Genomic DNA, 576,716 nt, shown 5'->3' with positions numbered 1-576,716 from the left:
GATATTTATGACAAAGATGGATTTACTGTGAATCCAACTTCTATCACTCAGATCTTCTGAAGAACAGATTTTCCCAGGTATTTGATTGGATTTTGCTCTATCCATCCCCTGTGGGCAATGAAACATAGACTTTAAGCTGTCTTCAAATAATAGTTTAGAATACATTTACACTAAGCAATTCCATTGTGCACTTAAAATTCCATCACATCGTCGGTACTACTTTTGTTGGTTGTATCCCAAAGGGAGTTTTAAGAACAAAATCAAAGTTTTGAGTTAAGTGAGGATAAGACCAGTCGTTTTTAAAGTGCAAAGACATTTGTCTGCACCAGTCTATATTTTCAAAATAAAATTTGCAGCAAAGTCCTAAACTTTAGTATGTCTAAAGAATAAACTTCTTATTCTGTAATGAGTATGAAAAAAATACTGATAGTAATACATGCGAAAGAAACTCTGCAAGTATATTAGGGTGTTTTGTATGTTTTTTTAAAATAGTAGTTCTATATGAAATTATACTTTATGTTTCTAAGCCTGAAAACTAAATGGTATAAGGGAAGCTGTATGCTAATGTACTTAATCTTTTTCCTTTTTGTAAGTCTTTGTGGGATTGGTATCCAAATTCAAAGAAAATAAAACACACAGTTATAATTTACAAGGAATTTCAGCTCTAACTAGTATTCCATATAACGAAAAAACCCATACGGCTAAATGAAGAAATTTATTACAGCTTCAGTTTTAGGTATTCTGGGAATAAATTAATTAGTACTAATATTACAGTTCAAGGTGATCGCTGTTCTCTCCCACTTGCTCAGCAAGTTAGATTTGTACAACAAGGACATGCAGACAAATAATGGTATCACAGTAATAGTGAGGAAATTTGTCTTTTTGCTTCAGAGTACCTCTTGTTACAGGTCTGCTATACTTTCACCCCCGATTAATTTAGAAATAAAATTAATAAATACATCTAAAACAGCCACCACAACAAAAATATTCCGTAAAAATGAGAGAAAATCCAAGAAAATATGCAGAACAGTCCCAGGTCAGAATAGTTGAGAATTTAGGTCACAAAAGATAATTCAGCCATGTGATTGCTTCAGAGACTGTAGCTGTAGTTAAAGTGTCATTAAAAATAAGGTCTTGATAGTGTGTTAACCTTCTCCATGAGGTCTAAAGAACATGGCTTAGAGGGAAGCAACAATTCTGCTTGGCTATATATAGCTTTATAATTCATTTATATTTAATTTAAAACTATCCATAGCTCCACAATAGCAATGATCAGAACCCAGCAACTTCTGCAAGTCAGACCCTGTCTCGCAAACAGCTGGATAGCAACAACTGCTCTCTGCACACGTTTCATTATGCATAAATATGCAGCAACAACCCTGTTCAGAAAAAGCCCATATAACTGAGAGGCAAACCCAAGAGCAGTGGTGATGGACAAGATCAGACCTTGGAGAAATGTTTTTTGCTGAACTTGTATAAATTGGAAAAAAATGGGTCTTTACCATATGATCTGTATGGACTGTCATTTATATCCCTTTACTTAGTGTCATTGATTGAATGCATGAATCCATGATGTTGATACTAAATATTACTTTAAAAGTGTTAACCTGGGGAGCTTAACCCAATTCATTCAAAATTTAGAAGCCTACATTTAACTGCTACTTTTGCAATATTTTAAAGCCTGGATAAGCAAGATGTGTCCTTTATTAAAACAACAACAAAACTCTTAGAATTCTGGCCTTAGGATGTGAAAGGAACCATCACAGAAAAGTTATCTTTATTTTTATGTTTTAATTTACAAATGCTAAACGAACAACATGTTTTGGTAACATGATCTGAAATGAATCAAGGAAGAAAAAACTCACAAAAATAACTGACGGAGAAGTTAACTATTACTCCACATTCCTTCCTCCAAAGAAAGTCATATCATGTTATCCACATATTCTCTTAGTCCTCGAGTTAAGGAAAATGTCAGGAGTTTAAATTCTGTAATGTATTTTCACTATCTTTATGACCTTCCCTGTTTAAGGAATTGGAGAAGAAATACAAGATAACAACTGGGTTACAGTTATATTTAAATTGTCAGGAGAATAGATTAGGCTCATAGTATTTTCTGTTCTCATTCCAAGCATTGTCATAAGAATGCAGAATCTGAATTTTAATGCCTCATATATTTTAGCAAACACAATTGTAAAATGTACTTTTGTGACCTTCCTGATGTTTATTTTCTGATTTATTAGCACCTTTCATAGTTCTCTGCCCAAAGCTCTCATAATGTGTAAGGGGAACATCAGAATGCTCTAGCCTATGTATCTATAGCACTATTTAAAGGTTTATATATTATAAACAGTTTACAGCAGAGGGCATCTTCTAAGTAGGCTACCACATCACTTACTATAAGGATGACTGTCATTTAAAGTTTTATCTCAATAGAGTTGATAAATAAGTATCCCTAATCTAAAATGTGTCACATAGTACAGTAATGGTACAGATTCTCAAAATAAAAGAAAGTTAACTTCGAAATATAGTTAGTGATTTTAGTACATTTATTTATTGAAGCAAAAGAAAAAAAATTCTGAAATATAAAATAATGTTTAATCAATAAATTTATGTGTAATTAATTGTGAGATATGTTTAATTCCAGATGGAAAAATCAATGTTAAAAAGTTTAAATAAAAATGTTGTGCAAAACATTACTTTTTATTCTGCAGTGTTAGCATATTTAACGGCAAAGAAATAAGTGACAAAATAAGAAATATCACATCTAAAATGGCCACTTCTATGCACTTTTGTTTACAAAGCCTTGCAATTAGAAATTAATACCAAGATGTAAAACAGCCTGATGAAACCATTTGACTGTTTTTTTCTTTTGTAACCATTTGTCTAAAGCTAATTTTAAGATAATGAGAATATGTTGATGGATCTTCATTTTACTCACTAGTGCATATAATTTCCTAACTATTGAAAACTACAGATGATTTTAAGAAACAGAAAACACAGTGGAGAGATATGTCTAAATCTGTGTCAGACTAAGAAGTTGCAAGTGAAATTAAACAAGAACTCTTTAAATGGTTAATTTTTAGAGCTAGTGCCTTAGCAATTGCTGCCTCACCATAATGTCTTGGAAGTGACAAATGGATACTAGCAGCATCAACAGTAATTTAGGTGGGAACCAAATGCTGCATTTGATTCTTGAACTTTAATATTTCTAGATGAAATTAATTTTCACAACACAAATTCATTCAAATAATATGGAAATAAAATGTTTCAGTACAAATTTTTAATTTTTAATAGAATACTGAAGAAAAATTAATGCAAATTAGTCGTTATTGATGAATCTGTCTATGTTGGAGGGGAGATGCGTAAGCTTAAAATTATCATAGCAGTCACTATATTTAAAATCTCAAAAGCTGGATAGTGAAACTGTTTATGCTATCTTTCCTATGTGAGGATGACATCATCATAACTGCTCCTTTGATGGATAATTTTTTTCTGTCTTTTCAGTAAAGAATGTTCTTTTTTTGTGACAGAGCTAATATTATAGAAAGTGAAATATTTGTAATACAGATCACTCAGGGTCTGACAGCTGAGTGATTGACCCCAGATTTCAGGGTGACAGAGGAATTCTCAAATCTATTTTAGGAATTTCTGAACAGATGACAACTCTGAGCTTGGAAATTCTGACAAAAAGAAAAGATTGTGTCGTAGGCACCAGTGCAGCAAAGAGGATTACATCTTTGTTTAAGAAATACTTCTTCATTAGTACATATTGCATAATGGACTGTGTTCAGATACACACAACAATCAGGAGGGAGGCTCCAAATTTTCTGAAGCTAGATAAAAAATAAAAACAATAAGCATACAGTATAAAACTTTTTTTTTCAATTTTAATTAAGATAGTCTCAATCATACTCATATTTCATAGACAAGTTTTCTACAAGTTTTAAACATTAGTACAGAATGTAAGATTTTAGTAGAATGCATTGATTTCAGTTGCTAAAGCCATACAAGAAGAAAAAGGAGAAAAAAAACCAGCCTTACAATTAATAGTGAAATTTATCTTGAGTTCACTATATTTGTCACATATATATGTTTGTTTGATTTCTACTTTTTGTCTTGTTTCTATAGCCCTAGTTATGATTTTCTATAAGGATTTTTAAACATTACATATCATAATGACATAGCTAAAAACATGATTCAGTGAAAAAGGCTTTGAGAATATATACAAATGTCTTTGAAAAACTGCATTCCACTTCCACTACCTGTATTATCTCCTTCCTGAAGCTTGTAGAGATATGAATGTGTCAACCATAACATAGCCCAGTTTTTGCAATTGAAATAAAAATAAACATGGAGAGCCAGTGTTTGCTTCTGCTAAATCCACAGCAGTTTGTCTGCAAAAGGCTAGACATGTGAGAATACTTAGAGGAGTATGTTTGTCTTGGTCGTGTAGTTTCCTCCAGGCATCAGCTTTTGTTGGAAGGAAGTTTGATCAGTGAAGTAAGAGGCATTTGAAATCCTGGTGTTAAAAATAACTTTTAATTATTTCTGTAACATAGCATAAACTAAATATAAGCATAAACTAAATATAAGCATAAATTAAACACCAGTTATGTCCATGTTAGAATTAATTGTCAAAATGGTTAGCATTTTATTGAGTTTCTTACCATAGATATCATCCAGCCAATTTGCTAGTACTGTTTTCCTGCTTTTCTGATGCCACTAAGAGCACTGGAAAATATTGCCAGACAAATGTGAGTATATATACTGTACCCATCGTATGTTTTTACATGTAAACCTGGTATACTGTCTTTGATAAGAAAATATTTAAGTATTGTGGTAGGGTTAGTGGTAGCTACATGTGAAAACTACGGGAATGTTAAACTAATCCCCAAAGCAAGCATTAGAAAGTCAGGAAATTAAGAGAAAATAGAAGTTAAAAGAAATCTAAATGGATTTGCCTAAATCATGTGAATCCCAGCTATATAAACTGGCCTGTGGACCTCAGATGAGTTTTGTTACACAGGACACATGGAACAGAAGATCTTGATCAGAGTCACAAATAATTTTATCCTTCATATTCTTTTCTTCCCTGCTTCTGATACTAACGTTAGAATAACACCCAAAACAAACATACTTTTCTTCCTCGCACTCCTGCTCTCATGTTAGCCATTATGTTTTCTTTGTTTTGGAATTATTTCTTCCTTTTTTTTCTTTTTTTTTCTTTTTTTTTTTTTTTTTTTTTTATAAGTACCATTTCAAGTGAAAGATAGCACTGGAAGTAACTGTTCTAGTCTAAACACTAAGAGGGCTTAAGTGTGCTTGTCTTTCTAGTTCAACGTGAGCTGTAGAGGTGTGTTTACTGGTGCCTAAACACAAAAGGTGTTTTAGAAGAGGACCAAGGGACAGGGTATTTTCCATCAGTAAAGAATTGTGTCAAATTAACGCTAGTTGGACAGAAGCTGGAAGAATAAGCAGGTCTTAATCATAGTATCTTGAAAGAATTCATCCAGAAAATAGCTTAGTGACAGAAATCTTGGCACCTCGGAAGTGACAGACTAAACAATTTTAGCTTTCTTCTTGTGTTCAGAATGCCAACAGATGAGTTTGGTTAAAATATACAAGGCAAATTTACTTACAAACGTATTTGGAAGTTGTGTTAGTCAAAACCAAATGATACTAAGGCCTAGGGCATTAAAACAGAAAAAATTTTTAAGCATGGATCTTCTTGGTAAAAATAAAACTTTGGCTAAAGGAAAATTATTTAAATAAATAAACAAGAAATCTCTTTATAACTGAAAATAATAAAAAAGAAAGATTTTGTAATATTAAAATAAAAATAAAATTAAGTTACGTAAAATAATAATCTCTTGTGGGAGGTTTGGAACTGAAACAATGAAACCTCACAAATATTCTGTTTTTCTGGAATGATCTAATAACTTTTTTTGATGTAAACTTTCCATGCAATTGAGACATATAAGATATAAAGCTCAAAAATACAGGCCAAGATGGTAAGAGTTAGAAAGGGGCAAGACAATCTTCTGAAAAATAATTTTATTCATATTTAATCAAGAACCGATAATTGAACGTGTGGGTGTAGATACCATATCTAACACCTCCATAAAGATGAAACTGAGGAGTTTCTACTTCTGCAGAAGCTCGCCAAAATCTCTTTAGAACATGGTCCACCTTTTCAGTATAAAATGTGTAAGATTTACTACAAAACTGTGATTCAGTCCTGATGAACACAACTGAACAATGTTTTGGACATGTTTAAAAGAAGGGGCCATCATCATTGCATTGCATAATAATGGTCAGTAGTAATTTCTCCCCCTTTTTCTGTCATACAAGCAATTAAAAACTAATACTTAAAATGTTAATAACAGGGGCAAAGGTTTTAAATACATCAATAACATAATATCTGAAAGCAGATATTTTGTATATGGAAATTTCAACAGTGGCTCGGTTTTCATTCCATACTTAGGTGTGCTGTACTTAGGCACATTTCCTAACCCTTAGGACAACAGTAATATTAAGGATTTTGATAGTCAAACTTAAAATTTGAATAATATTTTGCTGTAATTTCCTACTAGAATATACTATATACCAGCCACTAAAACAATATAAAAGGAAATAAATGGCCCAGGATTTTTAGTAACCCTCTGAACCATTTTAATTTTTAAACTATGGTATCTAACATAATTTTTAGGAGTATAAAAGAAGCTAGTTTTGAAATTCTATCATTTTCTTCCACTTAGATGATCTGTGTAGATTACAATTTACAAATCAATGCAGTCTCCAAATTTTAGAGACACCCCATTTCTTTTGCCAGATTTTTAACTGAAGTGTGCTGTACTACAGGAACCTCCTGGAGCCTGAATTTCACTGTTTTGTAAGTATTAGGTTTCCCAGGATGAAAAATACTGCTTTTTCAGCCAACTTCATTAAGTGCAATGGCACAGTAAGGCTACATTGCAAGCTAGGTTAATCAGCTATATCTATTCTCAGGGACTACCAGTAGGCAGACAGACTCAATTCCTTATTTAAGAATGGCAGTTTGGATTCAGATCACATATTAATGAGCTTCCAGCTTCAGCATCTTTCCAGTTGTAGTAGAGTGTCTATCTGGAATAATAAATACAGACCTGAAAAAAAGAACTTTGTATATGAAGTTTTAGTACATGGGAATTTCCCCATGTGTTATATTTTCCTTTTCAGAAAACTTTACACACTTAATTAAATACTTTAACATCTACTTTATGTACAGTTGTCTGGACAAGTATCTTGACATCACATTTTGATCATTGCACCATTTATCTTTGGTGCAATGAATCATATACACCTTTAAAAAAAATTAGGTTTTGCCATTTTTTTGGTTGCTTAAGCCTTGATAGTGATAATTTTTATTCATTATGACACTAACCTAAGTGAAACTTCTACAAAGTAGAAATATGTTATATTAATCTTATCATGAGGTTTGTATCCCTTCCTCCCGTTCGATGCTTAGCCCTTGAATAGACAGGAGTGCCAGATCATAGAATCATTTAGGATGGAAAAGACCTTTAAGATCATTGAGTCTAACCATAAACGTAACACTGACAACTCCACCACTAAACTATGTCCCTAAGTGCCATATCTACACGTCTTTTAAATACCTCCAGAGATGGCGACTCAACTACTTCCCTGAGCAGCCTGTTCCAATGCTTGACAATGTTTTCAATTAAAAAATTTTTCAGAATATCCAATCTAAACCTCCTCTGGTGCAACTTGAGACTGTTTCCTCTTTTTCTATCAGTTGTTACTTGGGAGAAGTCATCGACCCCTACCTCCCTGCAATCTCCTTTCAGGTAGTTGAAGAGAGCAGTAAGGTCTCCCCCGAGCTTCCTTTCCTACAGGCTAAACAACCCCAGTTCCATCAGATGCTCCTCATAAGACTTATGCTCTAGACCCTTCACCAGCTTTGCGACCCTTATTTGGACCTGCTCCAGCACCTCAATGTCTTTCTTGTAGTGAGGGGCCCAAACTGGACACAGATTCGATGTGGGGCCTCACCAGTGCTGAGTACAGGGGGATGATCCTAGTCCTACTCACCACACTGTTCCTGATACAGGCCAGAATGCTGTTGGCCTTCTTGGCCACCTGGGCACACTGCTGGCTCATATGCATCTGGCAGTCTACCAACACTCCCAAGTCCTTTTCTGACAGGCGGCCTTCCAGCCACTCTTCCCCAAGACTATAGCACTGCATGGTGTTGTTGTGACCCAAGTGCAGGACCCAACACTTTGCCTTGTTGAACCTCATACCATTGGCCTCAGCCCATTGATCCGGCCTGTCCAGATCCTTCTGCAACACCTTCCTACCCTCAAATGGGTTGACACTCATGCCCAGCTTGGTGTCATCTGCAAACTTACTGAGAGTATACTCCAGATCATTGATAAAGATATTCAACAGAACTGGCCTCAATACTGAGCCCTGAGGAACACCAGTTTAAAGCTAGACTTAACCCCATTCACCACCAGTCTTTGGGCCCGGCCCTCCAGCCAGTTTTTTACCCAGCAAAGAGTACACCTGTCCAAGCCATGAGCAGCCAGGTTCTCCTGGCTGTGGGAAACAGTGTCAAAGGCTTTACTGAAGTCTAGGTAGACAGCATCCAAGCCTTTCCCTCATCCATGAATTGAGTCACCTTGTCATAGAAGGATCTATGTTGTCAAAGGGAAATGGGCACGAGCATCACTCCGTAGTGAGGCACTCATTAGTGATACAGCCATAAAACCACATCAACACAGAACACACTGCCCAGTATTAGCTTTTCTTTAAGGGCATGAGATAGCTTGTAAAAAGTTGTCTAAGCTCCCATGTAGATCTCAAACAACAACATAGTCAATACAGTCTATGGAATCCAGAGCCCTATTCAACTCATATTCTCACTGACACCTGCATTTGGGTGTCTTGCAAGACCCTTAAGCTCTAATCAGAGTGTGATGCTGCTGCATAAGTACAGGGGATGTGCCAGAAAAATGGTAAATGAAGTGAACATTGGCAGATGTAATACACAACCCACAGTGATACCCATACTGTTTTGTAGAAGGAGAAGGAGGCCAGGCATATGATTACATTAAGGAAAGGGGATTCCACCTTACTGACAGCAGTGAGACCTCCTCTGCTCACTGTAACAGGGTCATTCACCTCTCCTAGATCCAAGTTCACATTTACATGTCTGAATGCAGAACTGCAATTTCCAACAGTTATCTTGTAGATACTTAAGTCTCTTTCTTAGCTCTAGCAATTACTTCTTTGATTTGGACACTTTGCAATGCCTTTGAATTCAGTCCCAAATTAACTTTTCATAGAAAAAGGCTCTATTTAAAATATTGTAAGTTTTTCAAGTCCTATTCAGACTCTATAATAAATCTTTCAGGGATGCCTGACTAATATTTCAGTCAGACACTTCTAATCATTTCTTGTTCTTGGAGGCCTGATTGAAAACCTCCTGAAATCAACTGATACAGTCATTTGCCTTCATCAGCTTTTGGACAAAGCTCTGACTGCCTTTGAATAAAAACTATAAATCATCTCATTTTGTATTAAAAAATAAGAAATTATCTGTTGCTTTCAAAATGGACTCGGTAGCCTTAATTTGATTAATTAGCAAGCACTTCATGCTGGTTGGAAAATACAAGATAATGGATCCAATTATTTAATAATTAACATGGAACTGGGCAAGTAAATATTATTTTAAGTACTTGAATGGTTTAGAATTAACTTTCATATAAAACATTAGCATTATTTAAAGAGATTCTTATGGTGTTGTTTATTTGTAATTATTTAATAGTGAATTTTATTTCATAATGACATTAAAAATCCATTTTTATTGTATCTCTAAGCTGTTAGAACATGAATAAAGCAGGTAGCATGTAAGATAGTACTATGTTTATTACGATGCAAGAGCAATATTCTATCTGTGATTTTTGTATAAAGCAAATGCTTTTTCAGTTAAAAATATCCTTAAATCCTTAGAAGGAAAGTAAGTCCATTATTTTGGAAGATCTGAACAGACTGGTTGTTTCCAACTGGAATGAAGAATAGTTCCCCTCTCTGTGTGCATATTTGCTTCCCTGTCCCTCACCCGGGAAAACCACCTGAAAAGAAGCTTAATTAGAGCAGACAGGAGCATCTGCACTGGCTGGCGCAGGCGCAGCTGTGCAAAGGGACTGGCCAGCCCTTGCTCACACCCCACTGGCCCCTTCTGTCCCTCATTCCCTTGGGGTGGCCCAACCCGTGGAGCCTCTCACGGGAAGGTTCCCACGGCTTCTTCTGTGGCACTGAGGAGGGGGAGGCTCCACTGCCCTGGGGGGTGCTGCTGGAGCTCCCCCTACCATCGTCAGGGTGCATGGGGATCAGCTTTTGTCACCATAGCGTAACAGCCACCTTTTTTTTTTTTTTTTTATTTCCCCCGTTGTTAACAAATTAGCAGAGGATAATTTAGTCAGGTCACGACTTACTGGAACAGTTTCTATACTTCACTACAAGAAAAGCTTTGTTAAATAAGGGACCTGAGTTATTTAGCAAGAAAAGAGAGCCATGGAAGAAATGTAGTTATAAGAGCCTTGATTTGTTACTTGCAGGCAGAGCAAATAGGCAGAAAAGTGGACTAAGATGATTTATTATAGAACTAGAGACAAACTAGGATGTGTCTTTCCTAACTCCTCAGCAGAAACATTCTCATTCCTGTCTTTTCTAAGTCTTCTTAGCTTTCTTCTGTCTTCTATTTGCCTTTCTGCTTTCTTCTACTTCTTCCTCTTCTGCTTCTATTTCTCTGCTATTTTGAAAGGAAATGATGAATTTGATTCTAATTGTGTGTAGAAATTTTTTTCAATGTCTCCTCACATCTAAACCAACAGGTAAAAGATATTTATTAATTTTACATTGCTTTCTAAAGATTAAAGTGACTTTTGGTCACAAAAGCTGCTCTGTATGCTTCTCCTACTCAATGAAATTTTAATTTAGAGTTTACTAGTACTGCAGGCAAAAGGCTAATCAATCAGCTAGGCCCTAACTTGGGGTTGAAGTTAACTAAATAAGTCATGGAAAACTACTGGAAGAGAAAAACACAGTGTGAGAAGCTGCCAAAAATTACAGAGAGCACCGTTAGGAATGGACTGCAGAGGCAGGCAGAGGGGAGGATTTAAGTGAGAAATGGTCAAAAATCACAGATAGCTGGGAAGGAGACTCGGGGAGCAGAGCCTTGCAAGGCCAACATGCCCTGGTCACCTTGTCAGTAATAAAATAAAAGGCAGAAATTCCCCAGGTAACAATATCAACACCCTTTGCACCCAATATAATGAATTTGTGTGCAAACGTAGCAAATGTGCACCCAGTGAGGAAAAAGTCATTGGGGTGGGATGTTTATCTGGGTGGAGACAAGTGCAAGGAAAGGAAGGTAGTAGGAGGGTGAGTGTAGGGTTGAGAAATGGAAAAAGTGCGTAATGGGGTATGTGAATCATGTGCTTGGTGTTATCAGGGGGTACCTGTTGAGCTACCCTGCACGTACTTGGTCAGTGCACCCTAAAGTAGGACAGCAAAACTTGTTCTAACTATAACGCGTTTGTGGTCTGGAGGGTGGTGCAGGGGAGAAATAAGGTTGCTTTCCTCAGACTCAATGGGCTAACAGACAGACAGATTGAGCATCGTATTATCACTGTTTAGGAGCCGACTCCTGACCAGATGGCAGTCGGCAAATACCCACCACTTCTAACATAGCTGCCATTTCTTAAATGTATAGATTCTGGAGTACAGAACAACTTTCTTTTTTTTCTAGGTGAGGTCCTCCAGCTTTTTTCCGGTGTTAGGGTCGGCTGCTGCATTAGCACTTCAAGTTGCATGCATCAAATAGTAACCAGTATTTCTTTTAGTAACAATCTATAATTTATGAAAGATAAGTTATGTTAGCCAATACTGGGAATTCTTGGACAAGAAAATATTGGCATTTTGATGAGCCGAAGTTCTCTTGTGAGCAGCCAAACAAAATTTTGACAAAATGGCAACAGGGTAACATCAGCGCATCACAACAAACCCTCAGTATGTTCTCACTGGTTTTCCAGCTTCACTGATTAAATTTTCCTCTGTGGTTACTTCATACTATCAAACAGTTAAAAATACTTAAAATTATAACAGAACACATTATGGAGACATTTATTTTTAATAGTATATTCTGAAGCTTAAATTGCACTAAAAAAAAAAAAGAAAAAAAATGTGACAGGCTGTTACTAAAAGTGGCTTTTCTGCGGTCTATCCTGTAACAAACCTTTAACCTTGACAAAGATCCATTGAGATTAACCTCTAGAGAAACTGGTATCATATGCAGCATCTTTTGCCTCAGGTTAATGGGATAAATAATTGAGGCAAATGCATTGGTTAATGAGGTGAATTTTAACACTTTAATATAATAATCAGATCTAACCAATTGTCAAGTCTCTCTACAGGCTTTGTCTGTCCTGGGACTTGTTATTTTTAGCACAAAATGTAGTCAGGAATGCAAATTACTGGAGTAAGATGACAGGATAGGGCAGAAATAGAACACAGCATGTATCTCACGTAGTTACAGAAAATGAATACCTGAAATCTGCAACTACTCTTTTCACACCTGTACCTATCAGAGTGAATTGCACAAATAGCAGCTGTTCCAGACTACTAGCTAACAAATCCTAATTAACTCACCTGTAGAATTCAGATTCTTTACTCTGTTTGCTGTCTACTAACATGAACTTTAAGATAATGCTGAAAGAAAAAGAAAAAAAAAACAAAACCCAAACATATTGTAGCTATTTTCCTGATCACTGGTAAAAGAGGAGTTTTATCCCTTTTTTTTTTTGTTCATGATGGCATGGCACATGCCCATAATTTGCAATCTGTAAAAACAAGGAATTTCATTCTGTGAGGACGTTCTGAAAAAATTACAAAATCTAAAAACCTAAAGTTTCAATCTGCATGTTATTACTCATTTTGTTTGCTACATCAATATTTCAGAACAAGCTCCTATAAATAAACTACATTGCTCCAACTCCTCTTAGCTACTGATCCCCCAGAGTGGTCTCAGGCAAACAAGTTGCTGAAGCTTTGACAGCACGTAACAATGAACCATAATTTACGCATGCTGAGCATAAGAGATCCATAGCATAGAGTTACCAACAAAGAACAATAAAAATACAGGTACTTCTAAAGGTCTGAGAAGCAGAAGGACTTTACTGAGAATTATGAATAGACTCAAAGCCTTGAAAGGATAGTGTTTTAACTCAGCTTTTACTTTTCATAGGATGTTACAATAATTGTATAACTAGAAAAAAGTAAAAGGCTGTTTTGTGGTCCCTGTATCATTAGGAAATCAGAATAGGTCATAATCTAATTTTTATAGATAGAAATTAAGGCATTTTATGGATTGCTCTACTGAAGCTGTACGAGCATCATGGATCCAGAAAGAGAATGGATACAACTAATTATGCTTTCATTTTTTTGGCAATGTATTCATCTACAAACAAGGCCTTCTGAATTGCAATGCCTACCTTCTAAGTTGCTTTTTGTTTGGTTTTAGGTTTGTTGTTCTTTTGGATTTTTTTTTTTTCGCTGGTCTTGTTTTGTTTTTCATTTATTTCTTTTACGTGCTTAAGACTGTGTAGGATGGTATGTATCAGTCCTAGGAAAAAAGACTAGGTTATAGTGCACATTATGGCTAGCTCAGAACATGAACTAGCAGATTGTTTTCTCAACATTCCTTCTTCATTGTTTTATTCTGGCTCTTTCAGTCTTGAAATTCTTTCTCACCGAAATTACTCATAGCCACCTATATCCTCATACTCCACTGAGGCACAGTAGACTCTGAATGTGGGTAGTAATTTCTACCCTTGGTTAACAGATTCAGTCCTCCTGAAAGAGACCAGAAGTACAACTTGTGAGAGGAAGAGTATATCACAGTTGATGAAAGTCCCCAAAGCTGCATTAACTGCATAGTTTCTCAGGGGAAAAAACAGAAGTTTTCTCACAGGACAATTGATTAACTGGGAATGTAAAAGATCATTCTATCAAATATGGTAAGTGTGCCTCCAAGGTACAAGAGATATTACAGAAATATCTTTTATTTTCTCCATTGAACTGTATACTGTATTTAATGACAAGTAAAATAGAATCATTTCCCCTGGAATTTTTATATAATTCATCTAGTTTTTATTTTCTAAGCACATGCTGCTTTTTGTAGGAATATCCTATTAACTTCTAACAATGTGTGATTCTAGATTTTATTTTTCTGTAGTTCTGCTCCTTGTAGTTTTTCTGCAGCTGTTCTCCACTTAGCATTGCACTGTAATTCATTTGCATTGTAAAATTAACTCCTTTTCCACTATAATAACTTTTACATTTTATACAAAATATCATCATAGGGATTTTGAGATTAGTATTTGATTTACAAAAAATAGTGATTTCCTGTAAATTCATTTTTTGGGTTTTTAAAGTTGAATATTTTCAGTTATATAGAAGTTTTAATTTTCCTGAATTTTATCTTTTTGTTGTAAGCTATAACAAAATGTATTTTTACTTCAGTTTTTACGTATGGAGAACATTTAAGGAAAGTTCCTGTTTGAAATGAAATTTATGTATGTGTGATTATATTTCTTTTTGATAATTTTGCCCTTTAAAATGTATTCTGAACCTCGCTGTTGGAAAGTACCATATTTTATGACTCTGAGGAAAAAACTGATGTTATCAAGAAACCCCATCAAACATTATGATGAAATAAAGGTTTGTGAGAGTTTCTGTTTGCCTAAAGCTTTAAAATTTAGAACGATGTAATTATTTTCCTTTATTTTGGAAAGAAATAACAGATATAGCATATCACACAGTAGAAGTCAATTTATGTTAGGAATGCACTGAAGTGCATTGTTTGCTACACAGTGAGGAAGTAAAAAGTAGTTCATATGTGCACTTAGTTGGATTTGGAAACTAGCCAGAACAACTCTTTTGGTATTTGTGCTTGTTTAAAGTAATATTCTTAGAACGTGTTGAAACTATGCATTGAAAGACTATGTATAAGGTTAAAATCTCTGATTTAAGGTATTATTCTGTTTAGTCTCTAATTCAGAACCTGGATAGAAAGAGAATCAAGACTCATTCTGCCTTGTTGACTGCTACTAGCTTATTCACATTAGACATAAACTGTACTTAAAAATACAATTCAATAATTAGATTTAGAATTCACAAGGATTTATTTCACCTAACTTTAGTATTATCGTACAATATTCAAGGTAAGCGAATTATCTATCATTTTGCTATAGACAATGCAAAACATAGACAGACTCCCTGAAGGCAGTTAATACAAACTTTTTGAGGTAGGTAGGCTTTAGTTCAGCTGCCTACAAATAGGCATCTAGTTCACTGAGATACCTTCAAGTATCTGGCCTGACCTCCAGATACTATTCGAGAAGGTGCCCAGAGTTCTATACCACAGCCAGCCACTCTCTGACATCACACTCAGCAGGATCTTAGGTGGCTCTAGGTGTCTGCATATGAGTCAAACTCATATTTTAGGATGGGATGATCACCTCTGCAATGACTAGAGGTGAATAACTTAAAGTTGACTTTGAAGTGGCTAAATTTTGGGGCAATTAACTTTATCATTATAAACTCTCAACATGCTAAATAATCATTCAGTAGCAGTGTGATGGAATCATCTGTAGTATAAACCTTTTATTACCTCCAGGAATAATATCTGTGTGTATTTTCATCAGAATTTGACTTTACCTTTGTGTCCCTGATTGAAGGGAGGTCAAATTTAAGCCTTTGTCTTGTCCTTAAGAAGGTAAATTTTAATGCACACAAATGATTTGCTGAATGGATATCTATATGAAGAACAGAACTAGTAATTTTGCTATCAAATACCTCGCAAAGAGAAACTGAAATCACATTTCTAACATTCTTTCATGTTATAATCCAAATGACATTTAAATATACATATATATACATATACAGTGAACATTTCTGGTTTCTATTTGTAATCCGTATTTAGATTACTGTGGCTTTGTTAGGGTCAGGTGAATTGTCATTTCCAATTTTATCTTGTGCTTTAGTTCACACCTGAAAACTCTGAGTGAAAAATCACCAGTTTTACTTAATTTCCTGCTGAGTTCTTCCGGTATACTTCCGATATACAAACAGAAAAAAATTAATCAACCCAGATATACTCTTAAAGACACCTTCATGCATTGAATTCAAGACTCACAATACTCAGGAGACTTGCAGCCAAACCTCTTATCTCTTCTTTTTCCCTCTCCCTTGTCACAAGCTGAAACAAAAGCCATAATACAAAAGGTTAAAAAAGAAATCAAATAACAAGTAAAGTCATAAATGTGACAGAATCAGCCAAGACTACCTTTTGCTACTTTTCTAAATAGCCTTTGGGGAAAATTGCTGAAGGCCTTCAGGAGATGACAGTGAAAATAAGGCTGGGGTACCCCCTAAAGGAAGCTAACAGGAGCTTTTTTTTCTTTGTTTAGTTTTTTTTTTTTTTTAATTACTTTTTCTTTTCCTTCACAGGGAAAGTCAGCTCACTCTTCCCCTCATGACAAATAAAAGGAAAAAACTGTAACATTTTTACATCAATACTTAAACAGAAAAATTCTTTAACCAGGAGTTTAGGACTTCCTGCTGATTGTTTTAATGGGAAGACAATGCAGCTGGACATCTGGACCCCTCTGAATTTGAAGAGCATGGGGTAAAATTCAGCCAGTGGTGAACTGAATATTAATATTAAACAACATTTGGTATTTCTTCAATAACACGACGCTTATGGAATTTTCATTTGCAAAACTGAAGAATGAAATGACTGAAATAATTTTGAGAGAGATACAGCTTGGATGGCAGGCTACTGAACTGTTCTTATCTCGCAGTTTCACCTCCTGAGACAAGAAATTTAGTTCTATTTCGCTCTTGGCTTTCATAGGTACTCAAGTACTATAAAAGAGCTGTTCATAGGTGGAGAGGGATGGAACTACGAAAAGCTGGGTATGCTGTAGTACATACAGTCACATTGCATGCCTACTCATTCCCATGTGTTCATGTCTGCTTTATCCAGTTCTTGTTGTTTCCAAATTACTCTCCATTTATAACTCAAAGCCTGAACTAGAAGTACATGAGGTGAACAGAGGCAGGCCATGAAGAACAGAAATTTGTGAGTGAGGAAGAGTTTTAATAACTACCTGTGTGTTGCGCCAGAGCCAGACTGTGACAGGTGCTGAAAAACACAAGCGGATTTCACAAATGGATTAATAACATTGTGTTTTTCAGAAAAAAAATTATTCAACTTCCTAAAAACTTAGTGCAAACATGACGTTAAAGTGCCTGTTCTGATTCATTAGGTATGCTATAACTATAAAGAGCTGGTAATGTGCAGCCCAGAAAACCAACCACATGCTGGGTTGCATCAAAAGAAGCATGGCCAGCAGGTTGAGGGAGGTGATTCTGCCCCTCCACTCCAGTCTGGTGAGACCCCAGCCCAAGAAGGACGTGGACCCGTTGGAATGGGTCCTGCAGAGGGCGGATGGTGAGGCACTGGAACAGGTTGCCCAGGGAAGTTGTGGAAGCCCCATCACCGGAAGTGTTCAAGGCCAGGCTGGTCTACTGGGAGATGTCCCTGACCATGGCAGGGGGGTTGGAACTACATGACCTTTAAGGTCCCTTCCAACCCAAACCATTCTGAGATTTATAAATCCAGTCCTTTATAGAAAGGACAAAGTTTGTTTTCTTTAGAAACAGCTTAGATTTGAAGCAAAAAAAAATGAAGTAAATTAAATTGATGTTTACATATATTTACATAATACGATGGAAAAAAAAAGTCAGTGCTGTATGTAGATATCAGTAACTTGAACCACTGAGTATATCAAATAAAGTTAACTATAAATCAAACCATTAGACCAGTCATAGCAAGTTGTTGACATGTGCATGTTGTTAGGAATACTTCATTATCTGGGAAAAGTGATTTTTAAAGACCAAAAGCAAAATAAGAAACTGATTTACCTATGAACACACACCCACAGACACTGAATTAATGCATTGACACCCAGAAACAGATATATTCCCTACACAGCAGCAAACTATGTCACTGGATGAACCTATATATTATTACTTTGTGCATTGATTTCTTAAGACTCTCTCTTGTTTTCTCTCTTGTTATTTTTAACATTAAGGAAACATTTTGGGATGTGTTCAGTCCAAAGATTAGTATACAAAAAAAATTGATAGTGTGAGTAAGTGTTTCAGTTTGCTGTTTTTTGAGACTTGTACTGCTACCTAAAGAAACTACACATATTAGTAACTTAGAGACTGGATCACGGCATTTCAACATGGCACTTCCCTATCTTTATTTTCTGTCTTGTGTGAGTACTGAGCTAAAGAGGGAGAAAAAAATCTGCTACTGAATCTAAGAAAGTATTGCATAAAAGAGCAAACTCTTACCATGCTTGTTGGAAGCTTTTATTTTTACCTGCACTTTCAGAAAACAAGCAAAGGATAATATCTAAAATCACTCTCTGAAATGAGAAAAAGAAACACTGGGCTCACCACATGTTTATGAAAATTGAGCACTTTCACACCAGGCTACATTTAACTGAACTTGTGTACAGATCTTTTACAGCTTTCTAAATTCCTGGGGTAATAAAAAAGAGGATGTTGGGTGGGGCGTAAAACTTGGCCTCTTCACTAATAGATACAGAAGGTCAACAGAATTACTGCATAGTAGGCAAATTAGTAAAACCAGGGGAATTAAAAAACAAAACAAAACAAAACAAAACTTTAATGAAATTCAGGCATGGTTAAACAATAAACATGATTTCCACTCCTCTGCCTCCCTAAAACCACACGCAAACAAAAAAGAAACAACCCAACACTGCGGTTCAAGTGTTGGGGGATCTCATGGGGATCTCCCACTTGGTTATTCATCCTATAAAGTACAATTAATATCCAGCTCTTTTGACAAGGCTGTGTAACATATTACAATTCAGAGTATTTCAGAAGGGTTTCGCAGGGTGCATTGAAGGTCAAGAAGACTTTTTAGCTGTTGCCATTTTTCACCAAAAGTATAAATTCACTGTTAGAACACAAGAGGTGAATTCAGAATCCTGCTGCTGACCCAGAAATACCAAGCAGTATGGTGGTTCTACCATTCAAAGGCATTTAGAAAAATACTTTGTACTACCAAATTGCAAGATGGATATTCTCTTCACTGTCACTACAACCTGAGACCATATAATTGGGTATTAAATTAACCTGAATTCCATACTGTGTTTTTCTGTCAGATTTCACAGATATTGATCCGATGCCTATATCAGCACTGGATTTTCCTTCTTGTTTATCTGGTGATATGCTCCAGTTTAATGACAGCTGGTCACAGTCTTGGTCCTAGCATGTTCTCAGCAAGTTATGGCAACAGGTATCACAATACGATCTCTGCACTGCATGGAAGCTGTTATATTGATGTTTCTTTCATCTTCTCACCTTCTTTGCTCTTTTGCCACTTCATTTTTTTTGGGTTTGTTTCTGATAGTTGTGACTAGTTTGCTATGAACAGTTAGCAGCATGAACAGCTGTATGAACAGCATTTATTTTTTTTTGCTTCTCTTGGGAAACTAGGGGAAAAAGGGAAGGCTGAAAATCAGCAAGTTGTTCTTTATGTTGGTTTTTTTTCACCTTGAGATGCAAGATCTCCCATCATTTTGAATATTGGATCCATCAATACTTTGATTTGAGGAATTTGCGTTCCTCAAATTGCACCTATTTGAGTAAGATAGGTGTCTTTATTGACATCCTCCTATACATTAGTTTCATTTCCTATAAAAAAAAATAATTTAACTAATATACTGTATACCTGCAATCATCAGTGTTATCTGAAATGATTAAGACTTTCAGATCTTTCTTTAGCAGCCATTCCTTCCTTGTCAGGCACAGTGATCTTAACTGAGGGGTGAGCAAAAGACTACAAGATTTCTACAAGTTACTTGTTCTATTTAATGGAAAAAATTATATTTCTCAATTATTGTTATTAATTAATGCTTCACACTACTCTTTGGATGTTACTATTAAATACATGGTGCTGATCTGGGCTTTCACTGATGTGTAATAATTATTGCATAGCTTTCCATGGCTATTGTCACATTTACTCAAAAAACAAGACGTGAGATAGAAACAATGCTTATGACACAAGCAGACTGGACTAGGAGTACACAAATGTAAGAATAATTTCATTTAAAGTATACTGCCTTTATTTTCTACTGCTTCCTCCTCACCTTCTGTCCTACAAGTATTGAAGAGTTTCTTGGGAATATCCTCATTTATATCAAAATCATGTTTCTCTCAGTAAAGACAGTGGTTTTTTTAGCCCTACCCTTGAACTGTTGATCAATTTGACTATGTTAGGCAAGCATGCAGTTGGGATCTCCCTTATAAATTTATCAAATGGGGCCTAGGTAATCAAAAGCAAATCCCTGTTTTCTTTTCCTGGGCAAACTGGGTAAACCAGACATGTGATCTCCGAAGCTCCCTTCCAACCCCTACAATTCTGTGATTCTGTGGCAGTGGAAGCATAAAATCATAGAATTACAGAATACCAGGTTGGAAGGGACCTCAAGGATCATCTGGTTCAACCTTTCTTGGCAAAAGCAGGATCTAGACACGATGCACCAGTACCCTGTCCAGCTGAGTCTTAAAAGTGTTCAATGATGGGGAATCCACCACTTCCATGGGAAGATAATTCCAATAGCTGATTGTTCTCATTGTGAAAAATAACATAAAACAGATATGTGCAGCAGCTTACCATTACCTGTACATAGCAGGAGTGACAGTTTATGATGATAGAGTCATCCTGGTGTTAATGTTAAAAGAGGTCCTTTGCCTTTGTTTGGAGTTTAGTCATGTGTTTTTTGGAGAAAATGTTTTTCAGAACTCTGTTATTATCGCCATAATTTTTCATTATTTAGTGAATTTGCTGTCACAGCAGCGAGCACTGCCCACCATTCTCCTCAGATAGCTGGCACCAAGCATCAGGCTGTAAAGGTCTAGAGCAGTAGGAGGAAAAATATAACAACTGCCTCTTCTAAATCTGCTCACGGGAACAATTCACAGAAGTTGCAAAAAAGAGATCAAGTTCACGGGAAGTGTTCAATGCAGGAACATTCATGGTGCTTAGTTATGTCTTTGCCAAATTTGAATGCATCTGTTTTTTCTGCCATGATTTATAAACATATTTTTTTCCTCCCCTCCTCTTTCTTCTCCTCTTTCCCTCTCCCATCTCCTCTCATCTCCTCCCTCTCCCTTATTTTTTATATTTTTCTTTTCCCCCACTCACTTTTTTTTCCTTTACCTTTTTCCCTTTTTTCCCCTTTTTATAGAAAAAAAAAAAAAAGTCTTGGTAGCAAAATGATATACAATCTATTTTAATTGTATGTATTCCTTCTTTAACACTGAAATTATCCTTTTAACAGTACTGATAACTAAAATATCTTCAGTAAGTATCTATCCTACTCAGTGCTTATTCTCACTCTACTCAGTGCTTGTCAGGCCACACCTGGAATACTGTGCTCAGTTTTGGTCCCAGTTATACAAAAAAGATGTCGACAGGCTGGAGAGGGCCCAGAGAGGGGCCACCAAGATGATCACTTCTTGGTGATGAGAACCCTGCCACATGAGGAAAGGCTGAGAGAATTAGGTTTCTTCAGTCTTGAGAAAAGAAGGCTTAGGGGAGACCTTATCACCACGTTCCAGTATTTAAAGGGTGGCTACAAAGAAGACGGAGACTCCCTTTTTTAAAGGAGTCACATGGGAAAGGTGAGGGGTAATGGGTACAAGTTACTACTGGGGAGATTCTGATTGGATGCAAGAGGAAAATTTTTCACAATGAGAACAATCAGCTATTGGAATTATCTTCCCATGGAAGTGGTGGATTCCCCATCATTGAACACTTTTAAGACTCAGCTGGACAGGGTACTGGTGCATCGTGTCTAGATCCTGCTTTTGCCAAGAAAGGTTGAACCAGATGATCCTTGAGGTCCCTTCCAACCTGGTATTCTGTAATTCTATGATTTTATGCTTCCACTGTCACAGAATCACAGAATTGTAGGGGTTGGAAGGGAGCTTTGGAAATCATCTAGTCCAACCCCCCTGCCAAAGTAAGTTCACCTAGAGCAGGCTGGACAGAAATGCATCCAGGCGGGTTTTGAATATCTCCAGGGACAGAGACTCCACAACCTCTCTGGGCAGCCTGTTCCAGTGCTCTGTCACTTTCAAAGTAAAGAAGTGTTGAACTTCTTCATGTTGAAATGCATGCATACAATTCTGAGGGATACTGAATAACATCTTTCTCTCTCCAAAATTGTTATGTATTATCCAAAATCACCATTCTGAATTGTACCCTTCTATTCTAGTTTTTGTTTCTTTTTTTTCCCTTTCTGTTTTGAGATACCAGCAAAGAGAATATCAGTATCGCAGTTTCTAAATCATTGAGTATCCTCCAGGTTCTTCGAAGTCCTGTTTCACATAGACATAAATAGGTCAAGTAAGTATAAATGTTACTCATAGGTTCAAACCACACCTCTTTCTACACCCACCCCTCAAGTTCTTAATGGAGTACTTCAAACAAGTAGCTGTAATTATGAACTTGGATATTATATATAAAATGGAGCAGTGGCATGATTAACAAAGAAAGAAATTAGCATTGTCAGAACCCGTTGGCTAGAGCTCCAACTCAGAAAAAGGTAACTTAGATAAAAATCAGATCAAACTTTTTATGAATAAACTGAGTATTCATTCTCTCTTATAGATGAAGAAAATATTAATAAAAATTGCAGTGTTTCATTCATTCAAACAAACAAAACAAACAAACAATCAAAATCCATTGAAATAATATGATACAAAATGAGGTCTTTGAACTACAATGTTTAGCATTATTTAGGGGGGCTATTTTGGATTAACCAGAAGATATTTGACCAAATGCATTAGGACACATAAAACTTTATATTTTATAAAATTACTTTATCACCTTTTTTCCTGAGTCATTCACATTTAGAGGAAATGAAGGGAGGGGAAAAAAAAAAACCAAAAACAAACAAACCAAAAACCTGAGAGTATTATTTACATCATCAATAGTGAAAAGAAAACTGTAGTTTATGTGTTGAGTATATCTTACCAGAAAATTCTCAGAAGCTTGATCATTCTTTTTTCCTAGTAAAAGTGTTTTTCTAGTTTTCAAGAAAACTTTTTTTTTTTATCCATTCATTCTTTAAACAGGGAATTTCCATAAATTGGAAAATACTGCACATTTTCTGAGATGATAAACAAAAATCACAAAAAACGTTAATGAAGAGAAAAATGGCATGTATTTGGTAACATTTTGTAACGTTACACCTTAAAATATTCACTAGCCAAAGGTAATGTTTTGGTCAGGATGCAAAGACTTCCATCTGTAAGTTTAGCCAAAATATTTGCAAGACATTAGACAGAATTTTAATTAATGATGGAAATTATCTACTCTATCCTAACTGAAAGTCTAAATGCATTGGGTGCAACTTCCATACCATTTCTTCTGGTTCTTCTGGAGTTCCACATCAGTTCTTGCTCTGCTTGAAGAATCAGGCAGCAAAAGCATCTCAGAAACTGTTCATGTCTGCAAGGTAAAAAACTAATACAGGTAAAGCTGTCTATCGTTACCAGCATGCTTTAGAAATAAGGTAGGCTTGGTGCTGAAGAACAGTTTAATAGACTGAAACCAATACTGAGCTAAAGCAAATTGATGCCATACTGGAAATACATTTATTTTTCACTTTTTTTTTTCTCTGCAGAATTCGATCTTAAGCCTACTTATGATGCAAAAGATCTTCTGCATATGGATTGTTTTAAATGGAAGCTTAGTGCCCTGGAAGTTAATGATTTTAAATTTACCTGGTGTCTTGTATAAAAGGCTTCTAAAAAGCAAATTACATTTGAGTTAAAAAAATAAAAAAATGAAACAGTCTAGTAAGTGATAACAAAATCAGGAATGTCTGGAACAACTTCTGATATTTTCCTTCTTTTTCCTTTCATCAAGATTGCAGATAAAGACATAAATACAGTAGTCTGAAGCAGATCAGAGTTAGTAGTTCATAGCTGATTTGTCGAATACTCTCTCCGTTGAGATGAGTCTTACATGTGGGCAGCTAGATATCATGACTATGAAAATGTAAGTCTGCATATGGAAATTAACAAGCCTTAACCTTTAGTTTTTCTTTTTCTTTTTGCTTTTTTTAGAGGGGGTATTATTATTCGATAATGTAGCAGTTATAGAAAAAGAAGCAACTGTGCAATTCTCACTTCTAACCTCCTAAAAGTACAGTCCAATCATCAGAACAGAACAAGGGGTTTTTTTGTTCTTCCCCTTCCCCTCAAGTAGCAGACCCAGTAAGGCTATACCAAAAAAAAAAATCATGGCTACAAACTCAATAAAAGTTAAGAGTGATTCCTTGATGATACGTTATCACTATGAGACAAGAATGAAACTACCAAAAGGTATTACTTCCCAGAGACTGAAGGTAAGAGATTAACCTAAATAAGCTTCTTAAACGGAAAAAAACTCCATAATGCTTATTTGTACTTTTTAAAATGAATAAAACTATTTATCTTTTTCTATTTTGTATCATCCGCTTCTTCTTCTTCCTCTTATATTCAACATTATCCTTTGAAAAAGAGGGGGAAAAAAGCAGAAGAATCTTTGTTGGTTTAGAACTCTTCTGAACTTTCCAATTCTGTAATCTTCAATGAAGTATAGGGCTGTTGGCACCTTGCAAAACATCTTTTGGTGTCAGCTATTAGGTAGAATTCCTCCTATATTATTGAGTCCAGACAATAATGGGTTGAACAAAAGGCAACTCCAATATACTTTTTATTTTCTGAAAAAAATATACTTAAATTTCTACGTTCTTCCAGAGATCAATTACATTATCTTCCAAATAAGGTACTTGATTTATAATTTGATTGCACAAACTTGTTACCATATGGCCATCTCCAGAGTTTGCTATAGCAATTAAAAACAGTTTTTTTTTCAGCCAGTAGTGTTCTCAGAGAGCAAAAACCACAAAATCTTCAACAGTCGTGGTTGGTTTTGTTACCAAAGCAATATGTACAGTAAATTAATTTGGTGGGGTTTTTTTGTGTGCTAGTATGCATGGTTATAAAATGATGTCTAACTTACCTAGTGGTGCCAGCTACAGTCTAAGTCTTTATTTTAGGCTTATGAAAATAGTGAAAATAACTACACAAAAAAACCCAAAACAACACAACAATTTAATTTTTAAAGGCTCATAGGAAAGACAGAAGGAACAGTCTTGTAGCAAATAAAATAGATGTCTTGGGATGCACACTCACACTATGTAGTTAAGGAACCTTTACATCCTTCATGTCATACCGGGAATTTCCTTCCATGTTAATGCTCTTAAACAATGATCCTCTCTAAAAATAGACTCAGTAAAAGCTGCATTTCAAGGCTCCTATTTTAAAGGAAAAAACATACATTCTGCTGAAGAAAGTCAGGAATGTTTTATGGAGTGGAAGTACTCTGGCATTTTAAGAGAGGGGAGCTCCCATCCAATGAGATCAAAATTATGTCCCCAGTGCTCCTGCTACTTGATGAGTGAGTGGATGTGCTGTCAGCCAGTTCTAATGCTTCTTACCTTGTCTTTAATCCTCTGTCATTGGTTGTCCACCTCTTCTGTCAGAAAAAAATTGCAATAATACTATTATTACATGTGATTTCTCAGGGAAAATGAAGATTACAACTATCATAGAATGGTAACTCATTAGGATATCTATTTTAATCCATCCACAGTGGAAGTGCAAGTAGTGTTACTGATGTAGCTTTAAGTTTTTTGTACTTAATTGTCTCTAAAACAGCATGGAACAATGGAACACTGATTAATGGTGGGAAGAAAATAAAGTTTCTGAATTGCTAATAGAAACTATGTTAAAAGAATGCGAATCTCATAAATGTGAACTATGAAATTTTAATTTGGTTTTCCACTTGACTAGGGAGGAAGCTGCTTTGGTAACCACAGCTCTAGACCATGAAAAATAACCCATTAGAAGAATGTATGACTCAAGTAAGAAATACAGTAGTTATAGATTAAATATAGTGTTGTCGTGGTTTAGCCTCAAACGGCAACGAATAACCACGTGCCGCTCGCTCGGGCCTTCCCGATACAGGAAGAATCAGAAGAAAAGGCAAGACTCTTGGGTTGAGACAAAGGCAGTTTAACAGGACAGCAAAGGGAACAGGCAAACAACAACAATAACACGGACAGGGGAATATACGAACACGATTACGGAACCGCCGCTTCCCGCCGCTCACCAACTGGACCCGGGACGCCCCAGCCCGCTCCAAGCGGCGGCGACTTCCTCCCCCTCCCCCGGCAGCTCAGGGTGGGCATGGCTCACATGGCATGGAATACCAGGAAAAATTAACCCTATCCCCGCCGGAACCAGGACAAGTGTAATGAACTACTTTTAAGAAGAGGCAAATTCACTTTGAAATTACAATCAGAGTTTCTTCTACAGAATTCAAAACTGAATCCAAAAATAAATAAAAGATCAACCTCAATGAATAAGATCAGCTAATTAATTTAATAACACAGTAAAAAACACATAGGATAATAAAATGCTAGCCTAAAATGGAACACTCCTCAGAGGACAGGAAAAAGAATGAAAACCGTGTTAAAATTGACTTCTAAGGCTTGAATATGTGAACTTCATTGTCCTTTTTTTTTTGAGCATTCATGCTCAGGAACAGTGCCATTAGGTACTGTAAATGTCCCTGTATTACATGAAGTTACAACCATTCAACATGCTTGAATTATGCCCGGTCTGCCTTCAGTTATAGCTGTCTATGATAACAATCACATGCCACTACTTCAGTAATATCTTTGCCTCATTCCATTGCAGTTCAAAATATTCCACCGATTCCCTGATTTCATGTCTTTCTCATGTTTACCAAGGAGTTATGAAAATAGATTTACTCCATTTGTCACCATTCTAGTACCCAGAAGTTTTACACATTCATTAATATTGTAATTAATCAATTATTAAGCGTAGTTTTTGAAATTAGAAAATCCAAAAAAGTAAAGTGAAGGAGCCAAATTTCAGAGCTTTTTCTTTCAAAAGTTGACTAATTTTGCTGGTTTATTTTTGTATTTCATTTTCTATCTTTTTTTTTTATTTCTTTATCTTTCAGTTCCCATTTTTACTTGCCCTGACTATAATTCAATACCATTTGTGCCAGGAGTATAGGTTTGAAGACCACCATATGTTCTTTCCATCCTTATTTTCAATTATTTAAATAATTGCTTTGGCATTTATTTTGCAATCAGGCATTATGTAAGTATCTCCCAGTCGTATTCTCTGCTACCTTACTTTTAAAATGTTCTTATCACTGCGCTAGTTGACACAAGAAGAATAAATCAATGCCAGTGAGACTTATCTTTTTCTAAAAAAACCCAAAACTTAAATTCTACACATACACACACATAAGCATTTTTGGAATGCCTTCATATTGGAAACAGAAATTTCCAATAAGATATTCAATTTTGACCTATTGAAACATAAAACTTCCTGAAAATACCCTGCATATTCTATTTGTAATGGCAAGATTTGATGCAGTAGCAATAATATTTAAATGTAGTTGTTTTATGTAGCCAAAACCAGACCTTGGCTTTGAGGTCCTTCCTATGATCAGTTTTTCTTTATCTGAGACATTGGCACTCTAATAAGGTAGAGTCATAGATAGTTAACTCTGCAATGAATAGCTGTGTCATTTTTGTGATCTATTACTTACAACAGGTACGTACAACCATGAAGTAGCACAAAGCTAAACTAAAGCTAAAACAAATTTAGACTGTTATCACCCAACTAAATTAGCATCAGAGCTAAAACAACCTAAAATCAGCTCAGGCTAAGACCTGTACAGGCAAGTCCTGAGCCAAATCCTGCATTATTACATTGATACAAAGTCTGTGGCCTTTCATTGGTAATGGTAAAATCATATTCACTGTGCTACAAGAAGAGCAGAGAACCAACTCCAAGTCACCATGAAACATCTGTTCTCTTGCTCATGTTCTCATGAAAGCGAACCCTCATTTATTTAATGCTGCCCAAAATAATCTTGAAAGGGAGCCGGTTTAGAACAACTTTTTCTTGGATATGTGTGTAATCCGAGGCGGGTGCCCTCCCTGTTCCTTGTCTCCCATTCATCTAGAACAAGAGAGAGGAGGCACCATTTCCTATCCTCGACTCTGCACCTGTGGTTTCAATAAAAAACAACCCATGAGATTATATGGTGGGAAGTCTAACCTGGACAGGTTTCCAGGAGGCAGAGCAGGACGGTGAGGTTTTTTCACCCCACAGGTGTGGTTTAAGGATATCTCAGCCATGGTTTGTCTACTACCTAGACAAACTGCTTACGGAAAACTATCATCTGACTGTTGCAGAACAGTAATACACTAATTTTATGTTATTTATATTGACAATCAAATGAATCTTTCAAACTTATTTATATAAAATATTCTTACCCACAGAAATAATAAGTAGCAGTGAATGAGTAATGACTTTAGCTAATAAAAAAATTTTCATCGTATTTTTAAACAAGTTATGCAATAACAGCACTGTTTTTCTCAAAATTATTTATTTTCTTTAACACCAGGAACAAAAACAAAAACAGAACCTAAAACACTCAGCACACCAATTTCCTTTTTAGTTCATTTTCATAATCACCTATATAAGAAATTTGGGGTTAAATATTAAAAAATTCCTGAGGTTTTTTTTGTTCATTGAAGATACTTCAGATTTTTCCCTTTTGTGAGTGTATGATATTATGATTTCAGCCCAATAGAACTTCACATTTAATAGCATCAGGCCATTTTACTTATTTTACTGTCCAACATACCAGATTGCTAAAGTAAAGATCTAATTCCTTATGACCTTCTATTCTCTGGTATATTCCCTTCCTCAACTGCACTTAAAGAAATTACACCAAGGAGACCAGCTCCAGTGCTGGTAACTCCACACTGGGGAAGAGAATCACAACAAAAAAGGGTAAGCTAGAGACTTGTTTTCGAGGCTTTTTAAAGCCAGGAAAAGTCTCCAGCAGGAGCCCGGTATCCAGCACTTCCAGGGGGCGGAGGCAGCTGAGGAGCTGAGGGCGGAGCCACCACCCCCCTGGTGACAGGTGTGAATGAGCAGGGGGTGGGACCACTCCCCCCTCATAAAAGAAGCCCTTCGGGAGTGCTGGGTACTGAGCAAACAAGCAGTGAGTGGGTGTTGCCTGGGTGTCACCTGTGGGACCACTGGGACCACTGGGGAGTGCCACAAGGGTGTACTTCCTGGGCTGGCAAAGAGGGTGGCCAAACAGGGCGCAACACAATAGTCTAGTCATGGCAGTTCGCACAGGATAGCGCTGAAAGAGTGCCAATCCAGACAGGTCGTGATGGTAACTACTAGCAAGAAGACCGTGGCATCCACGAGCTCCACAACCACCAGAAGTTAATAGAAGAAGATCGAGGAAGGTCATCCTCCCCCTCTACCCTGCCCTGGTATGGCCGCATCTGGAGTACTGTGTCCAGTTCTGGGCTCCCTGGTTCAAGAAGGACAGGGAACTGCTGGAGAGGGTGCAGCAAAGGGCTACCAAGATGATGAGGGGACTGGAACACCTCTCCTATGAAGAAAGGCTGAGGGATTTGGGTCTCTTCAGTCTGGGAAAAGAAGAGTGAGGAGGGATCTTATCAATGCTCATAAATACTTAAAGGATGTCAGGGTGGGTGTCAGGCGGATAGGGCCGGTCTTTTTTCAGTGGTGCCCAGTGACAGGACAAGAGGTAATGGGCACAAACTTGAGCATAGGAACTTCCACCTAAACATGAGGAGGAACTTCTTTACTGTGAGGGTGGCAGAGCACTGGCACAGGCTGCCTAGAGAGGTGGTGGAGTCTCCAAATCTGGAGACATTCAAAACGCACCTGGACGCGTTCCTGTGCAACCTGCTGTAGGTGACCCTGCTGTGGCAGGGGGGTTGGACTAGATGATCTCCAGAGGTCCCTTCCAACCCTATGGTTCTATGATGATTCTATCATTCTAACACCATGTTCTGTGCAATAGAAAATATCCATACTGCCTACACTGAAATAGCAAAATACCTACAAAAATAGAAGAGTAGTAATGATAGTTCGTTTAAAAAGTAAACGCAAAATGCATCTTTTCTTGCTTTTCTTATTACTGCAACTGAAGGTTGATAGTATTACCGCATAACTGTAACACAAAGGACGTATGTTCCGAAGTACTAGAACAACTAACATTAAAGTATTTGTGGGAGAGGTTAAAAAGAATAGGTGACAGAAGAGTTAAGCTAAAGATTTCTGAAATAACCCCTCTCAATTAAGAATGAAGTCTTTTGACTATATAATTCAGACTGCTTATGGTTTGTTAAACTGCCAGCAGATTTTTTTCTCGTAGGTATACAGGTGACTAGACTCAAAAAACTAATTTAAACTCAATAATAAAATGTGATGGACACAGCATCTTTTTTTTTGTTTGTTTGTTTTATTTTTTTTCCTATTGACCAAATAAGAAACATTAGCTTCTAATTTTAGGAGCTCAGAATTGCTTTTAAGTTAGATGCAAAAAGGAACTGGTACATGAACAGCTCATGCACTGAATATTGCGTCAAGATGTGCTTGACATTTGCCTTTATAGTCAGGCATCAAATTTGAATCATTTGCCCATTGTCACTATGGTATTGCCATATTGCCACAATTGTGACTTTTCTTAAAGCACAGAAAAACTATTCAGTGACGCTTTCTGAAAAATACTGCACTTAAGGTGCAATTTTCTCTTATCCTATCTTTTGCACAATATATTTTTTTTTAAACAAAAAAAATACACACAATGCTGTATTACTCAATTGGTAATTTTATTAGTCTTGGAAACTATTATGTAAATGTTAAAAAAATTGGGCTGCAAGACTCTGGGATTATGGACAGGATGGGCATGTATGCATCTGCCTTTGTCTCCAAATACATATGTCACTAATTGACCAGTGATTGTGGTGGTTGACTGGAAAATGTAGAAAAGGGATACAAATTTGCATTTTTCCAGCAAGTTTTTGATTCATCTTTCCAGAATTCATCAGTAAATGGTGCTTCAGTGCTAACCATTTTTTTGTTCAGTTAAGAGGACTTCTGTCATGTTAGGAAAAAGAAAGTAAGTTGATGGTATGAAGGCCATGCTTATGCATTACCAGTTTTCATGTATTACATTATATTTTTACTTCAATATTTTAGCAGTTTAAGAACAGCAGTAATGGACAGATGCATTTTCAAATGAAATTAATGTTTTAAACAGATATCACAATTCAGTCTTAATAAATGCAGTAGAAAATGGTGATTGAAGGGTCCTAAACCTGAAATTGGAGGAATACAAGCAGTTCTATTATCAGCTTTAGCAGTGAAGAGCTCTTTCATTTGCCAATAAGAACAGACATCTTAGTCAATATTAGATCTTGTGAATTGACCTGACTTGTTAAATGAGAAAGTACCTTAAAAGTGAGAAGCGACTTGAATAAGGTCAATGACAGTTCTCATTATCTACTAGAAGAAAGGTATTTAACAATCTGTACTGGAGAGTTTGATTTCTTTTTTTTTTCTTTTTTTTTTCTTTTTTTTTTTTTTTCCTGGTCATTATTTTGTACCTTGACTTAGTTTCATCATTATGTCATTCATGTTTAGTTGATGAAAATAATGATACCTAAATGCATTGTTTATAGTCAATGTAACATCAGGAAATTATCCTTCTGTGTTATGTAAATTGATGAGGAGAAGCAAGAATACATTAGAAATTAAAGGTTTACTTGAAATAGAAAACCAGGACTAAAATTCTTATTTCATAATCAAAGCACTTAATCTTTATATCTCAAAGCAAACTAAGAATTGCTGAAACTCAGGAGGCCTTGAATAAATGAATATAGAGTATTATTATTATTGTTATTATTATTATTATATTACAAACAAAACAAACCAAAAGGCCTTCTGACTTCAAAAAGCTTTTTTTCTATGTTTGGGGATCCTTGGACTTCTATTGTTTCTTTGCTAGCTGCTGTCAATATAATCCTTAGAATTAGTATTTACATATTGTCTCTTAATTATTAATTGGAAATAAGTTTCTAAAATCATGATCACAATGTTCTATGGTTCTATAAGGTTAAATTTTGTAACAGAGATTTCAGATTGGAAATAAAAGAGTGCTATTACATGAAACCAAATCTTTTTGAGGACACTGTTTTGTATGCATAGGCCAAGTATATTTGGAATATACATAGTCTTTACAGTTTAATATCTTGTCTCCGCTATCTGCCAAAGACAGAAGAATATTAAGTTCTCTACAAAACTGAAATGTAAAGAACAGTTCACATATAGACTTTTATTGAATGTTTCTATAGTTTGACTCATGGGAGAGAGCAGAAAATAAAAGCAAAAAGAAAAAACATGGCAAAAAGCAAATAAACAATTTACCACTAGGTAAATCCCTTCATCCTTTTAATAGGTGAACCATAAGTGATTTGGATGTTAAAATCTCGGGATGCAAGAGGATTATTTTAATTAAATAAGTTTCAAGTGGACATGGCTTTACTTTAATATATCATTATGGTATTGGTTTTGTGGTGTGGGACTGGTTAACTGTGTCAGAAATCGACATGCCATTGTGTTTCTTTTTAGGAGCTTATGTTAAATTTATCGTCAGAGTCAGGTTTCCCAAAATAATTTTATGGACTATATTTTTAGTAGAGTATCCAACAAAAAAACATTTAAATGTTTTTCACAATGAAGAACTTCAGTTTAAACTTGTAAATGCACTTCATCATTTAACTGTACAAAGTTAGTCCCTCTAAAATGTGAGGAAAAAAAATGTTACTTTTCCTAGAATTTGGTCTTTATATAACCTTTGGCCAGAGAGGGTTTGGTGGCATTTTTTTTTTTTTTTTTAAATGTAAATGTGTAGTATTTTTTGCAAATGGTGCTGGATAACTTGTGTCTCCTTAATCATGCCAGTGTCACAACTCTGGTCAAGGGGCTTGAGGAAATGGTTTGCACTTAAAAGCTTTATTTCTGTCAAATCCACATGAAGGACTGCATGCACATGTGAAACAGGATGGTTGAATTCAGAGAAGGAATGGGAAGACATTTTTGGACATTGTGTCTATTCATTGATCTCTTTATTTTTTCATTTTTTCTTTTTTTTTTTTTTTTAAATTGGATTGTAAGAAAAACACTGTAGCATCTACCAGCAAATTGTCTCCAGAAATATAATAAAAACTTTGGCAATCATAGAATGATTTGCTTTGGAAGGGACCCTAAAGATCATCTAGTTCCAAACCCCCTGCCCTGGGTAGGGACACTTCCCACTAGACCAGGCTGCTCAAAGCCCCATCCAGCCTGGCCTTGAACACTTCCAGGGATGGGGCATCCACAGCTTCTCTGGGCAACCTGTTCCAGTGCCTCACCACCCTCACAGTAAAGAATTTCTTCCTAATATCTAATCTAAATCTACCCTCCTTCAGTTTGAAACCGTTACCCCTCGTCCTATCATTACTATCCCTGCTAAAGAGTCTCTCCCCATCCTTCCTGTAGGCCCCCTTTAGGTACTGGAAGGCTTCTATAAGGTCACGCCAGAGCCTTCTCTTCTCCAGGCTGAATAACCTGAACTCTCTCAGTCTGTCCTCATAACATAGGTGCTCCAGGCTTCTGATCATCTTCATGGCCCTCTGCTGGAGCTATTCCGACAGGTCCATGTCCATGTGCTGACAACTCCAGAGCCGGACGCAGTACTCCAGGTGGGTTCTCACAATCACATCATCCATACTTAAAAAATAGCTTTTTCCTGTGAAGTTGTCAGAAATTCTAAAGGAGGAAAGATGTATGAACATGAAAATTGAGGAGAAACTACAACGATTTATTTGTACGTTGTATATCTGGAATAAATATGTCTTTAGTAAAATTTTCATGTCAAGTGCTATGACAGGCCCTCTGGTTGTGAGGGCCTTAACTAGGAAAAAAATTCTGCCTGTAGCTGGCACTGAGGTCACTTGGAAGGGGACTGTCTATATTCATGCTTATGAATGTTCTTGTCTCTTTGTCTTTGTCCTCTTAACCAGCATGCCCACCTCCAAACCATGTATCAGTAATTTATGAGCTAAATCCTGAAACATGCTCACAAAGCCTTGGAAAGTGCTCTTTGATCTGCAAGAAAACTATACTGGTGATTCTTCTTACAATTTAATAATACAGAAAATGGCATTCTGTTTTACCAATACAGACCTAGCCATTAGATGTTCTCTCTGTGCACTGCAAAACGGGGCTGCTGACACAAAGAGAAGTCTCACATTCATGTGTGTCTGTGAAGTCTGTTGACTGACTTCAGAACAAGAGTGGTTTTGTCTATATTGGCAATCACTGTCCATCTGTAGAGCAAAACAGTTAATGGCTGGTGCTGAGGGCTAGATATCCAAGTGTTTCATGAAGGGCTTTGTGTTGAATTCGCTCCATGGAATGTTCTTGTAGCATGGACTGAGTGTCCGTTTGCAGCTATGTGTACTACTGGGATACATCTTCCAATTTAGATTCATCTGAAACTATTTTTAGCTCAGTATTCTGGCACATTCTCCATGCACATCACAGCTTAAATACCTACAATTACTAAACTGGATTTGATTAGACCCATTTCTTCTCTTAACACAAGGTGGAATTTCCATCTCTCACGAACTTTCTGCATCTCTGTGTGTGTGTGTTGGGGGTGTGTGTGTGTGTAAGTAGTTAAAAACATGGTCATATAATTCTGAGGACCCTTATCATGCATATGTATGTGGAATTATTTTTTCCAAACGCATTAGCAACAAAAGTAGGCCTTAGCATAATGGTTTGAATTCCTTTGCTGTTTGTACTTTTTCCATTTCTTTTCTATTTTGCCAATTGTTTTTTCAAAGCTCAATGTGTTGTATATTCAAGAATAAAGAGATGTTGTAAATGTGATACCAAGATTCTGATTTTTCTTCCTTTATTAGTGGAAAATTATAATTATTTTAACTATATCAGTGAGGCTACTCAAGGAGTAATAAATAATTCTCAGAGCACATAGTGTTTTAATACTTTGCATTATTTATTTTCTTTAATTGTACATTAGCAATTCAAACATAGACATAAACATTCTGGAAAGATTGACCCAGGTAATGAGATTCTATTTTAAAATTTATAATCAGTTTAAATCCCATTTATGCAGTTCACTCCAACAACTTAAGCTGAGTTTGATTAATTAATTGTCCCAAACACAAAGCAATGAAGGCATCATGAATTAGCGTTGAGTTCTGAATTAAACTAGGTGATTTGCTGCACTGTGCCAGTTAAATCTTGTACAAGTGCTCATGGGCTTGCCTAGCCTTGTTAGTTGAAATACTTTCTAGTAAGCTCATAAGGAAATAAGAAAATCCAAGGCTTTTCTCCCTTTGATGACAGGCAAATACTGAAGATAATACGCATCTTCAGACATACCAGAGAAGACATTTTTTAATTTCTTAAACAGTTTGAAAAATCCTAGAGCACAAAATAAAAATTTGAATGGATTCTACTGTTCATGAAAACTGCTTAAAAGCACATCAATTTTACAGACTTCAAACAGATAATTTAAGTAAGATCTAACTTTTTTTGATTTAAACATCTTTGCAATGGAAGCACTCAGAGAAAAAGAGTATTTAAAACCCTATGGAGGTGCACGTATATCTGTTCAGTTAATTACAGAGCAAGAAGTCAGGCATCAGATATCACATTGAAGATCAAATGAACACAAGTTACTGAATAGATTATTTTTGTACTTATGGCTTCCAGTCTTTTTCTATGGGTTTATGTCATTGTTTATGTCATTGTTTATGTCACAGATCTGTTAAGAACTTAAGATAAAAGAACTGTACCTAGGCTTAAGTCAGTCAGTGAACTTATGAACATACATTTCAAGAACACTACATTTCATGATATATTTATAATGTTATCAAGACTGTTACATAATACTTGTGAATATTCCCACTAAATTATAATGCAAATCTTTCTCAGTGGGGAGCAAAGGTGAGAACAGAAAGGGCTTTTAGTCCAGGAGGAAAAATCTAAATAAAATGTAGTGTTTTGACAGAAAACAGAGAAATCCACATGAGAAATTAGGCTTCATTGTTAGGGATAAGGACTGGGAAAAAAGTTACTGAAAAAAATGGAAGACTTTCCTGATGTTGTTGCAGTTAAGAAGGTTGTCTTTTAGGAAGACACAAGCTATTGCTCTCTCCTGAATCTAAACTGTACAGTTGATGAATACAGAAGCAAGCTATTATACGTAAAAATAAGAAACCAAACATCAAGGTGTTGCTATTGCGACCTCCTGTGTCTGGTTAAAGATAAGTAGGATCAGCAGGGCACGTAATCCTGGAGTCTTGGTTCATCTGTGAGGAGCTCTTGGACTTGAGGAAACTACAAAGGAGCTGCAAAGTACTCATATTAAGGACTGTCTTTTGCCAATATGTGCATTAGGAGAACCTCTTATCATGTTCCCAGATGATTATTAACCTCATACAAATGCCTGATTATAGAAGCTGTGATAGTCAAGACAAGGCAGCAGGTGAAACATATTATCAAATAATAGCCTCAACATATAAAGAAACAGCAAAATGTAGTGATTTTATTTAGTTCAATCTGAAGCTCAGATACTAATTTTTTTAGCCAAAAGCAAAACAAGGATTTTTATTCAGTGATAGAGTCGCTAGGCTGTTAAATTCCTCACCTAAAACCCACTTCCTCAAGTAATCTTGTGGAAGGCACCAACTGAAATAATAGGGATTGTCTGATTTAATTCAAAGTGTGCACTGTGCTGAGCTTCCTGCTAACAGCTAGAAAACAAATATTTGCAAAGGCAATTGAATTAATGTTTAAATGCCAAACATTCAATAGAAAGTGCTAGAACCATTAGTGGTGCTACAAGATACACTGCTGAAGCAATTACATTGTCAGACAGTGCATTTATATTGTAAACATAAAGAAAACAATTTTTACTATATTCCTGTTACTTCCTCTGTCTGGGAGGATTTCCCACAAATATCTGCAAAGCCATACCACTGATCTGCTTGAAATCCCTCTTGAAAGTCATTCTTTGACTAGAAAACAGGTTCTTCAGAATAGCTACTGTCCTGATGCTGAATGCACTGACCCACAGGCAGACCTCTGTTATTGCCTCGTGGCTTTCTGATTCTCTGCTCTCCACATGTCTTTATCACCTTGCTCAACTTAACACAGAGTGTACAGTGTCTTTGTTAGGGGTAGATTTTTCTTCAGCTTCTGTACAACATCAGCCACAGTGGTTTTAAGTGTTTACTTTCTGGATTACAGGGTTAATCAGCTAATGCCAAGAGAAATGGGAAAGGTGACTGAGAAAAATTAGCCTATTGTTGGCTGAGAAAATTTGCTATTCAGAGGTCTGCTTCTCCAGTGGAAATATTTTAGAAGTCTGCAAATAGAAAAAGGTTGAAAACCACTGATCTAGCAAAATGGTATTGTATTCAATGACTTTGATTCATAGTCTGCAGGACTGGGACGCAGCGTGTGAACAGACTGTGCTCAGGACAACTTGATACTGTATGCATCAGGTTTCTTGTACATGGGATCCTCAACTACAGTAAGTCATAGCTGAGGTATGTTATGACCTTTTCAAACTGGAAGCCCACTTCCTAGGCATCCTAACTCTGACCCTTGATATTGTGCTGACAGGCCCTAAATTAATAGCAGGAACTGTCTTCACCAACCGCATCATTATATAATGAGGTATCAATACTTACTGGAAACAAAGTTTTTATTCACATGAAGATTGTGAGGATAAACAAAACATAAAAATTATCTAAAATGAAAACTTGAATATGGGAAAACACAAATATCAAGAAAAAAATACCTTTTTTTTTTTTTATCTGATCCCTACTACCAGTTAAATCTGGAACCTCGGCTGGATTATGCCATTTTAAGAAGGCTGACACAGAAATGTACAGGAAGAATTTTGTTATTTTATAATCCCCAGAAAATAGGTAACTCTGAATTATGGATTCATGTCGTGATTTTGCTTGCCTTCTTTGTGCTAATACTACCACCATTTGAGAGAGCGTTTTTTTTGCCCTGGTTCAGTTTTATGAGCAGTTTGCTTCCACAAATTATCTCATTTGCTGGGTCAGATGAGTGTTAGTTCTAGCACCAGAAAGAACACAAGACCAGGACAGTATAGATTTAGGCTTGAACTATAACAGAACTAGAGTCTGATAAAGCAATTAGTTAGCATGTGTCAGGATAAATCTTTTTTATATAAGAAGTTGTAAGTACTTCAGAGCTGTTTTGTTATGCAGAACTACTGATGAGTTATAGCTGTTTGTTTATTTATTCTTATATTAACATTTCTTAAAGTACAGTGCACACTTACAGGCCTAGGAGCCATTTTGGTGATTTCATTGCATTTGACATCTTAGAGACCTCTTCTTTCCTCTGTTTTGTATGCGGAGTTACTCTCATACAGCCTTTATCTCCCTTTCTTCATATCAAACAAATTAGAAAGGAACCTCCAGTCATTCTTTGACCGTGGCCATTTGGAAAAAAATAGCTATGATCATTGTAGCCCACTTGATCTACTCTCCACCCTTGTGACACTCGGGACCATTTGAAGATGGTACATGCTGAGAGTATAGAACTGGGTTCACTGAAGGGTTAGTTGCTGTTATCTTTAGTAAACAGTTGCCAGATCTGCCTAAAACAATCACAAATTATTGCAGCTCTGCTGCACACTATCTGATTCTACCATATGGCATTACTGCGGAAATGATCCAGACGTACTAAGGAGTTATTTCTTTTTTTAGCTTCCTCCTTACCCTAATAAACCGTGTTTATTTGTTATTTTCACTGGTTTTGTTGTTATATAAACATAGAAGAAAAACCTAATGTGTTTTATAAATTATGTCTGCCATAAAGCAAAGGTTCTGTTAGTAACTGAAGCAGCATGAAAATTTAGCTTAACTTTCCATTGTGATTTCTGATTCTAATCTCTTTTGGGTCTGTGATATCTCCAGCAGTAGGCCATAGAATAACTCTTACTCCACTTATCCCAGAACATTTTTTTTTTCATTTTATTTTTGTCTTAAAATCACTGGCGTACCTCTGCCTCTGTAGCTCAGAATCGTGTGCTCTTAATGTGAAGACACTCCAGGAGGTGCAAATTTTCCTTCCTTTACCACTTAGTTCTATTGAGCGTGATATTATGCCCCATGGGTTCTTCTGCATTTATTCTGTTCAGTAAGATAGTCAGATAATCTTTTTAAACGTGCCAGTGATGCCTCTAGCTGTTTGGCCCCACACAGGAACACTTCTGGAAGTTGTCTGGAAACTGCGATTTGGAGTCAATGCAGAGCCCAACCACAGACAACGCAAATATTTGCTTAGGTTCTCTCTGCTGCTTTTATTCAAAGTGATTGCTATCAAACATTAATTTCCATTTTCAGTGACCTATTTCATTTTATTAAAATGTGTTTGAAATAGGTAAGGATTTTAAATAATAATTTTCCCTTATAGAACAGAATGCTTCGTTCATACAGTTCAGATATTTTATAGTGTCACACAGTTCTTTTACAGATGCTAAAACTGATTGCTTATGTCAGTTGCTGATATCAGCTGGAAATTCACATAGATAATAAAATATAACTGGATATTTAACTAAAATAAAAGCAGATTAGAACTGCATAACCATTTTGAAGATGGAAAGGGTGAATTCATGCCACCTTAATTTGATCTCCTGTGCTAAAAGTCTAGTTACCCCTGTTAAAGCTAACGGAGAGAAACAGAGGCAAATTCTGGTAATCTCCTTCAGGAAGTAAATCTCTTTCCAATAATTTTATACCATGTTTATTCACTAATTACCTTTCAAAAAGTATAAAAATTGTTGGTTTAAAACATTTATAAAAATCGTGAATTAAAATACATCGCTTGGATTACCCATTGAAAGACATTACTCCCAAGGCAAAGACAAAAAATTAAGAGGCTTTTTTAGACATGCTAGATCTTTCTGGGTTTTTTTAGGTTTTGGGTTTTTTCTGGTTGTTGACGAAACTGAACTTCCGCACAACTTAGACCATTTTAATACAATCCATTTCATATCCTTTTCCTTGTTCCTTTTATAACCAGCTTGGTCACTTTTTAAAATTTTACTTATATACACTATCTGTTTGAAACTTTCAGCCACAGAAAATGCTCAATTAAAGAAGAAAATAGCAAAATCGGTTTTGACATCTTTTTAGTAAAATGGATAGTGAAACAGCTCTCTTTCTGTGTTTCATCATGTCAAGCTTTTAGCTGGAGTATAATCCAGAGAAGGTTATTTGGAAAATAACACAATTTTGACACTTTCAGATCTAGTACAGAATTCTTCAATTGAGACCAATATGTCCTAGACTTTAGAAAAGTTAATGTGTCAGTGTGTGCTAAAACACAACACTGCAAAATGTTCCATTCTTTTGCCTTTTTAAATTTAATTTGCTCCAGAAAAAAAAAAAAAAAAAAGATTTTTTCAGATGATGTTTTTAGTAAGAGAACCAGCTTGGTACAGCCAAATTCAACTGATATTTCAAATGTCCGTGCAGAGTAGACATATATCAATTTTCCTTTTGCCCCCACTGTGGCCAGTTATATCTAAAGCCTGAAATGTTATAATTTGAAGGGATTCAGGGTAAAACAATGTTATGAATTACATTTTGAGGATAAATTTGGTAACATATTCCAGTAAAATGCATTCACATAAAAATGTTGGTTGCTCAGTACTATTTATTTTTACATAGTTGGTCTGACCCAAAATGCACTGAAGTCAGTAAAAAGCTTCTTACGGAACTTGCTGGGCTTTAGATCAAGCCATGAAGCTCTTTCACCTGCAGAGTTTAAAGTACATTCCAAAGAAAGGCATTACTCATCAACGTTTCTTCCCTTAAAAAAAAAAAGAGAAATAGATAAAGACAGGCACCTCATCCAGACTCACAAAGCATAAATGATGAGAACTAAGAATAGAATGCAATCTTTACTTGTATAGTCATAATAGCGATAATAGCGATAGCAGAAGTAGTAAAGACAATATTGAATAACAGTTGAACACTATATATTACAGAAGTCCTGGATAATTGTGCTGTATTGTCCTTGAAGATGCATTCAGATGAATGTATTCTTATATGTGAGTCTCTTGGATTTTGCCATGTTTTTTACTGGAATTCTGTTTCATGTTTGTAAAATAAATGGATGAAGTCTAATCTGTCTTTACAACAACACTTTTATTTTCTACATTTTAATCAAAGAAAGGCAATGGAAAATAAGCTTTGTGTGCAGTGTTGTCCTGAGTTCATTAACACAGTGCAAATAAAATTGGTCCTTATCATATCAGTTCTTTAAAATAACTTACAGAAATCCATACTGCAAATTTATTTATTTCTTCTTTTCCAACAAAAAATCGTCATGTGTGTGCATGACCGTGCATCACCTATACTGATTCTCTACAGCTGTAATTCTCAGATCTTATACTTCCATTCAGCTGGATTATTCTTGCTCTGGATATTATAGAACTTTGAAGTCTTATAAGCCCAAGATTTAGAGAAGATAAAAATTTGGAATTTCAGTGCTTCAGAAATGACTCTGGCCAGATTTTTCGTAAACTTTGACATATTTTCATGTATAGATTTGCTTTGTGCTAAAACTGCCTTTCTGTCTAGTGGGAGTTTTAATGGATGTGTAAGAATTCTGTGTATTGTCCCACAGCTTTAAGTGGATAACTAATGAGTGCAGCTTAACCCAGTATATTATGGAAGATAATTGTATAAAGAGGTGCAGATGGTTTCCCAGGGTTCATTTTTCTGCAGCACATGGTCCTCAGGACAGTGGATGAGGACTGCTGTTAACTCAGATGGGCCAGCAAACTGAAAACGTATTTTTTATCTGTTTACCCATTGATTTATAAAGGAAGTAGGTAAGAATCCTTGCACTGAATATAGCTAGGTATTAGGGCCTATGTCACACCTTCAAAGCCCAAATAATTTGATAATACTATGTCATTGAAGGTCTGACTTTATTACCAGTACCTGCAGGACACATGAAGTTGGTTCTGTTCTACATTAGATAAGCAGAGCTATGAATAGCTGAGATTTTATCAAATCTTACATATATCTGTAGGGGATTCTGAGATTCTGGTAGTGTTCCTTGGGTTCTGTTGCTATGTCTTGATGAAATTAGATCAAGTCTTTGTTTTCCTAAGTGATATACAAAACTAATTTTTCTATTAACTCAAGGATTCGTTACTTCCATTTTGGATTGTCAGCCCTCATTTCACATCTTTTTCTACCCATGGGGAATTTTCCAAAATTTCCTAATTGAGTTTATATGCTCTTTCATTTATGATCCAGGTAAGTAACACATTCTTTATTACAAGATCAGTTATTCATCAGTTCAATCTTATTAAGGACATACATTTTTTTGGGCCATCTAATACTATCTGAATAACAATGCTTCCAAATTATTGTATGAGAACATTTAGGAAGTTACGTGATAAATACACATATGCGTGTTCATATATATGTTTTTGTAAGTATGTGTGCATGGAAGACTTGGATTTAAAATAATTCAGAGACAAGTATGTATAACAAGCAAATGTTTTTTGTATTTTGCACAAAGTTTATGTAGTTTTTTTCATATTCTTGTAAATTTCAGGACAGATCAGTACACTGTACTGTACTGAAAATGCTTTTTAATATGACCGTCTATGCTATCAGAAGACACAGACATTTCATTCTGAGTTTTCACTTTTACCTTCCACTGTAACAAAGCAGAAGAAATTGTAGACCTTTGTTGCAAAGTAGAGAACCTTGCATTGTGCAGCACACTAAAGGCTGCCCCACCTTTACTTCCAGTAAACCTTTACCTGTCTCTGTATTAAACTGAACCACAGCATTTCCCCAACACAATGGATTCAAGCACTGGTTTAGAGAACAGTTGAGTGAGGGACTCCAAAAGGAAAGAAAAATGCAATTTATTATGAACACTACCTTTATTGAGTGGATGTATTTAACAAGCTTCCTTTTCTAATTATGGAGTATGGTTATAAAATCAGTAATTACTACATACTATGACGTGTGAAAATAATTGATAATCACTATATTCATCTTGTACTCAAAACATCTTGATAGCTGGTAGTGTGGATTTGGAATACAATTGTCCATTGTGGAAGATACGGTACTCAAGCAGTACATGGTCTTGGACAGGCCACGTCTACTCTACTGAGGCTCACATTTAGGGCTGGAGAAGCCTGTACGTTATTAAAGTAGTCTGTAACTTATAATATACCTTTGGGAAAGGTAAATTGTGTGTGGATCAAGGGCTAGAATATAGTGATCCTGACCTAGAGACGATTACACATTTACGAGTCAGTGATCCACATAGCAATTAACCCGAGTAGGCACATGCCTATGCTGTGCTGCACATACATACTCCTTGGCTGCAGAATAAGTGCAGCCAGCTCACTGTAACAGAGGAGCCTGAAAGCAGCTCCCACTCGTTACTGGCAATTATGTCATCTGCATGGCCTTGCCTTTGTCTAACAGTTCAGAGGCAAATTCTCATGAGAACATCCTTTAGGAACAGACTTCTTTTCTTGTGAGGGAATTAGAGAGTAGCTTGAAGGACCAAAAGGGAGAGCTTCTTTCCATGGTCAGATTCTGTTTTGCTCTGCACAGAAAGGCATGTCTTTGAAAATCAAGGGAAGAAAACAGAAGACATAGCTATGCACTTTATGCTTTTGAATACTGGGAACATAGAAAAAATACCTGTAATTTTATGAACAAAGAAATGTGACTACACAAAATACCAGTTGACCATAAATTTCTTTGTCTCAGAGCATAGCTCTCTGCAATGTCCACTAAACTTATCCATTCTCCAGATGTAGCTCTGTAACAGGTCTGCAGAAAAAGTTCTTCCTGCTTTTCCAGTTCAGATGACAATGGCCACATGTGCAGTTTACAATTAAAGAAAACCAATCTTAATGGTTTACTATTTCAGAAAATTAAATTGAAATACATCACTAGAAAAAAAATAAACTGCCGAACATGCTTGGCCATTTCTGGCCAAGAAATTTCTGCAGTTAGAAGAAATGAGTTCCATAGTCTTTAAAACTGAATTATGTTCTGCAGGTAAGTATGGTCCTAGCTAGCACTAGAGAAATAAAAAAATAAATAAACCGTAATAAGTAAAGATGCAATTATTGTTTTGCTTCTGTTCATAAGTTAAAAGATAAGTCAAGTAAATTTTAAAAAACAGTTAATGCTGGAGACAGAAGCAGGATTCAAAGAAGCACTGACAAGGCTCTGTGTACAAATACTAGTAACATCTGGAAAGTCACAGAATCTCTTTTAACACTATGTGGTGTTATATCTCCAATAAATCTCAGTACATTAACCAGCTTCTCAAGGAGTTATTTCAATGAAACAAGTATTACTGATCATCATTATGTTCTACTGATGTACAATGCAATACGTGTTATTTGGTTTGTACTTGTATAGGTGCTGAGATTACTAGTTTATGGAATAACACTAAACAAAAAGGTTATAAAATTAGTCAACATAGAGGCAATGCAACTGTAAAAAAAATATTTGAGAGGAATATTGTATATATGTTTTACAGACTTTCTTTAAATCTAAATGTTGAGCGCGTCCTGGTGTTATGAGTTTTGGTTTGCTATGTGGATTTTTTGTTGTTATTAGTATTTTCATTTGCTCTTTGTTTGCTGTCTGGCATTTGAGCAGAAAAGTGTCACTGGGTTCTCTAAATATAAACATTGCTGTCTGTACTGTTTTCAAATGGATTCTAGTCCTCTGTGATCAGTCATGAAAGGACAAGCATATTTGTTCTTCAGAAACCCTGGATCTGCAAAGTTAGATTTTTTCTTCTGTATTTCCAGGAACACTCCTCAGGCTGCTGACCTCTTCCTAGAACAGATGTATTCAATGTTTTTTGATCTCCACACACATCGAGAGTTTTATGTTCATACAGAGGAAGGAAGTGGGAGAGAGTCAAAAGTAAATTCAAAACTAGCTCTGCTCTGATATGAGAGGAGAGCCTTGTCTACATCTAACGGGAAAATCTCAGATTTTCAATTCTGGAAAACATTTTTAGATTTATTCTGAATGTATATGCATTTGAACATGTATTACAAAAGCAACTGGTGTAGTAAGCAATAAAACAAATAATGAAAATTCTTTAACACAATTTGCTTAGAAAAGAGAAAAGGAGTGTGGATATGTATTCTTATGACTGCAGACATTGGACTGTCCTGTAGCAGTCAGGTTGGGAGGTTTTTATGGTACTTTAAACCTCTCTAGTGATCACCAGTAAATCGACTCTGCTTCTAAATACATAGTTAAGTTTATTAACACACCATGTACAAAAGAAAAAAAAAAAAGAAACCAATATTTTAATTTATCTTCATCAATGACTTGTTGGTGTACTTATTAATAGGCCTGTTCTATCAACCTCTGTGACTGGGCTGATATAAAAACTTCAGCCCTCCAGTGCAGGTTTGAACTCTGATATTAGATTTTGGTATTGCATAACCAATGTCCATGGTGAGGGATTTTTTTTTTCCCAAAAGAGTATTAAAAAAAAAAAAAGGGGGAAAACTGGTGTATACAATAATTACACACCAGTTATACAGCTGTCTGTTATACACCTGTCAAAACTGATGTATAAACATGAGGTATGCCCAACCGGCATAGGAGACTTTAATTAATGTCAATAGAGAAATAGTGACTCCACTACTATGTGTTTTCTGTGTGGATATTTTGAATTCTTCACAGTGGTGTCAATCTACAATAATAAGAAACATTTCTTTTTAATTTTTTGCCTCAAAATCTGATGGAAAGCAGGCAAAACAATAGGACATATACTTAAATTTTTCTTTTATTTTGGGGTGAAAACCGTGGAATGAGTTTGTTAGAGGTGGGAGCATCATATATAAACATGCAATTCCTTGTAAACAGGATCACTCATTTGATCTAAACAGTGGGTATCTTTAAAATCAGTGGGTACAGGTAAGGTTTGGCAGTTGTTTTTGAGCATGCAGCTGCGGGATATATGACTGCGTTTGCCCAATGTCAGATAAGGTATATTCAGATTCAGATATTATTTCATGTTCTCTAGTTTCTTTCTTATTCTACATCAAAAAGAATTTTATGATTGGAGGAAAAAAACACAGCAGCCTACATATTAATTTTGAATTAAGATTGCTCCTTAATGTCAGTATCATGAATCTGCATTTCCTTGGATATGCTAATGTTACTATTCAATTCAGCTTTTTTTTTAAACTAGGATTTAATTTGTTTTGGTTCCCGCTGCAAAGTGTCTGATAACATGTTATGACCTTTTCATTATGAAATTTCAAACAATGTTTTCACAAGACTGCAAGTGATATTTCTGCCAACTACTTCAGATAAAGTGAAAGTTGCCCTTCTGTTCAATATCTGGAATATGTTTAGAAGTAACAATAGAGCCATTTTTGAACACATTGATAACAAGTGGAGTCCACAATTAGGCCAAACTTATTTTTTCAACATAATTCATGGAGATCAAGTTCAATACAAGCCATCCAGAAATGTAATGGTACATGACAGCCATGTGGTATATACCATAAACATACTTTTAATCTAATTAGTGGAAAATGCCAGCTACAATTTTAACTTTTTGGGGAAAAAAAAAAAAAAAAGAAGAGAAAGAAAAAGCCCTAAAAGTTAAGTAAGCACTTAAGATGGCAGATGAATTCCTAGTCCTGTTGATGTATATATTCATTTAATTTTAATGACAAGTCTTAGAGTTTTTCCTTCTACTTTCAGACATGGTGACCTACTAGTATTTTGCTTGATTCAGTGGTTCCAGACAAATTGCCCGGTTGCTAACCCTAAAGGGTTCTTGTCACATGGTCCTGCGTTACTGGACAATCACTCTAATAGATACCATGAAACCTAGAATTTATATATTTCAGAGGCTAATCCTTTCCACTGGCAATGGATTTTATGGAGATTTCTTGGTTTCAAGAGTTCCTGAGGGTTCTATGATGACAATTCATACTCTTTTCTGGTGATGTGGTGTCCTTGTATGTAGAAGCCTTCCATTAGATGATATAATTTATCTGAAGGGAAGATTATTCAGGACTTTTATATAATAGGTTCTACAAAAGCTACAATGGATCCTGTAGAACTCTAGAGCTATCAGGCAGTAGGAAGGGTTTTGTTCTTTTTCAAATAAAAAAGGGGAATAACACTTACATAAAAACAGTACCCCATAAGTACCAGAATCTACTGCCAGTTGCTAGGTTTAAAAAGGGACAGTCTCAGATAAAAGTGAACTAAGATGCAAACTTCATCTAAAACCTGAACTTCATACAATAAGGAATTCATAGGATAGTTACATTGATTAAACTTACAGAAATAAAAGAAAAAATGTTTTTATCAGGACTAGTCTGGATAAGTGGAACTATAACTCAAAATAAAGATCACATGTACTTTTCCACTAAAGAAAATGACTTATAATAATGTTTTTAACACATTGATTGCCTTTAGGATCTGATACCTAATTTAAATCCATGTGAAAATACTAGAGAAGATCTCATATAAAATAAGGATATACTTTTATAAAATATGTAAGAAAAGATGTAAAAAATTTTGAAGCTTTAAGACTGTAATAGCTATTTTGGATAATCATTAAATAGCAGTCTTTATGATGCAACATACTATAACATAGTCTGAAGAAATTATTTCAGACTAGAACTTTCCACATAATGCGTAAATACCTTTAACTGAAATAAAAAATTACTTGCATCAACAGATGTCAACAGATGATAGAAAAATAAATAAATAATATTAATGACTTAATCTAAGGAAAAGGGTATGATTGTCAAATTCATGGTTAGTTTAATAAATAGCAAAGAAAACACAAGGCTTGTGTTTTAGTGGAAAGGGAACCTCTTTTCAGCACTTTCGTATGCCAAAGGAGAGTTAATTAACTCAGAAGGGTTAGACTTACTCCAAGGGTGCAAACCAGGTCTACATTACATAACTGTGCAGCATACTCTTCCTGCAGTCATGAGGCTGATTGTCTATTCATTCAGATAGCTTGTGCCATAAACTACAGTTTCTCAGCAGAATTCCTCTCTCCCATTTCAAAATGACATTTTAACTTTTGCATTTTTTAAGACTCTTTTTACTACTTTATTTTCTGCTCTGCCTATTGATTTTTCTAGCCTTTTGACAGAAGCCTTACTTACCTTTTCTTCTTGCATAATTCCTTTAAAATTACATTCAGACCACAAGACAAATTCTGATCTCCATTATACAAAAATACAGTAAATCCACAGAAGTTAAAAGATATGGATTAGATTCATACTGTCTGATTCTGAATAAAAAATAAATCTATTGGCTTTTAGTATTCCAGCTTTTAAGGCAGGAAAAAGGATAACAGGCCAAGTTAATTCCCAGTGGAACTACACTAATGTCTGCTGAGTTCTAGTACAAGGAATCAGACATTTTCTTTAAAGTCTTTAATTAAAAATATTTTTTTATTCTCTGAAATATAAATCTTAAAGCCTAAGTATTTTGATGGTATGATGGTAATTACTGTTACGAGTCTGCCAGCAACACGTACGGCACTTTCTTAACTGTGAGGCATGTGCACATAATTTTGTATCCCTTTGGTTCCTTATAGATCTAGTTCAAGTGTCCTACTGAATATACCATTTTGCCCTCTTCCACACCAGGTTTTTTCCTATTGGTAAAAAAGACATACAGGTCAACAGTGTGAAAGTCCATCCTGAAATAAAGGTAGGAGTCACTTAGGATAACCATTTGCATCCTAACCCTGGAAAATACTCCAAATATTAAAGTTTAGCCATGCCTGTAGACATTTTTGGACGCAATCTTCCTTCTACTTATGGCTCAAAATGTTTGGATATTATATTTAAAAAGATAACTGGATAGATAACTAAAAAGCCATGGCTTGAAAAAGAAATACAATTACTTAGATCTTACAAAATTAAATCTGTGTATTCCACAGTTAAAATTGGAAATGTTGGGGGAGAGGAGAGGAGGGGGACTCTGACTAGAAATTTGCTTGAGATATTTCATAGAATCATAGAACTGTTTGGATTGGAAGGGACCTTGAAAGATCATCTGGTCCAACTCCCACCTTGGACAGGGGCATCTTTCACTAGATCAGTTTGCTCAGAGCCCTGTCCAACCTGACCTTGAACATTTCCCGGGTTGGGATATCCACAGCTTCTCTGGGCAACCTTTTCTGGTGTCGCACGACACTTATTGTAAAAATGTCTTCCTTATATCTAAGTTAAATTTACCCTCTTTCATTTGCCCCTTATACTGTCACCAGAGGCTTTGATAAAAAGTCACTCTTTGTCTTTCGTATAAGTCCCCTTTAAGTATTGAAAGGCCTCTTCTCCAAACTGAACAATCCCAACTTTCTCAACCTTTCTTCATAGGTGAGGTAGCAGGTATGTAAATGGAGCGCCTCTCCTATGAGGACAGGCTGAGAGAGTGGGGGTTGTTCAACCTGGAGAAGAGAAGGCACCATGGAGACTTTTTTGCAGTCTTTCAATACTTAAAGGAGGCTTATAAGAAAGATGGGGAAAAGCTTTTTAGCAGGGCTTGTTGCAATAGGACAAGGTGTAATGGTTTTAAACTAAAAGGGTAGGTTTAGACTGGATATAAGGCAAAAAAAATTGCAATGAGGGTGGTGAAACATTAGAACATATTGCCCAGAGAGGTGGCATCTGCTCCATTCCTGGAACCATCCAAGGCCAGGCTGGACAGGGATCCAAGCAACTTGATCTAGATGAAGACACTCATTGCAGGGGTGTTGAACTATATGGCCTTTAAAGTTTTCTTACAACCCAAACAATTTGACCATTCTGTGATTCTATGATTTTATGATTCCATGATTCTACGATACTATGATTCTAGACGTTCCATCGCTCTGATCATTTCTGTGGCCCTCCTCTGGACTGACTCCAACAGGTCCATGTCTTTCTTGTACTGAGAGACCCAGAGCTGGATGCAGTACTCCAGGTGGGGCCTCACAAGAGCAGAGTAGAGGGGCAAAATCACCTCCATCAACCTGCTGGCCATGCTTCTTTTGATGCAGCCCAGGGTACGGTTGACTTTCTGGGCTGCAAACATGCATTGTCAACTCATGTGCAGCTTTTCATCCACTAGTATCCCCAGGTCCTTCTCTTCAGGGCTTCTCTAAATCCATCCATCCATCCCCCAGCTGGTATTGATACCGAGGACTGCCCCGACCCAGGTACAGGACCTTGAACTTTGCCTTTTTGAACTGAACAGCGTTCACACAAGCCCACTCCTCAAGCTTGTCTAGGCCCCTCTGGATGGCATACCCTCCTTCTGGAAAACTAACCACAGCACGAAGCTTGGTGCCATCTGCAAACTTGCTGAGGGTGTACTCAATACCACTATCTATGTATTTGTCCCAGTATGGACCTTTGAGGGACACCACTTGTTATTAGTATCCACTTCATCATTGAGCTGTTGACTGCAACTCTGTGGATGTTGCCATCAAGCCATTTCCTTATCCATCTAACAGTCCATCCATTAAACTCATATCTCCAATTTAGCAGCACACTGTGGAGGACCATGTAAAATGCCTTACAGGAATCCAGGTAGGTGACATCAGTAGTTCTTCCATTGTCTGCTGATGCAGTCATCCCACCATAGAAAGTCACAGTACTAGTCAGGCAAGATTTGCTCTTGACGAAGCCATGTTCGTTGCATCTAATCGCCTCCTTGTCTCCTGTATGTTTCAACATATCTTCCAGCAGGATCTGTTCCATGGTCTCAGAGGACATAAAGGTGAGGCTGACTGGTCAGTAGTTCCCAGGGTCCTACTTATTACTCTTTTTAAAAAAGGGTGTGATATTCCCTTTTCTTCAGTCACTGGCAGTCACTGCCTGCTGCCATGACTGTTCAAATATGATGGAGTAATGAAATCCCTTGTTGTGGCTTAACCCCAGCTGGCAGCTAGGACCACACAGCAGCTTGCTCACTCCCCCTGGTTGGGATAGGGGAGAGAATTGGAAGGGTAAAAGTGAGAAAACTCGTGGATTGAGATAAAGACAGTTTCATAAGTAAAGCAAAAGCTGTGCATACAAGCAAAGTAAAACCAGGAATTCATTCACTACTTCCCATCAGCAGGTAGGTGTTCGTCCATCCCCAGGAAAGTCAGGCTCCATTATGAGTAATGGTTACTTGGGAAGATAAACCACCATAACTCCGAACATCCACCCCTTTCTTGTTCTTCTCCCAGCTTTATATACTGAGCATGATGTCATATGGCAAGGAATATTCCTTTGGTCAGTTGGGGTCAGCTGTCCTGGCTGTGTCCTCTCCCAGCTTCTTGTGCACTTCTAGCCTACTTGCTGGCAGGGTGGTATGAGGAGCAGAAAAAGCCTTGACTGCTCAGAAGCAACTAAAAACACCAGTGTGTTAACAACACTATCTGTCATCCCAGATTCAAAATAGAGCACTAGGCCAGCCGATAGCAAGAAAGTTAACTCCATCCCAGCTGAAGCCGTAACATCACTGTATGCAATACTTCCACTATCCTGCTCCTTTCTAGCAATAATAAAGATGTTGAAGCTTTTCGATGAAAAAATCAGTAGTTGTAGTGAGATTGCCAATGCTCAGGCTATATTTCAAACCTATCATGCACACTTGACAATTCCACAGCAAAAAAAGAGCGTCCTTAAAAATTTTGTATAACATTTTCCTATCTCATGTAATTACTGATTTGTACAAATATAATTTTCATCTTAAAACTACTTATAAGTTATTACCTTCTAAAATTCCACTTTCAGCATGAAGGCACTTGTCTGGTTTTAATAACTCTGAAATAGCTGTAAATGTAGGATTACATTTTAGGGGACTTCAGTATAAAAAATTAATGAAAAAATTGTTTCATATATCATCAGTGGAACACCTGAATCAACATTAAAAAAACCCTGTTTCAAGTCAAGACTTATTTGTAACTGTGGTCTTTATTATATATTCTTTTATTATACTTTAGTCTGGAGGTACTCATGACAAGGCTTTTTTGGCCTCCTGTGAAAAAAGATTTCTTCCTCATCCTGTAAGTGTTATTCAACATAAGTTTTTATACCAGATATATTCTTCTGCACATTAATATAAATGGCTTTTTCTTAAGGTCTTGCAAGAACCCTGTATTTGATTTAGGAGATTAACCTCTTTGGTGCGGATGAAGGGGAGAAAGGAAAAAAATGATCAGTGAATCTTCAAATTATTTTCGAATTATACTCTTGGAGACGGTCTGAGCCTCTCTGTTGGGACAGCTGCATTGTAATATTTAACAATATTTGACTAATATCAAACACAGTATAACCAGCTGGTCAAAAGAGGTGATTGATTATTCCACTGTATTCAGTGTTGGTGCAGCCTCACCTTGAGTGCTATGTGCAGTTCTGGGCCCCACAATTTAAGAAGCACATGAAGGTCATTGAATACGTCTAGAGGAGGTCAATAAAGCTGGTGAAAGGGCTGGAAGGAATGTCCTTCGAGGAATGGGTAAGGACTTTGGGCTTGTCTCATTTGGAGAAAAGGAGGTTGAGTGGCACCTTTATTGCCCTTTTCTGAGGAGGGGAACTGGAGAGGGAGGTGTTGATCTCTTCTCCCTGGGATCCAGTGACAGGATGCAGGGGACTAATTCAAAGCTGTGCCAGCGGAGCTTCAGACTGGACATCAGGAAGCATTTCTTTACCGAGAGGGTGGTCAAACACTGGAACACGCTTCCTAGAGAGGTGATCAATGCCCCAAGCCTGTCAGTGTTTAAGAGGCATTTGGAAAATGCCCTTAACAGCATGCTTTAACTTTTTGTTCAGCCCTGAATTGGTCAGGCGGTTGGACTAGATCATCATTGTAGGTCCCTTCCAACTGAAATATTCTATTCTATTCTATTCTATTCTATTCTATTCTATTCTATTCTATTCTATTCTATTCTATTCTATTCTATTCCATTCTTAACACTTTTAATATTGTATAAAGGAGACTCTTCCCTTCCAGATAAACAGTTACACAGGATGTTTTTGCTCAGGCCTGTAGTGCTTGGGTGATGAACCCAAAGAAGACATATTGAGGGAACTGACTAAATGCTTGACTGATATTTGAATTAGAGATTTAGGGCTCGTGAGACACAGCGTTTCATCATATCCCCAGACTGAATATAAAATTGAAAGTCTCCACAATATCAAGACTTTAATGCTTCTTCAGTTCTGCAGTTAAACATTTTTATTTAAATTGTAGAATACGCATTTCACCACAATTCCCAGTAAGTTATTAGTAATGTTAAATTAGTAATGTTAAACTTTGGGTACCAAACTATTTGATGACTTTTCATGTAGGTCTCACATCCACAGCCACACAACACCCTCTGGGAAGTGTAGTAAGAAGCACATAATTTTCATTCTTCAATTGTTGCTTTTATTATCAAAGTTCAAAGTGTTTTGGAAAGTATCTGAAAGTTTCTGGTCCAATTGCCTTAGAGAACTGCAGTATGAGCCGGTGATTAAAACAACTATCTGCAGCATTTAACCAGTATGTTTCATACATTAACGGACAGGTGAAAGGAGTTGGTTTGCATTCTGATGAAGAGAGTCTGATACTTAGTAAAGCACTTTTGATTGACAATGCAATTTCATAGAGATGTTTCCTAGTAAACCTTTATAGAAAGTACTATTCTACTAAAGTATTTTGAGATCCCTGACAACATTGGACCTATAAAAAGAAACAACCAACCTATGCAAACAGAATACATACAGTGGTAATCCAATACTTACCAATGATTACCAAAGCTCCAGTAAATTATCCAAAAGTTATATTGCTGATGGTTTTGATATAGACAAAGTCAGTGATAGTGATCAGACCTGGACATTTATTTTTTTTTTTTTAAATATGGGGAAACTTTTAAGATCTTTTTTTCAGGGCTCTTCTTTTTTCCAGATAGCAGTGTATCACAGAAAGCTGATCATCTGTTACGTTCAGTATTGGGACTTTATATTTCCCACAATCTAATTTAGTTTCCAAACCTAAAACTTCTCACTGAACTGGAAAAGTGAAACAATTGCTTCAGGCTAAATTAGATTTGTTAACTCTTCTCAACAGAACAAGAATACAAATGATGTCTCAGAAATGGGTACAGAGTCCAGCAGATGCTGTAACATCATTTAAAAATAAAACATTGCCAAATTCATTAACATTTGTTTACACATAAAATGTTAAAGTAAATGTAAATTTGAATACTTAAATTACCACTTTTTTTTTTTTTGTAAATATATGGTGACATTCTTATATGAAAAAAAATGTTTAATTTTGTAACATTTCTATCGATTTTTCCAGCTTCTACCAGCACTGTTTCTTTTAAAATGTTCATCCTGTCATTTCAACATCTATATGATAACTGGTTTTACAGCCATACGGCCAGCTTCCAAAGTGCCCTGAATTCATGGATTATACAATTTAAAAGTGTACTTTTGGAGGAAAACTCACTTAAAGAGTCAACAGGGGATTGAATTAGCTACCAGAGTATAAGCAGCCAACAGGGCTAATATGAGCTGTTGCTGGTTGACTTGGATTATTGTATGCTAAATTGCCTTGTGAATACACATTTTTTTGTTTCATACTGTCTGACATTTTGACCTCTGTTAATAAACCCAATTTGTGAGCAGGTTTGCTGGAATGTAGGAATAAGATTCTTTAAAGCAATATGATGTGGGTTGAATTGCCACACTGCAATAATAGTTCTGCGTCTAGCACTCTTTTCTCTGCTGTCCTATCGACTGTCTACACTAATAAATCTATGAGTGTACTTGTGTACCTCAACTGCAGTGGTACCATCTTGACAACTTGTTCTATTCCCATTTATCATAATCAAGTGTCATGCTTTGCTATTACCCAAGTCAAGTTCACATAGTTGAGCTCAAAATGTGATTATTCAGCAGACGTGCCTCATGTTCTGTGTGGCTTATGCTGAGATCTTAGATTTTAAGGAATTACAGAGCTTAAAGAGAGTCCAGGCTCATCGGGAGAGCACTCTAATGCACAAGCATCTGTGAGGACAAATGAAGGGAAAGGGGATGCTTAGCACTGATCCAGCACCACAGCACAGAGGTTGAGCTGAGTTATGCCAATGATAGGAAAGGTAGAATTAAGAACAGATATAACCCTCCTTAGCCTGAGGGTATGAATAGCATTTTTGGCAGAGGTATGATCAGTGAACCATATCCTGTAAAAATCATGTAACTGTTCTTTCAGATCATTTCATACAGGTGTGGAAAACCCACAGTACCTTTCAAGAATAGACATGTTTTAAACGTTAATCTAAGTTCTTCTTATTGATTGGTATAACTCAAAGTTGAGCAAATGGGTATATTTAAAAAGTTTGTTCTCTATTGTGTTTGTTTTTTCTATATGTAAGAGATACCATTTGATAGGAAACAAACTGTCATAGATGGACGCTAAATAATTTTCCTCATTAAATATAAGTGAATATACTGTACAAACATAGAGATATAGTGGATGAACAACATATGTATGCGTTTTTGAAAAGAGATCATAGTAAAGACAAGTTATCAGACCTTTAAGAAGGGCATTTTATTTTTCTTGCAGTTTTATTGTACTCAAAATGCCTCTTTCTCAGATGAATTCTCAGTTGCTTCTGCTCAACATATTTCAGATTTCCAGCTGAGACATTGCAATCTGTTTTGAAAGTCAGGTGCAGAAATGAGGGAATACTTTTCCTGAAAAGGAATATGAAATTGAGTATTTGAAGTTGCAACTGTTGAGAGACAAACTGATTGATATTTTCTAATTTATGATCATTAAAAAAAAAAGTATTTGTCAAAAGTTTATCAGCTATGTCTTGGTGCAAAAACTTCTTTAGTCAAATGAAAGCATTCAGGGAGCACATATTTATTTTGGAAAAAATATTCTGTGGAAATCACACAGTTTTTTCAAGATTTTTCTCACTTATCAGTTCAGCTCCTGGGAGCTGTGCTGCTTTCAGATGGCTGCAGGATTCCTGAGTTTTCTTGAAGTTCTTGCAGCTAAGAACAGTGCCTGAAAGTCTTGGGCACCAGGATTTCCCTAAGCTACCAAGTTATATAATAAGCTGTTTAATAGGAAGTAGAGGTCACTTATCACAGCTGCTAGGTCCTCATCAATTCCGTTTTAAAAAGTCCACAGGATTTTTTTCTTTTGTTTTTCTGTATGATACCTTGGGAACCTCTTTCCAAAGGAAATATATTTTCTTTCTTTTTTTTTTGTCTTAGCTATTGGAATGTTGCCATTTTCAAAAGTTCAGGAGTCTGGAAACAGTCCATGACTAACCAGTCCATCTTGGTTAATGGGTTTTCTAGTTATCCTTCATTTCTTCTGAACAAAGAGAATTAGAAATTTTTCAGTTATGAGTATGAGGTATTCCTAATATACCTTACAGTCTTTAAAAAACAAAAAAAAAAGAAACAAAACCCTTCAAGTTTATTAACTTAAGGATTCATTAGCAATAACTTTTGTCGCTTTCAAAAGAAACAGTTCAGCTTACTGAAGGGAAAATGGAAAGCAATACCTCTTATAAAAAGGGGGCAAATGTTCCATCTATAAAACATTACACAAGATAAAACATAAATGGATGGCTGGTGAAATCTCTACTACAACATTTCCTGAACTTGTGGAGTTTGTTTCCCTTGCAGATTTATAGGCCATCTATAACAAAATTTCCCTTCATCACTTAAAAAAAAAAAAAAAAAAAAAAGTAATCCTTTTTGGAGCTCTTGGTTTTTGGTTTCCATTCAAGAATAAAATCACATTTTCTCACATTTCTTTCATCTGCAATTCATTTGGGGTGTCTGATGCTCACAATAGTTAATCTGGTATTTAGGTATGCTCATATAACCTTTATTATACCCAAGCTGACTAGGTGAATCTCTTTTTTAACTGTAAAGGTGATAATGGAGCTTTTCACTCTCTTAAACTCTGAAGTACTCTTTAAAGGCATAAGCTGTTTGAAGTAAAAATTCTGCTCTTTATTACTGAAATTTATCTCAGAAAGTGGTCAGCCTAAAGACTAAAAAAAAAAAGAAGCAGGAAAATTTTAGAGAAGAATTTTGTAGAGTGTAGCTGATGGTTGGACTCGATGATCCCAAGGGTCTTTTCCAACCTAAATGATTCTGTGATTCTATACATGCACATCTCTAAGAAAAATCAAGCTATGGAATAAACTTCTAGGAAGTTTATAGTTACTCAAGCTAGAATAACAGTCTGTGGAAATAACATTAAACTCATCTGTTTGTTCTGATCTTATCTAGTCTTTTTTCTTTAGTCTCAATTATAAAACCTGGAAGACAGCTAACTAGTTCATCCAGCAGTTACTGATACAACACGTATTTATTTCTTACTGTTACAGAAAGGATGGAGACATGTTTTGGTGCTGTGCTCACCCCACCACAGCCCTCACCTGACCCTTTCCCATAACCCTGCTCAAGCGATAACCACCAGTGGTGGTCATGATGGATGCATCTGGTCAAAGTGGATTTGGGGGAGACAGATAATGACAAAATAGTCAAAGGCTAATTTATGGCAATGCGCTCACCTAAACACAGTGCTGGTCAATGTCTGACTCGAGTCAAATTTGGAAGAAACTAACATCTACAGTGAATATGCAAATATGACTATGAGTCAATCACCTTACTCCATAAATAATGAGTAGTCCAAGCTCTCCTGCATGGCAGCGGGCTTCATACCAGGAACTCCCCTTGAGTAGGGTTGCCTCTCAAGGCTACTTCTCGAGATTGAGAGATTCCTTGCTGCAACAGATTCTTGCTCAGACTAATCAGCATGCTAAATCAGACTAATACCATGCTAAAATTTGAAATTTTACTTAAGTGATATAACTGATTAATTGCGTATATATAATCCTTTAGACATAAACCATTGACAAAGTCTGGGATTAGGATTGGATCCAGCCATACCTAGAGCCCTCCCTGAGAAGGAGTTTAGAAAGCAAGGGGGTTCTTTCTGAACCTCACAACTTAAAGAGATAGTCTCCCTGACAGTTTTTTCTAACCCTGTCCTCTATGCAATAAAAAAACAAGTGTGTCTTGCCATTGAATCTTGTTAAACCACTGTCACATTTACTATCAAACTGTTAAATGGCTGCTTTACATAAATAAATATATTGCTGCTTCTCTCTTGTGAGTAAAGTATATCGCTCCACCTGTGACATATGTAGAGGACCAAGAATATCTATAGCTGATGACAAATATTGAACCTAACAGCCTCGGTTATTTCTGGGGACTGCCTCCCTGCCCCTCCCCCCACCAAAGCAAGGAAAGAAGGAAAAAAAAAAGCAAAGGTTAACATAACTTTTTTTTTGCAGAGATGTCTTACAGATGTAGTTATTAATATTTCCAAAGTACTTCTCACACATCAACAATCTTGCCTTAAATATTTGGAGCTGTAGATAGAGAATAGAGGCAAATTGTGTCTAAAAAATTCAGTGGCATCCTAAGAGAGTGTTACAGCATTGGTAGATAAGGGAAGAGCAACTCACGTCATCTACTTGGACTTGTGCAAAGCATTTGACACTGTCCCACGTGACATCCTTGTCTCTAAATTGGAGAGGCATGGATTTGACAGATGGAGCACTTGGTGGATGAGGAATTGGCTGGATTGTCACACTCAAAAAGTTGCCGTCAACAGTTTGATGTCCAAGTTGTGACCAGTGATGAGTGGTGCTCCTCAGGGGTCAGTGTGCAAGTACTTCTGCACATTTTACTGAATTCTGCTGCAGGAGCTGTCTGGAGCAGTTGCTGAGACTGTATTAATCAACTCTTTTAAGCATACAAATACACACACAGGCACAGCCCTTACCCCCACCCCTACAATTGTAACCATACAAAAAACTTGAATTTCATCCTGATCACATCGAATTTAAATTTCACAGATATTTTTTCACACTTTTTTTTGTGGAAGCATTCTCAATAGACCTCAACTATGGTGAAGCAATATTTTTTCCCTGTCTAGTTATTGGTAATGGAACGATGAAATCTTTTTTAATTCTTGCCCAAGGACCAATTATTTTCTTGATATCAAAGATACTTGTTTTTAACACAGGCATCTGTATTAACCTATGCAAAGAGTTGCTTAACCACCATGAGTCATATTTTCTGATGCTTCAGCACTGTTCTGTAAGTAGAATCCTTTTTAAAGTTCTTCTGTGCTCTTGAAATCCTTGTTTGTGCACATATGGGATTAAATAATGCCTGGTTTCCCTTCCATTACAGCCAATTTTTATTGCCTTTATAATTTCTGTATGATCTTTTATGATCTTATATTTTCTCTGAGATACTTTTTTTTCGTAGTATCTGCTTTATTTCTAAGTCCCCAACTGGAAAAGTGATTGGTCTCCTAATATTTTGGGTACTTACTGTAGCAAGCGGTTCATCTCCTGGCAGGGAGTTGATATCCTTCCTTGATTTTTTGTCCATCCTGTCTTTCTTTGATTTTTGATGGGCTTTCATATCCACTCCTCATGCAGTACCACCACTTCTTCTCTTTAGGGACTGGACTGCTTGCTTCCGAAGATGGCAAATGTTTTTTTTGTTTACCATCCTGAACTCACACTTTTCTTTCCTGTGTTAGTAGTCAGTGATACCTTAAAAAGCCCATCCTGAACTGAGAAAATATCTAGCAGTATCTCTAAGTTATCTGTTTCTAATACTTTGCTAATGATCCAACTGTCAACTTTTTTTAGCAAAACAGGGTACTACTACTGGTTTTACTTCTGTTTCTATGTTTATCTTAATTGATTCAAGTTACTATTTAGTTTCCCCTTATAGTGACCATACCAATCAGTAAAATGCATTTGTCAATTTCTTTCCTTTTTTATTCAAAAACAAGTCCAGATACTACATTGTTTTCTTACATGTTGGTAGTAGAGAATCGTAGGCAGTGGGCAGTGAATGATGTTCAACTCCTTATGTCTACTATCCATACAGTTTGTGTATTAAAGCCTTTACTTTTTCTACTGTAATTCCCAGATTTAAGCCCAGGGTCCATTGACCTTGCAAGTTTGGTACGTTTCTGTTCCGAGTTTTTCCATTCACCGTTTACATTGCTGAGGAATATGTGGTTGCACTGCAATTCAGCTCTTTCCAGTCACACGCTCCCAATGTCCCATGGCCAATGCCAGGGCTGAACATCTCTTTCACATTGTGTGAAAGTTTGCTGCAGGCAAGTAAGTTTTTGATTCACAGGTTATAGCCTATAATGTTTCCCTTTCCATTTGCAGCAGTTATACAAATAATTCCAACCAGCCACAGAGCGTTCAGTGAACTCACTATAAGAGTGTAATTTAGTTACTTGGTTTTTACTGTTCCTAACACTATGAGCTATAGAACACCCTCATCTCATGGGGCTGAAATTCTACAGGGTCCTTCCTCTCACTCTTTTTTTCTCAGTATAATGCAGTAATTTCACGTGCTTGTCAAATTTTTGTGAAAATCAAATTCAGGAGCAGAGGGATTTGGGGTCAAAGTGCCTACAGGAACCATAGTAAGGCCATCTTGTACCTCTAAAAAATGTCCTTTTAAGGCAGATGGAAAGCCTTGGGAAAGCACGTTGTCATACAGATTTCTCTATTGAATTTTTTTTTTTTCACCTAGCTACAAAAATATCACAGCTAATACTGTTTTAAATCCTATATCTACACCCTGGATTATTTTTTTTTTAATTTGTAAAATCCATTGTAAAACTCATTATTCTAACTGTTAAAAGATTGCTTTTAAAATTTTTGTACAAGTCTGTCTACCAGTATGCTGATTTAAATGTTAACACTACATTCTTCAAGTGACTGTTCTCCTTTGCTTTAAAATGCAGCAGATCTCTGACAGAGAAAAAAATAGAATGCTATAAGAAACTGTGCCATTTAATCAGCAATGATAAAGCCTGCATAATGTAGTGACATTAAATCTAAGACACTTGCTTTTGTTGAAGCTTAGATATATATCTCCCCAAAGTTGTGTCTTTTCCAGACCGGGGAATTGTGCTACTAAGAAAAACATGCTTTCCTTCAGTAGAGTTTCATACTGTGGGGGATTAGCTTTGGCTCCTAGCCAAACTACCACCCAGAAGCTCATTCACTTTGCCTCCTTGGTAGGTCAGAAAGATAAAATAGGAAAAACAGGAATGAGTTATCAAGGTCAAGATAAATACAGGGAAAATGCTTACCGATTATTGTTGTGGTCCAAACAGACATGACTTTTAGAAAATTCACTTTTTTTTTACATTTAGTAACCTCAGTGAATACGAAGTTGGTAGAAAAAAAGCTGGCTACATCCAGAGAGCCAATGAGGTTTAAAGTAGGAGCCCTCATCCATCTTTTCACTGTAAGAAGGAACTTAAGCACCTCAAGAAGGTAACACAGACTAGATATAGTCTGCCTATTCCCTGAAAGCACGAAGAACATACAGGAAATTTAAATGTTCTTCATTTACTTCAGATAGGTGTTTATTGAAGTATCTGGGGGCTAAATTTTTCTTAATAGCACAGTGGCCAGAACACACAGAAAGAAACTGAGACACATCATGGATTTTTCTAGAACTCCCTGCCTTGAACCCTTGTTTTTCGTAATCCTCTTGCACATACTAGCCATCAATCCTGTCCTCAGGAAGATGAACCTCTAGTTAAGCAGGAATGTGAAACAGCAGAGGAAATGATATGAGTTTTGCAATTTGGATGTTTCCTCAGGAGGAAAATGTACATTATAAATACATTTCCATTACTGGATTAAATATTTCTACAAGGATAAAGGTTGGGCTCCATGAGGAAGAGCATCTTTCATACAATGAGGCTGAGCAAACTTTCACTATCTGTGTGTATAAATACCTGATGGAATGTAGAAAAGAAACGGTAGACAGATTTTTTCAATGGTGCCCAGCGACAAACCAAGAGGCAGTGGGCACAAATTCAAACATAGGAGGTTCCTCTTAAACACAAGAAAGCACTTTTTACTTTAAGAGTGATCAGACACTGAACCCCGTTACCCAGAGTGGTTGTCCTGGTTCTGGCAGGGATAGGGTTAATTCTCCCCAGGACACAGGTATTCCATGCCATATGAGCCATGCCCATCCTGAACTGCCGGGGGAGGGGCTTGGATCAGGCTGGGGTGTCCCAGGTCCAGTCGGTGAGCAGAGGCAAGCGGCAGTTCTGTAATCACGTTTGTATATTCCTCTATCCGTGTTATTGCTGTTGTTCTCTTGTTCCCTTTGCTGTTCTGTTAAACTGCCTTTGTCTTAACCCAAGGGTTTTGCCTTTTTCTTCTGATTCTTCCCATATTGGGACAGCCCGAGCGAGCAGCGCGTGGTTCTTTGTTGCTGTCTAAGGCCAAACCACGACAGTGGTTTAGCAATGTCCATCTGCAGAAGTGTTCAAAACCTAACTGGACATGCTCCTGCTTGAGTAGTGAAGTTGATGATCTCAAGGTGTTCTTTTTTCACCTAAATGATTCTGTGAAAGATATCCTCAGTTTTGTCCTTTGCCAGAGGAACCCTAAACATTAAGTCTACTTGTTTTACATTTTCTTTGCCTAGTCCATGAATATTTCTTACCTGAATTCAGAAAGGTGGACCTCACTGTGTGTATTCAGTTCTTAGCAGGTTTTAGGACTCAGATTACATTTTCTGAGTGAGTACCCTCACTAATCTTTTAGGTACACTAAGCTTTTAGAAAAAAGTTAGAATTACCAACTGCTACAGAAAACTTGGCAACATATATGTTCCCCAGGTTTACAATAGAAATCAGGATGAGTTCAGGTTACCTGACTATATAAAACCAGATCATGATAGCTTGGAGGTTATCTCCTGTCCAGAAACCAGAAATTCCAGGTTAAAAGAGATGTATATGATGAATTTAGGTAACTAACATGGTTAGGCAATTCTGGCAAGTAGAACATCTGGTTTATGTGACTCTTTGACATTTGACTTCAAAAGTAAATAGACTTCAGCTACAGTGAGAAACAGCTTCTAAAGTATTGCGATGTTTTATCTGTATCTTTGTATTGAGTTCCAATATATATTTTTTCCCCAAGAGAAATAATGAAAATACAAACACTTTTGACAAATCACAATGTTGACTGCCTTTCCAGCATTGCAACTTGTCAGTATCTCAAAAGAAAAGTTCTCACTTCTGCAGTTCTGTTTTATAGATAAGGAACATCAGCAATAGAGTTTGGTTTTTGTGTATTGTCCATGTTATATTGCTTTCCTTCAGAACCAACAGCTTTTTTCATTTTTTTATTTTATTTTATTTTTTTTTTTAGTAATAAGCAACAATGCCTTTTCTTAAATCTTCAGTGAAGGAAGAGAAGGCAGGCCAGGAAGAGGCTGTCAGAGCTAGCTGAAGAAGGGTGAAATTTGAAATTTATTTTGATGATGATATCTAAGAGAAATATTCAGATAACATTATTTTGTCAATATTTTTTCCTAGTACAAACAGAAGAATACCAGTTTTCCTAAACCCTTTTCTACCTAATTTACATTACTAGTTAATTTGCCTGAAATGTATGTGCTCTTTTCTGATGGTAGGGAGGCAAACACAAGGTCTGGAATAAGACATTGAGGAAATAAATATTTATTATATTTTTTCCCCTAAATTACAAAGATAACGAATCAACAAGATACTGCAGCTCTAATTAAAAATTTTCAATCCAAACGTGAATATATACAAATATTTGATATCTGGAAGGCAGGACTGCTATTCAGAGGGAACAGGACAGGCTACAGAAATGAGCTCGCAGGAACCTCATGAAGCTGAACAAAAGTAAAGTCTTGAACCTGGGTTGGAATGAACATATCCAATGGTGTAAACTGGGGGCCAACTGACTAGGAAGCAGCTCTGCAGAAAAGAGGCCAGGGGTCCTAGGGGACAGCAAGAAAGATGGCCTATCAGCAAAGTTAGCTAGTAGCATCCCAGGCTGCTTTAGCAAGAATTTAGCCAACAGTACGGGGCAGTGATCCTTCCACACAATTTTGAGACTGCATCTGGAGTCTTGTGTCTCTGAGTACAAAAAGCTACTACGATTCTGTTGTCTTTTATGACACCTACTGGATCACATCCAAAAGAAGATAAAGATGCAAACCTACTTAAGATTCAGTCAAATTCAGGTTAAACGAGTCTAAGTCCATTTTCTTTCTGTCCCCATACTTCCCTGAGTCATCTGTCCTTCCAACTCCACAGACACATGGTTCTGTTGCTCATGAAGGATCAGTGGCTCAGTACACCGTCTGACTGAAAGCTATACAATTTTCCTGTAGATTTGCTCTTTATCTCGATCAAGCCTCTTGACTGGCCTGTTACCAGAAAAACATAGCTATGCTGCTTGCAGACCTTGACCAAAGTAAAGCAAAGAAAAGACTGTCTTTGTTAGCACTGCTTTTACTAAGTTTAATCAGTAAAAAAAAAAATAAAAAATGATGATTTCTAGCACCTGAAACACATGTATGCACTTCAAAATATTCCTACATGAAATTGCAGGAAATACCCAGTGAGAGGGTGACCAGTCATCATTCAGATGCTCATATGATAGGTGCAGTCTTCTCTCTGGTGGTGAAAGTGGTGCTTATACAAACTTTTCAGTACAGTTGTGTTCTGAGTGAAAATGCTCCTTAACTTCTGGTCTAAATCAGTTGCACACAGGTTTAGGTTCGAAGAAACAGCAGTGTGCATACTACAATATCATTTATCAGCAAAACTTAGTTGCTTTGGGAGATAGCCTCAAATTTGCAAGATTTGTAATCAGCTCACACAGCATACATGTTTTTTCCCAGTAATTTACAAAGTTATCATAACAAAACAAGAGATAAATTCTGTGAGTAAGGTGTTTGTGATCAAAAATTTTGGGACACTGGGTCATTATTTCTGTAGCAGAGTGAATATACAGATCAATATGTAGTACGAGGACCTAACATAGCTGGCAAAAGGTCAAGGTACAGGAAGAATAAAGACGAGTTTGTGAAAGCCTGGGCTTGAACTCATTTAAACATCACTGAGTTTTGCTTTAAATCCGTGGAAGGCCTTACTGAAATCTCCTCATGATCATAAATCTAATGCAGAAATAAAAATGTTTGAACGCTTTAAATCTTGGCAAATACCAGGGTTTTGTGAGAAGATATGCAGTGTTTTAAGTTTCATCAAAAAGAAACCCAGCCCCAAAACCAAACTTTGTTTTTTTTTTTAATGAAACTTATAAAACTTGTAGTCCATACATTCCTTTTCGATACAGAAGTTCTGTCTCTCTAACACCTGTCTGTATGATGTCTTACCCTTTTGGATAAGTTTTTATTTTAAATGTCTATTGAAATGATAAGAAAGTAAAACAAGTGATACAAAATTTAATACATATTTACATTTATTATTTGTTCTCATCTTAGCCAGGGGGCAGATTCAACATAAACAGACAATGCAAACAGAGATACTGAAATGAGTCTGTATCATGAAGATGTATCAGATTTCTCAGCTATCTCCCCTAGTAAATTCTCTTTCTTGGATCTAATTGGAATTCAACAAACATTAGATCTATTTTTATTTTGAAGAAACAAAACTGCTGAAGGAAAAAAAAAATCAATAGAAACTCCTGGGCAACAAGAAAATGGGCAGTTGTCATACTGACTATTTGATTTTGAATGAACGCATTCATCTTTAGAGGGTTTGTTGAACTATACAAAACACGTATGTATTGCAGGGAATTAATTTGTAGAAAATGAAATGTCTGAAGCTCCTTTATTTTTATACACTTGCCAACAGTTTCTATCAGCTGTACTTCTTCTATGTTAGGGTAGGCAACAATGGCCAGAAGGCCCTGGAATAGTCTATCATAAATGAAAGTGTTATCTCTCAGAACCATTAGAAAATACATTGAACCAAACATATTTGGTTTGGGAAATCTGTATTTGTCAGCTACAATTGGCTTTATGTCACTACTGCACCTTTTGTACTGACATCCTTCAATTTTATGCCTTTAAAACTTTGCTTTCATGATCAATATATTCCTCGTACAACATATCAGATTATAAAGTGTGGCTATGGACTGAACTGTTGCATCCTCCATAAGCTAAGAACTCTGTGAAAGTCTCTAAGGATTTTTAAGAACTGAAGTTAGTACTTGGTTGCTTCTGGGAAATGCAATGGGAAAATCACCTCTGGTCAGCAAAGTAAGAAAATTAGGTAAGTGGTAGAATACCCACTCAGAGAAACAGTGATTCTTAATGCAGAACCGTGAATATTTTCTCAAGAGAAAAGTGTAGAAGAAACAGACTTTAGGCAATATCTGAGAATTCACTGTAGGTGTGGATTAAGTTAAAGTTACATGCAAATTACAGTATTACTAAAGGGTCAGTAAGTTTATATTTTCCTTGTCAAATTAATTATTGTTTTAAAAATAGTAATGGAAAAGGAAATATATTCTTTGTTGGAGATTATATTTTAACCTCAAGTATTGTTTGCAAATATGAAAAGCTTTCTGCCACATAAAGACTCGTTTAATGAAATAGGGAATTCCACACCAACATTCCTTTAATACCGCAAAAGGAAAGTTTCTTTTGTGTAAGTGTCTTCAGAAGGTGAAACTCAGGCCCACAAGTGTGATTGATTTAATGAGAATATAACATTTTTTAGATGATTAAGTGAAATACCCTAACAGAAGTTGAGGTCATCCAAACAACAATTACACAGCATGTGATCCAGGTGGCCAGTTACAGGCTCAAGTGTCAAAACATGAATATCATGGCAAAAGTACAATTGCAACGATCACTTTGTGATGAAGCCATGTGCTGGTATAAATCTAAACCTCAATAACTCTGCACTGCAAATAAATCTGCAAATAATCAGTTCTCTTTTTCTAGGAAAATATATAAGCAGATGAAGAACTGGAATGTTTGGGTAATAATTGGTATTATGGACTTGAAAATAAGGATTAAAATGAAAATGTAGTATAACCTTGATTATAAATGCTAAACAGAATCTCTTTAATGCAATAGATATTGATAAGATAAAATACAGTTTTATGGAACAGTTGATTTTGCATTTCACAAAAAAGGACTCTTAAACACAATATTGTGAGCAAAAGTAAAACTTTTTTCTTTTTTTTTCTAATTTCTTTTCAATTTTTATATATAGACTCTGTTTTAAAGTGACTGAAGAACTGTTGCAAGAGTTTACATTGGCAATGAGGCCATATTTTGCACAAAAGAAAATCAGAAGTAGTTTCTACTGTGAGAGATTTGGATGAAGCAATATCTTCGTCTTTGTGAAAACTATAATGCTTTTCTTAAGCCTGAAGCCTTCTCTCTTCCACAGTTCTGACATGAAAATTCAACATGCAGACTTTAAATCATGAGAATAAAAAAAAAATAAAAGAAAAAACAAAACACCACAAAACAACAGTGATACCTTTCTTACTAGCAAAAGCAATGCCAACAGCTGATTGGGAACAGTGTCTTATTTGAGCACTCTATGTATTTCTGCCTCCTGAATAACAAAATGTAACATGGTCTTATTTTTTAGGAGAATCTCTTTGAGAACATATCCACATATTGTTAAAAAGATAGAAAATTATGGAGACTTATTGAATATTCCACACAATTATGCAAAACCAGCCCACGAGGCTAACCACTGTGTGTCTTTTCATGGCAGAGTTTACAACTCGCTCAGACATATTCTCATAAAATAAATCAGGAAAAGAAATAGCTGTGCTTTTAGCCACTTCTTCACACTATAGGCACAATTTGCAGTTTGCTTTACACTAGGACAATTCCCATAAGAAAGCTGAGGATATTTTGGTTTTCTCCAGCTATTTTTAACTGGAGACTGACACCAGTTGCCTCTGAGGGCAGAATCTCGTCCTGCTGCTGTCATGAAACATTCTGTACACGTCGAGTTCTGTACACGCAACAGGATTGGAAATTACTTTTGAATGGGTTTGTTCCATATTGGTTGAAGCTGCAGGGAACCATTGCAGTGACATAATGTTCTTCATACTAAATACTGCTGTTCTTTGATAGAATCCCACACCAGTGGTTTATTCATCCCTAGAAACTTCAGTTCTGTCATGAGTAAATGAGTTGCTGTCTGCACGTCTAGAAATACATTATGGTACTTCTTGTTGAAGATGTATAGAATAATAAAAAATAAGAGACAGTAAAGCATATACCCCATCAAACCACAAAACCAGATAAATGAAAATGCAAGTATAAACTATAGCCATAGTTGGTTCTGATAAATTAGTTGCATAATCTTTTCACATTTGGGAAAATGCCATGTTATCTGAAACATCTCTTGAAGAGTAGTCTCACCACTTGAAGGTTAGTCAAATTTGCTCTAATTCAACTGGTGACATCATCTTAATTTAGCACTTCTTTAATGGATTACCAAATTCAAGCAAATCTAGTATGATTTTTCTGCTAAACACTTCTTTTGTCCATCAAAAAGTTTTCTGCTTCTATCAGATAAATTCAATGCTAGTATGCTTTTTCTTACATTGATTAAGCCCATACCCATGCTTCAGTTTACATACATTAAGTTCACGTCAGTTCAGAGAAAGGATGCATTTTATTCGTTATTTATTATTTGTATCATTTTTTTACAATACTTCTGTATTTCCAGGACCTGTTGTTCCATCCACAAGATAAATATGAAATTGAAGATTGTCTCTGTTGCCAAAAACTCATAGTTTAAGCACATGATAAGTAACAACAGATAAATAAATACAAAAAAGATAACAATGAAATTACCATATACATGTGATAAATTCATGAAGACATAAAATGGTTTGTTTCAGAAATCCTGTAAGAGCTAAATTGAATAGAAGAATTAGAAAAAATAGAAAGTTTCTTTGAAGATTTTTAAACAGGCATTGCATACTCACTGATAAACATGCTATTTCTTAAATTATCACTGAAGCCTTTCTGCAAAGTATGAGGAGAGAGACTCACCACTGCAAAAGACTGTCAACCTGTTTCAATCCTTTGCATTTGTATACAGGTACGGTGGATGCTTTGCATACTGTGCCTAATCCTAGAAATCAAATGTTTTGCTGAAGTAAAGGGCAATGACAGACAAGTTGCTGTGGAATTTAAGTATACCATTTCTTTCTAAAGGATAATTATAGCATCTAACAAAGTACAAATCCAAACCACTGAATACTGGGGTTATAAAAATACTAAAGGAACAAACAACAATAGCACACCACCCAGGGCAAATTGTGCTATTTTTTTGAAAAGTAGCATAGCACATACATTTCTTCTTTGGCACTGATACTCAGGAATGGTCCCCTCCAGTCTGAGAGGAGAAAAGATGAATGGTAGAGGGTCTAAAGATTGAAGGATATGCATGGAAAGTATTTTGGGGCCACCTACTCTAATTCGGAGTATTATGGAGTTGTAGTTCATGTTTTTTGTCCTGTTTCTAATACTTGCTTAAGGTCTTGGTCCCAAGTTTTAAAGGTAGTGATGGATACGACTCCAGCTGTATGAAATGCCAAACTTTAGAATAAGAAATGAAGCGTGACAGTAGCATTCCTTCAACAGATTGCAGTATCTTAAGTTAGGCACTCAGTGCAGGCATCTGAAAAAATGGTGACAACAGCAGCCATACACCTTGTTTCCTCCTTTCCAAAAACCTCAAGCATTCACATTCTAAAAGGAGATGCAGTTCTAGAAACCTGGACCAACCAGAAAGTTATGGACTTTCTTACCAAATGGTCAACTTTAAGACTGAATTAAAATTATAACATTCGTTCATCATCTAACTCAAGTATCCTCATATTTCTGGCTAGAGAATACCTTCAGCAGGAAGCTGGACAATGTGCTTCTCTAAAATACTCCAGCATAGAATCTAGGGAAGCACTGGAAATAGGGCTTCAAATATCTTTACTAGGGATTTAGAGCTGCTGCCTATTTCCAAGACAAATCGTATTGTTAAAAGTCTACGATTGTTGCTCAGACTACCTAACTTTCTTGTAATACCGATTACAAGTGAGTAGTGGGGTTTGCTGGGAAGAGGCGTACCAGACGCTGAATTTTTCCACAGGGGAATTCAGATGTCTATCCACCCAAAGCTACCTTCCAATGAAGTTTGAGGCAGCAAACAGACATTTATCTTCCCAAAAGAGTTATTTCTAAGCAGGGAAGGTTATCTAATATGAAAACATTAGGCAAAACTGAGAGCTCTTTATGAAATTTGTTACTTACAGAGTAAGGCTTTTCTGGAAAGTAGTCAACATAGATTGCTGTCTTGAACTTTAAATGCTTTGCCTGTACCCTCCTTGCCTCTTCTAGAAGCTACAAAGACAAACTGAATTTATGACACTAAATCAACAAAGGTTTAGGCAAATCTAGAATCTAGCAGTGCTTAGAAAGCCACTCAGAATCTTTACTTTCAAACAGACCTAATTGGTCACTAGTACCACCAGAAAAAAAAACAGAAAAGCACTACCATGAAAATGACAGCTTCCAGGCTTACCACAAAATTTGTTAAGGGACGTTATTTTTAATATTTTTTTTTATGTATTGGGAACTCAGGCACATATAAATGTTTTTGGAAAGGTGATTTTTGCTTAATAGGCACATATGTTCCTTATGTAAAATTATTGCACTTAATATCCTTAAGGCAATTAATCATCTGGTAACAGGAATAAATATCCACACGGATTTTGTAAACAAAAGAAAAATTGTCTTGTTTTGTCTTTAATGGGCATGACACATGAAGCATAACTTAGTCATCCTCACATAAACTAAAAAATTGCAGTGGGCCAATGTGCAATGACAGAATAAAAAGTTACGGATTTAGAAACTGAACATGAGAATTCATTTTTATTCGCAACAGTATGTCAAAACATTCTCTGGTTTGACTGTATGCAAATTTAAGAGGGATGCTGTGGAGTATAAATACATCTTTGCTTACTCACTAGTTGATAACACTTCCAAATTATTCTAACCCTAACAACCTCCACAGTATTTTCCTTTTTCATCTGTTTTTAAAAGAAATAGATAAACTATTTAAAGTTACATTAGATTCCTGTTTATTTTAAAATTAAAATCTGTTCTTCACAAGCACAACATGCTATTTCATCTTGATTTAAGATTTTAATTTTTAAACAAAGATTACATCATAAATCCAAGAATATTTTCACAAGTTTCCTTTAAGGGTTTTGTTCCAGTTTGGTCTTAAGAGCCACATAACTTCATTAAATTATTTAGAAAGTAGCTATAAATAATACAGTTATTTAGAATCTGAAAAGATAAATTGCTCCTAAATTTACATTTGCAATTATTTTCAGCTACACATTAAGCATACATTGTAGATTAAAAAAGTAATATTGATTTCACAACATTGTATACTACCATCTTTTTTTGTTTTCTCCTTGCTTTGATTTTACTGGGGCAGTTTCTGCAGTATATTACTATTTTACACAAATAAGACCAGTAATATCTGGTTTATAAAGATTAAATTATGCCCTTCCTCGTTGACTATGTGCATTGGCAAGCTGAAGAATACCTAGCTACTTATAAATAGCAACATTTTCTTGCAAAAGTTATCCTAGTAAGTATGCTACAATATTTAAGCTAGATAATTTGTCACTCTCATAGGTACAAGTCAGGTGGTAAAGTAAGAAAGTTGCACGCAACTTCGGGACCTTCGGATGGTATCTAGTTCAGCTCTCTATCCCAAGGAAACACCATGTAATTCTTGACAGAAGTTTACCTGATATATCTGAAATACCTTCAGTGATGGAGCTTGCACAATGCCCCCAAAAGATTTTTCAGTCTTTTCACATTGTCAGAAGCAAGGTATTGTGAATAAGCAACATGAGAATGATTTTTCCGAATCCATGTATATTCATTTTCACTGATATTAATGGCAAGTGTACATGCGTTTTCAGTAGAAGAAGTAAGCACGAAGAGTGACTTTGCCTTCTCTGGAGCTGGACTTGCTCACCATAAACAGCAATTTACCCTATTGTCTTCTAAAGAAGAAAATGTGTCCTCTCCACCATTCTTAATAATTTTTAAATATACCTTGTTATTCAAAATAGGAAGACTTATTATTTATCAATCAAATATGTTGACAAAGATAGCATTTTGTTCAGCCTTTGTTAACAAAAATATTTTTAGTGATTTGTAGAAAATAAATAAATAAATAATCTTCAAGCCCTGGGACATTTTGCATGCCAACAGAGTATCCAGGTCTCAGTGAGTAAATACATTCTTTGCATGTGAATAGCAGAGTCTGGGCATTTGATCTAGTAAGATATCTACTTTATGAATGCTGATTTATACCCCTAGGTGTCCGTATGTCTCTCCATTATTTGCTAAGGTTTGTAAGTGGCAATGTCAGATGTAAACATCTACACTTACAAAATGTAGATACACAAGAGTATTTTAGCATCTAGAAAACTATGCTAACCAAAGATGCATAAAATATTGATGCGCCTACTTTGTGGCAAGACATTCACTCAGAAAAGAAATCTCCACTAGCACATGAGCGTGAATGCAGGCATCAAACCTTTCCAGTATAAGAACTGTGGAAAAAAGTTCACTCGGAAATGTTCCTTACAGGGACATCTCAACCTCTTCAGTTGAGATGAAACTCAATAGATGAAACTCCTGTGACATGGAGTTTTGTGCATAAGTTCGTTTCTGAGGAAACGTCTCAAACAGCTATATGGTAAAAACAGCTTTGACAATGCTAATTCTATGATTTATTTATATGAATGCTCCTCTTATACCCCCAAGACAATGAGGAATAACAGGAGAAGAGAAGTAGGAATGGAAGTAATTGGAGATATAAAATATGTGAGGGATCTTGCATTAGCCTTTATTGAAAACAAAAATAATGATGATAACTGATTTGGTAACTTTGGATCAAAGTGAAGATTCTTTACACTACGTTTTGTCTTAAAACTGTGAGTGTTTGTGTACCATAGAATGAGTCAGAAGTAAGGAGTGATAGGAATTTCTCCTTGTATATTAGCCCTGCACCCTTGAACTTTAAAGTAGGCTGAACAAAAAATTTGGAACACTGTATAAACTACACTTTTTTACTGGAAACTACATACTGTGCAACAGAGGCTTATTCAAATGTTACCTGATTGTTCTCTTCAGAGCATAAATTCAAAATTAATTCTATTCATTTGCTTCATCAATTCAGCAATGAGTCATCTTCCTGTTGTCTGATCTATATTACTTATGATTCCTCTCTACAGTAAAAAGGAACAATTTGGTTGCTTGAATCTTTGTTAGAGAAGAATATCTGCATCTTTTATTCAGCAAATAAAAAATATTGGGAAAAGTAATTGCTGCATCCTGGGAAGTAGTAGTTCTTTAATAGCACTATTCTAACTTCACTAGAGACCAAGTGAATGTCAAAACCTTCACTTTATTGTCAAATTCAGTTTCCTCATCACTTCCTAAGATCCTAGGAAAATGTCAAGTAAATCCAACACAATTAGAGGTATCCTTGACTGAAAGGCCACACTATTCTCCCTGAAGAAGTTATTAAAAGAACATTTTAGAGGCAGTTTGCTCAGTACCTGTGGAGAATTGATAGCTTGTACTTCACATGTTCTTAACTTGAAGAAAAAAAAAAAAAAGAAGAAAGAAAAAGACAGAATTACTCTTGGCAATGAGAACCTGGAGGCTGATGCCAGCAGCATACAACATGGTGTGGATTCAGTAGCACAAGCATGTTGCTTTCATCTCTAACCCATATTTAGGAAAATTATTTGTGCCTAGCACAGTAAAACATCAATGATGTAGATATCCCCAATGCAACTGCTTAAATATGTTTTTAAAATAGGAAAAAAAGAGGAAAAGCATTTTTCAACTCAATCTCCTTTTTAAAAAGATACTAATACAAATTCTATCTTTATCCGTTTTAATTATTGTAATGCCATAATACATAATAGATATGTTTCTACATGGTTTTCCTGAATAATTGTTTGTTTTAGGCTGAGATGTAGGCTGTGATATGCTTCGACATTGCAGCAAGAAATTCTTTTAACCTGAGGTTTAGTTGTCCTAATCTTTCCAATTAATGGAATTCCTCTAAGTGGATTTGGGCATGTTATTTGATATTCAAACTAATACCATATTATGAGTCGCAATATTATTGTCCAGAAAAAAAATTTAATTTAAAATCTGATATTTCCAGGGAAAATGGAGAAAAACCAAACCAAATCAAACCAAACCAACACAAAACAATATGTAAAACCACAACAAAACCAATAGCATCCCAGCCCCTGTTTAAAGCATTATGAGGGTATTTTATAGGCCAAAAGTAACTTGATAACACATGGGCTGCTTTTACTTCTTGGGCACAGAACTTCTAAATAAGATATTTTAACTGGTAACAGGGTTAAAAAAAAAGTCTATATTTCAATGCTGCTTCAATTCTATGTAAACATACATATATACTTTTTTATTCTTGTGAATCGGCCTGTTTAACTCATATGTAATATACACATATGTTAACTAAAAGAAGTAAGAGCTTCCTTGATCTATATTTGAGTAATAAGAAGGGGTGAATTCCCAAAATCTTATATTAATAATGGAATCCACATTATATTAATATATGAGAATTCTGTTATGAATATCCCTACATAAAAATACACTGCCCACAGGTAATAAATAATACCTTATTAGCTTGCATAAAAAACATAGGTTGAATTATTAATTTATAATTTAAAACTACATTGTGTAGAATTTTAAGTATATTGTAAACTACCTTATACCTTTTGTACGCTTTCTAGATCTTCCCTGTTTTCATTTAATAACTAAATTTATTTGATTAAAAAGAAAACACAAACAACAAAATTAGGTAGATTTTATTCAGAATAACTAAAATATCTCAATGTACACCAGCACCGAATAAGTTGAAACTGTTAACACTGTGCATTTCTATAATATATGCCACATAAAAAGATGCCTAACCTTTCAATTTCTCTAAACCTGTGTCTCCATTTTTTTTTACACAAAAAAAACTCCCTAAACTGTGTCTTAGAGGAAGAAAAAGATCAGCTTTATCAGAGCTCACAGACCTTGTCTTCCCCAAAACATTTAATCATTTTTGAGCAGGATTCTGTGACCAAGATATTTGACAGAAGGCTGATCACTGTCAGTTCTTCAATACAGAAAAGTTATGATTTTATTTTAATGAATTACTGACATTCAAAATTTGGACACTGTTAAAACTGTGAGCTGGGAAATGCTAATTGATTTTAAATGAAGATGAACAAGTGCATAGTTAAATTAAGTTCAAGCCTTACTTTTTCTCCTTTCCTTTCCTTTCCTTTCCTTTCCTTTCCTTTCCTTTCCTTTCCTTTCCTTTCCTTTCCTTTCCTTTCCTTTCCTTTCCTTTCCTTTCCTTTCCTTTCCTTTCCTTTCCTTTCCTTTCCTTTCCTTTCCTTTCCTTTCCTTTTCCTTCCCTTCCCTTCCCTTCCCTTCCCTTCCCTTCCCTTCCCTTCCCTTCCCTTCCCTTCCCTTCCCTTCCCTTCCCTTCCCTTCCCTTCCCTTCCCTTCCCTTCCCTTCCCTTTCCTTTCCTTTCCTTTTCCTTTCCTTTCCTTTTCCTTTTCCTTTTCGTCTCTTGGCATGGTGTAGCATTTTAACCCCAGCTGCCAAGTAAGCATGTCACAGCTGCTCCCTTACTCCCCTTGGTTGGGATGGGGGAGAGAACTGGAAGAGTAAAAATGAGAAAACTTGTGGATTGAGATAAAGACAGTTTCATAAGTAAAGCAAAAGTCACGGATGCAAGTAAAGTAAACCAAGGAATTCATTCACAGCTTCCCATCAGCAGGCAGGTGCTCAGCCACCTCCAGGAAAGCAGGGCTCCATCACGCATAATGGTTACTTGGGAAGACAAACACCACCTCTCCATACGTTCCCCCTTTGCTGCTTTTTCACACAGCTTTATATACTGAGCATGATGTCATGTGGTATGCAATATCCCTTTGGTTGGTTGGACATCAGCTGTCCCAGCTGTGTCTCCTCCCAACTTCTTGTGCACCCCTAGCCTGCTCGCTGGTAGGGTGGTGTGAGAAGCAGGAAAGGTCTTGACTTTGTGTAAGCGCTGCTCAGCAGTAATGAAAATATCCCTCTATTATCAACACTGTTTCCAGTAGAAATCCAAAGCACAGCCCCATATTAGCTACTATGACAAAAATTAACTCTACTCCAGACAAAACCAGCACACATACACTTAGACTCAATGGAAGTAAAACAGTCTGTTAAGTTCCACTGTTTAGCTGGAACTCGTATTTCTGTTTAACTTAACTCTGTTACAAATTCTTGAAAGCTTTTTGTTTTCTATATTTAATCTTATAAATAAAGAACCATTTCTTTCTGTGTTTCCCCTCTGATACTGAAGAAGTCTAATCCTGAAACTAATCATACATATCAGATCCCAATCAACGTAAGAAATTAAAGATGAAGATTTCAGAAAAGATGTTATCGTGGAGGCCAAATTCACATTTGGGATCAACACTATGATCCAGAGCCCTTTAAGGCACTGGTGATGAACAGTCTGTTGGAAAAGAAAGTAATTCATTTCAAGCAAAGGCAACAAATTCAAGGAAATAAAAAAGAAGGATAAAAACAAATCCCAAAGTTAGGAAAAAAATTTCCTGAATATCCATGAAAAATAAAGATGGAAGACTTTGTCACTCCTGTTGGTTTTAGCTGATTTTGAGTACAGATAGCTCTGCAGCAGCAATGATTTGCCTTCCTGCTGCGTGCAACAGAATATGTCACAGAATCACAGAATGATAGGGGTTGGAAGGGACCTCTGGAGATCATCTAGTACGACCCCCCTGCCAGAGCAGGTTCGCCTAGAGCAGGTTGCACAGGAACACATCCAGTCAGGTTTTGAATGTCTCCAGAGAAGGAGACTCCACCATCTCTCTGGGCAGCCTGTTCCAGTGCTCTGCCACCCTCACAGTAAAGAAGTTCCTCCTCATGTTTAGGTGGAAGTTCCTATGCTCAAGTTTGTGCCCATTACCTCTTGTCCTGTCACTGGGCACCACTGAAAAAAGACCGGCCCTATCCTCCTGACACCCACCCTGACATCCTTTAAGTATTTATGAGCATTGATAAGATCCCTCCTCACTCTTCTTTTCCCAGACTGAAGAGACCCAAATCCCTCAGCCTTTCTTCATAGGAGAGGTGTTCCAGTCCCCTCATCATCTTGGTAGCCCTTTGCTGCACCCTCTCCAGCAGTTCCCTGTCCTTCTTGAACCAGGGAGCCCAGAACTGGACACAGTACTCCAGATGCGGCCATACCAGGGCAGAGTAGAGGGGGAGGATGACCTCCCTCGATCTTCTTGCCACACTCTTCTTGATGCACCCCAAGATGCCATTGGCGTTTCGTGCCATCAAAAGGCCATCCACAGTTTTATCTAAAATTTTAGACTATTTTCGGATGATGCGCTAGAAGATAGCAAGCTAGCTAGTTTGTCTGACTGCAAATGAATTGTATCAGTCCTGTGGGAATATGTATGCCAAAGTCAGTCATACCAAAATGAAAGTTACTGAGCTATCCTTTAGCTAGTAGCTACATTAGGGCAGCACTGTCCAGCACCATGTACAGATATTAATATAGGTCCCCAGGAACTAGTTGAGGAAGGCACAATTTCCCCCCAGATGCCTTCAAAGCCATCTGTCTCTTTTAATTGGTTGAATTTTCTATTTTACATGTTTATTTTGGCTCTTAATGGCATTTTATGCAGCACCTCATATTTAGGCTCAAGCCTAGTAGTAGATAGTCTACATCCATTAGTGGTAATAGTGATCTGATAATAATTTAAAAGTTATAATGGAATTGGTATCACATAATTACTGTAATAGTTCTGTTACCTTTTATATTGAAGGTTCACAACTAAAACTGTATGCGTATTCCTTTAATGATCACAGACTAGGAAAAGTAATCCTTCATTCATAAAATATGCAGCAGACTTCACCATTTCTCTAATGGTAACTCATTATCTATTTGAGGATATCTTGAGTTTAAAATTCAAATTATAAGAAATTAAAATAAAAGACAATGCTATTAGAGAAACTGTGACCTAATTTATGTGAAATTGAACCCAAGATTATTTGTGGAATGGACTCAAAGTAATGTAATATGCAGCAGAAACCTCGCTGTCTCTTTGTGTCAGTTTTAAAAGAAACCTCTGACATTCAATGCTCTGGAGAGGATAACTCCAATTTGAAAAAAAAGCCATGCCACTGGGGGGCTTGAGAGGGAAGTAGCTGGTGTGGACTGATTGTTTTAAAATACAGCCATTTCATTAAATAACCATAAAATATTTAGGTCTCGGTCTACAACCTGTTCATTGACTCCCAGTCAGATAACAAACTGCTGACAAAATGAACCTGATGTGCTTAAAGGACCTGTGTTGACCTTACTCCATCCAGTGTCACTTTTCTGCATCCCTAGCTGTAATACTCTTACAGCTATTCCATCTACTGTTTAAATACAAAAAAAATTAAAAAATTAAAAAATCCATTTTGGGGACTGGAACATCCCTACTTATCCGGTTATTAAGGAGCTGGACTTTGGGTTTTAGTTTAAAATATAAAACTGGAAACTTGTTTGACCTTTCATCCATATTCTGCCCAATGCATGTGAAAGGTCTTTTGTCTACATAAAACATAGCCAAATAACAAATCTTCCAAAAATATCCAATGTAATAAAAAAACCTCATGACTAAGTACAGTCTAACCTGTGTTTAAGTTTAACAGGATACATATTTCTGATTATCCTGAACTACACAAAACAAACTAAAAATCTACTGTGGGTGTAATTAGGAGACCCCAAGTTGTGATAACAAACATAGTTTCCATCTCATTTGATAGCCATGAAAATTGTATATATATTTGGTAGATTGATCACGCTATATTCTGATGCTGTGTCCTCTTTTTGGAGGGTGACGTTTGTTTGGGTTTCAGTGTTTTGAGGCTTTTTTGTATGTTAAGCCTGTGAAAGACTGGAACTTTAAAATAATTGTCTCAAAGCTTGCTTAAGCTTCTGCAAATCGACAGCAGGCTTGCAGGCCAATAAGAAGCTTGCTTGTATCTGTTTAGCACCTTCTGCAGACCATCCTCCTGCTTGCCAGTCACCACCCAAGACTGCCATCAGCTGAGGAGGGTGTGCTGCTCCCCCAGCTGGAGCGGGTGTAGGCCCCTGGCTATCAGACTGGCCAGACCCTGCCTATCCTGGGGCCCACCTGAGCCTGTGTTGTTAACTCCAAAATTGCTGAAGCACAAAGACCGTGCCAAGCGCTGCCCAAACGGCAAGGGGGCAGGAAAAGCTTATACAGCAACCATGTAAAATGACAATTAGCTTGGCAAAGGCCACTGTCACGCTGATTGGTCAAGCTACGGACCAACCTGGGCTGCCTGGACTGTAGCTGGCGGGGCGACTCATCACAATTTGGGAATCGGGACTGAGACCCCCCACCACCATCAACCGCGGATCAGTGGGATGCCGCTGAACTTGCGGAGGACCCCCGAGATGTCGTTGGGCCTGTGGTGGTGACTATACTCTTCCTACGCTCCGTAATACTGCTTCTCTTTTCTGCCTTTCCTCTACTTCTGCCTTCACTCTATTGCTTGTCTTAGTAACTTTTGCTGGGGAATAACAATAAACCTGCAAGCCTGCAGTGAGCGGCATCTGACCTCGTTTGCGTCTTAATTTCACACTTGGAATCATTGCTAACCTCTCCCAGGCCCAATGTAGTTGGACCGGGACGTAACAAAGTCTAATAAAGACAACTAGGATATGTCATAAAAGCACTTCTGGTTTACTATGAAGAGGAGTGTTAATAAGGTCATAATTAGCAATCTAAGAGAGAGTTTAGATATTTCATAGGTATTTCAAAAGAAATGCTAAAAGGCAATTTTTTTATGATGGCAATGAAATGGATCCCCAAGGAATATTTCACAGTCTGACTGCCACCTCGAGCTTTTCATTAAAAGAATAACAAAATATTTAGACAAAATGAAGCAGCTTCATCAGACAAGACTCAAAGACATTTGCAATGCTTATTTGCCAGTTCTTTGCCTTCTGATGTGGTTAACCTCCACTCAAATCCAAATGCAGTGGAGTAAGAGCCAAACCAATACATATGAGTGCTGTAACAGGTGGGTTACCAAGAAAAAGGGTAAAAGAAGGATCATCACCTCAAATTTCTGTGAAGGACAGAACTGAATTAGACACCTATGTCTTGGACAGTACATACCAACGCTAACACAACAACAACACAACATAACATTTGAATGCTTCTCCTAGGTCATCTAAAAGTTACACATTGCAAAGCTGACTTTGTTTCCTTTTGTGACTACATTAGTCTTTGTAGATGTTAGCTGTCTTACACTGCTCCTAAATTTGTCGAACCTGTTTGCTGTTTCAAAACCTATGTTATAGACTTCTAGAAGTCCTCATCACCTGGTAGAACTAACAAAATCTACAAACAGTAAATCATTGACTATATTGTACACAGCAAACTTATCACTCGCGTGCCATGATTTGAAGTACTCTTCATTTCAATTGTCTTTAGCTCTCAACACGAAAAGCTTCAGTGATGATGTGAAGGGTGAAAGGTGCAATGCGTAATGCTGCACAGTGTATCTGATGTGATTGTTGGCTTGTTGTTTGGGGTGGGTTTTTTGTAGTTTAGGGGATGGCACCTGCTTGCTGAAGAGGTTATGTGTTTATCAGATCATTGAAGTATACACTTAACTTCAGAGAAAGGACCTCATTTCCTATTGACTGTAGTCAGTGAGGCTATTTTCTTTTGACAGAATGAAAATCAATGGGCTCATGCAGGCATACAAATCAATTTCTTCCATTTAGATTACAGTGCTTTTACGTGCTTGTTTGTGTGTAAACATACTTCTCACTTCACAGAATATCTTGCAGTTTAACTAGAAATAGGAAGACAAAGCTTTTTCAGGAAATTTTTTAATCTTCTGTGCATTTTTAAAAAGATAAAACTGCTGGCAACATATGTTTCCTTCTGAGGTTTCAGAATTTTAAAATGCTACTTAGGCACAACTCAGAATTAAAGATTTGAGAACTTAAGGAGGAGAAGAGGGTTATTGCCAAACAAAACCCTTCAAAGTTGCCTACTTTACCCTTACACAATATTTGCTTAAGCTGCATTGGAACAAACTATTTTGACAGGTTGTCTTAGAAAATGTTGATATAATGACTACATTCACATGAAATATTTTTAAAATATGGAATTAGTATATTGCTATAGAAGATATGAAAACGTTTCAATCGGGTTAACTTAACAGTTTAAGAGAAATTACTAAATATGGGTGTAATGGTATCACTAAGTATATTTAATAGAGAGAAAATACGTGAGATTGTCAGGCAGAGCTGAGTGACATGATTATGAATTCTATATGAGAATCAACGATTATGCCACAAAGTTATATTACAAGCCATTCTACTTCACTTTCCCCTCGTTCACTATATAATCAAAAGGAGTAATAATAGAAATAATGATAAAGGAATGCAAACAACAATGTGTGTAATGATTGTGCAGGTCAGCAGCTGTTTGCAAAGCAAGTGTCATTAACAGGGATTTGGCCTTTTTGACAACAGGAACCTCTTTGAGGATCTCCTAGGGAGAGACGGGGTTCACCAAAATGGGGAAGAGCTAGCCAATCTGGTGGAGGAGAGTGTTACCCAAGAATAAGATGGGAGTGTGAGAGGAAAAACCAGAGTCAGTGAAAACCACAGTCGGTTTCCACAGGAGTGGACAGCAAAGTGTGCAGGGTGACTGTAAAAAGAGACACCTGAGGGAAGACAAAACAAGATGAAAGGAGGACCTCCTCAAGTGCATGCTTACAAATGTGCACAGCACAGATTGGAGACAATTAAGAGGAACTAGAGCTCCCATGTGGTCACAAATCTACAACATTGTTGGAATAACTAAGACATGGTGGACTTTAGGAGAACAGATTTCAGCTTATTCAGGACCTGAATCTGTCAATATTTGTGATTTTAAATTTAAATCAATTTAGTACAGTGTGAAAGAATAGTTCATTAATTGGATATCTCACAAGACATGAGTAGTTCCGGAGAGGAGCTGAAATGCAGTCTGAAGGACTTCTTGGTAAATTTTTTTCTCCTTAATTCCAGTTACGCTAAGGAGATTCATGGCTGAAATAAAAAATATGTACCTGACACACCAGATAGGAGTCAGTGTACCATTCTCCCAGAACATCTCTGAAACCTGAGCAAATTCAGCTTTTTCTCAGAAGAGGAAACCAGGACAATTCTCACTTTTGTGATGGGAAGTTCATCGAGGCCAGTTCTTTATAAAATGGTGGCAACATGTAACAACTTACTGCATATAACAACTTGTTACAATATATAATACCTTCTCAAAACTTTTTGTTCTACTGATGCTGAAATGCATTACAGAGGTTTTGTGCACTTGCATGTCTGTGTAATAGTACTTAACTGGGGATTTCGTTGGCTAAAAAAGGGCACGTGGCAACTTAGGCTTAAGGTGAAAATAAATATGAAGGCACAAGCACACAGGGACTCTTATGAAAAGATTCCAGTCATCGTCCTAAGGAAAGTTATGAGACTATTGCTTCTCAGTTTCTCTTTCTGAAGGTAATTTGCTCTGTGACAAAAGTAGTTAAATTTTCTTTAGACTAAAGCTAGACTCTAAATCTTCCTTGGAATGAGCTACTCACCTATGTTATATAGCAAGTCCGATTAAGAGCAGAACCAAATGCCAAAATGATAATATTTCCAGAAGGGGGAAGGAAAAAACCTCTTCTCATTTTTTTTTTTTATTTTTTTTTTTCTGTTGATAGATGGAAGGTCACAATTCAAAAATAGTGAAGCTTTTGTTTTGTTGTCCACTTTCTGATCTGGGTGAGTAAAACAGTGGATAGAGATCATGCATTTTTTAATGGGCCAATAGGAAATTGCCTTTTTACAGAATAAAGTACAGAAAACAGAATGGCTATGTTGTGCATAAAGGTAAATCCAGGTTTTATTGACTATATTTGAAAATTTTGAAGTACAGTTGTAAACCCTCCATTTTCCATGGAAACGAAACCATAGTAAAAATCAATACAAAATGCAGTTTCATGACTACTGTTGTTTTCACATTATGACTCATTCCATTACAAAATTGCAAAAACCCTAGCACAATCTCTTAAGTTTTGAAAGAGCAGCCAAATGTGTGAGGTTTGTTTTTGGTTTTGTTTTTTTTTTCCCATTGTACTGCCTTAATTTAAAAAGACAGTGATGTAAAAGGGGGAGGAGACAAACCAGCAAAATACTAATCTTTTTTGCTTTGTTCTACCTGTCAAGTCTTCTTAGATTTTGCATGAGCAATCCATTTTAAAGTCTCATTGTTCTCTCCCTTGCAAGTGATTAGAAGTTTCAGTCATTCTCAGAAATACATTAATAACTTACATATAACATATATATTTGAAATGAATATTTTCCTGTCAAATATCTAGTAACATAGATTAAAAACTGAGGACAGGGATATTAAGCTCCTAGGAAAATGTGATTGGTAGGGACATATGAAGCCCAGCTCCCTGTAATCGTAGACACTACTAAATAAAAGATGTTTAGTCCAGAGAGCCTCATACCATGATCCACAAAACATTTTCCACTTGCTAGCACAAACTGAAGTTTTACATGCTACTCCAGAAACTTGTGCAACATCAAACACTGTTAATGTTCTAGTTTGCTGATATAGCAAGTTAAAATCGTTCATATATCATATGAAATATACCCTTCATAAATAGTGAAGAAGCACACTACACTATCTGAATTATTTTATTTCTGTGCCTCCTGAAATTGTTCCTCTCTGTTACAGAGAAGTAAGAAATAGTCGTTATACGTTTTTACAAGAATAAAACTTGTGTTGCATATTAGTCTCATGTTTCTGCTTACAAAATTCTCCTCTGATACTTGCAGCTTGTGGGGTAGAAGGCCCTCAAAAGCATACAAAAATAAAATTTCCTAGTCTTGTGAAAACTGTTTTTCTCTTTTTCCCCCCCAAAAAATACATAGACCATGCCACAATAGTAGCTAATGTTAAGTATATTCCACTGACTATCATAGGAGCCTAAGCATATGCCTCACATGGAGAAACATTTAAGGTATCTAAATTAGGTGTTAAAACCCAAATCTTATCCCAGTGCCTGAGAGGTGCTGCGGAATGTATGATAACTTTACTCCAAAAAAAATCCTTCTGAGGAAACATTTAGTTAATATAGCTACCTGATGAAATCAGCTGCTAGATATTTGTCTCCTGTTACTGAATTTCCAGAGTTCAGAACCTGCTAATGAGTTTTACTATGAGTGATGTGATGTTTTGCATGAATTTTTAAAGCCTTTACATAAAAAAGTAGCCAAAACCTCAAAAGTACCATATTAAAACATACCTTGAAAGTATGCTCTTTGAATGGCAAACTCAGTCAGAAGTTAAGAAATGCAAGGTTTTAAAGGGCACCTGTGCCAGGGAAAGATACACACTGAAACATTTAACATGTACTGTCACATGGGTAAAAGCATTTTTCCTCTCTGACTATACTGTATGTTAGACACCAAAGAGAGCTCTGAGGGGGGACAAAAAAAAAATAAAAGAATAATTTAAATAGTAACCAGAGAAACCATTCAATAAGTTGTGACAAACAGATGAACACATACTACAACACAGAAATGCTTCAGAGCCCAGGACCATGAAAGGCTAAGAACATGAATTTTTCATCAAATTTATGTAGCAAGTAAAAATACTCGAGTTGAAAATGAATGGGAATTCTGATTGGTTAAAGTTACCTTAGCATTTTGAGCTGTCTGCAGAGGGTTTATGTGATTTTGTGATGCTTATGGATTGGCCTACAATGCATATTTAACTACTCAATTGCCATATTGGAACTCAATGGAACTATTTAACTCAGACAAAACTCGAACTGTGGCAATACTATTTGCATCAAGATATACATCATAATGTTAATTAGACCTATATTGAATACAGCCATCAACCCAATGTAGAGAAGAATTTTGCTGTGGACAGTAAAGCTGCCTTCTTCAGAAAGAATCAGACATTAAAGAATCTCCCAATTCACAAAGCAATCTTACAGGGACATCAGGTTTAGGCACCATTCTCAAGTCCACTGTGCAAGCATAGTTTTCATGGAAAATATTTTGAGAGTATAATGAGAGCACAAAAAACATGTGAAATAGATTCTACCTTTTTAGTGTTATAGAGCTTCGACTGTACACACACTGTACATCTAGAAGATTGCTTCATAAATTCTACTGTGAAATACTTGCAGGTAAAAAAAAGCTGTCAGATGCATAGCAAACAGAAACCTCTGTCTACTTTGCTGATGGCTGATAACACCCTATGGAGTATTTTGTTACCTGAAAAAAGAAATTTTCAAAGTGGCTTTATCTTCTTGGGTACTATATGACAGAGCAGTTTCTGTTAGGTGCGGAATCACCTTCGCGCGTGTAAAGCAATCAAGAGAGAAATTTATCCAGTGGGACCCTGTCTCTGAAAAGGGTCAGACAGATCAGTTCCTGCGCCAATCTCAATTTCAATGCACTGGTCGAACTAGGCTTATGTAATTCACAAGATTTTTACCCTCTTTTGAATTAAAAAGTAACCTTTGCCCAGTCTTATTCATTTACAAGGATATCTCTTATTTTTTGTAAGGGTATTTCATGTATGTTAGTCCTTAGTAGCAAAAGTCAGGCCATTCAGATCCAACTGTAGTAATAATCTCATTTTGATCAAACCTGTGGTTTGATTCTGTCGATGCTAACCAGAAATTTTGGCAAATTCATTCACCTGTGATGAAACAGAGGCTCAAGGATTATCCCAAAAACAGAATGAGAATTTTTAAGCAGTAGATTAAAGAAAATGAATCTGATAAATATGGAATGCAAATACTTATTAAATATATAAAATCTAAGGTGTGGGAAGAAAGAAAACTGAAGCAAAATTAGCGATACCTGGATATGGCACTTCTACTGGAGCAATTTCTTGATTTTATGTAAGTAATAACAAGTTCAGAAATTGCTTTGAAGCTGATTTTTTAAATTTGTCTGGAAGATAAATGGTTTGCCTCACTATTGTCCCTCCCTAATTGTTCATAATAAATTTTATTTAATTATAATTAATACTATTCCTTTGACTGTGGAATTCAACTACCAAAATCTGTTCAGAAGTCTCAGTTATCATATGCCTATTCATATGCAAAAACTATGCTGGATTTGATGTTTCTTGATTGCTGTTATCAACCTCCTCAATAAGAACATATAATTGCTTAGGTTAGCATCTTACGCAGAAAGTAGAAAAATCACTGGCAAGTTTCAAACTAAAAAAAAAAAATAATTGTGATTCAGTGACTTGTGAAAGAATGGCATTTATTTAGCCTAAATACAAGTAGTTGAATGGGTTGAAGGACTGAGAGGAGAGGAAGGAAAGAAGACATGGTAACGGACTTCATGTAGATGAGGATTTCTAAGGATTTCTAAAGTCACAATCTGTGACTTTCTGCAGGTCTGTAGTGAATTGTCTAGAAATAATGGACTAAAGCCAAAGCAAGGAAGATTCAGGTCATGTGTTAGGAAACACTTTCTAACAGCAACAATAATATACATTGTAATAAATTGCCTTGGATGACTGTGCAATCCCCATTACCAGCCTTCCTTACGACCAAATTTAAAGTATCTGTCAAGGATGGTGTAAGCGTTGATGATTCTGCCATGGGCCAGAAGAATGGACTAGATGGCCACTTGAGACCTCTTTCAGACTTACAATTTCATGACTTAAAGAGATAAGGTATGGATATAATCAGGATGTTAGAATTTATTATTGCATGTCATCATAAAAAATATTAGAGTTGGAAAAATATTTTATGATACTATATTACAACATTTAATAAAATTTACTATGGTAGTCTGATAGTCCCTTAACCTTGTTATGTGGCAATTTTTACAACGTAATTTTTAAATGGTAAAATATCAGTCTGGATGATGAAGAAAATACTGTGTCGCTTTATTGTATTCAGTTTGCATTAAAAATATTAGTATATTTTAGGTCTTCTTTCCACCTTCCTCACCCCTTCCCACACCACTTTTTTATCTGCAAGCTTTGTAAGTTATTCTCATTTAGGAATGCTCTGTATAGGAAAAAAAATGCTGTCACATTCTTCCATTGTTTTATTTCTACTTTAAAGGAACTTGAATATAGCACCTATTTCTCTGATATTTGGACAATATTTTATTCTACTGAAATAAGCCAAGGCACATACCTCTCTAGAGTTTCTCTTATTGCAGCCAATAAATATTCTATTGCTAAAATTTTCAAAGTGCTCCAGCGTAAGTTGTATAAAAATTTTATTGACTAGAACAATGCTGTTGCAAGGAACAAATGTTTATTTCTTATTTTGAGGCAAACATCTAATCTATTTACAGAAAATATCGCAAGTGAATGTGCAAAAAAGAAAGTGAGAACTTCTCACAGCAGTGAATAGCATATGCTGCCTGTACTTTACTGTATCCTCATGTTGTATCTACAGTCTTTTTCAGTATATCAGTAATAAATAAATAAATAAATAAACATTTTTATATATATATGTATGTATATATATGCAGCATCTTGGGGTATAATGGCACAGGACTTGAATAAAATTTCCCCAGTCAGTGCAACGAGGTCCCTAATATCTTTTTCAAGAATTGATGGTGGTGACTTAAAAAATATATTTTTTTTTTCTCCCCATGTCTTTAGGAACAATCTGTTCCACAACTGTATCATTTTAAAGATAGGAAAACATCCTCTAAGCTGGCACCCATTTTTCTTGCATTTAGGTTATACTCCTATGTACTTCTGCCAATATCATCATATCTAATCTAATACCTTTCTATTACTTTATCTTACCTTAAATAGCTCTTTTCTCTCCCTCATAAATACTACTCTCTCTCTGTCTCCTCCTTTAGTGAATTTAAACAGCAATTACATTCAATGCCAGTTTTCTTTGTTAAGCTATACATGATGTACTCCTTTTCTTTCCAGTTGCCTGTTCATTATAGTAGCATTCTCTCTAACTGCTTTAGTCTGAATTCATGTTTCTCATTATTAAACAGAATTACAAATCTTACTTCAGGTAAGATCTCACCAGTGCCTGCTATTTCTCATGTAATTACCTTTCTTGATACATTCTACAACAGTCCTTGCCTTTTTACATATTCACCATACATTAATAATCCAATTCCTCCTCCTCCTGAAGAATTCTTAAGTTATGAGCCCTGAACTTTTAGCAGAAATTCATGTTTGTTCCAACGTATACGATTCTCGGTCATAAATATAAAAAGTTGAAGGAGTAATGTTAAGTATTTTTCACCACATGTTCTGTATATCCTGAAGAATTTGGCATAAGAAAAAGGTACTTCCCAGTGCTATGTTTGCTGGGAAAATAGTAGAGAGATGTTTAGGGAAAAGGCAGACACACTGGGTCCAGTCTCACCCGTAGTTCCTTCGGCTGGTAGTGTTGCTGGCTGTCTCAGAGCCACAAATGGACTTTTTTTCACAGGGAACTAGCTGGTTTACTCCAAAAGGCAGGGAGGACTATCATGGACCAGGACCTAGGAATGGAAGGTAAGTTACAAAGCAGTGCAGGCCTACTCTAAAGAAACTCTGGAGTTTGTTCTATGTGCTTTAATTTTGCTGAGCCATAAGCAATATATTTAATTCACAATGAATGAAACATATTTCTTTCTTTACATTTAAATGCAAATTAATTTACGTTTCTTTCTTCCTATCTTTCCAACTTTACCACTTATCTTTCTTTCTCTACTTTTTTTTTCATATTTGTCATTTGAGGTTCATTACCTTCCTTGTAAAAGCTGAACTCTCTTCTCTTCCCTCCCTCCACTTCTATACCTTCTTTATTCAGTTTATTCACAATGATATCTCAAAGCTCCTAAGTATCCATCACAGCGGATTATTTTGTTTCTTTCATTACATATGAAGGTAGAGTTTGAATTATATAACTACAACAAAACAAATACTTTTTATTTATTTGGTCATGTATTTTATTAATCTAATTACAACATGCATTTTTTGAGGATGTCTGAGATTCATTTTTCTACCAACATAAGGGCTAGTAGGCTATTTTTAGAAATGCTTGGAGTTTACAGTCAATTCTAATTTGGCTTACAATAACCTGTAGGTGGTTGCATTTCTTGAAAGCTTGCACTGCTTTCAGAGAGGAATATTTGCAGATTGCCTACATATTTATACAATTCCATGAAGCATATAGATTTAATATTTTAGAACTGCATTGCAAGTTAACCCTTCAAAGCATTATGCAAAACTACTATCCACATTTGAGTATTCTACAGTCAGTTTCTCACATCATGTGTGTATTTAAATAAGAAACCTTTTTTCCTAAACTTTTATTAAATATTGTCTGTAAGAAGTTCCAGTAATTTCTTGTAAAAGTATAGTCACAGATTTACACAGCGTTCAGAAACACATGGCTTTTCATTTTACAATTGTACTATAAAACATTGTTTTGAATGGATTTGCAACAATAAGTGTTGTTCCAATATTACTGTAATTGCTTCTTTCCCCATAATTTGAGGTCTACATGAATCTGGAAGATGTTGGGAACAAATGTCTTGTAGATTTACTCCAAGTTAATTAACACATAATTAAATCTGAAAATGTCAAAAGACAAAGATGTCAAGTCATTTTCAACTATCTTATCCTAATGTAATTAGAAAACTAATAATGACAGCATAAGGCTTTTCAACTGGAGATTAAGGACCCAACAAATAAAATTATCCATCATCCAACACCTTTGCTCATTTTGATTGGCACATTGCTCCATTTTCCTTTCCCCTACTCTTCCTTCTGCCCTGATCTTCTTGCAGATCATTTGAGTTATTCCAAAGTAATTACAAAAGATTTACATCTGATAGAACTGATTATTTTATTCTTTATTTTAGTTTTGAATAAACATAGCTTCCATTAAAATCAATAAGGATAAATGAAACTTGGAATTGAAACACAGGGAGAACACATGCCAATTTTAAAATATCCTGTTATCAAGGCTATTTCTTACCATGCACAAATCAATTTGATTTCATCTTGAATTTTCCTTTGCTCAGCCTGGAGCCAGAGATCAGCAAAATTAGCTGAATAGCTGAATTTCTCACTAGAGCAATGTGAAAAACCAAAAGACCCAATACTGCCATGAAAAGCAATGTGTTTGGCAGCTGTTTGTGCATCATTACTTGCTTGCTGTGCGCTTTCCATAAAATAATGGTATGGTTTATGGCTGGTAGTTATTGTTGGAGATACATTACAACTAAGAGCTGTTTTTCTACCATCAATTCTTAAATAAACTTATCACTTAAATCAGTGGGAAGATCTGATTAAAAACTGCTTGCATAACAAGGGAATCTAGGGACATTTGATAGTGAACTAGTCACCACTCATGGATACATTTTTAGCAAGAACAAATGATCACTTTTTGAATACAAGGTTCTGGGGGAAACAAAACTTTATTCCTTTTAATTCACAAGGTAAAGCATTATCTGTATGGAGCCACAGTAACCTGTATCAAGTACACGAGATAAAATATCATCTGTTACCTGTAAACTCACTGAAGAGCTAATTCAGTCTTAGCAGTGAACTACTATATTGTAATAAATTCTTTTTTTCATAAAAAAAAAGTTTATTATTTAAAAAAACTCTGGTTTTATACAGCAAATACCCAAAAAACATACCAGATATTATTACTGATCAAAATTATTTGTTCCCCGAAAGATTCAATTTAAAGCTATCACTTAATACACAATGTAATAGCCTTACTAGTCCCACAATTCCTCTAGCTCTGTCTATATCCTGCATTTAAATCTCACATTTAACTTGATCAACAGTGTTACGTGAATAATTTTAAAACTTTTTTTTCAATTTTTTTGTGGAATTCTTTTAAAACCATTGCATCAAACTTTAATGATTGTACCATCTCCAAAAGCACAGAGATTGTTTTCTTGTTTTGAGAAGCCTTGAGTCTCATTGTTTGTCACTTTTGAAAAGCAAAAGCCTTGAAACAAGTCAGAAACATGTTTTGTCCATATTTGTGTTGTGCAAGTACTGTTGAACTGTTACATACACTTGGCAATCAATAAGAAAGGAAGATTTCTATCTCTCTGTCATCAACCCGCTCAAGGTATGACAATGTATGGAAGCAAATGGTGGCAAACTTTTCCAAGCTTCTTTTAAAATTTCAGTCCTTTTTTCTATTGCAAAGAAACGGTCTTCTATGTACTTCTAGTTATAGTTTTTCAACTGCTGTCATTCAGTGATATGTCATTCAGTGATATCCAAGACTACAACAGTTTCTTCATTTAAGTAGAAAAGGAGTTAGTTATAGTTTTCAAAAAAACTTAGGCCCAAAATATCTATTTGTCTGTGTCAGGTCTGGCAACATAACAGCTTCTTTTATATAAAATTTCTTTCAGTGAAGTCCCTGGTACAATACGTAATCAACTTTTTTTCCTTTGTTTTCCTCTAATTTCCATTGTGGTTTCAAAATAGAAGCAGAAGTTATTAGAACAATGGAACAAGAAAATTATTTTAATTTGGTAATGTCAAAGATACGGAGAATAACACAACAAAGCATTATTACAGAATGTAGCATGTGTTTCTTTTACTTATAGGAGACAAAACAAAAAAAATGTGCTGTCGTTGCAATTCAAATGTTGCTGATACATGATAATTTAGATAAGACAGCTGAAAAAAGTGGAATTTCTGTATCTTGAGTGTTTGTATTGCTATTTGGAACAAATTTCAACACCTGCCCTACATCAGCCAAATTTGCTTTAGAGTAAGAAGATTCCTGCAGCAATTAAGTTTCTGGGGACCCATTTTTAGTGTAATAGAGCTTGGATAAAAAGAGGCAGACAAAATAACTGGTACACAATGTCTTATACAATTTCCACCATCCAGCTGGCATTTCACTTTTGACCTAGAGTGATATGCCTTCTCTCCCTACAGAGATGTTCAACCAGAATCTACAGGTTCCCTGGTGATGAAAAAGTGGTTAAAAATACACTTCACATACTCTGTCCAACAGTGACTTAGCATTGCTTGCTTTCATCTTGCAGGTTTTCTACAGGGATGACAAGTGCTCTTGTAGGTCATTGTAGGTCCAACACATTGCAGATGTGTACAGCCTAGAATCTGAGCCCCTACAGCTGCAAGGGTCAGGGCTAGACTTGTCAGGGCAAAAGTCTCCCAGACCAAGAGGTCAGTCGAATATCCTGCTGCTGCTGAGTTTTTGGTCTTTTGATGCAGTGGCAATAGCGCTATTCTATGGGAGAGATTCCTATATAATCCCTTGCACTAACTCTGGCATGCAGCTGACCCCTTGTAAGCCTTGAGCAAAATAACTAGAAAGATAGAAAAAGTGAGGAAAAAAGGAAGGGAGAAAGGGAAGGAGGAAGAGGCAAAGAGAGGGAAAAGGAAAAGAAGGTAGGAAAACAGTCCCACGAGGGGGGAAAAAAATGTTTACTTATCTAGCAGTACAGTTGGCTGGATTAATTCACTGAGGATTAGAACATGATAGACAACACGCAGACAAAATGAGATAGGAAGAGTGAGAGTGGAGTTGGGGAGGGCAGTAGCATAGGACTACCTCCTCCAGGGGCCAGGAAGCATTTGAACTGCTTGCTTTATGAGGCTTCAACAGATGAAGATGCAGACTGCTGAGGATATGGTCTTCCAGAGTTTCTCACAAGTGCACAGAGAAACAGGAATCTCCAATATTTTTTTTTCTTTTTTTTTATTTATTTTCATTTTGTGACTTTGCAAAAGTAGATTTTAAATACACATGTTTGTGTGTTATTTGAAAAGTGAAATACTACAATCATTTCCCTTAGCAATATGTTGTGTTAAAACCAACAACTGACCTACACCAGTTTCTGTTATTCTTTGAAGGTGGAAAGATTTGTGCCTTGGAAAAGAAAAGCGCTGTAGGACTGAAAATCATTGATTAATTATAGGTTTAGATTTCATTGTGGATTTGTCCTTCAGGGAGTTATGAGTTCTAAATGAGCTGTTAACTTTTATTTAATCTATAACATTATGTACCTGGCAAATTTCTGGTACTAGTCCTGTTGCTTATGAAGAGGTGTCTGTCTTTCTGGTTCGTGAGGTAAAATGTCACTGTTACAGTATAATCTCTTTTGATGAACACTCATTTAGTAACTGTGTTTTCCTTTTATTACAGATAATCTGAATTTTAGGTTTTCTTCCAAGTCTAACAAGGCTGCCACAACAGCACTTTCCAGAAAACAGTCTATGCCTATTAAACCTTCCTGGAAAGAGAAGTAAAAGTGCCCTAAACATAAATGCTTTTCTCACCATGCTTATACATTGTAAAAACTGGGATTTGCACTTTAGATACATGAAGTGGTATAAATCTCACAAAAGGACACCTACAAAGACACCTAAAGATAAAAAGTGTATCTATCTTTGTTTTGTTCCTTAAGTTTCTTCACCATTTGAGAATACTTTGTGAACATAGGTCAAAATATTTTCAAAAGAAGTAGGCATTTCTGGACAGTCATTCATCTTAACCTTACAGGAAGTAAAAAACAACATTAGACAAATTGTGTCTTTTAGGTCTGTTTTTCTCTCTGCTGGTTGTAAAGAATGTGTTGGGAACCATTCACTTTAACCTCAGTAATTTCTAAAGGCTGTCCCATCCTGTCTCAGCCTGGGTGGTTTGTGGGTTTTTTGTTAGTTTTTTGGGTTTTTTTGGTTCTGTCTCTGAAAAAATAACTCCACATTCTGGTCCCCACAATGCCATTTACTTGCAAACTGATGATTTTCAACCCAAACAAATCTATGGTTTTCCAGTACTGTCTTCAGTGCTGGGCAAACACATTAGTTTATCTATACAGAATGGAAGTGGAATGAGCCCTACATTCACAGCATTTTGCTGCCCAATGTAGATAAACTTCTTAAACTGAATTAATGGGATTGCACAAATCATGATCATTGGGAGAAAAAATCATCATGTCTATTTAGCTGATCTCTGGTGGTTTGTCAGATACAAAATGAAGGGGGCTTCTCTTTATGTCCTATGTTCAACAGCTGAAGAAAGTACTTGCATTTCTAATTTCATTTTGATGACTTATGATTTTATTTTAATTTTTTTCCATATAGAAACTTACATAAGCTTGCTGGGAAGTACTTAGTAATTGTTTGGTTTCTTTCCAGGCATGCTGCTCTGCTGGCATGCTACTTTATAAATCAATTTGAAACTAAAAAGGAATAATTTAAATTAAGTGATATCTATTCAAATATCATAACTACTCAAATAAAACAATTGAAAAAGTAAATTTTCAGGTGCCTATTTATGCCTGTTTATAATTTTCATTATTTACAATCAGCTCTCATAATCCTGAAAATAAAATATTTTCCTTATCAACTAGTTTTTCCATTTAATCATGAACGTATTTTCATTGGGAAAATATATAAAATATTTAAATCCCATTAGCTTTCATTCTACTTGGGTAATATAGTTGTTTTAAAGAAGCAGAAGGAATTTAAGCAGTAAATGTTTGCTTTCAAAAGATGACCCCTTCTATCTCCCTCCCATGACCACAGAATGGATAACACTTGTTGCCAATACAAGCAGTAATTTTCACATAAAAGATAGATACAAAGCATCAGACCCACACTGTTTCAGGAAACAGGATAACTAGTTAAAATTACTATCTATGGACGTGTTTATAGTGTCCTAGATGGGTAGGATGTTAAAGTAACTGTCCATTATACTCTTAACAGCTATAATCTCAGAGAGTGCTATTCAACAAATGGTTCTGTGCTTCTGTAATAGCACTGGGCAGGGTCCTATGGCTCAGCTCAATTAAAACTATTCTGACAGGGCAAGACCGTTTTGGCAGACAGTCCTATTGCTCTTTCATATAAAAGAGCCCTGGGAACACAATAAGCAATCTGCACCGTAATGGATGAAATAGAGCTAATGTTCAGTGATGCAGTACAGATTTAGTCAGCTAATGCAAGTTGACTGTGCTTTGACACACCATACACAGCTTTCTAGAAATGGTTTCAGATTTTAATACTATGCTGTCTAGGTGTCAGTTTTGCTGCTTCAGTCCTGTAGTGTATGTGAAATAATAGATGCTGAGACAAAATGCTAGCTACAGATTTACATGTAAAATTGGCTGTGAAATACTAAAAAATTCAACAAGGGAAGGCACCATTACTTCTCGTGTTTTCTGGTTAGCCTATGAACTCTTTTTTTTTTTTTCCCCTTTGTTTCCTTTCAGTTCCTTTTTTTTTTTTTTTAACTTTTAATATAGATTTGTTTACTTATATGCATTTTTCATATCAAAGTCATTGTAACTCTCTATATGGGGTATATTGCCTTTCACAAAATACATCTGCACAAAAAATGGTGCCCATATCTGTATCTGTAACCATAGCTGTATGTATATAATCTGCCTGTCTCTTATATCTTTACCCATTTTACATAAATATATTATATATAACATATATATGTGTGTGTACATACACAGATTGTTTGCTTGTTTGTTTGTTTGTTTGATTGATTGTTTGTGATTTATGTGTGTCTTCCTTATAAACTGAACTGGACTTTGCTAACATTCATTTTGTCACTCCAAGGCCAAAGTAGTCAACCCACAAACACTGTCAGTGATCTTCTTACATAGGAATGGATTAAGGTAAGAACACTTATTCCGCAAAGCTAGCTATAATGTACATAATCCTGCCTCTTTATATTTTTACCATGTAAAAATATAGTTCTGATTCAAAACTGTTGTATTCAAAATTCAGAGGTTTCAGCTGTAACCCTGTAGGAACAGTTTGCAAACACAACCCTGAAACAGTAAAAAAAAATCTTGTGGCAGAAATTTGTTGTCTTTCTTGCAAAATTCTTTTTTTTAGTATCTAGTCACAGTTTTGTACAGGTTTAACTATCAGATCTTCTCATCAGCATGCACAGTTTGTTATTGCTGTTTACTGAAAGTGAAATTCCAAAATTATCTGAGAAATTACATAGTCACACACATGAAAAGTTGGTTTCTATTTGCCATTTCCAATTCATTAGTGAATATTTCTATAATTTAACTCTGTAAATTTGATTAAGGTGGCCATACACTTTACACGATCAGATGGAGGAACTGGTGGATGACTAAGCAATTCTATAAACACATCAGAATCGGCAGCAGTCAGCATCCCTTACACTTCAGATAAATTATTTGCAACATATGAATTAGTCGTCTACTAATTCTGACAACTAAATACGTCACACAATGTTTCTTAATAAGATTTAAGTAATAACCTAAGTGACTTCCCCAGCTCCCATTAGAGTTTGTGACTGAAAAAAGTTATAAAGAGACTTAGTCCTAAGTATAAAACAATACCTCTAATTATCTATTCACTGCACATCAGAAAGGTGATGCTGTGATCCAAAGTTCAACAAAATCAATACAAACACATCCATGAGACTGAGCAAGCTTTAGATCATGTTATGAATAAAGAATATCTTGTATGGACACAGGTATCGTTAGTATGATAGAAGAGAAGAGCTGGGATGGTCAGGAAGGAGATACCGTCTGCTCACAGCATTGCCCTGCTTCATCGTCCATTCAGTAGAAATATTGAGCAAGGTGCTGAATGGGCATGAAGCTTCATTTTTACTAACATCTCTTATAATTTGCACTATAGTTTATTTGGAGCGAGGTGTGTGGTTTGTTTGGAGCAGGGTGACAGAGACAGGACTGTTGACAACACCAGAGGAATAGCCTGTGCCATGAAGTGGCCTTTTTTGCAGGCAATGGAGCAGGCATTAGATTTTCTGTCTGATTTTTTGGCTGAAAATCTGCCAGCTGCATCATGGTGATTTTACATGTAGTTCCATGAAGAAGGCCTCAAAATCAACTTAACATTCGTTCCCAAGTTGAATCCAAGAAACATTTTCCTCTTTTGAAAACACCGAGGCCCAAACTGTCATTTGGTGTGACAGTTATTAATGTCCAAAGTGACACTCATAAGCAGTGTTGCTAAGTATACATACATACCTGCCAATATATAATGGCAATTTGGAATGCAATTTATTCTGTGTGAAGTAGGTTTGTATGTAGATTTTAGATGCCTACTGTGCACTATTTTAAAATATCCTGAAACATTCTGGACCAAAAATGCTTGTATTTTCTTATGCAATCACAAATTTACACCTGTTCTCCACATACCAGTAAGAGATCTGTGGACTAGTTTTAAGAGGTGCAAAACGCAAGTAAGGAAAGAGAGGTAGCTTTTGGCAGGCATATATAGTCTCCATGAAATGCCATTGAAAGACATTCTAAGTTTCACTCACTGAAAATGGATTAACTATGTGTCTAAGAGAAAGAAATTATGTTTCACAGCCTAAATTGATTTCCACATTAGTATGATAAATTGTTGTAACATCTTACATGCAAGTCAGAAATGAATGATGTACAGTTTTCCTACTTCAGTGTTTTTAACTTGTTTTTAATAACCATGCAGATATAGGATATAAGAAAAAGCAAAAAAAAAAAAAAAAAGGAACAAATCCCAAGCTGTCCTAAACTAGAATATATAAAGAAACAGCAAGAGAGGGGAGGGGGAGTTTTTATCTCTCTTTGGGGAAATGGTAGTAAAGTTTAGTGCAGCAGATGACTTTAGTGCTTAAACTTTGCTTTTAGAGCAACTGCAAAAATCCCTGAGTATCCACCTACCTAGCATCCAGCTTCTGCTTCATCCGAACTGCCTCCTAGAGATCCTTCTTCATAACTGTTAACTATTTGTGAACATCATGGATACATTTAAAATGCCATTGAATACTTAGGCAATGTTTCAATTGTTTCCTAAATTTTCATATCTAAGAAAGAGGAAAATCCTTTAATTTCAGTCAATTTACAAGATTGTCATGGAATTATGGAATGATTTGTGTTGGAAAGAACCTTCGAAGATCATCTAGTCCAACCACCCACCATGGACAGGGACACCTTTCTCTAGATCAGATTGCTCAAAGACCTCTCCTGCCTGACCTTGAACACCTCCAGTGGTGGGACATCCACAACCTCTCTGGGAAACCTGTTCCACTGTCTTGTCACCCTCATCGTAGAAAATCTCCTCCTTACGTCCAATATAAACCTACCTTCTTTCAGTTTAAAACCGTTGCCCCTTGCCCTGTCACTGCAGGCTCTGGCAAAAGGTTTCTCTCTGTCTTTCTTATAAGCACCCTTTATATATTGAAAGGCCACAGTAACATCTTCCCTGGAGCCTCCTCAATATGAGAGAGATATTGAGGTGCTGGAGCGAGTGCAGAGGAGGGCAACGAAGCTGGTGAAGAGCCTGCAGAATAAATCTTATGAGGAGCGATTGAAGGATCTGTGACTGTTTAGTTTGAGGAAGAGGAGGCTGAGGGGAGACCTCATCACTCTCTACAGCTACTTGAAAGGACATTGTAGAGAGGTTGGTGCTGGTCTCTTCTCACAGGTAATTAGCGATAGAACAAGAGGGAATAGGTTCAAGCTGCAGCAGGGTAGGTTTAGGCTGGACTTTAGGAAAAAATTCTTCACAGAAAGAGTGGTCAGCCACTGGAATAGGCTGCCCAGGGAGGTGGTGGAGTCACCATCCCTGAATGTGTTTAAGACTCCTTTAGATGTGGTGTTAAGGGATATGGTGTAAGGGAGAACTTTGTGGAGTGGAGTTGGTGGTTGGACTCGGTGATCCCAAGGGTCTTTTCCAACCTAAATGATTCTATGATTCTCTTCTCTAGGTTGATCAGCCCTAAGTCTCTCAAACTTTCTTCAGACAAGAGGTGTTCCAGCCCTCTGATCATTTTTGTGCCTCTCCTCTGGACCCACCCTGACAGGGCTATGTGTTTCTTGTACTTTGAATGCCAGAGCTGGATGCAATTAATCTAGGTTAGGTCTCACCAGAGCAGAGTAGAGGGGGACAATCACTTGCCTCAACCTACTGGCCACACTTTTTTTTATGAAGCCCAGGATATGATTGGCTTTCTGGGTTACAAACTCACATTGCTGACTCGTGTCCAGTTTTTCATCCACCAGTATCCCCAAGTCCTTCTCCATAGGGCTGCTCTCAATCAGTTTATACCCCAGTCTGTATCAATAATGGGGATTGCCCTGAACCAGGCAGAGGACCATGCGCTTGACCTTGTTGAATTTCATGATGTTCACACTGGCCCCCATGTCAAGCCTGTCAAGATAACTTATCTCATGGATAAGGAAGAAATAGGATGAGTTTTGATGAGTCATTAAAGATTTCTGGACACTTGAAACATTTGATATCTAGCAAATTGATAAAATGATCTATTTTGATGTATATCTCATACGTATCTTCATGCAGAAAGTGTTCCATAAAGTGTTTCCTGTTGCAATTCTGTTGCTCTTACAGGCAAGGTCAAGGGTGCAATCTGCTGATCAAGTCCAGCCTGTTCATAAAATATACAGAAAATTCTGATACCTTTAGTATTACCTTAACAGAAGAACAATGGCAAATCAGGGAGGTAAGACAAATTAAATCTTCCTGAAATAAACTTAATTTAAGCCATCTGTGCATCTTTATTTTTTACATGTGTCACTTTTTTTGGTTGGTTGGTTTTTCGGGTTGGGTTTTTTTTGGTATTTTTTGTTTAAATTTCTGTTGTTGATTTTTCCTGTTATGAATACATGTTTTTGTATGCATCTTATTCTAGCATCAGCCAAGTGGGATTTAATAGACAAAACCAGAACATTGCTTATCTTGCTGACATATCTGTAAATCCTGAGAAACCTTAACAAATGTTTCATTTCCCAGCATGTCTTCCACTGTATCAAGAGAGTCTTGGAAGGATTCACTATTTCATGAACAGATCACAGGAAAAGAGCTCGTATCATTAAGTCAAGAGAAGTAGCTGTTTCTTCCAATGGTCATTGTAATGTATGTGACTTTATGACAAGTAGCATGATATTTTTTGGACTTTAGGTGTGAGCCTCTACTCTCAATATGTTAGATTGACTTGAATTTGTCATGGCAAATAGCAGGAAAAGCCACTAGCATATCAGTACTTCTGCAGCAGCTGGTGGTTCAATTTACTGTAAATGCATTGGCAAGTCCTCGGTTTTATAACCTGCAAATGAATTTTAGAATCTGTTGAATGGAAAACTGTTTCATTCAGCATCTAGAAATAGTGTAATAGTGTTGCTATTACAAAAAATTATGCTTTCTTTTCCTTGCAGTTATCCGAATCAAAAGTTGGAGTTCCATATATTTTGCAGCATCTGTCAAAAAGACAAAGCTCACGTGGAGCTCCTGTAACACCTGAGTTATGAGAACCAGAATGTAGGTGTAGTTCCTAATCCACTTCAAAGGGAATAACCTTTGTTTTTTTTGGTGGGATAAGCAAGCATATAATCTACTCAACATTTACTGTGAGGTTCAGATCTATTTTTAGATATCTCTATTTAAGTATCTACAGTAGACATATCTACATATGAAGGACATATCTAAACACCCATTATAATAGAAATCAATCAGTATAGTTAGCAAAGTTTGAGGTACTATTCCTAAATAGACTCCTATGCTCATTCATCTAAATTATCCTCTATATTACATTTCAATCAGCAGGACTAGAAAATTCCTTATTCTTGGAACCTATAAACAACTCAGAAAAGATCCTGTTTTTCATCAAGTGTCAGAGCATTGAGTGCAGTAATAACTTTTAATGGTCTTGAACTCAAGGTGAGGTACTGTCTTATTTAGATTGGGTAGAATAAGATCTTATGCTTCAGCAAGTAGGTAGAAAACTATGCTAAGTTGTCCAGTACTGTGTTGAATCACATCCTTAGTCTAAATTTGTCAACCAGTTTCATTTAACAAAGAAATAAACATCTCCAGAAAAGCATGCCATCCTAAAATAAGTCACCAAATTATATGCTATAAATCACTTTCTAGAAGTGATGAGTTCTCCCTATCTGCCAGTTGTGAAATCTGGGTCTAGATTTAGTTGCCTAAACACAGGCTTGCAATGCCATTTCGGGCACTGTGGGGTACCAGACCTGTAGCTGATGACCTGGGAAGGCTTTGGCTACCTTAGTTTGTCTTGTGTCTTGGATCTTCCAGAATTGTGGAGATGACTAGGATACCTAAGATTTTTCAAATGGCACAAGGTGGTGATTATTATTTTGTATTTTTTTTCACAGGTGAATCCTGACATCATTGTCTATCTTAATGTACAGATTTCTTAAAAACCAAAGTCAGATGAATCCTCTTTTATATACACAGAGCATAAATAGCCCTTGGAATAGATCAGAAAAATACTTAAAGGTCTTAGAAAAAAAGTTCAATACTGCATATTGATGTTATTCAAAAAGATTTCATCATTCTACCTCTGTCACTTGTGTTTCAATAGGATTTCTTTTTTACCTTTATGTTCTTCTGTAAACCCTCTGTACTGTGGGTTTGCAGTCATAGATGCTCAATAGAGATTTTCCTCAACTTCTGTCTATTTTGTGATCTGAAAATCCATGTATTTGCCATCTGAATATTTCAGAGCTGTAGAGGAACAATGGCCTTTCTTGCATCCCCAAACAGCTCCATTAAAACTCATCAAACCAACCTAGGATTCAGCAAGGGTTGCCGTCAATCACCAAAGCCAGCTGTTTAGTCTGACTCTGTGGGGTTAAGAAACTGCTTTAGATTATTACTATCTTGGCCTGAAAAATACCACAGTCAAGAACAAAATTATATTATTAATTAAAATAAATGTTCCTAATTAACAGCCATTCTTCTATCTACATCTACAATTTACTTGACTTCCCTCATATACTTCCTGGAGTATAAATTGAGTTTGTTGGATTATAATCCATCATTTCAATGATTCAAAATGCTAACTTTGCAAAATTACACATGTAATTTTCATTTCAGTTCTATTGTGGATATAATTTTCAATAGAGTTCTACTGCATACTCCATTCACTAATACCTGCTATATTCACCCTTGGGTGACTATAAAATGTAAAATAAAATTATCATTGCATTCTAATACATCTTCAAATTTTATGAAAGGAAGCTCTTAATTATAAATAAAGTCTGGGGAAAAAAAAATCAAATAGCAAGTGAAATATCTTCCAAATATCAGTTAATTAGAATTTCGTTATAATTTCATTTCAAGTCTGTTTATGACTTGTCTAAAGAAACAATTACACATTGTATTAGAAATTAGCTTCATAATGTCTTTCAAACAAAACTACTCTGAAGTAGTACTCTGACATTTTAAGCATTTTTTTTTCTAATTTTGCACATTTTTTCTTTGGTGAAGGGTTAGATACTGTGTTTTCTGCTCCAATTTTCTCTTTATCCATACAAATCCAAAAAGACTAAGTTGTTTCCTTTTCTAATACTCTTTAAAGGAAGAACAGGGACTAGCCTTCACCACACATTGTAAGTAGTAGAACTTTTAGCCCAGTGCTGCTCTAGTAGTTCAGCATGCTTCTGGCTGTGTCCCCCAGGATAGTAGAACTGTGGATGAACCAGAAAACCTTCACCATGCATTAGGAAAATAAAAGCACTTGTATGTCTTTATCAACATCAAATAAGGGTGCGTTTGCCTTCACAGCCAAGATTTTAATGCCCCAAAGACAGTGCTGTTCCTAAAAATAAATGAATCTTTATATCAACACAATTCAAGTTACTCAACTTGAATGTTTAGCTGAGGGCTTCTAGAAAATAAGAGTCTCATGCGAGCACATAGCTCTGTGCTTGAAAATAAAATTCAGTCATTGTTTCAGCTGTATGCATTGTTGACCTTTCTCAAAATTCGGACTGCTAATTTCCCATTTCCAAAATATAAAGTAGAAAATACTTCAACTTGCAGAATTTTTAAATCTCTCTACTGGTCTTTAAAAGGCAAATAAATTTCATGCCAGCTATATAAAATAATACATGATTCTTTAAATTTTTCATGAACAGAAAAACAATAAACACAACTGTTCTCAAGTACAGTGAGCAAGAGGGGGAAAAGAGGAAAAAGGAGTGTGTGCAATGATGACATAAATGGGGGATGTCATGGTATTTCCAGGGAGCTACAGCCCTCTAGCCCTCTTTTTTTGACCTTCCACAGGAGACTTTTTTCTAGGTCAAAAGCTTCCTAATCTTACAGTTCGCTATTTGGATCAGCCATACTTGTCGTGCATCATCTCTGAATGATTCCCTAGCAGCTTTAATAGAGGCAGCAGTTGCCAGAATATGCCATAGGATGATACCTGCAGCCTCCAGGGAGTTTTATGAAGTAACATATTTAGCTCTGCTTATTTTCTTCACCATTATGACATGGCCTTTCAGCTGTGGACTAAACATTGTCTCAAAATTTGGATGATGTGTCTGTATTTGTCCATCACATTGATTATACTGAAAGCCTAAATAATGAGCTTTGAAATGATGTCAAAAGTTAGGCAACATGAATCCTACCCAAAGTGATTAACTGCTATACTCCAAGCTAAGTGTTCGCAAAATATGAATTGTGTCTCATTCATCATATATATAGGTAAAGTTATGTGTACAAGGTCTAGGTGTATCTTTATTCTCCCCTTGCTCTGAGCCAACCTAAAACTTTATGGTACCAATGTATCTTATTTTAGGACAGACTTCGTAATAATTTGGCGGTATAATTTATAGATGTCTCAGAAAACTGGCTAAGTGAGTGATCTTCCAAATGTATATAATTAGACACTTATATTTACTGCACAATCTCCTTAAAATTAGTATTTTTGTGTTTTGCAATTTAAACCAAAGTGGTACAACAGATTGTGAATGTAACAAGCAAAATTTTGGGGAAAGAAGCATAAATTCATTGAAAAACTAATCCAATTACAGAAGAATCTTAACATCCTTCTCCCTCTGCCAAAACAAACAAACAAACAAACAAACCCTCAACAGGAAAACAACCCCAAACCTCCCACCAACCAAAAAATCACCAATACTTCTTATTAGGGTTTTTTTCTTGCAAAGTTTCATATCCATATTTCTTAATATTTTGTCGTTAAACTTGAAAACCATAGAGATGCCTATTAAAACTTGTAGCTAAATAATTTTGTTAACATTTTAAAAACACAGCTACATTAATATAGTGGCACTGGGTTTACTGGGTTAAGGACCTGTTCTAAATCCTAGAAAATTCTACATAGTGTAGAAAGTTGTACAAAGCCAAATTGAACATAACACGGAGCTGATAAGCAAATGCTATAAATATGACATTTGTCTTCTCTTATTGTAATTAACAAAGCTACATGAATAGTCATGTATTAAACACACTTTTTTTCCCCATATGTGACATATTATATCTATGCAATATCTATTCCCTGTGTTCTTTCTGATACAACCTGAAGCCAGAACAGCTAAAACTGTGATTTCATCAAATCTCAAATTATGCATCATTAAGCTTGCTCAGCACTTTGATGCAAGATCTCTAGGGAAAACTCATGAAATACAGAGGATGCTATTAATGGGTCTGTGAGCTGTGATCTTCCCACACAGAAAAGTGCTGGACTGAAGAGTAATTATTCTGTGGAGATACTGAAAGTGTTCTCTTTCAAAGAGTATGGATGAATTTGGACCTGGGTTTGGATGGATTATTAACCTTTGTGTCATTATCAAATTCTGGGTAGTTATATGTGCTGTTTATTCTTGCTTAATTTTTAAGGATTTCAATGTATATAAACTTTCTCCTAAATCACTAGACTACACAGGTGCTACGTAATTACATCTCAGAGGGTTTATATGTATGGAAGTAGATCTGCTCCTGTTATTCCTACTTAAAGATACCAGGCTGTTTCAAAACATGTATGAAGATGGGGTTGCCCCATTGCATTTTAAACATAAAAATAAGATAAAAACAGACGAACAGGCAAGAATGCAAAAATCAGAAAAACTTTCACCATTAATAATTCTTCTCACCTTTTATTTATTAGAATCTAATGTGTTTATTATTTTGCATTGGTTTATACTTTAAACTTCCTCCATAATCTTAAACATTTGCTTTTGTTTCTATTTTCAGAATATTTTTCTCTTTCAGTTACTTCCCTGTTTTTATTTTTATATTTTATGCTGTATACTTACTGCTGTCTGCTTTATTCTTATGTCCAGTTTGACTTTCTACCTTTTATCCATACATTCCATTATTTTGTTTTCTATGATAATGATAAGTGATAAGATATTATGGAAACTATTTTCTTGTAAGTGTAGAGAAAGCACCTTTTCACTCATAGTAATTTTGAGTATCAAGGTACCTTTATCTTTGTTGTATTGTTCAAGTGCGTAACAGTGTATGCATATTTGTCTTTGAAGTCCTTTCTATAACTCCAGGAAGATGCTTACATACTAATTCCCTTGGGAGGAATCACAGAATATTCAATTCTGTGTTACTGGTGAAAAAACCTGGGTAGGACTTAATGCCTATAGATAAAGGTTATAAGGCTATTGCCGCCTTTATACTTACTGATAATACTATCTCCTTTAAGCTGATTTGTGTGTTTCAGCATAACAGTTTAAGATACTCATAAGCTCTGATGTGGACAGCAGAACCTACAGCATGATGTTCTGAAATCGGTTTGAATGAAATAAATAAAATTGTTCACACGATTTCTAAAATTTCTAAAGTCAAGTAAAATAAGCAATACTTTTTTCTAAGTAATTTATGTTAAATTCTTGAAATCATAAAATGAGCAGCAAATAAAAGCAATATGTGCCTTCGTATCCTGAATTTCCTTTTTTTTATCTAATACTGATTGAAGTTAGTGGGAATAATCCCATGCAGATGAAGGTGAACCATTCCTCAATTTATGTCGCACGGTATAGATTGCTTAGATGTCTTTAACGCATATTTCAGACAGAGATTTTTTATTTTTTTTTCTTTGCCCATAGAAAACACAGCTGGTTTTGCATGGACTACCACTAGCCCAATAGCCTGAGGGCTTTTGGGATACAGGGTTTATATATGTGTGTGTATACAGAAATGAACATGAGAAATACTTGTCTCAGAGTCAGTTATTCCGCAGTCTTGCTACTGCAGTACAGTGAAAAAAATTGTTGATTAAGGGCTGTGGATCACAGCCATATGGCCACTCTGCAGAGAGAATAAAAAATTATTAGTTTCTTAACTGCTGCATAACCCCACCTATTCCTAGGTTTAGAAAATCTTTGTGCTACTACTTAAAGAGAAACAGCTATTTTGTACAAGGGTCTAAAGAGATCTATTGTTTCAATACAAGAAGAAAAACAAGTAACAACAGAAAACATAAGCCTTTTGAGAGTTTGGAACTTACTTCATGATGTGTGGAAGCAAAGCTTGCATTAGCAAGTAAATAACCTAAGAAATAAAAGCACCTGAAACACCACTTGTAAATCTGATGTCATTTATTTCAGATAGACTGCCAAAGCATCAGCAAAATAAATTCTTTTGGGACATGCCAAAGGTACATATGCCACAGGTATAGGAAAGAAAATCATAAATAAAAATAAAATTATTGTAAGCATATATAAATTAAGAAATGTGTTTATGTTTCTGAGGATATAATGCTCTGTCAGTGACACACCATGTCAACTTATTGCTGTTTGTCATCCAAGGTAAGATAAATCTGCTTCTTTTTCCTTCTATCTTTTTTTTTTTTTTTTTGACAGGTAACATTGCAAACAAGTGTGTCAGTCAAAGAGGGTGGTATGTATGTCTTGTCACTTCACCGTCACTCTAAATAATACAATGTCTGCAAGAAAGAAATAATTGCCAATATCAGTAATTGGATATGCATAACATAAACTGAACCTAGGTGAGGGATGCAGAGAGCTAGGAACAGCATGGAAAAGAATCAATTGTGTTGCCCACATTCATAAGCAAGTTTTATAAGTACTGTAGTTAGGGTAAATTAAAAACTGATTGATTAATTGAAGTAATAAACCACTGGAGTTTGTTTTTTTTTTTTGTTTGCTTTCACAAGATGTCAAGAAAAAAAACTGTGAAGTTTCTGAAGTCTCCTGGTACAAAGGGTATCTTAAGCATAGGAAACAGAAGCTGGGCACTGCTACACACTGGACAAGTATGCTGAGACATTGTCACTATATATCAGGTCTTTACTAGGTATACCTACTGAGAAATAACAAAAAAAGAAGAAGGTTAGATGGACTTCGACCTGATTTGATATGGTTGTTAATATATACTTATAGACACATATAATGACTAGAACAAATACTTCAGTGATATGTTCTTACATTATTCTTAGAAACAGATTCAAGAATCTGCACCAAGAAATAATTTGTAACAAAATACCAAGAAATAGCTAGTACAAATAATAATTTTCATAGCGTGTTGTTATGAAATTATGACTATCTGTACTCTTACTTACATATGATGATGACTACTATGTTAGGGTTTTTTGCTGATGCAATCCATGTAATTTGTAACTGTCTATCTCAAATTGACAAGACAGAAATACAATAAAATGGCAAAAGACTCACCAAAGACAGTGGGAGAAATTTGTCATACCAGTTGCAGATTTCCACTATTAGAGTCAGTAGAAAGATGTAAGCTCTTTTAGAAGCACAGTTCATCCAAATGCCTTAGGTGGCATTATTATGAGAGGAGTCACAGTCTAAAAGTACTTATTTCTTTCCAACAAAAGCATGGGATACTAGGTCAAATTGCAGCAAAGCCTCAAGAACAGGTTATCAGATAAAACACAAGCAATAGAGATAAATTTCCTTTTAATAAAAATGCAGTAATATATATCAGTGCAATAATGACGTCTGAGTTACCAGTTCTGCATACCTGATTCTGAAGTATGGCACAAGCACAGCTTTGATACTTTTACACATGTTTAAATTTTAGGAAGCCTATATTGGGTAAACTGTTTTTACCCCTAGAAGGTTCCTGTTTAATTTGGTAACTCAACCATCCTGGGCCTGACAATGTACGTTTTCTCATCAATGTCACTCTGTTCAGCTGTTAACTGCATATTTTCTAGGATGACATATATATCCATTGATCTTTCAACAAAGCATGCTTTTATTCAGATCCATATTAGCATCCTTTTAAAACGTTGTCTAAAGTTCTAAGTGTCTGATGTTTTGAAAGTGTATTTTAAGATAGCCTTAAAACATTCTTGATCATGTATGCATTCTTGAGGTCTTCGAAATTCAAGCTACAAATAATACCTAAGTACTTGTTATTAGTATTTATACAATAATGGCAGAATTGTTGATGTTTTGGGGTTTGGTGGTTTTTTTCATTTTATTTTCCATTTAATAATGATTTTTAGTTTATAGCAAACTGTCAGCATCTGCAATAAAGTGAGATGAATGCCATCTGCAGAAACTGAAAAATTGTAGGAATACAAATACACCCGTATAAGGAACATACACTGTGAAAAAAATACTAATGTAAGAGACTCTAACTAACTAAATTAATGTAGGGAAATAAATGCTACCTACAAAAATTGGTACCACTCTAGTATAATTATTTAGGAAGTTGTTTCTGTAGCATGTTGGCTGTATTTTTTTTATTCAGCTGTCCAACTTCAAACTAAGAAATACAAAACTTTATGAAAAATCCTTTTGAAATCCCTTTTTGTCTGTTCTCCTCTTCCTCAGGCAATACCCAGACTGATTACATTTATTGTATTCATATGGTAATGCAAACCTTTTTAAATCTAGTATCTATACAAATCAATTTTCAGATGTTTTTGCATTATTTGAATGAAATCTGAACTTACCAGCACTTTTGTAAAGTTCATTATTTTGTTGCTATTTGTCATGTATGTAGCATCTTGTTTTTCAAATATCTATAGCAGTTGCTGCCTTATTTGTATTTTTTCCTCAAAGCCCTTTTCATTGCTATTGTTTCTTGACAATGTTTTCATGTTTTCTGAAAAAGCCTGAACACCAAAGTAAATAGCAAACAATTTTTCTAAGTCAAAGAGAAAGAATGTGGCTACCAATGAGCTCCCAAATATGTTATTCATATGTAGGATTTAAATTTGCAGAAATCAAATGGTTTTATCATTCAAAACCACTTGCAGTTTCAATTACACCTTTAAAGATTATTTACTTCAGAAATGGCGTGGAAAGTATCTGAGGGTCTTCAGCAGATCAAGAAATTATTCTTTCTCGGGTTTATTAAAAAAAATAGTCTAAGTAGCTGATCTTGTTGAAAAGAATAATTACAATGGCAACTGCATTAACAATCTGAAGTTTTCATTCTGTTCCTGCAGATTTTATTATATCTCTGTCATTAAGCCATTTTGAATCAATAGTTAGAAGCAGAAAAATTCTCTGATCTCAGATTCTATCTCATCATGATGTAAATTGCTAGTGATTCATAATTCAAATGGAGTACTCCTTCAAGGAGAAACTATACACATCCAGAACCCCAAGTACTAAGAAAGTATTTCAGAAGTATAAAATGCAAATTATAGTTATTTGTTGCAAAAAAAAATAATAGTTAATTACAAAAAAAACCAACCTCCAAACAATAAGCACCAAAACAGAGCTGCAATCAAAGATTGGAAATTAACGTTTTAGCTCAAGTCTGTTTGAAAAGCGCTGAAATGCCACAATTCAGTGCTTGTTGATTGCATTCATGTGGCAAAGTGTGATAAAACAGGTAATCTTGGATTTTCTAGATTCAGTGCATGCCTTCCACTCTGATTGCCACCTAGAAACAAATGCAGACTCCCTGTAACTAGACGACTGACTCTCAGGATCTAGAGTCAGAATATCCAAAAATTCATGGATAGTGGACATTTCTAGAAGGTTCAAACATTTTCTGCATCTGAAAAATGTACATTATTTGCAACATTTTATTAGTAAGTAAGATGTACAAAATATGTAGCTATATGAACCTTTCAAGTGTACTTATAAATTTCAGGTTTGTTCACAGGTCTCTCCATTAAAATGTCACTTTACAATCACTCAGATAGGGCCCAATAGTGAAAATCTAACCACCTTGTTGTGACATATGGTCTAAATTTACCAGTGTTCACTCCCTGCTTCAAAAAATCATGTATGGATTCAACCAGAATGCAAAAAAATCTGTCCTGGGAACTGCAGTCCATTTCAGTATTGTTCTAATTAGCTATACACTGTCCTGTATAACTTTCACAGGATCACAGAATCACACAGAATCACAGAATGGTTCGGGTTGGAAGAGACCTTAAAGATCATCTTGTTCCAGCCCCCCTCTCATGGGCAGGGACACCTCCCACTAGACCAGGCTGCTCAAAGCCTCATCTGGCTTGGCCTTAGACACTTGCCGGGATGGGACATCAACAACTTCCCCGGGCAACCTGTTCCAGTGCCTCATCACCCTTACCGTAAAGAATTTCTTCCTGTTATCCAATCTAAATCTACCCTCTTTCAGTTTGAGTCCGTTACTCCATGTCCTATTATTACACTCCCTGATAAAGAGTCCCTCCCCATCTTTCCTGTAGATCCCCTTTAGGTACTGGAAGGCTGCCAGAAGGTCTCCCTGGAACCTTCTCTTCTCCAGGCTGAATAACCTGAACTCTCTCAGCCTGTCCTCACAGCATAGGTGCTCCAGCCCTCTGATCATCAAGTATCATTCTCATTTATATCAGATGGAATGTAATCTTGCTGGAGAGCTTGTTCCTTATTAAGATTAAAATTGAAATTCTTTGTATTTTCACATCTACGTTTCCAGTATTGCAATTATCTGCTTAAGGCCAACATTAAATATTAATTTCAAATTACTGTTGAAAAGAAATTCTATAAAAATTCAATGATGAAATGAAAGTTTGAACACAAAGGTAAGGATAATTATGTTCTTCAAAAGCAGTATTTAGTGAGAAGTGCCTTTATTTGAGCAAATAGTATTCCAAATTATTATTGGGGTTGCAGTCAGTTAATAACACTTCACTTCTGCTGCTCCTTCCTCCTCACACTCTTCCACTGCTCTAGCATGTGGTGCCTCCCAAAGCATGCAGTCCTTCAGGAACAGAATGCTCTAATGTAGGTCCCCGACGGGCCATATTTCCTGTCAGAAAACCTACTCCTGCATGTGCTCCTCTCTACAGGTTGCAGCTTCTGCCAGGAGGCTACTCCAGCATGGGGTCTCTATGGGCTGCAGCTTTCTTCAGGGCACACCCACCTGCTCTGTTGTAGTGTCCTGCATGGACTGCAGGGTGGAAATCTACTCTGACGTGGTCCACCATGGTCTCCCAAGCAGGGACACTGCTTCACTGTGGTCTTATCCATGCACTGTAGGGGAATCTCTACAGGGGGGACCATCTCCTCCTCCTTCTTCTCTGACCTTGATGTCTGCCCGGATGTTTCTCTCACATTTTCTCACAGGTGCTGCACAGGTTTTTTTACACATTCATAAATATGTTACCCAGGGGTGTCACCAGCATTAATGATGGTCTCAGCTTTGTCAAACAGTGGATCTGTTTTGGAAACAGTTGGGACTGCCTTTGTCCAACACGGAGGCAACCCCAGATCACTTCTTACGGAAGCCACCCTTGCAGCATCACCTTGCTGCACAAACCAAATACATTATTTTTAAGGGTTATAATCAGTATTATTAAAGATTATAACCAATATCAACAGGATTTTCACTATTTGCTCTCTTTCCATGTCTTTCCCTTAATGAATGTCTAGCAAATAACCTGTTTTATGACACTTCCTAGCAGTCACTTAAAATGTGGTTGCTATTATCATAATTTCATGCTAATTAGCATATAACAGGAACACAGTATATCCTAACTCCATTGTAGTCTCTTATAAATAGTGATCTTTGCACTAACCAGGTATTTTCTCATACCCTATGACTAATTAAGTCCCCAAAGTCTTGAACAGAATGAATATTTTTTGGTAGGAAAAAATTGAAAGTTCATATACAGCAGCAGTTTAACTTGTTATTACTAGAATGATAATCTTTTACCATCTGAAAGGAAAACTCTAGTCATGAGTGCAAAACAACTACAAATATGTCCAGATCCACAACATCTTTAAAGAAAACACAGACATTCCTGCAATTTAACTTAGAAAAGTGGTCTGTGATTCACAATAGATTTTATTGTATTAAATTTTATTCCAGTCACGTACCATTTAGCCTCTAAATCAAGACTGAAAATAAATGAATCTGGCAGTTTAATACAGACTATATTCAAGAAACAGAAAATAGTTGTATCTATGTGTATAAAAATCTGTGTTTGAACAAATACACAGACAGAGAGGAATGCAGTACTGACAGTTAAGGCATACACAAACAGAAGTTAGTCATCAAAAATAATGACATTAAGTAGAAAATCATGAGTTAACCAAAAGAATGCATATCAAGAATGAAAATTATTTTGAGGGAGTTATCTTCTGAATGTTTAGAGTTTCATTTGATGCTTCAAAGCTTTCTCTAAAATTAGGATTTTTGAAACAATATTTTTAAATAAAGCTTGGAACTAAAGGCATCAGTATTTGTAAATAAAAAGTATCTAGAAAAGCATAAAACTGCATAATTTTGAAAATATAATAGAATAGATGAAAGAGTCTGTTCATTTTGCCACTCAGTCTTTTATTTATTTCATCATCTTTTAGTCTTTAAATTAGCTTCTGCATACATGACATATGGTCTTAACTTGAGAAAGCCCATTCACAGACTTAGCAGCCAAGTATTTTTGCATTCAGAGTGTCCTGGGGTTAAACAGACAGTTCTCACTTAAGTGTTTTCCCAGAAGACACTGAGGTTGTGATTACTCTGACATCGACAAGTAGGGACCCTCTAGAAAGAAGTAGACAGGAGCAAGGGAAATATAATTGTGGAGGAGGTAAAAACCTGGAACCCATCACCTTGTTTTCAAGGGCATGTAGGTGCTTTATTAGAACACATTTCTTCTGACAAAACGAGAAATGTGTGAGATTTCATGAATTTTCACTGACATTTTTGTCAGTTCCTGTAACGATCTAACTAGGAATTGTCCCTTTCCTAGGTGAATTTTAAAACAGAATCTAGCTTTCTCTGAGGTCAAGCCTTTAACATACATTCAAATCACATAGAACAATTGAGCAGTGGTAGTGAAAAAAGGAAAAAAAAACCCAAAAGGCGTACAGCCTCCTCATATGCGTTCATTTGAACTCCTGAGGTAATTTCTTAGCCAGAATAAAGGGTCGGGGCCCTGAACAGATTTTTTTTTTTTCTTTTTTTCTTTTTCTTCTTTTTTCCCCTTTTGGTTCAATATGCCTTAATAATGCTGGAGAAGAACAGATGTTGCAATAAAGACTGTGCATAAAGAAATTGATCTATCTGTGAGTGAATACTATAGCTACAACTGATCTTATAATCTTTATTCTTCAAAAACATAGACTGGTTCAATGCTTAATGACTACTACTGAAAAGTTAGCAAGCATATTTGATTTCCTTCTGGAAATCTAGGGAAACTTAATAGAAAGTACTATGATTTCTTGTAATCACTTTTTTTCAGCCAGTCAACATCACAAGGTGTCTTGGCAATTCTGTTCTCTTCGGTTCCATCACAACTCTAAATAGCAAATGAAACAATGACTTTCTGTATTGTCCCTTCCATTCTGTCCCTTTTCCTTCCTTGTAGTGGCTCTTCTTTCATATGCTGATCCTTGGAACTGGAAGAGTACATGCCTAGTCTCTAAAGTGATTGTTTACCATCTAATCTCTCAAGGTTAAACTCCATTGCCTAGCTCAGTTGAAGAGCATTTCATTTAGATACAGACTACCCTACTGGTAGTCATTTAAAGCCAGCACCACCAGGACTGCAGGTCTTCCCACACAACCTCAGAATATTCTGGTGGGAGTCACTTCTGAAGTCCTGGAAGAAGGAAGTGATAACTCTTAGCCTGTGTGCATTGATATATGGTTATGCACCTGGCACGTGACACAGACACCTGATTCTCCATTTTACATTCTACAGATCAAAAAACCCCCAAACATTACATGGAAACTCTTGAAGGAATAGCAATATAACCTTAGAATAGATGAATGATTAATAGATGGAAAAATGATTATACAACTTATTGATCCTCATATCAATAGTCTTATATTAAATGATCCATTAAATAACCTGTACTCAGGTAATAAAATATCTTTGCTTTTTATACCATAGATACCTATTATATGGAAAATATCTATGTTTAAAAAAATACTGCCATGAATGTAAAGACAAGTCATGAGATATTAGGATGTGTGAATAACAGAGGTTGTCTATGAACATTTAATTTACCATCCTAGAGCAAAGTGTTTCAGTGAGGCTTCCAAGTACATAATCACAAAACCATGGTTTTTTTTTAATTAAAAGTCCCTTACCATCCTCCTCACAGTATGAATAATATTCACTGTGTGAGCACTTTACTTAGATTCCATTCAAAATCATGCTTTTCTTTTCATTCTTCAGGCTGCCTTATCCACAGCTGACCATTTAATTCCAGGTTTGAAGAATTATTCATTTCCTCCACAGAAATTTTTGATTCATAAGCAATTAGCAGAGAATAAATAGTTTTATGCTCAAAGCTTTGTTTATGAGAAAAAATAAAACATACCTTATCTATAAAGTCAATAATTTATTGTCAGTATTGGCATCTTAACAGTCTAATCCAAGAATCACTATTAAAGTTTTAATTATTGAAGACAGTGAAAGAATTTATTATGAAGTTCTAGTAATAATAACAACACAATTAAAGTTGTTGAACATGCACTTTTAACTTCTACCTCTTTTCCCGATGATATGCCCTCTTTTCCTGTTTCCCTGAGCCCTAAGGTCAGTGGTTTCACCTAGGTAGCAGGAGTGGGGGAGTGTTACAGCAAATTGTTATTTCTCAAGCCCTCTGTTATTGTATCAGTCCTGTATTTGTCTGTACTACATTGTTATGTTAGAATTTTAAAATCAAGGTGGTATCATACAAAGTTAAACAAAAGTAAATCAAGTTAGACATTAGAAAGATTTCTATTACAGTCAACCCTCACTCCTGATACCTTGCAAATTCATTAAAAAGTTTATAGTCTGTTACTAGCAAAACCAATACCATATTACAGGCTTATGTGAATTCAGTGAGTCCAACAAAACAGATGACTAATTGTTGATAACTTGTACCCTGGGCTTTAAGTGTCAAGAATTGTAGCCTTCTAATGTACTTCCACACCCTCCCATCCTCTATAATCAAAGTTTAACAGACTTTTCAAAACTTCCTCTTGCCGTGTCCTTAAACCCATGTTTCCATTTTTGCATCTGGAGACCTGCGCTTGGCACTTAGTCTGAGCTGCTGTAAGGCACCGGCTAGGTTTACTAGAAAGCCAGCACACTGCTAGTACCTCAGATGGCGAGAAGCTAGAATGGTTCTCACTTGGTAACACTTGATGCAAAAGTGAGTCTTCAACATAGCAACATTGCTACTTTACTGCAGCAAATTACACATGCTTCAAAATTTACTTCTCCATGTTTATAGAGTACCTGGAAAAACAGCAGAATAGATGTCTGGCTCAGGTCACAGCTTTATGAGGAACACATAACTCTATGTTGCTGCTAACCTGTGCATCTTCCTGCCTCTAGCTTTATGTCACAATCTTTTCCTTCTGCTCACACAGGTACTGTGCTCACAGTGATAGTCACCAGGCTGAACAACAGTTAGGGAAATGAAGATCACTGGGCTGAAAATTAATAATGTTTATTTTTTATTTCTTTTTCGTGTGTTAGTTTTCAGCTTTCTATATTCCATGCCCAAAGGGAACATGTTGCATGAGTGTTAGTACCACTGCAGGATCAGTAGGTGAAATATTCTTTGACTAGACAGATGATTTACATTAAATTTGGAACCTTATAGTTTGTTCCCAAGAGCAGTGGGATACTTCTCAACAACAATAATAAGTTAATTACAGTCAAATAAAAAGGATAGATTTCCTTGTACCTGTGTACGTTGCATTTAGTAAAATGCAATGTACCTGTCTATATTGCCTTTAGTAAAATGTGTGGCTTCTGGAAAACAAGAGTTGAAAGACTTTTACTGGGTAATGTACTTAATTGGTACTGCTGACTTGACAGTGAGCTGTTAATTTTGTCAACCAAGCAGATCATTCAGTGTTAAATGTTGTCTTATTCCCAACCCTCCCTGTGTCTGCACCTCTGTAATGAAATTACTTAGGACAATTGCTGCTTGCAAAGAGATCAATATTGATAACAGAAATCTGGTGAAAGAGCAGAAGGAAGACATCATGAAATTTGGGGAATTTTTCCCCTCAACTTCAATCATATCATCCTATAAACAAACATTACTTGCTCAAAGTGTGAAAACATAATACCTAATTTGTATTCCATTTATATTTTCAGATGCAACCAGCCTTGTTCTTTTATGTTATAAGGACAGAAATTTTAGACAAATCTTTTGAAGACATTTTGCTATCGCTACCTGTCTTTTAGCATAAAGACTTAAGTGAGATATTAAAAAAAAAAGTGCTAAAGTCAATATAGCTACTTGCTTCCATTCACAGCAAAAATGAATTAAGGACTTCCCACTCATCCCAAACTGATATTTTCTTTTCCTGTCTCCTTCAGTTCTTGCTTTAATAAGAGATATGAAAGTGATTAAAATGGTTAGGGCAGTTCCCCACAAAATAAAGCACCTGCTCTGTCACTTTTCATACTGAACTGAACTCAGTCCAGAAGAATTTGATTAGTATGCCTACAAGATCAAACCCTCTGGATAATAAAGTACAATACAGGTATCGCTGCAGTCATGTCAGTATTGCAACAAAGCACCAGGGAGCATCATGTAGCTCAAGTTTAGTTATCTGAATGCAGATTTATTAGCAAATCTAGTCGCCCTTTATTCTCTGTGGAGAGCCATAGACACTTCAAGGATTAGCTTCATTTAACCTATTTTAAGCATTCATTTTAAGATCAGATGAATCACATTTGAAGAATGCTTGCTTCTTTTCACTGATTGTGAAGAGTATCAAGAGTGATGGGATCAGAAGTAGGTGTCAACATGGAGTTGGTTTAATTCCACCAAGAGATGTCCAAATCAGCCCACCTGTGAGCTCCTGTAGGAACCTCTTGACTCCAGGGACCCTGGTGGCACAATATTTAGATACTGGTGGTGGTCAGGTCCTTCCTGACACTGGGTTGTATATGGGAGAAAGTAGACTGTATTGCTTTCTGAGACATAAAAAAACAACAGACTGCTAAACTGAGCTTGAGATAGTAGGATTTAAGTAGGAACTAACTCCGTAAGTTACAATGAACAAAAAAAAAAAAAATTGATCTTATAAACCCAAAATTTTTCATTTCTTTCTCTCTAATAATGTTTATGTAAAGGTAGATATGCATTCTCACCAAAACTTTTGAAGTTTTGGGGGTTTTAGATGAACTTTTTCAATCAACTCTAAAACGATAGTTATAATTCTAAAGCTAATTATTACTTCTAGTAAGCCTAACAGGTGTCAGATAAGCTCAGATATCTGCCTTTCAACACCATCATGTAATCACAAAATTATGTTTTATCTTCAGTTCTCTCCATACTGTCTCTAGTTTATGAGCTACTTCTTGATACATAAATACATATATATAAATCCTATAACTACTTATATATAACTAATACAAACTGTTGATTGAAAATTTTCTATTCAGCATCTATGAAGAACTGATTATACAGTACATACAAACAATCATGCTGCCTGCTTTGTTTTAACATATGTTAAATCATTTACATATATACATTTCAAAAAGAATGAAACTAGAACAGTAAATTAGACTACTGTCTTAGAATATGATAGTTCATATCAAAGATAGGTATACCTACTGGAAGAGTGCCAAACTATTCCACAGATGAAATGTTCTGAGATATAGGCATGAAGAATACACATTTTTCACTATTTCAGCAGAAATAAATGTCTGTTATCCAGAAAAAAATCATCTACGTGTTTCACCTTGCTGTGTTGTATACCAAGATACCAGAACAACCAAACTGCTAATTAATTTTAGAAAATTATTAAAGATCTCAGGAAAGTGGGTCACTTATTAAGAGGAATGTTTGTCCTCCTAGTGATAATTTATTAGGACAGCTTTAGCTACCTATTTTAAGAGAGGGAAAAATCAATTTTCCACATTTTCCCATGGGTTCAACTACAGGAAGATATTGGTTTTTACTTACCTCATTTCCAGAGACACAAAAAGTCTTTGTTATATCTTCTCTGTCATAAATTGTCAAGTTCAAATACACACTGACATAAACTATACCACTGCCATGGTGTCAGCTGGAATGGAGTTAACTTTTTTGCTAGCAGCTGGTGCAGTGCTATGTTTTGAATTTGGGATGAGAAACAGTGATGACAGCGCACTAATGTTTTTGATTGTTGCTAGGCGGTCAAGGCCTTTTCTGGTCCTCATCCCATCCTGCCAACGAGCAGGCCGAGAGGACACAAGAATTTTTGAGGGGATACAGCCAGGACAGTTGACTCCAACTGACCGAAGGGCTATTCCATACCATGTGATGTCATGCTCAGTACATAAAGCTGGGTGAATAAGAAGGAGGCGGGGTACATTCAGAGTGATGGTATTTGTCTTTCCAAGTAACCTTTACATGTGATGGAGCCCGGCTTTCCTGGAGGTGGTTGAGCACCTGCCTGACGATGGGAAGCAGTGAATGAATTTCTTGTTTTACTTTGCTTGCATGCACAGCTTTTATTTACCTATTAAACTGTCTTTATCTCAACTCATGAGTTTTTTCTCACTTTTACTCTCCTGATTCTCTCCCCCATTGCAACTTGGGGGAATGAGCGAGCGGCTGCATTGTTCTAGTTGCTGGCTGAGGTTAAACCATGACAACCACTCAGTAAATGTAAGATCCTTCTAGAGTTCGAGCTCTCCAGAAACAGATTTCTACTGTGATAAATACAATGAGAGTTATTATCAATGCCTATGATATATTCAGTTCCAGGAAAACTAGGCACTAAGTTTTATTCAAATATCAGATATCTTTACTGTTACGCACAAAACTGATGTTCTAGATACACATCCTAAGGAAAAATATACATATATGGTAGAAAAGTGGCAGTCTAATTACAATCACTAGTGCTATAAATATGCTAGAATTAGAATATTTCAGTGTTATGAAGAGGTATTCAAAATTTATATTAGAAAATTGCAGATTTGTTCGCTGAAACCGTCTCGTAAAATAGCAGAGCAGTGTAAAGAAATAATCAGTGAAAGATCATATGCCATAGAGTACAAAGTAATAATGACATGGCTATTTTCACATCAGTACCATGGGGGAAATGCAAATTTCTATCTGATTTAGATGGAAAGAAATCTTTCCTCAAAATGGACCTAGTAGTGCTTGAACCACCTTTCCCTCCAAGGTGCAGCTCAGCAATATTTCCCAAAAAGACTTCCATTTATAATCCTTAAAGAAAGCAAAAGCAATGCTAGCCAACATACTGACTTTTCATACGCTTCAGCTAAAATGCATTTTTAATGTCAATTGACTTGTGTTTTGTTTTTCTGTAGTCATGATGCTGCATGATTTTAGTGATTTCTCAGTAAAACTGTTGTATTTGCAGATACTGAATCTTTGTCCTAAAGATTTTTAGTTTTCCTAAACAATAAAACCTACTCCTTTAGGATGGATAAATGCCTTGTATTTATTTCATTACAACATACATACAGTATCAGCAGTGCAGCCATAATTTATATAGAAATGAATATTCCTCTCGCTCTAAAGAAAGTTTTTTTTTATATGGTTCACATAGATCTACTTTGTCCCTGCTTTTAATGAGGGAGATGAAGCACTTACTCTCCAGAGATCCTTTCCAATTGAAATTATTTTATGTTTCTACTAATTTATGATATATATATATAGAAAGACAAATCATACCTAACACAAGCTTCACTGGAAGTCGGCGGGGGAAGGGAAGGGGGAAGAACTAGACACAGTAGTCTAATTGTAGTTAAGGGGAATAACTGCTTCCCTTGATCTATTGCGTTTGCTCTTGTTCATGCAGATGCAATCCACCTTCTTCTCCACAAGGGCACACCACTGACTGGCATTAAACTTGTTCACCAGGACTACAGGTATATATATCTAGCGTGATAAAGTTGACAGCTATGAGTTCTTCTACTTCCACAGAAGCAAAAGAAGACCTAAATGTTTGGTTGCATTCAAGAAAAAAAAAAAACATTTTCTTAAAGAATTTGCCAAGGTACAATTTACACAAAATGCAACAATCCAAACCCAGATATTTATTGAAATTTACTTGATCCTAAGAATTTTTCCTTCAATGGAAAAGTATGATGAAGATATGCAAAAGTAGTGGGTTAACCTTGACCAGCAGCCACATGCCCACACAGCCCACCTCAACAGGGCAGGTAGATAAATAAGATGAGAAACCTCATGGGTTGAGATAAAGACAGGGAAACTCCATACCAGTTACTGTCACAGGTAAAACAGATTTAACTTGGGGAAGATTAGTCTAATTTATCGTCAATTAAAAGAGAGTTGGGTACCACAAAATAAAGACAAAAATATATAAAAAAAAAATTTTTCCCCCACTCTTCCCCAGGTTTAACCTCATTCCTTTATTCCCAAATTCTCTGCCTCCTCATTCTACCAGCAGAGCAAGGGGATGGGGAATGGAGACTGAGGTCACTCCATTACAGCTGCTCCTTTCACCTCACACTTTTCCTCTGCTCCATCATCATTCCTCTCTACAGGATGCAGTTCCTTCAGGAAATATCCAACTGCTCTGGAGTGCAGACCCCCACAGGCTGCAGTGTGGACATCTCCTCCACTGTGGTCCCTTCCACAGGCTGCAGGGGAATCTCTGCTCCAGTGGCTGGAGCACCTCCTTTCCTCCTTCTTTGACCTTGGTGTTTGCAGGGTTTTCTCCCACAGTTTTTCTTCTCACTGTTCTTTCTGGCATGCAGTGTTTTCTCCTTTTCTGTAATACATTTTGAATGCTGTGTCCTGTGGTGAGTCTATTGCAGAGCCAGCTGGAACTGGTTGTGTCCAACATGGGGCAATCGCTGGCCTCTTCTCGCAGAGGCCACCATACAGCCTCCTGACAAAAAACTGGCCTCACAAACCCAATACAGGAAGTTATATCAATCTTACAAAACTTGTAAAGAAACTAGCAGGATAATATGCTTTCTGTAAAACCACAAAATAATACTGTCATTTTTAAGTGCCACTTCCCTCTAGCCTTGATCTCAGCCTTCTCTCAGTCTCCACCTGGACTGCAAGGGAAATTGCAGGAAAATCTAGTATAGCTTTTTTATATCTTCTCCTTCTATTTAATACAACTGTTTTATCCAGCTCCTGCTCTTCTGGGAAACTGACTCACAGTGGGTGATTCAAGGACAAACTAAATCTATGCAACAGTGGGCACACACAAAAGATCTGCTGCTTGATAGAAAAACATAACTGTGTTGGTGTAATGTTAGATGTCAGATTTATCACTTTACAGATGACAACATGAAAGCTACCAAAAATAACATGACATTCCCACTGCTTCATTGCTTAGAAGTCAATAAATAAAGTATTATTTGTATTCACATACAATTGGAAAGATGACTTCAAAGTAGATCTCGCTACAAAGCCTGACATTTCTGTAATTTCACTGGAGGAATAACTGAAGTTGTTTAAAAATTGTAGGTAAAATTGTGTACAATCCAGATGTTTCTCAAAATAGACTCACAGAAATTTCATATTGTCCAGACAGAAATTATAGATAAAAAAATTTATGAATTTAAGAAGGCACTCATATTAGGTTTTTATTAATACATTGACAAGATGCATGCACTGTGCTCTGGTCAAAACTTAGTTTAATTTTTACTTCTTTTGTTTTTTAAATTTCTGAAGCCTGATATCTCAATCCTCCCTTTCCTGCCTTGATGTTTCAAAACACAGAGGCTTGCAAATAAGCATGAAAGATCCAACTTGTATTCAGCTCTTTACGCAATTTATGTAGACTTGCATAATACCACTCTATTTCACAGTCCCTTGTTGTTAGGTTACTTCTTTCACTAATTCTGCTGTAGATGATCTGAGACAACACAGTTCCCAGCTCCTATAGTACTGGTTGACCAGTTCATAAACTCTGAATTCACTATTCAAGTACTAAAAGTAATCCCCTGAAGAGTTTTAAATGATGTGTTATTAGAACGCTGAAAGTTAGTGAAAATTTGCTTATCTATGGCTATGCAAAGCACCAGTAATTACTGATTTCTCAGAAAAACTATCCAAAAGTTTTTTTAGCTGCCCATTCTGTCCTGCTGCTCCTCAGTCCCTTCATCATGTCTTGATAATCACTGACTCTTTGAAGCCAGCAGTTCACTGGCACAGCAGCAGATGAAAGACTGGAAATGTAGTCTATGCAAATACTGTTTCCTTTGTAACATACACTAAGAGTATTTGTTTCCAGCATATGGAATGGCTTTACCAAGTCTTTACTTTCCTTGTTTGCAAACAGAAATCTGAGCTACAAATGTACATAGAGAGTATGTTTCAGCTTAGCTAGCCATCTAAAAGTTAAATGGCTGCTCAGAGCTAGAAAAGTAACCTCCATATATAGTTTCTTAAGAGAAAGAGGCAACTCCGAGAAGGTAATTGATCCTATCTTGGTTGCATGTCTGAGATAGGAGAGATGAATTGCCTTTGGCAGTATCTATTTCTCTCTGTTGACTAAAAGAGGAGGGAGAAGAGGCCCAGACAAGTAGCTTTGACTAGATGCCCATTTTTCAGGCAGCTAGAGTTAGGTGAGATGAATTTCACCCAGAGTGAAATTCATCTCCTATGATGATCTCCTCCATCTCTCCTGTGTCAACAGGCCACTGTTCCTCTCTCAATTGCATATGCAGAAATAAAAATAGCCCTTTAATCATGCAGAAATGCAAAAAACCCAGCTTCACACCACACTAATACCCACACAAGATTTTAGCTGCTTGTCAGAAAGTAATTCTCAGCCTCCAAGACCCTTAAACATCTCTCTGGTGCAAATCCATTGCCCAGACCTCTGCTTGGCTCTCTCACCTCCTCAAAAAAAAAGTAACACAGAAGGAGAGTTTCATATCCTCTCCTTCTGTCTCTTCAGATCATGACTGACAAGAAAAAAATAATTATCTGCCAGATAGAAGAGTTATTAAGCAGGCTAAGTACAGATTTTTAATTACAAGACGGAAACAGGGGACAAGAAAAAGAACAGAAAATAAGAACAGGTTGGGAAACCGAGAATACATGCTTATCAGTGAGGAGCGAATAACTTTTAGATATTATGCAAGTTTTCTCTCACCTTTAAAGTGAAAGCAAATATAACTTGGCTTTTGTGCAATGTGCTGTCAAACTATATCCATAGGTAAAAAGAGTGTGAGTACTGTCAAAAAAAATTATCTAGGACTGCTTGTATCAAGGTTTATATCAGGCTTCCCACTAATCTATCAGAGCCCACAGTTTAGTATATTTTGCCTAAAATAAAAGACATTTCTTTGTTTCAATTTATCTGCCTGTTGGAGTTCAAGGAGTGTCTGGACAATGGTGTTTGCCATATGGTTTAATTTTAGGTAAATTAAAACTCCCTGTGAAGAGAAGGGAGTTGGATTTGCTGACCCTTATGGGTCCCTTCCAACTTGAGATACCCTATGACTCTATGATCTCAGACATTAAATGAGATCCTTCCACTTCCCAGTGGAATAACAAGAATGACTTCACAGTTAGTTTGTACAAGGACTTTTTTCAATAAAGCATGCTAGAAATTAGAAAGAGTTTCTGCACATATGTGAAAGAAAGACAAGAACTAGGAGCCTTCCTGGTGTTACATGTTTCTTAGACATTAAATTACTTGTGTGGTGTAATAATAAAAGACTCCTTGTAAAGATTTTAAAGATCCTGTCTGAGGCTGCCTTAGAGACAAATTATGAACTTTACATATTACGAAAACAACTGGTGAGTATACTTTGTAAGAAATACTTGTAGCCTTAAGGTAGCTGCGAAATATTTCACAATGCAGAGGTGCTTATGGAGGTGGTCAATATTCTCATAGTGGAGAAAGAAACAATATTATTATGTCCTTTTAACAAAATGGTATAGAAAGAAGAGAAATAGTGTTTGTCCCAACTGTGTGTTAAGGTTTTAATGAAACACAGAAGCCTACAATGTCTGCAAATGTATTTTTCTGACTTCAACTAGTATATAATCTCTCATAGGTTATGAGTGGATGATAATTTTTAAAGCCCTATGTCTTAGCTTATGTGGTATGAGCTTATCTTAGCATATGAGGTACACTTTACCTCAGCAGAAACAAATTGTGCCTAAACTGATGGCCATTGAAAACACCAAACCACAGAAAGCAGCTGCAACAGGTCAAATGGTCCCATTTTTACATCTAATGCATGTGACACAAACACTGCAAATTAAGTCAGCTACAATCACATTTCCTGATGTTGTTTTGATGATTACAGGATGCTGCTTAGAAAACAGCCATAGACTATTTCTCAAGTTCCACTTAAAACATGTGGTATATACTGACAGCAATTTTGAGGGTAAAAAATACATTACATCTGTATACTCTGCTACAGGCTGAAGAATACGTAGTATTTATGAAAAGGCAGTAACCATTTCTATGGCTTGGGAGACCTCTGTTGGACACCTCCATCTTCTACAGCAAAAGGTAGCTGAGTCCTCACTGCCATAGGGGACCCAAGCTTCTCTCAGATAGCTGAGCAACTCCGCTTGAGGAAATCCAGCTATGCAGTGTGTAGTGCAGGAACATTATGACATACATGTGCTGAGGCACGGGGCAGTAAAGGGAGCAGAGGCAGGACACCAAGGACTGTATGTACAGAGTGAATTCCTGACTTTTTTTTTTTCTTGGATGTTATGGATATAATGAAATAATCCCAAATGCCTCTTCTTCAGCTATCATGATCTAACAAAATTCACTACCGAGAGTGTTTGTGGGCACAGAAAAAATAAGAGACCACACCAGCCTCAAGCATCTAAGGTTTTTTGCCCAGCTTTCTAACCCCAAATATTCTTTACCTTGTTCCTTATGCACCAGGTTCAAGGTCCTAGTTGCTCCTTTCCTTGACTAGCTCAGTCCTAGAGTTACAGCCTCAATGAACCAATACATTAAATCCTAATGCATTGTAGTTCATTAGTTGAAAACCTGAAAGTAATGAAATGAGAGATGCCCTAAGATCATCCCCTGATTCTAGGAAGACTTTCTTTCTGGGTATATTTTTACAACAGATATTTACAGAGTAAGGAAACTCTAATCTTAGTTTCCTGTGGAATTCTTTCCCGTGTTAATCTTTCTGTAGCATCTTGTAGGAGTACATTCAGGTGCACTAATACTCTCATCAGAAAACACAAACAGAACTACAAGTTTAATAGTACTTTTAAGTTTGTTATTTTATTCCATTAAAAGCTTGAGCCATCAATTCCAGATACCACAGCAGGTGACAACAGACCAACTCTCCAGAACATCCCCATTCTTACTTATTTATTCACCTAGTATGACCTGAAGGGACACATCACTAAATCCAACAGATATTTGTTACTGAGGATAAATGAATCAAATTTGGTACAAGTTTCTCTTTATTCTCTTTGCTGATATGACATGGAGAAGTTGTGTACTGCAAGTATTTTGCAGATCATGGAAGGGACCCTGGGAGGTCTCTAGGCCACGCCACCTGCCAGAATTAGGGCCACCTCTGTGGTCAGACTAGGTTGCCCAGGTCTTGGTCCAGTTGACTGAAACCCTCCAAAGCATGAAGACGGCATAACCTCTCAGGGCAACATGCTCCACTGCTGATTGTCCTCAACAAAACAGCAAATAAAGAGGTTTTCTTTTTTCCCTTAATATCCTATAAAATAAGGGTAATAATTTGAGAAAACTTTAAAACTGTTATTATATGGTCATTGACTGCTTCAGGTAAACTTACTGGAGATAAACCTGGGACAAGAACAGAACTGATATTACAGTCTAAGGTGTCTGAGTTCCACTTACAAAAGAGAAAAATAAAAATCTGAAATGAAGGAAACAAAAAGGAATGTGCCTTCTACAGATAACATCTGTTGCTATGACAGCTGACTATAATTTTGCCCTTCTAGTTTGAAACAAAGGCAAAAAGGACATTTTAATATTCCCAACTTCTGATAGAAGTTGATATTTGGTAGACTCCCCAGTCCTGTCTGGTGCCTTAAAGCCTTTCCAGGAAGATTACTAGCGTGAAATAAATAAGAAAATGCTGCTACCATGAGATTGAAATTAGACGTTGACTTTAATTTTGAAAACCAATGGAGTGTTCACACTTTTCAGAATATTATTCGGAGATGATTAGCTAACAAACATTAGCTCCCATCTTTAAAATGTCTTTATTTACAAATATGTATATGTTAATAATGAATCTAAGCATCTATTTAACTTATGCAAATATGGATTAATTTCTCAACAATCTAATACTTATTCATATGCAGATTTGATACCAACTTTTGTGTTTATATATAAACACTGAGTTAAGAGATATTAATTTATCTTGATTAATATAATTCCCCTTACATTATCAGTTAGAAACAAATATATTATGAGTCAATTTTTCATTGTCATGCTATGTTTGTGCTATTGTAGTTATAGTAAAAATATACTTTAATTATCAGGCTCTGTCTTCAGACTATTAAATTTCGTTATATGTGTATTATTTAACTGATCTAAATAATTATGCTTAAATTCAGAATTTTGTTTCATTTTGGTTTTAATTTTGATGAAGTCTTGTTTAACTGACACTGAAGCACAATTACAGAAAAGGAAAATGTGAATATAGATTTTTCTTTTCCAGACTGGTTTTACCTAATGCTTTAATGTAGTTAAAAGTTACTCTAAAACAAATATTACTTATGGTTTTCTTTACAAAAGACACAAAGATACGCTTACAAAACCCATTTTCTTAAAAAACAGCAGAAGTGTAATATCAAAATGAAATAGGAAATGCCATTATAAAGATTTCTTATAAATGTTTCTTCTTATAAGGTTTGTTCTTTCATAATAAAGTATAATCCAACTCTCAAATGTATATAAATTATGCTTTATATTTATACATGTACACCGTGATATACATTAACATGTCTGTTACTAAGTCTGACAAAATATCTATTTATTCCAGTGCTTCTCTGACAGTGGCCTCCGACGAGTATTTAAAAGAATACTAGACTGAAGAAATGTACAGTGAAACATCCCCCATTAAACCCTTCTAGCTTCCACAAGCGATGTAGTTTAGGGACATCCCCAGAGCTGTTTTTTATTAGTCCTTGGAGGTTTTCACCAGTGACTTTTCTAATTGTCTCCTGCAGTTCTCCACAAAGATAGGATTTTTTTGTATTATACCAATTTTGAAGCATAATACAGAAAACTGTATTATACCAGTTTTGAGATGAAGTGAAGCAAGAATTTTTTTTAGGGCAGCTTTTCCTGTAAATGTGACTAGATTATCTTCATTATTACAGAGTGCAACAGTCCCCTTTAAACCATGTCCCGTGCATTCCTCGCAAATAAATATTTTGTTTTCCTTTTGTTTGCGTGTTTTTTCTTGTTTTGTGTGCTAATTGCTCCAGAAGGCACTGTGACTAAATAACCTGCTTTTTCATTATGATGTTGTTCTAGCAACCAATAGGTTTCTGAAAGGCAGTGATTTCTGCCGTCATTACGCTGAATCTACCATAGCTCCTAGTTGATCACAGTGCCTCTTGTACCTTGAATGGACAACAACATAATGTTCATACCATACATTTTCTAAGTTTTTATTTTTAATGTTTGAGACAATCTATATTGCAGCTTCAGTATACAGATAGTCTATCATCTCTTGATATTTTATTGAGCTCAGCATTTCATTTATCATACAATTCCACTTCTTCACTAGATTATCTGCTTTGTCTTTCCTGTAAAACATAGACCATGTCATACGTGTATTTATGGAATATAGTACAAATTGCCTTCCTACACACTGCCTTCCTTCCACTAGACTTCTGAAATCTCCATTGTGTCTACATCTCTGTTAGAAATAAGTTATTCACTCCCCTGGTATCTCAGATGGTTATCGTTAGCATAAAGCATATAGGGTTTTTTTGTTCATGTAGTTTTAATATGCTTAAAGCAGGATGTGAGCCACTGAATGTGCACTCATCTGTTTCTGACTAGAATTTTACCTTTTCAGAAGCCTTTTCTTGTGTCTTGAGAACTTGCAATGTCTATGTCTTTGTTTTCACTAAATGATTCCTTCGAATTTGGTTGCCCATCTGCATTTGTTTGCTTCTCCTCTAGTTTTCTTTCAAAACACTTAGCCATAAACTCCCAGAGCACCACAGGACTCAAAGGGGCTTCCATCTACCTTACACAAGACAGATCTTTTTTCAGGTTTCTATTTGCCTTCAGAAGACATTGTAAATGTGAATCATCTGTCATTCATTGGCATATCACACTGTAGTATAATCATATAAATTATGAGGTGCATAAGTATTTTTTCCCATCCTAATGACCAAAAGCTCAGTCTTAGAAAATGTACTATTTTGTCTACTGTTCATAAAATAAGACCAGGATGACCATTTCAGAGGCATATGTTTGCTCTGTATATTTGTACATAATTAGTTGAGACACTCTCCCTCATATCTGAAACACAGTTTTTGCAGAGAAAAACACGTCTTTTGATCATGTTGTAAACCTTATGTTGAGTTGATTCAACAGCTGACCTAGGGTCCACCCCACTTTATATTTCTTAATTTCTGAATTTAAGTCAGAAACTCCATCTATCAATGAAAGATGAAGGGGATTGTTTTTGTTTGATTTTGTTTTGTTTTCTAATGTGGCAGGGAAAGTGCAAAAAATAAAACCTTGCCTCTTCCTGTGCAAGCCATTGTGCATTTCCCTGTTGGGCCTGCCCTTGTATGACGGTATTGATAGCACGAGTCAACCGGAGTAGACTGCTCTTCTGCAGCATTTAATTTAGAAATTGTCTTGAGACTCCAGACATTATGAAAACATTTTTTTGTGGTTAATTTCTTGAATACTACATGAAAAAAATGAATTACCATTTCTTTCCTCAAGAAATACTGCACGCAATATACTTTAATTAACACATTTCTGACTTCAGGTTGCTTCTCTCCGATATACACTTCTGAAGGCAGCCTATTAAAGCCTAGTAATTTCTATTTTGAGAAATTTTATATTCTCAGTCTTCTTACTGATTAATTCATTCTTACCCTCCACATTTTTCTTTATATTTCTGTCAATATTGTATAAATGCCCAATATGATTCCACAGCAAGAAAAAATGTAAAGAGAGACATTAATCTGAATAATGTGTTCCACCCTTGTATATAATTTTGGGTTTACTGAGTTGCTCCAAGACCAGTCTTTCCAATTAGAACCAGATAGATATTATATTAGATAAGTTATTTCTCTGGGAAAAAAAAAATCCTTTTAATGAGCCTGCCTGTAACCTATTAACTTAGTTTTGATTTGTAAGAATCCTGTCATCATCAAGGGCTGAATAATAGCATTCACCAATATTATGCCATTTTAGAAGTTAAATTTGATAAGAAACTAATCTACTAACAAGTATAAAAGGCATTAATATTTTTAAACTATTGTAAAGGTAACTAATGAGAGTTTGCACTCACACAATAATGACGAGTGTTAAATTCTAGGAATGGGAGCCCTGTTTGTTTCATTTTCAAAAGTGAATAAGATAAGATAAGATAAGATGCTTTCTCCTTTACAACGTTCCAAGAGCTATTACTCCTCTGACTTATTTTTCCTTTTCCATAATGTCTATCCTATGAGATCTAATCACTTTTACTATGGGGAAAAGCTGAACATAAATAACCTCAGGAAAGCCCTCACACAGAATTTCCCTTAAGTTAAAGATAAATCATTCTGTAGCCTATAAATTAACTTTCACATGAGAGATGTTATTGAAAAAAAGGGACCACTCTTACCTCAATTAGTTACTAGTAACTTACTTTGTATTACATCCCACCATTTCTAGGGAAATATCTCTGGAAAAAGTATTATTGTCCTAGCAACACGGCTCACCCATTGAAATCTTGAGCATTCCCTGAAGATTTTCTATCATTTCTTTTAAAAATGGAAAGAGTGAAATAATCATGTATTTTACTACTTTTATGGCAACAATCTTTGCATATTTCTGTACTTGTAATATTTAAATGTTATTTACTTCTATTTTATTAGTTGAGATGCTTAAAATCATATTTTATCATACTTATGCAATAAGAGAATCCTAAAAACTACATTATTGTAAGATACAGCAATATAATAAAATGCTACATTTACATTATTAATATACTTCACTAAGCTGATTAAAATTGCACCATGATAGTAAGAATGCAATAAGACAAGCCATGTATAATGATGTTTAAAAGTTATCCAACTTTCTTTACTGAGACTAAATGAAAATAGAGAAAATATACATATTTAATTAGTCTGCTAAGACTTATGTATGTTTCTAACTTTGTAGCAGTAGTTCTATTCTCTTAAATACGTCTGTTGTGAACAAAACATTAAACACATGCATAAGCTTTGGCAGGATGAAAGATTAGAAACTGGCTTCCTTGAGATAGTAAGTCTCAGTTTTTCCCTCTGAAATCATGCAAAAAATGGCTGGCAAATATTAGGAGTACACAATTAATCTTCCCCCCTGACCCTATAAAGTGTCACTGAAGTGTCACTGAAGGAGTAATCTAACTTAAAAGAAGTCTTGGGTTCCCTTTACAAGGAGGCTGTACTTATTTTTCATGATTTACATTCAAGAGTCCAGGCTAATTTCTCTCCTGATATAGGTGTTGGGTGGGATAAAGCTGCAACAGGAAAAGAGGGGAAAAAGAGACCAACATGGTATTGCTGGAGGTAAAAAAGGTGTGATGACCATTGAATGAATACAGCCATTTCCTAATCTGCAGGAGCTTCTGATTTCAAATCTTTTTTTCTCTGTTCAAAGTAATAACTTGGTCTAGCGGAAGTGTTTAGCTGGATTGGGGTCAATGTGCCTCTTATAAAGTGGTAATATTGTAAGAAAATTACCTTTAAGTCGAAGTGGTATTAATCGATGCACAGGAGCATGACTTTTTCTTTACTCTCTGATCAGCCTTGAGTGCACATGACCACTGCTCACCTTTGTGTGTGGGCACTTATTCTGAGAGATTTTTAGTGCCTTTAGAAGGTGTTGAAAGTGTAAGCAGAAGTAGGAATTTGCTCAATGATCTGTTTTAGAGAGAGGATTTACAGAGTATGATATAATTTTGGCAGAAAGGCGGCCAGTGGCTATCAAAAGCTTTTCTCCTTTGCCCCAGCTATTTTCTATTCAATGTGAGGATAGAAAATACTTTCATTATAAATTAATAGGTACAGACTACCTATAAAGAATCTGTTAACTCTCAAGGTATCTCTATTAAATCAAAGTTACATCTCGTATTAGGATGAATCTTAAAAGACTTCTGGGAAATATCTGGTGAAAATCACTGTAATCCAAAGTCTACAGTATGTGGCATATTTGTGGAATATTTCCCTACAAAGCTTGAAAATGTTAAAGCATTGCCAATGCTTCTAATTTCCTTGGGAATTTTGTAGCGCTACATATTTATTTAAAATAATAGTTCCTGGTGACCAGTAATTAATTGAGAAAGTCAAGCAGAGGCATGATATATAAAAACATGTAAGTACATACATAGTCACAGAAATTAATCTTTAGCTTTCATAACTGCAAGGAAGAGCCTGAAAATGAAACCTAGTTTCGACCTGTAGTCTCAAAATCCAAGTGAGTACTAAAACTGTTTCCATTTTGTACACCACAGAAGTAAGGAGCTACACTCTAGCAGGTGCTACCATACAGCTTGGAGAAATGTAGAGAGCAGTTCTACTACCCCACTTTGGAAAACAGGGACCAGGAGAGTAGTGGCAGTGATGTCACCTGGACTGCCCTGGGCACCTGGTTTTGCTCAGGTCTGTGTCAGTCCCCGCCACACTTCTCCTGATGTTGCTCTCAGCAGCCCAATTCTTCAAGTCTTTGGCACAGGAAGAAGTAGGAAAGTCACGGCTTTAACTTATCTGCTCCCAACACAAACAACAGCTACTTGCTTAGCTGTGTCTAAAGGTGGCCCTAGAGAGATGGACAACTCTATGTACAATAAATACTGTGTGCTTATATGAAAATAAGAAGTGTGGGTAACTGAAGACGATTTAATTCTGCACTGATAATAAAGCCCAAACCAGACAGCATCAGAACCTGAAATCCTTTATGTGCTTGTACATGACAATGATCTGTCCTGCCTGCAGAATAGTTGCACAGCTACGGCTCTGGCTGACACCTTGGCAGATGTATCAAAGAGAAAAATGCATAATTTATACAATTTCTATTGGCCAAATGAAGAAGTGAAACGTATAATATGATCAGTTTCATCTTGATAAGCTCTATCTACGCCTTCCACATTTTCAAGGCTTTCTTTTTTACAGGCTGCCTTTACTGTCACTTCTTACATTATTTTGAAAATATTACGGATACACGGTAATTTGTTTGTATTTCAGTAGCGAAGCTGCTTTTGTGCACCCCAAAGACTTAAACATTGACTTATTGTTAGTAAGGCCAAATCTAACAATTACTTTTTATAATTTGACAGTAGCAATCACAGTTTCTTCTGTTATAGCTGTAATTAAGGAGGCATCTGTCAGTTCTTTCACAAATATACATCTAGCCCAGGCTTAAAGGTGGGAACTCCATTCTGTGCAACACTAAATGGCTTGTCGAATTTGAAACAAGTATTTCCATCTCCACCATTTTCCGTGGAGTTTCTGGTTTTCTGTTTTTCAAAAAGTTTTTATTTAGTGCTTTTTTTTTTTTTTAATTAAGATTTCTTTCCTAGAAAGTCTTTTCTTTTATCATTAGGATAAAAATTGTGCTGGACAAATTATATTTCCTTTTATGGATGTTACCTTTTGAAAATGCTTTCCTTTACCTACAGAAAATGTAAACAAAAATATATCTTAATTGTCATACAGAATGTGTGTTTTTTGATATTAAGATCTCTGTATTTATTTTTTTTTTCCAAATAATTTTAAGATATTAGTCTAACAAGATGTCCCTGAAATTGAAGTTTACGGGTAGCTTGGGGAATAAAGCCTCCATATGATAAAATCAAATGGCTGAAAAACTCAAATTTTGTGTCTTCATTTGGCCTCATATTGACACTTATGTTCTATTTATTTATTTAAAAGATAACATGTTAACGGGAAGTGTTGGCGGCATCGGCAAGCAAAACATATAATTATTAAGAAAACATGCTGATCCCATACTAACAATTACTGTCTTCAAAATATTACAGTTTTGACCAAGAGGAAAGGGATTCATCTTATTCAAAAGGAAAATTGAGTTCAGCACAGGAAAAGTCCTCAAGGTACTGTTGATAAGTCAAACATTGTGCAAAAATTAAAACTGTATGTTACTTGCTACTTTGTGCCTTGAATCATCTGTTTTTCAGCCATCAGCATTAATTTTAATAGGTTTAATATTTTCACAGTTGTTGTAGAAGTAATTACACTAAGAGGGGAATAGAAATTTATTTTAATTTTTATATTTTGTGTTTTGTTTGGTTTTGGTTTTGTTGTCCATGCTTAATTTTTAGGAAGGAAAAGTATGCTAACGTCACAGAAATTTTTCTCCCCAGACATCCATTTAGCAATATTTTTTTATTATTTTTTTTTTTACCCTCTGAAATGTGGTGGATTTCAACAAATTGAAAGTCAAATAGCTCTCAAAGCGTCACATAATAATGTTGAGAAGATGATTTTTATATGGAATAAATGAAGTATACAAATCAGAAACAGCAGCAGAACCTTAGGAATAAATTTTTATCGTAAGTCATTTCTGTGACTATAGTCACAATAGCAAAGTAATTCTTGAATTCCACACAAATATAAAGACACTATTCAAAGGTAAAACACTTTCATTTGCAGAATAACTCAGTTGTTATGATTTTGCACAGGATTTAAGCAAATCATATTTTCCAAACTTCAGCTAAAACAGTGGCCCCTTGTGGGGCAGGAACATATCCCTGAATGTCAGCCATGGTGCAGCAGGCTGAGGCTGCAGTGGAGTTGTTACACATGTAAGGGCCAGGCCCCCAGCTGGACCCCACAAAGGTGAGTTGTCAGAGCAAAAGCCCAGTTCCCGGGGGTCCTGGAGGGGCAGGAGTCATCACTAGTGTGTGCGTGCATGTCCACATGCATGCAAGTGTGTGGAATTAAAATAGAAACCTTTGGACAGAAATCACAATGTAGCTGAAAAACCCATCCTGCTGACCGATTTGAGGTTATGTATTGCTGAACGGTGTGCGGCTAGTCTTGTTGCTGCCCCACTTAAACCCACCTTGGCAAATAATGCTGCATTACAGAGTCAGGATTTTGCTTATAAGATAAAATTTAGGTGCTTAAAAGAAGTAAGACTGCTACAGTATTAGACAGAAGGCTATAAAATCTGAACCTGATTGAAATAGTAATTGTACCGTACTGATTTAATTATTGGTCCTCTGGTTGAAGTTATAGACAAGCTAATGAAAACTGTATTTTCCTGCTTACGACACACCATTCCTCCTTGAACCAGAGACTACTCTTCATGTCTCAAAAAGCAGACAGCTCAGCACACTTATGCAATTACACTTCTAAAAAGGAGGCAAACTTTTTATAGCCTACATCAATAAACCTTTCCAAAAAACAACTAGAACAGAATGACAAGCTTTGAGTTAAAAGCTGAACAGAATGGATATTATTCACGGAACTGGAAATAAATGGGAAATGCGTTTGTTCAAGTGCAACTGCTAGTATCTGATCTAAGGATTTCACAAGCTCCACACTCAAAGCAGAGCTAGAGCACACCCCATAAGATCATCTGCAAATATTTTGTTATAGATATTTCAGGAGATTTGAAAAGCATAAAAGCGAGAGCATGGATATGCTGCGTACAAAGTAGAGTTGAATCAGTTAGACATGGGGGGTAGCCTACATCATAACATGTTCTAGGAAAACTTGTATTCCCAAACATGATTTCAAAGCACTTTACATTGTGGTTTTCACTCATCTTCTTCATTCCATTAAGAATAGATGAAAAACAGAGTGGATGACTTGGATTCCTTTTGAGAGATTACTATTCTAACAGCTATGAAGAATGAAGGAACTGAATGCAGTTAGATAAAAAGAGAGATGAAAGAAGGACAGAGCATCTTCTCAAACCTGAATACCTTTTAAAGGCTCCTTTTCACATCCTTCTGAAGTATCTCCAGACAAACTTTTACTATCCATGCCTGCTTTTCAAGAAGCAAACTTTGTATTTAAAAAAAAAAAAAAAAAAAAAGTAAACCAGAAATATTCTTTAGGGACATATAATTATTTTCTGTTTTTCTGTCTGACCATCAAGTTCTGATTTATATGTTTGTTTAGAAAAGGGAGGAAAGGCAAAATAAATCACTGTCCAGTTAAAATGAGCTACTTCCATACAAACTTTCCATTTTTTTGAGACTCATCAGCCAATGCAAACATGGTGTACCAAAATACACCAAATATTTTTAGTTATCTCCTGAGTCTTGAGTAGTTTGGTCCTTTATAGTAAAGAAGACATTTAAATATAAGGAGAATAAAGAGTTCAAACTAAAAATGCCTCTGGCGATCAGTAATACAAAGAACCTTAGACACTGAATTATTAAAATGAAGGATCCATTCTCAACACTACACAATAGTAAATAGATCATCATACAAAAAACAAATGCTTCCAAATTATGTCCTAGTCAGGTAAATCCTGAGAATCATTGCCTGCATTATTGTATTTTAAATAGCTCTACTAACAAAGTATGGTGCTTTATTTATTTACTTACTGTAGCAAAGACTTATTGAAATCAGCATAATTTGCTAACTAGGATGAAATAAATCAGATGAATAAACCAACTCTTAGGGAAAAGGTATGAAAAGCCTGTTCTGAAGGCTTAAAGGACAGATTTTAATATTTTTTTTTCCCTAAATATAACATCAAAAGTGTCTAATTGCATATCGGTTCAGGTGCAATTTAATGAGAAGTTTTCACAAAAGTGTATTTATATGAAAAGTTTTTCAGCTCTTTCTTCTGAATAGTTCCAAAATTAATGCAGAACGCAAAAATTGGTTAATATTCATGGAAAGCATTCATATATGTATACATTAATTCTAAAAATATTCTACTCATTTTTACTTATACACATATGTATACACTGGTTTTGTACAGGAGACAACCTGTTTTGCAAGTTCACATACAGCACTACCTTACAAATACTGACTAGCGTTGGAAAAATCCCAGATAGGTATTTGTAAGCAATCAGCACTGGAAAAGATAAAATAAATCATCACTGTGGCTTCTAGAATTCATTTATTCACATATAATTCTGACTTGTAATCCAGTTTACGGTATTTTTTTTACACCATTCTACATGAAGAGTTTTTTCCGTTTTTTGTGGAATAGTAATTTGGTGATCACTTTAACACAGTAGAGCTCATACATAAATAATTATTGTGGAAGAGTTAATACAGTCTTCAATGATACACAAATAGGTTTGCATAATGATGCAAACTATCATGGCTATCGAACTATCAAAATATCAACTGTCTTTCTACATGTTCTAACCTACAATAAATATATGATAGGTCACCCTTCTTCCACCACTAACGTATTTTAAATCACACTATATTTACCAACTGTCTGCACATAGGCTGCTATTATGAAGTAGCTGACTTGTCTGTATGTATGCAGATTTTTACTGTACCTTGAGCACAAGGGACAGATGATATGTTGTACATTGTCATATTTTGACAGAAGTTACCACATCTGTCTTGTCCTATTGAGGAAAGTAGTTCACAAATTTTTATCCATTATTAAAAGACACCTGACATGCGCAGAGCTGTCTGAAAGGACAATCAACCTTACTGAAAGGACATAGAGGCCTGAAGTGGTAGAACACACAAACATTTAACTTAAGTGAGAGAAGAGATCAAGCTGGAATAATCTAACCAATATCCTTTCGGCTTTTCTTAGGAAAGAGAAGCTATTGAAAAACAAATCCCAGCACATAGCATTCACTCTGCTGAACCAGCCAATTAGAAGTCTTCATAGGACAGAGAGGCAAAATCAAGTGTGAGCCAGCTGTATAGGTAAGCATGCTGTGTTCAATGCTCAAAGAGACAAACAACCTCTCAGAGGGATGTTATACCTGAGGCACAGTTAGCAACAACTGTGATGATGATATGCACCTGAACCACGGTGATGGAAGCAGACCCTGTTCAGCTCTGCAGTTCCTGATGTGCACGTTCTCGTCATTGTTAAATGTATGAAAGCATCACCTGCAATGCACTCAGTGGTCTCTGAAAGTGACACTGAGCATAAGCACATCTATTGGTAAAACTCAGCACAACATCGCACATCTACAATTTCAGAACTATGCCAAGTTAAAAACCAAACCATATAGTAACATCTATTCTTCAGCCAAAAAAGCTGAGCAAAAGTAGAAATATTTTCATCTATATTAAATATATTCTTATAAATCTGCACCAGATTATGACATTTGAAAACCTTAATTTGAAAGCCCTCCAGTATTGCACCATGAAATTCTTTGTGTAACCGTGTTTCTGATTTGCTTTGTACAGTTCTCACCCTAAAACACAAAGCTGAAATTATGCTGCCACTTACCAGTTCTACACAGGAGGAGTCAGTTTTTCATTTGGTAATTTAATCTGACAGTCTGACAAAAATGTTGAAAAACGAATGATGTGTATTCAGCTCTTGAGACAGTCAGAACTGCTAGAAAAGCAGATAGTTTGCAAACTTTTCTAAATGGCAAACCCATTCCCAAGAAACGTACTGCAGGCTTGTGTCTTTCACAGTCACTGGAATCTCTTCTACTCACTTCCCATGGCACCACATCAGGTCCAGAGAGGTTAACTATAGATAGCCTTATGCTATACACGTAGCTGCACCAAGAATAAGGGTGACGACATCAGACATATTTTCAGCTGTGGCCAAAAAGACTCCCCTCCTGTTTCTGAAAGGAAAACTAACCCATTAACCCACCCCTACAACCGTCTTTCACGCATCACCAGGGCTTCTTTTCAGGTTTCTTTTCTATAAGGACCCACTTTCCGTATCACCCACTACATAAGTTTTTATTTAGGCAGAGTGCAGTTCCAATCTCTTTGGAAAAGTGACTATGAAGAGTTCAGAACAACTAGGTCACTTTACGTTTGCTGTCAGTGCTGTATTATTAAAAAAAATGAATAAATTAAGACCTTTATGGCAAATTTCCATTGTTCTAATGGAGATTTAATCAAGCTCCCTACTCTATAAAACAGAAAGAAATGAGGAAACATGGGCTTTTAAGAGTATAGCTACCATCTTTGACTTTCCCTGTATCTTTGGAAAGTTTTCCTTCAAAGTAATGTTTTACAGTACTATCTTATTATTTTCCATTGGGTTAGATCAGACAATATAAAGATGTAAACTTTGTATGTATTAGATCTAAGGGCAAACATTGCAAAGTCAGTTTCACTGCCTTAAAACTAGTCACGTAATATACCTTTGTAATTTTTATATCATTTTGCTCCATAAGAATGAATAACTCTTCCATAAAAATAACAGTCCATACATGTGAATAACAACTCTTTGATTTGCTGTGGCATTCCCTGAACATGCAGTCCCTAAGCTTATTTGTGGTTTGTTTTTTTTTCTTTTAAAATAGCTGTATTCCAAAGGTGGAAAGTCTCTTCATTCTATCATACTGTAGTGGGTTGACTCTAAGTGGCAACTAAACCCAGCCACTCAGTCACTCACCCCCTGTAGGATAACAGAGAGAATCAGAAAGGCAATGTGAGGGGGAAAAAAAACAGTCAAACAAATAAACAAACAAAAAAGACCCTCAAAGGGATTCATGAGTTGAGACAATGGCAGATTAATAAACGAAAGGAGGGAAAGGAAAAGAAAAAGGAAAACAAAAAAAGTGAATCCAAAAGCAATCACTCGCTACCCGCAGACAGATGCCCAGTCATTCCCCAAGCAATGGCTACTTTGGAAGAACTTCTTCCTCTCTCCTCTGCCAAGTTTTATGGCTTAGCATGACTTTTCAGGAATATCTGTTTGGTCAGTTTCAGTCAACTGTCAACAGTCCCTCCCAACCTTTTTCTCACCATCAGCCTACTTGCTGTGGGAGCAGCATGAGAATCAGAGAAAGCCCTGATGCTGTGCAAGCACTGCTCAGCAACAGCTAAAACAGCTCTGTGTTATCAACACTGTTTTGGTAAGCAATTTAAAACACAGCACCATACAGGCTGCTGTGAAGAAATTTAACTTCATCCCAGCCAAACCCAGTACACAGACACACCAAAAGAAAAGAAACAAAACAAAACTCACCCTCTCATCCCCACACCAAAAAAACCCAGAAGTCTTGCTCATAAATGGAATCACAACTTAAAGTCATCATTAATTTCATATTTCCACACCTTTTCCTGAAGAGACAGAACAGCAGCTAACAGAAAAGGGAATTATGAAGTTCTACTGAAAGTGTATCTATTCTGAAGAATATCAACGCACTAAAACATACATATATGTGTATATATACACATTTGTGCACATGCCATATGCCTTATTTGGAGTTCAAATGGACATATCCTTATCTGAATGTGGATATAAATAGAAAATGCAAAGAAACCATATTACTTCTTTACATTTATTACTGATTATTTCTGTAAGACACCTTGAACCCTAAATTGTAAGTATATATCTATGTCTAGATTTAGAAGATACAGAAAAACTTCAGAAACTTCATTCTAGTTCTCCAGCTGGACCCACTTTGATTATTTTCTAAGGGTCTTGTCGAAATTGTAATGAACAAGCACATAAAAAACAGTTATCTGTTTCTCTCTTCTCTTAATAAGATGATAATTCTAATTTTCTACAGATTTCAACCAGAATATTTTAATTTTTATTTATTTTTTTTTAATATGAAGAGGTGGGAGTGGGAGTGAAGACTTGTCCCTTTCTGTTTTATTCTGCATAATTTTAGAAGTATTTTGACGTTTAATTGTAAAACATCTATAAACCAGAAACTTTGTGAAAGTAATAAAAATAATTGTTTCTGAAAGTAGGAGGCTTGCTTTCACCTCATATATGCAGTGTCTCATTATAATGTGCAAGAGCAGTAGAAATCCAGACAGACAACATAAAAAATCAACCATCTGCCACTATGTGGCTTTTTGTGCATTGTACTTTCTTACTGCTACCTGTTCTATCTGAACATATGAACCAAATATTAAAAAGAAAGATTCCAATGTCTTATAAGCCCAACTCAAGTGGTACTTGACAACATATAGTTCTTAGGGAAGAAATTAGAGAAATTAGTGTTGATATTGGTTTGGAGACCTAATGTCATAACATCTTTCCTAATTTTGATCATGTAGGCAGAGAGTTTGTTAATCTTTTGAGAGCTTTCTGACAAGTAACTGAACTTAACATGCAAAACTTTGGTACCTTCAAGAATCCTTATTATATTTTTTTTCTCCACTTGCACTTTAAAATTTGTTGTCTGCTGATTAACTGCTCATCTTTAATTCTCTTTTTAACTTTCTTGCTGCAAAAGATCACTTAATGCAGATACATTTCAAAGTTGCAAACTCCTCCTTGATGCTTTGCATCTGGCCTTTTTCCCAGCCTTGACATCTTCTGTATCTCTGTTTCTACACATTTAAAACAGGAGCAATGATACTTCTCCACCTTGAGAATTACTGATGTGCATAATACATATATGTATACCTTTTTCCTTGCGTTTCCTAAAAATATGTCTAATACATCTTATCTTCAACCTTTTATTTAGTCGTTTCTCCTGTTTAGGGCCTTAGAAGCACTTCTTTTTCCCACCGTTTTATTTTTCTTACATTTTATGTCTGAGTTCTCAAACATCAACTGAGAAACCAAGATATTTCTCTTTGTTTTTTGTATAAAATGTGTGAGTCTGTACTTGATAATATTTGCACAGTCACAAGTGTAGATTTTGTTGCTGTAACACTATTTTGCCTATGTCAAAAAAACGAATTTATATGGACATTTTAAGGTGTCACTTTATACATTTTCCAGCTTGGTCTTTCACTAAAATTTGCTTAACATGCATTTTGATCTGGAAATACAATTAGAGAAGATATTGTGAGTTAGACAACAGTATTTTTAAAAAGAAGTAATCAACGCAGTAAATTATAAACAAGAAAAGTTCATATTAATATAACATTTGTATTTTACCTTTGAGAAAATTCAAGAATTGGAGCTTCCAGAGAAAAATAATTAAAACATTTGAATTGACCTGATCTTCTTACATAAAAGGAATACATCAAGAGAAGAAAATATCAAAAATCAGAGTAGACAATATAGAGTGCAAGCCTAAGACAACAATCTCAATGAAAATAAAGCTGAAAATATAATAGAACTGAAAAACAGTTAGGGGAGCTTGCACATAAAGTTCAGAGGTTAACAGAGAGTATTTACTCAAACACAGGATTACTCCAAGACCTAATACTTTTAAAAGTGCTATGTACAAGTAAAAAAAAAATAAATCCTTAATTCTTTTCCTTTTTTTTTGGAATATTTATGTGTATTTTTATTCCAGATGATCTTTTTATCTCACATTTTGGAAAAAAAAATTCTTCTTGCTAAATGATTTTCATGGGTATTTTTGTCCAAAAATATAGTATGAAGGAGAAAGAATTTTTTTCTTTTTTCTTTTTTTTTTTTTTTTTTGAAGGTAAAACAATGGATTTTTCTGAAGTTAATCTAATGTCATTTATTAGGAGAAATATTTTTTTTTAAAAAAGAAATTAATGGAGTGAGAAAAACCAAGATCTTTCTTGGAAGAGGAGAGAATAATGACTAAAAATATTGGCTTAATCATGCACACATAAATTTCTGGTTATAATTTGTGCTACTCAGAGTATCTCAGGAGCATTAAATAGGTTCCCATCACTCTTTTAGGAAGGAAGAACATGTGAAATGGGTAACCTATTGCATTCTTTTTTCAAGTGTCATGGGGAAGAAGTCTACAAAAAATCAATCATCATGGAGCAGCAATCTGGGATGTCCTATGTGAGCCTGCATGTCTTCGCTGTCTCAAGCAATAGCTTCCTTCTAAACAGTCTATGACTTTTGCTGGATTTTAAACCCCTAAAGAGATCATTTTGTACTTAGGAAAGGGCAGTGTTACAAAAATCTTTTATTTGAGGAGGATTTATATATAAAAGGTTCTTTTATTGAATATAGTTAGATTTCGTGTATATAAAAAAAAGGTTTTCTGGCAGGTGGGTAAAAGCAAGTAGATTTATAAATCAAATTTAATACGAAGCCCTCTAAGTTCTCAATTGCAGAGTATACTAGCAGCATATAAACAGTGCAAGCAGCATGTGAAGTTTAGGTATTATTTAAGACAGGGTTTTTCAGCTATAGAACATTTCATGGCTTTTCTGAAACACTGTTGATACCCTTTGCTATATTGCCAGCTCTTAAACAGTAAAAAATATTTGAGTCATCTCATTCGTGATACACTGGGAGAGATACATTTTATGGCATTTGCTGGAAAGTTTTTAAACTCATCCTGTCTTCTTGTGTCACATAATTCCAGATGGACTAGCCTGTTTAGTGTTGTTCAATATGCTGTGAAGCTCACCTGTTAAAATAATAAAATCCCAAATATCCCAAGAAGGAATCAGAATAAAGCATTTGAAAACAAGAAGATGAAAACAGGTAACTATTTGAGCCATGAGTAAAAGTTAATATTCATAATATAAAGCTGCTTGATGCTCACAGCACTTTAGAAAATCAGAATAATTATCTAATATAAAGGCACATTTTAATTTTTTCTTTTTTTTTTCTTTTTTTTTTTTTTGGTGAGAGGAATAATCTTGATCTCCTCATATCACAGCTACACCAAAATAAGTGTTGGGTCACAGACAGCTGAACCTGGACTATGACAGTGTTGGAGGAAGACAGTAGTGTCAGTCTTTTATGTAGAATAACTGAGGGCTGCTAGTGACTGCACCCTTCAAATACTCATCAGAAACATTTTTTAATGAGTGGATCCTGGCTGCTAGTGATGATATATCTATATAGTTACATGTGGGTGTATGAGTCTAAAAATGTTCCTGTATGTTACTGAAATCATTTAAAGTTCACACTTTCAGTATAACACCTGGTGATGCTCACCTTTCTCCTCTGTAAAATAGAATACAATCATAGCACAGTATCATCTTTTGTGTGGGTACCTTCATAAGTGAACCTGGAATATTTAGTTTCTTCATTGAATCACAGAATCACAGAATTGTAGGGGTTGGAAGGGACCTTCTGAGATCATCTAGTCCAACCCCCCTGACAAAGCAGGTTCACATAGAGCAGGTTGCACAGGAACGCATCCAGGCAGGTTTTGAAGATCTCCAGAGATGAGACTCTACAACCTCTCTGGGCAGCCACCCAGTGCTCTGCCACCCTCAAAGTAAAAAAGTTTTTCCTTATGTGGAGGTGGAACTTGTCCTGTCACCAGGCACCACTGAAAAGAGCCTGGACCCATCCTCTTGCCATTCGCTCTTTAGATATTTATAAGCATTGATGAGATCCCCTCTGAGTCTTCCCTTCTCCAGACTAAACAGACCCAGCTGTCTCAGCCTTTCCTCATAAAAGACATGTTCCAGTCACCTAATCATCTTTGTAGCCCTTTGCTGTACCCTTTCTAGCAATTCCCTGTCCTTCTTGAACCAGGGAGCCCAGAATATTGTACATATTCATACGAAATGGCATTTTCAGAAGTTTTATAATTTTTATTATTATTATTTTTATCCTATATTGCCTGGAGAGGATTTACTGAAAAGCACTGGAAAATAATTCCTCAGTGTTTGTTCCCTCTTTGAAAAGCCAGTGAAAGAAAAAAGTCTGATTTACTTCAAGCTGATATGTCTTTTTCAGGAACATATTAACTGTCTTTAACATTTACAGGATGCTGAGGCACTGTTGAGTCATATCTATTAATTCATAAATCTATTATTATAAAGTTAAAACTGTCAGAATAAAAAAGAATCATTTAATGGGTGATCAAAATTGCATCTATTTTGTCTTAGGAAAACTCTTTTAGCAACAACAACAAAAAGTAAAAAAAAAAGCATCCCACAAGTAAATAGGGAATACTTTTAAAAACACAAGCCCTTTACAATATGCTAAAGAAGATTTTTACCTCAGGTGAAAAAATGATGTGAAAACAACAAATACAACAAAAGTATATGGATTAGTTATTGTATCATCAAGCAAAAGCTATGTCCTTTTCCAGAGTCTGTAGAACTGATTTTAATTTTGATAAAAGGCCAACGAATAGAAAACAGAAAATAATTTACATTAGATGGTGTTTATATGAAATAATCCTCTCTCTGGGCATACACAAAAGTGAGAAAAGAAAATTGAGAAAAATATGTTCATTTAACAAGATACTGATTCTTTTATATAAGATATTTCAAGGACAGAACTGTTCGCCCCTCATGATATTATGTTTGTTATCTCTTTGCATCCTTCCAGGTCTACGTGCACTCATCACTGCCATTTCCAGGATTAGCAGCAAACGTTTTTCATAGTAAAATGGCATTTCATGTTTCACACTATAATTCTTGTAGGCTCAGGGAATGACATAAAAATATTTCCAATAGTAAATCTGAAAAATCAGGAACAACAAGACTGTGTAACATCATCTTTTTCTATCAAGATGCAGAAGATATTCATGCTGGATCTGGGCATAAGTGTCAAGGGAAAACAAAGGTGATGAAATAATAAAGTTGTTGTGATATCTACAATAAAACTGTGGCTGAGATTTTATTATTTTTTCACAATTTGTCATGATGTTTTGTTTAATCTCCCAGGAATCATATTAAATCCTGATCTTTTTGCCTTTTCCCTGAACAAGTACATAATTATTAATATTGTGTCAGTACATGTGATTCTAATGTTCTGTTTCAAACATCATAAAATAAAAATGTTAACAGGAATAGTAAATAAAGATAAGGAAATAAATCTGATTACCAGCTATGAGGAAATACCTGTTATCAGGGACAGGAAAAAAAGGTAAGTGGAGATTGTTAATATTAAAGAAATGTACTAAAACTACAACAGCTTCTTGTAAAATATAATGTTTAATCCTGCACTCAGTTCTTCTTGGATTGAATAACAACCTCATAACTGAATGAAAACATTATTAGCTTTAAGTAGTCTCTTTTTTTATTTTTATTTTTCTAAATGAGAGTAAGTAAAATTCAAACCATTCAAAAGAGTGACATAGTTATACAAAAAGGAAATTAATCAAACAGTGAACTAGATGTAATGGTTTATTATTAAAGTAATGGAAAATCAGGTGATAGTGACAAGATTTGAGTTCTGTCTAAGGATGATTAGTAATTTATGGCAAATATAGTAGCAGGGAAACCGGTTAATTTTTTTTCTTTTTCAGTTTTTCAGTATTTTTATCTGATTCCGCTAATGTGTTCCTAACAGAGTAATCAATCACTAACTCCCAGCACAACATGTGAATGCAAATTAAAGGGGTCAGTAGGGCAGTTTCCAATTCACTTTTAAAGACCACACTATTAACTCTATTCCTTAGAGCAGAGATTTGCTTTGATAAGAAATTGTCCATCCGTGCCTTGAGAAAAAAAAACAACAACCGAACCTCACAAAACTAGATGTTCCCTTTGAAAACTATACCATTGGTTACAATCTTTAGTTGATGTTTTCTTATTTTTTTTTCCTTTGGTTTATTTCAGAGTGGTTTACAGAATTATTTCTATTATTTTCTGTTCTGCATATCCTTGCACTTAATATATGCTCTTTGTCTCTGATGTGATAACTGCATATAGTTTTCATGGTTCAAAAGATCATTTATGATGTCACTAATAGCATAACTAGGAGAAAACAGTGGTGCAAAAAACCATAACAGTGTTGTACCCCTGGTTAAGACATAAAAATGTGATCTGTTATGCTATGGTAAATCTGAGGTAAATCTCCTCTGTCATGTAGTGGTTATCAGCATCCATTGATTTAACCTTTTGAGTCTTTGTATCTGGACTTGACTTCTACCATTTTATTCAACCCTGATAAAAGAAAAACAGTAATTGTACTCATTATCTGCTTAAGAAAACAGAGACGGACAGGTATCCAAGAAAGAGCTGTAGGCATTGTGATATTCAGTTCTGCAATTCCTAGCATTAATATTCTAGTTTAGGCATAGAATATTTCTATCATTTACCAACTGATTATACTGAAGAAAATAAGGCTTCACAGCAGTCTGCATAATGAAGCTTGTTAAAATGAAAGAGAAAAGCCTGTTTCTGAAATTCTGCGTTCACCATGAACTTAGGTATTCTAGATTTTCCTGGTTGATGCTAGGCCTCACCAAAGACTAGGGCTTCATTATAGTGTAATAGAGCAGGTGTGCACATATAATCCATTAAAGGTGAAAGATAGTTTGAGATCCTTTTCCTTGTTACTTGTCTTCTGAATTGTCATAAATGAAGGTGTGAATATCAGTTTCAATTTGTTGCAGTATACAGTTGAACTGTGATGGTTAAGCCCTCATAAGTAGGACTCAACAGAAATTATTTTCTGATGCTCCAGTACCCTATGTGACTTTTCAACTACTGCTGAAGTAAAATTTCTTTAAGGATGCACTAAAATAGAGTAGGATCTTTCACACTGTCACAAAATCTGAGATGGCAGGCTGTAATTAATAGATGAAGGCAAGTACGAAATGACTTCTTAACATCTCCCTGCTGAACTGATTCACCTCTACTAAATGATAATGCATCAAGGATGAAAAGTTCTGGTACAAGACATAACTCAGATAAATGTTTCCCAGGCCAACAGAAACACAAGATTAACATAGATGAGTCACAGGCATGGCTGCAAGAATGGCAGGACAGCTGGTGCCAGGCCTGAAACTGGGGTCAGGGTAAAAGGGGAAAACCCCAGTGATGCAAACAAGGTACTGCTGCAGCCTGATTCACAGCAAAGAGCTTGTCTTCAGTGGAACCTTAATGCAGTCAGATTTGGATTTTAATAATCATAAAACCATGCTATGGTTTTATAAACCATAGTAACCGTATCCAAAGGCAGATAAAGACTCTAAAAAATTTGATTCTAACATTTGTTTGCAAGTTGACCGAACTCATCTGAACCTGCTTGCAGGCTGACTGAACATAATAGTATTCTGGTTGAGATGCAAGTTTCATGATAGCTGAACTTTGAATGGCAAACTTCCTACTGGGAGTCATTGAAAAAAAGATAAAAAGAGTTATTTTTATGTGCAGATAGACTTTGGGCTACAAAACAGACAAGACACAACAGGCAAATAAATCCAGCTGATTTATTCAATGCCCTCGCTGGCCACTGGACTATATGGTTTTCAGCTTTGTTTGAAAATATCTGCTAGAAGCATTAAAGTCCTCTAATATCTAGGGATTTCTGAACACAGGTGGCTTTCTTGAGATATGAGCCCCAAATCTTCATTTTACATTTACAGTGAGTCACATTCATCAGACTGACAGCCTCACAGAGATTCTGTACTTGTCTTTGGTTTGGGGTTTTTTTGCTGCTGTTTTGTTTTGGGGTTGGTTTTTTGGTTTGTGGTTTTTTGGTGTTTTGTTTTTTTATTATTTTATTTTCTTAGTACAATAATGAAACAAACATCAGTGTATAAAAAATACAGTTGAAATTTCTAACTGAATTTGTTCCATTTTCCATAAATTACTTGAGACACACAAAAAGGTAACCTGGTCTTGCAGTTTAATGCATGAGAAAGGGGAGACAAATCTAAGTAAGACATAAGTCTCAAAGGAAGCAATTAGATAAGGCAGACATAGTGTTCTTCTAATCCTATAAGGGACAATATATGTCCTTATCTGAGTCCATGCCGACTGCCAATGAGTTTAACACACAGCTCCCTGAGGCAGGAAAACAAGTTTGCCATTTCTTGGTATCTGCCTCCAAGAATACATTTTACTGAGTTGTTGTTACTTTCTTTCTTTCTTGAATGGTATATAAACTTTTAGTTTGTTCTGTATTAATTTTTCAAAAATCAATACTGTAACTGAAATTGAAAAAAGCAAAACTCAATACAAAAAAGTATTGAACAGACATTTCAGTGATATAGCACACAAACATATTGAAAAATATTTACAAAAGAAATTAAGAAAAGACATTTTTCTAGCATTTTTAATTTTTGAATTAACCCCAAATATACTCTTAACACAATGAGATCTTTTTAGATCCTCCTAAAAAGGAGATCTCCTGTATCATGGAAAAAGGCTGCTTAATCAAAGGTTATAGATTCATAGAATGGTTTGGGTTGGAAGGGACCTTAAAGATCATCTAGTTCCAACCCCCCTGCCATGGGCAGGGACACCTTCCACTAGACCAGGTTACTCAAAGGCCCATCCAACCTGGCCTTGAACACATACACGGATGGGGTATCTACAGCTTCTCTGGGCAACCTGTTTCGCTACCTCACCACCCTCAGAGTAAAGAATTTCTTCCTAATATCCAATCTAAATCTACCCTCTTCCAGTTTGAAACTGTTACTCCTCATCCTATCGTTACACTTCCTCATAAAGAGTCCCTCCCCATCTCTCCTGTAGGCCCCCTTTAGGTACAGGAAGGCTGCTATAAGGTCTTCCTGGAGCCTTCTCTTCTCAAGGCTGAATAACCCCAGCTCTCTCAGGCTGTCTTCACAGGAGACGTGTTACAGCCCTCTGATCATTTTCATGGCCCCCTTCTGGACCCATTCCAACAGGTCCACATCCTTCTTGTGCTGAGGATTCCGAAGCTGGACACAGTACTCCACGTGGGGTCTCACCAAAGCAGAGTAGAGGAGCAGAATCACCTTCCTCAACCTGCTGGCCACACTTCTTTTGATGCAGCCCAGGATGTGGTTGGCTATCTGGGCTGCAAGCACACATTGTCGGGTTATGTTGAGCTTCTCATTGACCAACATCCCTAAGTCCTTGTCCTCAAGGCTGTTCTCAACCCATTCTCCGCCCAGCCTGCATTTCTGCTTGGGATTGCCCCATCCCATGTGCAGGACCTTGCACTTGGACTGGTTGAACTTCATGAGGTTCCCACGTGCCCACCTCTCAAGCCTGTCCAGGTCCATCTGTATGGCATCCCTTCCCTCTAGTGTGTCAGCGGCACCACACAGCTTAATGTCACTGGCAAACTTGCTGAAGGCTTAATGTCACTGGCAAACTTGCTTACACTCAACTCCACTGTTCATATCGCTGACAAAGATGTTAAACAGTGCTGGTCACAGTACTGACCCCTGAGGAATGCCACTCATCACTGGTCTCCACTTGGACATTGAGCCGTTGACCACAACTCTTTGAGTGCCACCATCCAGCCAATTCCTTATCCACCAAGTGGTCCATCCATCAAATCCATGTCTCTCCAATTTAGAGACAAGGATGTTGTGTGGGACAGTGTCGAACAAGTCCAGGTAGATGGTGTTTGTTGCTCTTCCCTTATCCACCAATGCTGTAACCTGATTGTTACACCAACAAAACAAACAATAGTTTAGCCAACAAATTTGCCAGACATGGTAATTGTCCTTAATGAATCCATGTGGGCTGTCACCAATCACTTTATTTTCCATGTGCCTTAACAGAGTTTCCGGGTGGATCTGCTCCATGATCTTGGTGGGCACATAGGTGAGACTTACAGGCATGTAGTTTCCTGGGTCTTCCTTTTTTCCTTTTTTCAAAATGGGGGTTACATTTACCCTTTTCCAGTCAGTGTGAACTTCACCAGACTGCTGTGACTTCTCAAATATGATGGATAGTTCTTAGGAGTTTCATCTGCCAGTTCCCTCAGGACCCATGGATACAACCCACCAGGTCCCATGGACTCGTGCACCTTCAGGTTCCTTAGATAGTCATTCCTTAATTCCTATTACAAAAAAATCACTAAATCTTGCTCCTTGATAATTTACCCAAGGAAGGAAGTATAAACAACAAGAAAAGTAAAGCACAACAATCCTCATTTTATGCTCCTATCTTTATTCATACTCAGAAAGTTCAAAAAGAGAGGAGAAAAAAAAAAAAAGCAGTAATAAGCATATATCTTGTCAACTTCTTGTCTTCCATAACATTAGATTTATGTAAACCATAAACAACAATAGGTTGTAAACCATATGGCAAATGCAGGAATACTTACATGACAGTTTTGAATTGTGGGTTTACAGAAGCTGATGGGTGAGTTTCCACTGATTTCCACAAAGCCAGCATTCATAGGGCCACAGAAGCATTGGTAGAAAGAGGCTTCTGGAAGTCACTGAGTCCAGACTTTTGTCTGAAGTGGGACCATTAGACCAGTTTTCTTACAGTGTGCTAGAGGGACAAAGTGTAGTCAGAAAAAGGTATGAGTGATTTTATTAGTGTGTATGGACATATAGATCATAAACACACATACTATATAAAAATTATACAGATTTTCTCTGTTTGTTCCATTCAAGATTTCATGCAAGGATTCCTAAGACTTTTAAAAAATATCATTTGGATATCAGCATACTATTGGTAGTAATTATGGGATTATCATCCAAAACCTCCTGATCCATTTTACAACCTTGTTTCAGATTTTTAAAAATTTCTTATTTTACTATCTTTTGGAATAGTAAAGCAAAACTAAACCCTTTATGATGGTCATTTGTTGTAACTGAAACGTAAGTGAATGATTTCCACTGATGATTGCTGCTGACAAACATTTGGAGGTAGTTTTTCAAAACAACTTAAACATCTACCAACACTGAAAGTCTGTTAGAGTTCCAAAGTTTCTAAATTAAGAGAATGAAATAAAAAAAAAATTGAACAGAAAACTATTACATAAAAAGTCATTGAAACAAACATGAAAAAATAACTAATGAGATGCATAATTATCTTTGTGAACTACACTCAAGTTTGGTTCAGAGTGTTAGCTTTTCTTCATGGCCTGATATTTTAAGTTGGAAATTAGGGGAGCCTAAGAATCTCTATTCTTGTCCATTTTCTCTCTTTCATCATGTGCATTTGTTTGCATAATATAGAAGAGCAGCAGGGCAGAGTAATTACGGCAATCAGTCTCTGAACACATTAATCTGCTCTAAACTGCAGGGAGTAAATGATGCAGAAAGAAATCCAGCAGCGAAATATTTCTTTTGTTTGTGGCAAATCTCATACCAAGTTTAAATCATGCAAGGGCAACTTGTAATTTATTTCATGGTTGCCTAGATATCAGCAATTAAAATACCTGGTAAAAATGTTTGATTTGAAGAGGCATATAAAGCATTTAGCTTATGTTAGCTAATGAACATGCTATTGTAAACAATAGCAAAGACTCTTCTTTGTTTACTTGTATAGAGAATAATTCTTGTTAATCATGATAGTCTTGCAGTAGACTGCAACTAAAGGTTTCCAACAGAAAATAAGATTTTTACTTCTTCATTTCCTTTCATTCTTTTCATTCTTGTTCTTATTTTGATTCTTACTCTAATTTCTTCTGTGAACTTTCCATAAAAATTTCAAATCACCAAGAGCAAAACTAAATTAATTTTGGAAAAAACTAATCAAAATCCACCTACATAGAGATGAAACCATGTACCACTTTCAGATCCAGTTGATGGAATTTCACTGAATTTTCATGAAAATGAGAAAGTGTGGTTTGGTTTTTTTTTTAAAAAATTGCTTTAATTATTTTTATTGATTCATTTGTTTTAATTTATTTTTATTAAGCCTGTAAAAAAGAGATTACAGAAGGAGGAAAAAATGTATTATATCAGAGTTAAACATAAAAAAATTGTAATGAAATTTTTCATTTCATGTCAAAACCACATGACTTTTCAATCTCCCTAGTCCTCTCATTTGATAACGAAGGAACAGTAAAATTTTAGATTTGCAGTAAAAATATTGTACCATTACTGTGAGGGGTTTTGTTTTGTTCGTCTTTCTAGAAAAAGGAGGGCATGTTGTCTTTAGCCATTCCAATCACAAGCTAACAGGGCATTGGGTACAGAATTTTGGTGAGTCAGTGCTGATATTCTGAGCATGGATGAAAAAAGGACATACTGTGTGCCTAACTTGGGAGAGAACAACCCCCCCCCTACCGCATCATTAAAGCCAATCAATCATGTTTCTAGCAAAGGAGTAAAGCACTGAAGAAAACAATAAAATATAGTAAAGGAATATTTATGTTAATATTGTTTTATCAGCCTTTGAATGTTCCCTGTGTTTTCTAGCCATTTCAGAAATATGAAAATACTCACACTGAGCTAGTTATGCATACATCTCATGTAGTTATGTAGCTTCTAATAAATGGTTTATAATAAGTAGCTTAAAGGAGGTTGAATGCCGTGTTTTCTCTCCTAACAAATATGAATTTTCATGCTTACTTTACTTTAATTCATGTTTTATTAGGGTTTTGTTCTGACCGTTAAGGACTTATGTAAAGTATTGTGATGTTTATCATTGTTTTGGAACAATCACTTGATTTCACTCTCACTTACAAAGTAATATGAAACAAACAGAATAGGCAACATGCTAACAAAGGACGACTGTGTCACATTATATTACTGCATTTGTGGTTGTAACATAGTTGAAGGAAGCATTGTCACTGCAGAATGATACCAAAATATAAAAAAGGGAAAATAGTATGATTGTACTGTGGGTTGATCATATAAATAAAAATACTTTTAACAGTAGAAAAAGCAAACTACAGAAGAAAATGGTGTTAAACCCAGGAATTCTTAATTTAGAAACAACAGAAGATAAATTTGTAAGTATATTAGTTAATATTATATATATATAATTTATAACTAATGTGATTCATCTGCAGCCAAGAAAATAATGAATAGAGGACATATTGGGCATGGTACTTTCAATAGTGAGTGCAAGGCATTGGTAATACAACATCAGTAATAACACTCATATTTACTAAAAATCAAGAAATTGAATGCAGACGACAAAACTAAAAGACCTGCTTTCTCAGACAGCAAAAAAGGAATATGATTGCTATATATACATCTATATAACCAGTGGGGTAAATGTGGGAGGAAAAGACTCAAACACACAAAATATATTTGTGTTAGAGAATAAAACCTTTCTATCTAGAAGGACAGTTGGGCACTAGTATAGACTTCCTAGGAAAATTCTATCTCCAGCACTAGAGGGTTTTAAGAAGAGACTGGCAAAAATCAAGAATGATTTGGAACATCTGATCTTGTCTTGGGGCAGGGAAGTGGTGGAGAAGATGATATGTCCAGGTCCCTCTTTTATTTCTCTGAAAAACTTACTTTCAACAGGGTATCTTTTTTTCTAACTAACTGAGACAAAAAAAATAAAATGTTCCAGCTTCATATAACTTGTGTTTATTCACTGTTTATTGCAGTGCTCCTCTAAAACCAAGTTTTACGTCATCAAAACCCCCAACTGTGAAGCAGGCAAAACACATGCCTCCGTAACAGCTTGGTTCATGATCTGTATCCTTCACTATCATTCCCTTACTATGCTGCTACTACACTATCATCACTATGCTATGACACAAGATGGTGGGTCTAATGCACCTCAAACCTTTCACATCTTAATGTACAAACTGTGTCATTTCTTTATCAGGACCATTCTTGATCTATCCTCTTTGGCTAATCTAAATTCTGCTGAAATGTGAGCGTAGTGACAAGAACAGTTGGAGTAACTGCCTGGAGTCACTTGAGTCCCAAAAGTACACAACCCTTAATAAAAACCTTGTTGCCACAGGTCATATTAAATGTGACCTTACAGAAGAGTCATGACTGAAAGAAGGTGGTATTTGTTCCATTGACAACTGTGTGCAGAAGTCTTAAAACTAGTCAATTATAGCCTATGAGCTTTTTTATTTGTGTAGACTTCTCATATAAATAACTTAGTAATAAAGTTAGGAATAAAATTATGAATTTTAAATTCTATGCACCTATGCATATACTGTTGTATTACATGAAAAGAAACAAAAAAATTGTCATCTAAATGAAACTTCATAGAATCAGTAAGGTGGCTTTTCAAAGGACAAAATGATGGAATGAGGAAATTTCCTTATGTTTTTGGCAAAGAAAACTCAAACATACTCAGAAATATGTTGTTATTGATTTATAAGCCTATTTATTATTAAATGCTATTAAAACCATTTTTCAAAGAAGCTGTCGGACTCAAAACCCTGGATGCTTTCCTGATACAAACTCTTACATACCATTGTCTATCTCAGGAACACTTCCTATACCAGCATGTGTCACACAAGCTGCTAGTTCACTCAGCTGCCTGGATCAGCTGGGATCATTCACCAGCTCAGCCCTGTGATCACTCACCGGCTCAGCCCTGTGATCACTCACCGGCTCAGCCCTGTGAACATCACAGGCGATGGACCACTCACCAGAACTTACTTGTTAGTACTCTTGGTAAAAAGTGGTGAATGGATCACAAGCGTCTGACCCATGCTTCAAGTGTAAGACCAAACTCACACTGAAAGGGAAATACCATAGAAGATGCCACACAAAATGCTCAAGGGAAGTCTTCAGCTCTGTCAAGAAAGAGGCACTGGGTAGTAAAAGTGGAAATCTTAAACGGAAGTGGAATCTTAAACAAGCTGTATAACAATGTTTACATGTTAGCCTGAAATGGCGTACAGCCTCAAGATCAGGAATGCTACATCATTTTATACTGAAGGTAGTAATAGGCTGCTAACTGAACAAAAATAATTGAATCTCAAGCACAAACATTTCAAGAGTGCATGAAACCATCTGTTTGCCACCTCTGAGGAAGTATTAAATAAAATTCTACTTTTCCCACACAGAGCAGCTGGTAGCAACAACCAAATATACTAGAGTGTTTCGCATCTCCTCTGCGGATGTTTTGGAAAATGGCATCACAAACTTAAAACATACTTGCTAAAATATCGAGAGCTGAACTTGCTGTGAAAACTGACCTTTTACAGTTTACCAAAGAGGGATCTTAATATTCTCAGTAATGATATCATGGCATAGAATGTCTATAGATATCTATAGATATTTTACTCATAAAATTAAAATAGTAATAATAAAAATGAAAAACATTGACTCATATTTTATTTGTATAATACATAATTATACTCCTGCACTTTTTGCAGTTCAGTACTAAGTGCTGAAAATTAGTCTTCAGCTTTTTGAGTGTGCAGAAATGTATGAAGTTTAAAATTAGGATACATGGTAGTAGAAGTAAAACACTGAAGTCTATGTCTCTTTCTGGGAAGTATTTTCACTACAAACTGAACACATCTTGCAGCAAAGGCTTGCTATCCTCATCCTTTTTGGATTCTTAATTTCAAGTGGGAGAACAGGTTGGATGGATTTACCCTCCTCTCCCCCCAGAAAAAAAAGAGTAAGATGGACCTGTGTAAATCTGTAAAAATCAATTGCAGCTGGAAAATTGCAGCTTCAATTAGCAATTGAAGAAAGTGAACAAAGCTCTGACTTAGAAGGTGAATAAAAACGAATCTAATGTTAAAGTGGCCTTTGCAATCTTTGAGAAAACCAAGGAAATGGAAGTTGCGTTCTGAAGTTTTTAAACGTGTGTGTTCTGGCTACGCAGTGACTTTTAAAATGGACTTTACAGGTATAAGTTCCAAGGTACTGCACTTTCAGCTGTCCTTTGTGTACAAGATTCCTATTTCCATTTTGAAGAATGGGGATGTAGTCTCTCACAGGCAAACGAAATTTAGCTTGCAATTTGAATGTCCACTGGAAAGCTAATGGAATTTGCAGTTTCCATCCTATTTCCCAAAAGAACAGACAGGAGAAGGTATTTCAACTTCAAACCAAAGAATAAAGGTTTCTAATGCTTGTTGCTTTCAGCCATAAGAAACCAGTATATGCTTCAAGCTGATATATGCTGGAGGTTTTTTTTCTGTGGTTCATTGTTGGCTTTTTCCCGTAAGTAAAAAAAAAAACCTGAGGTACATAATGCCTTCTGATTTCCAAATACCATTTGGAAAAAAATTTTTAATACTTACAGTAACCATTTGTGGTGGTTTAGGCCAAATTTGCCAATGACGGACGACAGACGCTCTCCCCCAACTCTCACTCCAAGGTGAGGAGGAGGAGAGAGAAAGGGATCTACGAGTTTAGAAGGAACTAAATTACTTTAATGAAACATTAATAATAAAATAAAAAGGAAATAATGAAATAGATATAATATATACAAAACTGTATCTAGCTCCCAGGATGATGTCACCAGCAGGCACTGGAGAAGTCCCAGACTGGACTCAGCAATGGATGGGAATTGGATTCGAAGTCCAGAATCAGGAAGGCATGGTTTAGAGGAAAATTGCCTAACAAAATGTTTCACAGAGATGAGAAACAATGAGAAGCTCAGCTTTATTCTAGGTTTCTGCTGTGTATTTTATTTTCCCACTGTTCGAATGTTTGGGAGTTTGGGGATGAAATGTAAGAAATTCTTTTAGGCATATTTATGCTTCATCTCTGCCACATGTGGTTAATTTCTTATTTAGAGAACTACCACAATAATATACAGTTATAAAACTGTTTTAGATATTAGCCAATGGACATGTGGGCAATTTCTATTTTCATTTAGTCTGGATTCGCAGTATTTCCAAGAGGCAACCTGTCAAACCAGCTGTGGATAGGAAAGATGAGAAAGAAGCCAGTTTGCCTTCACGTAAAGGAAATTTCCCCTTTACACTGATTATAAAGCATATGTCACACTTGGCCCAGTTGCACATACTTCTTATAAACAATATCACTTATCATCGGAACCACATAACACCTCTAAAGACATTATCTATTACTGTTTGTTCCTTTTCAGGGAACTATGGCAAACCGCAGCAATGCTGAGCATTTCACTTCATGCGTTTCAGTAAACTAAATTCAGAGCACAGAATTGCTTCCTGGGAGCATACTGTCTGGGAATGAGATCAATGAGAGACCTGAGAGGTGTAAGATATGGCTCATATTTAAGGACTGGAGTAAATGAATTAGCTACACTACTGAATGCCTCAGATCTACCTCATGAATTACTGCTTTAATGGGAAATAGTCACGCACATCCCCTAAGTTATACTAGGCTTGATGGAGGAGTAGAGTAGCATAACAAGTAATAAATAATTTATAGATTTGACACGACACGTGGTGGAGACTCATCATCTTCACACGGTTAACTGTTAACCACTGTGTCCCTATAAAAATTATAATATTAAATAATTACTTCCTGTTAACTTATTGTTTCTTTCTTGAAGGCACTCTGTGCACATTTAAGTTTAGTCTTAGCGTTGATATTCAATCATATTATTTCTAATGTTAATTACAGTAATGGTGAGGATAACTAATTGAACTGACTTCTGTCCTACCTAAACAGACTGCACTTGATGGACAGATGAGCATAGAAATGGCCTTCTATTAGTTACAGGAGGTAAAAAATAACCTGTATACATAGTTTGAACATTTTAAAATTTTCTTTCTGGCTTTGTTAATTCTTCAAAGGCAGGTCTGCTTGACAGTGCTGCAGTCTTTGTTTAACAGGCAAAAATGACTACAGACAGAAATTCACCCTAATATGGATACAGATATAATCTCTGACATTAAAAAATGCTAAAAATAATCAAGGTCCTAAATACCAGAATTTCTTGTGAGTTGGTTGCTGCTTACTTGGGTACAAAATTAAATGCAAGAACAGCTTACTAATTAGCAGGAGCTATTTGCATCTACTGATCTGCACTGTTGTGTGCATGTTTATATTTGCTGTAGAGTTTAGTAGGAACCTTTACAACATTTTAAATTGATCTAGCTCTTCATTTGTGACCCTATTTCAGGACTGAAGTGTGCTTGTAAAAGAGTAATCAAAGCAGAGGTGGTCTCAGGCGAAGTGACATCTGTGGTCATTTGGAAATCCAAGCCATTAGGTAACTACATATGCTACATTTTTCAATTTCATTTCCAAAAATTCACTGGTAATTCATCTGTTCTCTATAAGAAAATACTGCAGTGTCATGAAACACCTCAATATAACAAACTCTTCATTTCCATATACATCTGTCTTTACCAATCAGACTCACATTTAAGCTTTGTTGAGTACACACGGCTAAGAGAGGACTTTAAAAAGAAATGCACATGGTACAGTTAATGGATTTAAGGAATGCTGGCCTTCTCAAACTACCTTCAGATCTGGACAAATGAAAGAGTTACTCTGGGCACCAGGCTGCACTGACCAGCAGAAAAGAGACTGTTTCTCCTCCTGCTGCACAGGAGTAAAAGCCAGGCAGACTGCTGCCAAGGAAAGGTGTTATGTGTACGGAGTGATGGAAAAATAGCAACAGCAAATCTTGTTTTTCACGGCTCCTCTCCTGGTAATCTCTTTTGTTACTTACACTGCTGAGAAACTTGAAACAGTTCTGAAGGTCTGGAGAACTATCTGCCAAACCAGAGCCTAAAAATGGTGTTCTGGGGAAGGCAATGGCAAGAACAATTCTTTATTTCTGCTACAGGATTCATCACATGTTTCTGAATGTCACATGTAATTTTTATGAAATACATTTATTTTACATTTACATGGTGCATAGTTGTTAAATTAAGAATGTTTTACTTCCTTATGGCTATCACGATAACTAGTCATGACTCTCATATAAATTCACATAGCAACTGAAAATAAAGCAAAAGCCGGTGTTCTAACCTGCAATCCAACTCACTGAATTGCTTAATCTTAGACATAAAATTTATTAGATTTAGTAAACAGATACCATTTTTGGCCAGGAATCACAAAGGCTCAATGCCAGTTCATTATACCTATCATTCAATCATAAAAACTGGTATATGCGATTAATATGCTATTCACAGATACTGAATGCCAGAAATAATCCTAGTGTTAAATCAGACTTCTTGCATTATTCATGATGTCCTCTGTAATATTATTTTTGCATCTCAGAGAGAAATAAGCAGTATTCCTACTTTGGGAAATAAGTCATATGCAACAGTATTTGTCTTTTAGGGCCATCTGTTAAAATTTCTAAGCTTTGACATAATTAAAGGCAAAGATCTACGTTATTACAGTGTTGAGGCTAAATTTCATGTTGAAAAACTAATTAAAATGACCAAAAAAGTACAACAAAATATCTTCTTTAAGATCTCCCCTCTAAGGCCCCTGATCCTCAAAGCAAGGTTAACAAACTTATGCCATGAAGTAAATGTATTTTGCAGAATATATTTTCAAAAACACAGATTGTAAACAATATAAATGTCATCTGACTTAGAGCTACTCTCTTGGCTAGTGTGGTTAAAAGTCTGCAGTCAACAACACAGATGGGAGCAACACGGCTAGCATGAAACTTAATTTTTGAGTCTTCAGTCCAAATGATCTTGTATTACTCAGCTGACCACCAGTAATTTTTACCTAAATCTACAATGTCATTCTTAAATTCCCCTAGCCAGCAGAACCACATTGTGTCTGTCGCTATGTCCCATAACTTGAGTTTTGTTTTACACAAGTCTATATTTCTAATACATAAGTGTGAAAACTCATTAACTTTCTCACTGGGACTGCAAATGAAGCATTTAAGACTTGTATTATTAGTAATAGTATTTTTAACCAAGGAAATTATTTTTTATCATTATGATTATTTGGTTTACCTCACTGTTAGTGCAATCAAAATCAATTCATATATGTCACTATCTGTATATGCGTAGGAAGGCTGTGGTTTAGAGTCTAGTTATTTTTAACTCAAAGTATCAAGGAAATTTCATCTTGGAAAGTCTTTTTATTTGTTTCTTTTTTCCTCCAGAATGTCAGTATTCATTAAGCAGAAAAAATTAATAACTGAAAGGCATTGGTGCAGAAAAGTGAAAAAAAAAAAAAAGCTTCTTGAAAGTAGCTTTCATGCTCTGAACAAGCTCTCTGTTTCAATTTCTTTTCCTTCCCTCCCTCCCATTTTCAAGTCATTGGAAGTATAAGGTTATTTGTGGTGTTATCAAATGCCTCCTGCCATATTGACTTTGATGTATTTCCTAACCTTTCCTCTGGCTTTGACTGGATGATCCCAGACACTGAATCAAGGGAATGGTTCTTCTGCAGCAAAATTAAACTCTGTCATACCCAGTTGTTTGGTTCCACATTGTGATAAACTAATCAAAAACTTTATGCATTTTTATTAGAAATCAGGAAACAGTGAAATTCATGGAATCAAAGGAAATTTAAAATATAAAAAGAACACTGATTATTTGCCAATATGTTGTTTTTCCTATCATAGCTGTTGACTCGTTCCAACGCATTCCTAACATAACCTTTGCAGGCATCAATTCTAATGTATTTCTGTATTTTCTTTTGTGACACTAATGTGCAATGTCATCAGATAAATGTTTTTCTGGGTATTTAAAAAGCTGAGCAATAAGCCAATGTGAAAAAAAAAAAAAGGATAAACATGGTCAAAATTGTATAAGTTTTATGTAACTGTAGCAGGTTGATTTGGCAGTGCCTCATCTAGTTGCAAATGAACCACACTGCACATGCAAAGCTATCATCAGCACTGATATAAAGAAAAAGGAAAGGGAAAAGGAAAAAGAATATAATATCATAACTATATTGCATAAATAATCCTGCTCAACATTTTTTTTACTGTAATTCCAGTTTTTATTATTTAGAACATCTTCCAAATCAGAAAAAGACTGAACCAGAACATCGTAAAATTTAAGCTGGAATGAAAAAAACATTTTAGAAAAAAAAAAAAAAAGAGGACCTCATAAAGTAGAATATTCCCTACCTGTCTTTTGAAGGAAAGGCATCTCAGAAAAGTTCTTTTTGTACCAGTACAATTAGTAACTAAGTATTCCTGAAAACTGTATTTAAATTTCCTTTCAGACAGAATGAAGTCAAGAGTCATCTGGAAACCAGTGAAAAGTCTTTTATTTCTTTGTCATTTGTGTTTTGTAGGATTTGTAACAGGCAAATGTATTTCTGTTTAAACATAAGCTTTGCAAAATTTAATTTCAACAAAGCACTTGTAAGTTACAGTTACTGCCAGTTGCTGTCTGCGTTCATGCTGAAAATCATTTTATTCAATGCCTTATATAAGTGAGCGTGACCATGCTTGTTAGTGCCTATGCTGTTAACCATAGCAGGGCACAAAAGCCTGATGAAGTTGAGCCCACCACATTTTCATCCTGTGAAGGCTTGGAAGTCTGTTTGGAGTCAGACAACTGTGTCGACACTATGCTCCAGCTATCCCATGCCTGTTAGCGTTTTCCAGTAGAATACCCCCACTTGCTTTCTGCACACCCAGCAATTGGTAGTGGCCGTGGAACCCTTACACTGACTGCTGTTTGGTCTGAATTTATCCAGAGATACATTTGAGAAAGCTCGTGATCAGAAAGATGTATATCTTAGAACCATACACATTTCTCCAAGGAAAGTAAGCCCTTGGCATTGATGCAAACAACCTCATATCTCACTCACTCTCAGATAAGTTGGAGGAAAAAGTAAAGCAATTGGAAGGCTATCAAGAAGTGATACTGTGCGTGGGGAGTATAGGGAAGTTAGCTGGATGCTACTGAGATAACTGGCAAGTAAGGTCAAAATTTACAAGTATGTATTTGGATATCTAAGTGAAACTTTTTCACTCCATAATGTTGAGAAACTTGTTCACCATTCTTCTCTGTGCTGGCCTGTGTCTGGGACACATTGCATAAAGAAACTTAAATAAAAGTCTACCAAAGCCATTTATATGAGGAGTTGGAATGCCTTTCCTGCCACAGTCAGGCCCCATTTACTCCCGTGAGTTTGAGGATGACAGAGGGCTAGACCTGGACATCTTGGTGAGGGTCTCAGCCTTAGGGCTCTGGCAGGTGATATTTCAAGGCTGCTACCAGCCAGAGGCAGTGGTGGTTTCCTGCAAAGATCCCATGTAGCCTTTTGTAGTGGGGAAAGATTTTAAAATCTGCCTTTTGCGCTTGATGCAGTAAGAAAAAAACCCACCACATTCAGATTGTTAAAATTCAACAGTATTGGCCCCAGGGAAGCTAAAGACAGCCTGGAATATCTCCTGCCTGATGGCAGCACACTGCTAAAGAATAAAAATAATTTCATCAACAGAAATGTGAAGCCAGGTCTAAGATATACAAATACTCACAAGATATCAAATAAATCTGCATTTTGAAAGGCTGGAAGATGAGTTCTCTGAAATGAAGATATTTTTCTTGGTTTCCCAAATATTACCTTTTACATTAAGATGCTACAGAAGGTAAATTTCAATATTAAAACATGTCATGATGTCTTGGAACAGTGTGTAAAGTCTCAGGGCTGCAGGGAATCCTGTAAATGGCTACAAGCGAGCCAACAGGAAGCACAGGTGGAACATGCACCTTCATCAGGTCATGGTAAAAGATCAGGACATGCAGCCCACCCACTTCCACCACAGGGCACTTTTGTCAATGAAACATTGAATTTCTAGCCTGATGCACCAACATGCAACAAAACAGGAATTAAAACACATAAGTAAAGTCAGAAGAACAACAATGTGATATGGATCAAGCTACAATGTCATCTCCATCAAGGAAAGCTGAATACAGTGGTCTGTGAGGACAAGGGATTGTTCCTTCCAGGCCCACTGAAGCCAGAGCTGCTCGTCACTCAAGCCAGGGGGGTTTCTCCCGCTCCAGCCCCATTCAGCCAGACTGCTGCAATTCCATCTCCTTAGATCCTACCAGCAGCGAGACTGAATGTCTATTACCAGTAGACACATACATGCACAATATATAGACAAGGCTGGATTACACATTAGACAGGGCTGGAGACCAACGTCCCTACAAAATAGCTGGGGCAGGGACTGACAGCTCCTGGCTGGTCTCAAGCAGGTTCCTTGGCCCTGGGCAGGGTCGGGGTAGCCCCACTCTGGGGCTGAGCAGGGACAGTGAAGGCTGGTGGTGCCCTCAGGGCCCTGACAAGTATAAAATGGAAGTAATTATTACCCTTAATTCTGACATGCAAGCTTAAATGTTATTTATCCTTATCCTTTATAATATCATGAATAATTAATTCTCTCAACTAAACTGGGTAACAATATATTCTCACAATAAGACATACACTACAGTAAGCCACCTCTTAAAATGTACATACATTACCAAGTTTTGTGCTCAACAGATATAGTTTAAGTAACACCCATATAAAGAGAAAATTTATATTATAGCACCAACCGTCAGAAAATAAGATTACTATTCTTGAGTCTGCTACAAAAGTGATACTCTAATGGCACTCATTTGACATTAAATGCGATCCACTCCTGGGCTAATAAAGACATTTTCAGTATTAATGAAACTAATACAACACTACAGATTTCTGCCTGCTCATTACAATAATTTATTCATGAAGTGTTCAGTTGCTCCTGTGAGACCATGGTGGAGAGTTGTACTCAGTAGAGACATTTCTTGGAGCACTTCTAAACTGGTCTCCAGGTTCTGTCTGGCTCTTTCCCTTGCAGTCCCTGTTAAGCTTCTTCAAGCAGCCAAAATCTGCAAACATGAGCCTACCCTAACATTTTTTAAAATGAGTGGATCATCTGTGGGGACACAGGCATTTAATTCTTCACATTTCTGTTATGGTTTTAGTTCAGAATTTCTCTGGCTGTCACAGTTTTTAAGACAGGCTGAGGGATTACTGACATAAAATAAACAACAGAAATTAAAATAAGAAATAAAGCCAGGTTTTATTATTAATTTGAAAAGATTTGTTAGAACTGATCATACCCTCTGGCTGGAAATAATAGCCAGAAGAGCATTTGAGCAACTATCTTCAAATAATCACTTACAAGAAAAAAATACTGAGAATCTGGTGCAAAGTTTATGTAAGATGACCAGCAAGACAATAGTTTTGATTACTAAATCAAAACCAAAAAATGTTGCAATAACTTAGATCACCTAAAATGAATATTATTAGGTCAGCTACCTCTGTGGCTTCCATTTCCACACCTAACTGGTCATGGGGCAACAACTCCATCTCCCAATGCTTCACCAGAAAAGCTACTTGTTGCCTTCACTGCTCCGTGGCAAACATATCACAGGGATGACAGTGGATCTCCTTACTCCGTTTTTTCCATCAGACTGGTTTTGGCACCTGGCTGATCAGGAATCATGATGCTGTAAGTCTTTTTCCTTGCATCTAATACTGTTCCTTGGGAACACATTGAGAACCCAACTACATACATATGTGTCCATTAGCTGCACTCTCAGATCCAGGTGCTTAAACATTTATAATGACAATGCTAAGTGTCACTATGTCTTAAAATAATTTTTGGTTCCTTACTGAATTGTGAATCATGTTCTAGTACAAGTGTCGTAATTGTTTGCAACCGTGTTAGACTGTCTCTTGCTCTTTTTCTCAGTCTCTCATGCTATCTCTTTTACCTTTTTTTTAATCTTGATACAACATCTTTCATAGTTTCTTGTTATTTTTCTTAACATTACATTGGAATTATCATTGTGGAATGCAGTTTAAACAATTTTTCCAGTACTCTGCTTTATTCTAGAGCTCTGGACATCAAACAACAATTTGATTGATTTAGTTCTTTTTTTACACTGAAAGAACTCAAAGAAAAAATGAAATGTGTCAAATCTGGATTCTTCATGAACTCTAATTCTCATGAGATATTTTAAATTTACACCTAAACCCCAAGAATAAAATGCTGTCCATTCTGAAATGAATAGTAAATCTCTCTTGGGTCTGTCAATATTAATCTTGAATTATAAGAATTCAAATAAGAATTATATTACTGAAATTAATGTTAATTTGTAATGGGGTGTAGTATCCTTAAAAGATCGCACAATGGAAACCTTAGGAGAAAAAAAAGTATTTATCTTCCTAAACAAATATTCAGAAAACTCACTTGGCATTCCTCGCTGCAGAACTAATAGCTGTACTCTTACAAAAACTTCCACAATTAAGGAATTCATCGATGATATATTAGTCTTCATTAACATAAATCAATTCTTTACTCAGTGAAGCCCTTTAAACTATTCTAATTGAATTCAGCTTGACACTATGTTACTTTTTTTTTTCTTCTAGGAGTATATCCAGTTTTAGACTACTCAACTTTAAATCACTATTCACTACTACAGAATCACAGAAACACAGAATTGTAGGGGTTGGAAGGGACCTTCAGAGGTCATCTAGTCCAATCCCCCTGCCAGAGCAGGGTCACCTAGAGCAGGCTGGACAGGAACGCATCCAGGCGGGTTTTGAAGATCTCCAGACAAGGAGACTCCACAGCTTCTCTGGGCAGCCTGTTCCAGTGCTCTGTCAGCTCAAAGTAAAGAAGTTTTTCCTTATGTTGAGGTGAAACTTCCTGTGTTCCAGCTCATGACCATTGCCTCTTGTCCTGTCACCAGGCACCATTGAGAAGAGCCTGACCCCATCCTCTTGACACCCACCCTTTAGATATTTATAAGCATTGATGAGATTCCCCCTGAGACTTCTCTTCTCCAGGCTAAACAGACCCAGGCCTCAGCCTTTCCTCATAACAGAGGTGCTCCAGTTCCTTCATCATCTTTGTAGCCTTCCACTGGACTCTCTCCAGTAGTTCCTTGTCCTTCTTGAAATGCGGGGCCCAGAATTTGCCACAGTACTCCAGATGCGGCCTCATCAGGACAGAGTAGAGGGGGAGGTTAACATGTCTTGACCTGCTGGCCACGCTATTTTTAATGCACCCCAAGTGACCATTAGCCTTCTTGGTCAACTTGTTGTCCACCAGGACTCTCAGGTCTCTCTCTACAGAGCTGCTTTCCAGCAGATCGGCCACTAACCTGTATTGGTGTATGGGGTTATTGCTCCCTAGGTGCAGGACCCTACACTTGCCCTTGTTGAATTTCATCAGGTTCTTCACCGCCCAACTCTTTAGCCTGTCAGGTCTTGCTGAATGGCAGCACAGCCTTCTGGTGTGTCAGCCTCTCCTCCTAGTTTTGTATCATCAGGAAACTTGCTGAGGGCACGCTTTGTCCCCTCATCCAGATTGTTAATGAATATGCTGAACAAGACTGGATGCAAGTACTGACCCTTGGAGAACACCTCTAGTTACAGGCCTCCAACAGGACACTGCACTGCTGATCACAACCCCTGTCATTTCCTACCTGCATCTAGGCACCCTCACCTGACCTTGAGAAATTCCAGTGTCCCAGGTAATCCCTTTACTCCCATGAATTTAAAAGGGGTTACTGCTGTACAGATAAAGCTTAGAAATAACCAATTAATCTGCTCAATATTTTGGCATTTTAATATAAATGTAAATTTATCTTACTTCACCTTCAGTTGATATTTGTTTATTTGCTAAAAAATTAAGTGTCTGAGGGTCTTATCTGAAGAAGTCTACTTTCAGTGTTTCAGTTAAGTGTCTAAATTAAGTGTAATGGAGTAGGGCCTAAAAGCTGGCTTTATCTGGTGTTGTTCACCCTTCTGACACAATAAACAGCTAAATTTGGAAAAACATCTTTCCATTCTGAGCTTCTGCAGAACAGGGTGAGTACGTGGCAAATTTTATTATTATTAGTAGTAGTAGTAGTAGTAGTAGTAATAGTAGTAGTATTTTAGCTGTAAAAGCTTTTTTAAGTGTAGGAATCCAGCCTTGTCATTGTTTAACAGCCTGCTGAAAGGCACCTTGAGAGTATGCAGATGAAGGTAGGGTAAGAACTTGATGGATTAGAATACTATGTCAGTAATTAAGATAGATTATTTGCTTCTCAGAAACTGCTAAGGACAGATCTTTTATAAACAGACAGACAAAATAATGGGACAAAATGCTGAGTGTCATATCCACAAAAATGGGATTTAGCAGGAAATGGGTGCTTAAATTCCATAACACAATTTAAAGATCCTAGTAGTGTTGCTACAATAAAAAAGCGTTAAATGAAATGAAGGAATTTTTTGGCTTGTTTATCCCAACTTTTCAACATCATGGAATATCACAACTTCAGGTTTTCATCCATACAATAAGGAGTAGCATGCATCAGCGAAAGAGAGCTGCAAAGTAAACTCCAGGGAGTACACCTTATGAGTGGGCCCTCTGAGTTTCTTTTAACTAGGACATAAATTCTAGAATGTCTTCAGGGGCTTCGTCTTTTGGTTTTGTTTGATTTTTGTTTCCGTGAATACTACTGCTGTTAAGAGTTTGTGAGTTAATAACTCTATCCAGCATTGTGAGTCTGCAATGTCATCATTCATTATGAATTGTAGGTACCTGTTTTATTTATGGAGTTTTGCAGAGGATCCTTGGCATTCTAAAAAGAGTTCATTGTTAAACAGTGCACGACACATTGAAGATTTGCAGTCAATATTTCCCAAAATAGACAGCTATAAAACACGTGCATCATTTGCAGTCTCTTTTGGATGTAAAACATTTTACTGTATTTGCATATAAAATGTTCAAAATAGCAAAAGTAATATTTTAAATACATTCTTGGTTTCCTGTCACTGATGCCAATTTTAAGAAAATGCAGGCATTGATTAGTTCCCATGATAACAGGGTTTGTAATTGATTTAAACAGTGATGAGTGACAGACTGGCTTTTTCTTAAATTGTCTCCAATGGTTATTTGATCCTGTTGCTAGAAAGCCAAACGACAAATGTTATTTTTTAACTACCGTAAGCAAAACCTCACTTCTCTGTGCAGCACTTGTTAAATCCCCTTTAAGCTTCCAACAGAGCTCTAATAAGGTTTATCAAATCTGTATCTTTTAAAAAATTGACTAATCTATATGGTTGAAAAATTACTGCCTCAACCTCTAAGTCCGTACAGAAGGATAACTAAATGTTTCCTTTGGTGCTTTTTAATACCCAGTATCATATAGGCTTTTTATAAAAAATAGAGAGCAACTCGTATGGTTTATAACAATAATGTAAGAACTTACATAATTTTAGAATAATAAATTTACTATTTAAGTATTTATTTATGGTAAATAATTATTTTTTCACAAAACCAGCTGTAGTTCCAGCAATATTTGAGCAGTTCTAAAAGACAAGGAATGTGTTTCCATCTATACATATATATTCTATTTCTGGTATTGTATTGAATTGCTATACAAACTATGGCTATATATACCTAATTTTTTAATCATATAACATAAAGCACTCTCTCTTTTTTTGTGATCCAACTTTAACATTATGCTTCCTCACCAAAAGCTTGCTTAGAAAATTTACTTTACTGCCTTTTAATCTGGATTCTTTGCAGTGGAGGGTATACAATACAGAAACATTAGAGATACTGAAGCTAAGTAATTTGTAATGTTCTCGGACATTAGAGCCAGTATATCCTTATCAATTGTTGTTCCATCTGGGCTAACATAGTCTTTTTTCCCTTATAGCAAATTAGCATGAGAACAGGAGTCATAACATGCTTGACCTGCTCTGATATATGAGGTAGCTCAGTTACTTCTTCATGAGGTGTAAAATATCACTGTTGTTCTACCACACATATTAAACAATATCACACTTACATGTCTTGAAGTATGGAGATGAATATAGTCTTTTGTGGCTTTCACCAAAATCAAATATTCAGAAACTACTTAAAGCCAAGGACTTGGACACAAAATAAAGCAGATATTTGTCAAATTTCTAATGGTTCTATTGCATAAATAACTGTTCAGCACAGTATGGGTCTTTCAGAAACCTCTTAAAATACACTGGTAGAAGTATGTCAACCCAAACTAATGAAAAAAAAGTAACACAAAAGCTACAATTACTGTTTAAAAATTCAAAGCTTAAGTAATATAAATTAAAGCCTGGCAGAAAATAATTATAAAGAATGTGGGGGGGAAAAACGGGATCATTTTCTGCTAGAAAATTCTATTGCACCTGATTTCTGGGCAATACAGTGAGGAGGACGATGTGATATAGGAGAAAAGGAGTCTTCTAAAAGTTGGGGATGGATGAAAGGTTATGGATCAAGGAGAGGGCCATTAGGTAGATTTTCACAAGGACCATGCTGAGCCATTCCCTCTTATTTCTGTGGCACTGTATCTTCTCAAATCTTGCCTTTGTGTTACACAAAAGATTTGTTTCCTCAAGGAGATAGTCCACACAGACATTTTTGTGGTATAGTTAAAAGTCTGATGCTTGAAATGCAGGACCGCATCGGAGCACTTTCTTTGAGCAGGAGGTTGGGCTGGAGACCCCCTGAAGTCCCTGCAACCTGGACTGGTCTCTGATGCGGTTATATGAAAAAACTGAGGTCCCCTTAGGTCTTGAGAAGAACATTTGATGACTAGGTGCATTCACACTGGAGAATTTTCACTTACATCAATAAACCTAAACCATTGCTTTTTCTATCCAAATATTTATCCATATTAAAACTATAAATGTGTCATTTTTTTCCCCATAGATACTTTTAAGGTGGACTTTGAGAGGCCAGAAGATGCTACAAAGGAAAAGTAGCTGATAATAAAGAAGTAAAGTCTCTTGCAGACATACACAGTCTAACAGATTTAACTACACAGAAGACAGTATGTTTTTCAAACCAGAATTTAGTAATTGTGTGCCACATAGACACATAGGATCACACAATTGTATGCCACACAGTCACATAGGGTCACAATACTTAGAGATACAAAATATCCCTATTTAGTGAGGAGGGGCAACATTTCATCTACCAATCCCAATAACAGTGATACCATTCCAGCAGACTTACCAGCATGTGCTGGCTGTTCTTTTCCCCTACCATCTGCAGCATATGCAAACACATTGCAAGAAAAACACAAATCACCCACTGAGCTCATTTTTCTTTGTGCCTCCTGCTTGCTTAGGGGTACATAACCTATCACCAGGTAGCATAATAAAGATTCTTTACTTCCATTGTAGGTTGTCTTTTATTTTGGGCAACGGGCACAAAATCAAAGAGCTGGTTTAAGTACTAATTATTAAACAGATCAATGAAGACTGTAAATACACTCCAAGACTGTAAATACGTTAATTGCCCAACAGTCACAGATGTATGCAGTACAACCGACAAAAATCAGTGACACTTTCTTCCTGGAGAGAAATGACATATCATTTGATTTTATTCTTTCTTTTACTTTGCTGTTTGCCTGATTAATATTGGTGCATTTTCACAGAAAGTGATACGTTTCAGCAGAAGTGGCAAGTTCTACATGCATAACAAATTCACCAAATGAGTAAAACACATCCCTTGAGCATAAAGGTTAGCCTGACTCTATATTGTGGTGCTTATCACTTTATGAGGCATCATTATGCTCTTCTTGGGTGTAGAAATCTGCAAGAGTAGTCTATGGATTTTTTCTTGCTGGCTACAGGAGTATCAGAATGAACACAAAAGGTACTGTGAAGCCTCTTAACTGGCAATTATTACTGCAAAGTCAAATCTTCCAAGTAGGTGCTGAATGTGCTTAGCATGTGTATATTTCACACGTATACATTTAGACTGTAGTGCTGAACTCATGTAGGTGCTGGAAGTCAGCTGTAATGCTTACTTTTGTTGACAGAAGAACTGTCAGCGAATGCAGAAGGGATCTTGGCAGCTAACACCCTTTCAATCTGTCTTCTCAGTATCACTTAGACCTTCCCAGTGTGTGGAGGACGCTATTCTACGCTTACACTGACCAGACATTTTTACCTCCTAGTTAGATTTTTTCATTCTTTAAATATGTTGTTCTCTGAGAGACAGACGTTACTCCCTTCTCATTTTCTAGTACATCCTCTAAAGCGGTAGCACTGGCAGTTGCCTAAGGTGGAAGAGTTCCTGAAACAGGCCAAATAAGTCTGTTATTGTGCAAGCTCCTCATAGGACTAACCAAAATAAAGAGGCCACTTATGCATTCCTGAAAACGCAGTCTTGGTATTTCTTTTTCTATATCACTCACCATTTCTACTTGCACTTCAAAACAAGGAAGGACGTAAATATAAAATGGCTCCAATAGTAATAGCTTCCCCTGCAGTTGCCAGGAAAAGTTTGTACCAAGGAAACACTGGGCATATATTGACTTGACAGACACTGGCAGGGCTTGGTTGCACATGCTGCACTGTCAAAACACCTTTTTAACTACCTCAGAGGGATTTTGTTATTTTCTTTCTCGTTTTGAGATAAATTTTGCAAAACAAATCGGTTTCTGCAAAGTTTCAAATAGATGTTCTTATCCAGGAACCACAGTGAATTATGGTTTTTTTTTTCTTTCTAATTTTTAGTTTCCTATTCCTCTGTGCATGAGATTTACTTAATTTCTTTCATGATAATATATATAATATCATAATTATATAATAATTTTATCATAACTATAGAGGGATTGCCTGGATACCTAAAGAGATTATGATTGGGCATTCCATAAATTTAAATACTTTTCATTCATTAAATGTGAACAGAAGAACACAGAATGCTTTTGTTTATATAATAAATATAATAATAATAATAATAAACATACATGTGTGTGCACTTGAGTTTTTATATGTACTACTCTGTGTACGTGTGTATAAAAATGTACATGCATCAACTCATTGAATTTCTTTAACTATTGCCTTTACAAATACTAATGAAACTGAAAATAAACCCACTAGACTTCCCCAGTACGATTATTTTCTCATTCACCCTTGAAGAAGAACAAAACAAAACAAAACATGAAATGCAGACCCAGTCTTGAAAACACTTTCCTTTTCTGAAACTCTTGGAAAAGGGATGAGTTTAGCAACTTACCCAAATGACAAAAAGATGGATCCAAATCCCATTAGACTTAAAGAGATTCTTTCTATTAACTAAAATAGGTTTTGGATGAGGCCCATGGCACACATGTTTTTAGTGATTTGTACTAAAAATTTGAAAGAAATGACAGCAACACATTAAAATGACATACTGAAAATGTGCTTTGTGCTATACTAAAAATAGCTGCTAGATCATCTTTAAAGAGAGAGCTCATCAAGGCTGTTGAATAACCGGAGTAATAGCTGTCCAGATGCCATAATGAGATTTATGTAAAATATTGCGTGGGTAGAAATTATAATTGCTTTTTTTGCTGTTGTCCCAGAAGAGGAGTTTTCATTTTTCAATTTCCAGCCTTGTGAAGTTCAGTTAACAGGCACAGATTAGAGTTTAACTCCAGGTTATCACTACCTATATGGCAAATGCATATACAAAAAATGTATGCACATCTGGTGGCAAAATTTCCAAGCCTTAGCCTATTATCAGATGGTACAAATATTTCTCTGATATACATTGTGAAACTCAGGGTTTCTGAGCACTAAATGCTTTTCTATTTTAAACTTTATATTTAAGACAAATGATACTGTCTCTCAACATTAATTTAAAAAAAAAAAAATACCTGAAAGATAATACTTTAATTAAAATGGAAGTTCTTGACATCTGTTTGAAGACAATTACCTAACTGCGCTGACTTGATAGTGAGATAATTCTCAGTATATAAAAAAAAAAAAAAAAAATTAGCACAGGCACAGAGTTTTATACCAGCTGTGTACCTCTATAGAGAAACTGAAGATTTCTTGTGGAGAAGAGATGCATACAAAATATGTGTAAGCAGCTCTCAGATTGGTTTCTGTAGTATCTTCTCAAACACCTCCTGATTATTATGGAGATGCTTCAGCTTCACTTCAGCCTTACTAGAATTTATGATGAGGATGTTGAGACACTGGAACATTTTCCCAGGTAAATTGTTGATGCCTCATCATTGGAAGTGTTCAAGGTCAGGTTGGATGGGGCTTTGAGCAACCTGGTGTAGTGAAAGGTGTCCCTGCCCATGACTAGATGACCTTTGAAGATCCCTTCCAATGCAAACTATTCTATGATTCTATGATGCTATGGTAGTTGAAACTGACATGTAAGCCTTATCTGTCTGACCTATAGAACCTTTTATGGGCATCCTTCCTCTGCTATTTTGTGCATTTACTTAGTCACCATGGTTGCAAGGCTGAAGAAACAAACCAGTTCTTGTAAAAAGCTTAGATAGATAGTAGAGGAATGTGCATACAACGCAATATATCTTATGAAGAGAGAGTAAAAGGGCTAAATCACTGCTGACTTAGAAGTTGATGTTCCACCCGGAAAGTTTTAAAACTGTTTATTTTTTTAAATTGCACATTTTTTTTCTTCACTTTATATACAACAGTTAATCTTGGGAAACTTGTTAAAAAGTTCTTAAAATGTCACCTAGTGTGATAGAATCCTTATAGCATAGGCCCAGCAGAAACAAGAATTTCTGGTAGGAATTCACAGATGAATCAGAAAACAAGTAGAAGGTTAGGATTTCTCAAGGCACAGAATACTGTGGTAGGGCTGGTGTATACTCTTACAACGGCTCATTTCCAAAAATTCTCTTTTTAGCACTGTAGTAAGTATGTGTCACTGCTATGTACATGAGTAATTTTATATTTAGCACTGAAGAGCAAATGATGTGTTGGAATAAGTAATTGGATTTCAGTTGTTTTATTACGCATTACCAACAGAATTAGCAACAGTTTTCCATGCATGCTAACAAACTCTGCACTGATTTTCATTGATATAAATACAATGTGGACATATATGTATGTATGTGTGAGTGTGTGTGTATATATATAAAATATTAATTTGTATCAAAGATTTTGCATATAGAAGAGGTAAGTTACTATCTCATCCACATAATCCTTCTGATTATACAACATGAGAAAGAGAATGAAACAGGGAAAAAGGAGAGGGAGAGAAGAAGAAAGAGAGAAAGGAAGGATGGGAGGACAGGAGGGCAGCAGGAAGGGAGGGAGGGAGGGAGGGAGGAAGGAAAAGGAAAGTCTTTTTGAAGTTCTTCTCTGAATGAGATTGTACGGAGGACAGTTTAGAAAAAAAAATATTTATCAGAGTCTTTTACTTAGTGGTGGCCAGTTTTCTGACTCAATTGAAATATTTGCCATGGATGGAGCATTGGGTCACAGGGATGGGGGAAAAGGTAGATACAAATGGATAGAAATTACAGACCATTGAAAGTCTTTGTAATGCTTGGATTTCTGAGTTCAGATAAATTGTACTATTCAGAAGTGGTGAAGCCACAAGGCCATTGTAATCATCATCAAAAAAATCTGTTCCTGAAACCTTCATATATCAGCATAAATATATATGGCTATAATATTATATATATTGCAAAGAGCAGTGAAGTTTAATGTCAACATTGCTATTAGTATTTTGGTGTCTGTATCATAGCAGTCTTCCACAGTCTAAATTATGTTGCAGTCCATTCAGGGAAGCTGAATATTAAATGTCAGCCCTTGCTTCAGTTTCTTCACCGTGTGTTTTACTCTATTCATAGCGTTACTATATCTGGGTACAGACAAACTTTTTCTTAAGTCCAAACAATATATATAGGATACAGAGAAAATAAATAGTATTCTAAAAAAATAATAAAATCATTAACAAAATGTGATGTCTGAAAAATATTTTCAAATACAGTTGAAGTTCTTCAGAAAATCTGTCCAAAATCAAAGTGATAAATCTCTCTTTTCTATGGGAAGTACCTTAAGCTTCCTTCTTGCCAAACTTGACCATGCAGTACACATTTGTTAGGAAGAAATATCTACGTTTGGGGCAAATGTAGAAAAGATTGCTCTAGAAAAAACTTTCAACTTATGCGATGAGAGTCTACATGAAATAGTTTATTAAGGTATGTCTACTTCTTTTTTTTCTTAACTTAATGAAGAAATAGATTCCAGGAGACTCGGAAGCTTGCAGTTCTCATAAATGTGTTTCAAAAATTAACCAGTGGGGAACCCCCAAATTGAATTTGATAAACAGCATTTGAAATTTCATTTTCAGACTGCTAAGCAACAAATTCTTTTTAATTGTTTATATTGACCTTGCTTTTCCAATAAAAAATCCTCTTACAATGTGTAATGTTTCCCTGAATAGAAAAGACTTAATTAGGCTTAATTTGCACAATCAGGGATCATAAACAGATTATAATTTGCATTGCAAAACTGTGGAGCATCATTAAGGTTACATTTGGTATGGTAGTTATAAGAAATTTTATTGAATAAATATCTGTAGCTTAAGGTCAAACAGTATAACGAAAATATAAATCCTTATCTGAAAATATAATTGTTTTTTTTTTTCTGGATATTACTGTCCAATGTAGAAAAGCTGCAGAGATGGAGCTAGTTTCACGTATATATGATTGATATTTTAAACAGTTATTACATAATCATTTTGAAGAACCATATGACTGAAATTTTTTTTGTGGCTTATTATATAGAATTATTAAAAGTCCCCTCAATCAGACACTTTTGGTAGAAGCAAGGCTTAATGAAGAAAAAAAAAAAATTATTTATCGTGAATCAAAGCTAACATGAAATCCATTTCTCCTTTGGTAGCTGTCCCTGTTCTTGTTTTACTTTGTTTACTACTGTAAGATAAAACTCTAAAGCAGCATCATAACATATACTTAGAAAACGTCCTCTTTCTAATTATATTGCATATGCTTAAAATAGCCCTCCTAATTATTTGTTAATTGGAAACAAACTTCACAGACAAGGAATTTTGTTATTATACTACTTTGCTTATCAACTTTTTTAAATTCTACAAGGGAGAGGGAAGGGGAAAATATGTAGCATTGTCAAATACTTCTTCAAACAGGGGTGTTATGCCTATAAAAATGACTGATAAGTGACACAGCACCTTGGCCTGACAAAGTATTGGTATTTCTCTCATCTTCAAATCTGAATAGTAGAAAATGCTGGTACACAGAATGGTGATCATCAGTGAAAGAATCAAGAGAGAGTATAAACAGAAGTGCTGATGCATGAAGGCACATACAGCAACATACCTTAATTCCTCAGATTCTCATGTTTACTTTGAAGGAAACCTTTTTAAAACTAGAAGTAAAAACATAAAAAAAATCTGAGTTTCCACTGGTTAAAGATTCCCTCTGGTGATCCATAGTGTAAATGGAAATAATTGGGATCTCTATTCATACTTTCTGGATCTGTACCCAAAACAACCACCTTTTCCATTACTAACATACTTAGAGAGTAAGAAAGAGAAAGAGATCGTAATGAGATTTTGAGTTGTTGTTCACTAAAATCTTTTGCCCTTCACCTGTCAGTCCTAAGAATTGGAGATCACAGGAAAGCAAGATTGCTTTCATTATGGGAATCCGTTTTGCCAACACTATTGAAAGAGTTTTAGTTTCAATTTGAAAATACCTGACTATATATTCAACTAGATCTAAGTTTTCTCCATCAAAATGCTGTCTACTCAGTCTCTCAAGGAGTATGCATTCATCAGAAGCTGGAAAATAAATGACAAAATCTTGGTTGCAGTTCCACATGCTGATTTAATGCAAAGTGTGATGGCTTCAGATATGTTGTTTTCAATAATACGCATTCAATTCCACAGAAGTACATTATATTTATTCATAGAAAAATAGCAGATGCTGCTGTATTGTGTTAGCTTGGACGAATATATGTTGTGTGGAAATATGCATTAGATGGGCAAGTACTTCTCACTGGAAAAAGCTGGAACTGAGAAATAAATTTATTGATGTAAATGAAAACATATTGACTTTGTCAAAAAGTTATTGACTTCTGTAAATATATATTCTGAAAGAAAACCTATTTATATATAAAAATAAAATTCTATCAGTTGGAAGGTACTGTTATTGATTTCAGAAGCAATTGACAATGTATTAGATTCAGCAAAATTACATTGATTTCAGTGTCTATTGTACATATTTCCCTGGAATTGTACTGTATCGAAAAACAAATCAAACACAAATCCAACTCGAACGTTTCCAGTCTCAAAAACTTTGTGATAACCCCATGCAGATGAACCCTGTCAGTCTTTATTAAATTGTGAGGATTTGTTTTGGATTCTTTAAGTTTTAGTTGTCTTTATTTACATTATTGAGACTTGCATTTCAGTATTTGTTGAGCTTCCTCTTATTCACAGTTCTTTGATTTCTGATTGATGCACATTATTCACAGCTATGCCTTTGCTCAAATTTACTCCATAAGCCAAGTTTTAAAGACTTATTCTTTCAAAATTTGGTTCAGGGAAGACTTGAAGACAGTACCTTTTTTCCCCCCAGTTATGTTCTTTATTGTTATTTGAGCATGGGAGGTGTAGTTTCATTCCTTTTTTTGTTCTGAGAAGTAAAAAGTAGCTTTCAGGTGGATTGTCCTTTTTCATGCTTCACTAGAACCTGAATAAATATCCTCCTCCTTGGAAGTTAGCAGAATTCATACAGAAGTATTCCGGCCTTCTATTTCAAATCCAGTTTCTAAGATTTTTTTTATTAGGTACAGATTTTTGTTTGCCTTTTTCCTAGTGAGAGCTTCATCTCTTACTATGGAATTAGCCATAAGAAAATATGATAATAATAACAAATAATATCTTACTTCTTCCTAAACCAGTGTTATCTGTGATTCCATGGGGTTCCTATGACTATTCTATGAGTTCTAAATGCAAAAAAAAATCATATTGTAAGGGATTTTATCTTAAATAACAATTTTCATTGTAATGTTTACATTTGTCACAATTTAAAATATTTTGATAAAATATTTCTAATTTATAAATGAAATCACATTTTTTCTCCACCACATGTCCCATTGCAAAACCAGTTTTCATGATCTTCCATTTCCAAGGTTGCTGGCTTTCAGGTCCCAAAATATACTGCTTGATAACTTGCCTCCCAATTCCTGTATGTACTCTGTCATTGAAAGCTTATTTTGTCCTCATGTCTTCTTTACTTTCTACTGTTTCTTCTCCCTTCTTCAAGCTTCCTGTTTAGCTACTTTGAGAACACTGTTAAAGGCAGAGAGGCAGCATTCTCCCATCCATTGCAGTGAACTGACAGAGTTCTTTGACAAAAGTCCTGACAAAAATAAATAGGAGCACTCAGTTACACTGTATTTCAATCCCCTATGGTTAGAAATTCCTACCAGTAAGTAAAACTCTCAAATATCATCGAGCAGATTATCAGTATTTTGAACTTTGGTGGTGGATTTTATTCACTTACCCTAAGGAGCAGCTGAAATGGTTTATGAACATCCGAGGCACTGCACAATAAGCAGAAAAACTGAACAGCAGACATATAAAGTAACATTAGTAGCATTTACTTAGATGAATCATCTCAGCTTACTCCTTTTTCTGGCAGATGGATATCCTTGTCTCACTGAGGATTGGTATCAAGAGGTAAAGAATGAAAATTGAGCTTGTGCAATGAAACAAAAAAGCATTGATATGAAAATATGAATATTTTAGATCGTATTTTTATAATTAAAAGGTGCTGTGTTAGGGAGGTTTGAAGAAAGTTAAGGTAGAAGTTGCAGTGTGTTCCTGTTGCTGACTTGCTTAGACCTCTCAAGCACAAATCTCAAGAATGGGCTGCAGTGGTAGTGAGAGTTGAAAACTGGAAGTAGAGTAGTTAAAATCAATCATTCTCTATACTAGTTTATGAATTATAGAATACTTTAAAAAAAAATGCCGTATTCTTTGGTCAAGAATTTTTTTGGCATATTTCCATGAAAATAAAGTTAAAGGAAATATAAAGAAAAGCAAAAGCATAAAAAAAGAGTACAAAAGAGTAACACTTAAATTTGCAGTAAAATTCACTTGAGAAATTCCTTCTGCACATTCTAGCTGTTCAAAGTAGAAATGGCATGCTGAGCTGGTTTTGATAGCTCAATGGAAAAGCTAGTATTGATAAGGAGATAGAGGAAAACAAATTATTAAAGACAAGGGACTACTTTCATGTATGTGTGTAGCTAAATATAATTGAAATAGAAGTGAAAGTTACACTGAAATAGTTATAGTAATGATGAAAATTTATTATGAAATATATCATTATATGCACAGAGGTACCCATATCAAAGAGCTGGTCAAAGCATCAGTTAGTTGTAGATTTGTTTGTTCAGTTAACTGTAGATATTTAAACAAGAAAAAGAAGTTGATACAGGCAAGAGGGCAAGACATGAGAAATTATTTTTCCTTACCATCAAATAGGGTTATAGTATAAATAATTTCAAGCTCTTCTGGAACCTTTGAAATAACTGTGCTATTCTGTTTTAAAAAAGAACAAGAAAATACCTTGCTAGCCATAACTAGTAGCACAATGGTGATGTTACTCAGATAGGATGACAGAGTCAAGTTCTTCTGATTGCAATGAGGTACTTCAAAGTGAGACTATTTCTGTCAGATTTGTGTCAGAAGCTTTGACCTGTAGACACCTTTTGTTCCCCTTCTCCCAAAGACTATTTATATGAAGTAGAGCAGTTCCGTTGGGAAGGACTGAAAGTTCATCACTTCCTCCTCAAAAAAGAAAGAGGTCTTACTACAAGCAGGAAGACTAAGTTCAGGTATCACTTCTGACTGAGGTAGATATCTGATTCTGGATTTGACCTGAATTTGTAAGGCACTGGGCTACTGCTTTTGCTGAAAGATTGATGGATCTGAGATCCTTTCTCCAATTACAATTATGCTCAAACTAATATGTTCCCACAAAAAGAGTATTCTAGGGAAGCTACCATTTCCTTCATTGAGTAAGTAACAGAGTAATTTCCAATAAAATCTGATGAAGATAGTAAGAATTCTGTAATTATAACCTCTGTTTAAATCATACAGAATCAATTTTATAAGTGTACCTTGCCTTTATTAGGGTTGTCTTTCTGTGGGTTCTTGAAAATGCAATAACTGGGAATTCATATTTTTTGGTGTTTTTAGGAGGGCTTATGAAATATAGGATAAAGCATTTGGAAATCTGAACAGACTTTACTTAAACAAAATGAGAGAAGTTTTGAAGAAAGAAAACTCAGCTCAAAACCTAATCTTCAAATTACAGTGCGCTGCATATATGGATTTAAAACCTTGGTTTTAGGTTTTCCATCTAGAAAATTTTTGTCTTGGTTCAGAAAGAAATCTAAAAAAAAAAAAAGCTTAACATGGCAAATGTCATAGTTTAACCTCAGGCAGCAACAAAGAAACACACAGTGCACAGTGGCTCACTCACTTCCCCTCTGCCACTGGATAGGGGTACAATTGGAAGAAAAAGGCAAAACTCATGGGTTGGGATAAATGCATTTTAAGAGAACAGCGAAGGAAAGATGAAAACAACAACAATCATACTGATAGAGGAACATACAAAATGTACCACCGCTCACTCCCAGCTGGGAGACTTCCTGCCCCCTCCCCTGACCAGCTCCCCCACTATAGACTGGGCATGGTCACATGTATGGAATACCTCTGTCCCACCCCATCTCCTTGTGAAAATTAACCCAAGTCCCATCGGAACCAGGACAGCAAAATAAGAAAAACTGCTTGTAACGGCCTATTGGCCCCTTAGCTCATTGTAAGGGCCTAAGATTGTATTTGGTTTCAAAAGGGAGATACGAAGTCCACGTGGGGAAAACACATGTACCATATACATAGATAGCACATGATTTATAATACAGTTTCTATTCCTGTTCTAAAAGTATACTCTTTGATAGGTCCATTCTGCATTACTTAAGACACATAACAGGATAATGTCTATCACTGGCTCTTCATAAGTTTCTAAGAGCATTTTTATTATTTTTTTTTGTGTTGGGTAGCATGAAATACCAATGAGGATAATAACTTTGCTAAAATAACTTTGTTAGGTTCACAAAGAGAATCCCCTGTTAGATTTTTAGAGAACATTCAATACATTTTCTTTTTTTTTTTAAGCGCCAAATGAAGGTCTATATAGGTACATAAGAGCAATAATAGTAATAATTAATGAATTAAAATAATAGCAACAAAGGGAACAGCAATACAATGGAAGAAGAGTATCAAAAATTTAACTAACAGCACTCCAGTTCCCTGAACTCTGCACAGAAATGTGAAGATTTGCTACAATCTCATAATGAACCCTGGAGTTTTACTGGAAGAAGATTCAGCATTGCTCTCCTGGGAGAAAAAAACCAATGGTAGTAGGTATGAGTTCAATGTACACACCCACACCCACACATACCCCCTGCCCTAAAAGATACGGAAAAGACCAGGTGACTGAGCATGCTCTGAGGGTCTGCTAGCATGGAAATGTTTGTCATTGCATAGCAGTTCTGTGTGTTTATTAGTTTTGAGATTGTGTATTGGTAACAAGCCTTCATTCTGAGTCACAGATGATGTGTGGCATATTTTCCTCACTGTAAGAAAATATGCGGTCCAGGAACTTCTGCACAATCTGTGGAATTGCATAAGAAAAGCATATCACTTTTAGGGAAGTTTCCATTGGTTACATTGGAGTTTCACAACCATAAAGGGTAACTTTCAAGGAGTCAGCAAATCTAAAGAGATTGAAATTCACTGTCCTAAATCTGTGTTTCAAGAGACAAGTGACTTGTGGTAAAAGGAATGTAACAAAATATAGAAATGTTTTTTGATGAAAAGACCAGGAAGTCCCCCACTATTTGTATGTATTCCTAAGTGGTACTACTATTATTTTCATCGGTTCTTACTCTTTTCACAGTAAAGCACTTTCCTACATACAAGGAGGTTATACTATGCAGAACTAAAATATCTTCATACTGTTAAAACAAAATCCTCATAGGTATGCAGTACTGTAAGAAACTTGTCTTAAAAGTAATATCATTTCAGGTTTCCAAAGTGGTTTCTACATAAAACCTGATGACAATCACAACAAAAACAACAAAAAATCAGATTGAAATGTCTATAGAAAATAACACAGGGGAAGAAAATTAGGCAGGCAGTGAAGTTTTCAGAAAAAAAGCAGAACAACAAAGGACCACATTCAAAATAAGCATAATCCCTAGTTTTGTTAAAAGCAGAGTGGGAGCTCACCATCTGCTTTATACTATTTTAATAGCCAGGCTTTATTCCATTGTATTTTGGATTGAGTAGATAATGACTTGTCTTTTGAATTCTTCCTTCTTCCCTCTCTGCAGCACTTCACCTTACAAAACTGAAAACTAAAAGAATCATATATATTTATTTAAGAAAAAAAAAAAAGACAATTTTCTGTTACCTAATAGTGCGCAGACTGAAATGTTCATAATGCAGCTGCCCTGGAAGCTAGTTCCTGCTGCATTCTTTGCCTGGAAGACACCTGTTCAGTAATTATATGGCCAGCAGTACATTAGCCACATTGCCTGCTGGATTGCAGGTGTTTGAATCTGTAGGGAGAAGGTCATTACATTACCATTTTGCTCCATCTGGCCCTAAGAAAGCAAAGTGTATATGGGCCACTGAGACTGCTCACTTCAGAGGATGTCTTTCTGTTCATTTATCATTGAACAGCATATGCCACACTTCCTGAATTTCTAAGATGCCAGCCATTATGAATTTCTATTTGAGAGGCTTAAAAATTGTACTGCCCCAAGTAAACTGATTTACTCCTGAGTGTGCATACACACTAAAACAAGTACCTCCAAATTTCTCTGTGTGCATTCCACTTGTTTGCCTGTTTTTACTGTAACTTAAAGAAAAATGTTTCCTGGAGAAATGGGGTTTGGACATGGAGTTTTACATCATCTGCTGATGTCAGTCCAACAGTAAAAGGTTGGTAGCAAAAATTTCAGTGTAGACAGTCATGAGGCATGTGAGGCAGATATTCCTAGACACTGAATATCTTTGTTGAACTCACTAGTTTGTGATACATATTGATTAGAAGGGTAAAAACCGAGGAGATGTGTTCTAAGTTTGACAAACCATGTCAGTATAGCCCTGTTTTTGTAAATTCATTGAGAGGTAACCATTAAGGAGGAAGGAAAACTACTGAAGCCACAATTTTTCTACTGGAAATCTCATGACAGCTTGCCACCGGACAATCCAGCAGTGAGCCTGAAAGCTTTTTATTATGCTTACTACTGCCCAAGTTTCTATTGCCCACTGTTTCTATGCAAATCCAGATATGCAGCTAAGCAGACTGCTATAGCTATGCCTTGTGTGTGCAGAATGGAGAAAATTTCCTATGGGAAGAGGTTGAACAGGCCCAATTTACAAATAAGTAATGGGTTTTAATGAATTACCTTGGCTGAAAAGCAGATTAATACTTTTGACCTTTTAGATAAAAAGATATTGGAGCAAGTTTTAAAGTTGTAGGAGGGTTTATATTGAAAATCAATGTATTCATGGACATTGCTGTATGGCGTATCTGGCTATAGCAGACAGAGACTCAAAACCAATGATCCAAAACATCCTTTGCAGTCTTTTCTTTTTACAGCATCAATGAAACAAAAGAGAGTCATTTCGCTGTGCTGCTGCTCTCAAAGAGAGCAGTTTGGTCCACAGATCCTAGTTTTCTCATTTCACTGATTTCACAGAACCACAGTTGAAGTTGGAAGGGACCTCTGGAGGTCATTGTGTCAAACCCTACTGGTCAAGCAGGGCCACCTACAACAGACTGCCTGGATTCGTTTCCAGCCTGCTTTTGAATACTTCAAAGGATGGAGACTTCACAGCCTCTCTGGGAAATCTGTCAGCGTCACAGTAAAAAAGTATTTCCTTATGTTCAAACAGCACCTCCCATGTTTCCTTTTGTGCTCATTGGCTCTTGTACTGCCAAAGATGCTAGTGACTGTTGGAACACAAAAAATTAGTAACAGAAATGAATCAGGGGAGACTTTATGCAGAATATTTTTCCTGTGTAAGGCTACTTGTAAAACGTTTCTCCTTCTTCCTTTCTGTATCTCTATGGAAATGTTTTTACAAGAATAAGCATAAAATTAGAAGTTCTTTTCTTGGATATAAATATTGAAATACAAATTTAGCTATGGAAAAAAAAATAATTGCTGTCATGGTATAACCCCAGTAGGCAACAAATCATGACACAGCTGCTCACTCACTTTCCCCCAATGGGATGGGGGAGAGAATCGGAAGGAGAAAAGTGAGAAAACTCATGAGTTGAGATAAAGACAGTTTAATAGGTAAAGCAAAAGCTGCAAATGAAAGCAAAGCAAAACAAGGAATTCATTCACTACTTCCCATTCTCAGGAAGGTGTTCAGCCATCCCCAGGAAAGCAGGGCTCCATCGCACACAACGGTTACTTGGGAAGACAAACATTGTAACTCTAAATATTCCTCCTTCCTCTCTCTTTCCCCCAGATTCATTGCTGAGCGTGACATCATATGGTAGAGAATATTCCTTTGGTCAGTTGGAGTCAGCTGTGTCATCTCCCAGCTTTTGTGCACACCCATCCTACTTGCTGGCAGAGCAGCATGAGAAGCAGAAAAAGTCCTAACAGTGTGCAAGCCCTGGTCAGCTATAACTAAATCATCCTTGTGTTACCAACACTGTTTGTGTCACAAATCCAAAACATGTCACCATACAACCTACTATGAAGAAAATCATCTGAGCCAGAACCAGAAATCGGTATAATATGTTTCAATAAAACAAAACTTTCAACTCTGCAATGAAACCCAGAAATTTCATATAAAAATAATTGTCTATGACCTTTTTCCAGCTGCAACAGACAAGATCGAATCTGGCGAGTTATGGCCGTTGGCAATTCCCTCCTGTGTGGAATGGAAGCACTCATTTGCAGGTGGACTTTATTTTCAGGGAAGTTTGCCACCTCCCCGGTGTCCAAATTAGGGACATCACCACATGACTGAAGATCTTAGTACAACCTTCAGACTACTGTCCATTCCTCCTCTTTCACATGGGTACTAATGATGTCGCAACAAAAAGTCTGAGGTCAATCAAAAGAGATTTCAGAACCCTAGGAAGAATACTAAAATATTTGGGAGCACAGGTAGTGATTTTCTCAGTCCTCCCAGGAACAGGGGGACACTTTGGAAGAAAAGGTAGTGCCCAGGATATCAATATTTGGCTCCAGGATTGGTGCCTCTGCCAAAACTTTGGGTTTTTAAACAATGGAAGAGCCTTTGAGACACAATGTCTCGATGAGGAAAACGTGTCTTTGAGTGTAAACTGGCAGGACTGATCGAGAGAACTTTAAACCAGAATTGATGAGGGAAGGGGATAGCAACAGGATTGCAGAAGGTAAGCCAAGGGTTGGCAAGGCAGCACCTGGGTGTGGCAATGGTGCTGGAAACAGTTACACTGCTCCTGGGAGCATGGAGCATATCTGAAATGCCTGTACCAATGCACGCAGTAAGACGATTACTTGGAGGGGCTGCTCAGCTCCCAGAGCTACAATATCTTTGGTATTAGTGAGACTTGGTGCAATGAGTCCCATGATTGGAGCAGTAGGATGGAGGGCTATAGGCTGTTCATAAGCGATAGGCAGTGCAGGCAAGGTGGAAGTGTTGCACTAAGGGAGAAGTTAGATTGTACAGCCCTTACGGTTAGTGATGATGTGGTCGAGAGCCTCTGGGTGAGGATTTGGGGGATGATAGACAAAGGAGACGTTGTACTGGGTATCTATTACCAATAGTCCAGTCAGGATGTAAGTACTGATGAGTTATTCTATAGGCAATAAGGAGAAATCTCTGGCTCAGTAGCCCTTGTCCTTATGGGAGATTTCAACTTCCAAAACATCATTTGGGTCGAACATATTGCTGTGATCAGCTGGTCTTGGTAATTCTTGACATTTGTAGGAGATAACTTTTTGTCACAGGTACTCAGTGAGCCAACTAGGAAAGATACCATCCTGGACTTGTTATTTGCAAATAGAGAAGGACTTGTGCAAGATGTGAGAGTAGGTGTCTGTCTTGGCCACAGTGGTCATGAAATGGTTGAGTTTAAAATTTTCAGTTTAATGGAAAAAAGGTCAACAGAGATGCTACCCCGAACTTAGGTTTAGACTGGACATTAGGAAGCATTTTTTTTACCAACAAAATGGTACAGTGGTCAAACACTGGAACAGGCTTCTTAGAGAGGTGGATGATGCCCCAAGAGTGTCTGTTTAAGAGGCGTTTGGACAATGGCCATAATAACCTCCTTCAAATTTTGGTCAGCCCTGAATTGGCCATTCAGTTGAACAGATGATCGTTGTAGGTCCCTTCCAACTGAAATAGTCTATTCTATTCTATTTAATAGAAAAGCCTTAGCTTTTTTGTCTTTTTCTTTTTTTTTCCTTTTTCTTTTTCTTTTTCTTCCTTTTTCTTTTTCTTTTTCTGTTTTTTTTTTGCTTTTGCTTTTTGCTTTTCTGTTTTTTGCTTTTTTCCCCCTATTTCTCTTTTTTTTATGTTTTCTTTTTTTTCTTTTCCTTTTTTACCTTTTAGCATTTTAACCCTGATAGAGTAGTATTAATGTGCTATATAGACCAATTGAGGTTTTTCAAAATCAGTTGTGCTGAATAAAATGTAAGATCATCATCACAAGACATGCAACAATGGAATATTGCTTCTTTTGAAGTCTGGGGAGGTAAAAGTCTCATTTATCTCTTAAAGTAAGGCAGAACGAATCCAGATATTTTGCAGTCCTGACACCAATCTGTTAGGTTTTTGGGACATACTTAAGATCATATGATCTTCTAATCATGTATGGTTTATGTTAAGGAAGTCACTTGTAGCATTTGTTTTGATTTTGTATTTTTAAACTAAACATTTTTTTCCTTTAAGAAATTCAGGATAATAATATATATTAACAGGGTTGCAAAAATTTGTAGAAGATAAATATTTAATTCCAGGAGGAACCACTTTACAACAAACTAATAGTTTTGAAAAATGGATGGGGAACACAAAGCATAAGTTCAGCTCTTTATCTGCTGAAGTGTTTATCTTCTGTCAACAAAATAAGATCAATGGCTTCAGAAAAAATCCTAAAAATGTAATGGAACTGAAGAATAATAGAAGTGCTGTATTTTCATTATGTTGTGTCCAAGTCTTTTCTTGATGTACTTTTTTTCCTATTTATGTGTATCAGGGTCACATTGATCTGTCTGTACTACTAACCACTCTGGCTATATCTTGGCAAGATACAAGTAAGCATGAAAAAGGATGTAACTCATTTGAATTAAAAAGAAATACAAGGAAGAAGCATGAGAACAGTAAATAAAAATAGAAGTGATTGGATGTGATGGAATTAATGTAAGATCAGTTTGGCATTCGGGTAGCAAGATTTAGCGCAGTCAATACAAAAACCACTTTGGGAAGGAGTAGAATGGTAACAAACAAAATAGAAACAAAATTTGCTTTACACAGCAAAGCAAGCACACACCAAAAGACAGTGGTTTAGAGTTTATAGGGTTTTAGCTCTATAAAAGATACGTTAGTGAAGGTGATCAAAAATGGTACCTATTTTAATGTGTGTTCATCTCTCTTTTCCTATTTTGTCATTGAATTTAAAAGACATAAATAGAAGAAACTTTAGCTGAATCATTTGCCTGACATTACCTGACACTGATGAGGTTCAATTACTGAAAGCTTGAATTATGTTATTGAATTAGGTTAATTTTACACTATTTTAATTTGATAGAAAATGAAGATAAAGGCTTTGGCACTGCTTAGCTGTCAGTATTTTGACAGATGAACTGTTTATAGTGACTAGTTCTTGTGATTTTTTTTATTTTATAATATGCAATGGAATAAAACCTGAATATGACATAATAGGAAAAAATCATAATATTTTTAATTATTTAAAATCATTAGCTAAACATTTTTTTATTTCAGTGTCTTTGGTTGTGTTGCCATTTATAACATAATCCAAATACTAAAGTCTCAAAATAATTTGAAAATTAAAGTTTCCTTTAGCTAAAGAAAAAATCAGATATATAAAATAAAGTTTCTCTTAAACTCTAGAAGCTGCATTTAAGACTGATAACTTTAAAGGTGGTTAGGTCTTATTTTATAGAGATGTGCATGAGATTACGATTTAATATGGCAGTGACTTCTGATTTTTATTTTAATTACAAATGTAAATCAACCATAGCTTTCCTATTTGTAAGTGCAGTGATTGCAGCAAATTTCAGTAAATATAAAATATATGGGAATATTGAAGTGTCTGGAATAAGGTAAAAAGAAACCTATTGAATAGGAAGAAGACCAGAGGAATATAGTTTTCTCAAAAAAATACTTATTTTAAAGGAATTTTTAAATATATCAATGAAGAGTAACAAAAGCAGACTCACTTGACATATTTTACTTAGATTTTGAATGCATTTCATGCAGGATGTAGCTAACATAGACAAAGGGGTGAGAAGTAAAGTATTTTCATAGAGTAAAAATGGTCAGGAAAACAGAAAGGAATAAAGGATCAGTTTGCATAATGTAAAAACAGAAAATCATTTTTTTTTTCTTTCAAGAAAGCCCCTGCTTTAGAATTATTTATTTATTTAACTCTTTGCCAGAGATAGGTTGTGAATCAATTTCATCCAATAAATGCAACATATAGAACCTTGAGGTCTAGACAATGGATAAAAAGTGGACATATCATATTCAGTTGCAAAATTTGATAAACCAGTTATTTTGTTACTATATTACATATTATATGAGTGCCTGGCAAAATTCTGATGTTCATAACATACCCAAAGTGCTACAGGAATGAAAAAATGACATCTGAGCATTGAGTTGCACCTTCCTCTTATAACTTGTATGCTGGATTGCCAGGAATGAAATCTGTGTACATGGGGCTTCCATTTGAAGAGACACTTCCAATTTTAGCACATTTTTATCAACTTGGAGGTTCAGATGGAAGGAGTAATTCAGCCATGAGAAAGCTCAGAGCTGAGTTTACACTTCAGTTCATACTCCAGCCTTATTTGCTTGCCTGAACAACCAGGGCAGGCGCGAGGCAGAGCTGGAGAGTGGTGGAGTCAGAGTGGGGAGAAATGGTGAGACTAGGGGGATCGGATTTTGTCTCTTGGAGGCTGCCTGGACAGACAGGTCTTCAGAGGGCTTAAAACACAGAGAAAAGAATATATTTCACTCATCTCAAACAAAATTAGAGTCTCTATGCTTATTTTAACAAATAATGTGAAGACATGATTGTGCTTAGTGCAGTAAAATATGAGCTGTGATACATCAATATTTGTAATGCCTAAAAGTATGAAAACCCACCAACTCTTTAGCCTGTATATGTAATCACAATTACCTCCTCCTTTTAATACCCTTCAGTTCTGTGTAATGCAGAGAGTCATCAATACGGTAAGTATTTTGATGCAATTTATGGCATTTATAATCTTGTTCACCTGCCTGCCTGTGCATTAGGTTCCATATATGCTACCTCAAATCCAAAACATCCTCGTGATCGATTACTTTAATCTTGTATTCTTGACTGCTCTATTTGTTGAAACTATTTCTAATTCTCCAAACCTGTATCTAATTTTCAAAGTTTTCTTTTTTTCCAGAAAGCAATCTCATACAAAAACACACTCTAGCAATTTTGTAAAAAAACATACTCTGGCATTAGCAGCTTCTTAAATTGAATATGGAGTTTTCCCCAAAATTACAGTTTTATACCAAAAGCGTGACAGTAGTGCTTTAGTAATGAGGTCCATTTTCTCAGGAAGAGAAAATCCAACAACATACATGCGCAAATATATCTATGCACACTATTTCCACACATTGTGTGTTTATTTTAACATAAAACAAAGAGACACTAATAATTTTTTAATTGCTTGTCATTTATCTCTAGGCTCTGTGCTGGTAGTGATATTCTTTGCTGCTCTTCAAACGTCCTGCTTAACTTTTCATTGATGAAATCTCCAGTCTAATCCTCCATATTCTTTTCATACTTGATCCAAATAAAGATCATCAAAAATATCCCCATTTTCTTACCAAGCATTTTGGCCCTCCAGTGCTCTCTGTGCCCACGATAGTGCAATCTAAATGTCTCAATGGTAACATGTATTAAACTCCTATTCTTACGTGCATCCAGGTACTAACGAGACACTTACCAAAGACTTACCAAACAATATTTTTTAAAACTGCTGTTTTGACTTGAGAGCAATTGTCTCTTACAAGATCTTCAGTCCAAATTTTCTGTATAAAGCTCTTTTGAAAATGTCAGAGAGAGCAAAACGAAGCATCAGTTCTCCTGTAGGCACAACAGCAACATGAATTAGTGTTGCCAGTAGGTTTTAATGGCTGCGTTAAGAAGTAACCATTTTAGCCTTTTGCTTAATGGTTAGGTATTCATTTGGGAGGCAGAAGCCAGGAGTCTGAACCTTGTCAGACTGAAAAGAAATCTGAAGCCTCCATATCTTGAGTACTAAAAACATGGGCTATTAAAGAAAATGAGAACAACAATACCTTTTCCTTGCCTTTAATAGAAAGGCTACAATTATATTTTGTAATAACATGTTGCCCATCACATTACACGGTCAGATCCTACAACCAGGTAACTTAAATCATGCCATCCACTGAGGTAAATCTCTGGTGACTTTGCTGAGATCCCAGGGTAATGAAAGGTCAGTTCTTAGTTGATAATTATGGAACAAGATCTTAGGTGTGCAAGCATTTTGGTTAGGGAAATATATTTTATTTGGTGCTCAGTATGGCAAGACTGAGCAGATAAGATAAAATTAAATATATTTTCAAACTTTCAGAAATTGTTTTTTATTGTGTCCCTTACATAAATAGAATGCCAGCTAGTCTGTCATGAATTGCATAGAAAGTATATTCAGAACATTTTGTATTTTACACAAGCTGTTTAACAATTATTCCTTCATTTCAGGAAAATAATTAGTATTTTAGCTTCTGTATTTAATGACTTTCCTAACACAAATATGACTGCAACTTTCGGTAGGTGTTGCATCTGAAGCAAATGCAAAATATTATGCTATTTATTTCTATTTTGGCACAGACTAATAAATGATATTTTCCTAATAAATAAAATAATAAAAAAGTTAACTGAAAGAAAACAGGTGAGAAAAGCATAGTAAAACTTTGAATAGTAATGTCTGAACTTAATATTATGTCATTGTCTTTTATGGTCTGTCCAGGACTATGCAAAAAAAAATTAATTTTTTCGTTCACTGTTCAATTCAGAAAAAAAGCTAAGGTCAAATCTAAAGAAGATTTTAATTAAACCATACATTTCATTTGACACCTTCTCTCTGCAATGCCCATCATTTCTGTTTCTTCTGCTCTTCTACCAGATTAAAGAAAGAAATCATGGTATTTTAAATAAAATGTATCATCAGACTTGTGTTTTACTCCATCCAAATGGATTTCAGAATATGATTCCCTTCAATATATTAAGTTTCCTACTTGTCCTGTGATTTACATGTGGCTGGAACAATTCAACGCTCACCTATGAATGATTCAGGTGACTAAATATAGATTTTCTGAGTAAAATAATCAGCATTACAGGTCTTAGACTTGAACTGATACAGTCAGAATTAACTCTGATCCTCCTGACACATTTTAATTTTAGTGAAAGGGGTTGTATTACTAGTATTATGAGTAGTATTAGTATTACTATTCCAATATTGTGTTTTATTTAATAGCTTGCTTTTAATAGCTTGCTTTCATTGCCATTATCTTGCTTGTCACCTTTCTGTTTCCTGGCAAAGGTAGAAGTTAGGCATTCCAGAGACAGACATACTGCCTAAGAAGTAGCAACCCTGACCTGGGTTGTCTAAAGATTCCTTTTGTCCATCAGTTCGTATGCCAAAGCAGGAACACAAAACAGGTATTGAGGTGGAAGAAAACAGATTTTGCACCATTAAGCAGCTGCAGGGATGTGGTGCTCATCACGTCTCAAGAAAAGGTGTATCACTGTACTTGGAAGAATTGAGATGTCCATATTGTAAGACCAAAGCAGGAGAGGAGACTAGAAGGAGGAATAGAGCTTCTTAAAACTACCCAGTGCATCTGATGCTTGAATATGTTTTGATTTGTGACATGAGAGGTGTGTGTACCTCATGTAAGACTGGCTGTGGAGCCTTTGTATCATTTACTTTGCAATGTGAAGGTCCCACCTGGTTTCAGTCAGTTTTCTCCCTCTGAAGAATCTTTCTTTCATTAGATTAGAGCGGCTCCTTAAGTAGTTGTTGTTTGTAAAACTAGGGAAAAAGTCTTTAAATAACAAGTCATCTACCTGCAGTTTACCTAGGAGTACTATGCCTTTCTCCCTTCCCAAACTGTATAAACAGAACTGTGGTCTTATATGCATCTATGTGCCTAAATCAATCAGTTCCTCAGAGCCTCAAAAATCTTGAGGTAGTCATTAAACAGCTGAGTAAACCAGATTGCGAGGCATATAAGGTCACATCCACTGGTTCGCTCACTTCTTAACCAGTGAACTGAGGCAGTGAACGTATCCTGAGCATATGATGAGGTCTGTGGGGAGGTACTGGGAGAACTATCAGCACTGATCAGTTGAGCCTTCGTTCTAGCAGAAAAGAAGTCCATTTACCAGTACCTCTGAAAATAGCAGACAGCCTGAATGTAAAGCAACAGAAATGTACTACAGAACATTTCACATATTTATTGGCAAGTTGGTGAGAGTATAAAAACATAAGTTAAATAAAACCCTATCTACTTGATCCTGGTCAGAGTAATTTTGGGTATAGGACAAAAAAGATGGAATGGTAGTTACTAAAGCTCTGATATTTTCTTCTAAGGATCTTAAAATAAAAACCATTACATTTTGATATGATAGGATATCTTGTCCTCAGCTCTGTTCATCAGATAGTTACTTAGGATCTCAGTTTCCAAAGAGGTCATTAAAGTTTTCAATTAATTCCCATTTATTTGCTAAAGTAACAGGAGCTAGTTTTTTACTTTCTATGCAGTTAGACAAGTGATTTCAGTATATGTTACAGGAAAGTGTTTATATAGAGTATTTCATACCTGGCAGTTTCTTCGGGTAGAAACTGAAAAGAATAGCACTGCAATTTGGGTCATTGTAATGAGAAGTTAGTTAGAGAGGCTGGGATAATGTTATCTCATATTATCAGTACAGATTTAGTATACATTTCTTCAAATTAAATATAAGATTGGAAAAGTGATCAATTTAAAACTGATGAAGGAATTAAGAGAATCAATCTCATATTAAAGATTTTCATATTTACAGTCTATCTCTTTGCAGATGATTATAGGAGCTCATAAATGCAACTTATGAACGCAAGGGGTAGGTACAGTGCACCTGCATTTCCCAGCTGGAGTATGCTGTCAAGTTTGCATTATCTCCTGTCCTGAAGGGAGTCACAAGTATCTGGGAAAAAAAGACCAGTCTCCTTTCCCAATAAACCCTCCAACTTTGCTCTGGTTAAAATGAACTTGTGCCTTCAATCAGATAGTAATGCCACTATACAGGTAAGCAATCACAGATTAATTACACTTGCAAATTGTGTTGCAGAAAGGATGGGCACACATCTGAAAATTTACTGGGATAGTTTTATCTACCTATTATAACTTCCTCAGTTCTTCATGGCAGTTTATTACATAAAATGTCATAATTTTCTAAGTATGACAGCCTCTATATTAAAGTTCCCTAACACTTGCCAATATAGAGTAATATGAAGCATCTTTATTGTTCTTTATCCTCTCAATGAGTATTGACACCAAATATGACACCACGACTTCCAACTGGAAATTTTTAAGAGAAAAGTAACTTCTTCTATTTCATGAAAATTCATTTAAGTTTTGTGCAGTTACAAACTGCCGGAAACTGTCATTTTGTGCTTGTGGTTTGGTAATAGAAGTTGTTGGGTTTTAGTTTTGTCAGTAAGCCAGAACCCCTACAGCTACTCCCAGACTCCCATAGAACCTCACACCAGCATTTTAGGCAGGTCAAACTCTGGACAAAACCAGGTCTTCTCATCAAAGAGCAGGAGAAGAGATGTGATCTATGGGTAGAGCTCTGGCCCAAGGTCGTTGAACATTTCCAGGCAACCATGGCTTTCTCACTGCATACACATTAAACTAATAATTTCTAGTCTCAGAACATATGGTCTTCAGCTTTAATGGAAAGTCACTGATATCATTGTCCTATTCTGCATTTTATGGTCATCTTTCCATCAGTTAATGTCAAATGTTATTATTAAAAGACCTGCTGGATAGACAGAAAGTGTCCCACATGAGGAATCAAGCAACACTGACTTTTTCTACAGACAGGCATTTCAAAGACTCAAATTCCAGCTGAAAAATTCTTGTAACACAGGGATCCAAAAAATGAAAAGGGTTTGGTGTCAGGGTGGGTGTCAGGAGGATGGGGCCAGGGTCTTTTCAGTGGTGCCCGGCAACAGGCCAAGAGGTAATGGGCACAAACTTGAGCATAGGAAGTTCCACCTAAACATGAGGAGGAACTTCTTTACTATGAGGTTGGCAGAGCACTGGAACAGGCTGCCCAGAGGGGTGGCAGAGTCTCCGTCTCTGGAGACATTCAAAACCCGCCTGGATGCATTCCTGTGCAACCTGCTGTAGGTGACCCTGCTCTGACAGGGGGGTTGGACTAGATGATCTCCAGAGGTCTCTTCCAACCCTACCATTCTGTGTGATTCTGTGAATCTGAGTGAGGAAAACCATCAGCTCCACCAGAGATTTCTCAGAAAGGTCTACTGTACCTTTGTCTTTCCCAGTTTTGGTTCCACAGAGATCCTCCTCAGTTTTAATATAAGCACTGTTTTAGTGTGCAGTGCAGACTTTTCTAAGGACAGATTCACACAGGACAAATAATAAAAGACTGCTTTATAAGTTCAGGAGTACAGCTGGTGAAGTAAAGTTTTTAGCATAAACATATAATCTATTTACTGTTAATGTATTGTATTGAAGTAAATAAGTATATAAGGCTAACGTTACCCCATTTTTTATCAAGCCATAGTAGAAAGAATATTGCTAGTGCTTTGATCATGTGTGCTACTGGGCAGGTAAAATGGCATGGTTATTTGCTTTATTCAAATGCTCCCTGCCTTGTCTATTGCATAGGATGAACTGTATTAAAGGAGTAAATCGATATTTTTTTAATAAATGAAACTTCCAGTTACTGAAGGTGTGCACGATAGCACTGGAAGCCGTGAAGTGTGAAGCCAAAATAGAGAAATGGACAGAAGAAAAAAAATGCATAGCCTAATCAAGTAAATATTCCTATTTTACCCCATATTTGTTCTGAGCTTTGCTAAAAAGTTCCTTTTTAATATAAGGCATTTAAATCCAGACATTTGCAGATGACAATTAACTAGTTTTTGGTTTCCAAAAACACTAATTAGAACTAAGTAAAAAATGGAATATTTTTCACAAGAGATTTGAAATTTTTTTTTTGTTTGGATTAGGGGAGAAACTTAAGTATATCAAATTGCCCAAAGAAATTTTGAAAAGAGGATTGAAGCTGAAGCAAAATGTGTCATTTTCGCAACTTTTTTTTTTTTTTTTCTTAATGTGTTGTATCTGAAAAGAATTATACAGAGGTTTCTATGACGGAAAAATAGCTTTCAGGAACTTTCACTGTTTGCTCCAAAATAATAGCTGAAGCCCAGGACAGTGGTCTTATTCAACTGCTTAGTAAAAGAAGCAATGCAGTCTAGAAAATGAAGATATTCTTAGGAAAGAAAGAGTAAAGCTGTGTGAATAATATCTTGCTTTTAACCACTAAATTAAATGATTAAAAATAAAGAAAGAAAAATGAGGGAGAAATGGGAAGTGGTGGTTTGAAAATAAGTTTAACTGCTCACTTGGGGGCAGGGGAGAGACTGGAAATCAAATTACGTTGTTTTCTTTTCCAGTTGTCTGATCTGAAAAATAAATGAATAATCTTTTATCACGTATTTGTGTTGCAAAGTTAAAAAACTGTTATCCATTTTGAAAAAATAAGGGGGTTTTAATGGCTATCTTATTTTTTCTTACGTAGCATGATGACTGGATGGCATCTTTGATTCGTGAAGCATGGTTTGAAAAACCCAGGAGTATATTGTATCATGAGGATATGTATTTTTAAATATCATTGTTTTCAAATCTTTCCAAATATTGTTTATTTTCCTAATTTCTGTTCATCCTACAGTTTCCACTGAGTTATCCTCGTTCATGTGGAAACTTATGTATGCACAGGTTTTATGTGGAGTTATATTTACCAGCTAATATTGAGAATTAAAGCTATTGAGTACTATGTATATTTTCAACTCCAAAACTTTGCAAGCATGCATGTCTTTTAAGAAAGTAATATAATATGTGAGTGTACTATTCTGTTACACCATAACAGACACTTTATTAATATGTTTCATTTATTAAATATAAGTACAAATCATTACCGTTAATGTTTAATAATATATAATGTAATAATGAAATTGGAAACATGATTAAGCAAAAGACCTAAACTTTCAGACTTTTTTACATGAAAAATTCACTGAGTTCAATTGGACTTTATTTCTGAAGAACATTCTGTAGAATGACCTAGTGAAAGATGTCTCTGTCCATGGTGGGGGCTTGGGTTAGCTGGTCTTTGAAGGTCCCTTCCAACTCAAAACATTCTATGATCTCTATATCCTACAGACATTCCACAAATAACAGACACTGAAAGACCGAAGTTAAATTGATCATCTGTCTCTTTCTCCTCAGTTGTTATTCCTGCTTTTATGAAACTCCACCCTGCGTCTTTCAGGTCACTTCAGTTCACTTGTTCTTTCCTCTTTTTTGAAGTAAAAAAAATACATCTTTGATTCATCAGTGTTTGGCTAGGTCAGGTGCTGAAACTCCAAACCATCCCTTACCTCTTTAGGAAAAGATTATATTTTGTTTTCACTCTTTGGTGCCACCCCTGATAGAATTATGAAGTAATATTTGGAAGGAGTCTGTAGCTTACCCAATTAGATATGTTTACATTTTCATCTGTTCTGGAGATTCAATTTTACTTCATAGTTTCTATTATAATTACTCAAAAAGTTTCCCTGTTTAATTTTAAATTACTATTGAATGCACTGAATACATGGAATTGTTTGTCTCATAATCCTTAGTGAATTAGGATGTTTAACCAACTATGATAAATAAAGCTTGAAGGCACTGAGTACTTCAACTTCTTCCATTTAAGTTTTCAATCAGTATATTAACACATTAAAATGGTGAATATTTCAAGCAGAGAAATATGTGAGAGGAATGTCTATGATTCCTCAAAACACCATTTGTGGCCTGTAGTGTTGTGTCTTTTCACAAACACTGAACTTCACTAATATGAATGGTCATGCAGGAGAAGGAGATGCATTAGCCTATCAGTTTCTGGGAATATACCTTAAATATGAACTGTAGTAATGAAAAACTACATTTATTTGAAGTCAGACCTAGGGAAATTTAAACAAAATTTTCAAGATAATATTCAGTTCAGATCTAATTTGTAGCTATTTGGGGGTTGGACTAGATGACCTTTGGAGGTCCCTTCCATCCAAAATCATTCTGTGATTCTATGGTTCTATTCAGAAATAAACCCATGACAGTATGTTTAATGATTACTTAGCTTTTTAAATTTGTACGTGCGAGAAGCCAGCCTTACCTGTGTGTTGTAATCTTTCAAGGTACTCAGTAAAAATGAAATTCCATCAAAACCATGTGTGCTTCAGAGCTACTCATGCACTGGAGCATGTAGAATTTTCCGCCTCAGTCATCTGTAAAAATTTCTCAGAGCAAGGCTGCTAAAGTGAAACAGTTGAATCTTTCACCTGTGTGAATGAATGAGTCCATTTCAGACTCTATGAGATTTCAAAAAAATTAAAATTACCAAGGACATCTGTTATAGGTATGAAGCCAGTCTTTCACAGATATGTTACACACATATTCGGAGCCTGAGTGTTTCTATTCAGAAAAGTAAGATAAAATCTCTGCTAGGAATTCGTTATTGAGGGACAAAAGAAGGAGGGAAAGATAAACCTGTACAAAAGCAATCTGAAAAATATATGGTGCACAAGTCCTCAAAAGTTTATTTTTAGCCTCATTCAGGATCTAATTATTCCTAGTCGAGTTACCATTTTAGCACAGGAAACAGATCTCATAGCCCAGAACTGAACATCTTCAGAACAAATTAAAATACGGATTTTCTTTTTTCTCTATGTTTTTTAAAATGGTAATCCTGAAGAGATTATCTTGAAAAATAAGTATATGAATACCTATATACATGTCTGAAAAAAATCTGAATTTAAATCATATTTTTAACAAACTATGCCTAAAGTGTGAGTATACTTAGTGTATATCTAAAAGACGGCCAGGATGTCTGTTCCACTCTATCTGGATGTGTAATTGATGGATTTCTATTAACATATTTTTATACTTCCCTTCCATGACTCTGGGGTCCTCTTTTCTCCTACATAGTGCAAAAGTAATCAGGGAAATGCTGTACAGAGAATTTTCCTTCTTTATTTTTTTTTTAAGACCAACTTTGATCAACTTTTATGGTAAGAAAAACATAGAAATGAGTCTGATATTTAACTGCTGGCTTTCTTTTTATACTTGGCCTCAAAACCAAAGTGAGGCTTAAGAATGTTTTCCTAATTATACGTTTCTAGTTATGCTCCCAGATAATGAATATGGATTTAATATCATAAAAATGTAGTATTGTCCTTTAGCAAAGAAAGGAAAGATAACCATACACAGTTGAGCAGAATGCTCAACTATACAAGTAGTGCATATTCATTAAAATCTTCCAAAAAATAAAAAATAAAAAATGATAAGCATCCTATCATTAGGCTTCGTAACTGGCGTGTCCAGGCTGGTCTGCAATGACACATGAATGGAGCAGAAACAGAAACCATAACTTTGCTGAAGATAACTAGAGATATTGCTAGTGTAAAGTGAAGAACTTTCTAAGAACATAAAAACCAAGGAAACACTAATCCACCCTTCTGTCTTGTCTTGTATATCCTAGTCATTCTTAGGATACAGTTACTGTAGTAAACTTTTAATTCCACATGAGGACTCGCATACTGAATCAGAGGATATAGTTTGTATATACGTGGTATATAATGGAGAATACTAGATCTGATGCCAAACATCCCTGGTAAGACTAGCACTGATCAGATCTCGGAGCAAGTCATGCTACCAAGACTTTAGGGAAAATATAAGAAACCAGACCATGGACTATTAAAGGGCACGTGTTCTATGTGAGAAATCTGAACCCCACAGAATATGAATGAATGAGTACAGTTGCAAAAGTTTCTTTTTAAACATAAAACATTTAAAAAAATAATTAAAAAATAATAAGTTAATTTCTCTACCATGTTAAAAACCTGAGAGTTTATCTTTATTTGTGAAAATTGTCTTCAGGTGTGATCTTGAACTACTCAGAACTTAATGCAAAACCCTACACATGGATAGGATTACTTGACATAGTGAAAGTTCATATTCTAGTCTTCTTCAAGTGCCCCTATTTTTAATCTGGACTTCTTTCCAATACTGATGTAGCTGAATACACAGAAATATGCAGAAATCCTTAATTGTGTAATGTCATTACTGCCATGCACTGAGTAGTTTATTATATTACAATCCAACCTTTTTAATTATATCATGAAATAAACATTGTTCTACTGTGTTATTAAACAAATTACATAAAATCTGCCCACTCACTAAATAAATCAGGCAGTATAATTGAACATAAATAGCTTCTGGTACCCACCTAATCTATTTAGATAGCAAAAATATTCTTTTCATTTCTCTTGCTAAGTAGAGAGCTCTGGCAAATCAAGAAAGGGTTCAGCATTTTCTTCCTTTTCTTTGGAAACCAATATCGTATCCCTCGCTTATTTGAATAGGGAAAAAGATCATAGGTGTTTGGTTTAATAAATTAATCTGTGTCATCATACAGTTATGGTGATATATGACTATTAAACATGCTGTCATAATGCAATGAACTGAGAAACAGTCTTAGATGCATGATATTTAACTTTCCATTTTCTTCCATTTATCTGATTTTAAAATAGTGCTTAAAATACTGATGTAATTTGAAACAGTGAACTTTTACATAACTACATAAGTCTAAGACTACTCCAAATATTCTAATAACATTTCTGTGTTTTTTCATGTATGCCATGCTAATCTGACATGTTTATGTCACTAAGAATTTTATTTTGCATGTTTCTACACACATAGAGGGGTTACAGACAGGGTCTCAGAAAACCTGATGAAACCTTTTATCATAAAAAAAATAGGTAATCTAAACCAGGAGGGATTTGATATCTTTGTGTAGCATAGTGCAAAGAGTTTCTCCTGCTTTCCTAGCAAATTCGTACCAGTACGCCTAAAGGAATCCTATTGACTTGTATCTGTTCCCCTATAGAATAAGTGTTAAGATCATAGTCTTGTTGTGTGTTTTCTGGATGTCCTTAACAAAGAATGATTCATGGCTTGAACATAATCTATGTTTAAAAATGCCTCAAAACCATCATGTCCCTCTTTGGTGTCTGTTTTAAAGATATTTTGAACATGGAATGATACCAAGACTTTGAATGACAGCATTATGTTTTCTGAAGAGTACCAACAATTCTCAGTAAGAAACAAGAATGAAAAGGGTGAAAGAAAATAGAACAAAAAAAAAAGTCTCTTTCAAATATGTGGCATTCCTCATGTAATTGCACATATAGATATATCTTTTTGTGGAAGGATGAAGTAGATTGTGTCTAAAGTTCCTGTTGCCTTGATTATTTGGTCTGGGTTTTATTATTATTAATCTCTACAAGATACCGGAATGCAGACGCCAGAAGTTGTTGGTCCAGCCATTATTTTTGTTTCACCTTGGAGTCCATAGAGCTGCAAAAGAGAATATTAAGAACAGAGATTCATGTAGATCAGCTCCATTTAAAGTTGTGTGCCACTGTTATGGTTCTCTCATCAGCAGATACGGCACTAAGAGATAAAAGGGGGTGCAAGTTGAAACATTTTGACAGCTCTGTGTACAGGTTAAAGAATTTCATTACAGACAAAATGCTTTTGAGGTGCGTACAGTTTTTGAGCAAAGGAGATAAGTTTCAGTTAAGAAATACATAAAGAGGAAACCAGTGACAAGAGCTGGTTTTCACATTATGAATCAAATGTCATTTTCTCACCAAGAACAACTATTTTATCTTTCTGCTTGTCTTCATATTTACTTAGTAATAGGTGGATTTGTTTATAATAATAAATTCATACAGAAACGCACAGGCATTTTAAATATACAAGAAACATTTCTCACCTTTTTACCGTAGATCACCAGTTTTCCCTAGATACTGTCCCCTACTACCAATACATTAGTATAACTGCAGTCCTGCCATAATACTGCAACAAGCCACTAACAGTCTTTACTTTGTTGAACCTGTCACTTTTGTCAGCTGTATTCTTTCTTCTGTCTTATTTCTTTTCCTCAACTATCTGCTCGATGCAAATGGAAAAAATGCCCCATCATTCAGTACAAGAAAGACATGGGCATATTGAAGTGAATCCAACGAAGAGCCACTAAGATGAATAAAGTACTGGAGTATCTGGTATATGAGAGAGGCTGAGAGAGCTGGGATATTTCAGCCTCGAGAAGTGAAGGCTCATGAGATCTTATCCATGTGCATAAACACCTGATGGGGGAAGTAAAGAAGACGACACAGTCCTAAGAAACCTGCCTTAGCTGCCCCTGCTCTGAGGAGAAGGTTGGACCAGATGTTCTTCAGAGGTATCTTTCAGCTTCAACTGTTCTGTGATCCTATGATTTTCCTTGATTGTCTAATTAAACTAATAACAGAAAGGTATTGACATTACATATGATCCCAATATAAGACCTAGCAATTTTAAAAATATTACAGAGGAAAATTTATTATAATATTTGTAATAAAGACAAATTTTCATTTATCAAAGTGCTGACTTACTCATGTTAAAATTATGCTATGGCAAATTGTAGGAAATGTAAGTATTTATATTAGGAATATGCAGGTTGAATATTACTCTCTCTTTGGAAAAATACTAATAAGGATTCTCAGAAAGAGAAAACACAAAGTCCTTTCATACCATTACAGAATATAAAATCATCAAGTTTCTTTCAAATATGTACCATGGAGAATTTCCTCCTCCCAAACAAAGAGTATGCCTTCCCTTGTCTGTGCCTAGGACACTTCCTTATACATGATGTTGCATCTGCTCTTACTAAAGTCAGAATTATTTTTCTGTATGAAATTGTTATCCTGTGGTTTTCAAACAAACAAACAAACACACACAGACACGCAATCCTTCTTTATATTAAACCCTTCTATTCTACCCCTTCAAGTAACTTCCTTCTAGGGTTATTGCTGTCTTAATTCAGTGAAAATACTTCTCCTCCATGAACAATGATTCCTGTTGTCACTACTTCCATTTATCTGCATGCAATACCTATTCCTTAAACTTTTAAACTTGTCAAATGAATATGCAAGCCCACCACCCCTTCCAAGGTCTCTAGAGAGTTTGAAATTACATGACACAAAGTAGCAAAGAAATAGAGATAATGTGCTTTTCAGATCTGTGTATAAATTAGTAAGGCTAAATAGATGTTAGTTGCCACCAAGAACAGTAGGTACTAAGGTAACTGCTAGTCTTAGTAATGACTTAATCCTTGACTTTGGGTAGAAATCTGTTAATACAGTAAAGGTTTGCATAACACAGATGGCAAAAGCACTATCTTTCTGACCACACAATTTATTAGCCATTTGTAACTGATTAGTGATATCTAAAGTGTTGGCGTTTCAAACAACAAATTAAACTTCTGACACAGAATGTCCATGGCCCCTAATTTGATGAGTAGTATTAGTGTAGTATTTCTGTTTTTCTCCCACAGTGGTTTTCTGTTTGCCTTCCAGTCTGAAACCACATTATGAAAAAAGGCCTTGTACTATTAGGAAATTAGAATAATTTCAGTGTAAAATCACCTTGATGAGACTTCTATGTTGTCATCAATTTTGATTTAATCTTTAAAATAAATGTCTTCACAAAATTCTCTTATAAAGAAGAGAAGACGACTATTTAAAATCTATCTCATCAGGACTAATGTCATGGTGAGTAATTACATTTCTGTGTACCTATATCAATTTTCCCTTTTACAAACTTTTTCCCAGATTCACACAAATATTCACATCTCATTGACTACTCTGACTTTCTAAAGTTCTCCAAGAAATTTACTATGTTACTGTCTTTGCTTTAAAATTACTTAGGTACATCTTTGTCCACATTTATAATTCAGCATTTAAGGAGAAGAAAAGCACCTTTTAACATTCCCAATGATTGATGATGTTAATATATAAGAAGACCCAAGCACAGTAAAAGCTGAGATAGTTGCTCAAAAAAAGTTCAAATGATGGAATGAAGAGCAAAAGTTAGCTTTAATATTAAGTGGTTCACATACAACAAAACAACAAATTAACAGTCATAAAAGTCAGAGACACAGCCAATGAGTACCACAGTGTGTTACAGAGAAAGCTTAACATTGCAATCCCATACTGTGACACACAAAATCTGCAAATTTACTAACACCCACAGAAACAAGGGTAACAAAAATCCCATTTCAGTAAGGATGGAAAACCATGATCTTGCTCACAATGCATTAGCAATTGCTATTTGCTGTATTTGAGTTGTGAAAAAATGGGTATCATCGACTTATCATATTGTTTACATTTGCTCACATGCAGTGAAATTGTTTAAGACTATTTGAGTTTTCGTTTAGATTTTTTGATAGGTCTTCTCTCACTGTGTAGGAGATGAAAAGCATAAGTTCCAAGGTGACCAAAGTAACTCAGCAGTGTAGGCATTAACCCTTCCTTTCATAGGAAATTTGCTGTACACTCTAAAATCCCACAAAAATGAATGCACCAAGCACAGATAAGCAGAAGTGTGAAGCAGAAGAGAGTGAAGGGCAGTGCTGCTCTCGCTGTTGCTGCACAGCTGGACCATGTTCTAGTTTGTGACAGTGTGCTCCCCCCCAGATGCCAACCTGATCTTTACCTCCTGTAACCCTGCCCAAGCGATACCCACCCATGGTGGTCATAATGGGTGCATGCACTTGTGATGTCTTGCGCCCAGCTCAGCGTGGGTTCAGGGAGACAGATAACACCACAGTAGCCGGGGGCTCACTTAGGCAATATTGGTACTGTGGTCAAAATGTAAATATGACTATAGGTCAATCATTTTATCCCCATAAACAGCAAACAGCCCAAGAGTCCTCTGAGCTCTCCTGCACAGCAGCAGGCTGCACGCCATAATCTCCCCTTGCGTAGGAATGCCTCTCAAGTCTACTTCTCAAGATTCAGACATTCCTTGCCACAACAGATCCTCAGTAAGTGACTAATAGCATGTCAAACTTTGAAATCTTAGCTAAAAGTGATATTAAGGATTGATTGTGTATATATAATCCTTTAGACATAAACCATTGACCACGTCTGGGACTAGGATTGGATCCAGCCACACTGAGACTCCTCTCTGACAAGGAAAGCAAGGGGGTCCTTTCTGAACCTCAAGACTAAATGAGAGAGTCTCCCTGACAGTTCTGTCTGATCTTGCCCTCTGTGCTGTAAATAACCAAGTGTGTCTTACCATCTCAAATCTTGTTAAAACACTGCCACATTTACCATCAAACTTGTCTGAGAAAAAACAAAACAATAGCCTAAGTATCCAGGTGATAGGGTTTACAGAGAAAGGACACTGACATAATTCAGGTAATACTGCAAGCCAAGCAGTTTTCAGAGAAGAAACATTTCTTACCCTTGGTCCTAATACCTCCTCTGCATAAAAAGCAGTTTAATTTATCTTCTGCACTGTAGTTTCCCACAATTTTTTTTTAAAGGTCATAAAATGATAGCTTTAATCTAGATTGTATGTGATAAATGTAGTGTTACTGCCCCAGGAGTAGCGTGATCTCAAAAACTTGAAAGTATACTCTACTGTTTTTCTTTCACATACCAATCAGTTGTGGTTCCCCAAATTTCAACACCATATAACAATCACATCATTCCTATAGAATAGAAGTCCTTATGAGATAGATCTTTTATTTGAAGGTTTTATAGTGTGCATGTTCTTTATTAGTAATTTCATACTCTACTAAAATACTTTACAATACATATAGTTTATCTTCATTAAATATTCTTATATTCATGTATGTATATATTCTTTGTATTCTTCATGTATTATTTCCATATTTATTTATATCCTTATAATACAGACTTATACAGTTTGAAGCATTTTAAATATGTCCAAGATTAGCTTCCCCTTCCCTGTTTCTTTACACTCTTTGTTTGCATTATATATCATGCTCATGAAAAGGGTTTGCGCCATGTAAAGGGAAAGCGTAAGAGCTGAAGAAGCTCTATATCAGCTTCAATGTGACTTGTCTGTTGGAAATATCTGCGATATATTCATGGATAGCCAAGTTTTCCAGATAAAAATGTAAATAATGACTTGAATTACATCTCTGCACAGCAATTTGCACACCATGCAGCAAAACCACCAAAATCTTAAATTTCATTTTCCATGGAGTGAAATCTACTCCCTATGGTGCCAATTTTTCAGTTGTTTAAGCACTGGTTTCCCTGTGAAATTAATGCTTGCAAATTATCCCTGTAGCATCAGATGCAACTGGCCAATAAGAAATAGTGGGTGTTCATTTTAAAGGTCATATATTTGGACTGAACCTGAAATCAAGAAGCTATTCCCAGTAGCTGTTTTGAAACTGATAATATGAATGCCAAATAGACAAAGAAAATCACAGGGTTCAGAGAGACTAAAAAAGACTGAAAATCCATGTCCTTCCTAAGCTTGGAAGAAGAAAACCCCCCAAAACGTACATACCCAGGTAGCTCTTTCTCCCTCTCTACTTACCATTTCTTATTATTTTATGGTAATGTCCTATACAAGGGTATATAACACCTACAGCCATCACGAATTTTTCAACAACAAACTGTGTCAAACCAATCTAATTTCGTCCCATGACACAGGAACAGGCCTTCTGGCAAGAGACAAAAAAGATGTCACGTCTTGACTCCGGTGGGGTTTTTGATGCTGTCTCATATGACAGTCTCATAATCAAGTTCGGAAAACATGGTCTGGAGGAAGTTGTTGAAACAGATGTAAAAATGGTTCCAAAAAATTAATAATACCATTGTTTTGCTAGCACAAAGAAAGGATGACTAAACCAAGAAACTGTATTTGCAGCCATAAAATATTGTCAAGGTTGACTTGATAATGCAGGAAACAGTGTATTTATTAAATTTACTAAATTGGAAGAGATTGCCGGGGTGTTGGAAGGATAAGAATTCAGATGAGTCTTAATGAACTGGGAAAAAGTTTGTTGGAAAATAGGAAACAATTCTGTAGAAAAGAATTGCATATCAATTGAAACAATTAAAAAGAAAAAAAGAAAAATATAAACTGTATGTGTTCGTTGTACTTCTTTCAATAGGCTTCAAGGTAAATCTGTACATTGGGGCAAACCCAGTTCCAATCAGGAAGCTGAGTCATCACTAGACCAGTCACCATTACTGTTTATTATTTTTCTGTTCAGGCCATCATAAGTCATCATGGACAAACCTGCAAAGTGCAAGACACCCTCTGCTCTATGTGCTTCTTCAGTACCATATTCTGGACAGTGTTATGTTCTCAAACTCCTCCAGGCCTTTCATGGTCTGCCTCTGCACATACAATACCTGCAACCATTCTAATGGGCTACAATACAGTCCTAACATTATTTCAGACACTTTTAACTGAAAGAAACACATTCAGAAAAGTAAAAGTTAGCAAAAATAATAAAAATATTTAGTACCACAGGGTATCACAAGGAGCATAGGTATGATCTAGTATCAATTATTATATACAATGGATACAGACAGTCTCTGACACCAGGCTTTGGGAAACTGACATGGTCCTAACCCCTGATCATAAAAATGGCTTCAAAGTGTGTACAAAGATATTTAAAGAAGAGTTTTTGGAAGAATACATATGAACACAGAGTACAGTGCCACCAAACAATGATAAAAAAGTTTGATTACAGACAAATATTAATTAAATTATATGCAGCATCAGTTTCCCAGGCTGTAGATTTTCTATGTACAGGTTAAGAGGAAAGCAATCTCAATAAAAAGACTAGGAGAAAGAAAACCCCCCACAGGCAAAAGGAATTGTCCTCTTTTTATTCTGCCTATGAGAATAGATTATGGGATATTGTTATATTATTACCTGTTTAGGCACCACTGTCGAAAGTTAGTCAAATTAGCAAAACAAAAGAAAAAAAAGAAAAAAAGTCTCAACAAGAACAGATACAGAATTAACTTAAGATCTTGATTGATATATATATATACAAGAATGACTATTTCATCTATGAAAAAATCAAAGCAAAAATAGATTATTTGTCTAGGAGCTAATATGCTTTAAGTAATCAACTCCCTCTGCAAGCATAATAGCAGACAGTTCCAGAGCACCAATTAAACTGATGCATGAATGAAAAGAGGGGTGCTGGTATGTTTTCCTCATACTAAATAATTCTCAGAAGAAGAAGGAAAGCAAAAATAAAACAGGAGAAAATTAAAATATTAAAGTGCTTGTCATTGATCTAGTGTGAGCCATGCTAAATCAGCAAACAGTAGATCTTAGGCATAAATATTCTAGTTCATGGTAAAGTAAAAATAAAAATACAGTTATCAATAATGCACTTATACAATCATGGAATGATATAAACGTCTAGGCTGGAAGGGGCGTTTAAGATCAACGAGTCCAACCATAAACGTAACACTGCCAAAACCATCACTAAACCATGTCCATAAGCCCCATGTCTACCTGTCTTTTAAATACTTGCACATTTTTCTAACATGGTGTCATTTATCAGACAGAATCAGAGAATGTTAGGGGTTGGAAGGGACCTTTGGAGATCATCTAGTTCAATCCCCCTGCCAAAGTAGGTTCACCTAGAGCAGGTTGGACAGGAACCCATCCAGGTGGGTTTTGCAGATGTCCAGAGAAGGAGACTCCACAACCTCTCTGGGCAGCCTGTTCCAGTGCTCTGTTACCTTCAAAGTAAAGAAATTTTTCCTTCTGTTCAGATGGAATTGCCTGTGTTCCATCTGGTGTCCATTGCCCCTTGTCCTGTCACCAGGCACCACTGAGAAGAGCCTGACCCCATCCTCTTGACACCCACCCTTTAGATATTTATAAGCACTGATGAGATCCCCCCTGAGACTTCTCTTCTCCAAGCTAAACAGACCCAGGTCTCTCAGCCTTTCCTCATAAGAAAGAAAATGCTTTCCACAGTGTTCTCACTGAATCCAGTGTTTATTCAATGGGGTGCAAACTTAAAGACACATAAACTCAAATGAAATCCTTGATGTTACTCAAACAGGTGCAGAAATGAGATAAACTTAGCAAAACACTTCAAGATCACTGTGCCAAAATGAATAAAGTCTTTTAAATTCTTTGTTAATGCACTAATGGACATGTCCACCAAATATTAATCCTCTGGCTAAAAATCCACACCTTACATATTGGACCTTAGTTGATTTAGCACAGGCAACTTGCTACAGAATAGTGCTTTTTCATGAAAAAGCTTTATTCAAGGAAGACAAAACAACCAGAGAAAATAGCTTTAGTCAAATAAAGTAAAATTGGTTATTAACTATTTCCTGACTTGTTTATAGTTTGCTAAAGAAACGTGTTCTACTCTTTAGTCACTGAGTTGTCTACCAAAGCTTTAAGTGAGATGTAATTTGAAGGTATAGGCTTATAACTGTCAATATTGAAAATTCAGTATTTATGTATGTATATATGTATGTATGTATGTATGTATTTGGCTTTCTAAAGGAGAAAGATCATGTTGTGTCCTTAATGGTAATATGGGCTTCCAGCCCAGAAAGCCAAGCAAATTCTGGGCTGCACCAAAAGAATTGTGGCCAGCGGGTCAAAGGAAGTGCTTCTCCCCCTCTACTCCACTCTCATGAGACTCTACCTGGAGTCCTGCATCCAGCTCTGGAGTCCCCAGCACAAGAATGACATGGACCTATTGCAGCAAGTCCAAAGGATTGGCACAAGAATGGTCAGAAGGCTGCAACACCTCTCCTATGAAGACAGGCTCTTTTTCTGGTATATATATATATATATATATATATATGTTCTTATATATATATAAGAACAAGTTCTTTTTCTGGTAAAGAAACAACTCTAACCTTCCCATTAGGAATTTTGGAAACAACGAACAAGGCAGTTTGAAAACTGAATTTCAGGAAAACAACTTGATCTTAGTCTTCTCTACCATTTGGTCTATACAGGAATTGAAAGATTAACTGACTTGTTTTGTATTCTCCAAAATGACTACACTGCTGCAAGGCTTAGCATTGCATATCAGCTTCATGATTAGAGTTCACGAGGATCACTTAATCCTTGAGATTAAAAAGCAAGAAAGGATTGTTCTTTTGCTGTTGCTTTCAGAACCTCAAGCCCATCATTTCCTTTGTGTTTCATTGCCATCACTGTAGTGGCTAGATCTAGAAAACACTGTAGCACTAAAATAGGTATGTTGCAAAGCTAGTGACCAAACATAACTTGTTGCCTAGTTAGACTAACTATGTAAAGGATGTCACTCGCTGTTTCCACCATGGCTATAACTAGCCTAAGTTAAAATTGCCTAGTTTAATAATTTCTCACAAAGTGTTAGCTCGTCTCATAAAACTAAAGTTAGGAGAAATTCAACAGAAAAAGAAGAAAAGGGAAAATAACAATAAACACAGAAGGTTTGCACCTCTTTTGAATTAGTTCTATGTCATTGGGTTGAAGTATTTTGTAAGTTAATTTTTTTAACACAGGATCTTCACATGTATCAGGGTAGGGAGGGGAGGAAGCACCAGCTTTTCTAATTTATATTTGATTCACCTCAGAGACCAGCTGCTATTGAAAATCTGATTATGTGGAACAGTTATTTGCCTCTGTGGGTTCAGAAGTCCTTTCCTGTAATGAGACACATGCCATAGATTGCCTAAATTTAAATAAAACAGTAGAAGAATGGGTCAATATAGCAGGCACTTCCAAACATTAAGTGTTCTTGATCTGAATTATTCTTTCATGAAAGCTTATTTCCCCTTTCTGTTTCTTGGGGTATCATATCACTAATTTACATACCTTTGCTTGTCCTGACATTCACTGTTCTCATATCTCCATTTAGCTGATCAGTTCTTGGCAGCTATCTTATGATGTTCATGATCCCAGGGATATCGTCAACACTAAACACAGAATTCAATCAAGCAGCAAATTTACAGTCTGGATCAGGCTAAGCAGATTAGGTGCCTGCTCCATAATAAGGATGTGAAGGGTTGCCATAGGCAAACAACACCAAATGCAGTTCTTGACAATGAATTTTCATTCAGATTCAGTGGTTCTCAAAGTAAAAGCTGACTAAACAGCATGTCTCTATTTATATTCTGTAATCGGAATTTTAGGAAAACGTCCAATGTGTATTATATGAGCTAAAATACATTTTGCCTTTGTCTTCATAATCTAGGGCCAAACTGCGCAATGTAATCAGAGTGCAGTATAAGTTTAAAGGTAAATTCAGGAAAGGTGATTGAAGGAAGCAAAATCTTTTCTGAAAAGCTTTGAAGCGCTCTAATCTGGCATCATTACAATCAGAGCATTCAGTACGTGCTGTGTTTGTTGTAAAGGCATGATAGTATGATGAGGACAAGGGTTGGAAGGAAGTTGTTGACATTAGTAAAGGATGCAATGCTGTAAGCAAAGATATGGGAGGAGGTTGAATGGCAGAAAAAGAACGGTTTTGTGAAAGAGATACTGCCATGGCCATCATAAAATCATTTGCTGTCTGTGAAGATATGCCTGTTGCTCACTCACTGTCCCTGGGACAGACAGATTATTCTCCCAGGACATTTAAGCATAAAAAGAATGCCTATCAATAAGTCTATCCAGAGCAGTGACTGCAGATAGTTTGGGCAATCTCCAACTCTTGGTCCTGTTTCACATGTGTCTAGTTTACCCTAGCATATCTCTGTCCTTGTTGCAGTGGGGATAGTGTTAATATTCCCCAGGATCTGGCAGGGGACACAAGTATTCCATACCATGTGACAGCCATGCCCAGTCTATAGCTGGGGGAGATGGCCAGGGAGGGGACAGGAAGTTGCTGCTTGGAAGTGAGCTGGGGGTTTCCTGGGTTGTCAGCAACTGAGTGGTGGTACATTGCTGTGCTTTGGCTGTGCTTTGTATATTCCTCTATCAGTACCCTTGTTGTTGTTTTCCTCTTTCCTTCACTGTTCTGTTAAACTGCATTTATCTCAACCCATGAGTTTTGCCTTTTTTGTCCCGATTCTCCCCCCAGTCCCACAACTGTGTGGGGGTGAGTGAGTGGCTACATAATTTTCTGTTGCTGGCTGGAGTTGAACCATGGCAATTTCTAACAGTATAGCTCAAACCTTTGCAAGCCTCCAAAGCTGTCTTTTAAACTGTTTCAAGGGATCTCATAGCCTTCTATGATGGCATGACTGTCTGGGTAGATGACAGGAGAGCAGTGGATGTTTTCTACCTTGACTTCAGCAAGGGTTTTGACACTATCTCCCATAACATCCTCATAGGTAAGCTTAGGAAGTGTGGGTTAGATGGCTGAACAGTGAAGTGGATTGAGAACTGGCTGAATGGCAGAGCTTAGAAGGCACAGAGTCTATTTGGAGGCCTGTAACTAGAGGTGTTCCTCAGGGATCAGTACTGGATCCAGTGTTATTCAGAATATTCATCGATGACCTGGATGTGTGTACTCTCAGCAACTTTGCTGATGACACAAAACTATGAGGGGTGGCTGACACACCAGAAGGCTGTGCTGCCATTCAGCAAGACCTGGACAGGCTGGAGAGTTGGGCAGTGAGGAATCTAATGAAATTCATCAAGGTCAAGTGTAGGGTCCTGCACCTAGAACCCCATTCACCAGTACAGTTTAGTGGCTGACCTGCTGGAAAGCAGCTCTGCAGAGAGAGACCTGAGAGCCCTGGTGGACAACAAGTTGACCATGAGCAAGCAATGTGGCCAAAAAGGCCAATGGACACCTGGGGTGCATTAAAAAGAGTGTGGCCAGCAGGTTGAGAGATGTCATCCTCCTCCTCTACTCTGTCCTGATGAGGCCGCATCTGGAGTACTGTGTCCAGTTCTGGGCTCGCCAGGTCAAGAAAGACAAGGCACTACTGGAGAGAGTGCAGCAGAGAGCTACAAAGATGATGAAGGGACTGGAGCACCTCTCTTATGAGGAAAGGCTGAGAGACCTGGGTCTGTTTAGCTTGGAGAAGAGAAGTCTCAGGGGGGATCTCATCAACGCTTATAAATATCTAAAGGGTGGGTGTCAAGAGGATGGGGTCAGGCTCTTCTCAGTGGTGCCTGGTGACAGGACAAGAGGCAATGGACACCAGATGGAACACAGGCAATTCCATCTGAACAGAAGGAAATTTTTTTTTACTTTGAGCTGACAGAGCACTGGAACAGGCTGCCCAGAGAGGTTGTGGAGTCTCCTTCTCTGGACATCTGCAAAACCCACCTGGATGGGTTCCTGTCCAACCTGCTCTAGGTGAACTTACTTTTTGAGATGGGGTGAACTACGTGATCTGGAAAGTGATTTGAGTAAAAATGCATATAAGTTGATGCAGTATTTTTTTAGTCCTAAGAATTTCGTAATCTTTTGCTCTGACTCTTTTCTCTAAGCCAGGTTAGGGCTGCATAAACACTTTTGCAGGAATAGCCTGGGCAAGAAGAGAAGAGCTGAGAATGAGAAGCCAGAACGCTGGGGAGTGATGTGATGAAAAGGGTCTAGTTGTGTAGGTGACTCTGCTGCTGTTCAGTGTACATGGGGGGCCTTGGATGCTCCAGTCTTATACTTGGAAGTATTTACTGGCCAACACAGAGACTGACAACAATCACAGTGTTGAACACTAGATCAGAAAATCAGCCAAGAGAAAATTCCAAAGAGGATTGTGCCTGAGAATCTTTCTATATTCACTTATCTCTCTAGAGTTACCTCTTCAGAGCTATCACAAGGTACTAAAAGTGGGCTAAAGTAGGACAGGACGTTGTCACGTCCCATTCTCAGTAAAGAGGGGAGGTAAGTGACTTCAGATTCGTAAATTCTCAACGGTGCGGACTATGGTGAGATAAATCTCAAGGTCCATATCGAAACATTTATTAGCTTACCAAAATGGTTAGTATAGGTCTTAACAAGTCCACAATAATTGGTTAGCTATATAACAAATTATGGCAAGTGGTGAGGTATGCATTGTCTTACTTAACAGCAGGTATAGGACAACTTATGGCAAGCGATACTTAAGGTTGTACTTAAGGTCGTTACTTAGCAACTCTAACCGTTACTTAACAATTCTAAGAGAAAAGAGAAACTGAGGGATAGAGAAAGGAAAAGACGGAGAAAAAGACAGAGATACAGAGATCACCGTCCTGGTTCCAGTGTCTTTTTCTGGGAATCTTCCCAAGCATAATCTTCTTCTTTCTTGGAAAAACCTTCCCAGGCACGGTCTTCTTTCTTGGGAAGAATCTTCCCAGGCACATTCTTCTTTCTTGGGAAGAATCTTCCAGGCACTATCTTCTTCTATTGTTTCTTCTTTGTTCCCCCTAGGGGCGCTTATTTTCCCCTTTTATGTTTGCTGAATTAGCATGGTCCACCTCCCTTTGCTGAGGACAGCCTCGTCTCAGGTTTCTCCCTTCTCCCAGGTGACATGTAGCATGATTTGGGTGGAGAGACGAGTGCCATAGTCATACATGTTTAGCATGATCTCTATAATCTTCATTAGCATATGCAGGGTGTGCGCTTTCATATGCATTTCGCAGATAACGAAGCAAAGGTCACTCACCGGACACAATGGCCTTGAGAACTGAGAACTAGCAAGCTCACCACACGAGTGGCAGAACTAACCTGTCTTCACAAGACAGTTCTCCCACACTTTCAGGTGCCAGAAGTGTTAGCCTTATCAGTTCTTTAAAGGCCAGGCCTGCATTATTTATTTCCTTGTGAGTGTTTGAGGCATTCCATTGAAGGCTTGGAGGGCCTTCTGCCCCTCGTCAGGGAATTTACAGTCCATCCCTTACAGACCTGGAAGGAGTTTATCCAGATCTCTTGGATTTTTATGTTTTTTTGTTCCTTCTTTGAAATTGAGGTCAATTGAGGATGGAGGTGCTGGTACCTCCTCCTGAATGGCAGTCTACTAGCAGAAAACTTTTGGAGAAAGAGGAAAGAAAAGCTCTTTCTTCTCCTTATGTTGGTGAATAGTAACACATTTCTACCATCTTCTGGAGGAGTCCCCTAGTGACAAGATTTCAAACTATGAAACAGAGATTCAGGCCTGAAACATTTAGAAAAAAAAAAAAAAAAGAAGAAATGGGGGGCGGTGAGGGGGGAAGAAAACAACAAAAACAACCAAACAAATAACTACTACCACCCAAGTAAAAATCAACAACAAGAACAAAAACCCAACAAATCTTTGACATAGCTACTCCAGAAGAGATTTCAGTCTCTAGCTTCCAGCTAAAATGAACAGAACAGCCTGCCTTGGTAAGTGCAGCTATGCCATGAAAAGAAGTAGAGTTTGAGAATCTGTGGTTAAATAACTGTAAGTGCTGCCATTGCACCATTTCAGTTATTTTGATTTATTACTCCCCAGGTGCTAACTCGCCCTTTAGCTTACAACTCCAAGTCATGATGCTTGGTTCCATTTCAGAAAACATTTAGGCACCAGCATTCTCTACTGGACCCAGCTCAAAGGCCATCAAACTTTGCTGTAGTGGTTTCTTTTGCCCTGTCTTTTCAATTTCTTTATGAGAACGTTTGATAAAAAGAATAGAAGGATATATAAGAATTAGAAAGAAAAAGAAAGAATGACAATGGTTTAAAAAGAAATGGGGACCAACTCTCTTTTACTTATGTTTTTATTAGGGATATTTACGTTATGGTATACTGCATGAAAATAATTCTCTAATGCATTGAAATCTTTAATTATGATCTGAAGTGTTACGCATCATTCACTGACTGTGCTAACTGTTGAAAATAAACTGTCTTCATTCGTACTCAAAGGACAAGTGTTCAACAGTTATTTATGCCCACTACATAATCTACACATTAATACTACTACTACTACCACCACTACTACTACTATTACTACTACTACTAATAATAATAATAATAATAATAAAAAAAGCCTCATAACATTTTTCTCTGCTTGTCACAATTTCAATAAAATCATGTAAAGACGAAAGTCCCTAGATGAAGTTATTGCACGTCTTATTGGCCTCTCTGTCATGTGGAGGAATAGAATCCAGCTATAGGTTATGGCCATTAGAAAAACTGTCTTCTCAACACTTCTGAAAGTATTAACGTTTGGAAAGGCCATATGTGAAGTACCTGGACAGAATCTTGTAATCCCATGTGTTACTTTAAATTATGCTAACGGGTATTTTAAAATGGTAGGAAAGAAGATAAAGGAAGACTCTTTTAGTTTAAAATCATTACCCCTTGTCCTACTGCAAGACCCTGCTAAAAAGTTTTTCCCCATCTTTCTTATAAGCCGCCTTGAAGTACTGAAAGGCCACAATAAGGTCTCCCTGGAGTCTCTCCAGGCTGAACAACCACAACTCTCTCAGCCTTTCCTCACAGGAGAGGTGTTCCGTCCATCTGATCATTTGTGTGACCCTCCTCTGGACCTGCTCCAACAGGTCATAGAATCAGAGAATCACAGAATCATTTAGGTTGGAAAAGACCCTTGGGATCTTTGAGTCCAACCTTCTTTGAGTCCAACCATCAACCCCACTCTACAAAGTTCTCCCTTACACCATATCCCTTAACACCACATCTAAAGGAGTCTTAAACACATTCAGGGATGGTGACTCCACCACCTCCCTGGGAAGCCTATTCCAGTGTCTGACCACTCTTTCTGTGAAGAATTTTTTCCTAATGTCCAGCCTAAACCTACCCTGCTGCAGCTTGAATCCATTCCCTCTTGTTCTATCGCTAATTACCTGTGAGAAGAGACCAGCACCAACCTCTCTACAATGTCCTTTCAAGTAGTTGTAGAGAGTGATGAGGTCTCCCCTCAGCCTCCTCTTCCTCAAACTAAACAGTCCCAGCTCCTTCAATCACTCCTCATAAGATTTATTCTCCAGGCCCTCCACCAGCTTCGTTGCCCTCCTCTGCACTCGCTCCAGCACCTCCATATCTCTCTCATATTGAGGTGCCCAGAACTGGACACAATACTCAAGGTGTGGCCTCACCAGTGCTGAGTACAGGGGGACAATCACCTCCCTACTTCTGCTGGTCACACTATTTCTAATACAAGCCAGGATGGCATTGGCCCTCTTGGCCACCTGGGCACAATGCTGGCTCATGTTCAGCCGCTTGTCAATTAGAACCCCCAGGTCCTTTTCTGCCAGGCAGCTCTCCAGCCACACTTCCCCAAGCCTGTAGCGATGCATGGGGTTGTTGTGGCCCAAGTGCAGGACCTGGCATTTGCCCTTGTTGAAGCACATTCCATTAGCGTTGGCCCATCAGTCCAATCTATCCAAGTCTCTCTGCAGAGCTTCCCTATCCTCATGTAGATCAACACTCCCACTTAGCTTCGTGTCATCTGCAAACTTGCTGTTGATACACTCTATGTCCTTATCAAGGTCATAATAAAGATGTTAAACAGAAATGGTCCCAACACTGAGCCCTGAGGGACACCACTTGTGACCGGCCGCCAGCTGGATTTAACTCTATTGACCACCACTCTTTGGGACTGCCCATCCACCCAGTGCTTGATCCAGCAGATCGTATGCTCATCCAGGCCATGAGCCGCCATTTTTTCCATGAGAATTCTATGGGGGACAGTGTCAAATGCTTTTCAAAAGTCTGGGTAGACAATGTACACAGCCTTTCCCTCATCCAATAATCGGGTCATCTTGTCATAGAAAGAGATCAGGTTCGTCAGGCAGGACCTGCCTTTCATAAACCCATGCTGACTAGGCCTGATCCCCTGCTTGTCCGTTATATGACTTGTAACGGCACTCAAGATGATCTGCTCCATGACCTTCCCTGCTACTGAGGTCAGACTGACAGGCCTATAGTTTCCCAGATCCTCATTTCTGCCTTTCTTGTAGATGGGCGCTAACTTTGCTACCCTCCAGTCCATTGGGACCTCCCCAGGTAGCCATGACTTCAGGTAAAAAATGGAAAGTGGCTTGGCGAGCATGTCTGCCAACTCTTTCAGCACTCTTCGATGTAACCCATCCGGTCCCATAGAGTTGTGCGCATCCAAGCGGCGTAGCAGGTCACTGATCACTTCCTCTTTAATTGTGATGACCTCATTCAGCTTCCCCTCCCTGTCTCCTAGCTTACGAGGCTGGGTGCCCAGGGAACAGCTAGTGCCACTGCTAAAGACTGAGGCAAAGTAGGCATTGAGCACCTCAGCCTCTTCCTTATCCTTTGTGACTATGTTTCCCTCTGCATCCAATAAGGGAGGGAGATTTTCCCTAATCCTCCTTTTGTTGTTAATGAATTTATAGAAACATTTAGGTCCATGTCATTCTTTTGCTGGGGACTCCAGAGCTGGATGCAGTACTCCAGGTGGGGTCTCATGAGAGCAAAGTAGAGGGGCAGAATCACCTCCCGCAACCTGCTGGCCACGCTTCTTTTGATGCAGGATATGGTTGGCCTTCTGGGCTGCAAGCACATATTGCCTGCTCATATCCAATTTTTTATCCACCAGGACGCCCAAGTCCTTCTCGTCAGGGCTACTCTCAATCTGTCCATCCCCAAGCCTGTATTGATATTGGGGATTGCCCGGTTCATTCTGAGAGCAGACAAATTTTACCCTTTTGAGGAGTAGATAGAGATTCACAACAGGGGATTTTAGGTCTTGTTTAGCTTGGATAGGAAATAAATCAATGGAAAGCTCTTGAGAGAACCTTAAAGCAGGTAGCCTTAACTTTCCCATGTGTTGTTAATACAGCCTTGATTAACTCAACATATCTTAACATTGTTGAGCTAAAATAAGAGTGGACTCTAGCACCTGGGAAACTTTTACAATCAACAATAGAGCAAGCGCTTACCCCTTCCTTCCTTCCTTCCTTCCTTCCTTCCTTCCTTCCTTCCTTCCTTCCTTCCTTCCTTCCTTCCTTCCACATATCTGAGGAATACATACTTGAAGAAAAATGGGAAAACTGTTATGTATCAGCTATCCCAAAAGCCTTGAGAAGCAGATGAGTTTCATGTGGTCAGTCAGAGGATCACTGTTGATCTACTTCTTATGTTTAAGAGAAATAATTGATAAATAGAGAATCAAACTAGAATGTAAGATGAGAAGATGTTGAAGGAATGTAAAACTGTGGCATAACCCTAGCAGACCTCCAGATAAGTCTTGCGCTCTTATAATGACAGAAAAATGTATTGCTTGCTTGTTACTTACAGCCAGAGGGGCAGGATAGAGTTTATTTAATGTGGGCATATAACATGCATGTAGAATAAAGTACTTAAAAAAGCTGTCCGCCTAAAGTAAATGCCTAAATCATTGACTGAGGTGGGAGGGGGGCTTGAGGGCCTCCATAAGAATATTTGGCCCTCTTAGCCTGGGTTCATCTCAATGCAGATGAAAATAAAAGTCCAATTTAGTACCTGGAGTTGAGCAATCCAGTTCATGTCCTGAGTCTGTTACTTTTAGTAAATAAGGATTTTTAATAATAAAGCTCTTACTGAAAACCGTAAGTCTTTTACTTCTCTATTTGTAACAGTAAAGAAAGTTCCTCTGTATCAAAAGACAGATCTGCATTGTATTGAGAAGGACAGATATTCTTAGAGTTGTAAAGCATGGTGGGATGTAAGGATTTATACATTAAAAAAGATAAGAATAATGTAAGGCAGCCTACCATTAAGATGACTATAAGAGCAGCTAGGCAAAATAGGAAGACTTAAAAATCAACATTCGACTCAACTGCTGCAAAGCAGCGTGTTGTAGGTTTTTTTTAACAAAACTGAAATATTAGGTAGCATTATTCACCTTTAAATTCTCTTCTGTGGAAAATAAAATAGACTGTCACCAAGGCATATGCTTCCGGCATAGGGAGTGGTAAATTGTACGCTGCTCTAGTCTTCAGCCTTTCTTAGTTTTACGCAAAAAATATCAAATCTAAACCAGGCTGTTATTTTTGTTTTCACTTTATTTTTTTTTTGTATGCCCATTGTTAAATGTTGCTTATGGTGGGTTTTTTTGCAAATGTAGCATAGATGAGGAATTTTATTGAAAGAAAAAAGCACATTATACTTAAATTTCTTCCTCTAAAATTTAGCATAAATTTAAATGGAAACATTTACTGACTAAAAAGTGAAACACAATGTGTTTTTTTCTTTAAATATAAGCACTAACTGCTTTCTTTAAAGTACTGAATTGCTATGTAAAATTAAAAAAAAAATATAATCCCAGATAACAGTGTTAATTAAAATTTTAATTGTATCTATATGAATTACCAAAGGCAGAAGAAACGTCATATACAGAACACTGCTTGATGTTTTGGGTTTCTTTTTTTGTTTCTTTTTTTTTTTCTTTTCTTCCCCCCCCCCCCCCCCCCCCCGTTCTTTTTTTAACATTTTCTGGAAGCTCATTCAGCTAAACTCGAGAGTGCAAGAGCATCCCCTGCAGGAACATTTTAAGCCACACTGATTTTTCTCTTTTTTACAGTGTTTTTTCTTCTTTCAATTTGTATTCATCTTGCATGGTGCACAGTAATTGTGTCTAGAGAATTAGAGAGGGATGGCTATTGCAGCGGTAATAGAATTACTATCAGTGTTCTAAGCTGGTAAAAGGATTGTGAGTTTCAGTCAGAGGATTTAAAAACACATGCTGAAATGTATATCGGGATCTTTTTTTCTGCAGCACTACTTACAGATGCATTTTTCTTTGGGTTTATAAATTGGATTGGTTAAAGCCAGCAAATATTGCTAAGAAGGCTAACAGTAGAACTCTCTGAAAAAACACCTTTAGGTTTGTACATGACAACAACATAGAAATGTACACCCATGCATATGTACATTCTGAAGTGATCTGGTAGTCTCATGTGTCCTTGAATTCAATGGGAACTGCAATTCACTGCATACAACAGTAGTTAATACTTGCTATTTTATACCAATCTTTTTTTTTTTTCTTCCCCCAGTATGTGCTTTCTGACAATCTCCCCGGCTTTATTTAAATAAAAGGGAAAAGAGGAAAGGTATCATCATGAAATGTCAATGTATTACAGATATGTCCAAAAAGTCTGACCTGTGTGTTGCTTCAGTGAGTGATTCCATGAAAATGCAGTAAATGCGGAGAGCAATTTTCAGGTCCTGATACAAGTGCTGTCTTTTTTATTATATTCTGAAGGCAAAATTTTAATGAGCACAGATATAGAATTTTTTAGTAATCCATTTATATCATAAAAATATTATAAAATTCAAGAATAAAAATCAGATAAATTATATCTTTTTGTTCTCTGGAGGTGTTTGTATCAGCTGTACGTATTGTACCTATAAGAACTAAAATGTAAATCTGTAAATCCAGCTTTAGCATAAGGTGCAAGAAAGAAATTTGTACTATTTCACCTTATTTCTGCAGAAAGATCCATCCTCCCAATTTAACTGAAAGGGCAGTTCCTTTGGAATATGTGCTCATGCAAACAACATGAATCAAATTACTTTGTTGAAAATTACTTCATGTTGGTTTAATAAGGAGGAATTGATTACGGAATTGGGTATTTTTTGTCTCCTTTCCCTGAACACACTAGAAATCTAAGGCCCTATATACAGAAGAAGAATTTTTGTATTTAATATTCCTCGATATAGCAATGCCTCACAATGATCAGGGACTTGAAATGAAATCCAATGAAATCTACATTTCTTTTTGTAAAATAGGAAGTAGATAAAGGACCTCAGTATGTCCTGCAGCTCTTGTTCTTTATTCTGTTAATCTGGCCTTTTATCAGTCCTCATTTGAAAATCTAGAAGACACCCATTTGTATAATTTACTAAAGAAGCAAAGCAGTGTTTGCTCCCTCAGACAGCTGGTAGTAGTCAGGGGCAAGTCTGTCCCTTGTCCCTTTTTGGCTCATTAGCATTCCCCGCACAGAGATCTGAAACCATAGTAGAAGAGCTGTTTGAACCCCCAGCTTCCCGTAATACACAGTGTACTACTCTACTGAAGAAGAGAGTTTCTGTTATTTGTGTTTAAAAGAAAGTATTAGTTTTCACACTCTTTTGAACCAGTCCATAATACATTTGTTCTGCCCGTGAGATATAGCAAATGATGAGTAGGTCTTTAGGAAACGGAAAAGTTGGGAACAGTTCCTAATTCCCACATTAGTTCTGCCTTAGATGTCATATCTTTTTGTAGATATAGGCCAATAATTTACAGATAAAATTTTATTCAAAATTTGTCTTTGAGTTTTCTCACTAATCTGATGAGATTTTACACAGAATCAGGCCATAAGCAGTAGTTTGAGGTTAACATGAACTTCTTAGTTCATCACTTGTCACCTCCAGGCAGTAGTCTATCTCATTATTGGACCAAAGAATATTGTCCTTTTGCATTCAGAATTTTGTGGTATTGTCACACTGGGGCCTATTTCCACCATTCATCCTATTACAGATTATTTTGGAACTTCAGGATCATGGGCAAAATGCATTAATTTCCAGATGAAGTTTCTTCTCTGACAATCTGCAGCCATTTCCTGATGTGTTTATGCTGTTCTTTGGAGTATGGTGTTCATTTTTATCTCTTGTGTTTATTTCCCTGCTATATCAAAGAGAGAACAAACCAAAGCTATTTACAGGCTTTTTTTTTAAGACTTATCTTGATCTTTGATCATTATAGCATCTCTTCATTATATCTTTCCCAGGTATATTTAATTTTTTTTTGGACATGGATAGTCAGAACTGCTCTCAAAAGTACACTTGAACTATCTCCTTCAGATTTTTCATTCCTCCCTTACTATATATGTTTTCTTCATTATGTCCCAATATTGTCAGGCATTTTTCATGGTCACATATAATTTGTTTCCATTTACTAGCCTCTTCCATTGACAAAACTGCCAAGTAACATTATTTGATCTATGTGCTATAAAGATTTTAAATAATTTAGCAGTAGTACACTTACCTGCTGAATCTATTTAAATATTAATCTACTTAACTGTCTCAGATGTTTTTTCCCCTCAAAAGTTAAAATGGAATGTGCTAGCTTGCAATGTATTTTTTAGACTGTTATATTCTATTCAATATTTACATCTTCTCCTTTTACTCTTTTTCAGTTTTATATTGACATGAATTGTGGAATATGATTGTGCATTGTGCTGCATTAGTAGCAGAGGACTTCAGATGCCTAAAAGTAGGTGACTAGTGCCATTTGAATGCCCTAGGGTATCTGAAAGACACGGTCTATTGAAGAATCTTTCTGGCCTGGCAGCTGGAGGTCAGTTGGCTTACTTTAGAATGTCCATAGCAGAAACAATGTTGATATTTACGTAACTGCATCTCACTTCAAATTTGCTTTGTCAATGATTAGATTTCTTGATGATCTAGTGTTGGTTTAGGCTCTGTAGGGTATCCCATTCAGGATCCAGCTGCTGTTGCAGAAAGAAGCAGGTTTCCAATAAGTTCCTTGTCCTATACACCTGTCCGGTTTGCATGTCTCAAATAACTTATTAAGCTGCAAGTGCCACTAGTTTTCCATGTTTAGGTAACCAATACTGCCCTAACCACTACAGGTTGTCAGCTTTACATTGTAGATTCAGGAGTGTTCACTTAAACCAGGTGTTTCAAATTCCCAATATATACAGTAGAGAGTCAGTAGATGAACAAAGAGCTATATGAAGCCAATAGACTCTGGAGATCTATTCAGGTCAACAAAAAGTAGTCATCTATATATAGCTACCTGCATAGTTCTCCAGACTCTATTGATTTTTTGACTGAGATATTAAAGCATTTACCTAGAATCGGGTGTGCAGTGTCACTTCAAATGTTTCTTGGCTGATATATCCACATACATCTAGCATATATGACACAAAGTAGATAGGAGCTCCATGCTTCGGTGGCAGCATCTGAAAGCCATGTGGGATGACCTAGTACACCTCATATGTAGGTGAATGAAACACACGCACACGCCCTAATGGAAGCTTAGACACCTAGCTCACTTGTTTATTTTGACTCTTTAATGTAGCTTTCTATAGTCCATGGATAAATTCCATTAAAAGTTACTTATTTAAATTACTTATTTAAATTACGTATTAAATATTGCTTATTTACAGAAGTAATTATTGCTTATTTTATTTAAACTCTCTCTTTAGTTTTTAGAAGGGTCTTAGGGAAAGGGTTTGAATCTTAAAGGTGTCACCCTAATCTTAACGTGTCAGGTTGGATTTGGATCCCCAAAAGCAATATGTTTTCTGCAAGAGACTTTAGTAGCTCTGCCTCTTCCTCCTTGAGCCTATAAACTGGAAAGAATAATAATTTCCCTAGAAAATTGGACAAAAAGACCAGGCTATGCATTATCTTGGCTCTGGCAGTGACTGACAGTGGATGACTGGTAAAGAGAAGAAAGGAAAGGTAATAGTTTCTTCCACAGTTTACCCTCAGTGCACTTCAGTGATTTGCAAACCAAGGACATTTTGAGCAAAAAGTGAGATCTTTTTATTCTGTAGGCATTGATACATTTTTTCTTCCATGGATGTGATTGTTTACCTGGAAACAACTAACATCCTCAAAAAGATCTCTTTACAAATCTTATTAGCGACCGCTGCAATGGTCTTCTGTGGCAGACAAGTTCAACAGGGAAACGACATCTATATATGTCTGAAATTGGACAAGTCACCGTGGAAATATCACAGTTTATAGTATTTTTCTAAGCAATGTTTAGCAAGAAGGCCAGGTGGTGGTACCATTGTGGACGGCCCCAGAGAAAAAGCTGTACTACTGTCGTTTAGAAAGGTAGATTCCGGTTTGAGAGACAGGTAGTCCCAGCCATATGACAGATACAAGTTGCTATTTCTGAAGCTCTTAGGGATTATAGAGCCCTGTAGCACATTAGAAATCCAGAGGTGTAATGCACCTGTTTCTAGTAGTGATTTGACAAGATCAGATACCTGTCACTGACCCAGACAATATTGTCACTTCCAGGCCTCAAACAAGAATCTTTGTTCTGCTGAAGAAGAGAAGAAGCTGTTCCATGCTGGAAAAACATCAAACCTCTTTTTTTCTGGCAGAGTTTTTTTTGTTTTGTTTTCTCTTGCTTAAAAATATTCAGAAGCTTAGAATCTTCACAGTGGTTTCAGGGAGAAAGGATTAGTGCAGGCTGGAGGACTGGTGATGAAATGCGTTGTCAATTTCCTATTGTTTTTTTCCTTTTTTTCCATAGATAGCACCACCACACAGACGTAAGCATCACTAGTAAAGAACATAATATTTTCTTGTTAGCTCCCTCCTTAACTTTGCACTGTGGATAAAAACAAACAAAAAACACGCACGACACAAAAATTAAACCAAAACCAAAACAAAACCAAAAAACCCACAAAACAACAACAAAAAAAAAAACAACCAAAAAGTGAAACAACCAACCAACCAAAGAAACAAAAAAACCTGCCCCCCTCGCTGTCTCAAAAGTATTATGTCATATTTCACTGTTTTTAAGTGAAGAAGGTATATTTTTGTCTTGAGCCTTCAGAAATAATGACATGACTTTTAGAAGTCTTTGTGTCGGTATTATTCAGGTTAGCACACTCTTAAATTCTGGGTTTAGATGATTAGCCCAGCGCAGTAACAACTGTTTCCTCAACATCTATCAGCTGTTAAAGTTATTGGTTGAATGTAATGAGTAAGTGGTTCACAGGCTAAAATGCTGATGCCTCTAAAATTCATGATGGCAGCCACATAAACTAGAAAGTCACTTGGCTTCAGTGGCTTTCTCTTAAATATTGAGCTACTGGGGAGGTCATTATCTCCTGTGATAAGAATATACAGTATCAGACTGAACTAGCTTTGCATTTAATTGCAAGGCAGTATAAATGATTTATTTCTGTCATTTTAGAAATAGAAAAGCTAGCATATTTTAATATAAATGATCAATTCCCTCTTTTTTTTCTCTCTCATTAAACTCATACTAGTTACTGACTAGGCTTCTGAGTGCATTAAAAAAATACTAATTTTTAATGTTGCCCATTAGAAGTCACCTTCCAAATCCTACGACCATAATACCTTGGGAAACGCAGAAAATTCAGATAGGATCTCTGGTCCAAATAATGCTTCCGTGCTTATATATATATAATCCATAAACTTATACCCCCCCAAAAAACAGAAATAAATAAATATACGTATTTATGTGAAATACATATATTTCGCATATGTATGTGAAATAAGACTCTGCAGTATATGTCTTCCAGTTCCTCAACATCCTATAATCAGTTCTCACTGTGTGTTCTATGCACATGACCTATCAAGTCTCGTGCATAGAGACCTACCTTACTGGACTATGTCAGAGGTTTGATATCTTTTGAACTGTCGGTGCTCTATTGCAGCTTCATTCCTACCCTTGCACTCCTTTTGTTGATACCACAAATGCTTCAGGTTTAAGCAAAGAGGCAAATCATGTGTTTAAACTTCCTTTTGCTCCGGTCAGATATGCCTTAATGCTGCTGCTGTGCTACAGAGACCGAGGCTAGCTCCAAGCAAGCTGGCACATTTATACAGCACACTGAAACGCAGAAATTAAATACTCACTGAAATCCTTAGGAAAAAAAAGACTTTAGTGTTAACACACAAGTGTACCACAGGTGATCAGCCTTATATGTTATCTTCTCCAGTTTGTACACAAGTAATACAGATGGTAGAGTTACTTTGCATCTGCTTCCTGGTCTGGTTTATTCATATTTCCTAACCACTCTGTATGGTAGACCAGCATTAACATCATGCCTATCTTTCACAGGGATCAATAAACAAGATCTTAATACATCTCACCTAGACATTATAGTTTATAGCCACAAAGCAGTCTGTGAACACACTGAAGTGAAAGCTACCATTCTTATTAAAAGACTGGTGATACAATATGCCTCCTGGTATAGAAAGGCACTAAAATTAAAGAATCAGTAGTGCACTTTTTTTGTAATCTTAACTTCCTTAGTAAGTTTAAAAATTAGTTTTACGAAGAGTCACATTTAAAATATGATGTTAAAATGTGATCACAGAATAACCTGAAATATATCAGTATTAAATAAAATTTACGCCTGTATTGGTTTTAATTTTTAAGTTCTTTAATTTTTTAAGTTCTTGCCAGTATTGGAACAGAGAGTTAGCTTTTTTACATCATATATTGGTAATAAAGCCTAGTACAGGCACTAAAGGCAATTGCAGAAATAAATTAACTGGAGGCAATACTGGTATTGTAAAGTAAACGACTGTAAAGTAGTTTAAAATGGTAAAGTATTTAAAAATAAAATAGATTTTATTAACCTACATTAGAAACACAAGGACAGAATCATCTAGTGTATATGAAGAGATGGTCAATGAATTATAACATTATTTTCTTATGTCTAGTTCTTGATGTTTCCAGAGTAATGTCTGTATTATTATTGTCATTGATTTGTACGTTGTTTAATTAAGTAGCCAGTTTTAAGTCACTAGGACTATTTCATGTGAGCTTGAGTACTGTAAATTAGCTACAGTTAATCATACCTTATGCACCTCTAATGTATATATGTGTCATAACAAGTGGCAGAGTAACAAGTATTTTACACAAGGAAGAATAATTTCTACCCCTTCATGAACCACTGGGTAAATTGATGATTTTTGTTCATTGAAATATTTCTGTTCCACAATTATCATATCATAAGAGTATTACGAGCTAAACTGTCTTTGTTTGATTAATCTGTTATAAACACCTTAAATCATTTGGGAAAGTATGAGAAGATTGTCTAGAAAACTTTGCCTTTATAGGGATACTCTTAGCAACCTCCTGTGTCTGCTTTAACTGTTTCTTTTTAAAAATTTAATTTTCTTTTGACATGTTGGAACACAATGTTGACAACTGTGATTGTGCTATCTAATGAGAATCTTCAAGGACTGAAAACTGTCCCACTTACTTTCAAGTGTGTGTCAGGATGGTTTTATTTGGGGGCCTGCTATGTGGTTTTCCTGTTTGCTTTTCAAACAGTGCCCACTGAATTGAAATCAAAGAGGCGTATAAAAACATTTTGCTTTCAAAAAACCCCATATTATTTTATATCTCATTAACTACAATAAAATTCAGAATCTGTAGATTATTAAGTAGCTGTTCAAGTCAGACACAGTAATCATGCAAGCCACATGTTGCCTTGAGAAACTGATTTTCTAAAGTAGGAGAATGGCAGGCTGAAGACTTTCATTTCTAAGGGTCAAAAAAAATACAATAGGAGTCTGCAAATAAGCTGTCTGCCTCTGAATCCAACAGATTTCTCTGCATGCAAACATGTTTCTGTGCACTGGCTCAAGTCTTCAGTTTAAATATTAATTATCAATGCTCCTGATAGAATTTGAAATATCAGCCTTAAGATAAGATAACAGAAATCTTTAAAGATTTCAGTAAATCAGTTTTTGAAAATAAAATATAAAGTCATGTTGATAGAGAGAACCATATCTGGAAAGTACATAAGCTTTGAGATGTTAACTCTCTCTTAATAACTCCTGCCAACTAACTATAACAGTAGACTACATTATCATGGATCTTACTTTCCAAAATAGGGGAGGTATCTGCAATTAAATAGCAATAACTGCGATATAGTTTAGTGCGTTGTATATAAAACTTTGCATACCTAGTAAGCAGGTGGAATCACTTAGACATGTTAAACCACCCGTATGAAACTATGAAAACAAAATGGGAGTAATGAAAAACTAACTTTTGTGTAGTTATTTTTGACAGGGGAAGAGGGAGTTTGGTTCATCTTAACTGCAGTTTATAGCACAGGCATGCCCTTAACTAGCCGTCTAGAGATGGTTTATAACAAAAGAAAAGAAATAGCTACTTTCAGGCTGTGATTTATCTTACCCTAATATTCAGGCCTGAAATGGGTTCTATAAATTGAACACTAGATACTCTTATTTCCTTCTATTGACCACTCTCTGAGCTAGATAATGTGCTTAGGTTTATGTTTATTTTATAGATGTCTTAAGTCATCTTTAAGGCAGACTATTTCCATCACAGGTTTCCCTGTTAATTCTTCCCCCACCAAAAAAGGAACTGGTGAAAAAAAGCACCTTTCAAAGACTTCAGAATAGAACTATATACACAAAAATGTTTGTAATTTTCTGTAAATACATATATCATTATGTATTTTATATTATATTACCAATGAAATTGCAGTATCATTTAAAAAGTCAAATGTCTGTTTGCTCATCCACATGAGCCATCATACGCATCTGCACAACATCGTACAAGAGATAACTGCACGCAATCTGAAGAAGGCTGTACCTGCAATAGCTGTCCAGTAAAGCTCCACTTTTCTGAGTGTTTTTGTAGTGATGTTAAACCATTTTTCTTGACTGGTTATGGGTAGAGAATTTTTAGTAATTAGCATATATCCACTTTTTTATATATATCTTTTAATTAAATATTTGCATAATAATGAATGAGGAACTCGAACATTCTTGTAATGAAAAAAATATTTCTCCAAGCTAGTATTAACTACAACTTTTTTAAGCAATGTATAGTTCTTGTGGAGAGAGTTCAAATGCAGTTTAACGAAAGATCTAATTTCATTTTATTTCTTTATATTTTGGAAATCGCTGGAACAGATATTGCTTTCGTTAATGTAGTTGAAAAGTACTGACACCTCCTTCTCTCCCAATATGTCCAATTTTCCCTGGGTTACGAGACACATAGTGTCAAAATATTCGTTATTAACATGATTTAGAATTGGGATTCAAGTACATCTAAGCCACATGTAACCTACCTAAACTGCTGAAAGTTAAAGGACAGGCTGGAGCTGTTCCACTTTGTATAAATGACAATGGGAGTCACAGCTTCAATCTGACTCATATTTCCCAAGCAAGTGTCTTAATCACTGGTGTATACAGGCAATCACTCATTTGTTCTGGCCCAGTGAATATTTATTTATTTAAAATGGAACAGCTCCAACAAGAGAGACAAAGACTGATGTAGTGTGTTTTAGTAGCAGGGTAATTACATAACAGAATTTATGTTAGTCAATAAATCCCTGCAACAGGGAATCACAAGATAAAACTATTACAAAAAGTCTCAGTCATACATTTAGGCAGTTGGCAGTTATGAGAAATGGCACTCTAGCTGGAACGTATTTCTCTTTAAAAACACACTCCACCAGAAATAAAGAACAGCTTTGTTCATACTGGTATTTTAGACACAGAAGTACTCTACTGCCTCTTTCCATGATCCTTAATCCACCAAGGGAAGGCATAGGATGGGACTCCAAACACTTGGACAGTAGTCTTGGTTCTAGCAGCAATGTGGTGCTTAATCCTGTGGAAAAAAAAAAAATAAAAAAAAAATAAAAAAAAAATAAAGGATTCACTCCTCTCTTATTTGAAATGTGTCCTCTATATTAGATCATTAGCTCTTAAGGAGATGTCTGTCTTTTTCTCTATTTTAGTAAACACGCACCAGATGGAAGCTGGTTGAGGTTTTATATACTACGGTATCATAAATAATGTATTATGCCAATCCACATTAATAAAAATAAGGTACTGTCATGAAGCATTATAGTATTTGTAAGAATCCTAGCCCTGTCCACTTAAATTGCTGACATTCTTTTTAATGTAAGAATTAATTTTTTTTTTATTAAGAAAAATGTAGAGCAAAACTAAATTTTGACTTATAAGCGTTAACATCTTATTGGTTTTTATTATTGCTTACTCAAGTTGACTTTTCTGCAAGCAAAAGATGTTTTGTACAAGAGAAGGGAAATAAAGTCATCCACTGTATATCATTTGCTTAACATGCAAGTTCACCATTTTTGCAAAATAGTGTATCATTTTACAGCAAAAGCACAGTTTTCTGCAAAAAACATAGTAGATTTTCCCACAGTTTATTGTTTTATAGTTATATGAAATATAAAGTGAAAATTGAAAAAAGCACATAATTGCAGATAATTCCATGCAAACATAAGTTGTCATTAATTTTGTGAACAACAAATGCTTTTATTCCCTATGCCTATTCTTATTGCCTATTTCACATGAGTGTGCTTTCAAAACCTTCCACTTCCTTCTTTCTTTGGGGCACAAATTTGATAACAGAAATGACTACCAGATATGAAAAAAGTATGGCTTTTTATTCCTCCTCCCAAATACCTTTACATTTTATCAAAAAAAAAGCCCCAAACAATATTTTACCTTAAAATTACTTTTTTCAGATTTTACTTCAAATTAGTATTTAAGGAAGAATCGAGACAGACACTCAAGTTTAATGTTGCTGTGGTAGCATATATTTCTCTATTTCTCTACGTAGGACTGCTGTAGACACATGTACTACAAACTAAATCCATGAACTACATATTTGTATAACTGAGAAAGGACTAAAGGATCAGTTGATCACAATGACGAATTTCACCCAGGTCAAGACTGATAAATAGTCATATACATTTTACAAAGGAGGGGACCCCACAAACCAAAATTTGCTATCATATTTAGGGATTTTGGCTGACATTGATAAACAAATCGACTTTACCATATTAAGCATGTCCTAATGTGCGATTAGACCTTTCATCTGAGCATTTCGACACATTTCATTTGTATTAAAAAATCAGTTTGGAGGATGATGAAATCTTTCCCATTTTAAGATCTCCTAATCAGACCAGTAAACTCACACGAAATTTAAAGTATTTGATATGTTGGTGAGAGCATAAAGAGGCCAAAGGAAAGATTGAATGCATCGATTTATGATAGAGATGTGCTCCACTATGTGGAAGGCCTGATATATGTACAGAGAGAGGTGTCAGAAATAGAAAGTACTAAGGCTCTGAAAATCGATGCACATTGTATGATTTTCATAAATGTGTCTGTTAAGTTGATAGTACTGAGATACTTTCAGGAAACTAATCAAAATAGATTTAACTTATGTTTTTATCATGTAATTTGCATATCTAGGTAGGTTAAACAGAAACAAATGTTATGCAAAGAAAGTTAAGCTACATGCAAAGAACTGTGCAAAAATGAGAGAAAAATGCAGTAGTTTCAGTGTAGGCATGTTGGTTCTTGTAAACTACTGCAGTGTCTGGTGTTGTCAGAATGTGAGAATGACTTAAGATGAATGATAAAGACAAGACAGAATAACGTTTTGGAGAGTAAAGGAAATTAAATTCATTAACTCTTGCATCACTGTGTTCTACTGAAGTTTATGTGTAGTATTGATATCTTACAGAAAAAGTACTTAATACACACAGGTAAATTTCCTGTTTCTACTTACCAGAAAGATTTTCAGGTGATGTAGAAGCACATGGTTTATGCAGAGGCTTCAAGACCACAAGATGATGCAGCAATTTATTCCATAAGAGTTTAAACTGATGGTTGTGAGGGAAGCATTTAGAGATACCTCAGGTAGTGATTGCATCTGTGAGCTGGAGTTTAGTTAAGTGAACAATAATATAAAATTCAAGCAACAATATCGTGGGCAGTACAAGATAATATTAACACTAGAATTGATCTACAATTTTGTCTTCCAATTTCTCTCTTATAGTTAAGTAGAATATATATTTATGGCTATATTGGTAGGTTAAATGACACCACCAATGGTTTGTTTCTCCTTCTCAGTGCCAAAGATCCAATTTTCTTGCTACTTATGCTGACAATGACCCAACATCTGCTCTTAACTTTCCATTGAACTTTGGCAATTGAGGGTAATGGCCTAGTCTGAGAGCTCAGATTCACTTTACATTCCTATAAAGCAGTTTTAAAGGAGCTTGATCATTTTAGACTACAAATCAATCTGAAAGGAGGATGGAAGCTGTTGCAGACTGGAATGCTGCAGATATGAGTCACTTAACTGAGGTGATTTTTACAAAAGTTGCTGTCATTCAGGCACAGCATTTGAGGAGCTACTAACACTCACAGGTCATTAATCCAATGCACAGGTTCATCTACTAGAGCCTCTCTGCACTGCTCCAGGAAACTTTCTGACAGCCAGCTGGATGCCAGCATTGGTCTGAAAGATTTTTTCACTTTCTTAACATGTTAATTTCTCAGACACTGAGGTTTTCTTCCAGTCAGGTCTCTAAAGGGAACCTTGATAGTTGGGGGCAGGTGCAGCATTAATGTGCTTATGATAAGGGTAAGAATATCACTAAAATAAAAACACATGAAAAGCATTAAACTGTCAAGCTTTAGGACTGCTCTTAATCGAGTTATAGGCAGCTAAGCCTGGTTGCACACTTTCTAACTTCAGGCAACTTTATGAGAGTTATAATTTTAAAACCAGCTTGTAGAGACAAAGGAGATAAACAATCAGTGTCAGCGGGTGAATCAGATCTGTAGAGTTCACTATACTCTGCTGAATGTTGAAGGAAGATGGGCAATGACAGTCCTAACTTAAGCACTGCAGTTATGCCTAAACATGTGATGAATCTATGCCACGTTGTATGTGTGTGGAAGTCTCCCTTTCTTTCTGTATCTTTCTCTGCTTCTGTGAAAATTTGAAAGGCAGAAGGTAAAGGGAAGACGTATTTGTAACATACATCTTTTCCTCTCTGTGTTTGGATAGCCAGAACATTTACCTCTGAAAAATATTCTACTATTCCTCCAGTTTGCTTCACGTCATCTGACTTTTCATGATTTTCCTCTGCCTGTCTCTGGAGCATTTATGTGTGAATTAAAGAGTGACTTTGTCAGGGTCCTGGGGGAAGTGCTCAGAGACAGGCAGACACAGAAGATGACATAAGCATGTATTAAATATCCCATATTAATATGGCATTTGACAAACACATGTACTACCTTTACACAGAACTTCCTGTTCCTGTCAACACAGCTTGTGACTGTGTATGGCAAACATCACATCTTAAATCTACTTGATTTCTGAAGGTCAGTCTTACCATGGAAAGACTGAGGTAAAGAAGGCAATGAGTACTTCAACTTTCTCCATGTCATGTGCCACCAGGTCCCAGGTCCCCTTCCCCCTTCAGCAGATGACCCTTATTTTCCTTAGTTTTCCTTTTTGCTGCTGCTGTACCTGTAGAAGACCTTGTTGACCTTCACATTCCTCAGCAGATTCAAGTCCAGATGGGCTTTGGCTTTCCTAACCCCATCCCTGCATGCTTAGACTGTGACCCTATATTCATCTTGGGTCATCTGTCCCTGCTTGCATCTCTTCTATGTTTCCTTTTTATGCTTCAGTTTAATCAGGAGCTCCTTTCTCACCCATTCAGGCCTCCTGCCACCTTTATTTGACTTCCTGCACCTGGGCATGGACCATTCTTGAGCTTGGAAGAAGTGATCCTTGAAAATCAATGAGCTCTCCTGGACCTCTCTTCACTGTCAGCTGATTGATTAATCTAACTAACAGCTGTCATTGCCTCAGGTACACTAGCTGAGCATAAGTGTTTTTTAAAACCGTCACCTCTATTAGACATTTTGAGTTACACGTCTTAAAAAAGAGAAGAAAAAAGCAATCATCAAGGCTTACTCTGATAAGTCTGTCATCAATCAGCCTCCACCATTATAAATTACACATCTCTTTTCCTTGGAGAAAGGGTTATGAATTTGTATTTTTTTCTTCGGGTTCTTCGATTCCTATCATTAGCTACATTGCTTTTTTCAGTGTCCTCAGTCTTCCAATTTCCAGAATTACCAAAATGAAAATATACTTCCTTTTTGGACTTAGGTGTCCCAAAGTGAGAAGATACAGTATCCCTCACTCAGAAAAAAACACGAGGAAGCTTTTAAAATATAGTTTGTGTTCCTCAATGCGAATTTGAGATCGTGATATTTGTGAGTAGCTACCACTATGTTAATACTGTGGAATAAATATTTTTGACAAAATGACTTGAAAAAATGTACTATATGTTAAATCTATCATTGCACTGTATAAGGTTAAAGATTTAACCCATTTCTTCAGTACTACACATAGTATTATCTTAATTTAAAGTGTTCATACTTTAGCCTCAAAACAGCACATTTTAAATTCACTTGTCCTTGTTTTTTCCCTTTTAAATTTTTCTTTCCCCTGTTATCAAGGCAAAGCAGAAGCTGGAAAATGGATGTGAATGACATCTCATCTCAATTTACTTTCATTTACATTACTACATGTACCAGTTTGGACAGCATTTAAAATCAAGAAATTATTGACTCACTGACAAGTCAAGGGAAGGACATTAGCTCAGAACATGTTGACTACTCATTGCTAAAAATCAGAACAAGATTTATAGGGAGTCAGTGAATAGTTAAAACTGTCTGAGGAAAGTCTCTGGCTGTATATTATGTCTCATTTTAGCTCTTGCTTTCTTTCCCCTCAAACGAACAATACATTTCCAGTACGTTTTTAATTTTCTTCCCCAGTTTCAACTATTTTTTTCTTTTTTAAAAGAATCTATTCCTTTGCTATTTCGTTTCTTCCCCTTCTTTTTATTAATGTGCTGCCATATATAAGATAGGCAAAAGAAATATTTTCCCCAGCATTACAAATGTACTTTCCAATCAGTTTGCATACTATTGGTTGTCTCAAATTAACATTAGATAAATTAGTTAAGCATTTTGAAATACAGGAGTAAAATAGTAGCAAAATGTATTTATATGAATGTTCAAGAAAACCCTGAAGAAACATTTTAATCAGCTAGATCTGGCCAATTAAAATACCGCGAATTAAGCATCTTCACTCTTTCAAAGTGAGATGAAAACTCAGTCTTCTGAATTTTCACACATGGAGTAATAAGCTCAAGATCTGTAGAAAGAGACAGAAACCTGAGGACATCTACCACTGATTTTGAATAATGAATATACTGTCACCAGAAGTGAGATCCTGATGATTTGATGCCAGAAACTTGATCCAGTAAGAACAAAAGAAACCTTTAATTCTTCTGTCTTGAGAAAGAACCAGCAGTTCAAACCATCTTTTGTGGCTATGTTTAAGCTGGTTTTTCTCATTAGAAAAAAAAAAAAAAGAAAGAAATAAAAAAGAAAAAAGGGAAAGGTTATTCGTTTGCAGAAAGGACAAGAGAGGAAAGAGATACCTATTGCAGATTTAGATTTATCCTCAGCTGTCTCTAGCTGGTTGAATTTAGCCTTTACAGTTCACAGTGTTTAATATCAAAGTTCAGACTTTTTTTTTTCCTTTTCTTTTCCATGCAATGTAGGGAAAAATGAACAAAATGAAGAGCATTTTAACATTTTGTAGTGACTCTAGGCAAACAGTCATTGATGAGAGACAGGCATTTCTAAAGAGTTATTCAGCCCACCAAGATCAGAGTTTTACCTTAAAGCCATTTATCTCTTCACACTGCTACAGACTGAGCTTTGGCAAGCAGACTTCTAACTTAGTCTTGTGCCTAATTCAGGTGGGATGAATCAAGACCATTATGTTTCTTTTCAGGTTCTTTCCTTCAAAATTCTTGTAAGTTCTTTCCTCCTACACAGATAGAAGCAGTGAACTATAACACTAGTAATGTATATGAGGAGGGAAAGGAAGGTGGCCACTCCTGAGCACCTGCCTGCAGATGCATCAACAAAAAGGCAAAAAGAGGGAAGAAAGGAGGACCTTCATTTAACCCAGATCATGTCACTAATCTGGCTAAGAGCATGACTGCTAAATCAACAGACTTGAGTGACTGCTCAGGGACATCTGGGTGGATGGGGCCATCTTAATCCCACTTGCTGTTGATGTTGCGCTGAACATTGAGTCTGATATTTGAATTAATTGGTATTTCATCTTCAGTCTTGCTAACATTCATGAATATTCACAGAATTTTAAGTTTGAAGGTGTATCCAGTATTCATGGCATTTCTTTGTAATGGACTACTTCATTAAGATTGTCTTCTGCATTTATTATCTCTTTTTTATCCCCTTATTATTTTTAATAGAGAAATTGTTCAGCAACAGGCTGAAAGAGTTAAATGACTAAATATGCACCCTAAATAAGTAAATTTGGAAAGAAACTGCACCAGCTGCATACAGGGATAGATTAAATGATATATAAAATTGTTCTCATGCAAATTACATTATAGTTTAAATAAAGTTTTCTGGTTGAAAGCCTCCTGATTGATTTACACTGCATGTTTAGGACAAGGTTGAGCAGGGCTATAATGAAGACTATTTAATCTAATCTCCTTTGCAGATAGAATAAGAGCTATTTTTGCTTGGATAAAATGTTAAGTATAAAAACCTGGAAATTTTTAATTATACCCTCACATTCAAAAAGATTTTTCACTTTCATATTAAACTTACCTATCTACAGTTATCTTCTGCAACCTTCTGAATATTTTCGCACATGAATGTCAGTGATTAATTGCCTGAGCATCTGACAAATCATTAAAAGTAGAGCTTGAAGCAAAAGCTGATTGAAGGTTTATGCCCAGTACAATTACCATATTGTTCATCAGGTCTTTGAAACTATAGAAACTCCATTATTTGTCAGAAAACTTTCTCTCTGTAGCTACTATATTTTGGTATACTCATATATGTACAGTGAATAAGTCATATACCAGAAAATGTTTAGTGATTTTAAGCAATATTATTGCTGTTTAGAAAACAACACAAGGGAAGTGTGAAACCATTTTGATAACTCTGCAAAATTATAAAAATGTCAACTTTTTATTTAAAATTAATAGATCTTCAACATAGTAAGTAAGAGTTTTACATTTATGACAAGAACACAAAATTTTTTTCTCTAGGCTTACTCAAATTATTCAGGATTACATTTGTAAAAATAAAGACAAATGTTTAAAGGCAGAGGGCTAATTCTGGAATGGTACTAGTGTCAAAGTTATCTCTGAAATAAACTGAAAGATAAAATAAAGGATTTTCTTTTACTTTTTTTTTCTAATTAACTAGCTCTTGACATGGAAAAGGTAGAGAGAACAGAAATATGTATTGCTGAGACTGAGCAGTTGAAATGTGTCAAATTATCATCAAAGTCAATAGGAGTTAACACAGATCCCTTGGTGGCAGAAGTGAGATTTTTTACAAAAATTAAATGTGTACAAGATTGAAACACTAGGAATGGAAAACGGCTGTTAAAAGGCTGCATAGGAAAGGCCAGGAGAGGGAACTACACTTGATGAATCAGATCATTTACACTATACCTCAGTGGAAAGGTTCAGTCAGATGAAACAGAGGGTGAACTTTCAGAGTTCTGTCTGAGTTAAAAGTCCTATTCAAAAACTGAAAGAAGATAATTATTTCTTTTCTTTAAGTTTTCAAAGCATTATATGTTATTAAGTTAAAAGAATGATATTCACTACTTATTCTACTGCAGCCAAAAATTCATGCAGGAAAAAATTATTGCTTTCTATTCCATATTACAGTGTTTCGCGATAAAAGACATCGAGTGAATAAAAATCTAATCCTGTTTTTCCTCATATGTTACTCTCACTCAGAATCACAGACTGACAGGGTGGCTGAGGCTAAAAGATATCCAGTCCAACCAGCCTGCTAAGAGCAGCATGAGCTACAGTAGGTTGCTCAGGGACATGCCCATTTGGGGTTTGATTATCTCCAAGGATGTAGGCTCCAGAGAAAATTTGTCCCAATTTGACCACTCTTATAATGATAGTTTTCTTCTTATATTTAAATAGAATTTCCTGTAATTTTGTGCCTATTGCGTCTTGTTCTGTCACTGGGCATTGCTGAGAGGAGTCTCAGTGTTCTTTACTCCCTCCCATTAAGTATGTATACACATTGATAAGATACCCCCTGAGCTTTCTCTTCTTGAAGCTGAACTACCTGGTTTTCTCAGTCTCTTCTCATAGGACAGATGTACCTTCAGTCACCTTTGTGGCCCTTGGCAGGACTCTTTCCAGTATGTACATGTCTCTGATACTGGGAAGCCCAAATCTGGACCAGCTGTCCAGAGGTGTACCAGGTGTCATGATTTAACATCAGCCAGCAGCTAGAACCATGTAGTCACTCACTCACTCACTCACTCACTCACTCACTCACTCACTCCCTCACTCACTCCCTCACTCACTCCCTCACTCACTCACCCCATTTGGGATTGGAGCGAGAATAAGAAAAGTAAAAGTGAGAAAACTCATGGTTTGAGATAATGATAAAGCAAAAGCCACACTCAAAACCAAAGCAAAACAAGGAATTAATTGGCAGGCAGGCATCCAGCCGTCTCCAGGAAAGCAGGGTTCCATCACGCGTAACAGTTACTTGGGAAGACAAACACCATTATCCTGAATATCTTCCCTTTCCTCCTTCTTCCCCCAGCTTTATATACTGAACATGAAGTCATATGGTAAGGAATAGGCCTTTGGTCTGTTGGGGTCAGCTGTCCCAGCTGTATCCCCTCCCAGCTTCTCGTGTCCTCCCAGTCTGCACACTGTCAGGGCAACATGAGGAGCAGAAAAGGCTTTGACTGCCTAGCCACAACTAAAACCACCAGTGCACTATTAAAAGTATTTCTCATCCCAAATCCAAAACATCGCATTACACCAGCTGCTAGCAAAAAAAAATAAAAATTAACTCCATCCAAACTGAAACCATGACACCAGGGCTGAGTAGTGAGGAAGTATTAGCTCCATCAACCTTCTGGCAATGCTCTGCATAATGCAGCCCATGATAGCGTTGGTTGCCTTTACCTCAAGGACATGTTCACCTTGGCATCCACCAGGACCCTAGGAACTTCTCTGCCGTGCTCTTTCCTGCCAGTCAGCCCACGGAATTTATGGGTTCATCAGGTTGTTCCTCTCCAGAGGCAGGACTTGTCACTTCTCATTGTTGAACTTCATAAGATTCCTGTTTGCCCATTTCTCCAAACTTTTGAGGTCCCTCTGAATGGCAGTACAACTCCCTGGTGTAGCAGCTATTACTTCTCCCAGTTTTGTATGATCAGCAAATTTGCGATGGGTGTGTTTGGGTCCATCGTCGAGGTGACTAATGAAGATGTTAAACAGTATTGGTCCCAGTACCAACCTCTACTGGCCTCCAGCTAGACTTTGTTCTGCTAAAATCCTGTATGCTCAGCAGTTCACACAGTTTCCAGTCCACCTCACTGTCCAGTTTACCTACCCTGCTACCTTTGAGCATGTTATGTCAGAAAGCAAAAAAAGCCTCGCTAAAGTCAAATAAACAGCATCCACTGCTCTCCCCTCATGCTTTGAGTTATGTATCTCCTTGTTGAAGCCTGTCAGGTTGGTAGGGCGTGTTTTCCCCTTTAAAAATCACTCTAATCTTATTGTGCTTAATGTGTTTGTAAAGAAACAAGATGATTTGCTTGATCACCTTCCCAGGTAAAGTGACGCTAACATGCCTGTAGTTTCCCACATCCTCCCTCTTTCATTTATGGAAGTTAGGAGTGAAATTTGCTTTCTTCCAGTTATCAGGAACCTCCTTTGTCCCATGACCTTTCCAAGATAATCAAGAGTAGCCCCACAATGACATAGGTCAACTTCCTCAGTGCCCTTTGGTGCATATCATCAGATGTCAAGGAGTTGTTTGGTCTGTTTATGTGTTCCCCAGCATAATCCTTCTCTGCTTAAGGTAAGCTTTTCTTTCTTCAGACTTTATGATAGTGTGAAGGGCCTGTGACTCTTGAAGGCCATTCTTACCATGAAAGTCTGAAGCAAACAAGCTATTGAGTACCTTGGTATTTTCTATTTATTTTTAAATCTTGAATGTTATGTTTTTCTCTCATTTAAAAAAAATCACGCGTTGAGGCTATAATACCTTCTGCAAACTACCACCCAGGGAACATTTGTTTAAAAGTGTCTTCTGTGCACGACGTGGATGGTACAACAGACCAAAGCAGGGAAGCTGGTGTTCCTCACAGGTTTTGTGTGAATGATTTCTAATTATTGCTTTTCACACTGAACGTTTTTTCATAAATCGCACTTTGGACATTTGACAGTAATTATGTTTTATATGTGCTAAAGTATTAAATATCCATAAACCTTCTTCAATTAATAAGTTAATTGATATTCTGTGGGGAAACTACATATTTGCCTCTTGATTTATACAAATCTCTTACCATGGACAGAATTAATGGGGCCAGTTGTAAGGAGGGTGTCTCTTGCCTACTGTCATGGGTGAGGCAGAATAAAAGGCAATGGTATCAGATCTGGATATTGTTACTTATTTAAGAATCCAAGTTTGAGTTTTTAACATACTTAGTTCTTACACACTCACTTGTTCTCCTCCCACCTGCCCACCCACCCACAGCATTGTGTTCTCTAGGTCTTGAATTCCCCTTTCAGCAGGGAGATTGCTGCCAATTGAGGGATCGTGGGGAGAAAGTTATTAATGGTGTGCAGCTGCTCATAGCTACCAGTCTTGGGCTTTACTGACCAAGGTCTCTGGGCACCTTCTGGGTTTTTTTTCCATGCTCCTCCCCGATCTCCAAGATCTTTCTCCACTTCTACGATCTTTCATCCAGCCATATTCGTTACCTTCTTCTTTCTGGGTCCCCATTTTACTGACATTGCTTTTTTTCAGGAACCCTTTTTCTCAGCATCAGCTCTTCTTTCCAGATCCCCAAGTCCCTGATTTTCCTATAATCCATGTACAGAAGGAAAATATGTCATGTATAATGTTCTACATCATATATCTATACATATACAGGTATATACATTATATAACTATATATAATAGTCCTACAAGATGACTTAAACACTCTCACAACTTAGCTCAGATGCAGTTTGTTAAGAGATTGATCTGGTTCCTAATGCTTATACTTCTCAGATATCTTGGAAAAGATACAGAGCTATAGATGTTAGCTCCACAAGTCAGCTGTTCAGAGAAGAGGTCTGTCTGTAGTAAAAGGCAAATCAGCTCAGTGAAATGAGTCTGTCATTAAAAAAAAGATTGATAGCCCTGTGTGGAAGCAACCTATGGAGAAGAGGGTCTGTGCAGTTAGATCTGCTGCTCCTTCTTTAAATCACCTTTCTCCATGAATAGGTAGCCAGGATGAAATAAAAGTAGGGGCAAATATATCCAGAAGTCACCCAAACTTCTACATGGCACAAAACTGTATTTGAGCTCAGATTAATTATTTCGACAGTCAGGGGTTTATATCACATACATCAAGAGATATCCAGTATAAATTCATGAAAGCAATTCTGAAAAATACTTGTAGTAACTTTCCCTTTGATTTTAAGGTTAATGCAAAGGTAACAAAGAAGAATTTTATGCAACATTTACATATTTTAAAATTGTATTTTTAGGAAGACTCATAAGAAGCTATATTATTGGTACCTGTGAATTAGTGTATGAGTCATTGCTTACATGTATGAGCAGTTGCTTGAGTTTTCCTACTGCCTTTCTAGCTTATCTATTTCTGATACAATATTTTTTTGATGAGTGTAGTATTGGATCTTCTTTTAATACTTAATTATTTTCATGAAGCATCAAGAAAAGTAATACTTTCATACTGCCTTTTTAGAATTGGAAACAGATTAAGAGAAGCCAAAAACTAGCTCCAGAGATATTTCAGTCCTGTAATGCCAAGCACCTTGGCATTCTATAAAAAGGCCTAAAATACTTGGGAAGAGTTAAGTATTCAGAAAAAAGAGCAGAGTCCATAACTAACTAAATTAAAAGCTATAAGGACAGAAGTATGGAAGAAAGAAAGAAGGTCTGGTATCAAAACAGACAGTCTGGTTAGTGCCATCATCCACAAAACTTCAGTCATGAACTGTCCGTGTGAGTCAGGTGTTTAACCCCTGACATAGGAGAAAAAAAGCTCAGCTGATAGGAAATTAACTGTTGCATATCATTAATCAATGCATTAGCATGGCTACTCCCATGTTCGTCTTGCCAAGGAAGTAAGGAAGTATTTTGAACAGATAAAATTTAGGCTCACGGGAGGAAGCACAGCCAAGGCATGGGACAGAGACATCTCTAACTCAGTCATTTCCTGCATGATCTTGAAGAAGTTATTAAATAGCTTTTCATCACCTCCTCTTTCTTTGAAAAATAACCTTGTCTTGTGTTGACACTCAAGAGTCTGTCAAAGCCTTTAAATTGCAAGTTTCTTAAAAAAATGGGTATCGCAGTTGAAATAAAGGTTTCAGAATTTGACCACTTCATGGTAAATTCTTCAGAGAAGATTTTATTCTGTGCCTATGGGTCTATGCATGTGTAAGTACTAATACAATAGGTTAATGATATCAGAAAGGTATTAATAGGTCTATTTTACAAAGAACAATTGCAATTGTTTACAAGAAGTGCTTTCTGAAGTGCCAGACTACATGCAAGGAAAAGTATCTGCCTATGCCTTTTGTTTTTCTTGTTCAGAGATATATAGATACAGCCCCTTTTACTATGTTTATTATGGATATAAGAATTAAAGATTTAAGATTAAGCCCTTCAGTGTTACTCAGACAAAACCTCCTTTAGGTCAACATCTGTTTTCAGCTAACACACACTTGTGGAAATTGACCTGAAATTTTTGTGTTATGATGAACTGATGGCAGTAAAACAGGCAAATATGGGGTTTTTTCCCCTTAAAAGAACTTCAAGTTTTATTCCATAATCACTTAATGTAAAATAGTATGAAATATTCCTAGAATTGCTATTTAGTATTATCTTAAAATCTATGAAAACATTCAATCAAAATACACACTTTCCTTGATTTAAAGTATTGCATAGTAAACTGCTGAATTATACAGAACTTGTTAATTTGTAAAACTTATAAACAGACACAGAGGTTACCTCCACTGACAGTAAAATTACAGTTCATTACTGCATTATATCAGCATATGAAATTAAATTCCTTTTTAATACATAAGTAAAATAGAGAAAATAATGAATAATAGTGAATAAAATATTATTCCCTCTCTGCCATTTTTCATTACATGTGGGATCTATTTTACCTAACTTTAGCTATCTTAATATGATCTTAAATGTTTAGTCTAGGCTTAGACTCCTCTGTAGCTAAAGAAAATATACCCCTGGAACCTGACTTACTGTAGGTGTCTTGGCATGGAATAAAGTTTCTTCTGGAGATGCCTTTGTCTTTCCATTGTCATCAGTTGGAAACTATGGGTCTGAGACCACTGTGGAAACGATCTTTGATTAAATATGTGACCTTTTGATTGCTAAAGTTAGAGTAGATCAATTCTAGCTTTACTGCCTGAGTTAATACAACAGAAATAACTATTCAAGTTGGTACAAAATTTTCATTAGTGGCCATTACTGAGAAATATTGAAGGTGGACTATAATCAGGACTGTGCTATTTCTGTGTAATATGTATGGCAAGGATGGCAAAGGTTTTCTAGGGTTTTGTCACTGTCAGGAGAAATTTTGTCTGTCATCTCACAACCTGAGCAAAAGTAAAAACTTAAAAAAAACAGTCCCTCAGCACACAGAAACTGCTATTGAATAGGTGAGCTTGGTCTTCTCTGCTTTTTTCAATGATTGTCTTTTTTGATTGAAGCACAATAACTTTTGAATGAAGTATCTGAGAGGTTTTCCCTTCAGATATCCATGTGCATGTTCCTCTCCCACACGGCAGGTGCTTAGGTAGTACCTGTAGACTCCCCTAATATGAGAGAGGTGGCCACTGAATGGTTTCGTTCTTGCCTGGTTGCCAGAGTGGCACAGTGACTACATTGAGCAGGGCAGTCTAAACAGTAAATTGGTATTAGGCTTTTTGCATGGCAGAAGTCAGGAAGAAGCTGAGGAAAAAACATGAGTGCCATCTCCTTTGTGATACCAGCTAGAAATTACATCAATCAAGCATTTGTGATGGTATATGATAGGTAGGAAGTATCCCTTTCTGCTGCTGAAACAACTTTGAGGAGGAAGTAGAGTAATTGAAAGAGCGATGTATCCATGGAAGCCTGATCTGGCCTGACAGCAGCACAGCATGACGGGTTTTTGGAGACAGACCCGGTGGTCAGAGCCTGACCACAGTAAGAGAATACTTCTTTCTCTCTCCCTTTCTCTTCTCATTCACAGCCACCACCACCCACACAACCATCTCCCTGAAAACAAATACGTGTATCATCTCCAGAGTATATCAAGGTTACTCATTACTCCAGAAGTCACATGGTAAATAAGAGGAAGCTCTATATGGTGCATTATGATATACGACACTTGAAAACCTTATGTTGTCAGAAAAGTCATTTATTCTGAGCTTTACTAATTCAGTAGTAAGCTGTGTTCCTTAAAATATGCTCATGCATCCGCATATGCGCTGTCTTGAATCTTGACTATTAAATATTGCTATAATGCATAGATCAAATATTACTCATTATGTACCAATGTCTCAAATCATGTAATTCCCAGAAGGCAAATAAACATTGAAAAATTATTAGATTGGGAAGGAGACTGGAAAAACCTCTGCAGAGCTAAAGGGGTAAAGCCATTGTGCAGCAGGACAGCTATGATGTAGTCGCCATCATGGAAACGTGGTGGGATGACTGTCATGACTGGAATGCTGCGATGAATGGCTATAAACCCTTCAGAAGGGATAGGCAAGGAAGGAGAGGTGGGGGTGTGGCTCTGTACATTAGGGAATGTTTTGATTGTATAGAGCTAGATCCCAGTGATGATGATAAAGTCGAGTGTTTATGGGTAAGGTTGAAGGGGAAGGCAAATAAGGGAGATGTTGTGCTGGGAGTATGCTATAGACCACCCAACCACGATGAGGAGACAGATGAAGTATTCTATAAGCGGCTGGCTGAAGTCTCGCAATCGCCAGCCCTTGTTCTGGTTGGGGACTTCAACCTGCCGGGTATCTGCTGGAAATATAACACAGCAGAGAGCAGGCAGGCTAGGAGGTTCCTCGAGTGCATGGAAGATAACTTCCTGGCACAACTGGTAACTGGTAGGTGAGCCTACCAGGGGAAGTGCTTTGCTAGATGTACTCTTGACAAACAGAGAAGGACTAGTGGGAAATGTGGTGATCAGAGGCCGTCTTGGGTTTAGTGACCATGAAACGGTCAAGTTTTCGATTTGTAGTGATGTAAGGAGTGGGATTAACAAAACCTCCACCTTGGACTTCCAGAGGGCGGACTTTGGCTTGTTCAGAACACTGGTTGAGAGAGTCCCTTGGGAGATAGTCCTGAAGGGCAAAGGGGTCCAGGAAGGCTGGACGCTCTTCAAGAAGGAAATCTTAAAGGCCCAGGAGCAGGCTGTCCCCAAGTGTCGCAAGTCTAAAGGGCGGGGCAAATGGCCAGCCTGGATGAATAAGGAACTTCTGATGGGATTTAGGAATAAAAGGAGGGTTTACCACCTTTGGAAGAAGGGTCAGGCAACTCAGGAGGAGTACAGAGATCTCGTTAGGTTATATAGAGAGAAAATTAGGAAGGCAAAAGCCCAGCTGGAGCTCAACTTGGCCACTAACATTAAGGACAACAAAAAAAGCTTTTATAAATACATCAACAAAAAGAGAACCAGGGAGAATCTCCATCCCTTACTTGATGCAGGGGGGAAAGTTGCAACCAAGGACGAGGAGAAGGTTGAGATACTTAACACCTGCTTTGCCTCCATCTTCAGTAGGAAGACCAGCTATCCCCAGGGTGTTGAGCCTCCTCAGCTGGAAGATAAGGATGGAGAGAAGAACAACCCACCCATAATCCAGGAGGAAGTAGTCAATGATCTGCTTCTGCACCTAGACACACACAAGTCTATGGGACCGGATGGGATTCACCCAAGAGTGCTCAGGGATGTGGCGGGAGAGCTCACCAAGCCTCTCTCCATCATTTATCAGCAAACCTGGTCAACAGGGGAGGTACCAGATGACTGGAGGGTGGCTAATGTGATGCCCATCTACAAGAAGGGTCGGAAGGAGGATCCGGGGAGCTACAGGCCTGTCAGCCTGACCTCGGTACCAGAAAAGATCATGGAGAGGATCATCTTGAGTGAGCTCTCACGGCAAGTGCAGGGCAGCCAAGGGATCAGGGCCAGCCAGCATGGGTTTAGGAAAGGGAGGTCCTGCTTAACCAACCTGATCTCTTTCTATGACCATGTGACCCGCCTTCTGGATGCGGGGAAGGCTGTGGACGCTATCTATCTGGATTTTGGTAAGGCCTTTGACACCATTCCCGCACAGCATTCTCCTGCACAAGCTGGCAAATCATGGCATAGACAAGTGTACTCTTCGCTGGGTTAAAAACTGGTTGGATGGCCGTGCCCAGAGAGTTGTGATTAATGGGGTGAAATCCTCTTGGCGGCCGGTCACCAGTGGTGTCCCTCAGGGCTCAGTTTTGGGGCCAGTTTTGTTTAATATCTTGATCAATGATCTGGATGAGGGGATTGAGTGCACCCTCAGTAAGTTTGCAGGTGACACCAAACTAGGTGGGAGCGTTGATCCGCTTGAGGGTAGGAAGGCTCTACAGAGGGACCTGGACAGGCTGGATGGATGGGCCAAGGCCAATTGTATGAGGTTCAACAAGGCCAAGTGCCGGGTCCTGCATTTTGGTCACAACAACCCCAAGCAACGCTACAGGCTTGGGGAAGAGTGTCTGGAAAGCTGCCCAGCAGAAAAGGACCTGGGGGTGCTGCTGGATGGCCAGCTTAACATGAGCCAGCAGTGTGCCCAGGTGGCCAAGAAGGCCAACAGCATTCTGGCCTCTATCAGGAATAGCGTGGCCAGCAGGAGTAGGGAAGTGATCGTGCCTCTGTACTCGGCACTGGTGAGGCTCCACCTCGAGTACTGTGTTCAGTTCTGGGCCCCTCTGTACAAGAGGGACATTGAAGTGCTGGAGCGTGTCCAGAGGAGAGCTACCAGGCTGGTGAGGGGTCTGGAGACCAGGTCATATGAGGAGAGGCTAAAGGAGCTGGGCATGTTTAGCTTGGAGAAGAGGAGGCTGAGGGGAAACCTCATTGCCCTCTACAACTACCTGAAAGGAGGTTGTAGAGAGGTGGGTGTTGGCCTCTTCTCCCAGGTGAATAATGACAGGACCAGAGGAAATGGTCTGAAGTTGCGGCAGGGGAGGTTTAGATTAGATATTAGGAAGAATTACTTTCCTGAAAGAGTGGTGAGGCACTGGAACAGCCTGCCCAGGGAGGTGGTTGAGTCACCATCCCTAGAGGTATTTCAGAAACGCCTAGATGTGGCACTTCAGGGCATGCTCTAGTGACAGAGATTGTTGGTTGTTGGTGGTGGGTTTTCGGTTTGGTCTTTTTTTTGGTGTGTGTCTGGTTGGACTCGATGATCTCAAAGGTCCTTTCCAACCATGAAGATTCTATGATTCTATGATTCTAAATGGAGCCAAATAAAAGTCCTTTCCATGTGTATGGAGAGGATGGAGGGGTAGGAGCTAAGGGGAAAATCACACAACAACTACAGGAAGAAGTATTCAAACTTATATATGACAACAAAAATGATGAACCGTGGTTATGGTGGATGGATAGAAACTGGAAATACATACAAATTCCTCTATAGCGAATCTGAATAGGTTCAGGGCAAACTAAATACTCAAAATGCCTGATGAAAGAGATACACAAGAATTGTGTTGGGCCAAGCAAAGATAAATACGAAATGTTCCTAACAAGACCTCTTGACATGGAGAACAAAATGAAATTGAGAAAGGAAATAACTATCCAGATCTCTTTCTTTGTGGAAATGGGCTGGAGTTTTCAGGGATTCTTTAAAACAGAAAGGGATGGGGGCACTTGTGAAAAGGACTGGGTTAAAGTGTAAAGTGTATAAATGCAAGATCCATGGTTGCATGAAATGGCTCAGCCTTTTAAATAATAATGTACCATAGTATACATTAATCTTAGGGTATTCTGCTTTCTCTTTTCATTACATAAAGTCATACTGATGTTCAGCCTGCTAGAAATGTCAGAGTCCTAAAAAAAACCCAAACCCCACCACACCAAAAACCCAACCAACCAAAGACTAAACAAAAACAAAGAAAAAAAAGAACATCAAACAAAAAAAGAAAATGAACTTACTTAGAAATATATAAGATACATAAACGTAAACTGAGGTAAGATTAAAAAGCAACCCAATGCCAAATTAGTCATGCATTTGGAAGGAAAATAAAAGGGAGCAAATGAAATAACTAAATACAACAATAATAATAATTTAATAAGTAAATATAGTAAAGGCTAAGAAAGCTAAGGGTACCAAAGAAACGAGCTAACAAAATTATATTCTGTTCTGTGGAAGTTTTTTATTTACTTATCAAGAAATGGAAATCCAAAAGGTCGTTGTGAGCAAATGTTTTAATAGCAGATAAGTAGTAAATCTCCGCTACTACTGTTTTACTATTTTTAAAATCTGAAAAGTATTGCCAGCAAAAGTATTAAACTGTCAAGTGGTTTTATTTACAACTGCTCCCTAGTTATACAAGGATTAGGACAAATCTTCTTAAAGGACACGCTTTTTGCTGTTTTCCTGTTCCTTCTGATGATTTGATGGAGGAAGATGAACACAACCATATCATGCTCAGCTGCAGGAGGCAATTATAACTCAGATTCAAGGCCCTGTTACTTTGCTGTCTTCTTGCTCTATCAGCAGTGAATTAACCCCAGCCTACAGTAGAAGTCAATGTCATTGCTGCTCATGACCAGCTCTGTAATGGTCTGACTCTCTGCCTCCATTAGTTTACTAAGATAATGAGATCAAAAGTGGATGCAACACTGGCAGCTATGAAAAAAACAGCTGGGCAGCTGTGTTTTTTGTGTAAATAGACTAAGCTATTTACAGGTGGTCATGCCTGGAACCCTACACTATATAATTGAAACTGGGAAGGGTGTTCTTTAGAGTTTTTTCAAAATGCTAAGTAAAATGTGAGAATCGTGCATGTTCCTCTAGTTATTCAAATTCATGAAAACACATAAAATTAATTTTTAATAAATATCGTCTTCCCTGAATATTATTTTAAACACCTATACTATTTATTTAATCATACTACACTCCTCTGTTAAGTCTCTTTATTTATTTTCCCCACATAGGCATGGCAGAACAATATGTTTTTCTCTCTCCATTTCTTCGCAGCTTTGTTAATTTAAGGCTTTCAGTGGTTAATGCCTAAATAATGAATTTCTGGAGATTTCTACCCTTCTGTAACTGACATCAGAAGACTTTTTATTGTCTTCTCAGAAAACAAATCAAACATTCAGCTGCTGAGCATCAGTTCTGAAACAGGATGCACTCTCTGTGTCTGGAGGTTGGAGCTGTAACTCAGATTCAATTTGACAAATGTGTCAGAAAACATATTTTATTATCACATAGAGCATACTGTTAAGAATTAATGCAAACTGTTATTCAGCAAGTCAGGACTATCCTTGATCACAGGCTTTTGGCTTGAGAGGGGAGTAAATATTTAACATTTAATCTCAGACAATGGCACACTTTTTTCCAGAAAAAAAAAACAACAAACCAAACATAACTACAAAACATTAAAGTAGATATGACTTTATTGTTGAAAAAAAAGCATTAAAAAAACATGTCTATCTATCTTATTTATTTATAATAGGGATAATATCACAAATTAACGAAGGACCAGTCCTTCAAAGAGATACATAAGGGAAAAAAGCGTAAAGATGGCAAGAATATGAAATCTGAAAGAGGATGAAGATCTTCTTTAAAGATTTCCTCCATTTTCTGTTTGCCTGATGTAACTCCATTTCTGGATTCAACACAATGGGACCTGACACCAGACAATCAGTCCCAAAGCAAGACAGCATAGCAGAGCATGACACTTAAAGATAGATCATATAACAAGAAAAACAGCATGCAAGCACAAATATCAGTCCTTCCAGAGTGCTGTTATGTATGGTATTTTTGTGATTTTTTCCCCACTGGCTCAGACACGTGAATGCAACAAAACATTATTATTGCTTAAAAGGAAACATTTCTTTTTGTATTTTTTTCTAAGCAAAGAAGATATTACATGTTCCTGTCAGTCCAGTACCTGTAATGTGGAGGTCCTGAAAAACATTGTAGGCCATACTGGAGTTTACCCTCTCATAACGGTGTACGTAAAGCCAGAAGCTTGAGTGGCTTCATGTCAGTGCAGACCTTGGCACACTGATTTAACTGGCCGAGAAGGCACACAAATTCTTGGAAATTTTTGTAACCCACTCTATGGACTCTGCAGCTGCAGTTACACAGCAAGCGTTAATTGTGTTAATGTCTGCTGCTACAGTGATGGCAGAGCAAATGTAACCTATTGGTCTTCTCATAGTTAAAGAGAATTTAGGTCTAAAAACATAATAGTTTTTCCTGGGTCAGTTATGCAGTCTGTGTTTTAAAATGTTAGCCTACCTCTCCACGTTTTTCGTAAAGTATGTGAGAAATTACTCTCTACATTTTTCAAATTATGAAACTCAGATAAAAAATTATCATGATTTAACAGTAAATTTAAGCAATCTGTTTTTCTTTTTGATTGCATTTTAGAGTGGAAGTGAAGGCTTGTTTACAAGTATTATACACTAAATAGCCAATCAGTCTATATATAACCTTCATGATTAAAGGTCATAAAAGCATTTAAATAGACAGATGATAAATATGCTAACATAGAAAAATAACTACAAGTGCAGTAAAATTTGGTTTCGTCATGCTGTTTGTCACATTTAAAACTGCCTGTCTGACACAATTTATTTTTTATTTTACTTGGAATGCAGGTTTATCCAGGGACACCTGTTCTGGTACTCCATGGTTTGCTTGACACTTGGCAGTTCAGAACTGCAAAACAGCAGCCACAGGACTGCAGAGAGGATGCCCACAGCCCTGAGGAGGACCTCTCTGCAGACACAGATTGCATCCTTCCCCCAAGCAGCCAGTACAAGCTCACCTGGACAGACAATGAAATGATAAACACATAAATACATGATGTCTGACCTATAAATTAAACCATGACCCCTAACTGGAAGACCATTTACCATAAAATCAGAATTTTGTGATGATTACGTGTTTTTTTTTCCAAGTCAAAGTGGGGAAAAAAGTGGCACAAAGCCAAAGGCTTGAAAGAGGGAGGACTGGAGGAGTGGAGACAGTCAGCATCAACTAGCATTCAGTATCTCAACAGCTCTTCCTCTTGGGAATTTTTCTTTTTGTTTAATGACCATCAAAATGAAGCAATGTCTTTATACAAAAAGCACTGACATGGAACTCAGGACTTCAGATCCAAGTTGTGTCTCTGACACAGGCTGTTCGGATGCAGCTGACTAGGATGTTTGCCACAGGTTTTCTATTTGGTTTTTTTTGGTGTGGTTTCATTTGTTAGTTTGCTTGCTTGTCCTGGGGGGGTTGGTTTTTTACTAAAAATAAAAATGCAATTTTCATGGAAACATACTTCTTTGAACAAACTTACAAAGACTAAATTTCAGGATTCTGGAAATGATTGGTGTGATTTCTCCTCAAGGTTACTTGGAGAACCTCTTATTTTCAAAATAAGCGGTCACAGGACAGTGTTAGGGGTACACCAACGTTTGAAAGTCCACAGCTATAGGGAGCTCCCATGGATAGCATATGGAGGAGGCAAGGTGAGGTGATAGCAGTCTTCCAGAGCAGGGTGAAAGAAGCCCCAGGCACACGGCTGGGGTTGAGATGACACAGGCACACAAAGCCCTCCACAGGCTCACTAGGAGACATGGACAGGAGGTGTCATTTTGCAGCAGAAATCTACAGAACCCCACAGTGGTCAATTCTGAAAGTCTGAAGCTGCCTGGTTGCTTTCCTGGGGCGTTACCTGCCTAGACCCAAGGGTCCCAGCCCATCACTGACTCTCAGAGGTGCTTGGTCCTGTCTTCCTGCTGCCAATCCACTCTTATTTCAGAGTGAAAATTTGTGTATGAAAACAAAGGAAGGGAGGGAGGGAGGGAGGGAGGGAGGGAGGAAGGAAGGAAGGAAGGAAGGAAGGAAGGAAGGAAGGAAGGAAGGAAGGAAGGAAGGAAGGAAGGAAGGAAGGAAGGAAGGAAGGAAGGAAGGAAGGAAGGAAGGAAGGAAGGAAGGAAGGAAGGAAGGAAGGAAGGAAAACATATTTCCAGTAAAAAATGAAAAGCAGTTTCACAATTTTAGAATTTCCTGAAAGATCTGAAACAACATTTTCCCTGGGACTTCACCAAGTGACTGAGTATTTCATTTATGAAAAATGTTTTCTTATGATAATGATTTCATTCTCTCCTTCTTAGCCTGTCTACCTATTCTGATTATAAATGGCTTGATACAAGTATGAATACGTCCTGCAAGTACAGTTCCTACCTCCTAGAGAGCTATTTCCTCCGGGGAACTTTAAAATTATATCCTTTTATGTAAGCAGAGTTGGTGTATCTAATAAGAAACTTTGGTAAATTTAAGATTATGGTTTTTTTCTTAAAATGAAGGGGTTTAAGTCTTTGTAAGTATATATTCCTTGCTATGAAAATTTTCTTTTCACAGTTCACTGAGGTACTAAACAACCATAGCAGATTTAAATATAGTCCTCTTCTAAAAGGTAATATTCAGGCAAAAAAAAAAAAGTTAATCTTTTGATTAATGAAAGGAATAAAGTAGTTTTTTTCAGGTCATGTAATCTCTGCTGAGAATTTAATACGCACACACAAATTCTCCCATTCAGAAAAACATAAAAATGCAACAAATAATGAATCTACTGCTATGTTCAAATAAATTTTCATTAGGAAAGATGAGGGTAACCAGCAGCTGAGTTCCAAAATGAAATGATTTACCTTGAATAGCCTTCAGAAGCACTCCTACAGGAACTAAGAATTTAATAAGAAGTTATTAGATTAAGCTTTCTTTGAAAACAGCTACTGAATTATACGGGACTCTGATTGTAATCATCTGTTAAAAAGACATGTCAAGGGAATCAGCTGTCGTCAGGAAATGTAGGACCAGGGGCAGAGCTGTTTTGTATGAAAGAGGCAGATTATATGCAGAGGCGAAATATTTTTTTGTGAAGAAAGAAATAAGATGTCATTTTCAACTTTTGTAAAACTGGTTACAGTATCTTCAGTATATATACAGCTGTGGTTTTTCTTGGCTTGGACCTACATTTTTCAGAGGAATTTTCTACTGTAAATGTGTGTCTATTTTCAATGAGGTTTATTATGATGGTATTGAAAATAAGGGAAACATACACGACCAATACAATGTACCTGGTCTTCTCCTGGAGGTGACTTTTTTAAAAAGAGAAGCAAAAGAAAAGGAGGAGGAATCAAAAACTTTCTAATCTCAGAGTTATTTAGGTACTGAAATTGACTTACTGGGGAATTTATGGACTTTCCATTAATAAAAAACACTTGTTTCAAATCTTTAAGTGCAATTCACCACTCCTAAGGGTAGCCTATCAGCGCTGTTTCCTATGATTATAGGACAATTGCCTTGAGAATATGGATTTTGTCAATAAGATATGCTTAAATGCATTTGAGAAAGAGATATACCTAAAATTATCCTTAACCAGTGATGAATACAGTCTGTTTTCTATCAGAAATATTACCTTGTCTGGCTACACTTCACAGCTAATTGCCCAACTTCCCTTATTAAGATAAAGTCTTCATAAAGAGTTGATTTAAGGCTGTGAACTAGCTGAACAGTGTTGGTATCTTGAGAATTCATTCAGGAAAACTTCTGGAATCAGTCTCCCTCCTAGAGCTATTTCTAATTTTCCTCATTATTGAGTTTTTCAACAACCTGTTTAATTTATTTCATCTCGTGATCTTCTGTCTTAGATTGTAAAACAGTACCATGAGTCATAGCCACTGGCAGAATAATGTCCATCATCAAGTTCACTATCCACTCAATATGTTCTCTAGAATACAACAAAGCTCTTGAATTTAAATAGTGCTAAATTATGGTTTATTTTGATACTGTCCTGCAGACACAAACTTATTTGTTTACTAGTAAGATGATATTTACTCACTGGGTGATCTAAGAAACTGAAAAAATAGCCTAAGTATACATTGCCTTTGAGCACAATTAATTTTAGCACTTGTATTGCCCGAGGCTCTACTTGTGAAGTGACAATGCAGGCCAGTGTGGACAATAGAGAGAATCCATTGGTTTAAGGTCTATTTTGCAATATTAGCAAGCAAAGCTATTATCATTTCATGAATACAAACCAGTTTAGGAATACATTGAATATTGAGTCAATGCAAAATATGTATCCTTTAAAGCAAGGACAGGTTTTTATTAATGTTTTTATTTCTTCAAATAAAAAGTTATACTTTCTACAATTTTTAAGTGATAATAAACCAAGAAATTTGGAGGGGATATGGATAATTTTAATACATATACCCTTTAATTTTTTTAAAAAAATACCTTAGACATTGTGAGAGAGTTATGTTCTGTGAATGAGTTTAAAATAATTCTGAGTACAGCAAATAAACTAGCCATTGATCATAACCTGTGAAAAGAAGGTTTAACTGTGCATTTGTATTGCTCAAGTTCACTGATACCTATGCAGATATGCAACACAATCTTTTTTAAACACATTAGCTGCATATTTAGAATATTTGTACATGATTAATAGTTATCAGCAGCTTAATAATGATCTTTTCCTTGGACGGTTAACCAATAGGTTTTACTTCACAAATGCCAGGTCTATTAGTGGAATACCAACAAGGTGTAGAGTTATTTATCATTTTAACCTGGGCTCTTTTGTCTCATTGTGCCCGATTCTGGGCTGATGTGATGTAGGTGCTTCCCCAAGTTAGAAATCCAGAGAGCTACAGACCCTTATAAATCCATAGTATGAGAAAGCTCTGACAAGGTGACAGACTGGCAGACAAAAATAATATTTTACAGAAGTATCCCAAAAACTGTTAGTGAAGAATTGTACCTATTTTCAGATACGTTTTCTTAGACATACTTGTGTTTCAAATACTACTTTCCATCAAATGTGTGATTTGATCATTGTTCTACACTTTCCTTGTCTCCACAAGGACAGAATTTCAAAGAGGCTAAATTGAACTTGACATAAGTCATGGTTAGTGTAAGAGGAGGTAGAACCGAGTTCTTAATCTATAATTGCTCACAGACTCAGACATGGAGTGAGAAAGGGGGGGAGGAAGAGAGTGTTTAACAGGAGACATGGAAGCTTTTGGGGAAGATAATGTAATATGGGGAGAACCCAAAGACTTTAATTGGCTCCTTTACCAACTGAGCATTGAAACTAGGTGGTAAAGAACAAATCACCAAAAGCCTGCTGCAGGGTGATCTTAAAAACCAACTGCTTAGTGAAATTTTATACATTTATTTATACATTTACATATTAATTTGCACATATTTATTTTTTTATTTAGACATATATATTCACCACACATTTATTTATACCTTACATTTTATAAAAAGCTATAAATAAGTGTCTTTATGCTTACACTATAATTTATATATATTTTATGTTTCATTAGGTATCATAGTCATGGGATTTGTATTAGAAGTTTTCCACAGAAGCCACAGTTAAAAAAAAATATAGGGACTTAAGAGAAATTAATTCTGCTAAGGAAGCATCTACCAACACAAAATGAGTTAACAGTGAAAGAGGAGAATAGGGCTTGAATTTGTGAGTAAATAGGCTTTATATTACAGAAAGTATTCCCAGTCACTAACACAAAAAGGAAAACAGTTTTAAGATTCCACTGATTTATGGACCAGGAAAAGTAGTTTCTGGTGGCTCCTAGTTTCAGTTTCAGGCAGCAGTGGATATTGTCTACCTGGACTTCAGTAAGTCCTTTGACATCATCTCCTATAAGATACTCTTAAACAAGCCGTTGATGTGCAGCCTGGATGAGCAGACGGTGAGGTGATTTGAAAAATAACTGGATGGACAAGCTTAGAGGGTGGTGATCAATGTAATGAAGTTTAGTTGGAGGCCAGTAACCAGTGGTGAGCCCCAGGGTTCAATACTGGGTCGAATACTATTGAACGTATTCATTAATGATCTCGATGGTGGGGCAGAGTGTATCCTCAGCAAGATTGCTGATGACACAAAACTGAGAGGAGTAGCTGATATGTCACAGAGTACCTTCCAACCTCAGCTATTCTGTCATTCTGCAAGTCATCTGAAAAAGTCTAAAATATAATTTATTTAAATATAGACAGTGGTTCCATAAAGATACTGGGGTGTTGTTAAGGTTACATAAATGAATAAAAGTGGTTTGCTTGCTTGCTTCTTTGTACATCAAGAAAATCGTTTTATAATTATTAATGTTTCAACAGTGAACCTTCCCTGTACACTACCACTGTAAAAGAAAAATTATAGCACTGTCCGATGTTGCCTTCATCCTCAGACTTCAAGTAAAGAAAACGGAAAGTAGGAATTGCGCTTATCCCTCTGTGATCACCACCAGCTAAATTATACTGCCTCAAGGAAGTATATATTAGGCTAAATTATACTGCCTCAATACTGCCAACTACGAGATGGGTTCTGACAGTTTCTTCAGTCTTGGAACTGAAAGGATTTCAGTGAAAAAGAAAACTTGGCTCCTGGATTATTTTTTTGTATACTGGTATTTTAATGAAAGCACTTGTAGTTTTGTTTTGTTCTGTTAAACATTATACTGGTGTCATTTTTCTTAAATATTATTTCATTAATATTCAAATATTTTATTGTATACTTTGACCTCAGTAATGGTGTTTTACAAAGATAGGACAGAAAATTGTATTGTACTTCAGAAATCTTGTGGCCATTTAACAATATTCAGCATGATTTACAGAAAACTGTCTTTTTTATTATTTTCTCTAGCTTCTCTTTTCTCAGACTCCATGTTTTCTAATCACAACATTTTTCTTTTTATTCTGGACCATTTCTTGGATGTATCTTTGACTTAGGTCAAAGCTCTTTATGTCCTCACTTCTGTGTTTGCTGATTCTTCAAGGACCAGTCTTTTCTGTCCAGCTGCAACCTAAAACTCTTATCCTGGCTCTTGTCAACATGTCAATCACTGAACCATCCTTTTCTTTCTGGTTGTGACAACTGCAGTTTCACACAGCTTTTGTCCATTTCAAATGAAGGTGCAGAGATTTTCTCTACCTTGTCACTTTGACAGTGTCACCCTTCTTGACAGTCTGCTGGCTTCCACTTCTCCATTGAATCAAGCAAAACACTTCTCTTCAAATTCAAGAACATCATGGATTATCCCCAACCTACTCTACATCTTCTTCATCTTCAACATTTGGATTTATCCTTCATTACGATTCTTTCTATCTTCTTGTTTTACTCACCATTGGCATCTCATGCTGCCCTTCTCGCTGGGAATGCCAGAATACCATCCCATAGATTTTTTTCCAGGCTAGTTATTTTTCCTCTGTATAAATTCTTTTTTTCTTCTTCTTCCCTTTTCCATAAAACTCACATAAATCCTAACACAGTTTCAGAGCTGTTATGCTCAAGCAATTGCCTGTTATACTCATCTGTTTTTCTGTTTATATTGCAAATCACTTAGAACAGGGACCTTTTTTCCTTAGTTTTGTTTTTGTACAATGACTGAGATCTTGACCCCAAGGTGCTATGGTGATACAAAAGTTAACATTATAATACAAAAAGCTGGCGAAAAACTTTATTTTACTGATCCACTTCTCGTAGCAATATGGTGCTCAAAAGCTTCATGTTAAAACTGTGAGTGTAGGTGGAAACAAAATGTTCTCTACATTTTTAACAAAGACAATTTTTCAAAGGATTTTTACTAAGAGATAAGATACTTGGGAACTTGAAATTTCTCCTTGGGTTTCTTGACAAAAATCTTATATGTGGAGATCTAAGATCAAGGTCTTAATTCATTCAGGTAGTGCATAAACCAGCTGCTGGCAATAAATATTACAGCATGCTGTTAGTCACATATAGTTTCTTTCACTGTTGTCTTACTATGCAGTTCCCATTGAGCTCTCACTCTTGCCCACAGGATATTAGGGTCTTTGAATGGCACAAGTACTGTACATGAAGCTTCCAAATGCCTTGCAACTTAGAACTATTGGCAGCTGAATAGTCAATTCAGAGTGCAGTTTTTCATTTTACTCTGTGATGAAAAGACAGAAATGAGCATCCATGTGGGCCTTGGAGGTTGACAAGATGACTAAGTAGGTCAGTACTATCACTGACTCTATGACACAGTGAATAGAGATGTAGATATTGTTATGTTCTCATTCATAGCCACACATACAGCAGCAACAAGAATTTATTTCTGCTGCATTTCGTATATTGTATTCAATAAACTCCAACATTTCTTTTCCAAGAAAACTAAAAAAAAACCAATATTCACCAGAGCCTCAGATCTTAGTATTTATTAAACACCAGTATTAAGGCCTATGCTACAGGGGACAGCACAGATATGAGTTGCTATCCCTCACTGCAAATAGTCTACTATCAAGCATACAAGACATCATTGGACTGAGAGAAGAAACGGGAAAATGGTGATTTTTAAAATTATTTTTACATCTAAAACAAACAGTAAATGAATGGACAATATAAGTTACCTACCTAAGGTACACAGGTAAAAGCACATACACTTTCTCTATAAGACATATCCATAAGTCACAAATACTAAGATTAATGAGAAGTTAAAAAGAGAATTGTTTAAGGTACTAGACCTCTTGAATGGTGAAGAGAAGAGACTTTTCATTTGACAGTAACATCACACTCTAAGTCATGAAAATGCAACAGGGAAGAAAAAAGGGTTTGTACTTTGGAGTTTACTGAAGACCCCTATGAGTCCAGGAACAGCCTGGAGACATCCTAGAAACTTCTACATAAAAAATTGACAGACTACTAATGAGCATATACATTAAGAAAGACAAACTTAGATTACTTCTAATGATTTTCTGCCAATATTTATACTATTCCATCATCTGTTCTGTAATTACCCATACAGCCCAAAGAAATAATCAGGAGAGTTTTTACACATTAGTGCCTTTGCTCTGCAAGATATACAACTTTTCTACAAATGCCCCAAATTTCAAATTTAATAACTTTTAGTGATGAAAATGAAAGCAGAGTACACCAGCAGACAGGTAAGAATCCTCCTGGCACATGGTATAAACTTGTAGTTTTCAGCCCAGAAGATTGGAAATAAAGTCATTGCTAAGAAATCTGTATAAAATATACATTATTGTGGGGGAAAAATTATGAGATCTGAGAGTCATATTTAAGAGAGTTACTATAGCATTTGCTCTCTGAATCCAGCAGGAACATTTGCAATCTACTGAGCTTTCATTGAATTAGTTCTGCGTAAGTTGTGGGTTTAGCTTATCCAGAATACATTGAGTGTTCCTCTGCGGGTTTTCTATGCAATGGACTAGTAGCTGCACTTCAATACTGCATGCTTTTTACAGCATATATGCACCTATCCACAAGATTTCCCAGAGAGAGATATGGAAGCTCTAAAACAGTACTATGTTTGTCCTGCATCACACATTGTGTTGGAGATTCATAAGCGCAATTTTTATCACGTGCTAATGCTACTATGAATAGAACTATGTGACTTTCAGATTTTTTAATATTTTATATATATTTTTTTCTTCTTCCATTAATTTTATCTCATAAGTAAATACAGATTTATTTAGAAAATGTTTAAAGTATGTAAATTGGTGTCTTATGAATTGAGGGTGAGAAAATAGGTAATTTTTTCCAAAATCCCACATTTCTTTTGTACAAAATCATGACAAATTCCATCAGTTACCTTTGTACACCAGTAACAGCATCCTACATACAATATAGAATGTCCTACAGTGTTATAAGACTGCACAAAAGAAAGCTGAAATAAGAAAAGGTTCAAAAAAGTAGAGAACATTTCTTTTGTCTTCTGTGTATTAATGGCTATTCCTTTGTACAAAAAAACAAACCAAACCAAACCCACAAAAAAACCCCAAACAAACAAAGAACTATTATGCTGCCTTGCTATAATGAAGCCCACAATGGGGTTATAATGGATGTAAAGAACAAAATGGTATATTTTGTAACAGAATTTAATTTCAGCTTCCAAGGTGAAAGCTTAATAGAATCTTAAAATGTGTATGTTTCTGTTTTATTGAAAACTTGTATTTCAAACAGTCATGAGGAGCCCTAATGGTCACTCTTATCACTTAAAACTCTATTCGATATGTTCGTTTCAAGATTCAGTCTAGTTTTGGCAGATATCTAGGGTGAATATTTAGCACTGGAAATTAGATTTCCAGGTTTTGCGATTGTAATTGAGCTTTTCTCATGTTAGACTTGTATTATATGAAGTTAGTAAAAATGTCAAGGGAGGGGAAGAAATTTGTATGAGTTCATGAATAAAACAGTTTGTTTCTCTATGCTTCACTTGTTATGAACATTGATGTGACATTAAGATATTCCAGAAATATGTAATCATGAATGGATTATCAGGTACTTGAAATGCATTATATGGTAGTAGACCTTGTTCTGTGTTTATTTTATGAAATTAAGAGATTTTTCAGATAAAGAATTATATAAGTAATGGTGAAATTTAGAGAAATCCTTCTCCATGTTCCCAGATCAGAGTTCTGTTATCTATAAATGAATTAGAAGAGCTTCCTTTATAAGCAGATGTAACTTACTATTTTTCTCTCTCACTGTGTAAGAAATTGGCTTCCATTCAATGGAAACTTTTCAGCACAAGGTAATTTATTGTGTAAATATTGGTTTGCAAGATTTTCATTTACCCTAAATCATTATAAAAAGAAATATTAATACATTAAACATTTCATAAAGTGGAAGTAATTTTGCAAGTCAAGCTTCTGTTAAGGGAAAACAGGGGTCAGAAAAATAAATCTGGTGTATTAGTTTTTGCTAGCTCTTCTATTTAAGTTGGTGTCTCAAGCTAAAATATATAATTCACACAGGTCACCAAGGGGATAATTCAGATTCTTATTTTTCTTTCTGCTGCTCAGGGTTTTTCTTCACATGCAGTCTAATCTTACAGAATTCCCTCTGAGTTTTGCTATTAGCATCAACAAAATCTGTCATGTCATTTCACCTTTAAGATGATATTTGACCCTTTATACTTAGTCTGACATAAAGGAACCTGCTGAAAATAATTATATTTGATTTTTATGAGTTGCTTTTTTGTTTCTTTTCAGTTTTGAACAACTATTCAGTTTCGAGATGTGATTTGTGTCCATACCTGATCACTGTTGCCTCACAGATCTGTATTATCTCCTCTGATCTAGATTTGCTCATTGCTACTCTATTAGGTACTTCAGGGAATATACAATCCTGAAATGGCAAAGAAATTGACTGATCAATATAATCCTCATTTCCCTAACTTCTACTATCTAATTATTTGTACTTTGATCGGGGAAACAAACACAAAATACTAGCATTGTACTGCTGAAGCTTTTGATAAAATGTTTTGGTGGGCTATAACTATTCCATTAAATCAGACTCAAAAAATCATCAGGACACAACAAAGTCTATTAGCGTTCAAAGTCTATGTTAATGCAAATGTTACATGGCAATAAATGAAGACTATTAAAGACCTACAGGTTCTGCCATTCTGTATTCAAATTTGGGTTAATGCTTAAAAATATTCACAATTCTCTACCTAATGACATGTCAGCTTGCAGAAAAAAAATATTTTAGAGTTTCTTCTTTCATAATAATTCTATCATAAGCAATGAAAGAAAGATCAAATTACCTACTTGATTGATTTTCCCAGTCCTCAAAATAGTCTTATGATGGTATCTAGAGATTTTACAATAAAAAAAAAAAAGGAATAAAAAACAGAAGAAATGCTGTCTTAGATCACATAGGAACTTATGTCAATTAGCATTATCCTTAAACCTGAAAAGCTTTGTTAGGACTGACTGAGGAAAAAATACATGAAATTGTGTGTGAAGAAAATATTTTATAGACATCGTTATGCCGCAAGGTTTCCTCTACTATTATGTCAAGTACAAAAAGCCCTGTATCACCAAAAAAAAAAAAAGTTAATTGTTATCTCATTGTTTATTGTTTCTGTAATTATTCTTACTGAACTTTGAAGAAAATTACCTGAAGAAAATTGGTGTAAAAAACTCCTGTTGTCATAGGACGGAATCCTACCATGAGATAGTAATGTCCTAGGACAGTTGTTCTATGAATCATTTGCTAAACTAAGGATTATTTTCAAAGAATTATGTGAATTTGTTTGTTTATCAATTTAGAACTGGTTTTATAGCTATGTACTTTGCAAAACGATTATACAACTAACTTTTACACAAATTCTTCCTAAGTTTTTGACGGGACATGAATTTTTCATTCTGCACCATAAGCCTACAAGAAAAGAATTCTGTCTCCCACCAAATCAAAGCAGGTTCAATCTTCAGGTGCAAGAAATTAATATGATTTTTCTGAAAAGAAGAAACATTTAAACTGGAAGCTGGAAGAAGACCAATATATATCCTGAAGAACACTCAGAAGGACATCTGTTAAAAATACAAATATTAGAAATGTATAACAGGAACAAAAAGGGGAAAATGCTTTAATGGTGATACATTTCAGAAAAAATTGAAAGAGCTAATATAAGTTGGTTTGCTTTGGACAGGAGGTTAGACCAGATGACCTCCATAGATCCCTTCTAAGTAAGTCAGAAAAAAAGAATAAAATAAAAATGTAGAAAGTAAAAGAACGAATGTGAACTAGAATGTATAAACACTATTATATAATGCATTTCTGATGTGACTGATAATAAACTATTAGTTTATACAAACATGACTTGACAAGAAAACGCCGTTATTCTTCTCTAATCTACAAATACTTTCTCAAAGTGCTTAGATTCCTTTCTAATATGTATTTTAATCTCAGATGTGCACGTTTAAAAGCTAACTTTATTTCAGTACATGCTTAAGACAAGTGCTTGATACCTGGCCAGATGCGGTTGAAGAACACAGTTTTAAAGACAGCTGATTTTAGCACCATGACATGAAAGCATTTGAAGTCCCTGGACTTACAGACAACATGGTGGAATTTTTCTGAAGAGAGTCAAAAGATGAGGAGGGAAGCTGATTTGTAATTTCACAAAAGAAGACCATGTCTTCAAAGCAGTGTGCAGAAAATTTTGGATCCTCCAGCACTGGCTGGGTATCTTATCTTGTATTCTCCCACAATGTAACGTGTGACACCTGGGAGAAACCCAGCATTGATTAAAATATATAGTGTCCTCAAATTTCTAACAATCTAAAGTACATAACTTGGTAAAAAGGAGGGGAGGGAAGAGAAAAGCACAGACCACACATCAATATCGGAAGAAACCATTTTCCTATGTTGTTTTTCTCTTTCCTCAGACACTTTAGGGAAGCCTAAAATAAAGATGCAACAGTAAAGGCTAGTTACTGTTTGCTATTTAAAGGAATAAATGAAAGAAAGAAAGGAAGAAAGGGGGAGGCAGAGTGAGGGAAAGGGGGAGGAGGGAAGAGAGAGAGTTATATTCTTGCATTTTATGTCACTCAAGGTCTGGTGCATATACCTGAAAGTGCTAAAACCATTTTACCACATTCCTTTTATGACCTTTCAGTTGCAATTGTTGTCTTCCATAATGCAAAACTCCAAAGACCTAATTTAGATACCCGTATCCCTATTGGCTTAAATAATACTGTATATTGAAATTACCTCATTAACTTTAATTCACCATTTCTGGAGAAATAAAAAGATAAGATTAGCAAAAGAAATATTTAAACATAATGAGTGAAACTTCAGGCAGCACTGATTCCTATCTTGTTTTATTAACAAAAAAATAGGAGATTGCAAGCAGATTGTTCCAATTTATGCACAGAGATGTTCTAAGGAAAAATAAATTGATATAACATTTTGTCTATGACTAGGAAGCACTTCAAAAACCTGTCAGATTATACCTGAGGTTTGTTCAGTATGATTGAAATCAAGTAATGTGCCTAACAAATGAATGGAAAGGACGGAAAATCTGCAAATTCTCACAAAAAATATGTTCAGAAAACCTTATCCACAGTCTTTCTATTCCATCTGTTTACCCACATTTGCAATTGAAATGCTCAAGCTACATTTGAAAAACAGAATTTTTTGAAGAGACCTAGAGAGCTAAAAATATGTATGAAAGGAATGAATCTGCTCAATGACAAAAACATATCTGCCCACAGATGCAATCAGTTGGAGCTGTGGAGAAATGCTGATGATGCCAACTTCCAAAATCTATTTCATTTTATGTCTTATGGCCCATACAGCTATGTGTAGAGCTCTTTAGTATCACCAGAGAAATCATACACGGCATTCTCAGCTTCTGTGGGGACATTAAAAATATTATAGCTTCATTTTTCTTTCCGTAAGGTCAAAGATTACACTTCAGAAACATTAGGTAAATTTTTTACCAATATGCAAAGGTAAAACTTTGATTTAGAGGAGTGGAGCCAGTACTCAGAACTGAAGCCTCTGATCATAAAATATTATTATGTTGCAAAGGGATAAACAATCAGCTCCCTCTGCCCTAACTGGATATTATTTTCATTATATTGCACATAATGAGCTTCTACAAAAAACCAAACAGACAGACAAACAAACAAACCAAAAAATACTTGGCATAGAAAACTATTTTTTCTCAAATTTCCTACAGGTGGTGAACAGAGAGCAACACGAATTGTCAGCCAGCAGAACATCCTCAGACCTAAGGAAATCATGGACTACTGATAAAGATACACATAATAGCAGTGAGCTCTTTTATTTACCAAAAACAAAAAATTACCAAGTTCAGATGCAACCTGATCTCTTTCTATGACCATGTGACCCGCCTTCTGGATGCGGGGAAGGCTGTGGACTTTGTCTATCCGGACTTTGGTAAGGCCTTTGACACCGTCCCCCACAGCATTCTCCTCGAGAAGCTGGCGAATCATGGCATAGACAAGTGTACCCTTCGCTGGGTTAAAAACTGGCTGGATGGCCGTGCCCAGAGAGTTGTGATTAATGGAGTGAAATCCTCTTGGCGGCCAGTCACCAGTGGTGTCCCTCAGGGCTCAGTTTTGGGGACGGTTTTGTTTAATATCTTGATCAATGATCTGGATGAGGGGATTGAGTGCACCCTCAGTAAGTTTGCAGGCGACACCAAACTAGGTGGGAGCGTTGATCCGCTTGAGGGTAGGAAGGCTCTACAGAGGGACCTGGACAGGCTGGATGGATGGGCCAAGGGCAACTGTATGAGGTTTAATAAGGCCAAGTGCCGGGTCCTGCATTTTGGTCACAACAACCCCAAGCAACGCTACAGGCTTGGGGAAGAGTGGCTGGAAAGCTGCCCAGCAGAAAAGGACCTGGGGGTGCTGGTGGACGGCCAGCTTAACATGAGCCAGCAGTGTGCCCAGGTGGCCAAGAAGGCCAACAGCATTCTGGCTTGTATCAGGAATAGCATGGCCAGCAGGAGTAGGGAAGTGATCGTGCCTCTGTACTCGGCACTGGTGAGGCTCCACCTCGAGTACTGTGTTCAGTTCTGGGCCCCTCTGTACAAGAGGGACATTGAAGTGCTGGAGCGTGTCCAGAGGAGAGCTACCAGGCTGGTGAGGGGTCTGGAGACCAGGTCATATGAGGAGAGGCTAAAGGAGCTGGGCATGTTTAGCTTGGAGAAGAGGAGGCTGAGGGGAAACCTCATTGCCCTCTACAACTACCTGAAAGGAGGTTGTAGAGAGGTGGGTGTTGGCCTCTTCTCCCAGGTGAATAATGACAGGACCAGAGGAAATGGTCTGAAGTTGCGGCAGGGGAGGTTTAGATTAGATATTAGGAAGAATTACTTTCCTGAAAGAGTGGTGAGGCACTGGAACAGCCTGCCCAGGGAGGTGGTTGAGTCACCATCCCTAGAGGTATTTCAGAAACGCCTAGATGTGGCACTTCAGGGCATGCTCAAGTGACAGAGATTGTAGGGTTTTTTGTGTGTGTGTATGGTTGGACTCGATGATCTCAAAGGTCCTTTCCAACCATGAAGATTCTAGGATTCTATGATTCTATCTAGGAGAAACTCAATGTGTCTATGAACAATGGTAAACGGTCATGGTGATATATCAACACACACACTATGAAATGGGAAAGAATTTCTGCTAATCTGACTTCTGCTTATGTTTGCTTCATCATTCTGTATAATCATGATATCAAATTAAAACAATAGCTATTCCCCCAGCAACTAGCAATTTAATTGCTTCTAGTAGTAAGTGAGGAATAAAATAATTAATACTGTTACTGTGTAACTGTGTTACTTGCCCAACCACATTCAAACCGGAATACTAATGGGCTTTAATTAAAAAAAAACCCGCATTATGAAGATAAAATAAAAAGAGAGTTGATGTGCTTCTTTGTAAAACATATTAATGTTTTGCAATCTTAAAGAAGTATTATTTGTATTTTAAACATGTACGTTTTCATCAAGGACCTGGTAACAACTAGAATACTATTGACTGCACAGACTCCTTGTCAGGAACAGTTATTTTCACTGCATAATGCAAAATGGAGATAGGTAGGAACAGGATGGGTAGGTCCAAAGGAAGAAAGTTTTAATAGATTTTGACTGTTCATGTGTGTGTGGCATATCTCAGTGGAGACTGGGAAACTTTAATTATGAAAAAATTAATTCTTGTTGCCAGTTACAGACAAATTTTAATAAATAGGTAATATACTCTGATTTGCTATTATTTTGTGGAGCTTTCTTCTTCTTTTCACTTTGAACAGATTTTGTGCTTTGCTCCTTATATAAAACATGGTCAGGTATCACATTATTATGCAAAGATTACATTTAATTTAAAATACTTAGGAAAGAATAGACATTTCCTAATATTTCCACAAAAAATTTTTATGTTTGCATTCACTGAATCTCGTTTTCAAAATCTAATTTATCCATTAATAATAATATACAAAAATGTATGTTTGTTTTCACATGTGATCTATTTCTGTAACTTCTTTCACTCTTAATCTAACCTCTATTGTTTTATTTTTATTCTATTTCTTTGAACCAAATGAAAACAAGCATAGCTTCATTTCTGTATTTTTTTGCAGTAAATCACAGATTTTGATTATTTGCAGGTAGATATTATCATAGTTTATTTCTAGTGTATAAGCATTGTTGCGGAGGCAGTTTCTCACTAGTTCCATAAACATAAATGTTTTAACAAAATTAAATAGTCTGAGATACACCTGTCCCATCATCAGGGAACCTCAGTCTTGAAGTTTCTTGTCAGAAACTATGAAGATGACAGTAGTCCTTTGAGCACTGTATATTATCTATGTCATTTTAGAAATATTTGCTTTACTGCTCATAGGTGTATGTTTATGAAGAGGCCTTAATACTGCCTTCTGGTGAATTTTGCTCCAGAGAAAAAAATTGAGGAGTTCATCAGCTAACACATCTCATAAAGACAGGATCAGTGATATCAATATAACACAGAGCATTAACAGCTTCTTTCTTCCATGTTGCCTACCATTTATGCAAAATCCAATTTGGATAATACTCTATTGCAAAGAAATCATGTCGACCTATAATCCTCTATGTTCAATATTGGCAGTTCAAATACAGCATAAACCGGTATGGCATTATGAAGTCTGTTTAATACCTAGTAAAACAGAAAAAGGGTTTCCACCGTAAACTGAGAAGATTACCATGCGTAATCTACCACAAACATAAAAGAAATACTGATATGAAGACAATATGTCATCAGCTTTCTAGTTTTTTGTGGATAATAACTTCAGGGACAAATGCTATGATCTACTGATTCCCCTTTCAAATTTTCAGTGTCTTGGGAGGTGGGGGAGGGGAAGAGGAGAAAAAAAATAGTAAAAAACCCCACAACCTAATAAATATTGTCTAGCCTTGAGAACATTCAGCCCCAAATGAAAATTGGTTTTGATGAAGAATTTCTGGGAGGTGCCAGAACAAAACAATTTTAAAAGGGATTAGACACCCTGATGTGGTCAGATGTTGTTGTGTCTACAGTGACAGACATTCAGCACAAGCCAAAATGAAACACTGCATAATGTTCTGAGCTAAGGAAATGGACAGTTAAAAATCAATCTCTATCTCACTTTCCCAGCTCTGAACCTGAAAATGACAGCTATTATCCAGATTTACATTTTATCCCAGCTAGAATAAAGCCAATAAATCACTGGGCTTTTGGCTGCTCAGATAATTACAATGTGAGTGGCTGGTATGAGTTGCACCGGGGGGAGATGTTTTCAGAGGGTTAGAGCACAGAGTGGAAAGAATGACAGTGAAAAATGGGCTTGATTTTCATGTTGAGATAAGAGTTTACGACATGCAAATCACTGAACACAGTAACCTGTGCTGAGACCCATCAGCCTCCCTCATTAAATACCCAGACAAGGTAAGTCTGTATAGTGGAACATCTTTACAGAGCTAATAGCTCAGGTGAACAACCATTTGGTTTAAAGGGGGTGGGGGAGTTTTTAGTGGTATATTAAAAAATATTCCCATGTGTCTTTGCTAGAAGTGATTTCATCATTGTCACGATCTTCAACAAAGCTTACCAGTTTGCTCCTGTGAAAACAGAAACCCTTCGAAATCTGCTTCATTCTCAGTTATGATTAGTATGTTTCCAATACACTTCTAATCATACCTGTGTATCAGATTACCCATCAGCAAGAAATTCAGCTATACAGACTTGTCAAGTGTATTTGAATGAAGACATGATCCAAATGTTCCTAAATCTGTACTGTACTACTCCTTATTTTATCCCGTAATATTTCCTTTCATTCCTCAAACATAAATCACGGTACAGTCTTATGACAAATGTAACGTATGTGCTCCATGACTCCTCCCCATAATTTTCCTGGTCTAAACTGCACCTTCCACTTTGCTTGCCTGCATGAGGTCCCTTTGGGATTCTGAAAAAACTGTTAAGATGGAAGAATTAGATTTATTATTCTGTATGACTGTCTAATTTATATTTTAAAATTCCAAGAAATGAAAAAGGGAAAATAAATATATGTAAATATCAGATAACTATTTTTCAGCAGCTCTACTCCTGTCCTTTGATGAACTGCCTAAAACTGTACGCAAACAAACCTAAAAAGAGGTATATTTTCATTACTATAAACTTGAGAAAACTCTCTTAAATACAGCTGATAATTCATCTAACTGAAGTTGTCTTGGGAAGTCACAACAGTGGGATGTCCTTATTGTCGCAATAGGCATACCTTATTACTCGGATACATTGATTCATAGTTATACATTGTTGATTACAGTTTTCATCAAGTTGCCTTTTCTCTTGATGCTTTATTTTTTGTTCTTTATTGCATTATATAAGATACCCTTTTTCTCTTTTTGTAATAAAAAACTCTGGGAATGAGTCTGGAGATAAAGATCTTTATTGTTACCCTAATTCTTTCTGCTTTACAAGGACCATGAGGAACATCAGGAATGCTCCAATAAACCTAGCAGGCAGACACTCAACTGCAAAAAATGCAGTTTTTATTTAGTGTTGAACACAATATGACATCGACATCAGTTTGTTGTATGATAAAAACAATAATTACTTGCAGAGAATATCAGACAAAAATCTGCACTAAGGTAAAGAATAAGTGTATAGAACTTTTCAGTCTACTTGAAATGGGCATCAGTAAATTAAAAAAACAGTAAAATAAAAAAATATTCCCCCTCTGTTGGGGTATTAAAATATCTCTATAAAAAGGGGGGGGAAAGCATCAAATGTGAAGGTTCTGCCACTTGGCTGAGATTATACACAGCAAACCTCTTTAGTAGTTATAAATGGATCAGATTATGCTAACTGTAAAAGAAGACAATAAAATGTATCTAAAATGTAAGAACCTAAAACAAAGCCACTACCAGAACATTAAATGATGTCATTACAGAACTGCTTTAAAATCAAGGAATGATAAAATTGAGAAGAGGAAGAGCCCTTAGCTAAGACAGAAAGGGGAACAGGTTGAAATATTGAAGAAAATGGGAGGAAGATAAAATAGGCTGGATAGAAAGAGAAGACGAATTGTGCTGAAACAGGAAATAATGATAGACTTTAAATACCATGCTAAAGGACATCTTGGAGCCAGAGCAGAGCAGGTAAATGAAAAGACTATCCTTGACACTTCTGAGATCTTTAATTGTTTGAGTACAGTCATGATGTATTAAGTTCTGAGGCACATAGAGGATAATAAACATTAGAGGAAAATTCAGGGAAAGTTGCTCCACCCTTTATCTCATTGAACTTCGAGCAGAAGAAATGGAACAGATGAATAACAGAAAAAACACTGGCAGACATTTGTGTATGCTCCTGCATGAATGAACAATTTCCCTATCCTTTGCTAGCTTCTCTTCTGAAGTGTAAAGATAAGAAAAATAGTATTAAACATGTTTTCTTTTTTCATTTAATGGAATTATAAAATAGACTAATGGAAAAATCTAGGCTGGAGGGAGTTTTAAATGTCAAGTGGTCCAATTCTCCTCTCAAAACCCAGTCATTTTGCATCAGGTTGCTCAGGGTCTCATGTAGTCGGGTTTTGAATATGGTAAAAGATGCAGATTCCACAGCCTCTCTGGGAAACTGGCTCCAATATTTTATTATCCTCTTTGTTAAATTTGTCCTTACTATCCATTTAGAATTCCCTTTGTTTCAACATGCGTCCACTGCCTATTGTCCTTTCATGTGTCCCTCCAAAAAGAGTCTGCCTCCATCTTCACTACACTTTCTTGTTAGATCATTGTAGACAGCAACAAGATCTCACCTTCATCATCTTTTTTTAAGGCTGAATGGTCCCAGGTCTCTCAGCTTCTCCTTGTATGTCAGGCGCTTGGCCTTTCAGCATGTCAAATGCATTTCTTGACTTGAGAAATCCAGTTAGTAGATTAATGAGTACTTGTTTGTATATACAATAGGTAATATGACCTGAAATCATATTCCCCAAGGAAGATTTCCAAAATCAATGCAGTATGCACAGAATTAAACCAATCTACAAAGAACGTCATTGAGAACTCGTTTACAAAACCAACTGTTTCACCCATACATAAAAGTAGAAGTAGCAACTTTAGAAGAAAATCAAAGGTATTCTGTATTCCTTATTAATTGATTGAATTTCATTGAATTTTCTAATTTAGTAAGAGATCTCTTTTCCTTACAGCCATATTCTTAATTAGCCACTTCTGTATACAACAATGAATTTTGGTTTATACGTTAACTCCATTCATATGGATATTCTGGTATCACAAATGCAATGTATTAATTATTAAGAATCTACATCATACTAAATATGATGAAATTATTAAGACTATTCATAGTATTATAGCAGGACATAAAGACCCACTTGTGATATCATTACTCGAAACTCAATATCTAGCAAATCTTAAAGGCAAACATTCCAGAAGAACAAAGGTGAAAGAAGCAATTATATACATTTTCTTCTTCCAATATATTGTAAATTTTTCTTCAGTTTGAAAGTATCTTTTCTCTTAAATTTTACTAGTCAGTTTGAAGAAATAAATATATATGTACTCCATAGCTGTAAATTATACTATACTTTGAACTAAGTAATACACATTGCTATTAAGCAACTGAGACTCTATTGTGTTCGGGAACTGGAAATTTAACATGTATAAAGATTTTTAAAGTGACCATTACCTACTAGGTTATGCTAATAATTACTGTTTCAGAAGGTTTGGGTTAGAAGAGTGGTATTTCATGTTGGTGTAGCGGGTGTAATAAGCTACCACTTATAAGGTGAGCTAACTCTGCAAAGTATTTAGGATGAAATGAGGTATTTCTCTCTTCTCACAAGCATTCTGGGTAAGGTCAGTTTCCAGGAGCATGAGTTCCTGTTAGCAATCCACCTGGTTAATATATAGGTCCTCTACATTTTCTTACATCTAATATTTACTTTACGGAGGAAATTTTCAAAACATATTACATTATTACAAGGTCTTGGTAGGGTTAAATGCAACACCTTGACCTTCCTTCAGTAATTGGTGTAAATTAATAAAATTTGGCAGACAACTGCAAACAGCTCATGCAAGAATGCTGTCCTAAGGAAAAAATAGAGAGACTTGAGAAAAATGACAGCTTTTTAAGTTATGCAATATATGACAATACATAGGCTAGAGTACAAAAATGTATTTCATCTTATCTTGCCCATCAGCAATGTCTGATAAAGATTAAAATCAGTTGTGTTTATTTTATTTTTGTCTGAATTGCTCAGACTGCTTGCTACTTGTTCTACAACTCTTTATTAGCAAAACTCACTTTCAAATTAAGGTGATATTAGCATACTCTTTATGTCATTGCTTATTGTCAAATATTTTTGTTTTGGGAAAGGGAGGTGAATTTATACTAATCAAGCTGAAAGTGTTCTTTTTTTCTTCTTTTTTTCCATTAACCTTTTCTGTTAGAAAATGGGGTGTGTGACCAGGAATTTTCTGTCTCTTGCCGATAAAACAACAAGAAAAGCCCAGAGACGTTACAAGCCATGGAAGTCCAAAAACTAAAACACAAGTCAGTTTTTACCTCTCATTTTAGGTCTGAGCACTAAGATGTCCTTAGCATGACAAGAGCATGATTATCTATCACCATCTTTTGACCTTGAATGTGTAAACAAGTCATTTTATGTAGCATTTAGAAGAATTTTGAATATTTCATTCACCCTTCATACGCACGCAAAAAACATGCAATTTCAAGATGCCCCTTGCAGCTTTCTTTCTTGTACAGTCACTATCATAATTTTAAACACAGTTGTATTCCTTTTGCTGGTAAATAACTCAAGAAACAGAAGTGTGAGTAAAGCAAATTTATAATAATTGCAAAATTATTATTTTTCGTAAAAAAAAAAAAAAAGAAAACATTTCTAACCGGAATTCCGAAGCTATCATTTTCTCTGAATGCAAGTTCCTTTTTTATATGAAGATGAATTTCTTCACCCCTTTCAGCATGGTCCATGTGCAAGCATCAGAAAAATCCCATTATTGCTTCTTGTCAGGTTTGTCTATTATCCCCTCAGGAGCATGCAACACTAGAATTTCCTGCTGCATCCAAATAAAGAGATTCTGAACAGCACTACTCTAGGATATATATTTTTCTCACATTGAATAAGCAAGAAAAAAAATTCACGGAATAATAATCAATTATTTTGACTACCAATTTCCTTGAGTGTGGTTGAACTGAGTGAGTAATTTGCAGTGAATCATTCACGGGATTAATTTCCCTCCTTCTTTACTTATGGAAAATCCATGAACCAATCCTAATTTATTTGAATTTATTTCTTTCTAGAATAGAATCCTTCTGAAGCACGTAGAAGTGTTTTCACTGAAGACAACAAACTGTCTGTCTGTGGAACTGTTCCTGAGAAATATATCCCCCAAGTTTTCAAATCTATACGGACACACAGCCAAAATTCAATCTCTGTTATTTTAAGTTAACTTGTAATTTTTTTGTATGCAAACAGTGATATGTTACATACAACTGAACTGCACAAAGTTGAGTGCGTGCACAGAAATGTACAGGACCAGCACTCACATTCTGGGCCTTGCAACGCTGTAATACAGCGTTATTTTTTCCTCTTGTCCTTTGCAATACACTTTCCATCGGAAAAACCATCTTCAATTACTGGAAATACCTTGCTATGCAGCATTAGATAAATGCCTTTTTAATAAAGAGAATCCAGGTGTACTGGTAAAATACTATGATTGAATACCCTTAATGTCTCAGCTTCATTAGGCAATGACAGGCTGTCATGCTCTTTTCTTACTTATTCTGGTTGAGTTACCAGCCCTTTCCTGCGGCTATTAATGATGACAGATTATTTATTACTCTATGAGAATACAAATACTTTTCCATCACTGTCTTATACATTTTCCCAATCCCACAGATTATTAACCTAGAACCCTGCATGCTCTCTTGAAAAAAAGATATATACCTATACCTTTTGTCTGTAACTAAAACACAACTGAAACACACGCAAGTGAAGAATTAATTAAGGATTAATTTCCTAATCATGTTTCAGCAATACTTCCTTTTGAAAATATCTCAGTTTGATACATACTCTACTGATAAACAGTAGTAAACTAATGTTTCACCTTTTATTCACATTAAGTAAAGTTGTGTTTGACTTTTCTGCTGAAATTAAAAATGTGAACATGAGAAGAGGTCTTATTCAGAAGAAGATTTCTGACCTATTTAGAGAAAAGAAAGCTTCACCAGAATTTGCAATGCTATTCATTAATCTCTATAGCTACCATTTTAGTAGTGAGAGGCAAATTTTTTATATGAAGAAGACAATTTCAATTTGGAGAGAAATTATATGTTTTCTTTACATTAAGGATAATGCTATTTTAGAAAATCAAATCTAAACCACTGTCGTGGTTTAGCCTCAGATGGCAACAAAGAACCACGTGCCGCTCGCACGTGCCTTCCTAATAGAGGAAGGATCGTAAGAAAAGGCAAGACTCTTGGGTTGGGACAAAAGCAGTTTAACAGAACAGCAAAGGGAACAGGCAAACAACAACAACAACACGGGTAGGGGAATATACAAACGCGATTACGGAACCGCCGCTCCCCGCCGCTCGCCGACCGGCCGGCCCCGGGACGCCCCAGCCCGCTTTTAAGCAGCAACTTCCTGCCCCCTCCCCCGGCAGCTCAGGGTGGGCGTGGCTCACATGGCATGGAATACCAGGAAAAATTAACCCTATCCCCACCGGAACCAGGACAACCACCTACATCAAGACAGAGGAATTACTAACCCATAAACCAAAACTGTTGGTGACATACTGACAGATAATACTGATTGACTTAGAAAGTTTTTCATCACCAAACGAAACTGACGTCCCAACTTTCAGTGTTGAGTAATGAATACAATGACTACAGCATCCTCAAAACAGCTCTACACAGAGAGCTGGGCTGAATGTGCAAGATTCCTAAAGTAAATGTTTTTAACTTTCTCTGAGTTTTCTCACTCAGAAGAACTGTTAGTGATTTTCATATGATAGAGAATATGACATGCCATGCAATAAAGAGAGATAGCCTATTTTACATAAAGCTAGATTTAATCAAACAGGTACTTGTACAAATTTTCTGCAACCCTGTGGAGAAGGTAAAATGCACCCTAATTTGATGGCTGACTTTGATATAGCAAGATTCGATATACTATTTCTGATCAGATGTGGGATTTAGTTTCCAGGATTCAGAATGAGATGTTTGCACATTGTGACTCTAAATACGATGCATACATAGAAACAATTCATTGTGTGGCTATATTGATTAGGTTGCTGAGCTGTGTTTTGTTTACCCTTAGTGCTATGAAATTACCCTTATGTGCAATGGTGGCAGGAACTCCTGTCTCTTTTCCACCTACAGAAGAAAAGGAAAAACACTGTGCAATGAACTCTGTTTTGAATAGCCAAGCACTACTTGGAAGTCAGTACTGATAACTCCTCCACCCAGTGAAAGGGGATGTGAGAAAAGGACACTCTGTTCAATACCATTTGTGGCTGTGCGTGTTAAGACCACAACTCCTAATGCATGAATAGTAAACCCCAAAACTTATTCTACCTGCCTGACAGATGATGTGAGGTTGAATATCACTACTGTCAATTATTTGGGTGTGTTCATTCATAAAGGAGTGAATTAATTCTTCTTTCAGGGAATATCTTCCAAGTTTCTAAACTCTTCAGGGTTTATTTTAAGCACCCTACATCATTGAATTTCACTTCACTTGTACAAAGCTATCCTGAAGCCACCTCCAGAGAAATTCTGCAATGACCAAAAAAGGAAGTCCTGATGCTCTGAGCATCAGTACTATCTCAGTCTAGTATGCAGCTGCTGCTTTATTTTACTATTAATTAATGAAGCACAACAACTTAATCTCTGTGCCACAGTTGCCAAGCTAATTACATACTCTTAATTCCAGCACCTGATGAAATCATTGGTCCCTTACCTCGTGAAAATAACAACTAATTTACTATGCAGGAGACAGTTGGAAACATTAACAGACTGTTTAACTGTCATATATGCAGATACGTTACTGCCATGAAATGTACTAAGAATATTACAGATCAGTGAAATCTACTTTCAAGAATTAGAAACCAAGCTCCACAAAACAGAGACAGTAATATACAGCTACCGCTTTTATATTTTTCATTGAATTAGTAGTCAGTAATGTACTTTTTCATGTTCTGAATTTATGTGTTGTAAGTCCTTGGTGAGAAATAGGCTTCATCAGCAAATTGAATTGTGATTTCAAACTGATTTCATTTTCAGAAAACAAGAATCCTTTCTGCAATCTCTGCTTATTTCGAAAGTGATGTTTCTGCCAAATCTGCACAATGAAAATTACAAGACTTCATAATATACCATACTATCCCATTTCAGAAAAGTAGAATTTTCATTTTCCTTAAACATATCAATCCTTATGAATCTTTAACACTATGTCCCAAAAAAGGGCTTCTACAGACAGTAGAAGCACTAGTGCAGTGGCATTACAGACAGTGGCATTAATTAAACCTAGTTTCCTGTGGAATGGTGTCCTTTATACTTTCTAGTACAATAATACTAGCTTTCTTCTTCCAGCTCATTTCTTATTGTTGCACTTCTCATTCTCTCTCAAATCCCATGATTTTCAGCCCTCACATTATCCCCACCTTTGTTCCATGTCTTCTAAGCAGACAATAAACCCATGCAGGGACTGATTTGGAGCTACTGCACTCTTTTGTCAACAAATATATACTTATTGATTAACATATAGTCCAAGAAAACAGGTTGTTCTTGAGCTTATATTACAGCCTTTTCGTTAGTAAGGACGCTAATTTCATTTTACTTCCTCTACACAGCCAGTAATAGGAATTTTCTACCCTTTATACCTTTGTTCCTTTGACATATATAATTTAAATTTTCCAAAAAGTTCAGAAGTTATTTACAGACACTATCAGATAACACAGTAAAATCTCATTTCCTTATGAAAGTCAGATAAAATTGCTGAATTTAAGTGTTCAGTGCATTTTAGTATAAGTTCTTGAAGAAAAACCTTTATTCTAACCTTCAGACCAGAAAGTTCTCCTGTTCTGTGAATCTTAAATTCTCTTCTGCAGAGACAATAGCTCCAAAGAAAGTCCTAGACTTCCAAGTCTACTTCTTTGGATGTCCTTCTGTGTGAGCTATATGGTTCAAATTATTTAAAACTGAAAAGAAAAATATATCCTTAGTCCATATTAATTTAAAAAAAATATTTTCAGTGAGATTCATGATGATTAAACAAGTCCTGAGAACACTTTCCATGCCACTTGATTTGTTTTTACTACTCTTTCTTTGAAAAATGCCAGAGTAAAATTTTGTCCTTGTCATCTAGACTTTTTGTCAAAACACACCTGGCTAAAATCTTTTCTGAGTAATCATTACATGCAATTCTGTTCCACAAGTGAATCAAAGTTCAGCATTCATTTCATTTCCTTCTTGACTTTTTTCCTTTACTCAGTACTTCCTTTAAGTTTGGAATAGCTTCCTCAAGCCCATGTGATCGTGACCTTCTCTTTTTTACTTAAATTCCCCATAAAAACAAACTTCAGTAATAAAATACATAAAAAGTATTACTTATGTCCTTAAAGTAGAAAAATAAGCTCTATCAGAAAAGGATTGGTTCTTTTGACTTCTAGCTAGTTAGAAAAACATAATCTTTTAATTTTCATAGTCATTTAGACTTTCCACTCCCCTAAAGATACATTATATCAAAAGATCTTATTGTGAAATGAATTGGCTGTGGAATAAGATGTTTTGTGGGGCTTAGCTCATGGTTCATTTATGTCTGTCATCTACTTAAAAATCATTTGCCCCATGTTTGCCCTTGTTAAAACTTCTCTGTACAGCTAAAACAAAGGAGTGATGCTGTTCCTGAAGTTTTCTCACATTCTTCTCACTTTGATTCCTTAATTCCAAAGGAGTAGCATTTGATTTTCTTGTCCTTTAACCCACTTATATTTTGTAGGATTTTAAAAATTCAGTAAAGGTAGAGAAGAATCTAAGTTGTGGTTTATGAAAGAAAATAACTGACTCAAAACCTGAGTCAAACCTGAAGTGAGGTTTCAAATAAACTCCTCTGCTGTATTGGGTCAACCTGATTCCAGCACACCGTGGTTTTGAATTCCCAAGACACTGAGGGTAAGACTACATAAATAAGTTTTTATGAGGTAAATGAGAACAGCACATTTCCTCAATCCACTATCATGTGACCCACACATTTTTAATTCATTGCAAAAATAAGTAACTTAATCATTCTGCTGACAATTCTCAGTGATGTTGGAATCAACAGCACTGAGGTGTTAGCTTGCAAAGGGGTGTCACGTTTCAATTTATGTTAAAAAAATTTTACGTGTCTTCACACATTGGGTAAGGAAAACAGCTGGTGGATTCTGGAATTACAGATCAGAATGCGTCACTCATAAATGCATTTAAGGTCCCTGCTTTTCAGTGGCATTTTGACAATTTCTGATGTTACTTATTACCCATTATGAAATGGGTCTTTTTAAGACTGCAAACAATTTTGTGCATGACAGAGGTGGAACTTATATCATTTTTCTCATTTCATAGGTTTGTACACATTAATGAAGTGATAAAATTAAGTCTTTGCTGATTCAAGACTCTTTTGACTAGAGTCATGCATGGTCATGTTTACTTCTGCCTTTAGTCGTTGGTGGCCCCATGCAATGAACAGGCACTAAAAGCTCACCTGTGTTTACATTAACCCACTAAACATGCATGCATAAAGCAAAACCAACAAATAAATGAATAAACCACAAAAAAACTTCCCAACAACAAACAAAGTAAACAAACAAACAAAAAAAAAACAAACAAAAAAACCCCAATCAAACACAAAAAGAAACCACTGAAATCAGTGAAATCATCACAATATAATAGACACATGGATTAACGGTTTAATAATGGTTTAAGGTTTCTGTAACAGATAGAGAGGGGAGGATGACACACCTTGGTCAAGTTGGAGCCTGAGGTCTAAACTTATGAAAAGGACTATTTCCTGTGACCTTTGGATACCTATTTATTTATAAATGTATAGCCATATATGGTGCCCAAATGTGGTGATGTTCCATAACTTCTGTATGTTCCATTGCCTACAGGAAGTATTTTTCTTGTGGAAAAATAGTCAAGTTACAGCAAAGAAGATTTTGCACATAGTGGTTGTGTGAAAGGAAATTACTTCGTCTGCTCATTCCTGCTTTGAACTGTTTAAGTTTCAGATAATATTTCCCTGCTTTTAGGCAGTATTACCTTAAAATGTATGTGATTTTCAGTTTTAATTTTAGAGGCAGTATAGTTAGAAGTCTATGACACATGAATAAATATTGAAATTCTCTTAGGAAAGTCAAAATATAAGATAACATTTGAAGTATACCAGCAAGGTGCATATAATTAATATCTCAGTTCTTAATTTGATTAATTAATTGTAACAGTGAAAAATTGCAGCAAGACCTTAAAGTCCTCGAACTCTAATTTCAGGGATATATTGGTCACTGGTGCCAGTGTGGAATTTTTGTTGAGTATAAATAATATTCTCCAGAGAAAATAGTTGTTCTCCTTCGATAGAAATGAGCTTCTAGAAGGAAAGCATAAAAGATTAGGTGACAGAAGGGCTAAACTACATTTCAAACACTATTATAGTTGATGTCTGAAGAGTAGGAAAAAGCTATTTTGTTCTAAACTAATACTGATAAACCAAGACTTCTGTTTCCTGTAATATGATTTCAAATTTAAGTCATAGGTGAATTCACTGTCATGGCTCAGGAAATTCATGCAGAAGGGAAAACAGGAGAAGAAAGAGCATGTGCTGTGAGTACGACTATGTAAGATATCCAGTAATTCTTGTTCTACAGATTCCATGTTGTGCAAATTAAGTAATCATGTTTTTTCTGTGTTGTTAAGCAAATAAGCAATATACATTTGCCTGTCTCAAATTTCTTATTTCCCAGTATCAAGCTCCTAATTCAGACATTGAAATAGCAAACGAACTGATTGATCTTTTATTTCTAAATGTAGGCTTTGTTTCAGAGGTTGAAGGAATTAAAAGAGTGCCAGTTAAAAACACTGATTCTCTGTCCTGATTGATACAAGACAATTTCTGGTACATGCTGAACATCCTCACTGGAAGCAAATGTCTTTGAGATAATACGATAGCTGAAAGATCAGAATATGACATATTGAATAATTAAAGTTTAAATGTGAAATAAAATGTCATCTTTACTCTCTGCTAACTCTTCAGGTTTTTTTCTGAAATATTTATTAAGTGCCTAAAATTATTTTCCAGTGTCCAATTATTTTTTAAAGTAATTTCTTTTATTATATAGAAATAGTATTTTATATTCTAGTTGCCAGGTTGTCACAGCATGTGCCTACAATATCTAAGAAATATAATGAGAGAGCCTAGATCAATTTGAGGTGAAATTTAAGGCCTTACTTCACCCTACTTACCATTCAATTATCTGATCATCAGCAGTTTAAGCCAAGGCAATCTGAAAAGTTTCTTAGATGTCTGAATGCTACCTCACAAGATACAGATTTTCCCCAGCCTGAGGTGAGAAGCATTTAACAAGCTGTGATTTAGAGGCAGGAAGGAAGTACCTAAAGAGGCCCAGCCTCTGTGTATGCTAAAATATGTTCCTCATCTTCCACTAATGCAAGGATTTAGAACCTAAAACTCCCACTTTCCAAGAAAACGTCCTAACTGCAAGACATTAGGGGAACCTTTTTCTCTATACTCCTTGTCATCATTGTAACTATACAAAAAAAAGTAAGGAAGCCAGACAATTATATTTAGTAGGAGGGAATGTTTTGAAAGAGGAATCTGTGTTCAAAGGACCACCTATTCGTTTTACACTGAGCAGCCATGCACAAAGAATATAAAAATAATGGGAGTCACAGTCCACCATTGCTTCTTTCATATTTCCTTTTTACCAGGCTATGCTACAGGTCTCATGAAACACAAGAAAAGTAAAGGGTCAAACTTGCAGTGTCACAATCTAGATGCTAGCCAGGAGACATGGAGGAAAACAAAGGTATCAAAGGCCAAAAAACTGTGTTAGGGGGATGATGGCAGTTAGTAGATTTCCAGTTACCCATGTTCCCAGGACGTTTGTTGGAAATCTGTCATAATGTGAATCTTGAACAAGTAGATTATAAATTTAAGCTTCAGGGTTATGACAGAAATGATCAGTGAATCTCATCTTCGTAGAACCTTGACACCACCCATGGCCACCAGTTGGTGTATGTTAATATAATTAAGATTTTGGTTTATACGTGTGAGAAAAGATTTGCAGGGAAGCTTTTGGAAATATATGTTGGTTTTCCACTTACTTTATGTTTTCTTTCTGACATCTAGTTCCCTGGAACATAAAGTTTGCGCTTAAAGCAAAATTAGGCATTTTGTTCAGAAAAAAACACAAAAAACAAACTAACAAACAAAAACGAAAAAAAAAACCCCAAAACAAAAAACAAACCCACAAGTGGGTGCCTTGCATTTTTATAGCAGATAATTTCCCTTTTTTCTATTACTCACTCTGTTTTCTTGGTATTCTCTTTCTGCTTTTGACCTCCTTTCTTTATCCTCTGTGATTAGTGACATTTTGACATTCCTTTAAATCCCATCTACATTATACAAAATTACCATGTTGGAGGTAAAAGCAGCAGAGCTATACCTCCAACATTGTTTAAACATTGTTTGATCTTATGAGCTCTGTGTTAATGAATGATAGTCAGGTAACATCAAATAGTGCTTTAGAAGTGTTGGAGCACTTCTATTTGGTAATTGCCCCAAATGTCTCTATTTACAAAGACATAAAATGCACATTGCTGACTCCAGCCAGAGTAAATGCTTCTTGCAGTAGACAAGGAAACAACTACAGTACTATAATGAGTGCCAGAATTTCGTTTTCCTGGTGAAAAGCATGGAGTCCCTCAGAACTCCTGTACCCCACCACAAAAAATATCTGCTTGGTGCACAGCACTCAAAATGTTTTCAGGATATAGTTTTAGACTAAAGATATATTAACAGCTATATGGCTAGCTTCATTTGCATGTCTCAGGTAGTCATCCCTAGATAATTTTTCTTATAATTCCAGTGATACTGATGGGCTTTAAGCATTGAAAATAAATAACAATATTTCCAGTGCTGGAATTAAATCTCTTCTGTCTCAACTGTTTTTCCTTTATTTACACGATTTGTAAGTAGTATTGCACATTGCATAACTGCGTCCTAAAAAGTTGTTGCCCTGCCAGGAAGGGAACAAGATTGTGCCCCAGAACAGCATATTCTGAAAGAATAGAAAGACATTCCAACAAAGCTGAAAGGAGAATTGAAACAAATGATACTCAATCTCCTGATTTTGAGCAACTGTGACTGTATTTCCTTGGACTCTAGTTTTTCCTTTTTGCTTAGAAATCACAGCACTTTGTGCCTAGTGTGAGCTCCACTTGACTGACTTCAAAGTTGTAAAGTTGCTGTCCAGCTGAGAGCACACACTGAGTAGACTAATGAGGATGGAAGCCAGTAAGAACACTTAAGAAATTCCAGTGGTGTGCATATATACAATATCTTTCTTCAGAAAAACAGGTTTTATAGCATATAACAAACTTTCTTTAAAACCTAGAAGTATCTATCCAATTACTTGCAAATGAAAGAGCTATTAATTATGCTAGGTTTTGTGTTTGTTTTGTTTTGGGGTTGATTTTTTTTTTTTGTTTGCTTGTTTAAATTATCAAATGACGCAACTGAAAAAATTGATTGCAAATGTATGTGTAATGACTGGAAGTTTAAAATTTTGCCCCTACATAAGCTCTTGGTTTATATAAACTCTTTCTTGTCTAAGGCCGTAACTATCAGGTTATTTCCACCCCAATCTGCTTGCACAGGGAATAACCTCATCAGCGGATAGGCTGGGAAGACCTCATCTTCCACTTTTGGCTAGGAAGGTGAAAGGACCAGGTATAAAAAAGCTCACTTTAAAAGCTAAACAGATCTCTCTTGCATTATAATCAAAGCTACGACCTTCTGTGTTAATATTCAGATATTTGCTGCCTTTAACTCACTCTTTCCTCCTTGCTAGGTTGTAGCTTCCCACTTCATATATAATCAAGATTATCAAAAAGGGTTCATATGAGTATGATGGACAGAATTCATAAAAAAAATAGAATCATAGAATCATAGAATGGTTTGGTTTGGAACGAAACTTAAAGATCATGTAGTTCCAACTCCCCTGCCATGGGCAGGGACACCTTCCACAGGCACAGGTTACTCAAAGCCCCATCCAACCTAACTTTGACCACTTCCAGGGATGGGGCATCCACAGCTTTCCTGGGCAACATGCTCCAGTGTCTCACTATCCTCAGAGTAAAGAATTTCCTCCTAATAGCTAACCTAAATCTACCCTCTTTCAGTTGAAAACCATTAGCCCTTGTCCTATTGCTACACTATCTGATAAAGAGTCCTTCCCCCTCCCTTGGAAGGCCTCCAAAGGCCTTCTCTTCTCCAGGCTGAACAACCCCAACTCTCTCAGCCTGTCCTCATAGCATAGGTGCTCCAGCCCTCAGATCGTCTTCATGACCCTCCTCCGGACTCATTCCAAAAGGTTCATGTCCTCCGTTTGTTGGGGGCTCCAGAGCTGGACGCAGTACTCGAGGTGGAGTCTCGCCAGAGCAGACTGTCTCACCTTGTCAGACTGGAGAGGTGGGCCCATGCCAACCTGATGAAGTTCAACAAGACCAAGTGCAAGGTCCTCCATCTGGGTCAGGGAAAGCTCAAGCACCTATATAGGCTGGGCAGTGACTGGCTTGAGAGCAGCCCTGAAGAAAAGAACTTGGGGGTGCTGGTGGACAAGAGGCTCAACATGAGCCGTCAGTGTGCACTAGCAGCCCAGAAAGCCAATCGTATCCTAGGCTGCATCACGAGAAACGTGGCCAACAGGTCGAGGGAGGTGATTCTCCCCCTCTACTCCACTCTCATGAGACCCCACCTGGACTACTGCATCCAGTTCTGGAGCCCCTACTACAAGAGAGATATGGACATGTTGGAACGTGTCCAGAGAGGGGCCACGAGGATGATCAGAGGGCTGGAGTATCTCTCCTATGAGGACAGACTGAGAGAGTTGGGCTTGTTCAGTCTGGAGAGAAGGCGGCTCCGAGGAGACTTTATTGTGGCCTACCAGTATCTTAAGGGGGCCTACAAGAAAGCTGGTGAGGGACTTTTTAGGATGTCAGGTAATGGTAGGACTAGAGGGAATGGATTAAAACTAGAGATGGGTCCATTCAGACTGGACATTAGGAAGAAGTTCTTCACCATGAGGGTGGTGAGACACTGGAACATGTTGCCCAGAGAGGTGGTGGAAGCCCCATCCCTGGAAGTTTTTAAGGCCAGGCTGGATGGGGCTCTGAGCACCCTGATCTAGTGGGAGGTGTCCCTGCCCGTGGCAGGGGGGTTGGACTAGATGATCTCCAGAGGTCCGTTCCAACCCTATGATTCTATGATTCTATTACACATCTTTAAAGTAAGGAATGGTTCCCCCTTCCGCTATGTAAATTTATCTTTTACTGGAAATAGATTTGGTTTATGGCATCAAATTTTTCTTTCCCATTTCAGCTGTTTCCGGCATGGGTGAATAAAACAGTAGTAGTTCACTCTTCTTTTCCCCAAAAGTTAATAGAGTCCCAAAAGCCACAGCAAAAAAGAAAGACAAAACTGATGAAGTCCACTTAGTCGTTAGAAATAAGTCCCCATTTCACTCTACAGCTGTATAGAAACACATTGACCAGAGAGCTGGTTGTTGTTTTTTGTTTTGGTTTGAGGTTTTTAAATTATTATTATTATTATTATTATTTTACTGAAATGACCAGCTATAAAATAGTTAACAAGAACAACATGACTGTGCACATTTCACACAACTACTGCTTCAAATTTCCTTTCTACAGACCAAGAGAACTCACCAATGCAGTCATGTCCCCATCTTTGCAAATGTAAAGACTATAATGCAGCAGTTGAAGTGATGGATTGAACTGAACAGGAAAATTGAAGGTTAAGTTTTGGGAAGATATTTAAAGTCTAAATGAGGTTGCATGACAACAGATAAAAGTAAATGATTTTTTGTTTTCTTCAGGCTGTGATGCAAAATCTCACTCTGTGGAAAAAAAACAGTGATGGTTAGAAACCAGATTTAAATAACAAAAAATTATATTCCTTGAGTGATATAATCTTCTGAGGAAATTACATTGGCCAACAGTATTTTGCAGCACTTCAATTTCTTTAACAGGTGAAAATGTAATTCTTATTTTTTCTGGTTGTTGGAAGGAAACAGATGACATAAATGAGCAGTATTTCACTTGACACAGACCTTTCACTGGACGATGTAGGGCATCCATCAGCAAAACTACTTTTAAATCCCTGTATCACAGCTGAAACATACAGGTATAATCCCATAAATATTTCATAACTCTTTGCAAGGAAGAAACGTCAGGTTTGAATTAAAATGCATTCAGATAACACCAGGAAATACTATGATATGGAAGAAGTATAGCCAGTTGCAATACAAGAAAAAGCATGCAAATAGTTTGGTGTTTCCTGAAAACGTCTGACTGTCAGCAAAGCCTTTTTTTTTTCTTTTAATTGCATGCATGCAGCTTATTTCCATTCCTAACCTTTTTCTGAACTCTCTGCTTGTGACAGCAAGAGACTTATTAGACTCCTGGAATGATAGTACATACCTAAACTAGCTTTATCTTATTACTCCAAGTGTTTCTGTGGGGCACATGGAGTGCTTGCTTTTATTCTACCGTGTTATAGGGGTAGGTGGAAGGATGGAACAAAAGGTGTTTCTTCAGTAAAGGCCATAAGCAATAATATTTGTTGCAAATAGCATCAAAACTACTTCCTCCTCTCTTTCCTGCTACTGTCAAGTAACCACTACTCTTCTGTCACTTCTTCCTGTTTGCTCCTGACAATTTCATTCCCCGTGTCTCTCATTTTTGATTTCTGAGTTGGGGGCAGGCTAGTAGACAGAAAGGTTTCCTCTTTCGATGCCAAGAACTTTTAAACTACAAAACAGATCTCTGCAATTGCATGCTAGCTCCACTAGCACTGAGAAGGTGGGTATAACCCAGTCCCACACTACCTCTCAGGCACAGAAACAAAAATAAATACAGGTATATGTTTTCTCACTTTTCTTCACTTGTCTTACTTAGAGTTCTTTTTTTCTTGGTTATGGATGGTCCAGATGTGACAAAATCAGTGCCTTGAACACAGGCTAGTACTTTTCAATCTCTTCTAGAAACCGTTTGCTCTGGGATCAAAAGTGTGACTGACTTGTCCAGTTTGGCCTTTCTCTTCCTCAGTCATTTTCAGCAGATGAACTCTCAGGTTATAATAAAAAACTGTATTACAGATGTACCAACTTGTACTTTCAATGGCTGCATTTATTCCCAATTTTAGGATTGCTCAGTTCTCAAGGTCACCCAGTTCTTTCTGATCTTCCTGAGTTAATAATCCTCCTTGACTTTCTCATCAGTACATTTTATTAGCATGCACTTTTCAAGTCATGGTCATTTTTTAAAATATAATATGAAATAAGAAAATAGAATGATCCTTGTGTAACCTATCCTTTCATAGATACTTCCCCTTTCAGTGTTACTTGCTACTCCTTCCCCTTCAACCAGTGCCTAAAATAGTTTACTGTTTTTGTGGATAATTCCATTTTTTACATCCTAAGTAAGTTTCTCTAATAGCATCATATCAAATACTTTAATGAAATATTTTAGTGAACTCCAGCCAGATTATATTTATAGCATGTCCTTTTTCTGGAAAATCATTTGCTTTATCAAAGGAAGAAATGAGTTTATTTCAGCGTAATCTATGTAAATCCATATTTTATTTAAGTTCCTTTTCCACTTACAGAAATGTTTTTGCTGTTCTTTACTCCTGTTCCAGCCTCCTATTTCATATTTGTATAGCCTCGAGATCTTGTTTTGTCTCAATCTTTCCCTTCCCTCTCCTTCCCTTCCCTCTTTATTCAAAAGAAATGCTGCGCTCGCTACTTCCAGGTGTGAAGTATCACCCTATAGTTGATTCATTTATTAAAAATAACAGCTATTAGGCCTGAGCCTTCATTTGTCAACTCTTGTCCAGAGCTTACTGGGGCTCCCCACCCTGAGCGAACTAAGCAAAGTAAGCTTTGTTTCCACCTCTGTTGTTATTTTTTCCTTGTCCCTGTTCTCATGAGCCCGCCTGGCTTTCTCCCCCATTCAGTATCATCACCTTTATCAGAAAATGAGGCAAAGTATTAATTCTGTTTGGGAGCCACCTTTATCTTTTATCTGTATTCCGTTCTTCATCCTTTTTATCTTTGTTATTTATATGGCTGAAGAATCTTTTGTTATTTTTTGTGATATTCTTTGGATACCATGATAATAAAAGTATAGAGCTATAAAAGAGATTAGGTGGATTAGAGAGACAGACAGATTTCTTGGTGTCAGAACTATGCTTATGTTCATTTTTCTCCCTGGTGCTAGTAAAAATGATCAGACTCTCAGAGGGGGAAGAAAGGCCTTTTCTGCAGCCTTAATTTAGCACTGAATGGGAACACGGGATGTGATTAAATAAAGCTGTGCAAAATACAAAACCTTGGGCTCATGTGAATTGAACAGTCGGCTCACCACAAACATAGCATGAGCTTGAGGATAATTACTTTTCTGCAGAGAAGCATCTGCTCATTTTGAAGCAGGTGGGGTGATGCTGTGAATGATGTTAAGTGTTAGAAGCTGCTATCTGTTGAAGTTCCATAATACAGCCTTCTACCTCAGGCAGCCTCCCTTTCCTTAATGCCAACATCTCTTTTCTTCCACAAAAGGGGTTGTCAAGGTATTTCTCATTTAAATTAATCTTTAATTAGTGTCCATATTCTTCCCATTCTTCTCATCTGTTCCTAGATGTACTTGAAATGTACTGAATGCCCTTGAGTCCTATTCCTTCTTCCCAAATGGTTCTTGACCCAACTACCTTGCAAGTGCTGATATTTCTCAGTTATTAAAAAAATATTGTAAAACACTTAAGTGTGTTTGGGCTAACAATTTTTAAGAGGATTTTGAAATACCGTTACCAAAAGTTATTCTTTCCGGTAATGAGAATATGCTAGTAAGGGAAAAACAGAGTTACTAATCATGGGCAGGGAATGTGCAGCACAGGATAAAAACTGTGAACTGTATTCTTAGGTGAGTTTATACACTGTTCTGCTTTTTAAGGTGAAGACAACACAAGAGTATTAATACAGGAAAATGCTGAATACCAAAATAAGGCAACTCTTGAGGTCTGCACTATTTATTTTATGTGTAATATATACAAAAAATGACCATACTTTGTAATATTATAAGCCACTTTAAAGCACCATCTTTACTACATGCAAGTACATTTCTGTTGTTCATTGTGATTTCAGGCTTCATTTCACAAAATGAGGTCATATCAGGAACCGATTGACCTTTTCTACCATAGCAGCTAGGACAAAACTTGACTAAACTACATGGGGTAAGACATCATACCCAGACATCATAACCCAGAATTAAGCAAGGTGCTGTTTATTCTCTTTCAGACAGCAAATAGCCAATATGCAGTTTAAAGGACAGTAGGAAAAAGAAAGAGACATTCTAAGTCATATTTTTAAAATACTCTTGCTTTTTCTTCTTCAAAAAAAAAAAACCTGATTTTTTTTTTTCAGTTTTGTCTTTAGGAGTATATGGAGTATATGATTTTCTTATACTTTAGGAGTATATGGTTTTCTTTGGAGGAGGAGCAGGATGGGAAACATTTTCCTGTTAATCAGCTGGGATAGATTAGGGGAGATGGCTGAGTTTTCACATGTAATTCCTATTTGCTATCTTTGAATGATCTCACTGTTTGTGATACCTCATCATCTTGGACATTTTGCACTTCAGGTAACCTCCAAACATATAAAGACCCCATTTGATATCGCAGGCACTGTGAAAGAGAACTTGCAGAACACTGCTCTGTGAGTGGAAAACTGAAGTGTTTCCAAACAAAAATCTCCCTTGAAATCTTTTAGCTTCTCCTCATAAGGAAGATAACACAATTAAAAAATGAGCAAAGTCCTAAAGGAAAAAGAATACACCAAAAATTAAGGGTTATATTTGGCATATCTATAGCAGTAATTCCGAAATCAAAAGCCTAGAATACGAGTGCAGGTGGGTGTATAGTACCTATCAGGTGAATAAATATATTAAACTATGATGGTCTTTCATTAGTTTCCATATCATGCTGAATATATAAAAATTAAATTGCTATGCAAAAAGAAGAAAAACAATTAATTTCTATTTCAAGGAATTATTTCAATTTTGTTTAAGGATTCATTTTGACAATAGGAAAGCCTTTATTGTGTGTCTTCATTTATGCTGAGTGCTATAGGTACGAATATACTGTAAATCTAATGTTTCAGTGTCCATGTATTTTAGATCACTTCAAAGCCAATAAGCTTTTATATATAACTGCAGAAGTATTTTCACCAATTAGAGGGCTCACAATCTCTATTCATTAAAAAGTGTTATACTGTCTGTTCTGCGGTAGTTCAATAAAATGTTTGAGTGTTTATTCTAAGAAGAAAAAGAAAAAAAGTGGTATCTCTGTAGCAATGACTCACTAAATAGCCCTGAAGGGCTACTGTAAGCAGTGAAATTTACCTAAGATGTCAGGGCTAGAATTAATCTGTAAAGCCATCCTTACAAAGTTATTTGAGGAAAGTTGATATACCAGGCATTTCAGCTCGTTAATTTGCAGTGCCGTTGTCACAATGAACGCTACAGATTCCTCTTTAGTATGCTGGTAATTTTCCTCTGTTTTTCACACAGTCTAGTGAACTACTAAAAGACTCTAAAGTCTGTCCACTTGAACTGATGATCAGATACTGAATTTATCTGACTGCTGACTTTCTAGAGGAATCTACCTTGCAAAACACAGAATGAATTGTCTCTGAGATGTTAGTATTTTTCAGTGTTGAAATCATGTTCACAGATGCCAAGCCTGAATCGGTAGTTTTAAAGCTTACTTCAGTTTTGGATGTATAAAATAAAAATCCAGCAGGGATCCCTTTATGAATTTGGTGTTCATCAGCTGGTATAGACTGCTTCCTATTCTGGTCACCATGTGTGGACCTCTTCTTTGCAGCATCTGAGTCCCATAGACTCAAAACCACTGTCCTGGATCAACATCCCGTTTCCCTAGGCAATGTGCAGAATAGACTAGAGAGCATTCTTGTCTCAGGGCTTGTATGAGACTGAGCAGACTTGCTCTCACTCTCAGTCGTTAAAACACAAATTAGGCTTTGATTCTGCAAGTCTTTATATGATGCGCAGCAGAATATAATCTTCTGAGCAAGGCCAATGCTGGGCACAAATATCACATAGCAAATGCTGTTCACATTTTATACTATGGTCTCTCTCGAGTGAGAGGATGTGCTAAACCAGAAACCCCATAGTGGCCTGATCTCTGACATAATTTGAAAACAGTGGATACGCTGATCCAATATCTTGCTGATAGGTCTACTCTTTAACATCAAGACTGCTAATTAAAGTGCTGAGAAAAAATTGTCTAAAGAAAGCTAAAGTTGCTGAGCCAGTATCATCACTAGGTCTTGATTTGCCACCAGTCCAGAATAACTGGAAGTTATTCCTGTCAGTAAGCGACCTGAAAAGGTTTGTGCTTGTGCAGGTAGTCAGTCATCTGAGGATCAGCAAATAAATGAGTCTTCTGCCTTGAAGCTGACATGAGCTAACATGTGCCTCCTTAACATCTCTGAAAGACCAAGCAGTTTACCATAAATGTTTGTCTTTCTCTCTAATTCCTCTTTATATGGATAAATAATGGAGATGCATAACTGCTAAACAGAATTAAAAGGAGGACAGTTTGATTCTGTCACTCCTCTGTCGTCCTGAAAGGGCCAAAGAGTTCTCTGGACATTTTCTGCTTCCACTAAATAATAAAGGATCTGAATCTAAAACAGTAACTATTTCTGGTTTTCAGCCCGAAGTCAGATGAACTCCAAGAGTGCCACAGGAAAGTGCTCTTACTTCCAGATCCCGTAGACTTTATATATGAGGTCACATAAGAAAACTTTCTAAGCAAAGCTCCATTTGAGTGAGCAAGTTGATAGCCGAGATAGTGACATCTGCAATTCTGCTCCAGATGTTCTGGGACTGCGTGAGTGGGTCTGGACTCACAGGAGAGGAGCAGCTCTCCTTTACAAGGTCCGTGAGCAGCCTCACAGACTACAAAGCTGTCAGCCAGACAGAGCCAGAGGAGTTCTCACCAGTATTTTCTATATTTCAGTTGTTCCCTGAGAAAAAGAAATAACTAAAGAACCAATGAATTTACCCATATTACTCGTAGATATCTAGAATGTCATATGAGAGACTACAAGGATATTTCAGATGACTTGTATCTCCTGCTCGCCCTCCAATCTTTCCAATTGCCCTGCAAGAAAAAGCTTTGGACATCCTTATACATCTGTTTACTTCTTTTGTGTTTTTCAGTGGCTGCAATAAAAACACATGTTTGAGCTGAGCAGGTCCAGGTAGCTGAAGCCAAGATGCCTGGATTAGTAGTATAGCACAGCTAGTATGGCTCTTAGTATGAGGAAAGAAATAGTGTTCCTGTTCTAACCTACTTTTACTATTTTCTCCCACCTTCTGTCATATTTCCGGCTTCATGCCAGGTCACTTCAACTCTTCTCACGATCTTTTAACTTCATAACATGACACTGTCCTCACATTTGGTAAATGTACCACTGGGAGAGGGAAAATAGATTATTAGTACATGGTACTGAAAGTTCAACATGCAAAAGACAAAATTAGACATAAGGGAGGCTATACTGGGCAGGACATGAGGTGCTGCACTTCACCCAAGGAGCGATGGTGGACACTCAGAGGAGGAAGACTGTGTTCCCAGCACCCACCCTAATGGATATTGGTATCCAGGCCAGAGGCTGTGAGCAATGCCACAGCCTTTCACTGGCAGCAGGCGACAATGCCCGCTCAGCCAGGTGGCACAGCTCCAAGATGAAGTGATGGAGCTCAGAGAAGAAGGGAGTAGATTGAGGAGCATCAGAGAGAATGAGAAGGAAATTGACCATTTCCACAAACAGTTCTCTACAAAAACGGAATGGGAGATAACTCTTAGTGGACCAGAGATTCCTTATCCTTTGAGCAACCTGATCTAGTGGGAGGTGTCCCTGCCCATGGCAGGGGGGTTGGAACTGGATGGCCTTTAAGGGCCCTTCCAACCCTAACAATTCTATGATTCCATGATTCTATAATTCCTGGCTCACCTGCTCTTTGAAGACTATTGCTAGCAGCAGATAAAAAGCCCAACAAGTCTAACAGAGGAAAGCAGAAACTGGAAAAGATCCGTGATTAAGTATAAAGCAAGAAAACTGTAAACTTGAGAAAAGTATGGAGAAGTCAGTCTATTTTTAAGAGTAGCCTCTCTCAGAAGAATTAATTTTTCTGGTTTCCAGTGTTAGCCAAAGCCCTGAGATAAGTGGGCATAGCACAAAAAAGACTTTTCTAACTTCTTGTTCCTAGAGGAGCACTGAAACTCCCATAAGATATCCCAAGATTTGTGGACATGACTGTGCCACCAGAACAGTATTAAACCATTTACCAGTATGGGGTGGATGACAAGGATGCTTCAAACAGCAAACTCAGTGGGGTTTTCTGGGTACAGGGTTCACATGCACAGGGGAGAGCAAAGACTTCCAAGTTCAAGCCTGAGAGTGGTGTGGGGAAAAGAAGCTGTCCTTTGCTCAGTCACACACCTTAACATAAGGTGGGGAAGAGTGAAGCTGCTGGTAGGAATTTTTTGAACCATTCTCCTTCCACAAGATTGAACAGTTTACTGTCTAGTTCAAGTAGGCTGAAAAATCCCCTGTCTCTGGGCACGCATCTCATGCCTCTTCATGTTGTAGTAAACTGCCTTCTGCTTTGACTGAACCCAGACCAGTAGGTCCATGATGGTTTAACTCAGAATGGAATAATTGCCTATAAATCAAGGGAAAGTCAGATGTAACATCCAACAAAAAGTCTACTAATTACAGAGAAGAGATTTCCTAAGAAGCTAGAATTAGAAATGTTTATCCACATAGACATATGAGAGACCATTTCTGTGTTGCTGTCTGCAGCCAATTTGTGGATGGCTTAAAGGATTCTTTATAAATTATAAATACTAGACAATGCACTCAGTCTTTTGTATTGCATTAAAAATTTACACAACTAGTACATTGTACAAGCAAAATCTTATCTCCCTTTCCTGCAAAGAGGCTATACATGCTTGTTTGAAAGGTAGGTAGCATAAGACACACAAATCACCTTCTGTCCAATGTTTTTCAGTGTATGAGGTTTGATATTGGCTCTAAGGTCTTTCTTACAAACACTGATAAATAGTGATAAATATATCTTATTAGAAACAAATTTAATTAAAATTCTACTACAATCAGCGCTCTAATTCAGAAATATAGGCATAAACATGACAACCCATTATACTTCCACAAATTCACACACATAAAACATTCTTGACAAGTCTGTAATTTAGGACAATTTTCTGTCAATGATTTGTAAACCATTAACATATTTGGTAGCTCATTTATTAACTTAAGCAAACATGAAATAGTTTAAATATACTTTCAGCAAACTTTATCAGGTACTGTATTCCTACTTTGCAAGGATTTTTTTTAAGATAGTCTATTTTTTTATTTAGCAGATTAATCTTTCATTTTACTTTCTATTTTATCTTCTGTCTTTTTTACCTACCTACAGTTTTTTTATTGATTCACATTGTGGGGTTTCTTATTTGTTTAACTACCTTGCTACACTGTTATAAAGAAAGATTATGAAATAATTTTTCATTGTTGTTGATTCTTAATTTACACATCAGGTCTTCAATATTTAACAGTCAGAGACAGATTCTGATCTCGCTCACTGTAAGTGAAAAATTTTATTACATCTGTGTTCTGCTTTAATTACTATCTATTTAAGGATTAGTTTGGGCACTTGTGGTCTTACATTTCACACTGGTGAGCCATCTGTAGAAGAGATTTATCTCACGTCAGTATGAGATTATCCATGCAAAAAAAATAATTGCTTGACATGGGAATAAAATACTCACAGTCTGACTCATGTTCAGCATGCAGAGTTGCTGAAATCAATGAGGACAACTGAAGGCACAGATCAGCATTTAGTAGGACTTATCCTCAGCAGTATGAATTGGCAGAACTCCACTCACTTCAATGGAGCTATTGCCATATTACATCAGCTGCAATATCTGGACCAGTGAGTAAAAGGGTGACAGAAGTAAATGCTTTACATTAGATCATTGGCACTGGAGCTTTTAAAATGAATCTTAGTTGGTTCTTGTGACAAATCAAATATTTCAACGAGAGTCTGCAAAGTACACACAACCATTTGTGTTCTGAACTGAAAAGAGAACAGGAATTATCTGATACATGCCATTCCTACATTTCCACAGAGAACAACAGAAATAAGGAACTGATAAAAATTTTAAAAATGGTTGTTTTTCTCCAATACCATGACTGCAATGCAACAGATATAAGAAATTTAACTTCAGAATACTTAAAAATATGAAAGTATTGTAGAACAATGCTTGTAAAAGAAGTGTCCTTTATGTAAGTGTGGGTTGGCTTTCATTGGCTTGCATTTGCTTGTGAAATAATATTCTTGTAGTACCATTCATCCCAAAAGATGACAAAAGATATCAGTATAGATGTGGCTTTGGAAATATACTTTTTTTTTTTTTTGTGTGTTCTCCAGAACATTTAAGTGAAAATGTTTCTGGAACAACTTATTACAGATTCTCCTATGCTTCATTCCGCCTGTCAAAAGCTAAACACTGCCAGTTAATCATAACAATGCATGCATACACCCTGCTGAAGCAAAGCTGCTTTGGCATGCCAGGAGAGAGTAGCTTTATGGAAGATGAAGATTTTCCACCAGTGGGAGGAAAAACTGTTTAGCCAAAGACAGCTGAAATCAAGTCTTCCTGAAAGGTCTTTGAGTCTACATATCCATTCTCACTCCCCTCTTTTCCACTCTCCCTAACAGTTAACCATTTTCCAAGGATAAACAAAATAACTAGTTTGTGTTTCCCAAAAGAGTTAGTGATGAAAGCTGGAGGTTTTCTAAAGCCATGGTGGAAAATCTAGGAGTCCACATAATACTGGGTGACAGTTTTGCCCACAGTAATCATGTGGTCAAGTCTTATAAAGCTTATGGCTATTTCAAAACATTTTTCACATCAGAAAATTGGGAATTTGACAAAAAGGATAGAATTTAGTTTTATGTGGATTTCTTTTCCTCTGAAAGGAACTAATCTAATTACTGTGAGCTTTCTTCATACCTTTAAAATACTTCCAATTTGCTAATCCAAAATGTTTATACTCATTGGCAAGACAATATAGAAGAAGAAATAATGACTTAAAGCCACAGTGACAGTAGATGATGAAAAGGGAGGAATTTAAGAAATACCAAATATTTCAAGGACAGTTCCCCGGGCACATGGGTGGGTTTTTTGTGTATGTTTTCATATGTGCATCGATGTTTCCTGATGGGAAATATTAGCATTATGCAGTTGTTCATCTTGAATACTTTTAAATATGCATTTAATTCCATCTCTACACATGTTTAAGGAACATACAAACTGAAAAATATATAGCTAAGATTCTTATTTAATGCTTTCTGAGGATAACCACAAACCTCCACCAAATATGCTTACATGTCTGTTTCCTTCCATTCATTCATGTATTCAGTAGAACCATTAAGATCTCAATCACAAAAACCCACCATCTCATTGTGTTTAAATGTAATTTTGCAGTATTGGCTCTTCATTTTCATCTTCTTATACCTCTAGATACCCCAGGTAATTGTTTTGATGATTTCTTCTCCTTGGTAGTACCTCATCAGTTCTTCAAGTCTAGTATCAAGACTAGTATCTTTTTAAAAAAAAATAAATGTGTTTGTGAAGCACTCAACATGTTTTTGAGCACTAAATAAATCATAGCTTCCTATTTGGCAATAATCCCAAGAAACAGTATTTCTTGCTATTAGCAAAATGTGGTAGCCTCCAGGGTTAATGTAGCTGTCTGCTCTGGGAAATTCTCAGAGAGTTTTGGATTTTTTTTTTTTTTAAGGTTTTGTTTGGAATTTCGTATTTAACTCAATGATCTGATTACTTAGATTTTTTTTCTCTATCTGTTTAAGTTAGCGATCAAAGTCATTGGTATTTTCTTTCAAATTTAGCAAGATTTCTGATTGAAATAGCCTTATACTTTGAAATAAAGCAAAATTCTGGAACTTGAAGCCTGCCATATGTGAATCTAAGTATGATAATAAATGCAAAATATTATTAAAACTGAAATAATGAGCAAACACCACAGGTATGACATTGAACAAAACCCTTCCATTTTATAGTGTTGTTTTTCAATCTCTAAACTAAGATAGAACTGATTTCCTACAGAAAATTACTTTACTGTACATTAAATTGATGACTTTTCAGTCAAGCAGGCTTGTATGTCCACTTCAAGATGTCTTTTCAAAATGTTTACCTTACATATTTTATTTAGTTTATTTAGTTTATATTATTATTATACTTTTCTTCAATGTCAAAGATTAAATTGTTCTATTCAGTGTGCACTGGATTCAAATTATGCAGCCCTATGAAAATGCAAATGTAAGCACAATGCAGACTATCAATGCTTTTGCCGTTTTATTCCAATAATATGTTAGAGAGCATCAGTGTAATCACAGAACTTTCTATAGCCTCCTGACAACATATTGGGTTCTACCCTCTAGTAGAAATTTAATGTTAATGAACAGATGACAAGCTAACAGCATTAATAGAACATTGCTTTGTGAAGCTATCGGCAGCTCAGCAATTTTTGTGATTGATGTACCAATGCCAAAACTCTGTGCACTCTGGCAGGAAGACCACTGCATTTACACCAGAGCACCATTTTCTTGCCAAACTACAAAAAATACAATTTAGGGCTTTTTGTTCCTTTTCAAGTTGCTTTTCCACAATAACATGAAGAAGCATATGGACAAGGATGGGGGCCAAATAATTAAATTTCCCAGAAAAACTCAAATGATTCAAGATTGATTTTACCCGTATCAACTTTCTGATTTATTTATGCTAAAATAAAGCATACCATAAGCTCTTCTACAGGCCTGTGACTCTTTAAAGTACTACTACCCAGTTCTGAAAAGTCAGAAGGAGCAGTTTTCAGTTAATGAGTTCATTGGCCTGCCTTCAGGCAGTTAGAAGGTATTTGTATCATCCTAAAAAATTCTTCCTTGTTTTTTTTAACTTCTGAAATTATTTTCTTGGATCTCATTTTTTTAACACACATCAGTGACCACATGGATGGAATCCAATAGACCCAGCTATTGGCACCTACCTTCCTCAAACCAGAAACTTCAGTTCCCCAAAAAAGGAACAGAGAGGAGCCTGTTTCCAGGGCACTGTTACAGCACTGCAGACAACAACTATATTTACTATAAATCTTCTGAATAACCTGTGGCAACAGATCTGGAATGTGTAAGAAACACATGAACACCCGCTTACAGATCTAAATTCTCCTCAAAGAAGAATCTTAAAAATTCCTAAAAAAATCCTAAAAATGACTGAAGTTGGATGGTGTGAGTACTCCCTGAAGGTTAAAATGCCATTCAAATCTGACCATTTATGGCTTGGTTAAGGCATCAGATCCCCAGGAAGTTCACCAGAATTTGAACCATCTTTCCATATCTTACTCAATGCGACTTTATTATTTTCATTGTGAAAAAATACAGCCTTGTCACTTTCATTTCCATTCACAATACTGTTTTACTGATCTTCCTCTTGGCTTATCATTTGATGTTTCACCTCCCTCTGTCTCTCAGATCAACCATTACTTATGTGTTTTCGGTTTCATAGCCTACTCCTAGTCCATCACCTTTTATTCATCACTGAGAGATTAACATTCCTCTCAGTGAGCCCGGACACCCATCTCCTTTCGTGTCCTCAGCAGACTTCTCATCCAAAATCTTCATTCTTTCACTCATGTGATCCATCATATTTGTATTTGAAAACAATTAAAATGGCATTCTGCAGAAAATATTATCCATCACACTGATACAATTATATAAATATACCTGTGTTGGAGTATGAGACTACAAAACAGGAGAACAGTGTGTGCAGGCTGTACAGCCTCAAATTGTGCCAGGGGAAGTTTAGATTGGATATTAGGAAAAATTTATTCACTGAAAGGGTTATCAAGCACTGGAACAGGCTGCCCAGGGAAGTGCTTGAGTCACTGTCCCTGGAGGTATTTAAAAGACATATAGACATGGTGCTTAGGGACGTGGTTTGGTGGTGGAGTTGGCAGTGTTAGGTTTATGGTTGGACTTGATGTTCTCAAGGGTCTTTTCCAACCTAAATGATTCTATAATTTTATATTCTGCATTGCTTTTCTTCTGTTTCTGGTGAGGTAATACTGATCAGAGTCAAAGCCCTTTGATGTCAAAGAGAGGTGCAGTTAGACATGTGTTCTGGAAGCTATCACAGGGCTGCAACTAGGCTACAAAGCCTAGTTTCTGAGCAAGCACATTGGGTTGAGCCAGCTGCACACTTTTTCATTACAACAGCAGATGTGTTCTTACCAGTCTGGGGAAATCTGTAGGTTCTCTTCCTTCTTGTTCAAGTGAGACATACCTGTGTCTTCTTTTACTGCTTCTGGGATGCTGTACGCTAATGTATATGTCATAGAATCATAGAATCATAGAATTGTTGAGGTTGGAAGGGACCTTTAAGATCATCGAGTCCAACCTTTAGCCTACCCTGACAAGAGCCACTTCTAAACCATGTCCCTCAGTGCCCCATCTACCCTTTTTTTAAACACCTCCAGGGATGGTGAATCCACCACCTCCCTGGGCAGCCTATTCCAATGTTTAATAACCCTTTCAGTGAAAAAATGTCTCCTAATATCTAATCTAAACCTCCCCTGACGTAACTTGAACCCGTTTCCCCTCGTCCTATCACTTGTCACCAGGGAGAAGAGGTCAGCCCCCATCTCTCTACAACCTCCTTTCACGTAGTTGTAGAGGGTGATAAGGTCTCCCCTCAGCCTCCTCTTTTCCAGGCTAAACAACCCCGTCATAAAACTTTGCCTAGCGTGCTACTATTTAGCTGAATATCTTCTGAAATAACATATTCCACTGACTACAATCAAAGTGGGAATTATTGTGCTTGAATTACTTTGTCATACCAGAATGTATGATCCTTGGTAGAATGATGGATAGATACAAGTAACAGTGAAGCATATGTGCTAACACTTATAAAAGCTGAACATTAAAACAAAATGTTTATGTTCCGTGACGTCCAGTGCAGGCATTACAATTCTTTTCACTGAATTGTTGCCTAGGTCAAGCTCTCCACTCTCTGCAGTTCCTCTTGTCTGTCTTTCTCAATTGCATTTCTCTGAAGACTAGCTGTCGAAGAACAAGAAAACTGCCTCTGAATTGCATTAAATTTAGCATCTTCATCAGATGGCATGATATAAAGCTGGCAAATGTAAACAAGGTACTTAACAGAATTCACTTCTTCACTTGAAAAAGATACACAAACAGTGACTGTAATTTCAAAGCTCTTCTCAAGTAGTTAAACCTTGGAATAAACTCAAAATAGAGGAGGAAATACCCCTTTATACTTCAGCAGACATTCATCAGCACTGCGTTCAACTAAAATGTTTCTGTGTTGGCTTTTTTACGCTGAAAACCATTTCTGTGATTTTTCTGATGATCCTAATTATACAGCTCTCATCTTAATTATACTGTAATATAAAGGAGATAATATTATTTGAATGGAATAATTAGTTCAACTAATCAGAAAATGATGAGTCCTATGGATCACTTGAGAACAATCTAAAAAAAGTCAATAAATACTATAAGACATCTACTAGCAGTTTTTAGAAGTTATTTGATGTTATTTTGAACATGGTGAATGGGGGAGAAGGGTATGATCTGCATGGTCTAAAGTAAGACATAATTAAATGTGTTTATATGTATGTTTGTCAGCATGTAAAAATTGTGATTTCCCAATGGGTCTATTCAAATACCGCTTTAACACAGAATTTTAGCTTTTTTCTTAATGTGTTGTCAATGTTCTTATGACAGAGGGATGCATTTCTCTTTTTGCAACAATTGCCAAGCTTTCATATATAATTTAAATGTATCCTGGGAAGATGAAGATAGAGATATGAAAAAATCAGAAAATATTAGCTTCTACAGTGCTAATCAACATACACTGCATGGCTATAAAGTATTTATAGGTGCCACAAGTTCATACACAAATCTTTATTTGCCTAGCACACTCTAACGGTTCTTCAGCTAAAAGCCAGTTCTTAGACAGTGAGGAGAGAAATTCCTTTTCTGTTTTACCTGACTTTACTACTGCTGAGACTATTGGAGAAGTGGCATAATCAAGCGAGTTGCTTAAAAAACAAAAAAAAAAGCTGCTTTTTTTCATATGTTTGCTCTAATTGCTAAGTGACTGGACAAATAAAGTACAACAAATATCAGAGGGAAATCTGAAGTACGTAAATTTAAGACAAAATGTGAAAATAGTAAATTACAATAATGTTGTAAAATGTCTGAAGGCAGAAAATGAAAGCCTAGAGAAAAATAGCTGATAGATAACATGCCTTTCTCTGGTCAGGATTCGGTATTAACATTCCTGATATTTCTGCAGTGACATCTCCACCTGCAGTGGGCAAAATGAATAAATCAGAATAACTGAGGTTCTGCTTCTTATTTTTACTTACAGCAAAAGCTCCTCACTTTTAGAAAGATAAGGAATCTTTTAGATTTAATATAATTTTTACTTATTATTAAGGTGGAATCTACACAATAAAAAAACCTTATGAGTAGGGAATCCTGTGAAACACTAAGAATACCAGTTTCACAGTCACCCCACTATCAGATATGACAAATGCATCTTTAAAACAATGACAAAGCATATCAAAGCCAAAGAAACTGACAAAGCAACCATCTATTGTCTGCCAGCTCAAACAGTGTAGCAACAAAACTTAATCTTCAGCACAAAGAAGTTGGGAAACATCCATTCACATTTTATTGAGTTGTTTTATTGTTTATGCAGTATTAAAGCAGAACTCACTGTCACACTGAGGTAATAAGCCTGGTATGAATTTTTCTATGCCATTCCTGTGGTGTTAAAATGATATTTTATTGTATTGTTCTGACTGAGTCTAACTGAGATATTTTAGACTTGAAAAATGGTAAGACTATTTTGTCAAGTAATCAGGAAAAAAAGGTGTGGTTTATTTTTTTTTAAATTGTAGGTATTTTCTAGTGTTTTATTGAAATACTTTCCAGTTACTTGAAGATGTTAGAAAATAAGAAAGTCTCAAAAAAAAACAAAGGACTTAATTTAAATCAGATCTAATGAAAGAAGAATTGTTACCAAGCTCTAAGAACCACTTTTAGTTAATTACAGTTGAGTTACAGAAAAATAATTCTTTTATCATAACCAAATTTCAGGGTGTGATTTGAAGAAAAAACACTGAGCAGTATTTCAGATTATTCATTCATGATCTAAATCCTGCTTATGTACTACCGATATTATCAGTCAGTGAATTAGAGATCTCTGCTGTGGCAGGAGACAGAGGGACAGCACGTTCTCTCTTCTGCCATGTGGTGGGAGAATAAGTTCTTCAAGATGCTGTTAGTGCATCAGGAGAGGAGAGACATGGTTCCTGAACTACTCATTAAGGGCGTCTCTGAAAACAACCAGCTTAATAGGTAAGGAAAATGGGAAATCATATCCATTTAACCATTTTTTCTGAGGTATTTAATAAATGTGAAACATCTCTTCCCATGGATCCACTTTACTTCATTGTGACCTGTGGTATTATATTTATGAATATGATAAGAAATCACTGGGAAATTGAGAGATTCTTGAAAATTTAGTGTAGAGACCACTCTGTAGACAGTAATCTTGTCACTGTCTAGAATCTACCCATGCTTTGCTGGTTTGGGTTTTTTTGTTTGTTTTTTTTTGTTTTTCAATCTGAGGGCTATGAATAAAGCTATATAAATGATTTTTTATTATTATTAATTTTTGCTAACTTTTACTTATGTATCATGATGTAGAATAGAGGATATTCACAGCTGTACAACAGCAGCAGTCCACCTCTGCAGCTCAAGAGCACTTTTCCTCCCTGTCATTTTAAAAGCTAATGAACTACTTCCAATAGTCATGAAATGGAGTTAGAACAAGTGCTATAACCACAGTTACAAAACAGTCTTATTGATTTGATAGAGGAAAGAGTGGAAGGCAATAAAAGTATACAACAACTTGTCTTCCCTGGTAATGGCTCATTTAATGAAGCCAAACCAAGAATAACACTCATGCCAGACACATCCATCCCACTGATAATCCCCAACAGTGCTCTATCTACAACTTTGGGTTTAAGTTTCTGGGAAAAAAAAATCACAGTAGTCAGTCTGTAGTGCTTTATTGCAAGACATAAATGGTGCCTGTGTAAGAAAGACATCACTATGTGAATGCAAATGATTTTGTTTCTTTTGTCCTCAGTAGTCAGATAATTTTAGAAAAACCTTTGAATTGTTCTAAAAATAATCCCTGAAACAGAGAATTTAAAATATATTTACAATGTCTTATGGCTGCCAGAAAGACTCATTCTCTCTCATATTGTCTGTAATACAGATTGACATCTGCACAGGAGTATATGAGGAAGCTGTTTATATATTTCATCAGCATTCTTTCAATAATTCACACTGCTGTTGGACATCTGGAATCTAGAAATATACATTGTGCATTTCTGAAAACCGTCCTGGTCTCATCCACTGGGGAAAAAAAAAAAAAATTGCTTATTTTTCACTATGAATAACTTTACTTAAGGCACATGCTGCTGGGCCTCTCCTGTGGCTCAGTTCTGCTTTTGCAGAATCTTTAGCAATGATCTTGTACCAGTTACAGTGTATGTCTATCATTGCTTCCTGTCAGGAGAGGAGTAACTTCCCCCAAACTAAGATGCTAAGTACTTATACCTTATATGTATGAACTAGTCCCAAAGAGAAATCAAAATGAAACATGCACTGGCACACCTAATCCTCTAGGGAAGCAATTCCACTTGAAAGTATCATCTCCCTCAGTGCCTATTGTGCAAAGTCATTATTTGAAAAAGTTGAGTTTTCTGGCTCTCGACCGGACAGCTCTTTGACGACAGACACACACACACACAGACACACACACAAGTCTTTTCCACAGTTTCCTTGAAATGTTATGTATTTTCATGTATTTTTAACATGACAGTAATGTGGGTTGTGTTTTTTTCTTTTTCAGAAGATTCAGAAAGCTGCATAGGAAAAGGTCACTATTGAAAGATAAGTAAACGGTAGATATATGGGAACAGGCCTACCTCTTCATGAGCAATGACTGTTTGAACCCTTTGCATTCAACCTGCATGTTTAGGATGCAAGCTGCTTTCTCATAGTCCTGTGTTGTTTGTATAAGCAGGTAAGCACCTGTTCAGAGAAAGCCTTTGTAACTTCATTTTCCATTCCTATAAAACTCAATAATCCTTGAAATTTAAACGCTTTTAACAAAAGTTAAGGACACACTGCTTTATGAGTGCTAAGAATTCTTATTTAGAGAACATTTCTACTTTCTGTTAAATACTAGTTGTAGAGACTACAATGGGTAACAGAATAAGGGCTATGGGTATTGTCACATGTTTTCTAAAAACCTGAGGTCTCAGTCCTGTGCTAGGGGATTTTTGAGAGTTCCATGATATTGTCCAAATGAAAAAAATCCCATCCAATTAAAAAGAGAAAGAAAAAAAATCTTTCAAAATATTTTTCTGTTTTCCTGCTTTCTAAATGTGACAGTGACGAATTTATAGTACAGTTGTATTTAAAAACCTCACTTTTTCTTAATTTTTTGCCCTAAGGATCCCCAAAATAGGGGAACATGAAGATCAAGAATAAACAAATTTAATCATTAATTAAACAGTGTTCAAATTTCATTTACCCAGAGTTAACGCCTTGTTTTCAAATTACCTTTATGCAAGTTTTCCATCACTGTCACATAACAAAGCATAACTCATCAAAATGACTGCGTGTAAACTCACAGCAAGACCTCAGTGGACCACACATGGGGAAAAAAATGCATCAGGTCTACCTTATTAAAGGACAGTAGAAGATTATTATTTCTTCAGGCTGGAACAAAATATTTATCAGCAGCCTCAAATGTGATCTTGTCTTCCAGTGTTTGCAAATTGTTTTCTCCATGACAGTGTAATTACTGTCACAGGTTTTTCTATTTCAGATCATGGCACCATTCTTCTGAAGATGTTTTAGCACTGTTCTTTTGCAGTCAGAATTGTAATGTTAAATCAAAGGAAAGATTCCTTTTACCTCCTCACAAGCCTTTTCTAAGATACAATCTTCTCAAATATTTTGTATGCCAGAAAATACTTTTCTAGTCTGACACCTGGGAATGACAAAAAATATGAAATGAGAGCTGGATTTTGTATTTGATTTCTGTAGGTGCTGAATGTGCTCCATCCAACGAGAGCTGGATATTGTATTTGATTTCTGTAGGCACTGAATGTGCTCCACACATAAGGGAAGACTCTAGCAGTCTGTGAACAATATATTTCATGATATCTACTGCAGCCATGATAGTCATTAAATAGATGAATAAAAGTATTGAACAAATGTCAGGAATAGAAAAGACTAAGTTTACTTGGTGGTTATTGTTGACTGTTCCAGGAAGTGAAACTTTATGAGGTTTAAAAAAAAAAAATCTCATATCAAACCAAGAAGAAATAAGAACTTCTGAAGATTTTTAAAGAAAAAGGAGCCACAGAAAAATAAATGTGTCACAGTGCAGGGGCACTCATAAGGCTACATAACACAGGGTAGAAGTACTTTCTCAAGGCATCACATAATTTCCTATTGGAGGTACACAACTTGAACAGATGCATATTACTTTAATAGTAATTGCACTCTCACAGAAATTTTCATGATTAAGGACTTCTCACTTTTTGACTGAAAATTATAGAAAAGTTCCTAACCAGCTGCAGGTGGATCACCTGCTTGATCCCCATGAAAGATTGTATATGCTGTTTTCAAGTGCTGTTTCCTTTGGCCTTTTGTACATTTCAATGATGAGTTTCCTCACTTTCTTTGGAAAACTAATCTACAAGTTACTAAATCTCAGCTTTGCTAGATACAGTTGATCACTGTGCAAGATACAGAGTTATTACTTTTATAACACACATATTTACATTGTTTCCTGTAGTCTGGAAAATGAATAATAATGTACTTCATATATCAACAAAGTATTATTGTGGGCTATATATATAAATATACATTTATTTATTTATTTATTTATTTATTTATTTATTTATTTATACATGTATGCATACACACAGAGCCAGTGTTTTAGTTACTAGTTTGAAGTAGAAATAAAATAATACTGTGTTTTCTTTTTCCTTGAGGCTTTACTTGAATGGCTTGATGAAGTGTTAGTGGAAAGGCAGTAGGTGGGAAGTAACAGGGTCTTCTAGCCAATATCAAAGATACAAACAAGATTTTATATCTTAGTACTAACCTTGTAATACTGTGTGAAATATTTCTTCATTTATTTTATAGCTTTAGAACATTACATAAGCCTTTTCTAAAGACGAAAACTGACTTCCTTACTGCAGGAGTTTTTGTAGCAAAAAAAATCTGTGTTGCAGGCAGAAAAAGAGCAGTACCCTTTCTTTAAACATGCCCCTTTTTTCCAAGAAAACTAAAAGTTTTTATTTGAAACAGATGTATCCCTTGATATAAAGGTACATTACTTCTATAATTGTGTTTCAACCTCTGTATTTCACTGTTTAGTAGAACTATTGAGGAAAAATCAACACAAAAAAAAAAAAAAGAAGAAAGTTAAAAACAAAAAGGAAAAAAGGGGACATGATGAAAGATAAAATGGAAAGGAAATTATTTGTTATTGAGACTGGAATGAAATACTGAATGATTTTTTTTTTTTTTAGCATTGAAAGAAATGTTTGTAGGCCTACAAGGAGAAGTTGTACTTTTGTAGCTCACAGGCTAGAACACAAAGTGAACAGCAGGAGTTCTGGGAGCCAATCTCTGCTCCTTGAACTATTCATGTATTGAGGTGATTGAGAAAACAAATAAATTCAAGATGGGGGATATCCAATGAGTAGCCTCATTCCTCTCTGCTTATTCTACATCTGGGTCTATTAGTCTCAGATTCTTGTCTGCAGAGTGACACCAGGTCAGTCTGAAGGACATAAGGCACCTGCCCTCCTCCTGGATTCTCACCCAGACTATTCCATAGATGGGTGTCTTGGAAAGACTCTTAGAAGGTAGGAAAGAGGTATTGGAACCTTCTCAGGGTGAACGAGGCTTGAGTTCTCATATCTTCTGTATATTCAGCTACTCCAAAAAGATTGTTTTATTCTGGTAAAGACAGCAGTCTGTCCACCCATGCCTTTCTTCAGGAGGAGATTTCAGAGTGGATGAAAACTCTTCCCTGGAAACCTTCGCTCCATCTACTCTGCTTTTCTTTGGGAAAGACTCAGAGAGGCACCTTTGCATCAGTGTTGGTTTTCAGACTCAGCAGAAGGGGCACTCTGTACGCTCAACCTAGGATGTCTCACTGGGGGGGATGAAGTGTGGGAGCTCAAGTCTGGGAAGAGTAGATAGTTTCATTTCTCCCAGTTTTCACATTTCACCTAGACTGCCTAATAGATCATGGTGAAAAGGAGAACTTCCATAGTGCAGTTTATCTCATTCTTATGTAAACAAGCAAAATAGTTTCGATAAAATATTATTTAAGAATGATCATTTCTTACTATAGATAGCAAAGGGGGCTTAGAGTGACTAGCTAAGATTTAAACACCTAACATTAGAATGGATGGATCCTGTAGGCCTTAAATGTTCCTGTTGCTGTGGCTGGCTTTTAAGGTATGTCAAATTTTACTTGAGCTAGACCATACTTTTAAAGCCTTTTGTGACCTGCTGGCTTTGTGTTCTAGTTCTACAGCATTTGTCAGTATTAATAAAGTTGGTCAGAGCCTCTTGAAAGACCATTTTCTTTTTTTTCCTCCCCTGTTATAATTCATATCAAAACTGTATTTTTAGTGGGAAAATATATTTTAGTATATTTTATATAGTAATAGAGTATAATTAAACCCTTCATGACACATTTAGAAGCTAAATAAGATAAATCTTTTATGAGATAAATCCTGGACAACTAATTCCTTTGGGCTATGTCATTCACACAAAACCTTCTGTTCCAAATTAAACTATCTTTCATCAGTATTAATTAAGTAGTAACTGCACTCAAGAATACACTAGAAGATCAAAAGGGCTATTGGTCTTTCTGACAGCACTGAGAGATTAAAGCTGCTGGTGGTCTAAAGCAGGAAGCTTCATTTAAGCAGTTAAGAATGCTTTCTTTAATCTGTCCATTTGTGATATTTCTATGCTCCTTCTTCCCTCATTACCAAGGTATCAGACTGGTTCAAATCTTCCATACATTTATTCAGTCAGCATGGCTGTGAGGTAGGAAACTCAGAGGAGCAATTAAAGGAGGCTTAGAGTGCTGTGTTAAAGGTATGTAGGCAGCTAAAGATGAAGGTTAGTGCCTAGTGGGATTTTGAAAACCACTTATGGGTTAAAATTACAGAAGGACTTTGTGTCTGAGAGACTAGATGTCTAGCTGTTATTTTAGGTAATGCTAGCCAAAAGCAACTTGAAAGAACTGTGTTTTCTCAAGTTTTTTTAAAGCTGATACGACTACTTTTCTTCTCTCTCTGCTCTGCTTTCCTTCTCTTTTGCCTTGCCTTGCCTTGCCTTTCCTTGCCACGCCTTCCCTTCCATAAGTTGTCTCATTGCTCCTCTCCCTGATTCCTACTCCAGCCATTGCTTCATACAGAACCACCCAACCACATGCTCCTCAGCAGCAGCCGTTCAATAAATTGACTTTCCAGTTCTCTTCCATGGGTCAAATAAGCATAAGGCCCATAGCTGTGGTGCTGACGCTATACCTTATGCGAGTTGCTTACACTGCATAAACCTGAGCTAGATTTGATACCGGGTGTCTCAGAATGATCTCATTCATAAATCTCCTGAGGTTTCACATACTAAGTATTTGGAGTCAGGAATCAGTAGGATTCCTCGAATTGTCTGAACTGTGGTTAGTTCATTAACTTTTTCATTATCTTTTCCACTTATGGTTGCATATTTCCTTCAGGAAAATGCTGTTGTGCATAATCTCATAGGTAAAAACAAAGAGTAAAAAAAATGCAAATATTTAAACAACATCAAGGCATGAGAATGTATCTTCTGGATTATTTACCCTGTTTCATTGTAATATTTCTACCGCCTCGTTTTCCCTGTTCTATCCGTTTTTCTTCTTTCCCTCCTTAGTTTAAATTAAAATATTTTCTTTTTATCCTTGTCTGGCTGCTGGGAAGTGGATGGTGTTTGGTAATGGCTTACTTTAGGGGACAAGCAAATCGGTAATGCCATTGTGAATTCTCTGATCAGCTCATGGTGGTTGTGAATCAAATAAGTGATCATAGTCATGAAATTAGTTTTAATTTAAGAAAATTAAAGACAGGTTCTGAAAGTTCAAATGCAGTCTTAAATCCCATGGGTAAGGTGCTGATTAACCAGTATGTCTGGTGGACATTTCTCCAAGAAAAACCTATACAAATCTAATATTACAAGTACTATACTATAAAAGTTAATAATTATTTCTGGAATCAAAAGTAATGGAAATAAAATTAAAACTGTTCACTTCTTTATGCAAGATTACTGGGATATATATACATGCCATAAAAAGTTTTCACACTGAGAGAAAATTTGTTGCTAATTATGGATTATACACACAAAAAATGGTCTTACAGAAACTCTAAAAAGGGTGCAAAATCAAATGCTCACAGTTAAGGGAAAGCTTTAACCAAACTTGCTGTACAACACTTTTTTTAAATAATGTAGGTATATTGGAACTCATTACCCAATTCCATTCCATAATAGCTCTTAAATTTTTGCAGTCGGGTAATAACAATAATAATGATAATAATAACAACAACAATAACAATAATAATATAGTAATAAATTATACAATTCTATAAAAATTCTGCTGTAAAGATTATTTCTTTGTGGTCAGCTGCTTGGTTTTGTGTTTACTTTTTTTTAATGTTTGTTCTCTACCACAATAAAATTTTGTTCTGGAATTTAATAGCTTACCAAAACCAAATGATAAAGAATTGTTCAGTTAAAAATTCAGGCTACATTTGAGGTGGAAAAATGCCGTTAATAAACCCAGAACATGTAAGACAAATTGTCTTTAAGACTTTTTTTGTTTACATATGTCTAAATTGTATTTATTTTACCAAGAATGAATAGTTGTATATCCTTTACAAGATAGTCAGTTTCATTAGCATTTTTTCTCACACCCTTCCTTTCAAACAATCTTAAAAAAAAAAAAAAAAACAACAAAAAAAAACCAGTGAAGACATGAAATAAGTTTCAAAAGTAGTCAGAAGGGGAAAAACAATTGTCTCCCTGGGAATAATTTATCTTCTTGCCACTGAGAAACATGCAAGTATGATCTTGGAAAAACAAAGGTTTAGTTGTACCAAAAACGTCTTCAATTGGCAAAAAGGGTTGTAAAGTTTATTATTAGCAATTTTACATCATGTCATATCACCATTGTGTAACATTGGTGTTTGTTATGGTAAAAGAAAAGTCTCATCCCATTACTGACTTTAAAATCATATTAAAGAATCCCAGCTACATCAACAAGGTGCAAAGCTAATAAGACATGATAGAAAGTTACTGTTATGATAACACTTTCATATCACATTAGACCAGGAATGCCACTAATTCATGTTCTGTTTGCACTCAACACTGCCACTCAATATTAATTTTCACTACGTTTTTGTATTAGATGGGGAAATAAACCTGCAAAACTAGGAATAATTTGGCTGGCAAGCAAGCATTCCCTTAGGCTATCATGCTCCATATACCCACAAACACAAGAATTTAAGTTAAAGAAACTTGATCATTGCAGAGTCCAGCCTCTATCAACCCGTCCCTTAATATTTTATACTCAAAACAGTGCAAATGCCTTTTCAATGCACGTAAGACTCATGGCACCCTTGGCTCCAGAACGGCAGTGTGATTTGAAAGGATCAGACCTTGCATGAATAACATGGGCAGCATCCTGCCTACGCTGCCAATGTTGGTAAGGGGGCAGGGTGTTGGCATTCTGTCTATGCTGCCAATATTGGTAAAGAGCAGCATAACAGTCTGTTTATGCTGCTTACATTGGTCAAGGGACAGGGTATCAGGAGGCAGGGTGTCAAATTATTAAAAGAGAAACAAAGCCAAATAAACACACCCCAAAACCTACTACAGACAAAAATAATAAGGTGGTACTGAGGAAAGAGAGGCAGCCAGTGGCATTAGAGAGTAATTTTCTAGTGTGAAACTTGCTTAATATTCAAGTAGCAATACCTTCTGCTTATCCTGATGAGTTCACTTGAAAGCAGAATAGACGTGCTCCAAGAAATATGCTTGCAACAGAAAAGGTTGCTGTAAGGGACATGTGTTTTTTTGTTTTTTTTTCTCTTTACCTTCCCCCACACACACCTTTTTATGTTACAACCACCGTTTTTACACAGACAGCAGTCATGTAACTATTCTGTGTAAATTAGGTATTTATGACTGCAACATAATGATTCAGTATACAGAATTTTCTGTATTCATTCAGTGTACAGAATGTTTCTGTACACTTCATATTTCTTATCAGAGACCTTGATAAGTCAGGACACAAGGCTGTGGTGTACAGAAGTGCAACAATGAGAAGGGGTAAGGAACAAAGCACAGGATGAAACTAAAGACCACAAGTTTATCAACGGCTCACCAATGGTCATTTATAGAAATGCAGAGAGGAGCTGCACAACAACAAAAACAAAAACAAAAACAAGAACAAAGAACACATCTAACGTATGTAAACCTTATCAAGTCTAGCAAATTTAGATGTAGCATGGAATTGCAAATCAAAGAAGAAAGAACAAACTTTAGAAGCATATTAGAAAACACATACAAACAGGTAAATCCCTCAAAAAAAAGAAGAAAAAAGAGAAGGAAGAAAAAACTGGTGAAGAATGTAGAAAACTCACCACCTGCTTCAACCATCCCTGTGCTTGCAAGGGAACACTGGCACTGTCAGCCTTAGATTTGATAAGGGCATCAGAATGGTGAGCATAACATCAGAAAAAGGGCTAAATACTAAGAATGTGTGTGTAATGATCTTAACTGCCTTATTATTATTATCATTGATCTTTTTTTTTTCTTTAATAGTATTCTCTTCTTTAGGTTATTTATTTATTTATTCTAATAATCAAATCTGGACTAATAACCATTCTTTGACGAAACTCCTGAGAGTTCAATTATGCTTATAATAAATGCATTTCCTACTGATTTCCTTGGGAATCAGTAAATGCCATATGAATTTCTGAATGATGACAAGAGGTGACAAGAGATGACACAGCTGAATTTATTTGAATAATTAATTAAATGTTTTGAAGAAATGTGCAGATAATGCCATAACTTGTATTAATTCTGCGATGCTGTAGCTTTTTGATTCGGGGTGCTTGACACCTCATACTGTTGGCGTTACAATGTTAAAAAATGTAAGTTAATTTTCCATAGTTAAAGGCTCATAAAACCATGAAACTTAGTGTTTGATTTCTTTCCATGTTCCTTCCCAAGTGATCACCTCATTAAGACTATTGCTGCAGTTTATAATCGTAAAGTCATTCCTAATTCTAAATTTTCCTTTAAAGCTGCCACTGAGAAACTGTCACTGCATTATCTTTGAAACACTTCTCATCTATCAAATTGATTATTGCTGCAGAATGATGGAACTGAGATACATAGTTTTGCTATTTCATTTTTGGATTTAGGTTTTCTCTTCTGCTTATTTTGATTTTGGCAGCTGTTTATTTCGTGGCTTTAAATCTCATTCATCATGCATTTGCTGCTTACTAGGGTGTGAACAAGTTCTGGGACCGCCTATCACAATTTGGCTGTGTTAAGTGGATGGTGATGAATAAATAGATTGAAAGAAATGTCATTTGACTTCAGACTGTATCTGTTGGCAGTTTTTTGCTACTATGTGTGTATTTGCTGTAGAAAGGAAGAAAGAAAAAGTAACCCACAATAAAAAAGACAGAAACTAAAAAAAATTGTATTTCTGCTGATTCTTCACAAATGCCCAATGTTGACACCAGTCCTGCTAAATTGCTTGACTTGTAACTGTAAATTAATTATATTCATTAATAGTCACTTGCATCTTTACAAAAGTACTCATTGTCCTTTACGTACAAGGAAGATTCAGGATCTGCCTCTAAATTAAAGGAGTTACTTGCTGAAGTTTTAACTGTAAAAACATGGGTTTTACAGTTCTGAATTGCATCTACACCTTGTCTGTTACTGATAAATTTCTCAAAATAGCTGTTTATCTGCATGTATGCAATCATGCATTTTTTTCCAGTACAGAAAGTGCTTACAGGATTCTGTTTTATTACTCACTAATGCTCAGACAGACATCAGAGTCTTCCTGGTCAATCCATCCCAATGACTTTTGCTACTGAGCTGTATATCTACAAAATTATAAGTAAAAGTTTGTCTCCCTTCTACAGTGTAAGACTGAAGCTGTCACACATTTATAGCACTCATCCAAACACCCAGACCTCTGATGAGATCTATGTGGCAACAAGCTCATTAGCTCTCAGGAATATTGTCTTCCCTATTCAGTGAAGGAAGAGTACTTACAGTTAAGACAATTTGACCTTGATCATATGATCAAAGAAAAACATGGGTTTGAGGGGATGTCTGGAGGTAATCTAGTCCCAAGTCCTGTTCAAAACAGGACTTCAAAGTTCAATCAAGACCTTGTCCAGTTCAGTTCTGAAAAGGTCCAAGTGTTTAACACCTTCTCCGGAAAACCTGTTCCTGTATTTAACCACCCTCACTGGGAAGAGTGGTTATCTTCTGTATGTCCAATTAATTTCCTTTTTTGCAAGTTACATCTCATCTCTTGCTCTTTCTGCAAGAGAGGACATTTCTCAGAAGACTCTTCTATATAAAACCTTTGGACTGCGGTGGGAAACTATAGTTAGACTCCCCTAGGACTTTCTCTTCTTCAGCCTAAAGAAATCCCTTCCTCAGCCTATGCATGTTGTATGCCTCAGTCCCCCAACCAGCTTCGCAGCCTTTTGCCAGAAAATCTCTATGCTGTCAAAATCTCTTTTCTACTGTGGACTCAAAACTGGAGGAGCCCAGTGTTCCCAGTGCAGCCTTACCAGTGCAGAGAAAGGGGGATAAAAATTTTCCTCAGTATTCTGGCTTCACTCTTGCAGCCCAATATACGGACCGGTATGCAGTTAGCCCTCATCATTGCTGACTCATTCCAACATGCTGTACCCTGGGAAGCCAAGGTCCTTTTCTACAGAGCTGCTTTCTTATCCAGGCATTCCCTAGCTTATACTGAAGCATGGTTTCTGATGTCTCAGGTGCAGAACTTTGAATTTGCCTTTGCTGAGTTTCATGAGGATTTTGTAGGCCCATTTGTGCAGCCTGTCAAAGTATCTCTGAATGGCAATCTTCTCTCCAGCATATCCCCATGTGTTTATTCTCCAATTTTCAGAGAGTGCATTCTGGTTTGTCACTGTGATCACTGATGATGCCTTTAAATGGCATCAGTCCTTTACTGTCACTTGAGGAAAACTTTATATAACAAGTGGCCGGCTGGAGTTTTCACTGTTGATCCCTACCTTTTCAGTCAGTTTTTCACTCAACCAGTCCACATCTCTATAACTTCACAACAAGGATGTTATGGGTAGATCACATCAAAAGCCTGGCTACAGTCAAAGTAAACAAAAATCCACTGCGCTCTTCTCACCCACAGAGCCAGTTACTTCAGCTGTCAAGGAGCAGCCAGAGTGGGGCACCCCCACAGAAGAGGATGAGCTCGGAGCCACAGCACCCACCATGCTAGAAAGGCAGTCCTGCCACTGACAGGACATCCTCCCACAGTACTTCAGTGGGGCCAGGACGGGGACAAGACCCTGCCATCACCCAGTAATTATCAAGTTGGGCAAAGTGAGGAGTCAGTTCCAGAGCCCAGTGATCGATCACCTGGCCAGGCTGCACTGACAGGGGAGGTCTGAGATTCAACTAAGGACTCAAGTAAGAAGGTCAAGGTAAGAATCAGTGAGGCACCTGGTGGGAAAATGTATACCTACAATGTAGCTTAGGGAAGGAAAAAGGGATAGGACCTAAGCTTAAGTACAGCTCCAAAGCAAAGTGGGAGGCATCACCTCATGGGTTATCTCCCATCTCCCATGTCCCCATGTCGCAGCTTTTCCATGACACTCAGCTGGGCTGTCACAGAGCTGTCCTGAGCATGGTGCACATAGGGCTCTGATGCACAGGAGCCTGAGTTTCTTGAACAAGCTGCTCCCATTCCCTCATTTATTTCCTAGGATCCGTGTGCTTTTGTATCAGTAGTTTACCTAGATCCCCAGGCATCCAGCCTTCTAAGACGGAGTATGAGAATCTTATCTATTCCTGTCATGCAAGCACACTTCTGTGACAGCCCCTTTATGCAAAAAGATCTACGCTCCCTCTATAGATAAGCAAAAACTGGGTTGTTCTCCTTTTACTGTACTTTGTGTGTATTATGTGCATGAAAGTAGATGAATGAGTAAGTGAATAAAAATGGGATGTTCTCACAAAAGAAGAAAATAGTTTTCACCTAAATTTTACTTCAAATACTAGTTTTAAACAGTTAGAAGACTGCATCTGTCCTCCTCTGTGTTGTGAGGAAATCTGAATTTCCCACTTCACTAAAGCATCCACCATGGAAAGAAAAGACCTGGAAACCATGGGGTTACTTTAATGTTTTATTTAATAGATTCTTTCTCACTAGATCTTGAAGTGTTGGAGAAAATGTGAGTGATAAATAGTTGTAACTAAAGGGAAAATATCTGACATTGTGTGAAAAATGAGGTGGAAGTGCACTTGAACATCTAATTAAAAAGGGCTGCTGACAACAGTAAGGAATTGTAGGCAGCTATGAAGCTAAAAGCTCAGTGAAGGCAAACTATTCCTATATTCCTGAGGGTAGAAATTAATGTTGGCTGCTTTTCTGATACCCCGAAATTGCTGTTAGGCATGTTTCTTTAAAAGACCTATGTGGAAAACCATAAATAAACAAGAAGTTCTTTTCTCTCCATGTCCACTGAGAGGGCAACTCTAGGATATGGTTGGACATTTCCCTCTGGGATAGCGGGTGGGACATTTCAGGTGCAGTGGACAACCTGGTTTTTATAAAAGTATAAGAACTGCCAAGTTATCCAAATGTCCGCCAAGCTGTAGCTATTTTTGTGAATGTATTATGGAGAGGTGTGTATCAAGTCTGGATGTAGCAACATCTTATAAGTCTGGGATAGTGATAGAACACGTTGGCTTGGGAACAGTGGGAGTAAAAGCTGAAGCTTAGAAAAATGATCCATTCTTGTGTTATACCGTAATAATATTCTTGAGAATTACTGACTGAAGTCCAAGATGAGCTTCATTTCATGCTGTGTCTAACACAGTCCATACTGGACAAGACAATATCTAAAACCATACCTCTTTTTGACAAAAAATAAAAATATTTTCTGTCTTTCAGTTTCCAGCAATAAAATATTATCTTTGAGCTTCAAGTCATGGGAGTTCTTTTACACTTCTGTAAACTTGTGTAAGACAGAAGATATTTATGCCTCTTAAATTTATTCTGTGTATGAATTGCTTCCAATGGCAAAAAGGGATGAAAACTGATCCTTTAAGTTAATGCCAGTGTTTCACGATGAAAAGAATCTTGTCAGTTTAAAGACTCCAGGCAGTAGAATAGTGTAGAAAAGCACTTTTAAACTCTGAAAATTGAAAGAATCAAAATGAAATCAAACTGCATAATTTACTAATGCTTAAAAAAACCTCTGAAACCCAATTAATGGAAAAAGAAGCAGGACAAAAAACCAACCAAACAAAAAAAAAAAACCCAAACAAAACCAAAATCAAAACAGTCTGCTAGTCACCTCATTCACAATTTCAACACATAATTTTTCTATTAGTTTGACAGTGTATATTTATGTCTGTTACCTTGAATTCAGTCGTGAGAAGACATTTATCTATTTTCATTAATGGGATATTGGTATGCACTTTGGTAATGTGGACAAAACACTGTGTTGGCAGGTTGAGTGGAGAGTGCTTAGCAGAAAGAGTCATCATCAGCATAAGTTAATAGGTTGTGGCTACCAAACAAGCTGGCTAAAACTACTTGCAAAATAACTTACTAGTTGTTGTTATTATTATTAATAATATCACTATTATTAATATAATTACTACTAATACTATTATTACTGTTACTAATATTACTATTATTAATAGTATTACTATTATTATTTTTTTTTAGTTTGTTGGAGCAACACTGAGAATTATCAAAATTAAGTGCTGTCATCTAAAGATAGTTAGCTTTAGTAAGGCTTTGCCTCACTGGCAAGACGATATTGAGTCCATATGTCTGGCAATTAGGTGACTGAGATACCTTCATTTTATTTGCTAGTCAAAAAATCCACACTTGAAATTTTCCTGAAAATAAGGAGTCTTGGAATGTATTGATGTTTGAATTATTTTTTTTACCAACATACCAATTTTTGTCAAAGAAAATGGGAAGTTCTGTTGAAATGTTAACCCCTGTAGCTCAATACCTCAGCTTTCTTATAAATAAATAAATAAATATGTCACAAATTTGCAGTGAAAAACTCAACGAGGATACCCTTGAAGCTGACTAATTTTGAGGTTTCTTTGCATGAGCCTGTACGAGCAGACCCAAAATTCTGGGAAAAAAAAAACATGTACAGAATAACAGTAAAGACCTTATTCTAGAAAAGGCTGTTTAAGTTGTTCAGCAGTGCCTGTGGTTCCAGTAATCCCAGTGTGCTTGTTTTCCTGTGGTGTAACTGCCCAGTAACTTCTTGTTTGGATGTCCTTCTGGAAGAGAAAGACAGCTTATTCTTAGACTTTGGAGAAACACAAATAGAAAGAAAGTGTTAAGAGTCCAATCATACACCAACAACCTCCTCTCAAAAGTCAGTAAGACAGGGAAAAGTGGGTTGAGGCACTTGGAAGGAAACTCTTACTAGTCTATGCCTTCTTGCATTTCACCTCACCATTGCGATCAACCCCACACTGCTTGTTCAATAGCTCTCATTGCATTAGTGTCAAACAAGGCTTCCAGGTCAGTGTCTTACCGTTAATGAGGTGTGAAAAGTATCCTACATCTGTGTAAGAGCTATGGCGTGCCAAACTTTTGATGAAATAGACCTCACTAATTATAGGATGAGAAGTGCAGTTACTGTGCTAGAGGAAATAAAATCAAAGCCTGAACTTTCTTTGCAGCTTTATTCATCAAAGAAGCCTGACAGCAAGAACAAACAAAACCAAAACCAAAACAAACAAACAAAAAAACCACCACACAAACAGAACAAAACCAGAAACAAACACAAACAAAAAACAAACAAAAAAGAATGGCCAGGTAGGATGGCACTGGAGTTGAGATCTTGTCCATACTATAACTTTATTCTGTGGAGTTTTGCTTCATCTTTCTGGATTCTTGCCAAATAAGAGAATTGTTACTTAAGACGCACATTGCCACAGGAAGGCCAAGCTAACCAGCTAGAATATTTATAAAGAACAAAGGGTCAAGTTTTCTGCTGATTTAGCATGACTGACTGCCGAGTGTTGGCCTCCAAAAAGCACATTCCCGTGCATTTTCTTGCAATATTAATAAAGGATTGTGGTGTTAAATTGAGAAGAAGTAATACCAAATGACCTAATTTGCCAATTAATTATTGCTGTGGGATATCCTTGACAGCAGGCTGGGAATATATGGGATTAATACAGGGATCAGATGCAACCCCCCCATATCCTCATCCCCACCCCCACCCCACTCCACCCCCCCCGAGTTATTTTCAATGATGCATTTTATTGGAATTCACATCAGAGCTATCACAATGTAATCCATAACACACAATGGGCTGGTGAAGCCCATGCCCGGAGGCTGCATCGCTAGCTTGTTACATGAGCCTTCGGTGCTCACTCAGCCTGCTAGTGAGAAAATGAGAACTGTGGGGTGAATCCTAATAGCTTCTGTCAGGCCTCTTAGGACCAGTGTTTGTATGACTGCATCGGCTTCTCATTTATCCTTGCTATCACTACCTATTCATCTCTCTCTTGGTTTTGAAGGTGAAATCCTTTATTCTCCTTCATCGGAGTTGACAGCAGCACCAAAGCATTCTCTCCTGTGTTACAAAACTCTCCTTTCCAGAGCACGGAAAGATTATTTCCTCAGGACAAAAACATAAAACAATACAAAACTGACTTTTTGTCTAGGAATGCGGTTAACACACAGTGTTTTTCAAGCTGATAAGGTATTCAGTCCTTTGTCTTTTCTGTTGATTTGTCATGGACATAAATGTTTGCAATGTTTACTTTATGTGGAAAATTTACAAAATAAGAGACTTCTGATTGATGGATTCTTATTTATTCAAAGCTAGAGCAAATTTCAGTCATTTTGTTGTTTTATCTTTTTACAATGTTTGGACTTTAGACATTTTTAAGTACTGTTCTATTTCTAGGAAGAGCTAAGGCATGCCTAACAGCTTCTAGTACACAGATGATCAGACTGGATGGAGACTGTGGTTCCCTTTTGCCCTTTGACTCTGCGAATGACTGTACACTAGGAGGAACTGCTTACCTTACTGAGACACAGAGTCTTCTGCATGTCATCCTTTGTGAAATTGTATGTTTGAGTCATGGGACATACAGTGTGGACCCTTCCCAAACTCCCCATGTCATTCAGCTTGGCTGAAAATTGCTTGCTGACTTTCTATGTTGCTCTTAGCAGTGGTATGGCTGACAACAAATAACGTACCTGTAATGCCTTATACCCTCATACCCTCTGTTAATGATAAAAAGTAACTGAAAATATGACCTAGTTGCCTGGCTAGGTTTATGCGTAACAACTTTGTCTCACCACAGATGTTTGCATTTAATGCAGTTAGTGAATGAGATTTATTTCAAAGGAAAATAATAACAGAGAAAATTGCCTTCCTTTTAATATTTCTACAAAGTGAATAATAGCAATTTATTATTGATACAATACAGTGCAATACAATGTCAATATAAAATTGCCTAACTTTTTTTACTTTTTTTACTTTTTTTTTTTTTAGCACGATCAAGGAGGATGTGGAAAATCTTTATCCAAATAGATTCTTCATGATGGTTCCCCTGAAAAACTATAGGCTTATTTATTCGGGATATAAGCATAGCCATGAACTGCATTTTTGTGTTAACAAATTACTAGTGCAACTGTACAAGTTACTAAGTTTACCACCAGTAATGGTCGTACACCTTCTTACAGCAATCACAGTATTCTCAGCCCACTGGGCCGGCAAAAAAGTTCTTGCATAAAGGAAGTTTATTGGGCATAAAACCTCTGGAAGCTATTCCTACAAAAAGAGGAAGAATACCTATACTGATGTACACTATGTACTTAGAAGAGTACAAAGACACCTACCTCTTGTATTCCTTAAGGCTCACAGTTCTTCGAAAGGAGAAGGGAAGAGTGAAGCAAATGACTATGAATTGACCTAAAGAGTCTGAATTTCCCTGCTCCTAGACTGCAAACTTGACTACTGTGGTGCTTAAACCAGCCAGTCCTTTACATATTCCTAACTAGCTGCAGTTCATGGCTGTTCATGAGACTGGTGCTTAAAAATGCAGCAATGCATAGAAGCTGTGACAGAAAACTTATTCCATGGCCTTAATCATAGCAACAGGTGGAATATATGGAAATACTGTAGCTTCTACCCTCAAAAATAGCAGAAACACAGCCCATAAAAGTATCAGTAATAAAATATTTTTTTTAACTTTTGGATTAAAAATATTGGAATATGGACCCCTTTTGGTTATTAATATTGTAACTGTAGGTGCAATCTGTATTATCACATTTATACAGTTAGAAATCTTTTTATCAGTTTTTCCATCTGAGTAACCACAATATGAATACTACTAAAATGTTATTCTTAAAATAGTATTGAGTCACAGGAATGTAGAGGTTAGAGGTAGGAAAGAGCTATGATAGTATTTAAGACACTTTATTATTACACTAGGATTATTTTATTTTTTTCCTACTGGAATTGTATTTTTAATGTTTAATAGGGTGCAGGATTGAAAGTCTTCCTTTTGTTCCGTATACCAGCAAGCACTTTATAGATATAGCATTAATTTTTCAGATTAAACATTTCTTTCTTAAATGTTATCCTCTAATAGTTCTTTATACTTGTGGATGTTAATAATTTTTTCTCTGTCCTGGGTGTCAGATTATAACTATGTTCCTCTTTTGCCTTTACTTAAACACCCAAGACATATTTAGGCTGAGTTTCTTAGAGAAGCTTTTGAAAGGTAGATATCCATATCCACTGATCCTCAAAATATTAATGAGATTTGGGCAGAGACCATCCAGCCTTCAGTCTTTACTTTTGAGACAATTCTTCCAGCACATCTAATCAATATTAAAATTTCTCACTGGACTAATTATCTTTCAGAAACATGTAATATGCAATTACAGTGATATTCCATGTTCATATAAATCATAATTATCTTCCTATCTATTACGTCCCTATGACTATGTGCTTTTGCATATACTTACCATCATTGGAAAGGATGCTTTAACTGTTATGTGTCCATTTTAACACTGTCATTGTGACCCTTGGGAGTCATTTATAATTGCTCCCACACAGAAGTAATTGCATGAATGCAATTTTGAACATTTTCTCATAAGAAAAATCACATTTATTTTACCAGATGAACCTTAATATTAACTTACTCATTTGTTTTACCTCTCCAGGCTATCTTTCTCAAACAACATTGATCTTTCCACTTTACAGTAGTTTAGTATCAGTTGCATACTGCTATCCACCTTCTGTTATACTTATTAACAAACTCATTAAACAAATGGAGATTAAATTTTGATCCTTCTGTCTGTGGCAAATTCCAGACTGGCAAGTCATTTAACTTTTACTCTCAATATGACAATGCCAAGTCAGCCGATGTTTAAGTGTTCTTAGCTCTTCATGTAGGCTTCCCATGAAGAGTTGTCATACACACATACAACCCCATCGTGTGTGACTGCTTCCACAAAAAAAGTATGTGAACATGGGTTGTTTGTCTTCTCCTTCAGGTTCTTCAGCCTTTAAAACTCACAGTCTGCTTTCAGAAGCATCTACGATAGGACTCAGCTCCGGATTAAGACATTTAAACATAGTGTTTATCTGATAGCTAAGTGTCTAAGATCCTATTATAGCCAATGGAGGTCAAAGTCTCACCTCAGTTACCTAAACATAAGCACACAGTGCCATTGAGATCCTACTTAGCACACAACACTGGTAGATTCATCCAAAGGCATTGGGGGTTGTACTAAATGCCATTTGTAAGTGACTAAATAATCTGGATGTGGTACTTCAAACGTGGTCTGAGTGCTAAGAAAAAGGGAATAGTCACTTCTCTTCATCTGCTGGCTGTGCCCCTGGTCATAGGCCCAGGATATCCATGGTACGGTTCACCTTGATGACTGCCAGGGCACACCGCATTCAACTTGCTACCTACCACCCCCATGGGCCTGTCCCACAGAGCTGCTCCTGTCCCCCTCCAATCCCAGGCTAGTCTTTCTCACCTTCAGGACTTTGCAATTCTCCTTGTTTTTCACAAAATTCCTTTTGTCACATCCCTCCAGCCTGTCAGGATCATTCTGAATAGTAGCCCTGGCCTCAAGTGTATTGCCTAGTACCCCCTCCCAAACTTGAGTAGGGTCCACTGCCTGTCTTCTTCCAGGCCACTGGTAAAAATATGAAGCCAGGGAAATCCCAGGATAAGCTCCTGAGGTACTTGAAACTGGCCTCTAGCTAAAGTATACACATTTAACCACTACCCAGCCAGCAGTGGTTGGATAGATAATCCAGCCAGTTTTATACCAATCTAGTAGTCCAGCCATCTAGATTATAACATCTCATACAAAGATGTTGGAGCTTGTGTTGAAGACTTGATAAAGTAAAGTTGGCAATATTCACTGCATTCTTTTTTCGCACAGCTCCAATCATTTCATGATAGAAGACAATCAGGCTGTCAAGGAGGATCTACCCATAATAAATCTATGTTAGTTGTTCCCATTCACCTTTTTTTCTTTCACATGATTGTCTGCATGATTCTCTGCATCAGTGTTTCCTAAACATTACTAATGGATGTACTGGTATTTTAATAAACTAAAATCACCAGGCACTGTGGACTAAGTCTCCCTTTTGCTACAAAAAAAGCTTCACCTTTTCCCTAGCACTTGAAAATAGTAGCTTCTGAAGTAGTTAAACTCCTGAGATTCAAACTTGTTGAGCCACAGAAACTGATCTGTAATCAAGCATTCACCTATCTGGATTTGTTATTTTTGTGTATGTAAAGGTTCCCTAGGTCACATTTTACCTCAATGCCTCATAATAAACATCAGGTAAATCTGAAATTACTTCTTCTCTTTCTCTACCTCCAAAAAAAAAAAAAAAGGTTTCCTTCTTGGAAAACATTAAGCACTTCACTGCATGTTTGGAAAAGGAACTGGAAATAGAAACATAAGAATTTATAACTTGGAATTTTCCTGGTGTTTTCCAGAAATTTACTTCTGCTGTACCTGAGGTTTTCTGTTGCTGTGAAGGGCTCTCTAATCCTTCTCTGACTTTCCTGTTTCAATTGCTTTTCCCTCACTCTTCTAAAAAAATACTGTGGCTGTTATGTCTTCCTTCTTGTTCTTTGGATTTCTTTATTTTCCAGGCATTTCTTTCCCAACCATTCTTTCAATGTAGATGAAAATTTTGGTACCTAGACTGAGGAACACTAAGGTACAAGTAAGGTGTTTAGGACTTAATTTCATTATGTGGTTTGCCACGTTGATACGACATTTAATGCATCATATTTCATAAGAAAAAATCATTGTAAAATTTTCATGTTCTCGGTGTGGTCATCGAGCTTACACTCTTTATGTCACTGTTATCACTTCCTAGAGACCATTCATCACCCATAAACAGTATATATGATAACTGTATTGTTTAAAATACATATTCCAGATCTCTCTCTTATTAATCCCCGTAATCTATTGTCAATTTTGAATGTCTGCTCTATAGCAGCTTCTTAAACAATTCTTTGAACTACTTGGCTGGGATGCCAACTCCTCATTTCTCAAAAGAGCATATTCTACAATTTGAGAATTGTTGATCTCATTATTTTGAACCATAATATTTTTGGTGATGTATTAATACGCATCATGAGCAGTTCCTTGAATTTCAAGGGTATATACCTGATAAAACATCTGGTACAACCCCGGAAGCCAGATATTCATGTATTACAAATTATGCTTGCAGTCCCTGTCTTCTAGTTGGTTCAATTTCTTTTATCACTAGTCTCTGCAGTTTTCTGCTGTACTATGTTACCTGTGGACCTTTTTAAAGCTTTTTACAATGCTTTCCTTTAGGACAGGGATATACAATGCTACACAGATATTTAAAGAAAATCCTTCTGGAAAAGGATCTACCATTGTCAAGGATTTCATGTATAGACAGAGCAGGAGCAGATGACGTAGACACTATTTATCTTATTTGTCTTCTGCCAAGACAGAAAGTTTTTCAGGCTTTTGCCTGCCAATAAAAATCCAACTGTGCCTGTATGCTCACAATTACTGGGAAAGGTCACAATCTGTCAGAACCAAGAAAACCTCTTCTATGACTTTGCAGATTTTTATGAAGATGACAAAAAATATAAGCAGCTTATTTTGGGTTTTTTTTGACATTGCAATCATCAATTACTAGTGAAGACACCTTATTTTGTGAACTGCAAGCCTCAACTGCCATATAACATCATTCAACAATCAGGATAAGCTAAGAAAGATCCTCCACACTGACATTACAACTTTCCAGAAAAAAAAAAAAAGTTATAAAATAAATAAGTTGCCACAAAGAACTGCTCCACTGGTCAGGAGCAGACACCTTTTATTCTGAACACTGGTGCAAAAATTCCTCTTCATTCCGTGCCATGTGGTACTTTAATCAGACCATCAGGAGTAAGTGGAATTGAAAAATATGGTTCATCATTAGTAACCGCACTTTCTTTCTTATCATGGAAGTATTTTCCTAGATAACTTGAGAGTTTTTGTAGTTCCTGGAGTGAAGCCAGTGGTATAAACATGAATAATACTGGGAACATTCCCAAAGAACTCAGTACATCCCTGTAGTGTGCAATTCAGGGCTCTTAACAAAAGTTCTAAAGACTATGTGAGACACCATCTCAACCTTACTTTTAAATAAGGACAGGTAATTTATGCTGGGAAAAGAGTCTATATTTACTGATGCTCTGTATTGGGAGCCTTGTGGAAGATATTGGGGCTGAGGAGTTAAAGATGTAGAGCAAGCCATGGCATCCATACTGGCTTTTGTATTTAGGGCTTGAGAAACACATATGTTAGGGCAAGTGACCACAGTATAGCCCTATATATATAGTAATGTAAGAGATTATGTTAGAATACCCTGGACACACACTCGTCCTATATATAGTTCCTAGATAGGTTTGCTCTGGCAGGCATTAAGCAAAAAATGACATTCCTACTTATCAAAACAAGTTGTATAGTTCTGTTTGTTATACTAGATATGAGGAGCCACTGCATAGGGAACATGAATCTCCCCATGGACAGGTTCTGCACAGCATGTGGTGGCTGTATAAGAAAAATCTAAGTATTGTTTTTGCAGAGGAACAACTTGGCCAGTCTGCAATAATGTAGCTAGAGGATGATTAACAACACAAAGGCTGATCAAGACACACGCAAGAATGCTCATCCCTTAGACAAAGGAGAAACCAGTCTATGCCAGATCGGTAGTTTAATGGGAGGATGAATGTTTAACTGAAACCAGCTACCATGGGCAATAATACCAAAAAAGGGAAGAAATAAACAGGTGAAGTAAGGGGTTTAGGAGGACTGATGGGGAGAAATAAACAGAGGCGGAGCAAACGGAAGTAGTTTTAGGTGAATCGGATAGGCTGTAAACCCTGGAGTACCTAGCCAACGGGGAAACAGGGGAGGGAAATTTCAGCGGGGATAGGAAATAAAAAGAAGTTATTTCGGGAACTCATGTGTGCCTACCTGCTAGGACACCCATGCTTGCAAGAATGTCTAAATAAAATGTGCTTCATATCGATCACTGTCTGAGCTGTTGTTATTGGATAAGGAGCATTTCTCACAGCTGTCCACCTGAGGTCCAGTTGATGTTGCACAAAAGTAGAGTTCCTAGCATCTGAAGATATCAATATTTACTGACTGTCTCTATTTCTCTTCCTATCTCATCATTAAGGCCATTTTATTACAATATTTTCCGTCATGCTTCTTTTATTGGGATCTGAAAAGAACCCTGCACATCTGTCCTCCCAGAACACAACATGCTGGAAGATATCAGGTAGAAAATTACTGGATAAATGAGACAACAGTTGCAGTTTATGAAATCTTCTTTCACTCTTCTTGCTGTGTGCATACTGTCTGACTGCTTCTGCTATGTTAAGTCTGTGAAATTTTCTCTTAAGGGAATAGATGCTTTTTTTTTATAAAATTTGTGAAAGAACAATGTTAAAAATTAAGACAAGACTGCCAATTCAAATTTGGGTGCCTAAAACCTTTTTATTCAACCGTCTAAATAAAAAGCAAGGAAATCTTGCCATGCAGGTCTTAAGTTCCTTTATGAATTACACGCACCCCAGTAATATAACAGAGCAGTGCTTAGTGTCCTGGTCATGCTATAAAAGTTAGAAATGGTCAGTACTTCTGCATAGGCAAAGCTGAAGTACTGTGCTTTATCAACTGAGTTATGATATCCTCTGCATAGCAGTTGTACAGGGACCTCTCCTGAAAGGAACTCTGCTATTTCAGAATGGACTGTGATGAGCTAATTAACATAACAGGATAGTTTTAATATTCATTTACACAGATAGACATAGAAGTAACGGAGGTTAAAACTTGTTGAGTAGACAGCCCTTAAAGCGTTCGCATGACTGGAAAGGTCTTGCTTATGATAACATTCAAAATTGTTGGTTGAGGTGTCTACAGGAATAGACACCTCAAAAAATATATCAAAGAACTTAAATTAGTGCAAGACATTGTTTAAATACAGGGTCTGAAAATATTCAAGAATCTATTTCTGCATGACTGTTCCTAAACAATAGAAAACACTACATATCAACAATCATCAAATATCAGTCACTGGGAGAAGTATTAGTACTTACAGAAATTTCTTTTGAAATTACTGAGAAGAGTAAAACTATAAAGTAAAGCATATGCTGGCTGTTTCAATAAGGTCTTAAACTCATTCAGAGTGTACAGCATAGCTGATGACCATTATGAAATAAACATTGGCTCGTACATGGTAGTAAATAAGAATGGCAAATATTTTATTAAGAAAATTTACAATGTTTGCATGGAATCAGGGAGTGTAATGAACATTTAACTTAACAAGGTCCTTTACTGACAATGTTTTACTAAGTGCATTCCTTAATCATTATTTGAATTGAACAACACAACTAATAGCAAGAAGGTTGGGAATATCTGGCAGGTGGAAGTTTTTCTGGTGTGGTAACTGCAAACTACCTGTTATATTTTCTTTTACAGAGAATAGCATTGAATTTCCAACATGGTTTGAGTCAGTTGTTAAACTCCAGAGTCAAACATTTTAGAAGAAATGGAACCCTGCAGATCCAGCTCAAGGCTTCTCAGCAGCATGAGCAAAACTGAAATTTGCCTTTCCATGGTGGAGGCTGTGCATTTCATGCAGTACAAGAGCAGGGTCTGACAAAGCACCTTGGTTAGAAAGATGATGACAGACTCATGAAGGTTCATTTGAACATCTGAAGCTATCTTCAAAGGAATGGCAGAAACAACAATGGAGAATGACGTTTCTGGGAAGGCTGTGTCCCCCAGTAGCTCCTACAGCAAGGCATGGCAGAGATTAAGAAATCAGCAGTGCCATGGTGCAGAACATTGCCCTGGAGTAACTTTACTTGTGCCTACATTCACCATCAACTTAAGTGGTCATAATGGAGAACTTCTGTGGGCAGCATCTAGCTGTGACACATGCAGAAATTCCCACACAAAAGGTGTGCAATCCCACAAGGCAGAAATCTGCAAAAAAGAATAATGTAAAAAAATTAATTAAAAATAACGGTTTCAACATTTTATATGAAGCACCAACATCTGTTTAAGAGGTTGTGTGACAGATACAATTAAAGTACATTTCTGAAATTAGGATTCAGATGTGCAGTCTGCCCAGCCCACTTTTCACTTGTTTAAATGAATTGCTAGTAGTATGGAGTCTTCTAAAACCAGCTACTTCAATGCACACTGTAGAATTATTTTGTGAATTTGTCAAATAAATCTACACTGTGACCTAATGTTCCTAGTTTGTCTGACCTTTATTAAATAACTCAGTCTCATATCACAAAGCAAAGGTGATGAGGAAGAAGGTAGTGAGCTAGGCTGTCATTCTACCAAATAGAAAAGTAAGAAAGAAATCAGATGAAAAGCTGCTTAAGCATTAAAAGTTTGAAAGCTTTTATTGTCATTCATTTAGCTCATAACAAACAATTTAAAGGAGTTCGACGTGACCTGTACATTTGTTCTTTGCTAACTCTGAACACGTTAACACAGTCTGTTTGCAAGGCTGATTAGCTTCTAAGAACATATTTCTTATGCTGAAATAGAAATTATTTATCTTAATTTTGATTTATTTTTGCCCATTGTTTACTTATGCTCTGTTTTCTCATACATACAGACTAATAATTATATACACCAGGAATGTTTGAACATAAGATACACGAGGACGCATCATGCCTTCCTTCAAACTGAAAAGATCATAAAGCACTGTAATGCATTCAAAATCCTAAACAAATTTTCAAATGGAGTTTTGGCTTTTGGTTTTACAGATTTTACAATTTTACACATTTTTCCGCTCAGAAAACCCCAGCCCTTCCTTTCTTTTGTCCTTCATGCTTTTCTTTCTGGCATAAAATTAGCATGTGTCTAAACAGATTTGTGAACACGACAGACACATATGAAAAACAGCTAGTCATGAGATGTGAATCTGAATATAATTAAGTAAAATAGATGGATATTCATAGATCTACGTTACTGAAATTATCTTAGATGTAGCAATTTAAAATTGTACAGTGATCTGTATCTAGACTTGTATTGTTCATGTAACATGCTAGGAAATAACTTCCCTACTAGTTATATAAGACAACAGGATTGTTTCTAATAATATGCTAATCTCTTCCCAATAAATGAGATCAGTAAATCTAATTTGGTGAAGAAATGAGTAGGACTCAGATTAATGCTGCCTAATCCGAGCAATTTAGCTGGGAATTTTTAAGGAGCACCTTCCCTGGACTTCTTGAAGGAAGGGTGGGTACTCATGGACCCTTCATGGAGGAAGGCACCCAATTCCGGAGGGCACTTCAGACCTAAGGACGACAAGGCTGGCCTCTGGATGTATTCACATTTTGTCACAATAAAAGCCTAAACGTACTGAGCTTAGATTTTAAGCACCCTTTACTTAAATTCTGAGGATGGGATAGTACTAAATCAATTAAAGACTCCAGGTGTCATCAGGTCTCATGATTAATAGGAGGCATTAGTTTGGCTCAACCTGTCCATGAAAATGAGTGGCCTCTCCACAGTCTCCTTCCCCTGGGAAACCATGTAATTTGCTGGAATTTTTTTTTTTTCTCTTATCAGTTACAGTTTAACTTTGGAGTGGCCAATCATTTTACTAAGCGTAAGTATTATTTACTGTTTAAATGGTGACGTTAACATCAGAAAGGTTATTTGTAGACTAAAGTCTTGCTCAATGCCAGGAAATATATCAAAATCCAGTACTTGCAAATGGATAAACCATACAAATTGAATTAGTAACCCTATGTTGAGGAATTAATGATAAAAATTCAAATAGGAATTTGAATTATATCAAAATGAATTCTGAATAATCCATTGAAATCAACGGACTCAGTCTGATAACATAAACATCACGGTGAAAACTGAGGATCATTCCTTGGATTTTTCCAGGTGAATCTAAGTCTTTGCCAAATGACTTCCAAATGACTAAAGCTACTGAGCAGTTTAAATAGAACTGTAGAAAGACAGCTTGATATCACAGATTTTTAAAGGAATGTTTTTTGGAAAATCTAGCAAGAGAATACTCCCTCATCTAGTTAAATTGAGAGAAAACAGATTAAAGTAAAAAAATCACCTTTATTTAGTACTAGAGTACTAATTAAAGATCTGCTTTGGGAATTTCCTAGCCTGACATTCTTTCTCTATAAAAGGTTAGAGAAATATAGCAGAATGAATACTTGATATTATTAGTTAGCTTGTAAAATAAAATTGTGGCAAAACCAGATTAAACTAAATTATGTTTCTTTCCCAAAACAAATATGGCAGCTATTAAAGAAAATTTCAAATTAAGCATATTACTGTCTTATTTGTACTAAAATCAAATATATGTAATCTTGGCAAAACTGAGTTCTATTCATTTTCAGTCTCTTTCTCCTAGGTTAGTGATCACTAATTTTGAGTATAATTTTTTTTGCAAAATGGTGTCATTTACTTTAAGTAAGCTAGACTTATTTTTTCTTTAGAATAATAAGATCTTAATTTCCGCTGCACATTTAGCCTCTATTCATGTGTAGATTTTATGTTAAAAACAGATATAGCTAAAGCCACGACACACTTCCTGTGTTTTCTATCAAAGCCACTGAACATGATTTAAGTGAACTGAATTAAAGAATTTCTATGTAGTGTATAATTTATTTTAAGTATGATCCTATGATTTCTAAATATGCTTATTTAATTTAATTGCAGTGAGTAATAAATTTTCTCAAATGGAAATTATTTTTGCCTTTCCCTACAAAAAAACAAGCTCAGTGTGTTTTAGGGTTTTTTGAAGAGGCAGTCTTTTTTTTCTTTCCTTTTTTTTCCCCCCTTCTTTTTTTTTTATTTCTTTTTTGGTCAATAAACAAAATAAAGAAAAGTACTTGGAGTTTGTTATAAACTGGAGACTATTAAATTCCTGTTGTACGAAAAGCTTTGTTCTTGTTACATAAGGCAGTAATTGTGACAATTATACATAAAGAGTTAATGAGATAGTCCCTATGAAAAGAACCACAATAATTCAATAACTTTGGAGCTGGAAAATGGGAAATTCCTTCTATTGTTCATACTGTGTACTCAAAAATTCCAGAAGGTCACTGTTCATTAACGCGAAACTTATGACAGCTATTGAAATTGCTTCAGAAATGACAATGAGAACATCTAATTGTCAGAAATTGTACTTATGTGGGAGGCAAACGGAAGCATACAAACTGAAGATGGAGTGGAATGCTTATGAAAAAGAAAATATGTTTGTTTATATTCTATTGCAGCATAAGAACAAAGCTATGGGAATTTTCCTTTCCTGTTTCAGATATACACATTCTACACATCTTTTTTTATTATTATTATTATTATTACATTTTAGAACTTTCCCAATGAAAAGTGATGCTCTTCTGAGTGGGCAACTATAATAGTTTCAGTTATACAGCATAAGAAAGGCTGATACGGTGAGCTGCTTAAATTTATACTTAAAATATGCTCATGGATGTTGTGTTATAGTGGAAACCAATATAAAGTAGACATTCAAATCCAAAATAACATTAATTCAAATGTGCATGAACTTCAAACTGGAATCTTAAACTTCATAGTTTCAGATGTATCTGAAATCTATTTCATGTATTCAGCTTTTGTGCAGTCCAAGGTAAATGTTCATAGGAATAAAAACAGAGAGAAAATAATGCTGATCTTCAAACGTCTTCCTCTAAGATACACCTTTCACTGAAATGTTTCATAACATTTTGGAGCTTTCAAAAAAAAAAATTGAAACTTTTTGAATGCATATTAATGTTTATTTTAATTATAGCTGTCCAGTGTTATATTAAGAACTTCTATTTCTTCATGGTGCTTTCCTGTTGATTTTCAGAAATATTGAAGATTAAAAATATAATATATTGAAGCTGTGGCCATGCAACATTCAGAATAAGCAATGCCAGGCATCTATAAAGCTAGCTAGATGAGTAAATAAATAACACATCAGCATCCTACAAACTCACATGCCATTTCTGTAATTTATTTGGTGTTTGTTTTCTACTCACCCATGAAACATCTCCAGGTAAACTGGACAATGAAAAGTTAATTCTGAAAACATTGCAAAAATTGAAAGCAATGGCTCATGTATCTCTAGTTTAAAGTACATATAAATTTATGTAAACATATATCAAACTGGTACTGGCAAATTACCAATGTCATTCTCATCAATGCCCCTGACTCACTCCATTACTCAAGAAGGATGGCCTAAATCCAAGTCTAATTTCTGGTTTGAAAATCTGCATTCCTTCTTGACAGAGGATCAGATTTCCCTCCCAGCTTGTCACCTTCTATTGCAATCCTCGTGTAACATATCATGAAATTGCAGAATACTTTGGAAGTTAACCACAAAAGAGAAGAAATTATGTCACCTAAGTCTCTTCAGACTATCCAAAAAGAAGGTCTTATAACACTTACAATATCACATAAGCAATTTGCCATCCTTTGATCAGCCATTAAATAATGTACTATGGCTAACCTTTAGATGCCTCTGAGAAAGTTGTGAAGGGGCGTTTAATTACCTCATAAAATGTGGACTGAGCTGTAAAACGGAGAGAAAGCATAGGGGCAAATTAATGTTAAAAGTCAGAATCTCAGTCAATATACAGGAAGTCTGCAAAGTGAGCAATGCCATTTATGCCAGCTAATGCAGCAGAGATTTTGAGGACATAAAATTGCTTTTGCTGCCCTACCTGCAGTCTCACATTAACCATCTAAGAGCACTGAATCACCCAACTCTCCAGGTATTCCTCTAAGGCACGGTAACTTTTAAAGTTTTTGTTACAGCACTCCATCTGGAAATATCCACAGCACAAAAGACTCATCAGTTTAAATACCATAATATTCCAGTTTAGCTGTAACTGAAGAGTAAAGAGTTCATTAGTCAAAAAGATAATGGTTAAATTACTGTTTCCGTGCCAGCATTTCAAACATAGGTACCTATCCCTCTCCTATAAGTGTTAATATTGAAAGCATTTGTGTTACCTCAGAGTTAGAGTCAATAATTGCAATGTAATGTCCCAGGCTTACAAACAGAAATAATTATTAACCCTGAGATCCATTTCTGCAAGATGTACATGACATATTAATGTCTGTAAGACTTTTGATCACACAGCCTCTGATTTTTATTAATGCTAGTGCTCTGTCACTCAGATGTTATCCATTTTGATAGTTTTATACATCTCAAAGAAAATACTCCAGTTTCTTTATTGAAAGAAAATGGAAGTCAGATAAAAGACATTACAGCTATCGAATCTCAGGAGTTTGGCAGAAATTACACAGCATCTTCTGAATACTAAGATCCTAATACAAATAACACTTCAAGGTAATTCTATTTGGAGGTCTGGGAGTGTCAGGTACTGAAAATTGTAATTACTCTAGCTAATGTGGATGATTAAATGAAGGTTTCTCTGGAGTGGATTCCAAAAATCTATTAAGGCTCTGAAACAGTGGAGAAGACAACGAAGGGATATCATATATGTATTTTATATTATATTATATATATTCAGTTTTGCCTTGATACTTTTCCCAAGTGATACTAAGACGCTTGTGGGAGTTTTTCTTTTTGTTTTCAAAAGTCACTATCATTTATTTAGTATTTATGATGACACTATCAAAAATAGAGATACAGTTTTGGAGATTTGCACATTTGTGACATAAAGTAACAGTCACTTCCACCTACATAATGCTTGAAAAAAAATGCCATTAATCTGAGAAATATTTCACTCAGTACAGGCACAAGACTGTAGAACTTTTTTTTTCTTCCTCTTTTTTGGAAGAACTTCCCATAAATTATTAACTTTTTTATACCAGCTCCTATTCTAATCAATACAAATCTTTGATGAAGGAACTGGACTTTTTTTTTTTTTTTTAATATGTTAAAGATTACATTTGTAATTTATGCAGCTTCCAAAGAAACATTGTTTCGTCATCAGACATCTTTGGAAATATTCTGCAGTTCGATGATGGTAGAACTTCCACTGTAAAATACTCAGCAATGTAATGGATTTTTTTATATTTTTTTTTTTCCTGGCACAGTAAGCTCAGGCAGAGTGCTGTTATTTATTTTGAACCAGAGTCAGATGCTCTATTTTGGGTGCCTAACTGATGTATTACAATTCCTAGGCAGCAGAGTCTATCCTAGTTGACCAAGTCAAAGTTCTCTTAGTAGGCAGTAATGCTGCCTATACACTCACTAGGGAAAATTAGGTACCTCCAGGGAGCAATTCAGAAAGCCTAGGCAAGTTATCAGTCTTTCTCTACTGACAGTATAGAAAAATGCATTACTCTACAGTGATTCAGTGATTCTGCACTCAGAATGAAACCTCCACAAAAGTAAAGACACAGCCCGTAGTCTCTTCCATTTTGTTGGAAAAAAAGTATCGGTATTCATAAGTGTTTGTAGTCTTTGAGTTTTGTTCTGCAATATATAAAATTCAAATGATAAAATGAGATGAAGATAGGACTTATCCTCCAGAACATATTTTTCCCAAGTGCGCTTCCTGGCTAATATTCTCAAATAGTCTTAAAAAAATAAAGATTTAATTAATGATCCATTACTGATTAGTCCCTCAATTAAAACTGTTCCATATGGTATTCATGCTGAATGCCTTTCTGACATGAAATGATTTGAAAACATGGTAGATGAGACATCCTTTAAAGATGTACTCCACAAGCACAACACAGGAGCTTACACATTTAAAATAAGCCTATAGCATAAACAGTATATATCATGAAATCAGGTGTAATACACAAGATTTCATATTCAAATGTTAGAGCTCTACTGAAGGATAACGTTAGGTAAAGTGATAAGAAGCTCCTCAGCACGCACAAAGAGAGCAGAAGAGAAACACTGGCAGCTGGGGTAACTCAATTAATAACCTGTCCCAGCTGCTCTCAAGCTTATCACAGGAGAGCCACTAGACCATCAAAAGTCCATCTCCTCAAGCACGGGGGAGCACAGAGGCATGATGAAAGGCAAAGAAACTCAAGTTATAGACTCCTGAAAAGAGACATCTTGTCCAGGCTCCTCATGGGGTTTTTCCACGGCCATCAGATCCATCGTTGAGAGTAAAACCCGTCAAGAAGATGGGAACAACCCTCTGGATCACCTTTTCAGACTGAGTGATTGTTACTGTTTACAGGTGTGGGACATGATATGGGATGCAGAGGAAGAGAGTTTTGGGATTGCACAAGTCTTGTAATGGCATGTATTGGGGAGGAACCAAAGGTGGGAAAAGGAAGGGTTCTAGGTGATCTGGGGGAGCAACAATGGTGGGAAAATTAAGGGATAAGGGAATAAAAGGATCTGGTCACATGTAAGTAGGGACTGGTCAGTCCAATCTGGCTGTGCTCTGCATCTGATCAGTGTAGTCTCTCCTGTCTCATTAAACTCTACCTTTAGTTATTTTTCCAGTAAAAGGCTCTGTATGCATATATGTTTATGGAGGTCTGAGTGCCAGCAACTGGAGTCAGACCATGAGTACAGAGGGCCTGTGTGTCCATCGTGGCAGTGACTGGAGAACCTTGAGAGAAACAAAGTACCAGACACTGGGGTGAGACCGTGGGTCAGAGCCACACGTGCCCACGGTGCAGCACCTGGAGTGAGTGCAGGCATGCAAGTGCGTGTGAGAGCCCTACTGAAGGTCAAGCCAGACAAGCTGGTGAGCAGGCGAGTTGTCCTGGGCATCAGGTGTGTCTTTAAGGGTGAGACCATGGGGGAGGAGGTTGATGTTGGGGATCAGGGGAGTCCCAGCCAGCTATGGGTGCGGGCGCGTGTGTTCATATGTGTGCAGGTGTGGCAGGGTGAGACAGTCTGTATCAGCAAACAGAGTGGAGTTTGTATGTCCCTCAGGTGCCAGCCACTGGGGAGACTGGAATCCAGGTGTAGCTACTGGGCATACTGGATGCCTAAGCTTAGCTGCTGGAGGGATCTATATTGTATATATATACAAACACACACACATATATGTACTTTATTTTTTTTCCATATATATATATACACATATGTTTCATCTGAGCAAGGTGGAGGTGCCCTAGTGGGGCTCACTGCTGGACCTCCATCCTGCTCATCCAGAGAAGGCAGCAGGATCAGGCTTTTGGTGCTGCCTGTGTTCGTATGAATGCTCTGTAAGTGCATCTGTGTTATCTGCGTGGCCAGCCATGTATATATGTGTATATATTGTACACAAACTAAGCTGCCTTTCAGTAATAAATGCTCAGCCTTGCTACCAGAGAGACTGGCTATTGAATTGAATTAGGAGGAATTAAAGACTGACACAGGTGGCCCAGAAAACATGGGAGGAGGAATCTCTTACATTTCCAAAGCTTGCCAGATCAGATAGTCTTAACAGATGTTAATCAGTGTCAGAGCTGCTTCTGTGTATTTTCCTTCTGCAGCGGTAGCAGACTGCAAGGTCCAAATTAGAGAATCCCTACCCACAAATCAACATGAAAATTTCTGAAAGCGAGCGGAACTGGACACTGAGCTGTTATGCAGGCAATAAAGACTAAGCAGTCAGTCAGTTCATGCAATTCCTCTGGACTTCACAAACTCTAGGGGAGAAATGCAGAACCTGTCTTTCCACTTACTAAGCATAGCTTCAGAAATCCTCATGACACTATTAACACAATTTAGACTGAGAGTTCTGCCACCAGCATTACAGCTGCCTTTCCCCTTCCCTCGTCTGATGCAGGCCATCTGTGTATGACTGTCCATGACAAAAATGGGGAGAAGGAAATGCAGAAGTGACAGTGTCGAGAAGGAAGAGCAAATGTTAAAGTAAAAGCCACTGCAAAACACCTTTACAGTGGTCTGTCAGCTGCATGGTAATTTTATAATACAGCTGATGACAGCATAATTCAGAAAAATCTAGATAAAAAATCAGTCGGAGACTTCATTAAGCTAAATAGATGCCCTAAAGAATTCTCTTTTCAGTGCAACAATAGGAGCACTGAAATCCTTCATGTGCTGCAGAAAGAAGGGATGCAAGTCAGAGCAGCTGAATTTGGGGTACCACCTAGTCAGTAGGTGTTTCATTCTCAGACATTGGGCTGTGGGCAGGGTGAGGGGAGCCCTCAGGAGGCTGAAAATGTGTCCTGGGCCGTAGGCAGGGTAGGGGGAGCCCCAAGGGGCAGCTAGGCAGGGACATTTAGGGCTGGTGGTGCCCTAAGGGCCCTGGCACTGGAGTAATCTAATGACTTCTAAAAGTAACACATTATGAACTAATTCATAAGTCATATAATCTATATGGATACAGAAATGAATGAAAATATTTTTTTCACCTAGAGAGTTCTTCCCCAGTTTCTTCCCCAGTAGTTCTTTTATAATGAATAATGCAGCAAGAAAGATTCTATTTATAGAATGGCTTTAATTTGGATAGATTTCATACATTTTTACATCTTATTAACCCCAGCACTCCTTTCTTGATGTGGGAGGATAATTTACACCCATTCCTTTGTGTAATTGTGCCACTTGCACAACAGGTGCTCTCTGCAGTAATTCATATCATGTGTGGATCAATCCTGTGGCACTGTTAAACGCTTCTGTATTTAAGTTCTTAATCATATATACTCCCTTCTTACATTAAAATGGAGGAAGTCTGCCTCCAAAGGTTGATAGGTTTTGGTCATGCGATGTTCCCCTTCTTCCAGCTCATGAACAATCCTCGATTAGGTAACACCTCAGGATGTACAAAAAGCTAGGATTACGCCAAATAAGGAACAAGTGAACACTTTTGAAATATCCAGTCCAGAAAGACAATAACTCTCAAACCCTTGCACCTTGTTTTCCACAGGGAAAAAGTCAAGACAAGCCAGCTGGAAGTGAACTTTGACTTGGAGGACCAGAAATCTTAGGAATGCAGCAACCCCAGACATTGCTCAGAGTCACTGCAGTCTTTGACCCCAATATTCCCTTTATCCACCTCTTTGGTGCATCCCACACCACTGCAAATAGTCATACCAGTTACTCTGTGACAGTGACTCTTGGCATGAAGTTATTTGACTTTGTTTGACAGTGTCTGACCACTGATGATCACGATATTACAGGAGAAAGTACTAGCTAAGCTAAGGCATAGTAGTTCTAATCAGAACACTGCTGTACATCAAGGACTGAATGATTCCCATAGCAGTTAACCTGAATAGGTGCAGGCCTGTGCTGTATTGTACACATTAGTTGACTGCTGTATGAACATACCTGATTAATGGTAACAAGGAAGCCTGTATGCAGCTCCCTCTCCCTCTTGGTCCCTGGCCTTTATGCCACCTCCATTTATCTTTCTATCTTAGAACCATAGAATCATAGAATAGTTTGGATTGGAAGGGACCTTTAAAGGTCATCTAGTCCAACCACCCCTGCAATGAGCAGGGAGTCTTGAAGCTAAGAAGCATGTTTACATAAAATGTTCCTCTCCTTGACAGTAGAAATGATGAATAGAACTGTTTACAACAAGAAAATCCTATAAATGTTCTAAAGACGTCAGTGCTGGCAAACCTCAGCACAGAAAGGATCTGTGCAGCATGCCATGCCCTGACTACAAGGGTATAGTCCAATTCTGTAGAACTCAGGATTCCCACTGTTTGAAGGGATGTAAGGTTGTCTATGCTATCCCCTTTTTCCTTCTCCTGTTATGTCCAATAAATGGTATTTTAATCAATATCTGACAGAGCCTGAGTGCCTTTTTTACTGGAATCCATAACAAGCACTTACATCAGTGTATATTACATGAAGCATTTGCTGAATATGCAAGTCCAGTACCAGTGACAGAAGCTACTACCAAGACTCAGTAGTGTGGGGGTAAAAGGCAGCTAGAAATGGGTAGTAAACTCTCTGGTGTATGTTCACTGCAGAAATTGACATGCATATAAGTCATCTTCATGTAGCATGTTTGTAGAAGTAGACAAGGACTGCTTAATGCTGCAAATACTAATTTAGTATTTCTATGTAGAAATTAATTAGTGGAAAAATAATGTGAGGCTGAGGATTAGTTTCTTAGACCCGTATGGAGAGTAGCAAGTCAGAGTGGAAGGCTAGCACTATGTTTATTGCTAGTTGGGTGATTGGGGTCAATGTATATGGTAGTATGCCCAGTAGGTTGATTGTGAGTAGGACTACTATTAGTGATGTCAGGATCAAGACTCATTTGTGGCCTCCTTTTTTTAGTGGGATTATTAGTTGTTTTTTGATTAGGTGGAATAATCATAATTGGAGGGTGAAGAGGTGATTAGTGATTCACTGCTTAAAGCTTCTCTTCCTCTTCTCACCCTACCCCCCTGGATATTTTGCATTATAGTACAGTGCTTCTCAGCTAAAAAGAGACAAATTTTAAGATTAAACCTATGTTAGTGAGCAAAAATGTCAGTGAGGCGATGAGGCCAAGTGGCATGGAATATGCACCAATATTATTAAATTCTCTTATCCTCCAAAAAAAGGTGACCACATGCAAACTTTATTTGAAAGACCCTCTGATCCACAGTAATTCCTGCATTATATCCAGAAATTGTTTTGGTCTCTGCTACTTTATCACAGGATCACAGAAATGTTGAGGTTGGAAGAGAGCTCTGGAGGCCATCTGCTCAAGTAGGGCCACGTAGAGTCATTTGCACAGGACCGTGTCCAGGTGGCTTTCGAGTATTTCCAAGGATGGAGACTCCACAGCCCCTCTGGAAAATCTGTGCCAGTGTTCAGTCAGCCTCACAGTGAAAAAGTGTTTCCTGATGTTCAGAGGGAGCCTCATGTGTTTTAGTTTGTGCTCATTGCCTCTGGTCCTGTCAGTGGGCACCACTGAAAAGAGGTATTTATATACATTAATAAGATTCCTCCAAGCCCTCTCTTATCCATTCTGAACAGTCCCAGCTTTCTCAGCCTTTCCCCATTGGAGAGATGCTCTGGTCTCTTAATCATCTTTGTATGTCCATGTCTTACATACTCTCGTCAGTATGTCCGTGTCTCTCTTGTACGGAGGGGCGCAGAACTGGACACAGTACTTCAGGTGTGGCCACACCAGAGCTCAGAAGAGGGGAAGGATCACCTTGCTGCTGTCAGCACTTTGTGTAAAGCAGTGTAGAAGGCCTTACTGAAGTCCAGGCAGACAACATACACTGCTCTCCCCTCATCTACCAAACTAGTAATTTCTTCATAGAAGACAAACAGGTTATCAAACATGAGTTCCCCTTGGTTAATTCATGTTGTCTACTCCTGATCGCTTTCTCATATTTCATGTCCTTATTATTTATTTATTGTGCCTAGTCTTCATTTATATGTGTCTATTAATTATTTATTAGGGCCAAAGTACACGAATTTTAAAATTTAACTGGATAGAGAACCAACTTACAGTGCCTTGTCACTGGTTTTATTGTTAGTTTTTTGGTGACTGAGGCTATATCATTCTGCTGTTAGAAATAGTGGGCCAGGACCTCCTATGTTACATCATACCTTGGCAGTACAGAGAAGGGAATAAAGTGAAAAGAGAAAAATGGCACCTGACAATATATTGTCACTTCAAACAAGAATTGAGGGCTTTGCCTGACAAAATATTGTCACTTCAAACAAGAATTGAGGGCTTCTCCAAACAACCCTCTATGTGAAAACGTGGAGATTATCTTCACATTACCTTTAAGTGATTGTGTTTGCAAACAAAGCAGCACCAACTTTTTAAACCTTTCGAACGTTGGAAAATAATAATGAGTTTTCACCAGGCCTAATAATAAAATTAAAAACCAAGAGAAAGAAAAAATATTACTCCTGACATAAAAATAGTAATATTTAATTTATCAACAAACTGGTTTAGAAGAAACTAAATTTTCCTTGGTTTAGATGCTTTTAAGTACTATCAGAGGGAAATTTTTAATTCTGGTGTTCCTTATGGGAAAAATATTCTATTACTGTAGTCTTTAATTCAACACTAAATTTATTATTATTCAAGGAAATGGTCACCAAGAGGTTTTGTCAAAGTCAGAGTGATAATGAAAGATTAAAATAAAACTCATTTGGAAGCAGATCTGGTAGATTTATTTTCGCTCCTTGAGCAGCCCACTAATTTCAAAATCAATATGTCATCTAAGATTTTACTAGCCACAGGTCACATGTTTTAAATTAACCTACAATTTTTTTCACAGCTTTGTCTAGTTACTAACTGGTTCTGATGCTTCTTATATCTTTTATTTCCTCTCTTTTCCCTGTTTATGAAGTTTCTTCTTTATTTGCACACTGATTTTTCAGAGGTGTACTGCTAAAGAGACATAAAATATTTCCAAGGAGAAGGCTAGAGAGCAGGAATGCAAAGTCAAAGAGATGCTAAGAAGCAAGGACCCAGCAGGTCTTATTAACAGTCTCCACAGAAGAGCTTTCTGTAGTTGATTCAGGATGTAAATGGGATTTTGACATATGATTTTACCAAACTCAGCCAAACATTCTTGAGCACAACACTTGTGCAAAAATAGTTGAGGTAGGTTCACAAGTACAGATTTATTAGTGGGGGCAATAGCTGATAGGATACAACAACTCTAACAGTGAAAGTTACTTTTGGGGAAGAATAAAAAAGGGGAAGCAAGTGAGGAAAAGGGAAAAAATGGGCAAGAGCAAGGGTAAGGGCAAGGGAAAATGCAGACTCCCACCAGTAGCTGGACTGGAAGATCTGTGACACAGTTCCGTGCAAGCATACTCTTCTGTGGCGGTTCTCGCCAATGCAAGAGGTGGTGAGAAGGAATGTGACAGCAATGGTGATGATGATTTCATTGCCTTGCCTTTAGCCCTTAGCGCTATATACTTTTCATCATGACCCTCTAACTCCCTATAGTTTTTTCCTTTTTGTAATGCTGTTAGCACAGGTTAGTGCATACCAATCAGATGCAAGCATTGCATATCAATTGTCTGTTAAGTTTCTGTGCAAATGTATTATTCGATAAAGTTGTTCAAGCATTTAAAGGACTAGTCTATTTTATTGTGTGCTATGTTTAGTTTTCTCTATATTAGAGAAAACGGGGCAGGGCGGGGAGGGGAAGAAACAGCAAAAACCAAACACCTAAAATCTGCAAAACAAGAGGAAAGAATAGAGGTATAACGAGGAGTGTTTGTCATGTCAGTGGTAGCCATTTCCCATGAGAACCCACTGTACCAGCATTATTGGGGTTGGCAGATCCAAGACCGTGAGACCAACAGCAGGAGAACAACGGTGTGGGAACAAAAGGAACAATAAAACCACAGAGGCTCTGGTAAAGCACTTCTACAGCAACATAGGTAAATGGTTACAAAGCTGCAAATGCCATGCTTTTAGCATTACCAAGGCTAAGGCACCTCAAGCACTGTGGAACAATACCTGCTATTCTATAATCATGTTCATGACTGTATTTTATAGAAACGAGATTTATTCTTTCTGTATTTACTCTGTCTTGTTAGAATTTCTTTTTTTAAGATGAAAACTCACACTTAGCTTTCTCTGTTAAAGCCATTATTTTATAAGTTCTACATAATAATAATATGCAAGTACAGAGGAATAACAACTGTTCATTTCAGTCAGGGAATTAATTATAATTCAACTTCACATTCATGAGATCTATGGAATGGGTATCATCTGTATGTGTCCAGAATATTAAATATTACTTAGGGATAGCTTTTTTGGTACTGTCTTTAGTTTTCCTTTTAAATTAGCTGTGGATTAAATCAGTATATTAATCTAATGTGCTGAAATAAATAATATAAACATGACAGCTGTTGCATTAGGGTGAATATTAGTAGCAAAATAATCGTAGTAACCAAACATCTTGCTCAAAGGCTTTGAAAAATGAATTGCAAGGCAATTAACAAGGGCTAATTTGTTGTTAATTCTGAAGAAGAATACTTTGAAATGCAATGTTTGTGCAGGCAACTGTTCACTTTAAGAAATTCATTGGGATTTTTCCTTCAAGTGTGTAATGAGAAAGCATCGACATTTGCAGTTGAGATGTTTGAGAAGTTAAAACATCAAACCAACAAAAGGCTACAGTTCTGAAACTGTTTTCTTTGCTTGGTTTACCAGATTCATTACTAAGAAGTGCCGTTTAGGTTTTCGCTGCATCTCTCGATGTTAATTTCAGTGGTCAATGCCAGGTTTTGCTTTAAGTACCAATGACAGTGTATGTTTTAAACCGATCTGATATTTCTTTATGTGCAAATTTAAGTGAGATGAGCTGTTTTCTCATCCATACCAGTCTCTTGCCCTCCTTTCCTGATTTCTTACACATTTTTCACACGGGGCAGCAAATAGATGATGACGTTTTCTGTTCTTTCAGAACAATTATTACTTTTCCGGACTGTTTTCTTGTTCTTGCAGGTAGGACAGCCCATAGCAGTTATAAATTCTTACTTTCTCAGGATGTTTTCCCCTTTTCCCAGGTTATTTTTCACCTTTTCAGATGTTAAGTTGCCATCACAGTTTGTTGGGTTTCCACTTATCGATGTCACCAGTTTCTAAGTATCCAGCTGCCCTTCAAAAATGCCAGCTGTGTTTCTCAAGAATGCTTCTGGTTCACAGACCTAGTTCCCAGACTAACAGTTCCCAGGTTGGCAGGCATTTTCACTGTCAATATTTAGGTGGTTGTTTTCTTCTGCTCATTAATTTCTCCCTTCTTCACAGGTTATCTTTCTGGCTGCTCACTAGAAAGTAGTGTCCCACTACCATTCTCTCTGGAACCTCTCTTACTGCAGCCCTTGTGGTTTAGCTGGTGACAGCAGAATAGACCATCTCATTGAGGATTTTCCAAGCTGTCCTGGTTCCGGCGGGGATAGGGTTAATTTTTCCTGGTATTCCATGCCATGTGAGCCATGCCCACCCTGAGCTGCCGGGGGAGGGGGCAGGAAGTCGCCGCTTGGAGCGGGCTGGGGCGTCCCGGGTCCGGTCGGCGAGCGGCGGGGAGCGGAGGTTCCGTAATCGTGTTTGTATATGCCTCTATCCGTGTTATTGTTGTTGTTTGCCTGTTCCCTTTGCGGTTCTGTTAAACTGCCTTTGTCTCAACCCAAGAGTCTTGCCTTTTCTTCTGATTCTTCCTGTATTAGGAAGGCCCGAGTGAGCGGCACGTGGTTCTTTGTTGCCGTCTGAGGCTAACCACGACACAAGCTATAGTGCTTCATAATTGTTTTCCAAAATGAAAGAGGCAATTTTCCAACCAAATGGAATTGTTCCATTGCTGCAAAGCATGCCCTTTTTCTCAGCCCTCCTAACCTCATCCCGTTCCCATAGGGGTAATGATTAAGAAAAGAATGGGCAAGGTGGAGAAAAGACACCCTCTTCTTCTGGTTGTAAAAATGCTTAGTTATAGGAACAGTCCATAGCAGCTTCTCTTCTAAAGACACATGATGGTGAATCTCAGAACAGTCTAGGCAATATAGCTGAATTGCCCCAGTTCTGAGAAACACAAAAAAGGCACACATGAATGTGAGAATAATTGCTTCAATGTGTGTGGACAGATTGGAAAATATAGGTTTCTTTAAACCTGGAACACAGGACTGATTCCGTCTCTAATGAATATAGCACTGTGTGATAAGGGATTCAGGGGAAAACCATGGATGATTCTGTGAACCTGAATGACCTTTTTTTTTTAGTTGTTTTTTTTTTCCTTGCATAAAAGTAGGTCCATCATGCAAGTTCTCAGGAGAATCAATCATCCCTCATGGTGCTTCCTTATGTGAATATGAATTTCACATCCATATGCCTCAGCTTTCTCCAGTTTGGTGCTGAAAATAAAGTAAAATCTAAACCTCATGAAATATGTATGTCTTTTCCTTTTCTACAGGCTTATAACTACATGTACTGATTTCACCTTTGAAAATCCATTATACAACACTCACCTTCTACAAAGATGATTTTAAGGACTCAGTGTTCTAGCATATTGTCTTTTTGCTAACTGACTACTGGACTAAAAGCCTTCCTAAAACGCTTTGAGATTTTCAAAAAAGGATGCTTTATAATGGGGAATCAGAAGTCACTGTTCCATGTGTTTTAAAGCACTTCAACAAGGCTTTGATTGATGCCTAGAATTATGGATGGTTTTTGATGGAATGCTGTGGCTTATATTTCTATAGTTCTATATTTTGGTTTTCGCAGATGCACTCACTAGTCTGTATGGAAGTCTTTAATATTTATTATTTTTGTAGCTAGTGTTATGTGAAATAAAATTTTAACATTTGTGCTATAAATTACCTATTACCCATTACTCCTCTTCCACGTGGCTGGCAATGAAACTGCAACTGCTAGTCCAGGGGTAATCAAAAAAGACTTCAGGGCCTTGGGACGGTTAGTAAGGGAATCTGGAGCACAGGTTATTTTTTCTCCTCTCCTCCCAGTTGCAGGCAGCAACATTGGAAGAAACAGATGGGCCCAGTCTATTAATACATGGCTCTGTGTCTGATGTCACCAACGTGGTTTTGGTTTTTTTGATAATGGGACGGCCTACACAGCACCAGGCTTGCTGATGTCAGATGCGATTCACCTCTTTCAAAGGGGGAAGAGGGTCTTTACTCATAAACTAGCTTACTCACAAGCTTTAAACTAGGCTTGAAGGGGGACGGAGAAAATATAAGGCTTGCCCGTGACAAGCTGTGGGATGACACACCAAGGTTAGAGGGACAGGGTGCTAGTGAGGGCCCTCAGCCTGTTGCTCTGAGACGTGCTGTCCACACTGCAACACGCTTGAAGTCTTACAGAGATGAGATAGGGGCTCCTGAGCTAATAAAAACCGAGAGGAATACACCGTGAAATACCCCAAAGGAATTAAGGAGTGTTCCTCTAAGAAGGTGATATGGCCAACAGCCCAGCTGAAGTGCCTCTACACCAATGCACACAGCATGGACAACAAACAGGAGGAGTTGGAAGCCACTGTGCTACTAGAAAGGTATGACCTAGTTGCGATTACTGAAACTTGGTGGGATGAATCCCATGGCTGGAGCGCAGCTTAGCCAGAAGGGACAGGTGAGGAAGGAGGGGCAGATGCGTTGCTGTTGGGGGACTTCAACCACCCTGACACCTGCTGGAAAAGTAGCATGACAAGCTCTAGCCAATCCAGGACAACTTCTTAAGCCAGGTAATAGATAACCCCACCAGAGGGAACTGTTGGTCACCAACGCAAGTGAGCTAATAGGTGACAAGATTGGAGGCAGCTTGGGCTGCAGTGATCAGGCGCTTAAGGAGTTCACTGTCCTGAGGGATATGAGTCAGGGGAAGAGTAAAGACAGGACCCTGAATTTTAGGAAAGCAAAATTCCAGCTCTTCAAGGAGTTAGTCAGTACGACCCCCGGGGAAACTGCCCTCAGGGGCAACAGAGCAGAACAGATCTGGCAGATCCTTAAGGATGCTTTCCACACAGTTCAAGAGCTCTCAATCTCCAGGTGTAAGAAATCAGGAAAGGAGGGCAAGATGGATGAGTCAAGAACTCCGAGTCAAATTAAAGGGCAAGAAGGAAATGCACAGGCAGTGGAAGCAGGGACAGGTATCCTGGGAAGAGTTTAGGGGCATTGCCCAGTTTTGTAGAGATGGGGTCAGGAAGGCCAAGGTACAACTGGAGTTGAACTTGGCAATGGATGGAAAGAGTAATACGAAGGGCTTCTAAAGCTATGTCATCTGGAAAAGCAAGGTCAAAGAAAGTGGAACCCCCTGATGAGCAAGACTGTCAAACTGGTAACAATGGATGAGGAGGCTGAGGTACTCAACAACTTTTTTGACTCAGTCTTCGCTGGCAACCTCTCTCTACACGCCTCTGAAGCGAATGGACCTCAATGCAGGGACTGGGGAAGCAAAGGAAGAGAAGATCAGGTTCATGACCACCTGAGGAACTTAAGCACACATTAATCTATGGAATCTGACAAAGTGCACCCCAGAGTCCCGAGGAAATCGGATGATGTTTTTGCCAAGTTATCACTCTCTATGGTATTCGAAAAGTCATGGCAGTCAGGTGAAGTCTCCAGTGACTGGAAAAAGGGAAACTTTGCACCCATTTTTAAAAAGCATAGAAAAGAGGACCCTGGGAACTACTGGCCTGTCAGCCTCACCTCTGTGCCTAGGAATGTCACGGAACAGATCCTCCTAGAAGCTATGCTACAGCACATGGAGGACCGGGAGGTGATTTGAGACAGCCAGCATGGCTTCACCAAGGACAAGTCTTGCCTGACCAACCTAGTGGCCTTCTATGATGGGGTGACTGCATCAGCGGACAAGGAAAGAACTATGTATGCTGTCCATCTGGACTTCCGTAAGGCCTTTGACATGGTCTCCCACAACATCCTTCTCTCTCAATTGGAGAGGTATGTATTTGGTGGGTGGACTGCTCGGTGGATGAGGAATTGGTTGTATGGTCGCATCCAGAGGGTGGTGGTCAGTTGTTCAATGTCCAGAGTCCAACTAATGGAGTCCAACTAATATGCTAATATGCTATCACCATCCTGTTGACTCCTTCATAGTAAAGGGTGACAGCGCTGGCATGTATCAGTTAAGCCTTTTACACTTTTATGTATAGTTAGGTAAATAAACCTGGGTAATGTAAAACCAGCTTCTCTCCCAAGCCAGATAATTCAATTTTCTTTTTCTATGCACTAGCTCACCATGTAATAGCTGACTGACTATTCATGCCGCCTATCTCTACCATATACCTGGCTGACTATAGCTGGCTTTAATTAGCATTACATTAGAAAATGTGTGATCAGCAATTTCATGCCCTCATCCCTGGGTAATGTGACATACCACTTCAGTCAAAGCATGGTGCAAAAATGCCTCTAGTGGAATTTCTGCAGGTGACAGTTATGACCTCGTTTCAGTCTCCAGCTTTGTAGGCCTTCATGAACTGTGATATGAAAGTCAGACTCATTTCGTAGGCTTGTACAAAGGCACTAGTTCAGCCTATGGAAGTGTAAATTCCCTACTTGTCAGATAAAAACTATGTTCAAGAACCAATTTATCTTATTCATATTTGTTGATGAAAGCACATTTGAACATTTCTGCTATGAAAGTTTCCTCCTACTGCTGATATGTCCGTGCATTATCATATCAACCACAAATTTTCCAGAAACTACGAACAGCTGCCGGTTCAATCCTTTTACTCTTCTTGAACCCTATTTGCAATGGTTGACTTTTGTCCAGCATTTCCTGCCTTTTATAAGACAATTTCTACAGCAGGCGATGTTTAAATTCTATCATTTCAACTACATAAAGTTCAAACCCCCAGTACAGAGAAAATGCAGAAAAATCACAAGCCAAAATCAGTGGATGAACTTCTGCAGAAGTAGTCAATGATGTTTGGAAGGATTTCTCAGGAAAAAAAAAGGAACCTGGAAGTGAGGCAAACAGAAATAAAAGGAACGTGTGAAGTGAAGCCAGAGCTATGGGAAGATGAGCGTGTGTGTTTGATGAACTCTTTGTCCCCAAAAAACATCCACAGCTGTTAATACTTAAGATTCTCATTACAGTGAGAACCATGCCTTGTTTCATTGGTGCTTTACTCCTTCAGAACTAAAAGGAACAATTTAAGACAACTAATTTCTTTTGTGCTTCAACCGCTTCCTAGAGGTGACTGCTTAATTTTCCTGATTTGAGTGTTTATATTTGTATATTTCATCAGCTGTTTTTTGTAGAACTTACTGAAAGAGTGATATCTATTGATCTTCCATTGTACAGTGTCTACACATCGATATTAGAACACTTATAATTTCAATTATTTGTAGCCATAAAACTGTTATCTTGGAACATATAAATTGTACATGACATCTCATCTTTCAAGCTAGTAAATTAAATCCTTTCCTTCACAATTTCATTTGGAAAGAAAATGCAATTGGTAGTCCAGTGAAATCTACATTAGTTTGTTCCAAATTCAATCTGAACAAAAAAGAAAAAAAACAAACCAAGCCAAACCAAAACCCTGGTACAAGAAATCACTTTATTAATCAGATTAATCTCAATTACTCCAGTAAACCATTGGCGGTACTGAGCAAAATGCTGTTGAAGCAATCATCAGGCAATTGCTAAGTCTAAAATTTACAGTGCTCAGTTTTTTATGGTGTCTGAGTATTGTTTTTTTGTGGTTTTTTTAATGGTTCCTGCCTAATATAAAACAGATTACTTTTTATAGTTTTGCGAGTGTAAAACAACAACACAGACACATGGATCTAAAACCACTCCTCAATGTAAAACTTCACTGTTTCCCTTTGGTTATAGGGATTAATTTCCTTAAGTTTGTGCAGGTGCTTGATGTCAGAAATAGAAAACAAAATGGAAGGGAATACAGGTGTATACACAAACACAAAACCACTTTGTACTCAGATTTGGGTGACCTCAAGATATTTTTGAAGTTTAAAGCTGGAAACATAGCTTTCAGCTTATCCACTTCCATTTAATTCAGTCTTGCCTTTATTTTTATTTTCTCTTAAATCAGTCCTATAATGATATTCCATAACTCAGTGCTATTTAATCTTTCCACTATGCTGAAACACATGGAGGACCCCCTTCACCATTACATGAATTCATAAAAGCATTGTTTAACTGAATTCTTTTTCAAGGTTCACCAGTGTAAGTTCTAACAGAAACTAGTCAATAAAGACTTTTTAATATTTACTTTCATTTGATGGAGTTTTTTTACTCTGTCTTGTTTTGATGACTACATAATTTGCTGCTCAGATTTATTTATAGAAATAATCATTATACTGTTCTTCATTTCTTCCAATGTTTCTGTATCTCTTCTTCATTTTTTCTCTACTATTCCCTGCAAATATTATTCCTGAAAAAAAGGAATTCACTGTGTGAAAAAACATAGTATATTAAGTGTTATAAACATATTGCTTTGATGGGCAATGTTTCATTGACTGAAACTGGTGACTGAAACTGTAAATTTCAGAATTTATCTACAAATTTTTTTACTGTTAAACCATTAATTAAAATGTGCATGTACAAACACTCTTTCTTCATAACTGTGGATAGATACAATATACTTGAAAAACTACCTGGCAATTTTCTTTCTAAAATGATTAAGTCCTAGACAAGTGTGAATGCCTGTTTAGTTAGCTGAGAAGATACAGTTAGCATCACCAAGATTAGCAAAGACCTATTCATTTTTATTGTGCTGATTTCTTTTTTTTTTGGTTGAACTGGTCTATATAATATTGCATCGATTTCATGTCAACAGATCTAAGTGTATAAAATTTTGGATGGGGGCATAGATGAGCCATGGGTGGACAGCTAGGTAATCTGTTTAATAAGATTTGGTAAATCAAGTCCTTTGAACCAAGTTTGTTTAGACTAATATTTCCCTTTAGATATGTCATGTCTGTTGGCCTAAGTTTGATCTTTTGGCAGCTTTGGGGCCTGCAAGATCGGTTTTATCTAGACAATGATTTACCTCTAGAAAACAGAAGTCAGTGGTGAATACATGCCCTAAATAACCAAGAAACTTAATGATTTTTTTTTAGGCTTTGACTTCTCAAATGCAAAAATGAGAACCTTATCTAAAAATATTGGCATGTTTGGTGAGAGGAATGAATAAAGAATATTTTTCTATATTTTGTTTCATTTAATCAAAATTATTGTAATTAGAAGACTATATCTCTCTACTGTACATATGTTTAAATACTCAGTACTGAAGGAATTATATTAACAAGAGAGGTAAATACGTTCTATTTTTTATTCTTTCAAGAATTCTGAAGGGGTGTCTGTCGGGGTTAACACTGTGTGTTATAATGTTAATGGACTTGAAAAAGCACATCAACATTAGAGAAATGGCATAGAAAAAATACAATGCTTATGGAATAGGTTTAGTAATTCATGTCAGTTTACTGTTCAGAAATTTGACATTAAGCTTTAACTTTTGATCATACAATAACCTGCTGATCAATTAGAAAGCAAGCTCTAAAGGTACAATATGTCTTGATAAAAATCAATAACTCTGCTTTGTCCTATTTTAAAAATAAGATGAAAATTTGGAACAGTCAATACACATCATTGCTACTAAGGACTAGCAGTGGGGAATCCAAAGACATACTAAATGACTATTTAAGTATGAAAAAAGGTTGAGCTCAGACCTTCTCCTCTCCTTTACAGACAACCATTGCAAAATAAATACCTTACTATTGATAAAAGACTTTACTTGTATGAAATAATAAATGGATATATTCATAGCTACACCAGAGCCTACATACCTCATCCCTTAACCAGAATGAAAGTCCAATGCACAGCATACCTAGAGCTGTATGCTGCTGTGGAAGTTAGAATTTAGACATGATATTTTTAAGGTTTTTCATGATACTGGTGAAATCAACCCATCAGCTATATGCTTTAATTCAAGCGGCATAGATTTTCAGTCAATCTCTGCAGAAGACAATTCACCCTGGCCCTATACTGCTGCTAAGTGACTTCTGAGAACTGTCTTCTGTGACCAACATATATCATTTAACTGACTGAGACAAGGTCAGGCAATAACTCATGTTACACTTAGAGTTAATTGACTTCTATATTTAGATTTTTCAGTTATTCCACTGTAAAAAACACTGGCCTAAGAAACGCCATTGCCTGCAGCCATTTTCTAATACTTCACAGAGATAAGTATTACACTGGAGAAGTACATTTTCATCTATGAAATTCCTTTCCACTTTTGCTAACATTCACTTTTACCCCTTTCTTATTTCTTCAGGAAAATTTTAGAAAACTATGGAAAATTCCTCAGTGCACAGTTGTCCACCACTGAAACAACAGTAACAGAAAAGCAAGATAAGATAAGTTCTTGAGAGTGACAGAAGTTTTAAAGATGGAAAAAAAAAATATGCCTAGACAAGTCAATCCATCCTCTCTTATTTGGACCTATATTATAACCTTAAAGATTCACGCCTAGCTTTGGGGAACTACTTGGAAAAGAACTTCCATATACGATGGTGTGAAAAGGTAAAAGTTTGTTAGGCTTAGTTCTCACAGACTTGTGGACCAGACCTTAAACCCGAAGGCCCATCACAACTTAAAGTCTATGCCTGTAACGCACATAGCCATCCTGTACATACGTATCTGAGTTAACAATGAAAAAAAGAGATAGTGATAATGAGGTCAGCTGACAAAGTCTGATGTAGCAACTTAATCCAATTCAATGGATCCTGAACAGTATCACAGTCTACTTAAGAAGTCTTTCTGAAAATAATGAGGTCAACTACCTGTCAGCACCTTCTGGATTTTTTCTTCTTAGAATTCAACAATTAGTGTTCCTGAAAGAAAAATAAAAACTTTCAGGCACAATTTGCCAGCCAAATATTGTCTGACATGCATTTGTTCATTAAAATCTTGCTAAAAAGTAGTTTTATAAATTCATCAAAGCAAGGAGCAACTGCCCAACTGTTAAAATTATGATATAAAGGGAATATCTATCTTAGAATATCTAAAGCTCCAACTGCATTACCACCCATTCCTTGAAAGAAGGTCAATCCTAGGAAGATGCCTTTTGGCCTGATCTTCTAATTCTTCTTTTTATATGTTGTGCCTCTGAAGTTAAGTAGGAACATGAGGATTATGTCTTTTCTGACTAGCAGTAAAGCTATTTCGTCTCTGTTATCTGTAACACAGGTCAAAATCAACAACCCTATCATCTGCAGGACAGCATCTTTGACTTTACTTCCACAGAGAGTATCATACTTAGATTGTCTAAATATAAAGAATGACAACTGAGAAATCTGAGTTACCCTACAGGTATACTATTATTATGATTATTTTAGAGCCTCTGGGGCTGTTTTTTTCTCTGAATGTGTATTAGTTCGTATCTGATTGTATGACTAAATACTCTTCAAAGTATTATTGAAATGTTGCTGTGACCTTCACAGTCAATTTTCCTGCATTGTATCCTTTATAAGTGCATGAACATGCTGGCATTTAAAAGAGAGCTAGAAAAGCCTACACGTGTCAAGACAACTAAATTGAGTGCTATTCTATATATACACTCAGAGAGGGAGAAAATTAAAAAAAAATATATAAATAAATAAAAAAGGGAAACTGGGAAGAACCCAGACAGGATAATGGAACATAGTACTGGATTTTTTCAAGGACTTAAACTGTTCAAATTTACTGATACATGCAGTGAATGTATCTAGTTACTGACATATTACCATGATATCTTACACCTAACATGTAGATCCTCTCAAGATTATAATCATGTCATAGCTTATTGATTATGTACCTCATATTGGATATTAAGAAGAATGGGGATCATTCAGAGTGGAAAAATAAAATAGAAACCTATCTATTGCAATGGGCCATAAATCCTGCTTCCATGAATTTAGCATGAGCTGTTGTTATGGCAAAAATCTTATATAAAAGCTTTGGGTCATTTATTTCAAAGGACTCTGACAGGCCATTGAAATGATCCCAAGTGCTTGGCTATGCAGTCTTAAGAAATTAAGTCCCTAAATCCAACACTGTAATTGGCAAGTCCAACACCGCAAGTGTTTTGATATAAAGTACAGGATTTATGGCCCTCCTGGGACTCATAGGAGACAGATTGCTAAATAGTTAAATGATGACAGTAATTGACTAGAAACACCAAAAAAGGATAAGTCTGAATATTGGAATGGAATGGAATGGAATGGAATGGAATGGAATGGGATGGAATAGAATAGAATAGAATAGAATAGAATAGAATAGAATAGAATAGAATAGAATAGAATAGAATAGAATAGGGCTGACCAAAAGTTAAAGCATGTTGCTAAGGGCACTGCCCAAATACCTTTTACTCCCAATGCACTCCTTGTATTAATCTTGGCTGCTTCATAGCCAAGAATGTAATATTTCTGAATACATGAGAGGATCTGACAGTAGCATAATAAGAAAGCCAAGCTAGAAAGTGGGAGCCATACATTAGTACATTATGCTACATCAGTATGCCTACATTAGTAAATTAAACGTGCTCAGGGATGCTCTCTGGCATCGAGATCAGCTGGCACCAAATGGCCTGCTTCCACACTCTTAAACCCTCGTACACTTCAAAGCCAGGTGGCTGGCTGCAGATGTCGTATAGGAATAGTGTCTAACCTATGCTATTTGTGAATTGCCACCAGGAAATATTTTATTCAGTCTTACTTAAAATATGCTGTGTGCTTTTGGGTAGGGGACTCTCCACAGTGAAAAGAACTGTGAGGTAAACTCTTTTGACGATGACAGAGACGCTCTATCTGTCAGCCTGAGAACTGTCAGCCTGCAACAGCTCCCCAAAGCTGAAGCCACAAATGGGGCCCAAAAAGTGAATACAACAGAACTTTCTTTTGCTTCACTTTAGGAAAATGTGTGTAGTTCTAAAGAATGGCAGTGAAGAAGGCAAGATGTATAGCAGTTATTTGCAAAAACTATTTTAAAGTCTATTTTAAAAACTAAGGTAAAAATTGTTTCACAGGTAAGAAGAATTAAAATTTTGGGTAACCACAAAAATCAAAATTAGACTAAAGTTTTTATAAATCTTCTTTTATATTTTCATTTGTCACAAAGTAATTCCTTGCATGTCTGTTGCTTGTAGACTTCTACAAAACCTGTTATTATGCAGTACAGCTCTCAATAATGTTGTGCGTTTTCTATGCGCATTTCACACATGAAAACAGTTTTCTTTAATCATTTTTTCTTTCATCCTAAAATAGAAGGTGAGAACAAAAGCTAGGGAATGGCAACAACTGAAAGCTTGCTCATCAAAAAAAGAGTCACAACCAGGAAAGAAACAGAACTGAAACAGGCAAGTCTTCATAGCAACTATGAATTAAGATATTAAAGAAAATGTAGTCAATATTAAAAGACAACACTGATGAATCCGCTGTTTGAAAACACAATGAAATACAGCTTTTTAATGGCAGTACTCTGATCTTTCTGTGACTTTAAAATATTGCTGGCTTATATTTGGCTTTTCCTGCTAACAAGAAAGGAATGGTGTGGAAAAAGAAAATAAATGCAGTATAAAATGCACAGCAGTTAATCTTTCTAATTAACCTATGTGCCATACTCCATGTAAAGACATGAAAATCTGTCTTAATGTTTGTTTCCATTTAGTATGTGTTGGCTACAACAGATTCTCAAATTCAACAAACTCAGCAAGAAGAGAAAAATTACACTTAAAAATCAAAAATTTTGTTTTAGAAAAACAAACTCCACATCCTTCAGAGCTGACTTTGGCCAGACAGTAAGTGGAAAACATGATATCTTGCCTGAAACTACAGCTTCTGAATATTTCTCTCACAAATGTTCTCTTTGACTGGAGTCCAATAGATTTCATATGACAAAGATCTTATCTTTGCATCTTTGCATCTTATAAGAAGCAAGACTTATGAATCACATGAGAAAGGCCAAAATATTTTCAGTGCAATATTGTACAAAACCTTGGAAATTAGTTTGTTTTTCAGAAAACGAAATTGCAGCTTTTTACTCATTTGTTGATCACCAAGAGTGTTCAATACAGCTACATGAACAAACAGACCAAATTTTAAAGAACAACTGGTAAGTAATATTTACCCTTATTTCAGCCATCTTATATACATAGTGAAATAATAATATTGGCTGAACAGCCTGCAGGACAACTGAGACAGAATTATACCTGTAAACACTTTTACCATTCAGTAATATTAACTTTTGATCCAGAGGCAATACTTTTTCTTTATGTAGCAAACTCAAATGAAAAAAAAATATTTTTTGTACTTTTTGACTAGTCTAGTCATCTGAATTTCTTCCATGATCCTAATACAAATTTTTATGGTATTTTAATATCCAAGTACCTCTTTAAAACAAATGCTTCTTCTTCAAAACTAGCAGATTCTGATTAAACTAGTGGATTTCTCTTAATTCAAGACAATTTTATAGCTTCCAAATTGGGAACAGGCAATCCTCTGGCAAATCCCCCCTGAAAATAGTTGTTGCAGGAGTTTGTTACCTACGTTGAGCTTCAAAGGCCCTAATAAATTAAAAAAAAAAATAAGACCAGCTTAAAATTTGAAATGCAATAAATGTGCCCAGGCTCATAATAAGTGAAGGCCAAAAAGAATGTGCACACACCAATCTAATAATGGAATAGATTTATCTGGTATATTTATACTGTGAACATAGAAGGCTTAAAGACATTTTAAGGTAGTAGAAGTATTCACACACACGTAGTCAGTCCACTTGAAGGGAATCCCCACTCCCCAGAAGTACTTCCTCCCCCACATTAGGTCAATGGGTTTTGGTAATTCCTAACATCTCACATTCTGGGATTAAATTTTTGAACTAAGGATTCCATGATACAATAGTGATAGAAATTACACTGAAATCCACATCAAGCCCATTTAGTTAATGTTCTTCTCCAAATTCTTTGCTGGAAAAGAATAATATTAGAAACTAATATCTATCCAACTTCTGATCCCACAATGATGATCTTCAGATGAAAATATTAATAATTAGATGTATTAATATATAATGTATATAAAAAATATCTTAAAACTCTTTTCCAACCTAAATTGTTCTATGATTCTATAATTCTGTGATTCTATGATTTGATGAATAATGTGCTGCTTATATTGATTTCACTTGAACACTCGGATTTCACCTGAATAAAATAAAGAGTTCCAACAGATACATTTGAGAGGATTAAGAATGTTCTTTTAAAAAGGACTACAAGACATTTCCACTGTTGTTGTGTTGGGTTTTTTTGGGGTTTTTTTTTAAGAGTTGACTCGTATGGTTTAAAAGAGTTCCATGCTTCTTATTTAACTCACCAGATTTTTAACCCAATTATCATTTTTTCACCTAACACTCTGCTGGATAGTCTTTTTTTTACTTTAGAGAGAACAATACCTAATTCATTTCAGTGAAACACATTTTTGCAAACAGACCCTATAAACTAAGTAAAAGCTCTGAAAACAGGAGGGAAAGATCAAAGATTATTAAAGTATTTTAGTGTACATTAAGACATATTTCCAGTTGTTCAGCAATGAAAGGGTAGAGTTTTACAGATCTTTTCATAAGGAAAATATGAGAAGTCAACAGAGTAATTTTACTCCAGTTAAGGCAGACGATATGCAGGCTCTTCTAATGTCAGAAGTTATACACTACACCTTTACCCTTTTGCCATGTATTTGAAGAACATTTAAGGTACAAATGTTCTTCTGTTTCTCAGTCTCTTTTTTAAAGATCATATTTAAATATTTACTTTCTCAGGTCTTTTTCTCTAATCATCTAGAGCCACCTCAAGATACTCTACCACTGCCTAGGTAGCGTGACCTTCCCTCCCTCCTCAGAAGGTGTGCTGTCCAGAAATCATATGTTCCAAACTTGCCAAATCTCTCAAATTCAGGAAAAAGGGCAAGGAAAAATATCAACAACTTATTTCCAAAGAGTAAAGCAACATTTTAACTAGTGTCTAGAGCCAGAAAGCTTCTCACATACATACATTCAGGGACCAGTAATACATTGTTGTATAGCCATAGAGGCTAAATAACTACAGTGACTATGATTTATTGAATTTCAGCATTCAGTGATCAATTTTCCATTTGTAGCTAATTCAGCTGAAATGATCTCTATTTTCACCTCCATCTGAGTCAGCCAGATGCAAAGAATAGAGGCAAACACTTGTTCATTTTCTGTTGCTGGATCCTTAACTCACTCTTGATATTGGAGCTGCTGAAATCATTGCAAATGTAGAAGCAAATTTGTCCAGACCCAAGACCCTATTTTACATTACTAATATAAATTAAATTTATTCCATAGAAGTCTTTATGTCAATCATTTACAACACCCCACAGGTGACACACCATATATGACAGAAAAATTTGCTTTAGCAAATTTTCAACACTCTTTAGAATATTGAAAACATGTCTTCTTACAGTGTGTGGAACATCACGTAGCACATCTAGCACATTTTGTAGGCTGTCATAAGGCTACTCTGGCTAAGCAAATTCAATGCTAAACAAAGACAAACACAGATACAGTCTGCTCTTAATGTAAGTCCACCGTAAACCTCAGGAGTCTGACTTGAATAATGCCACACCTGAGCTAGTGGTGGTGAACCTACATATATATATCTCCTAAGTCAGTGCTTCGAAATCTGCATTACAGTTGTTTCTGAATTGATTCTGCTTACAAAGCTCTCTATATAAATATATGCTCTTTTTATAAATATATATTCTCTCATGTGTCTTCTCTCCTTGTTTCTTGTCACAGGCTAAGTGAGCAGAAGGGTAACTTTTCTAAACCTTACATAAAACAGAGAGTAAAAATGCAGGATTCTTCCAGTCAAGCCTTAAGCAGAAAGTTCAAAAATTTTTCAAAGGCTCCAAATAAATTAAACAAGTAAAAATCCAAGGTCTGGTAACTGCTAAAAAAAAAAAAAAACAGTAGTGTGCACTTTAAGTTTTGGGTTTGGGTTTGGGTTTGGGTTTTTTTGGTTTTGGTTTTGGTTTTAAAGTAATACAAAAGGGATAGAAAATGAAGCAGGATAAGAACCAAAGTAGTTACTGATCTAGATTCACAGAAAGTTAACTGCAGAGGAACAAAACTTGGTAGCCTGTTGTACTGGTTTCTGTACATTCTGTACCGTAGACATCATGCTCAGTATATAAATGGGGATTGGCCAGGTGGCGGTAATTCACAATCACTTCTTGGGTCAGGCTGGGCAACCAGTTCCCTGCGTGGTGAGAGTGACTTGTATAATCTTGCACCACTATTATGATTATTATTATATTAATTTTCTGTTATTGTTCTATTAAATTGTCTTTATCTCAACCTGCAAGGTTTTATTCTCCCTTTTTGTCTCTTCTCCCTACCCTTCTGGAGGGACAAGGGGGGTGAGCGAGAAGCTGCATGGTCCTAGTTGCTGGCTAGGGTTAAAGCATGACACCTGTTCAAAATAGGGAATACCTTTCAAAATACTATTATTATTATTTAATATACCTGAGGAATGCTCAGACCCTCATATGTGGAAAAAACATGAATCACTAATCAGAAAATACAATGAAGTATCATGTGTAATTCAGCCAGATTGAAATACACAATGATCAGAGAAAAATGTTAATATTGTTATCAAATAAGCAGCCAATAGTACTACGACAACTACCAACAGTCAAGTAATAGAGCCATTAACAATTGTAGAACACAGCTTAAATGCTGATTTTCAGAAATACTGTACATTCATTTGCACAGAATGGAACATGACTTCTGATGGCTAAACTTCAGTGACTTTTTATAGCAAGTCAGTAAATTACAAAATAAGTAAGGAGTAGGAAAATTTTTAAAATGCTAAAACAGGAGGAAAAGAAAAATCCTATATTGTTTAAGCTTTGCACAATTTCAAACCCTGCATGTTTGTAGCTTTGTTTAGGTTTGTGTGTGTATGTGGAGACTGTGATACTCTCCAATGAAAGATAGATTTTTGTTTTAGCTATATAAATTATAATAGTTTAAATGTATATACACATCAGAAAGAGGAGTCCAGAATTTTATTACTCTTTAACAGATTTGTGTACTTCGTTCTTCCACAGACTTCCTCAACTGACATCCTATTAAAGAAAGAAGAAGAAGTAGCACAGATTTCTGGTTATACGACACCTTATGTGGAAATAAGCATCCTCTGGCTATTTATGGCATATTTTGATCCTCAGTATTGATCATTTCATCCAAATCTCCACTACTGAACTTTTGCACAGGATTTTTGTCTACAAGCAGAGTGCTGCACACAGCCAAAGTATCACTATTTAAAAGCTGCTTCTCAAATCTTGTATAATTTTTAGTTTCCATCTAAGAGTATAGATTGCTTGCAGACTGAGGATTTCTCAGATTATTGTATCTGACTGCAAAAGAAAGATGCCTAGGAAGTAATAGAGAGCAACTAAGAGGTGAATAAGATTGGTCTGTCTTGGAGAACCGGTGTTTTTATGAAGGCTGTCTGCTACTGAGACTTTAAACTCTGGTGTCAGACATGCTGGATGGTGTACTTCACCTGTGAAGGTTGGCTGATACAGTTTCTTTCCTTCTGAAGTGTGAAAGATTGATGAGGTATGAAAATCCTATTTTTGCATCAAGTGAAAGCTGTGCCATCACCCTTCATGGATGGAACAGTCACTGATGCCTTTTCTTTCAGGTAATATGAAAGTCTTTAATTTTTCAGTGTATGCTTTTAGAGAGGGAAAATAATGTTGGCAGTGGTGAGGATTATTAAACTCATCCTCAGAATCCCATCCTGTGAGGCAAGTACTCTCTTTGTTTTCAGTATATCTCTATTTTCTTACTCTACAAGACAAAGATTTTTGGTGCATATTGTGTTATAGCCTTAAGAATGAAACTATAAAATGCTATAACAAAACACTACTTTTATTTGATATATTAGGATATCATCAGTGACACTGTGGAAGTCCAGAACATTTTTTGCTAGTCTCAGTCTTAAAGGGTAATTACCACACTGCTGATCATGTTCTCATGGCTCAGTCTTTTTTTAATCAGCCTTCTCACTCTGCTCTCTGTGCTTTGTCCCATTTGTATCATCTCTTGAGCAGAGTGGTAACCTTCTGTTTAACTTGAATTTCATGTTGCTCAAAAACCTACCAAGTCTCTAGTTTCTTTCTATGCTTTCTAGCTTCTTTGTTTCTTTTCTTTGCCCAAAGCAATTCTAAGCATATCTTTAAAATGAATCAATCTCAGAGGCTAAACAGTTTAATTTAGTCATTCATGCATTCACTGAAGTGGATATGACTCCTTGCCAATAAGACTTGAATGCATTGATGCTAAATTTAGTCCATTGACCCCCCCCAAAAAATCCCCTAATCCACTGTATTTCTTAAAACTGCAATCTTGCTTCTTGATTTTTAGAATACTCATTGCATTCTAAATGGTCTCAGGCACCCAAGAAGCCATTAGACAAAAGGAAGTACATATTCCACTTGGCATTTCTGAGTGCAGGCTTCTCTGTTCACTCCCCTCCTTCTCTATTTAAAAGAAAAAGCAAACAGAAAACATTTCAGTGTCTCACGTTATCCTAATTCAAGGGCAAAGCTCGGTGCAGTTCTATGCGATGTTTTCATTCATGTAAAGGTTTTGCAATGTATAGCAATTCTAGTAGAAGCAATATAATTACCTTATAGGCAAGTTTTGTAAATACTGATCATCTAAACCTGAGGCTCTTGCCAGTGGAACTGAAAACTATAGAATCACACAATAGTTTAAGTTGGAGGGACCTAAAAGATCATCTAGTTCTAACCCCCCTGCCGTGGGCATGGACACCTCCCACTAGACCAGGTCGCTCAAAAACATGTGCGAATTATAGATCAAGTCTGGCATTTATAACATAGCACTTCCAAAAAATGTCAAGAGCTCTGTTTGGGCCAATAACCTTTGTTCTAGAGAAACCTGATTAAGTTTTCTGTACTGATGAAGAGCTATTACTTAGGGTTCTTCAGTAAACTTGTTCACAGACGGTATACATTTCTGTTCATCATGCTCCATTGGGCAATGTAGAAATGTCAATAACTAGCAGTGATTGGTTTAGCAAGCTGTTGGGAAACATACTGTTCTGTATGCAGTACAATAATCTGGGGGGTGTTAATTTTTTTTCTGTTGTCATCATATGCACTCAAATAAAACAAAGGCCCCTCTACAAAAAAAATTGATTTTCCTCCCAGATTACTTTCTGTAGATGTTCTGGGCTGCCTTCTACAGCAGGTGCAGCATCTCAAAAAGGTATATTAAAGGTAGAGGTATATACTGGGGCGGGGGGGGGAAGAGAGAAGGAGAGACAGTGAGACAGACAAAGGCAGAGACACAGAGTGCGCACTACTAACACAGAGAGACAGATCTAGTATTTCTCTGCTACTTTTGCCAAGACAGACATATCTCCTCTTAAGGGCGTAACAGTGAGGTAATGCTTAGCAATGACTCAGATGAGTTAAAGACTTGTCCCATTATCTTCAAATCACTTCTACTCACAGTATATTACTGTTATATCTCAGAAAAATATCACCACTCCTCTTCAAAACTTACCTGTTCAACAGCATACAGTGACTATTGTAGAACATACTGCCTATTGGCATGCAGGGAAAAAAAGCCCCATCAAACAGAATTTAAAAATCTAAAACCTGTACAAAATTATTTTTTATTTCGGACCATCCCTGGACTGATTTGAAATACATAGGCCTTTATTAAATTCATCAAAAAATTAAAGTGGAAAAGGTCAACAGATTCAAATCTGAAATTCTAAACTAATAACAGAAAATAACCCACCTTTCCACAAGACTCCCTTGTAGTTCCATAAAAGCATATTAAACACTTAATAATGCATAAAGATACACCATGCACTGAATAAATGTTGGCTCATCCGTTTCTCTGCCTGTTACTTTACAGACTAATTTATTGACCTAAGTAATAAATTTGCTTCCCATGATTGGTGTAACCACAAATTGCCAATATGTTTGTACATTCGTTGTTTATACTAGAGCGCAGAGCAATGCAATGTACGCTGTCTGTGCCTCACTAAACTTCAGCTTTTTTAAGATTCTTCTTTCTTTTCGAAGAATAATTCTTTCCTTAGTGCCACAGTGGATCTTCCTATAAAATGAGTTAATAGAGCAATATACAAGATTTTGCTGGTCTCCAGCGGATACCTGCAGGGCAGAACTGCAATGCAAGATATTAATATGTTGGGTTTTTTTTTCTTGTGACTATAACTTATTTTCCTAGAAAATAATGTATAAAAACGGGAGCTTCCCCTCAAGCATAGTGCACTCTCTGCAAAAGCACCTCACCATTCATTTGGCTAAAGAAGAACTGACCCCAAATTTACTATCTCTGTGCCCTCTAGTTCAGAAAAAAAGATATCCATGGACCTACGAGTGAGAACATGGAAATAAATACAGAAAACTTGTGAAACAAAAAAACTCCCTACATATAGATTGGAGCAAAGAGCGAGGTCTGTTCTTTTGATGAGGAGACCAGTGCTGTATATCATGTAAGCCCCAGGAAAAACCAAAAAGTCAAGTCCTACCGCTGACAACAGCAAGGAGTTGTGAGACAGGCCTAACAGAACGCATTTCTGTGAGGCTGGAAGGAACCAGCTTGAAAAAGGAAGACAACAGTAGCAAAGAGACAACAATCAGTGGTGAACAAGCACCTGAATACCCCAAATAATACTGTGTTCTTAAATATATATGTTTCAGCCTCAGGAATTCTGGCTATTAAGCAAACCCTCAGACACTAAAACTGAGAAATATTCTTTCTATTACTGCCTCCCAATTAAACTATATGAGATTAATGGCCTATTATTCTTTAGTCTATGCTATCTACAGTCTACAATGTTTGTCATTTCATTTTGCTTTTGCTGATATTAGAAGTTTTCTTTCAATTAATTAACTAATTTATATACAATTGTAGAAATCGTGTGTTTTGATTAAGTAGGCAGAATTTACTTATAGATTCTCAATTACAGAAAGAAGAAAAAAGTACACAACAGGCAATTCAAAGCATTTGATCTTATAAAGGCACACGTATGCTGAGCGCTTTCATGAAGGGTGAGCATTTCTTTCTCTCACTCTTTTAAAATTACAGAAGTACATGTATACATGCACATGTGTCCCTTCATAAAAAGTAAAAGAAAATGATTTGTGGATTGCTTATAGGGAACTTCAAAAGTCTAAACTATAGAATAAAAGAAAACAAACATGCAAGCAAACAGAAAGAACAAGATGGATCTGCCTAGTCAAGAAGTACAAAAATTAAGTCATTAATCATGAACTAGTCAAATGCAGATGCCCCCACAGTATCATTATAAACATTTAGCAGTGAAATGAATGATAACTATACTGACCTTTCTGGATGCATTTGAAATTAGGTATATTCTTTAATGTACTTACATACTTATATATCTCAATGAATTCGTATTTCATTTAAATACATATGTGCATACACATATATCTCCAGGACAAAAATTACAGCTATTTAATCTTTCAGCTTTTTAAATTTGAGATAGAGAACCTTAGAAAAGCAGCTGATTCTTTTCTTAGGCATGTACATTTGAGTGATGTCATGTGCCAATATTTTAGCAATATCTATACACAAGCTATATTTGAAAAACATACTTTGGTCTGCCATAATATTTTTTATTAGGAGACATTCAAGTACTTTAGAAGATAAGTCCAACCCCTTCTTTTCTAGGTTGAAAAAAAAATAAATAAATAGACAGTTCTATAAATAGAAGCCAAATTTCTGAGTCCTAAAATAGCATTAATTCACTAATCACAGATGAGTTCCTTAAGGTACACACCACCACAGGAAGCTGGCACCTCAGATTCCCTATCAACACACTATATGCAAAAAATTTCATAGAATTGATATAGGAATAAAGACTGTCAGGGAAAATCAGGTAGCACAGAGGACAACATCAGAATGAAAAGTGAATAGTGGTTTTTCAAGGTAGTGAGACATAACATCTTTGCAAACGTAAACCAAAAAGTAGTAGATTTACAGAGTCAGATTTTATTTAAGGGAGACAAACTGTGGGGAAAATGTTTTATTTTGTGTTCTTGGAGCATTTCTCATATTATGGTCCTTTTGCTTTTAATTTAGCATGACACTTTGCATCTTATTGTAATTTGGCCAAAATGTAACAATACAGATTGTAATTTTCTATATCATGATATTTGATGGTATCCAAACAATGAAGAGGAAAGCACAGGCTGTAGTTTGAATCCATCCATACTGGTAACATCTCCAGTATTTTTGTCATCATTGTTCCAACCTTACTAAGTTCACAATTATATTTTAAAGCACTGGTTTTACAATGCAGTACAGCATAAGCTTTGACTAACTTTTCTGTGTAAAATACAGCCCCAGCTGTTACTTACAGTTTTATGCCAGACATCAATGAGTCAACATTTTTAATGATTCATGCTTCTTGGTACTGGCATATAAAAGGACAAGAGGCAGTTCTATGTGTCATTGGTGTTTGTTTCTGCATGTCCTTCAAGATTACATGAAAAGGGGATATTCTGTCCAATGTCACAGATAGCTCTTGAGGGTGTTGTGGTGATGCAGTGATTAATCATAATCTCGAGTGTATGAGCACTGAGGATTCCCACTAGAAAGAGTCCATTAATTTCAGGATGTAATGGAACCCCTGGGTCCAAGCAGTGGTGTTGCTGAATGTCCTTAGAATAGAATCTCGGATTTAGATTAAGAATCCTAACCTGTATTTTAAGGTGAAAACAAAAATGCATGTACATGTAAAATAGCTACCTAACTTCAGATTCTTGTTAATGGAGATACATGTTTCAATTCAGTTGCCTCAACTGTATTTCATGCCATTTTCAATGCCCAACACTCTCTTACCAGCCTCCAGCTGCTACAGAGAAGGGCATGGATGTAAGTAGTATGCTATATGTGAAAACTCCATGTCTCCTACACCTGCACATATAAAAATGTATGTATAAACCAATATTACTGGAAGTATAAGATAAATATTTACCCTAATTGTCTAAAAAGTATATATATAGGGAGATTTATATATGGTTGCCAGATGCATGGGATATATCATAACGATGGCTGTCTCCTCCATCTCTGCTGAAAAACCTCCCTTTGATTATTTTTTGGTTTTTTTTGTTTCTTCTTTGAAATAACAGAACTGAACCCTTTATTCCAAGTTATTTGCCATGAAGCAGTTTTGCGCTGGTCAGACTCCTCCTAAAAGGCAAATATTCAGTAATTCTTTTACTTTACTTGCTAACTTTGTGATTTCTATGATAAAGTAAATTCCATAGCATTTGTTTTATAAGGCATCTTTCAACCCCAAGCATTTCCTAGGCTGTACACATAGAGAGGTCAGTAAATTCAGCATGAATAGTGAAGCTGTGAGTTATACAGTTCATACCAAACCTGCAGCAATAAAATCTTTATACTGCAGAACTGCATATTCTGTAAAAAAGATTCCACATATTACAGAGTAAAGCTATTATAGAAATGCTTCAGAGAGTTTTAAGAAGTGTTATTGGTGCTGTTCTCTGAATACAGTCATCTGTAAAACTGGTCTGCCTTACGCAAAATCTATCCACTGCTACAGGCCTCCACGGAAGAAAAAAAAATAAATTAGCTTTTCTGTACACCATGATGTTCAACTCTCTTGAACTGCTATCTATGAATGTTGTGGGCATAGACCAAGCTTGTCTGCATCCTATTCAAGGACAGCCTTGATGTGTCTGAGGTGCTTTGCAGCTGCTTCTCCTCCTCACTTTGTCCCTTCCCCAATAGTTTTGTGTCAGGCCAATTGCCTGATATAAGCTTCTGTAGTAAGAACAGGAATACAAAAAACGACTGGAGCTGGAAAGGCAGGCATACTTTTCAATGGCTGCACAACACCGCATCTTTTTTTTTTTGATTATTATTTTAGAGACTTGTAAAGAAGTTATGATAGTGCACCACAAGCGCAAATCATGCAGTTGACTGTGGCAGGGTAGGAAATCAGGAGATGAGGTTTACAGAGTGGTCTGTCACCTCCTTTCACTCTGTCTTCTTGGAAATGAGGAAAAAAATCTTTTAGAGAAGCAGACTTTATGTACAGCTATGGAGTAAACACATGCATGTACTTTCAAAATTCCCATTTCATCTCTTTATTGGTAGTGTTAATGGTGGTGTTGTTATTTCTGTGTTGTGTGTGTGTATGTAAGCAAAGCATTCTTCTTTGATCATTTGTGTGTATTTTTTTAATTAATTTTAGAATGTACTAATATGCAGAAAGCCGTATCAAGTTCCAGGCAAGTATTAACTAAGTAAGTTATAGAGTAAAAAATACTTAGATAAAATTTAATGAAAATATTTGGATATCCAAAACGCTACTGTGTTCAAAGTAATGATTCAAGGGATATCCTGAAGCAAGATGAGATGACCAGTATCTCCAGAAATTTAGGTCTTTCTAGAAGAAACTGGGTTCCAGGTTGTGCTTGTAGGGAAGCCAGCAGCATCGTGATCTTTGCTGATCTACATGTGTGATAACCTTTCATCTACAGCCATTTACCTTTCCTGAAGAGGCATCTCAGTGTCAAATTTTAATTTGAGAGACATAATCAGAATCATTCACAGCTGATTCAGATGCATAGGGTTAAACCGTTTGGATACTGGCACCAAGAAACATATATTGCAAAATTCCAAGATGCTAAAGCTTGACCCCTTCCAGTTGCGCTCCAGCCTTAGCCCCAGAGTACAAAGCAACATCTGTCAATCAGACAGGCTTGTAAACACCAGATTATTTTAGGGATTTTTTAAAAAATCTGTTTAAGAAATACAAAAATTAATAATAGTATAGAAAGCTGAGCAGATACAGTCAAAATACAGAAGTGACTGTAAAGAAAAAATATTTGTTTACATGTTACATTAGTCTTTGCAGTGCAGTTATGGTTTTGGAAGTATTCTAAGATACCAACCTGAATAACATTTATTTTTAATGATTTGCTAAATCCAGGGTTAAACACAACTTTACCTGCATAAACTTAATTTTTATAGAAATCTTAATACATTTTATGAAAAGTTATAAGGATACAATCAGCAACGAACCTACTCTTGATGTATTTGCTAATTCATATGAAATATCAGGATCAAAGAGAGTCCTACTCGGATGCCAGCCATTGAAGAAAGAGGGCTGACGCTTTGATCCCTCAGTTTTTGTACTGAGCATGATACAGATGGGATGGAATACCCTGCTGGTCAGCTTTGGGTCACCTGTCCTGTTCGCTCCTGCCTGCGGGTGCAACCCCTCTCTGCTTTTCTTCTTCCCATCCTCCAATGGGGCATATAACAAAGTGAGCTGGCCTTGGTTGTTATAGCAATAATTATAAGCAAGAGCCTCTCTGCATAACATTCCTTGGTATAAATTATAAACAGTCAGGTCTTATCACTGCTAGAAGCCAACAGTGTCTGAAAAAAAAACGTTGTTAATTTCAGAGAGTCCAGTTAGTTAGAAGAGCCTTAGCTGAAAAGTAAAGTTACTGAAAAGAAAATTTGTTCTGCTTTACCTCAAACCAGGACAATGAGAAAGATATATATTCTCCCACTATGATCAATGGAGATCTCATCAACATAATCAAGATACCTAGAGAGGGATTCAGACAAATAATTTGTAGAGATTCGATGCAGTTTCCTAAAAAGCGCCATACGCTGCCTGGCTTCTCGTTGCTGGTCTAGATGGCTACAGGTTTCTTGGGCTCTCTGTCATATTTGCCAGCATATCTGTGAGCATCTGTGTCCTGTTGTATCACAGAATAGTGCTGGTATAGAATAGAGCTTGTATTGGGAAATTGGATCAAGCACTCTGCATCTACTAAATTGGTAGGGTAAATTGAAGAGCTCTCCAGACTGTCCTGTCTGCTTTGATTGAATTTTCAATGACGGTAACAGAAGGTTTGACAACATGTTCACGCTTAGACACCAAAGATGCCAGCACTTGGTGTATTCACAGAAGCAGAATCATCCTGTGCAGGCTCTCAGGATAACTGTGGCAGCTACTGAAGTAAGAGTTGATGGCCAGCAGGATACTACAATGGCATTAAATGGCATTGACTACCTATATTGAGACCACTGAATCAAGGTTCAGCATCTGAAGCCATTGCAATTAAAGAAGAAAATGATAGAGCAGAGACTGAATGGACTCAGATTCCAAAACACTGCAATCATGGACATATTGTAATATTATGAGCTGCACAATTTCCCTGTCTCACTGAGAAGACTACGTTGTCCAGAGGAAAAATTGGGCGAGTGCAGCAATGTGGTTCCAGCCATGTGCCACAGGGTCCTGGGGCTGCACCGTGGGTGCTCCCCTGACAAGCTGGAGATTTGGTGTGCACTGGGGCGTTTGCATCGGTGTCAGAGCAGCTGGACTCGGCTGCGACTTGCAAAGGATGAGTCACACTGTCCTGCCTGGGCACCCTGCCGCTACCCACTACCCAAACGCAGCAAGCCCTGTCTAATACAAAAGTTGAATGTGGAACCCGCATTTGATTACTTTTACAGTATTTCTAGTTCAGGGAAATAGACTGAACACAGAAATGATCACATAGTGTGAACTGAAAGAAAGTTTACCTTTTATAAAAGTCTGTGAGGTTGTGTACAATTACTGTACACAATAAACCCAAAGAGCCTTAATAGACGCATCTCTGCATCTCAGGACACGTGATACCTGGAATTAAGACCTCAAGCATTTTATGAATTTATATGATTGTTGTTCAAGTTTAATTCCAGTTGCAAAGGTAAAATAAGTCCACCTTAAGTTTTATAAATCAGATTGAATGTGAAAGTTAGAGAGGCAAAATATGGTTTTCCCTCTCAACTCTTATGTTTATACATAAAAACTAAAGCAAACATGCCAAAAATGAAAAGTAAAGGCTTCTTTTGCTGATGAACTTTTACACCAAGTAATTGCTTTAGACAGGTGTATAAAACAAGACAGAGCTGGAATTTGTTACACAGGATCGTGCATCTACAATGTTTTTCAAAGTCTTTGATGTCTAGGACTGACTTCATATAACAGATGACCTTATAAGAATGCCTTTCATTACAATCCATTGTTAGTTTAGAAATTGGTGCACTACTGAAGTGGCTCAATTGTAAAGAACAATTTGAAATAATTCATGAAAGCCATATTTCTGAAATAATGAATTTTTTGTCTCTCAAAGCAGACGTCTCAGGGATCTTTGATGTAGACACTAATATTTATAGCACTATATGTTTGCATAGCACCTACCATACTGACTCATGTGCTAGCTGAACCATAAAGGTCCTACTGCAATATAAAAATGTAGTATGAGAAATACCTGTATTTATGTAAACTGCTGTGACATGTAAAGACTCAGAAGAAAGATGAGGCACGACTAAAAATAAGGTCAGACAGAAATAATAGTGGTTAGAACTGATCTATAACGCTTCACCATTTATTGAGAAGGCCTTTCCTTAAGCTGGCAGACTGGCCCTCACAGTCTTCAGCATCTTCTCAACGATGTGTTTGGGAGACAGAGGCTAAAAACAATCAAAAAAACAAGCAATAACAACAAATACTGTTATTTACATTTGTCATTTAAGAGTGATTCTATTTGAATTTTGAAACAAAGCTGTAAACGATAAATAGTGGAGGTACATTCATGGAATCACGGAATCTTCAGAGTTGGAAGGGACCTCTAGAGATCATCTAGTCCAACTGCCCTGCTAAAGCAGGATTACCTAGAGCACATCCCTCAGGGCTGCATCCAGGCAGGTCTTGAAAATCTCCAGAGAAGGGGACTCCACAACCTCCCTGGGCAGCCTGTTCCAGTGCTCTGTCACCCTCACTGTAAAGAAGTTTTTCCGTGTATTTGAACGGAACTTCCTATGTTCTAGCTTGTGCCCATTGCCCCTTGTCCTGTCACTGGGAACCATTGAAAAGAGCCTGGCTCCGTCCTCCTTAAACCCACCCTTTAGATACTTGTAAACATTAGTCAGGTCCCCCCTCAACCTTCTCTTCTCCAGGATAGAGAGTCCCAGCTCTTTCAGCCTTTTCTCATAAGGGAGGTGCTCCAGTCCCATAATCATCTTGGTTGCCCTTCGCTGGACTCGCTCCAGTAGTCCCTGTCCCTCTTGAACTGGGGAGCCCAAAACTGGACACAGTACTCCAGTAGTGGCCTCACCAGTGCAGAGTAGAGGGGGAGAATGACCTCCCTCGACCTACTGGCCACAGTCTTCCCTATGCAGCCCAGGATGCCATTGGCCTTCTTGGCGACAAGGGCACACTGCTGGCTCATGGATAATTTGCTGTCTACCAGGACCCCCAGGTCCTTCTCCTCAGAGCTGCTTCCCAGCATGTCCGCCCCTAACATATACCGGTGTTTGGCATTCTTCCTTCCCAGGTGCAGGACCCTACACTTGCTTTTGTTGAACCTCATTAGGTTCTTCTCTGCCCAGCTCTCCAGCCTGTCCAGGTCATGCTGGATGGCAGCACGGCCCTCTGGAGTGTCGGCCACCCCTCCCAGCTTGGTATCATCAGCAAACTTGCTGAGGATACACTCTGTCCCCTCATCTAGGTCATTAATGAATATATTGAACAAAATTGGACCAAGTATTGACCCCTGAGGGACACCACTGGTTACAGGCCTCCAACTGGACTCTGTGCCGCTGATCACAACCCTCTGAGTTCTGTCACTCAGCCAGCTCTCGATCCACCTCACTGTCACCTCGTCTAGCCCATACTTCCTGAGCTTCCTAACGAGGATGTTATGGGAGACAGTGTCAAAAACCTTGCTAAGGTCAAGGTAGATGACATCTACGGCTCTCCCCTCATCCAGCCAACCCGTTATAACATCATAGAAAGCTATCAGATTGGTCAGGCATGATTTGCCCTTGGTAAATCCATGCTGACCACTTCCAATAACTTCCTGTTCCTCTATGTGTTTGGAGACGACTTCCAGAATGAGTCGCTCCATTACCTTCCCAGGGACAGAGGTGAGACTAACCGGCCTGTAGTTCCCTGGGTCCTCCTTCTTGCCTTTTTTGAAGATTGGAGTGATGTCAGCCTTCCTCCAGTCCTCAGGCACCTCTCCTGTTCCCCATGACTTTGCAAAGACAATGGAGAGCGGTCTAGAGATAACATCTGCCAGCTCTCTCAGCACTCGCGGGTGCATCCCGTCAGGGCCCATGGACTTATGAATGTCCAGCTTGGCCAAGTGGTCTCTGACCCGGTCCTCCTCAACTGAGGGAAAGTCTTCCTCTCTCCCGACCTTCCCCCTTGCCTCCAGGGTATGGGATTCGTGAGGGACGGCTTTATCAGTGAAGATCGATGAAAAGAAGGCATTCAGTAACTCTGCCTTCTCTGTGTCTTCCACCACTAGGGCACCCGTCTCATTCATCAGTGGACCTATATTTTCCCTAGTCTTCCTTTTTCTGTTAATATACTGGAAAAATCTGTTCTTGTTGTCTTTAACTGCAGTGGCCAAGCTGAGTTCTGATTGAGCTTTGGCCCTTCTAATCTTCCCCCTGCATAGCTTTGTTATATCTTGATAATCCTCATAAGTTGCTAAGCCCCTTTTCCAGACAATGTAAGCCTTCCTTTTTTTCCTGAGGTCCAGCCAGAGCTCTCTATTTAGCCAGGCTGGCCTTCCTCCCCATCGGCTCGTCTTTCGGGACATGGGGATGGCCTTCTCCTGTGCTTCTAAGAGCACCTGCTTGAAGTATGACCAGCCTTCCTGGGCACCTTTGCTCTTCAAAACTGCCTCCCAAGGGACACTCTCAACCATGCTCCTAAACAGGTTAAGGTCTGCCCTTCGGAAATCCAAGGTGGCAGTTCTGCTGGCTCCCCGCCTCGCTTCACCAAGAATTGAAAACTCTATCATTTCATGGTCACTCTGCCCAAGACGACTCCAACCTCCCATCCCCCACAAGACCTTCTCTGTTAACAAACAGTAGGTCCAGTAGGGCACTTCCCCTAGTAGGTTCCTTCACCAGCTGTGTTAGGAAGTTGTCTTCCACACACTCCAGGAACCTCCGGGACTGTTCCTTTCTGCTGTGTAGTATTCCCAGCGGACATCTGGGAAGTTGAAATCCCCCACAAGAACAAGGGCAGATGATCGCGAGACCTCCGCCAGCCACTTATAGAATACTTCATCGGTTTCTACATCCTGATTAGGGGGTCTATAACAAACTCCCATCACGATATCTGCCTTGTTGGCCTTCCCCTTAATTTTTATCCATACACACTCAACACTGTCATTCACGCTGTTGAGTTCTAGACATTCAAAACCGCCCCTGACATAGAGGGCCACCCCACCACCTCTCTTCCCTTGCCTATCTCTTCTGAAAAGCTGGTAGCCATCAATTACAGCACTCCACTTGTGTGTGTCTTCCCACCACGTTTCTGTGATGGCAACCACATCATAGTTTCCCTGCTGCATGATGGCCTCCAGCTCTATTCACCACAGAATACTTTGTGAAAAAGTTCACTGAGTTCTCCACTTCTTCAGATCTTCAGAGCAGATGATATGGTCCACATTAGCTACACCAGAAATAATAAATCTGATTCCTAAACTTTTGAGTGACATTCTATAGTCTGTATAGTGCAGATGCTCAGGTGATCGAGTGCCGTCTTTCATCTTCAGGTTTTCTGGAATTTAGCTATAGTGAATGGTGCACCTGTGTTTGAGATACTTGTGATAACTAAAACACGCTACACCAAGGGACGTAACTTGTGGCTAACCTAGATCAGAACACGTTAGTCACTCATAATGCAATACTTTCTGAGAAAATAGCATCATTCTGCTCTTAATTTCTATGCTGTTAAAATCTACACCGCTCAAAAAGGTAAGAGTAGAGAGATTTGAGAAGCATCAATCCTATAGGTCAGTAGGACAGATATCTTCAAAACAGATACACAGTATAGTTATGTTTAGCAGTCTTTCAATAAGCTAAAACAACAATTAAATATATTATTTTACCCTTCTTCGTGTGGAAGTCTGGCTCGGTTTCTTTTAGTCTCTCCCATTTTCACCCTGTTTTCTATCCCCTTTAATTAACAAGTTTTACACCTGTTAGGGTAATATTAGTGCTTTCTCTCACTTTTTTTTTTTTCCTTTTGAGGGGTGAGCTTAAAGAATTCAATTTAAATTGCATTTTAGCTTTCTCCTAATCCTGGAAACTACTGCAATCTATCACTATGACTGTTTGTTGATCTTGCAATGACAATTATGCCTTTATTCAATACTCCGTCTCTTCTAAACATGATTTAAGAAAGGTTAGGTAAATCTACCCAGCCTGGTCTGTAGGCTAGTGTCAGGAATAGACAAAACATAAGATATCCATATGTATTTGGGTAAGGGGGGCAGTGGAGGAAAGTAGATGAAGAGGGAGGAAGCAAATGATGTTCTTTGACCTAAGTATGGGCCATGAGTCCAATATATATTCCTTCCAAAGCGGGAAACCCCTTGGAAAAGAAATCATGAACCCCTGTTTATGATTCTCAGGGGTGCCACAGTCTGAATTAGGGGGTCGTCCGTTGGGCAGCTATATGAATCATACTGTTCATCTGAAGCCTTTCACTGTGATGCTCAGGGGCTTTTGTGCTGCTTCCTCCCACCTACTGCATTAGTGGTTCCTACTCCTTAGTACACTTAAGTTAAAAGGAGTTTCCCCCTGAGACTGAAACTGTTTTCTGTTTTTATGCTGACCGTTGTGTGCTATTTTCCCCCTAACAACAGAGGAATGATTAACCCACCTGAAGGAAGCACCTCAAGGAGTCATGCACGTTTCCTGCTATTTCATTCCACAGGTATTGGTTCCTTCTGGCATTTTGGCAGTGAGTTGAAGGAAAAACAGAAGCTTCCAACACATGAATGTTGTCCAAAACTATCTTGAGCTACTGTTTTTCCTTGGAGTTTTCTGTGGTTAATTATAGAGAGGGTCAACCTTAGCCACTGTTGGTCAAAATAACTTGGAAAGAGGTGCTTTGTGCCTCTGGACAGTTTTGTGAGGTATTGTATCTTGCAACATGTTAGCAATATATCAGAAAGAGAGGGAGATGACCGCTAACATTATTTACCTAGAAAAGTTGTTTTCTTACTAGAAAAAAGTCCATAGTCACATGGTGACAACAATTCACTAGGAACAAAAACTAAATAGGAGGCACTTCCAGTATTCATTACCAATTCCATTATTTATTTTTTTAATGTGAGGGTTCATAGTCCAAATTCAAAAGGAAGACAAGCAGAATTCAGCAAATAAAATGTGGCACAAGCTAGTATAGTGAAAACTGATTAGGGATTGCCTTCTCAGTAAAAAATTCACTTTGACTGTAATTTATTCATGAAAAGACTCAGCAGTCAACTTTGGTCATTTCTGTTTATATTTCGGTTGTGAGATTTGTGTTCCATTTGATTATCTGCTCATTCAGCAATATACCTAAACATGCCTTGGAGATATTTTCTGTTAAAACCCTTGAATCTTGACAAAGTGTGATATTTCATCCTTCTTCTCTGAAAATAGAATATAGAAAATCATCTAGAAATGAAAGAGTATTAACAATAAGCCCAATCTATATATAATGCAGCAATTCTGTAGAGTTTTGTATATTTTCTCACAGGTCTGATCTGTTGACGTTTTTGTGCTTTTATGAATTCATCTCTTTTAGACAGTAGCTCTTACAGTAACCCAAGAGGGCTTCATCCAAGAAAATTTAGGGATCTGTGTTATTGTCGGGTGAATAACAACCAATAAAGGACTTATTCTGAAGGATTCACTTTGGCCTCTTGCACAGCAAGACTAGCACACAGTCATGAAAGCAATTCTAAAGGGGAAACTGAGGAAGGGTGGAACAAAAGCAACCACTGCAGAGCAGTTGGGGCTACATCCCTTTTTCAGACTCTGGTAGAATGATAAGGCAGGAGAGTCCTATAATGTGGCCAGTCAGGCAGAATATGTGAGTACATCCTCAGGAAAATGTCCCAAAAGCTGAAGTTTAGGGAGTATTCAATAAGGACAGCTTCTTCTCTACCTGCTCTATACCACACAAGGAAAATGCGCAACTTCTAGTTAACAAACTGTTTTGCTATGTAAAGAAATAGTGCAGAGGGGCAAATCTAAAGGCCAATTATTAGGCTTTACAGAAGTGAGTCCTAATCTTTTCTGCTTTTAAAGGTTCAGTGTTACACTTTTCTACACATCTCTGGGCACAGTTCAAAGACAATAATCCTTTTTCCATTTCTACTTATAAGTTTCAGAGTTACATAAGGGTTATAATCTCTGGCTTGGAAACTGGTACCGTACAACTTCTAGCTGCTGCTCTGGTAACCAGTGCCCAGCCCAATGTAAAAGAAAACAGGAATATTGCCGCACCTTTAGGATGTAATCTTCCCTGAAATTTCATTGTTGTTGTGTTTTCCATTTGAACTTTCAGTGTCTGATCGCTCTGAATCAAGTCTCCATAAAAAATTGAAATTCTATTCAGATTTTTTGTTTGAAAGGACTCCATCTGTACAAACTTTCAGAGGTAAAAAATTCATTATGATGGCCTTCCACAACAGACAAGAAGAATCTGAATAGTGTACAATAATGTAAGGGGCATGGCTTTTGTCTATGCTCCATATTCCATCCCCCAGATAATTTCTCATTTTTGGTAGATTTTAAAAAGAGGTAGAATTAAAAAAAAGGCAAACAAAAACTTACTGTGTGGAAATAACATAGACCAAAATACATGAGAATGGGCAGAAATACCATTTTTAGACACTTGGGAATGACACCATGTGGTTAATTATTTGGACAGGCAGTATAAGCAAAAAAAGTGTTGTTTCCTTTTAGCTGTATCTATATCAAATAACAGGCAAATAACAATTCTTGCAAGCAGGAACTTGATATCTTACTATGTAAATATATGAAACAGCAAGACACCAAAACACCATGGATGATTAATAGGACATTTTTTTATATGAAAATGTTTTTATTGCCACTGAAGCAGTTCCCCTGGATAACTCAGTATATATATATATATATGGGTATATTTAATTCTTGTTAAAACTTTCAATGACCGTTAACATACAATAAAAGAGAAGACAAAGCTGTTTCAAATCTTAATTGATCATTTATGCAAGTACATGAAAAAAAAATATTAAAAGTAGTCAAGTACAAGTAATAGTCTGAACTATTACTACTAAAATCTAGCTAAGTTTTTAATATGTTGTTATTATTATTATTAATAATTTTTTTTTTTTACCATTGAAGCAGTTTGTCTGCCAAATTAAACTGTAAGATGGTGATTTTAATTAAGATCACTGTTGCTGCTTAAGGTTTTTCATATATCATGGATTAACATAAGAAACACTAAAAATTAACAGGTCAGTAGTGGATAACCTAAGATTTTTAAATAACCCAAAAAAAAAATGTTAATTTCTCTTTGGTTTTCTAGTCAGAGTTTCCTTGATATCTTAAAGTGCTTGATATACAAGGAGTTTACATACTGCTGTTCAAGTAGTATTCTGGATATACATGACTATACTTCAGACACGTATTCTACCTGAGACAGAGGATACTAATTTCTCAACATGGATTTTCTTCTTTCTCTTTGTTTTTTAACCATTCTTTATTCTATGTGCAGCAGCACCACTTGCTGTCCAGAACATTAAACAGCTTTCGAAAAGGTGGGATTTTTTCCCCTGCTTTAGCATCCTGTAAGCTTATATTAAAGTGTGATGAAACATCCTAGTCAAAGAAAAACTGAAACAAACCTACTGAATTCCTTTTAAATAATATGAAAAGAAGAAAAAGCAGGCTCTGGATTTCAGTTAAATATATATTTTCCAACAGGTTTCACTGAACATATGTGGAAGTTTAAAATTATTTTTGGTGGTTAAAAAGTTATATTTCAGGGTAGCAATATCCAGCAAAAACTATAACCTTGACGTTCCTTAGCCGTAAAGAGCGGTTTATCTCCACAAAAACAACTCCAACAGCAAGATTCTTATTTTTTTATAAGAAAGGCAGCCATTTATGCAGAAAGTTTGGAATCATATATATACCAATTTACCAGTTTTACCAATACCGGGTGAAAGAATTTGTAAATAGCTAAAGCATAATTCTAAAGTGTATCTTCCAAAAATGTTTTTCATTTCTACAGGCAGAAAATTTAACATTCCACATTCCATTCCACATTTCAGTCCTGCAACTAATCACAATCCATGATACTCCTGCCCTATGACAATGGATTTTTTTTTTTTTTTTTTTTTTTTGCTTTGGTATGAAAATAAAAGCTTTGAAATTTGGGGGAATAGATCATTTTGCAGGGAGGTTTTTCAGTGTGTTTTGATTTCGGGGGAGGAAAATGGGGAAAGAAGTGCTGGAGTAATTTCTAACTCTGGGCGCATTAGCATTATGACAGACTATAGGATTAGATTTTTACACAGACTGTTGATTAAGGGTCCAACATCTGCTCTACAAGTATTTGGGGAAGTTTTACTCTGAGCAAGTTCTATGCTGGATGTGTGGACTGAAAGCCCATCGCAATCTGGCATACTTGCTGCACTCCCAGCACACATCTTCCCCTACATCCACACACAGCCCTGGCCATGCACTCTGCGACATCCCTGTGGTGTGAACCAAAGCACAGTGACAAGGCAGAATCGAGAGATATATTTTAAAACTGTTCTCCTAATGCAAACTAAACATTAATGCAGATGTAGTGTCTGTGGCTTTTCTTGGCCTGGCTGTTCAACACCATTTTGGACAGCAAAACTGAATACTATATTTCAGAGTCATTATTGTTAGGGATTTTTTTGTTTTCAAATGTATCACATATTCAACTAAGAGGTTATCTTCCCCCCCAAAGAAGTTTATAGCTTAATCTTATGAAATGACAATACTAATCTCACAAATCTGAACTAATATCCCACAGATGTATTTACTATTCCACTGCTACTGTTTACATGTTTACTAGTACAATTAGTGTTTTTTGCTGCTACTTTGCTCTGAGGCATTGTTTTAAGTTCAGTCAACTACGCTTTTTCAATCATTCCACAGGTATCGTTGTGCACCTTCCTCCCAGTGCATTTTGTCAACAATGATTTATCTTTATTACCAAGTCATCGATGAAAATGTTGAACAGAACCATGCCCAGTATGGATCTCTGTGGAACACCATATAAAAGAAAATTCAGTAATAACTCACCTGTCCATTAGGCAACTCATGATCTGCTTGTGTGTGATTCAATCCTTTCATTAGAATGTCATATGGTATTAAGTCAAATAGTTTATGTGATTTCAGCTCTATTTACCAAATCCGTAATCTTATCAAGGCTGACAGAGAAATCAGATTTACTTGACAAGATTTATATTCCAGTAAATCATTGTGACTACCAATAATTATATTCTCACCAGTTAATTCATTATGGTTTAAATTTTGTAATTTTGTATCAGCTTATCTCCAATATTGTACAGGACTTAGTCCAAAACCTTTCCAGACAATTCCCAGTGCTCTTGTATGGAACTGGTCCAGACTTGCTGTTTTGCATTTGTATATAAGTTGTTGCTTTGCACTCAAAGTTGTATAGATAAAGAACACAAACTCAATTTTTTGCAAAAGAAATTAAGCAATGGAATGAGCTGCTGGCTGCTCTTTCCAGAGCTTTCCTCCCCATTAGCCACTAGATGCCCTGTAGCACAGACTGCAATCAGATTTCAGGACTACTATAGTTCAAAAACCAATTAGAGAATTTGGTCATTTGGGGCATTTCAAGACACAGTCATTTTCAACTGTCCACAAATAGCTGTCCACAAAATTGTTGTAAATTCCATTTTTCTTGGGGATCAAGCTGGGGAAGACACAGGTCGCAACAAATATTTTTTAGAGCATCTTTCATTTATTAAGCTGTTATTACCACTAGAATCCAGCTGTTATAGATAAATCATAATTGTACTTCCAATTATTGTACTTGGATGTCCACTGTTGCAGTCAAATGGAGATTAACAATGATGCGGGTTACGTTTAGTGTCCAGGTATCATTTTTTATCTCTATGCATTGTGCAATAAATTAATGAATACTTAGGACATTTCTGCTAGATAGCTACATTATCCCCACTGTAGTGATGAGGAGATTATATCAGTAAGGCCAAAAAAATTGGCAATGGTCACAGAACAAGCCCATAACAGAATCACAAAAACATTGATCCTGACGGAAGATCTTTTGACCTCTAGTAAGAGGATAAAATCCCTGCATGACAAACGGGCTCCCAGTTGAACTAAATTCTTCACAGAAGCTCCTTTTATTTGTATCTTTCTGTATTTCATGTTTTTTTATCTTCAGCTTTTCCTCATCTTGTAACCCTTGACCTGTGTAAAACCATTGTTGCTCTTCTTAAGCATGGGAACACAGACATATAACCATCAGAAAGCTAGGAACTGAAACTGCCAAACTTAGGCTTTGCACAAGCAGTAATTGAGAAAATTAATTATTGCTCAGTGAACTCCTTTGAGCTACATGGAAATGCATACAAATTGCCAAGTTAATACCATATGGGCCAAAAACCAGGACTGTAATGTCATGGTTATAATGTGTGTGTGGACTTAGAAACCTTCACAAGCACATCAGCGGCAGCACAGTTATCAGAAGTGCTCCTATAGTCTAACATAGTGAAACTCAGTGCACGAATTCCTCTCTATGTGCATAGATAGAAGCTGGTGCTTGTTGTGAAAAATTAGTTTAAAATGAGCTAGAAAAATACTATCATTTATGCTTTAGAGGGGAAACATTCCTGAATACATACATAAATTTTCAGGCTCAGTGTTTTGGCACTTTTACTTAGATAGGTGAACACTGTATGAGTAGCATTTATTAATTTCTGCAGTTTATTTACTCACACTTGCAACCTAGCTGCTTTTCACATTTTAATTTAAATACTAAAGGTTGATATAGCTAGACTATATTAAGACTCTGAGGAAAAAAGTAAAAAAGACTGTCAGGGTTACATAGCAACCTCAGAAACTGTGGTCTTTTATCTATATTAAAAAAGAAAATCCATGTAAGGTTAACACTGACAATTTCATTTAAGCCTACACATTCAGGAAGTTCATGTTTAAGACTGATTAACTTGGAATTGTAAGCTAATTTACGTAGATGCTGCTGAAGTTTCCTATTTCTCCAGCTTCTAAGCACACCAAGCGTTAGGTTGTGCTAGTTCAAAATGATTCATTGTGTCTAGCTGAAGGAAACTATTTTTTTAGCATTATTTTTGCCCGTTTAAAATAATCTTTTACTACTGCCATATAGAAGTGGTCATTTCTGCAAGGAGTTTCATGTGACAAAGTTTCTCAAGAACCAGATGCAGCACAGCCCACGACCTAAACTGGTGAACCCAGCTTCGTATGCCGAACAGCAGAAAATAGTTTCTCAGCCAGCACACTGTGTCTGTATGCCAGCAGTAGTGCTGCTTGAGTGCACACCGGAGCTTCTGAACAGAATGTGTTCACTCCTCGTTGAAATCTCACCCTGCAGGACCTTAGGTCAGCCCCGAATTTTGGAGGAATTGCTCTCAAGTGCGCTGGCTGTTACACATTTGCCCCTTTGTGCCTCACCAGCTCAAGCCTCTCTAATTCATATATTATTAACCTCAGTTCATGTGCCTCTCACACGCATCCCCCTGCATGTTCTTTTTGAAAGGCTATAGCAACTTCTGTCTTTCAACATCACAAGGATGACAACACCAGTTCAGAAAAAATTCCACATACCATAATACACACTAGTCCATCCATTTGTGCCAAAATAAGATCAGAATTATGTAAATGCCATTTCTGCCTTTATGTTACACAATGTAAAGAAAGCATTTAGATGTGTGTATTCACTTTCAATAATCTTCTAGTTCTAAGCTGAAGAATAATTTTCAATTAAAGCTGAAGAATTTAGTTGGTTTTGTATGTAAATTGTTCTTGGGAACTACGGTACTTTAAAATATTATCATTCTATCATGTATCATAAAATAAGACAATTATAATAATATAAGAAGAAGAATGAGAGTTGTTCTTACTGAATGTCTCAGTATTATCTCTAGGTATCTAAACAACCTAAAAAAAGTTTATTGTAGTGCGTGCTACCTACACTGTTGTTAAGATTAGCTCTTCATTGACTTGCCTACAGGAAGTGCAAAGATAAAAATAGAAAGGAGAAGTCAGAGGAAATAATGCTTTAGTTGCAGTTACAAAAATGTTTTATATGGATATTAAATTCCTATATTTATAGATTGTGGCCCTTTTTTTAGTGTTTTAACTGGTTTTATCATGGTGGATTAGCCTTTTAGTCTGACACACAGAATAACGAAAGAATACCTCATATTCAGTCAGTGGTGTAGGAGCTCTTCGATTATATGTATATATTTAGTTCATGTAAGGGATACAGATGAAGAGAAGTGGCAGTAAGCAGGTCCTCCTAACTCAGCTGTATCTTGAGGTCAGAATGCCGTGGGACCTGTGGTAACTGATCCTATTAGCTCAACTATATTTATCTTCTGCTTGCCAACATACAAATCCATTTATGCATAAAGATTATATAGAGTTTGTATATAGCCCTATGCATACGAATTTATTTCAGCTAGATAAGCCATGTCTATACAGCCTTGAATATAATAGTTAAATAGAAAAGTAATCAGTTCATCTTGAAATGAGCTCTCATGTGTAATATGACAATCATTAAAAAGCTCCCAGGTGAAAATGTGGAATTCAGAAACAATTTATCTAGCTGAAATTGACAGATCAACATTAACCAAGTTCTTCCAAAATGCCCATGCACAAATTAGAATTTAGTTTTTCCCTTAACAAATTAAAACAGATAAATGCTTTTACTTTAAAATAATGCTGCTATATTTTAGGTGTTTGAGATTTTCATTTTCAGTTGAAATGTTATAAATCAAACAGAACCATGCTCTGTTCAAGGAAAGATCGAAGAGTTTACCATGAGGGAGCTCAATATCCTGTAGTAATCTCTCAGAAAGAGGCACTTAAACCCTTTTTAAAGGGCACAGAAGTCAATAGACTCTTAACAAAGTCAATGAACTTTAGATCAGGGCATACAAATAAAATTCTGATCAGCCTAGTCACTACAACTCTTCCCATTGATTAAGAATTCTCCTTGATATTCTGCCATCTGAACTGTGACCAAGTTTAAATTTTCCATTGTGTCTGTAGCATGTGAAATAAGTCATAACTGAAACAGTGTCGGGCCATAGTGTTGAATGAGAGTCCGAAAGACTCTTCTGTATTCTGAATAGTGTTAGATACCTGCATGCTGCATCAGGCTTACTGTATTGCATAAAGTCTCAGGTGTAGAAAATATTACATTTTTAGCTTTATACATAGTCAGAATAGTCTGAGTTAGTCTGGTAAAATTGCTTTTATATGAATCTGGAGTCCTATTAGTTTGCAAATTATGCTACACAGAAATTATATTATGCAGGAAACTCCTGTCCTCAAGTTCCTTGTCTTCAGAAAAAGAGCTTAACTCTTGGTGGGGGAGTTAATTTGTGTTACTGTAAATATATGGAGAAATACACAAATCTGGCTAATTTACAAAGTCTTGATAAATCACATTTCCTGTGCTTAATAAAGGTTTGCTTAATCTCTTTCATACATTTCAAAGAGTTCATTCACACTATGTAGGTTTCACCTTCTGTCTAAGTATGGCTCTTTGTGCTCTTGTCTTAAAGATCTGGAATACAGCAGGAGACAAAACTACTAAAAGTAATGTTCCTACTATGTTTTCACAGCAGACATCATTCTGTCATCAGCATATGAGGAAGAAGAGGCTACTGATTTGAATAACAAATAACAAGATGTGGGTCAGAAACCAAATAAGCCAATAGAAAAGTGTAGACAGTACTCAGCATGAAAATATGAGAGAGATTGCCGAAATGATGAGATCAGTTGGACAATGAACATATAGATGTATGGAGGCAGGTGGATCATAAATTTCTTGAGGAAAGAGCATACGTACCATGAAGAGATTAGGAGAGACTGAATGAAAACACTGGGAATTAGGGTAGATAAAAGCAAAGGTAATTTGAAACAGGAAAGAGAGATGATGAGAGATGAAAGAGAAAAGATGACAGCAGAACTGGCAATAGCCGAGGACAGGATTTAATAAAACACATGTGGCAATCTAAAAAAAGATGGAGAGATTAAAGAGGAATATAGAAATTAGTCTAAGACTAAAATGTAATAAGAAAAAAGGATATTTGAAGGTAAGGTTAGGTGGAATACCAGGAGAGAGAAAATGGATTTAAGTGGGAATCACATTAGAGAGAGAATGGATTAGGATTAGGAATGATGTGTCAGTTATAGGAAACTAGTACAGGAAGGTTAAAGAGCCAGGAACTGAGATTAAAAAAATATGAGAAATGGAAAGCAAAACTGATCATATGATGATAATGAGGTTGGAAATTGTAATGGACAAGATACTGAAACTGCACCCACATAGACTGGAAGAAACAGAAGGAATCATCTACAGGGCAAAAAAGCATACAGAAACTTCCAAAAAATGTATCATATGACATGTCTCCGTGAGTCCAGCACTGAATTTAATTCATTGATAGAGCTTCTCTAGTGCATTATATAGGCTTGGTATGAAAATACTTATTTCTGGAAGGAAGATATTCAGTGTACATCAGGGTACACTGAATAGTTTTAAGACTGAAGTGAAAATATTGACTAGGTGATTGACACTATTTGCTTAAACATTGGCATCTGACGTGCCATAAGGTACCCAGGAAATCCTCAGTGGGCTAGTACACAGGACATAGGACCCATGTGAGACTTGCTCCCACTCTGAAACAGCATCTGAAGACCAGTCAAGATACCCTAAATCATGTTAAATGGAACCTGTCATCAATATTTGACAGGTTCTTTATCTCAGCTTGGACACCCAGTTTTACTGAGGCAAAAAGTTAGTGTGCAAATAAAGGTAATTATAATTAATTAATGGTTTGAATACAGAATATGCTCTATATTTTTCTATCAATTTCATATAATAAAAACTCATTCTGTGAATCATACAATCATAGAATCTTCATGGTTGGAAAGGACCTTTGAGATCATCGAGTCCAACCAAACAACCTACAATCTCTGCCACTAGAGCATGCCCTGAAGTGCCACATCTAGACGTTTCTTAAACACCTCTAGGGATGGTGACTCAACCACCTCCCTGGGCAGGCTGTTCCAGTGCCTGACCACTCTTTCAGGAAAGTAATTCTTCCTAATATCTAATCTAAACCTCCCCTGCCGCAACTTCACACCATTTCCTCTGGTCCTGTCATTATACACCTGGGAGAAGAGGCCAACACCCACCTCTCTACAACCTCCTTTCAGGTAGTTGTAGAGGGCAATGAGGTCTCCCCTCAGCCTCCTCTTCTCCAAGCTAAACATGCCCAGCTCCCTCAGCCTCTCATATGACCTGGTCTCCAGACCCCTCACCAGCCTGGTAGCTCTCCTCTGGACACGCTCCAGCACTTCAATGTCCCTCTTGTACAGAGGGGCCCAGAACTGAACACAGTACTCGAGGTGAGGCCTCACCAGTGCCGAGTACAGAGGCACGATGACTTCCCTACTCCTGCTGGCCACGCTATTCCTGATAGAGGCCAGAATGCTGTTGGCCTTCTTGGCAACCTGGGCACACTGCTGGCTCATGTTAAGCTGGCCGTCCAGCAGCACCCCCAGGTCCTTTTCTGCTGGGCAGCTTTCCAGCCACTCTTCCCCAAGCCTGTAGTGTTGCTTGGCGTTGTTGTGGCCTTATTAAACCTCATACAGTTGGCCTTGGCCCATCCATCCAGCCTGTCCAGGTCCCTCTGTAGAGCCTTCCTACCCTTAAGCAGATCAACACTCCCACCTAGTTTGGTGTCGCCTGCAAACTTACTGAGGGTGCACTCAATCCCCTCATCCAGATCATTGATCAAGATATTAAACAAAACTGGCCCCAAAACTGAGCCCTGAGGGACACCACTGGTGACTGGCCGCCAAGAGGATTTCACCCCATTAATCACAACTCTCTGGGCACAGCCACCCAGCCAGTTTTTAACCCAGTGAAGAGTACACTTGTCTATGCCATGATTCACCAGCTTCTCCAGGAGAATGCTGTGGGGGACGGTGTCAAAGGCCTTACCAAAGTCCAGATAGATAACGTCCACAGCCTTCCCCACATCCAGAAGGCGGGTCACATGGTCATAGAAAGAGATCAGGTTGGTTAAGCAGGACCTCCCTTTCCTAAACCCATGCTGGCTGGCCCTGATCCCTTGGCTGCCCTGCACTTGCCGTGAGAGCTCACTCAAGATGATCCTCTCCATGATCTTTTCTGGTACCGAGGTCAGGCTTTCAGGCCTGTAGTTCCCCAGATCCTCCTTCTGAACCTTCTTGTAGATGGGCGTCACATTAGCCACCCTCCAGTCATCTGGTACCTCCCCTGTTGATCAGGATTGCTGATAAATGATGGAGAGAGGCTTGGTGAGCTCTCCCGCCAGCTCCCTGAGTACTCTTGGGTGAATCCCATCCGGTCCCATAGACTTATGTGTGTCTAGGTGCAGAAGCAGATCATTGACTACTTCCTCCTGGATTATGGGTGGGTTGTTCTTCTCTCCATCCTTATCTTCCAGCTCAGGAGGCTCAACACCCTGGGGATAGCTGGTCTTCCTACTGAAGATGGAGGCAAAGCAGGTGTTAAGTATCTCAGCCTTCTCCTCATCCTTGGTTGCAACTTTCCCCCCTGCATCAAGTAAGGGATGGAGATTCTCCCTGGCTCTCTTTTTGTTGATGTATTTATAAAAGCTTTTTTTGTTGTCCTTAATGTTAGTGGCCAAGTTGAGCTCCAGCTGGGCTTTTGCCTTCCTAATTTTCTCTCTATATAACCTAACGAGATCTCTGTACTCCTCCTGAGTTGCCTGACCCTTCTTCCAAAGGTGGTGAACCCTCCTTTTATTCCTAAGTCCCATCAGAAGTTCCTTATTCATCCAGGCTGGCCATTTTCCCCGCCCTTTAGACTTGCGACACTTGGGGACAGCCTGCTCCTGGGCCTTTAAGATTTCCTTCTTGAAAAGCGTCCAGCCTTCCTGGACCCCTTTGCCCTTCAGGACTATCTCCCAAGGGACTCTCTCAACCAGTGTTCTGAACAAGCCAAAGTCCGCCCTCTGGAAGTCCAAGGTGGAGGTTTTGTTAATCCCACTCCTTACATCACTACGAATCGAAAACTTGGCCTTTTCATGATCACTAAACCCAAGACGGCCTCCGACCACCGCATCTCCCACTAGTCCTTCTCTGTTTGTCAACAGTACATCTAGCAAAGCACTTCCCCTGGTAGGCTCACCTACCAGTTACCAGTTGTGCCAGGAAGTTATCTTCCATGCACTCGAGGAACCTCCTAGCCTGCCTGCTCTCTGCTGTGTTGTATTTCCAGCAGATACCTGGCAGGTTGAAGTCCCCAACCAGAACAAGGGCTGGCAATTGCGAGACTTCAGCCAGCCGCTTATAGAATACTTCATCTGTCTCCTCATCGTGGTCGGGTGGTCTATAGCATACTCCCAGCACAACACCTCCCTTATTTGCCTTCCCCTTCAACCTTACCCGTAAACACTCGACTTTATCATCATCACTGGGATCTAGCTCCATACAATCAAAACATTCCCTAATGTACAGAGCCACACCCCCACCACTCCTTCCTTGCCTATCCCTTCTGAAGAGCTTATAGCCATTCATCGCAGCATTCCAGTCATGACAGTCATCCCACCACGTTTCCGTGATGGCAACTACATCATAGCTGTCCTGCTGCACAATGGCTTCCAGCTCATCCCGTTTGTTGCCCATGCTACGTGCATTTGTGTAGATGCACTTGAGCTGGGCTACCAATTTCATCCCCATCCTTGGCCCTTTATCCCTAGGCTCATTACTAGTAGGTCTGGTTTTATCCCCTTCCCCCTTCGAAACATGAAACAATTAAATATGCTAGTTCCGGGCACTATAAGAAAATGGCCTTAAGCAAAGGGCCAAAGGCTAATTTTGTACAGGTTTTAATGGGAATCAGTAACCAAGACTTAAGAAAACACATGGCACAATGTGGAAGAAACAGGAATGCGAATAGCTGCTTACTAGTGAGCACTACCTTTTCCAGGCCCTGCATGAGGCAGATCCTGTGTAAATGTGATTGTGCAAATAGGATACAGATGCAACAAAGAAAGCTGAGTGCAGACTACACAGAAAAATTACTCTCTGGCATCTGTTATTTCTGAGTTTCCTCTGCTTTTTGATTTTGTGAAAAATAATGGGTTTTGATTCCTTCCATGACTATTTTATATCACTGCATATACATAATGCTGCCTTTGAGCACTACAAATAAGAAAAGTAACAGAAATTTGTCTCAGGCCAAGATGGAATCAGGAACAGTGTCATGTGAGATTCACCTTATCTAGATGATTACTTGTGTAACAAAGAAATACACTGCGCTCCTGTGCTACACAAGAAGAAAGATGTCACTCCAATATATTGAGCTTGGGTTAGTCCTTTCTTACCGCATCAAAGGAAGAGTTCCACTTATTTAGTTTTATTGTCAATTGATAAAACATGTTTCCAGGCCTGAAGAACTAAAGAGAAGAACAAAACAAAACAACAAAATAAACCAAAACCAAAACAACAAAAAAAACCCACAAGAACATTGAGGTTTCAAGAAAGAGCTCTCTGCCAAAAAGAAGAAAGGAACAAGGAACAGTGAGCACCTACTTCATCTAAGCAGACACTGCAACACTGTCAGGCACAGAGAGATGTGCATGGACTGCTAAAACACACAGACTCAAGACAGAGAACTGCTGTAGTTGTATCCCATCAAATGTACCCACATAACAGTGCCAGCTTAACTAAATAAACAAACTACTCTGCAGTCAAAGGCTCCTGCCTCATCTGAAAAAAATGTACACTAATGTCTGAAATTAAACATTTTAGAATTTTATGATTTTTTTTCCTTCAATCGGCTTTGATCTGGAGCTGACTGACAACGATTTTTTGTAATTGTGGGAAAGCTAAGGGGACTATGTGAGGAACATGCCTACAGTTCTCGAGCAGTAATAATACTAAGTGCACCCAGGTGTACAGTATTATTCTTGAGGCTCAGGACTTCAAAAAGACCAAAAAGCTAAGTAAATATGAAGCAGAGTTCGTTTAAATGAAGAATTTCTCATCCTTTTTGTTCAAGGCTTGTTGACTGTGATTGAACTTATATCCAGCTGCACAAGATCCTAGGAAACAAAGTGTGTCATCAGTTTCCTACTGCTTGTTGGCATCATGATTAAATACAATTCATTTTGCAGAAGCTAGATTTCAAATGAGTGTAGCAGATCAAATATTCCTCTTGAGGAAGGACACAGCTCACTTGGTAAGTGGGTTACAAGCAAATAGTATTTTCTCTAATACAGGCAAAAGGGTCACATATCTTCAGTCAAAGACTAGAGTGTGCTTAGAGCTTGGAGGAGATCATCTGGGGAGCAGTGACTCTGAACAGGGCTTTGGGCCGCATAATGGGTAACTGTGCATGTAAGCACAAGAGAGACTACTGGGGAAAAATTGAGTTTACTTACTGCTGACTTTGTGCTGGTGTCCCAGTGAATGGAAAGTCTAACCCCATGTCTCATTTCAACCCTTTTAGGAGAATTGCCGTCACCCAGGGAGAATCTAAAAAGGGAAAAAAGACTACTTCAAATGTCAGAGAGTACATTTCATGGAGACAAATCCCTGTAGTTTTCCCATTTAATAAAGTTCAAAGTATTTATTTTCTTGGCTTGTTTGCTGTTAGATTCATCTCTCTAAACATTCACAAGCAAAGTTATCAAAGTTAAAATGTGTTTTGAAAAGGTCAAATTATGCGCTACCGAACTTCATTTTTCTGTTAAGAAGAATCAAATTTATATAATACGGACAAGTGTCAAGATCACTATAACAGGGATCAGATCACCTGTTGGAAACAAGGTGTGCAGCAAGCAGGAGTCAATGTCACCTTGGGAAACTGTTATAAAAAGCTATTCTTTAACACCCTTGTAGTTTAGAATACTGAATTTCATATTAACTCACTGAATGGTTAGGATGCCAATTACTCACACAATACTATATTGTTACTCGTTATAATTTTATTAATACCTTCATAGTTAAGCTAAAGTCTAATGCCAATATTTTATGATTTAATTTTGCCCAATCAAAATAAACACTGTTTTATATCACATTTCAGGCTTGCAACTTTCCGGGATTTCTTGTCTTATTCCAGTTAATGGACTGCTTTAAGGCTAATTTGCTTTTTTCCTTTCTTTCTTTCCAGCTATTTCCATTTAAGCTAGCATTTTTCCATTTTAAGCTGGTCCTTTTCTCTTTGTTAGGTTTTCAGAAAACAGATTGAAAACTGGAAGGGTCATGAGATAGAATTCAGCCTTTTAAAGGTTAAGAAAACTTTAGTAACAGCAAGCAGTGTTTGTTTCTATTACGTATTACTCTTCCTACTGAAGTAATGCACTTATTTTTGTGGGGCACATTACAAGTGATGATGGCAGATTCTTTGGGTTTTTACTGCCCTTGTCTTCCTGCAGACCACAGGTAGGCACTGTCACTTCAAATGCAAATTGGGCTGTTCCAGGAGACACTGCTTTAGTCATCCAGAAAATTATACTTACAGGTTCAAGTGTCTGTTTGAAAAGGTTACCATAACATTTCAAACTGTTTTTGTAGTTGGCCCCGTAATTCTTTCAATCATAGACAGTACTACAGATAGTCTTCTTCCAGAAGTACATGGTTAATGTTTCCCAGTCCTGCATATGTATTCAGTTCTTGGAACTTCTAATTTGTATTCTTCAGGATAAGTTTTCTTTCTGCTTACGATCCAAACTGGAAAGATTACATAGAAGAGGAATCAAGGATCAGGTTGTTGGCAAGAAACAGCAGAAGAAATGATAGTGAGAGCTGACCACAGAACAGGATCAAAGTGGCTTAGGTAACAACAAAACCTGTAAATTAGTGTAAGGGTTAACCCCGGGCTGCCCAGAAACACTGCGATAGATTAAGTACATCCACTTGAAGTATAGCTATTAATTTGGGGTTTTGTTAGCAATTACACAGTAAGAGATGAGCTCTCCCCTGGAAAAGTATTCTGGCACTGAGCTCAGACTGAGGTTCCCAGATGCAGCAGCAACGTGATCTTCACACCCATCCAACTCAACAGCTGAACCTTGAGGACAGTTAGCCCTAAAAGGCCAGCCACTTATTAATATTTCTTAACATCTTGACAATTAAGGAAGTTTCAGTCTTCAAACTCTTTTATTTCTGTTATGTTTACAAGGTTATATAAGTTCTCTATTTTTTTCAGATGGTGACATCACTCTGAATAATTCCCAGCATTCTATAACTAATATTTTCAGTAATTTCAAAGTAAATTTTCTGGAATACTTTGGTTTGTCTGGATTGAAGATTTGATCTTCTTTTGTTCTCAGCTCGTATCTTGGGATCAACATGGATTTCTTACTTTAAATAACATTTATAATGGGACTTTAGTGTTTAATGTTATAAATTTAATTAAAGAGTGCACTGCCAAAATAGTATTATGAATTAAAAATTCTTTTATTTTCCTTCTTATGGTGATCATTGCAGTAATCCAAAATTTTAGTCTCCATTTTTGCAAGAACTGCTACGGAAACAAAAATCAGGTCTCTCAAAATCACTGAGAAGGAAGAGGCAAAAAATTAACCTTTCTTCCCAGTTCCATCTTTGCATGAATACACAAGAGATGGGTCTGCACAGTTCTGAAAAATTTCCTTGCTTGCACAATTTCAGCTGACTTGAATGGTAAAATTTATCTATTGCTTTCTTCTCTCCAGTAACTTTAATTTGCAAAAGAGTTGACCTTGCTTGTAGCTTGGTTACAGCCCATTGCATTTGTGACACAGCCTATGTTCAGGATTTGCATAGGCTAATTGTGTTCCCAGATCTCCACCCTCCCAGGTATTATTTCTCTGAAATTTGTCAAAACAAGCTTTTGCTCTGTTTTCGGATTTCTGTAATTTAGTAGTTACTTACTAAAATACCTGATTCAGAAATTTACATAATGTTTGCATAATGATTTACCCCCCGTGTCGGAGAGCAGTAGTATTCCACATCAGATGTTCTGGCATGTGTATACTTCAGCCTATCACTACCTCAAAGGAAGTTTCTGTTAGTAGCTAGGGAGGTTTGAAGAACTGTTGGAACTAAGGGAATTACCAAATCCCAATTATTCCTTTGTCATCTGGTAACTTCCTCAGTATTGTTTTAATCATCTGTTTCATTTGTTCTACTATGCCTGATGGCTTAGTTCATAAGAAATGTATTTTTTCGCTGTTGAACTCTTAACATCTTTGAATATTCTCAGAACAGCTGTCAGATTCAATCTTAGCTGTGACTATCTAGAGAGAAAAAAGCCTTTTCCACCAAGACTGCAGCTGTGGCTTGCTCAGCAGTCCTCTGCAAAAGAAGTGTTTCTACCTTACTTCAGAGTACCGAGGGAGGGAATCTACAATTACAAGTCAAAATTAATTTCCTTTAGGTTTTCTACCAATGGACCCACAAAATAAATTTGAAAGCGTTCTGTCATTCTTCATATGTCTGAGAACCTGAGGAGACTTTCTCTTTAAACTTGATGGTTTGCTTGGAGAACCATTCAGGCATACCTTTGCACGTATGCTTTTCAAGCCAGAAGCTCAAGACAGAAAGCTTTTGAAAAGTCTTTTCCTAGATGCCCTCCAGTGAAGGTGTCATCAGCATAATACCACATTTACTTTCTAAACTAAGTTGATACTATCTATATAGGAATCTTACTTCCTTCAAGCAGCAGTAACTGAAGCGTTGTTTGTATTTTATCGAAGAAGCAACTTTACCAGGTTTTTTACTTTTCTTGGCTATCAACTTCAATCATTTAATTATTTTGTCTTTTTCCCAGCCTCTAAATTAGATTTTTCATTTTCATGTGTCTCCTTCATGAGAGTTTCTAACAATACAGCCTCTTCTGTGGATTTTAAATTTTTTTAAAATTTTCCCAAGCCCTTGTTTTCCCACCTTATCTGTCATCTATTTTAAGTAGAATACAGTACCATGAGCTTTTAACCCTTTCACCATGAAATGTCTCTTCAGTTTAGTAAGGTCATAAATATACTGCAACAAAGGAATAAATTTATAGAAGTGACTCATCAGAAGTGTACTTATGGGCATCCCGTGTTGACGAGAATTGTGTGAGCGAACTGCACTTCCAAGCACAGTCTGAAAACAAAGTAAGCAATCAAATACTATGAAAATATTCAAGTGCAGGTGATGGAAAGCAATTCTACAGTGAGCTGAGCGTGGGACAGCTGAGTAACGCATGCTTCAAGTGCTTCCAGATGTGTGGGTGAAATGGTTGGGTTGTCAAATCCAGTATGCCTTTTCTTGAATGCAATAACTGAAGCCATTATAAGACATTAGTTTGCAGGCACATCTTTGTGTGAGAGTAGTGATTCAGAGTACCAGTTAACTCTTCTCCATCTTTTACTTCACAGCAAAAACTGGATGGCTGTGTGGGTGTTACACTACGCAGTCTGGTTTGAACCAGTCAGAAAGGCAAAATGTTTGATGATTAGTAAGTGTTCCTCCCACACCAAGAAAGCTTACTTTCTACACTGGCCACTTCAAGTCTAAAATTCTACTCCTGTCCTGGGCTGTACCTGCAGCTGACACAATTAGAGCATTTGTGTGCCTTTCATTCCCTAGCCATTTAACCTGCTTTTCCTGTAACCAGTTCAAAAGTTCAACTGAGGCCATTGGGAATTAATTCTCCATAATACCTATTAATATAAAAAAATAACGTACTGTTGCTTAAATCAGAGTTGTTTCACCATGCTTTCTTTTACAGGGTTGATGTTCTGGTCACCTTTACAAGGTGGCATACCAAAAAAACTCTTCCCTATCAGAAGCACTTTTGCTGAATTACGCTTGAGGTTTGTTTCTTCTAGGGACCCTGGTAGATTTTTCAGTTTCTCTAGCTTGTCCTCCTTTACTTCTAGGGCTAAGCCTTATGAATTTTGGCAACTTTATTTGTGCTTGTTTCATTTGACAATGGAAATGGAATAAATATTGAGAAATCCCCTGGGTAAACAAGTAAAGAATGTACTCAATACCCAAAGGAGCAGAGACATAATTTTGCTGGCACCTTCAGACAAATGAACAGAGGAAAAAAAATGATTGTTTGTGTGTAGGGGTGAAAACTACTCAACTATGAGATCTAACACTATATTTAGATCAGGCATCTTAACCATGATTGTAACACATGTAGGAGTGACTTGGTTCGATTTTCAGTAATCATCTGTAAAACACCATGAACTGCCTGCTTTTCCTATTGGTTAAACTGTGAAATTGGTGACTGAAAAACATTCTCAAACTATTTTTGTTACAGGTTTCCAAATCAGGTAGCATGACAGAGGTGAGGCTGCCACAAGTCCACGCCGCCAGGTCCCGCTGCTAAGTGTGCGTTGCCAGCAGGCACACACGTGCACATGCTATGTACATGGATGCACGGCAAAAACCACCCAGAGCAACCACACTGACAACGGACACGAACAGCACGAAAGGCCTCTTCCTCTTCCCTTCACTGGCTGATCAGGGTGTACGGTCAGTGGAAAATAAATGCATGTTTATACATATATAAAATGTGGGTCTCTCCAGTAGCTAGACTTAAGATGCTCAGTCAATCCAATAGCTGGACCCAGTATCTCAGTTAACTGGCACTGGGACATACAAGCTTCTCAGGCTGCAGTCCCCCTCGAGCTGCTGGCACAGCCTCCCCTTACACACACATACACACACACATACACAAAAGTGAACCCCTGTACATGAACCCACACCCTGCATGACCCAGGTGTCTCCGGTGTTGGCCCCTGTCCCACAGCCCTCCTGTGCATGGGCAAGGGGGATGGGGATCCCTCTCCCAAGAAAAACATCAGAAAAGGTGTTTAATGAGGAGACAAAGGAGGCTGTGCTGGCCCGCACAAACACTGCTAGGCACGTGGACTGACAAGCCCCTGCTCACACCCAACTGGTCCCTTTACCTTATCTTTTCCCACACTTGTTCCTGCCCAAACCACCCTGATCTCGTTTTCACACTTTCAGTCCTTCCTTAAACACCCCATAATTAACCAGGGTGCCCACCTACTTTACAAACACCACTGGTCATACACAGCAGCATTGTGACACTGAATGCTTCCTGCTGGCATCCCACCACTTGCCCCGATATGTTTCACATTTGTCTCTCTTCTTTTCATACTCCTTCTCCTCTCTTCAGTGTTTATCTGCAAAAATCCTGCATGCAGACTTGTATTGGGTTTGTGTGGCGAGGTTTTGGTAGCAGGCAGGGCTACAGGGGTGGCTTCTGTGAGAAGCTGCTAGAAGCTTCCCCTGTGTCCAATAGAGCCAACGCCAGATGTCTTCAAGATGGACCCACCACTGGCCAAAAAAAGCCCATCAGCAACTGTGGTAGCGCCTTTGTGATAACATATTTAAGAAGAGGGTAAAAAACCTGTGCAACAGCAACTGCAGCCAGAGAGAGGAGTGAGAATATGTGAGAGCAACAACTCTGCAGGCACCACCGTCAGTTAAGAAGGAGGGGGAAGAGGTGCTCCAGGTGTCATAGCAGACATTCACCTGCAGCCCATGTAGGACTCCCTACTGGAGCAGGTGAATGTCCCAAAGAAGGTTGTGACCCCGTGGAAAGCCTGTGCTAGAGCAGGCTCCTGGCAGGACCTGTGATCCATGGAGAGAGGAGCCTACACTGGAGCAGGTTTGCTGGCAGGACTTGTGATTCTGTGGGAGACCCATGCTGGAGCAGTCTGTTCCTGAAGGACTGCATCCCATGGAAGGGACTGATGCTGGAGCAGTTCAAGAAGAACTGCAGCCCATGGGAAGGGCTTATGTCAGAGAGGTTCATGGAAGACTGTGTCCCACGGGAGGGACCCCACACTGGAGCAGGGGAAGAGTGTGAGGAGTCCCCCTCCTGAGGAGGAAGGAGCAGCAGAGACAATGTGTGATGAACTGACCACAGTCCCCATTCCCTGTCCCCCTGAATCACTCAGGTGGAGGAGGCAGAGAAAATCAGGAGTGAAGTTGAGCCCAGGAAGATGAGAGAGTTGGGGGGGAAGGTGTTTTAAGATTAGTCTTTTATTTCTCATTATCCTGCTCTGATTTAATTGACAATAAATTAAATTAATTTCCCCCAAGTCAAGTCCGTTTTGCTTCTGATGGTAACTGCTGAGTGATCTCCCTGCCCTTATCTCAACCTATAAGCCTTGCGTTATTTTTTTTTTCCCCTGTCCAACTGAGGAGGGGACTGGTAGGGTGGCATTGGTGGGCACTTGGTATCCAGGCAGGATCCACTCACCACAGTCCTTTTTGGCACCCAGCATGGGTCTCGAGACAATGACAGTTCTGTATTGTGTGCTATAGTTATAGTAGTTATTAAGTGTCAAGTTCCTGTGTGAGTCATGGAGTTTGTTGGCTGCACTGCTTATCTCTTTATTTTGCTGATTTGGGGAACATGTTGATACCAATAATGGCTATGTGCTTTTCCCTGGCATTGACAGCCTTACTGTGCTGGAGGAGCTGTCTTGTGGAGAGGATGAGGGAATACATCTCCCTCTTCTACCCAGGATTGATTTGTGTGGTTTTATTATACAGGCTCCTGAGGTCCTTGTTCACCCTTACATGAGCTACTTAATACTAATTATTAACACTGTTAGCAAATTATGGGGTTTGTGGAATCTGGTGTCATCCTGGTGGAAGAGAAGACAACTTTTGGGTGGGGCAATACTGAAATGTACCCTGAGGCGTCCGGTCTGTGGGTGGTAGGGTGTGTAGAAGGATTTGGGCAGGTTCCTAGGGTGGTTATTACCTCCTATAACCTGGGACTTTACACCTGAATAGGCAAGCAACCCTGGCAAACTGATCTGCCACCTAAAGGGCACCAGAAGGGTGGATCACTGCCAAGGCAAGCGCTACATATTCACCATGGTGGAAGCAACTACTGGTTGGATAGAAACATACCCTGTAAACCACTCCATTGCCCAAAACACCATCTTAGGCCTTGAAAGGCAAATTTTGTGGCGACATGTTACCCGAGAAAGAATTGAATCAGACAATGAGACTTATTTCCGAAAGAACCTCATAAACTCCTGGGCAAAGAAACATGGCATTGAGTGGGTGTATCAAATTCCATCATGCATAAGCCTCTGGAAAGACTGAGAGGTATAATGGACTGTTAAAGACTAAGTTGAGAGCATTGGGCAATGAGGCATGGAAGCACTGGGATACAAACTTAGCAGAAGTCACTTGGCTGGTTAACACCAGAGGATCTGCTTACTGTCCTGGTCCTGCCCATGCAAAACCCCTGCATAATGTGGGAGGAGATAAGTTCTCTGTAGTTCACACAGGAAGTAGCTGGAGATGCTTCTCCCTTGTGAAAAGGCAAACCAATTCACGGTCTTCGCTCAAGGACCTGGGCATTCTTGGTAGGTAATGTGGAAAGATGGGGAGACACAATGCGTGCTTCTGGGATATTTAACCCCAGGGGAAAAATGATCTGTGATGTGAGTTGCATGTTGCAGGAAGTATTTTATCAGGAGCAAGCTGAACCGGTGAAGAGTAAGTTTCGCAAGGAACCAGATGCGTGCAACAATGACCCAAACCACGCCAGTGTTGGTGCCCAACAAATAAACATACTGCTTCTCCTCTCCTGAGCACCTATCTTGACAGTCATAGCCTGTTCTTATGAACATCTGGAGGACTGGAGGAAGCCCATGGAACAGGAGAGTAATATCTACCTGTTAAAGGACCGGGGATAGTAGTTAGTGAGAACTGATAAATCTGTATGTTGGCTGTAAAAATGGTTTAAGTATGTAGCTTAAGTTGTAACTGTTGGTAAGAAGGGATTTCAGTAATGAGAATGAAATACTGTGGGATGGTTAGAAGATATATATGTATATATTAAATTATGCGGGACCTGAGCATGACACAAACGGTATGGAATAAGGAGCGGAGATTATATTGGGTCCAGCTGAGATGGGGTTAATTTTCCCCACAGCAGCCCTCATAGTTCTGTGTTTTGTATTGGTAGCTTAAAAAGGTGTTGATAACACACCAGTGTTTTGGCTGGACATAGCCAGGACAGCTGACCCAAACTGACCAAAGGGATATTCCATACCATAAGATGTCTGCTCAGCAATAAAAGCTAAAAGAAAGCAGGATGAGGGGGAGGGGCATTCATTATCACGACATTCGTCTTCTGGAGAAACTGCTACACATAATGAAGTCCTGCTTCTCAGGAAGTGGCTGATCATTGCCTGCTGATGGGAAGTAGAGAATAAATCTTTTGTTTTCCTTTGCTTCTGCATGTGGCCTTTGCTTCTGCTTTATTAAACCACCTTTATCTTGACTCACAAGTTTTTTCCATCTTATTTTATCCCTCCGCCCCATCTTCCTGAGCAAGGAAGTGACAGAGCGGGTTGATGGGCACCTGGGATCCAGACAAGATCAACCCACAACATATGCTGGTTAAACCAAGTCAGCTACATTTCTTCTAGGTCAGAGTTTTATACTGTGTGGTTTTGGAGCTGTTACAGCCTCTCAGGAGCAGCAGACATAAATTCAAAATGACCCTGAGGGAGAAAATCCAAAGATGCACTTGCAGACATGTTGGTGTGATGGATTGGTATTGTTCTCTAGGAGGCCACTGGTGCTTAGGGAAGGTAAGCTTCTGTGGAAAATTGCAAAGCTTATTTTGTTGATGGCATCACTGTGCACAATTCTTCACTAGAGCTCGCTTATTGTCTGCAGTAATGCTTGTGTCTGGTTCAGATTATTTGAGCAACTCTAAGGCTTAAAGAGCTATGAGAGCAGTAAACTTCCTTTCACATGTTGATAGTACTTCTGCAGCAAGGGCTCTCAATTTCTGATTCTTAAGGGGAAGAGAAACACAAATTTTATTATGCCACTGCCTCTTCAATATGAAAAAGGAAATCAAGTACTTAATCAAGACACTTAGGAGTAGTTCTTCCTTTTCCCTTTTGTAAGGAGAGTTGTTAACAATAAGTTAATATACCCAGAATTTCCAGGACCCCCAAGCATATCGTTACTTGAAATTCCACATCTATTTCCATGACCAAGGGCTGATAGCTGGGTGCCAAATTTTTTTAAATATCTTTAGAGTGGGCCTTTAAATCCCCTGGTGTAAAACATCAGCAAATGCTGATGAACTGTCAAATGAAGCAAGTTAATCAAATCATCAGTATCAAAAATAACATGAAAACTGGGACAAGGTTTTAACAAGTACCACTTGTACAGCTATCAGATAATTTTTATTCATAGACGCTGCACTTTAGTTTGAACATCTAAAATCCGGATACCAGTCATAAACACAACTAGAGGCTTAACAATTCTGTTAAAGGGGAATGAAGCTGATGAGTAGGACTCATCCTCTGAGTACTGTAATCAGAGAAATTATACTATGAAGAGGAAATGTCTTTAAGATTAAAGGAATGAGAAAAAGGAAGGATGCTAAGACTACAGATGTGATGGGGATTTGTCTATCAGCTAGGAAATGCTAGTTTCATCTGACAAGAGTGCCTAGATTGCTAATAGCAACTTAACTAGCTGTATGAGTGGTATGAGCATCATGCAAATGTCATGTTATAGCAGAGATTGCTAGTGAATGTTAAAGTAACTTGAGATGTGCTGAGTGTCTCAAAAATAGTACTGTTTGCAGTAGAATACACTGCTTCTCACTGTTGACTTTGCTGTAGTACAATTATTTGGTGAGCAACTGCAGGGAAGAAGCATCCTGACCATAGACTAAGCATGACCACTATCTCAGTTTCACTATGCTGTATCGCAGACTGTAAGTCAGATGAGTCCCCTGTGGGTGAACTTTTGGCATCTGTCAAATTTTGGAGTAAGAAGAGGGCACGTTGCAGTGAGGTAGCCTCAGGCAACATGCTGCACTCTGCAGAGTGGCATGATATTTTGTAACTTTCACATATGTTAGATAAATCATGGTAAAACAAACAGATTTTGCTAACTGATTCATTTGGTGAAAGTGCAATAGTTTTGGGAGCAAGCTTAAAATGTATAGTCCTTTTCCTATAGTTCATTCAACTGTACGGACCAGTTTCTGGATACTATGAGCTTGCAAGTATTGTTGATGCAGTTTGTGATTCAAACTGATACAGCTGATTAAGATGCATTGCTCTGCGAGGCCTGTGCTTTCAAAAGGCTTTGTGGTCTACTGATGTACTTGAAGTACAAGGCAAATACGTTTCCTTGTATCTCAATGGTTTAAAGCCTTGGTTGTCGTAGTTTTTGGCATTGGTATGACAATCAGCAAAGTGACAAATGCTTCCACTGCAAGGTTTCCACAAATCAGAAAGTGCTAACAACTGAATGCTATAGTCTGGGAAGACACAATAGAGGAAGTTATAGGAGAGCATAGGGAAACTGATGTTCAATAGTACAAAGAAAACCCCAGCAAAACCACAACTCTTCCACTACAAACATGAAAATCTACCTCAGAAATTATGTGAAGGTAAAAATTTATTTCATTACCTAGCATAAGAAAACAAACTCAAATCTCAGTGAGCAATGTAACACCATGAATAGCTGAAGTACAGTCCAAGAGGAAACTGTCTAAACCTTGTAATCCAAAAGCAAACACATTCGGTCATGATAAATGACACAACTGCTAAATAACTAACCAAATAACTAACAAAATCTCAATAAGTATGAACAAGGTGTATTAAAACATCCTAACCACAATTCTCAATTTTTGAATGCAATTAAGGGAACTGTTAAGTCAGGAGGAAAAAAAGTGTCTAGGAAAGATGGTGTTGTAAGGATTTTGGCTTAGATCAAAACTCAGTCATTACTACCTCACTAGTTTCTGTATGTTTAGTGAAATTTGATTTATCTTTAATTTTTATTTTATTATGAAAACTATTATACAGACTTCTTTTGAATAGAACTGAACAAATGATGAGTTATAGTTCTCTATTAAAAGCACTACATATTAGTTCTCACAAGGACAGTTCCAAGCTCAAAATAACGATGTCAGAAACAAGATGAAAGCTAGCAAGATGCAATGTCACCTTGGGAAACAATCCAAAAAAGTTATTATTTAGAACCCTTTTATCTCATGATAACCGATTTATATACTCACAAATTATAACTATACATGATACATATACATGACTGACGAGTTGGGGCACAGATCTGCTGAAAAGGGCATGGGGGGTGTCCTAGCATACGGAGGCTGAACATGAGCCAGCTTTGGCAGAAAAGGAGGCCAACAATATCCCAGGCTGCATTAAAAGTAGTGCAGCACTCCTTACTCAGCAAGTCTAGATACTACCCACAGTTTTGGGACCCCCTACACATCAAAGACACATGGACAAACTGGAGCTCAGTAAGGGGCCCCCAAGGCAGAGGGGGGAGGAGCACTTGCCCTGTGAGGAGGACATGGGTGAGCTGGACTGGGTCGGCCTGGAGAAGGGGTAGATTTGGGGCATCTAACAGATCTCCAGCACCTATGAGAAGACATCAAGGAGATAAAGGTGGGCTTCTTGGAGGATCAGAGTCAACAAGCAAAATATGTTGCAGGAAGAGAGGTTCGGGTTGGGTATAAGGAGAAACTTTCGTCTGTGAGACAGTAGAGCAGGTTGTCCCAAGAGACTGTGTGACCTCTGTCTTTGGAGGGTTTCAAGCCCCAGCTGAACCAAGTCCTGAGCAGCCTGGTCTGATCCCAAGAGCTAGCACTGCTTTGGGCAAAGAGCCGGACAAGAGACCTTCTTGTCTTGGAACAGGAGGTAACTCTTAGTGATTCTGAGGACCCTCCCAGCCTCATCTATCCTGTGGTTCTGTGATTCTCTATAAACATGTACTGATTTGGGTTGGGATAGTGTTAATTTTCTTCATAGTAAGTAGTATGGGGTTGTGTTTTGGATTTATGACCAAAACAGTGCTGAGAACACTGTTTTAGCTATTGCTGAGCAGCGCTTGCCTTTTCTGCTTCTCACACTGCCCCACCAACAAGTAGGCTGGGGGTGCACAAGAAGATGGGAGGGGACATAGGCAGGACAGCTGACTCCAACTGGCCAAAGGGATAACTTACACCATATGATATCATGTTCAGCAATAAGAGCCAGGGAAAGAAGGAGGGGACATTAGGAGCGATGGTGTTCATCTTCCCAAGTAACCATTATGCGTGACGGATCCCTGCTTTCCTGGAGATGGCTGTATACCTGCCTGCCAATGGGAAGCAGTGAATGAATTGTTTATTTTGCTTTGCTTGCACGTGCAGCTTCTGATATTAAACTGTCTTTATCTCAACCCATGAGTTTTCAAATTTTTAGTCTTCATATTCTCTCCTCCATCCCACTGCAGGAGAGTGAGCAAGTGGCTGGGTGGGACTGAGCTGCCCAATTAATTCAAGGTATTATAATCTATTGCTTACCCTAATTTTTTTTTTTTTTTTTTTTTTTTGGATAAAAAACTGGCTGGATGGCCGTGCCCAGCGAGTTGTGATTAATGGAGCAAAATCTGGTTGGCGGCCAGTCATCAGTGGTGTCCCTCAGGGCTCAGTTTTGGGGCCAGTCTTGTTCAATATCTTTATTGATGATCTAGACAAGGGGATTGAATGCACCCTCAGTAAGTTTGCAGATGACACCAAACTAGGTGGGAGTGTTGATCTGCTTGAGGGTCGGAAGGCTTTACAGAGGGATCTAGACAGGTTGGATCAATGGGCCAAGGCCAATGGGATGAGGTTTCATAAGGCCAAGTGCCGGGTCCTGCATTTTGGTCACAACAACCCCGGGCAAAGCTACAGGCTTGGGGAAGAGTGGCTGGAAAGCTGCCCAGCAGAAAAGGACCTGGGGGTGCTGCTGGACGGCCAGCTTAACATGAGCCAGCAGTGTGCCCAGGTGGCCAAGAAGGCCAATAGCATTCTGGCTTGTATCAGGAATAGCGTGGCCAGCAGGAGTAGGGAAGTGATCGTGCCTCTGTACTGGGCACTGGTGAGGCCTCACCTCGAGTACTGTGTTCAGTTTTGGGCCCCTCACTACAGTAAAGACATTGAAGTGCTGGAGCATGTCCAGAGGAGAGCCACCAAGCTGGTGAGGGGTCTGGAGAACAAGTCCTGTGAGGAGAGGCTGAGGGAGCTGGGCATGTTTAGCTTGGAGAAGAGGAGGCTGAGGGGAGACCTCATTGCCCTCTACAACTACCTGAAAGGAAACTGTAGAGAGGCAGGGGTTGGTCTCTTCTCCCAAGGGAATAACGACAGGACCAGAGGAAATGGTGTGAAGTTGCGGCAGGGGAAGTTTAGATTAGATATTAGGAAGAATTACTTTACTGAAAGAGTGGTCAGGCACTGGAACAGCCTGCCCAGGGAGGTGGTGGAGTCACCATCCCTGGAGGTATTTAAGAAACGTGTAGACATGGCTCTACAGGGCATGCTCTAGAGCCCAAGATTATTGTTTGTGGTGGGGTGTTGTGTGTGGGGTTGTGGGTGTGGAGTTTACTAGGTGGGTGCTGCGCTTTTTTTTTTTTTTTTTTTTTTTTGTGGTTGGACTCAATGATCTCAGAGGTCCATTCCATCCACTAAGATTCTGTGATTCTGTGATTCTGTGATTCTGTAATTTCATTAATGAGTCTTCATGAGCTCTTCCTCCTTAACTAGCTTTTATCCAATATCTATTCCCTCTCCAATATCTATTCTGATTTCATCTAAATAAGGTCTTTATAAAACTGTGTATATGAGAAATAATTAGGTTATTTTGCCTACTCAGAACAGTCTCTGGTCTCAATCACATTCAAGGCCTGCAACTTTATAAGGTTTCTTATCCAGTCCTGCAGTTAGACTCTTTCCCCATAAAACTGAGTCATCTTTTCTTCAGGCTTTACAGTTTGTCTAGAGTTTTAACTTTTACTTTCCTATTGATGTCAGTCAGAAACATCACTATATACAGAAAACTTGAGCCAGGGGAAGGGGTAACTTGATCCTCATCTAAAAGTACCTGTACAGAAAACAAAATTTGGACAATGAAGGATATTTATTTTAGTAATTAAAGACACCATATGATATAATGGCATTTACAGTCAGACAAAGTTTGACTAGATTTAACATTTATAGGCAATTTTTAATTATCAAAGTAATTAATCACTGGGACTAAACACAAAATATTGCGGCAGTTTTATTGGATTTTTCTTTTCCTTCAAATGAAGGATGCTTTTTTTTTTTTTAATATATAAGGTAGCTCCCAGTTTAAGTATTATTTAATTAGGGAAGTCTAACATTTTGTACTATGCTGGAGGCCTTACAGCCTGGGAAGCTATGTGTCTGAAACTAAATTTTGTTCTTTAATTGTAGTAACTCATCATAGCAAGTCTGTATGTCCTTAACCATGTCCCTGGGGAGATAGCAGCATCTGTACATCTGTGGCCCATCGTCTTTTAAACAGAAAATAAACTGCACTTTTACAGACACTTGCCATAGTCAGTGAAAACTTCCGTTACAATGTACCCTTCTTCAAACTCACTCAGAGGTTTGCAAAGACAGCTGCATTGTTTGCAGTCAAGGGACAAATTCCTATTAAGTTAATGAAATGGTTTAGCGTTATCTATATATTTTGGATTTCAATTATTTGCTGCTAAGGGGCACCAAGCACTCCATGTCTCCTTATGCTGAGCGAAGAAACTTCATGAAAGCAGCAGAGCTTCTCTGTCATTGCCATAAAGTGTATGCTGTATAAACAAAGGTTACCTGGGCAGAGCAGTTTGACCTGGGGTAGTTCAGTCAAAACGGTTGGAGAAATCCCATCCATTTCCTGAACCATAAATTACTGTGTGCTTTGAGAGAAATCTGGTCCCCACACCCTTTTCCATCTCGCCTCTCAGAGGAGCTACCTGTCCACAGCTTGGCAGGTAGAATCCTCATTTGCTGAGGCCAGCACATGGAGCCTCCACCACTCTCACAGGAAGAGACACAACCCCTTTCAGACCCTCCTCCCGGCACATCCTTTGTCTCTTGATCCCTTCTTCCCATTCCCATTGCCAATGCCTTCTCATCTTGTCAAAGACATTAGGCCTCTGGTTTAAATATTTCATGGAATATATTTTAATACCTCATTCTCAGTCCAGTAGGTTTTGTTATTTTTTAAGTCAGATTTGATAAAACCAGTCTCTTGGGCTTTTTATTTGTTTGGGTTTGTGTGTTTTGTTTTTTGTTCTGTTTTGTTTGTTTTTTACGTTGTAAGTACTGGAGAAATAGACCAAGTAGTTGATAGGTGGGTGATTTGTTGTTAACGACTTCACTGTGTTTTATGTCTTAGTCATTCCTCTCACTTCCTTGCTAATTGCTCTGCATCTTTTTTCCTTCCCCTACTCCTTTCAAAGAAACAGCAAATAACACTAAAATATAAATTAGCTTTCAGTTTGCTTGGAGTTAGATTGCTCTTTATTTTAATTATATTCAACAAATCTGTTCAGAGAGGAAAGCATATATTGTAATTAAAAGAAAAATAAAGAAACTTTATTGTGACTATAAAGCTGGTCCTACTACTTGTTCTAAAGTAAGCAAAGTTTGCAGACAGAGTAGTAGGCAACAGCCAGTGTATTTTAAATATCAAAGTCCTGCAAACACAGTAGGATGCCATAACCACAGAGATAAGATGAGATGTTCTAAGGGATGCAATGCAAGCAATAAAAAAAAAAAGTAAATTGCACAACATCTTAATATTAATCAACCAAAAATCCTGAAGAAAAAGAATATCTGCAGACACAAAAATGATTGTTTATAAAATTAAAGATGCAGAACAAAAAAAAAACCCAAAAAAACCACAAACAACTTTCAACTGAAGAACCAGGAAAGCAGGAAAGCTCTGAATATAAAATAAATGTAATACTACTTTTATTGTTGAAAATATGATGTTAGGCAAACACATGTTGTTAGTGCCAGCAATAGAAACATGAGGCTGTTTGGATTCCATTCATGCTCTGAGTGCCAGTGGTAAGCAGATGAAATATCATGCTCAGTGTTGCTAAAAATTAAATAAGCAACAGAAAAAGGGTGATAAGTCAAAAAACTTAGATTTGCAGGTGCATCTTGCTCACTTTAATGAGTAATTCCATGACCTATAAACCAACTGTTAAATCCGTTTTTGAACAATGCTAAAAATTGCTAGTGGTGTTTTCATTAAATCTGTATGTTAAATAAAAACTATTTTCCTGTGCAAAATGGGCACTTTCTTTGTAATGAAAAATGTTGTCTTTCTCTTGTGGAAAGTACTGTTATTCTCTCCCGTCTGTTGCACCTTTAACACAGAATAATTAAGTGTCGAGGTATGAAAAACAAGCATGTTGCTATGCATGTAAATTTCTTTCAGAAAAGTGTTCTTGATGCTCTGAAATAGTTACATGAGGGTCTGCAAGGTTTTGTCTCTTTTTTTTTTGTTATTTTTTGTATGTTTTTGGTTTGATTCAATTTGTTTTCAAAGTAATCATGCAAAAGTGTTTTTTTTCAGGTAAAGTGCTACAGATCTTAGCACAATTCATACAAAGCCATCCAGCAATTTTTAATCTGGGTCATTCAAAGTGATTAAGTCAGAAAGAATGTTGTTTGAAAATGATTTGGGTTTCTAAATATTATATGATGCACTAAATGTTAAAAATTTATTTAAGACTATCCACTGACTAATGTCAGGTTCTCACAAGTGTGTCAGGCATCATCTGATTGCACCTGGTTTCTCCAAGGACAGGATAAATAAGTGGTAATTTCAGCTACACATCTTGCATAAGAAGGACTGAAAATAGTGCTTTTCACTCCTCATGGCTCTTTCAGTTTTATTCATAGCTTTTCTTGTTCCTGCTCCCTACATGGCCTCATTCTTGATATTCTCACATTAAAACACATCACATGTTTCAGCTGCAGACTATTTTGTCCCTATGCCTTCTGAGTTTGTACAGTCCACTGTTTCTTTGAACTTTCGTTTTTTCCAGATGGTGGTACCTAATAGCAATCTGTAGTCTTTAAAATGGGTATTTTCATCATTACTTTTGAAATAATGTCATCTTTTCTGTTCAACATAAGCTAGTTTATGTTGGGACTGCAGATAGTGAAACTCTGTGTTCAGGCCAGCTCTTTGGACCACACCCATAAGGCAACCCATTTACTGTGATGTTCAGGCACATGACTTGAAAACAATAATTCAAAAGATGGATTTAAAAATGCATATTCCCTGTTTCCCCAGAGGGGAGCCAAATAGGCATCTACACTGAATTCACATGAGTCAGTTTGAAGGCCAGGACAGTCAAGTCGTTCAACAGGAGACACTAAAGGTTGCGGTGTTTTTGCAATCTCTTGCAAATTGAGCTTTTATTTGGACCCTTCCTAGGATTAAGTGTTTAGTTATGTATCTGAAAATGAGAGGCTTTCTTCTTTTGTGACTGTGTTTTAAGGGGATGGCCTTGCCAATGTCTTGCATGATTACAAACCCAATTGAAACTGGTAATAAAACAAACTAAAATGCTTTGCTGGGAAGTGGTGAACATATATTTATAAACCTTTGCAACCTAAAGGGATTTGATTTTCTATATCAAAATTTACCTTCTATATCCCAGAAGCACGTTGCAACACTCAGTTTGGATTTACAACAAATTCCTTCTATTTTTCTCTTCTTCCTCACCCCCTCCAGTGAAACCATCGAAAACCATGTGCAAAATAGGACCTAAGAAGAACGGAAGGGAGCCTAATGGTATGATCACTAATGCAAGCATAAGAAGTCTTGTGGTTTGGTCCATCTTAGCTAGATTATTCCATCTTTTCTTTTATTCACCAGTAAGCATAAATTTCATAAACTGCCTGGAGAAGACCATTTCAAAGTCAAAAGAGCTATGTGTCACAAAATGTTCATAACTGGCCCCTGACGACGGAGGAGAGAGGCTGGGACACAAAATATAGAATTACAAAAGTAATTCTCTATTCATGCACATGAGGTGCCCCATTTAAATTAGGGCACACTGAATGTGGTTTTACACAGGGTTCTTTTACATTTTAAGTGTTCAGGTACAACATAATTTGATCAGTCACTACTTAGCACACATATACTACTGTTCTGAAAAGCAACGACAATTCTATGGCATCATCATCCATCCGCTTCTTTCTTGTTGTAGATGTCCCTGGATTTGGTCTTGCTATGGTTACTTATCTATGATGTCAGATAACGGGAGGGTTTAACAGAGATGTTGAAGGGGCTAGGATGCTGGCATTATCTTGGTAGTCCAGAGGCATCCTTTAATCTTCATGGACTGCTTTAAGATTCTGAGAAACAAAGGTCCTTATCTTCAGGATAGGGACTGTCCTTCTCCTACTTTGCGTGAGCTGGGGTCCTTTAGTCATACTTACTTAACCATGACTATGCAGTGTACACTGTAAAGTATATATATCTTAAGAAAGTTAATAACATTTCATACTACAGAGACCAGTTAGTACAACAGGGAGTGAATGAGATTTTCCTCATTCATATATATATTAAAGAAAGAGAGAAATTAACAACTCAACACAGTTGTTTGAAAGAATAATAATAAATATCTTTGGCTCTAGGAAAATCATATATTAGGGCATTTAATCAATGGTATGCCTGATTTCTAGCAGAAACCTGCACTTTGCCAATTTTGGACTTTCTGAATAAAGAGGTGGAAACTGGAAAGAATGCTGACTTGGAAAGCTAAACTTGCTGCTGAGCCTTCAAGCATCTTGGTGTCTTAGCTTTAAAGATTTCATCATTCACACAACGTATTTAGTTATTTCTTCAGGACAGGGGTTATTTCCCAAAAAATCAATAGTTTTCTCTGGAAATAGTTAGGTCTTCACATAGAGTGAAAGACGATAATCTAAGGTAAACTATACTGACAACACATGATCATTGTGAAGTTGAATTTTAAAGACATTCCTTTATTTGCACAAGTGTTTTTACCTCCAGACAGCATCCTGACAATTGAGCTTAATTGGGTAGTTTAGGATCTGCAGTTCCAGAGTAAAAGAAAGAGTATTTCAATTAAAAACACATACAATTCCCCAACCTTTCCACTGTCTCATAAAGGATTCAGTCCATTGTTTTAATTGTTAAACATTTTTTAATATGCACCTCTATTTTCTCTTTGAAAAGCTGTATATCATTGTAACAATCCGTGGAAAAAGGATTCATTACTGTGGTATAGTATTATGTGAAATTGCCTTACAGGAGAAAAATATAATTTTTTTGTAACAAGATTGCTTTGGAAAATTGCATTTGTTTAATAAAGTTATGTATTTACCTGACTCCAGAGATTCTGTAGCTTTTTTTTCTTTGCAGTATGCAAAGACAAATTGCATTTATGTAAACAATAATTTAAATTTAGGATATTTCATTAACCATGAATTTAGGGAAGAAAAAACCACACACATACCCTTTATCTAAATCGATCAGATGTAATTACTAAGCCACTGAAGAATTAAAAAACAAAAACAAAAAAAAAAAAACAAACAAACAAAAAAATCCAGAAAAGACACATTCTAGATTACCATCAGCAGCCACCAGTTGATTGATTTCAATATTCCTGTTTTCAAAACTCATGAGTTTTGTCCTAAAACTCCATAGGTGGTTTTGCCTTTCTCCCTCCCCATCACCTGCCTGAAACCATAGGGAGGGTGTTTAGAACATTATGATCCTATTGGTCAGGTGTCCTTCCAATGTCCAAACTAGATGTATTCCTGACAAGCGTATTTATTCCTATATCAATAATACCTGTTTGCTTAAATGACTGTTTTCTTTTATTGTTTTTAAATATATAGTTAGATATGGCAATCATAACCCTTTTCAGTTCATACTTGCTGGGCTAAACAAACTGAGATCTTTCAAGACATATCTTTTCTTTACAGAGCAGAATTAGCTATATCTTTACAGCCAGACCAGCTACCAATTAACCCAGCCAAGCATGCTAAACAAATGTCCAGCTTCTGGGATAATAAGTGTCATTTCTACAAGGTGCTGCTCTGTCCTTTTTGTTTTCTATATTGTTTTAAGTATCCTTCAGTGCCACTTCAAATTTGCATGTATCTTTCTCAAATGAAGGTAAGTGGAAAGCTATAAAATAAAGATTTTCTACTACCTTTTACAACAACACCAATAGTATTCATTTTCTAATTAATTGCTTTTCCAGAGACGTCATAGGCTGTGATCAGTGCACAATTATGGCTCAGTCACTCTGAGATAATTTGTACTCATTTGGCATTTGTTTCCATCTGAAGAGCTCCCGCAAAATCCCCACTGTAAACCCATACACTCATGCTCTTATGCATAAAAAGACTTGTCTTCATATCATGTATGATAGAATGAGAGAGAAATTTGATAGCAATATGTTTTCCAGTTATGTATCCCAGGTGGTACCATGAGGACAAACCCATGAAGGTTTTTCCAAGGTCAGTGAAGAAAGTAGTAAATAAGATTGACCCTAAAAACAAAATATCAGAAACTTTTTTTGAATCTCCTCAAAACCCAACAACTTTCCTTTCAGAACAAAATGCTTTCATCTTTTATTAGTTTTCTGTCTTTCCCGGTTTAACTACAAAATTGCCAGCTGCTACACATCACCTGCTATACCTGAAGACCAGATAGATCAGGTCTTCTATATTCCAAGAGAAAATCTGTCTTACTGAAGACACGTTTGTCTTTTACTTTTGGCAAAACCATAGTTATTTCAGCCTATGTTCTGTTTATCTTTCTATCTTTGAATAAAGTATCAATGTGTGGGTCAGGTTCTCCCATTATCTTCAGTAGAGATCAGAGGTGGGAAGTATTTTCCTAAATACATGCATTTAGTGTTATTTGAGATGCCCTAATGTATCTTGAGATGCCCTAACATATCTGAAACATCTAAAAGAGGCTGACAAATAATTCCCAAGTCCTAAAGACTTCTGAAATAGAAGATAAAAACCATTCAGGGTACTCCAAAGCATCTCAAACAGCATCAGGTGATTTTGATAAAGTAGCTGCATTTCATCTTTGTCACAGTAGTCACTGGGATGTAGAGGGCAATTCAGCTGTCTAAATATTAGAGTCTACTTTAGGATGACCGAATCAACACTGAATCTGAAGTTGAATATCCTCAAAAACTAAGCCATTGAATTTATTAAGTTCTCCATCAATTTTTTCTCAAAGTAATACACGGGGTATTTTAGTCACATCAATTAATTCCTTTAAATTATTCAGAACTAATCCTCAAAAAAAAAAAAAACAAAAAAAAAAACAGGAATCATCATTCCTATTTCCATTGTCCAGATATTTTGAGATAAGATAGTTGCTTCTTTTTCTTTCTTTTTTTTTTTCTTTTCATAATACTTAGAAATAAGCAAAGGAAATTGTATTTTAGTGTTTTTTCTGGTAGGTTTTGAAGACATTAGGGAAGATTTGGCTATGACAAATAATCTTGGCTGGAGAAATCTCAAGATGGTACTTTTCTGATTAAAGTAGATGATAAAAATAGGCCTGTAACAAACATTTGCAATTCCGAAAAGGTCACCTTTAAGAAACAATGGAAACTAGATTGAAGTTCTCAAGTACTATATATATAATATCTATTACTTCCTTATCCAAAAGTGACAAATATGAATCTTACACTGAAGTTTAAAATCTGCCAAATAAGGCTTCAGAACTGGAACAATGAAGGACCATTTCAGATTAGTCAGTAGGAGAAAGAACAAAGGAAGAGTTAAGAGACATGTCATCAAATTAAAGTTTGGTAGGCAGATCTTGCCTTGTATTTGTGTTTGCTTATTTGTTTTCCCAGATGATAAACAAAAAAGGATAGGAAAAGTGGATTGTTATGCAGTTAAGTTGTCCTACAGATGAAAACCTGACAGTGGCTGCAAACTCAATTAGTATTTAACTTAATTCACAGAAAAGGTGGAACAATGAGGTGAAATCCTACAGAAATAGATTTAAACACACAATAGATTATCTTCTGACTGTCAAATAACCAGAAAAGAAAGCATAAACAAATAAACAGAGGGAACGTTATTATTTTTAATGAAACATTCATTTCCTAAATATAATTTTATATTTACTTTAATTTTTTATTTGCGTTATGATAAGGCTTTACAAAGTTTCTCAGCTTACGTATGTTTACCACTGCTTTAAACAGTAATAACCTAACATAAGAACTATGTCAGATACTGTCTTACACCAGATGTTTAGGGAAGGCTACAAGACCAGAAAAATTATTTTATGTTGCTCTCTTCATTTAATTTTACTTCAAACTTTCCTTGAACTTCTATTTTTTACTCTTACTTCTCTTCATAGGACTAGAAGATAACCAGGCTGGAAGGACAAGTGCTCCAGCCCCAGCTGCTCTGGGGGCTCTCTGCTGAGGTAGCTCCAGTTTGTCTTTCCTCTGTTAGGGGCCCGAAACTGGATGCAGTATCTACATGTAGTCTGATAAGTACTATCTGGAGGGAGATAATCCTTTCCTTGACCTATGAGCTGGGTCCCTGTCCATATGGCCCAGGACCTGTTGGGCACCTTTGCTGCCAGGGCACACCATGGGCATGCGTTCAACTCACTGCCCACCACCACTCCAGGGCTTTTTCTGCAGAGCTACTCTTTGGCCCATCCATCCTCATTCCATGCTGTTATAATAGGTCTTCCCTCCCTGAGACAAGACTCAGGATTTTTCTGTGCTGAATTTCATGAGGTCATGCAGACCCACTCCTCCATCGTCTGGATGGCAGCCATGACAATCAGCATATGGAGTGTTCGCAGATGACTGGTGTTGTCTGCAAATTAAGCAATCATGCACATCGTTGTCTCCTCCAGATAAATTTGTGGAGTCGTTTCTTTGAACCAAAACCAGTTTAAAATTGATCATTTTTCATTTCAAGCAGATCTGAATTGCTTGCTGGTTAAGTGAGTCCATTGCATCAACTACATTTAGAAGTTGAAGGAAGCTATGCCCTGTGAAGACAGAATCATCAGATTACTCTTACATCACTCATCATTTATGATGCTGAGAAGCTACTTAGGATGGCCAGCCTGTTTCTATTCTATGTTTATTCAGACTTTTCTATATGAAAGTCATAGCACATGGCTTTCAAGAATTTACTGAAGCAGAAATAAGAAATGTTCAAAGAATAGAAGTGGATTTCACAAGAAAATAGTATAGTAGGCTAAAAAGAGTTCACAAGCTTATTCAGATAGGCCTATATAGCAACATCATAAATTACATGTCAAAGAAAAAGTGTAACCACAGACACTTAGCTAGATAGCAAGAAATGTGCTGGACTAGTCTCTTCACCTTAGTTTAAGATCTTCTCCATTATGATTAATTTTCTAGTCACTGGCACTCTTGGTGGACTTTCTGACAAGTATTTAAAAAATCACAGTATATTTTTCCTATGATCTTTGGTAGAATACTCTCAGTTTATCAGTTTTATTATTTTAGGAATTGATTTTCTTAGCTTTTCACTTTGATAAGTACATGATCAGATCTTGCAAAACAAAGTGAGTGAGTTAAACATTCTCCAGGGTTAAAAATTAAAAGACATGAAAGGGCTTTTAATATACCAAAAGGTCTCTTCTAAGACTGTGAACTTGTTAGGCATCACAGACTGAGTCTTCACTGTACTGGTTGAATGTTTACAAGTAGAAAGCTGAATTCAATCACCAGAAAAAGAGTAAAGAAGTTTTGTTCTTAAGAGCATGGGGGCATGCAGAACGCAATAGTGACTCATTTAAATCAAACAACCCAAACTTTATGCAGTGCAGAAAGGACACTTACATGTATATCTAACAAATATCTCAGTCATGGAGAAACAATTAAATGAGGTAGTAGTAAATCTTTTTTCCCCAACTGGATTTACTGTCATGAGATTATTACATTTTCTCCACATGTAAGGGAGATTTTGAAAATTTTAAAAGCAAAAACACTGAATACATTTCTGAAGAGCTTGAATATTAATAATGTATTCCTATTACCTTAAATTTTAAGAGTAACAACAGCTAATTTAACCTTACTTTTACAGTATCCATGCACATTGTCTTCAGTTCAATATTCATCTGAGTTAATTTGTCTTTTAAATTATATTTACAAAGTTAACCACACTTTTTTTTTTCCTAAAAACTATGTGTTTCTAAAAATTTACATGTGGTCACACTGTTCCCCCCTATGAATAAAGTTGAAGCTAGCAGGGCGCTTTCAGCCCCAATGGCATTAATACTATAAGCAACTATAATTCAGCATTTTTCCTTTTTTACCATTTCACCTCTAGGACTAAAATCATCCATCAAAATTTGTTTGTGTAACTACATATGCTTGTTGCTGAAGCTGTTTTTTTCTTTCTGGAGCATATGTACAAGTCTAATCTCCCCTGTTAAGATACCATGTTTTACACTGTCAGTTCTTGCTACAGGACCTCTGCTTCATGCCTTCCTTTCTCAAAATTCTGTAAAGATAAGCCAGAAATAAGTATATGAACAAATTCTAGCTCTTTTCACTGCAGCTTTTCCCTCAAATGTGGTAATGGCCTCATCCTTATTCTCCATACCCATGGACCAGAATGTAACAAAATGGTCTAACATGAAAGAAAGAAAAGGTGGTGAGCAACGGACCAGACCACTATCGAAATGCCTTAGTGTGCCTGGCTCCCATGACTCCTGCCATTTGAAAATAATAACTATAATCAGTCACTCCTCACAATATATGGATTGTGGACAAAGAGGAAAGGTGGGGGGGGGGGGAATGGAGGGGGTGTGATACCAGGACCCTAAGATCTAGCAAGTGCTGGGCTTATGTAACAGGTGGGAAGTGCTAGAATATCCCATTGTCTGAGCTGGGCTGGACTGGAAATCTACCTGACAAAAAACAATTATCTTGGATTCTATTTGTAGCGATTCAAGTAAGACCCTTTGAGCTCTTCTGGATCACAGCGGGTTGTGGCCAGTACCTCCCCTGATTTGGGATGCCGCTCAGGCTGACACCTTGAGGATTAGAAGACGAGGGTGAGTCAGCCCCTCTTGAGTCTTCGCCTGTTGAGTCATGCTGATCCATTGTGAGTATTTACTCTAAATGCAAGAAAAGGGAAATTTTTAACTATAGACTAGTATCTCTTTCATCCACATATTCACCTATATGCTATTGATATACGCGGATGTGGGTGTTCTTCCATTTGTCCACGAACGTGTAGGAGTCAAATGGGTACCCACTGGCTCGTTAGAGTTGCCCGCTACTAAGGGATCTTTGATCCCAGCAGTTAGAGACCCCCATGCACGCATGTGTGTATGTGCGTGCGTGCACGCATGCTTATATGCTTCTTCTTGTATGCATATTTATTAGTTTGAGATATATGCTTCTGCTCATATGTGTATATATTGATTCGGGATATCTTAGTGTGAATCTTGTCATCTTTCAATCTGTAATTAAGTCACTGTTCAATTATTTTGTTAAATCACTTTGTACATCTTTAAATTGGTTAATGATTAAGTGCTGCAAAAATTCAACCTCTTGATCTACCTCAAATCATTAATAAATTTTGCACTGTGTCAAATATTTCCATCTGGGACAATGTGTTGATCGGCATGTAAAGGATATATGCACTACCTTTGAAGCCCAGAATGCAAATTGCAATATAGCTCTTGCAAATATTAGATAATGCTGAAAGAGTTATATTGAAACATGTACAGCAGTACTGCTGGGTTCAATTTTAAGCATTCTCAGCAAGAAAGATGTGCATCATTTCAAAGAGAACTTCACTGAGAATTACAAGGAGACGGTAAAATCAACTTCAATAAAAAAAAAAAGAATTGGGAGGATAAGTCAGCAGAATAAAAACTGGAAGGATGCATGATAAAAGCCTTCATAGATCTAAAATGTATAACTATTATGAATACTTCATATATCAAGCAGATCCAAAATGAAAATAAATTATACTCCCAGTCCACTGTAGATAAGAGATGAAGTAATTGGCTAAAAATACATAAAGAAATGCAGTCTTTTTGTAGGAGCTGTTAATCATTTAAAGAGTTTTTATGAAAAGGTTGTGTAATCTCTGTCATCATAGAGAATTTTCCAGTTGTTTGTTTTGTTTTTTTTTTAATGAAAGCATGTACAATTGCTTGTCAACAATGACCTGTGTGTAGTTATTGCTGATCTTACTTTTGATTAGGAAGGGGTCCTCTTCTAGTCCCTTCCAGTCTGTGTTCTATAACTTCATGAATCTCCTTAGTAAAAACTGAGATAAACTATTAATGGTGTCTTTCAGACATATTTCTATCTTTATTGCCTCCAGCCCACATATTGTAGCCACTATTTTTTATTCAAGTAAAGTATTCTTACTTTTTCTGTTAACTTTCTTTCCAAGGTCTAGTTCAACCTGCCACTTGGGAATTCTTATTTTACGCTTATGTTAGAATATATGATTTTTTTGTTTTGTTTTGTTTATTGGTCCCTCTCTTAGTGTAGTAACCTCTGTGATTATTTCTAAAGTCTTTGTGGTGTTTATTCATCCATAAGGTTTATGGCCTTTCCCTATAGAGATTTACTTTTTCTTTATCCTAGAGTTAAAATAAAAAGGGATCTTTAAAGGCCATCTGGTCCAACACCCTTGCAATAAGCAGGGACATCTTCAACTAGATCAGGTTGCTCAGAGCCCCAACCAACTTGGCCTTGAATGTTTCCAGGGATGGGGCATCTACCACCTCTCTGGGCAACCTGTTCCAGTGTTTCACCACACTTGTAAAAAATGTCTTCCTTATATCTACCCTCTTTTAGTTCAAAGCCATTACCCCTTGTCCTATCGCAAAAGGTTCTACTAAAAAGTCTGTCTCTATCTTTCTTATAAGCCCCCTTGAAGTATTGAAAGGCCACAATAATGCCCTGCTGGAGCCTTCTCTGCTCCAGACTGAATAAACCCAACTGTTTTATCCTGTCGTCACAAGTGAGGTATTACAGTCCTCTGATAATTTTTGTGTCCCTACTCCGGACGCACTCCAAGAGGTCCATGTCTTTCTTGTACTGAGGACTCCACAGCTGGATGCAGTACTCCAGGTGGAGTCTCACCAAAGTGGATTCCCAGAATGGGGGAGCATTAGGTGGGTATGCACAATGTCATGTTCATGCTGACATTTCTCATGAACTCATTCACATAACCCTGGATTCAACCTCCCTTTCTTTTTCATGGCAGTCTCAGGGCAGTCCTGCTCCTGGAAAACAGGAGCTTGTCTGCAAGGAGGTTTTCCTGTCCTTTATAAAGCATATAGTTTAACTAGGATAAGAATGCTTGTTGTTCGCACGTACATGCCTGCTGCGATAATTTCCTCATCTTGCTAGATAACCAAATGAGGAAAGGTATTCTGTGTTTTCAGCTGTTGTAAGTCTTTGTCCTGCAAGAGTGTTGGCTTCCTCCACAGCAGACGGTGGACAAGGTGTTACTAAACACAAATAATATCAACTTCTACCAAGTCTCTCAGGTCTTTAATGTCTCATTTAAAAGGCATCAAGACAAAAATATTTTTAAAATATTTTTTAATGTTTTTACCTGAGGTTTGTTTAAACTAATGTGCGTCTTTTGCTAATTCTCTGTGGGGCTGCTTTAAGATTCATTTATTAAACATGATATCCTGTAGAAAAAGGTTATCCACAGAATTCAAGATTTTATTTCAAAAGTAGTAAAAGGCCTAGTAAATCTCATCACTGATGGTAAATCCATTGTCTAAAGTGTATCTATTTACCATTGATTTCCCATATTGAAGCTCTGGGACTGCATGAATGAAATATAATTTGTGACAACTGAGGGATCTAAGAAAGTATAGGTGCTTCAGGACAAACATGATGTTGAAGAAAATAAACAAGCTCCACTTGTTAACTGTTTTATTTTTCTTTTTAATACAGCACAAAAATAAATAATCAGCATCCTAGGGAAATAAATTGTCTGCAGGATTAACAAATTTCTTGTAAACTTTGAATAGACTGATATGTATCAGGGAAGATGTTAAACTGATTCTTTTATTAAGAGATTATATGATAGTTTTCCTTTCTGAGATTATATTCATATCATAATGGCAGAGGATACTTTAGTGCTGTTCTGGTGGGAGAAAAAAAAAAACAAACAAAAAACAAAAACAAAATTAGAAACCAGGGAAGAATATACCATAAGACTTTTTGAATGAGTATAAGAAAACGTTATGTTTAGCAAAGGAACCAAACCCTAAAATATTTCATTATATAATTCTGATTTACAGTTTGCACATCGTCAATTGAAATAAACTGCATACTTTGCTACATCTTCTTATTTTTTGCAATTTTTACATGTTTTTTTCTAGAAGTTCATTACAAAGCTAGCGGTACCATTCTGTGTGTGTCGTCTATATGACAAATATAAGCGTATCTGCTTTGCCTACCACTTCCAGAGAGAGCAAGAAGAGATTATTCTGTAGTAAGGAGAGAAACCTCCATTCCATCTGAAATACCAGGCATTAATGGGCTATTTACAGGGAAAAATCTATCATCAAAATAATCCCAGGACAGAAGATAAATAAAGAATTTATTGATATGGGCAAGGAAATTAATTTCAGGCCATAATCTACTTTTTTTTTTTAACTTTGGCTAATCAACCATTACTATACAAACAAATGTACCAGATATACTTTTTAATCTTTTCCTGTGGAAATTTAAAACAGACATGGATTTTACTTTTCATTTTTTCTCAAGATAATTTTTTCTGCATTAAATACAGATTTTTAATGGGAATAAAAATCTTCTAAGTACCTGTATGTCTTTACTATGTAATTTTAAAAGAATTGAAGACTTGAAGAACAGAATAGCAACAAAACTAACTGCACAGAACTGTGGTTAAACCAGGCCAAACTTGTGCTCACTCACTGGTCCTGTTTGGTGGCTTTTTGCATACAACCAGTATGTGTGCTCCATTGACCAAAAAGGACAATCTGGTTAAATCAACAACAGAGATAATCTCATAAAACTCATGGTGTCAGTGAGCTGGTAGAACCCTCTCATGCCTTTCCATTACTTCTTTATACATAATATGGCAAATAACTGTTCTGAGAGAAGTCAGTAATATTAAAATATGAGTCTTTTAAATACTTTAGTAATGAGACTTTGTTTCTATCAAAAAAAAAACCACAAAACCCACCATCATTTTAGTCTCTCACTCACCAATATCAAAATACACTAAAAAGGAAACTGCAATTAAAATGTAGTGTCTCCAAGACTGTATGGTATCTGTATGAGGAAAGAATCTGGTTTGAAAAGAGCTCACCACAAGACCCAGGAAACACTTTATAGCTTTAGAAAAAGTGTTAATTCCCTTCATGCGGAAGATCAAGACTGTGTAGGATGACTGCTACCTGGACAACCACCAGAGCTAAGATGGGAGTGAATGCCCAAGACACAAGGAGGGAGATGCTGGGGAGATGCGTAGCATTTTAAGAGGACCTTAACTGAAGCAATCTCAGTCCCTGAGAGCGTTTTCAGTCTTGAAAGCTTATATTGCTAAGTCATGGCAGCATCTGCATGAAAGCACTGTGAGATAGGAGAGGGGCAGCCTCCAACACTGAATTCCTTTGTGGCACTCATTTACCTGTCACTTTTAAATATGTAAGACTTACCCACTCTACATATGAGAATGTAGTTTGTTATTAGATGGTACTATTGATATATCCAATAGACCTATAAATCTCTGTTTTGTATAGAGCTATGGATATTGCTCTTCCTTTGAGGCTTCCAGCCTTCAAGTGGCTGTGTGGAGTACATGCCTATCCTCTGACTGTCAGCGTTGGAACGTGACCTTGGCAGGTCATTCCTGAAACAGAATGACTGGGAAGGAAATCAGTGAGGAAATTAATGAAGTTTACGCTTCTACAGTCTACATTTTGGAGATTTTAACACAGCTACCAAATAAGAAATTGTTTTTAGTAACAAAAACATCCTTTTTTTACTTGATGGGTGAGGAGATGATTAATTGTTTTTAACACAGAATTTCTCTGCAGCATTTGCTACAACAGCTTTGCATTTCACTGTTCCAGAATGGTTAAATGCTACTCTATTCCTTACACAGTCTAAAGAGAACACATGGTGATAAAGGTTTTAGCTATGTAAGCACTAACATATATTTGCTGAATTAAGTTAGAGCACTAGAAATCTAGACATTTAGAAATAAAAGAAAAGGGATCTTTGTGCTGTGTAAATACACAATAAAATCAAACTTAAGTTTTCAACATAGGCTTTTCTGTATTACAACATAATAGTACAACTGTTCATAGCTGGCTATAATAATGATTATATCTCACTCACAAGATAAAACCAAAGAAAAAAATAAAAATAATTGGCAAGCCTGATAACGAAATGACTGGGTTATTTAGTGTTTATAAAGAAAACAACTAAACAATATTATACACTTCTGGGTTTTTTTGTTATGTTTTGCTTTGTCAGGTACAGGTCATTTTCTCCAAAATGTTGAGAACTGAACTTGAGTTTGGATTCCAAAGAGCATGACAGGACTGACAACTTTTTAGAATATGTTTAGACTAAACCAAAGCTGATTTCAGTGTCAGCAAGGTCAGTACCAAGAGACGTTATACATGAAGTTCTTTTTTTTAATCTACAGACTTTATGGAGAGGTAGCTGACTGACAAATATTGATAATTTAAAACCTGCACATGCTAATCACAGCAAAAAAAGTTTTTCCTACAGTATTTGGATTTTTGATTTATATTTGCTTCTGTTCCGAATCTGCATTTTCACAGAGATTTTGTAATGTACTACGTGCCTTTAAGACTCTATGCTTTGGAATGAAAAATTATTTGGGGAAAAACATATTTTATCATATCAGTTATTCCTTGTGAGAAATTACAAAGGACAATCCTAAAGCATATTATATTTTAATATTTTAATATGTAAATGTTCTTGTTCAGACTATTTGGTATATGATGTAATATTTGGATTTACTATGAAATTTTAATTTGCTTATTCTTGCCAGGCAAGGAATATGTTAAGACTGACATGAACCAGACCTATTAAGATAGTATTACACAAATATAAATCATATCTAAATAATAGCTTTTATTATTAAATAGGATTTTTAGACATTAAATAACTAACCTGAATATTACCGTGCTGAAATAATTAATCCAGCTATGCACTGAATCAAAGAGTTTGGCTGGCATTAGCTGTTTATGGGGCTTGAAAATTAGGTACTTTTTCTTTCTGCTTCATCACAAGATAAATTCTTAGTTAACAATTGTGTTCTGTAGTCTCTCTGAGCAGATGATGCTGCCTATCCTTCCTGCTACAAGCCTCTACTTCACACTAAAAATATTAGTTTAATAAACTATTTATTTCCCACAGGAATTTCTTTACATGTTACAGAGATAGAAGACGCAGCATGAGGATAAACAACATCTAATTTGACTTCAGCAAGACAGGCAGTGACACAGTCTCCATATTAAAATATATCACAGAGGGACATTTCCATAAACAGGTACTAGTCATGTAGGCACGGGCTTTTTAATCAATTCAATGGATGAGAAACCTGTTTTGTTAGTGAATTGCAGACCCCCTGTACACTGCCAGTTAGACATAAATGCTCTCCCCCTCAAAAAAAGGAATTGAATTTATAAAAGAAATATTGCTTAGGTAAAAATGTATATATAGGGATTTATGCAAATATTTCTTTTGGGTTTCAGGATATGTGGATTCAAAATAGTTAGATGAAAGCCTAGTCCCACAGAAATGAATGGTAAAAACTTTGCTTATTTTGGTTAAGACAGCAATATAGCCCTCCTTTTATTGTTTACTTATTTTGAATTAAAGCTTTTATTTTATATAAAGGAATGCTTAAACATTAATATTTGTCTCAAGCACTAAGCATAGTTCTTTGACAAGGAGTTTACTTTAGCTTATAACTCCATTGTGCAAGTCTTTAACTAACCAGAATGAAAAGATTAAAGAGATAATCATTGTACTATGTGGTACTTTGTAACACACATTGTTCATTCAAATAATTCTCTTTTCATTTCAAAGAACTTAAAGGATTTTTAAACTGGATGGATGATGACACCCATTCAGTCTGAAAAGATTGATTACCAGGTTTGTTATGCTCACAGCAGGCAAAGAAATACAGGTGGTCTATCTAGGGTGTTTGGAAATGGGGAGAATTGCTTGTTTTCCCCCATATTGTTTGTTGTTTCCAGGAAGAAAGCTTTTCTGCCCGGCCAAGGTGGATCTGACTATGCACAGACTTGATCTCTTTTGCACAGTAATGTTGAGGATAAGGAACTCCCAGCATCACATTTCATTTCTTTTACTATTTAAAGCCACTATGTAAACGTTCACAAAGACAGCTCTGATGGCAACTTCAAAAATTGACATTAGGGAATAAATGGAAGATCACAAGATGTTGCATTTTTGAGATTTGCTAGGAACTGGAGCAGGGGGAAAAAAGTTGAGAGATGAAGTGGCTAATAATAATATTTATTTAATTTAATTATCCCAGAAGTTAATTACATTTCCATGAGAGATATTAAAACAGTAGCACTGTTAATTTTAAATAAAATTTTAGATGTTTTTTTTCTCCTACCACCCCCAAGAAAATGCACAGGAGATGTGGACTAGGATTCCTACTTGTTTATTTCAGAACTATTCCTGTAAATAGTGAAATACACTAGGGTAGAGGTGACTAAAAGTAAAATTCTTTAAAAAGTTACAAAACAGTCTTAAAAACAGTTTTACAAAGAGTCAACCGAATGTCTCATGAGACTGTATGGCAGTAGTCATTACAGATAAGATAGTATCTATTACATTTTATATAATTGTCACCAGTATTTCAATGAGAAAAATATTCCTTTGTTCAATGTATGTGTTTTGCTTTATGAATAATTACGCCTATAATGGCAGTTATGATTGCCATTAACAAAAGCTTTGTGTACGTATTTGGAGAGTCCCTGTCCCAGAGCTAACAGTTTTCAAAAATTAAACTTTTTCATCCTTCTTACAGTAGTCACAGTACTTCTTTCATGTATAAAGTGGTAGTTGAAATCTTTTTTTTTTTTTCCCCCAAAAAGGGTTTTGAAAGATTTTCTGTGATGAGTTTATTGTGAGGCACCAGTGCTCTATCTGTCAATGGATAATGATTGCCACAATGCACCTCTCCTCTCCTTTCTCTTTTTGGTCACCAAGCAAAACTGACTCAAAGCGTGATGGAGAAACCTAGGAAATGGCTTGCTGAACGAGACAAGGTATGCAGAAATCCTATATCCATCTAGTGACCACCACTAGAAGATTCAGACAAACTCTTAAAGCCCATGGCTATGCAAAAGTAGAGAAATTCAACACTTCTTAGATCACAGAATCACAGATCACATCCAAGTCTTCATTTTCCAAGGACAGCCTTCAGCTCCGAAGCAGGAGCTTTAATAACCTTTCCGATGTTATGATTAGTTAAAATAGTAATGCATGGTTTTGGTTTCGGTAGAAGCATCCTGTCTCTCTGAATCTCCTCAAATATTGATGGGGGTGTGTTCTGCAACTAAAACACGATATTATGAATAAAATTGTGTCTTTTTCTTAATTTTAAATTGAATCACTCCTTTCTAGTTTTGTAAAATAAAAACTCCTGGGTAGATTTTTCAGTACTTTATTTACTTTAATATTATTCCTATTAATTATCTCCTTTCTAAGATAAATTATCATAGGCTTTTCAGACTCTTTTTATATGTAAGTTGTTTGTTTTTCCAGACCTTTGCATTGTCTCTAAGCAACTTGCTTCTGAGACAAGGGTATTGTTTTATGGGTATAAAATATTCTGAATGAGGCACCCCTGTTGTTTTATACAAAATATTCATACATTAGTTTTCAGCTTATTCTTTCTGTAATATAATTCTAGGTTTATTTTTGGACCGCAGCTGCATACTGAAAGGAAATCTTTGCTGAGCTATTAATAATAATATTCCATCCTTTTCTGAATTGATAGGGCATATTTTAAACCTTACGAAGAATATTAGTAGTTTTATTTTCTACTTACTGCTATGCGTGCATCAACAAACTTTATTTTGGGATCCCATTTCTCTTTATTTTCTAATCTTGATTTATGACAGTATGGGTATGGGTTTTAGTACAATCTACTCCTAATATCAGCTGGTGTTCATAGGGCTTCTATAGCATAGGTCTTAGATTTTTTTTTTCCCCAATATGTTTGCCAATTAAAACCATTTCAAATTATTTCAAGTAGCAGTATTATTGTACTCATATATTTTATTTTGATGTTGCTGTACTTTAAAATTAAGAAACTAATGTAAATAAAATTTATCTCATAATATCAGCTACAGATTGATTATTGTATTAAATTATGGTAAAATTCAACAAGACACTCTAGATACAATGAACTTTAAGCTACACAGTCTGGTCTCATATCTCCAGGAAAGACTGTCTGGACTGAAATTGGACATGTTCTTATTATTTTCTTCAGCCTAAGTATAAGGTATTCTACAAGGAATATGTTCTCATGTCTTTTCTGTATCCCATCTCGATGTTTATCTAAAAACCAGACAGCACTGGTGGCATAATGCACAGGAAGAAAAGAAGGCTGGCATTAAAATCTTGCAGAGAAGCCAAATTGACATCTGTCTTCTGCTTACCCAAAAGTGGAAGACTGTATGTATATCAGGACAGACACCTTCATCTTCCTCATTGCTCTTAAAGACTGACAACAGGTAACACCCCAACTGTGTGGTTCTTCCTTCCTCCAACTAGCAAAGGTAAAACCATGAAAGAACAAGAATAGGTAAGGAGTTGTTGTGTGAAAGTATTTGAGACAAATTTGAGACAAAATTGAGACAAATTTTGAGACAAAATTCATTTGACAAAATTAGAAGCTATTTAAAAGTTTTGTATGATTTGAGTGAGAAAGGAATTCTGGTAAGTTTCCTGTGACTGAAGGGGTCAGTTTAGTTCTCTACGTTACTTTTTATAAGCTGAAGTAAAAAAAAAAAGTACTGTGAGATGGCACAGTGCAAAAGGATGGCAGTAGGATTGATTAGTAATATATGGAGCAGGGTGAGACATAACTGCTGGTGCCCTGAGGGAAATGAGAAGCTGTCTACAAGTCAGAACAATAGGCCAGCTTAGTAAATGCTGTGCCTCCTTGTTCAATAAAACATAAAATTTGCCAATAGTGAATGGAGGTCTCTGTGGGAGGGGGAAACAGCTATCAGCCTCAACAGTGCACTCCCAGTGGAAGACTGTACTTCGTTATAGATGTAAGAATCAGATATCACCCTGTCTTATACCTTCCTAAAGTTTTCTTCTTCTACTCTATTGAAAATATTCTTTGGTAACCTTTCAATTAATACTTGTGAGGCATAAAAGTTTAGTTCATTTAGTACAAGAAAATTTGTTTTCATTTTCTCTGGTTCGTGGGTAGGGGTCTCCAACTAATTTTTTTATGGTGATGCCTTTCAGTTAAATCTATTCTATGACTCCGCCACAGTTCAAGAGAGACGGGGAACTACTGGAGAGAGTCCAGCGTAGGACAACAAAGATGATTGAGGGATTGGATCATCTCCCTTATGCGGAAAGGCTGAGAGAGCTGGGACTCTTTAGCCTGGAGAAGAGAAGGGTGAGGGGAGACCTTATTAATATTTACAAGTATCTAAAGAGTGGGTTTAAGGAGGATGGAGACAGACTATTTTCAGCGGTTCCCAGTAACAGGACGAGGGGTAATGAACACAAGCTGGAACATAGGAAGTTCTGATCAAATATGAGAAAAAACTTCTTTACGGTGAGGGTGACAGAGCACTGGAACAGGCTGCCCAGGGAGATTGTGGAGTCCCCTTCTCTGGAGACTTTCAAGACCCGCCTGGATGCAGCCCTGAGTAATGTGCTCTAGGCAACCCTGCTTTAGCAGGGGAGTTGGACTAGATCATCTCTAGAGGTCCCTTCCAACTCTGAAATTCTGTGATTCCGTGATTCCATGATTCTGTGATTGTTGGCAGAAAGCTACACTGTTACCAATTATATTCTCATCTTTTAATACTTTTTTGGATCCTCTATCAGCATTCCCATTATTTTGGCTAGAGCTAGTGTGCAGGATGGGTGGCCTATAATTGCCTGGTTCACATACAGAGTCAAAGAATCGGGGGATGGCTGAGGGCTGGAAGGCACCTCTGTAAATCTTCTTGTTCCACCACCTGTTGAGAGCAGGGTCAGCTACAGCAGGTTTCTCAAGGCCATGTCCACTTAAGTTTTTAATATTTCTGAGAATGAAGACTCCATAACATGTCTGGGTGACCTGTTCCACTGTTTGACCACTCTCAATGTGAAAGAAAAAAAAAAAAAGCTTTCATAGGTTTCTGTGACTTAAAGGAGAAGCAGAAGGAGCAGCGTGGCAAATATGGAAGAGCATTGCCACTGACAAGGTTGGAGCTATCAGGTCAGGAAGAAATAAATGGCTATTTCACAATCTAAATAATATTAGTTTTAATTTTTCAGGCAATACAGAATGCTGGCTTGAAGACTCATTAGACTTAAGACTCAAATCACTGGGAACTACAGACAGTAGAAAATCAAGGAACAGAAATAGTCAAAGAAGTCATCAGATCCAAAATAGAAAAATATATCTCAAATGTACACGGTGAGATTCTGAAATACTTTGTGTCTTTATTGAGATGTCTGTTTCACAAAGATGACAAAATATACCTAGACCAATATGTACTATTATATTAGATTTTCCTATTAAAAATGGAGTCCTAAAGTTTATTTCCTGCTACCAAAAACATCTTGGCAAATAAATTAAGAGAACAGTTTGTAAATTTTATATGCATGTATGTACAAGGTAGCGAAAAAAGGCAAGGTACTTTATTGGTTTTCACATAGCTTTATCTACATTTAAGAAGCTTTACCAGTATAACAGTAGCATAGAGGTACTTCTTTCCCACGGAGTCTGAGATTATAATGGGAAAAGAGTTATTTCGTTAATGTCATTTAAATCAATTTTCTGAATGCTAATTTCAAAAAAATTATTAAATTGTCATCTGGGGAGGGTTTCGTGAATGTGGTTACATTTACAGAAGAGGATTTTATTCACTGCATTGGGTTTTATTCAGGCTCAGTCTCTGCTTTTATCATATTTCATAATCAGAGTAATGTGAGAGTGGACTTATCATCAGCTATGTAGTTTAATATAAGTGGAGAAAGCCATAAAGTCCTGTGCAACTCGGCTGCATTCAGCCAGGTACTCCCACTCGCAGTCTTAACTCAAGTAAATGCTAACACAATTACACCTTTGACTAAATTAAAACTGACTAAGGAGCTCAAAAAGTGGTACTAAGTAGATGTGACTATTGGCTGACTTCTAAAGTGTACCCGAGAAAATTAGATAGTCCTTTCCATTTTCCACCTTAACACAATGCATAAATAAATTCTGCGAAAGGAATACTAATTTCCTGCAGTTCTTCTTAAGCAAAGAGTTAGTTAGGACTCCTTTGATTCCTTTTCTACCTTCATATAGATCTTAAGAATACTAAAGAAAAATGTACTAAAATTGGCATGCTGGAAAAAATTCTACTATTTTAAATAAATTAGGCTGACTCTCTAACTGTGGGGACAAAATTGGTTTAATCAGATATCCAATCCATCTTCCTTCAAATCACTCTTGATTTTCTATCTATCTGTACAGGATACGATTTTCCAAAGCTTGCAAGGAAGACTAAGGTTTGGAGCAAGATGGATTAGAGATGAAGTGTTCAAGAAGCAGTAGACACTGCTAACTTTGCAACATTTACAAAGTAGCATTCAGCCACTGTTTGAGGTGAATAACAGAACAGAGATTAACACTCATTATTAAGTCATACATTTGGTAATAATTTGAAAGACCGTAGTTCATTTCAGGGCAGCATAGTTGAACAACTGGGATTTGAGAATCCAGTCCCTCGTTATCTAGGGTTAATACAGGTGAAATTATTTATCCTTGTTATTTACTTGGTTTAGTTATATTTTAGCTGGAGCTTGGTGCTCGGTGCTCATGATGAAGTTCTAAAAATAACCCATGGTTCAGGAGGGGAAGAAGGAAAAGAACAATGAGCTGGAGGAAAAGAAAGAGAAGAACAAAAGCATAGTATCAAAAGTGTTGTCACAAATTGTGGGAAAAGCTCTTGAACAGCCATACACATCACATAAAAAAAACAAAAAACAAACAAACAAAAAAAAAAAAAAACAAAAACAAAACAAAAAAACCCCCAAACCTGCAAACCCACACCTTTTGTCAAACATGGGTGGTTTGCAAAGTTTAAGTTAAATTTACCAAAGTCAGTTGGGATTAAGCTCATTCTTCTTTGGAGATTTACTTAGGTGTTCCTAATTTTTTTAAAGCTATTCCCAAAAGGATTTTACAATCCCAGTACACATAAAAAGTAATTAGGAATAATACAGTGCTGTCCAAATGCAGGCTGTTCCATCCTTCTCTCAGTAGGGACTATGAGTAAGCATAAAGCAGTATGATTAAGAATTCATTTGCTTTACGGTTCAATGAGAGCTGAAATGATTAAGCTCCTTTATCTTGTTTCTATTCCTACGTATATTTTAAAACTACTTCTGTTAAGGAATACCAGCCTCAAACAAAAGGGAAGCAAGCTCTTCAAAGTGCAGCAGATTTTTACTTACCTACTGTATACATGTGTTTCGATTTGATAAATGCAGTTTAAACCAAGAAAAATCGCAGGCTGCAGAAATCTTTCTGTGTGGCACAGAAGAGAGAGACTGCAAAGACAGTTTCCAAGTCCTTATCTGCAAAGGGAAAGAGATGATTGCCTTAACCTTTGTTATCGGTATGAGACCTGCTTTAATGCTTATAAGGCTCAAAAGGACTTATGAAGCGGTGAAAACCTGAGCTAGATGGTCTGCGTCTTACTGGCAAGCTGCTGGCTCTTCAACAGTGGAGCCTGTGCTGGGCTAGCAGTGAAACACCGCCTCTCGCAGGTGCGGGCTCAAAACCCGCTTCCTTTCCTATGGCAGCTCACATGGTTAGCACCAACACGTAAAACTCATAAATGAAAGCAGTCAGCAACCGTCAGTGTCTTCTTTCTCACGCAAATATCAACATACTAAAAAGAAAAGAAACCTAAGGTTTCCTCTCCTGACTCCTGAAGGCTGGCTGCGGCCACTGTTAGCCCACCTAAAGAGGTTCACCAAGAATCAATTAAGGTCTGCAGAGCAGAGTGGGCTATTTTGACTTTGCTCGAAGAATTTTATTTTTTTTATTATTCTCAACAAACCAATACATAGTAGTACAGTACAGTAAAAAAATAAACACCAGTTTTCCACTTCAGTTTGTAAATATTTCACAACTTCTTTTCTGTCAGAAAATCCAAGCAAATGGGGTTTCACTAAGAATTTCTTTGTATGTTCTGAAATATTAGAATCTTTATGTAAACCGGCAAATTGACATGTTACTATGCAGATTTTCACTTTTGTACCTTCTTTGGTATACCTATATATTTGGGAACATTTACAGAGCTTCTCCAATATATTTAGACTCCAGCCTTGTTAATATTGCACATGTAGAAATATTAACAGGGTTGGAGACCTATTTAATGCCTGAATAGTTTTGGATTAACTCTCCATTCTCAAACAATGATTCCAAGGCTATTCATAAATACCAAATTTGAAAGCCTAGGAATGCAGAAACAAGAAAAAAAATTGTGTGTTTTATAAAAGTGATCTTTCATAAATTTTTCTTCTCATTTATTCTTTACTACTGTTTTCTCTGTCAAAGACTTCCATTCCTTTTAACCCATGAATTGGATGCTACTGCTGTGAGATCAGCAAATAAATATGCCCTGGGCATTATATTTTAAGAACTCAGTATATATTACTTTGGGAAAAAGATATGACTTTTTTCTGTGAATACCTGATCTGAAGAGGGAGTCAGCAGTACCATACGCTCAGAAATACTAGCTAAGATATGTTACCTTTTTCAAGGCTTTCCAAATGCTGAAAATATGCATTAACTCTAAGAAGTTTTCATGAAATGCAGAGATAAAAGCTGGCCCACAGAACTATGAAAAATAGGAGTTAGAAAAATGGGATCAGAAATTAGAAATTGGAATGAGAAAAGGGGAAAATCATCTCACAGCTGTAAATAATATTTTTTTCTTCCAACATATCTGTTTGACCTAATTGATATACAATATGCATACCACTATTACAGACCTTGTCTGTGTATCTTATTACAGGTAGAAAATGTAAAGGTACGAGCAAGCACTATTTTTTTTTCTGTATCTTTGAGTATAAGTCCTTTTCATTTCCTTCCTCTGATGTGAGGGAGTGGGCGGATGTGACACACACACTTCTTGAAGTGTGTTATCTTCATGCATTTAAGAGCTCTTCTGAGTGAGTTCACCACTCAGATAAAATGGAATGGCTTAAAGCAACTGATTGTTGGAGGGGAGTTGCCCACTTGCAAACCTTCAAAAGGTCCAGAAAACTGGGTTTAGCACCATTCATCTAGCGGTGTTAAGACAGGGAGTAAATGTAAGTGGTGTCTTTCTGTAGTCAATTGGGAAACTTCTGGGCTGAGGATATAAAACGTCACAATGCAGCCTTACCTCAGTTGGCATCTATGTCAATACTCACTAATCTGTCCCCACAAAAATGCTTCACATGCATTTCATCCTTCCCAGATTCACCCTTAGTCTTTCCAGGTTCCTGTTTATATACTGTGCCACTTCAAGACATTAAAAAAACCCCACAACTGTATCTATATAATGGGCAGACAATAGGAGGACGCATTTCCTTTTTATACACTGGTGTGCCTTTTGACAACATTGTCTGGATGCAGGCTGGGAACATATAAAAACCTCCAATCTCGTTGGCTCATATCCAAGACCCAAGGTACACTATAGCAAATATTGACAACCCATTTTAGATGAAGAACTGAGAATTAAGAAATGCTTAAGTAGAGACACTTTCTACTTTTCAGTGAATGTGTAAAGAAGTAAAATTTGGCATATGGCCTAAACTTGGAAGTATACTTGGCACCTCTCTTTATGGCCCAGTCTGGCTCAAAATACCAGTGGTATCTGAACTTTTTTTTCTTGTAAGGGAAAAATCAGTTTATAGGGTTTTTTTTACTGAAAGCATCCTAAATCTACAAACTAGCAGCATTCAGATTTGTAACTCCTTCTTCATACATTTTTCCCTAAGGCATCTATATCCACTTCTCTCAGTACCCCAGAATAGACCCTTATTATGCTTCCCTATAGACATGTGCATCATCAATTCTCTTGGCTCCCTTTTTAACAAGTTTGAGACATTTCAAAAAGATACAGAATCTATTTTTGGATTACGTACAGGGAGAAATAGAAAATTAAAAAGAAATGAAGAAAGATATAGGAGTATGAATTATTTATCACAGTCAATAAGAACCTTTTTTTTCTTTGCTATTAATTCTATTTGTCTTAAAATATATATTTAATGTTTCTGAATACTAATTTATCATTATCTCTTCTTAACGTATGGGAACATTTGCACTTCATTACGTCTCCAGGTTCCCATACACACCTCAGAAATAAAACCAGTCATGGATGAACAGTTTTCTCCTGTACTATAGACTTGTGTAGACTTCCAGCATGCCTGGCTTTCTTTGAGATACGCTGTCCTTACACATTGCCTATGTATAAATTGCTTTAACGTTTTCTTTTTTTTTTATATATAAATTCTTGTCTGTTCAGTGGTCATTTTCCTTTCCACTTTTTTTCTCTACATTGATCTTCCCTTTTAGTTTTCATCTGCAACCAAAATAGCTGGTACTTTATGACCGTGAAGAAAGCCCACGTCCTCATGTTTTCATTTAGAATCACACTCAGAGGAATATGAATTATCTTTAGCTAAACTGATAAATTACTAAGCATATCAATGTTTAGACACCACCAAGTGTCTCTTTTTTGCAGAGTTCAGGAAAAAGAAAAACAGGATCTGCCAAAGCAAACAATGGAAAATTGGTGGGACTATTATGCATGGATAAATAACTATTCTTTTGTGATACAGAGGCTTACAAGTGGTAAACCATGCCTGCATCCCTAATCTCATCTGCCACAAGAAGAGAGCCTTGCTCTAGAGGCTGAGAGGTAGAAAGTAGCTTGTGTTTCACAGCTGCTTCAGTCAGACTGGCTGCATCCACACTGCACATCATTGCCCTGCACAGTATCCCCTGTGACTTTATGACAAAATTACTGCTTTGCATGCAGTTTTCTGAAGTTTCTGAAGTAATGTCAAGCGTAGCTGAAGACCACTAGTGTCATATTGCATATGGCATGGAAATGAGATTATACTTTGCATGCACTGGGATGTAGGATGAAGATGCTTGTGGCTATTTGAAGGTACAGGCCTGCTGAGAGCTTGATAGATGACTAGATGAGGAAGCAGTACTTGCTGCAGTCTCTTTGTGGTCATTTGTCACTGGCTATAGCCTGCCTGAGGGTTTCACACGGGCAGGTGGTACCTGGCTGCCTCTGTGCATCTCCGACTGTCCAGATAAATCTGGAACGAGCTGGATAACAAAAGTAACATTTTCTTTTTTGTAACATTTTTGACAGGGGCCAGAAGATGACAAAAAACACAGTAGTGCTGTTTGACTTGACTGTGGCTAATGAATACATGTGACTGTTTCTGACAAATTAATAAAGAAAACAAGGAAGAGCTAAAATGACATCCCCTCCTGTAAGCACACCAAACATAATGTTGAGTGCTTTGTAGAAGCTCCAGCCCAAGGACAAGCTGCTGCACATAATGGCCAAGCTGCCAAGTACAGACCTGACATGTCAATAGATTGCAGCAAATGTCCTGTTCACCTGGATCCACCTTGTTCGAGTTTGAACTGGTTGGTCTGGGCTCTGATTTGGGCATACATTTGTGGTTTTAAGAAGAGCAATCACGACCCACCCAATATACCTGTCATGCCAAGTAAGCAAATTTCAGATCATGTGTCACTGCACGGCTGTAGCAACTGCCTGTGGCACCGCAGGAGTGAACCATCCCCAGGGCCGCAGTGAATTGCGTTTCCAGGAGAACCTGGGAAAAAGGGGACATTTGTACATCATTGACAACAGCCAGAATCCAAGAGTGCCAACCAATATAACAGTGTAGGTTTACTTTTATGACAATATCTGCAGGAAAGGATGTGTATGCTCCAGTTCCATTGGTAAGTGTATTACACCAAGCAACTTAGAATCATAGAATCATTTAGGTTGGAAAAGACCCTTAAGAATATCAAGTCCAACCATAAACCTAACACTACCAACTCCGTAAACCACATAACTAAACACCACATCTACAAATCTTTCAAATACCTCCAGGGATTGTGACTCAAGCACTCTCCTGGGCAGCCTGTTCAAGTGCTTGATAACCCTTTCGGTGAAGAAATTTTTCCTAATATCCAATCTAAACCTCCCCTGCTCCACAGCTCCTCCAGTGGAAGTCAGTGGCAGAATTATGATTTTTGGGCCTGTATGAAACTAGCAAACAATCCAACCCTATTAGCCATGTGATGACTTTGGAGGTTTTTTCCCTTCTTCTGGTGCCTTTGTCTGTCAACATACTAATATCTATTGCTATAGTGTATTGAAAAAAAAAAAGCTAATTTCAATAGTTCCTGTTTTACTATTTACCATCTTTTTGGAAAATGTTTCTGCTCCTAGAAACACATTCATATCCAAGCATAGGATTCTTCTTTCACTCATCAACTCATAGCTCTCTCATTCATCAATGCCTTAGACCAAAATTATATTTCAAAAAGATTCAGTTTTGTATAGCTCTGTACTCAAGTATTCATGAGGCAGAAACCTGTTCTTGTTTATGTGAGAACTTCAGCTGATGTACACTGCATTTGGAGCCTTTGCTGATGCTGACTTGATTAACATGCAAATGGCTCTTGACGTCTCTGCTCAAATTAACATTCCTATCACCTTTATCCCCCAAGATAACTGTTTCTCCTGGCTAAACATCAAAACTGGATGTCAATATTTCCCAAGATTTTAAATTTAAAAAGACAGAGCCCATATCTACTAATACTTTCTAAAGCGAATCCCCAGCAGATGAAGCTCCATCTGGCATAGTTATTAACTACATTTTGCCTGCTCTATAATCACATTGAAATTTCACAGCTCCACTGAAAGAATTGCATTTCTCCATTGATCCACCTCCACCATACAGGAATGGATGATGCCAGTAATATTCCCAGTTGCCTGTCCTTTTCCTTCTGCCCCTTTTTTTCCCTCTGGCAAGACTCAATTTTGAGGAAAACAAACATTACTGTATCCAAATTTCCTTAAAGAAAGACATTTGAAATGTCATTTCACTTTTCTCCCTCTTTCTCTTGAAAAAAAATGAATCTGAAAACAAAATGTCTGTCAGAGTCTCCACAGCTCAGGCTTTTTGTGGCCACAGCAGCTCATTTCTCCCTCTCACCTACCTGCAGCGGGGCTGCCACGGCTCTTTCTGGACAACAGCTACCGCAGCCTGCAAGATATTTTACTTCCATTGTGTACCAACCTTCTCTCTGATGCTACCGCTCCTCCTGCTGACTGCATCTTCATTTCTCTCACAAAGCTGCAGAATCTTTCTGTCAGATGTAAAGGCAGCTGGCCCTTAGAATTCAAACTTGATGAATGGTGCCTTTAATGATTGACCTTTGCAGCCACTATAGTTGTTTTTATCACAAGAAACAGAATGCACCAATCTGTATTTGTTAACATTATAGGAGAGAAACACTAATAGCTATAGTCATTTTTTTATAGCTTATTTCAGTGTATTGGGAAGATATGTAGTACATTTTTATATTCTATGACTCTTGCTAGCCCCTTTTTAATAAACTAAATCACATACTTAATTTCTCTGATTTTTCTATGTTTCTCTATGTACTTTCGCTGGAAAGAAATATTTAAAAGCCCTTTAAACTTAACCCTTTTGATCCATAACTTTGTAAGGTGGTCGTATTTCATTTGGAAACATTCAGCTCCTTCTTCCCAAGGCTTTCAGCAAATTTTCGTCGCATGAATAAGAGTGGTTTTGATCATGAACTACATATAAAGGACATGTCTACACCACCATGTCTCAAGCATCATGTCAATGTATCCAAACTGATGGTAAACTACCTACTCTAGTTTCAATGATTTTAAAGTTAATACAGACTTGCTATTTGAGTCCTTAGCCAGCTTTTAGTGCAAAGCTATCACAGATATGTCTAAGTTACCCCTCCATCATAATCAACCCATAGAAGTAACTGTAGCAGCAGTCTAAACATGAAAGGAAAATGATGAAGTTATATATGCATTGCTAGCTGATTAGCCATAAATGCATGTATTACTATAGCAAGGTAAAATAACCCTACAAAGAGGGGTTTTTTTTAGATTTGAAGATTGGTCTCGCCCAGCGTTTGCCTCCATTTAAACTGCAAGTACCTTATGGAAAGAGAAAGAACATGTATGTTCTCAGCCAGGCTCTTTTTCATTCCAAGAGGCTCAGTATGCCTCTTTTTAAAAAATATCGTCAGATAGGAGTGATTCACAGCACACAGACACCTACATTTACTGACCTGCTGCCTCTGTTAACTCAAATCTTGAAGTTAGGGTGTGAATAGCAACCACTGGATACATGCCTAAGGTCCTGAGGTTGTGCGGTGACTTGTTTGGAGGCTTGTGATGTGTTTGAAGGTTCAGCTGCTCTGTCTTTACTGTGATAGTTGCTTCTCAAGTGTGACTGTCACCTAAACTAAAGCTAGCTTGGTAAGAGCTACACAGGCTGCATTCAGTGTGGTGTGGTTCAAAGAGTGATGGAATCTGACAACACATTAAAAAATGAAGGTTTCTTGGAGTAGTAGGGAAGATGAACAACTACTTGCCCGTGTTTCGACTCACTACAAATATGAGAGGGGCTTGGTTCCTTTCTGGTTTTTTTGTTGACAAATGTACTTTCCCTGAAATATACTTTAGATTGCAGTGAATGCTCTAATAAATATTAGTTCTTACTGACACAAAATACGGCACAGTTTAAATCTGTTAAAATGATTCTAAATATGTTTTAAGTCCAAGAAATTTGAAACTCCCTACTAAATAACAGAGAGGAACACATGGTGGAATTTCTTTCTTTGTCTACGGAACAATATCTTGAACTTTGGTCTATAAGATGAATTTAGTTCAGGATTTGTCCAAAGCATCCATCAAAACATATAAGCTTTAATATGCATTGATTCACAACAGAATCCCAGTGATAGAAATACAAGGTTTTAGAGACACACACACATGCATGCATATATGCTGTACCTTGTATAATTCCCACAGGACGGACTCCTGCTAAATTTAATTTGTATGTAAACTTTGGATGTAAGTGGGTACATTTCAGTATTGCACTCCTCAGAGGAGTGTAGACTCATCTTGTGGAAGAAATAAAAAAAAATTTCAAGTTTCAAATTCAAATTTCAACCTGTTCCAAACAATTCAAAGATTCTCATCTAAATTATCTATTTATAGCAATGCAAACTAGCATCTTGTTTGCTGTTCTTACTGCACTCATTCGTATGTTCAAAGGGTTCTATTTTTATTTTTTTTAAGAGCAGGGTGAATGCCAAAGTATTCTCTTTGTGGGTAAGCAAACACTCCTAGTTCATCAGTACTTGAATGGTGATCAAACCATTCTGAACATCTCTGAGAAAAGCCCTTCTCCCTAATCAGCTCTTGTACTGAACCGAAGCTTTAAATCACATACCCAAAATGAAAATGTGAAATGAAGCTTTGAATGAAAAATCAAACCACAATTTTTTTCCCCCTTTTACTTTTCTTTTCCCTTACTTTTTTTTTTTCTTTCCTTGAAAAAGTAGTGTTTGTTGCCTGAGAGAAGCTGATAAATAGTAGAAGCTTTTCCATCTGGAGAGGTTTTACTGTTCCAAATCTCCAGACTCACATTTGTCTTAATTCTCCAGTATATTAAAGGCATAAAGCCATTTTAGCAGACACTGTAGGATTATTTCAGTCAAGGGAAATTCTCTGATGATGGAGAGCTGCCATAGTAATGTATTTGCCTCCCCATATCCCTTTGGCATAGAAGATGTATATGTGGAAGAGGTTGTAATTCTGACTTCCCTGTTTTTCACTAGTTTGTGTCCACTAAAATGCATTTGTGTAACCCTAAAAGTTATTAAAAAACATGGTACCACTTTCTTCCCCTCCACCCCCCTTTAAATGATTGCAACTCTTCTTTGGACATATTCCGCAACAAAATGTAATGCAGAAAGCAAGATCGAATTGGAACCAAAAATACGTCCTTACTACAGCCTGAGTCTTCAAAGCAAGGACAAAAAAGCAGAAAAGCAAGTGAAAGGTTTTCAGTTACTGAACTCTGGCTACTACTAAGACCTAAAGTAATGATTCCCTCTTCTGTAATTCTACTACTGAAAGTATTTCTGTTACGGTTTTGATGAAACTGAAATTAAATCATTATAGACATGACAAACAAATTTCTTCTGTCTTTTGGAAATCCATATCTATTTCTTTCTCCTGTGAAGCGATAGGTGTGGAATCTTCCTTATGAAAATTAATTGGGAGAAAATAATCTGTAAAATAATTATTTAGATAGAGAATGATTATCCATCATGTATTTAACACAATCAGCTTTTTTAAGATGTTTTTTAATGGAAATCTGTTCAAGAGCTACTCACTGAGCATTAAAACTCTAAATGACCCTTTACTAAGCTCTTGCTACCTGGTATATATTATTACTTCTTGAAAGACTTCTGGAATTTTCATCCTTGCATTTGTTTAAACATCAAATATTTCTTTCAAAAAAAAAAAATACTGGGAAAATGCAAGTTTGTAGCTAACTATGTCAGACACAACTAATGATAAGACATGGAAGCACAGGTTTTACTGTGTCATGTTTTCCAAGTGATTCCAACCAATTTTGCAGCTTACGTCTTGTAGTAATATCTGTGCCGTACTGCTAAAGTACAGCACATAATATTCCTGGCCTACAACTGTTTGAAGCAGCTTTATGTATATGTAGACATAGAGGGTGAAAGAAGGAGCAATAAAAGCCTCAACCTTGCAATTACAACGCTGATAGCAGATTCATGGCCCTTGGCTGGGCCCACTATCGCTGGATCCTGGAAAGCAAGAGAAATTCTAGCAAAGCGTTATACAGAAGTGGAACCTGTCCACGCAGAGCCAATTGCAGGATAAAGGCTATATATGTTTTCAAGGAAGCATGCCTAACAGTCTGCTCACTAAGTTTCTCAGTCAAAAGAGGTAGCTGCTTGCCAATTTTCTTTTCTATTACATTTTTCCAGTGAGAGAAGCTATTGATCTGAAAGGCATGGATAGTGGTGGAGTCCCAGAAAAAGAGAAGGTTGGTTGGTTTTGCTTTTTTCCTGAGGGATAATGACATGGTAAGACATGGGATTTGCAGTTGTTACACTTGATGACACCACTTTACAAACTGTTTAGAAAAAGAGACATGTTTTACAACCTACCAGATTACATTCAGTGGGATTTATTTTATTAGAGCTGATACTAGTCAGCACACAATACATAGTTCTACTGCAAAAAGCTCATCTTAATATTTTGCTGAGATTTGGATATATTGCATTAAAATTTACTTCACAGATCCCAGAAATATACATAGCCTTATTGTGTAGTCTCAAGAGCAAACAGATAAATACATTTAATATACATATGCACATACATAATATACATATAATAAGTATTTGTACTTATTGTTTCAGTAAATTGCTCTTACTGGAACATCTTTCTATATATTTTCAGTGTCTCTGCTCCAATTCAAATCCAACCTAAGTCAGTGGCACTTGTTACCTTCTAAATAAGCTGCAAGTCATTTCCATCTCATTTGGCAGCTCTGAAGGAATTCTCATCTCAGGAGACCAAGGTCGGAATAAGCTTAGAAGATTGAACTGAATATTCACTGAAAGAAACAACTCTTTCATATTTAACCTGAACACCAATTACATTCCCACACCTTCATTATTCTGGAATTGATTATATTTCTGAGCCTGAATTCTTTTTCAGTTTCATTGGGAAACTAAGGTCCACTGAAGTACTTTGTTGTAGCCTCGGCATAAGACTCCTTCCAGAGTGCTATATGCACATGTAGGTGAATCATTATGGCTAGACCATGGATTTTCAGACTGCTGACAGACATCTGATTTAGTTTTTTATTGTAAACAGAGCTAGCAGAAGTTCCCAGTCTCAAAACAGTATTGACTGATGTCAAGTTGCAGAGTGTGAGGCACTCAGACCAGAACAGGATAGCAATGCAGTGATAGCAACCATGACATGACCAAAGGCAGAAAAGGTGGGAGTGAGAGAGAAGATAATGATGTTTTTCCATTTGATAGGGGTTTCTTGGGTGAACAGTTTTTAAATGTCACGTTGTTAAAAACATTTTGCTAGAACGTATCTGACCAAACACGCTGCTACATTAGGAAAGGCTGTAGTGATTTTACAGTTTTGATAAACTTGCCAATGGGTCATTGAGGTCAAGGAATATTCTGGTTAAATATAGAGAAAGAAAAAATAAATAAATAAAAAAACCCCAACCAACCAACAAACCAATGCCCCCCCAAAACCCCTAAATATAGAAAACCTGAAAATTGTGGGTTTTTTTCCCAAATAAAAAAAATTAATTCACTACATATTTCTTTTGCTTAAAAGCATCAATTGAACACAGCATAAGAAAAATAATAGCCGTTTCAGAACATGCCCTTATTATTTTGTTTTACTTATTTTTCAAACTGTCCAGTGCCATACTAATGAATTAAAAAATGCATAGTGTGCCTGCTAGTCTGCCAAGGTAGACACTTTAGCCTCTGCCTATGCACAGGGCCATGCTTTTAGGATTGCTCCGTGAACACATAGGTGGACAAGTCTTGAGGCTGCTGCTCGAGCACTGTTTGCCAAGCAGTCTAAGTAGACTGACCAAATCCTGTGTAAGGCCATAGTGATCACAGTGTGATTTGTTGACAGTCACTCCAGGAGTAAGCAAGATATGAATTAGGATCAGGAAGGAAAGCCTAAGAAAGAGGGGAGCATGCTTCCTTAAAATGTCAGAGCTTTGCTTTTTAATGCCGAACTCTTCAGGGGAGTGTTGTGATAGTGAAAAATAACACGGATTCTTTAGACTTCCCTTGAAAAAAATAAATATTCTTCTTTTCTTGTAGGTAGTACTTCCTGGAATACTACCTTGAAAGGTTTTGCTGACATTTTCTGCTCCAAAGGACACTGTTTGCAAATACCATGTTTGGTTTTTTAACTGAAGTGGCTAGTATAACAAAAAATATGATTAGACTGCATTTACCTGAAAGTTGTTCTTGTACGTCACTATATCCACCTCTCTTCTTTTCTGGACTATAACAAGGACAGTGAGACACACAGCTTGCCTTTCTGATGATTACATATTCACCCTCCACAAATACAAATTGCTTACTTGCTTTTTTAATGACAATTCGGTTGGGTTGACTCACAACTACAAGACTATTTTCTTAGAAAAACTTTGTTAGATTTTACTCTCTCAGCAATACTAGAGTAGTTGATACTGGATCAAATTGGCAGTGCTTAGAGGGAATTAAATATTTTGAAAATTAAGAGAAATCTGTGTAGGCCAGCAAAATGATTAACAGCCCTCTCAACCGGATCTATCTTCTGTGGTGTTTCTTCTGGAGGTAATATTTTGATGCCAAGGGTGGTCCTCTTCTGACAAGAGGAGTTTAATTTCACTGTTATGAATGTCTGTCCTTCTCATGTTCCCAGTCTCTCAAAATGCCAAGCATCAAATAGGCAACAGATTTTAGATACACTCCTCCCCAGTAGGAAAGATATGGAAAAGAATAAGTGGAAATGCAGTAGATGATGGTACTTATTCTATCAAAATACTGAAGTGTTTCGAAGAAACAGATTTCAGGAAAACTGGGACATTCATGTCATCCCAACCCAAATGGGCAATTTTGTGCATAAAGATAAGAGCAATGGCATAAATACTAGGGCATGCAGACACAGCACTGGCCTGAGATGAGCCAACTATGACTCAGCTGTGAATGGTCCATTCATTCCACCATTTTCATAGACACAATATACTGCAATATAGTCAAAATTCACACATTTAAATAGACCAAATATTTGATACCTCAGACAGGCAAGATAAAATTTGAAAAGTTAACACATAACATAAATTACGCCACTTGCCCCATATCCTCTATAAAAAAGCAACTTTGGACAAAAAAAATTAGCACACTTTGGGCAGTTGTTCTGAGGCATTTTTCGTTAGCAGCGTTTTCTTTGTATTGTTTTGATCACACTACAAATGTTGACTAAAGGCAAAAAAGACTGTGTCACAAAAGACCATTGTATGTTACTAACCGTTCTGGGGTTTTTGTTTTGCTTTTGCCCACGTGTGCCTTTAGAATGGCTTTGATCGACTCTGTTTGATTGTCAGAAAGAGGCATGGGCAGAATTTTAAACACTGTAAATTAAATGTTTTTAAAGTGTGAGGGAGAGAAAAAACATGTGAAATTATATAAGAAACTTTTCACTGTGCCAATCCATTAAAACATTAGAAGTAATCAATTCTGTCTGCCTGCTGTATCTTTTAACCATGTTTACCTGTTCCCAGGGGAGCACATTAAACAAGCCTTTAGAAAAAACTCTGCTAATTATAAGATTAAACCAATATTGAAATTGGTAGCCAACAAGTTAGCACAAATACATTTCTATTTCAAACAAGCACTGAATCCCTTTGCAATAACTGGTAAATGTAGACTATTCAACAATAAAAGAAAGAAAGAGGAAACAAAGATCATGCTCTATTTACTAAGCCTTGTAAGGTACTCTGATCAAAAATCACCCTCTGTGTAAATTAGTACAAAAAGCTGATTTCAACCAAACTCTGCCAATGTCAGAACTGATCGCTATTTTTCCTTTTTTTATGCAATTACACTTATTAATTTATACTAATTGTGAATATGCACTTTGTAGGATTGTGACGTTTTTTGCAGTAATAGCATATATATTTGTACTGTCTTTTTCACATTACCTATTTTTCCAGCAAGACTTGCATCAGTTCTTTCACCTCAGAAACTGGAAGACAAAAGAAACCCTTTAGTGGACTGCTTGAACACCTTCTGGTAGCATGCATAGCTTTTTTTTGGGGGGGGAGAAGGAAAGAGGAGGGCACAGTAAACATTCTCGAACACTGATAGGATTTAGAGGTTAATATAAAGTAAAAAATTAATACTAATTTTAATTCTGTTTAGGAAGAATGTAGATTCCCAACATTTTGTACAGCAGAACAGGCTAGTTTAACATAGTTCAGCTAGTGTCTTCCAGACAGGAAAATATGTTAAGCTACTCGGGGAAGTGTTAAAGTGGAATGTGTCCTCCTTGTATTTCTAGATCTAGGCTGGAAGATTGAAAGTGAAAAAGAAATTATCCTAACTCTTCAGAGGCTAGATTTTTCTCACTGTATTCCGGGGTAAAGTAGCTGTGATTTGCAGTCACTTTACAAAGCTAATAGAAAACTTTTTCGAAAACCAGCATAATAACTGTTCTCAAAGACCACTGCACCGCTCAGCTGTAATAAAGACACAATAGTTAAACAAATATTTGATGTTTCACAAGGTTCAGCATGGCCTCTGGAACCTAACTGAGGATGCTTTCAAGGGCCAAGTAAAATATCTGGGGTGGTGGTGGGGGGAGCAATTATTCCTTTTCTCTTTTAGTCTTCTTCATCTCTGCTTTCCAAGAAGGAATAATATATAAAAAAGACATACACAGGCTTAGACGCATAAATATAATTGCATTGTATATAAGTGCCTTTACTTTGAGAAAATTCATTTGATTGACACATTTTTCTCAAAGAATCACTGTCAAGTCCTCAGCTGTGTCAAATATGTTGACAGCGAGCATCATCATGACTGTAATCTGTGAGTCATTCTGCCATCTCCTGTCTGGTAAAAGCAAGCTGTCCTTGAACGCTGAATATTTTTTCTCCCACAAAGTGGCCAGTGACTCTCCCCTCAGCACAGGATTCAAGAGATGCAAAGAAATGATACTTTCTCTTTCTATGACAAGATAAACTATTCTCTTGTCATCCAGGGCAATCTTCAGACAATTTGATATCCCAGTCAGGTATGATCTGCCTATTTTACAACCTAAATGTGACTGGTTTTCCTACAGTTGTACCAATTCAATGTAGCAGTGACTGCTATGCTGTTGAAGAAAAATAGCATTAGCCTGAAGAAAAATACAGGGCAGTCAAAAAAGATTTGTTGATTTCAAATGAAGGTAAGATCCTGTGGAATGTAAGGTCTTACTCACTGCACTTAGAGGTCTTAAAGGCTACCTTCCACAGCTTTGTAGCACATGGAAAAACATGCAACAAACACGTGCCTAATTATTGCTTCATGTTTGTATTTCCATACTCGTTACAGTGCATTTTCAGAATGCTGCATTTGGAAAGAAAATATGACTCAAATTTTTTTTCACTATATATGCATACAAAGTTTTATCTTCAGGCAGAGATCACCTTCTGGGCAAAAGATGTCAACCAATTTGAAAATATAACATTGGCGGATTCTATAAAGTTTCCTGATTCTGGCTTGTAAATGCCATTAAAGACAAGGCTGATCACAGGGGACATACACCATCTGCCTCTTCTGCTGTGTAAAATATAGCCAAATTCATTCTAAATATAGATTTAGTATAACCCAGGATTACTATTATTTTTACCCCTTCTCCAGTGGTTAAACCATAAACCAAAAAGTACCTGTTTTATATATATATTTATGCACATAAAGGCAGCTGCTATAGCCTCTAGACTACTGAATCTTGTGTTTGCTTGTTTGTTTGTTTGGGATTTTTGTAAAATTTGGTCAATAATGGTTTCATTCTTCACGGGGTTTTTTTAAGCTTCTAGCTTTAGTATATAAAGATATAATGTGATTCAAACAGAAATGGCATTACATGTGGAATACAGTTTTAGAGGGTCAGCTGTTTGCACACAGATAGCTTTAGAAATGCAACCAGTCTCAGACAATGTAACAGCTGTTTTTCAAGGATCACTGAAAATATTAATCTGTGCCGAATGGGAAGGTTATATTTCCTGTCATCTTGCAACAGCAGCAGGACATTTACCTAGAGATTCTTGTAGGAATTTTTGTTTTAATCTTAAACAAAGTAGCAAGAAAATGTAAGTCCTGTGGTGAAATCCCAGAAGACAAAAGACATTGCCCACACACCCCTTCTCTACTCTTCCTTTCATCCAAGAAATTATGCATTGGAGAGAAGGGCAAATAAACTGAGACACCAATGGGTAGGGCTGAAATATTGGTTTACATGTGTTTTTTTCATTATGTTTGGAGACATTTCTATTACAAAGAGTAGAATATGATGAAGTACAAAAAAATTCTAATTGTCTTAGTGTGTGCAAGTCTGGGCAGGCATATATGTCTGAGGCCTTCCTAATATAGAGCAATAGCTTCTTCTGCGGAATAGAGAAGTGAGAGTCTGGAGCAGAAAGAAAACAGATCAGAGATTTTTTTTAGAGGTCTTTTTTTAGAGGTCTTAGTGGGTTCTGAAGTGAGACTGGCATTTAGTTTCCTTTGAGCTACAAGACAGTCAAGTCTGCTAAGACTCTCTTGTTTCCAAGAAACTGTGTTAGTCATAAATAATACATTTATTGTAACCTTAAAAAAAAAAAAGCACAAGAAAGATGCTTAGAAACCTTGCAGTAGTTAGCTAGAGCTGCTGGTCGATATGAAGCAAATGCCAAGTGGATAGTCAAGGTGGACACAGACCGGGACCAGGATCAGGTCATGGGAGGGTCTGGTGGAGCAAGCAGAGGAGAGGCAGACAAGGGAAGAAGCTCCTGTCTCAGCAGCATTGTCAGTCTGTATCAGTCTTTGTTTCCTTGAAAGATTTTATAGTCCCTAGCTAAGGTATCACTGCAAAGAGGGGAAGCAGGCAGTTTGCCAGCAGTTACCTCACTAGTGCAGACAGTGTTGTGGGAAGTATTCTGTTTTACCTGGCACATCTACTTGTTAAGTTTTTTTTTTTCACATTTAATAACATATTTTTACCTCAACTGGTTGATACTTGTGTGTGGAAAAAATTATCTCACTATGCACTATTTAACATTTAGTTTATTTTTTCCTAGATTTCCAGGTTCCTACATGGAGCAGTACTCTATTAGCAATCCATTTAAATCCAAATATAGCCCTTGTTTCTGTGACCTGACAGCAAAATTGCTATTATATTACATTTGAAGAAAGTATTTAAAGAACTAATAATAGTCAAGTGTAAGATCTTGCATCATTGGTAGAATTTAAATCACCTTTATGGATTTTAAAAATGATAAAGAAATCTTGTGAAACTGTTTTATGCACTTTGTCACATTTTTTAAGGCTTAGAAAGACCAACAACAAATGTTAGAGGATGGATTTGTCAGATGAATGACCCAGAGGTCCCTCTATAGTCAATGAAGAGAGATGACTACTGGTAGAGCACATATTGTCTCATCTTAATGAAGATGCTAAAAACAGACCAGAGGAAACATTTCCGAAGACAATGTAATTATGTCTTTGACTATACAGTGAATTCAGACTGATTCACTCGGAAGTGGACATCTGTATATTATGCATATACTACTATGTGAAATAAATCCTACCTTACATACTCAAAAAAAGTCCTGGAAAGGAAAAAAAAATCCACATCTGTCCATTTCAGACCTTCACTGAAGATGTGATAAGTAAGTTCACAGCAGCTCCAGTTCAGGTATTGGAAGGAAACCATTGAACTGGGAAGATCTGTCTATATTTTTTAGTTTTGTTGTTTTTATTTATATATATGTGTGTGTGTGTACACATACATAAACAAGAAAAAGATGGTTCATATATATAAAACAACAAAATTGCTAAGTAGGCAGCACTATATCAAATCTAACCAAGGAAACCGACAAGGACTGGCATGTTCAAATCAGATGAAGAACTATATTGATGAAGACATCTATATACATTAACACTGGAACAGGTTGCCCAGAGAGGTGGTGGAGGCCCCATCCCTGGAGACATTCAAGGCCAGGCTTGGTGAGGCTCTGAGCAACCTGATCTAGTTGAAGATGTCCCTGCTTACTGCAGGGGGGTTGGACTAGAGGACCTTTAGAGGTCCCTTCCAACCCAACACATTCTGTGATTCCATGATTCTATGATTCTATGATATAAATTTGTTATTGAGGAATTTTCAAACTAGTAATATGTCATCAGGATCATGAGTGCTTCATGAATAAGCAGCTCTCAGACTTGCTTCTACTGACACTCCACTAATATTTGTCCAACAGTATTAAAAAATAGTGACTATATGGAGTGTGAAAGAACCTTTGAACAATAAAGAATTTAATCTTCAAAAAAATCTAAGTAAAAATTTACTCAATCAAAATATGTAAAATAAATGGATGTGAGAGACCCATATGTTAAAAAAAGACAAAATGGCTTAAGTAGATATGTCATTAAACTTTTAATGTTAAACTTTTTTGAATTTGTCTATGATAGGGTTTACATAGCCAAGTTTATCCATATAGGAAAAGATGACCAAAAATGTAACCAGTGTACACTAAGGAAAAGATTACACCTGAGCTGTTCCTAAAAATCTAAAAACAATAGAAAGTATTTTTTAAATTAAACATTATCAGTAGGTTATCTGAAACTGCTTGCATTAAATTTGATATTACATTACACAATCTACTACAGAAGATTAATAGAATGTTTTTGGATACTTTAGGATACTTGGATATTTTAGCTGACGATAAAACAAGAGATGTATTTAACTTTCCAATCATGCAAATTATTACACTAAGATATGAAAATACTCTTCCTTTCAAAGATGGAAGAAGATCTTATTTTGAAATTGAAAGGTGTTTGGAATTTGTTAAGCTATGCAGCACACTGGAGGTATGAAAATAATTAATAAGATTGTTCAAAGATATTTACTGTTTGATAACTTAAGTGGCCTAGAAGAGGCATATAGTCAATACAAAGAGCAGAGAAAAGTAATGTGTTATGTTCTTCAACTGAAAATAACAAAATATTATCATGTGCATGATGTTATAAGCATACAGACAACATATATTTGTTTCTAAAGTGAAGCTAAGCAGGACAAAGGAAACCATTGCATTGCTTTTCTCAAGAGATTTTGATACGCTAGGCAGTTTTGAAAGAGTACGACTCAATTCACAATACTGTAAAGAATGAAAAAAAAACAACTGCTATTGGCTGTATGCCAAAGCAATTAGCTAATATTGATAATTAGAAAACTAAGCAATTAGTTAACAATGTTATTAGGAGCTTTGCTGGGTTGTTTCTGCTGGAAACAGAAACTCATGCCAAAAGAGCCAGATATTCCTTGAATGTAATTCAGTTCCTTCACAGGGAATGTCTATACTGCCTTACTTCTAGTGAATAGATTTCATTCATAAATTCCTCATGGCTAGCTAAGCATCCCAACATTTGTGTTGGTGCCACTGAAGTGAAAAATTGCAGTTTTGATTGTCTTACCTGACGACTAATTCATCACTCTGAGCATATTTTAATATGGCTAAAGATGAGCAGCATTATTCAGCCAGTTTTGGGGGTTAAATCAACCTGGGAAAAAAAAATGTGTCCTCCAAGACTGCAGTTTCCATGCTCCCGAATTGCTTTGCCCCACAGTATGTCAAGTAGACTTTATCTATCCTGTAGTAATTGCAAGATGCTGGAGACCCAGCAAATTATGTAAAATTTTCATAGGAGAACATGCTTCTGTATTTTATAGAGAAAATTTCCTTGCGTGTCATGACTTAATGTTATTCAGCCTGACAGATATTTGAGGCAAAGCTTTCCTAAATTTATTCTTTTACATAGAGCCATTTATTCCATCTCCTCCTAAATCCTCAAATAATGTCGTGCTATACGCTTTACTTCCTATCTTTGTTTTATATAAGACCAGAGTAAGTGGAAATACTGCCTAACATTTTAAAGCTAGTCTGAGATTCTGAAACTCATACTTAAGATATAATTCTCAAGAATCACAAGAGGTGATTCTGAAGAGCTGTCTTGAATGCCAATATGGTGCCAACAGTTCTGATCTGAACTGTACTTCATTGCAAAATTATAATGATTAAAAGACAATAAAGCTATCTAAATAGAGGTCAATCATTAAACAAAACAAAACATATTAAGAGTTGAAAGGTAGCAGTTTAGCTAACAGCTGGTTACAACTCATCCTTAGTGTTTAATTTTCATTTAAATTCTGGACTAGCCATGCAGAACAACATTAAAAAAGAAGCAACTGAATCAAAAAACAGCTAAGAACTGCTGAAGAGAATCTCTTTAAAGTTTTGCAAAAGGGTACATTATTAAATAATATCAACCAAAAAGTGAAGAAATGGAAAAGGACAGCCTTAGTCAGGATTGAAGAGAAAAAAATCACAGAATCACAGAATGGTTCGTGTTGGAAGGGACCTTAAAGATCATCTACTTCCAACCCCCCTACCATGAGCAGGGACACCTCCCTCTAGACCAGACTGCTCAAAGCCCCATCCAGCCTGGCCTCGAATACTTCCAGGGACGGGGCATCCACAGCTTCCCTGGGCAACCTATTTCACTACCTTGCCACCCTCAGAGTAAAGAATTTCTTCCTTATATCCAATCTAAATCTCCCCTCCTTCAGTTTGAAACCGTTACCCCGTGTCCTATCATTACACTCCCTGATAAAGAGTCTCTCCCCATCCTTCCTGTAGGCCTCCTTTGGGTACTGGAAGACTGCAATATGGTCTCCTTGGAGCCTTCTCTTCTCCAGACTGAACAACCCCAACTCTCTCAGCCTGTCCTCATAGCACAGGTGCTCCAGTCCCTCTGATCATCTTCGTGGCCCTCCTCTGGACCCGTTCCAACAGGTCCATGTCCTGCTTGTGTTGAGGACTCCGGAGTTGGACGCAGTACTCCAGGTGGGGTCTCACCAGAGCAGAGGGGCAGAATCACCTCCCTCGACCTACTGGCCACGCTTCTTTTGATGCAGCCCCAGATGCAGTTGGCCTTCTGGGCTGCAAGCATGCATTGCCTGCTCATGTTGAGCTTCTCATCTACCAACACCCCAAGTCCTTTTCCTCCGGGCTGCTCTCAAGCCATTCTCCGCCCAACCTGTATTTGTGCCTGGGATTGCCCTGACCCACATGCAGGACCTTACACTTGGCCTGGTTGAACTTCATGAGGTTCGCACAGACCCACCTGTCAAGCCTGTCAAGGTCCCTCTGGATGGCATCCCTTCCCTCCAGTGTGTCAACCGTGCCACACAGCTTGGTGTTGTCGGCAAACTTGCTGAGGGTGCGCACAATCCCACTCTCCATGTCACCGACAAAGATGTTAAACAGCACTGATGTTAAACAGCACAGATGTTATAAAGAAGAGAAAAACTAATTTTCACAGCTGTTCCTCTGTAAATTTCTCCATCATGGGTCATTCCCACGGGCTGGAGGTCTTCCCAAACTGTGAGATCTTCCTAAACTGCTCTAGCATGGGTCCTTTTCATAGGGTGCAGTCATTCAGGAATGGACTGCTCCAGTGTGGGTCCCCCATGGGGTCAGAGGTCCTGCCAAAAAACCTGCTCCTGCATTGGCTTCTCTCCATGAGCTCATAGCTCCTGCCAGGAGCCTGCTCCAGTGCGGGCTCTCCCTGGGCGGTAGCTTCCTTCAGGGTACATTCACCTGATGTGGCATAGAGTCCTCCATGGGCTGCAGGGTAGATATCTGATCCACCGGAGTCCTCTGTGGGCTGCAAGGGGACAACCTGTGTCACCAAGGTCTTCACCACAGGCTGCAGGGGAATGTCTGCTCTGGCTCCTGGAGCACCTCCTCCCCCTCCTTCTTCACTGACCTTGGTGTCTGCAGAGTTGTTGCTCTCACATATTCTCATTCCTCTTGCCCAGCTGCTGTTGTACAGCATTTTTATGCTTTCTTAAATATGTTATCCCAGAGGTGCTACCACCATCCCTGATGGGCTCGATCTTGGCCAGCGGCAGGTCTGTCTTGGAGCCTGCTGGCTTTGGCTCTATCAGACATGGGAGAAGCTTCTAGCAGCTTCTCACAGAAGCCCCCCTGAAGTAGGACATGAGTAACACAGAACTGGATAGGACTTCAGGAGGTCATTAGTGCACTGTTTGCCTCAAGGACTGAACAACTATATCTATGTCATTTCTAAGAGATGCTTAAGATGCAGTTTTTGAAGACTCCTGTGAGTGAGATTTCATAACTTCCCCAGGTAACTTATTCCATTGCTTCCCTAATCTTACAACTACAAAAAGGTTCTCTGATATCTAAACTAAATCTTAATGCAATTTAAGCAGTTTACTGTTTGTTGTGTCTTCCACAGATTCATTCTGGCATTTCCTACTTTAAAAAGCGTTAATACATTTGGAGATTTTGTTGTATATCCCGTCTGAATCTTCTCTATTTTAGCCTAAAAAGTTCAATTTTTTAATTCTTTATTTCACATTATTTTATATTATAAACTCTCGATATTAGAATACATATGAAAGAAAGATAATAGATCTATCTGTATCTGAGCAGAAGACAGATTATAGCTCAGGTTACATTGATAACATTATTAATCTGCAAATGTTTCAGATTTGGCTTATTTTCTACAGAAATTACACACATTTCATAAAATTCCATCATAATAGTAACATGTGTGATGTATTCAGGAATGTATCCAATGTTCAAGGTATATCAAAAAAAGTTTAAAACCTGTGGAAGGGGGAGGAGAAAAAGGAAAAAGAAAATGGTAAAAAAATAAATTTGGGTTACCTGGCTATGACAACCTCTCAAGGAGACTGAGGTAATTAGCTAGAGCAAGAGCTGAAGAGGCAAAACCACTGTCATGTAGTGACTTGGCAACTTACAGAAATTTTATGCCTTTTAATTGGCAAGGTCAGTTCAGTAGAGGTCTCAGTGAAGCAAGCAGTGCACACAAGGAGACAGAGAATAGAATAATAAAACTGTAGAATCATTTAGGTTGAAAAAGACCCTTAAGAACATTGGGTCCAACTGTAAACCTAACACTGCTAAATCCACCACTAAGCCATGTCCCTAAGCGCTGCATCTACACGTCTTTTAAATACCTCCAGGGATGGTGACTCAACCACTTCCCTGGGCAGCCTGTTCCAATGCTTGACAACACTTTCAGTGAATAAATTTTTCCTAATACAAGTGGTATTCCACACACACAAATGCATAAACTCCTTTAACCTCACTTTGCTTGTGTTTCTTCTTCTCTCTTTAATTTTACAACCTTAATGTCACCTCCTAGGTTTAGAGGGGACATTCCTACATCTGTCCAAGGTTCCTTAGGATGTGATGACTGCTCCTTTTCAATTTTTGTCCTGAATAGAAACTGAGGTTTTATTAAGGACTGAAGTTCCCTGTTGTACTTCTGTGACAAAGAATCTAGTGAAGAGCTATAATGTTGAGAGTACCTAATGCTTCTGAAATTAGGGAAGATATTTGAAAAGTATAGGGCACAAAAAGGAAAGACAAATGGGAAAATTCAGGAAGGCATGAAAGTGATGCTACCAGATTATTTTTTTTTTCATTTGTCAGTAAAAAGGAAAAAAAAAGAGAAAGAAATCTAAAAATTTAAATGAGAGTTTGATTTAAAAAATCACACAGTATTTAGAAGACAAAAATAGATCCACTTTTGCAGCAAGAGAAATTGACATGAATTGCAGAGGTTTTTTTATCAATATAAGTAGTGCTTTTTGTAATCCTCCTTCACATGCCCTGACTATTCTGGGCTCTAACTTACTTCTGCCTGTACTCACTTCCTTGGGAGTAACGAACTCCTGCAATCAGCTCCCTTTGTCTCCAACTTCTTTTTCTCCTTTCCTGAATGGAGTACTATATCTTTTTGACTGAGTAGCTTCCTTTTCTTTTCTGGCAGAGAACGAGACATAAAAGGAGTTTTGCTGACTACAAATAGGAACCTGCAATCTGTCAACTTCTCCTCTGCTTCTCAAGGCAACAGTGAAGGTTACAGGATCTTTAAAAACAAACTTTCTGATTTTTTGCCCAAGTGATAGAATTAGCATGCAGACAACAAGATCACGAAAGACACAGAAGTTACTCCTTGTCCATCACAGGCTTTACATGTTCATTTACTCATTTTTATGTTAAAGTGGCTATGACAACCTGCTTAGACTCTCATACCTTGTGAATATTTATCAAGTATTAGATAAGTTAAAATATTTGTATGTGGCAGAAGAGACAGTGTGGGGATCTTCAGAAGTTGTTTTCAATGGAATACATTGGATTAGGACAAGGGGAAAAACCTGGAAAACTATATATCTGTATCAAATATTGTTTAATGTTGATTCCCATGATATTCATTTCATGGGATCAACTAGGGTGGAAGGAAGGCAATTTCTACTTAGATATTGGTATGAGTAAGCAGGGTCAGTGCTTATGCAAGAGACGTCTCAAGACCTGGTGGCAAAGATGAGTTACACAGCAGGAGGGGAAAGAAAGGTTTCTCCTCTACATGTAATCTGAGAAGTTGGTAGGATTTTATAGGCTCTGTCACCTGAGTTTCCAGCCCTTTCTGATAAAACTTTAGGAAAGCCAGCACAATGTTCTCTGCATATTTCCACTCACTTAGGGGGAGAGCATTTTTGACACTGACACAACACTGTGTTCTTTACGCTGACTGAGCTCTCATATGGATAATGTAGTCCGTGTATTAAAGCTGAATTTGCTGGTGTAATTTCTTTTGCCAAAGCTTTAAGTGTATTGAGCTCTCATGTTTACTGTGAGGTTCATTTATTTAACCACTTCTTCAATTAGTAATATATTAACAACATGATAGATTTTGTGGTTTGTAAAAACAATTTGCTTGATTTTGCTTTAGGCAGAGATCAATACTGTACTGTAATGGTATATGGATTCTCAAGAAAGCAAAATCTAAAAAAATACCAGTCAATACTGTTAACTGTTATTCTCATATATTAAAATTTGTACACAGAGAAAATCAAACCAGATTTTGAAATAGATGGTTTTATTGGATAAAAATAATATATTGTTTTCTTGATGGTGCATATCATTTTCATTACGGCATGATTCCAGATGGACCCACACTACTAAGATATGAAATGCAATTGTTCTGAAACTATTGGTTGGTGAGAAACTCTAATTTTTTAAATGTCGAGAGGTGGTCCAATGATCATGAATGAAACAGAGAAAATAAGAAAAACTTTTCACTTTCCAAAGAGATTAGGGATTTCCTTTTCATGAAATCATACAATGTTATTGAAAATTGCTAAATTGGACTAACCTTTCAAAGTAAAATAAAAACAACTTTATATCGTTGGTACTGTTCACTTCCTGCAAAAATTCAACCCATCTCTTCTTAAGAGTATGTAGTATGAAATATTGAAAGTTTCTCCTATAAAGTCAGAGTAGCATAATGATCAAATCATAGAATCGTTTAGGTTGGAAAAGACATTTAAAATCATCGAGTCCAACCATTAACCTAGCACTGCCAACTCCACCACTAAAGCATGTCCTTAAACACCACATTTACACATCTTTGAAATACCTCCAGGGATGGTGACTCAACCACTTCCCTGGGCAGCCTGTTCCAATACTTGACAACCCTTTTGGTGAAGAAATTTTTCATAATATCCAATCTAAACCTCCTCTGATGCAACTTGAGACCATTTCCTCTTGTCTTATTACTTGGGATGAGACAGCAACTCCCACCTCCCTATAACCTCCTTTCAGGCAGTTGTAGAGAGCAATAAAGTCTCCCCTCAGCTTCCTTTTATCCAGGCGAAACAACCAAAGTTCCTTCAGCTGCTCCTCATAAGACTTGTGCTCTAGGCCCCTCACCAGCTTTGTTGCCCTTCTCTGGTCATGCTCCAACACCTCAGTGTCTTTCTTGTAGTGAGGGGCCCAAAACTGAATACAGTATTTGAGGTGGGGCCCCACCAGTGCTGAGTTCAGAGGGACAAACAATTCCCTAGTCCTGCTGGCCACATTATTTGTGATACAGGCCAGGATGCTGTTGGCATTCTTGGCCACCTGGGCACACTGCTGGCTCATATTCAGCTCTCTGTTGACCAACACTCCCATAACTTTTTCCACCAGGCAACTTTCCAGCCACTCTTCCCCAAACCTGTAGCATTGCATGGGGTTATTGTGACCCAAGTGCAGGACCCGGCACTTGGCCTTGTTGAACTTCATATCATTGGTCTCATTGAACCTCATACCATTGGCCTCAGCCCATCGATCCAGCCTGTCCAGATCCCTTTCTAAAGCCATCCTACCCTCATGCAGATCAACGCTTCCACCCAACTTGGCGTTGTCTGCAAACTTACTGGGAGTGCACTCAATCCCCTCATCCAGATCATTGATACAGATATTAAATATAAAGATATAATAAATATAAATATAATAAATATAAAGATATAATGAAATACACAAGAGAGGAGGAAAGTAATAGCTCATTTTTTTTCCAAAGGAATTAAAAACTTTCAGTGACAACCACTGAAAGTAACCTAAGAATAACCTTCAACTGGTTGTTTCAGTGTATATCCATAAAGTTATTAAGCACAGACCTTGTGTTTGGGTACTCTACTGAAAAGAAATTGAGTTAGGGGAATAAATAAGAATTTATTGCTAAATACCTTTGTTTAATTGAGTAACCTGCTTTTTTCAGTGATCCAAATAATCAGTCATTGACCAGGAACATCCTATGAGCAGTGGCAATATGACTTCTGACATATCGAATCCTTTTAACTGATGTGAACCACTGTAACTATTACGGAGACTGTCTTGTGGTAGTTTCCATAGTTTACAATTACAGAACAGTATAATTCTTCTGAATGACTTGTTGTCTGAAAGATGCTTTTCACAAGACACTAGGAAAATGCAGTCTTGGTGACAGTTATTGGCTTTGTTTAGACTTCAGTCTTTGTGAAAACTACACCATTTGGATAAAATATTTTTAAACAATCACTTTAAGCACCTCTCATCAAACCGAGCTATTATTTCCCAACTGCAAAAAAGGTATTTTCAGTGCGTTGGCTATATGAACAGCTATCGAATACACATATGTGTGACTGATTCTGTCACAAGGCATAAAATTCATCCCATGATTCCTGCATTTGGCTTAAGAATCTCAGCTGAAATAAATTATGTATTCAGAAAGGCACAATTTCTCAATTTAACAACTTCAAGAAGCAGGGGGGAGGGGAGGGAAAGGAAAGGGCTTTACCACACCCTTTGATAAGGTGCTTCACATACCGAAGTCAATTTTTCTTAAATTTGTATGATATTTTCCTATTTGTGCTTGCTAACTTCAACTTCCAGCCCCCCATCGTCTTGTCATCTGACACTCTAAAGTAACAGGCAGCTCTAACTTCATGACTTTGCATCACTAAATCCATATATAATGTCAGACATTTTTGCCATGACATCACCTGAGCAGGTCACAATAACAGGTTAACTATGAAGATGGTCCAAGTCTTTTCCTTTATGTCCTAGAGTGACTGTTTAAAACATGCTTAAAACCCATGTTTTTCTTTCTCTCTTGCTTTGATACTAAAAGTAGATAATCTAGACCAATTATTTCATTTGAATCAAAGTCACCTGTATTTATCCCTCTACAAACTCTCAGCCAAACTCTCAGCCAAGTTACTGTTAGAATCCATCAAACAGCACTGAACAAAGGGAACTTTCCTCCCATCTTCAAAAGTTATGTTTTCATTCATATTTTTCTGTTTACACTTTTTTTTCTAACTTATTTTACAATGCTTATAAGTATTTTACATTTAGAATATTCACCTCATGAAATGCAAAGCAAACACTTTGCTGCAGCTGAGTTTCAAACTACAAACCTTCTTGTAGCCTCCCTAGCTTTATTTGTTAGACTTACTTCCACTAGCTGCCATCTGAACAGTCACTTTTTATTCCCTATCATTTAAAAAATCTTCTGTGTATTCCCTATCCTTTCTCTTTTCTTTCTTTCCTTGGTAATTTACCCTCTTCCTTTCTTTTTGTCTGCATTTTTTTCCTTTTTGGTAACTGATAGATTCCTTTTCTCTTCATCATAGCGACAAATTCCTTACCCCTATAAAAAAAATAATAAGAAATGTATGAATCCCTTAAGGGATTCTAAAATGTATTCCTCAAATACACCAATACATACACACTTTTCCATGAAAAACAAACACTCAAGTTCACATGGTAACTAGAAAGACTAGTCTAGAGCAGTCAGAGGTAACTAAGTGAACTAGCAAATCACAGATGGGACAGTGAAGGCACTAAAAACTTATAATCAAGAGAAAGAGAAATGTTTCATTCAGCTAGGTATCTTAAATTAACCTTGCTTCCTAATCAAAGCAGCCCATCAAAGCTGTGCTGGGTCAGGCACAACTCACTATGAGTAAAGGTTTCCGGCTTTTCATTTTTTCCCATTACTCTGCTTTTCACACCTGGGCACCTCAGTAATATTTTCATGTTTAATAATATTGATGTTTTTTCTCTATTCACATAATTCCATTTGAATAATGGTCTGTGTGCCTCTAAATGGAGTATGGTAACGTTGCCTTGTCACCTGAGGCAGTAGAGTTCACTTTTCCAAAGAAATAAATTACCATTGGACAGGAAACACAACAAAGTAAAGGTTATTCATGAATTCCTGCAGGGCACTTGTATCAGTTACACTCATGACATTTTAACTGAAAATGTGTAGAGCTAATTAGTCAGAAGTAGAAGTGTAATCAATACTGATTTATGATTATTTCCCACATGTAACTTTCCTTGTTTGGACAGAATAAATTGTTATGTGCGTCATTTAATCTGTGATTCCTTAGCGTTCTTTGTTCATAAAAATAATAACCCTATTTGATTAGAACTGAAAATTTCCAACTGCAGTTGCCTGAAACACACATGCTTTCCACATATGTATGTACAGATGCCTACGGCTGCTTTGGCACTGTGAAACTCTGGGCTCAAGAGTCTTATATAAGAGGAATGAAACCGGATCAGCTCCTGACTGAAGATTGCTTGTGATGTTATGAAAATTAATGCTAGCTAGTTGCCAGTCATTCATCTGTTCTTTTACAGATTAGTTTGTGTGATCTCTAGCCCCAAGCAATCCTGAGAGTATTGCAGGCATCACAGTCTTGTAGACCGGCATCCCTTTGAAAGTGAGATATTTCTAACCATTTTAATTGCCTTCCCCTTGACCTTTCCATTTCTGATATAGCTGCCTTAAAACAGCCCCATTTTTAATCAATATTCCATGTGCTGGTACATCATAATTTTCATTCTGTCATCTCTTTATTGATAACTTGATTTATTTTTCTGCTTAGAGCTTGCAAGTCTTCCATTTATACCACTTTGTGACTGTGCCAGCATGACCACGGATGTCTAAATGGCTTTGCATGAGTTATCACCACAAAAGATGGATCATACTGGCAAATAGGGAAAAAAAACCATCTGTAAGTAGGAGGTCAGAGGATGACTCCTTTTGGCTACACTAGAAATTTAGAACTGTTGTATACACATGGCTTCTACAAGAGGAAATTTTTCTCTATATCTGCATGTTGGGCAGACGGTGCTCTAAGATTTAGTCAAATTCATTCAACTTTCCATTGAATGATAAATTTATGTCTTTGTCTTTTCTTACTTTCACTTCATCTGGTCCTCTAAAAGAATTCAAAAATTTTGGGGCACTGTGATCTCTATCTCTGTCCTCAATTTGGAACAGAAATACCTATGAGTACAATGCTTCCTAATTTTATATTTGGAGAACAAAAAAAAAATCCCCCAAAATATCTGTTGTTATCATTTCAGCAAAGGTGATCTAACAGTTTCCATTCTGTAGATGTTATGTCTTTGGTACACAGCAGTGCTCTCTGAAAAAATCCCGTGTCTCCATGTTAGTCAATCTGTCAGAGGCCTTTTTCCCTTTAACCACTAGCAACTAACTCTGAAGGCACTCTAGTTCTTCAGGACCCCTAGTTCTGTCTCCTGTAACTACCTAAGACACCTTTTCACATCATGAATAATCTTAGAGAATCCAAATTTCTTCTTTCTTTCCATTACAGGAAGAAACTTTTACATATTACCTGACTAAAGTCAGATCAATCTACTAAATTTTCTAGTCCTAAGCAGTAGAAAACTGTTACTCAGGAACTTCCTTGAGACATTCACCTTTCCATATTCAATGATAACTTTTTATCAAAAATGTTAAAGTATTTATCCTTTCCATTATGAAATGCATAATCCCTACGCAACATCTAAAATACCTCCTTGTATGGACATAGTTACTCTTATTAGATTAATTTCTTGTTTGTCTTTCTTCATGTTCAGAAACATAATGGAAAGCCCACACACTTAATATTGGCATGGCAAAGAACTGGTATTTCACTTGCTTGGAGATGTAATCCTTTGTACTCACGGTTCATAAGCATGACCACCTCTGAAATATTGCATGGAATGCTGTTTTGCACTGGGAGGTGCTGGTTCATTGTGATTTCAGTGAGAAAAGTTTCCAGACTCTGTAAAGTACCATTTAAAATGCAATTCATTAGAGCTAATACCAAAAGAAAGAATAGTATAGATAATTTTACAACCTTTTAGATACCAGGAACACCAAGTTGTGCAACATTGAGCAGACCTTCAATCCACACAGGATGCCATGCAGAGTCCATCCATGTAAGAATACAATAGAATAGAATAGAATAGAATAGAATAGAATAGAATAGAATAGAATAGAATAGAATAGAATAGAATAGAATAGAATAGAATATTTCAGTTGGAAGGGACCTGCAACAATCATCTTTTCCAACTATCTGACCAATTTAGAGCTGATCAAGTTAAAGCATGCTATTAAGGGTATTGCCCAAATGCCTCCTAAACTCTGACAGTCCTGGGGCATCGACTCCCTGTCTAGGGAACCTGTTCCAGTGTTTGACCACCCTCTTGGTAAATAAATGCTCCCTAAAGCTCAGTTTAACCCTCTCCCGATACAGCTTTGAACCATTCCCACACACCCTATCATTGAATACTGGGGAGAAGAGCTCAGCAGCTCCCTCTCTGATTCCCCTCCTCAGGAAGTTGTTATTTTTTCTTAATTATTTTAAATTAAAAACATGTCTAGTCCAGCTACAAAAATTTAAAAATATGGGATAATTTAACTCATACAGTACTCTTCTCTGCATAAGTAAGATATTATCCTTCATTTTGCCCTGAGGCTATAAATTACCACAGTTAAATTCAAAACAGCATTTTAGCATAAAATGCAAACAACCAAAACAACAGAATTGCCTGGATGTGGTCCATTCCTACCGTTCATCTCAGGCCTGTGTGCCAGTCTACAGAGCAGCACCCAGCTGTGCAGCTGAAGGAAAGAGGTTTGCTGATTTTGATCATTTGAGCTACTACAGGATTTTCTTACAGTAAGTAAGCTCTGCTCATAATTTCTGCGGTCAAACAGAAAGGATGTTCACATAAGAACTTGCTGCTGCACTGTTTGACAAAGGCAAGACCCCACAGGCGGTATAATTGCCAGTAAGTGGGAACTGCCTGCGGGCTCCTCTGTTGTCATTAACCAGCCAAGTTCACCCTGTGGCCAAGTGATGTCTGTGGCACAACATAGGTCTGAAGGCCATGGTGTATGTGCAGCTGGGTGTAGCACAGGACAGCACAGGATGCCTGTGTCGGCTCAGATTACTGGTTCGGTGAATCACTAACTGCTCCAAGAACAATGGTCTCCCAGTCTGGATGATTACTTATGCACACCTACATTTTATTTTTGCTGTTTGCAGTTTTTTTCAACTCCATTTCGGTAGCTATCGTAGGTTTCTTTATTGCTTTATTATCTTAATTTTTATTCTATTTCTTTTTAAACTTTGGTCTTGTATTTTTCTTCAAGGATCTTACTTCAAGGATCTGTGCTTGGCCATCACTCAGGAACAGAAGAAAAAAGAGGACATGCATCGAGAGGTCTTCCTACAAACTGTTTACTGACTTACATGTGATTTTTTTTTCACATTACCAAGAGATCCCAGAGAATTGTGTTGCTTTCTTATGGAGAATGGGTCTGGAAGAGATTCTTGAGAACACAAGTGGCTTATTTGAAGATAGGATGTGGATAGTCTTAATGTAATCATGTTCACTACTTCATTTATATCTCTGTATCTTAGGGACACAGGACTAAAAATGTTCTCCTGGTTCATCATATCAAGTCCCTTGCTACTGCAGGAACCATTTAACCTAATTTCGTTTATAAGCTTACAAACACATAAATTACTTTGATTTATAAATATCATCATGACTAAAGAAACCAAAGTGTCCCTGAAGCTCAATTGGATTCATGTTCCTAAATTATAAAGGTAGTTCAGAATTCTCACTGCCAATTACAGTTTCCCCTGTTTATATCTCAAGGGTGTGAAAGCTATAAATGAACCATCATATCCTTAGTTCTGGAAATAGATACTAACAGAGGCGAGGAGAAAGATGCTTCTGGGTGGGGTAGAAGGTAAATATTTTCACTGCAGAATGCAGTTTAGAATAGGTATACTTAAGCCAACTTTAAATTACAATGGACAAGAAGACTTACTTAGTGGGACAAAAGTGGGAAAAAAGAAACAAATATAGCCTGGAAGACAATTAATAGAAATATTATAGAATTTATTTGAATTATTATTAGAAGAAAAAAAAAAAGAATGTAACAATGTCTTCACTATTGAAACCGGGGGGGGTGGGGGTGGCGAGGGGTGGTGGTGTTAGGTTTTTTTTTATTATTTTTAACATGAAATTTGGGTTAAAGCATATTGCTGAGGTCATGAGATAGCTGAATGGAACCCTCATGGGTACTTGCATAGAAAGTGGCAACATGGATGGTGAGAAAGGAGATGCAAAGCCTGAGACAGTGTTGCTGTCAGCCCTTTATGGGTCCAGTTTGATAGGTAGTGGACCTTTTGTTTTTGGTGGAAAACCTGGAAAAGCGGACCTTTTCCAGCTTCTCTTGGAACAGTAGACCAGAATATTCTGATTTTGTCTGATGAGACTGTGTCACTGACTTCTTTTTGGATCAGCCTACCAAATGATAGGTGTAGAATAAAGGTAGCATTTGACATAATGTGCAGTACATGTGTTGGATGTGGATTGATACACCACCAGTTGTATCAGTATTCCATCTGTTAATGTCATGTTACAAGCAAGCAGAGCTTGTGACAGTAGTTATAACACCAGCATTTTCCCTCACTGTTCTGTATCTTCCAAAAGCATCAATAACAGGTTAAACAGGCTTATTTTGAATTCTTATTTTACATTCTTATTGTGTCACAAGAATAACTGTAAATTGTATTCAGGTAACAAAACATTACCAAACAAAACCCAGAAGAATTTCTCCTCAGCAAGAAACAAACAGGGAAAGTAGACAAAATTAATATGCAACTGAGCCTATAGAGGTTCAGAAAGGATTCTTACCCCGACTGACACTGGAAAACACTGGCTTCCGGAACTTTGAGGATCATTTTTCTCAGGATATGTACCAGGTTATCGTGCCCTTTAAACTCAAAATGTCTGGGAAGGCTTTTAATCAAAATCTTTTATTCTAGGTTTTTATTTAAGAATGGCTGGATTCAGGGGACATTTTTATAGGAAAAAAAAAATCTGGAAAACAAACAGTTATCTTAAAAATTATTATCAAATACTTGTAACAAAATTCATTTACAAAATTTCTCTAGAGGAAGAAAACTTTTAAAGTGGAAAATAATGATTTTTGGACAACCTCAACATCCAAGAACCAAGAACAAGAATATGAAGTCCCTCTCTTGAGACTGTTAGACACAAGAGTTTTGATTTATTTGAATAACTTCGTTATTCCTTCTTTGGAGAATACTTTTCCATTTCTGTATTTGGAACACATCGGCTATCTCCTCTTGGCTCCAGGTACAGTGGTAAATTACAGCAAGATCATCGCAAATCAAACAGAATAGTGCATGAGATAAATCTGCCTAGCTCACTGCAAAGAGAAAATTTAGCAAAATTAAGGACTTTTGTGATACAGAAATTTGCTTTCTATTTATAGGGATTTTGGAAATATTTTTTTTCTTTTGTTGGTTTTTTTTTTCTTTTTCAATTTAATCTCATTTATAATACATATTTAGTCTTTATAACTTGTAGCAGTTTTTGTGTACCTTAGAATTTCAAAACACTTAGATAGTTGGATGAACTTAATGGTAAAACTCAAACAGAACCAGTCTGTCTGATTAACTAAGCATCTTTCTATATGAGATAATTACTTCTACAGACATCTGTGAAAAGTAATCTGAGGCAGAATAATTTAGGAACACATTTTGTAAAACATGAGAATAACTACTGAACATATTATGTCCTGGTGACTCTGAGAAATTCAAAGTGCAGCCTCCAGAAATGCTAAATTACAAACAGGGGAGTAAAAACAAGAGGTTACAAAGGAATAATGAAGGATAATGGAAAATGTGACATACAAAGTAATCAATGCAGAAGCAAATGTGGTCTTCAGCAACTCCACAATTAAAAGGGGATAGGATGGTAAAATATACTCATTAGTAAATCTAAAAAGACAGAAGCTGAGTTGCACTTTTGAAGTTTTCTTCCCTATTATTCTATCATTCAGTAATAACTGCCTGCTTAGTGGGAGCCTCAAAAGTGACTAGAGCTGAGAATGGCTCACTCCTAGAGAAAAAAAAAACAACAAACCACAATCAGGATCATATGAAATTGGTACTCATTTAGCTCTTTAAAATCATATAGCATTAATTTAAAGTCAAACTGACACTTTATGAGTAGCAACAAGTTTTCATTGCCATTGATGTTGTATTATGCTGAATAAACCATAACTTGTGTTTCACGCCTTCTAAATGCACCACAATGAGATTTAAATAATTAACAATAATTTCAAGACCACAAGGCTGTGAACTGTCACTCACACATTAACTCCTAGTTTTTCTGATTATCATATAGTTAAACATGATCTAGTATATCTAAAGAAACTTTATCTTCAAGTGGAAATATGAAATGTATATGGGTGTAAGCTGTGTGATAAAAAATACCTGAAAAGGTAATTAAGGTAACTTTGTCTTAGTAGCTGTAAGGAAGAGAGTTTCCTCCTCCCTTTTTTTTTTTTCGAATAAAACAATATATACCTTTCAAGAACATCGTAGGCCTACTAGAGGGTCTAGTCTGCTGGCATAATTAATCTGCTCTGCTCAGTGAATGCATCAAAACTACCACAGCCTAGATATTAAGAGGCTTATTCAAACTTTACATTTTGTCTATAAGCAGGACAAACGTATCAATAAATTACATTAAATTTGTGATGCATTTTCACGGCATTTTTGCTTTTGAGGTGGCGTTATTTTTTGATTGCCACTATGTAACGCAGTAGAAACCAAGTGATTTTCAAAGTGAAGAAGCAGAGATTCTCTTGACATAACAAGTAATATATGTCCTGATATCTCAAGTGAAGAAACACATCTTTGTATTAAAATAAATTTACTTAAAGTGAGATTTCTAGTTCTGTGAAAATATAAGGTCAGTGGTTTATTATTGGTTAATTTGATGTATCCAATCCAGCAGAGCACCATTCAAGAGCTTAAAGTAAAACATTCAACTATTTCTTTTTCCTGGAAACATACTACAGAAATTCATGTGGCAAAAGTGTTTTGTCATACTTAAACAAACAAACGAAAAAAATCAATAGTTCCTGTATTTGACTGGAATCTTCTCCATAATTCTCTTAATTTCCTTAAAGAAAATAATAACAATAAATCAGTGTACATTGGGTTTTTTTAATTTTCATTATGAGATCAGTGAAATATTAGAGTAATATTTTTCTTCTACTTTTTAAAATAGTAACTGGACTTTTCAATACTTAGATTTAAAAGAGAATATATTACTAATAACATTTTTGATTTATGAACTGCATTAAGCATTGACTTCTATTTTTCCCAAATGCAATAAAGATTTAGAACAGATATGTTTTTCCACTTATGATAACAAGATCACACAGAGATAAAGAATAATGAGAACAACAGCACGGATGATAACCTGGCCTGGCTATTTGAAATTAGAATTTTATGTAGATGATCTTTCTATGTAGGATCACAGTCTCTTAAATAAGCATTGTAACTTCCTGTTGGCAAAATTTAAGATTCTTCAGAGAAATACTATAGAGAAGGTCAACAAAGCTGGTGAAGGGTCTGGAGAACAAGTCTTATGAGGAGCAGCTGAAGGAGCTGGGGTTGTTTAGCCTGGAGAAAAGGAGGCTGAGGGGGGACCTTACTGATCTCTACAACCACCTGAAAGGAGGCTGTAGAGAGGTGGGGGTCGGTCTCTTCTGCCAAGTAACAGGTGATAGGACAAGAGGAAACAGCCTCAAGTTGCACCAGGGGAGGTTTAGACTGGATATTAGGAAAAAATTTTACACCAAAAGGGTTATTACACATTGGAACAGACTGCCCAGGGCGGTGGTTGAGTCACCATCCCCGAAGGTATTTAAAAGACAGGTAGACATAGTGCTTAGAGATATAGTTTAGATTAGTGATGTTTTTTGTCAGAGTTAGGTTGATGATTGGACTAGATGATCTGAAAGGTCCCTTCCAAGCTAAGCAATTCTATGATTCTATGATTCTAAGCCATACGGAAAGAGACTGCACCCTATTGAAACCACTGAGCCTAATAGGATGCATAGCGTTCTCTTGTGCTTTCTTTGTTCGCCCATTTAATAAAACTCCCATTTGAAACAAAAACAAAGCTCTTCATTGGAGAAGACACGGTTTCCTGGCTCTCGATAGAGAAGATTACGTGTACGGTATCCTTTGATGCCTAACTCCTGTAAATATCCATATTGTTACAAGAAGTCATGCTGGTTGCTGATATGAGAAGTGATGGGCATACAGTGCACAGTCCACTTGGTTTCCTCGCTGCCTCTTTGACTCCACTGAGAGTATTGGACACTGACAGAGTGTGTTATGAGCTGTGGCAACTCTAAATCATGGCAGCCAGAGAGATGACAATGTGATACAATGTGCACGTTGACCCACTCCAAGCTCTCATGTATCCAGTAACTTTAAAACAAAAATTCGGTTTATTCTAGATTGTGCTAGGGGATATGACACACTCTGTTAAGCCCAGCATCAGGAAGAAGACCCATATATGCCTGAATTATCCTGTACAACTCCGCTTCTCACTCCTCTTGCATCCAAACAAATTATGCCTAAAAGAGCCTTAGAAACCACACCTTAGTAACATTATTCATTATTCTTTGCTTTGATATGCCTTTTGGGGGACTCCTCTGAGGAAAACAGCACGTGCACGCATATGTCCAGGGTTTATTGCCTGAAAAAGCTAAACAAGTTGTTATAACTCACATCCTGCAGAGAGAACATTTGCTGCAGACAGAATGAACCTTAGAATTCTCACACATAAATGGCATTATTTAAGAAGAAAATGAAATGTGACTAAGTTTTGAAATCCTTCTGTTTCAGCTTACATATTTAATTACTTACAGCTCCATGTTAAGCGTGTATTTAACACAGTTCTTGGTAACATTCTTCCCAGAAATGATGGACAGATGAAGGTACTGGGTGTTTTTTGAATTGTAAAATATGGAAAGAAAGGGAAGAAACAAACCTTTACGAAGCCTGCCAGTGATAGCACATATTGTTAGCTTGATATCTGTGTCCGAAAATCAAAGTCCCAGTGGATAAAGGTAAAAGTCACTTCACTGACAAAATTCCTGAGTGACTGAAAACTGGCATCTGTTCTTTATAGGTTCGTCTTTGAGAATTCTCACTAGAAAACAGCAGTTGAAAAGATTATCTTATAGCAGTACTAAATAATAGAGTGTTCTGCGACATTCAAAGGTCTGGAGCTCCCTGTGGAATTAATGACATTTGTACAGCAAGTCAGGCTGCTTCTGCGAAGGAGGATGGTGGGAGTGGGAAAATGATAGGTTTTTGACAGAATGTTAACCCCAAGTTGCCAGCTTTTCTGAAAGATAACTGCAAAAAAAGAGAGCTCTAATAATACTTCTAATAAAGGACCAGACTCTCAGATGAATTTTAAACTGATGATACACTTCTACAGATTTTGATGTGCACAGCCAATGCTGTGTCCCTGACTCTTTTGAGAGAGGAAATAAATGCCGTGTTGCTGTGCTCTGATGACAGATCACAGGTGTATTTTTTCCAGAAGGTATAATGCAGCTTTTTATTAAGGGCAGCTCCTTTTGCTTGTCATTGCAACATTTGAAATTATTTCTCTGCTTTTTTTTTTTTTTTTTTCTTTTTCTTCTGGTTGAGTTACCTGAAAGTTTAAAAAGCCTCTCCGGATTTATTTGAAGTAAATATGGCTAGCTCAGCCATTAAACAGGGTCATTGCTTCCCAATGAGATCTCTTCCTATATTTAATCCACTGCTATGCAGGAAAAATATTAAGGGACAATTAGATTGTGGGCTTTCCTCAGCCAGGAGGTGATTTGACCTTACGTGTCCTGCATGCCCTCAGTACAAGGCTGTAACACATGCAGGAGAAAACGGAGAAGACGACTCATCTCTCTGGTTGAATCTGAGCAAAATTCCAGCTGGGAATTTAAGAGTCACAGGGAAGAAGGCAAGCAGGCAGGACAACTTGCTTTTCTTCTGGAAGAGAGAAGAACTCAGCTCCAGACCTCATGCCTGGTTGTATTTTACATTTGCATTTCTTTGGCTAGCCCTCCTTACTTGGGAACTACGTTCTTCAATATATGGTAGTGCAACTTCAACATGAGGATTTACATGTATTTGATATCCCACAATCCTGATGCTGAAGCCTCTCTCCTGGTGTACAGGAGTCAAATTATTTCACAACAAGAAGGGTCTGCTGGGGAAAAATGACACTGGGCTATTTGTAAAAGTCACTTTGTTCTGCTGATTTCTACCACCCACTGTCTGATGCAGCTGTCTGTGTGGATTAGTACAATGACCTGCATTGTAGACTTCTTTAGGGATTTAAGCAGAACTGGGCAGCTATCTGTCTAAAGTCATATAGCAAGAGAACTCAGCTGGAAGACGAACATTATCTCCTCAGCAGGGCAGCTAAATCCATGTTTGAGCACTCAGGCAATTTCTGCCTCAAGGAACTAGAGACCTAGGCAGCATCAGAAGTAGATGCTCTTGATTACTGTCTGAACCTCGCACTGAGAGCCCAAATTCCCAATTGAGATAGGTTTCCTGGGGTTGTATTTAGCCCCATGGGCAAGTAGCGTTGCCTACCTGCATTTGCTAGGTCTGCAACCTCAAAACCTGCTCAGACTTTCTCACCCTGAACATGGGCAGGCAGAGAAACTGAGACTTACATCACAGAGGGTTTCAGAGAGTTTTTTAAATCTCGTAAATGCTAACAATATTTCTCACTAGAATTACACAAGAGATAAAAAGCAGGATTTATTGTGCATTAGTAAGAATTTGGTTCTTCAGGCTTAGCCTGTACTTCAGAAACTTTTTTTACGAAATACTGCACACTGTTTAGCTAACGGAGTAACAGGTTATCCGTGGGCAGGGCCCTGGCATCTCAACCCAACCAGTGTTAAATCTATCCAACTATACATTTGGGTTAGCTAAAATACAGCCTGAGAATAAAAGTTTCCCTGAGGCGTAATATATTCCATATATATTGGGTACGTATATTTTCTCTTCCTATCTGTTTACATGCTCAAAATATTTGGTGTAGGCAAACAGCTTTTCAGAGATACTGGCCTAAGTGATTTACTACGCTGAAGTCATCCATGCCCCCTTTTTCTCTCAACTGCCATATGTGGAAATGATTTCTAATGGTATGAACTTCCCGAACAAATTTGAAATCTTAACTTTCGTATCTTGTAGAGCAGAGAAAACTATAAAGTTATCAATGCCTCATACTGCTTAGGTTTTAAAGGCTCTTTTTTAACTTTTCTCTCTTTTTCTTTGTGATTCCAGATTGACAGATGGAGTTCTTATGTTGCTGAGATATTTAAAATTAAAAATAGTAAAAACTTATTAAAATTTCAAAACAAACCAACCCCAAACCTTCTGCCCTACACTCCTTTTCCTTTATTAATAACTGAAGAAATCTTTCTTTTCATATGGAAGTGTCTGAAAAAAACCCATGTCTCTTCTCCTTTCCTGTTAAACAAATACTCTTCCTGTATTGCTTCTGCTCAATACACAGGTAATTAAATTGAAGCATAAAAGGCAGGGGAAAGTTCATTATTACACTTAAAAAATTGTGATTCTTCTCTCTTATCAAACAAAAGCTAGAAGCTAATATTACACAAGGCACAGTAAAAGGTAACAAAGTGGATCCACCCATCTTCATTTGTACTGTAACAACATTTTCTTTAAAAAGTACCTATAGTTTCAGTGTTTTACCTGAAATATGAATGGTTTCAGAGACAAAACATTATTACAGTTATTCTGCATCTCCAAGACTGACAAATAGGTTTGCTCTGTTAGTTTTACTGGTGGTTACCACATCCCATTAGTCTGCATTGCCTGGATTTGCCTTAGAAGTGCAGAAAAAGTGGAAGTGCAGAGGCTCTTATCACTTCAGATTGCATCATCAGATCTCATAAAACCAGCAGTACTGCCCCAGGTCTAATGGTTCAGCACTGATTTCTATTACATACAAAGTTGGCCCTGCAGGTTTTTGCCTTTTTTTTTTTTCTCCCCCCTCAATGTTTTCATTACTCGGTAAATGAAAACAAGACTTTGTGAAGTTTAACCCACAAAAGTTTTAAGCAAATTTCCTTCTTCTGTGTTGACTTCCTAATGTCAGTAAACTCTCTGAAATTGATTCCCAACATTTTGTTGTGGCAGTTTATAAACAACAACTCTTAGAAATCATCCTAAAAAAAAAGGCCAAAAAGGGAGAAATCATGCCCTGAGGTTCTTCCAATCCTCCTACCTCTCTTGATACATACCGCGTCAGAGCTTCTCCCTGTAAGACAAACAGTTCCCCTGCTCTTGAGTGTTGTGGGTTTTGTCTGTTTTTAACAGTTTCTCAATTGAGTCTGCCAGCAGGCCCATGATCTCTCCAGCAGGGATAACAGTGTGCAATACTCAATGCTTCTCTATCCAGCTTCCCTGCCTCTGTTTTTCTGTCGTAGCTGGCTCTTTATGCCATTGGGCAGAGATCCCAAGTCCAGGGCCTTAATAAGCTCCAAATTTCGGATATCCTTACTGCACCATTAAAAAACCCTCCGAATTTCAGTCCTCAAATAGCTTCAGCATAAAAGACTGCATACTCTATCTCCATCTTTTCTGCTAGTCTTTTCCCTTTTATCCCCTCTAATAAATTACAGCCACAGATTTCCCTTTTCTAAAGTGCAGTATACTCTGCTAATTAATTTAAAAAAAAAAAAAAAAGACCACTTAATTATCAGTATATTCTGCATAGCTTTAAAATTAGCACTCATTTGCATTGTAGCAGAACCTGATGGACCCCAATGGGACCAGGGCCTTATTGTGCTTAGTGCTGTAGGAACAGAGAGCAAGGATCAATCTCAGCCCTAAATAGCTATTAGCTGCGACCAGGCAAAAGGATTGTTCTACCTTGTTTAACAGATGAGGTACCAAAGTACAGAGATTAAATAATTTGCTCAAGGAAATCCGTGGCAGAACTGAACCCAGATCTCTTAAATCTGAGCCAAATGTCCAGTTCACAAGGCCATTTGTCTTCCTTAGGTTAAGTCACATTCTGTAAACATCTGTGTCTTATCTGCTGCCTCTGTGCACCCTGGATCAGCAGAGATTTCCTATAGTTATCAATAAGAAAATCTTTTGTTTCTGGTCTCTTCTCCCCCCCAAAATTTGAAACTTCAGGACATTTAAAACAGTTAAGTTTTATTTAAAAAAATGTAAACTATTCCCATTGCCAAAGCCAATGCTTCATGCCTCACAGAACAACTGGCAAAAACACAATTCATGTTCATTGCTGTAAACAAGATGTAATGGAGCAGCATAGCAGCAGCCACGACTGTCACATATTATCATTGCTCTACTTGCATATAATTAATTCCTTGTGAAAGACGCCATTATAATAAAACAATTCAAAACAATCTCCCAACCAGTGTTTCTGCCCTGGAAACAACACATCACAGTCAGGAGAATGGTTTTGGCTAAAAACATTCCTCTTGTTCTGAACCAGAGCCAACAATCTCCATATCCATCAGCGCTGCAACCAGCCAACCCACAATAATGAGCTTACTGGAAATGTCTATAGTGGAAACTGAACCTATCATTTCAAGATATTTTAGTAATTAAGCAAGGAGAGAATAGAGCGCAATGGAGTGTAGAATATTTGTGACAAAGACACTTGTGGGGTGGTCTGTATCTCACTGTGTTAACAAGTAAAGCAGTTTCTTAAGTCTTCCCAGGGATGGCAGCAGACTGCAATTTCTGCTATGAAACACTAAATACTTGTAAAAACTAGTAATGCTGTTCACAAGTCAATATGTAAAAAATGGAACATTCATTACACTTCACGATTACTGCACTTATGTAGGTTCCATGCAATGCAGGAAAAGAGAAGAAATGATAGGCAAAAGGTTCTGACTTTCAAAATGTTACGTGCCTTCTGTATGAAGGTGATATTTCAAATTTTCATTACAAAAAAGAAACAAAAAACCAAAAAACACAAACAATGCACCAAAATATTTACCAGTTTGAAGAACTGCATTGTTAGATTAAATGTGTGCTTTTCTCCTTATGTACCTTGTCCCCTTATAAGGTACCCATCAAAAAGAGGACAAAAAACTTCTGAAATCACTTTCATCCTAGTGCTTTTTTATCAGAGATGGCCGTCACTGAGGGTCCACACTGCTTAGTACTGCTGCAAGATGTCCTATATACCTCTATCAGTACTTTTACTATGCAGCTACAAAGTGGTTTAAAGATACATTAAAAAAAAATTCTCAGAAATGATTCCTGACAAAAAGTCTTTTGCTATGATTTGCTAACCCCCTGCTACTCTGAACTAATCCAATACTAGATTCGAAGCTGATAAGACATTTTCTTTTAGGACAGACTGAAGGATGTTTGTCTGATGCTTGTTGGTGAGTTTTTTGCCATTATCTGCAATACAGTATCTGGTCTACTCTCTTGCACTATTTAAAAATAGATTTATGAGCAATTCTAGGTTAAACTTCATGCTTCAACCCTACTTCTTATTGAAGAAATCTGGACTCAGTTAATCAATTGGTCTTATCCAGTCCTGAACAGAGAACATTATTGGTCATTGTGGACATTCAAATGTTTTTAAGGACAATGGGATGGACAATGGGATGGACTATGAGACTATTTTCAGAATTCATACTACCTGGAAAGTGAGCTCCTCAAAGACAGGAATGTAAATATTTTCAATTTGATTATGTTGATTTGGTTAAAAACTTCCTCTTAGATACATCAATATAACCAGGAATGACATTAAGTTTAAAGTTTGCTTCTTTGACAGTGGTGTTTTAAAAATAGCTCAGACAGAAGCAGACACATCAATAGAGCTATATTGCTTCTACTACAAATAGTAGTATATTTCTCTGTGCTCAGTGTTTTACTGAACCATCTGGACACACCCTAAAAGGCCCTGGGGTGTCAGGAGGTTGAGGCATGAAATAGCTGATGAATAAGGTCAGTTGGGTCAATCCTTTCCTTTGCAAGTCATGTAACAGGAAAAAGCGGTGCTTGCAGATCTGTAGGGTTTTGAGTAAAATTTTTAAATTGAAGTGTGGCCAATCAGATTTGAATCCTACCTGCCTGAAGCAGCCTAAGACTATGACATCCAGAAGGATGTTTTACTGCAAGTCATTTTGGACTGTGGCACCTAACTGGGAAAGTCCATCTGGAAGAAGTAAAATATTCAGTGGGCAGAATAGCAAACAGGTACAAGCACAACACTGTAATTTGTGAGCCGCAAGGAAGAACAGAAGGGGGACATACTTCTGCTACAATTAATGGCAGGGTATCCCACATAAAATTAAGGCACCTTAAAGAAAGATTTAGAGTATGTTTGTGCCTCCTTGTGTGAAGCCACGTTAGGGACTTCCAAGTAGCTCTGAAAAAAATAAAATATACTTAATTTTGCTGTTCAGTGTAACTAGCTTTGGTGCAACCCCAGTGACTGGAGGGTCCTGTTTTGAAATCTTTGCAGTTCTCTCTAACAGCACAGACAGCAGGATGGTCTGAAAGTTAAAACACTCCATGGGAAGGTGAAAGAGTGCATCAAGCAGATGCTGGATTTGAACCTAAGCCTCCATTACCCTCGTTCATGCTCTCACTGTGATCTGCTGGGGAAAGACCCCCACACCGTTGAGTCTCACATCCCTCCATAGTACCTGCATGAAGAAAATGTTATAAAAGTTTGTGCTCAAACTCTAATATATTTCTTGACTGCCTACATCAGTGAACAAAAGCATATATATTTATTTTGTTCAGTCTGTATTTAGCCTGGAAAGACTGGCCTTGGAAATTTCAAAACTCTGAAATCCTAATACTACTAAAGTCAATGAGAGGTTTACATCTGAATTCCACTGAGTCAGGATTTAACCCCACAGAAGCAGCCAACATTTTGCTCAACCGCGGTTTTGATGAAATCGCCAGATTAAGTACTCTGTACCACACATAGGAATATGTGTTTTTAAGAAAAGGGAGAACAACAGACAGAATATAGAGCAATGCATTTTTCTGACTTAACAGTGAGGAAGTTCAACAATATTTCATTACTATGAAGTTATAAAGTTACAAGTGCAGTGAAATTGGATTCATTAACAGAAACACTATTACTGAATTCTGCTTGACCACATAAGGCTAGATGATGCATCATTCACCTGGTGATTTAAAAAGAAAATAATTTAATATTATTTCCTGATTTCTACTACTTATCCAAATATACATAAACTTTTATTATTGAAAATGACAGGAAAACTTGCTTTATCTTTTATAAAAGATTAATAAGTGTTGGAAACTTTCTGAACTTCAACTGTTTATTTGCTTTATAATTAATACTTTTCATTCTTTTTTAATCATTCTCCAGTGCCTCTCAACTATAGCTAGAGCTGGACAGAGATACCTCTATTGATAGAGGTTGTACTTAAAAAGAAAGACCTGAATAAGTAAAACTTTCTAAAAGACCTGTCCAGATAAGGTCCAGAAGGATCATATAGGCACTGCATAACTCATCAACCAAATTTCCTTCTCACAATGTATTTGGTAATAATCTCTCATCTTGCTATCTAGAAAATTAAAAAAAAATAAATATAAAAATCCTAATATCTTTATTGATTGTAGTAACAGCAAAACAGGCTCTGATTCTTTTCTATGCACTGATAGACAGGATTTCTCCTCTACACAGGATCTAGCCAGAAACTCTGGCTCATTTAGTGTCATGGGAAGTAAGGCGATGATTCTCACATCTGTTTGCAACTTCACAGAAAAGGATGCTTGAAGGAAAATAAAAATTTCTTATCTTTTTCAACTTATAACTGGATTTCACTAGCCTTGTTTACAGTAGTAATGCCACTGAAGCTGAAATATGAGTTCAGCTTTGGTAATGCAGAGGTTATGGTCCAGCAGCTTTCTCCATCGCGAGACCATGCCTTTCAAACTCTCTGTAGGAAACCAAGCATTAAATACGGAATGCCTAACATTTAAAACTACAGTGAGTAAATAAATCTGTACTTTAAAATGTTGCACATACTTCCATGTAATATTAAAAGCAATGCATCTTAAATGAAAAGTGGGTGTTCATGAATAAGAGGTAACATTAATTTATCTTTATGCTAATTTTATCTGTAGCCATAAAACCCCTCTAGAACTTGGGCAGAGTAAGGTAAGCTCCTTACTAATGGTCAAGCACTTTTAAACATGATCTGAGGAAACTGTGGAGATGAACAATGCAAAGTTGCATGTAATTGCATATATATTAAGCATATGTAAATACCAAAACTACCTATCTCCAAAAGCACTTTATTTATTTTAATACTTATATGGGTTTAAATAGTGTTGCTGTTATTTTTTTCTTTGAATTGACAACAATCTGGCAGTTATATGGGAACAAAAAGCTATTAATATTGAACAGGATTAATCTAACAGTAAGAAGTAGAACGAAATAAAAGACCACACCTTTTTTCTTTTTTCCTTTTTTTTTTTCTTGTACTTTTTTCTTCCTATAGGTATTCTTCATTCCTCTTGTCAACATGTGACCCTTCATGCCACATTTCCTTTCCCTCAGTGTCTTACTTTAGCCGGTCATACTAAGTCTCTATGAATTCTTCTGTCCGAGACAAAGAAACAAAGTAAAATGCATGTGTTAGCTGGGTTGAAGCTTCCTGAAGTATCAGCACTGTCCGTTCTCATTCAAATACAGGAAAAAAGACAAGCACAACAAAAGCAAGTGCTTTGTTTTTCAGTATATTCCTGGATTGTTTGTTGTGATGATAAAGCCAAGTAATTTCTTCACTTTCCATTCTTATTCAGCCTTTGACTTGTTCCGCCTCTCAACACACTAGTTAGTATCAAAGTTTTTTGCAATGTTGTAATTGCAGAGGTGAATACAACATGTTCATGTGGGCCATAAAATTCTCTTCATAAAATTCATTAAAGTGCCAGCAAGTTGAAAGCTTCTGCTAAACTTAAAGTGGAATAGCCCGTATTCCCAAATCACCCCATTCTCTGCTATGCAGCTTCTTAAACTATCCATTCCTACCATTCACTATTTTGCATTATTTTGTGAATGCATGTATATATACAAGATCACCCTGAAAGTAAAATCATGCCATAGATAACCAGCTATACCTACATTAGTAAATACTATAGGACAATCAAAGCAGTTCTGTAGAACAAAACTGTTGATGCCAATGATGTGATGTCCACACTACCTGCATTTCAGGCATGTTGCTTCAGACTGGCTGCAATCGTCCTGTGGACTAAGAACCCATTAACACCACGTTAATTCTTTGAGTACATCTTCTGGTTCAGTTTCATCTGAAAGCAATACATTTTGCACACTTTAAGCTTTTAATATGATTGACCCAAACTCAGTCAGCAGATTTACAGCAAAAATACAATTTTAATCTAAACCAAAACATTAACATAGCTGAAGCAGTTTCACCTCTTATTTTTGTGCATGGTGTGGCTTCTTATAGTAAGTTAGGTGATTAACATTGCACTGCTAGCATTCTCTTAAAAAATTATCAATATAAAGAGAATTATCAAGGAAATCAGTAAGTCTCAAAATTTGAGTAATATTTTCCTTTTTGTGTATCAATTTTTCTAATTCTATCTTCTTTCTCTCAACAGACATATTTATCACACCTTCGTGAACACGTAAAAAAAGTTTGCTAAGAAGTATGTCTGCCTAGTAAAATATATCTGTAATGAGCTAGTGCTGAAAATGGACAGCCTGATTTAAAATTCATCATTAGCTTGTTTCTGTAAGTACCATAGATTTCTAAGATTCAGAAAAACAAAGTTATGACAAATTTTACCTAACAAGAATGTTTAGACTAGGAAATTAAAAAATAAGCCAATTGCAAAAACTTGGTTTAATAATACCAAGTATAATTTATAATTATTAATCAGGAGCAAGACACAAACTGAAATGCTACAAATTTGTTTTCCCAATTTCCCTTGAATTTTCCTATTTTCCAATGTGTTGTCATTGGGGCTTTTTAAAGGGGCTTTTTGGGGGTGGGTCCTTAAAGAAGAAAAATGTAAACTTTGACCACTGCTTTCTAAGTTTGTGAAGTCCCATACATTTTGGCAGAACTATATGAAGACCTGTTCTACATGGAATTTCAAAACTTGCAGTAGCTTTGCTCTCAATGGGATTGTAGGTGAAATTAACCAGATACCACCAGGAATGAAATTTTTTCTCAAACTCAATTGCATTATCCCACATTACTTTTTGAATTTCGGTGGGCAAGGTGCCTTCCTCACCTTCCCTTATGATTGCGGCTGTCATAGATTGCATCCACAATTCCACTTGGATACAACTAAGAGCCAAAGAAACATTGTTTTGGGTTGTACCAAGTGCATTTGTGATCAGCTGATGGTCCTTTTCACCCATTTCTTCCCACTGAGGCAGTATATTCAATAAAAGCCATTGGTGGTTTGCCATTGCTGATAGAGAGGACTGTAGAGGATGTTTTAATTTCTCTATATCACTAGTGGTTGTGACTAGTTTGTTGGCAAGTATCTCAGTATCTATATTATTTAAGACTCCCAGTCCTGTTCCTAAGATACCAATCACATCTCTCTTCAGTTGTTGTGAGGTGGTAAGAGTTCTTCTGTCCATGTACAGTTCGCCTAAGGTTCCTGTAAGACAAAAAAAAAAGGAAATTGAAATCTGCTCGGTCTTATTTGACCGACAGGGTTAGAAAGAGGGCAAGATCCACTGGGTATAGTTGTTAAAAACCCTCTTGGTCCCCAAGAGTCTCCTGCTTCTTCCTCACTCAACATAATTCTATCTCCCCCTTCTGAAGAAACTCGCCACACATACTCAACAGCTGACTCTTCTGGCCACCTCGAATATTTCTCCCTTATTTTCTCTAACTCGGTTGGTGTCCATGGAACAGTACACACAATGGTGTGGATTTCATCATCATCGTCATCATGAACCGCGGTTTCAGTTTTAACCAAAGGACGTAAAGGAAAGACTTGAGGTTTCAAAGTAAAAGTCCTTTCCTCATCCTCACTATTAGACCAAAAATCTCTGGTCTGGGTTCCGGAATTTGGATAACACATTAACTTACGAATTTGTTGGACCTGGGTCAAAGGCCGCATTTTATCTAAGAGCCCAGTCACCCTTTCCAATATCATTTTAAGTTAGAGATTCTCACTTTTAAGTTGGAGATTTTCACTCCCAAATCGAGCATTCCAGTTTCCTAAACATGCATTCTCATTCACAAGCTTATCAACTTGAGTTCTTAATTTTTCTCCCATCTCCTTTTGAAAAGCTAATGATGACATCAGCACCTCATTCTCTGATTTCAGTGTTGTATATTCTACAGCCGAAATCAGATTAGGAGCAGGGGTTTCCCTAGCTTCTTGTTGTGCACAAGATAAACAGGCGCCTAACACCACACAAATCACACCCTTGCCTTTTCCTACTCTGAGCTTTTGTGAAGCCCAACACTCTTCAATACATTTCACCACCTTTTCTTCATCCTTCCAAAATTTTTGGGCCCACTTCTTCCCAGCCTGGGAAGGGGCGCAATCATATTTTTGCAGCAGTTTATCCATGGCAATCCTGCCGACTACGCCAAATTCTGTTCCGTGAAAAGGGGAAAAGTGGTTTTGGCAGAAGATAAATCCTCTAACCCTTCTAACACTCCTCACCAAGGTGGGAGGCTACGTGCAGCTAGGTTTAAATTCTGAGTGATGCCCAATTCACCACTATCAGTCCAATCGCATTTAGTATGTATTAAACTATTATGATTTGGATACACTAATAGTGGACTGCACCTTCAGTCTAGTCGTGCTCATGAACTAGCACGGCCACTCTCGAGTCTTTGGTCACGTTCAGTGAGAAACTGAAACGACTAGCTACTTAAACAGTGCAGTTTATTTAAACAACAGATATATAGGTTCTTATGATTGTCGGTGATAAATACACTGTCTGCAAAGCACATGCAAATAAAGATATTGTTAAATATACAAAATGTGCAAAAAAGTTATAAACAATACAGCCTGGCTATAAATGTAGGAGAGAGATTCTCTAGAGAAATTTCTAAGTTTCCTGAGGAAACACTCGGTATAATCTAAGTCTTACCCAAAGGTGTCCCTATTGGGGCAAAGAAAGGCTCAGCCCATTGACTGATCCCAGAAGTCAGTGATGGAGTTCTCCTGACTTGTTCGCAATGGTGTCTTCCCTGATATCCTCCCTCTCTCGGGCTATTTTTCTACTATTTTTTTGTCTTGAAAGTGGAATTTAAGTGACTTTAGTCATAAATACTTTTATTACGATTGGTGTACTCAAGGAGGAGTGGTTGCACCTTGGGGGCAGGTAGCCTCTGGGATGGAGGTGTGTTTTGGTACATTGTAATGGTTAAAGTTCGCACAAAGGACAGCATTTCATCAAAATTTGACAAAAATGTTGGCTTGGGTAGCATGTAGGCCGCTTATCTGTTTCGTAGTAAGCAAGTAGGCAGCTTATCTGTTCCACAGTACCATCTCGTTCTCAGATCTGCTATTCGTCACAAGGGAAGGCCACGGAATAATCATGTTCCGTTCCATCCCTTGTGTAGTTTCGCAAACAACCTTGTACAGGGAATCGCAGATGTTGCATTCTTCGCATGCCAGCTGTGGCTGTATTCTACCTCAGAAGCCTCTTGATTTTATGACTTTCCTTAATGTATGAACAATGCTGTACTTTTGTATTCTCGGCCAATTTAGTAATTATTCCACAGAGGGCGTTGACTTTCTTTCTAGCAGCTGGTGTAGTGCTGTATTTCCGATATGGGATGAGAATAATTTTGGTAGTGCCAGCAAGTAGGCTGGGAGTGCACAAAAAGTTGGGAGATGACACAGCCAGGACAGCTGATCCCAACTGTCAAAAGGGATATTCCATGCCATGTGACATTATGTTTAGCATATAAAGCTGAGGGAAGAAGAAAGAAGGGGGGACATTCAGAGTTATGGCATTTGTCTTCCCAAGTAACTGTTACGCATGATGTACTCCTGGCTTTCCTGGAGACCACTGAACACCTGCCTGAGGATGGGAAGTAGTGAATGAATTCCTTGTTTTGCTAATGTGTCGTTTTGGCTCTACTACCCATTAAACAGTTTTATCTCAACCCATGAGTTTTTCCTCACTTTTGCTCTTCCAATTCTCTCCCCCATCCCAACTGGGGTAAGTGATCGAGCAGCTGCGTGGTCCTAGCTGCCTGCTGGGGTTAAACTACAACAAATAAAGATACAAACAAACTGTGACTCAAATTAATATGTTTGACTTTAAACTGCAAGGGTTTTTTAACAATGTTCATTTACACACACACGTTGAAGATTAAATTAAGAAGTCAAAAAAACCCTTATATTTTGCCGATAGACTTTTCAGCATTAAAACCAGCAGCTCTAGGACTTGATTGGAGTGGGTTTAAAAACAAGCAAACCACCCCGTATTTGGATGGAAATTTACATCAGAGATGGCTGCACAGCAAGAAGCACAAAAGCATACATCATTACGGGCAACTGGCTTACTGCAGATCACCTCATAACACGGCTGCCACAGAACCTTTCCATAATAAGCAATTCTCTTTTTATGTTATGATTATTAATACTGTTGTGGGCGGTAACATGAATTGCAGAAAGATTTTGCTTGTCACTATTGGAAACTGGGACTGATATGACTAATTTGTAGGCTTAAAAGAAGTTGATCCATCTTTTAAAGAGTTCTTGATTTGTTAAGTTTCAATTCAACTTTGTTAAATGCGTTTGTTTAAAAACTTGCCCCGGAATTTAATATATTTTCAGGTATATCATACACAAGTCACTATTTAATATCAAGTCTATTTAAGCTTTGGAATACATTATCTTACGGCATTATAACTGTCTCTGCATCACTGAACTGTGACAATAGAGCAGAAGCAATTCCCAAATTGGCATTTTACCAAGTTCATGCTTTGATTTTTGAGTATTCCACCTAATTTTAGTGAAGCATGTATATTTAGGATTACCATGGAAAAAAATAGCAAAACAAAAATCAATTTCATGGATTTCCCCTCAGGTTTTTAAGGTTAGAAATAAAATGCAGTTGCTTCTTTAGCATCATCACACAAGTGTTTGGTGAGTAGTGGTCTTTCTAGCAGAGTAAACTGACTGGACATGTCTTCCAGTCCTATTAATTCTAAACAAAAAAGCATTTTTCAACCTATTTCAGTTTTCTACCTAAGTTCAAATTGCTTTATGGCATGATTAAGGACAACACAACTATCTGGTTTTAAACAGTAGGCAGTAGAGAATTTATAGTGTAAATTAATTACTGGAGAAAATAAGGAGGGGCAGGGGACAAGACAGAAGAGCGATCCAGTTTTATATACGGTCAGAAGTGAGTGAATAGAGATTGGATTACAATTGAAGGGCTATATAATGGTATCGCTATTAACCTGAGTATATGTAAACTACTTCTAGGCCTTATGGGCCACAGAGAGCATAAAAGCCTCATTCATCCCCAAGACATGTAGTTACTACAGAATATGAAATATGAGTGCCTTACTAGGAGGTCACCAGGTTGAACTAATATTTCTTTACCCACAACCAGAGAGATTCCACACCCATTCTTCATAAAAACTGGAAGTCTCATGATGTTGCAAAATCTTCAGCAGATATCCAGCTAGTGGTGAATTCTCATGAACAGCCATGAAGTGAGAAACAAAAGCGTGTTTATGACTGTGCTTAGATTCATTATACCATACCTGGTTACTCTAAAATAGACAGTAGTGGATGAAAGACAAGAAAAACTTATCTTAAAAATATATGTTAAGATAGCTAGTACATTAAAGCCTAAGCACTGTACAAAAATAGAGAGCCAGTGCAATACATATTCTGTTTGTTAATTCACTCATCAAGCCTTTGGCCATGGCTTAAAATTCCTAAAAAGCAGTGTAGATAACACAGCTGGTAATGTTTAATTAAAATGTTTCTTTTGCTTAGGTGAAAAAATTCGCTATTGAATCATATTCAGAAATACCTTCTTTGCTGCAAAACAATCATCAAAGACAGCATTCCTAAACATGCCTCCTCTTCCCCATACCTAAGAGAACATCAGAGACTATCTCAGTTTTATTGTCAGCAAATACCACCACAGAAACACAAGACTTCAAAGTAGAACATTCAGGGAAGTTATTCCTTTTCTCCTTCAGAAGGGCATGCTCAAGTTATTGTAGAATCTTCAATCAGTCCCCAAAACACCACTGGGATGAGAATGGAAGAATAACCTAGTGCTACACATTTTAAAAGAATCAGAAAACTGCAGTAACTTACTTTGGGTAACTAACAGAACTACAAAACCAGATTTTATGAAGTCACTCAATCTCCATAAGTTTTCTAAACTTAACATTTACAAATTGCTTACATGCACAGAGCATTTGTTTCACAAATAGTTGAAGGCGACCCATTGTAGAAATCTGTTGAGAGCATAAAATACCACCTGCATATCAGAACAGAAAGAGTAGACTGTGGGTTCTGAACATGCTACAGGACGGACTTTGATCATCCAACAATACTTGAACAACACAAGCAACTAATGCAATCAGAGTTCAACCTCTTTCAAAAATGACCTGGTTTATGCAAGCTGTTCTTCTTGCAGTGGAAAATTCAGTCATCTCCTGCCCATCTGGCAAAAGACTTGCAGCTCTGCTTTTGCCCAAGACCTACGGATGTTTTGACATATTACTTTTCACAAGCACAAGCAGCACAGAGGTCATCTCCTCTCCATATTGTGGCTCCTTAACATTACAGCACATTACTGCTCCAAAATGATTTAGCAGCAATGTTCTCCACAGAGAGAAATACTAGATAGAAAGAGAGATGATGCAGCAGAAGCCTAGAAACCTTAAAAACAAATTAGACTTGGAGTCTTTGTAAGATCATACTCTATGTTATATCAGCTCAAAATAATATTTTTGCAATAGGCTTATCAAAATCTAATGAAAAAAGAGCAGCAAATTTAATTTTCTTGCTATCTCCATCCTAAGCATCGTAATTCTAGATCTTGTGCAAAGGCCTTGAATATGACCTTTAAAATGACCTTGCAACTAATGCTGTTCCTCGTCTGTAAAACAGAAAGCAACCTACAACCTGTCTTGACTTGAGAAAGTATCATTTAGAAACCTTTTAAGAAGCTACAAAAAAAATCATCAGAGCAGAGGAACAGATGCAAGAGAGTAGGTGGCAATCACTTACATTGTACATTATAACCTTCAGCCAATACTACTCGAGCTGCTTAAAATGCAAGCAAAGTTATTTTCAAAGAGCAAAACAAGCCCTTGATAAAGATTCAGGTTTTTTCCTATCAGCGTTTTCCACATCAATACTTTACAGAAAACGAAAGTTCCTCCTCAGTCTTCTTCACCAGTTACATGTTGTCATTTGCTGAATGAAATCAATTTCCCACTAGCAAGTTTCCCAGGTAAAACCCTGTCAACCATGGGATGAGGATGTTTGAAGCACAATCAGCATAAGCAAAAACCTTTATCATACGTACAATTGTTTCAGAAAAACTACATATGCCCTGACATAAACTAGGCAAGCAAAATTGTATTATGCACTGTGTTTACACTGAGATGCTTTGTCATTGCAGTACATTGCTGTGACTTAATCAAAAAAGTATTCAGTCTTAGTCTGTCATATAACAGCAACCTTGAAACATCATTCAGTTTGCAATTTCTGTACAGTGAGGGTACATAAGAGAGTTCTTGGTATATCACAGCCTATGTACAAGAGCACATGCCACTAGAATACAGTTTTCCTGATGACGCCTTAGCACAAGAACATAAGACAAATCCCAGAACTAGACCTTGAGAGGAGATAGAAGCTGAGAATTGGAGATGGTGGAACATGGGAAAAGGAGGGATGCAGAGCTTTAAATCTGAAACTGGATTTCAGGTTTCCTGTTGGGTAAGGAGGATAATTCAACATGCAATCTCTGCAGAAATTAAATGAGGATTAGAATAAAGGAAGAGGAAGCAGGATAGTCAGAAGCCTGATGTGATGAAACAAAGAAGAATTGCACTGAGTTAGGCTGCAGAGATGACAGAAGCAGAATTGATTACAGAGCTGAAAACAAGAAGAGCTCAAACAGATTGACCACACACTCATTTTGCAAACACATTGTAGAGTAAACACCCCAAATTCTTACAAGCCCTAATAATTTAAGATGCACCCAAGGATGATTTCTGTACAAAGTCTAGCTCTGTAACAGAATAGCACATCTGTTTTCTTGTAGTTCCTTATGGTGATCTGTATTGTTTGTATATTGGAAATCCTGGAATCACACCTAATAACTGGTCATGCCACCTGGTTTTAAGAATATCCCCATTGTTGATGTGATCATTGTTTGTCTTCAAGTTAGAATATTAGTCCTACACACGTGTTCAGAAGTTGTGTCATTTCCCTTTTTTTCCTTTTAAGGACTTATTAGACTGTTGTCTTTTCCCCCAAAACACTTAGAAACCCTTTCTGTAAAATGTGAAGATTATAATGAGTTCGTTTTTCCCAGCGCTTACCAAAATGGGATTTGTTTCTGCTTAGGCTTCTATAATTACAACAATTACAGAGATTTTCTACGTTACAATTTGAGAACTATGTATCTTAAATCTTTAAAGTATATAGGAGTATACCAGTTGTCAGCTAATTCTAGGAATATTTCCAGATTCTCCTGTTATTAATAGTACAGATTTGCAGACAGGTCTGTCTTTTGCCTGTAGTCAAAAATGTCTTTTTAACCAAGGTGCATCTCATTCCAATAACCATCTTCGGGTGTCTCTGAAAGCTGATGAATGGAAGGAGAGGAAATTAGTTACCTTTGAGACATATGGGGAACAAAAAAAAACCCCTCAGATTTCATTTTCTATTTATTGCTTAAGTACAATACCTCAGTATAGGCATTAATCAAATACTATTCATGAAGTAAAACATAATCTTTGATTGTTCAACCAGAGGAATGCGAACTGCTCTAATTTCTGTGTTGTAGGTGCATGTACGCTGAGCATGAGACTACAGGTCTAATAATAAACTGTTGCAGTTTACCAAACAAACACGCTGACACTGCTGGGGTGTCTTAAACTTGCTCATTGTCATGGTTTAAATCTAGCAAAGAACCGGCCCCCACAGCTGTGGGATGGGAGGGAGAATCGGAAGAAAAAGGCAAAATTCATGGGTTGAGATAAAGGTAGTTTAACAGAACAGCAAAGGAAAGAGGAAAACAACAACAATAATACTGATAGAGGAATGGACAACTGTGATTACTGTACCATCACTCACTGACAAGACCCCAGGAAGGTCCAGCCAGCTCCAAGGGGTGATTTCCTGTCCCCTCTCCTGGCCATCTCCCGGCTATAGGCTGGGCATGGCAGCACAAGGCATGCAATATCTGTGTTCTGTGTCCGCTCCTTGTGAAAATTAACCCTATCCCCACTGGAACCAGGACACTCGTGTAGTATGTCATCCTAAAAATAGCTGAGAGTAAGGTAAGTATATCACCTTTCTTGAGAGGGGAAGACTCAGATTCTATTTGTTTAGAATAATCTTTATTAAAAAAAACCAACAACTGTTTTCTTTAATTTAGATAAAAGTTTAAAAGAAAAAATATCACACTGAGAAATGGGAGCAGCTACAGAAGGAAAACATAAGATGAGATAATTTAATTTTAGTTTATGAGATTCTTTTTTCTGTATTAAGTTCTGCACCTTATCTAGCCTCTGAGACTGGCAGGAAGCTTCCACACCTCTGCCCAGGCCTGACTGATTCAGAGAATACTGAAAACTATTTTTCACACATTATTAAAAGACTAATACTTTTTCTGGAGTAGAGATCAGGAATAAGAACATTACCTGTTTGCTCCTTCCCTGCATAGGAATTTCCATTTTTTCTTCACTCATTGTCTGTGAAACTTATCATCTTTCACAATTGATGTCAATGCTTCACATAATAACATCGCGATTTTAAGTAATATGCTTCCTTTCCCCAGTCCTCTGAGATAAACATTTTTGATAGGTGAACAAACTGATTGAAACTCACAGTAATGGAACTTTATATTCCTTGACATTCTTATAGTTTATTATAATCACCTGCCTAGACTCATTTCATTGTTGTTGCTATTAGATCACACAAAGATTAAAAAAAATGAAGCAACAGATTGTGAAATTGGGAATGAGGTTCTTGGACTGATCTTCTTCTGCATCTGTTTTAGGGGAACTCATCACAGTACTGTTTCGGAAACACCAGCCATGCCAGTTATTCCAATTTGAAGTTATTGACTTTTCTTGAATGCAACATCTGACAATAAACAAGTATCATATCAAGAAAACTAAACTGCTCTCTGAGATTAGATACAATTGTCCCAGTACTGTAACAGAGAGACATAAATTCACTCAAAAATATTATATTAGAAATGCTGGTTTCAGAAATATAAACCTCGGCTGAAACACAAAATGACATTTCCTCATTAAAAGAATAGTTTTATTTTAGGTCCACTAAGTAGCTTTAATTAATAAACATAATATTTGACGACATTGAAATGAAGATTTTACTGAAATAATTATGAAAGTAGCATTCAGTCTTCTGGTTTTAAGAGAAGTGCTACTCATACTGAATAATAACTGAGTAATTAGAAGTGATGGCTTATGAGGTTTTCTGCACAGAATGAAGAAAAAGCAAGACTATATCAGTCCTGTGCAAGACCTGATATAACTAGATTTTGGGTAAATGTTTAACTTAATCTAATGTATGGATTTATTTATTTAACAGAGAGGATGTCAAGTTTCAGTTTCAAATTCAGGTGGAATAGGAAAAGTAGCTAACGTATTCACAAAACTTAAACCCTCCTGCTGATCGGAAAATGCAGTATCTTCTCTCCGAACCATGCATTTGATGAACAGTTAAATGAAAGCAACAGTGCATGTTAGCTCTCTCAAACTGAGATTCAACACAGCCATTGCAAACAACTCCTAAGGGAACATCTTAGAATTTGCTGGAAGTTCATCCCTACCTTTCTCACTTTGCTGGTATATTATTCCATTTTCTTTCACATCCCTGTATTTTAGAGCACAAAACCCTTTATGGGGGAGACTAGTCACTGTAAGATCAAGGCCCAGAAAATTCTGTGCACAACCTGACAAATAACAACAGCTGCTCAGCATCCTCCTGCTATTTCTGAGTTAAAACATGATACTGCCCTCGTGCTTTATTTATTCACATGGTTTCTCATCACCTGGCTGAACAAAAGGATTCTGATAACATGAACAATTTAACATTTAAGTACAAAGAAGCTGCAGCATTCCATTAGTAATTTGAGAATAAAAAATAGCCTTAACAAAAATTCACTGTCAGCTGTCCCTTCTCCAGAGAAGCATCACGGCTTCCTTATTCTTGACTTTGCTGTTACTACTGAATATTGAAAGAAATTCTTTTAGTTTTCCCACTACAGAACTATAAAGCTAAGTATTCATGTGTGACTCCTTCTTTACTGCCAAACAACTAAAACAGCAAAATCAATAGTAGGATTGCAAAAGTTTATGTACATACTTTCCCTGAAAGGGAATAAGATTAGCTAGCGTAACCAGTTTTCTGCATACCTGAACAATCACAGAAAGAAGACAAAAAGAAAGAGTAAAAGCCTGTTCCACCTGCCATCGAGCTATTTTTCACTATCTTGGCAAAGAGTTTATGTCAGTGCAGGGTTACATTCTTCTTGGATCCAGACGAGAAATGAATGCCTAAGAAATGCAAAGAGGAGACATACAGGGAATAATAAGTAAAGAAGTAAGGAAACAATGGAGAAATTTTGGAAAAGAAGAGGAAATTAATGGAAGGTAGAGATGGCAGCCAGAAGTAAAACCAGAAACCGTGTCACACCAGTAGCTGAGGAGTCTTGCAGCAGCAGAACAACACTGAGCTATTCTCAGCTTAGATACTCTAGGTCAGGGGATTCAACGAAGCACATCTGTCAGGAATCTTGTAAGATAACGTGCTTTCAGCTGTGTATTATTGTCTATGTCTTAATAAGTCTGCGTGTTAATGGAGCTAAAAAGAAAGTATGTGAAACATCCTCAGTCTTCCTCCTTTTCTAGGCAAACTAGAATTTGTATTTTCCCCTGAGCAAAGGGCAATACTTTGCAAGGCTATCAGGACATTTTTGCAAATGCTCCAATGACCCTGCCACAGTCATGTGTTCGAAATCTGTAAATCCAAGTTTGAATCTAGATTTATAGAAGGTAATATAGAATACAATTATGCTCCCACTGTGACAACGAGAAAAATGTTGCCCATTAAACTAAATCTTTAATCTCTCCATCACTGCGAGTATTTTTCTCCATAATTCAATTACAGATTTTTAAGTGAAATAATGTTCAGACTCAGCAAGAAGTCGGACATCCTTTCTGCTTCCCCCCATCCATCTAGTACTTCCTTTTAAATGTTCCCACTTACATCTTTTGTAGTTAATATATTTTAACTTTCTTACTATACCATTCATTGTTCAAAACTACATTCTCAAGTAATCTTTACATGAAGAAATCTATAATTTATGAACAAATTATTTAAAGTGAGTGTAGAAATCTCCACAATGGGAAGGATGCCTGTGGGCACTTGTAAGAAGATGCTGGTTTTCTGATTAAATGCAAAGCGTTTAAGAGTAGAGACATAAGGGATTGTTATTACAATTGGTTTTGACTTCAAATGCATATTGCTGCAAACCATAGAAAATAACTTCTTTTAAGAAATGTTTCCAGCTGCTATTTAGTACCAGACAAGAGGTTTATCCCCTTTTTTTGCCTCAGATTCATCTGTCTGATCAAGAAGGTCTGGAAATGGGTACTGAAAGATGACTGCCATTCTTCTGTAGTGATAGGGAAAGTGGAGAATAGTCACAATTCCTATATTACTTTAGGCACTCCCTGCAAGTACAGCCTTCTAAGAGCAACATCCTGGTGCTCAAGTTAATCAGTTCTCAATAATGTGTCAACCGTCACTGTTTTGTGAGCTCAGCTGCCTCACCTGCTCTTGACCTGCCTGCAGCTTCCTTTCACCTGGTTTGTCTTTGACAGCCATTTCTCTAGTTGACAAGGTTCTGTAGCTCATGCATTTTCATTTTTCAAAAAGATCTTTGTATGGTACCACTATAGTTTTATGACCAGCATAATATTGCAGGAGAGAGAAATACAGGCCAGGTGCAATAGTTGAGGCCCTGAAAAGTAGAGACAGTGTGCAGGGGAGAGGAGTATGGACATGGGATCTTAAGAGATGAGGCACTGGCTTGTTCCTACAGCTGTAAACCATTTACTAATGATATCAAGGGGTTTTCTGGGAGGTCTTTTTGTTGTTTTATTTTTGGTTTGTTTGTTTGTTTTTTAATTTATTTTTTTTAAAAAAGAAGACCCACAAGTGGACCAAAACAGTTCTTTGTTTACAAATAAATAGTATAAACATACATAAAAGGCACTATGTATAGTAAATACTGATATAGCCTAGAGCTATAGACCAATGAAGGAATAGACAGATGTAAAACCATGTTAGGAAACATAAAAGTGATCCCAGCTAGAGGAATAAAGAAAACAGCAACTACAACATCCGTCACGTTCCTGACAAAGTACTCCAGAGGCTGCTGACCTACAGTGTTGCTCTTTCCAGAAACCTGAAGCTACCAACAACCAGCTACTGAAACAGCCTATCTTTTCATAATTACTAATATGTTTTGGTTTTATTTGTATGGTTGTCACTGTTTCCATTTCAACGTAACCAATACAGTCACCCTATTAAAAATATCATCTTCCAGTTTAATTAATTCTACCTACCTTATTCAGGACAAGTGAGGGGCTTGGCATTTAGTTGGAGCTATATATAAGTAACTTGGTAAGGTGGGGGTGAAATCACTAAGTTAACAAATAACAAGGGTATTGATCTAGAAAATGTTGATAGGAACAAAACTGAGTCTTTACCAAGGACTTGTTCAAGCCCCTAGAGGGGATTTTTCTCTGTGCAACATTATTTTCCTTCAATTTTGTGTAAATTTGTGTGCATTCACAAAAAATAGGAAACATCCTTCACTTTGGTTTTAAAGAAGGGCTCTTGTTCATTCTAATCTTCAATGATGACACACACTAATGCCCAACTGACATTAACTGAAGTGTATCCTGACCTCAGACACATGTATAAATTAAAGCAAGAGAAGGCAAAATTCATAATACCCGGTGTAAAGAGATTTAAGAGATACAATATTCTTCTTACATTAGCATGTGCACAAATTTCTGTCACACAAATTTGTCTGCATTTAAAGGCAAAGTTCCTAATAGCTTGCCATACCAAATATTTTTGGAGTTGGTATCCTTCTTCAGTAGAGATGGACATTTCCTAATACATACATTTTCTGGGTTTGTTTTGTTTTTTTTTTTTTAAATAAATTGTAGCAGCATCCTTATTTTGATTTGAAGTTAAACTTAGATTCACAATGCATGGATGTGGTATGGTAACAGGCAAAATTTGTTTTTTCAAGTGGAACCAGCTGCCCAGTACTTGCAGCAGAGTAGCTGAAATGTACAAGATACAGTTTAGAAAGCTACAGCAAGTAGCTCTTATATTCCTGAGACAAATGGCACTTTTGAGTTCTGCAAATGCTACTACAAATAGCCTTATTGAAAAGTCAGAGGAGAGAACTCTCATATACATCTTTTCACTTTATGAAAAATAAAGCCATCTCATTTTATTTTCCCCAAAAGACAGAGAGGGTGTAGATGTTTTTCTTTCTCACGTAAAAATGATGGTTCTATCTAGACAGATACTAGCGTCATGAGAAACAAGAGAAAACAGAAGAAACATAACAGTTCAAGAAAAGAAAAAATATAATCTGCCTATTCGAAATTCTTCTTCTGCCTTTGTTTTTGAAGCTGTTTAATGTCAGTATGTAACATGCTGTGGCTCACAGTGAAGTGCTCCAGAGTGGCAAGGACGTACTATAGCAGAGTTTGAGGAAAAAACAGAATTCCTCATTGTTTTACAGGTCGAGCACATGTTGTCAGAGGGAGACAGAAAAAGAAAGAAAAATATAGTCTTTAAAAATGTCTTCAAGGCTAATTAAAAGAAAATTTCAGATGAAATAATAACGATTTGTAATTTATGTTGTCACCAAATGACATTTAAGTGTCATTTAAGTGTCACAAGTGACATTTAAGGTAATTTAAGTGTCACCAAGATGAGAGAATTCCAAATATTTTCTCATTTTTAAATTTTATTTTAAGAAATATCATCCTTCATGTGCTACCCCAAGAGAAAAAAAAAATATTTTATTCTAAGGTACATTCAGAGTCTTTGAATACAAAAGAATCCTTTTGCGTAGAGAGTCTCAAAGTAACTCACTTTAATTCAATGGATTTCCTCTTACAGTTCCTAATTTGCACCAATATTTGCATCTAATTAATCTAAAAGAGGAAAAAAATGATCAGGCTGAAGATGGAAAGAAATAAAATGAAGATAAGCCAGCAAAACATGGAGAAAGCTGAAACTTTTATAGTATCCTGATCTCACACAATTAAACTCAATGAGAATGGCTGCCAGACTAAGAAAAGAATGAAATGAGTTAGCCTAAAGTTTCTGAAGAAGAAAATAAATCTTTTGGGTTTACAACTGAGTACAATTTGTATTATAGAGATAAGAAGTCAGATTTCAACAGGTTATAAATCTGTATTTAGTTAGGCATATACGATAATTTATTTTTTTTTTAAATCCTCATATACCAACAGTAGAACTGTTGAGACCACGTACTCCTGGTATTCGTGTGTATATGTTGCCCTGCATCGTACTCTGTAAACAGTGAAAAGAGTGACAAGGCAATATATGAACCTGTCAGGGCTGTTGGTCCGAGGGAGCAAAACAGCCACCCCCGCCACTTACCTCCACTGTGAAGAAAAACAGGTTAAAATACAAAAAAAAAAAGAAAGCCTGTTAAGACATGTTACAATCACGTATTCCAGTATTATGCACAAAAGAAAAAAACACACAAAATCTGAAATAACCCTCAGCATATGTCAAGAGCAAATATCATGAAACGACTAAAACTGTGCATGGCAGTAGAAGTATGCTCCGAGACACTGGCACTTCTTTCCTGAATGCAGGCACTCGCCCCCACCCTCCTCCTTCCGGATTTGTTGCATACTACAAGAAATTTTATTACCTAAGTAAGCGTCTGAGTATAAGTTGCAATTAAAGGCAGAACTGTAAATCATGACTCCATACAAAACAGAAAGATTAACAGAAAAAAAAGAAAACAAAGTGTTATTTTTGTTGATCTCTTATGTTTCAATGAGTTACCTAGTGTTATGGAATCTGTGGTGTCATTTTTTAAGTCTTTGTATGAGCAATATGTCGTGTCATGGAATGCTTGTAAAAATAGCTATTAAATATGTAAAAATTGAAAAATAATAAAAATTACAGAACACTGCAAGTCAAACATTAAAAACTTGGAAATTATTAAAATTAACATGTTTTAAGTACACCTGTTTTAAGTACACCTGTTTTGTGAGGTTTTAATTACAGCATCACAGATAATCTTTTTCCCCACAGATTTATTTATATCATCCATTGTCCTCATTAAAAAATTATCATGTACCAAGTTACTCTTTGGTTTTTGTAGCACAGTACAATGTGGCTACTAAAGATTTTATACTAGTCACGTTCATCTTTGAAAAGGAAGGAATTAATTTCCTCTCAAGTTTTTTAATAGTACTCCTTACCCTAAAACTGAAATTACAGGGGAAATAAGGTTATTTAATTTTATAAAGGGAAAGAAAAACCAAAACACCCAACCACAAAAAAACATCATAGCTAGAATCAAATCAGAAATCTATATCTAAAATGAAATACTGAAATACTCTATGGCATCTTACATGATCAAAGCTCAGATGTTACTGACCTCAGAAGCAGCTGTAAGTGTTTAGCATTTCTGCAAAACCAACCCTAACGTCTTAAATTAGATATCAGGAAAATCAAGGGTAAGTAATTAGCAACCACCTGTTTGGGTTAAGCAACAGCTGTTTCTTAGGAAGAGGCAGTAACAAGGTGGTCTCTAGACCAATATCACTGATGATTAGGTGACCTTTGTCAAGCTGATATCCTTGCCTCTGTTTCATATTCTCTTCTTGTATAACAGGTGAAGTGTTTTGGCTAGTGTTTAGCACTAGCCAAACACTTTGGCAAGCGTTTCCCTGACAAACACTTTGGCAAGTGTTTGCCTGTTTAAGAGGGGAAAAAAACCAAACAAACCCAAAATCACAAAAAAGCTCTGCAGTTTATAGTGTTGTATTTCTAGCTTTGCCCATACTCATACAGCATCAGTTATGTACATGTGTGACTTCTATGTATAATTGAGCATAACAATGTAATTCTTCAGGTAAAGATACAGGCATATCTTCTAAACCAATCCTGAACTTCAAACTTTGGTGTAAATGCTGAGATAAGTACCCTGTGCTTATATCTATTTTCATGAGTTTGATTTTATTAATTATTTTTATTAATACTATTCCATGAAGATCTAAGCTGCTTTATAGGAGCATTTTGTCAGCCTAAGGAATAGTCAAGAGAAATCTTAGAAATAATACTAATAAAAAGGAGAAGTTTGGGACAAGAATCCTTGGGTGCGTACTGTAATATCTACCCAGATACTGTAAAGGAAAACGGTTGATTCTACTTGTGCTCTGTCTGCATTGTTTTAATCTCAGGCTCCTTTTGGGAACCAGGGAAACAATTTTTTTCAGCTTTACATAAAACTTGGCTTCTGAGCATTTTAGTTAACTTCCGAAGCGTTACCACATGCTGCAGCTTCTATTTAGGGAATAGAGCTCCTGTGGATATCAAAGCTTTTTCTATTCAGAGTTTATTTTGTCTTCAGAATTAAAAATTGGAAGAAATTTTCTTCCCATGTGCCCCAAGCAACAAAACAGCATCTCCTCTGCAGCAGGGGTGGGATCTAATGCCTAGGATCTCTGGGAAGGGTATGTAACAAGTATCCTGCTGTTGCAGTGTCCCAGCATACTGGCAGTGATATGGCTCTGTCACACTGGGGCTGCAGCTAATGGAGGCAGCCAACACACACAGCACAGAAGGGGGCCAGAAGCTCTGCTGAGGGCAGTGCCTACAGGCTGGGCAACAGTGGTGATGTGTCACAGTGCACAATCACCAGCACCAACCATGAAGAAACTGTCCCCAGCCCATCAGAGGCCTCTACCCAGAGTGAGATCATAAGGTAGGATGGATGTTGGGGGCCTTGAGGGTGCCTGGTTTCTCTTTCTGAGCCTGGGATGGGACAGGTAGGCTTCTCACCCATAGGAGGTGTGTGTTTTGGCGGAAACTGTGTTGTCAAGTAAAGGAGATCCAGGAGAACGTCAGAGAGCTGCGCAGCATCTGAGACGATGAAAAGGAGAGGGGATGAGGGAAGAGCTGTGGATATTGTTTATCTTGACTTTAGCAAGGCTTTTGACACTGTCTCTCATAATGTCTTCATAGATAAGCTGATGAAGTTTGGGTTGGATAAGTAGGGGAGTTGCTGGGCTCAAAGCATTGCAATCAGCAGCACAAAGTGCAGCCGGAGGACAGTAACTAGTGCTCTACTCGATAGGTGATACGAGGGCCAATATTGGTTAATATCTTTGTTAATGACCTAGGAGTGCACCCTCAGCAAGCTTGCAGGTGACACAAAACTAGAAGGAGTACTGATACACCAGTTGGCCATGCTGCTATTCGGAGGTACCTTGACAGGCTAGAGAAATGGTTAAACAGGAACCTCATGAAGTTCAGAAAAGGTAAATGCCAAGTCCTGCACCAGCACAGGCTTGGGGGCTGACTGTCTAGAAAGCAGCCCTGCAGACAGGGACTTGGAAGTCCCTATGGGACAACAAGCTGATGATAAGTCAGCAACGAACCCTGCATGACAGAAAGAGCCAACAGCCTGCCAGGTTCCATTATGCAGAACATTGACAGCAGGTAAAGGGAAGTGATTTTTCCTCTCTGTTCAGCCCTGATGAGACTCACCTGGAGTGCTGGGTCCTGTGCTGGGCTCTCCAGTATGTGAAAAAAAATGACATTGGAGTGAGTACAGCAAAGGGCCACAGAGCTAATCAAGGGACTGGAGTGTTTGACATAGGAGGAGAGGCTGTGAGAGCTGGGACTGTTGAGCCTGGAGAAGAGAAACTTCGGGGGGAAACTTATCAGTGTGTACAAAAAATGGATGGGGAGGAGTGAGGAACATTGAGACAGACTGCTTGATGGCACCCACTGACAGAACAAGAAGCAATGGATGCAAACTGAAAAAGAGAAGGAAAGCCATCTGAATGTAAGGTTTTTAATTTATTTTTTTATTTCATTTTTTACAGTAAGGGTGGTCAAACACTGAAACAGATCTCTCAGAGAAATTGTAGAGTCTCCATCCTTGCAGACATTCAAAACCAAGCTTGACACAGCTATGAGCAACCTGCTCTAGTTGACCTTAGTTTGAGTAGGAGGTTGGTCTAGATGGTCTCCAGAGGTGCGTTCCAGCCTCAGCCACTTGGCGATTCTGTGATTACAGACTTCAATTTGTCATATATTGCATTTTAAAGGTAAAGGGATTGAGTTCTCTGTGCTTTTCTGAACTAACCATCTAACTGGTTGTTTTGAACTGAAAGTAAAATTAACTTGACAGGGAGTCGTTGGTCCATGTTCCTATGCCAATTCTGAGCCAGATAACTTTGCTTTTGTGATATCTACAATAGCAAGAGATGCTGTTTAAATAGACAAAGATGCCTCCCTGGTATTTGGAGATTAAATTCAAAAGGAATAATGAGAACATAAACAAGTGAAAGGCAGAATTTGTTGAACTCTACCACTTCCTTGTTCAAATGGTTTTAAAGTCACAGGGTACTAGAAACTGAAATTTGGTAGAGGCTGAGGTCATAAAAATACCTTGTGATATGTCCTAAATCAGTTGACTTGTGAACCCAAAAATATACGTGACTAAAACATCGATTGCTGGCAGTATACATAATATAAGATGCAGGAAAAAGATGTCTCCCTCTTTCTCTTCATCTATGAGGTACAGAACTGTGAAAGAACTGGTATGAGATCTTATAAATAAAGTTCATATTACAGTAAGAAAAGGATCACATTATGGCATAACAGACCATTTCTGAGTGTTGTGTAACAGGATTTTTTTTTTTTTTAATGGAATAAATATGCATACTGCAGACCAGTTCTTTACCTATTATGGATGCACTACATCTCATTCAACAAAGGAATGATGAATCAAATTATCCCTATGACTGATTTAGGGAAAATAAAGTCATTAATGTATTGTTAACTGTGTTGCAACTGAAAAGGATGAAAATCAAGAGTGAAAACTTTAAAATAATAATAAATAATCCATACTTGATCACTAATCTCACCTGCCTAATAACTTTCCTTGTAACGCAGGTGATCAGTTGTTTCTTTTTCCACTTTCAGTCTTACCAGCTTCTTTTTTCTGAAAAATCTCCATATTCTTTGAAACCTAACATGCTCTCTTCAAAGCGCCTTCATATGATGTCTGTTTGATGCTTTGAGAGTGTAATAAAATACATTATACATCTCTTCTGAACCCAAAAAGGTTTCATTTGTTTCTCTTTTATTTTAATCTCTAATCTACAAATGTGTGACCAAAAGTGAGCAAGAAAAACAGATAACGGAATAAATTTAATACCAAGTCTAAAAGCAGATCTGTTGTTTGAAACAAAGTCTTCCACAGGTGAAAAGAGCAGCTAAATTTACCCAAGAAGTAGAAGGGAAAAGAAGATCAAAGGAAGAAAACCAATCTCTTTTTTTTCTTTTTTTTTTCCTTTTTTTTTTTTTTTTTTTGTGGGAGCCTACAACAGTCTTTTGAAGAAAAACTATTTAAGCTGGAAGGTGGAGGTAATAAAACAAGCTTTTCTCCAGCAACACACTATAGGTATTCAACTGTTATAAAGTTGAACAGTGTAACTTGTTAACAATCCTGCATGCCTTGCAGGAGGAGCATGAAGGAGCATGAGAGGAAGAAGAGACAGCAACATTCTTATTTGTGCACTTAAAATGTAATTTAAAAATATCTTGGTTTTCTGAGCCTCATACTTTTATTACAAGCTGCTCAGTTTCACTAAATGAAAAGTCACGTGTGATGTGATTTAAAGGGGAAATAAGGAGATGAAGAGAACATTCCACTGAGATGAGATATGAAGGGTGTTTCAATGCTCTAAACAGCCGTTTATGAAGAACATAATATGGGAGATAATCATATTATACTAAAGAGTGACATATTGTAAGTACATTTATAGATTAATTTTTATATTAGGCTTTAACTATATAGAAGAAATTATCATAATATTGATATTAACTGGGTAAGATTTAATTCTACTACATATGACTTTCAGTCGTCTCAGGATGCTCAATAGCCTACTTTAAAATTCTGAAACCACGTGAAAGAGTTACTCTTCTTCCTAGTCTCCTTCATACTACTGTCACTTTGTCCAATAAGCCCTTAGACAAACCACAGTCCTATATGCGTTGCACTTCTATGGGTTCCCAATATGAATTATTTAAACTCCTTAGCCAGTAGCTGCCAGAATTACAGCTTCAAGTGCATATCCATGATTGCAGAAAACCTGTGCAGTCCTACTGTTGGAAGATGGAACCAAAAAGGCAAGGAGGCACTTTATAATGCTCGTGGGGACTCTGAGACTGTGAATTCTTCCTTTAAGTCTGCTGTCGAAGTCAGCCTTTCAGTTTCTCCTACATAAAACCCGAGTTTCTAACTTGCTACAAAGACTAAGGTGCAAGAGCCTGCTAGTACAGCCTATATGAAGACTGCGTACATAGCTCTGTTAAACACACTTATAACCGTAATCGTATCTGAAAAAAAAAAATTGAATTATTATTATTATCATCTTCATTATTATTCATTTCTCTTACCACTAAAGTTGTGAACTCCAAATATAACTGCTAAATATATTCTGTAAATAATTGCAATGTTGCCTTTCTGGAATGGTAAATTTTCACTGACAGTCTCAGCCTGATGCTTCATGCTTAGGGCTAGAATAGCCTTATTTTCAAAATAAATTAAATAAAAAAAAACTTTTATCAAAGATTTCAGGTAGAGAACTGAATGCTCAACAGAAATAAAGGGATAAGACATTGGAAATGAAGATTGCTAGAAAGGTTAAAGAACTACTAAAAGGCATTACCATACCAAAGCTTGTCTACATGCTGTAGGAGGCTGCTGTAAACTTCAGTAAAAGAAACAACATACCAAGCTTTCATGCATTAAATGACTCCATGTTTCATTCTTTCCCTCTCAAGTCTGTCCATTGTTGGGGGTTTTTTCATTGTTTTGGTTTTTTTTTCTGTTTTACTTATTGATTATTCTGGGCAATGGATTCTACATATCACCAGGCCTCTATTTCAGTAGCATCCTGATCAGCTGTGTCCCTGCACAGACACCCATACAAGGTCTAACACTAGAAGTTTCCTTCTCTGAGATACTCTTCATGCAATGATTTTCATCCTCAGGAAATGAATCTTTTTTTCATTAAGATTTTCAAGAAATTATATCTTGATTTCTTCTGTAGAAATGTCTCTATCATGAACACAGACAACTTAAAATGATCATTTTAGTGCACACAGATACTTACACTAAAACACAGAGCTCCTCAGTACCACCCAGTTCAGTGGTTTAGGTAAAACCTGTGATGATAGGATTGTAGCTTGTAATCACTGTCAAGAATTCAGGGACCACTGTCAATCTAAAGAGAAGTCATGGACTCAATAATTCCTGGAGATATAAAATTTGTCCTACCTATCTAAGTGCCCCTTCTCTCCCACAAAATGTGGTGTGCTAGTCTAAAATGTCTCTGTGTTTTAGTTTGTCTCACTATGTTAAAAAAAAAAATCATAGAAATTTTTTTTTTTTTAATATTAACACTGCGTCATTCAGCTATTAATCACAGAACTTTCCTATTTCCAATCTCTACAATTCTACTATTTTCTTTCTAATTTATCCCACTCATCCAAAGCAGTGCTTCCTAGGAGTTTTTCTGGTTTCATAAATATCACAAGCTCCTTTGCTCCATCATCCAGCAACATCTATAACAGATCCCAGGCCAGAAGTGATTTCTAAAATTATGAATCACCATCTCCTTTTGTAATTGCTTGCCATTTCTCATACTTAGTCTTTCTTTTCCCTTTAAATAATTTCTCTTTGCTATTTATACCCTTCTATGATTTTAAATTGCTACTACATGTTCTTCTACCCGTCATCATTTAGACAAATTTGACAAAGTTTAAGACTCACCTCTTGATCACCTCAAATTATTAATCTTCTTTCTTTTTTATTTTATTTTCTAGTTTGTCAGTGCCCTTGCCTCTCAAAGGATTGTATGTGCTCTCAAAGGATCAGTGAAACTCCTTGAGGAGTAGTCTTGACAATTTTACCATGGTAACTTCCAGAAATGAATATGTGCTTAGAAGGAAAATACTCTAGTTCTGTAAGGTATCAATTGCAAATGGGAAACCTTGAAGAAATTATTAAGCAAACCAGTATTTTTAGAAAGAAAATACTCAGACACCTTTACTAATTGATAAACCAACTATCTATCTGTGTTTCTTTCTTCAAGAGAAGCAAGTTAGAATCACAGCTTTTTTTTCTTTCATTTGTTTCTGAAATTTCTTGAATGTTAACGGTGATAGAAATCAAAACCACCTAAGCTTTCTCAGACGAATGTTAAGCTTTACAAAAAATTGCACTTATAAACAAATAAAAAAAAAGGAAGAAATAAAAGAACAGTACTGTGTAATTTATACCAAGTTCCCACCTTACTATGTTCCGTAATTTCCACACTTTTTTTGATTTAGTGCATGCCTAGATAATCTTTAACTTGTGTATGTTTCTCCTTAGATTTTCATAACAGGGTGTCTAGTCTGTACAAAAGTTACTGTTAAACAGACTTTGTACACATTTGAAAATGCAGTTTCTCATTAATTGCTCGAGTTTCATTGTTTTCATCCTCAATATTTTTTGGCATATGATTTCTCAAACTCAAAATTTCAGTTTCAGAGGCACTTCACTTTTCTAAGTATATTTTCTCCCACAGGTAGGCAAGGGCCATCAGTTTCTGCATCCTAACAAAACTTCCATTTATCTGCCATTACAGACACCTGCTGTTATTCAAGGTTCAACCTCTTCAAAGGAATAGCTAGTCTCCCACTCTTAGACAGTTAATTTGGCATAACATCTGTTCTCTTGTAGATTTTTTTTTCCCCTCTTATTCTTTTCCCATCATATTCCTTTCCCATCAACCAAGTTTTTATTTTTTGTCCTGGACTGTCTTGTCATCTCCTTTCTTTTCTTCTTCCCATTCTCACATTGTGAATTCAACTCTTCTAGTGAGTTTTACTACTACTGGTTTGTTTTCTTTTGTTTTCCTGTGGTACATTGGCTTTGCATACAGATCTGAAACAAAATTGCCTTCTTTGGCAGCTTAGATATATATCCTTTGACTTTCAGAATTCCTTTGGATGTTTAAGGGAATCTCATGTATTGGAAGGACTCAGGGTCATGCCATAGAACTATAGTGTGAAAGTGTAACTGGCTAGGGCAGTACAGAATGTTATGCTAATATTATATTTTTCATGTTACCTATGTCATAGATTATACTACATATTGGACTAGGTAGTTGCATCACTTTTCTTCTGTTCTTACTGTTTTTCTCTCATACTGATAGTGATTGTACATTTTCCAGCAACTTCAATAGGGGCAGGTTTTCATTTTTGTTAATCTACTTGAGCTAAAACAGGTTAGGTAATACTTATGTGACTACTATTAGATGACTGTTAGAATAAGCTATGACCAGTTCAGGCTATGGCAAACTTATACAAGTCATAAGACCCCTGACAATGAGGTCAACAGAAAGTCTGTGGCCTTTGCAATTATTAGCAAAAGCTTATTTACTGGTCCACAGGTTCCTAATACAGGCCCAGAACATTGGTGTTGGCTATAGATTTTGCAGATCTTCTTCTTAACCTTAACTTTTTCTGAAAATTGAGCTATAAACACAACAACATTATTCATGAATATGTATGGGAAGTTCTGAAAAAAAGTTATGTGGACTACATTTGAATACCTTTGCCTTTTGCAGACATTAGAGTTGGCACTTTTGTTCTTGTTTCAATATTAAGCAATAATAATTTAACAAAATGGCCTATAGATCTAAAAGTAGACAAAGTGTTAAGGTAAATTTCTTTGATTTTATCTTTATTGTGAGTTACTCTCAGAAAGGATAATATCCTGATCAGTTGAGTGTCTATGGTCCTACTGAGTAGGGTAGAGTAGGGTGGTGGATGGATTTAAGATGGAACCTGTATTGAGTTCCCTGGAAAAAACAGAAGACATGAATCCCTAAGGGCAAGATGGTTGTGAAAACTACTTCTTTTGCAGGATCAGTTCAGTTTTACAATATTCAATATTCAGTTCTGTTTTACAGTATACAAGACATAAAAATTACTACTTCAGCTAGTAAACCAACTAGATCAGAGAAACTGCCAAATATATATTTAAGATCTGTTAAGCAAGACTTAGATATTTAGATTGCACATCACCTTCTTCTGTTAAAATTAACAGAACCCTGCTGTTTATTAGACAAAATCTATTGACAAAAAGCAATTCATAAGCTAACAGCAGCTGAGCAATCTTCACTACTATATTCTAACCAAGATTTCCAGAAGTCTAAAATAACATTACTAAAACTATATAGTATTTAAGAGATCTGATTTATAAAAACACTTGAACAACCATCAGATATCATCAGAGCTCACAGAACTTCAGGAATATTAACTAAGACCAAGATTCAGCCTATTCAGATGTTACTTGGTTTAATTGCCTTCCCTGCAACAAACACAATTTTTCATCTTTCCATGCTGTATATTGGAAATATTTGGATGATCTTACTTCCAAGGGTGCTAATGGCTGCCATTCTAATAATGTTCTTCATCCCTGTAATACTTTAAAGGGTTGTGGGTTTTTTTTATTTTGTTTCTAATACGACTGCTGTGATGTTATTGTTGGCAACGTTGGTAGCAAATACCATCTTGCCTTCGTTTGCATGGATCTACCAGCTGTAATAAGTCAGCTCAGACATTTTAGAATATAATGAAGCACACTAAATTATGGAGAAACATTTTTGTTGTGTATTGCCAAGTTTTGGTCTATAGGGTTGATACTATGAAAAGTAATATTGCTGCAGGGACTTCTCAAGTCTAAAACACCCTATTTCACGTTCATAAGGTTCCAAGTCCTTTTTCCCTTTTCCTTCATAATAATTATATCCATATACCACAGAAAGCCTTTTTGGAGTGTGTTTGCTCTCCCTGATTGGATTCAAATGAAAAGCTGCCTTTCTCTGTAGGCTGATTTCTTTTTCCTGTCTAATCAGCAGCATGGCCTGAATCCTAATTACAGGTTAGGGACTTAATGAAAGAACTTCAAGAATATTAATTTAATGCTTGAAACATCAGCAAATAGAGTGAATGTTTTATTTGGGGCTTACTTCATGAAGTCTCTTTTTAGTGGTGTAAGAATTTAAGGTTTAAAATGAGAACATGGTGAAAAACAACATTTAATCTTCAACAAGAGTAAATTAGTAGAGACTTAAAAAAATAGAGAGGGGAGTGAAAGGGGGGGGAAAGGAAAGCAGATATAATAAAACCATGATTTTAAAATTAATGATATCACACATTTTAAATTATTTTTACCTACAACAGTAAAATCTAAGCTACAAGAATGTGTATTGCTGATCATTTTCCACATAAAATTCATTACTCAAGTGTATTTGAGTTCATGTTCTTGAACAGTCAACTGACACCTGCAGTCTTGGTGTCCAGTGAAGAATTTGGGTTTTCTTCTAGAGTATTGTATTACCTGTAAAGCTGATGAGAGCAAGGTGATGCTTTCAAACACCTCCAGAAGGAGAGTTCAAAACTTAGATGAATACCTCCCTCTAGGGGCATTCAAAAGCATTCATGGAGCTAAGGGCATTAGTTGGACGTATTGGTAGCCGAGATACTAAGGATCAGGTTTTCTCAGCACCTAGGAGAAAAGGTTCATTCCCCAGACAGCTTCTTCCCCAACATGAGTTTTCCTATGCTGTCACTCAGCACCAAGTCTGTAAACACAGACCTTTTCCTCAAAAGACCATGTACTGACCTCCTCACTGAAACCTTTTTGTTTCCTTACTAGTATTCTGAAGAAAAAGACGTTATTAGTAAAAAAACTTTGAAATATTTTTATACAGCTGTCTTCTCTTTCCATCCTTTCTTTTGAACATTGGTATAGGAGTTTCATTCACTTTTTGTTTATTTGTTTCTATGGATTTTTTAAAGAGCAGGGAGAGAAAACTTCTTTGTTTTTATGATGGTTGATGAAAAAGGAAAAATAAGAGGAAATCTGGTGCATCAGGACTTGGCTACCACCAGCTTTAGAACTTGAGCAGACACCAGCTGGATTAACTGTTACAATTTAGAAGTTTTACAAACGCTTTTCATTAAGCATCCTAAGTACTTGGGTCTGGTTTTCTCTTGGAGAACTTCCTGGTCACCATATAAAAGCCGCTTTTTTCTCTTTGGTTTTTGGTGTTGGTTTTTTTTTTTTTCATTAGGAAAACTAAGCATAATGTTGTGCATAGTAGAGAGATGAGATTGTTCATTTGTACCTAGTCAAGGCACAAGGACCAAGGAAGCTCTAGGTAGAATGATTAAACAAATTAAACTAAATGAACGTTTACCCTGGGGAAAGTTAGGAAAGGAAATATCTTTATGACTACAGAACTCAAACATATTCATTGGCTAATGGGAGCAAACACAGCCTCAAATTGCAGTTCTTCTCTACAGAGAAACTTCAGTCCCACATGTTCCATTTAATTGCTGCTGATCCGTCTTTGCTTAAAATTGTCAATAATTGTTAAATAATATGAAAATATAAGGATTTCTACAGCTATGTCCTTGCAGTCCCACTGTGGAGTTTTACCCTTGACTGGATTAACTAAACCCATTGAGTTAGTTTTCCATTCAAGTTTTTAATAAATTTCTGTCGTCTCTCCAGTACAAATGCTCCATCCCTCTGATGCCATTGAAACATTCAAAGTCTACTAATACCACACAAAAGAGGTCTGTGAGCTGCCTTTTGACCTTCTAACCAAATCAGGTAACTATTTCCGCATAAACTGAATGTTGTCCTTCAACTTGAGTCCATAAATTTATAAGGATTACTGCTGATGGACAGTAAAACACTTTAAAAACAACTATGGCACAATTTATTTTAACTCTATCCATCTGCATTTAATCTGTCCCACTGCCTTGAGCAATCATGTGTATTTGCTGCTTTCAGGTGATCCTGAATTTTTTTCTGCTGGTTTAAAGTTTTTTTCACATTCTGCTTCTCTCAGAAGACCTCTTTGTTTCTGTATCCTCACTAGAAAATAATATCCATGCTCTAAAGTCAATGGACCTTTCAAAATTGTTTCTTATTACACAAAATTGAAAATAACTTTTTATTACAATTGATTGAAATTGGAACATTATTCATGGTTATCTAAGTTAGGGGAGTGAAAATATAGGTTGAGTTAATAAATAGCTAATAGGGTCCTTTTGAAAAGTGTTATGACTTCAAGCATCCACAGATTCTTACACAAAACAGCTGTTGAAAAGACTAACCATAAAACCATCAGTGTTTACAAGACTCTTATTATACAAACCTAATGGGTCCCATGGTTTTAATGCACTGCAAAATAGAGTCTTTCCTATTCCTTATGAACACAAAGCACATCTCCCTAAAGGGACTTTTCTTCCTACAAGCTATCAATGCAATCAAAACTAGTGATGCATTTTATTACATTACTGCTTCTTGAAGAAACATGTTTTTATTGTAATATTTCATAAAGGTCTCCTACTGGCAATGTAAAAAGTAACTATCTAATAAAATTTAGCAGCATGTTCTTGCAAACAGGGTTTAAAAAATGTATAGTAGGCTAGTGAATATAGTTTGTGTTTTTAAACTTGCCACTAAAAAATTATATCTTAGGGCTCAACTACCGAAAACAGCTTCCACAATCCTGTTTTTACCTTGTGCATCTCTTGCTTTCTCACTAGACAAAAATGTGAGGATGTTCTTGCTGAAAAGTGCAGAAGAGCTTGAAAGTCTTCTATGATCTAAAATAAGCCTGGTATGTCTGCTATACTGTACATATACAATACATACATATTTGTAAATGCCATATTTATGCAACAATGTGTCAATGCATACTTAACAGCATAGAAAAATTGGTGATAAAATTACGATGAAAAGAGATAAAACTTTCTAAAACATAGAAGTTATTTTTGAGAATAAAACACAATGGGAATATCCACAAAGGTTTATTTTAGCCTACTAAGGTTTATCTCCCTATATAGTATCTACTCTCAATAGAAATAAAAGATTACTGTAGAGGACAATTAAGAACAGGAAACCAATTTAGAGACTCTGATGTTATGCATATGTTAGAAAATAGCAATACTATTTGCTCTTACATATACAAGTAGATTTGTGCAGCAAAAAAAAACAAGTACTGAGAACCTCTTTTGATGGTATGTTCATTTACAAGGCCTTTATTTCGCAGTATCTCTAGTATGGTCTTGTAGGTTGAATGACTGTTAGTAGTTGGAGGACAATAAGCCTAATTCTATAGTTTTTCTTTCAATGTAGTTTAATTTGAAACACATCCAGTCTGCATACTCTGAGAGTGCTCCACAAAGTCTTACAAGGGGACACAATCAGGACATTCATTTCAAAAGCAAACTCTTAATTCTCACTAAAACTTTGAGGTACCTGCACTTAGACTTTCTTAAAAGTGCGCTTTTGGTTAGATAGCTAAGGGAATAGTTTAATAGCGTCAAATGTAGGATGATGCATTGGGTTTGCGTGGCAAGGTTTTGGTGGGGGGGGCTAAAATGTTTAAGAAGCAGAGTGGGGGGAAACTGTGCAACAGCAAATTCGTCCGGAGAGAGGAGTGAGAATATGTGAGAGCAACAACTCTGCAGACACCAAAGTCAGTGAAGAAGGAGGGGGAGGAGGTGCTCCAGGCACCAAAGCACAGATTCCCCTGCAGCCCTTGATGAAGATCATGGTGAGGCAGGCTGTGCCCCTGCAGCCCATGGAGGTTAACGGTGGAGCAGATATCCACCTGCAGCCCATGGAGGACTCCATGCTGGAGCAGGTGGATGCCCAAAGGAGGTTTTGACCCCATGGGAAATATGTGCTGAAGCGGGGTCCTGGCAGGACCTGTGGACGCATGGAGAGAGGAGCCCATGCTGGAGCAGGTTTGCTGGCAGGACTTGTGACCCTGTGGGGAACCTATGCTGGAGCAGTCTGTTCCTGAAGGACCATACCCTGTGGAAAGGACCCACACTGGAGCAGTCCATGAAGAACTGCAGGCTGTGGGAAGGACCTGCATTGGAGAAGTTCATGGAGGACTGTGTCCCATGGGAGGGACCCCACGCTGGAGCAGGGGAAGAGTGTGAGGAGTCCCCCTCCTGAGGAGGAAGGAGCAGCAGAGACAACACGTGATGAACTGACCACACGTCACCGTGTGCTACCTGGGGGGAGAAGGTAGAGAAAATTGGGAGTGAAGTCAATCCCTGGAAGAAGGGACGGGTGGTAGGAAGGTGTTTTAAGATGTAGTTTTTATTTCTCATTATCCTACTCTGATTGGATTGGTAATAAATTAAATTAAATTTCCCCAAGTCAAGTCTGTTTTGCCCGTGACAGTAATTGCTGAGTGATCTCCCTGCCCTTATCTCGACCCATGAGCCTTTTGTTAAATTTTCTCTCCCCTGTCCAGCTGAGGAGGGGAGTGACAGAGCAGCTTTGGTGGGCACCTGGCATCCAGCCAGGATCAAATGAATAACTAAACTATACAAAATACAATGGTTTTTGCTTTGTGGGGTTTTTAGTTTTGGGCTGGGGTTTTTTTGTTTGTTTGTTTTATTTTTAAGAGAGGGATTTTATTGTAACTTGAAAGAACTTTTGTCAAGGGAAGAGCATTTATGCAGCATAATTGTCTGGAATCTGTTCTTAAACACAAGCCTGTTCCAACTGGCTTTGGACACTAACTTTCCCAGCTGTCCTCCTTAGGATAATTGGGCAATTAGCCTTTGTCTCTTGGACTAATTACCAGCTCAGCCTACCTGGCTGTTTCTCAAGGAAACCCAGACAACGACAGGCAAAGAAAATAGGAAAATATAGACTTCCATGACATCAAGTATATACATACTGTTTACAGGGCTACCCTCTCACAACCCATTTGTAGTGAAGGCACAGGCCGCAGCACTTGACCAGAGGGGTCTACTGGGTAGTTAAAAACTGTTACCTGATTAGATGTAACTTTCTGCCACACGCAAATATTAGTAGCTCCTCATCCTGCTCCAAGTTTGGGCAGGAACAGCTCATATGTAGAGAGGCGTGGTGGCAATGCATGTGAGCGTGTGTTTGGGGGCAGTGTTGGTAGTCAACTGACTTTAGAGTATTAGAATATGAGTTTGGCAATAGAGAATAAAATGGCAGGGGGGAAGGGGAGCAAAGGAGATTATTATTCTTTCATGGATACATATGCATTGTTCCCTGTGGAGCTGAGAGAAGCTGCTATTATTGCTGAGGGGAAAAAAAAAAAAAAAGTCAAGATCCTTCTTTCTCCCTGTCTCCCTGCACACACCCACCAAAGACACTGTTTGTGAATCCTTATAAGCTGAAGAGAACAATAAAATAAATTATGCCAGAAGAGCAAGTCCTACCTAAAGATTTCTGACTTTTCCCCTTTTAATTCTTCACTCCAAGCAATAATTTGGCAGAAAAAGTTAACTATGTACAAATATTTTACTTAATATCATTTACTTTTAAAATAAAATGCATGTATCTCACCAGTGTAGATAGTTTTTTGGAAAACCACACTGAAGTTTAGTTAATATTAGAGATGTGCGTGGCGACATTGTCCACAGCAGGTATGAAGAAATAATAATTAGGTTGGCTAACCTTTGTTGTTCCTTTAGAAAAATTTAGTTCCTTCATCTTTTTCTTCCCACATTGACTATATGGAGCTTCTATTGTACATGTGCCTACTTTCCACATATGCCATGGAAAAGTAAGTCACTTCAGTCTAAAGGTTTCTGAACCAAGGGATTTTTTATTTGCCTTTTTTTTTTTTTAATGCTGCACTTCAGATCTTCAAAATGCTCCACTACGCAACAGTGGTTCAATAACATCATAAATCCCTGCAGAGTAAGGTAGGTTGCATGCTCCAACACGTAGGACAGAGGAGAGGAGCTTTCATGGAGAGTACAGTAGAATTCACCAACTGGCTAAAGACAGAGTTCACTAACCCTCGTGCTCCTTGAGGAGTACCCTGCAGAAACTGATGAGCTTTTCTATACATTTTATGGACTGCTGGGGTGAGAGTGGAGAGAAGAGGTCAGCTTTTCTAATGTTCTTCATGCTGTTTTGCCACTGAGATTGCATTCAATTACTTGGTTTGCTCATTGTAAGCCAGTGGGCTGAAACACGGGTGAGGTCATGGTTTGTAATAGTATACGGATCAATGCTTGCCATTTAGAAACTGGGCAAATTGGGTTAAAAGATTCTACAAAGTGTGTGTCTGAGGAAAACAGAGGCATATTTGCTCTCTTTCCTCTAATATCAATATAGTGGATATTTTTGTTGGTTGGGTTTTAGTGTTTGGGTTTTTTTGGAAGTGATGCAATAGAAGTGGAGTTGAATAATATATATATAAATTAATATAATACCTTTGTTTAGCATAGATACAATTAATAACTTGATAATGGAGCAGTATCATTGTAATAACTAAACTTCTTTAAGTTGACATAATAAACTGCATGTAAACCTCTTTGGTTTTTGTCATGTTTCTTAAGTTTAACTTTTGCTTAATCAAGAGACATGCTCAGATCCAAGTTGTCATTTTACACCCTCATCAAATTGACATGTTAATCAGTCCAGTGGGATCAGTATGTGTTGTGATCACATGTCTCTAGGAACAGAATGAGGTTTCATGTCAGTAGGCATATTCTTTAGGTGTGGGTCCTCTGTCTCCCAGAGCTTGGATGCATTCCACGACTTGCAACATTCCATGACTCTTGAAGTCACTGCTGGAGTTGAGTCCCCTGGGCCTGTGCTTGCATTATCATTGCACTGAATTCTAAAGAGATGGTCTATTTCACCCCTGAGACACACACATTAAACCAAAAAATAAGCAAACACTGCAAAAGTTTCTCTGCCTAAGTTTTAATTTGGTTCCTGGACTACTCTGCTAAGAGCTGGAGTTATGTTTTCTAGCCTAATTAGGCCTATTTATCAATCCCATGGCTTACTTTCTCGATTCTGAAGACTTTCTGGCTCAGCTCACATCTTTGACTTTATTTGTTATTGTTTCTACACTAACAGATATTGTCATCTCCCCCCCTTCCACAAAAATTATATTGCCCTTTTCCATTCCAAAACTGGGCCATGTTGGCTTCCATATGATTCTTTTCTGCCCCAATTTTCTTCTTTCTGTATATGGTAATTTCCATTATTCCAAACACACTTAATGGAGATGAATAAGAGAAAACTAATTCTATAGGGTTTCCCTAAATAGAAAAAATGCTATTTTTACAACATTATGGTCTAGATCCCTGTCAGAAATGCTGACTTTCTATTCAAGTGGCAACATTAAAAAAAAACAAAAACAAAAACAAAAACAAAAACAAAAACAAAAACAAAAAAAAAACCCCAACCCTCTTAACATTCATTTTGTTATGTTAAGTAAATAGATGGCTTTCATACAGGCATAGTAGTGTGAGCTGATTTACTATGTGCACAATATTAGTCTATACAACATCGACTCCTGTTCCAGATGACTTGAAATATCTTTTTACCCACCCTCAGGGAGTCAGTCAGGATTACACAAACAGACTGACCTCTCCCCTCCTAAAATGTCCCACAGGTAGTTTAGATCCTGCCTGAGACAGAGATTGTTCAAACCACTTGCTTATTAGCTACATATCTGCTAATTTGCCTAATCCCCTTTTGAAGCTGTTTTGGTTGCCACAGAAACATATTGCAAGAAAGTCCACAATTAAATTATGAGTAGCATGAAAAAGTACAGTTTCATGTTTGTATTGAATCTGCTACCCGAGAATCGTGCAGTGCACCACCAAGTCAATCTTACATGAACCTTACTAAACGTATCTGTTATACTATTCATGATGCTTTAGCCTTCCTCCTGGTTTCCATGCCAAAAAGGGCTCGACAATTCTCACAGTAGCTGTGATTCTGAGCAACATACTTCCCTCCTTTATCCCTTTTCACGATTTGGTGTATCTTCTTAAAGACCACATACAATGTTAAAGGAAATGGTATACCATTCACCTGCAGAGCAGCAGCATGATATTTTCTATTTCTCTTTTAAATAAATTCTCATAATCTATTTGCCATTTTGACTGCCATGCAACACTGAACAGATATTCTCAGAGATCTGACAACAACATAATAACTGAGAACATATCACTGTATAGATCTACTTAGAATACATTTATTCAGGTACACTTCTTAACAATGAATTTTGTCTGCTCATTTTACCGCTCAATATCATGATATTCTTCTGAAAATCTTCAGTTCGCTTTAGATATGACTATCCTGAATAATATTGTACCCTTTGTAAGATGTGTGATCATTCTAATCACTCCTTCTTCCAGGTCATTTATCAACATATTGAACCGTGCAGGCTCTTGTGCAGTTTTCCCAAACTCTCATAGCTAGTATCTAGCATAGTGCTGCATTCTCTTTGTTTCCCTTATGACAAGGGAGCTACATCTAGTGATCAAAATCTGTGATAGAAAAGCTTGCTTATTATTCACCGAAAGCCTCCTCATTTACTGCTGTAAATAAAATTCTCTAATGTATCCAGATACCCTGTTAGTAACCTGGACCTTTACAGTCTCTCAAAGTGTCCAGGGAAACAAGATTATTAATACTCCACATAAACGTATTTCAGTGTGATGTGTTGTGAATGTCAGGCATATCATGTGATTATTGCATACCTCTGAGAAGAAGATTCTCTTTTACCATAAGCAAATATAAAATGTTGTCTTGAGTTACAGAAGACTGTCTCCTCAAGACTTCTGCTGGTTTAATCATTTTAATTTTGGTTATGTGATTGAGATTCAGTTACTTCCAGGTCAGGCTTCTGACCATAAGATCAAAAGCAGTCATTTTGTTGCTGTAACTAGCTATATTATAGTTCCTGTCTAAATGATGTTCTCAAAACACAGTGACAGAAATGGACAATCTATTCACTGTTATTTATGCAATTTCATCTTTCTTCCAGAGCTTCTCAGTATGATTCCCAAATATATATATTTAAAAAAAAAGTCAGTGGCAGTATTATGGAAACCCAGAAGAACTGTTTCAGCCTATCAAAGTGGCATTACACTCAAAATTAACTGGTTTTCTTCTAGAACATTTAGTAAATGCAAAGGTCTGTATTTTAGATACTGTCCCAATAGCAAGTGAAGTGGGTATATATCAATTCCTACTCTGTTTTGTGAAAGTTGTCAACATCTTAAGGATATTCAGGAGCTAGATTTAAAATGCCTCACTTTTAGGAAAAATTTTAATAAAACTTATCAGCTACTCTGAAGTTTGTCTTTTTTTTTTACTTCTTTTTACTTTCTTCTACTTGTTTGAAACAAGTCATTAAGTTCAACCAACATTCATAAATGTCTGAACTTAAAACAGCTTTTTAAGGTAATAAGTTGTTTAATTATATAAATTGTTCCAACACCTATTTTGGAGTCAGGATACTCAGTGGAGAAACATACTTCCTTGATAATTAATGTATAAAAGTGTTCTGTTCAAATTACAAAATTGCACGGAATGGCAGTTATGCAGATTTCCTTCATTTCATCTATCAAACTGGTGAAAACGAAGACCTACTTCATTAGAACCGGTGAAGTTAGATTAGATTGCTATGATATCTTGTTAAATGAAAAAAGAGTGAAATCTTCCTCTTCATACTGCCTCAAATTTAGGTTTAGGTTTAAGTATTGCAACCCCATTAGTCATAATGGGATTGCACAAGGGTTATTCACAGCAGAAATTTATCCAGCGTGTCAATGGTGCATTAAGGATAAATTCTTTTAAAATGTTGATATCTTTGTGCAGTCTTCCCATTAGAAACATAATAACATGCGATGCTGTTTACCTCCTTCAAAGTTAATTTTTTATCACCTTTTACTATTACAGCAGTACGTTGTATCCTTGAAAACATGAATCCATTTACCTTTCAGCCATGTAGCACCAGCCTCCTCTGGTGAGTGCGCTTCTGGTAGCATGCCAAATGGCAACACTCTGTGTCTGTTCTAGATGGGAGCAAAAGTGTGCAAATCACAAATTTTCCTTTTTCAAAGCAGTTGAGGAAGATGAATAGACTTTATCTGGGAAACTGAATCAGAGGTCTCCAAAAATAACGCATCAGTCAAAGTTTGCTTTGTGCTCCCTTTTTCTTTTCTCTGTTTTTTGGTGGTTTTTTTTCTTATCACCATTTTGTTAGTGCAGAACAAAATGTGGTGTTTCCTTCAGGGTACTTTGATTACAGGAGAAATCAAGCATGAAAAAGACTGTTACAATCTGATAAAATTCTTCTTAAACTGAGGGGTCATTTATATCATAAGCCATTATCTCTTGGCACTTGAACTTTCTCATCCTGAAACCACTTCTTGGCAGCAATGCTGGTTATTAAGATGATCGAGATTGATACTAAAAATCATAGGCCTTTATTTCTGATATTGGCATTTTGGACTATTATTAAGAAGATAACAGAGAAATTACCTGAAATGCTGTGGAGCTGTGGGTAGGTATTTCAAATGGGGAGGAAAATAAGTAATATAAGAATGAAATGGGAAGAAAAATTACATGCTGAACAGAAAAAGGCATTTATTGGCTAAGAAACACATATATATTGTGTAATAGAAAATGCAAAGTTAATAGTCTTTCTAATCTGAAAGGCTATGTGAGATTAAAGGATTAGAACTCCACAGATTTCTCAGTAAACATTTGACAAAAATGTTAGCGTAATGGAGTTTTGAAAAATGAAGGAAATAAAAATGACTAAATGCTATATTTTCTCAGATTTTTATCACAAAAAGAGTGACTCATACTGTGTAATTTACTGTACTGATTATTTACTATACTCATAATTTCAAGACTAGCTTGTAGAATTGTTCTCAGTTCAGGTTGTAAAGATTGTTATAAATTGTCCTTTGGACAACAAGGAGCAAGTTCAGAGGTCTTATTCCTACTGAAGATATTTGTGATTTCATTGTGCCACATTATTGATCCACGTTTAAAATTCCAGTTGCTTTTAATGGGAATTCTATATTCTGCACCAGCAATAGTTTGCCCTGGCAATGATGTTAAAATGACAGGGTGTGTGTAATAGATAACTTCATATAGACCTTTTAAATTGAATATTGCTCTTATCAAGTTTATATCATTCAGACTAGGATTATTTATGCTGGGTTTCCACATTCCTGCTAAATTCAGAATAATACTGTAATTAAAATATTTTAGGTGTTCAGGAAAGGGATTGGAGAGCAGGACAAACTCTTGCCCATATTCAGTAAAACAAGAAACTGTAGATGACCTTTCCCAGGTCATTTTCTGTCACTTGCTTTGGGCTTTGTGGTATCTCAGAGAGGTGATTTATGTCAGATATCTTTTTGCCTAAATTTGACCCTTTAATTATTTAAAAAATGGGGGTTTTGCACATGTTTTACAGAGGCTTAATAATTTGAAGCTATAATATTTATTTTATATGTGATAGCTGATAATACATGAAAGGAAATGGATATCTGTCTTTAGCTATTGATTAAACAACATTTTTAGAATGAACAGATATCTTTCAATCTCTGTTGCATTTGTTATTTGTATCTGAAGATGTCCAAGGTTACAAAGATAGCTTAGACAGGTCATTCTCCAGAATTCAACTTTCCTTCTATTTCACTGCTGTGACAAAAGCATTTTAGGTGAGGGACAGCCACATGAGAACACTGTCCAGATTTGAGTGCATTGTGATACAGTACCAGGTCATATCTCTCAATGTTTTTATTATTCTTGGGAAAAAACACTGTTTAGCATAAAAGTAGCTGTTCTATTCACACCCGTTATTTATCTTTGACAGATGCTTCTGTCAAGCCAGATTTTAACTCTTTCACTGACTCATTGACTACATAGATTTTGAATAACGTGAAAAACAGAAACTACAATGAGCACTTTTCTTGCTACGATATTTTTCTACATGCCCTGCTAACCAACCAGGTTGAATACTTCTTTTTTCAAGAAAAAGAGAGTACCAAAAGAGGAAGCTGTCTTCACCTATTGCCTCACGTCCAAAAGTTATAAAGCCTGTTCTTAAATATTAAAAGTCAGGGCAAGAGAGCTAGAGGGAAAAGTGAGATGAAAGTCAAGAAGACTTTAATATGAAGACTTGGGACAGTGGAGCCTGTGAGGGAAGTGAGGCAAATGAATTCCAGAAAGGGAGAAGAAGGGAGAAAGGTGGAAGGAGACAGAAGTGGAATTTGGAATGGGAAGGGCACTAAACTAGCCAGAGGTGGGAGGAAATTTGTGAGGAGAAAAGATTTAAATAAGAAATTACAATGAACAGGTTTGAGGAATAATACTGTAGGAAGCTGTAGACAAGCTATCATTTGTTCTCTTAAATCAAGACTGGGTGCTATTGTGCAAGACATCTGTTTAGTAAAGAAATTGTTCACTAACCCATAGGTAAGAACATTGACTAATATGTTGTGCCCAATGCAACGTTTTGGTTTCCCTCGTGATCTCTGTTTAAAGTTTATAAATTCCTCCAGAAATGTCAGAAGACCTCTTGAATGTCATGTCACTCACAATCTAGATGTTGGAAATTAAAGTTACAAAATTATGGGATTCAACATTTTAAGTAAAATGTTTTATTAGGGTATTCTACTACTTCCACTTTAGTTTAAAACAGTATACAGCTAGGAATATAGATCAGTATCGGAGAAATGATAGACATATACAAGATGCCTTTTTGAAAAACAATTATGTGTAGATTAAGGAATTACAACTAGACAACGGTCTTATAGTTTCGTTCTACAAAATAAAAAACTATCCATATTGAGGAACTAATCCTCCTTTAAAGTCTGTGCTTCATTAGGTGTTACTAATGAGGAGTTGTAGGTAGGTAAAATCAAAACAAATTGAAACTTTAATATCCAGTTTAAGATCAATATTCAGAAAAATTATTATGCAAATACTTAAGTAAACACATGGATATGTCCAGTAATTCAGTGATAACCTTGGAAAACAATAATGAATTAAATTCATTGGTATTTTTAGTGTTGTAAGTGCAGTCCTAGTGTTGTAAGTGCAGTCCTAGAGTTATAAGTGCAGTCCTAGTGTTGTAAGTGCGACGAACTGCCTTGATTATCACATTTTATCCTTATCGGGTGTATATTCTGAAGTGGATTGAAAACTGGCTGAATGGTCAGGCCCAGAGGGTGGTGATCAGTGGCAAGAAGTCTAGTTGGAGGCTAGTAACTAGCAGTGTACCCCGTGGGTCAATGATGGGGCAGAGTGCACCTGCAGCAAGTTTGCTGATGACACCAAACTGGGAGGAGTGGCTGACGTGCCAAAGGGTTGTGTTGCCATCCAGAGGGACCTTGACAGGATGGAGAAAGGGGTTTGCAGGAACCTCATGAAGTTCATCAAGGAGAAGTGCAGAGTCCTCCACCTGGTGAAGAACAACCCCATGCACCAACGTATATTGTGAAGCAGCTTGGTAAAATAGGCCCCTGGGGTCCTGGTGGACACTAAGCTGAACAAGAGAAAGCAAAGTGCCCTTTCTGCAAAGAAGACTCATAGTATACTGGGCTGTATCAGACAAAGTACTGCCAGCAGGTCGATGGAGGTACTCCTTCCCCTCTCCTCAGCACTGGTGAGGCCACACCTAGAGTACTGTGTCTAGTGCTTGGCTCCCCAGTACAAAACAGAGAGTCCAGCAAAAGGCCATGAAGACAATTAAGGGACTGGAGCATCTCTCCTGTGAGGAAAGGCTGAGAGAGCTGGAACTCTTCAGCCTGCAGAAGAGAAGACTGAGAGGGGACATCATCAATGTATATAAACACCTGAAGGGAGGGTACAAAGAGGATGGAGCCAGGCTTTTTATGTGGTGCCCAGTGACAGGACCAGAGGCAATGGGCACAACCCTCTGAACATCAGGAAATACATTTTTACTGTGACAGTGACCAAGCGCTAGTACAGGTTGCCCATAGAGGAGGTGGAGTATCCCTCCTTAGAGATATTCAAAAGCCATATGGGTATAGTCCTGGGAAACTGACTCCATGTGGCCCTGCTTTAGCAGGGGGATCGGACAACGTGACCTCTAGAGATCCCTTCCAACCTCTCCCTTCCTGTGATTCGGTGAATTTGTCCTGTTTCAGAGAGGAAGTAGAAGTGATGAATTAATATTAAAGAAATTTAGATGGGAAGTAACATTTCTGTGCAGTAGATTTTTTTCAGATCATCCAATTTAGAAAACAGTAGGTTGGTTTGGGATCAAAAGTAAGACTGGAGACTGCATTTGATCATTTTTATTATTGCGTTGTTCTTTTCAGGTCTTAAAATGAAAGGACAACATTTCAATCAAAATATAATACCTTGGCTTCCAGTTATACTTTCCAAATGACTTATATTAATGTGTTTCAGAAAGTTTCCTCCACATTTAAAGTAAGCCTGCAGATGTAAACAAATCTAACTGGGAATCACAATAGTAGAGAGCTTCAGTGCTACATTTGCCACTCTAAGATGTATGTCCCAGTTTTCTGATTGAAGAAGACTCAGACTAGACAGAAGGCTTAAATGAACTGTTATTTCCTTGCTTACCAGATTCACAAACCCCTGTTCTCACTGAAAAAATCATATATCATATTAATATTTCATACCTATAGCAGCCTACTGCATTCAAATTTGTTCAAGACTGTGAGGTTATGTTTCCCAGTACATACTTGCATTTTACAAACAGACACTAATAAAGGAAAAATATACACATATAACTCTCAAATGTTCTTATAATGCTTACCATTTGGTTCATTAAAATGTTAAATGTGGATACAGTAAGGAAATATAATTTTTATTTATTGAAATAAGTACTGAAAGGAAGCTATTGTAGTCGAAATAGGAACATAGGATTTGAGAACTGATTCATAAGCCTCATGCTGTTTTCCTCCCAATATGCTTTCATTCTAACACTCTTATAACTTATGAAGTTCTGCATTTGGACTTTGGAAGTCTGGCAAAATCATAAGTCTTTTGAAATCAGAAGAATTTTCTCTGAAGCGTGTGTGAAGTTTGTGTTTTCTCTGAAGCTTATATGCTTCTGCAGTGCTACACAGCCTTGGGAAAGCTGAGGTTGATCAGAAATTGCTGAAAACAAATATGCATACGTGTTTTTAAGAAGGCATTGGATCTGTACATAGTGGGCAGTTTTAATTCAACTTTTATTACCAAGAATTTTATCACCTTGGAGAGTCAGACCTAAAGCATAAATAGTTGCTCATCTGGTTTGATATAAGTAAACTCTTCTTATTCTGCATCTTACAAAGTGGGGTTTATATTTTCAAGGAGATGAATAGTAATATCTTACTGTACCATTTTATGAATGAAGGCTGCTTCTGCAGAATGTAATATGCAGACACACCCAAGAAAAATGTGGTAGCACGGTGTACCATAGGAATTATTTTATGTTACTTTTTAGCCTGAGAGAAAGGGATTCTGCCAAGGATGTTCTGGTTTGTCAAGTAAACTGGCTCAGAAACGTCAGCATGGGTACCCATTTGCCTTACATGCTTTGCAGAGCCAGGGTCAGAGCCACCACATTTGAATGTCTCAGGAATCTCTGTATTCTTCACACTTTTTAGCAATTCACAGAGCTAGTCTGCTTTCAGCCTGTATGAAACAGCACTGTCATCACTTTATTTTGTCTGTTACAGGAGAGTGCATCAAAGGAGCCTACTTTGTGCATCTGCAACACCTCAGGGTCTCAGCGCCACTGCCTTGCACACACAATCCTTGAGTAATTCTGTGAAATGGAGAATGGACACACAAATACAGAGATCATGATTCATGAAAAATGCCTGTGATGGAGCATGGATGGGCATTACAAACTGTTACCTGTACCACCATCCCTCTCTCAACCTCAGAAATCAATACATAGTGGCTCAACTGTAATTATCAAGTAACCTTGCTGCTATAACCTTCTACTTCCCTCACAGAGCAAAAGCTGTGATCTGTGCCTTTTATCTGTTCCATGTACACCTTTAATGGAGAAATTACAGTAAGCTATTAAGCAGTGTATTTTCTAGTGCCCAACCCTCCCATAAGTATTCTCCCTTACCAACAGAGCCAGCCTTTGTGTAGGAGAGATCAGTCAAAAGTATTTAAATGTGTCCCATCCAGAAGAATGAGTAGGGAGCATTTGCTCATATGTGATGAAGCTGTAATTTTCAGTCTGTGGCTGCATGACATGTAAAGATCAATGCAATATGATGGACCACCATAGGAAGTCGATGAAGAAGTTGAAGACTAAAAGAAATAAGCTTACTTTCATTATATAGGAACATATAAATCAATAAAATCACTGAAAGATATAATAACATATTTTTCTCTCAGCCTACTTCCAAATTATTTACAGATCTTGCACAATACAATTAAGAAAAAAACATTTTCTACACAAAATAGAAAGAAAATGATACCAGTTTCAGTGGTATTTCAGAAAAGCTTCTTAGAAGGAATAGGACGATAGAACTTATAATATAACATACAAAATTAGAATTGCTGAGCAGAATGACTTCATACTAATTTGGAAAATATATTTTTATTTCTCTGCTACGGTTCCAGCTGCTTTAAACAATTTTGTGATAATGGATTATTAATTACACTGTTCTTGCATGTCAGTTGACATGAAGGAAATGTTTGAATTTCTAGATATTTGTGTATAAAAGTGGTTATGCAAAACTTAGTTCTTTAGAACTAGAAATCCCAGTCATCTAATGCACATAATAAGAAAGAGAATAAGAGATTGGCAGATCTTCAATAAGATGTAGACTACAGTTCACCTTTAGTAATATTATAAATCAACAACTTCTTCTCATGCTGGAAGAGTCTTTATCACTGTGTTAGCTTTAAGAATTTCTTTCACCCAGGAGGCTGCTCCATTAACCTATCGTTTTGAATTTGGAGCAAACTAAACCACAAAAGAAATAAGAAGCTATTTCACGTTCTCACAGGGCACTGATTGCTTCTGCCATAATCCACCATCTGTTTCAAAAGTCCTAACCTAATAAAATAAAAAAAGTAGTCAAAGATGTTGAGTCTGCCTATGTATTCTGTATTTCACACTCAAAAGAGACTAATTTGTTATTACCAAAAGTTTTTTGGAGTGGCAGAGAGAAGAAAGAACAGCTTGAGTCAGGGATAAAAGGCAGAATATTTTATCATGAGTGGCAAGCTTTGCCAAAAATATAAGCCATTGATAGCTAAGATATGAGAGATTTTAATGAGAAGCATTAGATGACCTTAATATAAATGTCACTATCACTTAGTTGCTAGAAGCAGAGATGAAGCAATAGTGAATTGTCAGAATTCATTTGAGTCTGAAAATTAATTTCAACTAGAACTTGTTTGAGATTCTTTTGGGATCAGTTTCCATGAACAGTTAATCTTAAGTAGTCAAAATACATGAATGTAGGACCTAATTCTCCTCTCATTTACTTCAGTTTTCATCCTTGTGATTTAACTATCTTCATGCAAAATCCTCCTACTTTAACACAGGAGCAACAGAAAGGAAAATCAAACTCCAAACTGAAACCATGTGTATGGGTGTTAAGCATTTATTTATAGCATTTGTGAAAATTTTTTTAAATATTATGTTAATTCACATTATTGTGATCTTTTCAAAGAATTCTCCTGAAAAAGGTGAATGGCAATATTTATTTTTATTATTAATTATTAACATTTTTCAGATAGTAGAAGAGCAGAAGTTTGAATAAATGATTTTAAATCATTTTAACAGATTATTTACTTTTTATGTTCCCCAACTATTTCACGTACAGGAGTCACCTGATTCTTATTGCTGCTCAGCTCTGTGGTCTCCCCCACTGCTGCTGCTGCAAGCAATGTTTGACTTCCTTGCTACTCCACCGTCTTTCTTTACATGCAAATTTTCTTTCAGTGCAGGTGGAGAGTGGATGAGAAGATACGTTTTAGTTTATCAATCAGACCTATTTCACATTGCCTAACCTAAAATGTATGACAGAAGAGCAAAAAAAAATTGATCTGCAACTGAAAAACCCGTAGGCTGAAGGAATCATGACATCTTTCAGGTGTGCAACACATAAAACTTAAAACCCAATATATTATATAAAGCTATCATCATTAAATCTGATAGCTCTTTAATTCCCTCTGAAATGTCATTTATGAGAGAAGAGTTTTTCATCTTTTCATTAGGAAGGAGTCTGTAGAAAATATTGGCACAGTCCTCCACAATCTTACACAGTCCTATAGCTTCATAAAAAGGTTTAACAATACAAGGTTATTATTCAGGGTAAGGGAGCTTGCTGAATGATACTCAGACTGAAGCTCAACAGTGATTTGGCACTCAAGAAAGCAATAGAATAATTGAATAGTAAGCAATAGCAATAGAATAATAGAAGAGTAAGCCAAGAATATCATAGAATGATAGAATCATAGGTTTGGAATGATAGAATCATAGGGTTGGAAGGGACCTCTGGAGATCATCTAGTCCAACCCCCCTGCCACAGCAGGGTCACCTACAGCAGGTTGCACAGGAACGCATCCAGGAGGGTTTTGAATGTCTCCAGAGACGGAGACTCCACCACCTCTCTGGGCAGCCTGTTCCAGTGCTCTGCCACCCTCAAAGCAAAGAAGTTCCTCCTCATGTTTAGGTGGAACTTCCTATGCTCAAGTTTGTGCCCATTACCTCTTGTCCTGTTGCTGGGCACCACTGAAAAGAGCCTGGCCCCATCCTCCTGACACCCACCCTTTAAGTATTTATAAGTGTTGATAAGATCCCCCCTCAGCCACCTTTTTCTCAGACTGAAGAGACCCAAATCCCTCAGCCTTTCTTCATAGGAGAGGTGTTTGAGTCCCCTAATCATCTTGGTAGCTCTCTGCTGCACCCTCTCCAGCAGTTCCCTGTCCCTCTTGAACCGGGGAGCCCAGAACTGGACACAGTACTCTAGATGCAGCCTCACCAGGGCAGAGTAGAGGGGGAGGATGACCTCCCTCGACCTGCTGGCCACCCCCATGCTCTTGATGCACGCCAGGATACCATTGGCCTTTTTGGCTACAAGGGCACACTGCTGGCTCATGGTCATCCTGTTGTCCACCAGGACTCCCAGGTCTCTTTCCACTGAGCTGCTCTCCAGCAGGTCAGCCCCCAACCTGTCCTGGTGCATGGGGTTATTCCTCCCCAGGTGCAGCACCCTACACTTGCCCTTATTGCATTTCATAAGGTTCCTCTTTGCCCAGATCTCCAACCTGTCCAGGACTCTCTGTATGGCGGCACAGCCTTGTGGTGTGTCAGCCACCCCTCCCAGCTTTGTGTCATCAGCAAACTTGCTGAGGGTGCACTCTATCCCCTCATCGAGGTCATTGATGACTATATTGAAGAGGACTGGGCCCAGTACTGACCCCTGGGGAACACCACTCATCACTGACCTTCAGCTAGACTCTGTGCCCCTAATCACGACCCTCTGAGCTCTGTCTTTCAACCAGTTATCTATCCACCTTACTGTCCATTCATCAAGCCCACTCTTCCTAAGCTTCCCTATGAGGATGCTGTGGGAGACCATGTCGAATGCCTTGCTTAAGTCAAGGTAGACCACATCTACCGCCCTCCCCTCATCTATCCATCCAGTCATGCCGTCATAGAAGGCTATCAGATTAGTCAGACATGATTTCCCCTTGGTGAATCCATGTTGAGTACTTCTGATAGCTTTCTTTTCCTCCACATGCCTTGAGATGACACCCAGAATGAGCTGTTCCCTCATCTTTCCAGGGATGGAGGTGAAAAGGAAATGATGGAGGAAAGTAATATAAGCTGTGCTGAAGCTTCTATACTCAACTATCATGGTACTATACTGCCTTTAAGAAAAGAAAAGACATTTTTTCACAAGAACTTCACAAGCCATCTGAGAGGGAGAATAATGCTAATGATGAGTTCAAAGAAGGGTCAGTGTATGAACTGCATTTGAACAGTAGGCGTGATTAATTTTGCACTAAGAAAGATGTGTATCAGATAGCATAAGTACAGCATTTATGCAGAAAATCCTTCCAGGGTGCAACTGTCCCACCAAAAAAAACCTAGGTGAGGTCAATAATGATGAGATAATTTCCCAGCAGTAAGGTTTTAGTTGTCATAGGTAAGCAGAACCTTTGGAGTGCACATATTATGCTCTAAAACTCAGTACACCAACACTGACATGGTATCTGATATTACCATTATGATGAGAATCTGCAGAGGTCTGCCTTGCCCCATGTCATGATCTACTGTCTAATAAAAAACTACACATGTTTTAGAAAAAAATCCCTATAAATAATAAACCCCTGTAATACTATCTGGCTGTTTTCTGCTCCAGATGATATTTATAGGGGAAAGCATTGTATAGACAAACACTTATGAACTCGCTGTGAAGCTGTACTCTGAGGCTGAGACACATTGATATCTCAAGTGTGAAAATAAATTGTTCCCAAAGTTGCTGCACAGACTAAAAAAACTAAGAGTCCAAAACCATCAAGCTCAAAATTTCAGCCCAAGCTTTGCAGTACTAAGCAAAGTAGTCTATAACAACTGGTACCTGCTTATCTTCAATATGTCTTGACAGTTATTGTCATAAGTTTAAATTTGTGTTAGGAGGTATTTGATAGAGTTTTTCGTGTCCTTTATAGGATCCACCTCACAGCAGATGCACTGGCAAGAAACCCTCTGCCTAAAATGAGATTGAAAGATGGCTAAAGAAAGAAATACATACATGCAAGCAGTAGTAGCTTCATCACTATATTCAGGCTGAAATGTGATTACCACAACAAAATGATCCAGCACCTCTCAGTCTGCCAGGTTGGAGGCTTGTCTTCCTCAACAAGGTGTACCGCGTGCACTGGGAACACCACCAACAAATTTTCCTGCAGTTGCAGATAAGTCTTCTGATCTTGAGTGTATATAGGTTGAAAGAATCAAAAGATTGTTTAATATCAGTGCCTCGCCAAATGTCAGACCCATAATTTGACAAGTGTTCTGATGGCCAGGCATATTGTCTCATCTCAGCTTTGTTAGTGTGAGACTATCACCCTGTGCCAGAGAAATCTCATGCCATGAACACTTCATGCCATCAGCTTTCCTTTAATGTCATCAAGGTATGTAAAATTACAACTTTCATCCATCTTCATGTGTCTGATTACTGTTTGCATTTTCAGAGAAACCCAGCCTTCAAGATCTTTTTGAGAGCATTGCTATGAATCATAGGGAGCTGATCTCGTCAAAACATGGTGCTCCAGAAGAGATTGTGCTGCCAGCCACATCCTGACCTGTTCAAAAAGTTTCAGTTTACTGTGTTTGCATTTTACTGTTGTTTTATCTCCGTCACTTCAGGACATTCAGGTTCATAGAGATAAGTAAGACTTTTAAAGAGTGGCAAGAACAAGAACAGGTTGGTTCTGATTTATTATGCTGCAGTTCTTTTAAATGGTGTCTGTCCAACTGATTTGTTTGCTAGCAAGCATTGCCATACTTTGGTTCAGGGAAGCGTGTTTGAGGTAACACAGTATATCCTTGAAAGCACCACTCTTCAGGAAAAGAAGAGTGATTATTTGGAACTGTGAAAAATGATGTCAGACATCCTGAGGCAAAGATATCTTCTGAGCTTTAAGAGTGGCTCACCAATGTACGTGTTCATGCCTAGTGATGAGGAGTGTCTCCCTTCCCCGAGATAATACCTTGTAAATTATTCAGCAGGAATCCAATGGAATTGAATGACTATTCAGCCAATGCCTTCTGGCCCTGCATTTGCACTGACTGCTCCACTTCATTCAGACACAAGCGGTCATGAGGTGAAACCACTCCTGGCACTGACTTCTAAACCCATTTGTGTCTTGGTCTTATTTTTTTCCTCTGAATCTCAATCCGTCTCTTCAAAACTAGGACACATGTATTAGTACAATCTAGAGTAAAAGCTTCTAATTCATGCATTTAAGGATTTTGTCTTGCCCTGTTGCAGAAAATGTTTCACCAGAGCTGCAAAAGGAATTTTTACATAAACACTAAAAATGTTACTTCCACCTCTGTATCTGTCTCAGTTCTTTCAATTCTGATTTTTGGGACTCATGCCAAGACCGGCCAAGCAGCTATCTATCTCCAGCATTGAGAAGCAGTTTAGTACCTAAACCAATATTTAAAAAGTGGACGGGAAAGACAGAGAAAGTTGCCTTTGGATAATCAGAAAACACAATATCAGGAGCAGCTGGCCAAAACAGAAATGGCTTATTACTAATTGTTATGTTGGAGTGTTTAAAATAGTCCCTACACAAAACCACATCCAGTGGCAAAGGCAGGGTTCCAGTTCCAAATACTTCTATAAATCAACTAAATCCCATGAATTGCTGGAATGTAAATGGGGAAGTTGACATGAATTACTGTCTAACAGGGATATTGAATCCTTAAATGAACTGTACACTCAGATTTTTAATGGCAGAAAGCTGAAGCCAGGCATAATAAAAATAATTGAAATGAGGTTTCGCATACATTAATCTGGATGAGAAGTGCTTTAAAGAACAAGTGAAGCGGAAAAACAGCCAGAATGTATATGGCATTTACTTGTAGATATCATTTCCTTCTGATATTATCAGTTACCATTAGTAAAATGCGAAAAAGTAGAAGGAAAAAAACTTGTAAAATATTTTTTATTAAATGGAAATTAAGGAAAAAAGCATGGAAGTACTTCTTTGTAACAGTGGCCAGTGATAATTGCTTTCTGTCACAGGCTGAGTCGTTGCTTAGAGAAAGGTGAGTGGAAGAAATCAAAGGACCAAATGACAAACGGGACACTGGCAAACCACTAGCTTTCTGGAATATAACTGCAGGGTAGCCACCTACAAGAGACTGCAAGGAAAATATAAAAGACCAGTGTGATCTTCTGCTCACAGAAAAGAATAGTGAGGACTTTCTTATTTCAGAAGCTCTAATTTTAACAGAGATCCCTTCCGGATCACTGCTGTCTGCAGCGGTAAAACCACTTATGATGCACAGAAAACAGAGAACTGATGATACAACTCAGGACCAGGAAGATCATCTAATGAGCCAAGAATCATTGCTGAACATTGCCATGGTGGCTGTATTTCAGGTTTAGACTTTAATACTTACATTTGAAAAATTCTCTTTTTAGACATTTGGATGTCCTTTAGATCCAGTCCTACTTCTTTTCTATAGTCTGAGACAGTATTTTATTTTCAAAGCAATTCAATTCTTTGCAGGGTCAGTGAAGGAGCTGTTGAGAAACCATATTAGAGCTAAACGACTCACCAAATAGTGCTCAGAAGAGTCCTGCGTGTATATACATGTTTCTGTTTCTTAAATTTGTCCTGCCCAGAAGACACTGTCAGGGGCAAGATTTCCCTTTTAAATTCATACATTTCATCTTTCATTTTGGCTCTGTGAATAGTGTAACCCTCAGCTGCTCTTAGTTTCTGATCTTAGAATAGCTGGTAGCTACTTTATGAGAAAACCAGAATGTCAATACATGTATTTCTTAGGAACATTCAAGCCAGGCACGTGATTTCTAATTTAAGGCCAACATGCTCTTAAAATAGAAATCTCCTCAAGCTCTGACAGATCTGAATAAGTGAATTGTTCAACTCATTTATTTCTAGGCTGACCTGAGCAAGTCGGATATTTTAAGAATGGCAAGAAGGAAACAAAAACTGTAAAAATCCTCTAAACCCCTCTATGATTCTACAGCACTGTATTTCAGGTTTCTAGAACTTAAAATTAGAGCTTTATTGAACATGCATTAAGCCTATAATAATTTGAAGTGTTTACAAACAAATCTCTATCTACACATAATAATATAACCAGAAGAGAACTTAGCATCAGAGTACAGTCTATGATGCAAGCTTAGAAATGAGAACAGAAGTCAGGACATCTGCTGTCATCCTGATAATGGATGGAGAAAAATCTAGGAGCTGAAGGGAAATGAAGTCAGAGAAACCAAAGGGATTAGGAACTAAAAACACTAGTCTGAAGCATTAATCAGATGTGAAACAAGTGGGGTAACTGCTGCTCCTAGAAGCAAATAAAATGACACTGGTGCTCTCTGTATATTATAGGAGCAAAATAGGAAAAAAAAATCTTTTTTTTTTTTTTATATGTTACTAGAACACATCTGTGTATTATTTCAGAAGTAGTGGTATTAAACTAGTATAGCAACAAAGCATAAGAGGCAAAGTGTAAAGGGAGATGTAATCTCTCCTACTGAACCAACTGGAAAAAGAGTAGATAAAGGATTTGACTCACACGGGCTTTCGTAAAAGGTCTGCAAGTCCGAAAGCTATCTGCTTTTCCCTGCTATATCAGCTGTTTTAATAAAAGATGCTGCCTTTCCCTACAGACTTTATCTTTGTAGTATTCTTGTCTGAACATCCTTGAATATGTATGTTTGAGAATTCCCTTGTAAAACCATCAGTTCTTCACAACACATCTTAAACAACAACACATCAATGCATGTGCTGTAAAGAATATACCAAAAGATTTTTTTTTTTTTAAGTAGACATAACTGAGTGACAGGTATTCAAGAAAAACCTTTTTTTTTTTTTTTTTGTTCAAGGCCTAGTGTGATTTGCAGTCTATAACTTCATTCCTGATGTACTTGGGATATGTTTTAAAAATCAAGGAATTTCAGAAATTTTCAGAGAGTGCACATCAAAGTACAGCTCTTAAGCTCAATGTTTTATCACTGGTTGTGTATGTTATCATTAGATATCCCAAACTATAACAAGTTCTGAAGCAGTGCTGGGCTGAGGGAAGAGAGTTTAAACATTGATCATAAACAACTCAGCTTAATAACCGAGTTTTCCAGTTTATATTTATATGTGCGCATCTGACCAACAGTTTTAAAGCAGAGCACCATCTAGTTTCCTTCAAGCATTACCTTAGTCAATATCTACCTGTTTTTCTCAGTTATCAGTTGAATTATATTGTAAAAAATGAACATTTTAAGACTTTTCTAGTTTTTAGGCTGTATCTCTCCCCAGTTGAGCTAGACATTTGTGTGTACGTTGAAATATTTAGTTGAAAGGTAATCACAAATTTACCATTTTGAAAAGGAACTGAAACCCAGAAATGCCAGTGGAAACCTTTTGCTACTTCTACTCTGGCAGTTACTGCCATAAGCAAAGACAGATACATTTGTTTCTGCCTTCAGATGCTGCTTGGAAATCTATTTCTGTTTTTACTCACGTATTTATAGATCTTTAGCTAAGTAGTTACTCTGAGTTTCCATAGTGATAACTGAAATATGTATTAACACCAAACCTCAAAGCATATTTACTGTTGGCAATGCTTCATAAATAACTTTTTTCAAGAGCAGCTTCTCAAAACATATTTGCTCAGTTCAGTTCCCCACTTGATTTGTGATAGATACTTTTGATATAGCTATATTTATCTAGAAGAGACATTTTTTCCCTCTGCAAGATTCAGCGTGTAGATATTACTTCTTTATCTATACCACCAAATGGTCTGAAGAGATGAAGCTCCTGAGTTCAGAATGTTATCTTTGAAATAAAACCAGACTTCTGAATTGGCCCTACTTTCAATTAAACTTTCCTTCAATGAAGCACCATTAATAAAGCAGACAATAAAAAATAATGCAGATAGCTTATCTGTATTCATAATTATGAGGTTTAAACAAGCAACATGTTTCTCTGGTTACCATCAGATTAGAAAAGAATCACCCGTTCATAGGATCTTGCTATTTAATCAGAAAATCTGAACTGTAATTCATCAGGTACATCCAAAACATCTCTTTTTGAAAAAAAGTCTGTTCCAGAATTTTTCCAAACATTCTGTTTATGTTTCCCAATAATCTTATCTAAAGATTTCTGGGATACCTTAGTGTCCTAGAAAAGAGAGGCAACATTGACTCCAAATTATTTTTTTTACCTTGCACCAAAATGAAGAGTTTGGGATTCAGATTTTGTGGGGTTTTTTTAATAAATGTTTGAAAGTCAAATACTCTGACAGACAGAGAGGAGGGTTTTCAGGAAATATCTGAAGAAATGACTAAACAAATATCCTCTTAATTTCTGGTAATTGCTTTTATAAAGGCAACTGAATTAGAGATCATTGGAAGGAAATCTTTCACTGTTTATGTCAAACATACTGAGAGTTGGATTCTGTTCTGTACTAAAGAGAACTGTCATGAATACAAATACAAGATGGCAAATAATGACTGAGACAAGTCTAGCAAGGGACTTGAGCCTGAATTAATGAAAGTGCCTATGTGGCCCCTATGTTACCTTGTTTGCAAGCAGAAATGTGCTTTAATCTTTCATTTGCCTGCTGGGTCTGCTGTTCGCTTAAAGAAGGGAGTGTTTACATTTGACAAATTGCATTCTTCATTCAGGTGTTTTGGAAATCCAATGCAGTATGAAGTAGCCTCTCATCAGCTGCAGGTATCTCTTGTGTGCCATAATCCTCCCTTCCTATCCTCTGCAGTCGTCACTCATATGCTCACATGGCAACAACTACAAGCACAAAACATCACTCTCCAACTGGTATCTCATAAGACCTGTATCTCCAGGTTCCAACTGCTAAGCACCCTTTTTCATTATCCTCACTTTAAATAACATTTTGTATTAGCTTAGCCTTTCAGGGCTCTTAGCAGCTCAAATGTTTGGGTTCTAAATTGTGTTTTAACCTCCAGCATCTCTTCCTAGTGGAGACCCCTGATCAGGGAGGGTGCCCTCTGCAGTCATGTTTAATGTCTTGTGCAACTCTGGTCTTCAGTCATCCCAACTAAGAACAAGGGAGAAAATGTATGACTCCCTCTCTTGTTCCCTGCCATCATGCTAGCTGTCAGGGCCCTGAAAGTCAGAGGCTTTGACTCCAGAGCTGCATTTAAGCCCAAGCCAGTACCTTGAATCCTCGGCTGCGCTATGCTGTAGGCATGCCTTTGCCCGGCCATGTGCCTTGCTGATCCTGGCCCTGACCCAGTGTGAACAGGATAAAGACAAGCCCTAGACTCTGTGAAGTGCTTTCATAATTTAGACGCAGCCAGAAGAAGCTGAGCAAACCTGTTGCCAGTAGTTTCTTGTGTTTGTGCGAGGCAGTGACCTCTATGTCCCACTCCTAAGTCAGTAGGAGGCAGGAGCTTGGGTTAGCAGCTGGTCTTCAGAAATTGCAGGAGCTGCCCCGGGCCCTTCTGACATGGTCATGTCTTGTGCCTGGCATGTACCCTGGGAATCATTCATCTGCTTCAAGCATGCAAAAGCAAGCACACTGAACCCTCACAGTCACCTTTGAGATGTGTGCCAAAGCAAAAGGTTAAATGTTTGTTGTCTAACAAATATTGTCGCTATCTCAGTGTTTTTCAACCATAATTGTTCAGCATTTAACAAAGCAGAGTATAAATGGGATTACTGTGTGAAGCATGTTGGATAAGCTTGCATTTAATCATGGTTTACTTCAGTCCAACCCACTCTCTGTGACACCATGGAGATTAATTTTTAGTACTGAAAATATAGACTTGAACGTGCTCACACACAGGCAATTGCTAAGGGGCATTATGTTCCTGTACATTAGCGATTCTCTGGAAACTGCCTGTTTGTAAATTTTTGCTTTCATTGAAAATATGTGGTAGCTTGTTATTTCCTCATTAAGGGGTGCAAGAGCCCTGAAACAGGTCTGCCCCCTCTCCAAGCCTTCTCCAGGAATGGAATGTCTCAAACACTTGCAAGTAAATAAATAACGCAAGCGTTATTCTCTTCGGTGTTCAAAGAACTGATAAGGATAACGCTTAAAGCTGTGGGAGGATTGCGTTGTGGAGACAAGACAGCTCTACCACTTGTGTAGTAAGCTTGTTGGTTCTCTGTTCTCGAGGCCATCATGTTCGATAAGTGAACATGTGAAGTGAAACAAGTGAACTTTGCCTCATTATCCATAAAATGCATATGAAAGCACACACCCCTGCATATGCTAATGAAGATTATAGAGATCATGCTAAACGTGTATGACTATAGCTCTCATCTCCCCACCCAAATCATGCTACATGTCACCTGGAGGAGGGAGAAACCTGAGACGACACTGCCCTGCAGAAAGTGGGGTGGGCCATGCTAATTCGGAAAATATAAAAGGGAAAAATAATGCCCCTAAGGAAGGAGATTGCACCTGGGAAGATTTTTCCTGAAAAGAAGTTTTTCCCCGAAGATGATTTTTCTCCGGGAATACATAGAAGAGTGCTCTTACCCCCAGTGCTGGAACTAGGACTGGTGATCTCTTTCTCTCTCTCTCTTGATCTTTCTCCCTCCTCTATCCCTTTATTTCTTTTCTTTTCTCTTTTCCCTTTTTCTTCTAAAGTTGAAGTACCACTTGCCACAATTTGTTGTATACCTGTTGCTAAGTAATGCAACGCATACCTTACCGCTAGCCATAATTTGCTATATACCTAACCATTTATCATGGACCTAATTACTAATTTAATAAATGCTTTTATATGGACCTTGAGATTTGTCTCACCTTAGTCTGCACCACTGGGGATTTGCAAATCTGAGTCACTTACCCCCCCTCTTTTCTGAGTGGGACGTGACAAGGGGTAAGCTACTTCAGCTTATTTTCTGATTGACATAAGATTGCACGTTTATTGCTACCAGCCTGCAGTAACATGTTCCTACCGTGTCTTCAGTCTTCATAAATAGTTTGATCCTCATAACGCCTGCTCTGTTATAATCTAATAGCATGGGAACATCTTTCTTGAATGAAAAGGTGGATTATCTCTCTTTTTTTTTTTCCTTTTTAAAAATAAAACTCTCTAGAGTTCTTTCTCTGTGCTGACTCAGAAGCAGCAGGCATAAAATTTACAGGCATCCTAGAAATAGGAGTTCTCTTTATGCCTTGATGCAGATAGGGTATTATAATAGTGTACTAGAAAACGCTATGCAAAAAATCTGAGGTGAACTGGATCTGGCTTGGATGGAGTTAACTTTCTTCATAACAGCCCATATAGTGCCGTGTTTTGGATTTGTGGCTAAAACAGTGTTGATAACCCGCCAGTGTTTTAGCTTTTACTGAGTAGTCCTTGCACAGCATCAAAGCTTTCTCAAGGCTCATTGTGCTGCACCAGCAAGTAGGCTGGGGTTGTTCAAGAGAAAGAGAGGGACACAGCCAGGCCAGCTGACCCAAATTGACCAAAGGGTGCCCAGAGAGGTGGTAGATGCCCCATTCCTGGAAACATTGAAGGTCAGGTTGGACAGGGCTCTGAGCAACCTGATCTAGTTGAAGATGTCCCTGCTCATTGCAGGTGGGTTGGACTAGGTGACCTTTAAACCCTTCCAACCCAAACTATTCTATGATTCTACGATATTCCACCCCATATAACATCATGTACATAAAAAAATAGCGGTTTAGTCTCTCTAAAGTAACCATTGCTTCAAGACTGGTTGTGCCTTAATCTGCTTGTGGGAGGTAAGTGGTGGCCTTTGCATCACTTTTTTTGGGTTTTCTTTGTTTGTCAGTGGGATTTTGTGGTTCGTGTGTTGGTTTTTTTTTCCTTTTCTCCTTCTTTCATTTATTAGAGTTTATCTCAACCCACAAGTTTTCTTGATTTTGCCCTTCTGGTCCTCTTCCCTACCCCATTGGGAAGCGTGTGAGCAAGTGCCTGGCTGGGTGCTTCAGTGTTGCCTGGGTTCAACTCTGATGACCTTTTTTCTCATTACAGCAAAAATTTTGTACTCAGATATTTCATGACCACTGTGGCCAAGACAGCCACCTACCATCACATCTCCCATGAGTCCTTGTCTATTCACAAATACCAAGTCTAGGAGGGTATGTTTCCTATTTGGTTCACTGAGTACTTGTGACAAGAAATTATCTTCAACATACTTCAGGCATTTCCCAGACTTGCTCGTCACAGCAAGATGATATTCCCAGCTGATGTCTGGGAAGTTGAAATCTCTCATAACGACAAGGTCAACCAATCCAGAGACTTCTTCTAATGGCCTATCAAATAACTCATGAGTGCTTAAATCCTGGCTGGGTGATTGGTAGCAGACACCCACAATGTCATCTACTTTGTTTTCCATTCCCCGGGTTCTCACGCAGAGGCTCTCAACCACATCATCACTAACTGCAAGAGCTGTACGGTCAAACCTCTCCCTTACACAGCGCGACACCTCCACCTCACCTGCCCTGCCTATCCCTACTGAACAGCCTGTAGCCCTCCATCCCAGAGCTCCAGTTGTGTGACTCATTCCACCAAGTCTCACTAATACAAATGACACCAAAGCTCTGGAAACAGACCAACAGTCCCAGTTCGTCCTGCTTGTTTCTAATAGTGCAAACATTGGTGTACAGGCATTTCAAATGTGCTTCTAAACCCTCAGTGTTCCCTGGAGCATCGTAAATGCTCCCATTAGCATTGCCACCCTTGGGCAGTGCTGTTCCATCCCTTGGCTTACCTTCATCTCTCCTGTTGGTATCCTCTTCCCCCATCAATACCAGTTTAAAGCCCTCTCAGTCCCACCAGTTTACAAGCAAAGCACTTTCCCCGTCATGACAGGATCTCATTTTGTGTCTTGAAGACTCTTCCATCATTATAAAAACCAAAGTTCTGGTGGAGGAACCACTCCTGGAGCCAAGTGTTGATGTCCTGGGCTCTCCAGTTTCTTTCAATGGCTCTCCTATTACTGGGAGGACTGAGGAAAATACTACCTATCTGTGCTCCTGAATCTTTTAGCATTCTTCCCAAGGCTTTGAAATCTCTTTTGATTGACTTGGACTACTTGTAGCAACATCTTTGTGGAAGGAGCAAGACTGGGTAATAATACAAAGGCTGTACTAAGCTTGTCCATTTTGGAGACATTGTTATTCAGTTACGTTTTACAACAAGTTTGCTGTTCATTGACAACCAAAATTATTTTCTCTCAGATGTGACAATCTTCAGCAGGTAAAAAATGATACAGATTCAATGATTTCAAAGAGCAATAATAAGTGATAACCAAATAATTTTCCTTTATTTAAATAAGTTGACGGGACCATATATCTATGTTTTTTCACTTGCAGTCCCATCATAGTGTGTCTATGTGTGTGTTTGAGACAAGGTAAGGGGTTACCCTTGAACAAGAAGGAATTTTCATAAATTATGTTTATGTGAGTGTCATTTATTTAGGGAACAGAACAACTTGATTATTTAAATCCAAAGGACGCAGCAAGTTAATTTACAGATGCAGGTCAGAACAAAGGTGCTGCAGAGCTGTGAAGAGTTGTTCCTATGTGCCTGCCTCACTTCTGGATAAAATGTTCCATTACTATCTTATAAAATTGTTCAAGGAATCAGTAATAGCCATTATCTATTATTAAAGTAACATTCACCAAGCCATAACCAGAGTCATAATCTACATTATTTTTTGAGGAACAAGTTGAAAATATATGTCCAATTGATGACAGAAGTACCAGCACCAATTTCTTCTCATGATATTTCAATACAGTAACCTGGGATGATGGAGAGTTTTATAATTAACAGCAGTTATGCTGGACATACTCTGATAAGAAGTTATGGGCTTGCCATTTACAAACATCAAATTTTATGAGCTGGAAATTAAATGCATTCATAATAGGCCAACAGACCAAGAAGTGATATAAGCTGTAATTTCGTGATAGTGTATCTTCTGCTGGCAAAGCAAAAGTAGTTCCCACAGGAGCTGAATAATACTGTGGGATTGGTTAGGAAAAAGCAAAAGCACTGCAGCGATTGTCAGTCGGTTTAGGGTTATGCATTCCTTATTTGTAATACAAAAAATAAAGTTTGGGCTTTCATCTTTCTGTTGTAGCTGGAGGATATATTCACCAGATTTCCCCAACAGAAAGTTTCACAGAATTTCTGCAGAAAAAGACTGTAAAAGGAATCAGCAGAGGCTACTGTAGCAGCCTCTTGACAGTGAACAGAAGAAAAGCAATGGCAAAGACATTTAGGGATTTTCAGCATTAAGTTTTCGGATTTCTTTGTATCTACTGTAAAGTAACACGTTTTCTGTTTCCACTTTTTCTATTGTTACTGAAGAAGAATAGTTTCTTCTGATCAGAAAGAAAAAAACAAAAAAAGCAATATGATATTCCACATCCGATGTATTTCATGAGAATAAAACATAAAGGAAAAATTCAGGAATATTTTTTAGCCTCATGACTTGTTACAAGGAAGAATGAGGTGATGCATACAAGTACAACTTTGTTCCTCAGTGTTTGGAAACTAAATGTTATGAAATGCAGTATTTTCATTTCACAGGAGTGCAACATTAAAAATGTCTTTCTCCAAGGTCAATACATTTTGAATCTGTCATCAGAGTTGTTATGAAGATGAATGTTTTCACCTTACAAAACAATTCACAAAGATAGAAATAACACCACAAAAATGTGAGCTCCAAAAGGGCCAGACCTAAGTGCTCTTTTCAGCACTATTGCTCTGCTGCCTTTTGAGTGCTGTTTGTAATTTGGAATTCAGAGGCTTCTAGAAAGGTGTTAAAGCCATCCTCATTGCTTTAAAATCAGTTATTTAATTCCCATGTCACTGCAGAAAAGTAACATGGTTTCTGAACACACAGATTTTGCCATACACCTTCATTTTTCCTCCTCTTTTTAATAAATTCAATGCTGAAGAAAATACTAGAGAATTGAAAAGTTGAAGTTGACATGCCTAAAGTGAATTTAAAAGTAGGTTTTTTCAATGTACTTGTATTTTCAGCTGGGAATCCTTGCCTTACTCCTGACAACCTGTTATAATGAATTTCTTCATATCTGTATTTTGAAACTAAAACATCACACATAGATTCTCTCGCTTAAAGACAGTACATGTTTTAGTCACAGTACATATATTGGGCATATAAAGTACATGTTTGATTTACCTTTCTACTTTGTAAAGCATGGTACTACAAACCCAAATCTTTAAAGGAAATTATCAGTAATGAAAATAAAGTAAAATAAAATAAAATAAATAAAGTATAATTTGCCACTTGAAAAGAGATATTTTCCTACAAGCACAATATCATGTAGATATTCTTCAGGCAATAGAGTTGGAGCTGGGAATCCTCAAGTCTTTTCGCCATCACTGAAAGGCTTGTCTCTGAAATGGAGGTTATCAGCACATACCAGGAAAAACACGTCATGTTCTGATAACCTACTGAGTCATATCCTAGCATAACAATGAAGAGTGGGAAAATTATATCCTGTAAACAATTTGTATGGTAAATATGGATTTCCATTATATTCATGAAATATGTGGACAGAAGCTAAATATTATCGTTTTTGTATTGTCCAAAATTGTTTCAGCAAAAAAAGCAAATAAAGTTTACTGAGTATGTATTAAACTTCTGGAACTTGTTGTTACAGGCAGCTGTGGAGGCAGACATTTCAGCATGTTCAAAAAAGGATTAGGCAAATTCATGGCCAACAGGTCCTTAAATGGACAGTAAAAGGCTGCAGGAGCACATATCCTTAATACAACAGGTTTGGAAAATACAAGAGGAATAAAGCAACTCTCTTTATGTCTTGTAGAACCATTATCAGAAACAAAATACTGGACCATTGATCTGACCCAACAGAGCATTTCTTAAGTTTTTATGTTCACCAAACTACGTACGTGCTGCTTGGACATTTTGTTGTACAGTAGATGAATTTAAGCAAGTAATGGTTCTGGATTAATAAGCCTCCTAAAAGCACAACTAGATTTTGAGATAGTGAAACAACCGTTTCAAATATAATTATGTTGTACTCATGACCCAAAATAAATGTAGTCAAATGTGCCTATTAAACTGTTTATAGAAAGCTAAACAAAAAAAATTACAATTTAAAGAAAAGATAATGTTCACTGATGTGAACGTTGGTAGTGTTTTTTGTTGCACTCAGCCACTTCTAGTGCAGACATGCAAATTCAGCTGAATCACTCTTATACAAAAAAGCTGCATAATACTAGCTTGTCAAATGTGCTTAGTGCTTAACACACCACCACTATATCCAATAATGTTCCAAAATTTAGGCATAGTCTTAGGACACCAGTACTGGAAAAAAACAGTTATCTGAGGCATGAATGGATATGTTCATTTTATTAGGCAGTAATTTAATGCAACAGGGAGCTCAAACACTTCCCTTCACTCCCTTAGTACTGACAGGTGCAAAATATACCCTTGCAGACCATATCACAGACTGTAATCATGTGGTGATTCAGTCTACATCTAAATAGCATGAAAAGGCAATGTAGATAAGCTATGGAAGTACTCTGATAATATTATTTTTGCCTTTTTTTTTTGCCTTTTTTTAAATATCGAATGGACTTTTTTGAGAATATATAGAAAGCAATAGAAATGAGAGTCCCAGATCATTCTTTTCCATCAAGATAGGATTAGCTATACTGCCTATATTCTCCGTAATTATTTGCAAAACATTCAATAGTGGAGGTCAAGAACAGGTCGGATAGTAACTTTCTGAAACCTGACGTTTTTTGAGTAAACTTTGAAACACTTGAATTTTTTTGGTTGTTGTTATATAATACTTGTTTTTTTTCTAAGCAAATAAAAAAAAAAGCATGAGTGAATACAAAAAGTAAGAAAGAAATAACCTCACTTGCTTAGCAGGACTATCTTCTCTGAGAGCAACCAACAGTATGCATCACTGAATAGTAATATACAGAAAACCTTCTACTGTGATGGTCTTCATGGTCTACTATAATAAGTGCCAAATACAATTTTCTTGTATTCAGCATAACATAATAATGAAGCAACTGACAACTCTTACATAAATTAACGAATGTGGTGTATTAACCTTGACAAACAGCCAAAAAGGCACCCAGCTGCTCAATATACTAAGAAGCAGAGTGAATATTTCTCAAAAATCTGACAGTATAATGTTGCTGCACTGACTGAATAGGAGGAATTCTCAGGCATTGTGCCCTGCAAGTGACAGAATTCCTTCTTTGCCTGGACTCTTTCTGATCCATTTTTCTTCTAATCTAAGATACATTATACTGTCCTGTCTTGTGACATTTGGATTGCCTGCCTGCCTTAACAGCCCAAACTGCAGTGTCATCTTCTATGACATATAATTTCACTTTGGTAAGACAAGCATATTTCCACCACACTGCAAGTAAACAGAGCTTCTGTTTCTAAGAATCTTATTTGCCTACTTTATTTACTGGACTTGTTTCATCATGGTGGGATTTTCTTTGTTTCAGCCAAATCTTTTTGATCATTACTGGCCTTTCATAGTTACACTTCAACTTGTCTCATTTTGCCCATGATCATGCATCACTTTGTAAATGTCTGCAGCACAACTGGATTACTCGTGACACAATATGGAATTAAGACATGTGATAGGATTTATGGACATAGAAGTACTCAGTACGGAAGAGTTAAACATAGGAAGGTCTCTTAAGAGTGCAGGTGACAACCACCATATCTAGGTCACCCTTTATTAGTGACATATCCTTTTGTCTACATAAACATGTTCTGAGTCAAATTGTCATGCTGAATGGTTATTCCTAGGGTGTAGCATTCACCTCATCTAACCTTTTTTTGACTTAGATGTTTAGGTTATAGATATTTCATCACCTAAAGCTTCTTTTACAGCTGGTTTCATTAGACCAGATATGGCTGCGTACACCAACAAAATTATTTAGCACCCTTCTACAGTCAGAGGAGACAAACAGACACTTCAGAGATTCATTCATAGAATAGAATCATAGAATTGTTAGGGTTGGAAGGAACGTTAAAGATCATCTAGTTCCAACCCCCTGCCATGGGCAGGGACACCTCCCACTAGATCAGGTTGCTCAGAGCCCCATCCAGCCTGGCCTTAAAAACTTCCAGGGATGGGGCTTCCACCACCTCTCTGGGCAACCTGTTCCAGTGTCTCACCACACCCATGGTGAAGAACTTCTTCCTAACCTCCAATCTGAATGGACCCATCTCTAGTTTTAATCCATTCCCTCTAGTCCTACCATTACCCGACATCCTAAAAAGTCCCTCACCAGCTTTCTTGTAGGCCCCCTTAAGATGCTGGTAGGCCACTATAAGGTCTCTTCAGAGCCTTCTTTTCTCCAGACTGAACAACCCCAACTTGCTCAGTCTGTCCTCATAGGAGAGGTGCTCCAGCCCTCTGATCATCCTTGTGGCTCTTCTCTAGACACGTTCCAGCATGTCCATACCCATTCATTCCATCATTACTTACTAGGGAAAGCAGGTGAGATGAATCCCAGTCTTAATTTTAGACCTTCACATCTGAGTTAATTACCCTAATTTCCCCAGCCTGGCTGTAACACCAAAGTCAGGGCAATTGAGTCTTGCCCTGGGTTTATATCCAAACAGGGAATTTGTTGTTTGTTTGAATTTTAATTGAATCATAAAATCAGGGCCAGAGGGGGTGATCTAGAGCCTCTACTAGCCCTACAACTAACATTTTATCCTATATATATCAATGTATAGGAAATTTGCTATCAACCACTGCAAAAAACTTTGAAACAGAAGATGGAATTCCCTTGAAGCAGTTTTTTACACAAAAGTGGAACACAGCTGAGTGGCTGGTATTTTCACACTTTCATAACTACTGCTGCAACATATTACTGTTCTATTATGTATTCCGAAATGCTGCCATAGTGGAAAAATGGATAATTCAGAAGCATGCTGAAGGTATACTTCTGAGCAGAGTAGTGTCCTTAAAAATTGACATGAGCATACAATATGAAAAAACACAAATTCAGGAAAGAAAGACCTTGATTCTCCTGGGACTTGTTTCCCCATGAAGTATGCAAGAAAAGGTACTTGCAAACCATGCAGCAGTGCTAAGATTCTGAGTGTTTGATTTGGGGTCATTACTATGAACTGAAGAAAACTAAACCAGAAAACGGTCGTTTCATGTAGCCCAGTAAATACGGTATTGCCTTTGCTAATAATAGGCTAAAGGCATTTTACTGCATCTCTGAGGCCTCAGGACTGGGTCTTGTCAGGCTTGCTTAGACTGGGCTTATCTTAAATTTGCATGGAGCTTGCTTGTTTTATCTGTAACATCAGTTCTCAAATGACAAGGTGATAGTCACCCAATGATTTTTAGTCTTGCTTGGTTTTGTACAGTTGTAACATGCAATGCCTATTGTTACAATATTTTTGATGCATTTTTGAAAGTAATAGATGGTGATAAGATGTAGTTACTCTATATAGAATGAACTGCCGATGACCCTGGAGTAAGGATGTGGCATAGCGGAGTACAAATGAGTAATGCTAGCAAAGGCCTTGAAAGCGTGAACATAGTATAACATCTGAGGTTAGAAGGGATGTAAAGCAATCACCAGTGGTCAATTACTGATCATTAAGCTAAAGAATCCTTGGGAGCTGAGTAAAACACAATTTAGGGGTAGTAAAGAAAACAAAGAACAAGTCTCCATTATATGTAATGGACGCCACATACAGTAAATTTGGATATGATCTGGAATTGGAGACCAATTAAGAAAAAATCAAGGTATAACTGTGCTAGAGCATGTGTTTAAAATAGTCATGAGTGGATACCAATGTGAAGAGGAAGTAGCTATCAACACCATACTCCTTTCAGCAAAGAGGAAGAAGTCCCTCACTTCTAAAATCACACTTCTCCGAGCGAGGGACCTGGGACACTGATGGCTTTCTGTATTCCCCTCATTGAGAAGAAAGCCATCAACCTTAATACTCAGAGAAAGGGTGAGAATATCAGAGAAAAGTTGACAGACATTGTATTGTCTTATTAGACTTCTCTGTATTCAATAGGTAATTTGACTATGATTCTTAGTGTCATTGTCACTACACTAATAATAACTGTTTGTTGTACATTTGTTATATTCTAAAATATTTCAATTAGACAAATACTGAATTCTCTGTTTCACATCTGAAGTGTGTTTCTTTAGCCCACATAAACGGCTCAAGATGTTGTTGCAACACCGTCTTGTTATTTTTTTAAAAACTGTCGGCAGATGGTGGGGCTTTGCTCTGGATGAATTTTCCTGTTGAAATTGAAATGCGTTCATAGACTCAGTATTTTATAGGGTAATCCGTGGTATTAAACTGTGCATTGGACAGACAAGCTCTAAATGGTCGACACAGCAGAACCATACTCAGGCAATTGAGTTTCCTGACACCTGAGTCCGGCATCATTTTGTCTTGCTCTGCGGCTGACCTTTCATCATACTCTGGCTTTTACTAGAGCATCCTGGGTGAAATCTAGTCAGGATTGGATCACTGTGACCAAGCATATCAACTTGAATGATCTCTTAATATTTATTTCCTTAGCTAGTTTTTTTTCACAACCAATTGATTCCAGGAAGAAGGTATTTTGGACTATAGAGAAGACATAAGGCCTTAGTAAATAGCCAGTTCAATATTTTTCCAATGTCTCTTGGCACTTAAAATAATGAATAATTATGTGGATAAGCAGAAGATGAAATAATAGTAAAAATGTGGCATTTTCACTGTATGCTGCATCACTGTTGTCATTACTAAACTACAGTGTCCTACTCTGGAGTAATATTTTAGATGCAGGCAATTTGTTAGCCATTATTTTGAATAATAATCAGTTTTTTGGTCTAGTAAATGTTTCTTTCCATACCACATATTTGTCTCTGTTTATATCCTTTTTTCAAGTTACTTTGAATTAAGTTAGTTGTTACACTGTTCTTCCCTTTTTCATATATTTAATTATAGTGTTTTCTAATAATCTAATTTAGTAGTAAATATTTGGCTGGGAAACAATATCACTGTTCTCTAGCTTTGGATAACTAGAGAAGGTTTCAGGGAAAAGGTTATGCATTACCGTTTGAATTTAAGGAAACAGAAGAAATATTTGCAGTGGATAATGACTGAGAAAGTAAAATTACACAAAAATAGACTTCAAACTTTTCTGTGAAATTGAACTGAAACCTTTAAAAGAGCCTTGCCAGAAATTTGGTTTGTTATAAGAGGCATTATCAAAGAAAATAAAGGTATTTGAAGTGGCCTTCTTTTTTTTTTCCCCCTCTTTTTTTGTTGTTGTTTTTTTTATTGTTTGTTTGTTTGTTTATAATAAAAATATTGTAGCACTGGGCCTGCCATAGTGTTTGGCGACAGAAGATGCTGCTTGAGATTACACTTTGTGTGACACCCTGGAGCTCCAGCCAGTTGAAACTGGCATTGATACTGAAAATGTATCAATAAAGTGGTTATATGTAGCACATCCTAAAATCCAAAGCAATGAGATTCTCAATGAAAGGAACAACCATTCCTGACCTTGAAAAGAAATACATTAGCATGATTAATTTTTTTTGTGAGGTTGAGTAATAAAGAGTCATTTCTTCTCCTACCAGGGCAGCCTACCAATGAGACTCATGTCTTCCTCTACAGAGCCACACAGACAGTTACCTTTGCATAGCCAATGAAGCTTTTGGAGGTTTAGAAGCCAAACAGGCAGATGTCAACTGACAGCTAGGATAGAGTTATCTTTTTACAGAGATAGGTCCTCTATTCAGGTCCAGGAATCTCAAAATGCCACTTCAGAATCAAACCCTCAGTCAAGGGGATGAACCAGTTGGCAGAAACAATATAATAAGTTCCTGCTTTCAGGCAAGACTTTACTGGAGACCAAACCAAAGATCTGCTCTTTTTCTTTAGCGTGACCTCAGCTGGTCTGTGATTTCCCTTTACTAATTTTCCCTCAAAGTCTAACATGCTTCACAAGTACATTTCATGGGCTGAGTGCATGGCAGCTCATTAACCCTGGATCAATCACTCTTCCCCATCCCATTTTTGCCTTTCCCAATCCCTATGATATCCATGGGCAAATATTTGGTGAATTTTTCCAGCATTACGTGATTGGAGAATAAAGTCTTTCAAAAAATCAGCCTTTAGCTGGATTCAGCGCAGGTGGTCCTTAGGGTACAATACATCTCCTTGAAAAATAATCAGTTACAGTTACCTTGTTGTCAATAAAAACCAGCAGTAAGAATTTCTGAAGTGCAATCTGTTATCCTAAGACAGATGTTTATAGTAGATCAGATGAATTAGACTTTAGCAGCGCTTACAAAGGGTACGTAGACTGGCTGCTCCAGATGTGATTACCCACCTTTAGAGGTACGCCGTCTTTTTGCGTGCAAAGACTTCTCTGAAAGATTTCTCCTCATGACTGTAGAGGAAACCAAGGTGATCAATTCAGATTCGGTGTTTAAAATTTAGATATTATGATTTAGGCAGACGGATCTCACTGAACTAGCTTTCAGAATATGGTAGATGCTCCTTCGAGGCCAAATAATACATGGTTCCTCTTTACTGACATGCAACAAGGCAATCCTAGGTGCAGAAGAGCTAAACTGGGTACTGACTGGAACACAGAATTTCACATAGGTAGCTCATATTGCAGAGGTGCATACGTTGCTTAAAGAGGGCTGGCTTCACTGTCTCAAATATCTCTTTTCTGGCAAAAAACAGGAATAAAAGTGTGGGATCATGAGACTTACTGACAAATCTGTTTTGAGATGTAACATTAGTTCATATACTTGCAGCCATGCATGGGTAATAATATTATTTCAGATGTTTCCACTTGCTGGTCAGTGTGCCAGATTTCATCTGCTTCTATAAATTCCGGTAGTATATCCTCATTTCTTTCTGTTGTTCTATTACTTTATTATGTGATATTGATTTCTACTATTTATTTCAAACAAATGGTAAATAACTACCATCCGACATTCCATGGTCTTCAGCAGCAAGAATAATCAATACTTAACTGATTTTGATTATTGAGTAATTCTGATTATATTATTTATTACAGTAGCAGTGACAGTGATTACTGAGTAAAAAAATACTACAAATGATAGGATAATTCTTACTGCTAGAAGTGTTTAAAATTATCATATTTTCTCAGTGTTTCAAACACATTCTCCCTACATCCTCATGTGTGGATCTCAACTGGACTCCACAGTCCATAGAAGCAGTACATTGAAGTCATGTAAAACAAGCTATGATAAAGGATGAAAGACAGAGAATATACAAGAGCAGGACTTATAAGGGACACCAACAAAATCATATTCTACAAACAAGAGAGGTGGACAGAGATACATAATGGGGTAATGTAGCATTATTTGAGAAAAATTAGGTACAATTGTTTAGGAAAAGATGAGATAACCTCTTTCAGGAAGGGTGTTGGTATATCACTGTAAAAGAAGATCCTCTGTAGATAGAATAAACAGGAAGACAAAGTAAGCTCTAGACACTACCTACCTCTCCTTCTGTTGGAGAAAGAAAGGCAAGCCTCAGCAGCAATCCAGACTGACAGCTTTGGAATTTAGAGATACCCATATTTGTGATCGCTATTTCATAATTACAAGGTATTTCAGGTGGTTTGTATTCAGCAACATATATCTAATAACTCTAGCCCTACTAAAGATGAAGTTATCTCCATCTATCTAGTCAAAGTTATTTATGAAGCCCTGCAAATAGCTGATCTTTCCTGATTATACCTGTCCAACAAAATTCTCCTAAATGCACTTCAGCAATATGGTGATTGTAAAATGAATCTATGTTTGACCTGCATTCAGCCTTGTGTTATAAGCAGTTTTCGGACATATGCTCAAAGCTGTTAGGCAATAATAATTTGCATGTCCCAGATAAAACTGTCTGAAAGTGCTCATGTCCACAACTCTGTAAGAAAAGTGTGACTAGATCAGTCAAAAGAGAAAGACTCTATGCACATCCTGTAATGTTCTTTCTTACATTTTGACATTCAGCATCTCAGTCTGTCTTCTTCATATGATAGAATGGTATGAAGGAAAATAAGAGGAAAATGTTGCTTCAGTCTCTCCAAGTTGTCCTATTCCCAAACCAATTCACCCCATTCTTCCAAAGATATATTTAAAGCTCATGTTTGGTTGGGAGGGTTTTGTGCTTTGTCCATTATCAGTTCTCAAAAGGTAATCCAAAAGGTTAAAAGCAAAAAAGATCAAGGTAGGATTCCTACTTCAGAGAATCACTGTTGACTGCAGCTCCAGACATTAACACAATTTCTTTCTAGAAGTGCTGAACTCAGTGAGCGCAATTTCAGTGAGCCTTTGCCTAGGGGTGAGGACGGGGTGAGGACAGACCTGCTTCCCCAGACCACCATCAATGAGGCTAAGGGTTTTCCATTCTATTTCCTCTATCCTAGTCTAATACTTCTGTCAGAAGCGGCAGGATAGAACTAATTAAGTCAACAAGACTGCATTAATCTCATGTTTCCTAATTGCCGTTTGAACAATCCAAGCCTGGCAATTGAATCTCCATCCAAGGTGCAAGGAATAAAGGCAATTAAATAAAAGACATTTCTTCTACGCGCATAATGATATTCTCACATGTATCTCAGCTATTGTATTAAACATTAGAACACAAACTTGGTAAGGGCCCTTACTTCAAATAACATGCAGGGATTCTTGTTCATTACCAGTATTTTAAAATTAAATTCCCCATAGGCTTATGTATCTTATCAGAGGGTTCACCATTTGGATACAAACCCCCCAGTATTTTAATGATATAAATACACAAAAATAAACTTACCTATCATTATAGTTTTGCATTATTCCATTTGTTTCCTGAGTTGTAGAAGAATTCAGATTCTGCAAGTGAATAATATAGAATGCCATCATGTTTCAAGAAAGCTAGTAACCCAAATATAACAATCCAAGTTTTAATTAAACTACAAATAATTTAAATACAAATATTTAAATCCAAAAAAATCTTAAGTCCACTGCATAGAAATTATGATTCCAGCAAGGTACAAAATCCCCATTAAATAAAAATTTTGGACTATGCCATATCTTTATCAGAAATACTGCTATGGGCCACTCCTTTGAATACCAAAAAGGCATATTTAAACATTTTAGTTTTAAGATAATTTTTAATTTGGTTTGAATAAGTTTCTTTCATGCATTCAGCAGTATGTAAATGCAGCTACAGATACATTTTTACAAAGAGAATGTAAAATTAAGTAATCTCCTTACCATTGCAGGAAGATTAAAACTGTGAGAGAATTCAAAATAGAGGGATTTACAGATCAAGGGAGACTTTGTGTTCTTCCTCCAAACAGTTTTCTTTTAGTGGTTTTACTTCTGCTTTTATTTTCCCAATAAAAAGATTGAGACCAATCATTATCTAAAATTCATGTTGAAAACCTAGGTAACAAAGAAGCATTCCCAGAACAAACAGAATGAAATTGTTAGTCACTGTGATATAAGGAAGGAAACACTGTTCTCCGTCTTATTTTCTGTCCTTAAAAGGTCTGTGTGTAGGCCTTCAAGCTGCAGTCCTGACTGAAGAGAATTTTCTGTAGTTCCTTATCTATTATTGCTTCTAAGAGTCCAATGTAACTTGAAGTTTTCCAGGATTGGAATGCTGCCACTAAGGAATCCCAATTCTATAGATTCTCCTGTTTCAAAATGAGTGTGTGGACTGAGGGAATGTCTCCAAGATAACTGAAAAGCAAATTTACACCTAAAGAAGGGGTTTGATAAAAAGGTACATTTCAGAAGCTAGGTAAATTCCAAAATAGAGAGCTCTCTTTTGTGTATATGAAAATATTGACAATACACAAAAATAAAAAAAAAATCTCAGAAGTTCATAACTGCCTGATAATCTGAAGTATTTAAGAAAAAATTAGAAAAATATTGGATACTGGACCATTCACCAACAAGGTGAAATTGAATTAATTTCGACCTAGCAAATGTGATTGTCTTGGTTTTCCAGGAAATAACCTCCTGAACCAGAAAAAAAAATGAGTGCAGGTCCCTACTGTGCTTCATAAATTACTGTGTTTAAAGGAAAGAAAAACCCAAACCACGAACACGTGGATCATAAACTCTTCTCTGCTGAGACCCGATTTCACAGAATCCTGTGTTTAAAATGTCTCATTTACTACTCTGAAACCTAACTATGGATTCTGCTAAGGATCTTGGTTCTTAATTGTTCACTCAGTCCCTTTTGTATTAATAATGTACCAGATCTGGAAAACAGTTATAAATTACCAAGTCCAGACCAAAATAGTCCCATTTTTATGGTGTGAATTCTTCATGTTGATGAAGGGAGCAAAAAAAGGGATGTTCTTGCAAGAGGCCAAGCCCCAAAACTTTGCATTTTGCATGCATGAAAGGGAAAGGAACAAACGGTGTCGTGGTGTTTTAGTAAATGATAATAAAGCCCAGTTCCTCCAAAAAGTGGGACCCAGTCTTTCCTCACCAGTGGGTGCACCCTTTGAAATCACATCCACTGCCCAGAATGGACACACAGAAAGAACAGGCCACAGAAAATATAGGTTCAATAAATGTCTGCCAGGTAACACCATTCTGCTTCTGAACGCTGATTGCCCAGGGGGAGTTCCCCAAAGGACACTGTCTTCCTCAGTCTTTCTCTCTCACTCTTTCTCCCCAGCACAGAGAACCGCACAAGCTTCTTAGAAGTAATAAAGGAACCTGAAGGATGCTCTGCCGAGCCATGCAAAATTAATTAGGTCGAGGACTCGGGTGGCTGCAGGGTGACTGTTACACTGACATTTTTAAGCAGACTGTCTGTAGCACAGCAGCCCTGCTGTGCCATCCCAAAGATCAGCATTATGGGACGTGTTCATCAAATCACTGAGCATAATCGTATTTCCTTTTATAACTGTCATGGCTTCTTTCCTGCATGCTCACTCCCTTCTCTTTTTCTTCTGCATTATATTTGTTATTATTATTTTGCCTCCAAGAAAAGAAAGGTTTCCGAAATACTGCTTCTTTTCTTTTGTGCAACAGCTCCCTCTAATGTTCTCTCTCTTTTTTCCCACTATTTCCTGATGGAGAATGATATTTTTTCACATTATACTTACGATTTGATGAAAGGAGCTTTTTTGGCCGTTTTCCTTTGTTCTGAATACACAAATACCAAAGCTCAACCTGACAATAATTATGTCTAGAGACTTTATATTCGTCCAATGAATAAACTTTATCAACAATACCAACTAATTACCATGTGAAACTGGCTTCCTTTGAACAGACTCCTTTGGGGCTTCTCAATTTTTCAAAGATTTATATGTGATTTTAGGGTAGTGACTGACTTACTGATTATTTATTTGTCTTGTTCCAAAACCAGTTGTCTCTGAGTATGTATGTAAATACCTGAACTGACTAAATTTTCTTTGACCAGATTGGTTCATGGATATGCAGATGTGTGTTCTGACCTCTCTGAAAAACCTGTGAATAGTGAAGTGTTGGATTAAAAAAAACAAACAAACAAACAAACAAACAAGCCGGTGTAAAAAAAACCACACAGAAAACCCAAGCACAAACATACCAGCTACTGGGGCCATTGAGTAATGGCAATCAAACTCCAGAGTAACAGAAACAAGACAGGCCATACAAGTACGGGAAAACGAATTTGGGAAAAACTGTAAAAGAGAGGAAGGCAGACAAGACAGCTGGTATGAGAAGCAGAGTGTTAGGGAATGAATGATCAATTGGATCAATAAACTTGAAAAGCAAGGAGGTCACTGCCATTACCCAGGTCAGTCTCTTGCACAGAGCACGCCCTGGATCTGAAGGAGGCATTTTTCTTCTCCCCAGGTACAGTGTTTCCAAATACTGTGGTTGTGGTTTTTGTCAAACAAACACTGCTGTTCGACAACCTGTGTCTGTGCCCGCCCAATGTAATAACATCCAATCTCTTATTTCAGGGCACAAAGGCTTTTCATGACCAGGAGTGTCACAAAATCCAGTTAACATTTGGCCATTCAGTGTGAAGGCTGTTTCAAGGACCACTCAACATGAGCAAATAGTTATAGCAGCCTAATGGTCAAAATTCAGAACTACCGCAGCACTTAGCAATTAGTTAGTATTCTTGCTAAAAAACTTGGTACAGATCTCTAAAGTTTGATGGATCTAAAGGGTCACGTTTCACATTAATTTGTTTCAATTAAGATTTAATCTTTTTTTGCATTTATTTTGCAGGTGTGTTATCAGAAAAAAATAGCCTTAAGAAGAGTTTCTGAAATTTAAAATAATCTTAAAAAATGTAAAAAGCACATTTTCTTCACTGGAAGTCAGTGTTTATGAATTATGGCTAAAATCTCTTACTGGTTATATTTTTGGCTGCTTTTAGGAACCCCAATTTGAAATGTCAGGGATATTTTAACTAATAGGTAAAAAGAAGCCTAATGACTACTATATTTTAATAAAATAACTTGTTTTAACTGTGGAAAATAAAATTTTGTTATTAAATCAAGAGTTCCATATGTTCCTCAATTGCGAGTCAAAGTAACTGGTTATTTTTACAAACTCCCACCATCATAAATGCTGACGTTTACGTTCATGTCAATATTGTCCGATCTTTTTATGCCAGTATGACATTTTAATGTTAAGCAGAACAAAAATCCACGTGAGTGTTCAGAGACAGCTACATGAGAGTCTTTGAAATGAAATTTCTGACCATCACGCGTCTGTAAACATAACTGCCTCTCAAAGATGCAGAGTCTCCAAAAAATAGTACGGAATATATCCCAGAGTGAGAGTTTATATTAACTAAGAGCTTAAATTTACAGCTCAGTTCAAAGCCATAGAAAAGATACAGATATTTATAGCCATATTAGCGTGGTGAATATAAACCTGTGGCGGGGGCGGGGGAGGAGAAGTTAAATATTGTTAGTTGTATTTTAGCAGTAAATAGAAAAAAAAATATGCTCTATATATTCTGTGCTCTGCAGGGCTTCCCAGGCGATATTTCTGTGTCAGCCAGGTACCAGCTCTCACCGGGGACAAGCACACTTCTCAGTTCCTGTTTATGTCTTCGGGTTTCTCACCTGCTTAGCTGCACGCTGCAAATACAACGTCGGGTCACACATTTTAATTACACAGGAAGCCAGTTCTCTCAGCGCCTCACGTTGCACCTCTCAGGTTGTGCGATAAAAAGCTGGTCCCCGCGCAGGGTGACGGGGGGAGCCCCAGGGGCGGGGGGAGCCCTTAGTGCCACAGGACGACTCTATGTGGCAAGCTGTATACATTTTCATATGTATGTGTTATGTATATGAATTTTGTGCGTGTATGTGTGTTCGTGTGCCTGCTGGGAATACATGCTCAGCCTCTGTGTTGGTTGGACCTGGGGGCACAGGGCTGCAGCTGCCTCCCCTCTGCCAGACTAACCGCTTCAGCAGCCCCGGGTCTGCATTTCCTATTGTGCATCCTCAAAGCATTAACAGAGAAACCACATTCCTGTTGAGGGAGGGCTTGTTATTTTATGGAGCGAGCCTTTGAAGATCCACCAGCTCTCCTTTCCTGAGCAGATTTTGTTTGTATTCTTTTTCAGAGAGCTGCCCCAGCCTTTTCAATATGCGCTGCAATACTAAGCTTAGCGGGATGAGTGAAATAAAAATGGCTACCTTTGCACTTACTTTGTAGAGAGACATATTCTTTTCTTTTCCCTCATATTGGAATTGAAGAAAATAAGTGAAAATAACACATTGGCAGAAGAAGATCCAAGATGTCTGAGCAAGTTAACAGATCTAAGACTTCATTTTTTCATTCAGCTTAATCTATTAGACAGTAACTACCCTGCAGTAAAGTTATATATGTTGAAGTTCAGCAAGAACCAGATTTTTCCTACTTTTTTTTTTTTTTAATGAATTGCATTTTTTTGTTGACTTGCAGTGAACTTTTGCACAATCTTTTCATGAATCAGCATTTTCTGTAATGGGAAAAATGTTTGACTGTTGAATTTACAACTAGCTGCAGCCAGCGTAAATGCTAATGCTGACACCTGATGTAAGTGAGTGTCACACCACCTAAGCAAACGAACACAACGCGCTTGCTTACGACTCCACATTTGGAAGAATGTTCTGGCTATAGGCAATGTTGTGCAAACTACTGCAAGAAGGATTTGTAGGAAAGTTTGTGGAAAATACCACGATTCAAGAGAGCCTGGCAATTGTAAAGTTTTTCTAGTGTTTTAGAGAAATAGTTTAAGCATAAATTGATTAACACCCTTCCCACAAACAGCCTCTCATGAAACCAGTAATCAGGAAGTAGCTCTCATGAAAATCTGTTTTCAAGACGATTTTGGACCTCTCTAAACTGAGTCTCTGCCACATGGGTTCTGTTCTGGCAATACTGCGGGTTTCTGTGTCACCATGAGCAAATAAATGCTGGTGGGGTTACTGACAGTGACAAACGTTAGGCAGCTGTCTCACGCTGTGTCTGCCCCAACAGCCAGAGCAGCACAGCAGGAACTGTGTTGTCTCCCAGCGCCCATACCACCCACAGTTTGTTGGCTTTACTTCGTATTATTTCCGGTGCGCTTCTGCAGACTGAACACCTCCTGGCAGCTAGAGCACTCCTGGACCCCGTCTTTGGCATAGTCTCAACTGAAACCTCAAGCCCTCTCCTTTCTGCAAAAGCGTGGCAAGGAGGAGTGATGAGGAAATTTATTTCAAAAGCACTTGCTGACCCACACTACAATGCCAATGGAGACATCAAATTAAATGACCAGATTAGGGACCTGAATAGAGTAGGGATAGAAAAAGACATTACTTTGGCTACTTGTCTCATTGGAAGAAACTATAGAAGGACTTTTTTAATTTAGCAGCTTAAATCAGATCCCCAAAGGTGATGGTGTTTAAGTAGCCTTCCTGAGCTCTCTGAGGGTTCTACTGTGCAATCAGGGTGAAAACACTTCCTTTTTTTTTTCCCCCCTTCCCTTTTCCTTTGTACACTGTTGGCTTCCTTGTTGGCATCATATTCTGCAACTTCTAGATAATACTTTTCACACAGAAATGTGCCTAAAACATAAGCAAGGCATTACGTCTCTTTACACTGTAGCTACATTAGCACTCTGTTTTATCTGAGCACGGATACCTGCATTAGCTGTCAGCTGGAAGCTTTTCTGAAGGCAGAAAAGCACACCACATCAGGTCTGGTTCAAATCTGATATCAACAAAATCCCTGGAAACTTGCTTTTCTATGAATGCGGTATTCTCCAAATCCCACTTCAGACAACAGCCAGGATGAGCTGAACAGAGGGAGGCTTTAGACAGTTGGCTCCTATTGTTGCTAATGCTGCTGCTGAAATAAAGGTGATGTTATCATCAGATGGAGCTTTCACCAGAGTGGTTTCTTTCTAGCTGCTTGAGTTAAATTGCATGTCTTCCCATGGAGGTCAAAGTACCAAAAAGCTCTTGCTTCTGGTTCTCAAACACATTGTTTCTTCAGGCACAGGAGCATCTGTATTGCAGGGTCCGCAAACTGCACTTTGTGCAGTTCCACGTACTCTCGCTGCATTGTCCGCATCATAATAAAAATAATAATTACTGCTACATTTAAATAAGAAGCTTTCTGCTGACAAGCTGCCTTGGGTATTTTCTGAAGGTGGGACTCTGTGTACTACCCACAAGAAGCGGACTACTGCCAGGAAATGAGTAAGATAAAGCAGTACACGCTGAAAAGCGGTGTAAGCGATATTAAGGCACCCCTGCATGCTTCATACAGATGCATGTTTCTCCCTTCATCTCTCAGCAGGCAAGCATGCTGTGGGACTACTGGACTCCGTACCAACGAGCAAAAATTATATCAAAATAATATATAATGAAAACAATCTGTAAAAGGAAGATATCAGTATATGAACAAGTAGCTAATAAACAATATGCCAGTGAAAACAGCATCAGGACATACAGCATTAACATTAAGATTTCTATAATCAATAGTTTTGGGAGGTGTTTCGGATTGTTTTTGCATGCCTATTAGCAGTGTCAGAATTGGGAAATATACAGGAAAAACATGATGTCAGGATGGTTTCAAGGTAATTTCATCTGTGTTTGAAGAATAAAGATAACTGTAACTGTCATAACCTAGGAATTAAGAAAAAGCAAGAGAAGCCACCTAGTACTACTTATAAATGTTTTGCTCCACCACGAGAAATTAAACAGCAGCTGTAGCAAGACGAATATCAGACAGATGTCTCTAGGAGCTTCCTGAACTCTAACTTGCGGTTAAGTTTGGCAGATCCAATAAAAATCAGGCATAACCAACGTGCAGCTATTTGCCCTGAGAGAGTAAGAAAAGACATAGTTGATTAATATAATTGTCTCATACGTCATTAGACAGCTAACCCTTGCTGTGCACTAAGGACTTTTTACCAGGTATGTTCTGGCACCACATCAGATAATTATTTTCTAAATATAATGCAGTGTATAAAAAAAGTTGGCTTCAATTTTTATTGTTTCCCCCAAGGTCAGTGTCCAGTGTTTCTCCACACAACAATAGGGAATCACGGCACTTCACCTTTGCCCCTCTAATTGCCACTTCTTCCTCTAAACATATGAATCAGGAATACACTCAGAATAAAGGAAATGATGAGTTTAAAATGAAAACTGATTTTTATGTCCTGCATAAAAGAAGACTTGTTAAGTCTCAACACAAAATTATTTTTTAAAGTAAAATTTTAAAATTCACAAGTGTTAAGAAGTTTTAAAAGAAACTTGTACTATGTTTTCGGAATGAATCATTCATAAGGTTTTGTACGGATCTGGCAAACAGGTCTTGTGGATTGTGATGTGGAACAAAGCCACGCACTAATATAGAAGAAATGACTAAAACTAGGATAACTTAGAGCATTACTGGCTAATACTACCAAAATCACTTTTATCAACTCAACCTTTCCAAAAAAATGCAGAAGTTAGTTTCTTCTGAGAAAATTAAGATCAGTGACGTCAATGAGGTTTTTGTAATTTGGCAGTTTGCAATAGATGAAGCTCGGTAATCAGTGAATCTTGTCTAAAATAAGAAACCATACACTTGAAATATATCTTGAACTTATGTTTTTTAAATTTGGAATACTTAAGGATTTTCATAATCTGCCCTGTTTTATAGCTTTTTGTTCAAATTTAGCTGAATACTGAGCATCAAAAAATCAGTTCCTTTTGTACAAATGCAAAAATCCTCTGCTGAATTTGCATAACTACGTTTATTCTTTCTGCATACTTTTCTTGGAAGCTTTTCTTCTCAGTGAAAGAAAATACCTACAAAAAGTGAGAAAAATCTTATTATATAGACTATATCTGAGTTCTCCCACATTCTAGGTGAGGTTTTATTTGCATATGCAATTAGGAGATTGCATATAAAGAGACTTGAGCTTTGATATTCAGATAAATACATTCCTTGTTGTTTAAATTCAAGGAGATTTTAATGAAATTCTGACTTCTTAGGGAAAAATAAACATAATGGACATATACTTCCTTCTGTGCTACTGAACTTCCTAAAAACATTTCATGAGTACTCATGCAAAGTTATTATTTTTAATTTTTGTCGTCTATCTGCAGCCCTCTAAAATAGTGAACACTAAATCTGAGCACTTCCCTATGGCTCAGGACTCTGAACCAAATTGCAGCCTTTCAGACTTGCACATGAGTCTACTGCAACTTCTTTTCATTTCATCACTGTAGGCAGTCTGTCGTACCACAAAGGGACACACAGGATACTGCTTGGTAAATTTAAGAACTTCTGTGGGGAATTAAAATTTCCTTCAGACAGGTAAATTGCATTATTAATGTTGGGTAGGATAAAAGTAACGTAGGGCCTGATCTACAGAAACTGGACCAGATGTTATGAGGTATCAGCTCCTTCACTTGAATATCAGAGGAAAAAACAATAATCTAAAGCTATATATTCAAAGAACCTGTAACGTTTCAGGTTATATTTATGTAACAGTAAATAATAAAGGCATGCCTTTACTAGAGACAGTGGGCACAAAATGAAATAAGAGAAATTCCTTTTAAATAGTAGAAAAAAATCCTATTACTGTTATCTTTTTTAAAATACAGACATATTTTAAATGAAATTTAAAAATAAGTAACAAGTATACAGATAGCAGCAGGAAAATAGTAGGTAAAAAAATTGAATATTACTAAAAGAAAACATATAAACTATTGTGCTTACACACTTCTGTAGGATCAGCTACAAATCCTTTTCAGGCACTTGTAGGAAAAAAAAAATAAGAGAGGATATTTTAAACCTGCAACGTAAAATTAAATTGACCTGAAGATATTTAAAACCTAAGTCTGCTGGAGGCTTTGATTGTTATTTTGAATAATAGCCTTGTGGCTTAAATATTCTAGTGGCCTGGGTATACACTTATTCTCAGAGGTTTGTAGCAGTAGGACAAGAAGTAAGAAGAATAGATTTGGCTTTCTGTCAATTTTCCATTGGAAAAAAATATGTGATTCAATGTAACAAGAAATAAGGTGGATTAATTAAATTGTTTGGGGGGTTTTGGGTGGTTCAGCACTACTGATGAGAGTGAGGAGCCTTTTGCTTCAGAAGAATTTAAACTCTTGACTTTAAATTAGAAGTACTTGAACTTACATATTATTTCCAGCTACCAAATGGCTTTTGGTTTTGGTGCTGGGCAGTAGATTTGTCTCTCAATTATGTTTTTGCAGCTTCATTAATCAAGCAAGTCAACAGAATGTTCCTGAGGTACAACTTGTTTGCATCTCCCTCAGGTGGTACCTACAGGTCAGTTCTCAAGCATTCAATTTAGTTTCATCTCCTTCATGACTTTGGTTCTATTTCTTCAAAAGGGAGAATGACAAACTGGAATTTAAAGTTTCCCTTCTTTTTTTTTTTCTTTTGTTTTTTTTCCTTTCTCCTCACCACCCCCCACCCCAAGCACAGGAAGTTCTGCGGTTTCTTTCCAATCTCCAAAAATCTTCAGCAATTAAGCTTCGCACTAGATTTTTGAGACTTGGATAAACATCTAGCAGACAACTGGCGTCCCTGGGAGACCCCTGATCAGGCACATAAAGGTTAGATTTCCTCTCTGTGTGGCAAGCTTTATCAGATCTGATGAGACCCATGAAGCTTTGAAATTTGACTCCGTTACTCATACAGGCTTACGCTATGCAATTTAGGCATTCCTTATAATTCTGTCACCATCTGTCACTGCAAAAAGAGATAATATTTGACAAAACTCTTTACAGTTGCCATTCTGATTGATAGGGCAGAAAATAGAAAGTAGCTGTTATATACTTCATGTGATACACTAATTAAAACGCTTCCATTTAATTAACAGTTTTGTCTGTGTATATGTTCTCATTTATATAAAGCATAGAATTGCAGTCTATTTTGTAATAGTCTAATAAGGTAAATTCATGAACTGGATCATTTCCACACACAAAATTTTCCCTTATGTTTCAGTTAAAGTGTTCAAAGGCAGAATTCAGTTCATTAAGGATCTTATTCTCTTGCTGCTTGGGAGGTATTTGCTTCCTTTTCTTTCCTGAATCAGTGAAAGCATTTATACATTTTGATTTTCTTGTCACCTTACTTGGCCAGAGAGGGGTACTTTTGTCACCCACTTTCCATTTATTTCCAAGTGCTGTAGCAATTGTTTAATGAAATTTTTTCATTCTTCTCACCAATTTTAACAGCAACCAAAAAGAAAAGAAAAGAGTAATAAGAAATGGTTTGAATTTGTGACTTTCTTTTTCTAATGCCCTGAACTTCTCACTGCATTATTCATTGCTTCTCCCTATTATACCCTTAGATATGGCCTAGGTAGATACTTCAGATTTGAATTACTATAATTTTAAAATGTACATGAGGGAGAAAGAAAATAAATATACTTTTTTTTTTTTTTAGACTCAAGCCTGAATACTCAATATATTGTCCTATATTAGATCTGTCACAAATACAAATGTGTTTTTCATGAGAAAAGTTTCTTGGAACACTTTGCAAAATAACCCATATAAGGAAAATGTACTAAAACTGCCCTGACACTGCTGTTATAGCCTCTATTCATGAAGAAGGTATAAAAATGATAGTAATATACATTTGTGTTTGGACACCAGTAAAATCACAAATACCAGTCACCTAAATTCTTATTTCTCATTACTGTTTATTGCATTTTTTCTGTCTTAGAGAAGAAAGGCAGCCATAAAAGAGAGGAAACTGGTACTATTTGACAGGTCTCTTCACAACCACTGTTCTGTTAGTTTGGAAACGGAAGGTAGCTGTTGTAGCTCTACTTCAAAAAAGCCCCTTGCGGCTTCCAGCTGCTATCGGTACCATCAGCCTTTCTGTGGGCAAGAAAAGGCTCCCTGGGTTCCCTCCCTGGTGCCAATTGTGCTCTGCAGTTAAAGCTGGACCTGCAGCAGCACACACCTGTGTGTAGCTGATGTGCCCATTTTTAAGTCACATGCATTACGTTCCTCCAGGAGGGAACAATATTTCCTAAAAATAATCCGAACAGGCAGAGCAAGTAAATCCTATATGAAGCAAATCTCCTTATATTATCACACACTCAAGAAGGACTGAAGAGACCAAGCTGCAGCTTTCAGCGTGTGGAGTTGAATCATTTGATCACAGGATATAGTCAAAAAAGGAGCAGCTTTGACAAGCTTAATTCCAGTCTTGAGATATTATCAGCCACTGTTTGGTATTTGTAACAATAAACTTGCAGAAATTGAGAAAAAAGAAACTGGAAGATTCTGAGGGTTGCTTTTATTTGAAGCAGGATTTTTTTTAAGAAATTTCACAGTATTTGCTGACCTCTAGTGGACAGAGTTACATTTGCATTTCTTCCGAATGAAAATCTATATTCTGTACCTATTTTCAGGGAAGACTGCAAAGCATCGAATTCTGCCCATTTGCCTAATTATTTCACAACATAATCCCCACCTCCCAGATTTGCATCTCCCCTGGTACTTGTCAACCTGCTTAAACTGAAAAGTGAGCACAAAAAAATTATTCTTTATAAAAAGTCTGTAAGAAAAGAAAAATCCTAAAACGGAATCACTAACAAATGTAATAATAAAACCAGCTCAAACATATTAACGAATGTAAAACCTCAGGCTGCTTGTTCCCAGTGTTTCAAAATTGAGCCGTAAGGTTGCAAAAATCATGTTCAAATTTTCTAAAATAATTTTTCTTTACCAAGGTAACCTATGGCATTTTCTAAGGAATTTCACCTTAAAAATCACAGCCACGAAGTACACTGTCATAGTATCATCTGCATTTTTCTCCTGCTTTAGCAGTAGCTGTAGTGTAAAAAATCATGTCAGCATAGCACCATACTGAATTGTACAGTCTCCTTCAAACTCTTTCATTAGAAATTACAGATCTTTCCTTATTCACTCTATATATGGAGACTCCTTCTCTCCTCCCTACTCTCTCCCGTTCCTTGATGGGTCTCTCTCTACCTCTTCCCAGGAGTAGAAAGTACCTTTTCTCCACCTGCACTCCACTACAGAAATGCCCTGCGGAGCTTGGGGTGAAAGATCAGGAAATTATCTTCTCTTACTTCATTATTATAACATAACCATTATTTTATTGTTTGATTATTCAGAGTAAAAACAATTATTCAGTTCCCATGGCTGATATCAGAAGGTCACTTTTTTTTGACTGGGAGCTTCATTTATTTCTTAATTATAACACCCTGTGGTAGTTGGCTGAGAAGGTTGATAATTGTTGGATTTAAGATTAACTAGGAGCTGTTACTCTGAGAAAAAGGAATACCATTCACTCTTGGCAATAAAATCATCAGCGGTAGTAAAATAATCAGTAAATCTAATTCTCTCAAATTATCACTGTATTCCCTTAAGAAAGAAAAATGGGACAGAGCAGAAGAGCAGATCAAAAATGGCCATGCATTCCTCACAGAGGTGATAACTTAGTTGAAGAGGCGATGAACAGCATACAGCAAGCAATAAATTGTAAGTGCTTCATAGCCAGTGAAGTCTGACTCATACCAGCTTCCTCGTCACACAATTCATTAGATCAGCACACTCCTCAGCACTTCCATCTCATTCAGCTGTAGTTCGTTCCTTCTCAGATGTCTCTAGTCATTTGGCTTTTTTTGCTAAAACCAATAATTTTAAAAAATCAATCTCTGATCCACCCTTGACTGCAGCATTTCCTGGCATGCCATGGAGGAGCATTCAGACAATAAACTCCCCTGACAGGCAATAATCCAGGCCACTTCAACAAGGACAGGAGAGGTGTTTTGATTCAGACTTCCACTGAGCCATGCAGGGATGTCTCATTGTCTTTATTTCCTTCATTAAGATAATAGCACAATGCAGAAAAGCAGTGCAAATTTAAAAGGAGAACCTTGTAACATGGTGAGTCCCAGAACTGCTACTTCTGGAAGTTTTCTATGGTGGAAGGAAAGAAGGGTTGTTTTAACAGCCTCCATCTGCCCTCTAGGTATCTAAACACGTGTTTTACACAGACCAGTTGCTTGTGTCTCTCCCATTCTCTCGGTGCTTCAACTGTCCCTGTCTTTGCTTCTGCTAAACTGTTTCAAAGTTGAGATGTTTTTCACTTTGGATGTAATAATAACCCAAGCATTTCCCCTGCCAACACAGCATTCTCCCACGACACTGAACTCTGCGACAGTATCTACCTTTTTTTTTTCCTGCCAATAAACTCTCTCTGTCCTACCACTGAGGATAATATCTTCATACATACTCAATTTATCCAAGCTTTTCTTTAGAGAATATTTCATGTTCGAGAGTCCCCAAAAACAGCATCACACAGGAAGACTAATTTACTCTTGTGATAGTCTCAGGTGGAGACAACGCACGGTAGCACGGTATCAAATTTACTTCATTAGCAGTAGTGTGAAAATGTTGCAGTCTAATATTCCACCTCTCCATTTAATTACCTCAGTAGGCATGTATAGGAATACACTTACTACAAAGAACTGGTTGCAGGTCTCTTCCTGTTCTTTGGATCTGAGATTGCACCAAACCTGAAGCAGGAGTTTTAGTAGTCACTCCAAAGTTTCCCATATTTTTAATTATATAAATTACATTCATCACTGCCTAGGACATACCTACCCTTCTGTGCAGGTAGCTCATCCTATCTTTTGTTGAAGGAAGTCCATTCAGTGGTCAATTTTTGACCCATATTCGTTATGGTTTGTTTATTTCACTTTATTCTGTATTTAATTCCATTTCTGTATTTCATTCCTCCCCTTTACCACAATGAACATCAGCTTTGCTCCTGCTGAGTCAGGCTTGCTGTATTGTGGAAACTGTACGATCACATGAATCACTGCCGACATTTGCTCCACTCAATATGGTAAAAGCCTTCTTGAAAAAAGACGTGCCCTGGGCAGCCACAGAGCAAATCACTCGGATGGCTACCAGATAACTTCATTCCCTCCCTGGCAGGAGAGAAAAATAGGTGTGTAGCTCATCTTGCTGGGCTGGTTTGTTAACAAAGTCGGTGCCAATATCTCCTCTTGAAAAGACTTAGAGAGGCAAGCTGAGTATTTGTAATAATGCATCTGATGTATGGCCTGCCAGCAGCTGTATGGCTAGGATAACTGGGCAAAACACACTGTCAGTCTACTTCATGTAAAGAAAATCTGACAGGCAATAATCTGTTTATCAAGATTGATGTTAAACAGCTACTGAAACAAACATATCCACTAAAAATGTTAGGAAACACAAACGAAAGTGAGATCGTTATTTTCAGCACAGTAATTATGCCTGGTAGATGCATGCATACATAGACTGGGGTCTAATAGATAGACCACTGGACCAAGACTCTGAATTCACTTTGCCATGCTACCACTTCATCCCCTCCCTCCTTGGCTGGTCTTCAATAATTTCCCTCACTTTTCTGACTTTTGCTTTCTCTGTTTGTAAAAGAGACAAAATATTTACCTTCTCTGAAATGTACCTGTATCTCTTCTACACAAGAGTGTCAGGAACAGCTAAATGTTACTTGTCATTAAAGTATAACCTGATAGAGATAACTGTACGACTGTAGTAAATTGCACCCTCCAAATACAACAGAGCAGGCAATCTTTCTGAGAGCCGTGCGTGCAGTAACTTCAATGGAAGACCGCACTAGCATATCAGCAAGAGTTGCTTCCTGCTGTTTGCTGAAAGGATAAAAGTATTCTGTCACACAAACCTATTCAGATCTATCCAGGCGGAAGGTCCAGAAGTTCTACTTGCATCAAGCAGCTTGTCTGAAAGTTAAAGAAGTGAGAAGAAATTATGAGTAGTTAGAGCTTGGAAGCGGTGTGAGAGCGCTGAGTGGTCTTAAAAAACAAACAAACAAAAAAAAAACAACCCACACACCCCACCCAAAGAAAAGAAAGAAAAAACAAACTTACAAACAGTCTATTTCTGTTGCTATCTACTACATAACACCTGTAGTGTAATGGTGCTCATTGTTAAGATACCCCAGGACAAGTTTTTGAAAGGGACAAAAATCCCTAACTCCAAATTTATGGTGCTGCTGAACTGGAAATAAGTAAAAGTAGCTTAAGAACAGCAATAATGCAAACCCAAAGTGTGACAGCATTTCTGAGGACAACCTTGAGAAATAGATTGTGTTTATGCATTCAAAACACATTACCAGGGAATTCTTTTGGAGCAGAACAGTGTCACCAGGTCACTCTCGGCCATGATGTCGGATCACACACATCTGGAAAGAATCATTGCTGAATGCAGATGTTTAAGTATAACTTATAGATCTTTGGAACAACTGATACAGTCTGACAAGATGCAAAAATACTTTTGCAATTCCAGTGCAATACCTCACAAAATCTAATAAAGTGTTGGACAGGGCAGGCTTCTGAAGACTTTAAAAAAATAAATGTTCCCTGGTTAGTCCAATCACAAGAAGCAAGTGGCGCAGGAGACTATCCACTACTCCTGCTGTCTGTGAACGATGAGATTTTGCTTAAAGGAAAGACAGCAGTTATTCCAATAGATTCAAGGTGTGACATCATGAGCAAATTTTATTTTACCTAACTTCAGATATCAACATGAGAGAGATATGCACTTCTAGGGTGCAATTCATCTGAGATGTTTTAAATGCATGCCTAAAATTATATGATACGAAATGAAGAGCACCCTGAAAGTGCATTTTTCTTTAACAGCTATTAAAGGAGTCCTGGGTAAGTTGCCCAGACACACAGATCTGTATGGAAGACATCTGTATCTGATCAGGTAAAACACATCCCATAAGATTGAATTTTGAGTAAAAAATTCAAAAAAATTTCTAAACCAAGCCAAGAGAGTCCAGCCAAGTGCGAAAACACAATTCAAAAGAATTGAGTAGTGATGTAGTGAGATATAACGGATTCACTGTTCAACCTCCTGAAACTGTGATGTAACAGGTAAACATTGGAAAAGACTTAAGGAAAGGAACGGTATGATGACAATGAAATAGCAGTCTTCAATGTGTATTAGGCAGGTTTTCTGAAGAATAGTTAGGTGTAGATGGAAACAGAAGACAAATTTTGAAAAATACATTATAGTAATACACTCTGCTCAGAAAACAGGTCAATTACACACACTGCAAAATTAACCAAAATAATTAAGTAACATGTTAATTTTACTGCATTATAGATAAGGCATCTCTCTTTTAGTGAAAACTTGCTTTTGCTTCTCTTCCAGGAAAACAGTGTTAATTGTATAAAGAGACAAAGATGACTGATAAAACAGACATTGCACACCTGGTAACTTTTGGCCACTATACTGTACCTTCCTGGAGGCAGCAGTAGCACACCACTAGACTGAATGAAGGATTAGTGTCTGCTACCCGTGAAAATCAGACCAGCAGAGTGGTAACAGGCAAGACCGAGAAGTGGTTAAAATAATCCCAAAGTAAGCAGCTTCCTCTGAGAACCCAAAGAAGAAAAGGAAGTATCAGAGGCTATACACAAAAGAGCAAGTGTGGGCCTAACCAGCAAGCAGGTCTATAAATATGAAAGAGCACAAACACAAAGCTTTTTTCAGGTATCTTGTATGAGGTAGCTACAGAGCCCCAAGAAACAGCAGAAACAAAACCAAAGACTTCATAGATAAAAGCAGACGCCTGGTATTCACAGACTTGCAGAGCTAAAGCTAGAACTGTCAGACTGAATGTGGGACAGCAGGAGATCAGAACTGATATACACAAACCACAGCAAAGATCGATTCCTCCCGATCCCACTCAGTGTGGGTGTAAGCAGTAACTGGGAGGACTGAGTCTATGTCTAACAGCAACAGTGCAAGCAGGAGAGGGCATACTGCTTAGAAAAAACCGCCACAGATAAAGGACTGTGCAGCAGACTAACATCCTAGCAACTTCTGCCCTCCCAGAAGTAACTATTCATTTGCAAACAAACCTTACTAAAAACAGTAGCTCTCAATATGAAATGGAGAAGTCATCTTGATGTTCAAAGAGTGAATTCCAAATAGTAGAAAGCAAGCATTTCACAGAGAAAACAAGTAGCCAGTTCTGCATGCATCAGAATATGGTCCATGGCAGCAGTACTGGTCTGTAGCACCAGTAATTTTCCTAAAGAAGAATGCTTTGGTTTTTTCCCAGCATAGATTTGCCTCTTACTTTTACCCATGATGCAGTTCGTGAGGCACAGTGTAATAATGAATCCCGCAGATCAGACAGCCATGAATGTTTTCAATGTGTAAACAACAGCCTGCAAAAAGGGGGAATTTTAGCTTGGGTCTCCTGTATGATTTATTAAACTGAGCTTTTGTTTTAGAGAGGCCTTGTAATCATCATCAGTTCACATCATCCAGGACAGAGGAATAAGAACAGGCCACAACTACTGGCCAGAAGTGTTGAAGACAATCAGACAATTACTAATTATATTTTGTTTCTGGCAGCAGTGCATTTCCTCCAGGGCAGATTGAGTGTTTAAACCTGTAGCCAGTAATTACAGCCTGTTTTTGTTGTCTCGCACCGAACAAGCTACACTGCTACAAGTCTCTTCTAGGAGTTTGCAACTCTAATGTTTCTGCAACCTCCCTTAGGGAAGTCACTGCTCAAGATAATTAACATTATCTTCTCCCTTCAAGTTACAGCTCTTGGAAAAACATTTTTCTCTAACTGTCTTTTCCTTTTGGAATCTAGCCAAGAAACAGCAAAAGTGATATAGAGGAAGAAAGGGGAGGGGTGTCCATGCCACACTAACAGGCTTGGCGTAGGCTCAGAATGGCAACAACTTCAGGCAAAAGCTTTTCTTTACAGACAGTAGGGTTTACTGCCCCCACTCACCAGATCAAATAAACAATGATGGTTTGCAAAAGCCACGTTAACCCTCCTTTCTCCACAACTGACTCCACAACTGATGATAGCACAAGATGGACAGATAGCAGAGACAGATGTTCAAGCTCTAAATCTCTTGACATCAGGGCTGTAGAGCTCACTGATGACCATGACCTTTTATTTTAGTCTTTATAGATTCTGGCTGTGCATCTATTGCATACTACATGAACTCCACACACTTGTACTCACCTTAACCAGTTGTTTGGGTTTTTTTCCTGCTCCTTTAAATCTGCATAATGGAAACACTAAGGCTCTCTGGTTAACTGTTGTCTGAGCAATGACATTAGAAGCAGCTGTTTCTTGTCCTTCCTGAGATGCTTACCTTGAGAAGCTGGTATGGGCAGGGAGATGGAGTCCCAGACAATGTTACAGGAATTACAAGTTTCTTGACTAGCAGGGAAAATTCCCTGACACAGGGAAATTTAAGAGATTCAAACTCTTTGGTCCTTTGTATCTTGAGTACAGAACATATGAAGATTTCCCTCAGACCTCTCTCTGTAGGTGAACAGTCCTGTTGCTTTCATCCAGAAAAAGTTATGACCCTTAAGCATATGAATGACTGTAATATTTTGTCACTTAACAGCAGTTTTAGATGACTATCCAGGCAGAAAAATTGCCTGTCCCTGATACTTCTCTCAGCAGGAGGCCTTGTGTCTCAGTAATACTAGGCTTTCATACCTGATAATAATCCATGGTGGCAAAAATAGATATAGTAATCCCAAGTGGCAAAACCTTTCAAATAGCAATAATGTAAGGGGGGGGGAACTACTTAAGATGAACTATTTGGCCTTATCATTGCAACTATAGAAGGCTGTGGAGGGTACTTAGACTTTATATGATGGCCATGGGCCCTCAGAGCACTCAGAAGAACGGCACAAATTTGTTTAAAGTGAGATCTGTTTTCTTCCAGCTTCTGAGATGACCTGCCCTATGGGTTAGGCAACTAGCCCAATAAAGCTGTTCTTCCTAGAATATGTTTGCCTTCCACTTACATCAGTGCCATTGACAACAGTGTTGTGGTATTGAAGCTGGAGAAGTGCTTTAAGAATGGCAGGAGGTTTGGGAGTTCATGCCTGAAACACCTAGAGTGCTTCTCCCTTGGGTGACCCAGGCACACCGAAATTCTGGTGAATCACAGCTGTCTCAGCAGCAGGGTCAGTTTGCTGAGTTATGCAGCTCTATACTGTGTCAGGATGCTCTCTTCTGCTCTTGTCTGCTGAAAAATAAAAAGTTCTGTTGAAAAAAGTGGCAAAATTCTCATTGCCAAGTTATTGGACAGAGTGACCTGAGAAAGTCTGAAAATGATGCATACTTCTGAATCTGTGAAGCTCGTATTTATTAAAAAGAAAGAGACAAACACAATTTATGCCTCATGATAAATGATCTGCTGCTTAGTGGAGATAAATAACCAGCCACCTATTCTATGAAACACTGTGACATTTGTGTGCTTTTTTATTAAATGCATAATGAAGATGAAAAATCCATCCCTGGTTGAAGTTCTCTCCTTCCCAGCTTTGGAACGTCCTTCCAAAGGTAAATGAAGCATTCCAGCTACAGCTCCCTCAGGTATTGTATCATAATTTGTGAGGTACATGCAGAAAGTTTTCTAATGGGTTTAGAATAAAATGGCTATGCGGAACTGAAAATACATTTTCCTTTTCTTTCAATGGAGCTTTTTTTCAGAAACTGCATTTAGATAGAATATTCCTAAACAACTCTGATAGCCACGGTCCCAGCAGTCCAAAATGTCTTTTTAGAAATCAGACTGGAGCAATTATCAGAAATTGCTTCTCCGAAGAAACTGAAAGCACAAATGTACTCCAACAGAGATTTCAGAAAATACAAATGCTAAAAACATCTGAAGTAGATTTGCTAGCCTTGAGATGTTTCCTTTATGCATGCTTTAATGCAGTGACGTGCACAGGAAGAGGCAGCTTTTGAAGGTCGGGGTTAGAAAGTGGAACTTTTATTTTTATTGATGAACATTTGCTCACTGAAACGCTGTCTTTGACTCATTGGTTTTTCATCAGTGTGAATAAGTAATTTACAACTTGGTCTCATCTGAATGAGCCACATGTCTTCCATGAAGTAAAAGCTTTCTGAAATAAAACATTTAAGGAACTTTCACATTATTAGCATAGACTGAAGTACACCGGTTGTCTGGTATTACATCTGTAATTTGCCAAATACGTGGTTCTGCAATTTCTGAAGGTTGTTCATTTGAACAGTATTTACAGAACACTGATCAAAACCACTTTTCAATAAATAGATGGTAGGCTGTACATATATTTTCCTGGCAAATAAGTACTATTCTGCTTGCAAGTAAGTGCTATTACTACGCAAGCCTTGAAGTTAATGAAAAGACGTGCATGCACCATTTGGCACCATTCAAATTACCATTTGAATATTTTATCCAAATATTATAGTATTTTTACCAAACCGCCTCGTTAAACCAATTAAACACCTTCAAGTGGTCTACTCTTCTCCTTTTCATTTGTCCTTTTACTCAACTTTACATTTATTGCTACCTGTTGTTTTTCTTCTTAGTTAGATAATTCTTTTCATTTTCTTTCTTCCCCTCTAACTTAAGTTCTGTAAACATTTACAATTTTCCATCATTTCCTAGATTATTTTTTTTTCTGGATAGGCTTTAATAATCCCAAATGGGAGTTCTTTTGCAATTTGTTGCAATATTTTATGAACCTTGTTCAATACCTGTTACTAAACTTGCTTTTCTTAGTACCTTTTTTTTCTTGTCTTCACACAATAATATGCGTCTTTCTAGTATCAAATCAAGTCTGCCCTCTGAAGACTTTTTGCAACACTCAGACTCTCCTGTTCCCACACTTGTCTAACTCCTCCTCCTGTTTACGGCAGGCTGACTATTCTGCACACATGGTGTTTTTATTCTGTATTTCCATAGCGCTAATAAATTATATTCATGCCTAGTCTGACCTTGAACATACTTTCTCAGAGTCAGTTTTTAAAAAGCCACACGTATCACTTCCTTGTGAATCTTCAGCTTTAGAAAACCAAATGTCCTCTTCTCTAGTTATTTTGAGGTTAATTAAGAAACATGCTTTTTTGAAGGATTTTCAGATAATGAAGACTCAAAAGTCCTGCCAAAGCCAATAGAAGCTGTGGGGATTCAGCATCTCTGTCAGTCCCTGAAAAAGCTTTTGGCAACAGCTCAGTGCGACGCTTCTAAGGTCTGGTACTTAGTCACAACTTCTGACTGCTTAAAAGCCATTTTAGGCCATCAATTCATCACTTTTCACATAGCAGTTTCCCACTTCTTTTTCATTTACTACTTTCCTCTTCTTCAGCCAACCAGTTTATCTTCATCCCTCATTCCAGCCACAGGTCTGTCCTCTGGACATCACAGGAGAGGCACCTCTGCCAATACTGAGAGAGCATGTTATTAAATCTTTAATCCTGATTCCCTCTTCCTGGCTGTCATCATTGACACTTAGTGTTCCTGCAAGACAAACTGTTCTACCGCAGTAGTAGAAAAATATTTTGAGGTGACGCTAGTCTTTGAGCCCCTCTTGGAGCTCTTACCATGGAGACCACGGGGAGTGTCTTTCTCTCGAGCTAGGGAAAAAAATACATGCTTGCAATATAACTGGGTTTTTGATATCCTAGGTTACATCACACTCTACTGTGTTAACCTCTGCATCTTCAAAAACTGCTCCTTAGTAACCACTAATTGCTGAATACCGTGGCACTTACAAAGCCCTGATGTGTCTTTTCAATTCACTACACTTTTTTAATTAAATAATTTCTTTAGGATTTTTAAAAGCTTTATCTGCTTCAGCTGGATCTATCCACCTTTTTTTAATCCTCCGTGCAAATCTGAACTGTTTGATATTATACAGACAAGTAACCTTTCGGACTCATGTCTATCCTGCTTGGTTTTCTTTTTATGTGGGAAAATATTTTCATATAATCTCCAAAAGATGCTTAGGAAAAGATAGGAAGACTCTCAAAGTCAGTCTTACAACACTTATTTCTTTGATGTTTGTTACTTCTTTCTCCGAGTCTTCCTACAGAAGCGCTGAAAAGCCTTTGACTCCGCAGCTGGGATCTAACCCAGAAGTCTGTAAAGACCAACTACGAACACAGTACGGCTCGGGGTCCTCCTCCAGCTCTATTTTAAGCGGTGGAAAAGGACTCAGAGATCCCCACTTCTAGAATACACAGAGAGGGTAGCAGGGAAGAGGAATGCATGGGAGGGAAAACGCCCACCTTTTAGGAAGAAGTCCCTTCTCAAGCTTTTCCTTGCGCTGTACCAGGACCCAGCATCCTGTCCCGGCAGAGGGTGCTGCTGCTCCTGCAAGAGCCGCCGTGGCAGGGGACAAGCCAGTGTCTCCCCGGCCGGCCTCGGGCGCTGGCAGCCCTACAGACCCCCCCAGCGGGAACCGCGTTTCGAGCGGGCCAGAGCCCATTGCTCTAGGCGGAGATACATCATCTCGTGATGGAGGTAACGTCTTTGATAACAGTGACCAAAAAACTTGCATATTAGATGGAATACAAAAAACAACTAGGTTACAGAAAAGAGAGGTGCCTGAGTGCCTTTACGGTCCACGTTTCTACAGATGTGATCCCAGCAACTAGAGTGGGCACTAAAATAAAGTATTTGTGAACATATGGTGAGCTTCAAGCTCCAAATTAAATGGAGTTTTCTAGACAAGCGTGAATTTTACCAAAATGAGACAGGTTAAGTAGCTTGCTGCAAATAGTTCACGCTAATGTAATAACATAAATGAGGGTGGTTTTGCAAGTATTTTTAACAAGATCTCAGTTGCAGGTCAGTGTTTTCTTCCCTCATGTGAAGACATAGAGTAATTGAGATACAAAGATGGACTGGTCTTCTACCAAACACCCAGCAAGCCGTTGTTAGAGGCTGGAAGACACCGCGTCCTCCTGGATCCAACCCCAAGTCTCCAATCCACTTGGCATGCTGGAGAAGGTCAACAAAGTACTTCTGCACAAAACTCAGAGACTTTTAAGTTTTATAAGCTTGGGCAAACAGTATTGCTAGTCAGCCTTGGGACAGTGCAGCTGTGTCCTCCCTCGCTTCATAACAAGAGCACAAAAAATATCTATCACATCAGACCAAAAGTTCACCTAGCCTAGTATCATTTTTCCACCAATGAACAGTGGCAGATGCCAAAACATTAAAATTTTTAAAACACAGAAAGCAAAAGTGACTCTTTCTATCACTCTGTCTACCATTTCTGAGCAGCCAGCTGTTTGGGGAATTTTTAAGCCAGGGGCGTACTGTCTTATTAAACAGTCACTGACGGATTTATTCTCAGCAAAATTTTCCAACTCCTTTTAAACCACTTAAGCTTTCGGACTCTACAACATCCTGTGGCAGTGAGTTCCATCAGTTAATTACCCATCAAAAGAAAAATTACTTCCTTTGGTTGTTCTAAATCTGTTGCCTGATATGTTAATGTTGCATTATACTACTAATTCCTTCTCTAGGTACCGGAACAGAAAGTATCTCTGCTGTAATCAATCAGGAGAGAGATGTCACAACTATTTTGTTTGCTTACACAACTTCTGACTCACAAATAGTTTTGCCACGTTTGTTGACACTGGATATCAAACAGCAGATTCAAACCCCTTTTTTTTTTACTCATACCACATTATATATCATGTTGGCCTGAATCCTTGGATTCTGAGTTACCCCTTATAGCATAAAAATACAGAGGTGATTGGCCTATTTATGAGTTAGGAGAAGTTGCTTTTCTCTTCTTTCCTTCCTGTGAAAAATCCAGCATTAACTACCGAGAGAAGGTGCATAGCAGAGTAGATGGTTTTTGTTCTGTTTCTTTGAGCCTATTCCCATATTCCTGTGTTGTTAGTTTCTTTATTTGAAACTCAATACATTAAAATTATGACTTGTCATGCACAAAACATAATTGCAACGTGAAGGATGCTATAGCTTTAATTAACCATCTCCTGCAGCCTCTTTCACTTATGTGCTGGTATCAAAACAGAAGCTGTAACTATGTCTAAAAAAGCAGCAACATGAAAAGATCAGTGGCTTTCAGCCACTGCTCTTCTTTTCTTTTTCTTTTATATTTCCCTACCATTACACAACTTTTATACTATGGCATGTAGTTCAGAGAGCTTTCCCAGTCCCAGCCCTTTATGGTGTGCACCACCACAACCACCACCCCACCAATCACCCAAAACTCCTCTCTCACTTTTGCTGCTGCTGTAATTGCAGACAAAGCACTATTGTACTCTGTTACCAAAATAAAGAAGTCATCTATACTTTAGAATTGCATCAAGCTCTTGACGGATCAAACAATGAAACTAGACATTAACATCAGCTGGTATTTCTCTGTAATAGTTGTGCAGCACGAGTGAATCAAGGGCTAATATATTACAGATGACTTTGATAATTAACTCCCTTGAGAAACTCATTTTCACCTGGGGACAGTATCAATGGTTCTCCAAAAGGAAGAAAAAAGTCAATTTTTCCTTTACAAATTCCCTGATGATGCAGGACAGACTTGCAATTAGTCCACGCAAGAAATAAACACAATTTTAAGGAACACGTTATACCTTTTTGGGTAACATTGATTTCAAGACCAAAAAGGCAAGCCGAAATTCCTAGGCTCTTTGACATTATTGAAAAAAAAATAAGTAGTATATTGATTTGTTTAGCTTGTAGCAGGTTTTGATGGGACAGAAACATTGCAGGATTTAATATGACAAGGCTTTAGATCCTGATTATGTAGGATGGATTATGGAAAAAACTATGCAAATGTAAAGTCCTTGTTATGAAACTCCGGGCAATTCAGTTGGTGGGAGTTCTCCTTACAAAACAAGAGGTTATTTTCAGAGTTGTGAAACTTGGGTGGGGCTACAAATGAAATATTCAGGCAGATGATACTCTTGGTAGTCAGTGGCTTAAATTATTCCAAGGAAGTGAGTCCATGCTAACTGAAAGAGGAAAAAAAAGAATTCAGTCTTGGCTCCCTACAAATGGGGTATGCTGGTAAGTAACCTAGCGCGAGCAATGGAAAAGACCTATGAATTGGCTCATAGAGTCCCTCTTTGCATTCCATTATCTTTACAAACTGCTGCTCAGTGCTCTCCCGCTCAGCAGGCTCCACCACAGCTACAAGGGAGCAGGGCCCCTGCTACTGTACTCAACAGCTAGTTCATTGCCATTTCCCCATTCCTGTGTGATGAGTTCCTCAAAATAAGAAACCGCCATAGCAAAAACCACTCCACAGCTAGCAGCTGAACATTCCCCAGAAGAATACATTATGATGATTTTCATCAGACCTCAGGCCTTTTACTGGATCTTCTTCCTCTTTCTGGCCACCTGATAGATGCTTGGCCTTTTAAACCACTCAAAGACCACACATCAAAACTAATACTCTTTGAGAACATGCTCTTGGCAGTTTTGGAGCTAGCGGCTCACTGCTTCACTTATTGCTCAGTCATAGGTACAGGGGACAATGAGCATGGCCTGAATCCTCACTGATCCCACAATTGGGTTTGGTTTATCCCTACCATCAATGCGCTAAGATGACGAGAAGCTCTTAAATTGCAGTATATCAGGTCTTGGTCCTGTAGGATCAAGAAGGGAACAAGAGTTCTCGCCCTCTGCCCAGTGGATATCTCCTGCAGAGTCAGGCCATCCTGCTGCTTCACCACCATCCTGTTCCCACCTGCCATTCCTCTTTCCCTCCTCCCCTCTTTGCTGCTCATCTGCCATTCTTCTTTCTCACTGTGCAGTGCTGAGCTCAACTGTACTGCAAACCTGTCAACTTTCTTGCATGAATAGCTGAACTCCAGCAAGCTGAGAGAGGAAAACAGGGGCGGAAGGTGCAGCTGAGAGCTGGGCTCTCCTAGTGAATGTGGGGAGCAGGACATATCTCAGGCTATGTCATATGGGCTTTCTGTCCAGCACATGATTCCCACAAAGCTTAGATGAGCAGAGATTCCCAGGAAAAGGACTGCAGACATCTGTGTATGTAAGTGTTGTTTGCAGCTCTATAGTTTTGTTACAAATATTGCATTTAGTTTATTAAAAAAAAAAGACAATAAAAGAAAGGATGGACTTGGACTGACTGAAATGATTGTCACAGATTTGGGACTACTTCAGCAGAAGTGGGGCGGAATTGTGAGAATGTCCTGGTTTGAGGTAAAACAGAACAAATTCTCTATTCAGTTATTTTAATTTGCAGCTAAGCCTCTTCTAACTAACAACTCTCTGAGATTAACAGCATTTAGAGAAGCTAGAGACATTTCACTTGTAGTTACTGGATTTTATTTTTGTTTTTCAATTCTTTTTAAAAACCTATTTTAAAAAGAGCTCAGGGCAAAATAAAATTTGGGCTGACCGAAAACATTTCAGTTTATTTCAGTTTGGTCTTTGAACCAAGACTGTTCCCTTGGCTTTGCATTTTTCACTTGATTTATAGTTGTAAAAGGTGATAGTCTTTTCAAATACATGTTTATTAGCACCATGTCTACCACCTGTCTATCACCAGTATTCTCATTAACTTTTTGATAGAACTGGCTGAATAATTTTAGTCAAATGATGCATAAGGAAATTTATTTAAAAAAAAAACAGACTATGAGGTTTTTTCTTTCAGTTTCACTCAGCCAGAAATAGAAATGGGGAAACCTTGTGAGTATATCTGCAAAATATTTCTATAGCTTCCAATTAAATATTTTGTTTTGCTTTTGAACAAACTGCACTAGGGTATTTTAAAAATGTTTTCTGAGACTATAAACCCATTTTTGTTAAAAAAAAAAAAAAAGAGAAGAAAAAAAGTGATTGAGTTTTTCCTGAATCTGCCAAAGCCCTGCTAAATGGGTTTTCATTTTGTTTTATTAATATTTCTTGCCATAATATTTCTATAAAGCATTTTTTTTCATCCGATGCCTTTGGAGAATGTCACTTCTATTCACTGTAAAAACTCACTTCCAAAACAATCCTTTTGGCAACAGAGAGGAAAATGCTATCATTGGTAGAGGAGCACTGTATCATGTTACAAATGTTCACTCCTGTTAAGCTTTTTACTGTTGAGATGTAGAAATACTCACAAATTGTCAGGAAAGATACAGAAACATATTTGATATACTTAGCAGAACTAACAAGCTAAGGCTGCTTCATAACCAGCTATTAAAGCATGTGGAAAGTCAATCCAATGTACCTGCTTTGGGTGAGCTTGTGAGAGCATTTCATTCAAATTACCAGTAAGTCTTTACTTTCATACATGTTGGCCCAATCAAGTTTCCAGAGATTCTCCAAGGATTCAAAAGACAAAGCTGTAATGTCTAATGAAAACTCGGAGCTGAAAATGGCTATAAGATAACATAAAATAACTTCAAAATCAAAAAAAAAAAAAGGAGGGGGGAAGGAAGAAGGGAAAGAGGGGAAAAGGGGAGAGAAGAAAATAGAGGAAAAGGGAAAATGGAAAAGGAAAAAGGGAAAAGAAAAAAGGAAAAAGAAAAAGGGAACAAGGGAAAGAGAAGCCATTATGTAATAGAAGACAAACAGAAGATAGAATATCTGTTTCTCCACCCTTTTTCAGAATGAATCCCATATGGACAGATTGGTGTTCAGTGAAGTCTATGTCTACATTTTTAAGGGTTTACCAAGGTAAGATCCAATGGTTCATTTCCAAGGCAGAGAGGCAAATAGGGTTGCATGAAACCAACAAGAGCACAGAAAGGGTAGAAGAGAGTGGTGGTGGCTGCTACAGGGTAAGTGAAAAAGAGTTGAAGCAGCTTGGGGGTTGCAAAGACTGGAGAGAGGTCACTAGTTCTAGAGGAAGAGGAGACTCTCTCCAGAACAAGGGACTTTGCTCAGGTAGGGATTGGAAGGAAGGGTCACTGCAGGAGTGGCTACACGTGGACAGGGGAATTTTGGCATAAGTAAGGCATGGGTGGAAAGATAAAGAGGATGAGAAGTTCTGGGGTTGGAGGGCTTGATGTGGAACAGAAGCAGCCCATATGAATACTCTCACAGATACACATATACCTTTAAGTGGAACACCCATTTGGGATTTGGAGGTGCACACAGGGCCACTCTTCCTCTCATCACCCTTGGTACAAAGGGTACTTTTGTGTGCTCAAAATGAACAGAGCCCAGTGCTCTCACACACAATGTCCCAGGCATCACTAGCTTTTAGCCCACACATCCAAACATGCTTCATTAAAGGAAAGTAGTGGAAGAGTTGAAGACCACAGGGGATTATACATAAGGCATAAAGGGAACAAACATTTAATAGAAAATGACAGGAAGTTGGATTTGTTTTTTTTTATTTTAAAATAAAAAAATAGCAGAAGAAAAGTGTTAATATAGATCATTCAAAAGAGATCATTTTTTAGGATGCAGATGATTTTATTAGACCTTGGGTTACTATTGTTGGTTTTCCCCTGCCATCTGCCTTGTTAATAATAGTTTAAAAGCAGAACTTAGATGTGAGAAATTAGGAAACAAAACTAAAATAACTTTGCTTAAACTCTTTTGCCTTAAGCAGAGAGCAGAGAAACAAAAAAAATCCCCTACTCCTCCCATCTGTAACTCGAGGCAGGCTCAGGCTAGAAGCCGCACCGTCTTCAGGCAAAGGCAGACAGACTAACCGTCAGGGACACAAAACAGCTATGTCTCCTTGGCTGGCTTTGCTTCTGCTGGGATGCTGGAAAGTGGTGCCGGCTGCTGTGTTGCTATGAGGACCCGAGGTTGTGACTTCTGCCAGGAGCACTACCCCTGGAGAAGCACTCTTTGCTGGCACTGCTTCTCCCTTTACCGTGGCCAAAAGTCCACCAGCCTGGCTCCCCAGAACTTTCCATGTAGTTGCCATCCAGTTTGGCTCTCGCCCACAGTCGTCCTCACCCAGCTCACATCTAGGGTGACACAGTTCTCACAGCAGAGAATTCCTCCTCAGCTTTGGTATTTCCCTTTGCCTGAGAGCGGCATAAGGGACCAGAGACACATGGAGCACAAGAGAAACCCTGACCTGTTTGCTACGCAGAAATGCTTGCTAGACACAGTGGCAAAGTTGTAGCAGCTTCACAATGACTTTTTCCTCTTCTCTACAAAATAGAGGGAGGAAAATTACTGTTTCCTTTTTTTTTTTTTTTTTTTGTTTTGATGTTTTTTCCCTAGAAAAATCATCCTAGGGTCTATACATGTTGTACCCAACACATACAGTTTTGAAATACGGGATCTGCCCCTTTGGCAACAATGTAATGGGATTGATATAGGCTCTGGTACAGACTATGAAGAAAATACTGTCACTTGAATCTACTCCAGCCACTCACAGTACCATAACTGATGTTCAAGGCATGACATAGTTGCTACAAATAATTACAAAAGCACCTTTAATATGTGGCAGCATTAGTTGCCTTAAACTCTCAGTTCTAAATAGCCTTTTTAGCTGTGACTCTATGTAAGACAAATAGAAAAAATGTGATGGAAAGTAGAGAATTCCCTATAGACTTGTACAAAAATATAATGAAGAGATGAAACAAAGCTCTTATATTTTAGGTAGTCATCTTAGGTGTTCCTTGCAATTACTGAGAAATAAATAGGATTAAATGTAGTTAAATAAGGGTTACATAAAAACACAGACAGAACTCATTAAATTGATAATGCTTTTAAACCTATTGAGCATTTTTTTCTCACTCTCTCAGCTTGGTATGAGTCAATGACCTTATCTTTTTTTACATAGTTGTTGCTATTTGCAGTGATTTTTCTTTGGTCTAATTTCCAGCTACTATCAAATCACATAGCAGCTGCAGAAGTATGTTTTCTTCACCAAAGTGTCAAGGATGTTTGCCCAGTTTCTTTACAATAGAAAATTTACAGCTGTAATTCCTATACTTTACATTTCTAGATTGAGAACTGTAATTTGTTCTATGAATCTACATTTGGACTGTTGGACTACATTTTATCTCCAACTGATTCCTAAAAGTCGTGCAACATTTAATAGGTTGAATTGTCATGTTTTATTATGAGCATGTAATGCTATTATTTCTGACATGGCCTTTGGCTTTTCCTTTGGCTTTCTGAAAAAACGGTGGATTTTTAGGGATTTGCTTTCTCTTCTACAATCCTGAACTTCCTGAGAGTGAGATTTACCTGAAACCATCCTGCCAGTTACGATCACAAAGATGTTTCAGTTAGACACCCTAATCTTTTGTAGGGCTTTTCAGCTTTTGCAGAGGTTTCTTTCATCAGCCATCTCATCTGCATAATTGACTAAAGCATCAGCTGAGAGACTCCAAGGACCGCTGCAAGACCAGCTAGGTTTCCGTTAGAGAGGATGGATTATGATATAGATCTTGAATGCTTGTAGTTATTGGTGGTTTCTGTGGAATGAGGTTTGTATTTCACGGTTGTTTATTTAAGGATTGCCAAAGAATCTAGAGCAAAGTTAAGATGTTTCTTTGAGTAGATGAAACCTAAGTATATACAAAAGAAAGATATGTTCAGAGAAGTGTGGTTAGCTTATAAACTCTAGCACTCAGAAGCTAGAGAATGGCAAGGTAATGTATCCTGTGCAAATCTTGGACTACATTGCAGTTTCTACTTCCCTGGCCATATGTGCTTTTTTCTCCCTACAGTAAAAGTCTCTTTTTCAGTGCACAGACTAAGCTGTTTTACTTCTTGTGTTTCTGCTCCTTCCTCTCCTCTACCTTCCAAGTAGATGAGCCAGGATCCGCTTACCTGCCAAAATCAGGTGCAGCCAACATGTGATATCTGATGCCACTGCTGATCTGTTCTCTTTCCACATCTTGTTTATTATTCATTGTCCAAAATGTGGCCCACACCCTGTATAATGCACGTGACTCAAAGCCTTCCCTAGATACAAAATTATTATTTTCCTCCTGGGCTTTCCTGTAGCCTGCTGTAGTCGCCAAGTGATGCACAAACACCAATTAAGTTATTTTCACAACACGCCAGTGAGACAGCAAGGTATTATTATACACAATTTAGATGTGGAGAACTAAGGTATGAGAAACTGTGGTTCCACATGTAAGCTATTAGCATCTTTAACTACACAAGCTCAGACCATTCTTGGAACAGGGCTGACCTATTAACTAAATGAGGTAGGGTTGCTGGAAAAATAGTATGCGATCATGTAATTAAAGACTAAGTCATACCACAAGTGCCCGATAGGGTCAAAAGAACGTTACTCAATCAGCTGTAATCCTAACATTTCCTAATCTTTCAAACTTAATTTCTGGTCCTTAATTATGTTCTTTTACTACAGCTAATATTTGCAAATTGTAAGATTAACCCACCACAAAATCAGAAAAAAGGAAATTTCATTAGATCTCATTATTCTGATTTTTCATGCCAGTCATCAGAAGAGTTTGAGCCTGCAACCTCCCAGTATAGTCCTACAACACCTAGGCTGCCACAGGCTATGCTTCTGTGAAGATCTAGACCCACCTGCTGCTAGCTAAAAGGCAATCTGAGAGGGAAAAACCTTTCGTAGATATGTGCTACGAAACCACAGCCCAAAGCAGTAGCAGTATATTTTTTTTTGCGGATGAGCGTTAGTTCCAGACATACTGTTTTATCAGCAGGTTTCATGGGATTTTTTATAGCATCAGAGACTCAGATATGGTCACTTTTATTCTCAGCTTTGAAGAGAAAGGTATTGATTTTCTCAGTCTCCCAAATATGACCCTTGACATTGCACTTGCACCTTGGGTTCTGTTGATCAAATACATTTTGAGCTGCTTCTAATGACTTCTTAATCAAATATTGCAGAGTGCTTTCTCTATTTGCAATTCTTTAAATGGAAAATTAGAATTCTCAGGTAATGCATATGGGAAGGAGAGTTGAGGTGCTTAGATTTGGATCTAATCTTTTGGCAATTTCACTGAGAAAAAATTCATAAAGCCTTTTAATTTGAAGACTTGGCCGGGTTCTTCTGCTGGAGTGATTCGCCAGGTTTTCAAAGGATTAAGTGTCCTATTTCAAAAGTTTCAGGATGTCTTGGGCAATAGTCTTTTGTGGAAACGTATAAAGCAGGAAATACTGAAACCCAAAATGAAGAGTTGGGGCTCCTATATGGGTGGGATCAACACACAGAAATTGCGTTATTTTAAAACATTTCTCTTCCTATTTTGCTTATGTTTATAGTTAAGTTTTCTGAAAACAGTACTACATTGACTGCAGACTCCTAAAAGAAGAACGCATATCTTTCACATTGTCAGATTTACTAGGCCATCACTGTGTACGGAGTAGTGTACTCCAGAACCTAGCCTAAAAATAGGAGAATTGCAAGATCTCACTGTATAAGAGATAAAGGCATCAGCGAAAGGAGACTGAAGAAATACAACGAAAAAATACACTAGAAATTAAATATAAATGTAGTTATGTGCTACAAAGTGTCCCATCAGACTCACAATTCCCCTAATCTCAGTTTGCTCCCACATCAATGACCATTTTCCTTGACATTTTCCCCTTCCCAGGTACTTACCCCGCATATTTTTATCCACCCATTTCCAAGCACTCACTTCTGTTAGCTGGACAGTAACCTGCCTACATTTCTTCAGCTCACTGGATTCCAGTCACAATCTCACTCCCTGAACATCTTATTCAGTTTCAGTTTCACCTGCCAAGTTCCCATTTTTCCTCTTCTTGTTGATATAGCTCTTCCTCTCCTACTGCCACTTCCATCCAGCTTTCAAATTTTTTACCTGGGCTTGATCACAGTGATCAAGATCACTACTCTCTTGAGTAATCAGCCCCAGTCTTCAACCCAATGTCTACTCCTTTCCTAACCTATCTATTCCCAGGGACTTCTTTCATACCCTTTCCTCAAATTCTTATCATCAATTCTGTTGTCCCCAACCTCCACATCCACACCTTTCCTCACCCACACCTTTCCTCGTTACACTTCAACACACTCAACCGCAGACTGAAGAGGATCTGGTTCCGGTCCC

General features: G+C 37.1%; 1 long non-coding RNA gene across 1 annotated transcript; it reads right to left on the bottom strand.

Moving 5' to 3' along the window:
* Positions 1 to 424,034: 424,034 nt before the first annotated feature.
* On the bottom strand, positions 424,035 to 428,302 carry LOC134522781 (uncharacterized). Its single transcript, XR_010073136.1, has 3 exons — positions 428,278 to 428,302; positions 428,056 to 428,178; positions 424,035 to 424,145 (listed from the first exon to the last, which is right to left on the bottom strand). It is a non-coding gene; the product is annotated as an uncharacterized LOC134522781 (long non-coding RNA).
* Between the last annotated feature and the right edge of the window lie 148,414 nt (positions 428,303 to 576,716).

The sequence above is a fragment of the Chroicocephalus ridibundus genome, chromosome 1 (genome assembly GCF_963924245.1).
Source record: "Chroicocephalus ridibundus chromosome 1, bChrRid1.1, whole genome shotgun sequence".
In the NCBI taxonomy this organism is placed as follows: domain Eukaryota; kingdom Metazoa; phylum Chordata; class Aves; order Charadriiformes; family Laridae; genus Chroicocephalus; species Chroicocephalus ridibundus.
The sequence above is the reverse complement of the archived record's forward strand: the minus strand, read 5'-3'. Positions and strand labels throughout refer to the sequence as shown.